This window comes from Balaenoptera musculus, chromosome 3, assembly GCF_009873245.2.
Source record: "Balaenoptera musculus isolate JJ_BM4_2016_0621 chromosome 3, mBalMus1.pri.v3, whole genome shotgun sequence".
NCBI lineage: Eukaryota > Metazoa > Chordata > Mammalia > Artiodactyla > Balaenopteridae > Balaenoptera > Balaenoptera musculus.
The window spans coordinates 89,760,513-90,337,228 of NC_045787.1; the positions used below are offsets into that span (position 1 = coordinate 89,760,513).

The 576,716-nt window shown below is 37.8% G+C and overlaps 4 protein-coding genes across 10 annotated transcripts in view; 3 read left to right on the forward strand and 1 right to left on the reverse strand.

Annotated features, from left to right (window-relative positions):
- The first annotated feature begins 229 nt into the window (after window positions 1–229).
- WDR36 (WD repeat domain 36) lies at window positions 230–39,434 on the forward strand. Its single transcript, XM_036848444.1, has 23 exons — window positions 230–508; window positions 1,777–1,804; window positions 3,436–3,536; window positions 4,995–5,112; window positions 6,941–7,073; window positions 8,561–8,615; window positions 9,607–9,739; window positions 10,621–10,796; window positions 11,121–11,241; window positions 11,747–11,812; window positions 12,784–12,870; window positions 14,080–14,225; window positions 18,979–19,093; window positions 19,597–19,762; window positions 20,556–20,664; window positions 22,664–22,743; window positions 28,735–28,842; window positions 31,533–31,630; window positions 32,031–32,176; window positions 34,524–34,643; window positions 34,832–34,913; window positions 36,179–36,366; window positions 37,493–39,434. The coding sequence occupies exons 1-23, from the start codon at window positions 347–349 to the stop codon at window positions 37,640–37,642; spliced, it is 2,688 nt and encodes an 895-aa protein (XP_036704339.1). The 5' UTR covers window positions 230–346; the 3' UTR covers window positions 37,643–39,434.
- An 88,416-nt stretch (window positions 39,435–127,850) lies between these two features.
- On the forward strand, window positions 127,851–371,909 carry CAMK4 (calcium/calmodulin dependent protein kinase IV). 5 transcript variants are annotated; one of them, XM_036846831.1, is made up of 17 exons: window positions 127,851–128,288; window positions 244,549–244,627; window positions 267,237–267,299; window positions 269,291–269,373; window positions 286,842–286,914; window positions 317,484–317,574; window positions 319,606–319,680; window positions 334,682–334,757; window positions 339,313–339,439; window positions 343,338–343,490; window positions 344,693–344,899; window positions 360,131–360,189; window positions 362,682–362,865; window positions 364,058–364,140; window positions 368,929–369,019; window positions 369,532–369,680; window positions 371,871–371,909. In XM_036846831.1, exons 1-12 carry the CDS (start codon window positions 128,128–128,130, stop codon window positions 360,155–360,157), a joined length of 1,215 nt encoding a protein of 404 aa, XP_036702726.1. In that variant the 5' UTR covers window positions 127,851–128,127; the 3' UTR covers window positions 360,158–360,189; window positions 362,682–362,865; window positions 364,058–364,140; window positions 368,929–369,019; window positions 369,532–369,680; window positions 371,871–371,909. The 5 variants fall into 5 exon arrangements, with proteins under 5 accessions (XP_036702726.1, XP_036702727.1, XP_036702725.1 ...); XM_036846832.1 differs by lacking the exons at window positions 362,682–362,865; window positions 364,058–364,140; window positions 368,929–369,019; window positions 369,532–369,680; window positions 371,871–371,909 and having other exon boundaries at window positions 360,131–361,080; XM_036846830.1 differs by lacking the exons at window positions 362,682–362,865; window positions 364,058–364,140; window positions 368,929–369,019; window positions 369,532–369,680; window positions 371,871–371,909 and having other exon boundaries at window positions 344,693–352,902; window positions 360,131–361,077.
- STARD4 (StAR related lipid transfer domain containing 4) lies at window positions 358,763–383,679 on the reverse strand. Of its 2 annotated transcripts, none has more exons than XM_036846835.1 (6): window positions 383,430–383,679; window positions 369,409–369,522; window positions 368,408–368,457; window positions 364,784–364,910; window positions 363,806–363,920; window positions 358,763–362,565 (listed from the first exon to the last, which is right to left on the reverse strand). In XM_036846835.1, the coding sequence occupies exons 1-6, from the start codon at window positions 383,466–383,468 to the stop codon at window positions 362,336–362,338; spliced, it is 675 nt and encodes a 224-aa protein (XP_036702730.1). In that variant the 5' UTR covers window positions 383,469–383,679; the 3' UTR covers window positions 358,763–362,335. The 2 variants fall into 2 exon arrangements, with proteins under 2 accessions (XP_036702730.1, XP_036702731.1); XM_036846836.1 differs by having other exon boundaries at window positions 369,409–369,534; window positions 383,430–383,655.
- Window positions 383,680–410,720: 27,041 nt separating this feature from the next.
- The window catches only part of MCC (MCC regulator of WNT signaling pathway), a 430,148-nt gene continuing 264,152 nt past the window's right edge, over window positions 410,721–576,716 (forward strand). The window contains exons 1-3 of one of the 2 annotated variants that reach the window (XM_036845622.1): window positions 410,721–410,920; window positions 479,095–479,342; window positions 509,263–509,477. In XM_036845622.1, the coding sequence (XP_036701517.1) occupies window positions 410,745–410,920; window positions 479,095–479,342; window positions 509,263–509,477 (639 nt within the window). In that variant the 5' untranslated portion in view covers window positions 410,721–410,744. Of the gene's footprint in view, window positions 410,921–479,094; window positions 479,343–509,262; window positions 509,478–567,271; window positions 567,860–576,716 lie in introns of those variants that run through there. The other variant, XM_036845623.1, reaches the window with a different exon arrangement.

A 576,716-nucleotide genomic window follows, 5' to 3' on the forward strand; every position in this document is an offset into this window, starting at 1 on the left:
TTCCCCTTCACCCTCCTGGCCCTCGTGCTTACTTCCCCAGTCTTTCCCCTCCCCTAAGGTCCCGCTGAAAAGTGACTCGATTGTCTTCCAGGCCCAGGAGAGCTGGGAGCACCGTTAAACTGCTGAAGACTGTGGACGGCGGAACTGAAGTCGCGCCTCCTCTTCGAGCTCCGGAGGGAGCTCTTTTTCAAATGCACTGAGCACTGTCTCCGCTCACGCGATTGGCACCGGGGACCGGAAGCGCTTGGGAACCCGGTAAAGGATTGTGCCACGAGACGCGCAGACGGGCCTGGGTGCGCGGTTTCCACCGGGACTAGAGCCCAGAGGAAACCGTACCGCGGCAGCAATGGAGCGGGGCGCAGGAGAGCGCACTGCCAGCGCCCTTTTCGCTGGGTTCCGGGCTTTGGGGCTTTTCAGCAACGACATTCCACACGTGGTGCGGTTCAGTGCACTGAAGCGCCGATTCTATGTGACGACGTGCGTGGGGAAAAGCTTCCACACCTATGACGTGAGTGACTTCTTTCTCCCGCTTCCCGGGAATCACCCTCCCCGGCCCCCAACTCTGTCTGTGGCAATCCCGCTCTCCTCCCTCACCTAGCAAGGGCTTTCGCCACCGCATTACATCCACGTGTTGATTTAGCCCTTGAAGTCTGCTTGGGAAGAGTTTCGGAGGCAGTCTGTCTAGGGGGAGGTACTAGAGAACATTTCAGTTCAATAGCAATGTATTTGCTAAGTAAATATTTGTTGAAGTTCTCTTGAAGATGTAAATGTGATTAAGAAAAGTCCCGGGCGCCCCCACCTTCTTAATTAGAAAGACTTGCAAACTGTTTTATTGTGCAATTCATGACAAGAGCTAGGTTAGAAATGCAGGCTGAAAAACATTGGGATAACTGGAGGGGGTGAGATTAATTATGATGTAGGGGACAGTCCACATTTGATAGCAAGCTAGTTTTCCTAAACTTCCCCTGAGTAGCTTTCTCAAAGTTACATAGCTGGATCAGTAACCATAAATTGGGGTCCACAGACTGCAGCCTGCAAGCCAGTTCTGCCAACAGTTTATTTTTGTATGACCCATGACGTTTTTATTTATTTATTTTTCTGTGTATGTTTGTGTTTATTCTAATATAGCATAATCTCCAAGTAAAATTTGCATAGTGGTAGGATGCAGTATAATCAAATTTTGACGTGGGATGGAGACATCCATCTACTCTTGATTAAGAAACAGATTATTTAGTTCATCTTCAAGGGCTCTTTCAGTCTTACACATCTCTAGGGTTTGAATTTCTCCTTATACCCCTCTGAGCTCTGTGCTTCTGAGATGAACGGTTTTGATGTTTTTAAATGATTGGGAAATAATCCAAAGAATAATATTTCATGGCATATGAAAATTTTGAAAATTGTAGTCTATATCCATAAGTCAAATTTATTAGAATACAGGCATGCACATTTGTTTTTGTGTCGTATATGGCTGCTTTCATGGTACATTATCAATTGAGTAATTGCAACAAAGACCACATAGCATGCAAAGCGTTAAAATATTTACTACATGACCCATATAGAAAACTATATGTGACACCTACCCTTCCATTACTGATGAAATAGTAGAAAATATAAGCTTTCCTAATAATGAAAATTAGGGTCAGTAAGTGTCTTTTTAAGGAAGGACAGAATAGCAAATTTATGTATGAGGTTAGATCTTAATCTTCAAGTGTTAGATTATTATAGTTGTTTTTGTTAGTAAAAATTTAATCATTTCTTTTTTTTTTTTTAAGACAGGTTCAGAAACTTAGTCTGGTTGCAGTAAGTAAGTATAGACTTTATCCTGAATTTGTGCATGTTTAATATCTTTTAAAATTTTTTATAATTTTGACATAATTTAAGACTTGCAGAACAAGGACTCCAGCATGTATTTATAGTAAACTTACATAACAACAACAACAACAAAAAGTCCAGGACAGGATCATGGGTTGCCTTCAGTTGTCATGTCTCTTTGGTCTTATTTAATCTAGACTAATTCATCAGACTTTCTTTGTGTTTTACAACATTGATTTTTTGAAGAGTATAGGCTAGTTCTTTTTTAGAATATTCTTCAATTTGACTTTTTCTGATGCTTCCTTATGATTAGATTCAGGTTATGCAGTATGGCAAGAATAACAGAAATGATGCTGAATTCTCAATGAACCATATCAGGAGGCACATGCTATTGGTTAGTCTTATTCCTGGCAGTGAATACTTTGATCATTTGGTTAAGGTGACATTTATCAGGCAGCTCCATTTTAAAGTTTTACCCTTTGTAACTAATAAATGAAATAAGTGGTAAGATACATTGAGACCACGTAAGTATCCTTTTACTCTCCAAAGTTTCAACTACTGCTAGTTTTATCATTTAGTGATGATTCTTGCCTGGATCAGTTATTAGTAGGATGATTATCAGAGTGATTTTCTGATTCTATCATTCTATTGTAAGAAAGAGTTTTCCCTTTTTCCGCATTTTGATATTTTTTTCCAATGGAAGGAATTTTTTTTTTTTTGAAAACTCTTTAATAGAATAAAGAGCTTGTCAGGGCTGAGAGATTCTAGTTTCACCATCAAATATGATCTTTGTAAGAGAAACAGAGCTATAAGGAATCCAGTGTACATGTCTGATAAACTTACATTTTTAAAATTATAGAAGGCAGTAGAAGGGCATAAAACCTAAGTCATACTAAAGCAAATGGTAAACCAATAAAAATAGTATTTTGGAAATGAAATCCCAAAGCAGAATATCAGCATGAAAGATACTTAAAAAAATTCTCTATATTTTAACCCTCCTGCCCCCAAAATAGGAAATAAAAAGAAAAGGCCAGTGTGCCCATGGTAGTGAGAGAGGAATCAAGAAATCCTATCATAAGAAATAGCTAGAGGTGATAGGCATATTTACCTTGGAGAAGACTGAGTGGAAACCACACTCACTTGAAAGGTCAGCATGTAGAATATCATATGGAGTTTTTTTTAGGTTACTCTAAAGGGTAGAGTTAGAGTTCTAGGTTTTGATTTACTTTTAAAATTTTCCTGCAGTTATTAGGAACTTGATGTTCCTGAAGGCATTCACATGAAGGCTAGATGACCATATGCCAGAGTGTTGTGTATTTAGTGAGGATTTTTTTTTTCCCAAATAACCTCGAAAGCTTCTTCTCATTTCTTTAGGATTATGTTTTTATGTCTGCAAATACCAGACACTAATTCTCTTAGGGAAGGTCAAGGTGATGTCATATTTTTAGTGTGATAGTTATTATTAGATGTCTAAAATAACACTGAAGTCTAAATTTTATACTCTGATTCTCATACATACATATTTTTAAATTATAGTCAGGAAAAATGTTATACATATACTTGAGGTTTCTAATTGTTCCAAGATCTTAAAAATCCTTTCTTCTTATATTTCATTTTTCCTAGGTAACTCCCTTCCACAGGATATCTGCTGTATGGCAGCTGATGGGAGGCTAGTCTTTGCTGCTTATGGGAATGTTTTCTCTGCATTTGCCCGTAATAAAGAGGTTTGTATCACTGAACTATTTTAATTTGTTTGTCTTTTGCAGTCAGTAGTTGATTGTCATGGTAGTGGAGGGAACTTTAATGTTGTTTTCTTCATCTGGGACACTCTGGACATTTTTTTTTTTTTTAATGTATATTCACTTTTCTGGAGGAAGAGAAAGTTGATTTCATCAAATTCTCAAAATTAGTTAAAACTGGTGCTTTAGTTCAGTTTTCTTTGCCAAGGATCAATGTTAGAATTATTTGGGCAGCTCGTACAACATTTCTGTGTCCACCCAGGTCCCGTCTCTGTAGTTTTCTACTTTGCTTATTTGGTTGGGGTAGGATTTAGTTAAGAGTATTTTTTTGAAAGTGTTTTCCTAAGAGATTCGTATTTGCACTACTGCTTTATGTGGATTGACTTTTTCATTATGAACAACACAGCCCATGACTCATTTTCTAAGAACCAAGTGCTTGTTGCCAATGTAGAGAAAACTAGATTCTCTGTTTTCTCTACTAAGGAAGGATCTTTTCTTGTCTTAATCTACTCATTCATTTCTGAGTTTGTCCTGGAACAACTGACTTGAGAGGCGACCTGGCTCTAGTGGTCCAGAATGAAAAGGGAAAGTGGCCATGGGGATGCCTAGATAGCCAAGTGATAGAATCACTGTGCTTCTCAAAGTTTAACTTGGACCAATGATGTTTGTTCCCAGTGTTTTCCATCATCACTACCTATGGCAGAGGAAGGCAACTTACCTGTAAAGTTCTTTAATGGGAATTTTTTTGATTTTTAGAGAGTCAGGAAAAATGTCCATTTTTTTTTTGCAAAATATTGCAGTTTGTAGTTTTCCCTGGGAGATAAACATAGAAAGTAGGGGAAGAAAGGTATCAGAGACTATCAACTGCAGGAAGCGGTTACCATCCCTAGGGCCAAATGGACAAGGAGAAGAAATAGTGTTTCTGGAGCCTGGTGGGAACTGAAACCATGGGGGAAGGGACTGTAGTTATTGAGGATGCAGCTGCTACTGTAAAGGGTAAGGGTGTCTATGTCAAGACAGAAAGCTATATGGAAGGAGTATCCTATATCTCTCTCCCTTGTCTCATGTGGAAGCCAGCTGGTGATGGCTGTAGAGGTCAGCCTTCTAGAACATACCACTTTTCTAGGATGCATGAAGTTGCGCTGATTGGATGGGGTGAGGGACCCAGTTGTGTGCATGCTTCCTAAGCTTGGTTGAGAAGCTGAGCCTCAGAGATCTCATTTCTGTGTTCCTAGCTCATGTTTCCTTATTGGACTGGCTGGGGGAGCACGTAAAAATGCCTGATTCCTTGCTATTTGTTAATCTAACCTTGGGTAATCAAAAGTTGGACCACATTTCTTAACATGAACATCTTCAGGATTAGCATGTTTTTTGGTTAATATGAATAATAATAAATGATGAATGAATAATAATATGAAATTCTTTTGAACTTTAACATTGTAGGTAGTACATACCTTTAAGGGTCATAAGGCAGAAATCCATCTTTTGCAACCCTTTGGGGATCACGTTATCTCTGTTGATACTGACAGTATTCTTATTATTTGGCACATATATTCAGAAGGTAAGAACCAATTTATTGCTTTATCTTGGGGTAGTATGTGTGTAGCTAAAATTAAGTATCTATGTCAGCATAACTTCTATACCAGAGGAGTAAAGCAGTAAAAAAATTTTTAAGAATCTTTAACACGTGTAAGGAAAAAGGTTCTAAGTAAAAAATGGGTAAGTATCAATAATTTTAGTCAGCTAGTTGAGCTAACTGTTTATAACCTGTTTAATGTGTTTTTCTGAACTAATACTAGTTCAGTATTAGTATAGCAGTTCTCCAAGTTTAATGACATGTTATATTATTTTCTGTGTGGGGTGAATTTTGGTGTATGTTCACACCTGAGTAATACTTGGTTTGTATTTTCAACTTTCAGTAAGTGAAAGTATAATAGTAAACTTGAAGATCCAGTAATCTGAAGGAAAATATACATCCTTTTTCTAAGAGTATGAGTCAGTGTCCTTTAACTGTGATATTCTTAAATAGTGTCACTGAGCTATGTATATAGGACATGTTATCTTCAAAGATTAGGAACCTATCACCAGAATTTCCCCAGCTTTCTTCATGTTAAAGACTGTGGGGTCTGTCATGAATTAAAGCTTTTAAGTTTTTTAATCTGTTATATTTTTAGCTTTTGTTACCTCTTGATTAACTCGTTTTTTGATGTAGTGTGTTTATTTTTAGTAAAAATCCTAGAGAGATTGCCCTCCTGGGAGTCATTCCATGTTCTTGTTCAGATTAGTCACTGTTTGTTTTGTCTTTGCTCAGATGGAGGGAACAGAATTCCAAAAGTAGTACCTGTGCAGATGGATGTTAAAAGGCCTTTTATAAAATTAGAGAACCTGATTCTTAGAGTTCAGTAGGCTGTCTTTCTGTTGATCCTTATGTGCAGCTTTTTGTTGCTGTTGCTGCAGCACAGTGTCTTCAGGGAGCTGTTTGTAGTGATCTTAAGTAAAACTGTTAGTTACAAACAGAGGCAAGAATCTTTTAAAATAGTATTTAAGTAAAATTTGTGTAATTCTCACCTGTTAATCTATTCTCCTTAAACTGGGGTACACATACGCCTGGGAGTGTGTAGCAGCCAGATAGTATGTGAAACTAAAGATTAAGAGAAATGGACCTTCTCTGATACTCAAATTTATTAGGAAATTTAGTGAAAAATTGTTTTCATCATGGATGAACTGTGAAGTAGAAAAGAAAAGTCACACGTAGGAATTTTAAACATACGTGGCATTTCAAAAAATGTTTTGATCTTGCAGCAAGAGACAACTGGCTGTGCCGTTTTCTACTCCACAGGGCTATAAGTTCTTTTCCTCTCCTCTGCTAGAGGTTCTCCTGTGGAAATGTGAGAAGCACTGCTCCTTTCACTGAAGTTTGCCTCTGACTTTTTACATGTTTGAGGAGCCAGTCAAGCTCTCTAGACACTTGGTCTTTCACTCTCCCTAGAATAGCTCAGCTCAGTGCATGCACTTCACTTGGAATGTTTGCTGCCTCTTGATCAAATTATAAAAATACTAAGTCTGATCCCAGCGTCATTGTTTTTTTTTTTGAACCCTTGTTTTCATTCCTGTAAACCAATTTGGCAGTGAGTGAAATTTTAAATAGTATTGATATTAGAACTTTTAGAAAATTCTTGACAGTCAAAGTTAAATTTGCACGTTGACCCTCATCACATTTGTTTAATTTCTCACGGAATATTTATAGGTTAGCATATGTCTTTGATTTATATTAGTACATAAATCTTTGATATGGTAGATTTTAAGTGCTAAATATATGGGTATATGAAAAATATTGTAAACTATTTTATTAAAAAATTACATATTGTTTATAACTTTTACTTTCGTAGAAGAATACCTGCAGTTGTCTTTTGATAAATCAGTATTTAAAATTTCTGCAATTTTGCATCCGAGTACCTACTTGAATAAAATACTTCTTGGCAGTGAACAAGGAAGCCTCCAGTTGTGGAATGTAAAATCCAAGTAAGCAAAATATTTAGAACATAAGTGATTCCTACCTAATCCTCATCTACTACTCCCTGATGCATACTTAAGTCTCTCAATTCTCCTTGCCTTTATATGTTTATTTGGAGGGCTTTCAGTAAATATACCTGTTTTTGGAGTTATTACTCGGCATCACATATGTGAAAGCTCGGATATGGTCTTGGAAAATGGTAGGCAGCTTCATAAATCCTCGTTGAAAAGTATATACTAATGGCCTTAGTCACTGTAAAGAATTCATAAAGCTGTAAAGAAGGCTCTAGTACACAGGATCAGAAGATAATTGTGAGATTGTCACTGGGCAGCTTTTAGTTCTCAGTAAACTAAGAGGTAAGATGGCAAAGCAAATCAGTGCTAATTTAGTGCTAGCATTTAGGAATGGTTTTCAGGGTAAAAGTACATTGATCGTCAACCACAGACATGACGGATATCTACTATAATATTATTGGTATAGCTAGGGGGCTAGATAAATGATTTTGAATACCTCTGCCTGTTATTTGAATGTTTATCCAGAGAAAAAAGTGGCAGCTCACTTTTCTTTGTATAGCATTAAAAGGGCAAACAAACATATTTGACCATCCAAATTGTTCTTTCCAAAGCCCTTATAAATTCGAAAAGGGAAATAAGATTTTCAGAGGTTTAATGTTTATCCTAGTTCTAATTCAGTGTTTCTGTTCAGTTTAATAAATATCATTGACTGCCTACTCTGCACTAGGCTGAGGGATAATGACTGAAATATTCTGTGCCCTAAGGTTATCTCTTTAGGTTCTTTATGTGATGTTTATACTCTTTATTGTACATTAAGTATCCCTTGGATAATCATTGAGTGATCTAATCTATGCCCGCTTAAAAAATTTAACATATGCTTAAATATTTTGTCATTATAACAATTTCGTATATCTCTGCTCTGTGGATTCTTTATCATTTATGGCTTGATTCTGAAATTTAGAGCAGCGTCACTGTTGTCGTATAACAGTCATGTAACATACAAGGAGTATTGTAATTATAATATATTCCCTTTTGTGATATGTTTCTAGGAACATGTTTCAGTGAAAAATGAGATCTGCCAATATTCTAAGATTTTATTTTAAATTGTATCTGTCATATAACATGGTTACTCGTATTCTTTTTCTCTCTATTTAATTTCTTAAAGATGTTGCATAGTAGAGTAGTTCTTAGCAGCTTAGGATCTGGAATTGGTCCCTCTGGGCTCTGTCAATTTTAGCCATGGGATCTTAGCTTGATTTTTTCACATAATTAAGTTTCTTAGTTTCTTTATCTGGAAAATGGCCATATCTACCTCATGGAATTGTTTTGAGTATTAAATGTTAATATATGTACTTAGAATAGTGTGGGGCAGAGTAAGAACTTAATAAATATTACCTGTTATTATTTCATTTTTTAATATGCAGTTGATTTTGTTTTTCTCCCCTCCAAAAAATAGCTTTCAACTATTTTTCTTGTTGTAGTAAACTTCTATATACATTTGCGGGATGGAAAGTTGGAGTGACAGCACTTCAGCAGGTTAGTATCTTTCTGTTAAGTCAGAGAAGAAATGAAGCTCATAGTAGCATCTTTCATTTTCAGGGGCCAACCATATTTTTGGACCTACGACAAAATAATATATGGACTAGTATATCTTTACAAATATTACCCCAAAAACATAGTGTTTTGGAAATGTAATTGAAAACAACGCCTTTGTCGATAAACGTTTGTGGAAACCTTTTTGCCTGGAATTAGGCTCTAAATCTGTGGTTGCTATGGAACCATGTTTACCAGTCATTTTGTAAGCATGTAGTCCAGTGCCTTGTAAAGAGTGGAGATGAGTTTTTCAGTGAAGCAAGGGAGATTGTAGGTCATTCAGAGAAATTTGTCAGGATGTTGAGATTTGTAGCTTGAGATAATTGGGGCCCAAATCTTAATAATTCATTAAATGCTTGACTCTTCCAGAAGTAACTGCTTTTTATTTTTATGAGTCTATAGGACATGTATGAATGAATGACTGTATGTCTGCAGAGAATCTTATATCTATTTTGGGCACATATACAGCCATGTACCCTTGTCTTTCTAAATATCAGTTGCTTATACCTGCCCAGTTTATATACATTCCTTTATTCTCTCACACTACCATCAGTCTTACTCTGCTTTTACTTACCCAGAAGACCCCAAAGGTATCAGATGATTAGGTCCTTTGAGGGCAAGACATCATACTTGTTTTAGTATACCCAGCTTCTACACAGGGTCTCATGCGCAGTAGTTACTTGATGGCAAATTAATAACATGTTTAGCCTGATTCCATTTTGTAATGGTATTGGACATTGATCTTGTGTGCTAAAATAAAGAAATTTATGGAGTCTGTATATAAGACCATTTATAAAATGAAGATTATAATCATAGACTATTAGATTAGATATTCCACTACTTCTTTTGATAACACGTAAGTAATGATGTAATCATCAGTATTATTAAAGCTATTTGATTAAGAAAATAAAAAGTTGAGTAATTTAATTTTCAGGCACCAGCTGTGGATGTTGTTGCTGTTGGTCTTATATCGGGTCAGATTATCATTCACAACATTAAGTTTGATGAAACATTAATGAAGTTCCGTCAAGACTGGGGACCTATTACTTCGATTTCATTTCGCACAGGTAACTCTTAACTTTTTTTTTTTTTTTAATTTATTTTTGGCTGCGGTGGGTCTTCATTGTTGTGCAGGGGCTTTCTCTGGTTGCGGCGAATGGGGGCTACTCTTCGCAGAGGTGCGAGGGCTTCTCATTGCGGTGGCTTCTCTTATTGCTGAGCACGGGCTCTAGGCGCACGGGCTCAGTAGTTGTGGTGCATGGACTTAGTTGCTGTGCAGCATGTGGGATCTTCCCAGACCAGGGCTCAAACCCGTGTCCCCTGCATTGGCAGGTATACCACTGCGCCACCAGGGAAGTCTTTAATTTGTTTACTGATGAAAATTAAGAACACTTAAAATGCATTAGTTTGAAGCTCATAGAAATTTTCTTAATATTTTCTTATAATTTAATCTAATAGAAATGAATGAAATACTGGAATATAAAGAGCCAGGGCCTCCCTGGTGGCGCAGTGGTTGAGAGTCTGCCTGCCAATGCAGGGGACACGGGTTCGAGCCCTGGTCTGGGAAGATCCCACATGCCGCGGAGCAACTGGGCCCGTGAGCCACAACTACTGAGCCTGAGCGTCTGGAGCCTGTGCTCCGCAACAAGAGAGGCCGCGATAGTGAGAGGCCCGTGCACCGCGATGAAGAGTGGCCCCCACTCGCCGCAACTGGAGAAAGCCCTCACACAGAAACGAAGACCCAACACAGCCAAAAATAAAAATAATAAATAAATAATGAATTAAAAAATTAAAAAAAAAAAAGAGCCAAAGAAATATTGATAGATTATTGGTGTATAGTCCTTTTTTTAACTTTATATTTATGGATTAAAAGGATGGAGAGAGAAATTCTTAAGTTTAATTGTTTTATGTTGCATGTTTTTCTTTATGTATTCTATTTTAACAACAGATGGTCATCCAGTAATGGCAGCTGGAAGCCCATGTGGCCATATTGGACTCTGGGATCTAGAAGACAAAAAGTTAATCAATCAAATGAGAAATGCGCATTCTACAGCAATTGCCGGACTGACATTTCTCCATAGAGAGCCACTTCTTGTCACAAATGGTGCTGACAATGCTCTCAGGGTACTATGATTCTTATTATCTTTCTTGCCTCATGTGTCCTACCCTTTGGGTTATTATAAGCCTGCTGTACTGTATCAGCCTGGAACCTAGCAGATGAAGGGAATATGGGATAAGATATTGATACAGATGAAATAGAATGCATAGCAGGTTACATGATTTTAGCGAAGTGAGAGAGTTACACAGCTTAGCTTTTCCCCAGCCCCCACTCCAGGGTCAGTGGTCTGCACGCACTACCCAGTGCCCCATTTGTATAGGAGATGATTTGACTGCTTGCAGATCACTTAAAACATTGTGGAGGAACCTCACTTTTTTGTTTCTTGGCAGATATGGATATTTGATGGTCCCACAGGTGAAGGCCGGCTTTTGAGATTCAGAATGGGACATAGTGCTCCTCTTACCAAAATAAGATATTATGGACAAAACGGACAACAAATTCTTAGCGCAAGTGAGTTTCTGCTTTGTGCATTAATTTATTTCAGCAAGTAATGAGAGCAGAGTGTTTAATATTTATTAGGTATTTAATATTTATTTGGTATTTACACATTTTTAGATTCAAATGTCCCTTTGAGTGACTTGGAAATCTGGGTAAAATGAGGTGATTGTTTTTGAATACTTCAGGGAACACTGTAGCTGATATTACTTTTATTTGGCGTGTCATTCTATTTACTAATCCTCGGAGACAGAAAGGGCATATTCCAGAAATGTGGCCCTTGCCTATACAAATAATCTACTGGCAATTATTAGCACCTCATTTTATCCTTTGTTCTTACTAAATGGAATTCTGTGTGCAGTTGAATATGATAAATTAGGTAGTTGCAGTCAGCTCGCCTTTTAAAGTGCTGCAAACTAACTTCAAGCTTTTTGTAGAATCTAATTTTATAAGAGCTGTGATTTAAATGGTCCATTGTTTCAGTGAAGCTTGATTAGGCATTTTCTCTGTATATCAACAGGTCAGGATGGAACTCTTCAGTCATTTTCCACAATACATGAAAAATTTAACAAGAGCTTGGGACATGGTACGTCATTTGCAAGATGGAAAAAGCTGTTGGTCACACACACAAAAAATCATTTCAGGATTCTGTGAGATAATCAGAGGAGGTTTCATTGATAATTTCCTCTTTCTTCAGATGAAATAAAAATCCTGTGTATGAAAGAGTAGTAGTAAGATACTTAAGATCGATGTTGCTATAGAAGTGATTGAGGTGCTACTGTAAGGTTATTGAAGAGTTAGATATCTTAGGTGGTAAAAAACATCGTAAGTGGTAAAAACATACTGCTACCACCAAAAAGACATTGATGATCTAACTTGAGCCATCGGCAGACTATAAAATTTTAAAGATGGAAGGAAGCTTAGAGAAAGCATCAAAATAAGAAGCATCCCATCTTTTTGCAAAAAGGGCTCTTTTATTCTGTATCCCTTCCCATGGTTTCTGTTATTTGAATGAGTTTGTTTATTAAACAAAAATGTTCAGTTTTATTTATAATTACTCTTCTTTGCAAGCTAATATCCTGGCTATTCATGCATGTATATACTGCCAGATGAATTTCAGGATCGTTTTTAAATCAATATCCAAAATAATTCTTCTTAGAATCAAATTGGAAAGATTTGATATTTTTAAGAATCGTCACATCTAGGAATATGATATATCCTCATTCAAGTTGTCTTTAATGTTCCTCAGTGAAGTTTTTTTAGTTTTCCTCCTATTGGTCCTACATATTTAAGATTATTCAGTGGTATTTTATATACTTTAATATAATTTGCTAATATTTATTTTTTTGCTAATATTGTGACTGCAGTCTGTTCATTTATATTTCTGTCATTGTTAATACTACTGATAATAGTGGCAATAGCATCATCTTTATTTTGCACCTGACTTAAATGGGAATATCTTGAAGTTTATAGTTATATGACAATGAATAGCTTTTTTTATATACATTTTTCATTAAGAAGGATTCATAACTATATTCCCCTCTCCCCTAACCCCAGGATTAATAAATAAAAAGAGAGTCAAACGTAAAGGACTTCAGAATGCCATGTCAGTGAGACTTCCACCCATCACAAAGTTTGCAGCTGGTAAGAAACTTCATACTGTATTTCGAGTTCTGCTCTGTCATTTATTTCCTCCTATGTATTTCTTTATTTCCTCCATTTTAGTAAATGTTTTTACAAATATTAATAAGCATCCAGAGGGTAACTCAAATATATTTCTTTATTTCTCCCATTTTAGTAAATGTTTCAGCAAATATTAATAAGAATCCAGGATGCATCCCAAGTGCATGCTAGTCTTGTGTGAAGACTGAAAATGAGTTATTTATAATTTGAACTTGTTATCTAATAATTTTAGGCTTTGTTCTCTGTAAGCTATTAATAAACAATATTTGCTATTTCATTTTGTAGCTCTTCTATTTATTCTGTTATATGCCTGGTATGAGAAAGTCACTAATGTAAAAAGGTGAGAACTGAGAACATAGAGCTCTGGCTAATTTAATAAAGATCTGAACACACCGAGGTCTTAGTATACTGTGTCATTTGAGCAGTGCATCATTTGAAGAAGTGATTTTAAGAAAAATGTAGATAGGTGATAAGATTGTTGAGCGAAAACTATCATAGAAATAATTGTATAGGCACCATTTCCATTTCAAGGTTATTTATAACAACCTGATGACTGGTAATTTTTTTTTTTTTAACTTTAACCCCCCTCCTGTTTATTTTCTATCTTAGAGCCTGAGTGGTCTTTCTAAAAGATCTGAATCATGTCATTCATATACTTAAAAATCTTTCATTGCTCCTTATCAACTTTTGGGTGCAACCTCCTCTCCTTCACATGGCTTTCAAGACCCTTGGTAATGTGACCTAGTGGCCTTGTCCTCCTCCCACCCCACTCAAGAAAATACTTCACTTACTTGCTGTGCTTAATTTGTACAAGTTACTCTTGGGCCTGTGTGTGTGTCTCAACCCCTCTCTGCTCTAGCACCCCCCCACCCCGATTAATTTCTACTTGTTTTACTTCTTTCAAGGAGCCATTTATTATTCTCCCCAGATCTCTTAGTAAACTCTTCCTGAGTGCTCTTACAAGACACCATCTTACTTTATTGTAATTTCTTCTAATCAGAATCTCTTGTTAGATTGGAAGCTCATTGCTCTCAGGAATTACCTGTTTACCATCCTGTCCCTAGTGCCTAATTACAACATAGAATATTAAATGCTTAATAAATAAAATACGTGAATGAATGAGTGAGGGAATGAAAAGCAATTTGATTTATGATTTTAATTGTGTTTTAGAGGAAGCTCGTGAAAGTGACTGGGATGGTATCATTGCTTGCCATCAAGGTAAGCTATCTTGCTCAACCTGGAACTATCAAAGATCTACAATAGGTGCTTACTTTCTCAAGCCAAAAGAGCTGAAGAAAGATGACATAACTGCAACAGTAAGTGAACTTGTTTTTAAGGACATTTTCTCCTGTAAAACTGTCTTGTGGTTATCTTATTATACTCAAGTTTATTAATGATAATATTCATTGAAAGACCAAAGAACATAGTTTAACATTTTGAAATTTTTCCCTAATAGTGTTAACTTTTCCAGCTTGGAGAGAATTATTTTAAGTTAAGTTTTGCTTAATTAGATGTTGTATATTGGTTATTTTAATTTTCTGATTAATATAGGATTACTCAGGATACACTTTTGAGGGGGATTTCAGCATTTATCAATATACTTTCGTACCTGAATTATGTTGAGTATATAGTACTATATTCAATGAATGTGAATCTTAAGGTTTCTTCCTTCCTTTTCTTTCTTTCAATGTAGGAGTAAGATTCAGCTAAATCTTTTTTTTTTTTTTTTCAGCTAAATCTTTAATGAGTTAAAGATGTAGAAGTTATTTAAATCCTTCATTTCTTATATTTGTCTGATTGAGTACTGTCTAAGCCTTTTTTAAATATGGTTTTTAAATGCCACTGTTAACTTATAACTTTTTACTCCTCTATTAAAATTTTATTTTGTTTTCTTTTGATAATAATGTAAGTCTTCTGTTGGGTTCAGGTTTTAAGGTGTAAAGAAATGATGTCAAATTTGGTTTGCAGAACTGTTGCCTCTGCTTTTTCAAAAAAAGTTTTACCGATATATAATTCACATACCATAAAATTCAGTCATTTAAAGTGTACAATTTAATGGGTTTTAGTGTATTCATAGAGTTGTGCAGTTATCACCAAAATCTAATCCATCTAATTTTAGAGCATTCTAATCACCTCAGAAAGAAACCATGTACCCACTAGCAGTAAGCCCCATCCTCTCACTTTTCCCCTTCGCCATCTCCCCAACCTAGGCAACCACAACCTACTTTCTATCTATAGATTTGCCTATTCTGGGCATTTCACACAGATAGAATCATACAATATATGATCTCTGTGACTGGCTTCTTTCAGTTAGCATTTTTAAGGTTAATGTTTTTAAGGTTCATCCATGTTGTAGCATGTATCAATACTTTATTCCTTTTATTTCTGAATAATATTTCATTTTCAACTTTTGAAATTTTGTTTAGCCATTGATAGTTGATGGACATTTGTGTTGTTTCTAGTTTTTGACTATTATAAATAATGCTTCTGTGGACATCAGTGCACAAGTTTTTGTGTGGACATATGTTTTTGTTTCTCTGTATTTATATCTAGGAGTGGAATTGTTAGGTCGTAATGTAACTCTAACGTTTTTGAGGAACTGCCAACCTGTTTTCCAGAGTGACTGCACAAGTTTATATTCCCACCAGCAATGTATAAGGGTTCCAACTTCTGTATGTTCTAGCCAACACTTGTGCTCATCTGTTCTTTTGATTATTGCTGTCCTAGTGTGTATGAAGTAGTATATCACTGTGGTTTCTGATCTGCATTTCCCCAATGACTTAACAATGTTGAGCATCTTTTCATGTGTTTATTGGCCATTTCTACGTCTTTGGAGAAATGTCTATTCAAATTCTTTGCCATTGTTTAATGGGGTTATTTATCTTTTTCCTCTTGAGTTGAAATAGCTCTTTATATATTCTGGATACAGGTCCCTTCTCACATATGTCATTTGCAAATATTTTCTCCCATTCTGTGGGTTGTCATTTCTTTTTCGTGTTGGTGTCATTTCAGCATAAAGGGTTTTAATTTTGAAGTCCAACCTTTTTTTTTTTTTTTTGCTTGTGGTTTTTTGAAAAATATTGCCTAACTCAAGGCCATGAAAAATTTACTCATGTGATTACATCTGAGAGTTTCATAATGTTAGCTCTTAAATTTAGATATGTAATCCTTTTTGAGTTAATTTTTGTGTATCATGTCGTGTAGGCATCCAAGTTCATCATTTGCCCAAAACACTGTTCTTTCCCCATTGAATGGCCTGGGTACCCTTGCCAAAAATTGTTTGACATGAATGTGAGGGTTTTTTCTGGATTCTCAGTTTTCTTTAATTGTTCTATATGTCTATTTTTATGCCAGTACCACACTGTCTTGATTATGGTACCTTTCTAGTAAGTTTTTTAAAATCAGGATGATTGAATCTTCCAAGTTCTTTTTTCAAGATTGCTTTCGCTATTCTGGTCTATTGCATTTCCATATGAATTTTAGGATCAGCTTGTCAATTTTTGCAAAGAAGGCAGTTAGGATTTTGATAGGGATCTTGTTGATTCCACACCTCAGTTTGAGGAGTGTTAACCATCGTAATATTACTTCTGATCCATAAACATGGGATGTCTTTCCATTTAATTAGATTTTTAATTTCTTTTAGCAGTGTTTTGTAGTTGTCAGTATACAAACCTCATATTTCTTTGGGTAATTTTTCCTAGAATTGTATTCTTTTCAATACTGTTATAAATAGAATTCTTTCCTTAATTTCATTTCAGATTGTTCACTGCTAATGTATGGAAATATAATTGATTTTTGCACATTGATCTTGTATCTTACAACCTTGCTGAACTTATCTATTAGCTCTATTAGTTTGTTAGATGCCTCTGCTTTTGAAAATGCATATTTAAAGTATAACCACATTTGATCCTATTTTGTACAAATTTTTTTTGTCAGTATGTATGCTCTGTTCTCCATAGTATAAAAATCCACTCTTAAGCTTTTATCTCTAAGCCATAGAGAGTCTAAAACTTCTTAAGTTTACCTGCAAAGTTTTGAGTAGCTATTGTAGTAGTAGTGGTAATAATAATTACAGCTAACATTTTTTGTGTGCTTACTTTGTTCTAGGCTCTCTGCCTAGCACATATCAATATTATTTTATATTATTTTCACAACAGTCCGATGATATGGAGTATTGTTAGCCTCTTTTTATAGGCAATAAAACTGAGGCTGAGGCTTACTATAATGAGTAATATGCCTGAGATCAGTAAAACTAGTAAATGGAAGAGCTGGGATTTGAACCTAGGACCACTCCTTCTAGAACCTATGTTCTTAACTCATAGCCTATAATGATCACTCGTAGAACATTGTGTGTGTGTGTGTGTGTGTGTGTATACACACATACATGCACACAATGATACTTATCTGGTGCTGGGTTGGAGTCAGCTATCTGGAACAAAGCCAGTAGCCAATAAGTAGTAAACCAGTAAGTATTTATCAGAGAACCCATGTACTAGGGTACAGTTTGTCAATCAAAGGTAACCTTCTTAGCTTATTCATTTTTGCTTTGCTTGTGCTGTCTTCAACAATAGGTTAGAATGAATAAATAAATAAATAAATAAAAGGAGACTTCCAGAAGCAGTCCCATTAACAACAATAAATCCTATTAAAATAAATGCAAGTTCCAGAAAGTACAGCAGTCCCCCCTTATCCATGGTTTCACTTTCCATGGTTTCAGTTATCTGCAGTCAACTTTGATCTGAAAATATTAAATAGAAAATTCCAGAAATACACAATTTATAAGTTTTAAATTGCATGCCATCTGAGTAGCACTGTCCCCCTCTGTCATGAATCATCTTTTTATCTAATGTGTCCATGCTCTATACACTACTTGCCCGTTAGTACAGGAAAAAACGTAGTATATATAGGGTTTGGTGCTATCCACTGTTTCAGGCATCCACTGGGGGTCTTGGAACATATTCCCTGCAGATAAGGGGGACTACTGTATAGCAGGGCCATCAGGGGCCATTACTTGTAGGTTATAGCCTAGTATCTTTACTAGTTCCTGAGAGCATAAATATATAATATAGCATAAACATTTATGAGTTGTTCAAAATAGGTAAAATTATGTTAGTGTTCTATTTGGGAAGATAGAATGCTTTATAAAGTTAGTCCATAATTTCCTGTCTAAAACTTTTTTTAACTAATAAGCTATAATTGTCTAGAAAAATATAGATGTAAGTGGAGCATACTTCTGTGGATGCTGTGTAAATATATCTTGACTCAGTGGTGTATGAATCTTATGCTGCTTTGCACAGTTAAATATCCTCTGTTGAATATTTTCTTTTAGGTCTGAGAAGTCATCTGTTTCTTTAGGCATAAATTCAACCGTCTTTTGAATTAACTCTTGGGTGGGTGACATCTGACTTATACACAGTGGCAATGAAGCATTTCTCTGGGCATGACCCACCACATAGCCAGTCTCATGTTTTTAACAGAAAAAAAGACATCTTTTTAATATAATATTGCTACTTTAAGTATTAAAATATGAGTTTATTTTACAGAAACTGCTTATAAAGTAAATGTTTTCCATGCAGTATCTCATGTATTTCCTTCCTAATATGTTATAATTAAAATATTTTGGGCTTTTTCATTGGACGTCCCAACTGATACGGTTTCAGTTTTATATCCGCTATAAAACCAATTACAAAAGTAAGGTAATGAGAAATTAGGCAATGGAATGCTTTGACTTTAGTACTGTTGTGAATAAATTAAAAATTGAAGACCAGTTGATATACCATTCTCCTGAGCAAATTTCAATTGAGTTAACTTTGGTTATGTTTTGCTGTCTTGGAAGTATGGATTTCTCCATACTTCTTAGACAATGGAGATAGAATCAAACAGATATTTCTAATACACCCAAATACAATTACATTATGTTTAAGAAAATTAACGAAGCAATTCATTTATCATTCTTTTTTTAAAAATGAGATAATTAGTAGATTAAAAAAAATACTTTGGAAACCATAAAGTACAATAAAAATGTTAGCTATTTTCTGTGTCATTTGTGTTAATTTTTTTTCCCTTAAGGCAGTGGATATAACTTCTTGTGGAAACTTTGCTGTGATTGGTCTCTCATCAGGAACTGTAGATGTATATAACATGCAGTCGGGTATACACCGAGGAAGTTTTGGCAAGGATCAAGGTATTGAATTTTTTTTTCTTTTTCTTATTTTTTAAAAAAGTAATATAGATAAAGGCTAATAACTGTCGCTGGCATTTATTAAATTCTTGAGTGCCAGTCATTTTGCTAAAGTTGTATATGGGTTATCATCAGCTGTATGTGGCAGATACTGCCATTATATCTATTTGAAACACCATGTTGAAATAAAGAGAATGAAGTCATAGTTGTATTAGGGGAAAGTGGATATTATAGAAATTAAAGGTTCTTTTTTTTCTTCTCCTTGCATTAAGCAGAAAATCTTAACTATTTTTTGAAACCTTCATGGCATCAACCTGATGGATTTTGTTATCACTCAAGTGGTATAATAATCTCTCTGTTCCCTAAAATGCATATTAATTTAAAGATTTTAGGGGCATTAAATAGTGGGAACTTAGATATTTAAATAAAGGAATCACTCTTTGTGTAGTGTTCAGAGAGTCAGTTGCAATTCTTATTTCTTTTTTCTTTTAACATATGCTTTAAAGCCCATAAAGGATCTGTTAGAGGTGTTGCAGTGGATGGATTAAACCAGTTGACAATTACAACTGGTAGTGAAGGAGTACTCAAGTTCTGGAACTTTAAAAACAAAGTTTTAATTCATTCTGTGAGCCTTGATTCATCTCCAAATATGATGCTGCTACATAGAGACAGGTAAAGTTTTTCTTTTAATGATAATGGACTTTCTTCTTGATGTTTTTAGTTCTTAATTTAAGTACAGTAGACCTTTGAACAACACAGGTTTGAACTGTGCAGGTGCACTTACACACCACTTTCTTTCACTAAATACTCACTGTAGCACTACATGATCCACGGTTGGTTGAGTCCACAGATGTAGAACCATGGACATGGAGGGCCAACTGTAAAGTTAATATCATCTTTTTTTAAAAAATTTATTTTTGGCTGCATTGGGTCTTCGTTGCTGCACACAGGCTTTTTCTAGTTGCGGCGAGCTGGGGCTACTCTTCGTTGCAGTGCGTGGGCTTCTCATTGCGGTGGCTTCTTTTGTTGCGGAACATGGGCTCTAGACACGTGGGCATCAGTAGTTGTGGCTTGCGGGCTCTAGAGTGCAGGCTCAGTAGTTGTGGTGCACGGGCTTAGTTGCTCCGTGGCATGTGGGATCTTCCCAGACCAGGGATCGAACCCGTGTCCCCTGCATTGGCAGGCGGATTCATAACTACTGTGCCACCAGGGAAGTCCCCCAGCTGTAAAGTTATATGCAGATTTTTGTCTGCAGAGGGGTGGCACCCTAACCCTCATGTAAAGTGGTCAACTATAGGTAATTTACCAAGTGGGAAAAACCAGACTTTTCATATAAAAGAACAGCATTTTGCTTAATTTCCCCCAAAGGTATACTTGATTAACAAAATTTAAATGACTGTGAGATTTTAGTTCAAGGGTGTTTTTTTTTGTTTGTTCATTAAAACTGTTGCATTTATCTTGCTAGTGGCATTCTGGGACTCGCCTTGGACGACTTCTCCATTAGTGTTTTCGACATAGAAACTAGGAAGATTGTCAGAGAGTTTTCTGGACACCAAGGCCAAATAAATGACATGGTAAAACAAACTTTATATGTTTAAATAAAACTTGATTCATTTCTATTTCTGTTTAGGTTTAAAAAGTTCAAATAATTGAAACTTATCTTTTAATAGCATTAAACTCATCATATGAGGAGATGTTCAAAATAAATAATTAGGAGACTAATTTTCAAAAAAGAGATTTTTAAGGAAAATTTAGAATTAAAAGAAGTTTAATATTTCTCAGGAAGTTAATGCCATTAAAGTATAAATCCCAGAGTTCATTTTTTTCTTTTTAAACAAGGCCAGAATATACTTTGGAGAGTGAATCATTGAAACATAAGTGTATCATTTTTGACTTAATATTAAACTAAGCTGAGAGAACTCATTTCTGTTTTTCTACATTCATAATGAATTAATAGGAGACCTGGAATATCTGATTCTTGGTTCATTCTAGTTTAGTGTTATTTCTACAGTTTATATATCTTAATTTCAAAAGAGTTTAATTAATAAAAATGTGTTTTAGCTTACTATTATGTTCTTATAGTGAGAAATATGGTAATAAGTACTATAGTTTAAAAAGTGTAAGTTGAAGACTTTGCATCAATTGCAGATACCTTTATTTACTTGAAACAGAAAAAATAAAATAAAATCCTACTTAGTGACACTCCCAACAGCTACTTTTACTTATCAGTTCTCACACCAAAAATCTGAATTTGCAGTGTTTACCCCCATTTCCTTAAAAATCAGGGGTGGGGGGGTTAATGGTCAGGAAATTGTGTTATTCTGCAGATAAGAGATTGGCAGAACTACCCATCAACAGAATTTGTTGTGACAGCATCTATAGAAATGGGGGTGGGAGTGGAGTAATTTTGATGAAATTGCATTTTTGAAAACATCTGTCAATGCCATCTTGCTCTTCCTATTTCTTTCCTTTTCAAACTTTACTTTTGAGTTATACGTCTGGAGTTTCCCCTAGTCACTAATAAATTACTCCTGTTCCATTAAATCTATGAGCATTTATAACATGACTTCACCTATCAAAGTCATTTTCCCATACTTTATTATCTGCACTATCCTTCTGTAAATTGAGTTCTCTGCACCTTAAGGTTTGAGTTTCCACAGTATCATCGTAGCCCCATGACCAAGTTGGAGTTCACTTATCCCACTATTATTTGCTAATATGGATGGTCATAATCCCTGTGGTGTGTTTACACTCCTGGATGAACAATCTACTACCATTATAAACCTTAAAGTTTTTCCTTTTGGGTCTTCTTTTACATTTGACTTGGTTTAAAGTTCATGTGCTGCAGGCAGAGAGCTATTATTTTTCCATTTTTATCTACAGAGAGGATATAACTTCTTCATGGTGGCATAAGTAGTTTATTATTTAAATTTATTTTGAAAATCTGATTATTGTGGTTTTAATTTATACTTTGGAAATAAAACATCATTAAGGAAGAAAAGACTTTTAACTGAATCTATAAGTACAAGCAGAAGGACTTCTTTAGTAACTTCACTATATTAAGAGAATTTGCATTCTTCAAAATCATCCTTGGAAAGCCATTCTAATATATAGATGCTTTTCAAGGAAATGTAGCTTTTGTTGCTTTCACAGATACTTTATAATTGAAATTAGGCTCACAAAATATTTCTAATAGAATGTTCTCAGAACAGCAGTTTTATGTTAAAAACAATTAGTAGTCATACAGTTTGTTAACTGTATAAATATAGGAGATTATGGAGTAGAAATTGAAAATTGGGTGAAACTATTCATTTTTAAAACTTTTTATAATTCATGTAAAAGCTTAGTCCTTAGCTGTATCCAAATCAGTGGTATATAAGATGGTATTTTATGTAATAAGATGTAAATTTTATACTTCAAACATTTTTTAATGAAGCATGCATTATCTTTTCATTTCTTGTATTCTTTAAGCTGTTAAATATACAGACACAAACATACATACAGAAATACATACATATACACACACACATATATTTATGTATGCATTCTTTTTTTTTTTTTTTTAATTTAAAGGCTTTCAGTCCTGATGGTCGTTGGTTAATAAGTGCTTCAATGGATTGCTCTATTAGAACTTGGGACCTTCCATCTGGGTGGTGAGTTTTTAAATCTCTAACCTTATCAGAGGTTTTCTCAGTCGTTGTCATTACATGTGACTTTTACCTGTTGTTAATGGATTATGTACTTTTTGAATGTGAATATATCTGGGGATTTTTCTAACCTGACTATATTTTATCCTTGGAGTGTTTTTGATCTCTAACAGCAGAGATTAGTGCCATAAAAGATAATAGGAAAATCCAATCTCTTAGGTTCTCTATTCCTGCAAAATTGAGATATAGAAGTGAGTTGCATAAACCTTAAGAAAGCACATTTGGCCTTTTTGATACTCCAAAGTAGAGATCATACTTCAGGACTACAAACTTCTGTTTTGAGTATTTTTTTGTTTTTGTTGTTGTTGTTGATATTGAATTTAGTTAAGAGATCAGAACACTTTGCTTTGTGTGTATTATATATTTTCTGTCTTGAACGTAATTCTTGAAAAAAGACATTTAGATACCTTAAAGTAATGAAAATGTGTGTCTTAAGATTTGGGTAAAATCCAACAGTGTTCAGAAATCTGCCATAGATTGAAACTTGCCACTAAAACAGCACTTGAAGAAAAAACATTAATTCTGTTCAGTAATTTGAGAGAGTACTTTGTTGTTAAAAATTATGTAGGAATAGATACAATTTGAAATCATATCACTTAACATAGAATTGCTTAGATTGAGTTTGAAAGGCGTGATGGGAAAAGGAACATACCATAAGGAAAGAGATACGTGAGAAAGATGAGAAGGAAGCTAGTACTTTTCCATCTTTCGAAATATTCCTAAACTAAGTTTTGTCCAATTCTACTCTTCTTCTTTCTCAGGAATTAGATAAGCTCATACCTGAAAGCAATTTGACCTTTAGAAAGGAAAAACCCTGATGTACTTATTTCCCTTTAAGTTTGATATAGGAATGAGGCAGAGCTGTCTATACAGCATACATACTGGATTTGGAAATACGCACAGCAAGAGTGTCACTAATGGGTCCAACTCTAATAACTAGGGAGTTTGGTCCACAGGTGTGTCTCTTTTGTACTTAAAATAGAGTAAAGCAAAATATAATTAGTTGACTGTGTCCTTCAGCTTCAAAATGTTCACCTCAAGTTGGTACTTTCTTAATTAAAAAAAAAAAAAAACACAACTTTTTTCTAAAGGTACCATTAGAAATATTGATTAGTCTTTTGCTTCTTGGACTTTTGCTTCTATCTAAAAGTGAACATTATAAGTTGAATTACTTTACAGTAGGAAAGTTGTACAGAAAATAGAGTTGACACAATGCCCTTTTCGTTTTCCTTTTTAGTAGTTTAAGTTCACGTTAGATGGGAGAGACAGGTTAATGTTCAGTAGTACTACATTGGCAAAATATTTTTTTAAAGTGGTAAGGTTTTTTGGGAATGGAAGAATTAGGATCTGAAAGTAGCGTTCAAAGCCACCAGTCTTTGACTCAGCATTAGCCTTTTTTGCTGAATTTCTTATTTTAGTAAAAAGATGAACAGATTTAAATCTATAGATTTTCAACTCTGGTATCTTATTTTTCGGTGAACACAGGCGATTTTAAGTGAATACAGAGGCATTAAGCTGGGAGAAACACCAGAGCAAGAAGTGAGTCACATAGGGATTGTTAAAAGAAAATATACTGATTGGACCAAAGTATATTTTTAATAAAGAAAAAACTACTTTTTTGGTTAAGATTTGAAGTGGAGCAAATGAGAAAGGTTGAAAAGCAGTATCATACAACTGCTGCTGCCTAACTGCAGCCAAGCTAACATTTACCATGAGCTGCTAGGCACTTTATATGCTTTTATTTTTCATCTTTCCTCATATCCTATTAGGTATAGGTACTGTTTTTTAGTCCTCTTTTACAAATGAGGAAATGGAGGCTCAGAGAGAAGTTAAGTGATTTGCCCAAGGCAACATAGTTTGTTAATGAGATTTTGCTGTAATAAGCATAGGGGAAAGACATTCCCCAAAAGTTGTGATATCAGCCTTGCTTGGGTTGTATCATATGTTCTAAGGATGATTTGGTTTTCTTGATGTAGAAGATAATAAGGAAGGAAGGATCAGTATTTCATCATACAACCATAGGTAACTGTTGGGTTTTTTTGTTTTTGTTTTAATATTTATTTTTTTATTTTGGCTGTGCTGGGTCATAGTTGCGGCACAAGGGATCTTCACTGAGGCATGTGGACTTTTTAGTTGCGGCATGCGGACTCTTAGTTGCAGCATGCATGCAGGACCTAGTTCCCCAACCAGGGATCGAACCCAGGCCCCCTGCATTGGGAGCGCAGTGTCTTACCCACTGGACCACCAGGGAAGTCCTCTGTTGGGTTTTTTTATTTCCCCCATTTTTTTTAAACATAATTAGTATGGCAACCTTTGGAGAGTCCTAGTTTTTTCTTCAGTAAGCAGTTTTATCATTTACATAACATGTTAAATATGTAGAGAATGAATATACTCATTGCAAAGGCTAAAAAGTGATACGTATGAGTAAACCTTTGGTGTGTGTGGTAACATACAGATGTATCCATCAGGAATTGTGCCTATCTAAAACAAATTGCAGGGACTTCCTTGGTGGTGCAGTGATTAAGAGTCCACCTGCCAATGCAGGGGACACGGGTTTGAGCCCTGGTCCGGGAAGATCCCACATGCCGCGGAGCAGCTAAGCACATGCACCACAACTGCTGAGCCTGTGCTGTGGAGCCCGCGAGCCACAACTACTGGCTCACGCCCCACAGCTACTGAAGCCCGTGTGCCTAGAGCCCATGCTCCACAACAGGAGAAGCCACAGCAATGAGAAGCCTGCGCACCGCAACTAGAGAAAGCCTGCATGCAGCAACGAAGACCCAATGCAGCCAAAAAAATAAGTTATTAAAGCAAATTGCATAGGTACTGAACTGTTTCCTGTAAAGTTTTTTTTGTTTAAGTGCTGAAAATTTTCTTGTGTTTGTAGGATTCTCAGAGAAGCAGAGTTGAAATTTTTTTTTAATTTCTTTTTTTTTTAAATTTTATTTCTTTTTTTATTATTTTATTTTGATAAAATACTGCTTTAGCACAGGCTCAGCAGTTGTGGTGCATGGGCTTAGTTGCTCCGTGGCATGTGGGATCTTCCCGGACCAGGGATTGAAACCCATGTCCCCTGCATTGGCAGGCAGATTGTTAACCACTGCACTACCAGGGAAGTCCCCAGAGTTGAAATTTTTTATCCCTGAAATTATCTCTCATCCCCTACCACTACCACCTGTAATTTCTGGTTGCTTTTAATCTCCTAGAAGTTTAGGTTGAACTCTTTTGGGGGTGAGAAAAATATAAAATTAAATAGTTTTAATAGAATTTTGCATTTTTTTTCTGTCTCATCCCCCTGACCTTGCTTTCTGAGGAGCATTACATGAGAATAATTGCAGTAGAACATTGTTTTGCATTTCTCACTGAGGCAAAACTATCCCTTTATTCTATTCATTAAAGTTTCCTTTGTAAGGTGATTCCATCACTTTGGAGATTGAACATCTAGACATTCTCTGCATTTGTTTAGAATATAATCAGAAGTGGGTTAATGTTACCTGTTTATGAGGAGCTCTGCACTTGAAAATCTGATCCCTTAAAATGGGAATTTTTTTTCAGTTTTTCTCTCAAAAAACATAATTTACCTGAGACTTTCCATTTTGTAGGATTAGCAGGAGACTATATGGTAGTTAGGTCTGGGATTAAGCCTGTAGACTTAAGCTTTATGAACTAATGTGGCCATGTAAAATATGCTATGTATGTGGAAACCACCTTCCTCAATTTGATGCTTTTACATAATGGAAGGCCAGCCTACCCACACACAACAGCTGTGGAAGTCACACTGCACAATGAATTTGCCAAAGCAATTATAGTATCAAGTAAAATAAATTTGCTCAAGCAGTAGATTTCTCTTTTTAACAGATAGATTCTGAACATGTTAGGGAGTTTCACCCCTCACACACTTACACTTGTAGTGAACAAATATTAAGACAAAGAAGAAATGGTAAGATCTGAAATTGCTGAGTTTACGTTTAATCATCAGTATACATGGAGATAAAGTTTCTGCTCTGGGTTGTTTGCATTAAATGAATTAACAAATAATTTTACAGTCTCTGGTATATAATAAGTGTTTAGCAAACATCCTTCTCCCCAATTCCTTTGATCCCCAAGAGCAGCTGTTCTTGTGAGTTTCCAAAGAAGGGTTGAGCAGAAATCAGATTATTACTCACCTTTTTCCCCATAAGTGAAAATTAAACATCAGTCATTGTCCTGAGCACACTTTGGTTTGTAGTGCTCCTAATTTTAGTCCTGTCCTACTACCTTGCATCCATTAGTTAAGGTTCACATTGTTAATCACTCTGTGATGAACACATTGAGAGAGATTTTATCATGGATAAGTCATTTAATGCTTCCATTGGAAATTCTTCATTTTGAGCTGCTCAGAGTGTGCTTCATGAATCACCAGTGTAGGCTTCTTTTGGGTGTGTGTGCTATCAAACTGTTGGACCTTTAGTTTCAGTAATGGTTTTACTGAGCTTATAGTGATTAAGTGTGCAGACTGCTTGGTGACAGATATGGCTCAGTTACTTTCTACCTTGAGCAAGTTTTTAAATCTTACTGGGCCTCATTTTTCTAATGTGTATAGTTAGGATGGATCTGCCTCATAGGGTTGTGAGGATTAAATTAATAGGCACAAGTGCTCAGGATACTTCCTAGCATGGAGCACTAAAAAAAGTGTTAACTCCTATCATTTGCTTTCTTGAAATAATTTGGTTTATTTAATGTACATTCTGAGCTTCAGTCATCTTGCCATGCCTTCTCATGGATATTGTATTGGCTTCAGTGAACAAAGTAGTTTTTAAAACAGCCCTGATTAAAACCAGTATACTCCTCTTAAAGTATACAAGGTATTCACACTCTTAGCCAGCCTAAGAAGCCTCTTCTGCAGGATGCCAATGTGTTAGGGCTTTCTTTTGCTTCTTAAATTCACCTCGTTAAACTTCCTGCTTCCACCATCCTAGTTCAAATCTTCACTGCTTGTTAGATGACTACTACCATAATCTCACTGTTCTTTCTGTTCAGATATATTCTACATTCTGCTAGCAGATTTTCTTATGAAAGTGAAGATTACAGCACTATGTGCTCAAAAGCCTGTCGTGACTTTCCATTTATTAAAAGACAAAAACAAACTCAGATGTTTGGTATTCAAAACCAAACTGCACTCCTCGCTAGACAGTGTTTTCCCTCACCTTGCCCTCCCCATTTCCCTCACCCAGAAGATGCTTTCTTTACCATCAACATCCATTGAATTCCTGTCCATTTGTAAGGCTTATCTCACACACTGTTTTCTGAGAAGCCTATTCTGAGTCGTCTTCTTGAGTGTGATTGCTCCCTTTTCCTCCCCAATTTCAACCCCTGCTCACAGCTATTTGAAGCTGTGAGACTAGTTTCCATAAGCTGCTTTATGGTTATGCTGTATAGACTGAATTTTCATGTTTCATGTATAGCATGGTTACCTATTTGAAAAACAGAATTGCTCAAATTTTTTTTCCACTACCATTCTCTTATTATTTATAATGATTTTATTACTTTCTTCTATTGCCTATACCTTTTATTATTTTCATTGAAATAACAAATACAGGAGAGTACTGATAATCTATTTTAAATGTGTGATATCTTTAGAATTGTTTCCAAGTCTACCAAAATGGCATTCCAGAAAAACAGCATTTCCTCCTGTATTCTCCCTGTTGTTGAAACTCTTTCTCCAGTTAATTGGTCTATTTAGTGCTCTGCTCTGGGTCTTTCTCATTAAGGAGATTATTTTCACGTAGTAACTTAGTTAACAAAGCTCTTTGTTAGTGATGACTTTCTGGTGTTGGTGATTTAAAAAAGAAAATTTCTGCATCTCTTACCCTTTGTTCTTTTAGCAAAAATGTATTTTGTGAATTATATCCTTTTTGGTAGAGTTCAAATATTTTAACATCTTGATTCTTTCTATAGCCTTATAGACAGCTTTCTGTTGGACTCAGCTCCTCTTAATATTACTATGTCCCCTACTGGAGACTTTCTGGCCACTTCCCATGTGGACCACCTTGGAATTTATCTATGGTAAGTTCTTGTATACAGTTCTCTTTGGGGTAAGAAGGAAAAGGAAGATGATATTGTCAGACAATCATAGTTGCTAACATTGCCCTTTAGGTTTTTTTTTTAACTTATAAAATGGAAGTGTCACAAAGTTCACCATAAGTCTATGACTAAGTCAACATCTGCTTGATAATTTAGATAGCTTTGCTCAAGTGTGTATTCTAAACTACATGATTGATTTTTATCTGTTATCCTATTTGGCTTTTATTTGCGGAAAAGATAAGTGAGTTTAAAAATCTTAGAAGAGGGCTATCCCCAGCCAGGCTGGTCTTCCTGCCACTGCCTCAATACCCCTTGATGACCTTGGCTAGTCACTTCTCAACTTCAGACTCCTTTATCTATAAAATAAGGCATAAATGTGGGCAAAATACTTTCTAAGATTCATTTTAGTTGCGTAACTTTTCATAGCCATGTACAGATCTTTATGGTGGTCTTCTAATGGTGATGAACATATAAGAGTTCAAAATAAATGATCCATTATCTGGGTCTAGAAAATTTTTGTTTGTTTTCTGAGTTTAGATGCCTAATTCTTTTAACTCTTATTATTGAGGAAAAGGAAAAAATGAATTCCTTTTCTAATTACAAGATTTTCTAATTGGCTTTTTAGGATATGAAAGTAAATTCACTATATAATAGAAATAGATTCTGGCCATCTTAATAAGCAAAATGGAGTATCTCCTGGAATCTTTGAGGCTTGAACAATCAAGACAAGAGAAGAATGGTAGCTGTGGTACCTCAGCAACAAGAGCATATAGTACAGCTATTAACTCAGAATCTGATATTTCCAATTTTTATTTTCCATTCCAGATTCATTATGTTTAGGAAACAGAATCTGATTAGCCCACTTTGGGACAGGTATCCACATCTTGATTAGTCATCCAAGGCCATGGTGCAGGGTCAGGTAGCACTTAGAGGACCATTCTAGAAAGGGGAAATCCATGACTGTTCAGCAACCCCCCAAGAACCTGATCAGCATATTCACTCTCTGACTTAATTCTCTCAGTCCATCTTTACTTCATTTATAATTTCCTTATATGAAGGTTGCCATTTGTCAAAGCAATATAAATATATGGATGTTATGTTACCTTATAAAAGTATTATCCATTACTGATCTCTCAAATAAATATTGGGTTGGCCAAAAAGTACCTTCAGTTTTTAAGTAAAAATAAAAGACACATTTTTCATTTTTTACCAAGAACTTTATTGAACAATGTATTCACCCTTTTGTTCCACTACCTTCTGCCATTTTTCAGGCAACTTCCTAATTCCACCTTCCCAAAGCTTTTTGTCTTTTTGAGCAAAGAACTGTTCCAGGTACCTTTTCAGTCTTTCAAGGAATTGAAATTTTTTCCATTAAGAGAATTTTGTAAAGGCCAAAATAAATGGAAATCCGAAGGTGCATTGTCTGGTGAATACGGCAGATGAATCAGAACTTCTCAGCCAAGCTGTAACAGTTTTTGCTGGTCATCAAAGAAACAAATGCGGTCTTGCGTTATCCTGATGGAAGATTATATGTTTTCTGTTGACTAATTCTGGATGCTTTTCGTTGAGTGCTGCTTTCAGTTGGTCTAACTGGGAGCAGTACTTGTTGGAATTAATTGTTTGGTTTTCTGGAAGGAGCTCATAATAGAGGACTCCCTTCCATTCCCACCATATATACATCACCTTTGGATGAAGACCGGCCTTTGGTGTGGTTGTTGGTGGTTCATTTCGCTTGCCCCACGATCTCTTCCATTCCACATTATTGTACAGTTCCACTTTTCATCGCCCGTCACAATTTGTTTTAAAAACGGAACGTTTTCATTACGTTTAAGTAGAGAATCGCATGTGGAAATACAATCAAGGTTTTTTTCGCTTAACTTACATGGAACAGAAACATCAAAGCGATTAACATAACCAAGCTGGTGCAAATGATTTTCAACACTTGATTTGGACATTTTGAGTATGTTGGCTATCTCCTGCCTAGTATAACATTAATTGTCCTCACTTAATGTCTCTATTTGATCGCTATCAACTTCAACTGGTCTACCTGACAGTGGGGCATCGTCCAGCAAGAAATCTCCAGCACAAAACTTTGCAAACCACTTTTGACACATTCTATCAGTCAAGGCACCTTCTCCATACACTGCGCAAATCTTTTTTTGCATTTTGGTTGCACTTTTACCTTTCTTGAAATAATAAAGCATAATATACCAAAAATGTTGCTTTTTTTCTTCCATTTTCAATATTAAAATGGCTACACGAAAATTCACCAATTTTGATATGTCTTTTTTTAAATGCACACTGATATGACAGCTGTCACATACAATCTAACAAAATTGTTTTGAATGAAGTTGAAGACAACTAAGTGCTACTAGAGCCATCTTAGGGGAAAAAACGAACGAACCTTTTGGCCAACCCAATAGTTTTTTGTGCTACATTAGAAATAAAGACTCCATTAATAATGTGTATGCACACCTTTCTTGTGATGACATCTGTGATATGAATCAGCATTTTCAAATTAATGCTATCTATTTTTGAGATCTTTTTTTAACTTACAAGTGATCAGAATTTATAGCCAAATTCAAGATTGTGGAGATTATTACCAGTAATTGACGTTTCCCTGAACATATTTTTATAAGTTTTACAATATTGCTTATGTTTTTGTTTCTCAGGTCCAATATTTCCCTGTATTCAGTTGTTTCATTAAGGCCACTTCCCACAGATTATGTTCCTTCAGTAGTGATGCTTCCTGGTACTTGTCAAACCCAAGGTAATCACAAAATAGTAAAGTAGTTTTTGAAGTGTAATATAATAAACCTAACGTGCAGGATATTGCTACTGAAGGCAAAATTTAATGCATTCAATCAAAGTATTTTTTAGCTTATATGAAATATTTTGAATGACTTCATGAATTTATCAAGGATATAATTGATGTGGAATTGATATCAAATAGTATACCAGTGGAGAAATGTTTTGAGTCTGGTGATGGGAACTGTAGTTAATATGAGAAAATAAGAAGATGAACTAAATAAATAGAAAGATTTTACAAGGCTGTATTGAGTGAACATGTTATGAAATACTAATGGATTTAGAATGAACTAAGTTGCTTTTATATGATAAAAATCTCATTCAGCATTAATTTGTTTTACCTGAAAATTTTTTGTTTTAAGATGTAGAATTATCAGAAGAAACCATAGAACCAAGTGATGAAATGATAGAGTATGACTCCCCAGAACAGTTGAATGAGCAGCTGGTGACTCTGTCACTCCTTCCTGAATCCCGGTGGAAAAATCTTCTTAATCTTGATGTTATTAAGGTAATACTATAGTACACTTAATATTGGCCTCTAAAGACACATTCCAAAAGTATTTTCTTTAGTAGAGATAGCTTCCCTTACTTTGAGGGCTTTAGCAGGAGCAGGTGATGCCTAAGGTAGTAAAGAGAATACCATTTGGTTAAATGCTGTTTAATCTAGTATGATTATCGCAAGATTTTCTCTCTATATATATATCAACTTTGAGGGCAATCAAGGACCTTTGGATATAGCAAAAGTATAGCCTGCAACTACAGAGCTATTAGAAATTGGATGTTTTAAGCCCAGCCTAATAAATTACTTTTTTAACTTCTGAAATAAGAAAAAAAAAAATTGCCATAATGTGTGATGTTTCTATTGCTAGACATTTTGGGGATTAGAATACTTTCACTGGTCTTTTTAAAAGTAAGCTTCAGTCACCCTTTATCATACCACACCCTGCTCTGTCAGCTATAAGAAGATTTGCTGTTGGGTTCAGGGACATAAGTTAATATGAACTAGGTACTGGGTAGTGTCCTGAGACAGCAGTGGAAAAAATCTTAGGCCCTTTGTCCTTGAGGAGTTTACAATTTTACATTAAAAATGGACAATTATGGCATAAATTAATTTTTTAAAAGCATGTTTCATGACCCCTATTTGTGAGTAGCAAAAGCAATTGAAAGGTATAGACTAGAGTAGAAAATTTCAGACTATCCTCTGATAATTAGGGTAAGTATGGTTTTATGAAATGCATACAGTCACCAGAGGTTATGTGTGTACTAAGTCACATTAAGGGCTGGCATTAAAAAAAGTGTAAGGAACACTGACATAATTATGACAAGGTGCAGTATTTTTGTAACTAATAACTTAGCCCAAGAAAAGTTATGTGTGTCTTGGGTAAGAAAAGAGAGAGGTTTTCACATGTTAATTTGACTCAGAGAATTTAAAAGTGCTTATTTTTACTTGCTCACTTTTTGAAAGATGGGGCATCAGCATAAAGGTATGTTGTCCAGACACATAGTTATGAAATCTCTCCATTATGTTGTCTAGTTTGTCAGCCATAAAGGGACTACTTTATGGAATAGCTTTAAAAGCAATACATTAAAAAGTACAAGTAGGTGAGTGTGAAGGGAGCAATTAGAGTAATGTCCAATTAATTGAGCTAAATTTGGGGGCCACTCTGCTTCTTGCTCAGATATAGTTTGTTCTGCATAAAAACATACAGAAACCTGAGTGAATGCTCTTTATGAGAGAAATATGCTAACACCTCCAATATTTTTATTTCCTTCTGAATGAAAGAGGTTAGAATTTTTATTTTTGTCTTGTGGGTAACTTTTCTACTTTAGGTTTTCTTTATGAAATTAGGTGATTTCCAGAGCCCTGTGGAACTTCTCCAAAGCCCTTTGTTTTTATTTACAACTCAGTGACCGTCTGCCTTCTAACTCAAGAACAACGAGTTAGAAGAGTAACTGTGACTCTTACTACACTTTCTACCATCACAAAGAAGGGCTGTGCTTTCATTGCTAGTGGCAGTGCTTTGTCTGGCTTTCATGTAACAACTTTCTTTTATGCTGTGCCTCCAGGAGGCCACAAGTATCCCTGGCTTTCTTTCAAAAAGCAACTCCCCAGGGTTCCTAAAGAATGGAAGAGGAATAGGGTAAGGTAAAATTGTGCGACTCCTTTATTAGGCAGTTTACCATATGCTCCTGAGATTGTGATCTGTAACAATGTAGTCACCAAAACTGAATTCTGTCAGTGGGAATTCCAAGGGAGGTTTTTGTGATAGAATTTTGCTAACACTTGAAATATTTTATAAATGAGCAACAGTATTCTCTTTTTAAAAGCACAGAGTACTAAGGAAAAATAAAAATTCCAACAAAATAGAAGAATGAGGGCCATGCTTCACAAAAAAATTTCACCAAATTACTTCTAATGGTGGAGTCTAACTCTGGCTCCAAATTTCTTTTGGAGAAAAGAAATTTGAAAAACTGTTGAGCATTTATGTAAATTTTGCTTTCTAGCCCATTTTGCAGAAAAGGTTGTATTTCAGTATAAAAGAAGTTCAAAATTACTTGTTACTTCTTCACATAAATATCCATGTTTCAGGAAAATGAGCTGTTTTTGCCTTAGAGCTTCTCCTGAACGGTGTCATTTTCCTTCTGCCTTATCAGCAAGAATACTGGAGGTTTGCATTGGGAATCCCAGTTTAAGGATATCTGTGGTTTTGGTTGGTTGGGATTTTATTTTAGCATCCTAATCTGAAAAAGTTTCATTCCTTTTTATACCTTTTGGACTTTTTAAAAATTAAGTGGGAATTAAATACTTAATTACTTACTAGTCTTTTTTCCTTTTCTCATTTTCTCTTAATTAGAAAAAGAATAAACCAAAGGAACCACCGAAAGTACCCAAATCAGCACCGTTTTTTATTCCAACAGTTCCTGGCCTTGTACCCAGATATGCTGCACCTGAACAAAACAGTGATCCTCAACAGGTAAGAAGCAAGTTGGAGGGAGCATTCTGAATATATGGGGTGCGTATTTTGTGTTTTACATTTGTAGTTTTAACCAAGACCCACTTTTACAGATATAGAGTAAATTACTGATAGCTTTTAATTATAAACTATACATTTTTTTGTTACATTTATGGTTTTTGAATAATGTGTATTTGTTTTTGTTTAAGTCTAAAGTGGTAAATCTTGGAATTTTGGCTCAAAAATCAGATTTCTGCTTGAAACTTGAGGAAGGACTGGTAAATAATAAATGTAAGTTAAATTATAAAATATTTTACCAAGTATTTCAGTTTATTTTACTTTATATGAAGAGATTGAGTGAAATATTAGACTTCTCAGTAGCTGAAAGTAAAAACCAGAAGGACTGAAATTTTGGGTTTAATCTTAAGTAATTTTAGCTTTGTGTTATATTAAATGAGTGACACTAAACTCAGATGATATTGAGATTATAATAATCTTTTGAGAACCTTTATTCTTTATGGAAAATTGGATTTTTTTTTTGCTTTTGTTTTTACTTACAAATACAGTTTGCAATATAGTTTGCAATACAGCAGAGACTTTTGTCTTAGATAATTTCAGATATTACCAAATTATCACATAAAAAGGCAATTTTAAAATTTATTGAGTGTTTTAATAGATTTAAACTTTGAAAGCTACAGACTGTAGCTAATAATGATAGTAAGAGCTGTAAGCAATTAACAAAAATCACATTCTCCTGTTTGACTTATCCTCTTGTTTTCTGATCCAAATGCTTTGTTTTCATACCAGTGTCACTCACATGCACATTGGCAAAAGTCAACGAATGGTACTGATGGCTAAAGAATAGCAGGATTATACAGGGAGTAACTTGTTATATTTATGGGGGAACAAAGAAAAAAAGCACTACTATTTAATATGTACTGAAGAACAGAAAATAAAACGTATTAGACTTTTGTCATTGGTGTTGTTCCTTTTCAAAAAGCTAAAAGCATAGTCATTGCCATTGTAATATCAAGTACCTCGTATAAAAGTTATAAGTGTATAGAATATGTTTTCGTAGGATGCATATGAAACGAGTGCTTACTTCTAGGGAAAAGAAGTACATTTGGGGTGGGTAAGATTAAGGTGGAGTCTTTCCCCACATATATTTCTGTAGTGTTAATGTTTCTTAATAATCTTGTGGTACTTCTATAATTTTTATAACAATAGAAAGAAAGAAAAATAAATTCCCTCACCTCATCTTGTTCCCAGTGGCAAATACTATTAATAACTTGGCGTATACTTCTATAGCCTTCTTATATTTGGATTTGTTCTGACTGATTCATGAGCATATTAAAATGTCTGTTGCTAGGTATTAATTAGATTTTAACAGCCTTAATAGGAAAAAAGCTTAAATTACTGAAAATGCAAAACAAAAATTAAGCCATAGAAGTAATTTCTTGTGCAATTTAAGTATGTGTTGGGTTTGAAATGTAAACTAGTTTCCTAAAAGAAATGACTGTAGATAATAACTGGATTCTTATTAAAACTTAATGTAGATGAAGCTGCTCTTAACCTTCTGAAAGAATTAGGCCCGTCAGGAATTGAAACAGAGCTGCGAAGTTTGTCTCCTGATTGTGGTGGTTCTGTAGAAGTTATGAAGAGCTTCTTGAAAATGATCGGGATGATGTTGGACAAAAAGCGTGATTTTGAGTTAGCCCAGGCATACCTTGCGTTGTTTTTAAAGGTAAGTCTAATATATAAAACAGTACTTCGCAGCTTGCCCTCCTATAGAGTAGTGCTGTCTGATAGAACTTGCTGCAAAGATGGAAATGTTCCATATCCACACTTACCGTGTGTGGCTACTGAGCACTTGAATTGTGGCTAATGTGACTGAGAAACTGAATTTTTCACTTTATAGAAATTTAATTAATTTAAATAGCTTCCTGTGCCTAGTGACTACCATACTGGATGGCTGGATAGGGCAGCAGTTTGTAATTGTTTTTCGTTGACTTTTGTTTTTTAACACAATTTTGATTCAACCCCCTGACTTTTGTGTGTCATCCATTTGATCAGTATACTAAACTATTAACTTTTTAATGTAGTTACATTTTGGCAGGTTTTTTTTTAATGATCATGAAGAGAGTCAGGTTTTATGTTCATTTTTTGTTTTGTTTTTTCTACTGTTGAAATCAAAGTATTTACTTCTATCCTGGTTGAAGGAGTTTCAAATGATTTGACAATGACAGTTGCTTTTATGACTAATAGAGAACTCATGTTTATCTCAGTAGTATAATGTATTGAAGGAGGTAGATGATGCTGATTTTCAGTAATAGCAGATATGATTCTTCATTTATCCCATAAATATCTAAAACAACTTTTCAGTTGATCCAATTATTTTAAATTATTTGAAAAGTAGTATGTAGAATTAAAAAATAGAAATGCCATAAATTGTTTCTATATTCTTTCCCAAATTTACCTTCCTGAATATAAGTTTACTTAAATCTTTAGAAAATAAAGCAAAGGGCCCATAGGTCATTCATTAACAATGGGTTACTATGAAAGGAGAAACTTAAAAGAAGCACAGAAATACAGATTTAGTGTTAGAACTGGGACCTTGTTTCTGGATCTGTATCAGGACCGTCCTTACGTGGAGGAGAGTGATGACCACTTGAATTCTATTAAAAGAGTGACAGTACCATAAAGGAACTCATAATAGAGGAGAGGGAGATGGGAGATGGTAATAAACCAGCATTTAAGAAAAAAAATTAAGAATAGTACCTTCTGAGCTTCCTTGGTGAAACAGTTAAATCCAGGATAAACAAAATTTTAATTTTCTTAATTAAATGTTCAACTATCATTTTTCTTTTCAGTTACACCTTAAAATGCTTCCTTCAGAGCCAGTACTTCTAGAGGAAATGACTAAGTTGTCATCACAGTTGGAAGAAAACTGGATCCATTTACAATCACTCTTCAATCAAAGCATGTGTGTTTTAAATTACATTAAAAGTGCTTTGTTGTAAAAATAAACTTAGGTGACTAAATAAAGACTTTTATATTAAAGAGATTGAGTTTAACTTACAACCTTGTTTTCCAAGTGTCAATGTGAAAAGAAAATAAATGCCAGCACTACCAACTAGTCCGTCATTCTCCACTTTAAATGCTAAATACTTTCTTGAAATAAAATTATACCTATTTTTTGTTTTAAAGACATAAAGAATATTCTCAAATGATTTATTTTCTGAGTCTCTTCACATCAGTTACTTGGATATGACTTCTTTTGAATTGTCATCACCAAGCTCGTGTTTTTTGAATATTTGTAACATATGAGGTACGCTGGGTGTTTAATGTAGAATATTGCTGAACTAAACTGAAGATAAAACCAATACATAAAACAGTTATAAAAATGCCTTCATGTTATAAGGTAAAAAGGCATGTTTCCTTCCTTGGTGGCCTTTGATGAAAACATAGAGCCAGAAGGTGTGTTAGACAGTGAAGCCCTCTTGCATTGCAGAAGAGGAAACTGCTGAGGTCTGCTCAGGATCTCAGAAACAGATCCAGATTTTCTAACACTGGCCTAGTTAGTCCTGTCTACGTTATAGCCTTTCTAACTTACTCTTTTATTCTTTTATATGAGAGGCGCGTTCACAAGGCAACTTGCTATAGGAGGCAGTTGAACAGATACCTAGGATAGGTGAGGGAAATTCCAAATAACATTAAGGTTATCCTTCAAAGGTTTTTCTTCCCCACTGATGACCTTTTTATTTGGGAAGAAACTGCTGACTATACTTTTCTGTCATAACCATTGTGAAACCAGATAGTTCTGGCACTTTTTTTTCTCATCGTCATTGTTTTTGTGGTTCAAGATTTCAATATGTGAATTAAAAATAAGCAATTCTCAAAAGCACACTGTCCTAAAAACTTGTTAGTTTTTACACTCAAAAATAGTGTCATTTGTAAAATTCAGCTGGTTGTATTTGAACACCAATACTATTCTATTCTAATTAGGATGTAGCTTTACAGAATAATCTCCAGAAGGAACAGTCCTCACAAGGAGATGATCAATGATAACTTTAACTATCAAAGTGTTTTTGTTTAATGGTGAAAGGTACAATTAGTAAACTGCTGAGGAAATAAGCCAATCTGGTTTGGTACTTTGTTCTTTTAGAAATGTATATAAACTTAAAGCCATCGACTTAAATGTTAATAATGATTTAAGTTGTAACTTTAAAAACTATTTCTCCTTGCCCCAGATACTATATTCTAAAGATATGGCAAAATTTCAGTATACAATTATGTACTATGTGAAGATTGTAAATATCTAAAACAGTAAGAGTTCTAAACTGAAATTGTATTGCTGTGACAAATCTTGAACTGAGCTTTCTTTTTCAGGTGAGAATAGAGGAGTTGAGTGTATTGTTTTTATTGGAGATAGCTTTAGATAGTATTAAAGCATCATTTTGGCAGGTAATCTTCTAAAACCTTTCCTGTATGTTTGCCATCAAGGAAGGGAGGGAGAAAGAAATACAAAGGATAATTTTTTGTGTATATTTTTTCTTAAAATGTATCATTCTGTGCATATTGCTTTTTCTTTACATTTTAAATTACAAATTAGTATATGACATTTTACTTGTAAAACCGTCAAAGACAAGTCTAATTTTTATAGTCACCTTCAATCCCAATACCTTCCCTAGAAGTAACAGTTGTTAACTTTCCATCTAGACCTTTTTCTGTGAATGTATATACATGTTATGTATAGCTACAGGAAATAAAATGTATAGCTTCAGTTTTTACATAAATATATGTATATCATTCTGCAACTTTTCTATGTGGTTTCTTTACTTGAGTATAATCTCACCTAATCTCACCTGTTTACATTTGTATAGTGTGCCATAAGCTATTTAGTCTATAATGGACACTAGGGTAGTTTCCCTTTTGTTTACAAACAATGCTGAAAGAATGTCATCCTGTATAACTATGTGCATATAGGGATTTCTCTAGTGTATGCCTAAACTTTGAATTGCTGGGCCAGAGTTAGGCAGTTTTAAAGAGATACTTCATTTGGCTTCCAAAATGACTGGTAGCAATTTACAGCTTCTCCTCAGCAAGGAATGAGTACCTGCTCCCCATATCCCTAAGGACATTTGATTTAGATTTAAAAAAAATTTTTATTAATCTAATAGGTAAAAAATGACCATTTTTATTGTTTATATTAAAAAAATATCTGACAGGATGGGCATCTCTTCATATATTTATTTTAGACGTGAATTGCCTTTTGCCAACACTGCTCATTTTTCTGTTGAATGATTTGTCTTTTTATCTCATGGATTTGTTAGGAGTTTTTCATATAGTTTGGATAGATATTAGTCTTTTATGTCTGCTGCAATGTTTTCTCCAGTTGGTCACTTAAGTCTTTAGCTTTACTTTTGGTGTCTCTTTTAAAGAGATGTTTTATATTATATATAGTAAAATTGATAAGTATTTTTATGACTTATTTCAAAATATAGAGCATATTCTGTATTTTCTTTTAAGATAATTATGTGTGCATCCAGATCTCCATCTGGAATTGATTTCTGTGAAGAGTGCAAGGAACAGAGCTACACTTCTTCAAAAGTCCAAAAACCATTTGAAGTTCATTTTTACTGATTTGGGATGCTGTTTTATTATGTGTTAAATTCTCTAAGGTATTTGATATTCCTAATAAATAATGCATTGCTTATAGTTTTCTGGTATATTTTCAGAGATGGGGGTAAAGCATCCGAATGTTTTTCAAAAATTTTTGGCTATTGGTGACCATATCTTTTTGAAGTTTTGATTTTAGTTGCAGTAAATTTATAGTATTGATTTGAAAAGAATTACAGTTGACCCTTAAACAGGCGGGGGTTAGGGGTGCCAACCTTCCGTGCAGTCAAAATCTGAGCATAATTTATAGTTGGCTCTCCATACCTGTGGTTTCTCCATATCTGTGGTTCTGCATTGTGGATTCAACTAACTGCAGATTTTGTAGTACTGTAGTATATACTTTTGAAAAAAAACCATGTATAAGTGAACCCACACAGTTCAAACCTATGTTGTTCAAGGGTCAACCATAACAATAGTATTTCTTTTTGAGAAAACTCTATATCTTCATTAAACCAGGAGTGGGCTTCTCTTGATTTCATAAGATTTCTTTATATAATCATACATTTTTTTTGACAGATTCGTTTCTGGGGATTTTATTTTTGTTGTTATAGTGAAATATACCTTTTTTCCTAATATATTTTATGGTTGGTTATTACTGTCATGGCAAAAGCAATTTGCTTTTTATGTGCTGATCTTTTATGACACTGCAGAACTCTTAAAAGTTTGTCAGTATAGTCTTAGAAAATCCAAGAGAATCCCATCTTCTTCAATTGATTAGCCTTTATTTTCTATCCAGTACTCATATTTCACTTACTTGTTTTTAGTTAGGATTGCTTTAGCAATCTGGCACATAATGTTGGATACTAGCAGTGCTTAGCAGAGATTTTTGTGTTGTTACTGACTTGAGTGGAAATGCTTTTAGTGTTCCATCATTAAGGATAATGTATGCTCTGAATTTCTGGTAGATATCCTTGGTTAAGTTCTACTTTATTATTAATTTGCTACTTTAAAAAATTTAAACTAGAGGTAGGTATAGAATTTTATCAAGTGATTTTTTTCAGCATATATTGGAAAATCAATATCTTTAATTGTTGTAATTGGTGAATTTTATTCAAAGATTTCTAACACTGAGTCATTTTCATTTCTGGAATAGAACTTTTTATAAATGAGATGAAACTGGTGCATTTGTTTGCTTCATGGAATTCAGCTATCCTTGATATATTTTTTTAAGCTTGTCTAGTCAAAAGGGAAAAAAGTCTTGCATAAAGTCTTTATTATATGGTAATTTTTACCTACTTAATTTTTTGTGTGGTTACTGAACTAATTGGACTTCCTGTCTCTTCTCAAGCCAATGTTGGTAAACTGTATTTTCCTTACAAATCATGACTTTAATCTAGATTTTCAAATTTATTAGTGTAAATTATATTAGGATTATGCCTTTTTATTAATAACTAGGTTGCAAGTGACCAAAACCTAACTCAAATACATGAGTATCTGCAAAGTCCAGGGATAAAAATTGGCTTTACCTATTGATGGATCCATGGGTTCCATAGGAATTAGTCCCTTTCTCCATATCTCCTTTTTGTTCTCATTATTGGTTAACTGTTCAGTCAAGATCTCTCTTCATTCCCTGATTCATCAGATATTTATTGAGAACTTAGTATGTGCCAGCATCTTATTTGTGCTGGGAATATAAGCAATCAAAACTTGAAAAAAAGAGGGTTTCATCTTCAAGAAATTCATGGAAAAGACTCTGACAAGTACAGGTTTCTGGTAACTGACTGTACTGCTGAACTGAATGAATAAGCATTTTCAGAACTCTAATGAAAAACTGATGAACTCATAAAAGTGCTAACAAAAGATCAAGATGAAAAAAAAAATTAATTACATGGGACTGAGTGAACTGATGAGGATGAGTATAATTTTTGTGACTTTCTGTCTGAATTAAAAAAAAAAAAAAAATCCCACAAGGACTCAGAGGCAGAGAATATACAAATCAATTTTCACTGCAAAGTAAAGGAGCTGTTACAGTGGAGGATTACTGGACTGAATGTCAATATTATGACATAGTATGAGTGTGTTTCATGTTTGGTAATTGCAATCATTGTTGCTTTTGTTGTGGTCATCCATGTACAATGCTTGGTGTCAGTCTATTTATCTCTTGTAAAAATAAAATACAGTGTGTGTGTGTGAAAAAAAAAAAAAAAGGAAAAAAAAAAAGAGGAAAAAAGATGAATAGGCAGAGCGCAGAGGGGTTTTAGGGCACTGAAACTATTCTGTACAATACTGTAATGGTGGAAATGTGTCATTATATATCTATCAAGATCCATCAATTGTAGCAAATGTACCACTCTGGTGGGGAAGGTTGATAGTGGAGGAGGTTATACATGTGTTAGGGCTAGGGGGTATATGGGAAATCTCTGTACTTTCCACTCGATTTTTCTGTGAACCTAAAACTTCTCTAAAATATGAAATTTATTAATTTAGGAAAAAAAGATCTAAATATGAGGGATATTTGTGACACATGAACATTATATGAAATACAGATTTCAAAAAAAAAAAAAAAAGTAAACTTTTCACCAAACTCCTATTACTATACTTTTAAACTGATCAGTGGAAGTTCATATGGTACTTATTTACAGAACCCACAAGCTAAATACACATTATTCCTGTTTTTTGCTCTCTCATACAACCCAGTTCTTCTCCTTCAAAGCATATATCACAATTTTAACTATGCATCTGTCTATGCTTAATGTCTACCATACACACTCGTCTTTAAGCTCTAAGTGTAAGGGGCAGAATATTGTCTTCAGAATATTGCTCAGCACCAAGTAGGTGCTCAAATATTTGTTGGGTAAATAATTTGGAAAAAAAATTAGAATCAGAAAAAAAAAAAAAAAAAAACTTGAAAAAATACAGCTGCCAGCAGCTCTGAATTTACATATTTTCCACTTAAACTAATTAGAAAGTGATTATCTTTAAACAAATCCTGAAATAGAATTTCAATGAGCCTACTTAAACTTTGAACCATAGTTAAGGGTGACTGTATGGTGATATATTTAGGCAGAGGGAGAGAGACCTGTAACATCACAGGTTTCCATGACTGGGTGACATTTGGAGAGCTCTGAACTTTCCACCTGTTCACCAGAGGAACGAGGGAGAGCTGAGAGTATAGTGTCCACAGGCTGGCTGCAGAGCCACTGTGACACAGTGAGCCATGACCCCATAGCAGAGTGTAACTGCACCATCCTAGCCCAGGGTGCAGCTGGAAGGCTAGCTGAGACTTAAGGCACAGGCTAAATGGGATGACAGTGGTGGGTGGAGGGAGGAGGAAAGGATCTGGCAACACAGAAGGCTTTTATCCACATGCCATCTTGGAAAGGAGAAGGGAGTGGATTGAACCACTGAGAAGAAAGCAAGCCTTAGTGGATAATTTGAACATAAAATTTCACAAAATGTGTATTCGAAAGAGCCTAAACTAATGTGAAGGACACTGAGATACTTATTTGGTAAATTTGTTTCCCCCATCCCCTGAATCCAGTGCCATGAAGGTTTAGGATGAAATTCAGAATTCTGTGGGATTTTTTTCAGTGTCTGTACTGTAGGCTGAATTTCCAATTCCAATTATGCTAATTTCCAATTCCAGCTGAATTCTACTAAATATCTCTAAAGGAGTACTTAAAATATTCAGTAGTTTTCATCTCCATTTTTTAAAAAGTGATTTATCTACACAGACATGCAGATAACAATGATTTAATGTTCATGGGAAAAAATAAGAATGGCACAAATCCTAGACAAATAATTTTTAGCAATACCATTTATTTTCGATTACAGCCAGCAATGTATATTGCAAATCAAAAGGTTTTGTTACCATTTTAATTTTTACCACTGTCTCTGACTAACCAGTTACAACTTATTTTGGCTCTTTTCCCCTATCCGAACTTCCCAAGTCTGGCCTCTGTCCCATGACTCTGGCTTTGTTTCTTCACTCCTGGCCACAGCCTGCTGTCTAGAGTAAATATTATGCAAGCACAGTGGCCGAATTAGTGGCAGGTGCGAGGATTTTCCGGCCTGGATTCACCTTGCCCTGTTGATTGAGTCTCTTAAGCAGTATAACATACGAAAAGGTGACAGCCTCCCCACCCAGCACAGTGTTTCGCTCCTTCCTTCAGTCACTGACTTACTCATTCTGCCTCATCAAATGCTACTCACTTAGAACCTACTCTGTCTCAGGTGCTGTTTTATGCTATTGAAATACTTCAGAAAACAAAACATACAAGGACTCTGGTCCTTGTGGAGCTGAGTTTTAACTCACCATTCTTTCAAAATCTCTTGGTTGGCCATTTTCCTTTGCTCTCTTTTAGTGCAAAGACAAAAGAGATTGTTTCTAAGCTTCTACGCTTCGCAAAACCAGCGACTGCCTGGAGTTTGTTACAAAGCGCGGGCCCCGTGTGCGTGCGTGCGTGCGTGCGTGCGTGCGTGCCTGACGACAGAAGGTCTCAAGCAGCTTCTAAGCGTGCAAGATACCTACGTGAGAGGGAGTACGACGTGAGGAAACGCCTGCTTGCTGTTTCGCTGCGGTTCTTTTTTAACAAAGGATTTGGTTATAACTTGGAAAAAAAAAAAAAAAACCCTACGTTTTTTCTCAGAAGACGCCACCTCTCCGTTCTCTGGAGACAACGGGTTGGTACCAGTCGGCCAGATCTGAGGAAGCGGAAGCGAGGCATCGGCCCGGCCCCGCTTGTTAGACAGGGCTCATGGATCTGAGGGCCACTCCCCAGGGCGGCTGGGTGCCAGTGTTCGCTCTTGGCACACTGGACACAGTATGACCCGAAGGGAAGGTGGAGACAGGATGCCTGTTGCTGCGGTGACAAGGAGGTGAGGTGAAGGGCACTGCAAAAGCGGGGACTGTAACGGGTGAGGAAATAATAGGTACACGTGGGGGCCGTGTGCTTCCCTCAGTCCATCCCATTCCCTTTCCTCAGTGGTTCATTCAGAATCCTGTGTGGGGTTGGACAAGGTGTTGGAGATACCGACGCAAATAAGGCAACTTGACCCCAAACTCCAAGAGATGAGCCACACAGGAGGAGAGCATCTGCCTCTGTGAGCCCGGGCAGGCTGCGTGGAGAAGAGGACAACTGTCAGGAGAGCTCAGAGAGAGGTAGGTGGCCAGGGGAGTGGTGGAGTAGAGAGAGACAAGAATTCAGAGACCGAGGGGAGATGAAAAAGGCAGTGGAAAGTCAGGGGTGGCTACATGCTATTTGTCACCTCGGGGGGAGTGTGGAGACCAATGGTCCTTGAACTAAGTACAAAGGAAACGAACTTTTCTGCAATAGTTTATGTATTTTTACTTAAAATTAGACAAAATCGGATAAAATGTTGATTCTGGGTGTTGTATGCTTACATTTCAGTACTCTTTATATTTAGGTGTTTGTTTGGTTTCTTTTACTCTATTTTACTTTATTTTTTACTCTTTTCATTTAGTTTTTCAAATAAAATTTGTTTGTGTATATAGCTTAACATCCATCCACCCAAATGTACATACATCCTGTTATGCACATATATCCTATGTGGCTGGCCAGAATTGCATTTCCTCCTGGAAAGCGCCACTGGAGCTACAACTGTGCTTGCTGCCCTAATTACTGGACCTTCACCCAGACCTTCAAACTTGAGCTGATGACACTCGCTTGGGGTTGCAAGTCCCTAGCATTGGCTCTTTGAGAGGAGGTGCTACTCTCCAGGTCCCGTCTTCTCTCGGCACTTGGCTGACAGGAGCTGGGATGTAGGAGACCCATGGAAGTGGCCATGACTCACCTGGCGCTGGGCTGAGCCTGGAGTTCTTCCAGGAAGTGGTGGGAAGGACAACTGGCAAAAGAGATCCTCACCTAAATAAATGGTGTGGTGTGTGCCTGAAGTTTCCCAGAAAGCTTGAGGAATATTGGGGCTGAGAGTTTCACTGTTGTTCAGCGGTAAGCAGAAAGAAATAACCCATTTGGTTCCTCATGAACTAACTGGCTAAGAGAGACACAGTATCACATTAGCTTATCTCTTTACCCTTTACCAGAGTCCACAGAAGGAAATTACCATTCTCCTTCCTGCTGGGAAATGACAGTCTCACAACAAATATACCACACCTTGTATCGCTTGAAACCAAGTTTATCTTTAAAAAATACTAAGCCTTAAAAAATTATTCTTTATTTGAAACAAAAGGCCTTTTTCTTATAGTTCTTATGTAGCAAAACCCCTGAACAAAGAGCATTGGCCAGAGACACTTAGGGTAAATTTAGATCATATGGGAAATTGTCTCTCATTGTTTTCCCTTATCTTCAAAGTGCTCTGCCTGGTTGGTTTCCTCCTTTTCTGTTAACATGGCAGTCATGTTCTCATAGATCTGCCTCTGTTTGTGCTGTCACCTTCAGCTGAACTTCCAAATTTGGTATAAAGTCCATTTCAGTGTTGTGCACACAACAGGTGTACAATAAATACCTAATTCCATGGTTTTCATAGCGTGATACAGTTGCCTGGGGGTTCCTGAAATCCTTTCAGGGGGTCAGCAAAATATTACGAAAAACCATTTTAGTAATAAGACTCAGAAGTTAGTTGCCTCTTTTTGATCTCAGTATTTCAAATACAGGAAATATTAATAGGTATAATCTATATAACTAAAGCTTGGTGGGGCCCTTAATAAGTTTTAAGAGTAAAGAAGTCCTGAGACCAAAATGCTGAGAATTACTGCCCTTATTAATTGGCTAAAGAAATACATAACCTCACCAAGAGGTGCTAGCATATACTATGCAATACCTTATGCTCATATCTGAAAATGCCTTAAAACCTGATGTTCCAAGATATGGAATATGAATCAGTACTGCTCTTAGATTCTCTGAGAGGGCCAGTGGGGCCAGGGCAGCTCTCAGGGTTTGAGATCCCATTCAATGTCAGATTTAGTTGGAATCAGTGGTCTGTTGAGTTCAGTGAGGACTAGATGGCAAACTTTAGGCTAAGACAATGAAGTGACAAATCAAGAGTGCTAAAATTGTTAAGATAATGAAATGTATCAATCCAGGTTTTTAGAATCAATTTTAGCTATTTTCAGCAGAAAAAAAATGTTAACCTTAGGGTAAAGCAACTATACTCCAATAAAAATTAATTAAAAAAAAAAAGAACATTAGGAATCTTTCCAAATCTTTTGTGGCCTTTGTAGTTAAGAATGATGTCCAGATCACCCCAAGCCACTTGCATGGCCAGCCCTGGGTGCTGGGTGTCTCTGGTACCTCTGAAGGCTGGGGATCTTGGCCACCACTCTCACTGGAACAGATTCTGTACAGTACCTCCTCCCTGGCAATGACTTACAATTCATATTATGTGGACACATCCAGCTGAAACAGTCTAAGGCTCATGCCTGTATCCAAGACACAAGGGAGGCCAAGAGAGTGAGGTTCTGGATTCTGTGTTGGGGATCCAGGGACTTTAAGTGGGAAGATTGTTTAGGAGGTATTTGGAGTGAAAAAGTAGGATAGATATCCCCATAGTTCTTCCCTTGGCTGTCCAACACACACCCTTCTTCCCAGCAACAGTAACAGCAGCAACAATAATAAAATACTATCTTCCATACAAATAAAGACACACTCACCCTTTCCCTTAAATGGAGAAACAATTCTCTATCAGTTATAAATGATTTGAGGATTAAGTAACAGAAAATCCCAACTAACCATGATTAGAACAAATTGGGATTTATTTTTCTCATACATCAAGAAGAAGTCTAGAGGTAGGTAGTTTTTCACATTGGTTCAATTATTCAATGATGCTGTAAAGGGCATAGGGTTTTGTTTGTTTTGGGTTTTTTTTGTGTTGCTTTGTTTTGTTTTCCTGCTTTCCCTGCTTCATTTTTATGACAGGAACATAGTTCCTCATATCTGTCATTTTGTGGTCTCAGGATGGCTGCCAACAGCTGTAGACATCAGACCTATCAAACCTTCCCAAGCATGAAAGGAGATCAGCAAAATTATTTATTCTTTTGAGGCTTTGTTCTTTTAATAAGAAAGACCCCTAATCACCACCCAAACAGATTCTCCCTAAGTATCACTGGACAGAACTGGCTCACATGACTACCACTTGGCCAATCACTGATAAAGAGAAATGATTAACTTAGACCAAACATGATTTATCCCCAAGGGCTGGGAAAGAGAGCAATGGGCACTATCTAAACATGAAATTGGGGTGCTATTAGAAGGGAAGAAATGGCAGACATTGCTCTTACATTGGCAATAGACACTGTCTTTGGTTCATAACCAAAAACAAACAAAAATACATCATGCATTGTCTACTGGAGATTGTTCTTATTGAGTTATGAGTTAAATATGATTTAAATGAAATTTGGTGTATAGTTTAACAGTGGTCAAATATTTTAGTATGAAATGAAAGGGAATGGATATTAAGGGATGAAAATGGTCCAAATAGTCCTGCTTATTCTGCCTTGTGAGCCTGGCTCACCATTTCTGAGTAGCTATGAGTGATGAACACACTTCTAGAATTGGCAGCAATGTGGCTCTTAGAAAACAATCTAGAAGGGAAGATTTAAAGCCAAAGGTGATGTTTGTGACAAGGTCTGACAGAATTCTCCTGTATAAATTTGCTTTTTAATAGCAGCCTAAATTCCAGACTTCCTTTCAACTCAAGGGCTGGTGCCGGGTGGTCTCGTTGCTCTCAGCTGCCCCACCCCCCTCAGGTCCTCACTCTGCTAAGTCATTATGAGCATAGTAGCTGCTCACATAGTTGTGTTTTTTTTTGAAGTATAATTGATATAAAAAATTGCATGTAATGTATATGTTTTGATGAGTTTGGGGCATATACATAGACCCTTGATAGCATCGCCCCACCTTGGCTGGATCAGAGTGCCCTCTGCTGACTCCCAGAGTCCCATGTTCATTCAGCACTAGCCAAAGCAGTCTTACTCAGGTCTAGTCCAGGATGTGTGGTCAAAGTGCTGATGAGTCAGTCTTCTCAGCACCTCATCTGTAAGCAGCAACACCTTGTGAAAATTAAGGCTCGAAAGGACTTTTCAATCAAGTGATGGCAAACAGCTGATTCCATCTCTTTCTCTCATCTAAAAATGTTAAGTAACTTAATATCAGAAAGAAGATGCTAGGGAAGATTTCAGAATATTTTCCAGGGGTTTATATTGAACTGAAAGCCATCTCAGTATCATCTGCATGAAAATATGCTACATTCAGAAAAAAGAATGTTTACTTTTAAAAATAAAGACATATCTATAAATTTTACTTCCTATTAAGAAGTGACAAAAAGAGAAATGACATGTTTTAAGGAGAGAAAACATGTCACGCCACTTTCCAGGAACAGTTAACTAATGCTACATTTTTAAATGAAATGAAATGATTTTAAATGAAATGCTACGTTTTTAAAGAACACAAATGTAAATAACATAGAATATAGAGTACTCCATGTTTTTCTCATTAAGCCTAATTATAGCAACTGAAAAACATGTCTCTTCCTTCTCCTTCCTTCAAAAACAGCAACCACAAAAGTGCCTGCTTAAAAACCCCATATCATTTGGCACTTTTTCAGTGACCAGAAAGTTGTTGGCTCTGGAAAACTGAATTGCCAGTTGTAGTTAGTACTCCACTCTTAGGGTTTCTGGCTGGGCCTGAGAACTAAATTGACACAAACCAATTAACAGGAGAAAAGCATACAGATTTATTCCATATAAGATTCATGTGCCATGGGAATCCTCATAAAGAAATGAAGACCCAAAGAAGTGACAAAACCTAAATGCTTTTATACTAGGTTGAACGAAGAGATGCAATTGTGGGAAAGTAACTAAATATATGGGGAGGCTAAAGGAAGATGAGAAGTATTTTAACAAGGTGTGCTTGTACAGAATTCTCTCAGCCTTGACTCCCAGTCTCTGGTGATAATGTTTCTTTCCCCCAGTACAGGGAGGACATCTTTCACATGGGAGTTTTCTCTTCTGTTTTCAAGAATAAAAGCTGAGGTCAAAGCACCTTTCTTACACCTACTGCTTTTGGAGTCTTTAGCAAAAAATAATCCTTATGCCCAAATAGCATATTTGGGCCATTCTGCAGTCACTAAACTGGCTCCACTTCGAACTTACAGTTGGGCACAAAGTATGACATTAGAAGACTTTGGAGTCAGAAGCACCTGGCTTCTAAGCAGAGCTCTGCCACTTGCCAGCTAGGAGATCTTGGCTTCTTTGACTCTCAATTTCCTCATCTGTAAAGAGAGGATAAAAAGAATTCTACCTCATAAGGTTATTTTGAGAGTTGATTCCCTGTTCTAGTCTGGCCTCTGAGAGGCCTAACCCTCCTAGTTTGGGGAGCAGTCTGAGAAATAGGTTACTACATGATCCCAATCCCTGTCTGAGTCACAATGGCATCACTGAGTGAGCCTCCACCTTTTTCCAGAGAGAGAAACAGCAGGTCTGCAGTGCCCCAAAAGTTCTCAAACATACAGGACTGGATTTACAAATTTTCTCACAATTGTAAACCCCTCTTCCTTTGTTCCTTCTGATTTCACCCAGATGCCTACCTAATGCTTCCCTTGAGGTGGTCTTTGCACCCGAGGTCCCAGTTAGCTGTGTACATCTGCCTCTTTGTACACCATGTCTTTATAATGTATTGGATGGTCTGGTATCTTAGTCTTTGTTGACATCTGCACTGTCTTTCCTTGGAGTTATCCTTACTTATTCTTGATATTCTATTCATTGTAGGCCAACGACATTACACTTTTGTCACATGCAAAGAACCAGAGATTTTCCTTCCATTATGCCTTGTAGACATCAGTTGTCAACACTAGTTTATCTGTCTGTATTTCATCAGTCCTTGACTTTTTTTCCCCTTGTTTATTTATTTTGTGCAGGACTTTATCCTCAGATTGTCTACTTATTTCTAAAAATACTGTTTAATTTAAACACATGAACACGTATTTTTAACTAACTTAGTTCATTTTTTTCCCAGCAATGAAAATTGTATATGAAAAGTATGAAAAAGCATACAGCATGGGGATCTGATGCAAAGGTTGACACTTAATATCTGAAAGGTTTTGATGGAAACAGACTTTAGAAAATACTGTTCATTATTAGATGGTTCCTTAGGTCTGTTTATACTAAAGGAGCAACTACTGACAAGCAGTTCAGTCACAGTCTATTCAGAAACTATCCATTTGTAGGATCAGAGAAACAGGGAGGAAAGGTTGGAATTGTTAAAATTTAGAAGCTTGGAGAAGGGGCCTCGAGTAGCAGGGATTAGATCTCTGAGTCATGCATCCTGTCCAAATACTACTGGTGCCCTGGATCTGGAACTCAGAATGCTGAGGACAATGGTGCAGCCTGGCTGGTTACTTGTGCCTCAGGAACTTGGAGGAGGTGCCAAAAGGAGATAGAACAGATCTCTAAGGAGGCTGCTTTGGCCAACTGGTCCTGGTGCCTCTGAGTGAATACTGTGAGGCTGTGAGGCCCTAGTAGTCTGGAAAAACTGCAACCTGGAATCAGCCATTGCTTCTGGAATAAACTGCTGCTTCTGGATCAAAGAGTGTTGCTAGAGGTCTGCTGACTAGAGCAGAAAGCAAACAAGAAAGAGAACGTCTCTTCTTCCAACTCCAGCTTCTCGTCTTATAGTCTTCCTTCAGCAGCCTCTTATTGGTGGAGCCTGACAGGACTCTGGAGAGAATCCCAGTCTTCCCTACCCCCAGGGAAATAGTAGCAATGTAATTTCCCTGTGGTAATCAGGAGAGATCACCCAGACAGTAGAGCCTCTCCTCTGTCTCCTTTTGTCTGTTTTTTCAGTGGCACAAGGAGCCTAGAAGGTAAGTAGAGTCTCAACTTCCCATTCAGTTTGATTTGTTCCCTGGTGGAAGCATTCTTCCCTTAGGAACCAAGACTTCCAAACCAGAAATGCTGAAAGTTGAGGGGAAGGGAACCAAGCACTCTGAGAGAGGGTTATTCATTGTAATAGGTCAGTCACTCCCACTTCTTTAACAACCACTTAATTCTCAGATTCAGACATTTTGATTATAGGAGAATCGGCACCATATATTGGTTGTAGAATCAAAACATACACTGCCTTCTGCAAGATAATATCAGTCCTATTTTAGGGCATTATCTCTCAACTAGCATCATAACTGAGTCTTCAGTAAACTATTCCAATAGTCTATCAGGTCACGTTCTTCTGAAGTTTCAGGGTCATGGTAAGATCAGTGAATTTCATAAGCATGAGCCCTTTGGTGTACTTCTTTTGCCATGGCATGAGTTTCTTGACCTGAAATAATATTGTGGGAATGCCATGGCGGTGACAAAGGCACTCCGTAAGTTCGTACATGGTGGTGCTGGCAGAAGTATTAAAAGCAAGGAACCCAAATCATATCTGGAATATGAGTCTATTGTAGTGAAGACAAATTGTTGTCCCCTCCATGATGGAAGAAGTCCAATATAATTAACCTGCCACTGTGTGGCTGGCTGGTTCTCTCAGGAAGTACAAGCATATTAAGGACTCAGCATTAGTCTCTGATGTGCAAAAGCAAAGCACTCAACAGTAGCAGTAGTCATATCAGCCTATGCATGTTTTAAAGCCTATGCATTGCCTTCATCCCTGTCTCCATGGCCATTTTGTAACATGGGCACTTTAAACAAGCACTAAGGTGGCTGGGGAAAGAGGCCAAATGACATCTACAGTATGTGTCTTGTCCACTGGATTATTGAAAGCTCCATCTGTAGTGGATGCCCTTTGGTGATATTCACATGGGACACAAATACTTTCACTTTTACCCACTCTGAGAGTCATTGCTCTCAAGTTGTGCAACTGACCAAAATTTACATATGTTATCTGGATAGAAGAGCCCAGCATACTAATTAGCCAAATGGATTAAGCCCAGGGCAGTTCTTGTCTAGGTGTAGATGCAGTAGCCCTTGAACATTATTGTAGCTATTTTATTCATCCAGAGTGATGCATCATAATGCTTTTTATGCGTTTTATCAATTGATATCAGTGTGGAGGACGCTAGAATCATCATATTCTGTCAGAGACCTCAGGTCTCACATGTATAAAATCCTTGACAGAAGCTAATAGATAATGCAGTCTCGGAATCTGTCAATCTATCATTTTAAAGGTATCCTGAATCTGCTAACATGTCCCACTTTCTCCTCTGACAGTCACCTAATGTGATGATGATACATTTCTCTGCCCTTGCAGCACCAAGGGTCTATTAGGTAAGCAACCCCTCCCCACCCACCCCAACCCCACCCTTTCCCCCTCCCAATACTTCAAAAGGACTATATCTCAATACTGCCATGCAGTCAAGAGTCATAAACTTCTAAAGTTAAAAGGGGGTGGGGAACCCCCTTTAGTAATTAAGAATCATCCAAATGATTGGCTAAGTAGTAATTAAGTAGTAATTGAGAATCATCCAAATGATTGGCTCTCTTATTCTTCCCTAATGCTTACAAATATTTTGATATTTTCTGTAGTAACTGTGATACTCCAGAAGCAAGTAGCCTGATAAAATGGTGGAATAGCTTACTAAAGACTCAATTATGTTTCTGAGGAAGTGTTTTTCTCAAAAGGAAATCAGAGTCATCATTTTACGTATGTGTCATGCAGATTTCTGAGGAGGTTTAGAAAGACTCTCACCTCAGAGTTTATAATTATTTACCTCACTTGATCACTCCAAATAAATCGTCTTGTTTTATCTTTCCAATACCCTGCTCGTTTGAAGTAGTTTGGCCAAGATCACTCTCTAGTAAGTGATAGCTGATCTCTCAGTTTCCAAAGCCTAGTCCACTTAAGGAAACTGGCACAGTGTCATTAACATTGAACAGAGTATTTTTGCACATCCCATAAATCCTGGGGTGTCCTGGCTGGGATTAATTAGTGCTGGCAAGCTCCTCCTCTTCACCTTGGGGAAAGAACTGTGCTTGTGCAGATATTTAAAAAAATGACCTATTCATTTTCTTATCAACTGGAGAACCCTTTTGCTGATCTGGTACCTGAATAGCTGTGAAAACTTCATACCCAGTTGCCCTCTAGATCTATTTGTTTGAGAAGTATTGACAGATCGGAACAGCAACCTGGCTAATAGAGAGTGGACCTCATTAGTTACTGCCTTTGATCCCCTTCAGAGACTAGCACACCCAAGAGTATGGAATTATTTGGAAACTGACTTCCTGACTTACCTGTACTGGTGAACGTCACTACTTCCAGAGGAGAAAAAGTACAGCCAGCCAGAAACTGATTGTTTGTTTAACTATAATCTTCTCAGCTTTCAAGAAGGCAATTGAAACTTCAGGGTCCTTGGCTTATGGAAAGTGCTGGCAAGGCTGTTGGCAATATCTATGAAAGCCCTATATTTTCTAAGTTTTCTTCTTGGAATTTAATTTACATATATTAAAATGCACAGATATTAAATAATCAGTTCAGTAAATTTTGACAGTTATACAAACTCAATACAAAACTATTAAACAAAACAAAATATAGAACATTTCCATCACCCCAGAATGGTACCTCTTGTCCTTTTCAGTCAATTCCCTTCTTCTCTACACACTCATCTCAGAAACAATGACTGTTTTGATTTCTATAACCATAGATTAGTGTTGCCTGTTCTTAGATTACATGTACGGAAAATCATACACTGTGTACTTTTTTTGTGTCTGGCTTCTTTCACTCAACATGATGTCTTGAGATTTATCCTTGTTTTTATGTATATCAGGAGTTTTTCCTTTTTATGGCTACTTAGTATTCCTTCATATGAATCTATTAACAATTTATTTTTCCATTTTTAGACTTTCTGGTTGTTTCTAGTTTGGGCTTGTTTAAATTTCCTTTTTAAAAGGATTCAGATTAACTGGAGTAGATTTCATGCAAAACTGTGAAAGGAGAGCATATATTTTGCAAAGAGGAGGTTTCTCTAACAAAAGTTCATTCCTTTTCTGAAGAAAAAATAGGATTGAGTTTGTTTTAGAGCAGAGAGGATTTCAAATGGACCTCTAAATATTCTTAGCTGTAAGATTTGAGGGACATGGAATTCTCTTCCATGGGAATATGTGGTATCTCCTTTATTGAAGGACCTTAATGATGCTGATTCTGATTGATTTGGGATAATTTGGATGCAATTCAGAGGCACAAGGAAGGACCAAATCAGTATACTTCAGATGTTATTTTTACCCCCAAGATGATTTAGCCACCATTCTTTCAAGGAACTACTTCATTAGCTGCATGGTACAGACATGTGCTTTGCTGTTTGAATAGACTCTCAATTTTGCTTTTAGGCAAAATTTCAACTTCCCCTGATCTGCTGAAATCGAACCCTACACCTCATTTGTTCAGTCATTTGTTCGTTTAACACATGCTTGCATACCAACTCTGAGCTTTGCGAGAAGTTAAAGTTGAGTAAAACTTACTTATTTTGACATTATTTGAACGATTGATATCTCTTATAAGGGCCCAATATAAAAGCATTCTGTGTTATTGCTTGGTATATAGTTAAGATGCTAAACACGTATGTCGCAAACACTAGATTTATTATGGCAAAGACTTGGCTTGTGCTTTTCTCCAGACTGGGGGGTAGGATAATCAGACGTGCTGAATTGTGGCAGCAGGGGTCTAACATTTAATCTTCATTCTGGCCTCTTCCCTCCTACTCATTAACTCCTCCCCAGTGAAGGATGAGTGACTTACCTGGTTGATGGATATGGGAGGAGAAATTGTGCGCATTCAGCTCTGCTCTTCTTTCCATTCCTCTTCCTTTAGAGAATGTTATTGTCTACAGTCTGCCACAGGGTAAAAGTGGCCTGCCATTGGAGAATGGAGACAGTGAGAGGGCTGAAGCTGTCCAGTTCTGCCAGGAAATGCATGAACAAGTGAGTTAAATTAGAGTGAAATATGACAGTGGCTCCAGCTCTAAAGCCATGTTCTGCAGTCAAATTTTCTAGTAAAGAAAGTACATATTTTGAGTATATTATCTTTAAGTATATCAGCTTTGCTAAACTTTTATCTGTTCCCTAATTTGCAGTAGGGTGGGGAAGAGGAGTGTGATAAAATTTTAAAACATGTAACTCATACAGATATATGATGAGCACATGTAAAAGATATATTTCACGCATTAATGATGGAAATATCAGGAAAGTAAAGCTGGTTCAAAGAGCATATAAAAGACTGAAAGAAAGTAAAAGACAGCTAAGATTAATTCCTCAGATATAAAACTAGTTAATGTTCTGTAGAGCAGTATGTTTCAAACTTTGGGATATCTTTTCTTCTGAAAAGAAATTACTTGCATCTCTACTGGACAAAAAAAAATGTACTTATGTTCTCCAAGTAAATAAATAACTTTACAGAATCAGGGCCTTAATCAAAAGTAATATGTCCAAGTCATCTTCCCTTATATCATCAGATGACCCTTGTTAGACAACATGGCTTCTTAGACAGTGCTCTAGTATGGCTTTCAAAAGGCATGAAGTAATCTTTTTGCCTTATGTGCAAGTGTGGATACTTTTTTATTAAGAGTTGTTCTTTATCAGGACACCAAAAATCCTAAAAAAACAAGCACTCATTCAATAAAGAAGAGAAGAAAACACTCTGGCCTGGAACATGGCCAGCTGAAGGCAGTTGTCACTAACTGGGCACCTTCACCACCACAAACAACATTCCTAAAACTAATCCATGCCCTACAGCATCTGTTATGGACTGAATATTTGTGTACTCCCCAATTCATATGTTGAAATCCTAACCCCCCCACTGCACCTCCAATGTGATGGTATTAGGAGATGGAGCCTTTAGGAAATAATTAGGTCATAGCAGTAGAACCCTCATAATGGGATTAGTGCCTTTATAAGAAGAGACATGAGAGAGCTAGTTTCCTCTCGGCTCTCTGCCATGGAGGATACAAGGAGAAGGCAGACAGCTATCGGTAAAACAGGAAGAGGGCTTTCACCAGATATCAGATCTTCTGGCTCTACCTTGGACTTCCCAGCCTCTAGAATTATGGGGAATAAATGTCTGTTGTTTAAGCCACCCTGTCTATGATACTCTATTAAGAGCAACCCAGATTGACTATGATAGCATCTATATAGTGATTGATTTTGGACAGAAATCTTTACCTTTAGATGAGTAAATTGCAAAATGTGCCTTCAGATTGCTAAATTAATTGACCTGTTTTAATAGAGCTCTTTACTGCCTGGACCATAGCATGTCGTTTACCTGGGTGATAGCCTCTACTTTTATTGCCCATATGAATACTAAGGAGTATCTGATATAAATCATGGTTTTATTGTGAATCATTAGCTCTTACAACAACAATTGACCAGAAAGTTTGTTTATTCCTGAAACCACACCTGCTTTCTGTGACATAAACATAGAACAGAGAGAGCATTTGTATACCTCTTAGCCATGGCTGGAAGCTATGGAGCTGGTTCATCCAAAGTGTATCTGATCATTTTGACTAAAGATAAAAGGAACTAGGACATAAAACTGTCCTCTGCCATTTTGTAGTGAAATGAGTTCTCTCAACTGCCTCGTCCTAGTAACTCTGAGAATTACAATTATTTGTAGGAAAAAAAAATTCTGAGGGAGCAGTAATAACCTGGTATCTATGTAAAGATGAAATAGCTTGGCTATTCCATTGTTTCTTTTTATGGGATCAGGAAATGATAGCAGGGATACAATCAGAAATTGTATTATGATTCAAAACAGTGAAGAAGGTCTTAAATAACTCTTAACAATTTACTAAATTGTAAAAGTTCAGTTATATTTCATCCAAGATCTTCCTGTACCTTTCATAGAATACAGTTGAGAAAGTTGGACTACAGCCAATTGTGTATAAAATTGGTACCGATTTACAAGGAAATACATAGAGAAATGCAGTGTTGCCTGTTTGAAAATAAGAGAATTATTGCATAGTGAAATATGTCTGAGAAGGCAAATAAAGGTATAGATATGTTAATATATGTTCTATGTGCTATTTTCTCCAGACTGGGGGGTAGGATAATCAGACGTGCTGAATTGTGGCAGCAGGGATTCTGTTAAAATTGTTTTATATACTTATTTCAGTGAGCTGCGTTAAGCTAAATTCAAAGCTAGACGTTTCCTCCTTTTTATACCACAATGTAGAAAGGAGCATTGTAAAGATAAACAATGCCAGATGTAATGTGAGTTTTCCCATTTATTTGAGGATATTAAATTTTGTCATAGAGAATGAGATCAAAAAGAAATGGATGATGAAAAGAAATGAGGACAGTCTCAGAGACCTCTGGGACAACATTAAACACACCAGCATTCAAATTATAGGGATCCCAGAAGAAAAGGAGAAAGAGAAAGGGTCTGAGAATATATTTGAAGAGATTATAGTTGAAAAATTCCCTAACATGGGAAAGGAAAGAGCCACCCAAGTCCAGGAAGCGCAGAGGGTCCGATACAAGATAAACCCAAGGAGAAACATGCCGAGACACATATTAATCAAACAAACAAAAATTAAATTCAAAGAAAAAATATTAAAAGCAGCAAGGGAAAAGCAAAAAATAACATACAAGGGAATTCCCATAAGGTTTTCAGCTGATTTTTCAGCAGAAACTCTGCAGGCCGGAAGGGAGTGGCAGATATATTTAAAGTGATGAAAGGGAAAAACCTACAAGCAAGATTACTCTATCCAGCAAGGATCTCATTCAGATTCAACACAGAAATCAAAAGCTTTACAGACAAGCAAAAGCTAAGAGAATTCACCACCACCAAACCAGCTTTACAACAAATGCTAAAGGAACTTCTCTAGGCAGGAAACACAAGAGAAGAAAAAGACCCACAAAAACAAATGTAAAACAATTAAGAAAATGGTAGTAGGCATATATATATCAGTAACTACCTTAAATGTAAATGGTTTAAATGCTCCAACCAAAAGACACAGACTGGCTGAATGGATTAAAAAAACAAGACCTGTATATATGCTGTCTACAAGAGACCCACTTCAGACCTAGGGACACATACAGACTGAAAGTGAGGGGACGGAAAAAGATATTTCATGCAAATGGAAATCAAAAGAAAGCTGGAGTAGCAATTCTCATATTAGGCAAAATAGACTTTAAAATAAAGACTATTACAAGAGACAAGGACACTACATAATGATCAAGAGATCAATCCAAGAAAAAGATGTAACAATTGTAAATATTTATGCACCAAACATAGGAACACCTCAATACATAAGGCAAATGCTAACAGCCATAAAAGGGGAAATTGACAGTAACACAATAATACTGGGGGACTTTAACAATCCACTTACACCAATGGACAGATCATCCAGACAGAAAATAAATAAGGAAACACAAGCTTTAAATGACACAATAGACCAGACAGACTTAATTGATATTTATAGGACATTCCATCCAAAAGCAGCAGAATACACTTTCTTCTGAAGTGCACATGGAACATTCTCCAGGATAGATCACATCTTGGGTCACAAATCAAGCCTCAGAAAATTTAAGAAAATTGAAATCCTATCAAGCATCTATTTCGACCACAATGCTATGAGATTAGAAATCAATTACAGAAAAAAAACCTGTAAAAAACACAAACACATGGAGGCTAAACAATACACTAATAAATAACTAAGAGATTACTGAAGAAATCAAAGCAGAAATCAAAAAATACATAGAAACAAATGACAATGAAAACATGGCGACCCAAAACCTGTGGGATGCAGCAAAAGTAGTTCTAAAAGGGAAGTTTATAACAATTCAATCCTACCTCAAGAAACAAGAAAAATCTCAAATAAACAACCTAACCTTACACCTAAAGCAATTAGAGAAAGAAGAACAAACAAAACCCTAAGTCAGTAGAAAGAAATCATAAAAATCAAAGCAGAAATAAATGAAATAGAAACAAAGAAAACAATAGCAAAAATCAATGAAACTAAAAGCTGGTTCTTTGAGAAGATAAAATTGATAAACCTTTAGCCAGACTCATCAAGAAAAAAAGGGAGAGGATTCATATCAATAAAATTGGAAATGAAAAAGGAGAAATTACAACTGACACCACGGAAATACAAAGGATCATAAGAGACTACGACAGGCAACTATATGCCAATAAAATGGACAACCTGGAAGAAATGGACAAATTCTTAGAAAGGTACAACCTTCCAAGACTGAATCAAGAAGAAATAGAAAACATAAACAGACCAATCACAAGTAATGAAATTGAAACCATAATTAAAAATCTTCCAACAAACAAAAGTCCAGGACCAGACGGCTTCACAGGTGAATTATGTCAAATGTTCAGAGAAGAGCTAACACCCATCCTTCTCAAACTCTTCGAAAAAATTGCAGAGGAAGGAACACTCCCAAGCTTATTCTACGAGGCCACCATCACCCTGATACAAAAACCAGACAAAGATATCACAGAAAAGAAAATTACAGACCAACATCACTGATGAACACAGATGCAAAAATCCTCAACAAAATACTAGCAAACAGAATCCAACAGCACATTAAAAGGATCATACACCATGATTAAGTGGGATTTATCCCAGGTATGCAAGGATTCTTCAGTATACCCAAATCAATCAATGTAATACACCATATTAACAAATTGAAGGATAAAAACCATATGGGCATCTCAATAGATGCAGAAAAGCTTTTGACAAAATTCAACACCCATTTATGATAAAAACTCTGTAGAAAGTGGGCATAGAGGAACCTACCTCAATGTAATAAAGGCCATATATGACAAACCCACAGCAAACATCATTCTCAATGGTGAAAAATTGAAAGCATTTCCTCTAAGATCAGGAACAAGACAAGGTTGCCCACTCTCACCACTGTTATTCAACATAGTTTTGGAAGTCCTAGTCCAATCAGAAAAGAAAAAGAAATAAAAGGAATCCAAGTTGGAAAAGTAGTTAAACTGTCACTGTTTGCAGGTGACATGATACTATACATAGAAAATCCTAAAGATGCCACCAGAAAACTACTAGAGCTAATCAACGAATTTGGTACAGTTGTAGGATACAAAATTAATGCACAGAAATCTCTTACATTCCTGTACACTAACGATGAAAGATCAGAAAGAGAAGTTAAGGAAACAATCCCATTTACCATTGCAACAAAAAGAATAAAATACCTAGGAATAAACCTGCCTAAGGAGACGAAAGACCTGTACTCAGAAAACTATAAGACACTGTTGAAAGAAATCAAAGTTGACACAAACACATGGAGAGATATACCATGTGCTTGGATTGGAAGAATCAACATTGTGAAAATGACTATACTACCCAAAGCAATCTACAGATTCAGTGTAATACCTATCAGATTACCAATGGCATTTTTCACAGAATTAGAACAAAAAATCGTAAAATTTGTATGGAGACACAGAAGACCCCAAATAGCCAAAGCAATCTTGAGAAAGGAAAATGGAGCTGGAGGAATCAGGCTGTCTGACTTCAGACTATACTACAAAGCCACAGTCATCAGGACAGTATGTACTGGCACAAAACCAGAAATATAGATCGGTGGAACAGAATAGAAAGCCCAGAGATAAACCCACGCACCTATGGTCAACTAATATATTACAAAGAAGGCAAGAATATACAATGGAAAAAAGACAGTCTTTTCAGTAAGTGGTGCTGGGAAAACTGAACAACTACATGTAAAAGAATGAAATTAGAACACTCCCTACCACCATACACAAAAATAAACTCAAAATGGATTAAAGACCTAAATGTAAGACCGGACACTATAAAACTCTTAGAGGAAAACACAGGAGGAACACTCTGTGACATAAATCACAGCAAGATCCTTTTTGACCCAGCTCCTAGAGGAATGGAAATAAAAACAAAAATAAACAAATGGGACCTAATGAAACTTAAAAGCTTCCGCACAGCGAAGGAAACCATAAACAAGACGAAAAGACAACCCTCAGAATGGGAGAAAATATTTGCAAATGAAGCAACTGACAAAGGATTAAGCTCCAAAATATACAAGCAGCTCTTGCAGCTCAATATCCAAAAAACAAACACCCCAATCCAAAAATGGGCAGAAGACCTAAATAGACATTTCTCCAAAGAAGATCTACAGATTGCCAACAAACACATGAAAAGATGCTCAACATCACTAATCATTAGAGAAATGCAAATCAAAACTACAATGAGGTATCACTTCACACCAGTTAGAATGGGCATCATCAGAAAATCTACAAACAATAAATGCTGGAGAGGGTGTGGAGAAAAGGGAACCCTCTTGCACTGTTGGTGGGAATGTAAATTGATACAGCCACTATGGAGAACAGTATGGAGGTTCCTTAAAAAACTAAAAATAGAACTACCATATGATCCACCAATCCCACTACTGGGCATGTACCCTGAGAAAACCATAATTTAAAAAGAGTCATGTACCAAAACGTTCATTGCAGTTCTATTTACAATAGCCAGGACATGGAAGCAACCTAAGTGTCCATCGACAGATGAATGGATAAAGAAGGTGTGACACATATATATGATGGAATATTACTCAGCCATAAAAAGAAACGAAATTGAGTTATTTGTAGTGAGGTGGATGGACCTAGAGTCTGTCATACAGAGTGAAGTAAGTCAGAAAGAAAAAAACCAGTACCGTATGCTAACACTTATATATGGAATGTAGAAAAAGAAATGGTTCTGATGAACCTAGGGACAGGACAGGAATAAAGACGCAGACACAGAGCATGAACTTGAGGACACGGGGAGGGGGAAGGGTAAGCTGGGACGAAGTGAGAGAGTGGCATGGACATATATACACTACCAAATGTAAAATAGATAGCTAGTGGGAAGCAGCTGCATAGCACTGGGAGATCAGCTTGGTGCTTTGCGACCACCTAGAGGGGTGGGACAAGGAGGGTGGGAGGGAGACACAAGAGGGAGGGGATATGGGGATATACGTATGCATATATCTGATTCACTTTGTTATACAGTGGAAACTAACAACACTGTAAAGCAATTATACTCCAATAAAAAAATTTATTAAAAAAATTTTTTTTACATCAGGAGGGCCTCCTAATATAATATATTCTAGATCTGTAACTCTTTGATGTTTTAGTTCAATCCCCAAGAAGACTTTAAAGTTTTCTCCATAAATATTTTTTTGGTATTGAAGCAGAATTTGATCCATCACCAACTTTCACATAGAGGCCCAGCATCAGATTTTAGTTGCTAGCGCTAGCCTCTACTTAAAAAAACCAAGACTACTTGGAGGGTAGTTAAATCCATGTATGGAGCCATAAAAAAACATGGCTTAAGTAAATCACTAAGGGTCTTCTGGGCAGAGGCCTTCTTACTTTACATTGGTTCTTTGTGAAGGATAGCACATGTGCTTGTTTAGAGTGAATCTCCTCCGGATGCAAGGAATGAGGTGCAATATCACACTTTGCCAGTAGATGACGACACTAACCGGTGAAGATTCCTGACCAGAGATCCCTTAAGTTTGAGCATTGAAAAAGGAATGAATATTTTCTGTCATCAATTATGTTAGTTTGACTTTCTACTAGTTGATTTTACTTACAATGAGAAATATATGTTTGAATAGTAATATAAGCATCAGAATTCAGTTGAATATACTCATCTTTTAATTAGTGGTAATTAGTGCTATAAGAAAATATTCAAGGCAATGCCAGTGATTTATATATATGAATTATATAATATATAATTATTATTATAGATGAGCAAAACTTTCCAGATAAACAAAATATCTTGTAGCAGAACCAGCAGAAAACTGATTAAGTGAGATTTACTGCTGTGGCCACAAAGCTTTCAGCCAGAAGTTTTCAATCTTGGCTGTACATAGTAATCATCAGGGCAGTTAAAAAAATTACTGATGCCTGGGCCTTATCCCAAGAGATTCTGGTTTAATTGGTCTGGGTTGTGACCTAAGCATCAAATATTTTTAAAGTTTCCCAAGTGATTCTGTTGTGCAGCCAAAATGAGAACACCTGCCATTGGCCTATGGCTTCCATTACTCTATGTTGCAATCAGTTGCTTAAAAGGGCCAGCCTCACCCTATTACAGAGCAGGTTGTCACCTACTGGATGTAGTCTGTGGGACCAGGAAGGCTCTTGCTCTTCATTATAGAAAAGCGGCAGCATCTTCACGCCCACCATGATGGGCGCAGCTCATCATTGCAGAGAGAAATATTTTTAAAAATAAACTCGTGAAAATCATACTTTGAGTTTTATTCAACATTGCTGTTAGTTTGTTATGTTAGTCCTTTTCCAATGAATATTCTTTGTGTAAAAGGGACACAAGAAAGTTTTGGAATTTGCCCATGTCATGGAGGGAGTGATCAAGGGCTGAGGCCTTGAGTATATCTCAAAGACAACAGGTTCATTGGGGTCCAAAGTGCCAAGTGTGGTGCTGCCTGTGAGCTCAGTAGCCTGTAGTAGAAAGATGAGTTACAGAGGACAGGGAGTGTGAATATAATCTTTTCCTTAGTTACTTTTCAAAACAACCTATGAGAGGATAGTCTCATTTTTATTTCTACATATGAGGCAACTGACATACAAGAGTATTTCAGTAACTTATCAAAGGTCACCCAGCTGGTAAGCAGTGGAACCAAACTGTTTAGAGTTCTAACCACTGCACTTACCCTCATTTATATCTGCTCCCCTTCTGAGCTGAATGCCTTCAAGCAAATTTGCTGGTTCCACCTCTATTTTCTTGTTTATTATCTGGAAATGTTATCTCTTAGGGTTGTACTGTGACGTACAAGATATACTGTATGTGAAAGCTCTCAGAAGCCTGAGAGCACAGCATGAAGGCTTGCACTGTTCAGATCCCACTGCTGGACACCCTCTAATGATCATTGACACTTAGACATTTCTGCCTTTCTAGTCCCATGAAACCTCCAAAAATTTTAAACCACTTAGATAATATGACTCTTTAAACAGACAGGTACTAGCACCAAGTCCAGAAAATTCATTCATTCATTGAGCAGTCATTTGCTAATCACCTACCATGTGCCAGCTATTCCACTGAAGGTGTAGAGTTAAATGAGTCATGAATCCCATCTCCAAAGGAGCTTCTAGTCTGGGAGCTCAATGACATACATCATGACTGTAGAATAGTGGTGTAAAATAATAAATTCTCTGATATGCTAGTAATATTAATTCATAATCCCTCATGTTTATTGAGTACTTACTATGTGCTAGGCATTGTGCTCAGTGTTTCTTAAGAGGTAGGTATGAAGTAGGTGTTAGTCCTCATAAATTCCTTAAGAGGTAGGTATGAAGTAGGTGTTAGTAATATGTCCACGTGTAGGTGAGGAAACTAAGGTGCAGAAAGTTGACATAACTTGCTCAAGGTCTCCCACCCAGTAAAGGGAGAACCAGGATCTGAACTCAGATGATCTGACTCCAGAACCTGAAGAGATACATCTAAGTAAGACTGGGAGGGCCTGTGTGGACTTCCTGGAGGACGTGAGCCTGGAATATACACACGTTCTCACTTTTAGACTCCTCCAACAAGTGTGTATTGAAAGCATGTAATACAAGTACTTGATATCATTATTTCACTTGCACTGATCCCTCCATATCCACATATGACAAATGACAAAAAGGAGTGCTATAGCGTGGGAAGCCCCTTCATGCTGCAAAATCAGCAGCTTGAGAGGATAGGTTATTTATACCACAAATCATAAATGTCAAGGTCGTGAATGGGATAGGATGACTACAGCTTATGACTAATCCAGATGTTAAATACTTCAATGGAGAGCTTGAGGTTGATGCCAAGTTCAGTTTTAGGCACTGAATTGAGGTCCCATATGGGGGAATGGGGGTGGGACTGATGACTTGCTTTGTTGTGCAGTCCATGCATGATGGACCGATCCCTGTGCTAACCTTCAGCACCATTGGTTTTGCCTGTGTCATGAAAAGAGGCTTTTCAATATCAAAAATAGCCTTTCATTGGTGGCCAAATACAGTCATAGAAGTTTCATACTTGGTGATGGATTTGAGTGGTGTTAAGACAAGTTCCCAACCCAAATATCTTAATAGCCCCACAGTTATTGAAGCCTGAAAGTTCAACATTAATGCTCTTGTTGGTTCAACGGACTGCACCTATTACAATGTGAACATCCATCCCAGAGGGGAAGTGTCACCTACTGAAATCACTGCAGTCATTGGTTTAGCAGTGCCTTCCTAGTCTGGCGATTAAGTGGGAAGCAGAAATGAAGAAGGTGACGGCCCCTGATTTATAGATACAAACGGGGACTGAAGAGGGAAGAAGGACATCAACAAAGAGAGAGCAGGGTACTAGGGCCAGAAAGCTCATTGCACAATTCTGCCCTGAACACCAGGAAAGGCTAATATCACAGGGACAAAGTTCCATTAAGGAAACCTTTCTCTTTCACTCAGGAGGTGACTAAGTAGGAATAACTAGATACCCTGCTGTCATTCTTTTTCATTTAGTCTATTTGCCACCCAGCAACCAGGGTAATTTTGATGAAGTGGGATCATGTCACTCTCCTAATTGAAGTCCTTCAGTAGCCTCCCATTGGACTTAGAATTAATTACATCAGACCTCCTTCCCATGTTCTACCAACTTGATTCCCTGCCTGTTTCTCAAACCTCAACTTACAGCAGTCTCTTTATCACTGTAGTCTCTATAGCATGTACTCAACAAGCATTTTTCAGTAATAAATTATTGGAAGACAAATTGTCTGCCTATCCCTGAGAATTATCGACACCCCAGACACTGGGCCAGCTCAGATCCTCAGCTTCATTCATGCTCTGTGACCCTTTTCCACCTTTATTTCTGCCTCTTGCCCTTCTCTTATCCTGCCAAACTGGAGGTCAGGTGTATTTTTGTTTGTTTTATTATTTATTTTTAAAAACAAGTCAAAGACTGATCACTGGCCCACATAGGAGGTTTCTATAGCTCCCACCTTTCCTCTGTGACTCCCCAGAAGAGGACTCAACCGCAGGCAGCCAGTTCTGTCTTGGTACATGTTTGCTGTCCTAGTTTCCTTTTGCAGGACCCGTCATTCTGCCAGGCCTCCTGCGATGGCATCTAAACAGGCCTGCTCTTCCTAGAGGCTCACAGCACCCCACACCTTGCCTTATATTTCAACTCAAGACAGCACAAATGTAGAGCCTACAGACCTGATCTCAAGTCCTAGCCCACGTGCTTATTGGTTTATGATCTGGAGCAGTTTCCTTAACCTGGCTATAGTTTTTTCAGATAGAAGTGGGAAAAATCATATTTGATTTACAGGCTTGTTATGAGAATTAAATGATATAAAGTGTGAACTAGCATAGTACCTGGTACAAAGAAAGTCTTCCATAAATTATTATTTCTTACCTGTACCGCCAAAGCAACTTGTCCTGTGTTCTACTCTAGAGTGGACATGTATTGGTTCATATGGCTGTTCAGTATCCATTCTTCTTCCTGGGAGCCACCTGACTTCCTTTGGAGGAATTATTTATCCTCTACAGCCTTGGTGGGGCTGTAAATTAGGAATTTTATTCTCTGTGCACTTGACCCAAACTAGCCGGCTGGTTAATTGCTCCCTGGACTTACAAAGAGATACACAGACAGAAAAGATAAATGCTGTCTACACAGCCAGAGTTGCTCTTATACCTGTGCTGATTCCTCTCTTGCATCCAAACTTGGTTCTCCAGCTTCTTGTCTGTTCTGTAAGTACTTGTTATCCCTCTAATATACTCTCTTTTTGCTTAAGTAAGCAGAGTTGTTTTCTGTTATTTGCAAATCCTAACTGATAAGCATTTCCTCAAAAATCTCTGAAGTCTTATTACATTTTACCTTGTTTTACTGTTTGTATATTTGCATGACCTGATGCTATCTTTTAAGGCTTTTGTCACAAACTTTTTTTTTTCCATGAAACTTTCCTTGATACCTCCAGTTGTACTTAATTTCTCCATTATTTGAACTCTATGATTGATGGTACTAATAACCTATAGTGATTATTTGTGTATAGATCTCTTATATTCCTTTCAAGACTCCAGTACGATTGGACTAACTTTCTGAGTGAGTTGATTGCCAAGTGATCCAATGAATTAAACTGCATAAAAGGACAAATGAAAAATCCCTCCCAGGTAAGGCTGTTTTAACAAGAAAGAGATCTCAATATACAATGCTTTACATCCCCAAAAGTAACCAAACAAGGGCCTCCCAGGCTGGGGAAGCAGTAGATGTGGGGTGGAGTGCTTAATGGTGCATTTGGGGGATTTCCTCCTGGGATGCCAAAGAATACTCTGTGTTCATGGCCACCTACCCCACGTACATACAGCCTCTGCGTGAATAATCATCTCTGTGTTGGAAGAGTGACCATAGAGTTGCTTCACAAGTTTTTCCAGGGGAAGGGATGTGTGTGTGTGTGTGTGTGTGTGTGTGTGTGTGTGTGTGTCCAGATTGGGAGGGAAGGAGTAGAAAGGAAGGTTCGGATTTTTTAATCTTCTTATCCGTTACTCCCAAATATTTGATGATTAGCAATTGGCCATTACATTGTTGGCAAAATAGAAACCATAGCTTTTTGATTTATGTAAAGATAATTTATATTTATTTAGTGCCTACTGTAATCGAGACGCTTACACACAGCATCCTTATGAATCCAGATTTATTATTCCCATTCTACAGGTATGAAACCAGTGACTCACTGAGCTTAAATGACTTGGAACACCACATTCTAAACTTATCCTGAGCTCCAAATTTTCTGCTCTTTCCATCTGACCTCCTTAAAATGTTGGTTAATGGTAAGATGAAGCAGAGTTTAAAGAGAGTCATTATAGGGATTGGCAAGTGAAGACTAGATTCTAATAACAGTCCTGCCACTGTCCAACTAAATAGGGTGACCTTGGGGAAGTTGCTCAATTTGTTATAGACTTTAGTTTTCTTACTTATATTAAGTTGAAGCCTATGAAGTTGCTAGTTTTATAGATTAAAAAAAGATTAAAAGTTAATAATTTAACTAAAATGAGACAGTTGGATCAGTGTGGCCACATGAGACATTATTGTCTATTATTTTCCATAATTTGATAACCACCATGACCTCCATGAAAAAGTTCAGCCATAATTCAATGGTGATAACCTTGTAAGATCAGAGAAACCAGTCAATCCCCTGGGAGCTGCATTACTTAGTATTTTACATAGGATGATTCCACTCAACCAGAAGCATGGTATGAGAGTTTTCTGTTGTTTCTGTGTGCTGGGTCAGGGCTTGAAACTTGTATACCAAAAGCAAGGAAGCAGCACACTGAAGTCTTATTTCATCTGGACATATGACCAATTTAAAATGAGGGCAAACATGCAGAACCCAAGAAAATTGATCTGAATTTTGTTTTCCTCTTGCTTTTTATCCCAACTACAGGACCATTTCTAGGAGTGACTGTCTCATGTAAAGAGACATGGATATCTTTGCTGTAACCACGGCAGGAAGCCTAATGCTTTAGGATTCTGTAATGATCTTTTCCATCAGCATTTTCTCAGGGCACTGGCTTCAGTGCTCAGAAAACTGTCCTTAAGGAAATTAAGTTGTTCTGATTTAAATGTCATGGTTTCTGCTGAAACTTGTGTGGGCCTTAGCTGCAGAGGTTTAGGCCAAGAGGTGATAAGAAGGAGCAAGTGGGACTTCTAGCCCCCAGAATTGTGAGAAAACAAATTTCTGTTGTTTAAGCCACCCGGTCTGTGGTATTTTGTTATGGCAGCCTGAGCTGACTAATATAGCAATGAACTCCCATCAAGAGAGAGAAACCGAGAACCCAGACTGAGGTAGCTTTAGGTTTAGAGAAAGAGATAGGTTAATGAAGTATAAATAATTGAGTAATCTGTTGAATTGGGGGAAAAAGAGAAGGAGGAATCTAGGCCAACCCCAAGATTTCTAACATTGGTATTTGGATAGGTGTTAATTTCACAAAAAGAGTTGGTGAACTTGTGAGTGTGTGTGTGTGTTAAACTTGTGAGTGTGTGTGTGTGTGTGTGTGCACATATACATGCATGTGTGCATATGTATGTGTATAAGTTAGCATAAGGCTAAGAATCTATTAAAAAATCTACCCCCCCCCAAATTTTGTGGCTTACAAATGATAGACCTTTATTTCTGTCTCATATATCAGTCCAAGTTCAGCACTTCAGGTTGATGGGTAGCTCTGCTTCTCAATGACCCAGGTTCCTAGGCTGCTTCTTGTCATCATCTACACAGTTTAGGTGGGGTTGCCACAGGTTCCAGATGTTGCAAATGGAAGGAAGATGAAATATGGAGGAAACAGAGCTGAACGTCTTAAGTCTCAGAGCTGGAAGTGGGACACATTACATTTGTTCACATCCCTTTAAAGAGAAATTAGCAATGTAGTCAGAACTAACTTCAAGAAAGACTAGGAAATTTTGTATCTGGGAAGCTTCATGCCAAGCTAAAATTCTCTTTCTCCAGAAGAAAAGGGTAATGGATTTTGAAGGGCAGGAAGCAGTCTTTGCCACAATGAGAATGTGAATGTGGCTAAAGATGTATATTTAGGAGCCGTGAAACTATGAGATAGATGAGATCTCAAGAGAGTGTGTGCAGATGAGAAAATGCAGAGAAGGAAGCACCAGCTTTTGGAAAAGGAGCCCGTGAAGGAGGTCTAGAATAACTGGGCACAAATATAGGAGCACATTCATAGCTTTTGGGTAGACATTTATCATTTTTTTAGCCTGCCCAGCATCTAAGCCCTCTTCCTATGTTTGAGGAATTTCTTACCTGATGAATTTTGGTATGAGGAGAACCTACCTTCGAATACAGAGGTTGAAGGTGCCAGGTACTTCTTTCCCAGCCTTCCTGTAGCAAGAATGTGAGCATGTGACCTAGCTCTGCCAATCAAATGCATCCAACCAATCTGTAAGCTGCTAGCTAGTAAGACTGGCAGCAGCGATGGTTCCAGTGAGATGGAGTGTCCAGGGCAGCGATGCAGTGGTGCCAGGGCAGTGTCCAGCACCCAGTGCTGGTGATGTTGGCAGTGCAAGCTGAAGTACTTAGTGTTTGTGACAAGAATAATGGCCTTAATATCTTAAGCAGCTTACTTCTGCCTAATTATTTTAAATATTGCTCCTGTCTGCATAGCCTATAAGCCACCTTCTCCATCTAATTCTGAGATTCTTAGATCAGTGTAGTATCATTACAATAAATTCCCTTTTTTTTTCTTAAAAAAAAATCTTGCTTAGAATTAAGAGCTGTGGCCATACGTCTTTTTTTTTTAATTAATTAATTAATTAATTAATTTTTGGCTGTGTTGGGTCTTCGTTTCTGTGCGAGGGCTTTCTCCAGTTGCAGCGAGTGGGGGCCACTCTTCATCGCGGTGCGCGGGCCTCTCACTGTCGCGGCCTCTCTTGTTGCGGAGCACAGGCTCCAGACGCACAGGCTCAGTAGTTGTGGCTCACGGGCCTAGTTGCTCCGTGGCATGTGGGATCTTCCCAGACCAGGGCTCGAACCCGTGTCCCCTGCTTTGGCAGGCAGATTCTCAACCACTGCACCACCAGGGAAGCCCCATACGTCTTTTTTAAAATGCAAATTTGTGATTTGTTCTTTTCTTTTTAAAAGTCTGGTGAATGTATTTCAGAATATTATCTAAGAAGGAAAGCATTTTTTTTCTAGAAAAATTTGAGGATCTAAATTTCTCTAGAAAAATATGCATGTGCATAACGTAGGTCCTGAGATGTAGATTGTGGTTGATTACAAAAAGCCTTACCATGTTCAGGCAGGCAAACCCAGAAATGATTTAGAAAATGTTCTAGGTTTTGTTTTCAGTAATACAAGGCTGGTAGTTTTATAAAACTGCACGAACATTGATTTAGATCACAAGAGAAGTGGGGCATGTATTTTCAGCATTGATTAAGTGATGGGAAGTGCAGAAGAAAGGCTAAGCTGCTAATGTGGCAAATTACCTAATGAAGCAAATTTCAAACACGATTTAAAATTTATTTTCCCTGTCAGTTGAGGGTTCCATAAGTTAACTATTCCCATGGGAATAAGTTATAGATTTTATAATTTCAGATTTGGTATTTTTTGTATTCGTCTCTGGATTAACAGTTAAGATAAACTCTTTTTCTGATTAGAAGGACACAGATTTAAATAGGGATAACAGATTGCTGATTATTCCATCAAAACCAGAAGTCTTACAGCACTATTGTGGCATTATGATTATTTGTAAAAATCTATTCTTTATGCTCCTCCACTTCTTTCTTTATTCTAACTCTCTTTTGTATTGCCTTCTCCCAAGAACTTAAGTGGACATTGACCTCTCTGTTTCTCATTCCCATTACTGGTCCTTTCTAAGTTATCCAGCCATCCTCTTCAGTTTTCACTTAAAAAAACAATCATTTGGGGGGTTTATGTATATGTTTATTTACTCAATAAAGCAGTCTTAGAGTCTAGGGGTTCTTTAATAAGTTTGGTTTGGAATGATTGACTTAATGAACTAAAAAGCCGTAGGACATGGATGAGGTCCAACTATACTCTCCTGCAACTAGAGAGATTTTTTTTTTTTTTTGAAAAGGAGGAAGTGAAACTATGTTGCAGATGAAATGTTCTTGTATTCAAGAAAATCCTAAGAAGTCCACTAAAAGACTAACAAAAAAAGTGCAGCAAAGTTGCAGGATACAAGATCAATATACAAAAATCAATTTTTTGTTTATACATTAGCAATGAAGTATCCAAAAATAAAATTGCCTAGGCAACTACTAATCTACTTTATGTCTCTATGGATTTGTCTACTCTGGACATTTCATATAAATGGAATTATATTGTATGTGGTTTTTGGCGACTGACTCCTGTGACTTGGCATAATGTTTTCAAGATTCTTCCATCTTGTAGCATGAATCATTTCTTCATTCCTTTTTATTGCTGAATAATATTCCATTGTATGGATATGCCATATTTTGTTTATCAAGTGATAGTTATTTGGGTTCTTTCCCACTTTGGGACTATTACTAATAATGCTGTTATGAACACTCAGGTACAAGTTTTTGTGTGGACATGTTTTCAACTCTCTTGTATTTATACCTGGAAGTGGAATTTCTGGATCTATGGTAACTTTATATGTAACTTTGTGAAGAACTGTCAACCTTTTTTCCAAAGTGGCTGCACCATTCTGCATTTCCACTAGCAGTGTTTGAGGGTTCGAATTTTTCTATATCTTCACAACACTTGTTATTATCTCTTTTTTGGTTTTGTTTTTGGTTTTTTTTTTGGATATATATATATATTTTTTCACAACTCACACACACACACTGTATTTTATTTTTACAAGAGATAAATAAACTGACACCAAGCATTGTAAATGGATGACCACAACAAAAGCAACAATGATTGCAATTATCAAACATGAAATACACTGATACTATGTCATAATATTGACATTCAGTCCAATAATCCTCCACTGTAACAGCTCCTTTACTTTGCAGTGAAAGTTGATTTGTATATTTTTTGCCTCTGAGTCCTTGTGGGATTTTTTTTTATTCAAACAGAAAGTCACAAAAATTATAATCATCCTCATCAGTTCACTCAGTCCCATGTAATTAATTTTTTTTTCATCTTGATCTTTTGTTAGCACTTTTATGAATTCATCAGTTTTCCATTAGAGTTCTGAAAATGCTTATTCAGCAGTTCAGCAGTATAGTCAGTTACCAGAAACCTGTACTTGTCAGAGTCTTTTCCATGAATTCCTTGAAGATGAAACCCTTTTATAGGGACATTTTTGGGAAAGCAGAGTACACCCAGAACTGTCTGTAAATGACAAAAGACTTAAAAATGACCACGGTTAAAGATTTGATGAAAGGTCATAATAATGCAATTGACAAGGAAATTTAGTTATTTCTGAGATATACATTTTAAAGTAATAACTAGAATTATGACTTATAACATTATACCAGAACATATAAGATTTTTAGAAATTTCATGTAATGTCTGAAACATTTAAATTAACATATTTCCATACAAATAACCCAAAGAAAGTTTAGTATTAGTTGTTTTTTGTTGTTGTTTGTTTTTTTTTATACTGCAGGTTCTTATTAGTCATCAATTTTATACACATCAGTGTATACATGTCAATCCCAATCGCCCAATTCAGCACACCACCATCCCCACCCCACCGCGGTTTTGCCCCCTTGGCGTCCATACGTTTGTTCTCTACATCTGTGTCTCAACTTCTGCCCTGCAAACTGGTTCATCTGTACCATTTTTCTAGGTTCCACATACATGCGTTAATATACAATATTTGGTTTTCTCTTTCTGACTTCACTCTGTATGACAGTCTCTAGATCCACCCACCTCTCAACAAATGACTCAATTTTGTTCCTTTTTATGCTGAGTAATATTCCATTGTATATGTGTACCACAACTTCTTTATCCATTCATCTGTCGATGGGCATTTAGGTTGCTTCCATGACCTGGCTATTGTAAACAGTGCTGCAGTGAACATTGGGGTGCATGTGTCTTTTTGAATTATGGTTTTCTCTGGGTATATGCCCAGTAGTGGGATTGCTGGATCATATGGTAATTCTATTTTTCATTTTATAAGGAACCTCCATACTGTTCTCCATAGTGGTTGTATCAATTGACATTCCCACCAACAGTGCAAGAGAGTTCCCTTTTCTCCACACCCTCTCCAGCATTTGTTGTTTGTAGATTTTCTGATGATTCCCATTCTAACTAGTGTGAAGTGATACCTCATTGTAGTTTTGATTTGCATTTCTCTAATAATTAGTGATGATGAGCAGCTTTTCATGTGCTTCTTGGCCATCTGTATGTCTTCTTTGGAGAAATGTCTATTTAGGTCTTCTGCCCATTTTTGGATTGGGGTGTTTGTTTCTTTAATATTGAGCTGCATGAGCTGTTTATATATTTTAGAGATTAATCCTTTGTCCGTTGATTCGTTTGTGAATATTTTCTCCCATTCTGAGGGTTGTCTTTTCGTCTTGTTTATGGTTTCCTTTGCTGTGCAAAAACTTTGAAGTTTCATTAGATCCCATTTGTTTATTTTTGTTTTTATTTCCATTACTCTAGGAGGTGGATCAAAAAAGATCTTGCTGTGATTTATGTCAAAGAGTGTTCTTCCTATGTTTTCCTCTAAGAGTTTTATAGTGTTCTTCCTATGTTTTCCTCTAAGAGTTTTATAGAGTGTTTATAGTGTCCTCTAAGAGTTTTTAGGTGTTGAATCCATTTTGAGTTTATTTTTGTGTATGGTGGTAGGGAGTGTTCTAATTTCATTCTTTTACATGTAGCTGTCCAGTTGTCCCAGCACCACTTATTGAAGAGGCTGTCTTTTCTCCATTATATATCTTTGCCTCCTTTGTCAAAGATTAGTTGACCATAGGTGCGTGGGTTTATCTCTGGGCTTTCTGTCTTGTTCCATTGATCTATGTTTCTGTTTTTGTGCCAGTACCATATTGTCTTGATTACTGTAGCTTTGTCATATAGTCTGAAGTCAGGGAGTCTGACTCCTCCAGCTCCGTTTTTTTCCCTCAAGACTGCTTTGGCTATTCGGGGTATTTTGTGTCTCCATACAAATTTTGAGATGATTTGTTCTAGTTCTGTAAAAAATGCCATTCGTAATTTGATAGGGATTGTATTGAATCTGTAGACTGCTTTGTGTAGTATAGTCATTTTCACAATATTGATTCTTCCAATCCAAGAACATGGTATATCTCTCCATTTGTTGGTATCATCTTTAATTTCTTTCATCAGTGTCTTATATTTTTCTGCATACAGGTCTTCTGTTTCCCTAGGTAGGTTTATTCCTAGGTGTTTTATTCTTTTTGTTGCAATGGTAAATAGGAGTGTTTCCATAATTTCTCTTTCAGATTTTTCAACATTAATGTATAGGAATGCAAGAGATTCCTATGCATTAATTTTGTATCCTGCAACTTTACCAAATTCATTGATTAGCTCTAGTAGTTTTCTGTTGGCATTTTTAGGATTCTGTATGTATAGTATCATGTCATCAGCAAACAGTGACAGTTTTACTTCTTTTCCAATTTGTATTCCTTTTATTTCTTTTTCTTCTCTGATTGCCGTGGCTAGGACTTCCAAAACTATGTTGAATAATAGTGGTGAGAGTGGACATCCTTGTCTCGTTCCTGATCTTAGAGGAAATGCTTTCAGTTTTTCACCATTGAGAATGATGTTTGCTGTGGGTTTGTCATATATGGCCTTTATTATGTTGAGGTAGGTTCCCTCTATGCCCACTTTCTGGAGAGTTTTTATCAGAAATGGGTGTTGAATTTTGTCAAAAGCTTTTTCTGCATCTATTGAGATGATCATATGGTTTTTATTCTTCAATTTGTTAATATGGTGTATCACATTGATTGATTTGCATATATTGAAGAATCCTTGCATCCCTGGAATAAATCCAACTTGATCATGGTGTATGATCCTTTTAATGTGTTGTTGGATTCTGTTTGCTAGTATTTTGTTGAGGATTTTTGCATCTATATTCATCAGTGATATTGGTCTGTAATTTTGTTTTTTTGTAGTATCTTTGTCTGGTTTTGGTATCAGGGTGATGGTGGCCTCATAGAATGAGTTTGGGAGTGTTCCTTCCTCTGCAATTTTTTGGAAGAGTTTGAGAAGGATGGGTGTTAGCTCTTCTCTAAATGTTTGATAGAATTCACCTGTGAAGCCATCTGGTCCTGGACTTTTGTTTGTTGGAAGATTTTTAATCACAGTTTCAATTTCATTGCTTGTGATTGGTCTGTTCATATTTTCTGTTTCTTCCTGGTTCAATCTTGGAAGGTTATACCTTTCTAAGAATTTGTCCATTTCTTGCAGGTTGTCCATTTTATTGGCATAGAGTTGCTTGTAGCAGTCTCTTGGGATGCTTTGTATTTCTGTACTGTCTGTTGTAACTTCTCCCTTTTCATTTCTAATTTTATTGATTTGAGTCCTCTCCCTCTTTTTCTTGATGAGTCTGGCTAATGGTTTCTCAATTTTGTTTATCTTCTCAAAGAACCAGCTTTTAGTTTTATTGATCTTTGCTATTGTTTTCTTTGTTTCTATTTCATTTATTTCTGCTCTGATCTTTATGATTTCTTTCCTTCTGCTGACTTTGGGTTTTGTTTGTTCTTCTTTCTCTAGTTCCTTTAGGTGTGAGGTTAGATTGTTTACTTGAGATTTTTCTTGTTTCTTGAGGTAGAGAATTTTTAAAAACCTTTAATTTCTGCCATTGCTACACTGTGTCTGTGAATTTCTGGGCTGAATTTACCTAATCACAGCTTCTCTTATGTGTAAATGAGAATGTTATTTTTAGGATATAATGCTTAAAAGTGGAGCTGGACTTATGCCCCAGGGAGCTGAATTGGTACCCATTATTATAATTTAGACTGCTTCCTGTCCCATCAGTGAGGCGGGGGTGGACTTCAGTCTACAGAACCACCTTCGAGAGAATTCTTGCTGCACACCTGTCATACAGTTTTTAATGCTCCCCCTGCCTTCCTACTCCCAACCCATTAGTTTTGTTCTCTGAGCCTCGGAGTGGAGTTAGAACATGTGGCAGCCTCCATGGATGGTACCTAGAACTATATTGCTGTTCTGAGTCTCTTTAGTTCATACTTCAGTTCTTTTCTTTGCTTAAACATTTCTGTGTCTTGAGACTTTACTGAAAAATGGTTTCTTACTCTTGGCTATCCCTAAGACTTTATGGGCTTTCTAGTTCTTTCTAGTGTTTATTTTCATTATCTAAAGACAGTTGGAAAGCATTTTTGAAAATAGAAACAGGTGCCTGGTAATTTGTTTCCATCATGTTAAAGAACTTATTAAGTTTATCTACTAAATTTCCTGGCAGAATCAAAGCGTAGGTTCTGTAAAACTCATCAACATAATAGGCAAAAAAAATCTTATAATAATGTGAACTTATTTAAAAACCAATATGCAAGTGGACAACCTAGGGAAATAAGTTGACACCAACAGGGACTTTAACCCTTCCTATCTCAGTGCTACAGTCTCCAGATAAGACTGATGGTCTGTTTTTTGTTTTTTGTTTTTTTTTTCTGGATTGGGTCATTGCTGACAACACTGCTGATGACATTCAGGATCATAATTCAGTGTCATTAAAAAACCACACAGTATACTTATGTTTGATAAGAATTAAGAAGATAATGAGAAATAGAAGGAAGGAAAAGATGAATAAAAGGGAGGGAGGGTGAGAAGAGAAAAGGACTGAGAAGGGAAGGAGAGCTCAGAGGAAAGAGAGAGAAAAGAGGCAGGAGCAGAAGGAAGGAAATGGTGAAGAGAAAGAAGGAAAAATGTCAGAAACTGTATTCTTACCTAGTTCCGGATGCAGATTTATCTTCTCATTAGCCTAGGCTGCCTTGCATAATTTCCAGAACTAAAAGAATTGTCCTCTTTTATGATATAATCACCAACTCTATCCTCGGCTAGCCTTTTCGGCTTTAAACAAGTAAGGAAAGTTGGCATAGTATTTTAGGATCTTTGTCATTCTTCATAGGAGAGCCTGATTTGGAGATGTATAGGATCCAAGCAGTTATTTCAGATCAAAGTAATTTTATTTCTGAACTTTGGGATGTATGTTGTGTTAAAACAGGGTTGGGTAATATATCTGATTAGTTGGAATGGTCTGGCTCATTCAAACAGGAAAAGTTGTGTGTCCTACACATTGGACTGTTTTGAGTGTAGTTGTTTGAGAAATATGTTGAACTGACTGGGAGCAGGGAGTAGGACGTATACTCTCAAGCCTCAGGCTTAGTAGCTCTGTGGTTTTGGGCAATTCACCTAACCTCCCTGGTTCAACTGAGCATGCATACGTGATCAAGTTGAGTTAGTTCCCTTCAACTTGAACATTACACAATTGAATGATTTAAGACATTTCTTGAGATTCCTTCCATGTCTTGTTTGAGGAGGTGTAGGTCATATGAACACAGGAACTATGTGGTGTCCTAAAAAGTGTGGTGGTTAAGAGCACAGGGTCTAGAAAGTCTAATTTAAATAATCCCAGTGCTGTCATTTAACTTCAGGCAACCTTAATCCTTATTCTAACCTTAATCTTTGAGTATTAAAAGAAAAAAAATATTATGTAACTAATCCTAGCTCAAAATCAACTGTCAGAAGGGTAAGAATAACTTAGTTCTCCGTGGACCATGTCCAGTCAAATGAAGAGCGCCCTCCCTCCATTTACACAGAGATTCTGCTGCAATTGCTACAACGTAGCGGCTGTCCTCACCAAAGGCACCTTTATTTTGTTATTGTGAAATCCAAGAAGGAGTTTTTTTGTCCTTGTCTTCTTTTGCCACAGTCTGCTACTTCCTCTTTCTTGAAAATATTCCCTTGATTTCTGAAACACTGCTCTTCTCAGGCTTTCTTCCAGCCTCTCAAGTCATCCCTTCTCTATTAATTTTAGTTTCTTTTCTATAAATGCCCCCCACAAATGTTGTTGTGTTTTGTTTTGGGGTTCTTTCCTAGGAATTCTTATCACTCTATATACTTGCCTTAGAAGATCTCACTTCGGCTCAGGGATCCGATAACTATCTTCAGTCCACACCTTTTTCTTTTGAACCTTTTGTCCACTGCCTAGATACTTAACATCCTATAAACACAAATACAAAATAGCACGCATCATTTCCTGTCTTAGTTTAGGCTGCTATAACAAATCACCATAGACTGGGTAGCTGAAACAACAAATATTTATTTCTCAACCGTTCTCGAGGCAGGGAAGACCAAGATCAAGGTACCAGCAGATCCAGTGTCTGGTGAGAGCCTGCTTCCTGACTTGTAGATAGCTGTCTTCTTATTGTATTCTCACATGGCAGAGAGCAGAGAGAAACAAGCTCTCTTGGGACTCTTATAGGGGCACTAGTCCCATTTACGAGGGCTCTACCCTTATGACCTCATGTAATTATCTAATTATCCTAATTATCTCCCAAAGGCCCTACCTCCTAATACCATTACCTTGAGGGCTAGGGTTTCAATGTATGAATTTTAAGGAGACACATTCAGTCTATGACGTTCCCAATGAACATGTGCCCCTCTCTTTTATTCCTTTCCCAGTAAATTCTCCCAGCAGCCCAGACAGAAACCTGAAATTCATCTGTGACTTCTCCATCCCCAGGTCCTATCATTTCTAACTCTTTAAAATGTGTCAGGTGTGTTTACTCTCCATTTCCACGACTTCTGCTTCTTGCCTAAATTTTTTCACCAGCCTCCAAAATGACCTGCTTGTCCACAGTACTTTCATTTTCCAACACATACCCCATTTGAAAGATCATTCTTACCTCAGAATGCAAATCTGTTCTGTCAATACCTTTCTGAGAATACAGGGTCCTTCATGATTCGAGCACTGTCTGACCCAGCCAAGCCCATTCCTCAGCAGTCCTCTCTCCTACCACATTCCATTCTCCAACCCAATAACTACCTGGATCCCACAATGAAGCCTATCTGTGAATGCCACTCAGCTGTTGCTCAGGTTTTTTCCTCTGCCCAAGAGGACTTTCTGTTCCTCAACCTTGTAATTAACTCCAGTTTATCTTTATAATTAGGTAAAGTATGTAAAGAATGATTTTCTCTGAGAAGACTTCCCTGAACTCTACCCCAACTCCTTGCTGAACTACTGCGCTCCTCTTTTTCATGGAACTTCTCAAATACTATTTATTTATTATTTAAAAATTTTAAAATTTCATCAAGGTTATACAAACATCTGATTTAAACAAATAGTTTCACAAGTTTGAGAAATAATGTCCTACTGTCTAAATTCAACTATTTTCAACTCTTATGGCTTCCTCTTTTAATTCTAACTCATATCTCCAAATGACAAGATTTTACTGCTTATACTGCTATTTCTTAATTTTTCAGTCTTCTCTCTGTGGAAAATAAGAATTTAATTTTTTTTTCTGCTCTCTCCGCAGCCCACCAAACAAAGACACACACACACACACACACACACACACCTTCCACAATCCTTCTGATATAGATATAACACAGTGGTAATATATGGCTCACAGTTGAGCAATATAGTGTACTATGACTACATTTCTTGTATAACTTTTTGTTTTCCTTGGAGAAGATAATAAATGTTTTATTTTCTTGTCTCCTTGGTTTTCTATGTAGCTATCATTAAATCATCTGTACACTCTTTACCTACCTTAAAAAAATTTCTGTCAACAATTTAAACTTAATAGACATTTCTGTGAATTTCATCTCCTTTTATTCCCCTCTCCTAGTGCCCACTATGCTCTCGCCAAAATCCGAAATGATTTCTCTCTCAGCCAGGAAGTCAGCTGTCACTCTAGGTTCACCATCATTCTGTGGATTCCCTTTCCCTCTCATTGTATTGGATTCTCTATTTTATATATCCCATGTTTTTTACTTTCTTAGTTTATTTTCTTTTAATGAACATCTCCTTTCAAAGCTTCCTAAGAAAGGGCGAGTATGGAGATATTCCTGTGAGACCTTGAAAGTCTGAAAATGTCTTTATTCCACTCTTTTTTTTAAGGTTTAAAAGTGAATATTTATTTAGAATGAGAAAGAAAATCTCCACAAATACTGGCATATTTGGAATTGCCAGGCCCCTTTCCCCACTGGAATTTCTTTTTCCCTTTTTTTTTCTCTTTTTTATAAAAAAATTTTTTATTTTATTGAAGTATAGTTGATTTACAATATTATGTTACTTTCAGGTATACAACATAGCAATTTGATATTTTTCTAGCTTATACTATATACAAAGTTATTGTAAAATATTGACCATATTCCCTGGGCTGTATATTACATCCTTGTAATTTATGTATTTTCTACCTGGTTGTTTGTACCTCTTAATCCCCTTCACCTATTTGGCTTCTCCCTCCACCCCTCTCTCCTCTGGTAACTACTGGTTTGTTCTTTGTATCTGTGAATTTATTTCTGTTTTGTTATATTTGTTCATTTGTCTTAATTTTTAGATTGTAGATAGGAGTAAAAACATACAGTATTTGTCTTTCTCTGTCTGACTTATTTCACTAAGCGTAATACCCTCCAGGTCCATTCGTATTGTTGCAAATGGCAAAATTTCATCCTTTTTTATGGCTAATATTCCATTACGTGTGTGTGTATGTGTGTGTGTGTATATATACATATATATATATATTTATATGCCTTAGAAGATCTCACTTCTAAGATCATATATATATGTGTGTGTATATATATATATATATATATATATGTATATACACGCATACACATAATATCTTCTTTAGCCATTCATCTGTTGATGGACACTTAGGTTTCTTCCATATCTTGGTTATTGTAAATAATTCTGTGAACATTGGGGTACACACACCTTTCGAATTAGCATTTTCATTTCTTTGGATAAATATTCAGGACTGGAATTGCTGGATCATATGGTAGTTATATTTTAATTTTTTGAGGAACCTCCATACTGTTTTCCATAGTGGCTGTACCAATTTACATTCCTACTAACAGTGTACTAGGGTTTCCTTTTCTCCATATCCTTGCCAACACTTGTTATTTCTTGTCTTTTTGATAACAGCCATTCTCGCAGCTGTGAGGTGGTATTATTGTTTTGATTTGCATTTCACTGATAATTAGTGATGCAGAGTATCCTTTCAGGTGCCTGTTGGCCATATGTATGTCTTCTTTGGAAAAATGCCTATTCAGGTCCTCTGCCTATTTTTAATGGAGTTGTTGATTTTTTTGATATTGAGTTGTATGAGTTCTTATTTTGGATATTAGCCCCTTATTGGACATTGCAAATATTTTCTCCCACCCAGGTTGCCTTTTTGTTTTGTTGATGACTTCCTTTGCTGTGCGAAAGCTTTTAAATTTGATTAGGTCCCATTTGTTTCGTTCTACTCTTGATTTTAGATGTTTTGTTTTTCAGTTAGTTGATGTTGCTTGATAATGTTTTTCAAATACTCTATATCCATACTGATGTTTTCTTCTTGTTCATAAATTATTGAGAGGAGGGTGTTAAAATCTCTATTGTGGGTTTGTCTATTTCTTTTTCCAGTTTCATCTGTTTTTGCTTCTTGTATTAGGTGCACACACATTTAGGATTATTATGGCCTCTTGAAAAATTGATGCATTTTAGCTATACTTTAATTCTTCTGTGTCTAATCTTATTAATTCTATCCAGTGAAATTTTTATTTCAGGTATTTTATTTTTCATCTCTAGTAGTTTTAAAGTATCTACTTTTAAAAATATCTTCCACTTCACGGACTCCCCTGGTGGTACAGTGGTTAAGAATCCGCCTGCCAATGCAGGGGACATGGGTTTGATCCCTGGTCCAGGAAGATCCCACATGCCACGGAGTGACTAAGTCCGTGTACCACAACTACTGAGCCTGTGCCCACATGCTGCAGCTACTGAAGCCCGCTCACCTAGAGCCCGTGCTCCACAACAAGAGAAGCCACCACAGTGAGCAGCCCGCACACCGCAACGAAGAGTAGCCACCACTCACCGCAACTAGAGAAAGCCTGCATGCAGCAATCAAGATCCAACCCAGCCAAAAAGACAAAAACAAAACAAAGGAAAAAAACCACAAAACCAAAAAAGAAAGCCAAAACAGAGTGCCAACTGAAAAATAAAGCAAAGAAACAAAACAAACTGACAAAAATGATTACAAAAAAAAAAGGGAAAAAACACAGAACAACAGAACGGCAAAGTACAAATGGAAACATAAAATAATGAAAAATATATTACAGAAAAAGAAGAAAAGAAAAAACGGAAAAAGACCACAGAACAACAGGAAGGCAATGTAAAAATAGAAATATATAAAAAAATAAAAATAAGAAATAAAATAATAGGTTAAAAAACAAGAAGATCCCAAAAGACTAAATAAAAAAATAATAATAAAACAACGACAGAAAAAGCAAAAACAAAACAAAAACAAAACCAAAAAACCAGAACCAACAACAGAATGAATCCAAACATAATAAAAGTAATAGTAATAATAATGTTTTCTTGGGGACTCAGCTGTCAGTATCCTTGCCCCTGCTGTGAGCTGCAACCCACCTCTGCCTCCCCAAGAGGCCCCCCACTGCCTCTGGGCTGGTCTCTGGACCTACTTTTGGCCCTGTGGGGACCCCTCAGACTCTGATCTGACCCACCTCCCATGTGTGCTGCCCTCAAAGTCCACAGCTGCCAGAGCTGGACCGTTTTCATTTGCGGGAACACTCATTGTCTACTCAGATATTCCACAGATGCAGGGTCTACCTAGCTTATTGCAAGGATTTAAAATGCAGCTTGTGCAGCTGATGGAAAGATTTTTGATCCTCTTCCTTAGTTGTCCCGTTCCTGGGGTTCAGCTTTGGTTTTATCCCCACCTCTGCATGTGGGCCAACCACAGGAATGTAGTCCTGAGGCTGCCCTGGAGCACTTGGGTCTGCCCCAGTGAGAGCAGGGCACGGAGGTAGTACGACTACTTGGACTGTGGGAGCCCCTCTGGTGCCAGATGAGCAGGGAAGCCAGCGGCCACGGGTGCAAGAGATACAGTCCTAGTGAGGGCCCTTTCTGGTGCCCAGTGGTAGGCACAAAAGGGCCAGCCCTGGCCGGGCTTTTCCTGGCACCCGGCAGCAGGCATGCGAGGACCAGTCCTGGGAGGGCTTTTTCTATTCATTCCTGATAATTTTAGATTGGATGCCAGACATTTTCAATTTTATATTGTTGGCTGATGGAATTTTTAAAATTTATATCTTTAAATATTTTTGAGCTTTGATCTGGGTCACAGTTAAGTTACTTGGAAAGAGTTGGCTTCTTTTGAGGCTTGCTTTAAAGCTTTATTAGACTGGGTCCAGAGCAAGATTAGTCTAGAGCTAATTTAACCTCACTACTAAAGTGGTAAAGTTCTGATGACTCTACCCACTCACCCATGCATTAGGAAATCTTTCCATCCTGTCTGGTAGAAACTCCAGACCTTTTTTAGCAATGGAAATTATTTTGCCTACTTTTTTCCAATAGTTCTTTCTTCAGACTTGGGTAGTTTCCCCACATGCATGCACTGATCAAAACTCAGCCAAAGACTCAAGGGAACCCCTTTGGAGATCTTAGAGGTCTCTCGCTATGAAGCTCCTTTCTGTCTATGCCCCCACCCAAATTCTAGCTGCCTTTAGCCTTTGAATTTCCAACCCTATCTCCTCAACTCAGCAAGACTGCCAAGGTCTCTTTGGATGTCCCCTCTCTGCGTGGCACACTGGAAATGCTCTCTAGCATGAGATTCCTTACTTCTTATTCTTCAGATTTCATTTCTCAGACTTCTCCTAAATACCATATAAAGTACGCACTGCATGCTTCAGGTGAAAAAGGCTCATGGTGTACTTCCTTAAGATTACAACTTATGAAACCTTTTATAGGTATTTTCACTGTAACTAAATAAATTAGTAAAATATATAATTTTTATCCCTTAATTCCTTGAAAGGCTATCAGTCCATATAAATAGGTCCCAGTTCTCATACTGATATAATTTGGCAATATTTTTGTTTTCTTTTGTGTGTAGCTCAGTAAATCAGGGGTAAATTTTGAATTTTTAGGCATGTAGGCACAGAAATCTTTGCTATTAAGAGTGTAAACTCTTCCTGGAAATGCCCATGCAAGTTTTTGGCAACCTAGTTTTGATGACCACCATTGCGGTTATGGGCAGGTTTGGGAAAGCAGTCATGTTCTAAAAGTTTAAGATTCTTTATCTGTCTCAAAGGGCTTCCAGCCACATATACAGGGATCATTACATCCTCCATGTTAATGTGCTTCAATTACAAATATGGCAGTTCTTTCATTTAGGGAAGGTGACACTTACTGGGGGCAAGATAATTTATGTAGCATAAGCCCAATCAGTCTCATGGCAATCATGGGTAAGCATGGTTTCTGCAAATAAAATGGGTGACTTTGAGACTGTCATGTTTTCTAAAACTGGAAGTTTCCCCAGAATCAAAGTGGCTTTAGGATCTACAAAGGTCACAGTTTTAGCATGGGCTAAGGAATGGCTACAAGTGCTTACTTTAGGAACACAGTGCCACTGTTGACATAGAGCATTAATCCAAGTATGTCAGTTACTAAAAGAAGACAGATATCTCTATACTGTCTTACTGATGTGAAAAGGAAAAGTATCAATCATATGAGGTTTCTACAGCACAAGCCTCCAACTCTTCCAAGTATTTTCTCAGATGTGAGGCCTTAGCATCATAGGGGCTTTTCCATCAGTGTCCTGAGATGTATGACATTAGATCCAACTTTTGAAATGTAAGCATTGTGCATATTTTTTTGACAGCCCAAACAATGTTTTGTATATTTTTATTATAGTGTGGAGCACCAATAAAAAGAGGTATAATAATAAAACCAGGCACAAGCCCATAGTTTTCTGAATTTTTTAAACATTGAATACTTTTTGAATATTCACATAGTTCAAAATCAAAATAATACAAAGTATATGGTGAAAATTATTGCTTCCTTTCCAGCCCACATTCATGTTCACCCTTTGCCTCTCCTCCATCTTACTAGTTTCTTGTGTTATCTTTCCAGTGCTTTTTATAATGCGAACAAAAGCAAATATATAAATGTGATTTTTATTCCCTCCCTTTCAGTATAAATGTTAGTATAATATGTGCCCTGAATTTTGCTTTTTTTAAGAAAAGCTAATAATATAGCCTTGAGATCTTTTCACCTAAACATTGATATAGTATTGAGTAGTATTTTTCTATATGAATGTGTTGTAGTTTATTTAACCAGTCCCCTCCTGATGAATACTTGGGTTGTTTCCTATCTTTTGTTATTATAACAGTGTTCCAATGAAGAACCTTATACATACTTTATTTGGTGTATGTATTGGTTTAGTTGCAGTATAAGTTCCCAGAAGTGTGACTATTAGGTCAAAGGGTAAATGCATTTGTAATTTTGACAAATATTATCAGATTTCTTTTAAGATAGGTTATGTAGTTTGTTGCTCCTAGGAAATAGAATGACTTTACCTGTAACTTTGCCACAAGAATGTGTTGTAAAGTTTGGATTTTTAACAATATAATAAATAAATGATATCTTAGTGCAGTTTCATGTACATTTTTCCATTTATGAGTCAGTTTAACAATTTCATATGTATAATAATTTATATTTATTTTCGTGAACTCTCTGGTGTTGCCTTTTACCTATTTTTCTATAAATTTGTTTAATTTTTCTTATTTATATTTGATAAATATTTATAATTAGAGAGATTGCCTCTTATGATATGAATTGCAAATACTTATTCCCAGTGTGTCGTTTGTTTTGAGTTTTACTTATGGTATATATTTGCCAGTCAGGAGGTTGTTTCTTTTTAATTTAGTTGTTCTTTAATGGTTTCTGAATGTTGAGTCTTAGAAAGGCTTTTCCATGTCCAAGGTTATGAAGGAATTCTTTCTTGTACTTTTATTTTTATGTTTTATATCTATATATTTGACTCATTTAGAATTTACTCATGTTTAGTTGGTGACATAGGTCTGGTTTTATTTTTTTCTATAATGGCTCCCAGTTGTTCAAACATCATGTATTAAAAAGTCCAACTTTTTTGGCTTTTGATATACAACTTTATGACATATTATCTATTAAGTGTGAATTTTGCTCTATTTTTGAACTTTCTACTCTGTTCTTTCAACAGGAAGAGATCACCACTAATATATCTGAAACTAGGTTAAATTTATTACCTGTTGAAGAAGATAGAAATATGTTTTTAGGACATAGTCTTTCTGAACAAAACAAAAAGCCTACTTTAAAGAATTTGGGACAACATGAAAGGTAGGGAGGGATTGGCTTATTTTCAGAAGTAATAGATTTTTAAGAATTGGATCATGTTTAGCATGGACTTTAGGGATTGGGTGATTTTCAGAGAGGGAGTACTGAACCAGAGCTGTGATTGATTGATTGGCTGCAGCTTGTTTAAACCAGTTTTGTGGTAACTTATTTACAGCTACAGACTACAGATAAGGAACAGTCAAACTTGGAATGTAGGAACTTTTTCTTCTCTTTTCCATTTCCTGTGCGTCTATCCATGGCATGGGCTAATTCCAACGAGGCCCATCATTTTATATAACCAGAAGCCTCATGGGCCTGTTTATGAACATTTTTCCAGAGAGACAATTTCATACTCAATGAGCCATGGATAGTATGTCCGGTTTCTCTACAACTGTGGTGAGTTCACTTTTCACAATCCCATTTTGACCTATTTCCACCATTAGTTCTGAGTGCTGTGAGCAGAGGAGGTATTGTTGAATCTTTAGGGTTCTGCAAGATTCATTTAAAATACAGTGTATAAAATATATGCCCTGATTCTGGCAGTAGGCAAAGATATTAACAAACCTAGGAATGAAGTCCTGTAAATGTCTTTTGCTGTCAATTATTATGCTAGTCTTCGCACATAAATATGTACCCACCCAACCAGAAAAGGTATACGCAAACATTGAAATATTTTAATGGAATTAATACTTCTCACTTGAAAAAAATTAGGCTAAATGTCAAAAGAAGTGTCTCTACTAGGGAATATGAGTTGCCTGTATCTTGTCAGCTTTTCAACATTGTAGTCTTAACAGATTGAACAGGGAGTTCTGACACTGTTGAACAACATGGTGACTTTTGGAATAATCTTAAATTTATGATACTTCAGCTTTGCAGAGTTATTCATTACTCATCCATTTGGGTTTCATCTTTATAAATTTTATTGCCATAATTTCTTCTCTTCTACTTTCCTATGTAGGTTTATCTTTAAATTTTTTAATTTAAATTTTCCTTTATTCTTTACTGTCATTTTATTAGGGTTTCAATTAGGAGTGAAGATAAATGCATGTATTTTGACACCTTCTTCAGCTAGAAACCTTCCCATAGTACTGTAATTGTTATTTTACTCATATATTGCTTTGACTAATTTGAACATCCCCTGAGAGAATACCTATGACTTATTCATTTTTGTATAGTTAGAGCTCCAGCCCATGGTAAACCATCACAGGTTCTCATTAGATCATTATTATGTTAATTGTACATTTCAAAATATAGATACAACAAGAGAAGGAGATTTTTTTAAAGGCCGCATTGATAGAGAATCTTCCATCAGACTATGTTCTGCACTAATAGAATTGTTTGGATCTGACAGGAGGTGCAAGTTTTTCTCTTCAGTTCTCATTATCTATTTTAATTCACTTATTCTCAATATAAGCAACTTGCTTAAATTTGAAATAAGATTAAATCTTATCCAGAAAGAAACAGAACATGGTAACAGAGCAATTTGCTGTCGTTTTGTATCATGGAAAATAAATTTCGTTTCACGATGATATGTGGCATGCTATCCTAAATTCCCAGCACTCTCACTGCCTGTTTTTCCAGAAAAACAGTGTAAACATTCCATTCCAGGAACTACTTTCTACTCATAAAAAGTTGTTCATGAAATGAATAGCTTTTCCTTTCCTCAAAATCAATGGATTGATGCACTTTGTATATAGAATTCCTATGTATGTTCATTGCAATGGGCTGTACATTGGTCTCCATTCAACATAGAAAGTAAGAGAAACAAATTGATCATAAATGGACCAATCTTATACACATTTTGATTACATTTATTGACTCGCAGGGGAGAGTCCTATTTGACTTTAAGAATAAAAGAGCTGGCCATATTTTCGTTTTACTACTCAATCCAAAAAATATGCCATGAGCAACGCTGGAAGAGTGAATATTCCAGCTATCAGAAAATTTTAAAAATCTTAATGTTGACTCCTGATAAAAATCTAAAATCAACACCTTTCCCTCTATTTCTCCTTCCCTTCCTTCCTTTTTCCTCTCCCTCCCTCCTTTGAAAGGGCATTACTTAATATACAGTAAAAAAAAAAAAAAAATTTAAGGACAAAGGTACACAGTAAAAGTAAATCTGTGCCCATTGCTGACCTCTTTTGCCTCTCCCCATAGGCAAACACTGGGGCAAAGCCAATATATTGTGAATCATTCCAAATATGTTGTATCCTATGCCAGCATATGTATGCAGATACTAAGTTTTAAATTTTTCTCAAATGTTTGAATATTGTACATATTTTTTGAGTCTTCCTTTTTACTTAACAATGTGCAGAGGAGAGTTGATATTTAGGAATATTTACACTGTTTAACAGCTGTAACTGCCATTGTATGGTCGTAGCAGCATTCAACATATACCCTATGGATGAAAGTTTAAGTGTTTTTCACTTTTATGTTACTATAAACAATGTAGTAGAGGACCTTAATAGACATTTTCTTCCAAAGAAGACATACAGATGGGCCAAAAAACGCATGAAAAGATGCTCAACATCACTAATCATCAGGGAAACACAAATCCAAAGCACAATGAGATATTACCTCATACCTGTCAGAATGGCTGTTATTAAAAACACAACAAATAACAAGGGTTGGTGAGGATGTGGAGAAAAGGGAACCCTCGTACACTGTTGGTGGGAATGTAAATTGGTGCAGCCACTGTGGAAAACGGTATGGAGGTTCCTCAAAAAATTAAAAATAGAACTGCCATATGATGCAGGAATTCCATTTCTGGGTATTTTTCCAAAGAAAAAAAAATTTGAAAAGATATATGCATCCACCACTATGTTCATTGCAGCATTATTTACAATAGTCAAGATATGGAAGCAGTCTAAGTGTCCCTCAACAGATGAATGGATAAAGAAGATGTGGTATATATATACAATGGAATATTACTCAGTCAAAAAAAAGAGAATGATATCTTGACATTTGTGACAACATACTCTGGTTTCCTTATAACCCCCATTCAAATTTTTAAATACTTTCTTACGTGATCAAAAACTGAAATCTCATTTAGTTTTATTTTGTGTTTCTCTTATTATAAATAAGGTTCAGCATCTTTTCATGTGTTGTTTAAATTTTACTTTCTATGATTTGTCTTTTCATATTCTTTGCCCATTTTTCTATTGGGTGGTTGACTTATACAAGTTTATTATGTTAACGGTGTTAGTTCTTGTCATCTTTTTGTTGCAAATACTCTTTCCTTATTTTTATTTATCATTTGAACTTGTTTATGTGAAATATTTTTAGGGGGTCAAAATCGATCTTAATTGCTTCTGGTTTTTGTTTGATTGCTGAGAGAGAGAGAGAGAAAGAGAGGGAGAATTTAGAATGTTTCTCATATTTTCTTTTTTGTACCCTCATCTGCCTTATTTTACATATAAAAAATTCTCTGCTTGTGATGTAGTTTGGTGTAAATAGTGACATATGAATCCAACTGTCACAGTATCTACAGTTTACTTTGAAAATTCTTTAGTATTTATATTGTGGTATTTATGTGTGTTACTTAGGTTGAGCTGTAATGCAGGTTAGCTAGTATTGTGTCAGAAAGCCTGTACTCCTGAGAAGCAACTACAGGCTCTTCTGTTATACCCATCACCACCAAGCCATGCTTTTCTAATTAGCATACTGAATGTCAGAAATTGTTTTTCTATTCTTTTAAGTTTTTCTATTGAAAATTGTTACCTGTTCACTAACTTGATGAAAATTAGACACAGAAACCCATTGGCAAAATTGAAGGTATTTAAGATTTATGGATGGGTCAAAAATTTTTGGAGATGTTCTAATCATGAGTGAACAGAGTTTGAAAATCCATTGAGGTCTGCTGGGGCTCAGAGCAGACTGCCCCAAAAGATGTCAAAGAGACGTACTGATTATTTTGCTTTAAAGTGACTTAGGAAACAACCAGTGCAAGAACACTTTGACCCAACTCTCTGTCTCCCTGGAAGCAGGAAATAAATCTCCCATGTAAAAGGTACTCTCCCTGCACCAGAGAGAGAGAGACATCCAGAGGTAGGGAAATTGGGGCAGAAGAGGCTGTGTAAACAAACTGCTTAGATTCTTCACTAATTAGTACACAAACCCAACTTTCTTTGTTTTGTCAGTTCTTCACAAATTTATTGTTTCTTTGCCTAAAAACTATTAAAGCTGCCTGCTTTGGTAATTTCTTTACATCCTATTTCTATTAGACCTCTGTACATACAAATTCAGTTTTTTTCTGTTAATCTGTCTTGTGTCAATTTAATTATTAGACCCACCAAAAGAACTCAAAAAGCATAGGGGAACTTTTCCTGTCCCCCACATTTTCTACTTCATACTTTTGGGATAGAGCTTGAGTCTTGAATCTCTAAATAGTTTTGAATCCAGTCGTTGTATGATGCTGATTATCCTTTCTCAGGGATACTGTCGGGTCTTCCTCATGTGAATCTTTTATCCAAGGTGGTGAGCCTCAGGAAAGATTAGAGCACCTCAATCATTTATTTAAAACGTGGGGTTTGTGTGTGTGTGTGTGTGTGTGTGTGTGTGTGTGTGTGTGTGTGTCTGTCTGTCTGTCTGTCTGGAAGCTTGATTTCTTTTTTTAAAAACTTTTAATTTTATATTGGGGTATAGCCAATTAACAATGTTGTGATAGTTTCAGGTACACAGCAAAGTGACTTAGCCATACATATAAATGCATCCATTCTCCCTCAGACTCCCCTCCCATCCAGGCTGCCACATAACATTGAGCAGGGTTCCCTGTGCTATACAGTATGTCCTTGCTGGTTATCCATTTTAAATATAGCAGGGTGTACCTGTCGATCCCAAACTCCCTATCTCTTCCCCCCACCCTTACCCTCTGGTGACCATAAGTTCATTCTCTAAGTGTGTGAGTCTGTTTCTGTTCTGTAAATAAGTTCGTTTGTATCATTTCTTTTTAGATTCCTTATTTTTGATAAGGGATATCATACACTATTTCTCTTTCTCTGTCTTACTTCACTCAGTATGACAAGCTCTAGGTCCATCCATATGCTGCAAATGGCATTATTTCATTATTTTCAATGGTTGAGTAATATTCCATTGTGTATATGTACCACATCTTCTTTATCCGTTCCTCTGTCTATGGACATTTAGTTTGCTTCCATGTCTTGGCTATTGTAAACAGTGTTGCAATGAACACTGGGGTGTATGTATCCTTTCAGACCATGTTTTTCTCCAGATATATGCCCAGCAGTGGGATTGCAGGGTCATATGGTAGCTCTATTTTTAGTTTTTTAAGGAACCTCCATACTGTTCTCCATAGTGGCTGTACCAATTTACATTCCCACCAACAGTGTAGGAGGGTTCCCTTCTCTCCACACCCTCTCCAGCATTTATTGTTTCTAGATTTTTTGATGATAGCTATTTTGACTGGTGTGAAGTGATATCTCATTGTAGTTTTGATTTGCATTTCTCTAATAATTAGTGATGTTGAGCATCTTTTCATGTGCTTCTTGGCCATCTGTATGTCTTCTTTGGAGAAATGTCTATTTAGGTCTTCTGCCCATTTTTTGATTGGGTTGTTTGTTTTGATGATATTAAGCCTCATGAGCTGTTTGTAAATTTTGGAGACTAATCCCTTGTCAGTCACATCATTTGCAAATATTTTCTCCCAATCTGTGGGTTGTCTTTTCATTTTGTTTGTGGTTTCCTTTGCTGAAAAAGCTTTTGAGTTTAATTAGGTCCCATTTGTTTATTTTTGTTTTTGTTTACATTATTCTGGGAGATGGATTGAAAAAGATCTTGCTGCGATTTATGTCAAGAGAGTGTGCTGCCTATGTTTTCCTCTAGGAGTTTTATAGTGTCCAGTCTCACATTTAGGTTTTTATTCCATTTTGAGCTTATTTTTGTGTATAGTGTTAAAGAATAATCTAATTTCATTTTTTTACATGTAGCTGTCCAGTTTTCCCAGCACCATTTGTTGAAGAGACTGTCTTTCCACCATTGTGTAGTCTTTCCTCCTTTGTGGTAGATTAATTGACCATAGGTGCATGGGTTTATTTCTGGGCTTTCTATCCTGTTCCATTGATCTATATTTCTGTTTCTGTACAGTACCATACTGTCTTGAAGACTGTAGCTTTGTAGTATAGTCTGAAGTCAGGGAGCCTGATTCCTCCAGCTCCGTTTTTCTTTCTCAAGATTGCTTTTGCTATTTGGGGTCTTTTGTGTCTCCATAAAAATTTTAAGAATTTTTGTTCTAGTTCTGTGAAAAATGCCATTGGTAATTTGATAGGGATTGCACTGAATCTGTAGATTACCTTGGATAGTACAGTCATTTTGACAATGTTGATTCTTCCAATCCATGAACATGGTATATCTTTCCATTTGTTTGTGTCTTCTTCGATTTCTTTCACCAGTGTCTTATAGTTTTCTGGGTACAGGTCTTTTGTCTACTTAGGTAGGTTTATTCCTAGGTATTTTATTCTTCTTGATGCAATGGTTAATGGGATTGTCCTTGAATTTCTCTTTCCAATGTTTTGTTGTTAGTGTATAGAAATGCAACAGATTTCTGTGTATTAATTATGAAACCTGCAACTTTACCAAATTCATTGATGAGCTCTAGTAGTTTTCTGGTGGCATCTCTAGGACCTTCTATGTATAGAATCATGTCATATGCAAACAGTGACAGTTTAACTTCTTTTCCAACTTGGATTCCTTTTATTTCCTTTTTTTTTCTCTGATTGCTGTAGCTAGGACTTCCAAAACTATGTTGAATAATAGTGGTGAGAGTGGACATCCTTGTCTTGTTCCTGATCTTAGAGGAAATGCTTTCAGTTTTTCACCATTGAGAATGATGTTTGCTGTGGGTTTGTCATATATGGCCTTTATTATGTTGAGGTAGGTTCCCTCTATGCCCACTTTCTGGAGAGTTTTTATCATAAATGTATGCTGAATTTTGTCAAAAGCTTTTTCTGCATCTATTGAGATGATCATAGGGTTTTTATTCTTCAGTTTGTTGATGTGGTGTATCACACTGATTGATTTGCATATATTGAAGAACCCTTGCATCCCTGGGTAAATCCCACTTGATCATGGTGTATGATCCTTTTAATGTGTTGTTGGATTCTGTTTGCCAGTATTTTGTTGAGGATTTTTCTGTCTGTGTTCATCAGTGATATTGGTCTGTAACAACGAAAACATAATGACCCAAATCCTATGGGATGCAGCAAAAGCAGTTCTAAGCGGGAAGTTTATAGCAATTCAATCCTACCTCAAGAAACAAGAAAAATCTCAAATAAACAGCCTAACCTTACACCTAAAGCAACTAGAGAAAGAAGAATAGACAAAACCCAAAGTTAGTAGAAGGAAAGAAATCATAAAAATCAAAGCAAAAATAAATGAAATAGAAACAAAGAAAACAATAGGAAAAATCAATGAAACTAAAAGCTGGTTCTTTGAGAAGATAAAATTGATAAAAGTTTAGCCAGACTCATCAAGAAAAAAAGGGAGAGGATTCATATCAATAAAATTAGAAATGAAAAAGGAGAATTTAGAACTGACACCACGGAAATACAAAGGATCATAAGATACTACTACAAGCAACTGTATGCCAATATAATGGACAACCTGGAAGAAATGAACAAATGCTTAGAAAGGTACAGCCTCCCAAGACTGAAACAGGAAGAAATATAAAATATGAACAGACCAGGGCTTCCCTGGTGGCGCAGTGGTTGAGAATCTGCCTGCCGATGCAGGGGACACGGGTTTGAGCCCTGGTCTGGGAGGATCCCACATGCCGTGGAGTAGCTGGGCCCATGAGCCACAATTGCTGAGCCTGCGCGTCTGGAGTCTGTGCTCCGCAACAAGAGAGGCCGCGATAATGAGAGGCCCGTGCACCGCGATGAAGAGGGGCCCCCGCTTGCCACAACTAGAGAAAGCCCTCGCACAGAAACGAAGACCCAACACAGCCATAAATAAATAAATAAATAAATAAATAAATAAATAATTTTTTAAAAAATGAACAGACCAATCACAAGTACTGAAATTGAAACTGTGATTAAGAAACCCCCAACAAAGAAAAGTCTAGGACCTGATGGCTTCACAGGTGAATTCTATCAAACATTTAGAGAAGCGCTAACACCTATACTTCTAAAACTGTTCCAAAAAATTTCAGAGGAAGGAACACTCCCAAACTCATTCTATGAGGCTACCATCACCCTGATACCAAAACCAGACAAAGATACCACAAAAAAAGAAAATTACTGGCCAATATCACTGATGAACATAGATGCAAAAATCCTCAACAAAATCCTAGCAAACAGAATCCAACAATACACTGAAAGTATCATACACCATGATCAAATGGGATTTATCCCAGGGATGCAAGCATTTTTCAATATCCGCAGATCAATCAGTGTGATACACTACATCAACAGACTGAAGAATAAAAACCATATGATCATCTCAATAGATAGATGCAGAAAAAGCTTTTGACAAAATTCAGCACACATTTATGATAAAAACTCTCCAGAAAGTGGGTATAGAGGGAGCATACCTCAACATAATAAAGGCCATATACGACAAACCCACAGCTAACATCACACTCAATGGTGAAAAGCTAAAAGCATTTCCTTTATGATCAGGAGCACGACAAGGATGTCCACTCTTGCCAGTTTTATTCAACATAGTTTTGGAAGTCTTTGCTTTGTTTCTAACACAGGAATATCTGACTACATCCATCTCCTCAATGGTTTTCAGTAGCTACTATTATATACCCAGACTGAGCTGTACATACCCCAATTACTTAGATCAGCTTGTAACAACCTAATTCATTACTGATGGTCATTCTCATCTCTTAAGTAACCCAAATTTCCTCACTGATTCAAAATACCACATTTATCATATACTATATTCCCATAGATATTTGGGTCTATTTCTAGATTCTTTGCTTAGTTTATTCAAGGTATGCTAGCATCAAACTTTTAATTACTGTACCCTCTTTTTCAGAATTGTTTTAGTTTATTTTTTTCATATAAACTAAGAAACTTGTCTCTTTCTACTGCCATCATAAAAAATCCATTTTTATTTTATCTGTCTGTCTATCTGGCACTTATGTAGTTCTTAGAGGATACTCGGCACTGTTGTGAATGTGTTAAATTTATAAGCTAATTTAAGAAGACACCTTCTTATAATTTTTACTCTTCTTAACCAAGAACAGGTATATGTTTCTATTTATCAAAGTTTCTCTTATATTTTTCAGTAGGCTTTATAGTTTTGTTCTTACAGATTTTATACACTTTTAAAGTTTGTTACTTATTGTAACTAGATTTTTTCTGTTATATTTTATAATGGACTGTTGTTTGTTTATGAAAAGGCTAGTGGTTTTCCAGTATTAGTTTTGCAGCCACCTAGATTATTAGATTCCCTTTTGTAGTTTTCAGAAATATAACTTTATCATCTACAAATAATATATTTTCTTTCTCCTTTCCATTGCTTATATTGATATATTTGTCTTTCTGGTATCTAATTGCATCAGCTAGCAGGTCCAGAACTATAGTAAATGTTTTGTCAGTCGGTGTTCTCACTGCATGATTTTAGGTTGTTTTAAGAGCACCTAGTCAAAAAGAAGACTCAGATGTTTGAAGTTTCTCTCACTACAGTCTGTATAACCCAGTTGCGTGGTTTAATTTGGTTTTGTTTTATATTTAGGGTTGTAACTCCAGGACCTAGTGTAGTCCCTGGGACATAATAGGTGCTTAGCAAATTTTTATTGTATACATAGAACAGTGAGTGAATGAATGAATGAATGAATGGCGTAGTTATCTGAAGAGAGTATTCATTGTTGTTTTCTCCTTAAAATTCATGGGTACTTTTCTCGTTAAGTATCTTTCTTTTTTTTTTTTTAATATGTATTGACTAAATGGCTTTTTTAAAATTTTGTTTATTTTATTTTGTCTGCGCTGGGTCTTCATTGTGGCACACAGCCTTCTCTAGTTGCGGCGCTCAGGCTTCTCTAGTTGTAGTGTTGGCTTCTGTAGTTGTGGCACGCAGGCTCTAGAGTGCAGTGACTCAGTAGTTGCAGTGCATGGGCTTAGTTGCAGTATGTGGGATCTTAGTTCCCGACCAGGGATTGAACCCAGGCCCCCTGCATTGGGAGCATGGAGTCTTAACCACTGGACCACCAGGGAAGTCACTAAGCATATTTCTTTAAGGTTACACTTTTTACCCTCAAGTTCTTTTGTTTTTCATAATTTTTATGTTCTTCGTGTCTAGAATCCTAACTGCTTCCTATTTACCATGATTTTTTTTTCTTTTTTCTTTATTGCCTTGTATTTGAGTAATTGAGCTTTTATTATTCCACTTTTTCCTCCTCTATAGATTTGAAAGTTATATGCTTTATTTTTATTCTTTTAATATTTACTCATACATTTGTAATATAAATCTAATTTTTAAAGTCTCAAATTAATCAAAAATTACATTCATTTCTTATCAATATAAAACTTAACATTAAATACAGAATTGTATTTTAGTAACACCTTGTTTTTAAATACCTTCCAAAATTACTCAGTAGCCTTTTTATCAATATTTATTTAAAATTTCTCATAAGTACCAATTTCTTCACCTACCACTGATTTATTTTTTATTTTTTATTTTTTTATTTTTTATTTTTATTTATTATGGCTGTGTTGGGTCTTCGTTTCTGTGCAAGGGCTTTCTCTAGTTGCGGCGAGCGGGAGCCACTCTTCATTGCAGTGCGCGGGCCTCTCACTGTCGTGGCCTCTCTTGTTGTGGAGCACAGGCTCCAGACGCGCAGGCTCAGTAATTGTGGCTCACGGGCCTAGTTGCTCCGCGGCATGTGGGATCTTCCCAGACCAGGGCTCAAACCCGTGTCCCCTGCATTGGCAGGCAGATTCTCAACCACTGCGCCACCAGGGAAGCCCCCTGATTTATTTTTATAAATAGTAGAATTGATCATATAATTAGCACATACACATTGTAAAAATTGAGACAATGCATATGTGCATGAAAAATAAAGTTTAAAAATTCACATGAAATCCCATAACCTGGAGAGATTAACATTTAAAAGACCAATCTTTATTTATCTATTTATGCCCATGTACAACAGCCTATGCATGAAAGCAGAGCATATATGACTCTTTCTTTTTTAACACTGAACCTCTTTTTCAAAATGCAGTTTTGTGAATATGTGTGTGTCTCTGTGAAATTCTCTTGTCCTCTTTTTTTCTTTACTCTATAGCACCCACCAACCCCAAGTAACCAATGTTATCAGTATGATGATATCAGCGCACCCTTGCAGGCACACAAATACACACACAGATAATTCATTTTATAAATGTGAAATAATAATTTATATATTTCTCTATGGATTTTCTCACTTAATAACACACAATACAAATTCCTCTGGGTCAGCTGGTAGAAATCCAATAATATTCTTTTTAATTGCCATATTATTCTGTGGTGAATGAAGCACAACACATTTTGCCCTTCATCTATTAATTAAAATTCAAGTGGCTTCCAATTTTCTTGACAGTTGGAGTGATATTACAATAAACATTTTGTACATAACTCCCACCTGCATGTCATTTGTTTTTTATGGAATTAAAGGAATTGTTAGGTCTAAGGATATATGTGTTTTAAATTTTAATTAAAGTATAACATATATAGTGAAAACATCATAGATATACAGATCACTGAATTTTCACAAGTTTCACACACCTGTGTGATGGTACTTATTTCAAAGAATAGAAGTTTACTAGCACCCCACAAACTCCCCTCGTAATTCCTTCCAGTCACAATTCCCACAAGGAAAACCATCTGCTTCATTTCTAACTGCACAGTTACATTACTGCTCCTTTTGTACTTTGTGTAAGTGTCTGTTTGTATTTTGTGCATATTTCTATTTGGTTGACTGCATTTGCTTATTGATTTGTAGGAGTTGTTTATATTCCTGGATATGAGTTGTTTTATATATATGCTGTCTCCACACTATAGCTTGCTTTTTTAGTCTCTTAATAGTATTTTATACACAGAAGTCATCAAGAAGTCATATATCTTAATATAGTTTAATATATCCATTTTTTTTCTTTTGCCCCACTTTAAGAAATATTTGCGTAGTTCACAGTCTTAAAGATATTTCCTATGTTTTTCTCTAAAAGCTTTGTTTTGTTGCCTTTATTTGTAAATGTGCAATCCACCTGAAATTGATTCTTGTGTACAATGTGAGGTAGGGGTCAAGATATATCTTTTTTAAAAAATATGGATATCTTATTGACTAGTGTTATTTATTGAAAAGACAGTAATGCCATCTTTGCCAGAAATTATGTTTTTTCACTCTCTTTTATATTCCTCTAGTCAATTTGCTTATTTTTGTCCAGATACCACATTTTTAAAGTAATATACCTTTTAATACATATTGATATCTCTTTTTGTAATTTTTCCAGCTTCATTCTTCCCTAATTGCTTTGACTATTTCTAGCTCTTTGCATTTCTATATAGATTTTGAAGTCAGCTTGTCAATTTTTTGCAAAAAACAAAAACAGAAAAAGATAACCTGTTGAGTTTTTGACTGGGTCTGAACTGAATCTATAGATTGTTGAGGAGAATCAACATTTACATCTTTTCACTGTGTAGTTTTCTAATTCATATGCATGGCTTATCACTCCATTTTATGTATTTCTTAATTTCTTTCAGTAACGTTTTGTATTTTTATAGTTTTGTATTTTTGAGTATAGAACTTCACCCACTATATGCTAAATATATTTCTAAGTATTTGGTGAGTTTTGATAAGATTGTAAATGATGCTATTTCATTTTATATTTTTGTTGCTAATATATTGAAATATAATTAATTTTTGTACATTGATCTTGTATCCAGCAACCTTACTATATTCACTTATTCTATTGTGGTGAGGATGAAATGAGGTAGTGCCTATAAACCACATAGCATTGTGCCTAGGAAGAGCAAATACTTAATAAATTTTATTGCATTATGAAGAGATTTTTTAAATTAGATTAGATCATTGTTATTAAGGTCCCCTCCCACTCTGAGGCTCTGTTATTCCATCATTTATGGATTAAGCTATACGCCTAATATACATTACAAACCACAACTAAGGACATAGCTATATTTGGAGAGAGAATTGTGAGAATGGTAGATCATACTCTTACTATTTATTTCAAAGTATGAAGCTTGACAGAAAAAAACATTATGTATATATTTGAAAGTCAAACTGGGAAATAAAACATTTGTATGTTTTTATTTATAAAGAACACTTCCTAATTGATCCCAAATTATGTTATTTCATGTTATAATTTTTATAATATTCCTTCTATAACTAGTACTAGTATTTGAAGAAGAATCTAGAGATTAATTAATATATAGAGATTGGTTGCAAGGTTGTAATTTAATCAAGAAATTCTAACACAGTGTCATAAACCAAAAGATAGTTCAGGGTGTCATTGTCAACTTAAATAAAGTTATGTCACAGGTAATCCATTATTTATTACAAGGCAAAGAAAAAGCATCACATTTTATAAATTCATTAATGTGATATTAATGAAAAAGTTTAATTGCAATTCTAATCTTTTTGGGGGGATTGCATTTGGTATAATGCAGAAATAATGAAGAATTAAAACATTAAATGATTAAATTTTTGAGGTATGCATGTCCATTAAGATGTAAAAATATAATTACTGATACTTTTTGATTATTAGCTTTTATCTCTTAGCTTCAAGCCCAACCTTCTCTACTCTTTTGTATGATTCTTGGGCTAAAACTTTGCAAGCCACATTTTTCTTTGCCATCTGGCTCCCTGTCGAATTGGGGGCACAAGAGGCAGAAGGAAAAACTAGAGGCAGGAAAGGGGACTTGCTTCTTCTGCTTTTGCTTCCTGTTCATGTCAGTGTCATGGCAGCAACAGTTTGTTTCCCATGCTCCCAGAACAGTTTCATTTGCCTCCTCAGAGATATTGGCACCAGCTTGCAGCTGCCCCTTCAGTGGCCCTTCCTTAGACTTCTGAGTCCCAACTCTGCAGGTCTCTCTTCCGAAGCTCCTGGGATACCAACACCAGCTGGTCAGTTCTAATAACCTCATCCTTTCTCTTTGTTCCTCCAGGTCTAATGGTAGAAGCTGCTTTCTTGAATTCCTTTATCTGTTACTTCAGTGCTTCCTTTTACCTTTCAGTCATCCAATAACTCTTTAGCCAATTCCTTAAATTAAATTTACCCTGTTAAAATGACTGTGTGGTTCTGTTTTCATAAATGGATCCTGACTGATACATTTATTATTTAATAAGTCAAGGAAAAGGTGTACAAATTTTAAAGGTTTATTAATGTAGATAGCAGTAAAATATCCAAAATAGAAAAAATCTTGACTTGCAATCCTATTTTGGGGGCATTGGGAGAGAAATGTACATTTTAAATAATGTACAACATAATAAAAATTTAAAACATGAAATGACTAAATTTTTTTAGTATGAGTTTTCATTAAGACATAAAGGCATAATTACTAAAACTTTCTGTTAGATTTTCATCCTTTTGGCAAGCTGTACATTTTCTCTATTAAAAGTATTGGGACAATCCTCTTGATGGTTAGTACTGACTATGCCTTACCTTACAGAATCTGTGTGTGGTACTTCAGAGTGGGTTTGGCAAGGCCTGAGGCTGTTACTGACATGGCTGCCACTGGATGTTCCCCATTCAGTATCTCTCTGGTTATACTCTCCCAAGTTTGGTCCACTATAAACTTGTGATATATAACCTGAGGGTCTGATTTTAGTTGCTTTTTATCCTAATAAATAATTTTTATTTTATGAGGCTCAGAAGCTCAAGACGGAAAGGAATTAGAAGTACACAAAATCCTTGACATTCTGGAAAGAGAATTTGCTTTAATAAATGCTTCTACATTCAAGTACAATTTGTTACAGCATTGTGCTAAAGAAAGAACTAGACTAGATGTTTCCACCTACCCATTAATCCAAATAGCATCTTCCTTTGTGAAATATCCATTTCTCTGTTGAACCATGTGATCTTTCCACAGTGATATTAATAGGACTCTTTCTCTTTTTATTGGAAACATCCTTTAGAAATTTGAACCATACTTAAATTTCAGCAGAAGTGTTATCAAAAGGTCTAAATATTTGTACATGAAACACTAATATTTTTCCTTCTAAATTTCAGTATTTTTGTATTGGAGTTTTTATTTAGTATGCATATATGTTATATATGTCAAGTTTAAGCCCAATTGAATTTAAGAGTAGTTAGCTAAGTTTAATATTGAAAATAATAATTATTTTGTGTTCAGAATTCCCAGGAATTCAGGCTTCTAGTAGATTACAGATTATTTATTTATTTGGTCAAGGTAAGCACATAGTGGAGGGATAATAAATTAAAGCAAATATCCTGCCCTCAAGGAGTTTATGAGCTCGTATGATAAATTAAGCCATGTATATAAATAGCCATAATACAAAGTAGAAAGATTATGACATATATATATATTTGCTTTAAAATAGTGCTATGGAAATTCAGGCTCAAAAGAAAATTACCTCCAATAAAGGTGATGGGGAAATTAATTAAAGTAATTAAATTTAGAGATACTAAAACCTAAAAAATATGCTTTTGAAAAACCAATATAATGTCCTAACTCTATTTAAAATGGATAATAGTTCATAAAAATATATATCTATTTCAATATGTAACTATTAATTAAGATTACAACAGCAGAAAACATAATGAAGCCAAATATTTGTCCTTTAACATAAGGAATAAATCTGGATTTATGAGAAGTTGATCTGACACTTTCAGTATGAGAACACAGGAAAATCATAGAGCAGAGATACAGAGGACATAAAAATAAAACCTAGCATTGGGATAAGTAATAACAGACAAGACTTATTTGAATACAATAAAAGTCAACTAACCTCAGTTAACATGGGGATAACATATCAGACAGTTACAGGCAATTACCTTCAGTCTTGGATTTTTGGAGGCCAGGGGTAGAGGGTGGACTGAAACAGAAGAAACACCAGGGACCACAGAGAGGTTGTGTGGTAGACTGGGGACAGGAAAACAGTAAGAGTAACAAGTAACTCCAAAGAAATAATTTTAATATGTAATTTACCTAGATTTATCCTGTACTATAATTAAAAATTTCATAGGAGGTTATTAATATGAAAAATGTAAAAACCTTTTATTAATGAATTGGTAAGATTCGCATGCGTCATATGTCTCTGCTAATTTAAAACTATTTAGCTATAAATCTGTTAGAATGAGAATCAGTCTCTTCTGTTACGTGTTTGCCTGTGAACTAAGAATAAGTATGTAGGTCAATGGTGGTGTATTGTATTGTCAACTTAAAACCAGAAACAGCATTGTTCTCCATAAAATAATTTCCTGAAATGATGGTCAACATTCTAGTTGCATTCTTGAAAAATATTAAAACCATGAGAAAATACCTTGTGATTATATTTTAAATTTTTATATGTGTTTATACGTCAAATATTTTAAGCTCATTTGGTTATAAATTGGCCTTTCAGTTGCATAAGCATCTGGGGGGATATTGGAAAGTTATGTTCATGTGAGGCAGTTCTTCAACGTTCCCTGTATTGCAGAACCCCTAACAACTCTTGCCCTATCCACTAAATTCAATTAGGACTCCTCAATCACTGCAGTGACTCAAAATGGCCCCTCAGATCTACAGAATTCTCCCTAGGATATGGTACAACCTTCAGTGAAAGTCACTGTCAGAGATGTTAATTATCAGCTTGCCAGGATCAGACTCAAAGAATGAAAACTTTCAACAATGCTCTGAAAGACAGCTAAATGATTTTTAATGGTCAGCATTCACTGAGCTGTAAGAAGTAAGGCAATCAGGAGGGAATAAATTCAAAATCTGAGATGCAGAGATGAAATTATAGTCTCAGGTAACATGACACTTATTTTAAAAATTTCGTATCTAATTGTTGTACACATAGGTTTTTGTGAGTAATTTGTGTATATATTTTATAAGCATCTTTCTAAGCTGACATTTTACCAAGGCACTGTTTCAACTGGATTATATAATTCACAGTTCTCTTTACTGTAATATTCAAGGTCTCAATATGCTCCAGTAACTATTACATATTCAAATCACAAATGAGTACTCTTCAGAACTATAACAGTAACTGTATCAGAATAAGTTCAGGAAAAAACTGAAAGTGGTTAAATTTGGAGGAGGAAGGGAGCAGGGGGTGAACTAAGTGATGAAGTCACAATCTTGGGAGCCTCTCAGAACTTCTGTCAAGCAGATGCTTACAACAGCAAATGTCACATATCAACACTCGTCCTGGAACAGTGGTTATTTTAAAGAACCTGTGGACAACTGTTCTCACACACTCAGGTATAAATGAGAAATAATGACTAATTAGATAAGTATTTGTTTCCCAGACATTTATTTCATTAAAAATATTTAATAACATGATATCAATGATTTAAAAAAGAAATCACATTTTCTTTTTTTTAAAATGTTTTATTTAGTAAAGTCATATATATTTATCATAAGTTATTTTGATGATGTACTCATTAAATCTTCACTTTTAAACCAGGGGAAACTTTAGAAACAGAAAAATGCCCCAGAATGTAATTTACCTAATCGTGAACTCCTAGAAGGCAGACACCATTCTTGTTTAACCTACTGTGTGTGTGTGTAGCATCTACTAGAAAGGAAATTGGGTTAAGGACAGCCTGTATTCATTTCTATCATAGCAGTTATTTCCCTATGCTATAATTGCTGTCTGCTTGTCTGTTCCATTCCTTCATTCCCAATAACTCTACTGGAAAATAAGCTTCTTTTCTATTAGATTGACCTAACTCTTAAAGTGATATATTAAAATCTCCCTGTATAATTTTCAGTTTTATAGTTATAACAGTTATTACCATGTGTTTCTAGTCGCTGTGTTTTTTTGGTGCATACAAGTAGCCTATTACATTGTGTTCAAAAATTGTGCCTTTTCTTATTATGTAATGGCCCTTTTGGCTGAGTAATGTTTGTATTTTTAAATTGTAACTTATTTTATATATGTATGTATACATATATGTATTCACTCTTATTCTTTCTATTTATATTTGCCTAGTAATTATTTCTCTATCATTTAATTAATTAATTTATTTATTTATTTAGTTTTGGCTGTGTTGGGTCTTCGTTTCTGTGCGAGGGCTTTCTCTAGTTGCGGCAAGTGGGGGCCGCTCTTCATCGCGGTGCGCGGGCCTCTCACTGTCGCGGCCTCTCTTGTTGCGGAGCACAGGCTCCAGACGCGCAGGCTCAGCAGCTGTGGCTCACGGGCCCAGTTGCTCCGCGGCATGTGGGATCTTCCCAGACCAGGGCTAGAACCCGTGTCCCCTGCATTGGCAGGCGGATTCTCAACCACTGCACCACCAGGGAAGCCCTCTCTGTCATTTTATTATCATTTTAAAATGTATTGCTTTAGGTATATTTCTTACAGATAACATAGTTGGGTTTTGGTTTTGGTTTTTCTTTTTTTATTGAGTTATACTGACATTTAACAGTATATTAGTTTCAGGTGTACAACATAATGATTTGATATTTGTAAATATTGCAAAATGATCACCACAATAAGTCTAGTTAACATCCATTAGCACACGTAGTTACAAATTCTTTTTTTGTGTGTGATGTGAACTTTTAAGATCTACTCTCTTAGCAACTTTCAAATATACAGTACAGTATTGTTAACTATGGTCACCATGCTGTACGTTACAGCCTCAGGACTTATTTATGTTATAACTGGAAGTTTGTACCTTTTAACCCCCTTCACCCTTTTCACCCACCCTCTACCCACTGCTTTTAGCAACCAGCAATCTGTTCTCTGTATCTATGAGTTCCATTTCCGGGTTTATTTATTTGGTTAGTTGGTTGTTGTTTAGATTCCACATATAAATGACATCATATGGTGTTTGTCTTTCTCTGACTTATTTTACTTAACATAATGCCCTCAAGGTTGGGGTTTTGTTTTTTAAACAAAATTAGAACAATTTGGCTCTCTCATATGTGAAGTAAGAATTTATATACTTCCTGCAGTATTAATATTTACTTTTTATTTTATTATTTCCTTCTTTACTTTCCCTGTTTCTCCTGGTATGATCAAACTACACTTTATTCTCTTTTTTTCTCTTGTTAATTTGAAAGTTCAACTTTATGTTTCCATTGCACTAGGGGTTACCTTCCCATTGCAAACGGAAATTCTCACTTGTGATATAAAAGCAAAATATTAAGTGTTCCCTTTGTGGACAGTGGTAGTTACCTACCCACCTATAACATTCTCTCCTTCTGTACTAATCAAAATGCAGATTTCTTTTGGGGGAGAGGGAGTGTTGCAAACTTGATTTCCCCTGCTTTCTTTAGACTAGGAGTGGCCAGGGGACTACTTCCTGGCTAATGATATATAAGCAGAGATCTATTGGCTGGGGCTTTAGGGAGAACAATAGTATATATACTCAGCCGGCATGTATTTTTGCCCTTTGCCCTTCCTATTCTTCATACCTAAAATGTAGATATCATGCATGAAGGTGGAACCAGCCACCTTGTGATCATTATGACAACAGCCACAAGAATAGGAGCCGTGGGAATGCAGAAGTTCAGGCCCTTGTTGGTGGTGGGAAATTTTGCTGCACTGCCTGCTCCCAACTTCTGTTATATGAGAAATACGAGGCCCTGTTTAGTCAGATTTCATTTTGTGTAGCTGAATGCAATCTGAATGGAGACAGTCCCCCCAACCAAGGCACATCTGATTCCTCCCTGCTCCCCCAACGTTAGATGGATTAGTGTTCTAATTCCCTACTCTCCCCAAGCCATGACTGGAATTCTATTACTTCTCTTCCTTTCTCCTCATTCTGAACACAAAAGTTTTGGTGAAATTATTTTGTATTTTAATTCTAAACTGTCCTTTTGTATTATTTTAGAGCGTGTCATTTTATTTCAAAGCCCTAAATTATTTTGAGTCACTTTCCCATATATTGCAAAAATCATTTTTCATCACCATTTTTTTCTCCTTCACCTTTGCTTATGTTAAGATTTCTGTTCTGATTCACTCATTTGGCTAAAGTTTTTTATTATGTATTCTCAGATGAGATGTGTGCTGATACCGTCTGTGAATTCTTGCTTATTGGTTCACAGTTCTTTTCTCTCACTAGCCTGTGGATGTTACTTAAATGCTATCTAGATTCCACAATAACAGGCAAGAAATCGGATGTCAGTCTGTTCTTTTTTCCTTTGTAACCAATTCTTTCTGTCTAGAAGCTTATGATGTTTTGTTTTTATTCTTTGGGATTCAAGCATTTTATCATAATACATATAGGTGTTATTTTTTTTAACATCTTTATTGGAGTATAATTGCTTTACAATGTTGTGTTAGTTTCTGCTGTATAACAAAGTGAACCAGCTATATGTATACAGATATCCCCTTATCCCCTCCCTCTTGGGTCTCCCTCCCACCCTCCCTATCCCACCCCTCTAAGTGGTCACAAAGTACCGAGATGATCTCCCTGTGCTATGCAGCTGCTTCCCACTAGCTATCTATTTTACATTTGGTAGTGTATATATGTCCATGCCACTCTCTCACTTCGTCCCAGCTTACCCTTCCCCCTCCCCATGTCCTCAAGTCCATTCTCTACATCTGCGTCTTTATTCCAGTCCTGCCCCTGGGTTCGTCAGAACCATTTTTTAAAATAGATGTTATCTTGTATAAGTCAATCTTGCTCAAATTCAGTGAGCACTTTTAACCTGCAGAACCAAATCTCTCTTAAAGCCAGGGAATTTTTCTCTAGTACTTAATTATCGCTTCTCTTCCCTTGTTTCTTTCTGTCCTGGATCACCTGTCATTTGCTTACTTAAACTTTCATGTGTTCTCCAAATCACTTCTTTCTTCCCTCAGGATTTATATCTCTTTTAATTTTTGCTCCATTTTTGAAGCATTTCTATACTTTGATTTTCCATGACAGTAATCCAATTCTCAGCACTGCTCATTCTGTTCTTCATTTCATATTATGCATTGCATTTTTCAAAAGATTAAAAACCATACCTCTTATTTCCAGAAAGTATATCCTTAAGTGCTCTTATTATTTTGTTGTTAATGGTGTTAAATGTGTGGCCTGTCCCCATCAGAAGTTCTGATCCCAGGAGCTACCTTTTACTGGGAAGCACAAACTCTGCTTGTTCTTCCTCCATCTGATGATGGGTCCCTTTGGACCCTGACTTTTATTGCCTTCAGGGCTCAAATTGACTTGTTGGGTATAAAAACAGCAGTAGAATCAAGAAAATGGTGGGAGACATGGCATTATGTACTCTTGTGAGTTGATGATAGACCAACATGGCTTCTTCCTAAGGAAGCCTCTTTCCTTTCCATTCTCAGCTACAGAATTAGTGTCAGGCTAAAGAGATAGAAAGGCAACATTTTTTGACCATATAGTTTCAGGTCCTGTTCTAAGCATTTTATAACAATTAAGGATTCCTATTATAACAACCTTTTGATCTATACACTGTTATCTCCATTTTATAAAAGAAGAGTTAAGAAACTTGCCCAAGCTTTTACTACTAGGAAGCAATGGAGTCAGGACTCAAATCCAGGTGTTCTTTGTCCACAGCAAGAGAATATGCTATTCTGCCCACATGAGCATTACTCATGTTTGTATCCCTAATAGCTCTTCCAGGGCCAAGTTGACCGGTAGTTCCTACAGAAGGACCAAGGCTCTCCAAAGACCAAAATCTCGCCAGTAATCCCAGGGCTCAGTTTCTTGCCTGAGGCCTCTCCACTGCCAGTCTTCAGACTCCGTTGGCCAAATGAGGACACATCCTGTAGCCCCTTCAGAACCCAGGTAGGGCAGAAGGCTTTGCACCTGACAGCCATTGTCAAGCTCAGGGGAAGGTGTAGTTGGAAGCTGGCGCAGAGTTTGGATAGGCTGGAGGCAGGGACGTTGCATTCATATACCATCCTCTGAATGTAACCTGCTTGACAGTGGCACCTGTTTTCATTGACTATTGCATTCTCAATATCTAGTACATTATAGGGATCATGATAGTAGCCCAATAAATATTTACTGAATGAAATTGTAATAGGACTTAACCATCTGAAAGACATCACCCTAAAGTAATGTGTAAACTTAGGACTCTATCCTCAAACTCTAACCCTCAAATCAGTCCTCATCTTAATTTTTGGAAAGCCATCTCTGGGGTAGCTATCTTCTTAGAATAAGAAAGAGGTATTCTCTCTTCATCCTTTTGGTTATGAGTTTGCAACAATAAAAAAAAGATAAGACTTTAATTTCTTACAAAGCAAATGAATGAATAAACACCTTGTGTGTGGAACAGCTCTAGAAAACTCTGTGTGTGTGTGTGTATGTGTGTGTGTGTGTTTGTGTGGTGGTGGTGGTGGTGATTAGGAAAAAAAAAGGAGGAAGATCAAGCTCATGAAAAGTTAATATGGCAACCAAGCTCATCAGAGAAGAAGGAGGAAATATTGCTTAGCAACTAGAAGTTTCAAGAAGGAAAATTCTAAATTCCAGTGGGAGAAAGTGTGGAAGGTAAGTAAATGCGTATCTAAAGTGAAGGCTTTTGAGGTGATTGTTTTGGTGAATAATTTGCTACTTCTTTTCCTTTGTATCCACTGAAAATTTAGCCCTGTCTCGAAGCATGACTAATAAATGGCCAAAATGAATGGAGTGGCCAAAATGGGGCAAATTTGTCCATTACAACCAGAAGTGGCCAGGGACCAAAAAGGAAATTCTTTACTACTTCATTCCTCTAATAGTTTTGTCTTTTTAATTACCCCACTAATGTATGAATATATTCTCATTATAAAAGATTTTTTAAATTTGGCATTGTTAAGAGCAAACCCTGAAATGACCCCTGTGGTATGCTACTCCTACTTTCATTTCTGAGTTGGTACCACTGTCATGTGTCTGATATGCATTCTTCCAACCATTACCATGTATTTATATATATATATATATATATATATATATATATTTGCTTCCTAATTTTTAACACAAAGTGGTCATATCCTAGTACTTGAACTTGTAAAAAATAATATGGTTGGAAAAATTTTCATGTTATACACACACACACACACACACACACACACACACACACACACACATATATATAACTCATTCCTTTTACATGCCATATATAAAATTCCACTGACAACTTCTCTATTGATGGACATTTCATTGTTTCCAGTTTTACACTGATATATACAGTAAAGTTATGAATAGCCTTGAATATATCACTGTGCACTTGAGAAAGTATTTCTTGAAAATGTATTGCTAAAAGCAGAATTGCTAGCCCAAAGGAATTTAAGATTCAAAATATATACTTCCTAGTTGCCTTCCCAAAAGACTTCTATTTACTGCATACAAATGTACCAGGTTCCCTATACCTTTCCCAAATTTGACAGTTTATGCCATCTGATAAGTGAAAACACACACACACACACACACACACAGAGTTACCAGTGAGAATGACTATCCTCTATGTTTACTGGCCATTTTGTTTCTCTTTGTGAGAATTGCCATCTGGCATCCTTTACTCATTTTAGTATTGTTTGCCTTTTCCTAAATTACTTATAGCAGTCTTTATACATTCTGGTTATTAATACCTTGTCTGCTAAATGTGTTGCAGTAATTTATCTCTGCCACTTGTTTATGTTTCTCTCCCCTTACACAGAAGCTTTAAATTTTTTAGGAGAAATCTGTCACATATACTTGATGGTTTCTGGGTTGGGGGTCTCACTTGAGAAAACCTTTGGTACCCCAAGGCTTTAAAAGTATTCTGTATTTTCCTCTAACACATTTATATTCTTGCTTAACATTTGGTGCTTTAAGCCACATGGAATTTGTTTTAGTAAATAATATGAGGCATAGATAGTATCTTGCTTCACTTTTTTTATACGAGAGCTACTTTCCTACAATTTAATAAACACACAATCTTTTCCCACTGATTAAAAGGGCAGGCAAATAATAAAGTCTTACATATATGTGAGTCTGCTTATGTACCCAATTCAACTTTATTTCCCTATTCCTAAACTCTCTAGGCTTAATTAGTATAGGCCTCATAGTATGTATTCATACATATTTAGAAGTCCTGTCTCATTGATAGTCTTTTTCAGATATATTTGTCTCTTCTGTGGCATCTTCAGAGAAAATAGATAGATGTAAATCAGATTTCTGCTGTCTTGGTTTTGTCTGAAACCCAAGGGCCAAAAGCAAAATATAAGGTGACAAGGACTCCTACATTTCAAAATGAAGGGTATTTTCTAGGTATCTTATATTTAATAAGATCTATTTTCCTTGCTGGATAGTGCTCATAAGAGGAAATGTGCTAACTTTATCTCTGCGTTTCTCATATTGATGCCTATTTCTTTCTCTCCATGTGTTCATTACACTGAGGATTGCTATAGAAGATATCCTTTTCTTGTGTCTGTAGTCATGCTTCTCATATTTTGCCATGAACTATGATATTTTCTGTAGATTTCATATAAGCACCCCTTATTAGATTGAGGATATTTCTTCTTTAGTTTATGCTTGCTAATTTTTTAAGTCATTAAAGAACATTGAAAATAATCAAATAGATTTTTTCCTTAGTTTGCTAATAATGATATATACACTTATTTTCTAATATTTAACCAGGAATAATATTTAAGCAAAGAAACCCTCGCTTAGACACTTCTTTATACGTGGACATTTCAAGATTTTTTCCTCTCCTTATCCTACCAAAGAACAGAGAAGAACTTGACCATTTAACCAGTGTGAGTAAGGTAATAGAGTTATAACTGGTTAGGGTCACTGCTGATCACAGCTGCACTAGGAGAGATTAGATACAGATCTATCTGCCTCACATGAAGTGGGGAAAAAAAGGGGTTAGTATTAGTTCAGGTACATGAAAAAAAGAAACAGTTTCTCATCAACAAAAGCCTGAAACCAGTGTGAAAATATCTGAATATTGTGTAATATTGTATTGGCTATACAATCAGTGGTCAATGGAAAATACTCTATTTCCTAAATTTCTTAATGTACTGAAATTTCTGCCTCTTTATTTATTGTGTGTTTGTGTGTGTGTGTGTGTGTGTGTACCCAGAGAAGCAAATTTTCTATGATTTTTGCAAATATCAACACAGAAATAACTTTTACTTGATTATGGTATCCTTTAATTTCTGCTGGGTTTAGAATGTTAATATAGTTGACCCTTGAATAACATGGGTTTGAACTGCACAGGTCCACTTATACATGGATTATTTAAATAGTATTTATTACAGTACTATATGATCTGAGGTTCGTTGAATCCAAGGATTCGGAACCTTGGATTCAGAGGAACTTCCTACGTGTATATGTGGGAGGGCGGACTATAAGCTATGCATGGATTTTCAGCTGTGTAAAGAGTTGACACCCCTAACCCCCAGCATTGTTCAAGGGGCAGCTGCATTTACTTTAAGATTGTAATATTCATGCTCATGAGAAGAAATTGGGTTATATTTCTCTCTTTGTATACGTTTTGTCCTTTGTCGATAGTAGAGTTTTGCTATTCTCATAGAATGATTTACCAAACTTTTTTAAAAATCTGTACTCTGGGACAGTTTATATATAATGTGGAAAATAATCTGCTATTTGAAGTTTGGTAGAATCCTTCTATGAAATCTCCTGGACCTAAGATCTTTTAAAGAGTAGATTTTGGGGCTTCCCTGGTGGCGCAGTGGTTGAGAATCTGCCTGCCAATGCAGGGGATACGGGTTCGAGCCCTGGTCTGGGAAGATCCCACATGCCGCGGAGCAACTAGGCACATGAGCCATAACTACTGAGCCTGCGCGTCTGGAGCCTGTACTCTGCAACAAGAGAGGCCGCGATAGTGAGAGGCCCACGCACCGCGATGAAGAGTGGCCCCCACTTGCCGCAACTAGAGAAAGCCCTCGCACAGAAGCAAAGACCCAACACAGCCATAAATAAATAAATAAATAAAATTTTTTTAAAAAAAGTATATTTTAATTTCCTTGGTCATTTCTTTGCTAATAAAACTTCTATTTCTACTTCTACACTTCTTGAATTAATTATAATAACATACACTTTTCTATGAAGTGATACACTTCACCTAGTTTTCTAAATTTTTGGCATAAGGATAGCTATAATACTTTCTTATAATTCTTACCTTGTTTAATGTAATTTTATATTCCCTTTCCATCTGTAATATTCTTTACCTGTGTCTTTCCTAATTTTTTTCCTTATAATTACCAGAAGTTCAATTTAATGGGATTTTCCAAGAACAAAGTTTTGCTTTTACTGATTGTGCTTAATGTTCATTTTATTTAATCAGTTTCTGCTTTTATTAATTCTTTTCTTTAACTTGCTTTTGTTCTATTTTGTCAATCTTTTCTGGTTCCTTAAGTTTATGTGTGTGGCAGGATGAGTAATCAGATATTTGCTGTCTCGGTTTTGTCTGAAACCCAAAGGCCAAAATAATAGGTGACAAGGACCCCCTACATTTCAAAATGACAGTCTAGTTCATCTATGTACAACTGACAAAAGAGGTAGCTGAAAAGCAGTTTTGTGACCCTTGGTCCCGCACCCAACTTGAGGACATAAAAGGATTGAGGTAGGAGAGCCAGGGAAGAGCAGATATTTTGAGGAACTGTTGTTGCTTGGTGGCATTTTCCATCCATACTTCCCCTCCTCAGTGTGTGGGGTGAGTGGGTGGAGGGATGTTCCCCCTGGCCTCAAGACAAGTTAGGTGGATTCAAAGAGTCTTTCTTGTAGGATTTCGTATCCCTGCCGTCTTTCTTTGCCCTTACTGTTTGAGGGAGCAAAGAGACAGTTTGTGAGAAAATGAAAGGCAGAAAGTATGTGGCTGGAGCTGTCTGCCTGAGGAAGGGCAAAGAGAGGTGCCTTCTCCACTGCCAGCTGAGCAGAGGCATGTGTTTCCCTAGACCAGACATGAATCATAAAAAGGAGAGCCATCTGGCTTTGAACAGACCAAAAAGAGGTAACCCTTAGATACTGAACCTGAGGGGAAAATCTTAAGTGGCCAGGCCAGAGACAGAGCTCTGCCCACATCTAGGGAGCTACAATTCGATGTTTCTAGTGAAGAAATCTCTAGAAAGTCCACAAAAATACCCTTGTGAAGTCAGCAATGAAGATTCAGCAAACCCAGAGAGCATATCACCACATCAAAACCCCCATTACCCTATCAAGTTAGACTTTTCTTACTCCTTACCTCCTTATCCCATCTCTGACTCTGCCCAATCCAACTCTGGAGGGTCCTAATGTCATAGCTGAAAGTGTGGGAGTGGGTGAGGAGGAGCTGACAAAGCAAGGACAGGAGTCTCCACGCAATGCCCTCCCCGCTCCCCGCTGAGTCCCAGCCTGAAATGAACCTGAGTTGGGAAAGGGAGAAGTGAAACATAAATAAAATCCCAATGTAGACTATTTCACTAAAATGGGCATTTTAGTTATCTAAATAAGACCAAAACCGTTACTAAAGGTGACTGGAGGATTTTTTTATTACCCTTTAAGAGTGATCAGAAAAGCTATGACCGTTTCTCAATATTTTATCCAAGGAGAGGGGAAGAAAGAGACTATAGAATGGATTTTAAAAGATAGTGAAATGAATTTGAAAATGAATTTGCATTATGTTTGCATCCTATCAATTTCTGCTAGTTCAGCGTACCAGTTAGCTAGTCTTAACTCACTTATTTTCAGACTTTGTTTACTAATACATACATTTAAAATTATGAATATTTCTCAGTACTATGTTGACTATATTCCACATATTATTGTAATTAGTGCTTTCACTTTCATTCATTATAAAGGATATAAATTATAACTTATAATTTGAATTTTAGTTTTATCTGAAGGGCATTTAAAAATTTTCCAAATGCATGATTTCTTTTGCTACTTTTTGTTGTTAGTTTCTAATTCTACTGCAATTTGGTAAGAAAATTTGTCCTGTGTGATTTCTTTTTTTTTTTTTTTTAACTTTGGGTTTATTTATTTTATTTATTTATGGCTGTGTTGGGTCTTCGTTTCTGTGTGAGGGCTTTCTCTAGTTGCGGCAAGTGGGGGCCACTCTTCATCGTGGTTCGCGGGCCTCTCATTATCGCGGCCCCTCCCGTTGCGGAGCACAGGCTCCAGACGCGCAGGCTCAGTAATTGTGGCTCACGTGCCTAGTTGCTCCGCGGCATGTGGGATCTTCCCAGACCAGGGCTCGAACCCGTGTCCCCTGCATTGGCAGGCAGATTCTCAACCACTGTGCCACCAGGGAAGCCCGTGATTTCTTTTTTGAATAATGAAGATTTTTCTATGTGGGCAGAGATTTTTATTTGAGGGCTTCAATCCAGCATCAAGGGAGCAGTTCCCATGCCTTATAAAATCTCCCTTTCGTAATTTTATTTTCTGACTCCCTTGATTCAGGAACCTCAGGATCCAAATTCATGCCAGTACATGTTGGCTAGGTCCTGTATCTCCTTCAGAGTTTAATCCCTTTCCTTGCATAGCATGCCCCACTTCCCTGGTGTGTTACATTGTGTTGTGACTTGACCCTAGTTATTGGCCTGTAGACTAAGAAAGATGGTGGGAGGAAAGATTCTGAGTGGGATGGGTACTGTCTTGCAAGACTGAAGCCTCAGTATCATCTCCAAGCAATGGAGGTGTTACAGCCTTTAATAGGAGAGGTGCACCACTTCTACAGGCCCAGATGGTTCAGGGAAATCTGGGGTTTCAAGTTTCTCCAGTGCATCAACCAAGATAGTTCCATCCCAAGACTTGGGGGTCCCATTCCTTCTACCAAAGGCGCTACCTTGGTATAGCAGGCTTTCCAGGATTGAGAATTCACTTTTTTTAATGCAACTAGATATCTTTATAATCAAGTCTTGATTCACAGTTCTTTCCGCTGTCCTGCTGCAGAGGCGAGAGTCTCTTCAAAAGCTACCAAGGAGACCCACCAGCTTTTTCACTTTGCCTTAAACTGGTGATTAATCATCCTTGGCCTTTTATTTTCTTTTTTCCAGTGGCTGGTTGCACTCAACAAAATCCATCTGATTTCATTGTTGTTATAATTATGATTTCCCCCAAACCTTTCAAAGATTTGAGACATTGCACCCATCAATGTTTTTCCTCCTACTGTGATCCAACCTCAGTTCATCAGTAGTGAAATTTTAGCAACTATACTCTGTGGTAGCTAGTTTCCTAACATGGTCCCAGTTTTACTGTATCCTACATGTAAATGTCATACATCCCCTTTTCTTTCTCCATGGATCTGGCCAAAATGAAACAATTTGTAATCATAATATGGTGCCATGGTATGGCAGGAGCTACCATACTCCATTCACTACCAATAATGGAGTCTTTATTGTTAGCCAGCTGGTGAGTGATTTGGCTCCAAAATTCCATCCTTAAAGTCTGCTTCCTTGGACCACTTGTCACCAGCTGTCTGAAATCAAGTCCCCTTAGAAACATTTGTTGAGACAGAGAAGACAAAAGGTGTGTACGCACAAAGTTTATTGGGGAGCAATCAGGAACAATGCCTGCAAGGGAGTAAGGGAAGGATTGGGCAGAAGGAGAGGTTGAACTGTGGTACATTTCTCCCAGAGGTTTCAGCCAATCCCACAGGGACTCTGGAGATGGGATGGGCCTTTAGAGTTGTCCTGAATTGAGGCAAGAAGTCTAAGATGAGTAATTGGATGCAAGCTGCCCCCAGGGAGCAGGGAGGGGGCTAACTTGAGTGAGGCATCCTTGACAGTACACTACAACATCCACTATAGTGCCATTTAAAATATTTTGTAATACTGTTTTGTTTTTTTTTACCCCTCTGCCTTTTGTCTATCAGACTTTCTTTGTCCTATTTCCTCTCCCCACCTTGTTGTTTGAAAGCTATAAACACTTTTTATTCTTCTCACTGTTATCCTTACATTTTTGAATGTATACTTAACCTTATAACTTTCTATCAATGTCTATATTTAATCAGAATATCTCTAATTTGCCTGGAAGGGATGGGATTAGTAATCTACTTTTATGTGTTTTCTGATCCTAGCCTCTCTCCTCTGCTGCCTCTGTAGAATAATATATTATACTAATCCACATTATTATATTTTGCACTAATAATTTTTAAAACTTTAGTTTTTTCTTCAGTTAGCACTCATATTCTATATCACTCACTTTCTTGCACATATTAAAGGTTTTACTGCAGTTAATACTATGGTGATTATATCTGAGAGAATTGAAAGGGTGATACATTTTCCTAGTCCCTTAATATTTGAAAATGTTATTTTGATTTATTTGAAATGGTAGTTGCTTGGGCATAACATATAGGTTCAAAATCAGATTTTCCCTTGAACTTTGAAGTGGTTGCTTCATTGTCTTCTAGCATCCAGTGTTACTGATGAAAAGTGTGATGAAATTCTGACTTGTTTCTTTGTAGGTAACCGGGTTCTTCTTTCCAGAAACTTCAGTGTTCTTAAATGGCACCAAGATATATCTTGATGTGGGTCATTTACCTTTACTTTTTTCTTCCAGAATTCCAAATAAATGAAATCATACAATACATACTCTTGGAGGTCTGACTTCTTTTATTCAGCTTAGTGTTTTTGAGGCTCATCCATGTTTCTGTGTATTTTAGTAGTTTATTCTTTTTATTGCTGAGTAGTAAAGTTTAATTTGTTTTTCTTTTCTAGTTGTTTGTTGCCATTATATAGAAATACAATTTCTGAATTGAATTTGGCACATTGCCTTTGTATTCAGTGACTATAAACTCATTACTTCTAAGAATTCATGTATAGATTATTTTGGATTTTCAACATAAGCAATTTTATCATCTGTAAATAATGACAGATTCTTTTCAATACTTACTCCTTTTAGGTTTTTTTTTTTTTTAATCTTGCCTTATTACATTGGTTAAGACCTCCTGTACAATACTGAGTAAAAGTAGGAATGGTGGTAGAGAGCATGCTTTCACCATTTCTGATCTCAGAAGGAAATTTCTCAGCATTTCACCATTATGATTTTTTGCTGCAGATTCTACCTTAGTTTTTTAAAATATCTTCTTGGTTTTTATAATTAACAGACTTGACTTTTATCATTTTTTTCTGCATCTAATGAGATGGCCACATGATTTTTCTTCCTCTATCTCTTTGTCTTTTGAGGCCAGGATAAGCTGGTTTATGTTATAGGGAAAAAATTTTAAGGCCAGTATTACTCATGAGCTAATTTTTTTTTAATTAAGCAGTACATAAAAATTATACTATATCATGACACAGTTGGGTTTATTCTAAAATAAACCATATATTTCACCCATATTAGCAGATAGAAGAAGAAAAATCTCCAAAATATACAAATAGCTCATGCAGCTTAATAACAAAAAAAATGAACAACCTAATCAAAAAATGGGTGGAAGATCTAAATAGACATTTCTCCAAAGAAGACATGCAGATGGCCAAAAAGCACATGAAAAGATGCTCAGCATCACTAATTATTAGAGAAATGCAAATCAAAACTGCAAATCAAAACTCACACTGGTCAGAATAGACATCATCAAAAAAATCTACAAACAATGAATGCTGGAGAGGGTGTGGAGAAAAGGGAGCTCTTCTACACAGTTGGTGGGAATGTAAATTGGTACAGCCACTATGGAGAACAGTATGGAGTTTCCTTAAAAAACTAAAAATAGAGCTACCGTATGGTCCCGCAATCCCACTCCTGGGCATATACCCAGAGAAAACCATATGTCGAAAAGATACATGCACCCATATGTTCAGTTCAGCACTATTTACAATAGCCAGGACATGGAAGCAACCTAGATGTCCATCGACAGAGGAATGGATAAAGAAGATGTGGTACATATACTTCTCAGGCATAAAAAAAACAAAATAATGCCATTTGCAGCAACATGGATGGACTTAGAGATTGTCATACTGAGAAGGACAAATATCATATGATATTGCTTATATGTGGGATCTAAAAAATGGTACAAATGAATTTATCTACAAAACAGAAATAGAGTCACAAATGTAGAAAACAATCTTATGGTTTACCAGGGGGAAAGGCAGGGAGGGATAAATTGGAGATTAGGATTGACATATACACACTACTATATATAAAATAGGTAACTAATTAGGACCTACTGTGTAGCACAGGGAACTCTACTCAATACTCTAATGACCTATATGGGAAAAGAATCTAAAAAAGAGTGGATATATGTATATGTATAACTGATTCACTTTGCTGTACAGCAGAAAATAACACAACATTGTAAATCAACTATACTCCAATAAAAATTTTTTAAAAAATCTTTAGTCTTAGGTAGGCCCTGTGTCCCTGGATCTTGGGGATGTGACCTATTTAGAGCTCTTTCCTTTCCACCATTTGTAGTTCTGTTTTCGGGACATATTCCTGCCTTTCTCTTTAGCGTAGAGGGATTTTTCCTGTTCCTTTTCCCCATCTGCTGTGGGCTTATGCCAGTGACACTGTTTGTTGTAGGCACAGTAGCTACTGTTCTCCTTCTCCAGGTTTGCACTATCAAGGATGCTTTTTCAGGACTTTCAACCATCTTTTGTTGTGTGCCCAGTAGAGTTTGTGGAGAAAAACCTGCAAGAAGGTGCGAACTCTTCCTCTATATGTGGCTCCCAGGCTCACATTCTTTTGTTAACCCACATTCAATATCCCCCAATTTGTTAGTCTTCATATCAAATTCTTATTGGTATGTGGCTGTGTTTGCTGCAGGTAAGCAACTGCCATCTTTCCTTGTGAACACTCGTCTCTCCTTAGATTTTAGACTACTTGGTTGTCCTGTGACCCCAGTTCTCTGAAGCGTTCAAGGAAATCTTGACTTTGCATTTTGGCTTTTAATTGTTGTATTATAAGGGTTAAAGCAATGTTTTTTGTAGTGCTCTACATCCTGAGCAGAAACCAGAAATCTTTTTTTAGTTTTTTAAATTGATTTCTAAGAATTCTTCATATATTCTAGTTACATATTCTTTGTCAGATATTTCTATTGAAAATATTTACTCCCAGTTTGTGGCTTGTGTTTCTACTTTCTTAACTGTGTCTCTTGCTGTACTTAAGTTTTAAAATTTGATAAATTCCAATTTTTAATTTTTTTATGTTTAGAGCTCACGTTGTCCTAAGACATTTTTATCTACTGTAAGTTCCTGAAGATATGATTTAGTCTTTAATTTTAAACGTATTACTGTAGTTTTAGCTTATATGCATAGGTTTATGATCCGTCTTAAATTAATTTTTGTTTGTGGTACAAGGAAAATTTTGAGGTTCATTTTTACCTATATATCCAATTGTTCTAGTACTATTTATTGAAAAGACTTTTGTTTGCCCATTAAATTGCTTTGTTACTTTTTTCAAAGATTAATTGACCACGTGTATCATTTTACTTCTAAACTCTATTCTTTTCCATTGACCTATTCTTTCTTTCCTTACACCAATGCCACACTGTCTTTATTTCTGTAGCTTTATTGTAAATTTTGAAATCAGATATAATGAGACCTCCAACTTTGTTCTTTTTTAGGATTGTTTTTATATTCCAGATATTTTATATTTCTTTACACATTTTAGAATAAACTTTTCCATTTCTCCAAACAAAGCCTACTAGCATTAGTCCACATCTCAATTAGGGGAAAATCGATTGGTTAACAATATTGAAACTTCAATCAATGAACATGGTATATCTTTCCATTTATTTCTCTTAGCAAAATATGATGGTTTTCACTGTAAAAGATTTGAATACCTTCTGTTGAATCGATTCCTAATATTTTATGCTTGTTTTATTATATTGTAAATCAGTGGTCCCCAACCTTTTTGACACCAGGGACCAGTTTCATGGAAGACAATTTTTCCACAGACGGGGGTGGGGGGGGATGGTTCAGGTGGTAATGCGAGTGGTGGGGAGTGGCAGATGAAGCTTTGCTCACTCGTTCACCTCTCACCTCCTGCTGTGCGTCCTGGTTCCTCACAAGCCACGGACCGATACCAGTCTGCAGCCCGTGGGTTGAGGACCTCTGTTGTGAATGAAATATTTTTATTGCATTTCCAGTTGTTTCCTGCAGCATGTAGAAATATAGTTGATTATTTTATTTTGACCTTGTACCCTGTGACCTTGCCAAATTCACTTATTAATATTAGGAACCTAAGTCAAATCCTAGGATTTTCTATGTAAAAATCGAGTCATTTATAAATGGGAACAGTTTAATGTCTTCCTTTTCAATATTTATGGACTTTTAATTTTACCTAAAAGAATTGCTGGTGCTACTGTTACAGTTTTTATTTGGCTTTATTGAGATACAATTGGCATACAATAAAATCCATTATTTTTAAAAGTATAATTGAAGAGTTTTGACAAATGCATGAAATCATGTAACAACCATCAAACTCAAGATGCAGAACTTTCTGTGACCACCCAAATCCCCCCAAACCCATATTTAGTCAATCCTCTACCCTTCCTTAGCCCCTGAGAACCACCAATCTGCATTCTGTCACTTCATTTTGCCTTTTCTTGAATATTATTTAGAAGGAATTATATGTAGTATTTTGTATTTTACCTCTACATATATTATAAACCACAAAATTCAGTGTTATAATTTTTGCCTTAAACCATGAGTTGTCTTCTAAATAAGAGAAGAATATGAAATACAGCCTTTTTTATTTACCCATATATCCCATTTTTGCTGTCTTTTTTTTTTTCTTTTTGGTATGTCTGAATTTCCATCTTGTTTATTTCCCTTCAGCCTAAAAATATTCCTTTGGTATGGAATTCTGGATCTACTGTTTTTTTTTTCTTTCAGTAGTTAAATATCTTCAAAGTTAAAAAACTTTAGAGATATAATTCCATTGTTTTTTGTCCTACAGTATTTTTGATGAGGCATCATCTGTCATTTGTATTACTTTCCTTTATATATAATATATTCCCCCTCCCCCCTCTTTCTCTCTCTCAGAAGGGGATGCTTTCAGAACTTTTTAAGAAATCTATTGTTGGGAGCATTTGACTTAGATGGACCTATGTGTGATTTTATTTCTATTTATTCTGTTTGGGTTTCTGTGATTCTTGAATCTGTAAGTTGATGTCGTTTACCTAATTTGAGAACATTTCAACTATTATTTTTTCAAATAAATTTTCTGCCTGAATCTTTCACCTTTCCTCCTGGAAATTCAGTTACATGTAAGATATATTGATATTGTCCAAAAATTCACTGAGAATTGCTCATTTTTTAAAAAATATTTTTTCTTTTTGTTCTCTAGATTGGATAATTTCTGTTTTTATTAGTTCTCTATTGATTCATAACAAATTACTCCAAAATTCAGTGACTTATAGCAGCAATAATCATTTAGCTCTCACAGTTTCTATGAATTCAGAATTCAGAATTCTGAATCATCTGAAATTCTGAATTGTTGGGTGGTTTCAGCTGAGGTCTCTCATGAAGTTACAGTCCAATGTTGGCTGGGGATGCAGTCATTTGAAGGCTTGATTGGGGTTGGGGAATCTACTTCAGTTGTGGCTTACTCTCATGCAAGCTGGTTCTTCTCCCCATCAGCATCTCCACGGAGCTGCTTGAGTATCCTCATGTCATGGCTCCCATCAGAATAAGCAATCCAAGAGATCAGGGCAGAATCTGCAATGCTTTTATGACCTTGGAAATCACACACCTTCATTTCCACCATATTCTATTTGTCACATAAGTCAACCCTAATTTAATGTGATAGGTAACCTCAGAAGAGCATGAATACTAAGAAGTGAAAATCAGTGGGGATGATCTTGGAGGTTGGATACCATATTCTATTTTCAAGTTCATCCACCCTTTCTCCTGCAATCTGCACACTTCTGTAAACCCTTTGAGTGATTTTCTCCCCCAAATTTCAGGTAGTTTGCTTATTCAGTTCTTAAACTTCTAATTGCTTCTTTTTTTTTTTTTTTTTTTTTTAAGATTGATTGATTGATTGATTGATTGCTATGTTGGGTCTTCGTTTCTGTGCGAGGGCTTTCTCTAGCTGTGGCAAGTGGGGGCCACTCTTCATCGCGGTGCGCGGGCCTCTCACTATCGCGGCCTCTCTTGTTGCGGAGCACAGGCTCCAGACACGCAGGCTCAGCAGTTGTGGTTCACAGGCCCAGTTGCTCCGCGGCATGTGGGATCTTCCCAGACCAGGGCTCGAACCCGTGTCCCCTGCATTGGCAGGCAGATTCTCAACCACTGCGCCACCAGGGAAGCCCCCTAATTGCTTCTTTTGAATCATTTTCATACCTCTGATAGGAATACCCATCTGTACACTAATTATGACTGTCTTTTCCTTTAATTATTTGAACATATTTATAATAGCAGTTTAAAATAATTTGTCCATGAATATCGACCTATGAGTCACCTTGGGGTTGGTTTCTATTGACTGATTTTTCTTTTGACTGTGGTTTACATTTTCCTACCACTTCATGTATCTAGTCTTTGTGCATGCGTGTGTGTAGACTGGATTGTCAGTGACTCCTTGGAGAGATTCTGGATTCCATTATCTTTTTCCTGAAGAGATTTTTTTTCTTCTAACCCACAGTTAAATTTGATGGGACTCATACTTCAAACCATGTCTCCCCTGTGGTGAAGAACAGCTAAAATTTCTTCTCAGTGTTTTCAACCTTCCAGTTATTGCTTTGTCCTTTTTGCTGGGTTCCTCAGAATTTCCCACACATATATGTAGCTCAGAGATTAGCCTATTATTTGAGCACATTTTACATGTAGATTTTGGATTCTTCCACTGTGGTCCCTTCTTTCTGGAATTTCCTCCTCAATTTTTATCCTCTCTGCCAGGCTTGAATTCTGTTTTCTGACACCTCAAGCTACTAAGAGTTGTGCTGCCTGCAGAGTCCTCACACGAAAAGCTGAACAAATGTGCATCTTATTCAGAAGAGTTCCTTTCTTTCATGGGTTGCCTCATTTCCAGTTTTCTGATTTTGGTGGTTCTTTCTGCACATTTAAATAACTGTTTTTATACTTAGTTCAGAGATTATAATTGTCATATTCAGGAAGGTTAGTCATACCAGCTACTTTGCCATACCAGAATGGAAACTTGTCCATTTATATTTGAGTGAGACATAAAATAGCTCGTTAGTAGCTTTGGGTTCCTGATCCTGTTTAATGATGGGCTTCACTGTATGGTGTTAACAAAAGCCAAGTTCCTTTGTTGGCGGGGGCAGTATCCTAATTGTCAGTATCCACAGATCCCCCTCCCCTTGGGTTGTTTAGTTTTCTCATTGAGGAATCCTCCAATTTCTGCATGGCTGAGATTGTGATAGATACAAGCCTATTTTTCAGCATCCTGGGAGTCTGTTGGACCTGGGAGTCTCACTGTTTATTATGTAGAGTTTCATGAATCCCTCTGTGTTTAATACATTTGTAGCTATACCTTGTGATCTAAGACATACTTCATTTTTTGTTCAAAATTTCCAAAGATTAAATGTGCTCTCTTTTTGAAGAGCTTAGGAAGTGTGTTTTTTGGCTGTGAATGATAGAAGAAGAAATGTAGGGGCCTAAGAGCTTCTTATAAAAAAACACTGAACCAATGTCTTATCCTCACTCCACTTTTAGAAAGATCTGGTACTCTAATTCCTGAGCATTTCTGGAATTCTGTGGTAAGAATTATATTTCTTCATATTGGCTTCTCCCATTGCAAATCTGGGTTTCATGTCTACCCAGTCTTCTGAGTGAGTGACCATTTGTTCATTTGTTCCAAGATTTTAAGTTTTAGTTGATATTATTTCTTTCTTTCTTTTTGTGGATATACGCATTTGTTTCTTTTCTGTCGTTTTAGGTGATATTTCATAATGAGTGACAATAAATTGCATAGATTCTATTCCTGTTCCATCTGTTTTAAAATACATTTTTTCATCTTCAGTTTTTAAATAAACTACATTCATGAAACCAAATACCCTCTTTTTAAGCTGCAGCTAACAACACTTTTACAAAAGTCCGTTGTGAAAAGCATAGGTGTCAAATAACTAAACCAATGTTGAATGTAAATAACAATTCTACTATCACCTCTGTGTCATGAAATTGTGTTTCTCTAGCTATTGTTCCCTAAAATAGCAGGAGAAAAAAAGGCTTACCATCTCTTTCAATGTAATATCCTTTGCTTTCAACTCATGAGTTGAAAAGAATTGTGAATAAAAGAATTGCTCAAAACAGACAAGTATCTACATGCAGTGCTGCCACTTCAGGACTTACCTCAAAAAGGTGTAAATAAAAGTGGCCTAGCCACTACGTTATGCCCATCCCACCACCGGTCAGTGCCAAGGGAAACTGATTTAGTAAGAACTAGAATTTACTTTCAAGAGCTTCATCAGCTTGCTTTGCTTGTGTACTTGGTTTTCTAACGTGAAGATTAGTGAATTCATTCTCTGAAAAGTAACAAGTCGTGAGCATTTTGTCTTTCACCATATAATTCAGTATTAATTGAATTTGTATGAATCTACATGTACTTGCTATTTTTAGGCCATTTGTAAACTGATCATATGCTAATCTTCATAAAATTACCTGTGAAGAATAGTTTCTATATAGTTTATTTTTCATTTCCTATCAACTAAGGGTCATTAATTGGTTAGATTTGGGGGGTTTTGTTTTTGCTTTTTTTGGTTTTGCTTTGTTTTTGGTAGTTCACCAATATAGCACAAAAGCTCTTAAGGGTAAAAAATTAATCAGTAATAGAGGAAACTATTGGACCGTGTTTACTGGTGTAATCAGGAATGGGGATACACTGAGAAGAGTTTAATGCATGTTGCAGGAAAGTCAGAAAAGAAAAAAAAAAAAAAAGACTAAAAGTAATACCTGTGAAGTAAGATTAAATAAAGGGCTTAAAGTTATTTAGCCAGAAATGAGATATGATGTAATGTCTTTATATATACAAAGATTTATTACAGAATATAATGACTAATTGTTGTTCATTTCTGCTGAAATCTAAAAAAAGTTCAAGGGTAGAAATATAAATGATATAGATTTAACCAATACTTAGAAGGATAGCCTAAAGGTTGATGGGCAGACATTAGAATGCTCGTGATGGGACACATTTCTTGGGAAGAGGAAAGAGCTTTAAATGTAGCAATCTTCTCTGTCATGAATGATGACAAGTTCTGCGTTAAGGCAGAGGGCTGGACTAGTTGGCTTCCACAGGGCCCTTCCAAACCTGTAATTCTCTGTGTCACTTCTGTTGCTAGCCTTCAGAAGCTGGGAGTCAACTAGACATAGCAAATACCTGCCCTTTCAGGAGCTCCAGAAGTGCCACAGGAGGCAGTGCCAACAGCAGCACGACAGCACCTATTACAACTGAAGACTTCATTCAAAGGTGAGTCAGGTCACCGTGGACCCAGGCACTTCCCTTTCCTTCAGCTTTCACTGGCTCTGGGCATAGGAGCCCTGGAGGATCGCGACCAGAGGACACCCTTCCCAGCTGTCAGTATAAGCTTTGACAGAGGGAGGAACAAGGGATGGCAGGTTAGCTGGTGCTGGGTGGGAGGGGCTCGCCACCTAGACGCGCTCAAGGAGAGATGAGTTGCGCCAACAGCCAGGTCCCTTTCTCACCATCCTGCTGGCCACCCGGACCCATGTGCTCCCAGAGCGCGCTGGGCGCTCAACACCCGGAGCGATTGTCCCTGTGCGCTCAGTCTCTTCCAGGCACCCGATTCCAGCGGGAGGTAGCGTGGGATGATGCTTTGGCCCTTGTGCCTTCCCCAGTCTCCAGCATCCGGAGGCGTCCTAGCCGGCTCCACCGCAGCCACTGCCAGAGAGGAAGAAAGGAAAAAAAGGGAGGGGGGTTGGAAAGGCTCGGTGGAGGGAGGTGGGGAGGGAAGGACCGAAGGGGGAGGGAACCGCTCTCCTTTGCAGTGCCTCCGCCTCCTCTCTCTCGCCAGCGGCGACTGGGGTTCTCCCTCCACACCGTCTCCCAGTTCCTCGCCCCCTTCTCCGCCCACCCTCCTGCCAGAGCGTGCAGAAAGGGAACCGCAGCCCGAGCGCGGCTGAGGGCGCCGGGGGAGGCGGCCGTGGGTGTGTGCGTGTGTTTGAAGGACGCCACCTCTCGCTCCTGCGTTCGCAGGCGGTGACTGGCGGCGGGGCTTCTCGCTCCGGCAACGGTGGCGACCGCGGCGGCGGCTTCCGGAGTCCCGCCGCGAAGATGCTCAAAGTCACGGTGCCCTCGTGCTCCGCCTCGTCCTGCTCTTCGGTCACCGCCAGTGTGGCCCCGGGGGCCGGGAGCCTCGTCCCGGATTACTGGATCGACGGCTCCAACAGGGATGCTTTGAACGATTTCTTCGAGGTGGAGTCGGAGCTGGGACGGTAAGGCGGAGGGGGGCGGCGTGGCGAGCTGGGGCGTCGGGGGGCGCCCTGGACCTGGTGGAGCCGGGCGCCCTGTGCGCGGGCTCGGGCTTCTGGGGAAGCCCGCGGCGCGCAGCGGGCGCTCTCCCTCTCGCAGCGACAGCTCCCGAGGATGCGGGAGCCGGCCTCCCTGCCCTTCGGTTTCTACCCGCTCTGGGAGAGAGCTCAGCACCATGCAAGTGCAAGTCGGGTCTCCCCGGGAGCGCCCAGGCCGGTGCAGCTGCTAGCAGCAGCCCGACTCTCTCCCACTCTCCCTCCTCCTCACCGGCTGCCACTTCCCTTGCGTGACAGCTCCCACCGCACGTGGGCCCTGCTTTCCCAACTGGTGTCTTTGCTCACGATTATATCTTGCCAGAGGGTCCTGTTTGTCTAGTTATTTTTTTGGGTTGGGGGGCGGAGGGAGCCTCTCCAAATCATGACAGAATTATTAAATTAGATTCTTTCTCTTTCCCCTCATCAAGCTCTTCAAAGCAAGTGGCACTAGAAATTAAACTTAAACACTAGCTTCCCTGCAGAGTCTGCTCAGGAGTGAAGGGGAAATGAATCATTTAAGAGAGTTGAAGGCAGAATAATGAACTAGTGTGGCTTTAAAGAAAAAGCAGCACATGGGGTGGTAATTAGTGAGAAGAGTTCTGTGGCTCTTCTTTCATGTGCTGGAGTGATTTGTTTAAATTATGTATGCAGAAAACCACCTCCCTGGGGTTGTAGAAATGTTCCTCATCCCTTCTCTGAAGATCCAAACAGGTAGTGGTTTTGCCATGTGAATGATGCCATATGTTCTTATATTTTTATCCATTGAAAAATATTTTTCCCTTCCTTCCTTTCTCCTTTTCTCCTTTCTGCTATCCATAGGTAAGGGACTTCTTTTCAACACTCATTTTAGAACCAGGCCCTTTATTATAGGAAATCTAAAGATGTAATTTCAGCGTTTAACAAGCTGAAGCTTCTGTACTTACTATGTCTTTGCAATTTTATTTTCCATTCTTTTTTTGCTGGAAACAGTTTAGCTAACAGCCATTTTCTTTTTTATGTCATTGGAGACTACAGTGTGGGATTCTGGATGTTGGTACCTAGTGGGACTGTGTAAGGTCCACTTTTCCCCTCCGAATTGCCACTACTATTAATGGCTCACTGAGTGCAGAAGGTGTGGAAGAAAAGCAAAACTTCTGAATGAAAATTTAGGAGTTGCCACTGCTTTAAAATGTTTCAGAATATTTGAGCATTGAATAATGCATACATAAACATCCTGTTCTGATCAAGTTTTTCAATGTTCATCTGAAGATCTGCTGTAGTATGCATCCCCTAGTAGGTTGAAAATGAAATATCTCCTTCTGTAAGGTTTGAAGCCTACATAATTGTATGATGAGCTGCAGTGGAACAGTGTAAACTTCTGATTAAAGTGATAATCTACTTAAAATTGGTGAGTTTTAGAAACTGCCACCTAGTAGAGGAAGTGCCTGATGGCGCTCCAGGGACTGTCTCAACACCAAATCTAACTGCTTTCTGAGTAACGTTTACCTTAGATGCTCCTAATTGGCTATGACTTACCATCAGCACACGTTATCTTTGTGATTAAGCTTTGCCCTCAGGAAGCTCAAGAAATTTCCTTTAATGTAAGGAATGGGAAAATGGGTAGAAAAATAAATAAACTACAAATTGTGTATATGTACAAGATGGTAGACTTCATAGGGAAAACCTAAGGAATTTGGAGTTTATTATACTTTTTAAAACAGCTTGTTATATTTTGTACTAAATTTTGGAGCGTGAATATAAATAATTATATATTGCTAAGACTCTCACTCTGCTAGCTAATCATTTGATTACCATGAAAATCACAGAATTAAAATATTTTGAGAAGAGATTTAAAATTGTTACTTCTGTCCTCTTTTTCAGTATTCATGTATATTAGGTAAGTTCTCTGTAGATGACAGAATTGGTGAGGTGCATACTTACTCCATTTGGTTGAGACTTTGAGAAATTTTATCACTTCATGGTCAAAGGTTTTTTTTTCAACAAAATAAACCTAAAACATAAAGCAACTCTGTTACAAATATAATTAGTAAGAATCTATAAAGCCAGAGAATGCAACAGAATTATAATTGTAGATATTGACTGAGTGACAAGTTTTCTTCCTCACAAGTGATAAAGTTGAGGCTCAGTCGATTGGTTTCAAATCTTTACTCTCTTTACTCCCCGTCTTGGGCCAAGTCTGCCTGCCAGTGGTGACTCTAAAGCCAAAACATTTAATTCATTAGTAACACAGTTGTTATTAAGAGTAAGAGAACAATGCCCCTAGTGTTGTGTGGCGCCATTGTGGTTAGTTCCAGGATATAGACAGTTCCCTCCAGATCAAGTATAGATTAAGTTATAGAGTAATCTATTACAATTACATGTTGTAAGGTAGTGACTCCTGAATTCAGGAAAATTGGACAAATGACCATTAGGGCAACATAGCTTGAGGATGTATTTGGGGATTTCAGGGAACAAAATTCCCAAAGCTGTAACCACTTGAATCCCCTGGATGGTACTGACAGCACCAATCCACATATAGCCATTCAGACCAGGGTAGATGTGATAGCTTTCTTTTTTCAGGATGAGGGTGAGGTAGGAGCTGAAGCAGGGGCTGAAGCAGGGGCCGAAGGGTGTTGAAAGGAATTATCTAAGAGTTTCAGGCAAACTAATTTATTTTCCCAAAAACCACATTTGAAAATACTGCTGTGTTTATAAAATTTGTTTAAAAGTTTACAAAAATCAAGTTTACAGCAAATTCAATTCTACTCAAAAAAATGAATTGGCCGTGATCCTGTTCAGGACTCCATATCGTAAAGAGTGGTTGGTCCTTTGCCCAGTGATTTGGGAAATTGGTGTTTTAAAGGTTTTTCCAAGGGAGAAGGGAGCCTCCCTCTGGTCCAGATGCTGCCGGGTGGTATGGCAAACAGAGGGACAGGATTTGGCCTGGGCTGCTCTGTGGTGATGATTTGGCCCTGTGCATCCAAACCCATGTTCTGTCTTCAGTTATTTCTCACCTTTTGTTTCTGTCTGTTGTATGAGATTGAAAGAATGTTTGTAACAAAATCAGATGTATTCCCACACACACACAAGTTCAGGGAAGCAAATGAAAGATAATTAGGACAAGAGAATAAGAGTGTGAAATTCACAGAATTAAAGTATTTTGAGAAATACTTACGTCTGCTCTCTTTTTCAGCGTAGAAATTGAGTTTTTGGAATCTTTTTTTTTTTAATTTCCATTACATTTCACTTTTGTTTCTTTAGGCTAATGACTTTCAGTACCTGCCCACCACCCAACTTGATTCACAATTTTAAAAAAAAACTTATATAGCAACCCAATTTAAGCATAATTATATAGGATCCCTTGCTATGTGTGTTCTTGCTCAGGAAACAAATTTTGATAGTGAGTCATATGTGTATATAAAATGGAAAAAAAAGCTTCATAAAACAATGTTTATTCTTATTACCAGCAATGTACTCTAATATTTCCTATTCTGTGCTGTTTGATTTTATTCTAGTTCCTTAAAAATATTGGTTGAACCTACGTGATTTCACATCCCTCTAGTAGGTTGTGATTCAGTTTGAAAAGTGCTGTTTTAGGCCGTAAATCTGTGTACGCCAGATTAAAGTATGAGTATGAGTATCTTCCTTTCGAAAGATGCCATGCAGACCAATTGGTAACATTGAGTAGTGTCCGACTGCATAGCTCTGTAAAGAAAAATCCCCCTATCTTTCCTTCCAACGTTATTGGGTTTCCCTTTTCAAACACTATTGGAAAAACTCTGGTTTCTCCACGAGGCCTGCTGCGTGGAGTGTATTCTGGACTGGCTGAGCAGTTCAGGAGGCTGGACCAGGAGCACCTTCACTGTGGAGTGGAGGAATCCAGAGGACTGAGCAGGGCTGTAGTCCACTTGGTAACACGTAACTTTGTTCCCAGGTAACGGTCAGCAAATGCTTCCTGTAAGGAAACAGCAAAGTGTGCATTTTCTGAAAGGAGGGCTCCAACCTGTGCTCCTGGCTGGGGAGGAATCGGATCCTCTCTTTTCCCTTTTCCCTTCCTTCCGTTTGTTCACATCCATTCCTGAGCCATTCTTAGCCAGTGCTTCTTGGGCTCTTGGTCTTTCCCTCACACTGTCCTTTAGGGCCCCACAGCCTATCCAGCGTATCCCCACAGCTGGCTATGGATCTCCTGCCACACGCACTGCACTTGGTATCTTAAGCTCTTTTGGGGATGATGTTGTTATTTTTTTTTTATCTCACTAGGGATTTAAAGTATACCTGTTCAGTCCCTCTCTTGTTCTCTGTGCACCTGATTCTTTTCTCAGGCAGTTGACCCAGTAGCAAGGTGGGATTGCAATTGGGAGAACAGAAACTGGGGCTGCACAGGCTCTTCTCACCAACACTGGCTACAAGTTCTGGAAGGCAGGGTGTGTAGATTTGGCTGGTTCACTCTTGTGTGCTCATTGCCTGGCATAGTGCTCAGTACTCAGCAGGTGCTCAACAAATGACTTTGAAGAGAATGAATGAATGATAACAAAGTGGGCCAGGCACTGTGGGTCCTGATGTGATGATCTCAGTTCTAAGGACCCCAAGGAAAGGGAAATCTGGTGACCTGTTTTGACGTGTGTGACCATGATCTTAATCTCACTCAGCATTGGTTTTCTTTCTTGGCAGTATTGATAACTGCCACCTCTGTAGCTTGTTGGTATTGAAAATAATGCTGCTTTTCTGTTGGCAGAGTGCTTTGTGGCTCTGAAATGAAAGGGATTCAGTTTCACCTTTACTATCATTTTACCACAGGCATGTCAGAATTAGGAGTTAAATCAACTTGAATTTAAAAGCATGAAATGCCTCCAAGCTATGCCAACCACTAAAGTTAATACATAGTAAATGCTAAATTTGAAAATACTCTCATTGTAAAGAGCCTTAAAGTCAAGTGAAGATTATGATAGGATCATTACTTTAAGAATACACTATTTTTCCATGTTTAAATACTGTTGCAAGGGTAAAAATAACTCCTAATTTGGAAAAAAAAAAAAAAAAGACACAGGTGCTATCAGCTTCTAAGTTGTTCTGGTGAACTTTACTTTAAAAAAAAGAAAAAAAAAGAAAGAAAGAGAACGAAAACACTAACCACAAAATAGCTTCAAAGACCTTTCTTGTAAATGCTTTACCCTCAGACACATCTGTGTGGATTATGTGTTTGCAATAATACTTTTGAGAATAAAGTACTGAGTGGTAGCCAAGCGAACTGTTTCAACTACTAATTGTTATGTTGTTTTATGTTAGTGGTTTTTTTTTGCTAGCTTAAAAAGTAGTTCTCTTTAGACTCCCTTTCATTAAAGCTAACATCTAATAAAAAATACTGAATTTTAAAAATTTCAAGGTCAGGTTTATTCTGCAAAATATATTATTTGAGTCAATGAACCATATAGTTCAAGCCAAAGAATAACTTTACATGAAGTCAATAGCAGCTAGAATCAAAGTTTTACTCAAATTGTATTAATCTTTACCTTATTTTTAAAAATCTATTTGATAGTGCAGGATAATCTGAAAATTTCATAACTCCAATGGTTTAATTAGGAAGTTAGATCTAAATATTGATGGCATAGTATTAGCATATAAAGGACATGTCCTCTTCAGTGCAGTCTATTTTTAAAATTCTAATTGCTAATGGAGGGCAGTGGCTGTGTGGGTGATGTAAAATAATGAAAGGTTTGGGTGGGAGATTTTCCTCAGCAATCTTATCAGTGGCAGATCAAATCAGGACAGAGTGCTGCATAGAGGATGATTTATAATGATGGGCAAAGGGTAGTACCTGTAAAGCTTGCTCTTTCTCTTACAACAGTTTCTCAACTTTGGCACTGTACACATTTGGGACCAGATAATTCTTTGATGTGGGGCTGTCCTGTGCATTGTAAGATGTTTAGCAGTGTCCCTGGCCTCTGCCCACTAGATGCCAGTAGCAATCCTCCCCCAGCCACCCCACCCCCACCAATTGTGACTACCAAAAATGTCTCTAGACATTATCAAGTGTCACCCCCTCCTCTGTTGAGAACCACTGTCTCAGAAGCTTGAAGCTAGTCTTTTACATGATGTTCTTTTAGTTATGTAGATGGTTAACAAGGAGTTTGATGGAATAAAGTCATTTGGCTTTATTGATTATCTGCTACAACCAAATGTTTCTGACATTTTTGTGTATTACCGTTGATTTCTGCTGTATATGCATACCATCTGTGCTATAATTTGCTTAATATTTTTGTTTAAATCACCTCATTTTTGTTAACCTAAATTTATTTACTGAGAATACTTATTTTCATTAAATTGAAAACCAGTATTCATCCCATAAATAGAGGCAATAAGAACAAAGCATTTTTACTAAATCATAGCTAGAAATGCTTGCCTCCAGAAAGCTCCAAGCCTGAGAATTGTTTTCTCTTTGTTAAAAAAGAGATTATCAAAGATTATCAAAGATTAGCAAAGATTAGCAAAGTTAAAACCATAGTGGCACAAATTGAGGTTTTCTTCTTGATGTAATCAGACAATTGAAAATAATTGAAAAGAGAATGATATTGTCATTTTTTGATTCCTTGTTATTTAATTCCATGTCTTCATGCCACTTAATGTCCTCTCTGTTACAGGTCTGATCCTTTGAATAACTATGAGCTAGGCAATTTATGGTGTAGGGGGCAGGGTGAGGGGGATAGAGTATGAATGAATATGATAAATAAAACACTACTTGGCCTCCACATGTATAGTTTACTTGTAAGGCACCAACAATCTAATATGAGATAAATAAATAAATAAAACTAATACCAGATGGAGATAATGAGTTACAGCAGTCTTTACAACAGAGTGATAATTCTGACTGGGAAGATTGAGCTGTCTTTATTGGGAGGGGTGGATCTTGAATTTTGGCAGGATTTTAACAAGGTAGAGCTTTGGTGAAGAGCATTCCAGATGGAAAATAGATTCTAAAGAAAAAGGCAAAAAAATACCTGGCAGAAGAATGCGGGGTGTATATTTTATTTTGCAAACTTTACAAAGCATGAACATTGTAATGACAGATAAGGTTGGGAGGGTAAGTTGATTATCAGACCAAAGAAAGCCTGTAAAAAAAATGACTGAGTTTGTATCAACCAAAAACCAAAATTATAGATAAAGAGAAAGAAACCATTATGAGAGAAAAAGGTGGCTATAGAAGCAGCTTCCTCTTGGGCTAAAGATGTGGGACTCAGAACTTGCCACTAACTCACAATGTAGATAAGTGAGGGGGGTGGGTAAGAGAGAATTTACCATGTTGGTTTAAAAAAACAAAAGAAAAAAGAAACCCTCCCGCACTCTAGACTAGAATAAGAAAGGGGAAGTGTGGGATTGAGGGGATTAAGATCAGTTACCTACACTGGGTAAAGAGCCTGTAAAGGGATAGACAGTAACTATTTTAGGTTTTGTGGGCTACAGATCTCTGTGGCAACTCTCAATTCTGATGATTGAGTGAAAACAGCCTAAGACAACGCAGAAACCAATGCGCATGGCTGTGTTCCAATAAAACTTTATGACAGTAAAATTTCAATTTCATATAATTTTCACATCACATTCTTTTGATTTTTAAAAACCATTTTAAAATGTAAAAACTCTTCTTAAGTTGTGGACTGTTCAAAAATAAGTGACTGCTGTATTAGGCCCTTGGCCAGAGGTTTGCTGACCCCTGACCTAGATCAGTCAAGGTAAACTTCTACTCCTCCTCAGTTATATGAGAATTTCAGGTTCAAATGATCTCAAAACTTCATTTATTCAAGGAATTACCTTTGATCTCCCTTTTACTTTGAACATGTCAACCTGATATTATTAGTTTTTCCAGTGAGCACAGGCTTTAAGTGCATTCTCATCCTCTTTCTACATCTGTTGAAACTGTATCAGTTGCAGTTCTTACCTACGTAGCATGTTGGCTAGCTCCAATCATCATTCATGTTTTTGAAAATGAAGTAGCTTTATTTGAAGGGTGTTTAAGTTAAATTTCCATACCATGATCAGCATTCACATTCAAAGACTATTGGAGGGTCATTTGTTTTGTGTATAATAATTAGATTTTAGGCTGCTCATTCTTCTATTATATTTGAAGTGACAGTGATTATAAAGTAATATGCTAAATAATCAATAAAGATTTGCTTCTAATTAGTAAAGTTTAATTAATTCATTTTTCTGTTTACTAATATGTTATCTGCATGTTGAATAATCGTTCTATATGCCATACACATATGACAGGTGGACTAATTAAGGTCCTTTAAGTTGAGACTGTTTAAATAAGCATTTTTTTGAAGAAAAGTTATTCTTTCTTAGTTTGAATAGAGTTTAGAGCTAACTAAAGCAGTCACTCATATCTTAACTAGAGCAGAGGTCTCCAAAGTGGGATGTTCACATCCAGGGGGTGCATGATATAATGGGATGCTAGAAGAACATATTATTTTTTCTAATTTTTGCTTTTTTAAAATGTTTTGAAAAGAACATTACATATTGGTTCAATAGCATATGTATTGCATTTATAGGTACATAAGTATACACAATTTGGGAGCATGTGCTCAAAACATTTTATTTGATGATTACTGGATCAAAGAATGGTAGTTCTAAGTGGTTACTGAATAAGTTTTTTACTTATATTTAAATACTAACATTTTGCTTTATGAAAATGATTTTAAAGCAAATACATAGATCAAAATGCAAACAAAGAAATCATATTGCAAGGTGTGACTTTGTGCAGAAAGGGGAAGTGGGCACATATGTGCACTTGTTATGCATTTTAAGACTACCCGATGAAAGATTTTGATAAGAACGTAACTGCCATTGTAACCAAAAAAGTCATATGGCAGAGTAAAGAAAAAAGAGAAAAGGAATACAGTTTGCCCATCAAGCAGAGGGTTTAATGAATTTTGTTTTTCGTTGTTGTTGAACCCAAAATTCATAGGCAAGAACCTCAATTTCAAAATACCTAACTTACTTCATGGTAAATTTTGTCAACTGCTGGCTTAAGCAGCTGACTGCATTTGCCTGAAGTGTTTGGCGGGCAGGGGTTGGAGAGTTGTGAGCATTAGTGCCAGGATGCTGAGTTTAACTTGGTTAACAAATGCATTGTCATCAGTTAATTACTTCTTAAGTCATGCTTCAGGGTGATATGGTTGAAAAATTCACCAAAATTTTGGTGCAAAAATATTTTTAAAAAAAACTAGTGATAACAGTCTGTTTAGAATGGTCTGCTAAAAAAGTAATACATATGACATGCTCTTAACTGTTTTCTTTACTAGTTTGTGGTAGCATTCTTCGTTAAAAGTGTACTTTCTTTGATTTGTCATGATTATAGACAGAATTTGACTAATATTACAAACCAGAACAAAGAAGAGTAGGGGATAGCAAATCCGTAGTTATGTTCACACATTTATTGTTACCTATAATGCAGTATTTGAATGATTTCTTCCCACTTTCAGTCTTCATGGACTGTTTAGTAGGGACTTTTGCTTGCATTGCCCAGAATCTTGTACTTTTTATTTTTTTAAATTAATTAATTAATTTATTTTTAATTTTTGGCTGCATTGGGTCTTTGTTGCTGCACGCGGGCTTTCTCTAGTTGTGGCGAGCAGGGGCTACTCTTCGTTGTGGTGTGTGGGCTTCTCATTGCGGTGGCTTCTCTTGTTGTGGAGCATGGGCTCTAGTCATGGGCTTCAGTAGTTGTGGCTTTGTTGCTCCGTGGCATGTGGGATCTCCCTGGACCAGGGATCGAACCCGTGTCCCCTGCATTGGCAGGTGGATTCTTAGCCACTGCGCCACCAGGGAAGTTCCTCTTGTACTTTTCAGCTTGGTCTGCCTTACTTCTTGTACTGTCTTGAAGGGATAGTTAGTGACTCTTTAACTTAGTAAGTGACAACCGTCCATGTGGGACTTTCACAGACGTACAAAATTGTTCTTTAGTTGTGACAACTAGTCAGTCCAAGTGTTACCTTTAAGCAGATATAAATGCACTGCTACCTATTCATTCAAGTGAATCTCATCTATTTTTTTCAAAGCTCCCTGTTAGGACAAGCTCTGAGAAAATAAGACTATGTTATTAAATGTAACCAAATTCAAATTATATAATTCAGTAAATCAGCCTGGCCTAGAGTGTTCAGTCATAATAGGCCTCTGAAGATTTCTTGTGTGAGTGGAAACATTTTTAGTGGTTCCTATGGAACTCTGAGTCCTTCCTCTCCTTTTTCCCTCAGTGTGAAGATGTAAGGTAATAAAAATGTTCAGTGAAGTAAACTTGTGACTTCTGAGTGTAACCTGTATCTAGAAGCGAATTAAACACATAATAATAAACAGAGCTTGTCATGTGTATATATGCCACATCAGCAGAGTGGAAACCTGAGGAAATTGTCAGGATAATTCACAGCAAATGGTACAGTTCTTCCAAATCTTGAGGTGCTGAGGAAATGGAACGTCAGGACTGAGCTGAGGGCCCCAGGGAGCAGATGAGGTTCTGGCCCAGACCAGGAGGGGGCAGCAGAGCTCCAGTCCCGGCTTGAGCTGGCAGGTGGCGGAGGGAAGTGACGCTCAGGGAGGCTCAGCCCAAGGGGGCAGTTGGCCAAGGCAGCTACTCAGGAAAGCTTTGAGGCTGGGGCAGCAAGTAGGGCGTTCTGGACAGTTGAGAGTGGAGATGAAGGAGGATTGCTGAGCCAGGCAGGTGCTAAGCCAGGAGCTGAGCTAGAAGGTGCAGGGTGCAGGCAGGAAAACAAGAAGGATAAAATTGCTGCTTGATGGCTGGGTCCCTTTGGGCATAACACTAGACCTCACTAAGCCTCATTTCTAAAATGAAGATTTGTGGTAGTATATCCACCACAACGTTGCTCTGACGATGAAATTAGATCACATATGTAAAAACGCTTAGCTCCATGGTTGGCACTTAAGCTTAGTATCATGCCCCAGACAGGACACGAGGTGGGAGGTAGGGGATGATGATTCCAAATTAGGTAGCTACAGGGAAAAAACCTTAGTCCAACTTACTTGGGTCTTTTAGCATTCTGACCCCAACTTGCCTGCCAGCCTTGTTCCCCACCACTTCTAATTACCACCATGGAGTGTTTACCAGGAACTTGGTGTTGAGATTTTCCTTTTTTTTATGTGCATTGCTAATTATTTCAATAATACAGCAAGGTGATCAACCCGAGCATCATTTCTCAGATGAGGAGCCTGAAGCTCAGAAAGGTCAAGCAGCTTGTCCAAGCTCACGCAGCTGGGGAGGGGAGCAGAGCTGGGATTCAAGACCAGGTTGTCAGACTGCGGTGCTCCTCTCTTACCTGCCATCCTCAAGGGACCCCTCATGCTCCTCATACCTCCATGGTGTTGTGCGTGAAACTCTCCTGGCCTGAAACGCCCTTTGCCTTCTAATTCCTCCAAGAGAGTCACCCTGCCCCCTAAGCCGAAGGTTTCTCCTGCCTCCCGGCTCTCATACCATGTCACACATTTATTGTCTTACAGGTAAATGCTTTGTGGCCTTCACCACCAGAGCATCTGTTCCTTAGACAGAGGAACCCCGAATCTTATCCATCTTTTGTCCCCACTACTAAGCCCATTCTCCAGCTTACTAGCTGCCCCCCATAAGTGCTTAATAAGTGTTTGTGGAATAGCGAGTGAATGAATAAATATTAGAAGAATTAGATGAACAACTGCAGGAAAATGAGCACACTCTTAAATCTCTCTTCCTTCAGGATGTTTTTCCTACGCATATCCTCTGCTAAACCAGTGCACTGTGAAATTACTTATTCATTGTCTTTGTCCTTCTCTTTAGAATGTAAGCCTCTGTGGGCAGGACCTCTGTCTCTTTGTTCGTTACTGTGTCCCCAGACCTATTGCAATGCCTGGTGTGTAGTGAGCACTCATTAAATATTTGTTGAGTAAATGAGTCAGTTGTACCAGCAGGGCATCTGCAATTGAAAGTCCTTTGTAATGCTAGGGGCTCTGGTCTTTTATCAGGCTGCTCTGTCTTAAAGAGCCCCCCATGTCTGAATGAACTGGGAATCGTGTGACCTTCTGTGATTAGATCATCTTTGTTGAAGGTACTCTCTAGCCACAAGCATCTGTGCATCTATGTTTTCTTCCAGTTGAATTCTCTGGATGATTACCTTAGTTCTTTACTGAGTGTTCAGGAGACAGAGCAGCTTTTGGAGTTAGTAGGGTTCTAAGCTCCAAAGGCTTTGTAAATGTGTTGGAGGCTCCTTGAATAATTTTTTTTTTATTTTGTACTTTTTAAATGCCTAATCTCTTTTTTAGAAACATGTACTCATTATTATATTTGCTCATTTTTACTTCCGTAAGATGGTATGGAAAAAACCTGAACGATCTTTTTGGCCAGCCCAATAATTATTCTGGAAAATGTATATGTCCCCATCTCTATTTTTGATGACAGAGGCCAGGGAAGTATGGTGAAAGAAAGATTGTGTATAGGAGAGAGGGGGGCAGAGATGGAGCTGAGGGATGGAAGGAAGGTCACTCCTCACCTAGGGCTATTTTTTGTTTTCTGAGTTAGCTACACCTCAACCCACAAGCACCTCTCTGTCCCTACCTGACTTCTCCCTGTTACCGTTGTCCCACAAGAACCCAGGTCCATTTCATTTTCCTTGTATCTCCCCTTGTTATGGCCTGAATGCTTGTGTCCCCACCGTGGATTCTTATGTTGAAGCCCTAACCCCCAATGTGATGGTATTTGGAGAAGGGGCCTTTGAGAGGTGGTTAGGGTTAGATGACGTCATGGGGGTAGGGCCCTAATGATGGGATCTGTGCCCTTGTAAGAAGAGAGATGGGAGAGCATACTCTCTCTCCCTCTGCCATATGAGGACACAGAAAGAGGTCAGCTGTCTGCAAGCCAGGAAGAGAGCTCTCACCAGAACCCGACCATGTTGGCGCCCTGATCTTGAACTTCCAGCCTCCAGAACTGTGAGAAATAAATGCCTGTTGTTTAAGTCCCGCAGTGTATTTTGCTATGGCAGTTGAGCCGACCAAGATGCCCATGTACCCCTTCCCCCACTTTGAATATCTATCTAACTTTGGTCACAACCTCAGAATCTGCTTGCAGTGTCTCAGAGACTAACCTGAGTTAATCTAGGCTAACGTGGCAAGCAGAGCTTGAGGATAGTGATGTACGTTTCCTTTCCCAGATGCCCACCATTGTTCTTCTCCCAGATGTTGGGGGATGCAGTCAAGAGGCCCACTTCACAGGCAGTATAGCGCGGCCTTGGCTTTATCTAGGAGCTGCCTTCTGGCATTACCACCTTGGTATCCACTGTGCATCCATATCCATACCTGTTGGCTTTCCAAGTGCCCGTGCCTGCCAGCTCCCAGCATATTATTTCCTCAGCAGCTGGCACAGGATTTTTTTGTTGCCAACTAGAAGCTCAGCTATTAAAAAATAAAACTTGGCCCATCTTGAGAATCATATGTTTCCATCAGAACTTGGATCTGCATTCTGGCACAACTCATTCAGTCATGCACCTCTCTCAGGACCAAGAACCCAGTGTTCCTATGGGTCTCTGACCACACTTTCACCTGCTTGTTCCAAATGCAGTTTCCAACCTGGAGTAACCTGTGATGCTTGTGATTTGTTGAGCACCAGTTTACCAACATTTACTTGGTCTTTTTGAATTTATTAACTTGTTCAGTGTTTCTTTAGCACTAGGTTGCCTTCTTTGATAGTTTGTGTCAGTTTTATATCTTAAATTGTTAATTCTCAAGAATCAGGTTCATGTTTCCTCAGTTATTGAGAAGCTAACAGACATGAAGGCATGGAGTAAACACTGCATGACTTTGCATGAGCTTGAGGCAGTCCAAGAAAGGAGATCTTAATATTTATTAATATCTGACTGCTGTTCTTTTGTATTTCACATACTGAAAATAATGTGTGGTATAACCTTAAGGTTTTCCATATCTTCAGACAAAAGGATAGTTTGGACAGTTTAAAATAACTGCTGTAGATGGGTTTTTCTGTATAATTTTTACAGTTTGCTTTTCTTATAAGAAGAGCATTAAAATTAGAGAATATTAATCATTTTGTAGCTTTGAGATCTTATTTGTGCCAACTTTAACTTTGTCATATATTTATTAATTTTTTATTGAGAATAATGCATTCTTCACTGGAAAGTTAAATAACCAGACCCAGAATCACTGCAACTTGACTGTGATTCAGAAATAAATAGGAGAGTCCTGGAAATCATTTAAGGATGTTAAAAAACAAAACAAAAACAGATGTGATTAGGAATATTTTAAAGCAGACTGTAGTCTGTGTACACTGATAAAAACATATCACATAAAAAAGACTTCTTGTATTAAAATGACATCGGTATTAGCCATGCGTAAAGAATATATTTCTCTAACTTGGTACCTAACTAGTAAAATAAAGTTTGACTTTTGGTTTCATCATACGTTTCTTTAGTAGCTGCTGTTAATTGTCTTAGTCTCTTTTCTGGTGAAGGGATTTCTTTGAACCACTTAAGAAACAAATGAATAAACTTTGAGGAAGGTGTTAATGAGATACAAATGGCTAGGAAAAAAGGGGGAAAAAATAGAGACCAGATGACTTAGGAGGTGTCTTACTGACTGTCATTCAGGTAAGGGGTATTAATTCTGGAATGGCTCTCTGTAAAGAAGGAGGTGATTAGATATCACAATCCTAAGTGATTGGATATCACAGTCTTTTGAAATGTCTTCTGATTCCAAGATTCTGAATATGAGTTGGCTATAGGCACTCTGAGAATAAAAATCAGGGCTGCAGGCCATATAAAATGAACCCATGACTCCAACAGATATTAATAGAACCCCCAGTGGCAACTATGGTGTAAAAATACATTCCAACCCTGGTACCTATTAGCTGTCTATTGTTAATGAATCTTTTAAACTGTAATGAGCTTCATTTTCCTCATCTGTAGAATGAAAATACTAGTGCCTTTCTCACAGGATTATTGCAAAGATTTTAAAAAGACAAATTATGTGACTGTATTAAGCAAAAAAGCTGTGCACATACTGCATGAGACTTTTTATTTTAATAATAATAATAAATTTTTTTACTATTAACTCCAGACTTTATTTGGATTTCATCAGCTTTTCCATTAATGTCCTCCCTCTCTTCCAGACTCTAATTCAGGCAACCACATTGCATTTAGTTGGCATGTTTCCTTGCCTTCTCTGATATGTGACAGTTTCTCAGTCTTTCCTTGTTTTTCATGACCTTGACAGTCTTGAGGAGTATTGGACAGGTGTCCTGTAGAGTGCCCCCTAATTTGGGTTTTCCTGTCATTTTTCCACATGATTAACTGGGGTAGTGAGTTTTTGGAAAGAATACCACAGAGGTGAAGTGCCCTTCTTGTCACATCCTATCAGGGGTGCTCGAAGCCACCTGACATCTCTGTTGATTTTAACCTTCATCACTTGGTGAAGGTGGTGTTTGCCAGATTTCTCTGCTGTACGGTTACTACTTATCCCTTCCCCTACTCTGTCTAGTCTTTGGAACTGAGTCGCTAAAGCTAAAATAACCAACTCTTGGGAGGGAGGGTGATTAAGCTCCACCTCTGGGAGGGAGGAATATCTACATATTATTTGTAGTTCTGTAGAGAAGCTTTGTGAGGTATTGTTTTATTACTAATAAATTCTTATATGTATATAAGATGATTGGATACCTTAAGTCATTTTCCAAATTTTTTTTAAAAAATATACTGCCAGCATACATCATGCAGTTAGGAATGTATTAGATGGTGAGAAACTTTGAATCTGGTAGAAGCTGTCCCTGGAATCTTGTGCTTAGACAATGGAGAGTACTGGAGATGTGTGTTTAAGGGGAAGGTGTGAAGTCAAAAACTCTCTTTTGTTTTGATGGAGGTAGATAGGCTCTAGACAGTAGCTGGTCTCTTTCTGTGTCTTGTAGGTGCATAATTCATAATAGGAATGGCTCTCATTTCAGATGGCCTGCTGAACCCTCTGTTGGAAGACCATATAGGCAACTGTGATGCAGGTTATTCAAACTGACTCCATCTTCCACTCACCTCCAACCAACAGCCATTACCAAACCTGCTTCTCTATTTGTATATTCCATCTCAGTAAATGTTATCACCATCTACCTTGGCTCCCTACCTAGGATCATGGGAGACATTCTGGATTTGTCTTTCACCCCTGCTAATAAGACATATTCTTTCACTTAACAGATATATGATCCTGGGAACGTCCCTTATCCATTCTGAGTCTCAAAAGAGGTATAATAATCTCATAAATTTATTATGAGGATTCAGTGAGATCATGCATTATAAAGTTCTTGGCATGATGTATATTGCACAATTCAATGAAAGTCATTGGGTGTGACCTCTCTTAAATATATTTTAAAGCAGGGGTCCTGGTCCTCTTAGTTCTATAAATTAGGAACTCTTTCCTAGAGTACTGCACTGGTATCTTAAATATTGTCTCTACTCTCATCCACTTCCCACTCCACTTGGAAGGTAACCTTTCAAAGACCAAGTTTGATAATGCCACTCCCCTGCTTAGAATCTTTTAACATCTTGCACCCCATCTAGGATGTGGAGCCCTTTTGCACGAACAGCAGGTCTTTTCAGAACAGCTCCTGTTGCTTTCCTGTCTTACCTTCACCAAGCCTGCATTCTCACCTTGGGTTCCAGCCCAACCAGCTGTTTTTCCTTATGTAGGATCTGTCATGCTGCCCCATTTCAGTGTGCAGTGTGCAGCACCTCCACTGTCCTTTCCCCAATGAGCACCCTTCACACCATACACTCCTTGTCTACTATATCAACACCTTTTTCTTCTTCGTGTGAGCACAGGAAAGCCTTGCCTGACTCAGAGGAAGGCCGTCTTACACTCTGCTTCTATAGCTCTGGTGTAGTGCTAGCAGGATCCCCTGCCTCTGCATCTTGATTGGGGTGCTTCTAAGATAGTTTCATTCCCATGTGCCTGCACAGGCTCTGGCAGAGGGAAGATTTTTTACTCTTCTGCTAAGGTTATAGGTTATATTTTGATTGAGTTAATATAACTGAAAGTTTTACTAGCCCTGTGGTGGTCCCTGTTCCCTTCTAGGCCAACCATGTCTTTTCTCTTCTTTTTTCTTTTCTTTTCATCTTTTGAAGCTTCAGAGAGGATTAGGCAGGATTCAGGCAAATATCTGGGAGAGGGGCATAGATAATGGTTCTCTCCTGTTTTCAAAAAGGGACGCTGTTGGTGGCATTGTCAAGCCTCAAATTGTAAAAACACTGAAAATATCGTGACTAAATGTGCATATGACTAAAATGTGTGTACATCTACACCATTCTTAAGATTCCTACTTAGATTTTCAGGACTGTAGAGCTGGATAGCACCTTAGAAAATCAAGCCAAGGGAAGGCGCATGTCTTTTCCAGCTCTCCAAAGCTAGTTAGTAGTAGAAGTGGGCCAGAACCTTGGCCTTCTGTACTTTGACTCTGTGACACACTTCCTTCCCTCACGAGTGCCATTTAAGAGACCAGGGCTTAAATTAAGCCACTCCAAGCTCTTCCTCCTAGAGCTTTCCTGAGTTATTTCAGAATACAACATTCCTTAATATCCAAGAAGCTCTTACAGATTATGATTTTTAAATTGCACTATTTTCTATTTTGTATGTTGTGCTTCTTTTTTTTTTTTTTTGGCGGAGGATGTAGTCTTAAAAATTAAAATGCAGCAAAACTATTAAACATTGGATATTTTACACTTAATTTCTTTCACATTTTGGACAGTGTTCATTCACCTTGTAAAAAAATCTCTGTCCCTAAATGTATTGAAATTACATTTAAGAGTCTTAGCATGCATGTCAGAGTGCAGTCAGAGTGCAATCTGTTCCTGTTGGTCTTTGGGGGCTGAGATTCTCATTCTTATACAACTCATTAAGAAACTAGTCAAATATGTAAGTGCCCCATCCACTTTAAAATGGCTACCTATGTTAAACTATAATATAAATAAATAGGCTTTCTTTGTTCTTCCTGAGTCCAGGAAAATTGAATGTTTGAGCAGATGAATTAATATATTACTCCAATATTTAGCACTACTTAGGAACTGGAAAAATTACATGGAGGTATTGTTATGGTGCCTGCACATGTCGTGAGACCAAGGCTATTTTCTTATAGCTGGGGATGCTACTGATTCCAAAAGTTATTTATAACAAATATATTAGATATTTATTCTTAATTTCAATTAATGCTGCCAGCATCTGATTTGTATTAAATAAATATTCTTATTTTTTCTTCCTAATCCCAGTAGTTTTGCTGACTACAGTGATAGGCTGTCAAGTTAGGTTTGAATTCCTTTAACTAACAAAAACTATTTTTATTAATTGTTGATAGAAATGACAGAAATTTTCATTATCTACAACAGGGAAAATTGCAACAATGTCTTATTTTGTTCCCATGCCTATATCTAAGCCTGTGCTGAAGAATGCAACACTAATAATATTTAATGCTCTATCTCATCTTCCTTTCTTAGTATGCCTTCCCTGACATGAGTCAGCACAACCATTTTTAAATTTCTCTCAAACAGCTTCTACTTTGGCCCCTTCAATCTGGTTTTTATCCTCATAATTCCATTAAAAAGTGACAGGTGAGTTCCACTAGACTTCCACCTCCCAAATTGATTCTCTGATCTCACTTCTTAAACCTCTTAACTGCCTGTCAATCTGCTGATAAATTTTCCCTTACCTTTTTAAAAGTGATAAGATAACCATGCTCTGCGTGCCATGAAATGCTGAGCATTCATAGACAAAGTTTACTGATGTAAATAAAACTTACCGTAAGATTCTATTGGGTGCTCATAATCATGTGAACAGTGTTATCAGTCCCAGAGCAAGTGGTTCTCACAAGTCCCAGGAGCAAATGGTTCTCACAGTGTATAACCTGTGTTCAGCCAAACCACATTTTTAGTTCTATTCTTCAATATCTATTTATAAGAAGAATCAATGTTGGCAGTTTTCCCTGCCACCATGTAGAGCAGGGATTCATAACTTTAATCCATAGACCTCTATGCCTATGTTTTAGGACTATATGAAACTCCTGAAATTGAAAGCAAAATATTGTGTGTGTAATCATTTTTCTGAGGAAAGTGACCATAGCTTTCATCAAATTTTCAAAGGTGTTTAAGCAGCCTTGATGTTTGAGGTTTACCCAGACATATATATTCTTATATCTGCTCAGAGCATTTGGGTAGCATGAAGCTTGTATTGACCTAATCATTTAGCAAACTTCTTTTTTCCCTTTTCTGCTGCCCTGCCCAGTCCATTTACCCTTAAACAGAGATTTTTATATTCTTATATACTCAGTTTTTACCTCTTCTGTATTCCCTTTAATTAGTTAGGATACTGTTATATGCAGGTGCAATTCAACAAGCATATATTGAAGTGCCAAAAGAAAACCAACTCAGATTATTTTAAACAACAAAATGGATTAATTGGCTCAAATAAGTAAAATCCAGAGGTTGTTCAGGTTTTACATGTGGTTTGACTTGGAACACATTTATTTTTCTTCATTTCTTTCAACGTTGCCCTCCTAAGTTTGTCGGCTTGTCTTCATGCCAGCTTTCCTCATGGTAGCAAAATGCAGCAGTTTCAGTCCTGATGTTGGCAACCAACCATCATCATCCAGGACAGTAAGGATCTTCACTTCCTTCTACCACTTAATAAAGCAGAATCAATCAACGTGGTCGAGGGGCGTCAGTGCATTAATTGACTTAAGCCTGTATTACCACCATACTTGAACAAGTCATGGAGACAAAGGGGAAGAGATTACAGTTTTTGATTAGTGTTAGTCAGGGTCTACTTTTAGGACTCTGGCATTTCCAACTTGGAGGTGGCTGTAGGTGCTGGTAGGAAAGATGCTGAGTAGCAGCTAACAATATTTATTATGTCCCTTAAATTAAGTGGGGTTCAGGCATACAGCTCCTGGTATCTGACTGCAGTTATGCTGTAGAAGATACGATTTTACCGAGGTAGAAGATGGGACTTTATTGAGTGCCCTAAAGAAAGTTATGTAAAACATTAGTTCCTTGGAATGTTTCATCAGAGTTCTGCCAGAGAAACAGAACCAGTAATTAATACACACATGCACACAAATGCACATTTATTTAAAGATTATTTATTTTAAGTAATATTTTAAATATTATAAAATATAAATAAATACTCATTTAAATATTATTTATTTATTTCAAGGAATTGGCTTATGTGATGTGGAGGCTGGCAAGCCTAAAATTTGTGGGGCAGGAAGGCAGACTAGAAACTCTTGGGCAGGAGCTGATGCTGTAGTCTTGAGGTGGAATATCTTCTTTCTCAGGGAAACCTCAGTCTTGTTCTTAAGGACTTTCAACTGGTTGGATGAAGCCCACCCACATTATTGAAGATAACCTCATATACTTTAATGTCATCTAATTATAGACGTTAATGAGATCTACAAAATACCTTCACAGAAACATCAAGACTGGTGTTTAATTGAATAACAGGCTACTATAGCCTAACGAAGTTGACACATAAAACTAACCATCACAGATGTTAATAATTGTAAGGTCAAAGAAGGGTTCTGTGTTTAAACAAATTTGAGAAATGTTATATTAAATGTTGCTCTAGGACTTTTCATTCTTTAATGTGCTCAAGTACATTGTGGTTTTGAACTATTTCTCAAACTTACTTGATCAGGGACATGTTTTTGTTCCCCTGAAGACTTATCTCACTGTACTAGTGAATACATTTTGGGAAACACTGGATTAAATTATGACTGCGAAAAAAGGTTTTACTGTAACTATGGGCAATTTTATTTGTCTGTATGTTTCTGTTGTTTGTGTTTTTAAATGTATTAGTGTGTGCTCCTCTTTCTCTGTTAAATTATAAGCCCCTTTGGGATCACACTTTGTGTTTTCACTAAGTAGAAATTCAATAATGTTGACTGAGAAATATTTTTAGATAAATGAATTGTTATTAAGTCTTGGGTTAATGATCTTTATATTTGCTCAGAGCCATCACTCCCCCTTGGCAGATATTAAATTGCAATAGCTTTAAACTCTTTGCTGACCTTTGGAGATTTTCTCACTGTGGGGAACCATTCAGTACGATGAAGCAGGTTCTATGTCCTGGACACAGTGTCTCATTTTATTACTTTTACTTTTTAATGTGACAGGCTATAACTTTGTTCCACTTAAGAGATTATTTAAATCCATAGAAAACAAGTGAAAGAAAAGAACAGGACAGGTTAAGGCCCTGAAAGTGTTTCTGGTTTTGATTTTGTTTTGCTTTACTATCCTCTCACAATATCCAGCATGTTGCTTTACTCTCGGTGCTTGGTATATGTTGTGCCTGACTCTTAGAAGAGAAAAATATTTTCCCTTAACTCTGCTTAAACCCATTCTTACTGTGATGACAAATTATTAGATCAAACAGAGCTGAGATTTGCTCTCCTGTAAACTGTCAGGAATATCACACGGTCTAGAGATGGTTTAGAGTCTGGATGTGGCTTAAAGTCCTGGCCAAAGGCTATGACCAGTAATCAAATCATGTCGTGGGTAGATCCATTTGCCTGAAAGGCAGTGGAGCATGAAAGGCAGATGTGATTGTCACCTGCATGTCCCTGTGCATGCGAGCTGTATCTTGGATCCCTGACAAATCCTCTGAGCTGCTTACTGTATGAGGGCCACCCTAATTTGTCTGCATGGATGTTGTGAACAAGTAAACATATTTTTGGAAAATAAATCAAAATTTAAAGTCTGATATTATTAGAAAGGTACTAGTTGAATCTGAAGAAACTATTGTTTTAAAATAGCAAGTTTCATTGAATTCAACCAGAATACTTAAATGCCAGTTTGTATGTGTAGGCATGAAAAAGTGGCCATATTAATTTCCTGTTCATTTCCTCACTGTCGTAAAGAAAAAGAGGCTTTAAAGCTGCCATCAGTCTAGAAGTTGGGGTAAAGCCCAACCTTGTAAAACTTAAAAGGTTTCTTCTTCTTGAGGACAGAGACAGTCCTGAAATTGCCTGTTCTGTTTGAGACAATAACCTGAAAACTGAAAAAAGCTGGCTTTAAAACCTTTTTTCCCAGATTATAAAGTGAATAACCTAAATATTACCATATTTATATATAATATATATAAAGGTATCTATATTTATTACAAATTAATATGTTTAAATATATTAAATATATAAATAATTATAGCATAAATTTGTTTTAAGTGTAGAAATTTTGGAAATGATAGATAAACAAAAGGCATACAATAAAAATTACTTTTAATCCCATTACTCAGAAATGATCACTAGTCACGTTATACTCAGTTCTTTTTGTATTTGTATATGTGTGTAATTGTTTTCATCTAATTATTTATCTCCCCAAACAGTTACTTTGTTTTAGGGTTAAGGTTAATGTTTTATAAATTTACAAATATATTTATTGTTGATTGATTTTAATATGCTTTTATATAATTTATATAAAATACAAAAACATATTTAATGTGTTCTTTCATTGAGTAGACAAAATCACATACAGCGATGGCAGCTGACCTTTAACAGGTATGTACTATGAGCTGGGCATGTTATCTTTACTGTCCTCAACTCTCACAATAACCTGCGAAGTGGGCATTATTAACCCACGGAAACTGAGGCCTGGGGAAAGCAATAACCTGCCAGCTCACACTGGCAGTAAGCGCCGTGGCCCAGGATGGTCTGGTTATCTGTCTGACTCCAAAGCTTATACCTCTTAAAACTATCACATTGCTTCTTCTGAAGTGAATTCTCTGTCGAATTTACTAGGTCCCAGACAAAATATCTAAGATATAATGAAATGAAATTATGAGCAAATTGCCCAAGCACACCAATTTGATATTCAGAACCTGACACAGGCAATTCAGAGTGCTTTCACATTTCAGAGGTACCGTGTGACTGTACCATCAGGGAACTGTGAAGAGCTGGGGGAGAGAGTCCTTTGGGCTGGTCCTATCTGATTGAAGCCATGATGCACTTCTTTAAAGAAAGAAGATATTCTATACAGGCTTTTCTTAAAAATCAGGTTTGTTTCTGATAATGGCCTCAAAGTAGTATCAGAAGACCAAAATTGGTGACTTTTAGCTGATAACCCATATTATTTTTTTTATCCATGATCAGTGCCTATGGGCTCATTACGTGCCAACTTTATTTCTAGAATGACGCACACATAACTGAAGGCTCAATGCCATTTCCCAGTATATTGCTGCCTCTTCGTATAGTGCCTCCATCCCTTCAACATTCACTTCTTTTTCCTCATATCTGCTTCATTCTTCATACTTTCTATGCTTACCTGGATCCCTTTTTACCATCTCTCTCTTCATTTTTCTTTCAGTTTTCCATTCCCAATCACCATTATCTTCTGTCCTGACTACCATTTTATCTTCCACGTTGACCTTCGACTCCTGTGCCAGGCAATACTGAGCCCTTTCCTTGAGCTTTCGCGTATTTTTCATCCTCTTTGTCTAGCGCTTCCCACTGCTCAGTGAAGGGTGACTTTTGTCAGCCTTACAACTGCCTTTGCTTTGTAAATTCTTGGACATTCTTTGCTGTTGCCTCCTGAACTTAGATAAAACTTGAGCTTCTAGAGTGGTGGACATTTCTGTATCTTTAAGAAGTATAATGTGGGTAGCTGCATTTCATACTTTCCACTTCTCTTAGCTGCACTTTCCTGAGGTTCTATTACCAGAAGAAGGGCTCCTGCGTTGTTAATAATCTGATTATATTTTACTCTTCAGCAATCTTTTGTAAAAAGGCTTTTGACCAAAAAAGTGACATCTAGTCCATTCTGCCCTGGCCAAGCCACTTCATTCCAGAGGAATAGGTGTCTTTTTTGAATTCTTTCTCTAGGGTCATTTAGTCCAGCAGAGGTATTGTCTGCTTGGGTGTCCAAGTTGATCTTGGAAATATACAAGTGCACTGGTAGTAATTTAAAAACAAAAACAGAAACAAAAAAAACCTCCAAGACCATAACAGAGAGGAACTACCTAACAAGACACATTCAGTGTGTTTGCCATGCCCGCTGCATCACACGTCTAGAGGGAAGGCAGGGCTGATTAATTACAGCCGTCTCTTCATTTAGCTTCTTTTTTTTTTTTAATTTTATTTATTTATTTATGGCTGTGTTGGGTCTTCTTTTCTGTGCGAGGGCTTTCTCCAGTTGCGGCGAGCAGGGGCCACTCTTCATCGCGGTGCGCGGGCCTCTCACCGTCGCGGCCTCTCCCGTTGCGGAGCACAGGCTCCAGACGCGCAGGCTCAGCAATTGTGGCTCACGGGCCTAGTTGCTCCGCGCCATGTGGGATCTTCCCAAACCAGGGCTCGAACCCGTGTCCCCTGCATTGGCAGGCAGATTCTCAACCCCTACGCCACCAGGGAAGCCCTAGCTTCTTTTTAAAATAAAAAATACAGCTAAGAGGATTCAATCTGAGAGTGTTTTTATTTCTTTCTGTGATTTTTTTGGTGTCTGTGCTTTTCTTTAATTCTCTCCATTTGCTTTTAATTTTTGTCCTTTCTGCCTAGTCTGTCCTTCCCTTTAAATGCTTCTAAATATCAAATCTAAATAAGTAAGAATGTGATACATAACTGTGATGGAAGGGAAATTTCAATATGTGTTCATCAGTGAATGCTTCCTGGTACAGATGTACATTGAGGCAGCTCATACTTTTCTAGTTCATTTTGTGTGGTGTAAGTATATGACTTTGTGGCAGTGAGTTTGGGGTTCACCAGGTCTTTAGTGTTCATGTCTCCTTGCCATTAATGAACTCAGATTTGATGGGAGAGAGCAGGGAATAATTATGAGTCCAAACTCTTGCATATATGTACATTTTCTTTTTCTTTATGCTTGTGTTGCTTCTTGATTCATGTTAGCATAACAGAAAGCATCTGGGCTAGGGCAGAGAGTTATGGGATGCCAAGGCATAGTCATCATTGTAGAATACCAAGGCACCATCATATTCATGACAACTCTGGGAATTACTCCCCAAGTCTGTAGTCACACACTTTCCAAGAATGGATCTATTTGGAGGTGTATTTTAAACTTTGTCAACGTCATTTGTATTGGCTTCTTCAGTTGATTCATGTGGGTTCTTCATCGTTGGCTGCCAAAGTACCATCTGTACATAGAGATATAGGGCTCATACTGTAAATAGTATGGCATATTGTAAAGCCAGAAAGAGTAAGTGCCTTCTTACATATTTTTGTTTAGTATGGGTAAGTGTGGAAGAACACCAATAAGACTACTTCCTTATTTAGGCCTTCATGATATATTCAAGACCAGCATTTTCTTTTATATTTTCCCTGGGGCTCTCCACTTAACCATTTTAAATTGAAAACAGTTTTGGGGAACTGTGGTTACTAATGGTTACACTAATGGTTAGTGTAACAAAATTCTATGAGCCTTACTTATAGGTCTCAATAAGAATGTATACGTAATACTTAATTTTAAAAATCTATGACATTCTTAGCAATAGGCTAGTACCTAAAAAATAATAATGTTGCAATAGTAAGTTAATTGTGATGTGATGCTTATAAAAAGAACTTGCTAGAAAAACTTTGACTAAATATTTTGTGACTTGCTACAGGTTTGTTTGGTTTTTTTTCTGGAGAAATTCTTTTACCTTTGATTCCACTGATTTTCAAAATAAGGACTGGATAAGGAACTTTCCCCTAACATAATGATAGTTATTAATGTAGCATTGCATGGACTAGAAAAATAATTCCAGTAGTCTACAAATTTTCACCCATCTGACAACTACTTAGCAATAGCAAATGATGCTACCTGTATTGGTGAGAGCTCTGCATAGACAATGTATGAAGAGATATAAGGCTGTAAATTGTATTTGCGTTTGTATTAGCTTTCTAATTTTTGTTAAGCCTGTTTCCTTGTCTACAGAGACTTATTTCTTTGTCATTTGGCCTTTGCTGATTAAATAACTAGTTTTTATAGCAGCACACACACATTCACGCTGGTAATGTCTTAGTCTCTGATGTGGAGGTGGACACTCATTTCTGCATGGGTGATACTTCATTGTGCCTCTTCTGCACCACCACTCCTGCCTTTCATCTTCCTCCAAAAGCACCTTTGGGTTCTGGCAGCTGCATATGGAACAGCCTTGGAGCCACGTGCTCATGCGCCTTTTTTGAGCAGATATCCCCAACCAACCGCAGGTGCTGCCTGCCCGCTTGCCCTAGAAGCCTGGGAGGAGAGTCACTTCCAATTCCGGACAGGGCCGGGCTGTTCTGCCTCAGCAGATGGCCAGCATTTGCTTTTCTCAGTCCTGTCACCTGGAGAACTCCAATACTGTTTTATGTTCCGTTATTTACTATTCATCAAAAAGAAGCAGAAAAGGGGAACGCAATGCCATATCAAAATAGTCAACAGCTTCAATGTTGATGAGAGTGAAACATGGTATTTTAAAAAAAGAAAAAGAACAGAAATGAACATGGCACATTTGCTAAAACGCTTAACTACAATGATCTTGATAGTATTTATTTAATTTTATGGACGATTAAAAAGATTTAGCTATTAAGAAGCGATTGAGATTTTATACATTTTTTTATTTTTAAAAAATAAGTGTGCCAGAAATGGCCACTTTAATTTTCTAATTTTATATTCCTATATGCACACTGATATTTCTTCATCTCAGACAAGGCTTTTGTCATTATCAACTCCATTAAGCTACATAATGACAGGTCAATTCATTATTTGAATAATTTCCAAATAAATTTCAGTTATTTAAATAATGAATTGCTTGTTATGTCATATATAAATATTTTCTTTTCACCTAGAAAGCATTTCAGAAGTCTTATGGTGCTCAGATATAGAACTCTGGTAAAACTGTCAGTTTAAGATCGGAACATTGAATCTGGCTTATGAAAAATAGAAGCCCAGAATAAGTGATCTTCCTCTAGATTATTGCTGCACCTAGAGATGGAAGGGACTCCAATTTTGTTCTCAAACATAGTCAAAGGTCTGTTTTGGGAGTTGAGGGCAAGTGCTTTAGTTCTGCCTCCTGGGATATAACTCGATATGTTGCTGCATCCTATTAACTCATTTTATGAGTTTGACACAAAAAGAGAAGCTGACAGAAAATGGGGATTAGGGTGGGGAGCATGTGAGACCCAAAAGGAGGTCATTGTGGGCAGACCCTCCAGGAGGCAGATTGCTGCAATGTGACCATTGCAGTGTGGGCTGTAAGATGATCCCAGGTCCGTTCAGAAGCCTTTTCTAGATTGTGAGCAGGGTTGACACCCTTGATAAAACACAGGGAATAGACCTGTCAGCCTCATTTAACTCCTTCTCACTCTGTGATGACATGAACTGATATTAACATCAAAATACAAATTTTAAAGTGTGGCAGAGATGATGTTCATGTAAGATATGTAGAATTAACATTTTAAGAGAGAAACTGAGGGACCAAGAGGTCAGTTTCTCTCAGGATTCAGAAATCCCTTCTCATAAATACATCTGCTCTTCCCATCTACTCTTTATCACCTATGATCGCCAGCATCTACAGGGCAAGGGATTGTCACTGCTAATACCTCAGCATTGCATCAACATTGGCATCTACAATTCTTTGGGTGATGGTGGTAAAAATAAAGCTAATTATGAGTAATGAAGGTACTGGTCTCAATTCCCTGGTTTTCTCTGGGGTTCTGGTTCTTGGGGGCTTATTTCCATACCCTATGTAATTACTTGTGTTGACTTTGACGGGACCCACATCAGGTGCTGGGGGAAACCTGAAGCACCATGTGGCAATAGCACTGCAGTGAGCTCAGTGACTGCAAAAGAATCCGATGAAGTCTCAATGTTCCTAAAGCTGACCTTTGTCCAACCTTTACTTAGAACTTTGAAAAAAAAATAGAGCAGTTTTTTGTGTCTTCTAAATTGGGGCTGATTACTGGAATTCCCTGGTGTGACTGAAGTACATTTCTGACTGAATTTATTGATGGTCTAATAGCATAGTTGAATGTTATCTGAGCTGTTCTTGATGGCCAGGGGGCCTGGTTCCTGTGTCTTACAAATAACTTTGGTCTGCCCATCCCATTCCCTCATTACCTGCATCGGATCTACTCACTTGGTGAGCTGTGGATAGAAAACGTCTTTCCAGGTACCAAGCAATTATATTTCTCCTTACAAAGAGAAAATGTTCGCAGCAGTCTTTATTATAATCTGAGTGGGTAATCTTGGACTCATGCCCAGCAAGTTTATTTTTGTGTGTAGTAGGCTGATTTTCTAATTTTCTGTGTATCTCTTGGTAGAGTTTACCAAACTGCTTATCTTTGCCAACAACTTCAGCTAGGTCAGAGTTTTGAGTAAATGCAGCGGAGCCTTTAAAAAGCCATTATCTAAAGATCCCTAAGATCTCTAATGCCCACTTTTAGAGTAACAATTTCTTCAGCACCTTAGCTCAGCCTAAGCTGAGCTGAGAATGAAAACAAGAGCTGAATTGTGTGTTTGCATCCCAGAGCCCCAAGCTGTATTTGTAAAGTCCCCATTATTTATCTTTGTAGTCTCAGAAGCTTTGCATTTATAGATTCATTGCATCATCATCTTATGATCATTTGGAGTCTCTGATGGTGTTCTAATTAAAAGCTCATTTCCTAGTTACCACAATGCTGTTTTACACCACTTAAAATACCAACCTCCTCCAGTGTATTTTTGGATATGTGGGTAATGGATTGGAATCTGCAGTACTGCAGGAACTAAGTAATTTTAAAGCTAATAGTGTAAAGACAAAACTATTCCTTTTAAAGTAAGTTTTCTCATCTTTAGAACACACACACATACCCCATATATAGCCATATGTATTTTGATACTGACTATTCTTTTAAAACTGAGTGCAGTCCAGGGAAAAATTGCAGCAACTAATGGATTCTCTTAGTGTAATTTGATTTGAAGTATAGAAAAGAAAGAAAAAGTGATTTTAACCTAAGTACCCAATAGGATGTTCTTACTGTACTCATGGTATCCATGAGAAGAATACTGAAGGAGAAATGGGCACATTTCTGACAATCCATTGGAAGTAACAGGGATCTGTGGTCTCTGGAGGATAGGTAAAGTTATACTGCCCTGAATTCTCTTCACCAGGTCATTACAGTGACCCACATGCATTGCTCCAAGTGATTAGAAGATGTTGTAATTTTTAAAATACCATAGCCATATGTGTGATCTCCTAATTGTTCTTATTTCCATTAAGAAAATGTGATTCACAAAATTTCCACTGTATAAAACTAATTAAAAGTATTTCAAGAGAGCTTCATGTTATCAAAGTATTTCCTGTGACATTCATGTACGAGTGAACTCCTTTAGGGTGTGAAAGTGGGTTTTTATAGATCATTAACAAATTGACAGATCTGGAAATAGAAAAATATAAAACTGATGTGTTAGGAAGCAATGCCAATTTAAGATTGATCAAAAGTGACAAAGTATTCCTGAAAACTTTAGATGAATTAAGGAGAAAGTAAGTCAATTTATAAGCCATTTTGCAAGAACATATCAATTATATACCCTTGTACATTGTCTATAAATTCTTTTGATATCATCATAAATAATAGCTGAAAAGATTTTTAAAGGACAAAATAAGTGTATCTCTTTTTCCTTTTATGGCTAACATTCTTGAAGGAGAAGTCAGTCCACTTGTTTTCTCCTCATCTTGGTCTCCCATTCTCTATCTAGATCAATCTTGATTCTGTCCTACTAGGTCACTAAAACTTAAAACACTAAGGTCTTCTTTTATTAGCCAAGTTCAACAGAATTTTTGTCTTTATATTCATTGACTTCTTTCTGGCATTTGATGGCTTTGATCATCAAAACTTTTGGAAACATTTTCCTTTGGTTCCACTTACACCATGTCTTCTGGTAAAATCTCCTTCATACCTCACTGGCCCTTCTCTCCCTTCTTCACTGTTGTTTATTTCTTGGTCTATTCCTGAAGTGTAGGCTTCCCCCAAGCTACACCCTCAGCCTTCTTGTCTTCCTCTACAGCTCTTGCTCAGTGATCTTGTATGTGCCAACATTTTTGGTTATAACTCAGTATTCTTGTCTTGAATATGTATCTGTAGCACCCAACTCTCTTCTGAACTGTAGGCCTGATTTTCCAATCTGAATATTTTATCTCCCTCCAAAAATTCCTGTTTCTCTCCTTATATACCTGCTCTTACACTTCCAAGCTCCCATGTGGTTAATTTCAATCTCTTCCTTGGCTCTGTTCACTCCTTATTATCTCTCAGTTCACTCCCTGACTTCCCAACCCTGAAGATCCTTCAAGTCCAGAAGCTTCTCTATATCTCTACTGCCACTACTTTGTTGAAGCCCTCAATCTTTCACACTTGGATTATTACTTCAGTGGTACCCTAACATGTATCCTGATCCCTAATTTCTTCCCCTTAACATTTACCCTCCTTATAAAATCAGAATATATTGCCTCCTTATAAAATCAGAAATATCTTTCTAATTAAAATCTGATCATCTCAATCATGGTTCTTAACACATTTTGCAATCTGATCTCTCCCTGCATTTTTGGATATGTAAATTGGCTGCCAGCTTAATTTTTGGCACCTCCATCCTAAAATGCACTGTCACTCTTCTCAGAATGCCTTTTGTCAGACCTTGTCATATGATGAACCCCTGTTCATTCTCTGCGATACAGTTTCATTGTCATACATGGTGAAGTTTTTCCTGATTCTTCTAAAACTCACAACTTTGTCACAAGCAATCACAATAATAATTGTCTTCATCTTCCTCACCTCATCATCCTTGAAATTTCATCTTCTACCTTTGGCAACTAACTGCCTTTCATGTCACCATAGTGAGGTCTTTTTTGTGCTTCTAACATTGGGAGAGAGTCACTCTATTTGGTTCCCACATTTACTGTGCAAAAGTTGGGGGGAATGCTCCCCCCACTTGTGTTGCATTCTCTTCCAATTTATGCATTGGTCACAAGCATAATTTACCTCTTATCCCTTCAGTAATAAGGCCTTATCCCATGACTTACTGTTCCTTACAGACCTTCTCCTCTTGTGAACCAGCTTAAGCTCTCTGGGACTGGAATATGTACCAATCTGAGTGACTGGCACTGTGCCCTTCTTAAAAGTATTTCTTTTCCCCACATGTTTAACCATTGTCCAGAGTCAAAACTTGTACAATGTATCTCTCTTTTTCAAGGTATATAGCCTAAGGCATTAAAGAGAGGCCCTTATCCTTGATAGTTTAACAGTTTAGGAGTCTTAGTTCTGCAGATTCATTCTTGTGTCCATTTATTAGCACCTTCCATGGATTCCTGGGCTCATCACTCCACCACTATATCTTCATGGGCTGTGAAGACCCAACTTAGGTCTTCCTTCTGCAACTTTGTTGTATTAAAGAAAAATTTCACCAAACCAGCTAAATCAGCAAAGAAGACTTTATACAAGACAACTGCAATAGGGGAGAGAGATTATTGTAATAGGAGAGAGATTATTGTATTAGTTGAGCTTGATTTCAACTCCACTGAAATAAAAGGTAGGAGTGTTTTTAAGTGCTGAGTTGAGCTAGTGGAAAAGTACTGGAAGACACTAGTGGGGAGATTGGTCAATGTGATTAGGCCATCTGTATCTGCTAATCAGTGCTTATGGAAGTTAGGCTCCTACCTTCACATAGAGACTGGAAGATAAGGATGCTATCTTTCTTGATGGTCACATTTCAAAGGGATAGTTCCCCTGTCCTGGAGAAAAAAAGACATTCCTGGGTTATAGAAGATTTATATCTCAAAGGGGCAGAGGAAAAAATTATAAATGACAGTTTTCTAAAGTAAATTCTCTAAGGAAAGGGAGGTCAGGAGACTATAGTCAGAAAGAAACCTGTCTAAAGTTCAGTCAAACAACTTTAAGTCCATCTTGGTCAGATGGATAAGCATAATCTAAAAGGTAAATAATGACCCACTTAACTTGCTTTCATGTGGCTTTTCATATTCCATCAATAACAGTGAAATGGGTTGTGCAGTAGGGCAGGTACCATTATTAATACAATTTTTATATATTTAGCCTAATAATATGCTATAATTGTGAATAATTTCCCTCTTAGGTTATGTCCTTTTGAGGAGACATGAAAAAACACTTCAAAATAAATGCTTTGCAATTATCACTCTTTTCTTCCTTCTGACTCTGTATTTATTATAAGGTGAATGCATTTATCACACAGGCAAATATTTTTGGTTTGACTGATTTGTATTATTGCTTTCTCTTTCCTGTGGAAATACCCATTAGGGTAAGTCTTTTTTGCAGCATAGAAAATAGTAATTTAGCACCCTAGCCGGGTTGTTTCTAGAATAAATGAATCATACTAAACCAGAAAGCATATAAGTTAAAAAGGAAGGGTAGCAGTCAGTAAGACAACACAAAGAGATCATAGTTCACCGTCACCATCTTTCTAGAAGGTACACTTTCAAGAATGATTCTTGACTACATCAGATGATTTTTCTTTTTCACTTGGTGGAAACGGTGTTTGACTTAGTTTCCCATGCCTGTTTTTTAAATTATATTACATATATCATAATTAGCATTGTGACCTGACATATTATATAAAGTTTGCGTGAATTGGGGAAGATAAAGGAAAGATAAGAGCTCGGTCAGGGTACTGAGTTTGATCTCGGGTGGCCTTGGCCCGCAGTGGCTTGAAGCAGGGTTTCGGTTCCTGGCCAAAGATTGGGGTCGGGTCTCGGCAGTGAGAGCACCGAATGCTAGCCACTAGACCAGTGGGCAGTGACAAGGCCCTGGCTCTTCAGCTTTGCAGAAAAAGAATTCCCACAAAGATGGAAAGTAGTGAAACAAGTAACGTGTTTATTAGGAGGAAAAAAGAGTACAGTACGTGTGGATAGACACACAGGTGGGCTCAGAGAGAGAGAGTCACGCCTCCGTGGCTGTTTAAATCACTTATATGGGGCATTTCTTCTGGGTTTCTTTGGCCAGTCATTTTGATTTGCCTGGTTCACAGTCCGTACTTGGTTTATCTCAGGATCCTCCCATGTGTGCATGCGCATCTCTTAGCCAAGATGGACTCTAGCGAAGAGGTCTATGCGTAGTTAGCATCGCTTACTATGGGGTGGCTCCCCCTCCCTTTTTGACCTCTAAGGAGCTTTTCTGTGCATGTGTAGTTGGGGAGGTCTCCTGACTTTGAGAATGAGAAATATGTGGTCTCTTATCTTCTTGGGCAGGGCCCAGCCTTCTCCCTCGATTGTCCTGCTCTTTTTGTCTTGGAGTATCGGTCCACAGAGAACAAATTCCGGTTGTTTGCCCCGGGGACCCATCTATCTCCTGCCTCAAGTTGAGTGGTCAGTGAAGGCTGTTTGGGGACAATCAATAACTTGAGCTCTTTAGGAAATACTGTGATTCATTCCTTCACTTTTATCTTCGTTTGTATTGCCACATTTGTTCACTGATCCATTTCTTTCCTGCCATATTGCTCCCGCACTAGCCTGCTTCACCAAACCCCATCACCATTGCCCTCTCTATCTGTCTCAACCCAATTCCAAGCCAGCCTCTCACATCTCAGCTGGATTTACAGCAGTTTTTATTGCCTCTATAATATCTATTTTTTACACAGAGTAAGCCTTTAAAAATGTAAACTAAACCAAATTGTTCTTCCTAATATCTGTAAAACTCTCCCATTTCTTCCCAGTATACTCAAAATAAATTTCAAACTGTGACCCTCAAAACCCAATAGACTTTAGACTCTGCCTACCTCATCCACCTAACCTCTCACCTCTTACCACTCTCCCACTGAATCACGATCCCCAGGCACACTGTCCTTTCTGTTACTTATAGTTACCGGAAAATTTTCTTGTTTATCTCTTTGTTTTGCTTGTCAAGGTGCTTTGAGAATATAAGCCCCATGAAGGCAACGATCTTGCCTCTAATTATATACTGCTGTAACCAAAGCACCAAGAACACCCCTAGAACATTGATATGCTCAGTAGATAGTTGAGTGAGTTAATTAATCAGTTTTCTAAATAAATATCACTTACTGATGTCCTACTGTCTGCCAGGTCCAATGCAACATTGATTGGGAATCAGAGATGAGTATTGCACAGTTCCATACATCAGGTGGCTTACTGACTGGCTGTTGTCTTTATCTGGGCATCTGGTTATCAAGCTGTCTTTTAGGGTTTATATTTAACTTTGGGGAATCAAGATGAATTGATAATATTCACGAGTAGTCAGATACTTTGAGTTCTCTATACTCTATGTCTACTTCCAAGGAACCTCCTAAAATTTAGCTTCTCTCATTATACACATATTATTTATTCGCTTTAATAAGGCTTTATCCATCAGGTACAGAGGCAAGCTTTTTACTGCTTATTATGAGGTATACACATGAGAGCAAGATGTTTACCCTGTCTTCAAGGAATATGAAATTTAGTAGGGAGAGATAAACTTTGTATTCTGATAAACATGAAATAAAGCTATATCTTATAAATTCCATTAAAAAGGCAGAACAAATAATAGAAGGATCCAGAAAAGGGAGTAATCAGAGAGGAGATGAACAGGAAACGCTCCATTAATAGATATGTTTCATCTTGGGTTTTGGTGATCACTATGATTTCGACAGATGGAGGAAATGGCACATATAAAGGAAATGACAAGTTTTTCAGATGAGCAGCAGCATCAACATGAAGTTTTGGAATAGACCTCTATGCTGGAAGGCCTTGAAATGTCTTTGGTAGGTGGTGGGAGCCACTTCTTAGCCAGAGTGCCACTAGCACAACAGTGTAAATTAGACATCTTTTAGCAGAATGGATTGGAGTGAAGACAAACTGGAGGCAGGAAGACCAACTGATTAGCAGTCTTTTGTGATATGACAGTCCAGAGATGATGGAATAATGGTTTGGTAGGATGGTAGTCTTCCTAAAGAAATATATTCAGGACACACACACACACACACACACACACACACACACACACGGAGACAAATTGTGTACTCACAAGGAACTTTTCCCTTTATACATTTATCCTGAATTGGAGTTACTCCATTCTTCAAACCTAGGTTTTTTTACCTTTATACCTATGAACTATCTCTTCCTGTAGGTTATATCAGGAATAGATTTTTGGGTCCATTTTACTATTCTCATGTATTTAAAAGCACGTTTACTATCTCTATGTATCCTCAAAGTGTTTCACACTTTTGGCAGAGTTGAAACATCCAGACTTGAGTTTGGTCTTTATTTTTTATGAATTACTGGCTTGCTATTTATCAGGCTTTCTCAACAGATTGGCTTAGTTGGCCTAATTTTCTCTGTAAATCTTTCACTCCTTCCCCTTCCCCCCACCCCAACACACACGTGTCATACACACCAGATTGAATCATAGTTGTCTCAGAGATGTTTTGCCATACAAGTCGCATGTCTATCACTGTGACATTTTGTTTGTATATCGCATTCATATATTTTAGTTGAGCCATATACCAGTGTACCAGAGCCCCAGCTAAGGGTGTCAACGTGCTAAATCCATTGGATGTGTTTCAACTCTTATCTTATTTGAATTCTTAGAATATTTGATGCTGATGACCACTCTGTCCTTGAAACATTTTTTTCCATTAGTTTCCATGATATAACATCCTCTGTGTTTTGTTTTTTTTTCTCTTTGCCTCTTAGTCTCTTTCTTCTCTAGTGGAATATTCTCTACTAGTCCATTACATATTGACACTTCCCAAAGCCTAGTTCCTCTTCTCTTCTAGTTCTGAATACTGGCCCAGTTGTTAGCTTCATTCCCACATCTTTGGCCAGTAGGATGCTCTTCAGGTTGGCTCCTAAATCCTTTATAAATGACCGTACTAGTCTCTGATAGCTTCCTTGTTATCTACTTTGTTAAGATATTCTGGGCTCTCCTTATACCTTCCCTACCCTAGACCAGGGATCAGCCGTTTCTCCAAAAAGTCCTGGTTTTCTTTAGTGGTAAATGTGTTTCAAGACTGTAATTTGGGCCCAGTGGTGCTCGTTGAGACAGGATTTGCCATTGTTTCTAGGCTTTTTCGTTATAGATACATAAATTAACATTAATACTTATGATTCAGATTTAGGACTATGTGGTTTTCTTTCTTCCACATTGAGAATCTTGGTTCTGAAGGATACAGGGGGTGATAGAATTAGAATATCCCACATTACAAACACAATATCCTCAGAATAACAGTTTTAACACTATCACCACCAGTATGATTTATATATTGCTTTTGATTTAGAAAATGTTAGTAAGAATACTGATGACTATGTTGTGCACATATTCTAATTGATTTAGAAAGTTACAGACCACAGTATCATTTATTTGTTTGTGTAACAAATGGTACTGATTAATAGGAATGATTTTTCCTCAGTATTCCCTTCTCTATACTTGAGGTTGTCAGTGGATTCCAAGAGAACCCTAGTGGGAATTACACACTCAAGAAGTAGAGTGGTATCATTAGGCCCAGTATATTTCACTGTGAAGAGCCACCTGGTAGAGGCTAGAGGTAGGCCCTCTACAATTCATTATTTTTACTCCTCTTGTAGTAAAGAGAACTTTCACACTCATGAAATTATTAGGTCCATTAGGGATCAGCAATTCTCCTTTTATATGCTTTTCTTCCAGTGAACATAGTACTGATTTTTTGTTTCCTACTAAGGTATATTTTAATGGCCAATTCCTTGAAAGCTACTTTGAGAGGATCTTAATTGTTGTTCACATAAAGATGGAGGTGTGTTTGTAATAGATCTAGGATAGAAAAGGGGTTTAATGGATTCATTTTGGAATAACATATATAAGTGTTCATCCTTTAGGAGAAAAAGGGAAGCTGAAACAGATTTCAACAGGCATAATGGGAAGGCTGGAATTTTCACACCAGCAGGGTCCCTTGGGTTACCAGCCCATGAATGACCCCCACTCAGTTTTTTTGAGACTCAATATTTTTAGAGCAGCTTTAGGTTCAAAGCAAGATTAAGAGGAAGGTACAGAGGTTTACCATATGTGCTCCACTCAGTTTTACTGTGTGAACTGTTACTTTGTACAAGGAAATCTTAACATTTGCAGGAAATTAATGAGGAAAAAAGTAAGGTCTTTTGAGCTTTTGTGCAGCAGGTTTTGGGGCAGCTAAACTCAAATTTAACTCTGAAAATATTAAGTATGAAGGAAATAGGAATGGTAGTGGAAATCATACTGTATACCTTTATGTGGTGATTTAATAGCTGAGAAGGCCAATGTGTGATGTGTGGCATGTCAAGGATAATTTCTTTCTGCTCCTATTTTAATGAGTCATCACTCACAAGGCATTCCTTTCTAGCTGCTTCTAGACCTGAAAGGTATTAAAAATAAAGAAATGACATGTAGAACAGGAAAAATCAAATTAAGGAAACATGGGGATTCATTTAAAAGGAAAAATTATAGAAGCTAAATATATACAACTTGAATTATATCAGTTTAAGAAAGGATATTATATATAAATAATGATAAGCAGCAAAGGAAAAATCTAAAAGCAGGGAAGATTGATTTGATGATGTAGAGGTATATGACTAGAAGAAATAAGATGAAATTAAGGTATGGGAAATTTAGTTTGAAAGTATTTTAATATGTACCAATAATGATAACTTGAAAGAATTACTTTTCTATGTTTGTGTACGTTGAAACTGTAACTTTGCACACTGTATGCATATTTGCCAAGAAAACGGAGGTACTTAATGTCCTGTTTGTGAGCTGATTTGCATTGAGTAGTGGGGTTTGTGAAGGGTTTGACTGGGGAGAATGGAAAAGGTAAACCTTAAACTTGACAATTTATTGTATCATATTATCTTCTGACTTAAGTAACCTATTTTGGACAGCTCAGTCTTTTTCAAGTGAATATTCAATCTCTTACATATTTCTTCCTTTCCTTCTTTTCTTCTCCAAAGTGGCATCTGGTTGTATGAGGGAATGGGGCTTACATGATATCTTAGTGGGACTAATGGGAGTCACATAACCAATCCACATCCTTTGGACCTTCCTAGGTCTTTGCTGTGCAGGGACTGATTTGGTTCACTTTCGAGACCTGTGGCTGCTGAAGTCTGTCTGCATGACTTACAATGTGGGTACCACATGAGCACTTACAGCTGATGCCCCTGGTCCAAATTCTTTGTCTTTGCTCACAAAGGCCCTGCACACTGTGCTTATTTAGTCCCACTCCAACCCTATTAGCACCTCCTCATCTTCTCCTGGATTCCCTGCATGCCCTAATAGAGAGCATGGGGGCCTTGGAGCTCTAACTCAGCTCACCCATTGATCCACTTTCAGCTACTTGTGCTCTGCTATATGTCATACAATGCTGGGTGTGGGCATGTGAAGCACTTCCTCAGACAGCATGCATGGAAGTGTGCCACTAGCCAGACTTTGCAGTATTTTAGAGCTACCTATGCCTACCTAAAAGTTTACATAATGCTCTGCCCTTCCCAGAGTGGGAAAGTAAAGGACCTGTGCATCTGCCTTTCAGTCCTGCCAGTATCTCTCCTCTGCTCCCACAGTCCACTAGGCTATATCTGGCAGCCTTTCATTCCCTCCTCCAAGCTTACAGTGGCTTCCTGTGCAATACCCTTCTCCATCCCAAGGAAGAGTTTCCCCCTCCCCTTCCATTTTGTTATAATGTCAGAATATCTGCTGGAAAACATGATTTCCTGGGAAGAGAAATGAAAACACATATAGGCAATATGTTTTAAATGTTAACCCTGTTACAGTGATAAAAACAATATCAGATGTAGGTTCTGGTGTAAATGGTTGTGTGAAGCTCCTTTCTCCTTAGGCTCTCACTGTCCCATCCACTACCTTTTCTCCTTCCTGTCCATCTCTTCACTGTCACTCTCCCTCGTACACTGAACAGCTCAGTGCTTAGATCACATTTGCTTTCTCCCTCTGGTGACCACCATCACCCTGGCCTCTGGATTCCTCATCCTCTTTGTCCTTAGTGACCTTAACCTAATTACAGAATGGCTCCACACCTGAAAGTATTAATTCCTGCATCCCAATCTTGGACTGCAGCCTTTCTTTTCTGCTTTCTTACATGATTACTGTTAAAATACTCTTTCTTCTTCAGCCTTTGGCTCCTCAGTTCCCTTCTTGCCTATCAGCTTCCCCTTGTCCCCTTTTTTCTCATTTCTCTTAAATTCCATGAACCACTCCTTCATACCGTCTTGAAAGTATCCTCAATTCCTCATCATTCTTCATTTTATCATTCTGGCAAAACCTCAGTTTGCATCAATTTAGTTGTCCAGTTTCTTCAACCTGCAACCTGGATTTCTGAGTACCAAGCACAGTGCTTAGCATATAGTAATTACCTAGTATTTACTGAATGAAAAGAAGTCTGTGGAATACATATGGGGTAGTATTTAAGACCATGGAATTTGGATGAGACATAGGTACCACATTTTAAACCGAAGGACCTTGGGCATGTTAATAAACATCTCTGCATTTCAATTTCTTCACCGTTAAGATAAAGATAAAATAGTGTCTACCGTACGTGAGGAATTAAGAGGTGCAGTGAGGTTAAGTCACTGGGCAAGGGCCTGGCGCAAGGAGCCCTTTAAGGCATGTTAACCATTGTGTAGTTGTTGAAGCCGAATGGACCAGTCAGTTACACTTGCACCATGGTTTATTTGAGTTTCTCTGCCACATTGCTTCAGTAGACCAAATAGCTATGATTGGACTGGCTAGTGAGAGGAGAGGAGCAAGGAGCTGGAAGTTAGATAGATGTGAGATCATAGCAAGCAGTAGGTGGGAGTATCTCTCAGTGGTTAGTAAAATGATGTAGTATTTCAATTACAGTGTTTTTTGCCCAGTGCCTATTTTTTGGTACACTGTTACTATACAAATAAATTCCTAGAAAAACAGAATCATCCTAATTTTTGACAAGATTACATCTTAGATTTTGATTGGGCTTATACTTCGTCCTTGCTTCATTCTTTCCCCCTCTCTTAATCATCAGTCTACCCTCTCATGTTTAGTTCCCAAGTTTTCTTACCAGGACACTAGTTCTCTAAATGTGCCATAAAAGTTCATATATGCTCTGTATTTGAAGCTTTAGCAAAGAAACAGAACAAAATGGACACTGTCATCCACATACCATTGGTTTCCTTACTGCTTACTTAATGGAACATTCTCTCTCTCCCCCTATTCTTCAGTGGTCTTTTTAGATATACTGAGAAGTCTTCTCTGAGTGTCTCTCAACCCATAAACCCATAGAGGGAATAAGGTATGCCTTTTTCTGCCCTGTGGTCATAGTCCTAATTATTGTGTCTAGCCCCAAGACAGTCCTAGTTTTGTGTGTGTGTGTGTGTTTATGGTTATTGAGTGAAGTTAAAAGATGAGTAATTTACCATAAAGGTCAGATATCCTGAGAGATGTGGTGAGAATTTTTGTCCCAATTTATGATTTCTGGATTTCTTTGCTTTATTTCTGCTAAAGAGGTCTCTTCATGACCACTATTGCTTTCTTTCTTCCATTCTCCCTTCTTTCTTTCCTTTCAGTCTTCATCTGTGTTATGGTATAGAGAAGGGAACCAATGTATAGATGCCATTAGTGGTGTTAAGCATTTTCATATATATTAGGTAATCACTTAATGTATTGTGATTCCCACAAAAAATTGTGATTACCATAATAATAACTCAAGAGGTAGATTTTTATCTCCTCCATTGGTAGGTGAGAAAGCTGAAGTACAGAGAAGTTAAATAAATTTCCTAAGGACATACAGCTGTTAAGTGGCAGGAACCTAGATTTGAATCTAGATTTGAACAATATGTTTTGGGACCATAATCATGAGAGACTACAGCTTACTTAAATTCACATAAAACTTAACGCTTAAGTTAACATATTCATGTCATGCACTATGCCAGTGATTGCAAATTAGAAATTAGGTAATGTTACAGATTTCAGTTTTTGTAATTGAGATAATTAATTACTTGGAAATGTTGTAAATAAAATTATTCACGTATTTCCACAAAGTTGCAAAATGTCTGAGTGCCAGTTTGAAGGAATTAAATTCTTTAGTGGGAAATGTGGCTGTGGTAGAAAGGGAGTCATGGGTATCTCTACAGAATTTACAGAAGACTTTTAAAGAGGCCATTGTTTTAAAAAGGTTTTGAGTCATTTATCTGTAGATCTTTGTCTCTATGCACAGTATTTATTTTATTTTTTAAAATTTATTTATTTATTTATTTATTTATTTTTGGCTGCGTTGGGTCTTTGTTGCTGCGTGTGGGCTTTCTCTAGTTGCGGCGAGCGGGGGCTACTCTTTGTTGCGGTGCATGGGCTTCTCATTGCGGTGGCTTCTCTTGTTGCGGAGCACGGGCTCTAGGTATGTGGGTTTCAGTAGTTGTGGCTCGCGGGCTCAGTAGTTGTGGCGCATGGGCTTAGTTGCTCTGCAGCATGTGGGATCTTCCCTGACCAGGGCTCGAACCCGTGTCCCCTGCAATGGCAGGTGGGTTCTTATTCACTGCGTCACCAAGCACAGTGTTTATGAAATAGTTGGCAATAAGAAAATTAAGTTTCTAGGGCCTTCCACACCTAATCGTTAGATTGTATACATCACTTTTCCTCACTCTGATACATTCAGGTATGATTTAGGGGACCATGGTTTCAACTTAATCATCAGTATGCATCTAAAGGATTATCTTTCCATGAAGGTACACAAGTACCAGGTCTATTTCTGTGCTTCCCTGACTCAGGAATCTTTGGAAAGAGGTGCCTCACTGTGACTCGCCTTTCTATAAACCTAGAAACTTTTGCCATGTTGGACACATTGTTGTGTAAATAAATTATATGACTGTTATCTTTGCACCAATCATCACTCATGATTTTCATTATAGTTTCTCTTTCTTCAGTTCATATTTCTTACTACTTCTGCTGATGGCATAACACCTTTCACAGGATACACACACACGCATACACACACATATATACACACACACAAATGAAAGTCAGAATTTTCCAGAAAAAGTTAGTTTTTATGAGTAATTGGCATGCTCATGTACCATTTATATAGAAATTTACTTGTAAGATTTCAAAGAGCTCATCTGGAGAAGAGTGTAGCAACAATACCCATTCTTTCAGGATACAAAGTTTGCTGAATGGTTAATGATGATCATTATTTTTCTTCATCTAATTTTTTTTAACATCTTTATTGGAGTATAATTGCTTTACAATGGTGTGTTAGTCTGCTTTATAACAAAGTGAATCAGCTACACATATACATATATCCCCATATCTCCCCCCTCTTGTTTAATTTAGCAAATAATACATGTATTCTTTCTCATCATAAAGAAATTTAATATATATGGATAGATTTACTAAAATCCCTGTTGACTGCTTTCCCCATTCTAGAGCTGTCCCCAGTGTTTCCTCTTTGGAATGTATCCTTCCAGCTTTTAAAAAAATGTGTCCATATATACATACATACACACACACACAGAGGACATTTTAGCTTTGTCTTGTGTGTGTGTATGGTTTTAATATAAAAGGTGTTACAGGCATGTATTATTCTACAACTTTTTTGTTACTCTGTGTGTCTCGCAGACTCTGTACCAGGACATATATTTTAATAGCTGCACACTATTCAGTCAACTTAAAATAAAATCCTATATCCTTACCTGATGGGATCCATGGAGTATGGCCGCCCCATCTCATTATCTTCCTTGCTGCCTCCTTTCCAGCCGCACTGGCTATGCCTTAATGTTTCTGGAACATACTGAACATAATCCCTTTCATGTCTCCCACTTGAAAAGCTCCACTCCTAGATATTTTTCTTCATTCCTTTACTTCATTCAACTCTCCACTCAAACATGCCTCATCAGAAACTCTCTGCTGTTCCTCTGCATCTCCTGCAACCTCCCATTCAGCTTCTCTCTCTCTCTCTCTCTCTCCTCTCTCTCTTCTCTCTCTCTCTCCCTCTGTCTCATCTATCTCCCCTTAACCTTTTTTTTTTCTTCCTAACACCTATCGCTACCTGGCATGTAATAGATTTATTTCTTCATTATCTGTCTTCCTCCACTAGAATGTAGAACTTACTTTCAGAGTTTGTTCACTGATATATCCCCAAGACCTACTATAGTAGCTGGCCCATAATTGGTGTTCAACAAATATTTGTGAATAAATGACTAGTATGGAAGTTTGTTTAGTTTATTTAACTCTTCCCTTTCTGCTGAACATTTAGGTTGTTTCCAGGTTTACACGATAACAAACAATGTCACAGTGAATATTTTCTTGTATGTCTCTATGTATATACATATAGGTGTGTTTAGGGTGGATTCTGATAAGGAAAATCTTTGGGTTAACATGTATGAATATTTAAAATTTTAATAGACAAGGAAAATAGCCCTCCAAAAAGTTTATACCAATTTACACCCTCCCATATGGGAGCATATATTTCCTTCCTCATATCCTTGACAACACTATATGTAACTTTTCAATGTTTGTCTGTCTGTTAGGCAAACTGGAATCTTTTGCTAAGAAAGAAATAGTATGATTTCATAGGAAACTATTAGTTTCCACCTTAAAATTCATTTCCTTTTAAATATTATATCACTCCTTTCTTTTTTTTTTCTTGATTTATAAGCCACCTTGAAGAAGTTCAGTGTGCTGTTGAATAATAGAAGACACAGGAGAGTCCATTTCTTGTTCCTGGCCTTAGTTTTCACCAGTAAATGTGATTATTCTTGTTTTCTTATAGATTCCATATTGAGTCAAGAATGTTTCTTAGTTTGCTTTATATTCTTAGTTTTCTATGAGTTTTGTTTTTGTTTTAATCAGAAATGGGAGTTTTGTATGATGTTGTTTGAGGTCCTCCTGTGGGTTTTTTCTTCTCCTTTTGTCTATAGTATAGTGAATTGCATTGATATCTTTCTACTATTGAAACACCATTGCATTCTTGGAATAAACACTTGGTCTTGATGAAATTGATTTGCTACTATTTTTATAGGATTTTAAAAAATTTTATTGAAGTATAGTTGATTTGGTTTGCTACTATTTTTATTTAGAATTTTTACTACATGTTTGTAAATAGGATTGACTTTTGTTTTCGTATTGCCCTGTCTGGCTTTGGTATAGGAGTTATTTTAGCATTATAAAATGATTACAATAGCTTTTTCACTTTTTCCATACCACAGAACAGTTGTTATAAGCTGGAAGTTATCTTTCTCCTCAAAGGAGTATGGACATTCACTCATTAAACTATTTTAACAACTAACTTTTTAAGGGTAGATATGTTCCATCTCTTCTGTTGTTTTCGAACTTTTTAATGTCTCTGAATTATTTTATGCCAATTTTGATAATGTTTTCCTAAAGAGATTATTTGCCTAGATTTTCAGATTTATTGTGTAAAACTTCTCATAGTGTTCGTCTATCAATTTTTATAAATCTCACAACTATTTTTAATGTTCCCTTTTTTATTCCTTATTTCTTCTCCCTCCCTTCTTTTTTAAAATTGAGTTGCCAAACCATCTGGATTTTATGTAAATACTTCCATTTTTAAGTATTTTTGACAACTAATTTGATTTTTTTTAAAAATAACTGAATTGTCCAGGCAAAGCACTGGCACTGGCCAAACTTGGACTGATAATGATTGAATATTATAGTCTCGCTTTCTTGCTAGTGGGAAAACCTTCATTTTTAACAAAGATTTAAACTCACATTTTACTTCAATTACCAGAGTTATTCAGTAGCTATAGTCTCTCCAGATAAGACCAGAATCTAAGGAAACTTGAATTTTTTTCTTCCTTCCTTTCCTTGACACTTCTCATGTTGGTTGCACCTGGGATTTAAATTACACGTTGTTATTGCAATTTAAAAAATTTATAATTTACACTTGTTTGCACTTAACCCTACATTTTACTGTTTTCTTTGCTCACCACTACTTCCATGTCCCATTTTCCTCTCATATTTATTTTTCATTTTACTGTAGTATATCTCCTGTAGTAATTCTTTTAGACAGTGTCTGAGAGTGATAACCTTTGAGTTTCACATACTTGAAAATGTCCTTATTTTGCTTTCACATATGAATTATATAGCTTAGGAGTGTCGAATTTTAAGTTCAAAGTAGTATATCTCATAACTTTAAAGATATGTTTCCACTGTCCTCTCGTATCAAATATTACTGAGAATTCTGTTTAAACCTAATATTAATTTTGTTTTCTTCAGTGTTTATACTGGAAGCTTAGTTTTTTGTTTTTTTCCTTTATTCTTAGTGTTCCCAGACTGACTGTGATCTGTGTCCTCTGTACTCTCTCATCTCTTTGATTGTGAGGGCTAATGTCTTTATTTAGATGTGAGAAATGCTCAGTTATAACTTATTGAAGCATTTCCTCTATTTGGGTATCTATTCTGTTTCAGGAACTACTATTATATAAATGTTTAAAGATTCGTATCCATCCTTGAGGTCTCTATGTTTTTCTTTCAAGCTCTCATTTTCTTTTCCTTTTTTTGTTGCATTCTGGTATACTTTTTTTGCTCAGTTTTCCAGCTCACTTCCTCACTCTTTTTAAATGGAATTTATATACTTTAAAATGTACAGATCCCAAGTGCTTAATACTAATTAAGATATAGAACAATTACATGATTCCCAAAGGTCTTTTTGGGCCCCTTTACAGGCAATCCCCACCCTCCACTGAAGACAACCATTATTTTGATAGTTCTATCACCATAAGTTAATTTTGCCCATTTTTGAACTTTATATGAATGAAATTAGCATGTACTCTTTTGCATCTGATTTCTTTCACTCAATATGTCTATGAGATTTTTTTCATGGTATTGTCTGTCTCAACAGTTTGTTCCTTTGTGAGAAGTATGTCATTATATGAATATATTACAATTTGTTTGTCTAGACTTTTATTGATGAGCATTTGGACTATTTTTTAAAAAGGTACTATGAACAGTCTTGTACAAGTATTTTATGGACATATGCACTTATTTCTGTTGAACCTATCCACTCTTCAGTTACATCTCTTTTGTCTCTTAGCCTATCTATTCAGTTTTTAATTTAAAAAATAATTTTTTCATTTCTAAGATCTCATTGGTTTTCTGTGTGTGATATACATGGAGGGTGATTTGTTCTATTAAATGTGTTACTTCTTTTTGTTCTATTTTCTCTTCTATGGACTGGGTCATTTTTTTGTGTCCTATTTGGGCCTCTCTTTCATATGGTAATTCCATGTTGTGTTTTCACCTTTGTCTGTGAGTCTAAGACCTGTTTACAGCATCTTATGCTTCCCTACCCATGATTGTGAAAAAGTGGCAGAAGATGCTTGGCGATGAGGTATCCCATTTCTGGGCTGTTGGGGGCCGTCTCTGGGGACTCTGCCTGGACATGCCTGCTCAAGTTACCCCGGAGTTGGACACCCCTAGTTTCTCCTTCAGGGTGTAAGTAAGGCTGAGCGGTTATATAGAGGCAGGTTTGGCTATGGAGAGGCATGTGATTGGTGATGCAGCCAAACACCCTTAGCCACTGGGCCACCTCCACTTCTCTAATTGTCAGTGTACCTGTTCCCACCACCCCCAAGTTTATTGCTGTCTTGGGGCTGTCTTCCATCTTTTTTGTAGCAGTCTGAATTTTGTCATTTAAATATTTCTTTCTCACTTAGGTCATGTTTTGTTTTCCACCAGCTTTGTGAATGTTTTGTTTTTCAAATATATTTCTGACATTTGTATGGATTTGGAGCAGGATAGGAGGCTTCAATAAGTTCTTATTCTGACATCTTGATCCCATCCCTTCCTTAATGAAGGGTCAGATAATAGTAATAACTTCTCTATCATAAACATAGTTAAACATTAGAGATGTTAAGACAGAAGACTCTTTACTGAAACTTTGTTAAAAATATGATTTTGGGGAAAGAAATCTAAAAAAGGGGATATAGATATACGTATAACTGATTCACTTTGCTGTACAGCAGAAACTAATACAACATTGTAAAGCAACTATATTCCAATACAAATTAATAAAAAAGAAAAAAAAAGATTTTTGGCCATCTTTCTGTTAACATTTACTTGTGGTCCTTCCCAATCACAAGAGTTTGGCCCTTTTAACCTTCAAAGGCTGTAAGGAATTTGGTCTTAATATTAAGCATGTATATTTCTATTCCCTTTGCCATAGACAGTATTTTGCTAGATTGAAATGATCTGTTTTAAATGAAAATCTCCACTTGACTGAATTTCCATTTTCAGGAGATGTGCTTACACAGCCCAAAATATACTATTGGAAAGTTATCTCCTATCTAATTTTCATTAAGATTTTAACACATGGATGATAAACTTTGGGAAACTGGATTTTATGGATACAACACATGAACTTCCATGAGTAATGTGGTATTTGAATCCCAGAGGTATCAGCTATGGTTTTAGAGGCTGCAAGCTTTCAACCACTAAAACTGGAATCTAGTAGAAGCTGGAAAAAGTCCTTGGCTTGTTCTTGTAGCAACTGGCTGAAAAAATATCCATTGAATAAAATAGTGGCATGTGGGTGTGCTATGTCATAAAACATTAGGAGCATAATACATCATAGAGACTCCCTGCAAACTGATTTTCTGGGATTAGAGGTAATCTTTCCCTCAGCCAGTTGCCTGTTACAATTTCCACTAACTTGAAGCCATTTTATTTTTATTTCCCTTTTTACCTTCCTCTCAAAATTTCCTCTAATAAGATTTACAGTGACTTCAATTTTGGTAAGGAATCATAAATTTCAGCAGCTCCAAAAAGGATAAAGAGTCTGTATTAACTTGCAATCAATATAGTTTTTAGGTATTTAAACCCCCACAAATTGTGAATTTTTACATGCTTGTCATGAAACTCAGTCACATTTTTCTTCTCTAAGTTTGTATTACACAGGTCTTTGTGTCTCTCAACTTTAGCTTCTACACTGCATGTACATACATGTACATTTCGTACATTTTAAAGTATCACTACTTTTATTGATGCTTATAGGACCAAATGATTATAAACTGCTTCTTATTGGTGAGAATTTAGATTGTGTTATAAGGCTAAGTCTGTATATACATATAAAAATTGTGAATCTGGAAAAAATTTTAATGCAGTACTGCCAGAGGCAATGTTTGATCATTATGGGTAATAATTACTTAATTTTAGGATGTGGTATTACTCCGAGAAAGAGAGAAAGCTAGTATATGGTGAAGCTCTGCAGTGTTAGACCTTAAAGAGTCAAATTATTCTGTTACTTTATGTTTCAGTAGCTGTAATAATGTTTTTAGGTCATTCCTCTGTATGCTTTATTTCTCGCAACCGAGATGATAGTGTCCACAAGGGCAAGAGTTTTGCTTTTACTTCCCTCCTATATGAATAGTTACAGCACTTTAAACAGTGATCAATAAAGAAAATGCTTGGGAACTTTGGAGTCACTTGTATACCGCTGGACACTCGGGCATACCTACTTTGTATGGGAAAAAGATCTTGACTCAAATCCACATAATCATTGCATTTCATAGATTTATGCAATAATGAGTTTCAGTAAGAAATTTGGAGAGGGACTTCCTTGGTGATCCAGTGGCTAAGACTCCACGCTCCCAATGCAGGGGGACCAGGTTCGATTCCTGGTCAGGGAACTAGATCCCACATGTCACAACTAACATTTCTCATGCCGCAACTAAAAGATCCCACACACCACAACAAAGATCCCGCACGCCGCAACAGAGATCCCACACGCAGCAACTAAGACCTGGTACAGCCAAATAAATATTTTTAAAAAAAAAGAAATTTTGAGAATTGAACATTTATTTGGTTGGTTTTTTTTGCAGTGAAACTTAAATAGTTCAGAATAATTTGAGAAAGGCCATTCTCAACTACTAAAAACTTTAATGAAAAGTTTAAAAGAAATGTGCTTTTGTAACATTCAAATACATGTACAATTTATATATTGTATTACATTATAATATTATAAACAGATCCTATTAGGTCTATGTGAATTGATAGTTGACAGAACTAAATATAGAAATATTTATTAAGTGCTATGAATTTATAATTGTTTCTTTTCTTACCAAGGCTTACCAGACATCTTATAATAAATGGGTCTCTGCCTCCTGCAAAAAATCACTCAGTTCTTTCCTTTCTGAAGAAATGATAGGGAGGAAAAAAAGGGATGGTTTCAAAGTGACTATAGAAAATTTAAAAATATACATACATATAACAGATCTTCTTTCATAGGAAAGAAGTGATCCTAGACAGTTCTAGAAAGGACTGTAAAGTGCCTTAAGACACTAACTCAGTCGCAGTAGGGTACCTCAATATAGCCTCTGGGGAGAACCCTCAGAGAATACTCTAGTGAATGGTGCCCCTGGAACTCGGGCCTAGTGTGAATGGCACCCCATTGGGGTATTGCAACATAGGAGCTTGCTCAGAGAGATGACCTTGCGTCATTTGCCTGAAATGAATCCGGTTTGCATATTAAATTCCCTTTGTTTGAAGCAAATTTAGTCATAGGCTTGAACTGATTGTGTATATTGACCTGAGAAGTCAGCATAGAATAATGGATACTACTGGGGAAAAGGAGTGACGTCAGGCTAGGGTTCAGAAGGACCTGGGTTCCTGGCCCAGTGACTGCAGTTCAATATGACATACCCTGACTGAGCCACTTGGAAGCAGGAGCTCTGTCACCATAGCAACACTGGGACCACTTCTGCAGATCTTAAGCTGTCTCTGCCAATCAACTCCCGCCTTAAGCCATCAAATCCATTTACGATAAAGCCAGATGCTACACACTGAAGGATGCACAAACCAAGCACAGATGAGCCAGAGGGAGGAAATTTTCTCTGAAAGTGATTTTTTTCCTTTATATGATAGAAATAGTAGGTTATAGAATACAACTCTTCTGTTTTGTGTCAAAATACAGTTAATTCAGTGAATTCTGACTCCCATTGCTAATGAACTGCTTCTCTTTAAGAGCTCCTGAAGAACTTTATTTTTTATACTGCATGTATGGCACTCATTATTATTGTATTTTTATTTGCAGTGTTCATGCAAACATGTGCATGTGTGTGTATGTTTATTGTGTATTTGTGTCTGTGCATGTGTTTTTTAATAGATTTTGAGTGCTCTGAGGATGAAAATTATGTGGTATTTATCCTCGTGTCCTTTGTACCTATTTCCATGTCTGGCACTTAGCTAGGCATTCCATAAATGCTATTTGAATTGTTGAAGATAATTGGCAATGGCTAAATTTAATGAATGGTAGAACTACTCCTGACTAGATTTAATTGTTGAGTGTATTGGAGGTGACCATACAGAGGAAGGGAGTGTTACAAAGCCTAAGTATAGAAACAGAATTGTCAATTCTAGTGTGCAGCTTGTAAACAAAAGCATTAGAAGGCAGTTTTCATAAAGAGCACAAGAATGTCTTTCAAAATAAGGGTTTCATAAACCCACACACCTACAGTCAGTTAATCTTCAACAAAGGAGGCAAGAATATACAATGGAGAAAACACAGTCTCTTTAGCAAGTGGTGTTGGGAAACTGGACAGCTGCATGTAAATCAATGAAGTTAGAACACACCCTCATACCATACACAAAAATAAACTCAAAATGGCTTAAAGACTTAAATATGACTTGACACTATAAAACTCCTAGAAGAGAACTTAGGCAAAACATTCTCTGACATAAATCATACCAATGTTTTCTTAGGTCAATCTACCAAGGCAATAGAAATAAAAATAAACAAATGGGACCTAATCAAACTTACAAGCTTTTGCACAGCAAAGGAAACCACAAACAAAACGAAAAGACAACCTGTGGAATGGGAGAAAATATTTGCAAATGATGCAACTAACAAGAGCTTAATTTCCAAAATATACAAACAGCTCATACAACTCAGTAACAAAAAAAGAAAACAAACAACCCAATGAAAAAATGGCAGAAGACCTAAATAGACGTTTCTCCAAAGAAGATACAGATAGGCAATAGCGACATGAAAAGATACTCAACATCATTAATTATTAGAGAAATGCAAATCAAAACTGCAATGAGGTACCACCTCACACTGGTCAGAATGGCCATCATTAAACAGTCTACAAATAACAAATGCTGGAGAGGGTGTGGAGAAAAGGGAACCCTCCTACACTATTGGTGGGAATGTAAATTGGTGCAACCACAACGGAAAACAGTATGAAGGGTCCTCAAGAAACTAAAGATAGAGTTGCCATAAGATCCAGCAATCCCACTCCTGAGCATGTATCTGGACAAAACTATAATTCGAAAAGTGCTCCCATGTTCCTAGCAGCACTATTCACAATAGCCAAGACATGGAAACAACCTAAATGTCTATTGATAGATGAATGGATAAAGAAGATGTGGTATATATATATACAATGGAATACTCCTTAGCCATAAAAAATAATGAAATAATGCCATGGATGGACCTAGAGATTATCATACTAAGTGAAGTAAATTAGAAAGAGAAAGACAATGCCATATGATGTCACTTTTATGTGGAATCTAAAATATGACGCAAATGAACTTATCTATGAAACAGAAACAGACTCACAGACATAGAGAACAGACTTGTGGTTGCCAAGGGGGAGGAGGGATTGGGGAGGGAATGGATTGGGAGTTTGGGATTAGCAGATGCAAACTATTACATATAGATAGATAGATAGATAGATAGATAGGTAACTGAATCACTTTGCTGTACACCAGAAACTAACACAACATTGTAAATCAACTATACTTCACTAAAATAAATTTTTTTAATGAGTGTTTTCATATATCTGATTGTTGTTTACTAATGGAATAAGGACATTACCCAGCCGTCACAGAAGGGGGCCCATTTTGAAACAGAACGAGCTTTTAAATGATTCTTCTAATATTTTGTCAGGTAATAGTGATAACCTCTTGGTTTTGAAAATCAGGAGATTGCAGCTCCAGGAAATTACAAGCTTGATATGAAGAAGCATTCTGAAGTCACTGGACAAGTATTATTGTATCTTAAAAGACAGAAAAATAATTCAATAGTTCAAATTCTTTTACTGTTTTTTGAGACTCAAAGTAAGTCTGCCAGTTATGTAACCTAGTTATTAACCATATTTTAAGAGACCTACCAAAAGTCTTGTCTTTAATACCCAGGTTCTTCCCCACTATCATGCTGCTTTATTATAATTAAAATATATGCAGATGATCAAGAACTTGGCAAAGAAAATGAACACTCCAGAATTATAAATACAATTATTTCTATAGGAAAGCCAACTATTCTGTTAAAAATCTAGGCTGACTGACCTAGATCTACAAACTGAAAGGTTTGCTGAGACACGTGCAGCCGTGTAAATCTCTGAGATGTGGGTTATTTAAACAGATGGTAACTGTGACACAGTAAGCTCCACATGCAAATTGGCAGAGACCAAAACCAGAAAGGAAGCAAGCTAGAGAGGAAACATTATCTCACTGTGGACCTCTGAGAATTTTAATTAAAACACAGAACAGAATTCAGAGTGCTTGGATATACTTCTTCAGAATATTAATTAAATATCAGTATTGGTTGTATTGTTGCTATGATACCAATAGTGGGGAAGGCCAGGGATTTTTTGGAATCTTCCTTCACATCTTCTGGATGTGATTTGGTCCTGCCTTTTATACTCACTCAAATAGGATCTGGAAGGAGAGAGTAAAGTGGGGACAGTGTTTCTGCAGTGTTGTTGATGTTGGCAAGTAAGTTGTAGAGAAGTTTTATTTGTTTGTTTTTTCTATTACAGCATTCTACAGCCAAGGTGCTAGTTTGGTAGGTGTCAAGAGACAAAGTAGAGGCATCCATGGATCTGGAAGTCCAAAAATTCCTGATGGTGATGGGGGACAGTTCTGCCATCTTGTTCTGGGACTCACTCCTAGTGGCCTAGCCTAAAGCCTGCTAGCTCCGGTCCTGCCAGTGATTTTGCAAACTCCTAGTTTCCTGTATTAACTTTTTAGCTTAAAAGAGCTAGAATACATTTTCTTTCCTGCAACCCAAACCTAACTGATGCAGTTCATATAATAAAATATAGGTATTTCATCTTCCACCTCCCTGCCCCACATCTGCATTAAAACACACATCTTTACCTCATTCATCTTCCTCTAGAAGGAAGAGGAGAATAACATTTTAGGAGAAAGGGGTTAAGCTTATTCATTAAATAACTCAGAGAGATCATTTTGGAACATGAGAAGGTTATCAAGAGAGATAAAGATAAAACACTTCATCTGAGAAGTCAAGTTCATAAGGGTTTAAGGTCATGTTTGCAACTTAAATGCATCAAGACAGAAGATGAAAGAATGGCTGCTTCTCACAAAGAGATGTTATCTCAAATTGACAAGAAATTTCCTGGAATTAGGGCAATGCAATTTCGATTTGTTGCATTTTTTTCTCCAAAGAGAGAGTTAAGAGACATTGCACTTACAGGACTGTCTCATACTGCTGGATGGCTTTGATAGAAAGCTGAATAATCAAATTCATGCTTGATTATTTTATCTGACATTTAAAATACAAATATATGTGTAATTTCCTAATGTTATTTTACTTTCAGAAGTTTGGAGGCTAATGTGGAAATTGAAAAAATTTCCAACTAAAAAATAAAGTCTGATAGTCCCATTAACCACTGGTAATTAACCACTGGTTAATGTCTGTACATATTTACTTTCAGTCAATTTTCCTAGGTATGCAGTGCTTGAAAAATATCAGTAATATAAGAGTATGTTTCCCATTTTAGAAGTAGAACTTTATGAATGATTAAGTTAGATCACCTTTTTCTATTATCCCTAGTTCTAATTCCTTCACCTCCACCTGGCCCAAATTAACTTCTATAATTAGCTTTGTGTGTTTCCTTTCAGTTCATTTTTAATATGTTGATCTGCATGTATATTTGGCTACAAATGTGTAGGTTGTTTTATGTTCTATCTATGTGAATAAGATCATACTCTATGTTATATTTTTGCAACCTACTTTTTTTCTTCAACAATATGCTTCCGAGATCTATCCTTGTATTTGCATATAGATCTACCATATTTGACTCATCAGTATTTTTGTATCACTGAAATAGAAAAAAATTTTCCAATTAAACTGACATATTGAAAGAGGTCTTTTAGGCTTATTTAGATGTACATTTTTATCACTTACTACTCTGGGTATGTAGAAAAGAAAATAAAAGAAAAATTAGCTAGTTAAGATGTTTCTAAAACCTCTTCACATTAGAGTTAAATTCTTCTTGAATCACTGATTGGCTGATACTCGCCTTTTTCTAAATAGTATCATCCTCTATGCCATTGAAAGTATTGATGAAAGAGCACTTCTTTAATGAATGCTCTATCATTATCTCCAGTATTTTCTTCCAAGCTGTTGATACCCACTGTATCAGTTTTGATGCTCACACTTTCTTGGTCTGTCCAGAAGGTGAATGGGATGTTTACAGATAACAAGCAGGATTCATATTATTCTTCAAGTAGTTCTTAAATGGTTTGTTGAGTGCAGCTTTACAGGATTGTACTTGTTTATGCATGCCATTAAGAGTAACAACCCATTTTTTTGCATGTTTAATCAATGGCAACAGAAGCATGTCTACTGTCTAGAGAACAGAGATTTTATGATGAAATTGATTGTAAATAGCAACCCTATTTCATATAATAAAGGATGAAGAAATACATCTTGGAATTGGTGAAATACAGTAGTTCATTCTTTTTAACTGCTATGTAGTATTCCGTTTTAAAATCTATAGCATATTTTAATGATCTGTCCCTCTACTCTTGGGCATTTAGGTTGTTTCCTTTTCTCGCTATTCTGTTTCAGTTGAAAAATATTTCTATTTTTGTAAATTGTGTCTACTGTTTAAAACAGGTAACTTGTGAGGCTTTTGTAAAATAGGTAAAGCACTTCAAATATGGTTAAACTTTAATATGTGATTAAAATAATGAAATTAATGACAAGGTAACTGTTAAGTGAAAATTATAGTCTCCCCTGTTTAAACATGCTATTACCACAATCAATTATTTAAATGCTGCACTTTATATCTCACTTATAACTCTGTAAGCCAGAAGATTTTCAAAATTTACATTGATAGAAGATGATTGCAGGCAACAAACGGTTCATATGTGGCACTGACATTTTTAAACTTAAATATAAATATGGATTTGTCAAATAAATATTAATCAGTATATTCATTCAAAAGACTTACACTGGTAGTTTGATATTGCAAGGCACTATATTAAGTAATATGAGAAATATAAAGATGAACTAACGTGAAACTAAAAATTTATCTAGTCTCTCCATTATGGCCCTTGCTCAGAATCGTTTCTTGTTTCTCACTTGTCACTTCAGATTTGGAGACGTACATGTGCAGGCTCTGTACCAGGCACAGACAGAAGCCCTCTCTAGATCTGGGCAGAGCCCCAGCCTCAGGTAGCCCCTCCTGCTCCACCTACCCAGCACCCCCCCCCCCAATTCTAACAGGACACTTAGTTTAGAGCTGCAAGTGCTTCCCTGGAGCACTGCAGGAGGAGAACTCGAGATTTAAAGCCTCCTGACAGGCAAAAGCATAAGGAAGGGAGAAATATCTGAGGGCATTATTGCCTCTTCTTCCTGAAGTTATTTTTGCTAATTTGAAAGTTAAACATACTAATGCCTTTCCAGTATTGTTGAACCCTATGGAAATAAGTAAGACTGCAGTGAGATTTTCGTTGCCCATCTAGTTTACATTTTCTTTTGTTTCTGATTTCTTTGTCATTTTTAAGCTATGAAGAAGATATCTTCAAAAAACACAGCAAATTCACTTCATCACAAAATCACATATGGAACCTAACTATACATCAGTAGACTCTATAATCATAGAATCATAGCCTGTGTCATATGTTACACAGCCTGGAAATATTGGATATTTTCTAATTTTTTAACATTTCATACATGATACATATGGAATGTCTGTCAATAAAATAAAAGCTCTATCACATACTGTTCTTTTGGCTGGAGCATAAAAATAAAGTCCTATTGCAAGGAATTGAAACAAATGAAAATTGTCTTAAAATGATCATGGTACACCAGAAGGAAAAAAATCCTACATATTTCAGAATATGTAGAAATAAGTGTACTAATGAACAGCTTATATACGATTTGGAAAATGAAATACACACACACACACACACACAAACATCTGAGTTGTCCGTGTATCTCTTTGTGCATTGTAATGAATCCCACTAAATTTGTACTTTTCACAGTCTCTGATGTGTTTACACAATTCACAGGTTGGCAATGTGATTTTCATGAAAATCAGAATGCCTTGGTATTTCACTAACTTAATTGTTCAATAACATAATGTGTCATGTGCTATTAACAAGATGACACATTTTAGCTTTTCTAAGACATCTATAAACACACTTAAAAGTGCTGCGAAAATTGAGGTTCCCATACTTAAAATTTTCACAGTGGGTGAAAACTGATGTCACCCACTGTGCTGTACACGTGGCTCCAATGGATGCAGTTTCTTAATGCGTTCAACATTCATGCTTTTTCATGTAGATAATTTCTCATATCTTTTCTATTTTTCCATGACTGTAATTCTAACTCTGCTGTGCTCTTAGAATAAAGTGACATAGTCATCTGTTTTTATGGTAGTCACCTTAAAAGTGGGTTGTTTATGTTCCTCATTAGGGCTATTATCATCAAAATGACACAATTAATGCTTCTCATCAGCAGGTAAATCTCTGGTCTCTCATTATGTAGGTGCCCCTGTGATGGCATTTCCATGTGGTAATCCATTTTTCTGATAAATTCATAGGAAAAGTTTCAACAGTCTATGAGGAGGACCCTTCATCACTCTCAGACTTGCTGTTAGTAGTGCTGCTATGAGGCTACCATTGAGCTTGCTTGGAATGAATGATATACTAGCCAGAATCTGTTACAGCCTGAGTTGATATGTGACCAGAATATAAAATATATGTTATTAGGCTGGGAACCATACGCCTGTAAGAAAAAATGGTGGTATGCGAGATGCAACGAAATCCATATTAGAACAATAATACTGACATCTAAGAGTTAGAGGGTTCTAGGTTCTGTACATAGCAGCATTTGACATTTCATTTAATCATCATAACAGCTCTCTTGAGGTAATTCTTAGCATTTTGTCTTCGTAAAGATGAAGTGGAGCTCCTGCAACAGTAAAACTTTATTCTCCAGGATCATATAGCTGTGCCATTTGGCATCTTGCGATACCATATAGAAAATTTTTACTGATAATGTATAGTTGACTAATTTTTGCTTATGTGTCCATATTATAGGAATACTAAATATAAAATTAAATTAGCATAATAATTATGAACATTGGTAGTACTTTTATAAGTTGTATAGGAGGTTTTATATACCATATTCTATTTAACAAGGCTTTGAAGCCCAGAATGTTCAAGAAGTTTGCACAAAATCACAAGGCTGTTAAGTTTCAAAGCCAGGACTTAAACCCAGTACCTCAGGACCCAAATCGCATGCTATTTGTTGTGTATCTAACAGTAATCTAAAAGTTTATTTTATGAAAATTTTGCTGCTTTAAATACTTCATTAACCACTAATATTATAAATTATTTTTTTAAAGTAGTATTTCTAATAGCCAGGTATCCAAATATAGAACACTAAAGTTTAACCTAATCCTATTAGGAGCTTGTGAATTGATGCACATTAGAAAGAAAAACCAGAGAACTGCTACTAAATCTGACTTTTTGATTCCTTAATAGGGGAAGCTCTTTGAAGTTAAAGTTTTCACTGTTTTTAGACAAGTTCATCCCTTCCTGATGCTTATCTTTCATTCATTTTCTCTCTCCCTCTCTCTTCTTCTGTCTCTCTCTCTTGCTTTCTCTTCTCTCAGCAAAGCATTTAGCCTTTGTATGTGCTCCTGAGTCTTTTTTTGGAAGTCACAGGTAATCAAATTTCATGACTTCTTTGACCTCTTTGTTAAAAGATTGCTAATTAGTGGGGATACTTATCTTATCTTTTGATAAGAATGGTCTCACTGAACCTTAACTGTTAAATTTTTCTTTATGTCAGATTCCTATAGGTACCTACAGACAGAAGACCACTGCACTTTCCTTCTTTCTTTCCAAAAGTATAAACAGGCCACTAGGGAAAAAACCTGAATACTGTTTAGAGTAGACAGGTGGTGCTAAAGTGGGTAGGAGAAATGAGTCAAGCCAGATAGGGCAGGATAGGAGCACAGTCCCAGAGAAAGTTGGTGTGAAATTGAGTGATTGTAGTAAAGTTTAGAAGAGATCAACAAAAAGATTTGGTTAATACTTAAGTAGAAAATGCAACTTTCATATTATATTTTACATGAAATCTTGAATAATTTAGATTTCATTTATTCTATTTTGAATTTTAATATTGTTAATTTGAAAGAATTATTAAATATCAAGAAAAGTTATTTTTCAAGCATGTATAATATTTACTGTGACAGTTATATTGTTTTGACTATTTTGTCAAAATGTCAAAATGTATTTGTATTCTATTTTATATTTTAATACTTTATAAAGTGATGGAAGGAAGGATTAGATACTTATATAATAGTTTGTCTTTCAAATATCTGTAGCATTTACTATCTGACTGCTAGAGATGATGTAATATTCAAAAAGTGGGTACCTCATATAAAAAACAAATTAAAAATTGCATTTTAACCTTTTTATTGCCAAAAACACCCCATAGATATAAAGAAATGGAAAATTACCAGCACTCTTGCCTGTCTTTTCCTAATCATATTTCCTTCCTTTCTATAGTAATCAACTTCCTTGATTTCCTTTGTAATTTTACCACTAAGTTTGCATTTCTAAATAATATAGTTTAGTTTTGCCTGTCTTGAACTTTATATAAATGAAATCATGAAGTAACACTCTTTTGGTCTGTTTCTTTTGCTCAAATTAAGTTGTTAAGATTTATTCGTGTTTTGAGTATGGTTGTAGCTATTTATTTTCATTGCTGTATAGTACTCTACTGTAAACATAAACCACAATTTATTTTTCTGTTCTACTGTTCATGGACTGATGGGTTGCTTCCAGGTTTTGGCTATTACAAATAATGATGCTCTGAACATCTTGTTTTGAAACCTGGTATACATAAGTTTCTCTAGGGTGGGTGATCAGAAGTCGAATTGATGCCCATAGGGGATGCATATTTTAGCTTTATTAGATAATGCTAAGTTTTTTCCTGAAGAGATTATATCTACTGACATGGCCACCAATAGTGTATGAGAGTCTAAATTGCTTCCCATGTTTGCCAAAACACACTATTTTGATTTAGTGCCTCAATTATCTTAATTTGCATTTTTATGATTACAAATGATGTTGAGCACTGTTTCATATATTTATTGCCTATGTAGATTTTCTCTTTTATGAAGTTTCCTTTCAGACCTTTTAGCCAGTTTTCTATTATGTTGGCTATCTTTTTTGTGTTGATTTATGAAAATACTTTATATGTTTTGGTTTCAAGCTGTTAGTTGTCCTTCCCCTTATAGCAGAGTGTGGGATAGAGGGCTTATCTGCTATTACTTTATTGGGAAGTGCAATCCCAAAGAGAAGGAGTAAGTAACAAGATGAGTAAGGCAGAAAAAGAGGGCGGGCCAGTGAAAGGATGAATTACTGAGCAGGCTGCTGCTGTGTACAACTGATTGCTCAATCTCAGAGGACTGTCCCCCAAGAGCAGTAAATGCCTCTCAAGATCTTCCATTGCAGAAGGAAAAGGGGAAAATATTTATCTGCTAGCTCTTGCCTCCTACTGGTCAAAGGTCCACCCACAGAGTGTTAACTAACCCACACTTCTGGGTTGCACATATGTGGGTACTGAGTGGGGTCTGCTAGTGCAGTGTTAATAGGAAAGTTCATGGTGGGAGAAGAGAGGCTGAAACACGGGTATGAGGTAAAGTATCCAACTTTCATATGGGGCCTTTATTTGTTGAGAATACAAGACGTCCTCCTCAGTAGCCCCTTCAGGGTAGTGACCTGTCACAATCTCTAAAAGACTTAAGGCAAGAGGGATAGTGAAGCAAGTAGTAGCCTCCGTTGTTGCAGGTAATCTCAAGACTGTAGTTTATATGCAGAGTAAATTTCTCTCAACATCAGTTCTAGGTTTTTTCTTACTCTTGGAGAACAATTCTGCCAATCTTGGTTGCTTGCCTGGTGAATAGTTCCATATCTCTTAGAAATCTGAACCTTTAGATGCCATGTTTTTGTTGGCTGCTGCAGTTGCCTATTCACCGTTATCACAGATGCACCATGAGATGCCCAGCAAACCACCCCCATTGTGTAGCAGAAACTCTAGCTCCTCTTGATGATCAAGGTTGATTACCCCTGATATTACAGTAACTCATTTATTTGTCTGTTGAACCTCAAGCATGAGGAATGTTACAGTGTCTCCTGAGGAGGCAGTATCTTCCTGGGAACTCAGTATTCTACACTGGCAGAGTCTAAGCTTCTAGGGACAGGAAATACAAATTCCACAAGTGGGTCATTGGGAGTATTGGTGAGAAAAGCCAATCCTACCTCTCCCCGTAAATTCCCAAACTTGTGCATTCCAGACCAGTACCATACCATATATATGCCATTGGTTCAATACATAAACCTTGTTTTGGAGAATAGACGCCCCTCAACCTCATGGAATATTCCCTGAGCTGGTACCTAAAACAATTTAATAACCAGCCATTTTGTTGTGCTATTAAGCCACCTGCTTTTCATCTTTGAAGTAAGACCAGGGATTCCCATGAACATGCCCCTTTTTTCCACGATCATGAACATTTTTGCACCTTCTTGCCGTAAAACGGCCCCCAGCCAGAAATCAGAGCCTGAGGCCAAATTCTTATGAGCTATCAATTAGGGAATTAAATCCCAGGCATTAGGAGTGAGGGAAAAGAGAAATGAACTAGAAAATGAAGGAGAGCTGATATGAAGATGTTTTATTTTGCTGGCAAGCACTAAATGTAACTGATTGTTCGATTCCATGGGACTGCCCCCTGAGAAGCCTTATAAACAGCTTCTCAGGACTATCCATCAGAGGCAGGGATGAGGGGAGAGCACAGGGGAAGAATTTGTCCACTGGTTCTTGAATTGGTCATAGACGAGCGTTAACGAGTGTTAATTTGCCCACAGTTGTGGATTGCACATCTGTGGGTGCCAGGTGGGTCCAGTGGTGGTATCAGCAGGAAAACTCCATGGTAGGAAGTGGGAGAGATATTGTGAAGACATTAGGTAAGGTGCCAAAAGTCCTCTGCTATTGTCGCTAAGGTCTAAAATCACACTTCTCTCAGAGATTTATATAAAAGTAAATATCTAAAACTTGAGTAACCACATGTGCAGATTTGGATTCTATCATGAAATTTGGGCTTATAGTCCAAATGTCATTTAAATTAGGAAAATGCCACATGGCTCCTTATGTTATCATGGAGAATTCTAAGGAAAGAATCTCAGAATCCATGTTCCTGTGGTTTGCATATACATGAGATTGAAAATTATAAGTGAAATAAGCTCAATTTTTTTTTAAAGAATCACTTATCTTTATGTCAAATCATCTAATGTAAATATGCATTGGATTTAATGATTGAATGTAGGAGCTATGTTCATTATGTGGTCAAAAAAATGACAGTCTGCAAAATCTCAGTGTTAACAATGGTTATCTTCAGAGCTTAAATTATCTTCTTCTTTATGCTTTTGTGTATTCTCTGAATATTCAATAAGAAATATATTACATTTGTGATCAGAAAAAATATAATGAATATTTTTTAAAAATAATGGCAAAAGGGCTAAGAAATAACTGATTTTTTTCTATGTAAAAAACAGTTTCTTTCTTGCTATCTGTAGACACACTGCATGCATCATTTTTCTTTAAAGTTAACCGAAACAAGTGGAAATTTCTACTCAATCATATGTCTTTGCATTACCTATCTCCTTGGTGCCTTACAGTATCTGAAGGCTCTATTAAGATTTTAATCAATCTGTATTTTTAAACTTGTACATAGTGGGTTTTTTTCCCCAGGGTCTTTTCTTTATCTACCTTTGAAGTGATACTTCTCAATTGTTTGAAATCTTGGGTTTCTCTTGAAAATATACTATTTTATAAACATTAAATGGGACCTGTCTTACAATAACTTGTAGGTGCTTAAGAAAAGGAGATAAAAAAACCACAGTGGGTATATGTTTCTAATATCCTACATCATAATCTGTGGTTGGCAGGGGAATAAAGAAAATGCACATTTGCAGTGAATTTTATTTCCATCAAACCATAAATGCATAACCTAGGTCATGCTAACACTGGGTGGGTGCAATCAGTCAGTCTTACAATAACATCAGAGACGTCTCCTCATAATTATCTCCATGACGTCACCCTCAAATGTTATAGTGTGTGTGAAACAGGTTGACTTTAAGTAAACTTCTGTATCTGTATCATATGTAAATTTATCTAAGTTCCTCTAAAATTTGCTTTCAAACTCTACAATATCAGCCACAGATTATTATAGAAATAAAATACTGCTATATAAGATAGGTATATATGATGTGAATAAATGAGAACATGTGTAGCAAAAGCTTACCTCATTATTTTAATAGTACAAATAACAATCTAGCTTCAGAAAAATATGTTTTTTTCTCACCTTAATAGCATAGTATGAAAATTCTGTGTCCTTTATTAGCCTTTAGATAATCATGAATTTGGATCATTAAAATATATTTGAAGTATCTCTTCTAAATAGATTTTTTGTGGAATTTAATGTTTAAATGCAGCAACACAGCTGCCTTTAAAACTGGGCATTAATGACCTGCAGGTTTCCTATATTTAAAATAACTTTAGATTGGAAGAGTTGACAGAGCAAGGATTTGATTTTTGTTAAAGTCAATATAACTGATATTCAGAGGAGTATAACCAATGATTTCTCTTCATTTAAAAGGCAGTAAAAGAGACATCATTGCCGCCGACATGTACTCTTTCCTGCCACACCATGTATGGAGAAGTGGCATGAGCCACACGCTGTTCTGGATTCTGAGATAGAGGACTAAGATGCCAATCCTTGATAATTGACACACACATTCAGTTCATTGTTGAGTGGAATTCCCTGGGAAAATATTCATTTCAAGGTTTTTAGACTTTTTAACTCAAGCTTATAGGTAAATTTAAATTTCTGAAGGAAAATACTATGCTTATGGAGGATTAGGTTTTATTTGGTATCCTTGTGTTCTTGTAATTTTTAAAAATGATTTGCTTTCTTGAAAATGGTGTAAAGTTTATTCACTAGTTTGTACTTATCTACTTATTCACTAACCTATTCATTCACTAATGTATTCAAACAAATACTCATAGAGAGCCCACAGTTGTTATGAATGAAATGGAAATGGTAGCCTCTTACATTCTTACAGTAGGAAAGTTAAGAACTGTAAGTGACTTGTGAGCTTTTAAAACTACAAATCTCATGATGTTAAGCATGTTACTTATAATCAGTAAGTTTGGGGGAAAAAAATCACCCGTAATTCCATCACATTTAGCTTTGCACAATACCTTCTAGTTATTTTATACATACATGCGTGCATAATTTTAACAAGCTGCATAGAGCATGTGCATTTTTTACATTCCTTTTTTATTTAACATTAATATGATATATTAAATTAGAAGGAACAACATGAAAGATTCAGAATGCCACATTCTCCCTCTTTTATTTTCATCCTGGGGTTTCCAGAGTTATGATTGAGATATATATATTATTCGAGTACAAAAGCAAGATGGTGATATCATATGAATACTAGCACTATCTAAGCTACAGAAACACAAAAACTGGTGCACATTGTTCTGTGTTATGTTGCAAATGTTGCTGATTCCTAGGGTATTGGAGAGAATCCAGTGGGGGCTCAGAAGAGCATCTGAGTGATACTGAACATGCCCTGTGGCAGAATCCCTTGGTGCTTTAATGCCATGTGCCCAAACTTGTGGGTGTTTCCTCTATTTTTAAAAAGCAGGTTGCATTCTTCATAAGAAAATTATAAAAAGTTTAGCTATTATTATTATAACTAATTATGAAATTGCTGCAGATGCTGCTAAGCTCTGTTCAGTGCATGAAGCTGTTATATTTTTCACTTTAAATTCGAAGCGATAAAAAGCTGATTGTCATACAGCTCTGATATCTATTACAGGGAAGTAACTCTTCCTATAAAACATTAAGAGGCAAATTTCATTTTAGAAATTTATGACTTTAAAAGTCTCTGCAGATCTAAATTTCAAATTAAAAATATATTGCCAGCAGCTATGGTTTAGTAGAGCTTATTAACAGTTGTTCTGGCTTTCAAATTTAACTCTTTATAATAATTCTCCCAAATTGGCTTTTCCCCTTTATCCTTTTATTTAAGACTTTAAAATAGAAAAGGAAACCAGCACCTGGGGGTGGGGGTGGGGGAAGTCCAACAATAAATATCTTAAAAGTATGACTGTATGACTGTTTTTCAAGTCCCTTCGTATTCAACAGATTTATCATTTAGATGCACCACCATGCTCTCTTCCCAATCTGAAATTGTCAGTGCTCTACTACTCTAAAATTGAAAGTGAAGCATAATGAATTCTGGTTTACGTTCAAGAACTCTAGACTTAAAATGATTACGAAGAGTTACAACAGTTTATCCTTTAGCCTCCAGCTTGGTGCATGTGAAAACCATAATTCATGGTGGTGTGCAAGATGAAATCAACTCAGATATGTATTTGTAAAAACTCTACCTATAATAAGGCAAAGACGTTTAGGTCCTTATTAAAGCTGTCATGGAATTATGGCTGATGGAACATATAGGAAAGAATACTCTATTTACTCTTTAACTCCAAATTACTTGCTGGGAGAAATCCACAATATATTAAAATATTCAGCTGCAGGGCCCCTCCTTCTTCTCCCAAATGTTGTCTGGTTTTGTGGGAAACAGAAGGAGCAGAAAATGAGAAAAGAGCAAGGACAACTCAAACCAACAATTTTTTTTCTTGTTGGTCATACTGTTTAAAAAAAATGAGGTTGAAGCATACAACTAAAATTAGGATTTTTAAATGAATTATGAGTTCTGATTCTGTTATTGGTCTTCATTTACTGTGTAATTGACCATAGTGACTTCCTTCAAATAAGAGTTTTTTACTGTATTGTTTTTATTGTATACATTGTGAAAGGAGACCCACCATCTAGTTAATTAACACATCCATCACCTCATATATTTATCTTTTTGTGTGTGTATGAGAACATTTAAGTTCTACTCTCTTAGCAAATTTCAATTAAATACAGTGTTATTAACTATAGTCACCATGTTTTATATTAGACCTTATTCATCTTATAGCTGAAAGTTTGTACCCTTTTACCAACCTCTCCCTATTTCTCCCAGCCCCCAGACCCTGGCAACCACTTTTTCAGTCTCTGTTTCTATGAGTTTGATTTTTTTTTTTTAGTTTTTTAGATTCCACATATAAGTGATACCATGCAGTATTTGTCTTTCTGTCTGACTTATTTCACTTTTAATGGTTTCACTAATTAATGGTATAATGCTAAATGAAAGTATGTCCTCAAAGCTGTTTTTATTTGGAAAGATAACACATGTATTCTTTTAGGAAATTCACCTGCTAAAAACAAAAACAGTAACAACCCACATGACTTCCTCTAGAAAATTAGCAGCTTTTTTGGTAACCTCTCAACATCCCACCTCCACCCCTGCAGGTATGGCAAGTATCAATACACGTTCATTGGCTGTGTTGGAGAAAGAAGCATCTGGCAGCTCAACATAAGCCTCCTCTAAAAGAAGTCAAGCTTCCCCTTCAGGAAATGTGAGGGGATATTTAAGTCTAGTGAAGACAATTCTGTTAAACTCACTCCTACTTTCCATCCCTCAGGAAAATAGTCAGGAAAGTTTCCATGGGTAGCCTTTGTATATTCAGAAGCCTAATCAAGAATTCCTGGTGCAGCAAATATTTATTTATTTATTTATTTATTTATTTATTTAGCTAGCTAGCTAGCTAGCTAGCTAGCTAGCTACACCAGGTCTTAGTCGTGGCATGTGGGATCTAATTCCCTTACCAGGGATCAAACCCAGCCCACTGCATTGGGAGCATGGAATCTTAACCGCTGGGTCACCAGGGAAGTCCCAGCAGCAAATATTTTAAAAGGGAAAGATAATTAACTCTAATCTTTGCTGTCAGTTGCTTTTTTTCATTTATTTAAATTTGCATTTGCATTCTGCGATTGTTTTATCAAATAAATATCTTCCAAGATATCTTATACTTTGTTTACAAGACAACGCTGTAAATTAGCATGGATAGGCAAATAACCTATGGCTTGAAAGAAATTGATCTGGTGTGAAAAGATATTGATAACCAAATGAGTAGGAGTTTAAACAAAAACAGAAAAACACCCTCAGAATATTGGCTTCATTATGATACTGTTACAACCTGTGGGAAATGCTATTGGGTGATGGACCCAATCTCTGCAGGGCCAGACATTTCTGAACCAGCAATCCTGGTTCTGTCCATAATACTGAAAAGATTATCAGTCATTCAGTCCTGATAAATATATTTTAGATACATGTATGGTATAAATCAAGAAAATGGTTATATGCAACGAAATTGGTATTGATTAGAACCTTTTTTAGGTTCTAAAAGGGAAAAACCCTAATGAACCCTTCTGCTCATAATTGCTTAGAATTGGCAAAAATACTACATTCAGTTGCTTTGGCTGGTGGAGTTTCAATTTTTCTCTTAAGCTTCTTTAGGGTACAAAAGATTCAGACACTTTTATGACTAAAATGCCCAACAGAATTTCGATTTGTTGAAAATTTGCTCAGTTAGAATCCTACTGTAAAAATGAGTTCTTTCTAGAAAAACTTTAGAATTTAACTTAAAACAATGAAACATTCTCTTCTTTTTCCGTATTCAACCCCCTTATGGATACCATGCAATTAATTTTCAGTACTTGATTGTGTAGGCAACTTAATAACTCATTCATAATTTCTAAAATCTCTCCCGGTAGTGCCTCTAAATTGATGAAGTACAGTGCTCTCCATAGCCTCTAAGGTAGGAATATTGGTTAATATCATTCAAAGCTGCTCTGTAATGAGAACGTTTTACAATTGGAAATGGTATATATTTCAACATCTTTTATTTTTAAAATTCTTTATTGGCCATTTAAAAATTTTCTGGCTAAGTTCTAAGTAAATAAAGATTATAAACATACATTATCAAATTGGATCCCATATAAAGTCAAGAATAGTAAAAGGAAATATTTTGCCGTAAGACCAGTACACTTTTCACTGAAGTATAATTAATGCACAGTACACTTAACTTAGATTACTGTGATCTGTTTTGCAGAGTTCTGAGTATAGCTAGGGAACTCAGCTATGATCATACTCTATCCAGTGAGAGAATTACGTTTTCTTTCGCTTTTCATCTGCCTTATTATACTCATGAGTCCTGGTTATGCACGCAGGACATTGCCCGTGAGAGCAGAGCGGGATGAGGGGCAGCAGACAGGAGTCCGAAGGCCCAATAATGGAAGCAGAGTTAACCCAAGTTACCTGAGTTAGTTTAAGCAGGTTACAAAAATGCAAACTATTGTCAAGGTAAAAAAAACAAGACTATAACTAAGAAAATGCTGCCAAGAGAGATATCTAAAATGAGGCCACGATGAGAGTGGGAGAATGAAGCTCAAAGTGGGTAGGCAGAAAGGTCTGGAGCCACGTGGAATCAGTGGGAGGACTGAGCTGCAGAATGCAGTTCAGAGCTCAGTGGAGGGCAAGATTGTGCTAGAGCCCCCCTTTGACACTGTGCCATTTCCATAAGCTTTGGAAGTGTGGTGGCTGAAGAGAGACTTAACAACTTAAAAACAAACAAACAAACATATTTGGCACTTTGTCTCGACTTTTTAAACTTCCATTTAATCTTCATCCCTCTATAACCTTTTTTCAACCTATAGTACTCCAAGAAAACCACTCTCACTAAAATCAGTACTGACTTTCTAAGTAGCTGGTCCAAAGAGCAAATTTTAGTCCATGGCATTTAATATTATTGATCCTTTCCTCCTTATAAGTGACCCGATTTAAGTCAAATAAGTGTGTGATTGTACCATTGTTTGGAAAGAGGAGAGAAAAGTTATATTGTTGATTGTGTAGAGAATTGTGACCAAATTTGTTTTCATCACCCCAACTGATAGTTAGGCCCGTGGTAGAAACAGTTCCATGTTTTGCTACTATCATTTGTTTTGTGCAGCTCCTGTATTTCTGTCTACCAGCAATGTTTTAACATAGGAAAAAGGAAGCTCCAAGTTTGAGTTGAAGAAAAGTACTGTAATGTGAGGAGAAAATGGATGGGGCCTGACAAGGATAAAAGGTATATTTAGAGGATATTTAGGGAAATACATTGCCATCTTTAAGAGAAGTTTGAAATATGGCTCTATTTTGCTTAGGGGTTACTATACTTCCCTAAGATTTTATAAAATGTCTCATATGTTTCCTGGAAGAAGACAGAAGATTACGATAATGGTAAGAAATTTAGATATAGTCTTTGCTTTATGGAAAATAACATTTAATTTAGGAATGGGAGATACCTATTTATGTTTACAGTACAAGGCAGTCCAGAATTAAGTGCTAAAATAAATGAGCAAATGACTTTTTCATTTATTTAACATGAAATCACTGAGTGCCTGAAGAATGCAAGCACCCGTGTTAGGCGGTAAGAGGTACTGAGGACTGGGAGAGCAGAGAGGAATAAAATGCTTTGGGAGAAGGGGAGAAAACTCCAATTGGAGTGTTCGTGGGAGGCTGATAGGAGGAGGTGGAAATCTGAGGGGTGACTTTGAGGATGGGCGTAACTTAAAAACATGAAAGGACATGAGAAGTTGTTCTGGGCAACAGCATAAGTCAAGACATGAAATGAGTAATGAACCTGTCTTCCAGGCATAGTTAGTGATAATGTCTAATTTTGCAGTTTCCTAAAAAAAAATCGAAGGAATTGATTGTAAGGGGCAAAATACTTAGTGACAGTAGTCACAGTAGCAGAGTCTGAGTTGCATCTAATGTTCTAGACCTGTACTGTCCAGTACAGTACCACCTGCCATGTGTGTAGCTACTTAGCAATTGAAATGTGGCTGGTCTGACTTGAGATGTGTTTTAAGTATAAAATACATGCTAGATTTTTAAAGACCTAGCATAAGGACAAAAAAGAATGTAAAGTATCAATAATTTTATATTGGTTATATGTTGAAATGACAATATTTTAGACTAATTTATATTGGACATAATTTGGATACGTTGATTATATCAAATATATTATTAAAATTAATTTTACCTGTTCCTTTTTACTTCTTTTTTAAAAATTTTATTTCTTTTTTGGCTGCGTTGGGTCTTTGTTGCTGCACGCGGGCTTTCTCTAGTTGCAACGAGTGGGAGCTACTCTTTGTTGTGGTGTGCAGGCTCTAGGAGTGCAGGCTTCAGTAGTTGTGGCTCACGGATTTAGTTGCTCTGTGGCATGTGAGATCTTCCCGGACCAGGGCATGACCCCATGTCCCCTGCATTGGCAGGTGGATTCTTAACCACTGCGCCACCAGGGAAGTCCCCCTTATTACTTTTTTTTTTTTAACATCTTTATTGGAGTATAATTGCTTTACAATGTTGTGTTAGTTTCTACTGTATAACAAAGTGAATCAGCTGTATATATACATATATCGCCATATCCCCTCCCTCTTGCGACTGCCTGCAACCCTCCCTATCCCACCCCTCTAGGCGGTCACAGAGCACCAAGCTGATCTCCCTGTGCTATGTAGCTGCTTCCCACTAGCTATCTGTTTTACATTTGGTAGTGTATATGTGTCAATGCTACTCTCTCAATTCGTCCCAGCATACCCTTCCACCTCCCCGTGTCCTCAAGTCTATTCTCTACTTCTGCATCTTTATTCCTGTCCTGCCCCTAGGTTCATCAGAACTATTTTTTTTAGATTCCATATATATGTGTTAGCATACAGTATTTGTTTTTCTCTTTCTGACTTACTTCACTCTGTATGACAGACTCTAGGTCCATCCACCTCACTACAACTAACTCAATTTCATTTCTTTTTATGGCTGAGTAATATTCCATTGTATATATGTGCCACATCTTCTTTATCCATTTATCTGTCGATGGACACCTAGGTTGCTTCCATGTCCTGGCTATTGTAAATAGTGCTGCAATGAACATTGGGGTTCATGTGTCTTTTTGAATTATGGATTTCTCAGGGTATATGCCCAGTAGTGGGATTGCTGGGTCATATGGTAGTTCTATTTTTAGTTTTTTAAGGAACATCCATACTGTTCTTCATAGTGACTGTATCAATTTACATTCCCACCAACAGTGCAAGAGAGTTCCCTTTTCTCCAGCATTTATTGTTTGTAGATTTTTTGATGATGGCCATTCTGACTGGTGTGAGGTGATACCTCATTGTACTTTTGATTTTCATTTCTCTAATGGTTAGTGATGCTGAGCATCCTTTCATGTGTTTGTTGGCAATCTGTATATCTTCTTTGGAGAATTATCTATTTAGGTCTTCTGCCCATTTTTGGATTGGGTTGTTTGTTTTTTTGATATTGAACTGCATGAGCTGCTTGTATATTTTGGAGATTAATCCTTTCTCAGTTGCTTCGTTTGCAAATATTCTCTCCCATTCTGAGGGTTGTCTTTTTGTCTTGTTTATGGTTTCCTTTGCTGTGCAAAAGCTTTTAAGTTTCATTAGGTCCCATTTGTTTATTTTTGTTTTTATTTCCATTTCTCTAGGAGGTGGGTCAAAAAGGATCTTGCTGTGATTTATGTCATAGAGTGTTCTGCCTATGTTTTCCTTTAAGAGCTTTATAGTGTCTGGCCTTACATTTAGGTCTTTAATCCATTTTGAGTTTATTTTTGTGTATGGTGTTAGGAAGTGTTCTAATTTCATTCTTTTACATGTAGCTGTCCAGTTTTCCCAGCAACACTTATTGAAGAGACTGTCTTTTCTCCACTGTATATTCTTGCCTCCTTTATCAAAGATAAGGTGACCATATGTGCGTGGGTTTATCTCTGGGCTTTCTATCCTGTTCCACTGATCTATATTTCTGTTTTTGTGCCAGTACCATACTGTCTTGATTACTGTAGCTTTGTAGTATAGCCTGACGTCAGGGAGCCCGATTCCTCCAGCTCCGTTTTTCTTTCTCAAGATTGCTTTGGCTATTCGGGGTCTTTTGTGTTTCCATACAAATTGTGAAATTTTTTCTTCTACTGCTGTGAAAAATGCCATTGGTAGTTTGATAGGGATTGCACTGAATTTGTAAATTGCTTTGGGTAGTATAGTCATTTTCACAACGTTGATTCTTGCAATCTAAGGACATGGTATATCTCTCCATCTGTTTGTGTCATCTTTAATTTCATTCATCAGTGTCTCATAGTTTTCTGCATACAGGTCTTTTGTCTCCTTAGTTAGGTTTATTCCTAGGTATTTTATTCTTTTTGTTGCAGTGGTAAATGGGAGTGTTTCCTTAATTTCTCTTTCAGACTTTTCATCATTAGTGTGTAGGAATGCAAGAGATTTCTGTGCATTAATTTTGTATCCTGCTACTTTACCAAATTGATTGATTAGCTCTAGTAGTTTTCTGGTAGCATCTTTAGGATTCTCAATGTATAGTATCATGTCATCAGCAAACAGTGACAGTTTTACTTCTTCTTTTCCGATTTGGATTCCTTTTATTTCTTTCTCTTCTCTGGTTGCTGTGGCTAAAACTTCCAAAACTATGGTGAATAATAGTGGTGAGAGTGGGTATCCTTGTTTTGTTCCTGATCTTAGAGGAAATGGTATCAGTTTTTCACCATTGAGAACAATGTTGGCTGTGGGTTTGTCAATATGGACTTTATTATGTTGAGGTAAGTTCCCTCTATGCCTACTTTCTGGAGGGTTTTTTTATCATAAATGGGTGTTGAATTTTGTCGAAAGCTTTTTCTGCATCTATTGAGATGATCATATGGTTTTTCTCCTTCAATTTGTTAATATGGTGTGTCACATTGATTGATTTGCATATATTGAAGAATCCTTGCATTCCTGGGATAAACCCCACTTGATCATGGTGTATGATCCTTTTAATGTGCTGTTGGATTCTGTTTGCTAGTATTTTGTTGAGGATTTTTGCATCTATGTTCATCAGTGATATTGGCCTGTAGTTTTCTTTTTTTTGACATCTTTGTCTGGTTTTGGTATCAGGGTGATGGTGGCCTCGTAGAATGAGTTTGGGAGTGTTCCTCCCTCTGCAATATTTTGGAAGAGTTTGAGAAGGATAGGTGTTAGCTCTTCTCTAAATGTTTGATAGAATTTGCCTGTGAAGACATCTGGTCCTGGGCTTTTGTTTGTTGGAAGATTTTTTAGTCACAGTTTCAATTTCAGTGCTTGTGATTGGTCTGTTTATATTTTCTATTTCTTCCTGGTTCAGTCTCAGGAGGTTATGCTTTTCTAAGAATTTGTCCATTTCTTCCAGGTTGTCCATTTTATTGGCATACAGTTGTTTGTCGTAATCTCTCATGATGCTTTCTATTTCTGCAGTGTCAGTTGTTACTTCTCCTTTTTCATTTCTAATTCTGTTGACTTGAGTCTTCTCCTTTATTTCTTGATAAATCTAGCTAATGGTTTATCAAATTTGTTTATCTTCTCAAAGAACCAGCTTTTAGTTTTATTGATCTTAGTTATTGTTTCCTTCATTTCTTTTTCATTTATTTCTGATCTGATCTTTATGATTTATTTCCTTCTGCTAAATTTGGGGATCATTTTTGTTCTTTTTTCTCTATTTGCTTTAGGTGTAAAGTTAGGTTGTTTATTTGAGATGTTTTTTATTTCTTGAGGTAGGATTGTATTGCTATAAACTTCCCTCTTAGAACTGCTTTTGCTGCATCCCATAGGTTTTGGGTCACTGTGTTTTCGTTGTCATTGGTTTCTATGTATTTTTTGATTTCCACTTTGATTTCTTCAGTAATCTCTTGGTTATTTATTAGTGTATTGTTTAGCTTCCATGTGTTTGTGTTTTTTACAGTTTTTTTCCCTGTAATTGATTTCTAATCTCATAGTGTTGTGATCAGAATAGATCCTTGATAAGATTTCAGTTTTCTTAAATTTTCCAAGGTTTGATTTGTGACCGAAGATGTGATCTATCCTGGAGAATGTTCCATGAGCACTTGAGAAGAAAGTGTATTCTGTTGTTTTTTGGATGGAATGTCCTTTATATATCAATTAAGTCCATCTTGTTTAATGTATCATTTAAAGCTTGTGTTTCCTTATTTATTTTTATTTTGGATGATCTGTCCATTGGTGAAAGTGGGGTGTTAAAGTCCCCTACTATGATTGTGTTACTGACGATTTCCCCTTTTATGACTGTAGCATTTGCCTTATGTATTGAGGTGCTCCTATGTTGGGTGCATAAATATTTACAATTGTTATATCTTCTTGGATTGATCCCTTGATCATTATGTAGTGTCCTTCTTTGTCTCTTGTAATAGTCTTTATTTTAAAGTATATTTTGTCTGATATGAGAATTGTTACTCTAGCTTTCTTTTGATTTCCATTTGCATGGAATATCTTTTTCCATCCCCTCACTTTTAGTCTGTATGTTTCCCTAGGTCTTAAGTGGGTCTCTTGTAGACATAATATATATGGATCTTGTTTTTGTATCCATTCAGCCAGTCTATGTCTTTTGCTTGGAGCATTTAATACATTTACATTTAAGATAATTATCGACATGTATGTTCCTATTACCATTTTTTTAATTGTTTTGGGTTTGTTACTGTAGGTCTTTTCCTTCTTTTGTGTTTCCTGCCCAGAGAAGTTCCTTTAGGATTTGTTGTAAAGCTGGTTTGGTGGTGCTGAATTCTCTTAGCTTTTGCTTGTCTGTAAAGGTTTTAATTTCTCTGTCGAATCTTGATGAGATCCTTTCTGAGTAGAGTAATCTTGGTTGTAGGTTTTCCCCTTTCATCACTTTAAATATGTCCTGCCACTCCCTTCTGGCTTACAGAGTTTCTGCTGAAAGATCAGGTGTTAACCTTATGGGGATTCCGTTGTATGTTATTTGTTGCTTTTCCCTTGCTGTTTTTAATATTTTTTCTTTGTGTGTGGCTACTGGGAATGTTAAATTACATACATGGCCACCATTCATAGCTAGCATTTTGCTTCTATTTGGCAGTGCTATTCTAAATGCTATATAACACAAGAGTGTGGAAACAAATGACTTCTGCAATATGATTCCTCCCCATGTACATATATTTTTAAAAGCCTTCTTTGACTTCTAATCATGTGCCTTATATGTGATAGAGTGCAGGATTTTCTTTTCAGTTGCCAAATTGACTTGTACAATATTATGAAGTTGCATCTATGCTGAACTTCTCATAGGGTCCTTACTTTGAGCAAGCCTGCAAGCAGCCCCCAGCTCTATCCAGGAGACAGTTAGAGTTGGGCTCATACTTGGGTGCTTTTTGCACCCCTGCCCTCCTGTCATTTTCATCTATCATTTCACCTAGAGTTTAAAGGAAATGAAAAAAGAGAATGAGAAATGAGACAAAGCATGAGACAATGAAGTTAGCTGAAATCATAAAAATGATAGACCAATTGTCTACTAATGTCTGAATCGTGGGACTGCTTTGCTCATAAGATTTGTGAAACAAAGTAGAGTTGCTACCATTAACACAAGTGAAAAATACAAAAGTGAAAGAGCACATCTGGACTGGCTGCATTTTTCCTTCTTGGTAATCTGAAACTTTGCCTTTTCTGGGAGTATGACTCTTCACTTCATCTAGTTGTTTGAATTATTTTGAGATTCTCTAATTTCGTTTTGGAATAAAACACCTAGTAATATGTATTGTTTTAGTAAAAATGAAGTCATTGATGAAAAGTATAGATAATCATTGCAGTAATAGTCTTTTTGTTCAAGTATTCTCAAAGGAAAAAAATTAAATAAATGTCTTATTTTCCCCTTTTTGTTAAAATATTTAATTCACTGTCTGCTTCTTGGCCATTGATACTATAGTGGTAGATGTCATAGACAAATTGCTGAAGAAAAGAATGTAATTGACTTTTTCACTGAATAAATGAGTTTTTCATCACTTTAAGGAGTTGACCCATTTAAACTTTTGCAACGTATTTTAAATTAGCTTGAGAGAGATGTTATGAAAAAAATATGGGATTGTAAATGTTGGAATCAAGCAAAAATTAGTTTACTTTAACATCACCTTTTAACATGTCCTAAGAACTCTCCTGTCAAAAATTTGAACTGCATTTTACATTAGATTTAGTTGAATGCGTTTGCATCAAAATTACCAGTTAATTTTCGCTGAGGGGGAAGAAACCTCTTGAGAGCCAAAGTGGATTCAAAATATCTCTGTCCTTGTGTTCATGAACTCAGTAACCATAATTTTAGAGAAGAAATTTTATTTACCATTGGGAAAATTTGCAGTTTGCAAATTTGTGATTTGAACTGACCCCTAATGAAAATCCACATACTGGAAAAGGATTTGATGGCTTTATGGCTAATTATTTTTTTAACCAGCCCCCTTCAGATACCGTTTGTAAGAGGTATCTTGCCTCCTTCACCAGCTAGCTTGTCTATTTGCTTCTACATATCTCAGGCAAAATCTCTTCCTAGCAATAATGGAAAAGATTATTTACTGGAGAATGGCAACAAAAGACTTTTTTGAGAATAATTCATCTCATTCTATAGAATGATTTACATACATGCTTACACACTAAAACAGTCACAATGAATATAAATGTGTACGTTTAACTAACTTCAAATGATAAGAATAACAGAGTGACTCTGGTGGTAACTGCTGATCTATTTCCACTCGAGTGTTAGCGAAACTCTTACTGGAGTGACTAAAGGAACTATGAGTCCTGATTTTATTCCAGTCATGCCTGGGATTGGAATGTTCGTGAAGAAAAGTCATTTTTCTTTGAATGGGGTGTGGGAAAGGACCTAGATAGGAAGACGAATTTTTCTTAGTAAGTGTAGCTTTCATAGGGATAGCTGAATTGGAGACCATAACTTAGGTAAGTGAATTGGATTCTCCCAATTCAGAGAGACTTAATTCCATTCTGTCCAGCTTCCTTATGCCCTCTCCCCACTACATTTTGAGGACCTTGTTTTAACCAGGCTCTACAAAATTTACCTTTACATAAATTTGGTTCCATTTACAGATTTAGATTCACTTTTAGGACAGGACTGAAGGACAAGCTATTGTAGTTTTCTTTGCATATTCACTCTATCACTTATCTTTTCTTTCTGCAATTCACTTGCAAAAAGACTAAGTTTAGTTGGTTTTCATATGAGAAAGAGAGAAGTCTCTTTGTTCAGTTAAGAATAATTTATTTTGAAGACCTTTTGATATAATTAATCAACTGGCATTTGAATTAGGCAAGGATGCTTACTAAAGAGTGAATGTTCTTAAATAATAAAGCCTTGGAATCTTTTAAACTACCATTTTAAACTACCATTGACTTTGGACTGAAAGGAAATGTTAAAGTATTTTACACTTATAGGTTATATTCTCTCAGTTTCCAAGCTACTGCTTGGTTGTGAATTAAACATTTTTGGAAACGGTCTGAAGTTTTCAGGATTCCAGAGTCACCTTATAAATGTATTGAAACCAGTTATTGCTTTTAAATGTAACTTACTAATAAAATATAAAAACCTAGGGTTTAAAAATCCAAATATGTAGAATTATAAGAAAGGAGATGATAATAAGGATTACAGAAGAATATTTTATTTTATGAAATACTCAATGTTCCCTCTAAAGATAATTTTTTCCTGTACTTATCATTATTTATACATGGATATTTATCTATAGGTCACAAAGTTTGCAGATAAAATTTAAAACAATTTTGGGAGCCATTGTCTTTGAAGATCAATTCAAAATGACAGCAAAGCATCTCTGGAATTGAAATTTAATGCAGTGGAAAAACATTACGTGATCTAGACATGTTCAGTTTGGTTGACTCGGGTTTTAGAAAAAGTCAATTATGTAAAATACTCTTGGAATCATTTATGCAATGGGAAAAAAGAGCTAATTATCTGGGCTTTAGCCCTAGATATTGAACTCATTAAAAATGCCTTCTATAATTTCAAACTGAAACCCAGTTAATAATTTAAAAAGCAAAAGAAAATTAAACATCCAGTCATTTGAAAATAACATTTGTTTAATTGTAGATAAAAAATATAATAATTGAGATGTTGTTAACCTTCCACTTGGCATATTGGGTTTATCTATGTTGTGGTTTTATTTGTTTAATTTCATTGACTGATTGACTTCTTTGTATAACAAACATGTGCTAAATTCTTACTAGGTGTCACGGCCTATGATCCATGCTGGAAACATGAATGAATAAGACTTAATCCCTGGTCTTAGGCTCTTAGAGTCTTGTGGGTTCAGACAAACATGCACACACAGAAGAGTGATGCAGTGTTACAAGGTTGTGACAACTGTTGGTTCAGGGCATTATGAGGGTACATAGGTTAATGATTCCAGGACTTTACAACTTAAGAATATCCTATTGTCAGTAAGCATCCACACCAAATCAATTGCCACCTGAATGATCTTATCACTTCTCCTGAGTGAAAGACAAATAAGGCAGCATGATTAAAGACATGCATTTGTATGGAACTCTTCAGGGTCCGGGGTCAACACCTCAATCCCTCCCTGGGGGGCCTAGCCAGTCTTGGAGGAAATGTGTAGGCATTTTTTGCTGCACTTAACCATCCTCATAAGGGCTCATTGAAGTTGAAGCTTCTTAAGCTAAAGCCAAACCAAGACGTGAACCTTGATATTTTGGCCCCTCTTGTGTTGACCCTGATTCTGAGCTGTTTACTGTCTGCTTAGTCTGGTAGTTCTTCCCCTAGGGGTGCTGTGGCCTCCATGCTTCTCACAGTATGTAGGTTGTTTCACCTGCTTCAATTTGCTTTCCCTGCATTGAGTGACCCCAGCCACCACCCTTTCACATCCATCATCTCATTAAAATTTAACTTTGCTCATTTTTACAAAGTGAGTTTGAAATGAATGCGAGCTGGGTATAGGACTCAAGACTTGGGATTTATTCCATCTCTAGGACCAGTAGTCATCTCAGTGTCATTTAGAGGTGAGGGCAGAGGTTGATTAAGGATGTTTATTGGTCTGGTGCCTTGACTTGCAGGAAAATAAATGTGCAATCTTGTAAATCTTGGAAATAAGCAGACAAATAGTTTCTTAGATTAAGAATGAGTACAAAAAGGACTTCCTGTGGCACAGTGGTTAAGGATCTGCCTGCCAAGCAGGGGACATGGGTTTGATCCCTGGTCTGGGGAGATCCCACATGCCATGGAGCAACTAAGCCCGCATGCCACAACTACTGAGCCTGTGCTCAAGAGCCCGTCAGCCACAACTACTGAAGCCCGCGCGCCTAGAGCCCATGCTCCGCAACAAGAGAAGCCACCGTGATGAGAAGCCCACACACCGCAACAGAGAGTAGACCCCACTCGCCGCAACTAGAGAAAGCCCACGCGCAGCAACAAAGACCCAATGCAGCCAAAAATAAATACATAAAAAATAAAATAAATTTATTAAAAAAAAAAAAGAATGAGTACAAGGTAGGTGACACCTTGTTGAGTAATCCTCCCTGGTGTGTACCTGTTACTTAGCCTAACATGGCATGTTCAACTTTATTGGTAATGGTGCAGAACTGATGTAACCATCCTCCTCAATCATGGCATGCTATATTCCAGGTTGTATGAGGTTTCTCTGGCTTTCGTTCTTTGTTTCTTCTTCACCAGCCATCCCACCTCCCTACCTCTACCCCCAGTAAGCATCCATTCTAATGTGTTTGGTGTATGTCTTTGGAGATGAATGTATCATTATAAAATTCAGTGTTTTCTATATAATCAGGCTTTTAATATACACAAATGGCATTATGCTGCTTAGTGAATGAGATGCCAGGGGGTTGCCAGAAATTCAGTAAGGCTTGAAGTGAAGGCACTAATAGCAGAAGAGGTAGGCAGGAGCCAACTGATAGATGACCTTATATGTCATGCTAAGGAATTGGGATTTCATCCATCAATAGTAGGGGGTTATTAAAAAAGAGAATGACAATATCAGCTTTGAGACCCAACGTTACTTTGACAGTAGTGTGGAAGATGGCTTGGAGGGTATGTATGTAAGTGCTAAGCTTGGCACTTAGTTTGTAGGAACTTCTCAATAATGATAGCTAGTATTTTCATGTTTCAGTAATCCCTGTTCTACTGAACACAGTATAGCTTTAAGATTAAGAATATATTCTGACACATTCACTTAAAGAAAATTCTAGTGAATTACAAAAAAGCATAGTAGTCCTTTTTTTATACTTATTGAACTACAGAAAGTCATAGTAAGTGTATTTTCTTTTCTCGCACACAAAACAATTATTTGTATTCATTTGGGAAGCTTTATCTAGCGTTCTGGGCTGTGAGGAGTATTATGAGTCCTCTTAGCTGTGTTCATCTGATAGCAGTGGTGAGCATTATTCTCACAGGCATATGACAGATCTCACACATACCTACCCAAGAATGTCATTAAAATATAGCTGAGTTTAAATAGTGAAGTTTTTGTGCGGAGAAAATGTTATCAAAGAATCTGACCATCATCAATCTTTCTATAATCAGAGCATTGCCTGGGTGAATGTGAAAAACTTCAAATCCCCCCTTCTACAACTTCCCCCAACACCCTCTGCTATTGTGAGGAGATGTGGCATCAGTTTAGCTGGCATAAGGTTGTAATGAGGTCCAAGGCAAAAAGAAAAAAAATTATTCTACTTCCTCTTCCTGATATTTTCTAAACTTGGCTGATGGAGGGGGCTGCCTGGGGCCATGTGGCAGCCACCACCTGCACAGTTGCTGGCTTTGGAGAAGACTTGCTGAGAGAGAGTGCTGCTATTAGCATAATATATAGCTTGCTTTGTACCTCTGTGATTGCTGTTCGAAGATGAATTGAGCTTTGAATGGAAAAGCTCTAAACAGGTGATATGTTAACCCATTTTTTCTTTGGAAGGAAAAAGGAGTTCAGGAGATAATAGAAAGTCTACATAATGGATAAGAGATAATAGAAAGTCTACATAATGGATAAGACACCAGCTGGACAATCTGTGACACCCACAGAATGTGTAGGGGGATATTCAGGTTTTATAGAGCCAGCATCACACCCTCTGTTCATATGGCAGAGCTGTCATTCAAAGGAAAGTTGAAGGATTCCCCGCTTTTCTAGAGAAGTTTCTCAAGGCCTGATCATTGTAAATATTATATAAAAACAGCTGTGTTTGCTGTTGTCTTTGTTCTCATTCTGGTATAGAATTAATGTGGATGATTTGTCCATCTTCTCAATCTGAGTAGCAGTGAGGTGGGTTTGTGGTGTTGTTGCTGTTCTTTTTGGGGTTTTTTTGTTTGTTTGTTTCTTTGGTACTTTTTCACTGCCAGTTCTCTTGGTATATTTAGAAAGCCAGATTAAAAGTTACACCGTTCTTTAGAAAAGTCAAAGAACTAAAAATATGGGATGGACTTCTGTTCTGGAAGTGTTAGTCCTTTTCTTTTTAAACCAAAGCATATTCTTTGGTTTTCTAATTATAAGTTTTGGTACAAAGAACTTATTCATTCCAGGAAATACTTCCATTTCATTGCAAGATGATGCACCCTGCAACATGGCACAAATGTTTCTCATGCAGCTGAGTGCCAGGACCTTAAGACCAAAGTGGAGGACCCCTCATAGACACTCAGAGGATGTGGGTTTGAGGGATTGTCAAATAAGCCAGGTGTCATGGTGGTTACAGGCAGTGGCTTTAATGCTAGAGAGAACTGGGATCAAGTTCCAGATTTACCTTTTGCTAATTGAATGACCTTGAGCAAGTAAGTAACCTCTCTGGGCTTCAATCTTTTCATCTGTAAAAGGGCATAAAAAAGAATTATGCCCATATGTTATGAGAATTAGATGAGATAACACATGTTCATATGTATTCTTCAGAATATGGCGCAGGGACTTCCCTGGTGGCAGAGTGGTTAAGAATCTGCCTGCCAGCTCAGGGGACACGGGTCCGAGCCCTAGTTCCGGAAGATCCCACATGCCGCGGAGCAACTAAGCCCGTGCGCCACAACTACTGAGCCTGCGCTCTAGAGCCTGTGAGCCACAACTGCTGAGCCCACGTGCCACAACTACTGAAGCCTGTGCACCTAGAGCCCGTGCTTCACAATGAGAGAAGCCACTGCAATGAGAAGCCCACATACCGCATCAAAGAGTAGCCCTGCTTGCTGCAGCTAGAGAAAGCCACATGCAGCAACGAAGACCCAACACAGCCAAAAATAAAATAAATAAATTTATTAATAAATAAATAAAGTTCTTTATAAAAAAAAAGAAAAAGAACATGGCACAATGCCTGACCTAGAGTAACTGCTTATTAAGTGTTAATTATTATTGTTTCTGAGATACCTGGATTTGTTCATATTTTCCATGATCCCATCAGGCTTAGTCAGAACATAAAGAGGCTTCCGTGACTTCTCCTTTTGAGATATTCTGGAGTTTCTTGTGATAGTAGAAGTTTCAGGACCCAAACGGATGATACTTCAACTGCAGATTAATAGACTTCTTCAGGCTATGCCTTATAAATATTCTAGAACAGTCCAAGAAACTCTCTGAGATGTCTTTGAGTTTAAAACACAGTGTAGGAATGAGCTGAGGGCCAACAACCCATTGGTTCATGTGATTTGTTGGTGGAGGACCCCTGCAACTCATATTGCATATTGTACCTTCAATGGGGCAACCTTTGGAACATTGGCTATAGTATATTTTTTGGAGACTTCAGTTAGTAATAGAATTCCTTTTTTCCATCATTGGGCAAATATGATTAAAACTAACTTCTTTGCAAACTTAAAACTTAACTTTAACTTAAGCTATGTATGAAGGAATTTTTACTACACCAGATGGATGTCCCTTCTATTCTGGATATCCTGTGTTCCTAAACAAATTGCAATTCTAAATTGGGTAAGTCTCATCTTAAGCCAGGGTTTCTCAATCTCAGCACTATTGACATTTTGGGCCAATAATTCTTTGATTTTTTTTTTTTTTTGAGTGATGTCACCGTGTGCTTTGCAGGATTTTTAGCAATGTCTCTGTCCTGTACTTACAAGATGTTAGTAGCAAACCCCACTGCACTCAGACAACAAAAATGTCTGCAGAGATTGATAAATGTCACCTAGGGAAGGGCCAAAATCACCCCCAGTTGAGAGCCACTGCATTAAGTGCAGCTACTTAGCATTGATAATTTTAATACAGGTCTAATTGTGCGACTTTAACATCGCTGCTTTGAGGAAGTTTGCTTTCTCCCCTTGATCTCTCTGTCCTCTGGAGGTATTCATTAAGCCTCTTCTGTCTTTATACTTATCCTGTTCTGTGGCCTCAGCCATCACCTCTAGTCATATGATGTCCAACTCTTTCCAATCTGAACATCTTGACTGGATTTTTTAGTTGTAAACTCCATGTATCAAAACCCTATTCCCAACCTCCCTTTCTCCCAGTTCTTTCCTCTCTGTTCACCATTCTTCCAATAGCTCAGGCTCAAACTGAATCACCTCTGACTTCTCTGTCCATCTGTCTTTGTCTCCATCCCACCTCTCTCAGTCATCAAGACGACTTTTGAAATCTCTCCTACAACTTTCCCTTTTCTCCTTTCCCACCACCACTGCCCTTCTGCATGCCTCCACTTTTGTGCTGGCTTCTCCAAGTCTCCTGGGGTTTTTTTTTTAAATTGTTTTTTTATACTCCAACATTTTTATTGAAGTGTATTTGCTTTACAATGGCGTGTTAGTTTCTGCTGTATAACAAAGTGAATCAGCTATAAGTCTCCTGGGTTTTGCTCTCCCTCCAATATATCCTGCATCTCTTATCCTCTTAAAGCACTGATCATAATACTCCCATACTCAGAAACCTCAATAACTTTCCTCTGCCTACGGGGTTGATAACAGATTCCCAATCTTGGCATGTAAAACTTTCCATACTCACACCTCATCTTTTTTCACATTAGACCACCCCTCATCCACCCAATGGAATAGCCTAAGAGTTCTCACTGTTCTTTTTGTGTGTCTTGAATCCCAGCTTCTGAGCCATTGCTCACTTCCTTTTCATGGACTGGCCATGGCTCTCATCTGTTCCTGCGAAATTCTTCTTATCCTTTAAGGAGAGTCAAATGATGCTTCCTTCATGAAGCTTTCCCTGATTCCATCACTTTTCTGTAAGCTACCATTGCCTTTTTCTGAGCTTTTTCCTTGTATCACTTGGTCTTCCAGCAGTGTGCGTAATTAGAGACTCAAGAAGGATTTTTTGAATGAGTGAACAGAGATGGGAATCTCTTCATTAACAGAATTAAAACTTGAAATGTTTTACCCTTCTACTGAAAGATCTATTAAAAAATCTGTTATCAATTAATCTGTCTTTATACTTAAGTAATATGAATAGCAACACAACTTTTCTTAAAAATATCAATTATGCAAGTCATCAAATCCTCCCTCCCACTGCATGTTAGCTTTGTGACCTTGGTCTTATTACCTTACTTCTCTGAACCTTGGTTGTCTCATCTCTTCAAATAAGTTACTGTTATGAAATCATGTGTGCAAAGGGGTCCATACAGTGCCTGGAATGTAGGGCTCAGTACATGTTGACTATTTGTTCTTTACCATTGGAACTATCCAAAACACCCTCTTTAAGTGAATTTTTTCTTTCTACAAAATACCTATAATATAGACATACCTATATGCTACTTGGATATTTTACTGTTGTGGGGTTAAGAGGGAGGCCAATGAAATGGGACCTAACTTTAATGTATACTCTTTGAAATGATGTATGAGGTGATGTAAATTATCCTTTAAAATAATTTCTTGCAGTAATTGTGTGGGCATGTAAAGTGATAGGAGTAGAATCTTCCTTGTAGTGGACATTAGAATTCTTAAGTGTATCTTTTTTCCCCATTAAGGCAATTTTTTCCTGTAGAAGCCACAGCTCTAAAGTGTAATAGAAATTAATGGAAAAAGCAGTCCAATATTAATTATGATATTTTGGGGAATGCACCTATTTAATATATAAGATATGGCTACTAATTAGAGTGGAATTTCTTTTAAAGTAAGATTTGTTTAGTTACAGACTATGTAATTCTGAGGGAAAGGTAGTGACACTTTTTGGTGCTCTTAAAACTACTCATGAAGACTCACCTTTACTGTCTTTGTCCAAATCCAGAGAAGATTTAACCAATAGCACATCAAAATCCATGTAATGGAAAGTCATGTTGTTCTAACACTCTTGTAATCATGAATCTGCAAATCCATTTATTAGTAAAGAGTATATCATAATCCAGTTTTGTAACAGTGAAGCCTATTAATGAACATAAAGTATTGTTCTTCTTCAACATATTTATAAGAATGTAAATTGCTTATATTATTCTGCTGTGAATATAAAGTACTGCTCATTTGTCCCATAATAATATATATTTTACATTCTAAAAATATGCTTATAATTGACCAATAATTTAATAGTACCTTTAATTAAAAAAGAAACAACATGGTCCATCATCTTTTCAGAATATTTTCATATTTGAGAACTTTAAAAAGCTGGTAGTTAAAAATCTACAGAAGCTAATGAATTAATTAATTTATTCTTATCAACATAATGATATACTCCAGTATAATTTTATGTTTCTTTTCTGTTCTTGAATATGATTGAAAACCATTGAGATCTTGAAATAAGTGTCTTCTTTTTTTTTTTTAATTTTTATTTATTTATTTATTTATGGCTGTGTTGGGTCTTCGTTTCTGTGCGAGGGCTTTCTCTAGTTGTGGCAAGTGGGGGCCACTCTTCATCGCGGTGCGCGGGCCTCTCACTATCGCGGCCTCTCTTGTTGCGGAGCACAGGCTCCAGATGCGCAGGCTCAGTAATTGTGGCTCACGGGCCTAGTTGTTCCGCGGCATGTGGGATCTTCCCAGACCAGGGCTCGAACCCGTGTCCTCTGCATTGGCAGGCAGATTCTCAACCACTAAGCCACCAGGGAAGGCCCAAGTGTCTTCTTAATATGTGGAATTTACTATTTCCATCTTCGTAATGAACAATATACAGATGAGGAAAGTTGATATTTACCAGTATAGATTTTATTGTGTATAAACTAAACCAGAAATAACTACAAACAACTGAAAGAGCTTTTTCAATCTTGACATTTTGATGAAGCAATAATATCAATTTAGATGATGAAATATCATTTCTGAAATAGATGGATTTGATATCAAAAAAGTATTTTATCAAAGATAAGAGAATGCAGTAGCAGAATGATATGACAAATGGATAACATACATGATTCCACGTGGCTCTTTCTGTTCAAGACACTTTGTTTCCTGATAAACATTTTATAATCTTGTTTATTGCTGGGTCAACTGGGAAATTCTTTCATACCTTATTTGAAATGAATGTGCCTTTGGGTGACCTTTTGGCCAGAGTTCTTTAAGAAGAAAACTGTCAGTTGAAAGGTTTTTGACCACAAAATCAGTGGTCAAAGGGAAAGGTCACTGTTTGCCCAGATAATTAGAAACTTTTGCTAGCATTAGTTTTTCAATTGATAAGGGATAGAAACAGTGAGCTACTTTAATTTAAGTACTATTTGCCTTGTGCAATTTAATGAGTATTGATTTGTTCAGGTTAATTTGAAATGATAACATTGAGGTGGTGAACAGAACAGGGAATGTCATTTATTAATGAGTCTGTGTCTATCTGACTAGGTTAGTCTTCACTTGAGATTCTGAAATCAGATACACTAAGGGGAAAAGGAGGAAATTAAAATTCATTTAGCTCCATTTATGCACCTGACACTGTGCTAGGATCTTTCACATAAAATATCTAATTTAATCCTCAAGACAACCTTATTTGTTGAGGATTATGATGTCCATTGTTTACATATGAAGAAACATTCTTACCTCATTCTTATTTCTTTTCTGCTAATTCTTAAACTCACTAATTCTTTTCTCTCAAAGTGCATAGGGGGAGCTAAATAAAAGTTAGCTTAGAAAAAACAATTTTCTGTTTGGCAATGTTTAGACAAATTCAACAATGTTTTGTGTGAAAGGCTCAATTTTTCCGTCTGCAGCCAGTGGCAGCTTATGCTACTAGATAATTTTGATCGTCACCTGAATGATTGCAAGGGTCTGTAATGCCATAAACAGAATCTGTTTTGTCTGTATAAGTTATACATGCTTTACTGCTTTCTTCAGGAAGCAGCTCAGGCTGTCTCAGATTAAAGTTAAGGAGAGCGCAAAGGAACTTATTTTGTTTGGCTCATTAAGCAATAATTAGATGCCATTTCTAATTAATGCAGGAAACAGAATAGACCACTACATTTTAGCCATTAATGATTGCATTTTAGGCCAGCTCAAATTATTTCATGACCCTAAGCAAACATTACCAATAATAAAGAGGAAATTGACATTCTCCCAAGGGATTTCCAATCATTTCTAATTGCATCAATGCCCTGGCATGTGACCTAATACTCTAATTCCTTTTTCCCATCCTCCCTTGGCCATCCCACTCCACAGAACGGACAGGAGATGTCACCAGTTCCCTGGGGAAGATAAAGCATCTGCTCAGTCCTTTTCTGTGGCCAGCCTTCGTGATTTCAGTTTGGGATACTTTGTGATCGCCACTGTCCCACTTAGCTGTTCTCAACCATCTAATGCCACACCACAGATTTGCCCAGGAGGCCCAATCTGACATTTGGCAACACACTTTGAGTTGTAACCTCCTTTTTCTTTACTTTTTCTTTGAAGATTAGGACACCAGGGTGGCTTTTCTTTTAACTCTGAGCCTCTGATATAAATTGAGTGATTGATTTTCCTCCAGCTCTGAGGGCTAGACCCTTAGCTCTAAATGGATCCTGAGGTAAGTACATGTAGATGCACAGAGAAGGCTCCTCTACAGTCATAGATAAGGTCGTGTTCAAGTGGAGAACTACATTATTTGTTTAAATTACTTGTTTTAAAAATAGTTATGTTACATTTTGGTTGTATTACTACAAGAAAAAAGGGTACAGAGCCTGTAGTGTCTCAATGTTTTAGCAGCGTTGTTAAATCACTGGGAACAAGGAATCTATAATTTCAATTAATATTACATTTTCAGGGATCGGAATGGCAATATTCTAATCTGTTTCATAACTATTTAAATGTTCCCTGGAAGACCGAGTAAGAACAAAGACCAGAACAAAAAGTGAAGATATTTTACCTTCACACTAAAAATTGAGTAAATTTTGTCATTGGATCCTGGCGTGTTCTTTGAGGATCAAGAACGTATAGGAATTCATTCTGAAATTTCTAGCTGGTTTAAGTTTGTCTCCTTTGCTTTTGACCCAAAAGCAAAATGCAGGAAAATTACTGAAGAGACATTTAAAAAGAAGAAGAAGAAAAAAAAGCATCTTCCCGCAAGATAGGACATCCTGACAAAAAGGCAAAGAGCTCAGAATTGAGGAGACCTCAGGCTTCCCTCTTCACAAAATTCTTATTTCAGGAAGAAAGAATAAATAGAGCCTATTAATGCATTTGATAAGATCACATGCTAGGAGATCTCCTACCCAGAAACTAGGCAGGTTGGGGGTGGGGGGTGGGGGAATGTAAAGCTGAGGGCTGGCTGATGAAGAGACTGGATGTGTCAGAAAATGATGTAAAATTTCAGAGTCCCATGGACATAGTGATTTGAAACAGTTCAATTTAGTTTCAAGGAATCCTTTGTACTTAGGTACATCTATTCATCTATCCCTGTTTCAAGGGATATGTTATTGTTCCCAGAGTATATAATCGGTGTAAAATCTTGGTAAAGCCTGTTGTTTTAAGAAAGCATTTGTGTTTCAGAGGGAAATAAACAATACTCATTTGTTCAAACTTAAGCCTGTTGGAAGTTGTTCTATAATATTTCTTAAGTAAATGAAAAAAAAATGTGCATCACCGATAACTTTGTAAAACAAACATATATTTAAAGTGTTTTGGAGCCTACAAAGCATGTGAACTTATCTCATGTGATCCTTACAACATCCGTGAGAGGGACAAGGCAGGTGTGATTACGCCACATTTGTAGATGAACAATCTGAGGGTCAAGGAGGCCAAATGATTTGCATCTGGTGAGGGCCACCTTCATGGAAATGTGAGCTGTACAATCACACAGGTTCCAATTCACAAGAACTCTACCCTTGTTTTTGTCCTTTTATTTATTGAAGTATAACTGACAAACAATATCGTATTAGTTTCAGGTGTACATCATAGTGATTCAATATTTACATACATTTTGATTTGATCACCATAGTAAGCCTAGTTACCATCTGGCACCATACAAAGTTATCACAATATTATTGACTACATTCTCTATGCTGTGCATCACCTCCCCATGACTTATTTATTTTGTAACTGGAAGTTTGTGCCTCTTAATCCTCTTCACTTACTTTGTCCAGCCCCCAACCACCCTCCCCTCTGACAACCACCAGTTTGTTCTCTGTATCTATGAGTCTGTTTCTGTTTTGTTATGTTTGTTCATTTGTTTTGATTTTTAGGTTCCACATGCAAGTGAAATCATACGTATTTTATCTTTATCTGACTTATTTCACTTAGCATAACATGCTGTAGGTCCATTCATGTTGTCACAAATGGCAAGATTTCATTCTTTTTTATTGCTGAATAATATTTCATTTTGTGCATATACACACCACATATCACACACACACACACACACACACACACATACATATATACACATCACATCTTCTTTATCCATTGATCTATCGAAGGACACTTAGGTTGCTTCCATATCTTCACTATTGTAAATAATGCTACAGTGAACATTGGGATATATATATCTTTTCAAGTTACTTTTTAAATTTTTTTTTGGATATATACCCAGAAGTGGAGTTGCCAGATCATATGGTGGTTCTATTTTTAGTTTTTTGAGGAACCTCCATACTGTTTTTCACAGTGGGTGTACAAATTTATATTCCTACCAACGTGTACTAGGGTTCCCTTTTCTCCACATCCTCACCAACTCTTGTTATTTGTTGTGTTTTTGATAATAGCCATTCTGACAGGTGTGCGGTGATATCTCATTGTGGTTTTCACTTGCATTTCCCTGATAATTAGTGACATTGATCATCTTTTCATGTGCCTATTGGCCATCTTCATATCTTATTTGGAAAAAAGTCTATTCAGACCCTCTGCTAATTTTTTAATCAGGTTGTTTGGTTTTGGACATTAAATTGTATAAGTTATTTATAGATTATGGATATTAAACCCCTTATCAGTTATATGATTTGAAAATATCTTCTCCCATTCAGTAGATTGCCTTTTCATTTTGTGGATGGTTTCCTTTGCTGTGTAAAAGCTTTTTGGTTTGAGGTAGTCCATGTTTTATTTTTGCTCTTGTTGCCCTTGCTTGAGGAGGCAGATCCAAAAAAATATCACTGAGACCTATGTCAAAGAGCTTACTGCCTATGTTTTCTTCTAGGAATTTTATGGTTTCACATCTCACATTTAAGTCTTTAGTCCATTTTGAATTTATTTTTGTATATAGTGTAAGGTAGTGGTCCAGTTTTGTTCTTTTGCATCTCTGTCCAGTTTTCCCAACTCAAATTTTTTAAGAGACTGTCTTTTCTCCACTGTATATTCTTGCCTCCTTTGTCATAGATTGATATAAATGCATGGGTTTATCTCTGGGCTCTTTATTCTGTTCCATTGATCTATGTGTCTGTTTTCATGGCAGTACCATACTTTGCTTTGATTACTATAGCTTTGTAGTATAGTTTGAAATCAAGGAGTGTGATGCTTCCAGCTTTGTTCTTTCTTAAGATTGTTTTGGCTATTCGGGATCTTTGCACTTGGTTTAATGCTTTGCTGTCACCATTTTGCAATTCTTAACAATTTTTGAACAAGGTGCACTGTATTGTCTGAATGCAAAATTACATTTTCCTTTTAAATACATGTAGAACCCAGAACCCTAAAACTAGTGGAATAATATATGAAAAAGCATAAAAAGTACTGAAAGGATTGGGACTTCCCTGGTGGTGCAGTGGTTAAGAATCTGTTGCCAATGCAGGGGACACGGGTTCGAGCCTTGGTCCGGGAAGATCCCACATGCTGCGGAGCAACTAGCCTGTGTGCCACAACTACTGAGCCTGTGCTCTAGAGCCCGCGAGCCACAACTACTGAAGCCTGCGCTCCTAGAGCCTGTGCTCCACAACAGGAGAAGCCACCGCAATGAGAAGCCTGCGCACCGCAATGAAGAGTAGCCCCCGCTCGCCGCTGCTAGAAAAAGCCCACGCGCAGCTATAAAGACCCAACGCAGCCAAATATAAATAAATAAATTTATTTTTATTTTAAAAGTATTGAAAGGATACCTTTTAATAGAATGTGTGAAGATAGGTAGGTAAGAAAGAAAGACAGATTTGTAATACATGCAGAGAGAACTAAACTACTTAATTCAGTTTACACAAGCTATTTAATTCTTTCAAACCCTAGCTCTCCATTTATGATAAGAAGATAATTATAAAAGAGTAATGGTTGGTTTATGTAGGTATATTACTTAATTTAGTAAATGCATTAGGAGGAAGTACAATACTTACCTGACACTAAATGACTTACTAAGTAATAGCCCTAAGAAAAATGATCAAGCTTTCCATATTTGGATTTAAAGTTGACAAAGTATATGGCTAGCTGAATTCACTATTCCTATGATCCACATACCTGTGTCAAGCCCAGAAGTTGTCACACAGTAAAACCTAAGTGTGGTTCCTGTTTTCTGGGTTGAGTCAGAGAGGCTTACTTAGTACTGTTTATGGAGCATAAGACTCCTTTAGGGTTAATTGCCTTAACATAGCTGTGAATGACACTTATTTTATTCCCATCTGAACTTTATCACCTAAAGGGAAGAGGGAAGAAGACATTACGGTTTTTGGGGGGGGGACCCCAACAAACTGGGAATATCAAGCTCTGCTATCAGTCAGAGTCAATTCAACTCAGACAGCACTGTCCAGAAGAGCAGTGTTACTTCTAATTGTAAGATTGACTTTTAAATTGTCACGAAATGTCACTAATGGAACAAAACATTTGGCATTAATGAAAGAAACATGTGATACATTAACAGAGAGGTGGCTATGACCTGGTGGAAACAAATACAAGCATCTGGAAGAGTAAATATGACAATGATGTGATTAACACTTTTAAATACTAAATGGATGGGAAACGATATGAATTTATCAGTTTTATCATGACAAATACTGTTGATAAAAATGAGAAAGTAACTAGGTATAAGTGAACTCTTGTTTGCATGCTTATTTTTCTTCTTTTATAACAACAGTCTTCCTTCTTTCCTTCTTCCCTTCATTTTTTCCTTCCCTCCTTTCATATAGGATTTAAGGCATTGTTATGATAGAAATAATAGAGAATAGAGACTTATTCATTCAATTCCTTTAAATTCTCCAAGCCACTATTGCAGGTCTACTACATGAAAGGCACTGGCTGGTCACAGGCCTTCAACATCAAGTCACATTGGGGGGACATACACAGTGAACTGTCATACAAAGCAATGCGTGATAAGTTTTGTAATGGTGGGGATACAGAGGACGTGGAGATTAATTTATCAATAGAAAAAATATTGAGGTTTCATGACCTCACCAGGTAGAAAACCACACAAGACTGTGTGTCTTTGTAAGAAATCCTAAGACATGGAGTAGAGATTTGGGTTTGGCCTCATCTCTGCCTCTTATGAACTATGTCTTTTTGAGCAAGAGTTGACTTTCCAAACTGTAGTGTCTTTATCAACTGTGAATCATGATACCTACCTTGCCTCTTTGCTAGACTGTTGTAATTATCATATCGGATTATTCAATTCAATATATAAAATATTTTTTGAACTGCAACTACATATGCCAGGCTCTGTGCTAGGCACCAGGGTACACAGATCAGTAAGATACGCCCTTATGTCAAGGAGTTCACAGTTCACACCCAAAGTTGTAAGCTCTGATGCTTATAGAGGCCAGGGCTGTATTGTAAACAAGTGAAAAGACATTTAAAAAACCAGGGGGACTGATGGATTCCCTGATACACTGTAGAAAGTATGTCTACTCTGGATGGGGCAGCCTCTGTCAGCTTCAGCTGGTTGTAGTTATCCAGAAATGCTAGTCACATGTTTCTAGGGACTTAGTTTTCTTAAAATGTGAAAAGTCCCTATTTTTAATGTAGACATCTAATTACAAAAATTGTCTAAACATTTTGTAGGCAGAATGTGTCTGTGAAGGTGATGGAATCAACTTATGAACTGGCCATTGCGAGCTCTGGTCTAGACAGGCATGCATGCGTTGCATGTGAATAACTCACAAGGCAAATAGTAGGTAGGTGCAGAAGCAGACCAAACTAATTTCAGGTGGCCCCAGAATGGATATGAAAAGGCTGGTATGTGTACCAAAGAAGGTCTCCCATAAGAGGTTGTGACTGTGCTGAATTAAAGAATGACTAAAATCTGATTAACCAGAAAGTTCGGAAGAGGTGATTTAAACAAAAAAGACAGCATGCTCAAAGACCTCAGTGAATTTGGTATTGCTAGAACAAAAGCAGGGGCAAGAGAAGGTTGAGACCAGAAAAGAGAAGCCAAGGTAGGGTGTGTGGTCTCACATGACATTGCTAAGGAAACTGGAAGCATAGAGGACAGACATGGTCTGATTTCTGTTCTAGAAAGATAGTCCTACTAGTTGAATGGAGGAGGACTGAAGAGGAGTGAGACTAGAGGCCTGGAGCCTATTTAAGAGGTTATGGCATTGAGAATGGAAATTATGAAGAAATTGAAATTGATCTGTAAACTAGAAAGCATTTTATTAATCATATTCATATGCATAATCTTTCACATTTTCACATCTCTGCAATCAAGATGCAGCTTTCAGTCCATGGGATATCATGGTTAAATGGTAGGAGCTTTTCTTTTTTTTTAGTGATCAAAGCATAATGATGCCCTCTTAAAATCAATGGTGTCTTTACTTACAGTGAAATGGAATAATAATCATGCACTTCTAACCACTAAATGAGTGTTTAAAGTGGAGAAATGGAATAAGTTCTAGGAATTGATAACCCCACCTACATCTCTTGGAAGGAGCTTTTAGACATTTATCTGCTTTGGTTGCCAACTATCTCTACTTCCTGAATGTTATAGATTGAAGGAGGCAAATGTATGCCATAGGAGCTGGGAGGTGGTATAAATGTATAAAGGTAAGGCGACCACAAGCCATTTCTTTTTTTTTTTTTTTTTTTTTTTTTAAGTAATTTTTTTTTTGTTAGCTTCTGTCTTTATAACAAAGTGCAATCAGTTATACATATACAATATGTTCCCATTTCTCTTCCCTCTGCATCTCCCTCCCTCCCACCCTCCCCATCCCACCCTCTAGGTGGTCACAAAGCACCGAGCTGATCTCACGTGTGCTATGCGGATGCTTCCCATCTAGTTATCTATTTTACATTTGTAGTGTATATATGTCCATGACACTCTCTTACCCCTGTCACATCTCACCCCACCCCCTCCCCATATCCTCAAGTCCATTCTCTAGTAGGTCTGAGTCTTTATTCCCGTCTTGCCACTAGTTCTTCATGGCCTTTTTTTTTTTTTTTTTCCCCTTAGATTCCGTATATACGTGTTAGCATACTGTATTGTTTTTTTCTCTTTCTGACTTACTTCACCTCTGTATGACAGACTCTAACTCCATCCACCTCATTACAAATACCTCCATTTCATTTCTTTTTATGGCTGAGTAATATTCCATTGTATATATGTGCCACATCTTCTTGTCCATTCATCTGTCGATGGACATTTAGGTTGCTCCATGTCCTGGCTATTGTAAATAGAGCTGCAATGAACATTTGGTACATGACTCTTTTTGACCTATGGTTTTCTCAGGGTATATGCCCAGTAGTGAGATTGCTGGGTCGTATGGTAGTTCTATTTGTAGTTTTTTAAGGAACCTCCATACTGTTCTCCATAGTGGCTGTATCAATTTACATTCCCACCAACAGTGAAAGAGTGTTCCCTTTCCTCCACACCCTCTCCAGCATTTATTGTTTCTAGATTTTTTGATGATGGCCATTCTGACCGGTGTGAGATGATATCTCATTGTAGTTTGATTTGCATTTCTCTAATGATTAATGATTGTTGAGCATTCTTTCATGTGTCTGTAGGCCATCTGTATATCTTCTTTGGAGAAATGTCTATTTAGGTCTTCTGCCCATTTTTGGATTGGGTTGTTCGTTTTTTTGTTATTGAGCTGCATGAGCTGCTTGTAAATCTTGGAGATTAATCCTTTGTCAGTTGCTTCATTTGCAAATATTTTCTCCCATTCTGATGGTTGTCTTTTGGTCTTGTTTATGGTTTCCTTTGCTGTGCAAAAGCTTTTAAGTTTCATTAGGTCCCATTTGTTTATTTGTGTTCTTATTTCCATTTCTCTGGGAGCTGGGTCAAAAAGAATCTTGCTGTGATGTATGTCGTAGAGTGTTCTGCCTATGTTTTCCTCTAAGAGTTTGATAGTGTCTGCCCTTACACTTAGGTCTTTAATCCATTTTGAGTTTATTTTTGTGCATGGTGTCAGGGAGTGTTCTAATTTCATACTTTACATGTACCTGTCCAGTTTTCCCAGCACCACTTATTGAAGAGGCTGTCTTTTCTCCACTGTATATGCTTGCCTCCTTTATCAAAGATAAGGTGACCATATGTGTGTGGGTTTATCTCTGGGCTTTCTATCCTGTTCCATTGATCTATATTTCTGTTTTTGTGCCAGTACCAAACTGTCTTGATTACTGAAGCTTTGTAATATAGTCTGAAGTCAGGGAGCCTGATTCCCCCAGCTCCATTTTTCGTTCTCAAGATTGCTTTGGCTATTCGGGGTCTTTTGTGTTTCCATACAAATTGTGAAATTTTTTGTTCTAGTTCTGTGAAAAATGCCAGTGGTAGTTGATAGGGATTGCATTGAATCTGTAGATTGCTTTGGGTAGTAGAGTCATTTTCACAATGTTGATTCTTCCAATCCAGGAACATGGTATATCTCTCCATCTATTTGTATCATCTTTAATTTCTTTCATCAGTGTCTTATAATTTTCTGCATACAGGTCTTTTGTCTCCTTAGGTAGGTTTATCCCTAGATATTTTATTCTTTTTGTTGCAATGGTAAATGGGAGTGCTTTCTTAATTTCACTTTCAGATTTTTCATCATTAGTGTATAGGAATGCAAGAGATTTCTGTGCATTAATTTTGTATCCTGCTACTTTACCAAATTGATTGATTAGCTCTAGGAGTTTTCTGGTAGCATCTTTAGGATTCTCTATGTATAGTACCATGTCATCTGCAAATAGTGACAGCTTTACTTTTTCTTTTCCGATTTGGATTCCTTTTATTTCTTTGTCTTCTCTGATTGCTGTGGCTAACACTTCCAAAACTATGTTGAATAATAGTGGTGAGAGTGGGCAACCTTGTCTTGTTCCTGATCTTAGTGGAAATGGTTTCAGTTTTTCACCATTGAGGACAATGTTGGCTGTGAGTTTGTCATATATGGCCTTTATTATTTTGAGGAAAGTTCCCTCTATGCCTAGTTTCTGCAGGGCTTTTATCATAAATGGGGTGTTTGAATTTTGTCGAAAGCTTTCTCTGCATCTATTGAGATGATCATATGGTTTTTCTCCTTCAATTTGTTAATATGGTGTATCACATTGATTGATTTGCGTATATTGAAGAATCCTTGCATTCCTGGGATAAACCCCACTTGATCATGGTGTATGATCCTTTTAATGTGCTGTTGGATTCTATTTGCTAGTATTTTGTTGAGGATTTTTGCATCTATGTTCATCAGTGATATTGGCCTGTAGTTTTCTTTCTTTGTGACATCTTTGTCTTGGTTTTGGTATCAGGGTGATGGTGGCCTCGTAGAATGAGTTTGGGAGTGTTCCTCCCTCTGCAATATTTTGGAAGAGTTTGAGAAGGATAGTGTTAGCTCTTCTCTAAATGTTTGATAGAATTCCCCTGTGAAGCCATCTGGTCCTGGGCTTTTGTTTGTTGGAAGGTTTTTTAATCACAGTTTCAATTTCAGTGCTTGTGATTGGTCTGTTCATATTTTCTATTTCTTCCTGGTTTCAGTCTCGGCAGTTTGTGCATTTCTAAGAATCTGTCCATTTCTTCCAGGTTGTCCATTTTATTGGCATAGAGTTGCTTGTAGTAATCTCTCATGATCTTTTGTATCTCTGCAGTGTCAGTGGTTACTTCTCCTTTTTTCATTTCTAATTCTATTGATCTGAGGTCTTCTCCCTTTTTCTCTTGATGAGTCTGGCTAATGGTTTATCAATTTTGTTTATCTTCTCAAAGAACCAGCTTTTAGTTTCATTGATTTTTGCTATTGTTTCCTTCATTTCTTTTTCATTTATTTCTGACCTGATCTTATAATTTCTTTCCTTCTGCTGGCTTGGGGTTTTTTTGTTCTTCTTTCTCTAATTGCTTTAGGTGCAAGGTTAGGTTGTTTATTCGAGATGTTTCCTGTTTCTTGAGGTAGGCTTGTATTGCTATAAACTTCCCTCTTAGCACTGCTTTTGCTGCGTCCCATAGGTTTTGGGTCGTCGTATCTCCATTGTCATTTGTTTCTAGGTATTTTTTGATTTCCCCTTTGATTTCTTCAGTAATCACTTCGTTATTAAGTAATATATTGTGTAGCCTCCATGTGTTTGTATTTTTACAGATCTTTTCCCTGTAATTGATATCTAGTCTCATAGCGTTGTGGTCGGAAAAAGATACTTGATACGATTTCAATTTTCTTAAATTACCAAGGCTTGATTTGTGACCCAAGATATGGTCTATCCTGGAGAATGTTCCATGAGGCACTTGAGAAAAATGTGTATTCTGTTGTTTTGGGTGGAATGTCCTATAAATATCAATTAAGTCCATCTTGTTTAATGTATCATTTAAAGCTTGTGTTTCCTTATTTATTTTCATTTTGGATGATCTGTCCATTGGTGAAAGTGGGGTGTTAAAGTCCCCTACTATGATTGTGTTGCTGTCGATTTCCCCTTTTATGGCTGTTAGTATCTGCCTTATGTATTGAGGTGCTCCTATGTTGGGTGCATAAATATTTACAATTGTTATACCTTCCTCTTGGATCGATCCCTTGATCATTATATAGTGTCCTTCTTTGTCTCTTGTAATAGTCTTTATTTTAAAGTCTATTTTGTCTGATATGAGAATGCTACTCCAGCTTTCTTTTGATTTCCATTTGCATGGAATATCTTTTTCCATCCCCTCACTTTCAGTCTGTATGTGTCTCTAGGTCTGAAGTGAGTCTCTTGTAGACAGCATATATTGGGTCTTGTTTTTGTATCCATTCAGCCAGCCTGTGTCTTTTGGTGGGGAGCATTTAATCCATTTACATTCAAGGTAATTATCGATATGTATGTTCCTATTCCCATTTTCTTAAATGTTTTGGGTTTGTTATTGTAGGTGTTTTCCTTCTCTTGTGTTTCTTGCCTAGAGAAGTTCTTTAGCATTTGTTGTAGAGCTGGTTTGGTGGTGCTGAACTCTCTCAGCTTTTGCTGTCTGTAAAGGTTTTAATTTCTCCATCGAATCTGAATGAGATCCTTGCTGGGTAGAGTAATCTTGCTTGTAGGTTTTTCTCCTTCATCACTTTAAGTATATCCTGCCACTCCCTTCTGGCTTGCAGAGTTTCTGCTGAAAGATCAGATGTTACCCTTATGGGGATTCCTTGTGTGTTATTTGTTTTTTTTCCTTGCTGCCTTTAATATGTTTTCCTTATATTTAATTTTTGACAGTTTGATTAATATGTGTCTTGGCGTGTTTTCTCCTTGGGTTTATCCTGTATGGGACCTCTCTGTGCTTCCAGGACTTGATTAACTATTTCCTTTCCCATATTAGGGAAGTTTTCAACTATAATCTCTTCAAATATTTTCTCAGTCCCTTTCTTTTTCTCTTCTTCTTCTGGGACCCCTATAATTCGAATGTTGGTGCGTTTAATGTTGTCCCAGAGGTCTCTGAGACTGTCCTCAGTTCTTTTCATTCTTTTTTCTTTCTCCTGCTCTGTAGTAGTTATTTCCACCATTTTATCTTCCAGGTCACTTATCCTTTCTTCTGCCTCAGTTATTCTGCTATTGATCCCATCTAGAGTATTTTTAATTTCATTTATTGTGTTTTTCATCATTGCTTGGTTCCTCTTTAGTTCTTCTATGTCCTTGTTAAATGTTTCTTGAATTTTGTCTATTCTATTTCCAAGATTTTGGATCATCCTTACTATCATTATTCTGAATTCTTTTTCAGGTAGACTACCTATTTCCTCTTCATTTGTTAAGTCTGGTGTGTTTTGACCCTGCTCCTTCATCTGCTGTGTGTTTTTCTGTCGTCTCATTTTGCTTATCTTACTGTGTTTGGGGTCTCCTTTTCACAGGCTGCAGGTTTGTAGTTCCCGTTGTTTTTGGTATCTGTCCCCAGTGGGTAAGGTTGGTTCAGTGGGTTGTGTAGGCTTCCTGGTGGAGGGAACTAGTGCCTGAGCTCTGGTGGATGAGGCTGGATCTTGTCTTTCTGGTGGGCACGTCCACGTCTGGTGGTGTATTTTGGGGTGTCTGTGGCCTTATTATGATTTTAGGCAGCCTCTCTGCTAATGGATGGGGCTGTGTTCCTGTCTTGCTAGTTGTTTGGCATAGGGTGTCCAGCACTGTAGCTTGCTGGTCGTTGAGTGAAGCTGGGTCTTGATGTTGAGATGGAGATCTCTGAGAGATTTTTGCCTTTTGGTATTACGTGGAGCTGGGAGGTCTCTTGTGGACCAGTGTCCTGAAGTTGGCTCTCCCACCTCAGAGGCACGGCCCTGATGCCTGGCTGGAGCACCAAGAGCCTTTCGTCCACACGGCTCAGAGTAAAAGGGAGAAAAAATAGAAAGAAAGAAAGAAAGAGGCTATAATATAGTGAAGTAAAATAAAGCTATTGTAAAGCAAAGCTCTACAGACAAAATCTCACCCAGAAGCATATACATATACACTCACAAAAAAAAGGAAAAGGGGAAAAATTAATATATCCTGCTCCCAAAGTCCACCTCCTGAATTTGGGATGATTCGTTGTCTATTCGGGTATTCAACAGATGCAGGCACATCAAGTTGTTGTGGAGTTTTAATCCGCTGCTTCTGAGGCTGCTGGGAGAGATTCCCCTCCTCCTCTCTGTTCGCACAGCTCCTGGGGATCAGCTTTGATTGGACCCCGCCTCTGCGTGTAGGTCGCCTGAGGGCGTCTATTCCCCGCCCAGACAGGACGGGGTTTAAAGGAGCAGCTTGCTTCGGGGGCTCTGGCTCACCGAGGCCTCGGGGAGGGAGGGGTACAGAGGAGGCGGGGCGAGCTTGCGGCGGCCGAGCCAGCGTGAACATTGCACCAGCCTGAGGTGCGCAGTGCGTTCTCCCGGGGAAGTTGTCCCCCGATCACGGGACCCCTGGCAGTGGCGGGCTGCACAGGCTCCCGGGAGGGGCGGTGTGGAGAGTGACCTGTGCTCGCACACAGGCTTTTTGGATGGCGGGCAGCAGCAGCCCCAGCGTCTCACGCCCGTCTCTGGGGTCCGCGCTGATCGCGTGGCTCGCGCCTTCTCTGGAGTCGTTTAGGCGGCACTCTGAATACCCTCTCCTTGCGCGCCGCGAAACAAATAGGCAAGAAAAAGTCTCTTGCCTCTTCGGCAGCTGCAGACCTTTTTCCCCGTCTCCCTCCCGGCTAGCTGTGGTGCGGCCAACCCCTTCAGGCTGTGTTCACGCCGCCAACCCCAGTCCTCTCCCTGCGATCCAAACCGAAGCCCGAGGCCTCAGCTCCCAGCCCCGCCCGCCCCGGCAGGGGAGCAGACAAGCCTCTCGGGCTGGTGAGTGCTGGTTGGCACCGCTCCTCCGTGCGGGAACCTCTCCGCTTTGCCCTCCGCACCCCTGTGGCTGCGCTCTCCTCCACGGCTCCGAAGCGTCCCCCCTCTGCCACCCGCAGTCTCTGCCCGCGAAGGGGCTTCCTAGTGCGTGGAAACCTTTCCTCCTTCACAGCTCCCTCCCACTGGTGCAGGTGCCATCCCTATTCTTTTGTCTCTGTTATTTCTTTTTTCTTTTGCCCTACCCAAGTACAGGGGGAGTTTCTTGCCTTTTTGGAGGTCGTTTTCTGCCAGCGTTCAGTGGGTGTTCTGTAGGAGCAGTTCCACGTGTAGATGTATTTCTACTGTATCTGTGGGAAGGAAGGTGATCTCCGCGTCTTACTCTTCCGCCATCTTCTCTCCTCCCCCTATGACTTTTTAAATAATCTTGTCTAACAAAACCTACCATTAACCCTCCTCTGACCCCTATTCGAGGGCTGCTGTTCCATTTTCAGAACGCAGCTCAGTGTGATGTCTGCCATTCCACCGTGTGCCATCTCTAGTCCAAATCCCCTCCCCTCTCTATTCCACAAGCCATTTCTAAAAGACAGTTGCTTCTCTGGCTCTACCAACTACTACTGGACCCAAATTAAAAATTAGTGTTGCCAGATTCAAGAGAAACTGGAAATCTGAATTTTTTGATGAAATCTCTCGATATTTAAATGTTGGCAAGATATTCGACATTTTAAAAAAAACCCTGTGCAGGCCAAACAAACGTATCTGTGTGCTAAATAAGCTACCAGCCTTGCCTCTGCTAAGCCTCTTGTTAAAGGAGTGTTCATACTGATTTCTAATCCTTACATTTTCATAACATTAAATGCTAGACATAGCTAAATGCCAGAGACAAACTAAGTCACAGCTGGGAGACATGAAATCTCTTCCTTGTTTGTATCAGCCATCTGGTACAGCTTTCAGCCACAAAAATCTTTTAGAAGTGGCATTGGGGGTAGTCTCAAGGCCTGTGATCTAAAATGAGTTAGTTATTTTGTCCTAAAATATGCCTGTTTGATCATCTATTCAACAGGAAAAATTCTTAGGCACAGTGTTTTGACATAAGAAAATTATATCTCATGCCTCAAAATTCCTTTTTTCTCCAGAAGCAGTAACAGAAACTGTTGATGTTTAAAAAGCTTCTGGGAATGCCAAAGGGAAATTTCTTAATTCTGCCCTTATAGATTTATCATTTGCTAATCTCCTTCAATCAAAGCTTTGTCAACATTTGTAACGTACTATTAATAAATGCATAAAGAATAAATATATTTTCTCCTTTGCAATAATAATGTCTCATATTAACTTAATAAGGTGATAAAAATTAAGACTGTAAGGAGGAGTTCTGCTCTGGAAATAATGGAGTACAAGATACTACACTTACAGTTCCAAAAACTATTTGGACATAATGCATGAGACAGTTGTTTTCAGGCATTAAATAATGGGCAGCACAGGGCTTTGAACCCTGAGAGAAGGAAATCACAAGTTGAGTGCCATTTTCATCTTGGCTCTCTAACTGAGGATGATGTATGGTGAGACTTTATGAGGGTAAGCACGAGCAGTGTGCTCCTGTGGATGGGTTGAGAGCTAACAGAGATATCAAAAAGAAGGATAGGCATGTACTCTTAGAAGACACTGGGTCTCTGACCAAGCCAGGGTGGAGAGACTTCACTGAGCACCTCAGATATTTGGTTGAGACTTCAAAAAGTTTGTACCTTACCTTTATGAGTAAAGATCATACCCTTGAGCAAGGGCCATGATTATGGACCAAGAAAAACCCAAATTGATCTGTTCTAATAACAAATAAAACCAAACTTGACAGGATCAGAAAGATTTGTCAACAGTATAACTGCCTGCCACTAAAAAAAGTCAACCCTCTTTAAAACAAGATAATATAATCCAGACTACCTAATGTGTATCATTTTTAAATGTCTATTACACAATCAAAGAATACTAGATGTTCAAAAAAGCAGGAAATTAGACCCATAATCAAGGGAGAAAAGCAGTTAATAAAACAGACTTGGAGATGACCCAGATGTTGGAATAAGCAGAGGAGGAGTATAAAGCAACTGTGGTACATACAGTCAGGAAAGTGAAACAACAAGTTGGGCATAATGAGTATACATATGGGGTATCTCAGCACAGAAATGCAAACTATAAAAAAGAGCCTAACGGAAATTTTAGAATTGATAAGCACATCACATGAAATTAAAAATCCATAGGCTTAAGAGTGGATTGGAGGCTGCAGAAGAAAGAGTCAGTGAACTTGAAGACAATCAATAGAAATCCAATTTGAAGAATAGAGAAAAAAACAATTGGTAAAAAAAGAACAGCGTCCCAATAACTTGTGGGAAAATATCCAGAAGGCTATTATACACATAATATGTGTCCCAGAGGAAGAGGAGAGAAAGAATTGGGCAGGAGAAATATGTTTAAAGAAATAATGGGCAAACATTTGTCAAGTGTGGTGAAGAACGTTGCAGATTTAAGAAGCTCATTGAGCAGCAAGCATAATAAATGAACAGAAAACCAAACCTAAGCATATAATCTAAAGCCAAAAAACAAAGATAAATGGAAAAATCTTTAAAGCAACTGAAGATGATATGATATATACAGAGAACAGTGATATAAATTACAGCTAATACCTCATCAGAAAAAAAACAGGGCAGAATATAATGGAACAACACCTTTTAAGTTCTGGAAAAAAAACCCTGTCACTTCAGAATTCTGTATCTAGTGAAAATATCTCTCAAAAATGAGAGTAAAATAAAGACATTTAAAAATAAATGAACACTGGGCATATCTACTATCATTGCACATGAAGCACGAGCAATGCTAAAGGAAGTTCTTTGGGAAGGGAAATAATACCAGACAGAAATTCAGATTGGAAATAGAAGAATATAGGTAATATAAAATAGTTTTCACCCTTCCCTTAATATCTTTTTAAAAACTAGTCATTTGACGCAAAATAAAATCATTGCAGAAGTAAAATATACAAAAACAATAACTAAAGAATAGAGAAAGAACGGAAGGTGGTTAATGGAATTACTGTTTTGAGGTTCTTGTATTTTACAGTATTAGCTATGAGCCAACTATGATAAGTTAAAGATGTATACTGTAATCCTGAGAATAACTATTAACAAAATAATGAGGTCTACCTTAAAGGCCAAGAGAGGTGATAAAATAGATACTGAAAATACTAAAATACTCAATCCAAATGACAGCAGTAAAATGTAGAAAAAGGAACAAAGAACAAATGAAACAAAAAACAAATAGCAATATGGATGACTTAAACCCAATCTTATCACTAGTAATACTAAATGTAAATGAACTAAATACTGCCATTAAAAGGTGAAAAACAATCTGATTAAAAAATGGGCAGAGGAACCAAATAGACATTTTTCCAAAGGAGACATCCAGATGGCCAATAGGTACATGAAATGATGCTCAACATCTCTAATCATCTGGGAAAATGCAAATCAAAACCACAATGAGATGTCATCTCGCACCTGTTAGAATGGCTGTCATCAAGAAGACAAGAGATAAGTGTTGGTGAGAATATGGAGAAAAGGGAAACTTTATGTTGATGGGAATGTAAATTGGTGCAGTCTCTATAGAAAACAATATGGAGGATCCTCAAAAAATTAAAAATAGAACTATATAATCCAGCAATATCACTTCTGGATATATATCCAAGGAAACTAAACCAGTATCTCAAAAAGATATCTGCACTCCTATGTTCACTGCAGCATTATTCACAATAGCCAAGGTATGGAAACAACCTAAGTGTCCATCAACAGGTGTGTGTGTGTGTGTGTGTGTGTGTGTGTGTGTGTGTGTGTGTGTGTGTGTATATATATATATATATATATATATATATATATATATAAGAAATTTAGTAATGAGAAAGAACATCCTGCCATTTGTGACAACATGAATGGACCTTGAGGGCATTACGCTAAGTGAAATGTCAGACAGAAGAAGACAAATATTATGTGATATCACTTATATGTGGAATATAAAAAAGCCAAACTCGTAGAAATAGAGTAGAATGGTGATTTTCAGAGGCTGGGAGATGGGGGTTACGGGGAGATGTAGGTCAATGGGTACAAACTTCCAGTTACAAAGTAAATAAGTTCTGGGGATCTAATGTACAGCATGCTGATTATAGTTAACAATAAATACTGTATTATATACTTGAAAGTTGCTAAAAGAATGTATCTTGGGGGCTTCCCTGGTGATGCAGTGGTTGAGAATCTGCCTGCCAATGCAGGGGACACAGGCTTGAGCCCTGGTCTGGGAAGATCCCACATGCCGCAGAGCAACTGGGCCCGTGAGCCACAACTACTGAGCCTGCGCGTCTGGAGCCTGTTCTCTGCAATAAGAGAGGCCGCGATAGTGAGAGGCCCACGCACCGCGATGAAGAGTGGCCCCCACTTGCTGCAACTAGAGAAGGCCCTCGCACAGAAGCAAAGACCCAACATAGCCATAAATAAATAAATAAATAAAATTTTTAAAAAAAGAATGTATCTAATTGATACTGATGGCCAACAGTATTAAGACCTTTTTTTTTTAAAGAAATCTCCATTTTAATTAATTAATTTATTTATTTATGGCTGTGTTGGGTCTTCGTTTCTGTGCGAGGGCCTTCTCTAGTTGCGGCAAGTGGGGGCCGCTCTTCATCGCGGTGCGCGGGCCTCTCACTGTCGCGGCCTCTCTTGTTGCGGAGCACAGGATCCAGACGCGCAGGCTCAGCAGCTGTGGCTCACGGGCCCAGTTGCTCCGCGGCATGTGGGATCTTCCCAGACCAGGGCTCGAACCTGTGTCCCCTGCATTGGCAGGCAGATTCTCAACCACTGCGCCACCAGGGAAGCCCAAGACCTTTTATATTCACAATTTTTACTGTCGCATCACTTTGTCATTGAGAATAAATACTAAGGCAGCCTGATAATTTGAAGTTGTTTTTTACTTACTTTGTGGTGGCCAAAATTCAGCATTTGGATTCTAAAGCTTCTTAAGCTCTCAGTTTACCTTAGGACAGGGGTTTTGTTTAAATTTTTGGAACAAAAGGGGTCATGTTTCAGCCAGTCCTTGCAGATATTCAGGCACTAGGAGCAAAGTCACAACTAGGTACTGTCAGGCAACCATTGAAAGAAATTGTTAACCAGACAAGCAGGTTGTGAGAAAACTAGAGGCACACTAAGTAGAGAATATAATGGTTTATGATCTGAGTTGGTGATCAGAGTTGAAAAGTTAAACACTTGGCAATGTGTATAGGTCTTGAGGAAGGGAATATAGGTCAGGAATTAGACATAAAATACAGTGGATATAGACTAAGCTGACCTCAGAGTGAAACGACAAATGAGAATCTTTCAGGGAGACAGCTACAAGAGTCAATATAATTCCCCGAGTAAGAGGATGTGCTATGACCCTGATGCTGAAATGGAGTGCTTGCTCTTGCTCCCTGCGGGATTTAGCAAGTCAATGAACCACAGAAGGGAGTGCAGTTATGGATAGACTCTGAACTCAAGCTTATTAAAACTTTGGGCCTTGAGCACTTCTTAAGGTCTGGGGTTCAGTATCATTCCTTGATATGATATTTTTGAGATTTACTTTAAGATTGTAAAATTTAATTGGCTTGGAAAAACTCCAGGTCTAATAGCAACTTTCTAAATTCTAAACGTTAGCCATTCTTCAAGTTGTAGTTTGAAAATGCCAAATCAGTAATTAAATCATTTCAGCAATTTTTTTCTTCTGTTCTTTGTTGGTTTAAGGTTTAGATTTTTTTTTTTTTTAATCTTTGGTGACCAAAGAACATCTTGAAACACTTAAGTAGTGAAGAACATTGAGGCGTTGCAGCTGACGGAGATAGGGAATGAAACAATGAAAAACTGTCGCTGGAATGGAGCCAGATGTATGCTGACATTAAACACTCAGAGACTTCGACTTTTCAGCCTCCTGTTCCTGAGAATGACTCTACTTTCACCCCCAAGAAGAATCAATTTTGAGGTTATAACCAGTCTTCTTTAATAATTCATCTAATCAAAATCAGTGAAAAGAATAGGCTTGTTAAATAATAGCAAGTCAATCATGTGGAAGAAATACAGTGCTATACAGAGTCGCACACACATTTTCAACATCTGATTGACAGTTCTTATAAATCACATCTTTGCTCTTAAACCTTTTCATAATGAACGTTAGGAGGATCTTTTTTGCACGCACATACACACCTTGGAAATAAAAAATTTAAAAATCAAATGTAAAAACAAACAGAAGAACAAGAAATAAATGCATTGAAATGTTTAGAAATGGTTAATATTTTGACATAACTATATTCTTTAACCAAGCACCTTCAACATCAGAAAAAGGTAACAAGACTCTTTGGTTCCGTTTCAAGACTCCTCCCATTAAAAAAAAATAAAAGGTGAAAGTCTTTAATAACTTATGAGGCCTACGACTTCCCTGGTGGTGCAATGGTTAAGAATCTGCCTGCCAATGCAGGGGACACGGGTTCGATCCCTGGTCCGGGAAGATCCCATGTGCTGTGGAGCAACTAAGCCCATGAGCCACAACTACTGAGTCTGCGAACCACAACTACTGAGCCTGCGCACCACAGCTACTGAAGCCAGCGTGCCTAGAGCCCAGGCTCTGCAACAAGAGAAGCCACTGCAATGAGAAGCCCATGCACCGCAACGAAAGGTAGCTCCCATTCGCCACAACTAGAGAAATCCGCACGCAGCAACGAAGACCCGACACAGCCAAAAATAAATTAATTGATTTAAAAAAATAACCTATGAGGTCTAATATCCTTAGCAAAGACCATTTTACATGGCTGTGAAACATGTCTTCACAAAGATGCAGCTGGGGCCAAACAACAGAGTAGTCAACAGTCCTTCCAGACTTCTATATCTTAAGAGATTCCATACCTGAAGTTCTCTTGCATTTCCAAAAAGCAAGTTTTATGTTTGGTGCCAAGGGAAGCCAAGCTCTATTGCTTCAACCCAGTCACAAATGTCCCACTAGGTCCTCCTCCTGAAAGCCAGTCTCTGATTTATAACCTCCCTTGATGGGAGAATGCCAGTGATTCTAAACTGTCTTAACATTGCACAATCATCCTAATTCCCTAAAACACTGACGTGAATCCAGACTTCGGACTTCCTGCTTCCATTTCGAAGCAGATTGACCTCTGCCTGGCCCTTTGAATGCATTTGAATATCTATCTCTCAGCCAGTGGGTGGACAGTTACGTCAGTGCACTTGGATTTCTTTTGAAGGGAAAAATTAAACCAATCTTTAGCCAATCTTGTTTTTTTAATAGAAGAAAAAAGAGAAAAAGGAAGAGTAAAAAGATTATAAAGAAAAGAAATAAAGAGATTATAAAGAAAAGAAAAGAAAAAAAACCTGTGTTATAAGAGAGATGAAAAACATTTTTGATAGTTGTCCCCTAAGTGTTGACCATGAGGAGCCTGTAAAGGTGAGCAGTAGGATAAACAACCCCCTTTTCTGTACTAAATAGTCCTAAATGTGGTAGCAAAGGGCTCTGCTTGAAATGCCTTCAGGCAAACATTATATCTGGTGCTTTTCCCCCATATTTATAAGTTTGGACACAGTGCTAGGTACCAACATCAAGTGCTTCTTCACAGCTTTACAGGGCAATGGTGTATGTGTGTGCATTTTATATATATATATATATATATATATATACATATATATATATATATATACACACACAGACACACACAGACACACACATACATACACTATGTATACACTATGTATATGCACTATATATATATACTACATATAGTATGTGTATATAATAGCATATACCTAGTATTATGGTTATCATATACACATACGATAAGTGATTTTACAAACATGTTGTAGGTTTGACTACCTTCTCTTTCTCTGCAGTGAAACATGGTAGTTGACATTTTTAACTTCTTGCTTTTAACTTTTTTTAAAATTATCAACCATATTAGACAAGGCTGTATTTAAAAAGTGATTTTGTTACAAAATTTCTTTAAAGAAAACTAATGTGAAAGTGGAAGTTAGGCCCAGACTCCAAAAAAGTATTGACTTCCTCATCAAAATTATAGAAAAAAAAAATTGTAACCAAAATAATTTCTATATTCTTTGGCCTTTTTGTTAAAGAATATGTTATAAATGAATAGAAATGAGTAGTGAATATTTTTCCAGTTGAATAACTCCATGAATATAAAATCCTCTATTGTAATCTTCTTGCTTCCTTTATATCTCAGGAAATTTTACGGCGATTCTCTCTTTATACAATTTATTTTGAAATGTAGATACAACACTTTAACAAAAACTTCTTTATGTATTAAAAATTTACTGTTAATATACAAAATATTTTTATTTTTATATAAACATACTGAAAGTGTGGTTTCTTTCTAAAATTATATTTACAGACATTAAATGATTTAAATTAATTGTTTAATTTCAGCAAAGAATACAGATTAAATTACTGAGGTGTTATTTTCATATAAGTTTGTTTGGGCTGTTCTATTCTTTTAATTTGATCTTTACATCCTTTAAAAAGTTATTTCTAAAATTGTAACTATGTGAGGTGATGGATATATTAACTAATTATATTGTGGTATAAATTTTGCAATACCTATTTATATCAAAGCATTACATTGTATACCTTAAACTTACACACTGTTATGTGTCAATTATATCTCAGTATAGCTGGGAAAAAATTAAAAGTTCTATTAATATTAACAAGACTATTACTTAACAAAATAAATTGGACATTCTTAATGGATTCTTCATACACAAAAATTAAAAATTAAAAAAACTTTAAGTTATTTCTAGCATACTTGTATCTTGAGGTTGATCAGACAAGAATGTATTTTGTTAAAATTTCTTTGAAAGCTGTTGTTATGGTAATGATTTATATATTGAAATTATTGATAGGTTAATTTAATGTGATAAGGAAATTAAGGAATGGATGCTATTTAATATATTTTCTTTTACATGAATTCTTGAATAATATTAATTTTTCAATTGGTATAAAAATTAAATTTTTAGTTTTCTTCAATGTTTGCAAATCACTTCCCTTTATTTTCTCTTTTTTATTTTCTTTCTTTTTTTTTTTTATTTCACCAGTTGCCATTAAATGGAAATAGAGTAAGTTGAATGTTATAGGCTACATTTTGGTACTGTGGTTTTTTAATCTTACTTTTGAACAATACGGTTTTCTTGGAAAGGTTTTTTACTGTATTTTTATTAAGGTATAACTCTAAATTATATAATTATATAATTATAAATTTCACCTGTTCTATTGCACAGTTCTGCCTATTTTGACAAATGTATATAGTTGTGTAAAAACCACCACAGTCAAGATATAGAAAAATTTCATTATGCTAGGAAATTCTCCCATACTCACTTGTAGTCAGTCCCTCCCCCACTTCTTAGCCACTGATCTATTTTCTGTCCCTACAGCCTTACCTTTGCAAGAATATTATATAAGTGGAGTACAATATACATCCTTTTGAGCCTAGCTTTTTTCCCTTAGGATACTATGTTAGAGAATCATCCAAGTTATTGTGTGTATCCTAGTTCATTCCTTTTTATTTATGAGTATTCTACTCATTTCTCAGTTGAGGGATATGGGAGTTGTTTGTAGTGTTTCCTGATTACTGACAAGCTGCTGTAAAGATTCATGTTCAAGTTTGTGAGTGAACACAGCTTTCAATGGTATGGTATTCTCAATTTTATAAGAAACTGCCAAGCTGTTTTCCAAAGTGGCTGTATCATTTTGCATTCCTTCCAGCGGTGTATAAATTTCACTTGCTCTGCATCCTTGCCAGCCATGGTATTGCCTCTCTCTCTCTCTTTTCTTAGACATTCCAATACAAGTGTAGTTTTATCTCATTGTGGTTTTATTCTGTTTTTTGTTTTTATTTTCTTTTTAACATTCTTATTGGAGTATAATTGCTTTACAATGGTGTATTAGTTTCTGCTTTATAACAAAGTGAATCAGCTATACATATACATATATCCCCATATCTCTTCCCTCTTGCATCTCCCTCCCACCCTCCCTATCCCACCCCTCTAGGTGGTCACAAAGCACCGAGCTGATCTCCCTGTGCTATAAGGCTGCTTCCAACTAGCTATCTATTTTACATTTGGTAGTATATATAAGTCCATGCCACTCTCTCACTTCGTCCCAGCTTACCATTCCCCCTCCCCGTGTCCTCAAGTCCATTCTCTACGTCTGCATCTTTATTCCTGTCCTGCACCTAGGTTCTTTATAACCTTTTTTTTTTACATTCCATATATATGTGTTAGCATACAGTATTTGTTTTTCTCTTTCTGACTTACTTCACTCTGTGTGACAGACTCTAGGTCCATCCACCTCGCTACAAATAACTCAATTTCATTCCTTTTTATGGCTGAGTAATATCCCATTGTATACATATGCCACATCTTCTTTATCCATTCATCTGTCGGCAGACACTTAAGTTGCTTCCATGTCCTGGCTATTGTAGATAGAGCTGCAATGAACATTGTGGTACATGACTCTTTTTGAATTATGGATTTCTCAGGATATATGCCCAGTAGTGGGATTGCTGGGTCATATGGTAGTTCTATTTTTAGTTTTTTAAGGAACCTCCATACTGTTCTCCATAGTGGCTGCACCAATTTACATTCCCACCAACCGTGGAAGAGGGTTCCCTTTTCTCCACACCCTCTCCAGCATTTATTGTTTGTAGATTTTTTGGATGATGGCCATTCTGACTGGTGTGAAGTGATAACCTCATTGTACTTTTGATTTGCATTTCTCTAATGATTAGTTAGATGTTGAGCATTCTTTCATGTGTTTGCTGGCTATCTGTATATCTCCTTTGCAGAAATGTCTATTTAGGTTTTCTGCCCATTTTTGGACTGGGTTGTTTGTTTTTTTGATATTGAGCTGCATGAGCTGCTTGTATATTTTGGAGATTAATCCTTTGTCAGTTGCTTCACTTGCAAATATTTTCTCCCATTCTGAGGGTTGTCTTTTCGTCTTCTTTATGGTTTCCTTTGCTGTGCAAAAGCTTTTAAGTTTCATTAGGTCCCATTCATTTATTTTTGTTTTTATTTCCATTTCTCTAGGAGGTGGGTCAAAAAGGATCTTGCTGTGATTTATGTCATAGAGTGTTCTGCCTTTGTTTTCCTCTAAGAGTTTGATAGTGTCTGGCCTTACATTTAGGTCTTTAATCCATTTTGAGTTTATTTTTGTGTGTGGTGTTAGGAAGTGTTCTAATTTCATTCTTTTACATGTAGCTGTCCAGTTTTCCCAGCACCACTTATTGAAGAGGCTGTCTTTTCTCCACTGTATATTCTTGCCTCCTTTGTCAAAGATAAGGTGACCATATCTGCGTGGGTTTATCTCTGGGCTTTCTATCCTGTTCCATTGATCTATATTTCTGTTTTTGTGCCAGTACCATACTGTCTTGATTACTGTAGCTTTGTAGTACAGTCTGAAGTCAGGGAGCCTGATTCCTCCAGCTCCGTTTTTCCTTCTCAAGATTGCTTTGGCTATTCGGGGTCTTTTGTGTCTCCATACAAATTGTGAAATTTTTTGTTCTAGTTCTGTGAAAAATGCCAGTGGTAGTTTGTTAGGGATTGCATTGAATCTGTTGATTGCTTTGAGTAGTAGAGTCATTATCACATTATTGATTCTTCCAATCCAAGAACATGGTATATCTCTCCATCTATTTGTATCATCTTTAATTTCTTTCATCAGTGTCTTATAGTTTTCTGCATAACGTCTTTTTGTCTCCTTAGGTAGGTTTATTCCTAGGTATTTTATTCTTTTTGTTGCAGTGGTAAATGGGAGTGTTTCCTTAATTTCACTTTCAGATTTTTCATCATTAGTGTATAGGAATGCAAGAGATTTCTGTACATTAATTTTGTATCCTGCTACCTTACCAGATTCATTGATTAGCTAGAGTAGTTTTCTGGTGGCATCTTTAGGATTCTCTACATATAGTATCATGTCATCTGCAAACAGTGACAGTTTTACTTCTTCTTTTCTGATTTGTATTCCTTTTATGTCTTTTTCTTCTCTGATTGCTGTGGCTAAAAATTCCCAAACTATGTTGAATAATAGTGGTGAGAGTGGGCAACCTTGTCTTATTCCTGATCTTAGTGGAAATGGTTTCAGTTTATCACCATTGAGAATGATGTTGGCTTTGGTTTGTCATATATGGCCTATATTATGTTGAGATAAGTTCTCTGTATGCCTACTTTCTGGAGGGTTTTTATCATAAATGGTGTTGAATTTTGTTGAAAGCTTTTTCTGCATCTATTGAGATTATCATATGGTTTTTATCCATCAGTTTGTTAATATGGTGTATCACATTGATTGATTTGTGTATATTGAAGAATCCTTGCATTCCTGGGATAAACCCCACTTGATCATGGTGTATGATCCTTTAATGTGCTGTTGGATTCTGTTTGCTAGTATTTTGTTGAGGATTTTTGCATCTATGTTCATCAGTGATATTGGCCTGTAGTTTTCTTTCTTTGTGACATATTAGCCTGGTTTTGGTATCAGGGTGATGGTGGCTTCATAGAATGTGCTTGGGAGTGTTCCTCCCTCTTCTATATTTTGGAAGATTTTTGAGAAGGATAGGTGTTAGCTCTTTGATAGAATTCGCCTGTGAAGCTATCTGGTCTTAGGCTTTTGTTTGTTGGAAGATTTTTAATCACAGTCTCAATTTCAGTGCTTGTGGTTGGTCTGTTTATATTTTATGTTTCTTCCTGGTTCAGTCTCAGAAGGTTGTGCTTTTCTAAGAATTTGTCCATTTCTTCCAGGTTGTCCATTTTATGGGCATATAGTTTCATGTAGTAATCTCTTATGATCCTTTGTATTTCTGCAGTGTCGGTTGTTACTTCTCCTTTTTCATTTCTAATTCTATTGATTTGAATCTTCTCCCTTTTTTTCTTGATGAGTCTGGCTGATGGTTTATCAATTTTGTTTATCTTCTCAAAGAACCAGCTTTTAGTTTTATTGATCTTTGCTATTGTTTTCTTCAATTTTTTTCATTTATTTCTGATCTGATCTTTATGATTTCTTTCCTTCTGCTAACTTTGGGTTTTTTTTTTTCTTCTTTCTCTAATTGCTTTAGGTGTAAAGTTAGGTTGTTTATTTGAGATGTTTCTTGTTTCTTGAGGTAGGATTGTATTGCTATAAACTTCCCTCTTAGAACTGCTTTTGCTGCATCCCATAGGTTTTGGGTCATTGTGTTTTCATTGTCATTTGTTTCTAGGTATTTTTTGATTTCCTCTTTGATTTCTACAGTGATTCATTGTGGTTTTAATTTGCATTTCCCTAATGACTAATGATGTTGGGCATCTTTCTTTGTGCTTTTTGCCATCCATATATTTTCTTTGGTGAAGTATATATTCAAATCTTTGGCCCATCTGTAAAATGTGTTACTTTCTTTTTATTGGGCTATGAGTTTGTTTCTAATTCTAGATACAAGTCCTTTATCAGATATGTGATTATAAAAACTTTCTCCCTCTCTGTGTCTTTCATAAAGCAGACATTCTTAATTTAAATGAAGTCTAATTTATTTATTTGTTCTTTGAATTATTGTGCTTTGGGCTGTGTATGTAAGAAATCATTGCCTAACTAAAGGTCACAAAATTTTCTTCTTTTTTTTAAGTTTTAGAATTATAGGTTTTACATGTATATTTATGATCCATTTTGAGTAATTTTTTCATAGAGTGTGAGCTTGGATAAAGGCTTTTTGTTTTTGCTTTTGCATATGTGTATCCAGTTGTTCCAGCACTATTTATACTTGGTGAAACTGTCCTTTCGCCACCAAATTGCCTATTTATTTACCTTTGTCAGAAACCAATTAGCCATATATGTGTACAACTACTTCTGGATTCTTTTTTCCTTTCCATTTTTCTACATGTTTATTCTTCCTTCAATACCACTCTCTTGATTACTGTAGCTTTATACTAAGTCAGGAAATCAAGTATATGAATCTTTTAACTTCAAAGAGAAAGTGTATTCTGCCGTTTTTGTGTAGTGTTTTCTAAATGTCATTTAACTTAGTTTAGTTGATAATGTTGTTCATGTCCTCCATATCCTCAGTGGTAATTTTTCTGCTTTCTCTATTAACTGCTGAGAGGGTGTGTTGATGTCTCCAACTGTTTTTGTGGATTTGTCTATTTCTCTGTTCAGTTTTATCAGTTTTTGCTTCATGTATTTTGAAGCACTGTTGTTAGGTGCATACACATTTACATTTGTTATGTCATTTTGTGGAATAGACCTTGTAATAATTAAGTTGTGTTCATCTTTATCCTTATTTTGAAGTCTGGTTGACATGATATTAATATAGCTACTCCTGCTTTCTTTTGTTTAGTGTTTGCATAGTATCTCTAGTCTATCATTTTATTTTTAAGCTATTTACCCTTTATATTTAAAATTGATTTATTGTATATGGTGTATAGTTTGGTCTTGATTTTTTTCAGTCTAATCTGATGATCTTTACTTTTTTTTTTTTTGAACCTGAAGTAATGAGTCATTTATTAGAAGCAAGTCATTGGCTGAACGAGTTTACATATGACAGAAAATTTGGAGGGTACCCTAGTGTGGTAGATTTTCAGCATAAACAAAATTTTCTTAAAACAACATGGAATTATTTGTTTAGGTCATTGCTACAGATTGAGACTGAAGATTAAGTGGAGTCTGTTGTAGCATGTGACTGATGATCTTTATTTTTAATTGATATGCTTATAAAGTTTACATTTAATGTAATTTTTATATGATTGGATTGAAATACACCATATTATTAGTTGTTTTATTTTTTAATCTCTTATTTTGTTTTGTTCCCCAGCATTTCATTTCTGATTATTCCATTTTAGCTTCATTATTGATTTTTTTCTTTTAAAAATTATTTTATTCATTGCCCTAGGTTACACAATATACACCTTTAATTAATCAGAGTCTACTTTTAAATAATATCATACTACTTAACATGTAATATAAGGACTTAACAGTATTTTCTCAAATTCTTCTCCCATTCTTTGTGCTATTGTTGTCATACATTTTACTTTTACATATGCCATAAACACAGTGAATTAATATTTTTGCTTTTTATAGATATCATTTAGAGCAATTAAAAATAAGGAAAATAGAATTTTATATTTACCTCCATTTATTCCGTTGCAACTCTTTATTTCTTTGTGTATATGTTATATCTTACCACAGTTTTAAAAAAATGTGTTGAAATTGTTCTTACCTATTAGCATTTACACCACCATTTCCTGACTCTTGCTGGGTCTATTAAAAATTTGATGTGCATGGGTAGCTAGGAATATGCTTGATTTGTATATTTCTTTTGTTCTTTCTTAGAATTTCAGAACCACTGGACTGAATTTATCATGAGAGGTCCTTTGGCCTAATCTTCAAAGTATGACAGATTTACTTCAACTGATCTTATTTTAAAACTTATCTGAAGTTCTCTAAGGTTGTACTTAAGCCTGCTCCGTCTCTTTTTATCTCTGTCTTGTTCTCTTGCTCTCATGACTGGAGAGGAAGCATCAGGACCACAATGTCCTGCTTTTTAATGTTCTCTTTTTAGTAACTTCACACATGTATCACATACATAAAGATAGTTATTCTCTTCTTACCATTCTCCTTTACAAGTAAAAAATTTTCTCTACTTCTCCAAGTTTTTTATAGAGGGATAAATTTACTTTTTCTCTGAATATCTTTGACCATTTTAATAGGATTTTCTCCTGGACATTTCACATAATCATTTTTGTTAGGCACATGTAAGTAAGTGGTAGCAGTATTCACCAAGATGAAGGAACCGGTATCTCTATGGGACTAATATTGGCTCTGGGAGAATGCCAGGGAACCAAATGAAATGGTGTAAATTCTCAAGGGTCCCCAGCACCTTTGCCAAGTAGTGGAGACTTTCCTGACCCTTACAGCCTAGTGCTGCAATTAAACCCTCTCCCTGAAGCCATAAGGCTTACTTTTCTCCAGAGATGACTGAAGGCAACAGCCTTAGGCAGGTTACCTGTATAGCGTTGAGCTAGGAGAAAAAAAGCAGACAGGAAAATCTTAGCACACTATCTTTAGTTATGAGAAAAAAATCCTCTCAACAGTTGGGCCAGTCCTATAATAGAACTTATAAACACTTGTCAGTTATGAGGGTAACTGTAAGACATACTTATTTTCAAGCTTTCCCCTTAATTTCTTGTCCAAAGCATAACATTTTCTTTTTGTCTTTTTCCCCCTCAAGGGGTGCTACATCCATTGTATACAGATGCAAACAGAAGGGGACCCAGAAGCCTTATGCTCTCAAAGTGTTAAAGAAAACAGTAAGTTTATTTCATTATATAATAGCATCTCTAAGGGATCTGTGACCTGGAGAAGGCAGGAGCCCTGATTCAAAGGACAAAAGGACCAGAGAGCTGCTATGTGCAACTAACTCATTTGAATCATGATTATGAGAGTGCAGCCAAATCGGTTGTTTTCTGATGGAAACTGTGATTCTTTGAAAGCAACTGGATCTCAAATTAGATACGGTTGTGGGGAGGAGAAGTATGGAATGGAAAGACATTTAGAGTTGCCAGGTAAACTTTGCTTTGTATACCTGTCATGTTTTCAGATATATATGTACATTTATATAACCTCCAATCACAATTTAATATACTAGAAAAGGTTGCTATTTAAAAATACCTAAATGAAACACAAATAGATGCATTTGTTAAAGAAGTCATCAGCTTCTAACTTGATTTTCAGATGGTGGGTTTACTTCAGTAAAGTACAACTAGGCAAATGCTAATGTATCTGGGACTGAACCTGCTCCTCGAAGAAGTTCGTATTTGAACAAGAAGGAAGGATTTTGTTTTCGGATTTTTTTTTTGTTTTTGCCCTAAACTTGTAGGTGAGCTGAGGGGGCAAAAGTTACTTAGGCTCATCTCCAATAAGTAAGAAATGCTAAGGTGAGAGTTCAAAATACAAATGCCAGCATGTAATACTGGCATTTTTGTACTCCCTGTGCCCCAGAGAATATTTGTCATTGTAATGCCCTACTTATACTTTCTGTCCTTAGGTAATTTCCCCTTATAAAACCACAAAAAGACAACATATTCTTTTATAGCAAATTCTTCCTTTCTCAAATTTTATGTGAACAAATATGTGAAATATATATATTTCTGAAAACCCAGTTGTAACATATGCTGAGGAGAGACATACTGTAACTTTTGAAGTCAAATAATACCTCTTTGAGGCCAAGGGATTTTTTATTTTCTAAAGTCAGCTTAATATCACCAACGGTTTATGTATTGTCTGGCACAGGGAAATTTTAGACTCTCATATAATGAAGAAGAGAATAATGGCACAATGTTTTCAGTCAAGTAGAAGTAGAATGACATTTTCAAACAATCTGTTAGAATTTAAGGCCATTCAACTAACAAGAACAGTATAACTGAAGAAGGTAATAGTTTAAATGGCAATTGTTCCTAATAAGGTCTTTATTCTGGATTTCCTATTTGGTGTAGCCAATGATTCCAGAATGTAGAGGCAGCTTTTGATTGATAAGGTTTGGAGTTTTCTCTTAAATCAATTTCTTATAGTCATAAAATGTATTTGAACTAAGGAGTATTAAAATTTTATGAAATAGAATTTCCTGTTAAACATCTGCTTTTTATGAAAATATATTGGCATGCTTTAGCAGTAGTGACACAAGAGATGTTTTTGGACTTGGTTGTATCATTTCTTGCTGGTTAAAAAATTCTCAGTAAAATTTGTGTGTGGTTATTTTATTTTCATAGTTGAGGAAACTTTGAAAGGCACTAGCTATATAAACATCTAGGAAAATGAGTATTCAGAAATGACTTGTGAATGCTCAGAATCCCGAAGGACAAGGGGCTGGTTTAGAGAATATTTGTTTATGTCAAAAATCTTTGGATGGATTGGAATAAGAGATAAGTGAAGACACTTGGTGGGTTCATGACTTTTATTCATTGAGAAAGTAAAGCTCCGATTTGCCTTCCCTGTCTTCTCTTCTCCACCTCTGTTGTGGAAACATCTTCCTCCGAAGACAGGCACGAAGAAAATGTGGACGGGAACCAAGTGTCAGATGGAACTGCAGAGCGATGCAGTAAGGCAGATGTTGTCAAACACAGTTACTGTTGTACCAAATGGAATGAGAGAAATCCCCTGGAGAAACCTCAGTTTTGAACATAAATTAGATGGAATTCCCAGCATTGTCTCCTAGAATCAACCATGCCCAGAGATGTGTAAACAAGAGGAATAGCAGGCAAAACCTCAAAGAGAAATTGCCTCCAGTGTTTAATTCTATATAGGTCATGAAGACAGAACTTCCTTATCCAAATGAAATGAATGAAGCCTATGATCTTATTTTAAGACTAAGAATCTATTTATGGAGGAAAAGTGATGCAGGGGAAACAAAGTATTCTTCTAGCAAATTCAGTTAAAGATCTGCTCTTGACGGGGAAAGTGAGCTTCAGAAAACTTGAATGATCTGGGTAATCTATTTATTAGATTGAGCCACATAAAACTGCATCTATTAAACTATTCTTGACCTATAAAAAATGACAATTTTATGTGGTTCAACTAACAACTTTGGGGCTACTATACCACTTCACTGGATAATTTCTTGGGTCCTCATTTTATGATTAGACCCAAACTTAAGAGGTTTGAAAGATTATCTATCTACATCTATCTGTCTGTCTATCATCTATCAACTATCTGTAAGAATTGCATAGGGCTGATGTAATAAACTACCATAAACTGGATGGCTTAGAACAATTAAAATTTATTCTTTTACAGTTTTGAAGTCTAGAAGTCTGAAATCAAGGGGGCAGGACGGCAAGGTTGATTCCTTCTGAGGGCACTGATGGAGAATTTGTTCCATGCCTCTCTCCTAGCTTCTGGTGACCATCAGCAATGCTTGATGTTCCTCGACTTGTCATTGCATCACTCTAATCTCTGTCTTCATTGTCACATGGCAGTCTTCTCCCTGCATGTCTTCATATCATCTTCCCTCTCTGCATGTCTGTGTTCACATTTCCCTCTTCTTATAAGGACACCAGTTCTGTTGGATTAGGGGCCCACCCTACTCCAGTATGACCTCATCTTAAATTAACTACCTATATTTACAACCACTAATTCCCAGATAAAGTCACATTTTTAAGGACTAGGGGGTTAGGACTTCAACATACTTTGGAGGGGGGAACACAATTCCACCCAAAATCCTATCAATAAAAGAGGACCTCTAAGGTGAATTTCAAAATATTCCACTCAATAATCTATCTGAAGTTGAATAAAACTTTTATCACATTCAAGAAACTAATAAACATAAGAAAACCTATCCATTTTATAGGTGATTAGATTCATATATAAATGTTTTTAAGTCTAAGAAAAGTTCCCTATCTCTTCAACAAGTTAATTATTTGATAACAATAATCCTCTTCCCCAGGATCTGTTTAAAAGCTGTTTCAGGACAGTTTACCCAAATTTTATTTTGTGGCAATATTATGTTCCTTTCTCATAGCTTAATATTTTAGGAAGGATTTAGTTTACCTTGGCAATAAGGGACTTACTCCCCCTATAAAACACCCTGATTGTCATTAACAATCCATTAAGCACTCATATGTCTGAATGATAGACAAAGACTCTAATTTATCCATAGGAAGACAGACTAAAGCATCTACTCTTATGGAGAAATCCACATTCCATTGGTTGTCAGGTACAGGACAGAATTAATACTGATAATAAACATAAAGTAGCTTGTTATGTTCAGACAATTAGGTATTTTGGCTAATAAAATATCCTTGTGGGAACTTAACATGTAATTATAACAAAAATATTTTAAATTACCATATATTTTATATGTGGATATAATACCATGTTCTTTATCTATAGACAACTACAATTTCTAGAATTAGAATACATTAAAATACATATCGACCAACATCATTAATGTCTGCAACTTACTTTCAAATAGTTCACAATGAAAGAAAAGTGTGCATGTGTGTATGTGTGTGCACATATAGGGAGAGAGAGAGAGAAAAAAATATGGCAAAAATCAATAGTTATTAAATTTAGGACAGTGTACTAGGGTCCATGCTGGATTTCAGAATTTCAGTATACGAGAAAATTCTCATAACGAAAAATTTGAGTTAAACCAAACTTCAACATTGAGATCCTGTTCAACATAACTTTTCTCTGGACATTCAGAAAGTGTTACAAGATCTTACAGTTTCTAAATGTCCTGATAAACACCAGTGACTCTCTATTATAGATGTATTGAAGTGCCAGAAAACAGAAAATGATAATTGAACCAACTTTTTACTATACTGAAAATCCTGGACTTTTCCAGAAACAATATCCATTTGTCTCATCAAGTCATTAATGAGGATAAAGCTTTGAGGGCAGTGAGAGTAAACAAGAGAGGAAAATGAATTGAAGGGCTCTTTTGGTTGTTTATTTTTTTTAATTTTTTTCCACGTAGTATTAGAGATCCTTGGACTGAAGAACTCATCAAGTCACTAGGAGTGCCATACCTACTCTCCTCCTGGGAAAGGTGACCCATTTTGTAACTTTTTATTTTAAAACAGTTACAGATTTACAGGCAGTGCCATTTTTGTTGCCCATAAATACCTCATTACCTTGTATGTAATTGGCTTGCAGATATCAGTGAAACTTTTACTGTGAACTTTGTAAAACGAATCCAGGGTGAAGGAAACAAGGCCTCCTTTTTTCCTTCACTCATGAGCCTTTCATCATCTCCGTTTTATGCGATATTTAGAAGAAATTGAAGTAGAGTAGAAAGATTTTCTAAGCTGCATCCTCAGATGAACAACTTTGAGGCATTAAAAGATTCTGACACACACGGGTAGTGGGACAATAAGTGATTTACAAGATGGGACCTTTTTATTGATGTTATGTGACTTTTGAATATGCCAAACTTAAAACTGCACAGAAGGAAAATAATAGATTCAAGAAAATGTCAAAATTTGAACAGACTATGCAGATGGAACCTTCAGTCTGGACTGACTTTTGCTGAGTTAAATGGAATCACAACTTTTGAAGAATTTTGGTGTTAATGGAGTCACTATTTCAGGAATGAGTCACAGGCATTATCTCTTTTCCTAAGGAGTACATCCCTTGGGGTGTGTCTAAATAATCACACTTCAGGCCTATAAATATGGCTCATTTTCAAGAACTGATCGAGATTTAAGAAAATTATGATCATCAATCATTTATAGTGTCCCTGGAATTTTGAAGACAAAGATTTGAATTCTAAAATCCTGATGACATTTCTAGCCATGTGGCTCAACTCTTGAAAAAGATTGCATTCAGATTGCTATAAAATCCTTTCATGAAATACCCAGTATTGAGTCTAAGAATTAATCTCAGTGTGTAAATTCAGAATTTATGAGTCTGAGAGCCAATCTCAGTGTGTAAGTTCAGAATGTATAGATCTTCTGACTCTCCTTAAGAATGGCTATGTAGTTGTGGGGTAAGATCATGGGCTGTGGAGCCAGACAACTTGAGTTCAGGATCACTTCTGCCACTTACTACCTGCATGACCCTACAACAGTTATGTAAATCTCTCAATCTATCTGTGAAATGAGTTTAAGAACATCTAGCCTGTGGCATTTTAGTGACAATTAAAATGAGATAACTTATGTAAAATATTTCTCAGCACCTAGGGAGCATGTAATAAATGGTGAACATTGTTCTTATTATTAATTGTAATGGGTCCACACAGATATTTTATATTATAATAGTACCAGCTCATTCTATGTAATTCTAATGTTTTCATTAGCTTGATTGAAAACTAAGCAGTAAGCAGCACCAGACATATTGTATACTGCTGTATGAATAAACTAATTGTATCATTTTGGGATTGCTTTTAAAATATCTGCTAAAAATGGGTATATATTTTACTATTATCAATAAAATTTAATGTGACACTAAAGATTTCTGGTCGTATGACCTCATACTTAAACAAATCTTGGATGCCCGTGATTCCTAGATTTGGAACACTTTCAACCCTACTGCTCTATTCTGATTCTTGACATTGGACAACTGTGACTTGATCCATAGTTTAGAAGCTGTTTTAGGTCTAAATTTTGTCATATTTTAGTTATTGTAATGTAAAGTTATCTATAGATTTCTGGAAAGGCTTTTCTTGAATAATTTAATTAGCATTCACCTAGTAAATGTTCCTAACTTTTATAAAATTTCCATTAAGTGCTAAGGGATAAAAGAGGCCTTTTATCCTCCTCTCAGTTAGTTGAAGAGCCACACATTGTGACTTGCTAATCATTCTATGAGTTAGTTTTTAATTTGTATTCATTTTTCCTTATGTTCTTGTGAATTAGCTCTTTGAGTATGTAACTATGATGCTGCAGGAGACTTTGAAAAGTTGCTCTAGATTAAATTACAGAATGTACACAGGCCTCCCTCAAATTCTTGGTAGTTGAATCTCCGGGATGTCTCCATTAGAGAAGTTTTCAGGTTTTTCAGTTCTGAAACAGAAGTAATAACATTTATACCACTTGGTAAACTGAGGATTACCTGCTCTTGTCTCTTTCTATCTAACCTTTGGGAACATGGAAAACTGACCACAGGCCATTCATTTTTCAATTTCTGTGATATACGTAAGAGAGATGGCTAGATCAATCTGTGTTAAAGATATGCATCTATTAAACACTGCTATAACTACTTTTAACAACTAATGGGTATGCTCTAGAAGTGGAGTCAAGGTCGCCCTTGGTCAGTGATGGAGAGGAGAATAATAAATCACTAGCTCAAATAGACTTTTTGGGCCCAATTGAGGTCTCAGAACACATTAAGGAAAGTAGTTTGCCGATAACAAGCTGTGTCAAGTGAAGTGAAACTTCTTCAAGCATTCTGTCAGTTGGAACCTATTGATTTTCATAGGGACTATTAGGCCAGGTTTCCTGGAATAGGAATAGGGATATTTCTATTCAGTTTGTGACAAGTATATGTCTACAAGAGAAGAGAGGTAGCAGGGTGGAATGTTAAAATCTTGGCCTGATTTGTATGCTTTACCATTCAAAGATCCACTTGGAAGTCTGAACATTCTTGCAGAGAACTAGTCGTTGCAGTTTGATTTGTTTTCTTTCTTGATAGAAACGCTGCTAGAATCTGTCACAGTTCAGCTCACTTATCTATCCTCTCATTTTATTGATCTTTCACAGGCATTTTGTTGCCTTTTAAAAAATAAACATAATTCAGAGGCAAGCTGATACAAGGGAAGTAGGGAGAGAGAGATTGATAATACAGGCACCGGCCTGTGTGCTATTACCCAGAAAGAAACATACTTTGCAGTTACATCATCTACTCAAGTTATCACATTTAACCCTCTAGTACTTTCTTTTTTAAATTTTATTTATTTTTGGCTGCGTTGGGTCTTCATTGCTGCGTGCGGGCTTTCTCTAGTTGCCATGAGCGGGGGCTACTCTTCGTTGTGGTGTATGGGCTTCTCATTGCGGTGGCTTCTGTTGTTGCAGAGCACGGGCTCTAGGTGCATGGGCCTCAGTAGCCGTGGTGTGCAGGCTCTAGAGCGCAGGCTCAGTAGTTGTGGTGCACGGGCTTAGTTGCTCCACGCCATGTGGGATCTCCCCGGACCAGGGCTCGAACCTGTGTCCCCTGCATTGGCAGGCGATTCTTAACTACTGCACCACCAGGGAAGTCCCAACCTTCTGGTACTTTTACAAGTAGTGAGTAGTTGGATCTAAAGTGATCTTCACCCTTTATATGAAGTCTATGGAGGTAAAAAAGGAGGTGACTAGCCCAAACCAGAGGAAATCTTAGAGGAAGAGCTTATGTTACCATACCCTAGTAGAAGAAAGAGACTAGAAACTTCTCAGAGAACTGAATGGGAAAGGTCTTGTAACCAAAGGAGAGGTGCTGGGCAGCAGGAAAGTTGAGAGGAGCCCAAGGAGATCAGAGCTGGGGAGTGGTGCCTGATCGACCACAAACAGGAAAGCTGAGAAGGAACACAGTAGATCAGCCTCAAAGCAAACTTAGGATTCCTATCTTAGTGAGAAGGGGAAAAGCTATAATCTTAGTGTTAACAGGGAAAAACATTTTAACAAATTTTTATTTTTATATTTCTTTATGGTACAAAGTTGAATGATGGTCAAAGCTGTATTCATCCAGACAATGTAAGAAGAGCGGAGAGAAAGAAGGCTAAGAGAAGATCAAGTCCTGGAACTCCAAAACCATTAATTTGCTGAAAGAGAGGAAATGAATGACTGTGTGCAAAGGATATTGATTAGAAGAGATCCAAATAATTTTCAGTATTGAATTAGCTTATAACAGCTTTTTTTTAAAAGTAAGCATTTTCAAATCACCATATGCCACTCCAGCAATTTTAACAGTAAAGAAGCATAATGCTAATAAGAATGGGACCCACACTTAATTATTCAACAATATGTAGTAGCCCCTTTCATATGTTAACGCAACAATGCCTCATGGGAGTGTTTTACTTAAGGGAGTTTTAGAGAAGGGATGTTTCCCCGAAGGGCACAATAGCATGGAGAATTTGAACGCAGGACTTTTGCGTCCCAAATCTGAGCCCTTTCTATTGATACCAGCTAGGTCCTGAAAGAGAAAAAGACCAAAAAAAAAAAAAAAAGTAAGGAATAAGCATGGCCCAGATCTGGGACTGAAACTAGATGTTGCTCCTTGCTAATCTGATAAAGGATGAAAAAGCCTTTGTTGACACACAGACACAGAGAAGCTGAGTGCAGTTCAGGTCACACTGTGAGTGAGCAAGAGTTTCCTGTGTGCAGAGAAAACAAGCAACATATTTCTTTTCCAAATGTTATTAAAACCTTAGTTTAATGCGTCTCAGTATACAATATCCACTAACAAATGAAAGAAGAATAACGAAGGAGTGTGTAATGTACAAAACATTGCGGGGTGTGGCTCTCTTTGCCTTTTGTCTCATGGGTAGGTAGGATGCAGTGAGGGTCCCACGTGTGGCTGTGTATATGGAGTTCCAGTTTGCTCTCTGCTCCAAGTGTCAGTATCACAGGGTACATTCAGTACATTCAAAGCTACTCATACTTATCTCTACCCCAGAAGTCTGAAAAATGTATCAAATGGGTAGTTATATCTACAATGCTTTTTTCCCCACAGAATACCACACTGTCACTGGGAGGATTTTTCTTTGAAATTTTGAGATCAGAATAGTTTAGAACTGTTTTTCCGTCATAGCATCAGGACATATTTGGGTGTCATGATCAGTTTCAAGGTGTGACATACATACTGAAGTACTGTAGGCTGTGAATGCTTTCTTTTATTGATAAATCAAAGTGGACCCAAGATTACTATCGTCATCTTTTAAATTTTGACATATTTTATGAAGGGGAATGTGGATGAGTGTCACGATTTACCTACCATATTTATATCTGCAAAAAAAAAAAAAGAAATTTAAGTATTCTTTGCGTTCTATGATGATTAAAATTCTTCCTGAATCTGGTACCAACTGGATATCTGGGGGGAAAAGTACTTAAATTTTTCAGTCAAAGATATCTCAGTTTTTTACAGTTTAAGAGTCTCTTTTAGTTTAAAAGAATTTCTTTAGAGTAAGTATTCAGTGTAAATTCAGCTCTCTCTCAGAGCTGTTTCTCCCTCACTCTGTTCTTACCACATTGGCTTCTGGGTTCAAGGGCAGCTACGTAACACATGGGAGCATGGTCTCTACAGTGAGGATAAAGCAACCATGCACCACAGCCATCGCCAGATGCTGACTACATTAGAGACGGGGTTAGGCAAGGGCATTAGCAGCTATAGACAGCTGGGGAACACATCATGGGGTTGAATAATGATCAGACATTCAGAGACAGGACCAGACTAGCCCACTGCATGAATCATAGGCCCCTTTCCACTGCCCTCTCTGAGCCCTGACAGTCCTGGAAACTATCAAGAGAGGAAGCAATGGTAGGGCATTAGCAAGGAATGTATGCATATCTACCCAGTTAGTCATACATGGAACTTTTATGCTCTGAGCCATTTAATCCAGAAGAGATTTAAGGACACGCTGATGGGAGTGCATTGAGGAGATGCATATCACTGTAAAGAGAAAGACTTTGAGAAGGACTGAGCTGACATGCTTTAGTTATTGATTTCTGGAAACATCTGAACTCTTCAGAAAAAATGAAGCTCTGGGTTAAGATGTTAAGATGCTTCCTCACCAAGGAAGGCAAATCCAGACTTATACAAAGAGAAAGAGCTACTGCTGTGGACTTAAAAAACATGCACGTGAGAGTTGTGAGTCAAGTTTTATTTGGGGGCAAAATGAGGACTATAGCCCAGGAGACAGCATTTCAGATAGTTCTGAGAAACTGCTCCAAAGAGGTAGGGGGGAAGATCAGTATATATGTGATTTTGGTGAAGGGGGAGTATATACAATCAAGCACATATTTTTTGCAGAAAGTTTCTGCTAGTCACCAGGAGCAGGGGTCACCATGAAGGATTTTAGTACTTTTCTAGATATGAGGAGATACAAGAATTGGGCTCATAAAATCGAATCCTGAAAATATCTAATTATCTGAAGACCTGTTCTGCCAGTTTTCCCAGAGCACAGAGTTTCTCATTTCTGCTCTCCACCCTGAACTCCTTTCAGGGGGTGTTGAAAATCAGCAGCTGCAGCAGCACATGATTTAATCCTTGTAGAGGTAGTTGACAAGTGCCAATTTGTTGTTGACACTGCCGTGGAACAAAAGCAACAAGGAAATTTTTTTTCAAACCTTAAATCATTAAGATTTCTTGTATCTCTTTCCTATTCCAGCCCCAGAGCATTATTATATCACTTTTAGGGTCATTTAAAAGCCTTTTGTGTCTACAGCCTGTTCTTTTCCTTTTTTTAAGGAAGTTTTTAGCATTTTTGAACAATATTAACCAGGGTATCTGAAAGTCTTAATTGTCTTAGAACATCAAGGAGCTAACACTTCTAAGAGTGTCTAGGTGTTCCCCTATTCAAAGCTATCCTCAGTAAGGGATTCAACCCCAAGATGTAACTGATGAGACTTAAATGCTAATATTTCCAGGAGTACTTTTTGTTTTTGTTATTTGACAGGTTACAAAGTCATAAACTTCTTGAATATGTAAATTCTCAGTTTAGTATCTCATAGATGATCACTTAGTTTTAGGATCAAAGGGAGATCTCAGGGCCTCTGAAAATATATGCCGCTCACTTCAAATGGTTTGGGAATTCTGCAACCGAGTCATTGCTGTCCAGCTGAAAGCAGTATAAAATGAGAACTAAATTTTGCTGTTTTCATGCCTTCTTGGTAATTTTTAAAGTATTTTGAAAAGTACTGCCTTGACCGTGTGAAAACGACTAAAAAGAACGAAAAAGAAATGATGAATTTGTTTCAGTTCTATTAGAACTTGAATGTCTATAGGACCTGGCTGATACTCAGGTCTGTAGTAACCCAGATGTGACCCTGATGGTCAACAGTAATTAATAAACATGAGAAATGGCCTTAAAACTTCCATGGAGCTTAACCACAGTAGTACAGCTCTCATCCCAGTCTTCAAAAAAAGGTGAAGGAAGATGTTTAAATTTGAATGCAAATAGACACCAATCCCCCTCTTTGATTACCATTCAGCAAGAAGATCATATTGGACATAGTTTAAGATTTTAATGAAGTTGTCTTCCACACTTTTAGGGAAAAAAAGATAAATAAAGCTATATTTTCATGTTTTTTAGGCATTTTTCCTTTCTAGGGCTGGAATACCCTCATAAATACTTATATTTCTACACTTTGTTTTAGTTGGATTAATTTTTATGTGAAGACTTAGAAAATTGGAAATAGAAGACTAGGAAATGTTTACCTTACTTTTACAAATTCTTTCAGGAAAGGCACTGAACATCTACCACGGGCCAGGAGATTTCGTATATATTCTCATTTAATCCTTACAACAATAACACGGTAGGGTAGCAATTATTATCCACATCTTATCCGTGAAGAAATTGAAATAATCCTCACATAGGATAAGAGACTTTATAAAGGGCTCTAAATGGTAGGGCCAGAATCCAAATTGCATTTTTAAAAAAAGTACAACCAAGGATGTTCATTACAGAATGATTTATATTAGTAACAAAATGTAGGCAATTGTAAGTGTCTAACCATAGGATAGCCATTAATGACACGGGGCCATTAGGAAGCTCTGTTTTACATTCTGCTTATGAACATTGGGTATTCATAAAACTTTATGGTATTTTCAGTGAACACTGTAAGAAACAAAATTGTATTTCCATATTTGAAATATATAAGGAAATATGCACAGTTTTAAAAACTGAAAGGAAATAAACCAAAATGATAATGATGATGTTACAATGGTAGATATGGTACTCACTCTTATTTTTCATATTTTACATTTTTTTTAAAAAGTGGCTGATACCTTTATAAAAATTTATAATATGTGTTTATTTTCTTCCAACCCTGGCAACATGAACATAAAAGAAAATTTGGGAGGCTAACATTATGTTCATTTTTTGTAAGCACCTGATATCAATTTCTTTTTTGCATGGATTTGACCATGCGGGTATTGAAGTCACCTCATTGGGGAATATGTGAATAGGAACCGAGCAAAGCTTTTCTTTTGAACTGTCCCTTGACTGGCACAAAGACAAAGCAGAAAATTCACAGTTGCATCCCTAGAATTCTCTGCTTACCAAGGATCTCACTTCTTCTTCTTTGGGAATGCATAGTATACTCCAGTTCTCACTCTTCTCTTTTCTAATTTTCATCGTTTCATTCTCATTTAATCTCTTCTGTGGTTATGTTTGATACACAGCATGTATCACACAAATTAACAGCAAGGTGTGCTGGTTGAAGAAGAAGCTGTGAAAGCTCTATATCCTGTGAGGAATATCAGTACCTGCTGCAGTGGATTTAGAAAGTCAGTAACTTCACCAGAGATTTTGTTAATTATATTTCTTGGAACATTCCCCATTTACCCATGGGAGAGTGCAATCTTGAATAAGTGGTATAGTGACCCTTTGTGGCTCACAATTTAGAAATCACAAGCTATTATCTGTGTAGGCTCTAGAAGATCTGGGTACTTAACTCTGCCTGTGAGACAGGCATTCTCCACTCCATTGGTGTTGATAACATGACAAAAATTTCATACGGATTTGAATGGCAGGAGAAGTGACTAACCAAATCTAATCTCATCTAACCAGAGCTGTTAAACCAGGGATTTTTTCCTTTGAGCCCCCAACCTTTTGTATTCAAACACTAGTACCATCCCTTATTTATTTATTCAATAAATTTATATACCAGGTGTTGGTCAATAACGCTGGTGGTACTAATGTGTAAAAAATGGACAAGCCCTTGCTATCATAGAGCTTATGTTCTGGTGGGAGAAACAAATAATGAATTTGTAACTAAATGGTAACATAGATTTGTGTAAATTTTATAAAGGGATTAGAGTGATGATTATGGTATGCGTATATGTGTATGTGTGTGTAGCTACTTTTGATGCAGTGACCTGGGAAGGCCTCTCATTTGTTTTCTGAGTGAAGTGAGAAGGTCTAGTGGAAGAGGGTGTGGCAAGTGTGAAGGCCTTGGAACCTGGTCTGGGAGTTGAGTGGCCTGTATAGAGAGAGAAAAATGACATTAGCTCAAAAGGGTGAGGCCAACCCATCCTGAGTTTTAAGGCCTTGGTAAAGAGTTTGCATTTACTCTTAGAACCATGGGATGCCAACATTTAAGTTGGAGAGTGACAGGATCTGATTTACATTTTAAAGACATCACCCTGGCTGCTGTATGCAGAGGGAGTGATTGCAAAGACTAAGAATCAAAGCAGGGAGACTAGTTAGGAAGTATTAAAATACTTCTGCAGCCTTTAAAGTAAGTCAGACCAAAATGGTGACATGGTATAATCAATTTCACGTGAAGAAGGGGGTGATCAAATATATCGAATGCTGCTGACAGAGTAAGATAAGATCAGAAAAGCAGTTAGTCTCCTCCAAGGAGACCACTGACTTCTATAAAAGCAGTTTTGGAGGAGTTCTTGGGATGATGCCAGATTGAATTTCACTGACAAATATACGGGGAAAGGGAGGAGGAAGTTGAGAAAATGCAGAGGCAGCTCTGGAGAGGTTTTCTGCTAAGGGGAGCAGAGCTACGCTTTGGAAGCAGGAAGAGGGGTGAGGGACTGAGGGGTGAGATCTTTTTAAAGATAAGAGGTATTAAATGAGGGTTACCCCCATATATTCTTAATGCCAGGGAGAGATACAGAGATGAAAGAAATAGCAGAGAGAGGTGTATAAAATATAATGTCCTTTCTACTTTATATATCATGTTCTCTTCCCTTTTTTCTCTCCCTCTGTTAAGCCAAACCTGTTTCTAGAGAAAGTCTGGCATCAGCCAGATCTTTTGTATAAACTTTGTTCAGCTTGTTATCTCTCCCAGGAATATTTTAAGCCTCCTTCATTCACTGTAAAGTAAAAGACTGTTCCCCGTGAAAGAATTTCTAGCATCTGCAAGCAGGAAGTCTTATATTTTAGACTCTAAGAATGAAGGAGGAGAGGTTACCTCCTTTGGAAGAGCTGCTGTCTTCTGAACCTACCTGATTTACAGAGGTTTCAGGTTCTGAAAGACAAGTGTTTTTCTTTCTGGGTTGAGCTTCTGAGAGCCATTTTTGTCTTCTTAAATTCAGTTCCAATCCTTGGGATCCTCCTCCATTGGAAAGCTCTACTTTTCTCCTTTTTGCCTCCCAAATGTTTTAGAGTCTGCAGAGAGTAGGAAGTGGCTGTTACAGAACTACCAAAGAATACTGTTTCACAATTTTCAAAACCAAGCTTATCTGACTGAAATGCTTATTAGTCTGTCTTCTCATACTGGTCAGAACCAGATTGGCATTATACTAGTCTTGTTAAATGTAAAATAGAATACTGGTTTCTCTACAGTTTACTTTTTCTGTCGGTCCCACCCCACCATGTCTATTGCTCATCACTGCCTCCACCTCTGAACCATCACCTCCTCTGTGTAGCTGCGCCTACCGTTCTCCTCTCCATTGAGTCCAAAGTCACACGGAAATATCTGGGAGAAGAACATTCAAGACGAAAAACTATCAAGTACAAAGTGGAAAGGCTCAGAAGTGGAAATGATCTTGGCTTCTTGAAAGATCAATTCGATGATCAGTGAGCTGTAGTAAAAGGGGATGAATGGTAGGTGAGTTCAGTACAATGGACAGGGACACGATATTATTAGCATCTTTCTAAACCTGTTTATTCACCATCTCAGTAAATGGCAATATTATTTTACCCATTTCTCAGATGGAAAATCAAGCAGTCAACCTTTGCATTTCTCTTTCTCTTATACCCCATAACCAGTCCATCTTCAAATACTGTTGGTTCTTCCTTAAAAAAATGTTCGTCTACTTCTCACTCACCTCCTTCATCACTAGCACCTGGGTCTAAGTCACCATCAACTCTCACCTGGATAACTGCCATAACTTCTTATTGAGTCTCTCTGATTTAACTCTTCCGATCATCCTCACATCCTCATCCCTACAAGAGTCAGAGTATCCTTCTTTTTTTTTTTTTTTTGGTTGCACTGCTTGGCCTGTGGGATCTTAGTTCCCCAACCAGGGATTGAATCCGGGCCCTCAGCAGTGAGAGCGCAGAGTCCTAACCATTGGACTACCAGGGAATTCCCAAGCGTGAGAGTATCCCTTTAAAAATTAACTGAGGTCATGTCATTCCTCTCTCAAAATCTTCCAAGTGTGTCTGACCTCTCTGATACAAAAATATCAAGTCCTTACCATGTTCATCCTGGCTTCTGGTCATTAGGAGACTCTGTCATCATCTATTGTTTTCCTCCTCTGTCACTTTCCTCTGGCTAAACTGGCCTCTTTGTTGGAGGCATAAGGGAGGAGAAATGGTCTGGACATAGCAATGAGTAGCAAAAAGGACACCCTGTCCTCCTTCCAGGCCCTGTGGTACCTTTCCTACTGGCATGAAGACAAGTCACCACTTGGGAAGACCCTAAAGAAAGTAAGGTAGTCATGAGATGCCCTGGTTTCTGTTAGGTCAAGAAGATAAAGGAATAGTCAGACTTGGCTAAAATTCTGTAGTTGTTGGAGATATTAGCCTCAGGTAGGAAAACCTCAGTATTTTTCTCAGTGTCCCACATTTGATTTTTGCATGTTCAAATAGCAGTTCCTAGCTTTCAAATCCTTGTAGGCTAAAACTGTCATTCTTGAATTTAACAAAGCTCCAGTTGTCAAGTCTTTTCACCAAGCATGTTAGTGCCAGCATGTACTTGTTGATATGTCAGAAAACAGGATGCTAAATTAAGCAGAAGCTATGCAGAAAAGAATTGTGAAAATTTAAAGATATTTGTCTGCTTATTTACCCATTAATAATTTACATTTTGCCTCTTTCCACAAAGGATTTGAGGAGCAAAGTTCTGTACTTCACATCATGTTCTCTGGTCATTGTTAAAACCAAAAATGAGCCTAAGAAGCCAGAGAAATAGCAGAGAGACAAAATAAGACTTATGGTCTCAATCTCTGCAAAGAAAATGAATTCTTTTTTTTTTTTTTTTTTCGCCGCACCTCAAGGCATGCAGAGCTTCCCCAACCAGGGATCGAACCCGTGCCCCCTGCAGTGGAAGCATGGAGTCTTAACCACTAGACCACCAGGGAGTCCCCCTGCAAAGAAAATGAGATGAAGCTGAGCATTTTATGTGGAAATGCTGCTTTACTTGTCTGAATCCTAGAAGAAGTACAGCAGTAGTCTCTACTCATTTAACAGTTGCTTAACAGTTAACTTGCTTAACAGTTATTTTCTAGGAAAACAACACTTATTCTGAATGGCAGTGCCAGTGCTCACACCCTATCCTGACCTACCCAGGTATTTGGAAGGGGAAGTCAGAAGTAGGAAGGAAACAATAGCTCCTGGAACTAGAGAAATATTGAGAAGATATCAGATGAAATGGCTGTCAAGACACACACCGGTGTGACCTCCAAGACATGACACCTTTGGAGGAACCACCCCCAAAGTCCAGCTGCCTAGGAACCTCTAGGCTTTGTTTCAGGAGATGACAAATGATTCTCAGCTAACCTCTCTGGGAAGGATTTTCTGACCTCAGCCTTGTCTTGTCCTTGGCTTCTCAGTCATTTATCTGCCTGCTTTTTTGTCCATTTCTCCCTCTCAACTTTACCGCCTGCTGGTTTCCTTGGTTGTCATTACTTTGGCTTCTAGTCCAGATTTTGTCACTCAGTTTACTCTCTGTGGATTGATGGTTTTTAATACCACATTTTTCTATAACTTCCTTCTTCGATTCTTCTCAGGCTCCACTTAAGTCATGACCTGCATTCAACCTGGGCTCCAGCATTCGAGCAGGAAGGAGACCGCATTCACATTTTTCTTTCATTTAAATTATTACTACAATTTTGTTCTTTTTTTTTCTATTTTCCATTTTCAAATGTGTAATGTTAAGTTTTCTGGAGTAGTGGTTCCCAAACTTTTGGGCTTTAGGAGCCCTTTTTGCTCCAACTTACTGAGAATCCCAAATAGCTATACACATTTACTATATTAGAGATTAAAGAATCTCGATAATAGAGCAGGGGTCCCCAACCCCACGGCCGCGGACCAGTACCTGTCTGCGGCCTGTTAGGAATGGGGCCGCACAGCAGGAGGTGAGCGGCGGGTGAGCAAGCCAAGTTTCACCTGCCGCTCCCCATCACTCGCATTACCGCCTGAACCATCTGCCACTTCCCCACTCCCACATCCGTGGAAAAATTTTCTTCCACGAAACCAGTCCCTGGTGCCAAAGAGGTTGGGGACCACTGTAATAGAGATTAAAGAATTATTAAGTATTTATTAATTAATTAAAACTATAACAGTAATAAACCCAGTACATTTTAACATAAATAACATTTTTAGTGAAAAGTAACTATATTTTCCAAAATAAAAAAATACTTAGAAGAGTGGCATTGTTTTGTAAATATCTTTATTATCTGGCTTAATAGAAGACAGTTGGGTTCTCTTCTGCTTCTGCATTCAATATGTTGTTTTGTTTCAAGTATAGGAAAAAATCTAGCCTTACCCAGATGTGCAGTTGGAAAAGGGAGAACGTCATACATACCCTGAATGAGTCTTAGGGACCCAGAAGGGTTCTCTGATCACACTTTGAGAACCACTGATCTGGGGTATAGTGGGAAAATAATTACCCTTTTCAAAATTACCTTTAAAGAAAAATTAATTCTGAATTAAAAATAAATAACTACATTAGAAGATTGCTAGTCCAAATAATCTAGTATGTTATGAATATTTCCAGAGTTTAGATAACTTTCAAAGAACTAAGTTTTGAAGGCATCCCAATATTTAATGTGTGACATAACATGATAAAAAATAAATTTGCTTAAAATTCTTATTTGTATTAAAAAGTTTTTGTTTACTGTGTCATATGAAAAAATTAAAGGATCTCTCTGACACTTATTTTATATGGATCAAAAACATACAAAAACAAGGGGGAAAACCTTATATTACATAAGCGCTAAATGTGTAGTGAGAAAAATAGGTTTGAATATTAACAAATCTTAATTTAGAGATACCCATGTTCTTAAAATCTTTTTAAGCATCATGCAGTAATGAAAAATATATTTATTTTGTATTAGTGAGTAAATCCTTATTGTCCTGTGGAAGAGAAGACTGTGATAAAAAATAATCTGTATTCACTAATTTGTACGGAAACACAAAAGACCCCAAATAGCCAAAGCAATCTTGAGAAAGAAAAACGGAGCTGGAGGAATCAGGCTCCCTGACTTCAGACTATACTACAAATCTACAGTAATCAAGACAGTATGGTACTGGCACAAAAACAGAAATATAGATCAATGGAACAGGATAGAAAGCCCAGAGATAAACACACGCACATATGGTCACCTTATCTTTGATAAAGGAGGCAAGACTATACAATGGAGAAAAGACAGCCTCTTCAATAAGTGGTGCTGGGAAAACTGGACAGCTACATGTAACACTCCCTAACACCATACACAAAAATAAACTCAAAATGGATTAAAGACCTAAATGTAAGGCCAGACACTATCAAACTCTTAGAGGAAAACATAGGCAGAACACTCTATGACGTAAATCACAGCAAGATCCTTTTTGACCCACCTCCTAGAGAAATGGAAATAAAAACAAAAATAAACAAATGAGACCTAATGAAACGTAAAAGCTTTTGCACAGCAAAGGGAACCATACACAAGACAAAAAGACAACCCTCAGAATGGGAGAAAATATTTTCAAATGAAGCAACTGACAAAGGATTAATCTCCAAAATTTACAAGCAGCTCATGCAGCTCAATATCAAAAAAACAAACAACCCAATCCAAAAATGGGCAGAAGACCTAAATAAACATTTCTCCAAAGAAGACATACAGATAGCCAACAAACACATGAAAGAATGCTCAACACCTAACTAATCATTAGAGAAATGCAAATCAAAACTACATTGAGATATCATCTCACACCAGTCAGAATGGCCATCGTCAAAAAATCTACAAACAATAAATGCTGGAGAGGGTGTGGAGAAAAGGGAACCCCCTTGCACTGTTGGTGGGAATGTAAATTGGTGCAGCCACTATGGAGAACAGTATGGAGGTTCCTTAAAAAACTAAAAATAGAACTACCATATGACTCAGCAATCCCACTACTGGGCATGTACCCTGAGAAAACCATAATTCAAAAAGAGTCATACCACAATGTTCATTGCAGCTCTGTTTATACTAGCCAGGACATGGAAGCAACCTAAGTGGCCATTGACAGATGAATGGATAAAGAAGATGTGGCACATATATACAATGGAATATTACTCAGCCGTAAAAAGAAACGAAATTGAGTTATTTGTAGTGAGGTGGATGGACCTAGAGTCTGTCATGCAGAGTGAAGTAAGTCAGAAAGAGAAAAACAAATACCGTATGCTAACACATATATATGGAATCTAAAAAAAAAAAAAGGTCATGAAGAACCTAGGGGCAAGACGGGAATAAAGACGCAAACCTACTAGAGAATGGACTTGAGGATACGGGGAGGGGGGAGGGTAAGCTGGGACAAAGTGAGAGAGTGGCATGGACATATATACACTACCAAATGTAAAATAGATAGCTAGTGGGAAGCAGCCGCATAACACAGGGAGATCAGCTCTGTGCTTTGTGACCACCTACAAGGGTGGGATAGGGAAGGTGGGAGGGAGGGAGATGCAAGAGGGAAGAGATATGGGGATATATGTATATGTATAGCTGATTCACTTTGTTATAAAGCAGAAACTAACACACCATTGTAAAGCAATTATACTCCAATAAAATCGTTTAAAAAAATATCTGTTTTCACTGAATGATTCCTCTTATATGAGGCATCTAAAATAGTGAGACTCATACAAGTAGAGAGTAGGATTGTACTTCCTAAGGGATAGGTGGAGGGGGAGATGGAGATTTGTTGTTCAATGGGTATCACGTTACAGTTATACAGAATGAGTAAGTTCCAGAGATCTACTGTACAACATAATGCCTAGAGTTAATAATAAGGTATTGTTCACTTAAAAATTTGTTGAGGGTAGATTTCACATTAAGTGTGCTTACCCCCCCCCCACACACACCCCCCACATACACACACACACAACAAAGGGACACAGGATACTTTTGGAGGTGATGGATATGTTTATTACCTTGATTGTGGTGATGGTAACATGAATCTATACACGTGTCCAAACCCACCACATTGTATACATTAATTACATGTGGTTTTTGTATACCAATTATACCTCAGCAAAGCTAGAAAAAAATTTAAATTTTTTAAAATAATTAAAAAATTATCATCTATATCCAAATTTTCCTCAACAGCATCTACAGAACTGAAATGGAGTGTGAGCAAGAACTCTTTGGAAGAGATCTGTCAGTGTCATCTGTCTGTTTTAGCAATGCCCCTCTTTCTCAGAGCTCTCCCTTTTGATACAAGTAGAATGACTCTTGCTCAATAGCAAATTTTCATGAAATATGTGATTTTTTAACTAGATAAAAGAACTTTTATAGCGTTTCCCTCTAATACTACATTACCCACAGACCATGCTGTCAATATCCCATGTGTTGGGCTGTCTGATATCACTGAGTGGCCATCAGCAGCCCACATATCACACTAGCATCACCTGTGCGCACTTTAACAAGTCTTTCTTCATTTTATATTAACAATAGTGTGACTTTTTTGTTTTTTAAATAAATTTATTTATTTATTTATTTATGGCTGCGTTGGGTCTTCATTGCTGCACGTGTGCTTTCTCTAGTTGTGGCGAGCAGGGGCTACTCTTCGTTGCGGTGTGCGGGCTCCTCATTGCGGTGGCTTCTCGTTGCAGAGCACAGGCTCTCGGCACGCAGGCTTCAGTAGTTGTAGCATGCGGGCTCAGTAGTTGTGGCACCTGGGCTTAGTTGCTCCTCGACTTGCGGGATCTTACCGGACCAGGGATCAAACCCATGTCCCCTGCATTGGCAGGTGGATTCTTAACCACTGCGCCACCAGGGAAGTCCAATAGCATGACTTTTAATGGCTAATAATTTCAAAGTCTTTTAGAGTTAGCCCACTCTTTGAATGATAGCAGTATTTTGACTCACAGAAAAATGATCTTCCACTGAACAATGGAATTTTTAAAACAAAACTTGTTTACAACTTATGTTCTTCTATCTTCTTATGGCATCTTCTAGGGGAGTCTTATGCCCAAAATTAGATTTTAATCTTCCTCTGAAAAAGATGATATTTTGTTTGTTTTTTCATATGCCCAGCATTGTTTAACATGAGGCTGAGCACATTAAAAACTATATTAGACCCTTACTATGTACTATACATTCATTACATATACACTGAAGAGAGATCCTTGACTCCCCAGTTCCATGGAACACATTTTCTCTTTTTTAAATAGATCAGATTTTTAGGCTTTCCTCTGCCTCAGACATTTGGAGAATATGATGAATGTTGTAGATCATCTTCCCTCCCAGAAAACACATAGATCTGAGGAACTGCTTTATCCAAATCTCTACTCCAGCCTTTCATATCGAGTCATCATTTCCTTAGACCCCTTTATTTTCCTTCAGCTTACATCACTGATAGCATCAAGCAACTCCGGATAACTTAAGTAGAAAAGAAGATTCAGTAGCTCACATAATAAGACAGCTCAAAGGGCAAACTAGCTTATGCATAACTGAATCCAGTGGATTACATGGTAAGCAGTACTCATTCTTCATCTCTAGCAATGTTTTTTTCTGTGTTGCCTCCATTTTCAGTGAAGTGATCTCCATATGGTATCAAAAATGGTCCCTGGTAGTGGCAGACTCTATACTCTTGCTCTCACAATTTCAGAGGAAAAGAGAATACCTCCTTCTTGATTATTTGAGCAAAATTTGGGGGGAGGACCCAGATCGTAATGACTTGGATCTGGTGGATATCCCTGACTCAAGTCACTTTGGCCAGAGAATAGAGTACTCTGATTGGTTAGGCTGGGTTATGTGCTCACTTCTGTGGGAAAAAGGCAAGCGAGGTGATTGACAACTCCAATGGGTTTGGGTCAAGGATCCAAAACAGAAAGGAAGAGAAGGAGGAGGAATAGGTTGAGATGTAATTGTGCCTTTGTGGTGATAGCGATAATTTTTGATAGCAAAGGGGCCACACAAGCGGTCTGACAAGTTGTGACCCATATTTGTAACTAGTTCTCTTTATGTCTGAAACAGAGAGGAAAGACATGCAGCTGGACAAAAAAGGGAGGAAGGCAACACTTAGAAATTAACCTCTGCCATTGACCTGATTCATCCAGGTGGTTATTGCTGTTTCTGACTCTCTGCTACAATGAAGATATTTCTAAGGTGGGAGTATCTTTCAGCTTCTCTCATTTTGCCTTTTAGGTGGACAAAAAAATCGTAAGAACTGAGATAGGAGTTCTTCTTCGCCTCTCACATCCAAACATTGTAAGTGGTTTTTAGCCTGTTTTTTCAAATAATCTCCAATGTTACAGGATGAGATTTTTGTTCTTTACTGTCCATTCTGATGATGAGAAAGGGACTCTTCCACCTCCAGTAAGTAACCACGTTGGCCTAGCTCTTGTCCTCATCTGATACCGTTTTTCAATTCTTTTTAACTGAATAAATCTTAAGAATTATACCCCTTGAAAGAGTTTCAAAATGGGCAGTTCAGCAATATATACCATTGACGTTTTCATGCATAAGAGGATAACTAAAATTGGAGAGTTTTTTTCACTCTAATAAGACACAGGCTTTTTTCTTTTGTGGGCCTATCTTACTAATATGCCATTGCTGAAAACGCCTGTGAAGAAAATGCATTGCTTTCCATAGTCATTTCAGTCTCCTATGAGAGAGTATTTGCGTCAGAGACAATGTGAAGATTCAAATAAATAATGTACTTGAATGGGGAAAATAAAACGTCCTCCCAAGCTCTGCTCTAGGCTATGTCCAGACAAAGGCACTGAGGGAAAGAAGGGCTGGGGAAAAGCTTTCTTGAGCCAATGAAGTGAAAAGAACAAAATCATTTTCCAGGCCATAACTTGTTTCTATAAATTGAGTCACTTACTTAAAATATTTTACTCATTTCTCTGAGAAAGTTGTGGTGTTCCCGAGGATGACCTGCAATGCTTAGGCTCAAGGCAAAGTGCTTAAAACTTGTATATTAGTTAGCAATGCATTCAGCTGTAAATAGCAGAAAACTTGAATATGGTGGTCTAAACAAATATTTTTCTTATGTTGTAAGAAATCAGAAGGCAGGCAGTTGTTAACACTCGTTCAGTTCCTCAGTGATGCCATCCAGGACCCAGACACCTTCCATCCATTGGTTTGCCCATCTTCAGTGCACTGGCTTTCACCTTCATGCTTTTCCCTCATGGTCCTAAAATGGCTGCTCCACAGTGCTCACAAGTCTTCAGGTCTATATTCAAGACAGAAAGTAGTGGAAAGGCTTAACAAGCAGAGTCTGATGAGAAGCGTAAAAGCTTTTTGCAGAATTTCCAGCTGCGGTAGAATTCTCTTCAGTTTGTGGCCACAAGATCTGGTCACAAGATCACCCTAAACTGCATGGAGACTGGAAAATTAGGGAGTAGGGTTATCATAAGTGGCTTAGACCAAACATAATCCATAATTTAAGGCTAGGTACCTTGCTTCCCTAAACAAATCAGGGTTTGCAGTAAAGTAGGGGGAGAAGGGCTTTGGGTAAGCAATTAACAAAAGTTACCATATATAATCACCACTTTTACATTATCCATCTTATTTCTTTCAAAGAGAAGTCAATATGGAATTTTCCTCAAATATAGATCAGTCCTGGTCACTAGATTCTCAGAAGGAAAATATCCAAACTTGGATGGATTATCTGAATGTGATGAAAACCCTGTTATGGTGAATCAAATCACTATCACTGTTACTTTTCTGAGTATCCTTTCATCTACCAGCAACTTTTTAGCTGTTAAGGGATTCCCTTTCCCTACAGACAGACTTTAACCTGGTCCTGTTCTGTCTCAGACCCCTAATTGAAGTCCCTTTCTAGGAGAAAGAGGCATTTGCATCTCTACCAACCATGATGCTTTCAAACAGTTTAGGAAGTTTTGTTTGCTTCTGTTTGTTTTTTTTGTTTGTTTTTTGTTTGTTTTTTAATTCTGTTGAAATGCAGAAATTGGGATGATTTGGCAAAACTTAAGAAACATTTCTAGGGCAGGTATCTTTCAACTATCAAAATGAAAAATATAAAAACTCAAAAGGACCTTTGAAGAAATGAGGTAACTGATAAAAACAACCAGAGAGTGACAAATGACTGCCTGGTACTAGAATAAGGAAGCTTTTTTAACCATGATCCAACATATTGCTATTACAGAGAGTGCTGTTGTAGCCACAATTTTAACTATTTCCTAGAAAGTTGAAAATAAAGAATTTGTGATTTTTTTTATATCTTTTCCCAGATAAAACTTAAAGAGATATTTGAAACCCCTATAGAAATCAGTCTGGTCCTAGAACTCGTCACAGGAGGAGAGCTGTTTGACAGGTGAGTAGGTCCTGGCAATGTAACCACAGTAAGGTTTTGCTTCCAGTCACCAAAAATAACCAAAAGGAAATTTCTCCTGAAATTTTTCATAATGACATATTATGCCAGTTGATAACTTCTACTAAAATAGATCTTAAAAGGAGTGTAGAATGGAAAGAGAGTGGTATTTGGTAAGATGTGGGTAGACGAAAATTTGGGAAGCTTAGTGAACAAAAATAGAAACATGGTACTATTTACTTCTGCAAACATTTACTTCTAGATAAAAAGCAGAATTTCTAAAGTCATACTAAGTCTAAACTAAATAGTAAGATTTATGAGAATATTATGTGAGAAAATATTCAATGAGAATTACAGAAAGTTAAACATGTATTATAATAGTATTCTTTATTATGATCCAAAAGCCATAAAAATCAATTCTCTCCAAATGATTGTTTCTAGGCCTACTTTCTTTGTTAGGCTGTGTAAAGAGTTCCAAGTTGCAGAGAAAAACATGTTCTGTTATATCCAATTATAACCAATTTTAGTTGTCTGTTCATATGTTCATCACTCAAGGCAGAGGTTTGAGGATGGCAGGGAGTATTTCTGGAAATCTGGTAGCGCATAATATAGGTACACTATTTGTACAAGAGACACACACTTTAAGCTTCCATAGCTTTCCTACCCTCCTCATCTTCTCAGAATTCCCTCTTTGCCCTGATGGGCTCTTGGGAGCTCTTTGCTGTGCTGAACAGGGTAATTAAGCAAGAATGGAATTGGAAGAAGACAAAGAGACTGAGTAGGTATATATCAGAAATGGTAAGAAACTGCAGTTTCTGTGATGTAAAGGTCTTGTTGGTTGAAGAAAGGGTTAAGAGAGAAGTGGACTGAAGACAGAAGACAGAAGAGAGGTTGATGAACTGCTAATGTAGCATGAGTGCCTGGAGCACAGTAAATTCTCAATAAATATTTGCTGCATGAATGAGTGAGTGAGCAACTGCTACAGTGAATGGACTCTGAGGAGAAAGATACCTAAGGGTTTAGAATTTGTTAGGAGAAGAGCATGCCTCCCCTTCTTCCCCACCCCTACTCCACCCAGTTAAATTTACTGCCTCTTCAAGAGCTTCCAAAAGTCTTCGTATTGGTTTTCAAAGTTCCTGTCTGCTTTTAATGTTACCCAGTGCAGAGTTGGATCTTCAGATAGGAAGAAGCAAAACGGCCTTGATTGGAGCTACATATGTATCTTCAACATTTTGTTCAGTTGTATATTAAAGTTGCCTTAGAGCAAGTTATGTGAATTTATCAGATTTTAAAAATTGTAGAATTTAAACTATATTCATTCTTTACAAATAAATGAATCACCTGAGGGAAGTAAACATAGGTAGCCTAGACATATATTGATACTTCTTGTGGTATTTGGCTCATAGTCAGTTGGACTCATGGTTTTAAATCCTGACTTAAGGAACAAATAACTAACATAGAGCGGTTTGCTTAACTTCTCTGAACCTCAGAACAAATTTGAAGCTGTACTATGATCCTAAGGAAGCTGAGACACTCTGATCCACTATAAGGATAGCCTTATCCTAAAACTATCATGTTCCCATATGCTTAGTCAAGACTCTTCTGGACTAGTTTATTTGAATGTTGCCTAAATTTGCCAGTAATTGATCCTTTTTCAACACCTTTTTAGCTGACTCTTTCATGGACATATTCCTTCTTTACGTACATTAACAGAGTCAAATTATAGTTAGATCCTGATGGCTTTGGAGCCGTGAGATCTTCCTAAGGAAGACTTACATATTTCTCTGCTAATTATGGTCTAACAGAGAAAAATCTCCTGTTCTTTGTAAATAATTGCAGGACAGGAATTTCACAATGAAGTTGTCATCTCCCAATGGCACTTAACTATTTACCTTCTAACCTCTGTTTGTCTGAATCATTTTGGAATCAGGAGTCTCTTTCCTTCCCTTCTCCCCAGCCTTTCTGGTTCTCTCATCTTGCAGTCTAGTTGATTTTGATGGAATAGAGTTAATTCAGCTATAGATAAGAGTGGAAAACTAAATGCTGTTGATAAATTTCATTTACAGTGATAAATGGATGAAATATTTGGATTTAACAGAGGACATCTAAAGAATGGCAGACAGCCAGTAGAGCACTCAACTACTCTATAAACTCTTAGTGGTCGTGGATAATAGGCTTTTTTCCCCCTGAATGTTGTTGTCCACATATCTGTTGCCATTAAGTTACTTAACTCTACAGTTATCTTTAAATTTGTATCAAACTGAAAACATATCCTGCATTATTATCCATTTATTGCTTTCTTTCTTGAGAGTTAAAAATCATAATATGGTCTCTTTTTCCTGTACTTAGGTCAAAAACCAAACATATTTAATTGTAATGATAGAAATTCATTTCTGGTCTAATGATGACTCTAATAGTATCTAATGAATGAACTAATGGAGCAACTGATGAAGAGATAATTATGTTAGTCCACTGTAGTTAAAATGGTTGTATTTTATTAACAAAAGATCTGTTCTACGGTGCTCCTAAAAACCGAAACATGGTAAATCCAAGTGGAATCTGCTGTTTCATGTAGAGTATGAATAGTAAATTGCATAGGACAATGGATTACAATTTTAGGGATTAAAATCAGTGATATTTTGTGTCCAAGAAAATCCCCCCAAAAAATTTCCACAAAATTACGATATCATGGAAAAACCTCCAGAACGTTTTCTGTTCCGTCTTTCTCAATCTAGTCACAATTCTTATAAATTTATTGAACTTTTTTTTTTTTTTTAAAGAATTTTATTTATTTATGGCTGTGTTGGGTCTTTGTTTCTGTGCGAGGGCTTTCTCTAATTGCGGCAAGCGGGGGCCACTCCTCATCGCGGTGCGCGGGCCTCTCACTACCGTGGCCTCTCTTGTTGCAGAGCACAGGCTCCAGACGCGCAGGCTCAGTAATTGTGGCTCACGGGCCCAGCCACTCCGCGGCATGTGGGATCCTCCCGGACCAGGGCTCGAACCCGTGTCGCCTGCATTGGCAGGCGGACTCTCAACCACTGCGCCACCAGGGAAGCCCCTATTGAACTTTTTAAGTGGACAAGTTCTGAGGTTGTTTAAGAGTAAATTTTCAAGTATTTTTTTTCCAGAAAATGATTGTATTTTAAGATAACTAATTTAGCAGTGTCCTTCTGGTCTTCTAATTAAATTTTTTTAAAGGTTTTTTTTTTTTCTTTCTGATTTTTGTCTAACTCCAGTATCAGAATATCTTGTGAATTTTTAATTGTCTTTTTTTTTCTGTTTTCTCCTTGTGTTTTTGCTTGCTAGATTATGTTTGTTCAAATGCTAAACATTATGTATAAAAGGTTTTAGAATTTGAGGCTTTAAATGTTGTTGCCTTCCAAAAGAGCAGATTTTATTTTGCTCCAGCAGGCAGTTAAGGTAAGGAACAGATCACTTTAATCTAATCAGGCAGTGGACTGATTCAAAGCTGGGCTTCCTGAGGGTGGATCTATTTCTTGTCAACTGTTGCTCATAGGGTTTTGCTCTTTAAGGGTCCCAATTTTAGCCAGGGGATTTTGCCAGGGCCCCCCTTCCTTGACAGACAGACCCTAAATGCTAGCTTCTGTTCCCTCTACCCTGTGAGATGGCCCATCAGCTACTGATTTAGAATCAGTAAATGCCTTTAAAGGGAAAGCATAGGCATCAGATATCAGGTTTGCTTTTCTGGGTTTTTCTTCTCTTCTAGATCTTGGCTCCTAAAGCCTTAACTTCCTTGGTAACTCTGAGATGTCTTCAAATATACTTTAAAATGTATTTTATTTAGCTTGTTTTCATTGTTCTTGCCTGTACGCTTGTCTACCCCACCATTACTGAGAGCAAAAATTCAGTACATGTGGTTTTACAAGTTCTTTCACAGACACTAGTGTGTCTTCCTCTTTTATGTCATCCCTTTGGGGCAAGCAGATGAAGAGCATTGTCCCCACTATACAGATGTGGAAACTGAGAATGAGTCAAGGTAAATGATCTTCCCCAAATAGGCAGCTGGTGTGTCTTTTCATCCAACTCTTCCTCCTCATATGACCTCACTGTCTTTCTTATTAAATACAGTTAGCCCCTTTTAAATCATTTCCAAGGGAATAAACTATTGTTTATTGTGTTTATGGAGAATCCCTGATGTATTGGTTGGTCCTATGCAAAACTGTGTATGTATTTAACTCACTCAATCACCCTTCATGTTTTTCTAAGGCATTATCCCCATTTTTTTCAAGAACACCAACTGTAGAAATTGATAAGTCATAAAGTCAGGCCTGAAACTCACATCTGTCTGACTACAAACTTTTTTTTTTTCATTTCCCAAAAGTGAAAATATTCTCTTTCCAAACAACAAGTCATCAACATGCAGGAGAAGTAGTGCTTATGTTTGCGGATTATGAATTTACCCTGTTAATTACCTGACAGAGTCCTAGTATATCAGTCCTAATAGTCATTTCTACTTCAGCATTCCTGGGTCTCTTACTGTTGGTGGAAGTAAATGGAATTTTCAGGACATTGTCATTAGGAAAAGATTCTAGAAATGGAACTTAGGTCTTTTCTCCAGTCTCCATGGAGTTGTGTCATGGTTGGTATTCTCGTTAACCAAAATCAGAACACATCTGAATTTGTGAAGACTATTGTGTCAAAAATTAGTCATTAATGTAATTGTCTAAAGTGAAGACCTATAAAATCTTACTGTCTAAAAGGATAATTGGTCACTATAATGAGGGCCATTTGTGAGTGCCTTTTGGGGTCCTGGCAGTGGCAGGGCATTTTACTAACCATGATCTCATTTAATCCTTACAGAAACACATATACAAGGTAGGCCTTGATATATATACATTTTGTAGACCAGATAACTGAGGATCAGAGTGTTCCGTTAACTACCATTAGGTCACTCAGTTTACATTGGATCTAATCATTACAACAACAATAATTAAATGAAACTGGACTCAAGTATGTTGGATTCCAAACATGATTTTTCTACCATGCCATGCTGCTGCTATGTAAGCAAATGCCAGTACTCTTAATACGTAAAAATAAAACTTGAAATTAGTAATGTAACATTTTGTTCTGCTTAAGTGTTGGCTTAACTTAAACGTTAATATATATATATATATATATATATATATATATATATATATATATATATATATATATACACACTTGTTTTTCAACCATGGATATCTTAAATACATCTTCCCTTATGCAGTTTTATCTGGCTACATATGAAGAAAACATATACTTAGATTTGGACTAGATTTAAAGTCTACTTTTCCCAGAAGCTTGGCTCTAAAGGGAAAAATAAAAGTGAGGTAGTAGAAAGGGACACAGGATAAATGGAGGCTTATTTATTATCTTAAGCTGGCACACTGGTAACACATTAATTTGCTGATGGGAAGGAGGCTACAGGATGGGGAAGCAGGAGAGATCTGTGTGAGAGGGACTTTTATTTGGAACATCCCAGAGAAGACACTGAAGGAATAAGATCTAGAGCCACTTAAAAGGATTTGTTTTAAAAAAAGTTTCCCTCTTCCTCAGAAGCATAGTCAAGCTGCAGAAGAATCAAAGGACCTACAATAGTCGCAACAATTTTGAAAAAGAGGACTTAATATCAGGGCTGGGATATAATTCTAGCCTACTTACAAACTAACAAGTTAGCCTTGTACACCTTCATGGATGTTGGGAAAAGATATGAGACTCCTGGTCAGAGTCCCATGGGGGCATCACAACAGGCTCAAATGGATGCCTGCAGACAGAGTAGGGTGTGTTCAAGGAGAGGAAATAACTTATATTGTCCATAAACAGGCAAATGAACAAATAAAATGTACAATGGAATATCATTCACCAATGAAAAGGAATGTTCTTTTGATATATACTGTAACATGGATGAACCTCAAAAACATTATGCTAAGTTAAAAAAAAAAAAAAAAACCAGACAGGAAAGACTACATATTTTATGAATCCATTTATCTGGAATTTCCAGAAGGGGCAAACCTATAGAGACAGAAAGCAAAGTAGTGGTTGCCTAGGGCTGGGAATGGGATTGTGTTGGGGGAGAGGAGAGTGTAAGAGGTTTAAGTAGCTCAGACTTGATAGGTTCTATTCTTTCAGTATTGTTGAAGAGAAATTGATCTCCTAACAATGGCTGGGAGAGAATGGAATAGAACACTTGAGGAAAGAAGTGGTAAAGTTTGGAAATGTGAGAACAGACAAGGGCAAGAATTTCCAGAAGCACTAAGGATCTGCCAGAAGCACTAAGGATCTGCCGAGGCCAGAGGCTGTGTGTTTTTGGAGAATCTGGTCTGTGTTAGTTTATATTGTTGGTTAAATCTCTCCATATCTTTAGTACAGTTTTTGACAGCATCTTTTTCCCTTGGTTTTTATCTTATTTTTTGGTTTTCTTTATCTTGATCCCTTTCTTGAGTTCCTCTTCCTCTTTTCATCCCTTAAAGGTCTGCCTTTCCTAAAGTTCTTCATACATTCTCCATCGGTAAATTGGATGCTCTCCTGTGGCTTCAGTCACATTGGTGACTGTTGTCTCAGCAGAGATGGAAACAGTATTTTCAACAATCTGCTAGACATTTTCACCTACAAGTCCCATAGGCACCTCTAAATCAATATGTCCTCAAATGAACTCAGCATCTTTCCCTCAACTCTCAATCTTGCTTTTCCTCCCTACCTCTGTGAACTGACTTAATAGCTAAGCTAATCACTGATTTCTCCCTCTTCCTCTCACTTCTCCCTGCCCCCCTCCCCATAATTCTTTCTGTGAGCAGCTCTCAAATCCATTCCCTCTCCCCTTTCCCATTGCTTCTGTCCTTTTGAGCCTTCACCTTCTCTTTCCCATTGCAATAGACTCCTAACTGGCATTAGTTTCACTCTCTTCCATCCATCTATGTTTAAAGCACTCATTTGATCACAGATCAGCCCAGAAGCCTACTCACTACTTTTAGTTCAAGTAAATTCTTCTAAACATGGCAAACAAAACCCCTTATAGTCTGGCCTCATTCTACCATTTCAGATTCACTACCCACTTTATTCTCTTCTCACCACCGTGTTAACCAGAGGACGTTGTCTTCACCCTCAAGTAGCTCACGGTCTAGAAGAGGGAAAGTAAACTGTGATATGGACCCAAATATTACTTTCAATACTACCATCACCTCCAAAAAAGTGTACTAGGCTTATAGAGACAACCACACTATCACAAGATAAAAAAATAAAGGATGACAAGGGACTAAAAAAATAAAGATAAGAATCAGTAGTACACAAAAAACCTATCACAAGATACTTTGCATTTGCTAGAGACTGGTCACAAATTTGGCTGTAAGGATTCATGTGGGGAAGATAAATGCTATAATTGGGGCATAAACACAGTACATTGGTTACAAATTAAGGGGTCTTCTAAGCCAGAAATGACTTCAGGGAGCTAATAGAGCCTTTTGAGCTGAATCTTAAATGGGAAAGAGAAAATTAGCAGGTGAAGGGTAGAGGGAAGGGCAAAGTGATGTCCAAGCAGAGCACACTGACGGGGGGATTAGATATGAGTATCTTCATGTCCATCTTAGAAGCTGTTCTAGACAGAAAGCAAGCAATTTTTAGATATTTGTCAGATGAATGATTGAATAAACTCTATGCTCTTGGGCAATTTATATATCTTTGGGTCAGGCTTTTCATTTACAGTATGAGAGAATTGGACTGGGAATCCCTTAGGCCCATTGCCAGGTCTACAATTTGATTTGGCCTCCTCTTTCTCCTATACTGTCAACTCCTTGGCCAGCACCCACAATGATCCACAATTCCCTCACTCTCTCCCTAGCTTCTCAAATTTAACAGGTGCTAGTAGTACCCTTTGAAACTGTTTTTTTAAAGCATATGAATTTAATACTCTTTGGGAGAGTTCTTAGAAAAAGCATCAATACAGACAAAGGTGACATGAATGTAATAAGAAAAAGCAGTGAATGAAGCTTATGTAGGAGTGGTAGATTTACACAGGGTACAGCGGAATTCATTTAAATACAGTTTTTTATGTAGCAGCATAATGATGTACTGGCAGCCCTTAAAACTTGGTTCCTGAAACTCATATTATTTGGGGCTTTTACCCTGTGTCATTCGATCCTTCAGTACACATTTTCACCAGACCAATGTCTTTCTCATATAAACTTACAGTCATCTAATAACATCTCCATTTAAGAAAAAGCTGCCATTGGTGGGGAGAGCAGTAGGGCTCTTAATCTTTGTGCCAGGAAGTCTGAGGGCCTCAGGATATGATTGGATTAGAGCTCTTCAGCTGCATTGCCTGTGCTAACTGCTGGGCTGGAGATGAGCTCAATTCAATTTGCAGCAATTAAGGTGACAGAAGCAAATGTACAAAAGTCATATTTTAAAGCAGATCCTTGGAGAGAAATAGGCGTTGCCTGTGTTTTCTCATCCTACAAGTTTAAAATGATGAGAAGAAAAACAGTCCCAACTGTGGGAAAGAGCATGTGGGCCAACATAGCAAACAGTGGAAGTAAAAGGCATGGTCTTGGAGTGATAACGCCTATTGAGGCCAAAGAATCACAGCCTGAGAGTCGAAGGAAACACACCCCATTGTGATTCCTTCCCAGATCTCCAGATGTAGCTAGGCCTGTTAGTGACTGAGAGACCTGTAGGAACTGGGACACCAGGGCAGACTTTTGGGTCAGTGTTGTGATTAAGATCCTAGGAGAGATTTTATTTTTAGCACAGCTTACAATGGAGCAACAGGAAATTGTGCAACATAGCTAAAAACTACATGGCCCTGGTCCTTTGAAAATGATCTTAAAGCGCTGGTAGCATCTTAACTGCCTTCTTATTATGTAAGGATCATGAAAAGGAAGTTACTAAATCTGAAGAGAAATATAGCGATAAGTATGTTTAAATACAAAAGACAAAAATATCAACCAAAATTATTCTCTTATTTTTACAGCTCTAAAACCCCTATAATGATTGGATGTATTGTTGCTTCTAAAAATTGAAGTACTAGTATATTTTGCATAAAGCTATAAACTCTTAACTGTGTATATGTGGTTCAACTTAATTGGCATTTTTTTTTTAATTTCAATTAAATTTTTTGTAGGAATTGTTATTTGTTGCCTCATGAAACAAATACTCTATTTTGCTGAATTGAATCACTTTGATTTTGTTCAAAATAAGTTTCTAAAATGATCCATGTTATTACAATAATATCTAGGAACTATGTAACTGTGAGTTTATTCCTAAGGACAACAATCACGTTTCTACCTGTTGCATGTTGCTTTGGGAAGCATGAATACATACAGCGGTTCTCCCTCTGGATCCATGGCCAGTGTACTTGCAACAAGTGAGCATCACTTCCCAGTCCAGTACTTTTGTTCTACATGATAAGGAACATAGGCAAAGCAGTTGTCCGGATGTCCACAGTGTGAAATTTTTCTGGCATCCATTCACGTAGCAATTAGTATTGATTCCACAAATATTTATTGACCGCCTACTAGGAGCAAGGCTTGGAGCAAGGCTCCATGGGTGATCAAAGCAATAGTCTAGTGAGAAGGCTAAGAATTTTTCCCACAATACCCAGCAGAAGACATCGACCAAACACATCTGCTGTAGTCTTGCTACCTAAATGAAGAGAAAAAGATTGGACGATTTCACTTTCCTTTGCTTGGTCACTAATATCTTCACCTACAGTCTTAGCTCTAAGTTACAAACCTGCATCTGCAACTTGAGAAGTTCCCTGCTATTGCTCTTCCTAGTCAGTCATGGATGGCCTGGCTCAACTTATAAAATATTTTACATTGAATGTCTGAGTTTCAGAGACCTATCCCTGTGACACTCTGATGAACAAATCAGCTGGGAACAAAATTCCTTTTAGCAGAAGGAGCCTGGAAGAGAAACAGTTGAGTTCTGATGGTGTGCAGAGTTCACATGAGACGAGGTGGGGAAGGCACCTGCATTTGTGCTCCTGCCCCACACGTCTGCTCTAGAGATGTTTCTGACAAAAAAATTCATAAATTTCTTGGCTGTACAAACCTTAGTATAACATATATTACATCTATGATGATGTATTTATTAGTAATTTCTCTACTATCTGTGGTCTCATCTGGGGCAGAACCCAAATCTTATTCTTTATTAAATCCAGCAAGTACCTGGCTCACATTAGGCAGTTAAAAATATTGATTAAATATCATTACCCCATCCTCACAATCTAATCCTCACCGTAGTCTTGGTCCTTTCTCTTAGAACAGTTTCCCTTCTCTCCAATCCCATACTCCTCCCCTACACCTATCCTACCCCCAGCTCCCACTCTCCCTACAGCTAGAAAACTTCTGTACATCCTTCAGGTCTGAACTACCTCTGGAATCCTTTTCTCACCCTGCATAGCCTCCAGAATAAATTGCCTGCCCTTTCTAGGAGCTCCCAGGCCATTCTCTAATATCTCTATCACAGCGTTTAGCACACTGTGTTGATTGTTGTCTGTCTACTCATACCAAGAGAAACCCCATGAGTGAAGAGGCCATGTCTGGTTTACTACTGAGCGCCCAGCACATAGTGGTCATTCCATGATATTTATTGAATAAATAAATGAATGGATATATTTGTTAGAATGCATCCTCTCCATTAATTAGATGAAGCATATTACTAATTTAACATATATATTATAGAAAATTAATGAAATTTTCACCATTCTTCTTACACCTACTAGTCTTAACTCTATGCTACCTGAAAACAGCTCCCAAGAAAATTCACTCCTCCATCCAGCCAGTCACTAGACATTCACACAAGGACATGTTCTGAACACAGGCATTTAACCCTAAATTATATCAAAATGAAAATGCATAAATATCATATTTAGGTCAAAGCTTGAGACTTCATAATAAAGCAAATGATAGAGAGGAAATTCTAGTGGCTGAAGCACTTCCTTTCTAAGGGGTGGGGATGCTCATAAGAACTCATGTGTATTTAACAGACAAGGAGGGATTCCCATCAGGAAGGCTGCACATGGTTGTGCAAGTTGGTTCTGTAACAACCCTGAAGAATACTTCTTGCATAAACTAAGCCATGAGTAGCACTCCCTGGAGGGGTATCACAAAGCTGTTGTGGTAAAGCTCTAGTCTTGAAGAGTGACTATGGGAAAATCCACACTGTTTATGGCAGGCAGGAGGTAATTGATTCTCTCCCCTTCTGGGGAGAATGGGAGATGGAAAAAAAAGTTAATTATCAGCCATTCTTTTCCATCATCTTTGTAACAACTCCCTTTCTTTAACAACTGGAGAAAACCACGCAGGTGCAGCACACAGAGGACGCACTAATTACATTTGTGTTGGCTGATGGATGTACCACAGAATACACATTTAGAGAGCAACGCAGAGGATGATGCAATGGTAGCCGAAGTTCTCAACTTACACTGACACAATAGTCCTTCTTTTCCCCTTCTCTCATACTCCATTTAACAATGTTCAGAAAGTATAGTTCAAGAAACCATTTCAATTAAAATTTTAGTAAGTAGATTATGTAACTTAATCATGAGTTGGAAAAATTCGTATTCTAAGGAAATATCATATGAAAACTTATTTTTAAGGACCAATTAATAATAACCCCCTGAATATTTTAATCTATTTTCACATTTTATTTGACCCTGGTGCATAACAGGTATCCAATAAATAAAAAGGTGAGGAAGGATATTCCATCTTTCATCCTTTAAAAATATGATGAGTTTGTGTTTCTTGGCAACGTTCAAAATAATTGAATGGAGAAAGTCGTTGGAATTTTTGCATCAATATAGTTTTTCTGGATCTTAATAATTATGATCATTAAGGTATCTTCTTGTAATACATCTTTTTTATTTTGTCCTATCTGTTCTGTTCATGCCCTATTTTGTAAACATTTTCAAAATTCAGCTTCTAACACCAGCTACTTTGAGAACTTAAAACTTCTTGCTGCAACATTAAAGAAAGAAGGTACTTTCTGAAAAATAACTATACTATTTGAGGTACTAACCATCTAAGAAAAATTTCAATCCAAAATTACAAAAAGTCAACAATTTTTTAGAATTGTTTTTTGTTGTTGTGTCTCATGTTTTGAATTGACCTTTTTCAAATGTCTTTACCACAACTTTTTGTCAGCTGAAAACATCTTGTGCAAGTTGGTGATCTACAGTCTATCAAAACTATGTTTTCTTTTGAAATTCTGGGAAGACAGAAACCACAACAAAGTAGTCTTTCAGTCTTCCCAAATATCCCCATAAGAATAGACAGAGAAACTAGGACTAAAAAACCAAAACCTCACTGACAATATCTATAGCAAAACCAGATGACAAGGTATCTCCATGAAGCTAAAATATGAGTGAATGAGGACAAACTAATGACAGTTTGCAAGAGCCACATGGTATTAGCATTTATGTAAGAAGAAGCAAAGGAAGCAAGAGAGCATGTGATGGAACTAAGAATAGGAGAACACTCAAATCTCTAAAATCTCCAAATCTTTGGGAGCAGGATGGGCCAGTATAAGAAGAAAGCTGAGGGCTTTTTGGTATGCAAATTTTCGAGAAGTGCGAGGGCTACACCCACAGTAAGGTTTGAAGAGACTAATGCAGTCAAGGCCCTGTGAACTCATGAAATTAATATCAAAAGCCTCTTTGGGGGGAAAAAAAATCTGTGTTTAGGAGAAACTTCTGGAAAGAGACTTTAGTAATCAGAGTAGAGATGGTAGAGGAAAGGGAATGATGTTCCAGATAGAGAAGAGATCTCAGAAAGTATGAGGTCCAATTTTTGAATGCTTCATGAAAGTAACCAGAAAGTCGAGAGCCATGAAACTAGAATAGATATTCTGACCTATCACTCTGTCAAAAGGTTAAGAAAACAAATTTAACTTAAAAATAAACAGCAGAGATGTGGCTCAGTTAATTACAATACAAAATGATTATAAGAGGACAGAAAATAAGGAGAAGAATAGGGTCCCCTTAGACAGTGAAAGCATGTTGGGAGGATATGCCCACAAAATAGATGAAATTATAACTTAATATTGCAAAATAAACTAAAATTAAGAAAATCATAGTAAGAAGAACAATGTAAATCAAAAGTAGAAAAACTTTAAAGTATGCTTGTTTTACAATATTAGTTTCAGGTGTACAACATAGTGATTAAATATTTTTGTAGATTATACTCCACTTAAAGTTATTACAAAGCAATGGCTATATTTACCTGTGCTGTTCAATATATCCTTGTTGCTTATCTGTTTTATACATAGTAGTTTGTGTTTTAATCCTTTACCCTTATTGTGCCCCTCCCTTCTCCCCTCTCCCCACTGGTAACAACTTGTTTGTTCTCTTTGTGAATCTGTTTCTGTTTTGTTATATACATTAGTTTTATTTTTTAGATTTCACATATAAGTGATAGCTTAGAATATTTGTCTTTCTCTGTCTGACTTATTTCGCAAAGCATAATTCTCTCTAGGTCCATTCACATTGTTGCAAATGGCAGAATTTCATTCATTTTTTTTTTAATTGTTACAAATATTTATTAAAAAGTGCAATTCAAAGTTTAGGCAAGTACATCATTGCAAACCACACACACACAAAGGGAAAACAAAAGCCCAACACAAACAAAAAAACAAGATACAAACATAACAAGAAAAAAAAGTTAGCGTGCTAAGGAATGGACCCCGAGAGATAAGGAGACAGAAGTCCAAGCTAGAACTCTACCCAGATGTTGCTGTGCTTCCCAAGTGCAAAAGAAGATGGTGAGGAGAGACCTGCAGCCTCTACCACTAAGTGCTGGCTCTGGGTTCAGCTGCTACTTCAATATTAGGTTTTCATCAGGGAGGTTATAAAAGTATCCTATATACATGTGTACACTGGAGGCATTTTAAAAGTCATCAGAAGCTTGAAGTGTATAGTGTCTCAGCAGTTTCAGCTACTAAAGCCCAATTAAAGCATCTGTCATTTAAATTTGGATTGGCTCAGTTATTTGAATGGATGATAAAATCGAATTGTGAATGAAAATGGCTGAGTAATATTCCATTATGTATATATACCTCATCTTTATCCATTCATCTATTGATGGGCACTTAGGTTGCTTCCATATCTTGGCCATTGTAAATAATTCTGCTGTGAACATTGGGGTGCATGTAACTTTTTGAATTAGTGTTTTTGTTTTCTTTGGATATATACCCAGGAGTGAAATTGCTGGATCATATGGTAGTTCTATTTTCAGTTTTTTGAAGAACTTTTATACTGTTTTCCAGTATGGTTGCACCAATTTACATTCCCACCAACAGTGCACAAGAGTTCCCTTTTTCCCACATCCTTGCCAACACTTGTTATTTGTGGGGTTTTTTATGATAGCCATTCTGAAAGGTGTGAAGTGATATTTCACTATGATTCTGATTTGCATTTCTCTGATGATCAGTGATGTTAAGCATCTTTATATGTGCCTGTTGGCCATCTGTAGGTCTTCTTTGGGTAAATGTCTATTCTGGTCTTCTGCCCATTTTTTAATCAGCTTGCTTGTTTTTCTGATATTGACTTGTATGAGCTCTTTATATATGTTAGATATTAATTCCTTATTGTTCATATCATTTACAAATATTTTCTCCCATTCAGTAGGTCGTCTTTTCATTTTGTCAGTGGTTTCCTTTGCAATGCAAAAGCTTTTAAATTTAATTAGGTCCCATTTGCTTACTTTTGCTTTTACTTCTTTTGCTCAGGAGACAGATCTGATAAAATATTGCTATGATTTATTTCAAAGAGTGTTCTGCTTACAATCCCTTCTAGGAGTTTTATGGTTTCAGGTCTTACACTTATGTCTTTAATCCATTTTGAGTTTACTTTTGTATATGGCGTGAAGAAATGTTCTAATCTCATTCTTTTACAAGTAGCTGTACAGTTTTCCCAGTACCACTTATTGAAGGAACTGTCTTTTCTCCATTGTATATTCATGCCTCTTTTGTCATATATTAATTGACTATAAGTGTGTAGGTTTATTTCTGGGCTCTCTATTCTGTTCCATTGATCTATGTATCTGTTTTTGTACCAGTGCCATGCTGTTTTGATTACTGTAGCTTTGTAATATAGTCTGAAGGCAGGGAGCGTGATACCTCCAGCTTTGTTCTTTTTTCCCAAGATTGCTTTCAAAACTTGGGGTTTTTTATGGTTCCATAGAAATTTTAGGATTATTTATTCTAGTCCTGTGGAAAATGTCATGGGTAGTTTGATAGGGATTGCATTAAATCTGTAGATTGCTTTGGGTAGTATGGAAATTTTAACAATATTAATTCTTCCAATCCAAGAACATGGGATATCTTTTCATTTCTTTGTATCACCTTCAATTTCCTTCAACAGTGTTTTATAGTTTTCAAAGTATAGGTCTTTCACTTCCTTGGTTAAGTTTATTCCTAGGCATTTTATTCTTTTTGACACAATTTTAAACAGGATTGTTTTCTTCCTTTCTCTTTCTGGTAGTTCATTATTAGTGTGTTGAAAAGCAATAGATTTCTGTATATTAATCTTGCATCTTGCAGCTTGCCTGAATTCATTTATTAGTTCTTATAGTTTTTTTGTAGAGACTTTAGGATTTTCTATATTATAGTATCATGTCATCTGCAGATAGTTACAGTTTTACCTCTTCCCTCCCAATTTGGATGATTTTACTTCTTTTTCTTGTTGGATTTCTGTGGCTAAGACTTCCAATGCTGTGTTAAATAAAAGTGGAGAGCATGGACATCCTTGTCTTTTTCCTGATTTTAGAAGAAAGGCTTTTAGCTTTTCACTGTTGAGTATGATGTTAGCTATGGGTTTGTCTTAAATGGCCTTTATTATTTTGAGATATGTTCCTTCTAGACCCAGTTTGATGAAGAGTTTTTATCATGAATGGATGTTGAATTTTGTCAAATGCTTTTTCTGCATCTATTGAGATGATCATGTGATTTTTATCCTTCCTTTTGTTAATGTGGTGCATCACATTGATTGATTTGCAAATATTGAACCATCCTTGCATCCTTGGAATAAATCCCACTTGATCATAGTGTATGATCCTTTTTTATATATTGTTGAATTTGGTTTGCTAATATTTCATTGAGGATTTTTGCATCTATATTCATCAGAGATATTGGCCTATAATTTTCTTTTTTTGTATTGTCTTTGGCGTTTTGGTATCAGGGTAATGGTGGCCTCAGAGAATAAATTTTGGAGTTTTCCCTCCTCTTCAATTTTTTGGAATAGTCTGAGAAGGATAGACATTAATTCTCTTTTATATGTTTGCTACAATTCCCCTGTGAAGCTGTCTGCTCCTGGACTTATGTTTGCTGGGAGTTTTTTTTTTTTTATTATTACAAATTCAATTTCAATACTACTGATCAGCCTGTTCAGATTGTCTGTTTCTTCCTGATTTAGTCTTGACAGGTTGTATGTTTCTAGAAAATTTTCTGTCTCTTCTAGGTTGTCAAATTTTTTGGCATTTAACTGTTCATGGTATCCTCTTATGATTTTTTTTTTGTATCTCTGTGGTATTTGTTGTTATTTCTCTTCTTTCATTTCTTATTTTGTTTATTTGGGTCCATAAAGTAGAAAACCTCTTATATGTGTGTAATTGCATACCCCAAAGAAGAAAACCAAAACAATGGAAGAAAATAAATATGAAACATTCTAACTCAGGAAAATTCTTGAAATTAAAAAAGGAAAGACTTTAATTTCAAAGAATAATTTCTTGCCCAAATCTATACAAAAAGAGCAAGTCATTTATTTGGAAAAGAAAAGCAGGTGAGAGAGAGTGAGTGAGGGAATGGGAGAGAGGAGCTACAGGTAAAAAGAGAATAAGAGACATATCAACCAATCAATTGCATGGACCTTATTTGGATATTGATTCAAAAAAACAAACAAACAAATTTTAACATGCTCAAGATAATTAGAAAGTTGAAACACTGCATATTTGATAATATTAAGGAATTGTAATTTATAGATATAGTGGCATTGTAGTTATGATTTCTAAAAGGTCCTTTATTTTTAGATATACCTCCTTAAATATCTATGAATGAAATTATATGATGTCTGATATTTGCTTTAAAATAATAAAGGAGGAGGGGAAGTAATTAATTAGATAGATAAAACAACATTGGCCATGAATTGATAATTGCTGAAGCAGTGTGACAGTTAAATGGGATGGTTCATGGTATATTGTCTACTTAGTATATGTTTAAAATGATTTGCAATGCAAAGTTTAAAAAGAATTTTTTGTCCTCAATAGGATGGAAACTTCAAGCCTAGGCAAAATAAATGTTTCCATTTTCCTAAATAAACCTAAAGACTTTTAGAGTGCCAACTTATGGAAATCTTTCCCCTCATGTCATGGTAGCCTGCTGCAATTGTTTAGATAAATCTTCTTTAACGTTAATTTAACTTTTTTTAACATCTACTCAACTGGATGCATGTGTCTGAGAAGGATTTCATGGTTTTTTTTTAGGATTGTGGAAAAGGGATATTATAGTGAACGAGATGCTGCAGATGCTGTCAAACAAATCCTGGAGGCAGTTGCTGTAAGTATGAAGTGACAGCAATAGTGTAACTCTGGGTAATGTCTTCCTTTTACAGAATCATCATTTAGGAAGTGTATATCTGTGACAAGCCATAAAATTTACAGAAAAACAGTATGAAATATTTACTAGAAAATGTTGAACAAATTTATATTTTCTATTGATAACTCAAACTCTGAAAGATGCAGTCCTCATATGTAATGCCATAAGTTTGTAAAAATCATTTCCATTCTATTATTATGAATCAGATGAGACTTTGGTGCCTATAGTTGTTCTTTTCTCTCTCTTTCCATTTCTTTATTGTTTTTGTTGTTTGGTAAGGAAGTGGGAAAATGTTCATGGAGATAAATATAGACCTTAGAGCATAGAGATTATTAATTTTTCTTTCAAGAGAAGAAATGAGTAAATTAGGAGAAAAATTCTGACAATTTTATTTTTTTTAAAGGGAGAAGTATGTTAACATTTTAAACTGGAATAAAGTTTTGTAAGTTAATGATGGAAACATGGACACACATTTACCAATATATATATATACATATATATATATATATATATAAATTTTGAGAAGTTGGTTTGTATTGAATTAATAAGGAAATATTTGCCTAAATAAAACGGACTCAACTGGTGCAAGTCTTCCTGTAGATTAGTGGTGTCTAGTATGTCCTGGGACACTTTGGTGATTTATTTATTGAATATAAATCCAGAACAAATTATTCTCTGAACAAACAGGATGGGGCCCAAAGGGACATATTTATTAGGATCAGTTAAAGAGACAAATCTATAAAATATACCCAGAATTAATATATATTCTATTAATCAGAGTCAGTTATATAACTAAAATCATTAGTCAATATCTTGAGGAGCCACAGTGGCACAAGTACATGTCCTATGAATTTTACCTACAGCCAAAACAAGAAGGAGGGAAGGAGGAAGGAAGGAAGGAAGGAAGGAGGGAGGGAGGGAGGGCGAGAGGGAGGGAAGGAGGACTCTTGATATCTAACAAGCTTATGTACCAATTGTGGGTGGAAAGAAAAAAAATCCAGTCTTCGCAATCTTTGCACAGGGCTACTAGAAATAGAAGATCTGTGATCTAACAAAATCCATTATTGAGATATCAGATAAACGCCAAGTTCATATGGCTTTATAACCCAGACTTTCCAAATTATTTTTTCCTATAAAGTGTTTTGATCTTTTTGCTATGGTGGGGGATTAAAAGTTTGAATTTGGGGTGGATAAAAGCTGGAGAAGATGCCATGGAATTTTACTTTAAATACACAATGCAGTTCCTGATTATATGAATTTTGAATATCAAATTCATCTTTTCACCACACCTAAAATAACCACTCCATTCCAGATTTTTCATCAGATACAATATATTTACCATCTTGGCTTCCTAAGCTTTCCAACTTGGATTGTTTTTAACTTTTCCATCACCTTCTCTCCTCACATCCACCTTACCAACTTCAGTTGAATCTCTCTTCAAGTATCCATGAACATAATCCTGCTCCCTATGTCATGCTATGACTATTTCTGGCATGACTTTAAAAAACACTTCTGGTTGCTTCCAATTCCTATCCCTAAATATATGTCTGTATATGTCTATCAATTATCCTTTGCAGTCACTGTTTTCATTTTGTCCCTTTTGAGTTCAGTAATGGTAGTTTTATTCCTTTCTTAAATACTCATTTTAAATCTTCTTTTTTCACTACTGTGTTCTATAGATTATCTATTCAAGTAAACTTGCTGGCAGTGGCCCACTATCACTTTCCTCAGATCAGGCAGGCAGCTGGTATAGCAGTTAAGAGTACTTTGGGAGTCAAACAGAGCTGGGTTCCGTTTCTAGATGTGAGAGCTTGGGTCTATCACTAAACACCTCTGAGCCTCAGTTTCCGCATGTAAAATAGGCATAACATTCAACCTAACAGGGTTGTGGAAAAGACTAAATAAGGTATGGAAATCATAGCAATCTACAAAAAAGAGGGAAAAGAGGATAAGCAACTTCAGACTCAGAATATTCATTTGAAGATGTATTACATCTTATAAATCTATATATACATATACACTCCACAGCTGAGTACTAAAATAAAAGACAAATGACAATGGTAGGTGCTCAAAAATATTTGCTGAATAAATAAGTGAAAATTTATCAAAATAGTCAGAAATAACCACTATTCTATATTTTGTCTTTCTAGATGATGTCACATTTACTGAAACATTCTTATAATCATTTTTCTACTCAATTCATATGAAACAAAACTATGTAACTTGCTTCCATTCATAAGATTCTTTTCTACTCCCTTACTATCATTTAATTCTTTTCCTTTCATTCAAAACTTACCTTCTTCAATATGTTTTTTCTGGTCGCCTCCATCCATTTAGGTCAGCTCTTGACTCTTTTGGCTTATCACAGTGGGCATGCTTCAATTTAGTGATACCTCGGGTGGCTGACTGGGAGAATTCTCATTCAGTGAATGAGAAATGGATGCTTTCAGCATCAGGATTTTCCACCTGTTGTAGTTACATCAATTGAGGGATTAAAGAGCCACCAATAGAGATGGAGATGGAGGTGCTCCACATAGAACACAGGGACTAGAGTTCCTAGAACTCTATTTCAGGTCTGCAAAGATGGATTGGTTAGTCTACTGCTAATCTTAAATTTAAAAGAAAAACTGTGTTTTTTACCTACTCATAAAGCTCTACAAAGCTCCAGTTTAGGAAGCAGGTTACCGCATTCAAGTCAAACATTCTTTGAAAGAAGTTTTATAAAAATCAGAGTTTCTCTGATTGCTGCCCCTAAGGGTTAACTTAGAGAAAAAAATTAAAGTAATTTCCCTCAGTGTTTCACAGGTAGAAAGCAAGCAATTTAAAACTTGTGAGAAGGAGCTGACATTTATGAAATAGTTTATTGTCAACTACATGGCTACAGATAACTATAAAAATAAGACAGTTGGGAACTCAAAGTAATCAGTGATATATCTCACATTTCCTCTGAATCACACACTTTTAAGACTGTATCTAGGCTGGTTTCTGAAAGCACAGAAGTATAAAACTTAAAGATTAAAAATTTCTTGGGAAATATGTCGCAGGCATAATTACACCCCTTAGGCAACAAATCTTGTAATCCTTCTCTTCCTCCCCACTTCATCCCAGTTCTTGCCCCAAATATTTCACACTATTTGTCTGACTGTAATCTTGCTCCTTCTGCATTTTAGCTTTAAATAGCATTTTTGAAAGCTTTTAAAATGAATATGAAAGATGTTTCCCCCTTTGCGTTTGAATTCATTCAATTAGTCTTTAAGTGCAGATCTTTAAGCCTTCTTGAGTAGTCTATCTTCCTGAAATGAATTCAAGGTTGTCCCAAGTTAAACGGTCTAGTCAGTCTGGACATTCAGGAAGGGTCATCATGTCATGTGTCATAAAGCACAAGGCCAAACCTTAAAGCCCTCCTTTTCCATTTACTTGTAGAGATAACCAGGGAATGTTTCATCTCCTCTGGCAGCTCACTATTGCCACCACCTCTAGTTCTTTCCTTATCATTGCTATCCTACTGTTCCTCTGTTTTCAAAAAAATTGCTGTCCTTCTCTTTTTTCCACCCCTAATGCTGCCTCCCCTCTTTTGCTAACCACAGTTCTCTTGGGCATGTATTAATTTCAAAGCCATGAACTTGGAGCCTGGAGAAACTTGTAATATAGAGTATACACTCAATTTAATAAAATAAATTGAAATGGTTGAAAAAATATTAAATATGTTTACTATCCCAATACATAGATTTTTTTGTTCAAATTGTTTTAAATATTATGGTGATGGGCGTGAAAAGTTGCAGACAAAAGCATCTAACCCTTTAAGGTTATGGAAAAAAAATATGGTATCTGAACATCAAAGAAAAACAGGAAATGGACATGATTATAAGGATGCAGAAATAGTTGAAGCTCCTTTTGGTAAATTTTTAAAAACCTGTAATCTCCCCTAAAAAAGAACAAATTTAGCCTATTAGAGAATCAATCGATAAAGAACTAACGACTAGACAGTGAAGAACTGGAAAGGCAAAAGGGGAACACTAAGCTAATGTATTGTAGAGGTAGCAGCTTCAAGAAGCAGCCTCCTATTGGACTGGAGAAACCAAGTAAAGAGGTTAAGATTATTAAAATTTAGAAGTTTAAAGGAGGTGCTCTATAGACCTGTGTGAAAGTTCACTGCTTGGCTAGGCGGGTGTCTCTTTTCTGACGTCAGAGGCGTTGCCCATGCAGCGGGCACTCAGACCTTTGAGAATGGTGTTCTGGCCAGCTAGTGCTGGTGTTACTGAAGAGGGACTCTGGGATTGGTTCTGTGAGCACTGGAAAAGTGCAAAGTGGAATTAGCAGCTGCTATTGGAATGATCTGCCACTGCGGGGTTAAAAACTGTTTCAAAGGTACATGGGAAGAACAAGCAGAAAAACAGACTCAGAAAGGAAGCAAGTCCCTTCATCCTCTTCAAGCCTTCTACTCTCTTCCTAGTGCCCTCTAATAGCAGAGCCAAACAGGAAGCCAGCAGAGGGAAAGTGTCACTTGTAACTCAAGTCCCCACTTCACGAAGCAGACTATAGAAGGGCAGATATAAAGTTGAGATACAATAGCTTAATAAATGGTACCGGAAGTTATTTGAAAACAAAAATCAATTCTCAAAATTTCTGTTTCTATTCATAGACTCTTTAAAGTCTTCATAGTCTTTACTAACGTGTGTGAAATGGTTCTAGAGGTCAATGAATTCAAAACAAGTGCAGCAGCATTAAAAAAATTACCATCTAGGGACTTCCCTGGTGGCGCAGTGGTTAAGAATCCGCCTGCCAATGCAGGGGACACAGGTTCGAGCCCTGGTCCGGGAAGATCCCACATGCCGCGGAGCAACTAAGCCTGTGCACCACAACTATTGAGCCTGTGCTCTAGAGCCCGCGAGCCGCAACTACTGAGCCTGTGTGCCACAGCTACTGAAGTCCCCGCGCCTAGAGCCCATGCTCCGCAACAAGAGAAGCCACCGCAGTGAGAAGCCTGCGCACCGCAACGGAAAAGTAGCCCCCGCTCGCTGCAACTAGAGAAAGCCCACGCGCAGCAGCAAAGACCCAACGCAGCCAAAAATAAATAAATATTTTTTAAAAATTACTATCTATATTTACTACCAAGTACTATGCTTGATGACATTTATAGGTTTAATGGGCAGTATATACGTCATTCAACTTTACATTATTTGACACGTTTAAGCCTTCTTCCACCTGACCTCTTATTCCTGTTGACGGAACCAATCTACTTTTATAAAGATGGAAAAGGCTAAAACTTCTCCCACCCTCCCTTGCAGCTAGGCAAGGGCATATGACCTGATCCTCACCAATGAGTTTTGATGGGCAGTCTGCTTGTGAGTTATTAGAAAAGTTTCCCTTTAATAAAAGGAGAGCCAGGGGAGGAAAGGTCTTTTCTCTTTTTCACTGTCATATTGGAGTCTGCGTATGAAGCTGGGAACTGCTTTTGCTGTCTTGTAATTATGAAGAGAAACACGACAATGTTGAAGAAGGCAGAGGAAAAAGTAGACATCATTGGAATTCTCCTGCTTGATATCTCATAGATTATAATGTTTCTCAAAATTTCTGCCACTTTAAATTGTATATCTTGTTACTTGAAGCAAAAAGATACTGAACTTCTTCTTAAATAAACTTTTGAGTATATACTAATAATGGTTCTGTGTTCAGAGCAAATTGTATAGTTTTCTGTCTATCTAAACATAACATGAAGGGCATACTCCTAGATAAAAAGATTCTGGTCCCTCACATTTCTAAAAACTGAACTTCACTGAACATAAAACACACATCCACATACTGATAAATGAGGATTAAATATGATTTGAAGGGACACTGATGTTTAAGGTCATTAACAATAAGCTTGCTTCTGACACTTGTTCTTTGTGAGTATTGTTCCTGCTTGGGTCCACTTATTGTCAGTAAAAAGATTCTTCTGAGGACTTAATTAAGCAATGAAAGACTAAGAAAGAAAATGGGGGGGGGTTGTTGTTTACGTTTGTCGGTTCCTGTGGTATTTACATTTTTTTCTGGGGAGATTTTTTCTCTTGTTACTTCCATTTGAACGTTGATCTCTGAAGGGTGGATTTTAATGCAAGGCTCAGGCATTAAAACACTATAATGATAATTTTACCAGTAAAAAGTAGAAGTGGTTATATATTCTTACTAAGAATTGAGAGATTACATTCACCAGAGAAGAAATAACAAATAGTTCTGTTAATGTTATAATTTTTTTATTTATAAACATAGAATAAAATAGATCAATGGCTTAGGCATAGCATAGATATTTTATCAAAAAAAATTTGGAGCAAAAAAAAAATCTACATTCTGAAAATTATAGCTCAATATTAGGAACCTGGAGATCTAAAAATAATGCCTGGGAAGGAGGTTCCTTTCTCATTAAATGTTTCTGTACATCATTATCGACAATGACATCAAAAGTTTATCAAATTCTAAATGGCCTTCTCTCTTTTGATTCCAGGGAATCACAATAAATTCTAGAGTAAATATCTAGGAATTTTCCAAGTACTATATACAAAATATCATGTTAATTGTTACATTCTAAATGACTTGTTTTTTCTGTAAATGTTGAATGATGTCAGTAATTCAGTTCAGCCATTAGCTGATTCTCTGGTATGTGTCAAAATCTTGGATACAGAGATTAAGAAGTTCATTAGTTTATAGAGCAGATAGATACATAAGCACATAGCTGTAAGATGACATATGTGCACCAATTGATGCATTTTGCAACTTCAAAGACATCAGGGGGGGTGAAACCTATTCAAAACATCTAAAATGAAACTGAGTCAGAAAAATCTTGCCAGAGGATGTTATGTCTGTGTTGGGTTTTGAAAGAAAAATTGCTGTTTAGTAGGCAGCCAGTATGAAAAAAAGGGAATACCAGGAATACTCCTTTTCTCCCACAAATTTTTATAGAACATAATAGACCAAAGATGCAAAGGCATGAACTGCTGGTCTTTGGATATTGCTAGAAAGTAAAGTACACTTGATGAGAACTGGGGTTTGAGCAAGAGGTATGGATCCTGTCCAGAGAGGCTTACATGAAAGAAGTTCCCATGTTTCTGTAGATGAGGAGACCCTGAGGGACTTTTGCTGCAGGACCATAATCCTTCATGGCAGCATGAAGTCCAAAAGCAGGGCAGCCAGTTAAGAGGTTATGAAAGTGTCCAGTCAATAGATGAAAAACATCTAAAAGGACATGGTTTGTGATTCTATGAATGAAATATGCTAACAACTAAGCCCAGGATTCCCCTTGGGTCTTCACTGCCAATATTTATGAATGTTACATATGTGAAGACTTAGAGATTATGAGAAATAAACTAGAGTGGGGAACATGCATAGAAGAGGACTTAGAGGATTGATAAGAAATTCTCATCAAACTTTCTCACCTTTATTAACATTACAATGTATTCTCTTCTCCTCACCTCTCTGCCCACTTGCTCTCTGAGGCTTTACTCCATTCTCTTCCATACAGTCACACAGTTCCTCTAATGAACTTTTTCTTCAATTCCTATTTCCTTCGCCTACATTTTTTTTTCCTTTTGTACTCTCTTTTGCCTCTCCTCTAGCTGAGAACAAATGATGAATAAAACAGCAGCAAAAAATAACAAACATTTTAAGAGACCAACCAAAGCCTCTAGCCCAGGATGACCATATTCCCTACACACAACATGCACTGTAGGTCCTGAGGAGAGCTACAGAAAGTAAACATGAGACACAGTCCCTGCCTGGAAAGATTTAACAAGAAAAAGAGGGTAAAAAATAACATCTAAGTTATCTTTCTTAGAAGGAAACACCTTGGGATTGAGATGAATGTCTTCACTATTGCAAAAGCCCATTGAAATGTCATGCACATGAGGTTACTGTGTAGATATGACCTGATTCTTACTTGATGTCCTTGCATTACAGTCTTTAGAAGTTCATTCACAGCTGTTCTGTCAGGCTTCAGTTGCTAAAGGAACGAGATTCACAGAATCCTTGACTTTGGAGCAGGAGAATTGGATAACCTAAAGTAAGGGTAGGAAAAATTTTTCTAGTTAACAGGGGCAGTATTAAAAAAAAAAAAAAAGCACAAAAAAGGAAACAAAGTGTAGTAATAGAGATCTACCCGCAGTTTCCTCATGAGGTCAGGAAAGGCACACATTGTTTCTGTTTCTATTAGATGACCTACAAAGATTTAATGTGAATAAAGAAAAAGAAAAAAGATGGGAATTCAAGCTATAAGGGAATATGGTTTTAAGTAAAGTAATAAATTTTAATTACATTTAAAAATGCTTATTCCAAGCAGGTGTGTATCGACCATGAGAGGAAGGATATTATCATATTATCATGATACCTTTTCTATTTTAAACAAACCTTACTCTGATTGGCAAGTTGGCCTATTTTCTGTTCCTGTGATACAGTATTGCACATCTATGTATTCTGTTCCTCTGACCCTGAATGCTCTGAAAAGCTAAAATTCAGAAAAAGCTGAGCAAAGAATTCTACCACCCACAATGGGCTCTCTAGGAGGACAGTCTCTTCTTTACGTCAATATAGTTTATGTGTGACAACCTCTACCTATGGGCTGCAAGGGAATGACTCTAAGCTAAAAAGATTCCTTTGACAATGATCCCCTTTTAGGAAAGAATTATCGTGTGGGAAATATCAAAGTATTGTGGCTTGAAGGTGAACAGTGATCCTTTCTTTGTATGTGTGCTTTTCTCCAAGGATGGTGGAGTAACTAAGGTTAGACTCTAGCTAACTATTTCTATGTTGTTTTTTCATTGATTATTTATTGGAGCATGGGGATGGGACCATGAAATTTATTTCCTTGCTCTTGGGTAACAGTTGTCTGCCCCAAAACTGAAGTACTCTCTGCCTTGAGGAAATGAAGTCCTATTTTGTATTATAAGGATGAATATGAATCTTCTACTTATGATGTCTTTGACCCATAAAAAGTGAATTTTTATTTTGGGAATGGTTAATTCAGAAGTAGTGTGGAAAAATGAATAATCCTCTGAAAGAGTCAGGTAAATATTTTTTTATTTCTGGGTCAGAAGAAGAGCTTTCAGGCAACATTATAATAATACTCTGTTAACTTCATTCCTTGAACATGGACTTTTTTTTTTTTTTTTTTTTTACTTTTGGCTGTGTTGGGTCTTCGTTTCTGTGCAAGGACTTTCTCTAGTTGTGGCAAGCGGGGGCCACTCTTCATCGCGGTGCGCGGACCTCTCACTATCGCGGCCTCTCTTGTTGCGGAGCACAGGCTCCAGACGCGCAGGCTCAGTAGTTGTGGCTCACGGGCCTAGTTGCTCCGCGGCATGTGGGATCTTCCCGGACCAGGGCTCGAACCCGTGTCCCCTGCATTGGCAGGCAGATTCTCAACCACTGCGCCACCAGGGAAGCCCTGAACATGGACTTTTTTTTTTTTTTTTTTTTAAACATCTTTATTGAAGTATAATTGCCTTACAATAGTGTGTTAGCTTCTGCTTTATAACAAAGTTAATCAGTTATACATATACAATATGTTCCCATATCTCTTCCCTCTTGCATCTCCCTCCCTCCCACCCTCCCCATCCCACCCCTCTAGGTGGTCACAAAGCACCGAGCTGATCTCCCTGTGCTATGCGGCTGCTTCCCACTAGCTATCTATTTTACATTTGGTAGTGTATATATGTCCATGACACTCTCTCACCCTGTCACATGGACTTTTGATTTTAGTATTATTAAATAATTCAAGAACAAGTTCTGCAAAAGTTTTACAAAGTATTTTGCCTGCCTCATAAATGAGAAATATACAATTCAATGAAGATGTCAAATTAACAAATAGGTAGAGGCCTAGGTCATAGCCTATAGGTTGCATGATTCATGGAAACAGAAGGTTAACTTGGTTTTCTTGTTTTAGTCACTGTCTTTGGTCCCATCTCAAGTGTGTAGCTCCTGAATAAGGAGTGCTCACAAAAAATCCAGCTTACTCACTTTGGCTAAGATTCAGAGTTTCTCAATGGAAACAACAGGAACACGAGTTTCCTTTGGGCAGGGCAGTTCTTTGTAGGTGTTTAGCATCACTGGCTATATTAACCTGTTCAGGCTGCTATAACAGAATACCACAGATTGGGTGGCTTAAAGAAAAAACATTTGTTTCCCACAGTTCCGGAAGTTAAAAGTCCCAGAACAGAATGCCAGCATGGTCAGATTCTTAGTGAGGGCTGTATCCTAGGTTTTAGACTGCAGTCTTCTTGCCGTGTCCTCACAAGGGAGAGAGAGCAAGCTCTGGTCTCTTCATCTTCTTATAAGGGCGCTAATCCCATCACGAGGTCTCCACCCTCAAAACTTCATCGAAATCTACTTACTTCAAAAGGCTTCACCTCCAAATACCATCACATTGGGAATTAGGGCTTCAGCATATGAATTCTGGGGGGACATAAACATTCAGTCCATACCACTAACCTCAATACAGTACACTGAATGCCAGTAGGAGGCCAATACATTGCGACTACAAAAAAGAAAAAATTCTTTCACACAGTTTCCAATGTATCTAAGTGCAACTGTCCCCTTAATGTGTCTATTCTCTCCCTCTCTGTCTCTTTGTCTCTGTCTTTCTCTCTCTCTCCCCCTCTCTCTTACTTTCAACCTCTCTCCCTTCCTCCTTCCTTCTCTCCCTTCCTATCTTTATTTTGTAAATTCCAGAGAATCATCACCATCCAAAGATCTAAAGAAATGGAAACACCATTGCAATATATGCAGTGTTGGACACACTAACAATTCTTACTAACTTTTTTGCCTAGTTTAAAGAAAAATTTCAGTAACCACCAGAGGTTTCAAAATGTTTTCTTGACCTAGGACAAGAATACCCTTTCTCATTCCAGTGTTCCACTTTATCTTTCTGCCTTTTGTAAATGTAATTTAAGGCCCCTCTGCAATATCCTCTTTATTTTTGGCTCATGAAAGTAGTGTGAAATAATTCTAATGCATTTTACATGCCATATATTTAATATTAATCTTCTGTGATTTCTGACCTCAGTGTTTCCTCCCAATTATTTATTTTGCTTGAAGTTTACAGAGCCTGCTCTGCTTATTTTTTTCAAGGAAATGTTTCCCTACATATCATCAATCCATAAAATTTTGCTGGAATGTCAGGGCTCTCCCTATTATGTTATAAACAGTTGGTGGATTAAATAGATAACTATCAATACTTATCTGTGCTCTGGACACTTAAAAATAGTCAAAACTCAGATTTTATTACTAGAATGTTCCACGTGTTTTAAAAGATATGTATAAGTTGCATGATTTTAGTGGCAAATGATGACCACCAAGAAAATGAATAGTATATATACATAACTTGGAATGTAGACAAGGAAGGTTCACATTTAACTGTCCCTTGTTTTCTTTATGTCACAGTATATGTTGAACCAAAAGTACAGTAGTCCCCCTTATCTGAGGTTTCGCCTTCCTTAGTTTCAGTTACCCGCAGTCAACCATGGTCCAATAATATTAAGTGGAAAATTCCAGGAATAAACAATTTATAAATTGCACGCCATTCTGAGTAGCGTGATGAAATCTTGCACCGTCTGGCTCCATCCCGCACCTGATATGAATCATCCCTTTGTCTAGCATATCCCACTAGTCATTTAGTTGCCATCTAGGTTATCAGATCGACTGTCACAGTATTGTGTGCTTGTGTTCAGGTAACCCGTATTTTACTTAGTGATGGCCCCCTTTAAAGCACAAGAGTAGTGTTACTGGCAATTCGGATATGCCAAACAGAGCCAAAAAGTGCCTCCTTTAAGTGAAAAGTTCAAAGTTCTTGGGTTAATAAGAAAGAAAAAAAAATCATGTGCTGAGGTTAGGAAGGTCTACTAAGATCTATGGTAAGAATGAATCTTCTATGCATGAAATTGTGAAGAAGGAAAAAGAAATCTGTGCTAGTTTTGCTGTAACCCCTCAAACTGCAGAAGTTATGGCCACAGTGCATGATAAATGCTTAAGATGGAAAAGGCATTAAATTTTTACAACAAGATATTTTGAGAGAGATAAAGTGATTAAAGAAACAGAATAGAGTTTCTACACACCAAAAAAAAAAAAAAAAGATATTTTGAGAGAGAGAGACACCGCATTCACATATCTTTTATTACAGAATATTGTTATAATTATCCTATTTTATTGTTAGGTATTGTTATTAATCTCTTACTTTGCCTAATTTGTACATTAAATTTTATCATAAATACGTATGTATAGAAAAAGCAGAGTATATATAGGGTTCAGTACTATTTACGGTTTCAGGCATCCGCTGAGAATATTGGAATGTATCCCCTGCAAATAAGAGGCGAGGGGTGCACGGTATAACTTTCAGCTCTAATTTTGATACAGCACACCTGCAAGTTGGAGATTATTACATTGGCATCTCTGTAGTGATCAATTTTCTTCAGACTTATTTTGTGTTATTTAAAAGACTTTCTTTGGATGTTTAGGATCCTTCTTGATTTTTAAGATAAAATCATACATCATATCACACCATTTCCCCCCTTAACCCTCCAGTGTCCCCCCATCACTGTCACCCTCTATGCATGGCCCTCAAAGTCCTGCCTGGAAAGGCCTTCTGCTGACCTCATGATCCTCTTTCCATGGGCCTTCATTCACGGCATTCCAATGACCTTCTGTTCCTCCAACATGAGAAGCTCCAGCCCAGGGAATTTTGAGCTCTTGTTTGAAACTATAATATAAATTACCTGGTGTCTTGAACCTCTTTCTACTATGTCCTACACTCAGAATTGTTCATGGTATATATTGGGCATTCCATAAATATTTGTTGGATGACTTGACTGACCAAAGATTGTTTATTGCTTCATTCATTTATTCATTCATGCATTTACTCACCACCTAACCAAACAACTAAAAATATTTATTGAGCATATATTTAGACCCTAACACTATACACTCAATAAGAGAGCACATGGCACGTGTGTGCCAAGAGTTTATATTTATGTTATTTAGTTTACCATTTGCTAACCGCAAAATACCCAGTGTATTCATTTTCTATTTCTGACTAACAAATTACCACAAATTTAGCAACTCAGAACGACTAATTATCTCTCAGATCTGTAGGTCTAAGTCCAGGGGGCTCTACTGGGTTCTCTGCTTAGTGTCTCACAAAGTGGAAACTAAGCTGTTATTTGTCCGAGTAATTATCTGGAAGTTCTAGGGAAGAATCTGCTTCCAAACTCGTTGAGCTTCCAAGCTCCTTCGCCAAATTCACATCCCTGTGGTTGTATGACCAACATCCCCGTTCCCTCACTGCTTGTCAGCCAGGGACTGCTTTCAGCTCCTAAAGACTGCCTCATTCCTTGGCACATGCCTCCCTCCAACTTCAAAGCTAAATTGTTTCAAATCCCTGACTTCCTTTTCTGCTGCCAGCCAGAGAAAACTCTCTGCTTTTCAAGGGTACATTTGATTTGATTAAACCTATCCGAATAACCTCCTTATTGTCATGTAAATTAATATAATCCTAGGAGTGCTGCCTCATCTATTCGTAGATTCCACCCACACTCAGAAGGGAGAGCATTTAATGTAAGAGCTAATTTCACATAGGGGTCATTCATAGAATTCTGCCTGTTACACCCAGACCAACCTACTCTTACTAATCAAGGTGTGATGCATTCGTTTTCTAACAGAATGTATTCGGTCTAATCAACTCGGAATGTGGATTCTATGGGAAAGTAAATTAGGAATCCAAAGTTCAACATTCAAGGATAAACTTGAATGTCATTGGTTTTCAGGCCTTTCAAAGACTCATTCACTGACAAGTATTTTGGTTTGTTTTTTAATGTGTAGCACTTAATTTGTGTTCTCATGCTCTTCTATTATTCTTTCCTGGTGTTTTTTTTTTTTTTCTTCATATGTTAGGAAATCAATTCTGCTACTTCAGAGTATTAACCACAGCAAGTATTTTCAGAGGTTTTCAAAACTATTTGCCATATCTTAGAAAACAAACTGAAACACAGATCAGTGATCAAAAAGAAGGATGGCATGTGGCTGAGGCTATGTGTGGCATCTTGGCACAAAAAAAAAAAAAATGCAATATACTTACATACATTTGTTTTTTTATGTTTCTCTCTAACTTATTTTTTTGCTTAACAATATGCCTTGGAAATTTTTTCCATTTATGTATTAGTTTTCTATTGCTGCATCACAAATTACCACAAACTTGAACACTTAAAATAACACTATATATTATCTTACAATATTGTAGGTCAAAAGTTAGGCATGGCATGACTAGATTCTCACAATTCCAAAATTAAGGCATCATCAGGGCTGCACTTCTCTCCGGAGGCTCTGGAGAAGAATCCGCTTCCAAGCTCATTCAGTTCCTTGGAGGAATTCAGTCCCTTGTAGTTGCCTTGATACTTGGCCTTCTCCATCTTCTCACCTGCAATGGCACATCAAATCCTTCTGATGCTTTGAATCTATTTCACTGACTCTTCTGCCTTCCTCTTCTGCTTTTAAAGGCTCATACAGTTACATTGGGCCCATCTGGATAATCCAGGATAATCTCTGTATTTTAAGGCAACAGTGATTCATAATCCTAACTACATATGCAAAGTCTCTTTGCCATGTTACATGGCATGTTCACAGTCCCAGAATTGGAGAATGGAGTCTTCTTTGGGACCATAATTCTGTCTACAATATTTTAATACATGTGGATCTTTTTCATTCTTTTAGTTGCTATGTGGTTTTTCATACTGTGAGCTCTGTAATTTATTTATCCAGTTCCTACATGGTTATTAAACTTTTTTCCAATTTTAAAAATTATACATAATATAGTAATAAATATCCTTGAGGCATATTATGCACAGGTGAAAATATTTCCTTAAGATACATTCCAAGAAGTGGCTTCTATTAGACAAATATTATATTCATTTTACATTCTTTTATGGATGTGGCTAAATTTCAAGGCTTTACCAATCTGCAATATTGCTAATAGTTTGAATCTTCCTCTTTAACAGCATGTGCATCTGACCAATCCTGATCATTATATTCTTTTTTCTATTCTTTGCTCTGTTTTTCAGTGATTTTTATGTGTTTTTATGTGTTTTTCTGTTGGTATGTAGGAGCTCTCTATATATTCCAATATTAATCTTGATCATATATGTATAATCTTTTTTTTTTAAAGAGGGAGCTTTTTTTTTTTTTTTCCTTTAAATTTTATTTTATTTATTTATTTATGGCTGTGTTGGGTCTTCGCTTCTGTGCGAGGGCTTTCTCCAGTTGCGGCAAGCGGGGGCCACTCTTCATCACGTTGCGCAGGCCCCTCACTATCATGGCCTCTCTTGTTGCGGAGCACAGGCTCCAGACGCGCAGGCTCAGTAATTGTGGCTCACGGGCCCAGTTGCTCCGCGGCATGTGGGATCTTCCCAGACCAGGGCTCGAACCCGTGTCCCCTGCATTGGCAGGCAGATTCTCAACCACTGCGCCACCAGGGAAGCCCATATATGTATAATCTTATATATATATTTATGTGTAATCCATATCATATAGACAGATGGATAGTAGAGTAAATATTTTCTCCTAGTTTTGCTTTATTTATGTTGTCTTGCATAATTTTATCATAGGGGATCAAATTTGTAAGGTTTTTTTTCATCAGTTCTAAGACTTTATATTTTTTATATCTTTCTTAGGAAGTCCTATCATGTTTTCTCTCCCTCTCTTTCTTTCTCTCTCTATATATATACTTAAAATCTCATGTAATTACTCTTTAAATACTTTTGAGGTCATTTTGTTTTGTTCTTGTCCTTTTCTTAGTTTAATAGCTCTTTAACCCACACTTACTATTTTTTTTATTTTTTTTATTTTTTTTTTATTTTTTTTTTATTTTTTATTTTTGGCTGTGTTGGGTCTTCGTTTCTGTGTGAGGGCTTTCTCCAGTTGCGGCGAGTGGGGGCCACTCTTCATCGCGGTGCGTGGGCCTCTCACTATCGCGGCCTCTCGTTGCGGAGCAGAGGCTCCAGACGCTCAGGCTCAGTAGTTGTGGCTCACGGGCCTAGTTGCTCTGCGGCATGTGGGATCTTCCCAGACCAGGGCTCGAACCCGTGCCCCCTGCATTGGCAGGCAGGTTCTCAACCACTGCTCCACCAGGGAAGCCCCCACACTTATATTGATACGTCTTTGTTAGTTTAATCCACATTTGTTTGTTTGATAGCTCTTTACATGGATGTATTATTATTGTTTGTTATTTTAGTGAACTTGTGTGTGCATTTATATTTTTAGTTCTCTGGTGATACCTTTTATAACTTTAAACAATATCCTTCAACCTCTATTTTATATCTTATTAAACTTAGGCACTATATATTTTCTCTCCATTGAGAAAAATAAGGAAATTAATATACATTCACTTCCTTCCATTGACCTCCACCTTCAAATTCTCTCTTGTCATATCTCTGTTTTATACTGGCAAGGTTTACATCATTTATAATCTGCATCTTACTTGTTTGGGTTCTACCTTTAAATGGACTTGATGCCCATTACCAGCCCTTTACCACAGTTTTTTCTCTTTATTTCTTAATTGGCTGGATTTATTCAAGTAGCTGAGGGGTTTTTGTTTATTTGTTTTGCTTTGGGTTTGTTTTTTCTGTTCCCAGAAGGGTATAGCAACAATATATTCCCCAAGTTCTTTCATGATTTTTATGGTCACTTTAAATTTGTAGGACCATTTTGTAACATTTGTGGGACACTTGGTCCTAACCTCAGCAGTCTATACCCATTCCTCTGTAGTGTCCTGGCACTGAAAGCTGTCTTACAGAAATCTGACACCAACTTGATATTTCCCCTCTTAGAGATGATCTGCTTTTTTCTGCTTAGAGGTCTATGAATCCTTTCTTTATCCTTAAAGTTCAATTACTTAAGCAGGTGCGTGTCAGTTTTCACAGCTCTTTTCCTATTCGGAAAGCAGCAATAGCATTTCCCCCATTTTACAATTGTGCACAAACAAGCTTTGAAAGGTTGTTCAAACAGTGGAACCAAAGCTGTTAAAACTCGCAGTCTAGGCTTGACCACATTGCCAGGCATCTGTGCAAGTCTTCCTTATTGGCCTTTGGGATTCTGGGTCTTTTAAGTTTCAATCTGTACAGAAGTCCATTAAGTTAAGCAGTCTTGCAGGCTTTTGATAATTTTCTGTGCTTTTCTCTTCCTGAGAGATATAAATTTAGAATTTTAACAAATCTACTTTCTTCCCTGCACTCTCATGGCATTTTCTACCACTGTAATACAGCACTGACCACACTGTATTATGGTTAGTTGTACATGGTCCTGTCTCCTGAAATAGGCAGGAATAATGACTTATTTACCTATGTCTGTCATCCTTTTCCTCTGCCCTTTACCACCTTTCCTCACACCCCATATATGCCTTTATATTCATGGCACAGACAGGTACAATACATATTCATTGACTTGAATCCAATTATTTACAAAAACTTGTTTAGGATACCAGCATTTTGAGTGCTGGAAATATTTTAGAACTGGCCTTATATCCTTCATTTTTACTTTTTATTTTTTTCTTATTGATTAATTTATTGATTCATAGATATTTATTTGCCCACAAAACTCTTATGAAAAGCAACTTTGCCAGTAGCACTTATTGTAAAACAAAAATAACTTCAAGATCATCTGATTTTTAAAAGATAATAGGACTTCGAACACATTTAATAATTCAAGACACTTAAATCACATTACTTTCAAAAATGATAGTGCTAACCCAACTCTGCAGAAGAGCAGATTTCATGGAATATAATGTCTTTTAAAATCTCAATAAATATACATAGCATATTTCTCTGTGTTTTGGAAAAGATATCTAATTTTGTAGAACCTCACATGATGATAGATATAGAGGAAAATCCATGTTGAAAAACTTAATTTCTCACACATACACTTTGCATTCTACTCTTGGATTCTACTTCTCTAAATTTAACCTTAAAACACTTAGATTTCTATGAATAATATGTTGAATGTGCCATAGGTTCTGACTATCTGTGTGATTTATTCTTTGAAATGTTCCCTTGAATGTTGGAACCTATCTAGAACCCCAGTATCTAACTTTTAAATTACCATCCTCACTTTTGCCTGTGAAATTATTGTTACAGAAGCTTAGCCACACTCAAGTCTTAATAGCTCTGGATCCTGCAGAATTCCAGAAATGCCATCTTATTGTAAGCAGAATTTCACTGAGGAAGAGCCTTGTTAACACTGATTCACATCGATCATACCTTCTATTTATATATAATGGGCCATTTAGTGAAGGAACTAAATGCTTATGCTCTACTCTGCTAGAAAACTGAAAGAAGAAAGAATCTTGAGAGGAATATACAGTTAAACACATGTGACTAAGACCTAATAATAACTATCTCAATAGTAATAGTGCTAGCTGTCACTACCATGTGTTATCAAGCACTTATTGTGGACCAAGCTTTTGCTAAAAGCTTTATGTAAATTATTTCACTTAATCTTCAAAGGCTATCAGTCTCTTTACATTAATTTCACAGATAAGGAAACTGAGATTCAGAAAGGTTAGGTAACTTTTTTAAGATCACATAGCTGGTTTGTGGCAGAATCAAGATTAGAACACAAAATAAAACTTGACTTCAGAGTTTATGCTCTTAATCCCTCTGCCATCTGCCTTCTTCTACCATATTACGTTATAGACGATGTTGGACCCAAAGCCAGAGACACAGATGAGCAGACAGAGAGGCCTAAGCATGGAAGGAGTTCAAGGGCTAACACTGAAATGTGACAAGTGAGATACGTCTATTTTAAAGATCACATAGCAGGGAAAAAGTCACACCTTTTTAAAAGACACAGGTGCATTGCAGCAGGTGTGCCTGTTTATGTTTGCCTTTGCTTTCTTACTCTTGGATTCAGTTCTTGAAAACTGCTTATTTGAGATAATGAGAGAGAATCACTTTACATGTTATAATTTAAAAATTAAGTCTGTCTCAAATAAATTAGGAATATGTGCAAATGCATATTTCATTCTTTTTTGGACAAGAGTAGGTGGGAATAATGATAGCTCCACAGATGTAACTCTTCCACGTGCAATCAGCTCTGTCAGTTTGTCTATATCCAGAATGATGGTAGTGTCAAAAGTTGAACATCCCTTGATGTGAGTCAATAGTAAGAAATTGGGGAGGAGACTTAAATTCTTCATAGCCAAATTCAATGTCTATTTAATTATTGTATTTCTTCACAAGTAGTTGCCCTTTTACACAAGTTTTAGAGGGTCATAAATATTAGTGCAGCACTCATGGGCTGATTATTCAGACTGGTCTTACCAGGCATGCTGATGATGAGGCTGACTCTCAAATAGCAGCTCCCTATGTTTTCAGAATGAAAGCATCTACCTGCTCCTCCTTTGACATTTTGTAGAATCAATCCTTGTTTTCCTCAAAGTTAAGTCAAACAATAGATAGACTAAGAGAGCTCAGCTTGGCTGAATTCAGAACTTTCTTCATTCATTCATCCAACTTTTCTTAAATATCGGGAATGATGGGTAGGCTAAAAGTAATTAGCATGGTTTGTTATGACAATATAACCAACACAGTACAAATACGCTTCTTTTTGCATTGTAGAGTTTATTAAATAACTTATTATATTTGCATATGATTAAAATCTTATTCTCCATGAGTACCAGGAACCATGTTTATATTCACATGGGATTTTCATGGAATGGAAATTGAGATGCATTGATTTGATTTTGGTTTTGAGATGCAGTGTATTTATATACCCTGAGAAAACCATAATTCAAAAACAGTCATGTACCACAATGTTCATTGCAGCTCTATTTACAATAGCCAGGATATGGAAGCAACCCTAAGTGTCCATCGACAGATGAATGGGTAAAGAAGATGTGGCACATATATACAATGGAATATTACTCAGCCATAAAAAGAAACGAAATTGAGTTATTTGTAGTGAGGTGGATGGACCTAGAGTCTGTCATACAGAGTGAAGTAAGTCAGAAAGAGAAAAACAAATACCATATGCTAACACATATATATGGAATCTGAAAAAAAAGTTCTGGATATGCATTGATTTGATTTTGGTTTTGATATTAGATTTCTACCTTAATATCACTTCAGGAATTTTAACACTGAGCCTCATCATGTGAATTCTAAAGAAATGTCATTTAACAATGAAAAACATTAAATAAATACAATGTCATTTAACCTGAATTGACAATACCAGCAATTTAAAGAATGTGGTGTTTAATGGAATGATAAAACTTTTTGTATTTGTAAACCCTGAATTACTGAAATTACCAAAAAATATCTTATATTCATATATGAAGTACTTGAAAATCCATAACAAATTACTTTTATGTATTCTAATTTAGAGTAAAAAGAATAAAAGAAATAAGAATTAGAGCAGAAATCAATGAAATTGAAAACAGAAAATCAGTAGAAAAAAAAAATCAATGAAACCAAAAACTGGTTCTTTGAAAAGAGTAATAAAATCAATAGCCTCTAGCCAGGATAACTAAAAAAAAAATAATAAGAGACTGGGGACACAAATTACTAATATCAGAAATGAAAGTGGGGACATCACTACAGAGCCATCAACATTAAAAGGATATTAAAAAATACTGTGCCAGCAAAGTTGATAACCTAGATGAAAAGGACCAATTCCTTGAAAGACACAATTTGCCAAAACTCAAGCAAGAAGAAGTAAACAATCTGAATGGGCCCATATCTATTAAAGAAATTGGATAAATAATTAGTAATCTTCCAAAAGAGAAAGCACCAGGCCCATTTGGGCTCACTGGTAAATTCCACCTAACATTTAAGGAAGAAATTTTTACCAATTCTCTACAATATCTTTCAGAGGATAGACTCAAAGGAAATACTTCCTAACTCATTCTATGAGGCCCATATTACCCTAACACCAAAACCAGACAAAGACACTACAAGAAAAGAAAACTGCAGACCAATGCCTCTTATGAATGTAGATGCAAAAATCCTCAACAAAATATTAGCAAATTAAATCTAACAATGTATAAAAAGAATTATACACCAAGAAAAAGTGGGATTTATTCCAGGTATGCAAGGCTGATTCAACATTTGAAAATCAATTAATGTACTCCATTACATCAACAGGCTAAATCATATTAACAGGTGCAGAAAAATAATTTGACAAAATCCAATACCCATTCATGATAAAAACTCCCAGGAAACTAGGAATAGAAGGGAAGTTCTTCAACTTGATAAAGAATATCTACAGAAAACTCACAGATAACATCATACTTAATGGTGAGAAACTCAAAGCTTTCCCTCTAAGATTAGGGACAAGTCAAAGATGTCCCATCTCAGCACTCCTTTTCAGCATTGTACTGAAAGTTCTAGCTAATGCAATAAGACAAGAAGTGGAAATAAAACATATGTAGGTTGGAAAGCAAGGAAAAAAACCATCTCTGTTCATAGATGACATGATTGTCTATTTAGAAAATCTAAAAGAATCAACAAACTTGAAATAACTTTTTAAAAAGATTTTATTTTCTAGAGCAGGTTTAGGTTCACAGCAAAACTGAGGTGAAAGTACAGAGTTCCCATATGCTCCCTACCCCCACAGATGCACAGCCTCCCCGTTATCAACATCCCCCACCAGAATCGTACATTTGTTACAACTGACGAACCTAAATTGACACATCATAATCGCTCAAAGTCCATAGTTTACATTGCAGTTCACTCTCAGTGTTGTACATTCTATGGATTTGGGCAAATGTATAATGGCACATATCCATTATTACAGCACCATACAGAGGATCTTCACTGCCCTAAACCCTCTGTGCTCCACCTGTTAGTCCCTTTGTACCCATGGATTGAATCTAAGGAAAATAGTATAGGTAAAATGATATTTCCACCAATACTAAATAGACCATTCTTAGAAATATGTACTTAATAGACTTTTATGACATACACATATATAAGTAGAAAAATGAATTTCCAACCTGTTGCAAGCACCCATGTTTCCCCACTCTGACTTTGTACACCAGGAGACTTGTACCAAAATCAGAAACAAGAATTAGAGTCTGACTGTTCTTCCTGACCTCTTCACCTATCAACTACTCTAAACTGACACCACAGGTTTCCCTATCCAGTGACATTCATAATTATCCTCTCTGTAAAAGCATCCTACTCTCTTTCCCCATGACATTGCCACTCCAGCAAGCATTTTCCAGCAAAGCTTTGCTTTATCCAGACACTTCAGGCCACACCCATAATCTAAATAATGGTGCCCACGTAGGAACCTTACTGCAGGGACAGCAGCGGGCCCAGTCCTCTTCAGGCTCACTACTGGTGTCCAGTGCGGCTCTTTCATTTACAAATGGAGGCCTTTTGGCTTGGTCACTCTTCGCTAATGAGTTATTATGGCTGGACAACTCAGTTCCATTTTATTACAATGCCCCGTACAATTTATGAATGTTTTAGACATGAAGGAAACTGAAGAGAAAACTAACAGGTGAATTTTCAAGTGTCTTTCCCCAAACTCCCCTGAGGCTTATGTTGTATTGAATATTCAGATCAACTTCAAAGGATGTGAAGAAATTAATTCAGCCATAACTATCAACTTAATGCTACTACAGAAGAAAAAAAAATAATGTAATTATTCAAAATGTCATTTTGTAGATGAAACCCTTTTGCCTGATTTTTTTTTTTTTTTTTTTTTTGGCTGCGTTGCGTTGGGTCTTCGTTGCTGCTCGTGGGCTTTCTTTAGTGGCATGGAGCGGGGGCTACTCTTCGTTGCAGTGCGCAGGCTTCTCATTGCGGTGGCTTCACTTGTTGGGGAGCACGGCCTCTAGGTGCGCGGGCTTCAGTAGTTGTGGCTCGTGGGCTCTAGAGCGCAGGCTCAGTAGTTGTGGCGCACGGGCTTCGTTGCTCCGCAGCATGTGGGATCTTCCCAGACCAGGGCTCAAACCCGTGTCCCCTGCATTGGCAGGAGGATTCTTAACCACTGTGCCACCAGGGAAGCCCCTTTTTGCATGCTCTTACAGTTAAAATATTATTATTGGATTTTGGCTTTTCTCAAAGTGATGCTGCAAATCTCATCTATCTAACTGATACTCAGTGAGCACCTATGAGGTGACTTAAGTATTATTATCCAGTAAGTATGGTATATGTTTCACAAACACATAAATGCTGAGCCTTACTTCAGCTAAATGTATCGAAGCAATGTTGCTGTGGAATCACTGCAGTGTAAGCACAAGAGTTTAAACTTCTGACATTAATAATGGCAAATGAATAAAAGGTGCAGATTACCATCATTCTTGAATATGTAACTACAAGTTAGTGACTAAAAAGTAGAATAACATACATGTCTATAGGAAAATTTATTTATTGATCATTCAAAAGTGTTTATTGAGTGCATGTTTAGTGAAGGCATTGTAGAGGAAACTCAGTATCTGAGGAACCAGGTAAAAATTTCCTTGTCTTCATGGAGTTTTCAGTCTAGTGAGGGAGACATCCTTAACATAAAGCTTGCAAAGAAACAGATATGCTATAAAGAAAAATAGGAAGCATCAATGAGAGTATATATGAGTGTGTACATAAGAGAACATGTTAATTTGGAAGGGCAGGTACAGCCTCCCTGAAGATTGACATTATAGTTGAGTCCTGAGGATGAGGAGGGCTGGCCTAGTCTGGTGATATTTCTATGATGAAAGAGGGAATAGCAGGAGAGAGGTGGGAAAAAAGGCAGTACTGATGGGGCAATGCCTCTGAGTAGGGAGGGGCCATGGGATAGGATCCAAAGCTGCATCCAGGGATAGTTCTTGAAGAACCACCAAAGATCCAGGAGAATGGAGCACAAGCAAAACAACAGGCTTTGAAATGCAGCTCTTTATCAATGACAGATACTGTATATCACAGAAATTCTTTGTTTTACAATTGGGAAAAACATAGTAAGAATGTTTCAAATCCTAATTGCCACAAACTTTCTTCCTTTTCTAACTTCTAAACATTCTTACCATAAACTATGAACACATATATAGCAATTTCAGTCCTTGTTTTACTTAGACCTGTTTCAAAGGTGAAGAAGACTAATATATAACACATCCTATCTCTCTGTACTTTATATTGCATCTTCTTGGGAAGAGAAGTTGTGGCAAATTAAATGGAAAATGCATACAAAATAAAGCTATTAAAGTGGAAAAAAGAATTTTTAAAAAAGCAGGGAGAGGGAGAAGTAAATAATCCAAATTAGGCTAGTTATTGTAATTGAAACCTCTTTTTCACTGAGTTTTTTGGCAGCCAAGACAGAAGAAGAAAATGTGATGAAATAAAAAGCAAGTATTTTCTGATCAAAGTATCCTTTGATACTTCAGAAAAGAGTAAGTTTTCCAAATCTCAAAGGATTTCTAAATGTAATTTATTTTGTAAGAGACGTGAAACAACAATGGTAGAGTCCTAATAACTACTGTTTATAAAGTAGAATATCTACTACATGCTAAGGGCTTCCATGCCCCATCTCCGATTCTCACTACAGCCTGCAAAGTGGACCTTGCAGATGAGAAAACTGAGATTTAGAGGGTGGGCAAATTGTTTAAGGTTGCACAGGTAATAAATGGTATACTTGGGGTAAATTGCCCCAAAGCAGCTCTCATAATGTTTTTCCTTAATAACCATTTCAAAAACAATACCACAAAACCTTATTATGCTTTATTTCTTATATTAACCCTTGATCAAAACCAAGAGCATAATATTGAAACAGAACTCGGCAAAGATATGCCTTTGGCACCAAAACGTTAAATTTATTATTATAAAATCCTTAAAAAGTATTTTTTTCCTATCTTGATTAGTCTCCAGATAGAATTATACTTGTCATTTAATGCTTTTTTTTCCTAAAAAGGAGAATGCACTTTGCAAAATTTGAGCCAGTAAATTAGTTGTGCTTCTCTGCCTCTGACGCTTGCTTTTCCTCCTCCTTCTCCTTCTTCTTTTTATTCCACAAAGTTTTAATTAAATTCATACACACCTGGTTGTTTGCTCTTCCAATTTCTTTATTAAAGGTTACCATTAGTCAAGATAACCTTTAGTGATTAGCTGCTACAATTGTTGTCAGATTTATTATTTCTCCCTATTAAATTGTTGGATTCATATAGATTTTATAGATCTTTTCCCAAACTGTTGTTTAGGTTTTCAACCTGTTTCCTTGCTTGTCCTCAAATTACTTTAATTATGATTACTTTTAACACTTGGTTTATTCTAGAATATCCAATAATCTCATTTCTTAGTTTTTCTAATCCTTTTGTCTACTTATGTTGAATCCCCATGATTTAAATAATCTGTAGCTAAAATGACAATACTTTGATAAGGTCTATTTCTCTGTGATTAGATATTCCTTAATCAGTTCTATATCATTTATATGATATAAAATGTCTTTACACATTTTCCTATGAGTACACAATTTTGAGGAGCATTTTTCCCCTTCATATCGTTTTCTTCTTCACTTCTCCATGGGCAGTGATCTCGATGTGTCAAAATAAGATTAGCATTTGATGAGATTAGAAGTATGTATTTTATTTAAAACCTATTTTGAAAATAAGGGGAAGTGTGCCTATTATTCAGCTCTTAAAAACTACTCTTTTTATGTCTTCATATTCTGTAAGACAAGTTTTCAAAGTATATTCTAGGGATTCCTGGAGGGTCCCTGAGACCCCTTTCAGGGTCTGTGAGGTCAAAACTATTTCATCATAATATGAAAGCATTTCTCCTTACTTATCAAAGTACCGTGGAATTTTCCAGAGTCTACATGATATGTGATTTTACAATAGAGAATGCAGCAGATATGAGAATCCAGCTGTTTTCCATTAAACCAGACATTAAAGAAATTTGTGAAACTTTAAAACAATGGCATAGTACTCTCTAATTTTTTGTCTTAGAAAATAGTTATTTATGTTTTAAAATGTATATGTTAACGTCATGAGTTTATTATTTTATTTTTAAATAAATTAATAAGTGATTTTTAAATTTCTCAGTTTTAACTACTTAAACAGTAACTAAATGTTAGGCATAACTCACATAACAAGAGCTCTTTGAGGTTCTTAATATATTTTTTTTAACTTTCTAGAAGTCCTGAGACCAAAAAGTTTGAGAACTGGTGCTCTGGAAGTGTTGCTGCTTCTAATGATTGTATCTCCTTGGGGAAGACAAAAGATCATATACTCCATGTTTTCCTTCTTCCTGGCTTCCTGACTTGAGATAATGTAAAAGTCAAAAATACTAACTATTGATGAAAGGCAATCAGTGGGTCTAAGCAAAAGTAAAATTGCCATTTTGTCAATAAAATACACTTAAATGCCTCCTCCCATATGTGTACATGACTATATTATGACTTTTAATAATCTATTATTTTCTCTAAAACTTTTCTTCTGTTATCTGGTCTAGTTCTCCTTTATGGAGTGCCAAATGGTGTTTTGTTTTTGCTTGTTTTGTCTTGCTTTTTTAAAATTTGGACTTAGAACACATGACCACCATTTCTGTTTAAGAAAGCCAGAACAACATTTAATGAGAATCTTTACATAATTAGTACTTGCTAAAACAACACTTGTCAGTTCATCTCATTTGTTGTTGTTATTATGTTGCTATTTTCAGTGTCATTTTCTTCCCAAAGCAGTGGAGCTTCTAAATTGGGTTAGATTAGGGAGGAAAATCAATATTTTCTATTGATCCCAAACTATGCAATTCTTAGGTATGCTCCAAAGCTATTATATGAGATACAGCTTTGCCTTTCAAACGCTGCATATACGAGATATAGTATCTTCCTCCTTAGCGATATGGTGGTTTTTTCCAGGATATCGTTCGAGGCTGAGTGTGGTCCTCTATCATTCTCTCATATCTCCTCCCAGTCTCTTATTACCTTCCCTCTCTTCCATTATTCTCCCCTCTTCTCCTTCATTTTTATTTTCCTCTCATCCCCACCCTACAAAATCAAGAAATAAGTATTTCTTGAGCACCTGCTTGGGAATCACGTCATGGGCAAAGGTATGGACTCTGCTGCCAGATGCCCAGGTCTGAATCTTGACAGCACAATCTCTAGTTGTGACATTGTACAGATCTCTTAGCCTCTTTATGCCTCAATTTTCTCACTTCCAGAACAAGAATTATATGATTTACATCACAGAGCTGCTGCTAAGATGAAATAAACTAAGAGATCTAAGGTGTTTATAATAGTGCTTGGAATATAGTAAGTGCTTAGGACATGAATGGTATTATTATCTACCTGATAATGATCTAGTATAAAGAGTGAGCTAGACCTGGTAAGACACGAACAAAAGCAACTTTATGTTTTTCTCACTGTTGTCCTGACACATTAACCCTGTGAATCCATTCTTCTCAATGAATAAAATTTCAGGCCATGCCCATAGTTTTTCTAGTCCCTCTTGGGTAAGGAAAAGACCAAAATTTTATTTTTTACTTTTTTTATTGAAGTATAGTTGATTTGCAATGTTGTGTTTCTGCTGTCCAGCAAAGTGATTCAGTTATACATATATATACATTCTTTTTTATATTCTTTTCCATTATTGTTTATCTCAGGATATTGAATATAGTTCCCTGTGCTATACAGTAGGACCTTGTTGTTTATCCATTCTATATGTAATAGTTTGCATTTGCTAACCCCAAACTCCCAGTCCATCCCTCCCCGGCCCCTGCCTTGGCAACTACAAGTCTGTTCTCTATGTCTGTGAGTCTGTTCCTGTTTCATAGATAAGTTCACTTGTGTCATATTTTAGATTCCACATATAAGTGACATCATATGGTATTTGTCTTTTTCTTTCTGACTGACTTCACTTAGTATGATAATCTCTAGTTGCATCCATGTTGCTGCAAATGGCATTATTTCGTTCTTTTTATGGCTGAGTAGTATTCCATTGTATATATGTACCGCATCTTCTTTATCCATTCCTCTGTCGATGGACCTTTAGGTTGTTTCCATGCCTTGACTATTGTGAATAGTGCTGCTATGAACATAGGGGTACATGTATCTTTTTGAATTATAGTTTTGTCCAGATATATGCCCAGGAATAGATTGCGGATCATATGGTAATTCTATTTCTAGTTTTTTGAGGAACCTTCATACTGTTTTCCATAGTGGCTGTACCAATTTAACATTCCCACCAACAGTGTAGGAGGGTTCCCTTCTCTCCACACTCTCTCCAGCATTTGTTATTTGTAGACTTTTTAATGATGGCCATTCTGACTGGTGTGAGGTGGTACCTCATTGTAGTTTTGATTTGCATTTCTCTAATAATTAGCAATGTTGAGCATCTTTTCATGAAAAGACCAAAATTTAAGACTCACCCAGTTTTAAACTTCTTCCCTTCCCCACCTTGGGATCTGTAATTTATAAACATAGGGGGTAGGAATTCTTGTTAGTTTCTTCTTTTTTTTCTTGCTCTTTTTCAACCAGCTAGATGCTGATTGTGGTCCTTCCAGGGTGGGGATGTGAAGGCGATGATGAAGAGTGGGTTAGGAGATGGAGGGTTAAGACTTGGCCTTACCAGACTGGCACAGTTCTGGGCTGGCACCAGTGATCTCTGGGTGTGGCAGGTTACAAATGCCTGTTGTTCTTTCCCTATGGGACACCATTGGTAGCTCTACAGAGACTCACTGCAGGACAGTTCTCTCACTCCAGGTGATCTGAGTAGCCCTACTGTCACCTCCCTCATGTTCTGCTTTCTGTGATGCTGAGATGAGGTGGCATCATCCCAGCAGGAAACACTCCAGCAAAGGGACCTTTTCTGGGAGACTAGTGTCTGATTCTCTTCTGCGCAGTCCACACTGGGCCCATAAGAAATGTGCTTCTTTGTCCAGCTTTTATTTGAGGGTAGCTGACTCTCACTGAGACCCTCTCTCCTCAATCACCTGCTCCAACCATTTTCCAGTTTTTCATGAGGGAGCCAGGTATCAGTCCCTGTTTCCCCAGATCACTAAGTGACACATGTCAAGTGACCTTGAAGCTGTTTATCCCCTCTTACTTGGCTTGAGTAGAAAGAAAGAAGGACTTCCTCCCTTCCCCTATGAGATTGGAAAGGAGAAAAACTACAGCACCCTGGCAACTTTTTCTCTTAACCCAACAGAAAGCTAGGCAAAGGATTTGAATGGGCAATTTATGAAAAGGAAAACCAATAAAGGTATGAAAAGAAGTTAGACTATACGAGTAAACAGAGAAAGACAAATTAAACAAAACTTAAGGTATAATTTTTATACTCCAGCTCAGCAAAAGTTAAAAATATAAATTTGGTGAAGATATTAGGAAAACATATACACTTACAATGTTTATGTGAGTAAATACTGATCGAGTCTTTTAGGAAAGTGATTTTGCAGTATATATTAAAATTAAAAGTCTATATACCTTTTGACCCCACCAGACCTGCTTCCAGGTATCTGTCCTAGAGAAACACCAGCAAAAATACTCAAATATCCAAGTACTGAAGGTTTATTAATGCATTATTTGTAATTTTTAAAAACTTGAATGTCCATCAAAATGGGAATAGCAAAATAAAAAGTGATGGACATCAAACAAAAAATGGATGCAAGGATTAAATAAAATAAGCTGTGGTGACGTGGGAAAGATTTCAAAGACATGTTAAGTGAAAAAAAGAGCAGTGTAAAAACTTTTATTAATGATACATTGATGTAAGAAAATGGAAAAATCAGGGATATTTCTTTGTGTACATATACTCATATTTGTAAATGCATAGAAAAAAGTTCACACCATTTCAAACTGATGAATGATTGCTTTTGGAGAGGACCTGAGGCTTCCCCTGGAAGAGAAGCAGGGTCAGGTAGAACTTTTACATTCACAATGAGAGTATGTTACATGTTTAATTACACATGATTTACAAAATAATTTAAAATGTAATAAAATGAATGGAGTTGTTAGAGGTAATTTTTAAGATAATCTTAAGTATAATACTCTATATTGATAGCTGGATATACTAATCCTCAGAAGAGTCTATGAGAGCATTCATTGTCATTAAACAATGTTTTTCATATGAAGGGTAGTTCTCTATAATAATTACTCACATCTAAATGTCTGTTCGAACGATAATTATGAAGTCTTTGCTATGGTTGTGAACTCCTAAGATGACACATACAATTATGCTTTTCAGATAATAAATCAGACAAATTTCAACACAGAGCACCTTGACTTTATTATAATAATAATTAGCCAATTTGAGCTGATATGGTAATATGCATATGAGAACTGCAACCAATATTCTCTGAGAAGTAAATATTTTATTTCTGGCAATTGGTTCTATACAATTTAAATCGCATTTCACTTTTAGGAAAATATGTATAAGCTATTCTCAAATGACATATAGTTTAAAACATATTTTCCCTTATGGTGTTTATTTTTAAATCACAGTATGTGTGTTGTTGAATCACATAACTTAGTAAAAATTATTATAATTCTGGAAAGATTAAATGTTGGAACCATAAATATAATTATATGAATGTTACTTAATTATTTTCCCTGTTTAGTACCTACATGAAAATGGGATTGTCCATCGTGATCTCAAACCAGAGAATCTTCTCTATGCAACTCCAGCCCCAGATGCACCACTCAAAATTGGTATGTTTCCTGATGTCTTATGATCCCTTTTCCCAAAGCAGAAGAAATTTATTCCACGGAATTTGTAAATATTGCTCTGTCCAGTTTTGCCTCCATTCAATTTCCTCAAATATTGGTGTCTGTAAAGGAATAATGCATTGTTTTGGAAATCTGTGCTCTTTCCTGGAATATTTACCTGAATTAGTGCTTGGAAGGTGGTGCTTCATTGCTGGACACACAAAGGAAACACAGCTCTTGGAAATGACAGGGACTTCAGGAGGTGACCTCGTATTTTGTAGATAAGTTTATATAGTAGAAAATCACAGATTATATGACACTTCTTATTGCACAAGTTAGTTGGAGCTTAATTTTAGATAATGAAGAACTTTGACACAAAGTGCTTAGTACATATCAGTGAATTTGGGCCCTGAATCATTTGTTTATATGAACAGAGATAAACTGAGATCTGTATTTCCCAAAGTACACTCCATGGAACACTGGTCCTCAGTTGAGTGAACCATTCCCCCCTCCCTTTGGCGGGGGGAATGGTTTGTGGTGGTGCTAAGTTTGGTCAAGTAAGTTAGGAAATGCCAACTTACAGTTAAACAAGATTTTTATTTCTGCAGGACTTTTGAGAAAGTTAAAAATACTAATGTGTAGACTGACATCTAAATTAGTGTCTGTGAGGCTTTTTCCAAACCTTATTTGACTCTGGAAACCTTGGTTTGGTTCTTTTCCCCCAATAAGCACTTTGAAGAACTACAAAGACGATTTGGGAAGTTCTGATCTACCCAAAGAGATCATTAAATCATCATTTTAGAAAAACGTATATTAAATTTTACTTTCCATGTCCCTTACAGAGCAAATCTTTGTTTGCAAAAATAATTATAAAATTTATTTTAGATGAAATCTCCTTAGTAGAATCTGTACTAAATCCTCTAAAGGGCATTGCTCTTTTGGCGCTGTCCGTTATAATGCTAATCTGATGAGTTCACTGCATTTATAAATGTTAACACTTTTGAAAATGAAGTTGTACATATCATGGAAGAGCTCAGACAACATAATGTGCTTTATGAATGCAAGAACCTAAAGAAAAAATGCTGAAGTCGTGCTGGGCAGCCAGCTTGTTCTCATAATCACTCCTGAAAGGCAGGGGGCAGCAGGGAGGCTTCCATTTCCTTTAACATCACTTTCAAAGATTTTATCCTTCAAGAAATTTCTTTAAATGGATGGATAGATACTAATTTAGACAGGAGAGCTTTTCTTTCTGAAGGACTTCCTGCTGCTTTTTCTGATAAGGATCAGCACCTCCATGGAAATGTGGGTTTATCTTTGAAGTCTAAAACGGCATCAATTCTGTACCTGCCTCTCTTGAAGAATGGCCTTGAACTGTTTCCTTATGTTTCCTGGGTGAGAAGGATGTAGCCCAGCAAATAGACCATAATGGTAGCAACTTTTGTTAATGTTTTATCTAGGTACCATTCTGAGAAATAAATAAGAATTTTTGCACAAAGTTATATGTTCCTCATACAAGAGTAAATTCTTATCCGTCAAATATACTAGAGAACAAAATTATTTATTTTGAAGCAGAATAAACCTTTGATATTTCTGTTCATTTTACTGACATTTACGAAAGTCTAATTTTTTATTTTGATTTCTTCCAGTGGATTAAAAGTTCTGAATTATATCAGTAATTCTATACTGTCCTTTAGAGTTAGTTTCAAATCTCAGAATTAATATTAGACAAACTATATCTGTCACAACTAATATTTCAAGAAGAAATAGCTTATTTACTAAAAGCTAGTAATTATAGAGAAGAGCATAACATGTATTTGGGAGTCATGGGGTATTTTTTTCCAATTTAAAGCAAGGCCTGAATTATTATTTAGTTTTTTTAGTTTACTCTCCCAGGTGACTGGCCCCTATCTATATCCACCCCAACGTCAAATACAAACAAATAAATAAGTTTTACTTTGAATAACAAAAAAGTAATCTGTCATCATATAAAAGCTGAGAAAAGACTCGCTTCATTAAATTTTTTTCCTGTCTCAGCTGACTTTGGGCTCTCTAAAATCGTGGAACATCAAGTGCTCATGAAGACAGTATGTGGAACCCCAGGGTACTGCGGTATGTTCTTTAATACTGATATTTTACTTTTATTGTATTCAGTGATCTGATTTTTTTTAACTCCTAATATCTCTATTTGAAACACAATTTGATGTAAGTCTCCATGAGGAAGGCATATATAAATGACACTCAGACCACCTGTTGTTCTGCATGAGGGGTTCAATGATGTTGATTTTAGGGCACCCCTGTTAAGACAGCAGGGAGAGAGGGGCCCTCAGAAGGAAGGACTGGGTGCTCTGTACCTGCTTTTAGGTAGTAGCTACTCTTGGACCCACTCAGGAAGAGAAAGACAGTCACTGGGGAAAGGGGCAGGGAAACAGCATTGTGGTTGGGATTAAAGCCATGAGCCCTTTGTTACTTTACTTATTTGCTTTTACTCAGGACGGTGTGTGAGGAGAGCATATATCATTAATTCCGATGGTGTATAAGACTACAGTGAGAGCGGGGTAGCCCCTGGTTCTCATGGATGGCACTGGCCTAGCCTCACTAGGACAACGGCTTTAGGTGGGGTTTCCCCACCAGAGTCCCCCAGAGATGAGGTGTGGGACAGTCCTCCCATCCTCTTGCCCAGTCTCCCAGAATGGGCTGAAGGTACCCTGAGTACAGTTCACAATCCAGAGACAGAACAATAGCATTTGATCCAAGCCAGCATGAAGCTCGCCCTTCTTTTCTTGACAGCTATATTAATCTGGCAACAACCTAAAAGCCAATAAAGCTCGCAAAAATTATCAAGAATTTCTAAAGTTTTTCTGACTAATGAATATGTCACAAATTAATTAAAATCTGGATTACAAAGAAAAGAGACAAGACTTCAAGTTACCACTCATAAGATTAGCTGTCATTTTCTCTCAGGATCATCGTCTTTTTATACAAATCTTCCTTCACTCGCTCATCTCTTCAGCAAAATCACCTGCTGTATTTCAGGCCAGTGCTTGGCACCAGGAAGATGCATTTCTTGCCTCCACCCCCATTCCCAGGGGTTCACAATCTATAAGGGAACAGACATGAAACCAAAAAAGTATCACACCTTAGGAAATACCAGGTTATGCATATGGAAAGGCCTTTATGGAGACACAGGAGAAGGGTGGTATTTGGAGTTATCTGTCTTATTCTTCTATGGCATTTATATTTGTTAGTCACCCCACCTCAGAAATAGACACATAAGGACTACATTACTAACTCATTGTAACAACTTTTGAATTCATAGAAATCAGACTGGAGAGGTGCAGCAAGATAGTCACTGAAGCAAATGTATGATTAAATTCACAGAATTTTAGTGCTGAAAGAAACTTTAATATTCATTTACTAACATTCTTATTTTACTAAGGTCAAAAGAGTATGACTTCCCCAAGATTCCACATCTAGTTATTAGTGGATCAGGGATGAGAATCCAGGTATACAAGGTCCTAAAAACAGATTCATAGATTTCCCTATTCAAAAAAGCAGCATAGATAAATCAATATAGTTTCCCCTCATAGAAATATTTATCATTTATTGCTTTTAGTTTAAAATGTTCTCTATTTTAATTTTTGAAGCCTCAAAAGTATTACTTGGTCATTGTAAGAAGTGAAAATCCAAACATGTGTAATCAATATTAACAGCCTCATTCATTCTTCCACACCAGTCTCCATGTTTCCATGTTCACATAAACATTTTATAATTTTGATTTTAACTAGTTAGTTTCCCTGGTCTAAAATAATAATATTTTAGATTACTTTCTTGCAGCTGAATTGTTCATAAATCCAGTAATTACACAGAATTGTGTACCTATCTTTCTGTTAAATCGTTACATTGTGCCAAATATTCTTCTTCTGTATCTTAAGATCCTTGAGGACAGGAGTAATTTATCAATTAGGAGTAAATTCAGAAAACTAAAAATAACTATGACTTAAACAAGACAGAAGTTAATTTCTCTGATGCTAGAGGTCTAGAGATAGGCAATCCTGATGGGTTCCACAGCTATGGCTCTGCAGGTGTGGTGGATCTCAGTGTCAGGGATTCAGACTTTTTCTGTCTTACTCTACCATTCCTTAGTATGTTTCCTCACAGTCCAAAATGGCTGCTTGAAATCAGTCATTATATCTGCATTCTACACAACCAGAAGGGAAAAAATCTAAAAAAAAGTGCACATTTTCACTGTTAAACAGGCTTGCTGAAGCCCCACATGTCAGTTCCACTTATATCTTATTAGCCAGTACTTAGTTATAGCCTCCACACTGCCAGGGAAACTGGCAATATGTCCCTTGGCTGCACGTGCTGCTGTCCCAAATGAATTCAGGGTTCTGTTACAAAGAATGAATATTGCATTAGACGACTCACTATCTCTACCACAGGCTTATGAGTAAGATTTTCATTCTCAGAAAAAAATGTGAGGACTTCCCTGGTAGTCCAGTGGTTAAGAATCCGCCTTCAAATGCAGGGGACGTGCGTTCGATCCCTGGTCTGGGAACTAAGATCCCACAAGCTGCAGGGCGACTAAGTCTGCATGCTTTAGAGCCCACATGCCACAACTAGAAAGAAACCCGCGTGCCGCCACTAAGACCTGATGCAGCCAAATAAATTAATAAGTAAATAAATATTTTTTTAATGTGGAAACCATTGCAGTATGTTCCTTATAGGCATGCTCTTTTTCATTTTCCTTAGAACTGTTAGCTGACAACCTATCACCCTTCCCTTCTAATGATGCCGTGTGAACTTTTCCTTTCTCTAATTCATATGTCCTTATTTGTCCTCATCCTGAATTTCTTTCCTGCCTCCAGATTGCCAACAATATGGAGAAAAATAAGAACCTTGAATTTAGTACTATATGCCAAATGGGGTTGCCTGTTTGTGACCACTAACTGCTGACCAATTGACAGAAGCAGTGAAAGAGGATTGAGAAAAGAATGAGACAACAAATTAAGGATTTCCCACAAGAATAAAGCTGGTGGACAATTTAGTAATCGTTATCTAATACTGAACAATAAATATTCCAGGGAGGTAGGTAGGTTGGAGAAATTCTCTGAGACTTGAGCAGCCCTGAAATTGAAGGATCAGGGAGAAATCACCCTGGTGATCTCTCAGGGTCCCTGCCATGACTAAGAGATAGCAGAGTCCTTTCAGTGGCTTTAATAATAGTGATAAGAGGGACTTCCCCAATGGTCCAGTGGTAAAGAATCTGCCTTCCAATGCAGGGGATGCGGGTTCGATCCCTGGTCGGGGAACTAAGATCCCACATGCCGAGGGGCAATTAAGCCCGCCCGCCACAACTACTGAGCCCGTGCACCTCAACTAGAGAGCCTGCACACCACAAACTACAGAGCCCATGCGCTCTGGAGCCTGCGCACCACAACTAGAGAGAGAAAACCTGCACACCACAACTAGAGAGAGAAAACCCGCACACCACAACTAGAGAGAGAAAACCTGCACGCCGCAACTAGAGAGAAGCCCGCATGCCGCAACGAAGATCCCGCGTGCAGCCAAACATAAAAATAAATAAATAAATAAATAAGTAATAATAATAGTGATAAGAGCAAATCTTTCTTGCAACGGTACAGAATGGTCATTCTATGAATGAATGATTCATTCACTGATAAAATGAACATTGAATGTCTAATAGACTCCATGTTAGTCACTGAGATCATAAGAGTGAACACAGTATGATCTTGCCCTTCAAGGATTTCATAGGCTATAAAAGAAGAAAGACCTGTACACATAAATCAAAATTTGTTGTAATAAGTTATATATTTATCTGAGCCAAAGGCTCAAGCATGCAGAGGGGAGGGAACAATTAATCCTTGTTAGATGGGCCTTTACAGAGGAGGGGTACTAAAGGATTAGTAGGAGTTCAACAAGTGAAGAAGTGGCCACAAGGCATTGTTTGTCAGCAAGCACAGGAAGAGAAAAGTCAGAGGAGTGGTAGCATCTGAAAAGTTCAGGGACTGTTTGTTACTTTGTCACTCTGCATGACTGGAACATAGAGTCTTTGGTACAGAGAATACAGATGGACTTGGAAAAATAGGATGGACCAAATTTTAAAAGAATCTGTACATTAGGCTAAGGAATTCAGACTTGCTTTGGTAGATAATAGTGATCCAGCAAAGGTTCTTAATCAGGGCAATTATATTTTTAAATCAAATCTGTATTTTATAAATACCTTGATAATGACATTATGACAGATGGATTTGAGAGAAAAAAGATCAAAAGAAGACAAATTAGAAAGCTATTGTAAATGCTCTTTCCTGTCACTCCATAAACAGCTTCTCAGTGAATAATGTATTCAGTCTATTCCTAAATCCAATCGTTTATTTTTTTAATATAAAATTATTGTAAAAATACTATTTCAGACTCTTGTCTTTGCCATCTTATAAGACAGGCCCATCTTACAGATAATGCCATCTCATAATGGAGGCTTATTTTCCATTTGCTATTTTTTTCCCTGCAGATATCCATATCACCCTTGAGGCTATGTAATGGGGAAAAAGGGAATTGAGTGGTTGAACAAGATCAAGATAATCCTTCCACTCTGCTGTAGGTAGAGACTCATCAGGAAGTAGTAATTTGCTATATTATACAAAAAGGAGGAGAAAGCAGCAAGGAAGGTGGGGCAGGGGTGGAGATTGAGAGAGAAAATATAAGTGCTTTGTGGACTCAAGTGCTAAATGTATGTGTGGAATTACTATCATATAGGCTGAGGCAGGCTTAGAAGTCAAAAACAAGAAAGTTCAATGTATTTAATTTAAAAAGCAAAGTTCATAATATATATTAAGAGGGAGGACTTCCCTGTTGGTGCAGTGGTTAGGAATCCGCCTGCCAATGCAGGGGACACAGGTTCGAGCCCTGGTCCGGGAAGATCCCATGTGCCATGGAGCAACTAAGCCCATGCGCCACAACTACTGAGCCTGTGCTCTAGAGCCTGCGAGCCACAACTACTGAGCCCGCATGCCACAACTACTGAAGCCCATGCGCCTAGAGCCCGTGCTCCAAAACAAGAGAAGCCACCGCAATGAGAAGCCCACGTACTGCAACAACGCAACTAGAGAAAGCCCGCACGCAGCAATGAAGACCCAGTGCAACCAAAAAATAAATAATCTTAAAATATATATATATATAAAGAGACATATATTCATACATACTCTTAGTCCAAAGGAAATACACTAGAATATTACCTCCAAGTGGGAGCAAAGGAGGGGGCAGGATTTTAAGGATACACTGAAAGCATTGAAAAAGCTGAGTTAGGGAAAAACAGAAGTCCTAGTAACACCAGGGCACAGGATGTAGGTGACCTAGAGTGGAGGAAAGATGCAGGATTTTGAATTTTTTTTAATGTAATATAGTAATATTTATATTCATCTGTCTTATAAACAATTAGACCATTTTTTTAACATCTTTATTGGAGTATAATTGCTTTACAATGGTGTGTTAGTTTCTGCTTTATAACAAAGTGAATCAGTTATACATACACATATGTTCCCATATCTCTTCCCTCTTGCATAGACCATTTATAGACAAGGCTGAAGCCCTCTTTGAGGATCACCCTCAATTCTAGCCCTTTCTCCCCTCACCACATATAAGTACTGTCATCAGTTTGCCATGTAGCCTTCTGAGAATATTTAGGTGAGGAGGAAACTGTCTATTTATAGAATGATCTGGAAATGAAACCCAAGAGCAAAACTGGCGAGAATCACTGTCATGCTATAGAAAGCATTACTTTACACAGAGACTTTACATTTAACTTGTAACAGTGACAGAGAGGGGAGGGCTGAGCTTGTTTCCTTGCTTGATGTAAGGACGATTACATCCTAGGTCAATTATCCTTATGTACGCAGCATCTGGTTTTTTGAATAGAAGGGTTTTTTCAATTACATCTTTGGAGAGAGTGGGTATTTATGTCATACCATCTGTCATTTGTCAGGAAATTAAAAAAGGAAAGTTACCCAATCAGTCTCACTTATAGAACCTTTGCCCCAGGCTATTAATAACAGAGAGTTCTCCTATAAGTGAATCTCAAAAGAAAAAATATCACAGATGCTGTGTGTTTAAGCAAATACTCATTATTTCCTGGGAAATCTGCCCAGTCAAAACTTAACTCCAGGCTAGAAAACTAAAATTTGTGATCCAGATAAATTGAATCAATGACTAGTGCTCTGACATAGTCCATGAGGGGGTCAACATTGAAGAAATTCTCAAAATCTTGTTGTTGGGAAAAGAAACAGGTCTCAAGAAAAAAAAAATCCATTGGGCCATGGCTCCTGATAAATGTGCTACAATGTAACTATGCAATATTACTTCCAAAATATCTTAACTGTTCAGATATTTGAGGCTTGAAGTCTGTGGGTGTTCAGACCTACCCATGCCCATCCCAGAAAAGAAATACAAGCTGTTAGAGTAAAAAAGAAACCAGTGTGGAAGTGGTTAGATAAAAGAATGTTTCTGTCTAATACCAAGTATCTAATTTATTCATAGGCTTAGTTAATTAAACTATATGTGTTCATATTTTATATTCCTGCTTGTCTGTTTATCCAAATTCTATTTTCAGGGTCCAGAAGCTATTAAGAATTTATTTCCTCTTGGCATTTGCCAGGTCTCATTATTATAGGAATAATCCTTCCTTGTTACCACATTGCAATGTTCTAAAGAAATAACCTATTACATTCACTCTATGAAAATTACAGTTTTTCAACAGTCTACAGTCAGAAGAGATTTCTATCTACAAGCACACACATCACCATGAAAAATATTGGAAAATTTAAATGAGATAAAAGAAGTAAATTTAATAGTCTAAAACACAAGCTTTCAGAATAGTTTCATGTTTTCATTCCTTTCTAGAACACTAAATAGTTAAGGTGAAATAATGAGTATCCAATTACATTGATAATCTAATCAAGTAGGGGATTATCTCACCTGAGAACTAATTAAATACCCACAATGATGCCTATCTTTTTGCAATGAACTTTAAAAAAAAAAAAAAAAAACACTAGAAGAAATAAACATATAGTAAAATGTCATCTGCACTGTGTGTAAATTTCTCCTTGACAGGCTGGTGTGTGTACACTAGGGTTCCCATGGGGCTTGTTAACAATAGGAAGGGAGTAGGGAAGGCTGGAGGAAGGAAGCAAAGAAGGATAAGCAGGTTGGTCCCAGATCCATCTCCCCTTTCTGAACACAGCCCTTCGTTTCAGGCCTTCCAAAGGACAGGGACTCTGCAGGTTGAGTGCAGGCTTATTTTAAGCTGTCTTGGAAATTTTAAACTTAGAGGAAAATGAGTCTCTTGGCGCCTTTGTATTGGTCTGATACTGACCTAAACAAAGGGTATTCTGTGGAACTTTATTCTTTTTTCGTTTAATAAATATTTAATTAAACTTCCTATTATGCACCAGGCACTGTTCTAGGTGCTAGAGATACAGCAGTGAAAAAATTTTTTCTTTAAGGAAGGTACATTTTAGCAGGAGAAGACAAATAATAAACAAAGTGAATGTGTAAATTATATAAAAAGAGGTTATAATTTCTATGGAAGAATATAGAGTTGGGAAAGGGGATAGGAAGTGCTGGGAGCCTGAGTTAATATTTAAACAGGTGTGATCAGTGAAGGCTTCACATGAGAAGGGAACATAAGAGCAAAGACTTGAAAGAGGTAAGGGAGAGAGCAAGCAACATGGATATCTAGGGAAAGAACATTCCAGGTAGAGGGGACAGAGCACACCGACCCTGAGGCAAGAAATAGTAGGCGGGAAAGAGTAGGTCGGAGAAGGGATCAGAGAGCTCCAGCTGGAAAGATAGAGCTAACGTTCACTGAGATGAGGAAGACTTCTGGAGCAACAGGTTTGGGGCTTGTTGACTTTGAGATGCCTGTTAGACATCCAAGTGGAGGTGACATGTGGGCAGAGGGGTGTATATGTCTGAAATTCAGGAGCAAGGGCATGGCTGTTGATATAAATGTGGGCGTTATCAACATATACATGCTATTTAAAGTCATGAGACTATCTAGCACCACCAAAGCAGAAAAAGAAATGACCCCGACTGATCCCTGGGCAACATCACCATTAGGAGGCCAGAGAGAAGAGAAGAAACCACATTATCATTGAGAATGTCAAATATTAGAAGCTCCACAGGACAGAATTAGAAATCTTGAATAGATGTTGTAAGGCACAGATTTGAGGCTCAATACACACAAAACAATGTTCTAACATCTAAAGCTGTCAGCAATATAAGGGGCTGCCTCCCTAGCTTGGGAAATGGTCACAAAAGCTGATTGACTCATCTCTCAGGATTTAGGGTTATCGACAAGGAGAGGGGAGGAAGAGTCCTACAAATTTCTTCATCACCCATATGGTATTAAATAATATTACCACAAAATCTGTGTATACATTCTATATGTATAAACTAAGTTGAGGACAACCACTCAGTTAAATCCAAGTTAACCAAGTATATTTTGGCCTGAGATGGCTGATAAAATTGAGTCTAAAGAGATTGTCACCAGCATCATCCCCTCACTTCTCTTGCTCCTTTTAGTTTAGAGGCAATCTTTTAATGTACTGTTAATCCTTAACTTCTGGGTCTCAATATCACAAATCATTTTCTGTGCCCACTTCCTTATAATTGTAAGAGACTACTTCAAGAACAGAACCAACTGTGCTGGAGAGTTCACATGCTGTGAGGATTCAGCTCTATTATTACATATGTGAGGGTGGAATGATGGGAGGAAAAGAGGTCAAAAAGGAGAGGTGATTGATGGCAAGTGGGTAGAAGACTTGCTTAAAACGTATTATTTGGGCCCTGAACACCCACAAAATGTTCCATTTTAGAATGTTTGCTACAGAAAGGATATGCATAAAATAAACATTAAAAGTTTCAAAAGAATTATTATTGATAATTATCAGTAAGATGTATAGCGTCTTTGGAGAAAAACACAGTATTTGCCATACTTAACACATGAGACAGAGTTTGAATGCTAAGTCCATTACTTTATATCTGCATCTTCATATAAAAAAGAGATTCTTACATAATGTTAATATTAGGATGAGTTGGGTTAATTTATTTATATGGTTTATTTATTTATACTCTACCTTATCCCACAAAAATGGAAAGGCAGCTTTTCAACAGTTAACACTCCTTTGCTGTCCCTCAGCCAGCATCCATCACAGCTTTAAAGTGACCAGGAGACTTGGTATGATTAAGGTTTGGAACAAATAGTGATTACTCCAAGATGGGAGAGCTAAATGGAATCATAGAAAAGTGAATTTCATAGAAATGAAACTTTCACAGGGTAATTAAAATAAGTCACGTTTCTTTTTTTTCCTCTTCTGAAAGCACTAGGTGTTCTTAAATATTTGATTATCTCTTCAGGGTATTATTAAAAAAATAAAAAAGTAAAGTGAGAAAAATAAACAGGCTCTTTCTTCAACCATTTATAAGATTTATACAAAGAGAAATGTCATACAATTCATGTGGCAAGGAAGACTTTTTTAATAGCTAAAATGAAAAACATCAAGTGAGAGTTGGATTGCCTGATATTTGCAGTGTAAAAGATCAAGAGCCAAGGAAAATAGAGAAGATGCATTGGAACATAAAGAGCCTATCACTTGTGTTTCAAAACATCCTTCAAACTTTTTTCTTGCTCTACACGAACAAGTTATAAATAACTAAAGTGACAGGGGCTTCAAATTCCTCCTCTGTCGTTCTCAAGCTTCCACAGCATGGCATGCAAGAATTGATAGTATTCTGAGATTCACTGTAGTAAAGTGACAAGGCTGCTCCTAGCCGGAGGCAACCCCCTCTGGAAGCATCTCAGCTGTTATCACAGTCTGATCCATTCCATACCTTTGTTATAACATGTAGCACTGGGACATCGCCTGTCTTCTCTGTTGTCAAAGCAAAAATTGCACTTGACAATGTTAAAAAGGTTGTGCCCCATTCTTGTCAAATGTATGTGACACAGTCACAGAGGACCACACATGGTACAGATGCTAAGAAAAGCACAAGTTTGGAGTCTGCCCGGCTGTGGGCACTTGCTGCCACCTATAGGACGCTACCCTGAAGGCATTCTCCTCCCGGTTCCTAGGCCAAGTTAGGAACCGGGAAGAAGCAGAGAATTTCCAAACACTGCTCTTCTGCTTCTGGCAGATAAATCCCTCTCCCTCCTCCTTCCAAACTGCTCACTCCCCAGAGGCAAAGCTTAGAGAGACTTCTAGACTCTGTGCTAAAGATGCCATGGATTTTTGTGGCCCCAAGAAAACTATGAATTCAAGATAAGCCTCTACAGTGAAAGCTCCACAGTGTTTTTCCCTCAGCTATGGCGGGCGGGGGAGTAGTTTTGTAAAGTCAGATTCAGGCTTTAAGATGAAAATAGATTTTTTTTTCCATTTTGCAATTGAGGTAGAGTTGATTGACAATATTATATTAGTTTCAGGTGTACAAAATAGTGATTCAAAATTTTTACAGATTATACTCCATTTATAGTTATTATAAAATATTGGCTATATTTCCCATATGTTTTGAATGGTTAAAATGAAAATGTAGGAGAGAATTTAAAAACAAACGAACAACAAAAAAAAACCGTGACCTAGTGGAATCTGCAGTCTGGCCTGGACCTGCCTCCCAGGCGCTGGATGCACCTGGGCCTCGCACACCGGCTACGCTCCACCCACACTGACTGCTCCGGTTCTCTAAGGGCCCCTTGCTCCTTCCCGCCGCAAGGTCTCTTTAGGTGTGGTTCCTCCATCAGAACCCTCTTCTGTCTCTTTCAACCACTACCTCTCCCCCTTTGCCTAGTTAACTTCTCTAGATCTTTTACATCTGTTTAAACTTTGCTTTCTCTGATCACATTTCTCCATCTTTCTGACCAGGTCAGCCCTCTATTAGAGCCACTCTCCCTCCAAGCACTTCCAGCTACCACTTTACAAAACGTATAGTTTTCTTTGTTCTTCTTTTTTTTTTTTTTAAAGGATACTTTTTAAAAAAAATTATTTATTTAGTTATTTGGCTGTGCCAGGTCTTAGTTGCAGCACGCAGGCATCTTCCTTGCAGCTTGCGGGATCTAGTTCCCTGACCAGGGGTGGAACCCCGGCCCCCTGCATTGGGAGCACGGAGTCTTAACCACTAGACCACCAGGGAAGTCCCTGTATGGTTTTCGTGATCAGCATCTACCTCCCCCACCAAACTGTAAGCTCCGTGATGATGGAGACTTGTTCTCTGTAACTCCCCATTATTCCCCAGCACCACCCAACAGTATCTGTCATACAGCATGTGCTTAACAAATAGTTCATGATTTATTAATTTATTATAAATTAAATTATTAAATGATTGAGTGAATGAACCTGTTGATTTCATTCACCTTAGTCTCCCTTGGATTTGTCTCAAAACAGTTAACAGTAGTTTGAAAAAGTCTTCCGATAACGAATGCCACTCTGTAGTTTTTTTTTTTTTTTTTTGAAATGTGTATGTGTGTGTAACCTATCAACAAAGCTGCTTTTTTTTTTTTTTAAATAATTCTTTATTTATTTTTTTTGGCTGTGTTGGGTGTTTGTTTCTGTGCGAGGGCTTTCTCCAGTTGCGGCAAGCGGGGGCCACTCTTCATCGCGGTGCGCGGGCCTCTCACTATCGCGGCCTCTCTTGTTGTGGAGCACAGGCTCCAGACGCGCAGGCTCAGTAGTTGTGGCTCACGGGCCCAGCCGCTCCGCGGCATGTGGGATCTTCCCGGACCAGGGCTTGAACCCGTGTCCCCTGCATTGGCAGGCAGACTCTCAACCACTGCGCCACCAGGGAAGCCCCACTCTGTAGTTTTAACTCCATAGGTAGGAAGGGATCATAAAGCTCATCTAGGGCATTGACAAAATGAAGTGACCTAAATTATCCCTCTATTCTTCTCCTAGGACTTTAGGAAAAGAGGGAAAACCTAGCACCAGTCAATGTGTCACAGGCTATACCTGATACTTCTTATTTTAGAACCAATTTCAGTTACAGTGATTTTATTTAATAAAACGTAATTCTTTCCAATCTTTATATGTACCTTCAATTGCTAGATATTGGAGTGTGAGGTGTCCTGGGAGTTCTGTGGCATTTAGTGTTTAATGAGCAATAACATAATTGATAAGATAACTTTAGGAAGTGGCAGAAAACTTGGATCTACTTAGAAGAGAGCCAGGAAAATCAATAAATGACTATCGACTATTTCTGAAAAGATGATTCTAAATCACTTAAAATACATTTTTAAAAACTGTATTACACCTTGAAATGTTTTATCCCCCCATTTTGCATTTGTTTTGGCAATGAGGTAAGAAAATATATGAAGGACATCCAGAAGTGCTTATAGCATTAATAGGTGCACTAGTTGATGCCTTTTCTTGAACTGAATTGGAAGTAGTCAACTATATCTCACTCTAAGAAAATCACAAATCTGTAGAATTACCTTCAAGGACATTTGATACCTAGGAGACTTGAAGCGCTAGCGTGCCAGCGCCTGAAATGTATTCTAGAAAAGCTTTTGGCTCTTGGAAAGGGTTCAGATAGATTACAAGGGTGTGTTCTGCTGGTTCTGAAGTCAAGGTCATATTAACTAATGAGTGAAAATATTTAAAGGTTACTGTGAATTGAGATCTAATTGTGTCTAGGAATTTAGGTGTGTTTCACCCAAATTTTGTATTAGGATTAGTAAATATTCAATAGGCTAAATTCATTTAAAAAATTCTTTTTAAGAAGAATTTATTATGGAGGGCAAAAACGTTCTATATTCCTTTCATCTCAGTTAACCTCACTATGGAAAGTCTAGCTTTTCACACCACCAGTTTACTCACATTGCAGCATGAGGTCTTACAAGGAAATAAATTGCCTTTGGAGAGTAAGGTTGCACCCAGTGCTGTGAAGGGAGATCAGATATTGCCATATCAGGTAAGAAACCCAGATGCCCTCTAAAGTGGATTCAGAAAGGCTTTTGTTCTGTAGTAGTCACTTCGTTTGGGGCCCTTGGCCTGGGAGCTATGGAGGATGGCCAGAGAGAGCACCTGACCTTCGAGACAGCACGCTGATCTCTGCACAGCACAGGACAGGAGGTTTGGTTTCACTGGAGCTGACAGGATAGGTGCCTGCAGGGCAGCAGACACAGTAGGCGCTCCAGTGGGAGGGATGGGATTTCAGCAGGTTCTGTAGCAGGAGTGCTTGTCCTCTCTTCTTGCTTAAACTCTAATAACTAACCCTTTACGCACATCACAGTGGCTAAAACTCAAAGTAAACTTGGAAATTAGCTAGTTCAATTCATTTACCAGAGGTAAAAACCAAGACCCAGGAAATATAAGACTGTCCCCAACATATCTCTGTGTTTATGTTGAAATGTCAGTATGAGACTTGATAACGCTTCACGGATGTGGAGACCTGGAGTGGGAAAGGGCACATGGTACTAACTGTGCATGCCAAATATGCATGTGTTCAGCTTCCCGACAGTAGCAGCCCTTCTGAAAGTGGCAGCCGAACCTCAGTTCCCTTTGCACTATGATGAGCAAAGCATTTTCGAGTGGGAGTTCAGTGCGGGGGCTGCTGCGGCCCAAAGGAACTGTCTGTGGGTACAGATGGCTCAGGAAACGGAAGCCAACCTGACAGAGAGAATGGTGTTGGCTTTGAGTGTGCATTTTTCTTAATTATGTTAATTAAATCTTAAAAGAAAAATTTTCTAGGAATAATTTGCTCATAGATGAGAAAAACTTCTTGGCCCCAGATCCAGTTCCTCAAAGGGTACATCTTGCTGAATTGCTGCTCAAGAGTGCTAGAATGCACACAATCATTACACAGGCTCTTCATCTCCTCTATTTTATGTAACACAGTTTCTACATAAAATATGAAGAGAATATTCTGGTTGGAAAAGGATGGAGACAAGGGGATAGAATGGGAAGACGTCAGTGGAAAATCTGCTGTGTTCCTTCCTGTAAATTAAATTCGGAGTCCCATGAGAACAGCTTCCTTTAGGAGCTCACTTTGATAATCTCCACCAATATTGACATTCCCAGGCTGCATGGACAAGGGATCCTGCTCTCCTGCCCCCCTGAGGGAAGGAGGAGTGTGGTGCCCCTGTCCCCAAGGCCTCCCTCAAGGAGCCCTCAGCATTCATCAATCAGCTCCTTCCTCAGGGGCCCTGCTGACACCTACAGACAGCACTTTTGTTCAAAATAGAGAGGGGCTACTCTGGGCTCTAAACCTGAGCCCTATTTCTACTAGAGGGTAGAGCTCTCACTTCTTTTCTTCCTTTGTTAGTTAGGCAAACAAACAACACCTCCAATCCTCAGTGCAAACAGTTAGACCCAGTTAACTCTCCATTTTCACGGCTCTAAGGTAATAAAATCATGGAAGATCTCACTATTCTATACTACCAGGGCTGTTTAATGGCTGAGAAGACCTTCCATTTTCACAATGGTGGGCAGGGCTGATAGGAGCAGCCTCCTTGCACACTGGGAAGCCCCCTTTCTCAGTTCATAATCCCAGACTGACTGGGGACAGCTGCTCTCTGAAGACCTACGTGTAGTTCTCAGCACCGAAACATGTGCCAGGGCCCCTCCTAGCTCCTGTTCCAACCTTCCAGTACTAGAGACTTTCCAGTCCTCTCACTGTCTGCCCTGCTCCCTGCCCTGCACGTTGTCAAATACACACACACTCATGGACACCCCAGGCCGCAGGCGGCATGATTGTGCCTTTTTCCCCTTACTATGCTAAACTTTCATTTCTTTTCTATATACACAGCTCCCTTTGGAGCAGAAATATAGCTCTATCTGATTTGAGCAGTATCATGATGTTCTGATATAGACTATTAAAGTTAATAACTTTATTTTTATGCACCCCAAACACAGAGAGACTATAATGTCTCCCACTAAAATAGACATAAGAATTTGTAGACTCATACTTTGGTTTGGGGAGAGAAGATTGGTTATAAAACTGTTCTGAAGTTTCTGTTGACGAATTCATTTCTTCCCTATTGCTTGTTATTAAAATGTGAATATTGAATTTAAACTGTAATTTAATACAGTTTTCACTCTTTCTGCAGCACCTGAAATTCTTAGAGGCTGTGCCTATGGACCTGAGGTGGACATGTGGTCTGTAGGAATAATCACCTACATCTTGTAAGTGAAGAAAAGCAATCTCTAAGCATACTGTTTGCCTTTGCTGTAATATTTTCTAGTTACTCATAGTCCTCATAAAAAACAATATTCCTTTTTGACTTTTTGTGGTTTTCTATGACATACTAAGTGTAGTTACTGATGGAATTTTCAGAAAATGAGCATTGCTTTTTATTTTGTAATTTTCTTGGGGCCAGAACTTCTGTCTAGGGCTTTGCTGTGTCTCATTCTGCTATGCAGTGTATAGCAGATTTGGGGAACAATTCATTGTTTGATGATAGTAATGAGCATGAAACAAATCCACCTATTAAACTTGCACTTATTTTCTTTATGTGCATCTCGTCCAAATGATTAGAGTATTATTCCTTTTTAAGGGGCAAATGGCTGTTTAATCTCTGAAGCAATCCCAAACTGGTACATTTCTTATCAGGAATGTTTTAAATGCATTTGGGCTATCAGTTTTGGTTCCTGTATCTGTTAAGTTCTCAAGGACCTTTAGTTTAATACCCTAAACTCAGAGAAAACTGTTCTCTGGTAGAAAAAAAAAAGGGGGGGCTAAATCTCTCACCCTCTGGTATCCCCAACTCCATTCCTGAGCTCCTGTCCACTAATAAACATGGGGTTTCAGTTTGCCAAAGAGATGATGGAATTGCAGACAAATACAAGGGAAATAATCAAGAACAATGGAAGAGTATCTGGGGAGGAAGGCTGTTGTAGAACAACTACAAAAGCAAGATATCAGTAAGTTCCAAAGTTTAATTCAAACCAAGTAGATTTGGTTTTCAATTAGAGGATACTGCAGAGTTAATTGTTGGAACCTGTAATATTCAAATCTGTAAAGAGATTTTGAAGGGTGTGGAAGAAAGCAAATTAGCTCAGGCCGCTATAACAAAATACCATAGACTCGGTGGCTTAAACAACAGAAATGTAGTTCTGTAGTTCTGGAGGTTGAAAGCCTGAGGTCAGGGTGCCAGTAGGTCAGGTTCTGGTGAGAGCTGTCTTCTGGCTTGCAGACAGCTGCCTTTCCACTGTATCCTCACAAGGCAGAAAGAGGAAGCAAGCTCTCTGGTGTCTTCTTCTTATAAGGGCACTGATCCCATCATGAGGTCCTACCCTTTTGACCTCATCTAACCCTGTTACCTGCCAAAGGCACCATCTCCAAATACCATCTCATTGGGGGTTAGGGCTTCAGCATGTTAATTTGGGGGGAACACAATTCAGTCCATAGTAGGAAGAGGTTTGGTTTGGTTTGGTTGATTTAATAGTGATCTTAGAAAGTGCAGTGTCTAGGTAATATGGGCTAGGAAGAGGGTAACTAGGGTAGAACCCACAAACAAGTTAGCAAACTCTAAGTTCACCTGGGTTTATATTGATATATTGGTCAGTAAGAACCATAAAAATGTTTAAAAGCAACCCATAAAATAGCCATCTGCTATTATGTAATGTCAAAAGATATTTTCAGTGATCAATTCCCTGTGTTTCCAGGATGTATTAAAGCTTGAGAAGAATTTGGAGAGCTAGGGAACCATGTTTTTTCTTAGGAAACTGAAAACTTTTAGGTAATTTGTTTGCCACACCAAGTGCTTATTAGTTCATTAAAATGAATTCCCAAGGCCGCATCATAGAATCCCTTCAGCTTACATTTAAGATCACTTTTATGCTGCGAAAGAATGTTGTCTCCTGAATTATGTGGGTGACATATCAAATTAGTGATGTTAAGTGAAAAACTGAACTACAAATAATGCTCCAGATTTGCCCCTAAAATGTAAATGTGCCCACCCAATTAGAGTTTCGTGTTGAAATGTGATGGGAGGGGTTGAAGCACTGGGGATGTGTAAGAACTCAGAGATGGCGGTAGGAAATTTAGTAACATTTGCCTTGAAAAACTGAAATATGGGATGAGTAAAACTCCATGATGTGGTCACTAACATGGGAAAATGAAGAGAAAAAAATGTGGCCATTTGAGAAACGTCTTACTGTAACCCTGAAAATAATTTTTAAAACCTCTCAAGTTTCTTTCCCCTAGTTCACTTAAGGCCATTAATTATAGGTGTTGGTTGAATAAGTGGTAGCAGCCCCCAAAATTAAAGTAACAGTGCTGCTCACAACTAATATCCTTTAGTTCTTTTTTTTTTAAATAAATTTATTTATTTATTTTTGGCTGGGTTGGGTCTTCATTGCTGCGCACAGGCTTTCTCTAGTTGTGGCGAGCGGGGGCTACTCTTCATTGCAGTGCACGGGCTTGTCATTGCAGTGGCTTCTCTTGTTGTGGAGCACAGGCTCTAGGCACACGGGCTTCAGTAGTTGTGACTCACAGGCTCTTGAGCGCAGGCTCAGTAGTTGTGGCGCACGGGCTTAGTTGCTCCACGGCATGTGGGATCTACCCGGACCAGGGCTCAAACCTGTGTCCCATGCATTAGCAGGCGGATTCTTAACCACTGTGCCACCAGGTAAGCCCCTAATATCCTTTAGTTCTGATCCAACTTCTGTCAGCCCCTAAGCCTAGGGACTTTTTATTTAATCTGTAGTTCATTAATAATTGATGAAGTCCACTACGCAAGATTCATTGCAACATTTTCTCCAGTGGATTGTGCCATTGGGCTTATGTACCTCCTTTATTATTATTAAGAGTTCCACCAGGCTATTCTGTGCTATGACCTTGCTATTTCTAAGGATGACAGTAGCCTGGAAATAAAGGCCATTTTGTTTCTTACAGGAATTCTGGTCCCTCTCTTTGGTTTAAAGCGTTAAACCAAAACCCTTTGTCCCCACAGAAAAAGCAACTACTACAGTTCTCAGGTCAAAATCAGAATCAGATAACGTCAGAGATTCAAATTCTCTCCTTCAGCTTTCAACACTACAGTTCTGCTCAATGGCTTGGAGCTACCCTGTGTAATACAGTCACACTTCAGGCCTTATAATCCTAGTATCCTCCTAAACTGTCATTGTCAGCATTCAAATATTTCCATTTCTAAAGGGTTTTCTTACTCTGTGTGTATGTCTGTGTGCTCATGCACACATGCGTGCCTCTCTCTGTCACATTTCTTCCATTTTTGACATTTCAGGCTGATGAGATAAACTTTTTACCTCTGTTACCAATGCACAGACTTGCTGACATGACTGAGAGGAAAGAAAGGCATTTGAGTACTGTACCTTCTGAACTATCATTTTTCTCTCTAGATTTCCAGAAGGGGAAACATTAAGAGTTCCCTAAACTAAGCCTGGAAAGTTGACCAATTTCTCCATGACTAGCCAACAACAGGCTATGTTTTTCTAGTGTTTTGGAGGGCAGAGGAGGGCCAGGTGAGGCTGAACTGCCTCCTTGGCGTCGTGTGGACCTGTGCTCCCTTCTCTCCTTTTGCTGGAGCAGTATTCTCTGCGTGGACTGCTGCAGTGGGAGAGGGAGGAGGCAGAACCCAGGCCCCAGCACTCCCTGAGCCTTGCCTTTTCCTGGCTGGCTCCACAATATTTGAAAGAAACGAAGACTCTCCCAACAGGACGTTCCCTGAGCAAAAGAACATGAGAAATTGCTTCTTCCTAGAAACTCACTCCATTAGGATGCACTGGAACGTTTCATTCTGGGCACCAACCTGGCCGGTTTGAAGGAAGAATTTGGGGAAATGTTTTTCATTCTTTTTCCTTCATTCCTTGTTAGATGCAACACATGCCCTAGCAGGGGACTTTTAAAAAAGAGTTCCCTTTTAGTGATTTCAGTACCTCCACCCACCTATAAACAGTAGAGGCTTGGTGGTCCCAGACCAGCAACTCACTTTTCCTCTCTCTCTTTAGGATGCCAGAGATGGTTCTCTGTTTCTTTTCTCCCACATTTCTCATACATTTTCATGCTGACCCGTGACGGAAGATGAAGGTGAACATAGTGAGATGTCTTTAAGGTGTGCAAAAGTGAGGGTCACTTACCAGGTTGAGCTAACGCTAGGCTGCTCACCTCTGCTGGTTGCATCTGCTCACTGTAGTAAGTTTTAAAAGGCCATTCCCTGACAATAGTGTTAGCTCCCGTGTGTGTTCACTCTGAAATCCAAGCTGGAATGGGATAGAGATCGAATATTTTATTCATCTCTATGGAAGAATTCAAGTGAAAAGGGCCGAATAAAAACAACTAAAAACTTTTCTTTCCACCTTTTAACCTTTTTATTCTCAAAATCCTAACTTTTCTGTTTTGTAATCAATTGGAATTCTAATCAATCTGTCTTCTCAATTCCTGGTGGAAAAAAAATCCATGGAAATAGCACTATAGCATAATGCCTAGAATAGTGTTAGCTATTATTATTGTTGTTTTGTGTCATAATTATTAATACGATTATAACTTTTTATAGAAATCTTAAATTGGTTTTGTATCTATTCTTACTTCCTGAAGACATGACTGTGTGTTTATATAATCAAAAGTGAATTGTAAGAAGGTGATTACATACTAAAACTGAGCGATTACATTCATAACAGGAAGCTGTGAAAAAGGACAGTCTTGAATTTCTGAAAAAAATTGGTGAAATATGCTTAGGCTTTTTAAAGACATTTTATTCTCTATCTTTTGTCCCTCTAGACTTTGTGGATTTGAACCATTCTATGATGAAAGAGGCGATCAGTTCATGTTTAGGAGAATTCTGAACTGTGAATATTACTTTATCTCCCCCTGGTGGGATGAAGTATCTCTAAATGCCAAGGATTTGGTAAGTGTGACCAAAACAAAATGAAGCAAAATGAAATAAAATCCCTTGCATTCATTTTTATCTAATTAATGGACAGTGCCATTTTTTAAATTAACCCCTCTTAATAGCTTATTTCTTTTTAACTATAAAGTATTTTTAATGAAACAATGCACACTAATGCATTTTCCTTATAGATAATTAAAAAGATATGTTTGATTCATCTCTAGCTGAATTATCACAAATTACAAATTACGGCATATTAATTAATGAGTTTTTACCATCTAGTCAATGCAGAACCTTGCTTAGAAGACAGCTGTGCTAAGTGAATCCAAACATAATTTACACAGAAGAATTCTGTTTTAAAATGGCTTGCTATCACCTAGATTAGTTATACTTTGAATAAAACAACATCGCTTCTTGAATGTTCAAACTTATTAAAATATCCTGATAGTAACACAAGTCCCATCATGCATGATTATCATTATACAAGTTACACTATATGTTTTGTTTGGTTTTTTTGTTTGTTTTACTTGGCTTCTCACTTCAGGTAACATTGAAGTTTGTTTTCATTCAGGAAACACATACCCTCTAGGGAGATGGCCCACCTGTTCTAAAATAAAGAGGATACTAGGGTGTAGTTGAAACATTTACCATCAATCCTCTGGAGAGAAATCACGCAGAAATAACTAAAAGCTGACTTCTGAATCATAGAAGGTTAGATCTCCAGGGGATCTTAGGAGTCATCTAATCTTCCCTGCATTTTAAAGATGAGTTTGCTAAAGCCCAGAGAAGTGAAATGACTGTCCAAGTTCACACAGCTTCTCAGCAGAAAGGCATTGTTAGGAACTAAGGATCCAGATTTCCAGACCCCTTATCCAGTGCTCTTTTCCCTCCTTACCATCCGTGTTCTTTCATGAAAACAGATTTCCTACAGGTCACGGATTTTCCAACATGGTTGTGAAAGAGAGGCCGTGTGTGTGATGTGGGAATGTGTCATCCCAACTCCTCCCTCATGTCAGGGCCCACACTCCTAAACATCTCTTGAATCCGTCCACTTCTCTCCACCTCCACTACAACTGCCTAGTCCAAGCCCCATCCTCTCCTGGTTCACGGCCACAACCTCCTATCTGGTCTCCTTGCCTCTTCTTGTGCTCTTCTCAACTACACTCTCCACACAGGATCCAGAGGAATGGTTTTATAAATAAGTGTCATCCTCTCTTGTGCCACTCATTTCACATCACTCTCCCTTGATCTCTCTTTCCTCCAGAGCACTAGACTTGCAGTCCCTCATCAACGTAGCTCTGGGTATGGGCCATTGCTCTTCTTCTGCTTTGTGATGTTCTTTCCTCCTTCCTCTCCACCATTACATACACATACACACCTCTTTACATAGGTAACTCTTACCTTCAAGCCCTGGCTGCCATTTGGCATTCTCTGGGAGATTTCATCTTCAGCAGGCCATTCTTCTCACAATTGGTTCGTTCCTTCTGCCACTTGTTCCTCTGCCCCCTAGACTTCCTTTTTCATGATGGTCATCATTTCTGTATACTTGCTCAAAGGTGTTCCTTAATTAGATTGTAAGCTCTGGGAGAGGGTGAAGCATGTGTGCCCAGATCTTAGTACCATATGGACATAAAGTACAGGCTCAATAAATATTTGTTGAATGAAACCATGAATCAGGAAACAGACCAAGGATTCTTAAAGTCTGACATGCCTGGATTCAAGTGACCCCTCTTCTTATAATTTACAGGTATGACCTTGGGCTAGCCTACCCTCTCTGTGCTTTAGTTTTCTTCTCTGGGATGATACCAGTACCTATCTCTAGGTCTTTAGAAGAATTAAGGGATATAATACATACTAAGTAATCACCACCAACTAACTCAATAATAACCCCATTATTTAGTCCTCCTTCCATTTCTTTTTATACCTCATAAAAATTAAATGGATAAGAGGGTTAGCTGTGATGTTCCTTCATTCAGCTAGACTTCCTGTTGGTTAATAAATTTATAAAACTTCAGAACTAAAGCAATCATTGAGCCTCAAAATGTGTACTTATTAGCAAAACCTGCATCTGTTTTGTCATGAGCAGAGGCTATGGTGCCAATGAGTGGGGAATTGGGCTATAAGAGGAACTGTAGGATAATGGCAAGGCTTTGGGTTTGAATCCTGACAAGGTCACTGGATCTCTCTAATCTTCAGCAAGTTTCTTAATAATTCGGTGCCTCAATATCTTCAAATGTAAAGATTAATGATGACATATATAAAATTTTGGTACATACTGGCTTTCAGTAAATTCTTTGTATTTTCATGAGGAGGAGGATGGTAATGATAAGAGGAAACGGATGATTAGAAAATGAGAGGGAAATATCTAACTGTCAGGGATGGTGTAAGGATTAGGTATCATTTACATAAAATTATTAGTATATGTGTTCAACAGGTGATAGCTCTGACTACTATCAAATTTGTATTACTACTGTGCATTCTTTTTCTTAATTATCCTTATCTCCCTCCACCTCCTCTCTGATTTTAAGCCTAAGCAGTCTCACGTCTCTGCCCTTTACAAATTCAGTGTCTCTACCCCACACACACATTTCTTTGCAAATGCTACAAAAAGGAAGTGAAAGGAGAACCAGATATTCATTCTTCATTTGACTAGCTGCCTGATTTTGTTAGCCTGTGTTCAGTTCCTAGGTTATTAGAGTTAGAAAAGATCTTATGCCTTAAATCATCCAAAGCCCCTCATTTTACATATTGGCAGACTGAAACCCAGAGAGGCTGACTACCTTGGAAGCACTATGGTGTAGTGGCCATGAGACAAACTCTAAGACCCGAGTTTGAGTATAGCCCCCACCAGTTACGAGTTGTCTGACCTTACACAAGTCACTAAATCTTTCTGAGCTTCCTTCCATCCCTCATTTATGAATTGGAGCTAATAGTTACTAATTGATAATGTTATGGACAGGGTTACATGGTTTTGTTTTTTTTAATGTTATATGTCTATAAGAATGTATTTATTGATACAAAGGAATTAGGGTGGAAATGAGGTCATGTAAGAAAGGGCCCAGGAGGGTGTCCATAGTCACCCAATTCACATGTGGTCTTTGTCTAAGGTCACAAAAGTAGTTAGAGACTTTGAATAAGTTAGGACTTGAACATGCTTCCTGACTCCAAATAGTCTCTGCCTCATTCCAGGTCACCCCTTCTGAGCCTAGGGCTGGGGATTATTTTGGTTGTTGATCTTCCTGGCAAATTATTGTCTGCTCATCCTCACAAGCAGGGGTAAACCTCCCAGAATGGGCTACCATTGGTTTGAATTCAGTCCTTTAAGCAAATCATACCCCCAAGCTACTGACACCTTTACTTTGATTCTAAATAGGCTTTCACCCCAGCTTTTGGCTTATTCCTTCAAGTACCCTCAAGGGATTAGAGAGGGCTATTAACTTCATGATAGACTCATGGTATAATCATAAGGGCTATGATACTCCCCCTATTGTTTGCCATTCAATTCCCATAGAAAGAATGATGGATGCATGAACGATTCCGTCTCCATTGATGTGTATTTTAAGCTCTGAACTCTAAGTGATGTGAAGTGCGGCTGAGAATTATTCAGATGCTGGTCCTCATTCAAAGAACTTCCAGTCTACAGGCAAGGCAGGACTTGTTTCTTTGACCTTTGTGGGCAAGCTGTCCGCCAGTTTGGGCTCTCAGGTAGCCTACACACACCACTCTCAGATTCCTCAGCTACTGCTACCTGAAGCCATCTCTACAGTGACCTCTGGGGACTTAAAAAAATTGTTTAATGTATATTTAGTGTACCGCCAAGGAAATTAAATAGGACCTAGAAGTTCATGAGCTGAGGGGCAAGCCCAGGTCACCGTAAAAATCTCCCTGAGAAGATTATGGTTCTTTATCATTTCAGGTCAGAAAATTAATTGTGTTGGATCCTAAGAAAAGGCTGACTACCTTCCAAGCTCTCCAGCACCCGTGGGTCACAGGTAAAGCAGCCAATTTTGTACACATGGATACAGCTCAAAAGAAGCTCCAAGAATTCAATGCCCGGCGCAAGCTCAAGGTTAGATGGCATTTATTTGTTTTATTAAAAAAAAAAAAGATTTCTCTCATATCTTGATGATAAAAGATAATTCCACTATTATTTATCTAATACTATTATTCATCTCCTGTGATACTAGGAAAAATCCTGCTTTGAAATCCCAACACTGCTGGCATAAAGCCAATTGTAGTTCTGTTATCCTCTCATAAGAATTCATCGTGGGGATTTTTGTTTTTTGGGTTTTTTTGGAGGCGGGGCACTGCGCCACTCGGCTTGTGGGATCTTGGTGAAAGCGCCAAGTCTTAACCACTGGACCACCAGGGAATTCCCAGAATTCACTGTTAATAAAGGGAAATGTGTTGTATGTTGAGCTTTACTCACCAAACAAATCCATTATCATTGCTTCTCATTTAATTAAGGCTGAACAGCTTGAACAGCATTGTTCAGGAAACATTTATTCAGAAAGTTGTCTACTTTCTGAATATGCAAAAATTGGGAAACAATTTTTTAAAACTATGTTTTATTACATAGGCAAATAATTATACTTGGTAAAAATTAAAATAATTCAAGTGATAGGGAAAATTATCTACGAAAACATATCTCTTTTTATAGAATGTATATGGAATAGAGATTAGGTGCTTTTCTCTTACTTAATGGTATTTAGGACTAGCTATACATACAAGGGATCTCAGAGAATAGCTGGGGGTCAAAAATAGTGTTCTATTCAGCAATCGCTTACAGGCTGATACAGACTAAATAAACCTGAAGGGTTCCATGGTCATATTAATTTGAAATACACTAGATTAAACAACCTTGACTTAACCCAGGATTTCTCAAACAAATTTGACTGTGGAACTCTTTTATCTACATAGTGCCTACTAACATCCATGGAACTAGTGTCCCATGAAACAAATACTTTGGGAAACACAATCTAAAATTTTTGAATATTGGTAATCCATGGGAAAATGCATTTATTCAGGTTTTTGGTTGTCCAGATGATTAAATATGCTAATTTGAGATTAAACATATTTTGCTGTTCATTCTCCAAACAAGTTTTCATTAGACAATCTTGGAATAATATACTTTCAAAGATTAAACACTAACATATTGTTAGTGTTTTGGTCACACTTAATAACAAACTCCCTAAAAGCAAAATTGAAATTGAGCTCTGATTTGGGATTTTAAGTGAAAGTAACACCTGACACTTTTCTGTTTCCAATCAGGCAGCAGTGAAGGCCGTGGTGGCCTCTTCCCGGTTGGGAAGCGCCAGCAGCAGCCATGGCAGCATCCAGGAGAGCCAGAAGGCCAGCCGAGAGCCATCTCCAACACAAGATGGCAATGAAGATGTTAAAGCTATTCCGGAAGGAGTGAAAATTCAAGGAGATGGGGCCCAAGTGGCAGTTGAGGGGGCAGAGGCTGAGCTGATGAAGGTGCAGGCCATAGAGAAAGTTAAAGATGCTGAAATAAATGCTGCTGAGGCCACCAAGATGGTGCCCGAGGCATTAGAGGATGGGATAAAGGAGGCTGACCCAGAAATAGAGGAGGGCCTAGTGGAGGAAAAGCTGAAGACTGTTGAGGAAGCAGCAGCCCCCAGAGAAGGGCAAGAAAACCCTGCTCTGGAATTTGGAGCTCAGCAGAATGATGTGATCCTGCCAGAGTACTAAGTGGCTTCCTTCCATCTGGGAGCCAAATCCTGGCACTTTATGCATTTTGTCCTTCAGCAAGGAAGGTGTGGAAGCATGATATGCATTATAGTGATTCTGTTTTTAAGGTGCAAAAAAATACATATATATCAGTTGGTAATCCTAACTTCAATGCATGTGACTGCTTTATGAAAAAATAGTGTCTTCTATGGTATGTAATGGATACCAAATACCTACTGATGAATTAAATTTGAAATTGCAAGTAAACACAACATAACATTTAAAAACATACATTTTCAGGGACCAGTAGCACACATTTGAACTAAATAGTAACAAATTGTTTTTGCTTTGAAAACCTAGCCAGCCTACACCCTTTGGATTTCTTTACAAGGACTGTTGCTCAGCTAATACTAGGTAGAGCTATAAGATGTATTCCCATGACATTCACAGTCTTTTCAGTAATGTGTTCAAACTGTTTACAAGAAGATGGTTAGGTTATAGTTGTATGGTATGTGCAAAAAAACAAATCCACTTATAATGGTAAGAAACTGAAGCATACTTTAAGGGCTATGAAACCATATGCCCCTAAAGCTTGTGTGCAGAATGCTTTTTTTATCTTGTCTTTATTTATACACATCATATTACTAATAACCAAAAACATTCTATTACAAATTTCTGCCATTTTACAGTCCTAAAAAAATTATTTTACAAACTCACGCTGAGGAATTTATTCTTTCCTTCACCTGCTCTCTAACAAGAAGTCCTTCTGATGGACAACACTTAGGGGTGGAATAAAGAAATTTAGTGAAGAAAAGGAGGTAAGACTGGGGCTTAGACTAATAAAGACTGACTCCTTGTCATTTTTCAGATAAAATTGAATTTATTCACAAGCTTGTACAATTTTAAAGATAGGAACACTTTTATGGATAAACTCTATACTTACCAAGGTTCAGATATTTAGAAAAGTCTACACCAAAGGCTGATGCCAGAATGTCTGAAGAGAGTGGGAATAATATCCCATTGTAAGATCATCCATTATTGACTTTAGTAAGGAAACCTTTGTTTTTATAAAAGTCCTTTTTTTCCTTCAACTGATGGTTATTTAGATATACGGCTTATGGACTAAAGATATTTCTGAAAAGCTAGTATATCTTTTTCTCATACTTGGAATGGAAGCACCCATAATTTACAATGCATTTTTGAAAGTTTCCATGTCCAGAAATGTAGGACAATGCAGCTTTTAATTTACTTTAGTAAACAAAAACAAAAAGAAACAATGAAAAACACACTGATTTCAAATCAGACTCTTGAGAAGCTGTAACATTAGACCTAATACATTACCATGATTTTTTTCAAAATATTTTTCTTTCGTTTTCATATAAACAGTTTTCCCTTATAAAAATCACAGTTAAATTCCAAATACCTCAGATTTATTTCTAGCTTGAGCTTAAATGAACATTTTTATCAAATTAATTATCCAGCATATTTTAGTAGGTTTCTTTAATTTTAAAAAAGGATTATTTTCAGGCCAAAATTATGAATAAAAATGACTATCACATAAAAATCCTCCTCAAAAATAGAGATCTTAAATTCTTTTGGCTCTTCCTCAGACCTATTAAATTAGAAAATTAAATTAAACCTCTGGTTTCTGGGGACTATCGGACCTTGGAGACATTCTGCTTTCCAAGTGCAAATCTTTCTTTACTCCTGTTCTCATGAGAAGAAAATAAGGTAGAACTTCTTGTCTTCCATAATATAGGGGCCAGACAGATCACTGACGTGGAGGAAAAAGCCCTTAAGGGCACATCATCTGGACTCAGAGAAAGATTTTTTGTTTCATTTTATCTTTATTAATTAGTAGAGAGTACTTATCTTCTTCTCTACTGTTTCCTTCCTTCTTTATTCTCTCAGAATTTCCATTTTAGCTATTATAAGGGGCTCACTAGTTTCAACCTTTAAGAATGCCTTCTTCCCTAAGCATTAAGATTTCTATTTTAAAAGACCAATTGCCTGGTATACTTTTCCCAAAGAGACTTAACAGGTGTATATGGTGAGGCGTATATGGTAAGTGTCCCGTATATTGGAAAAGGGAAGAAGAGAGGGAAAGGAATCTTAATGGAAAGTGGCAATACTAATAGGAAGATGAGAACACATTGTCCCTCCCAGCCCACCTCCATATTGTTCCAAGGTCAGTGGTTATATCATCCCAACACTCAGGGCTGACTGCAATGGTCAGACCTGCAGACTGTGTAGTGTGAAGAGCACTGCAAATGCCAAGGCCAGTGTGTGTTTAAGAATTTACCCATTTAAATGAGTACACATGCCTATTCCCTGGTGCGTACTCGAGGGTGTGAGCGTAATTTCCTCTTTTTTAACCCGTAAATTGCACCCTCTAAAAATCAGCAGGAGTTTTAAATTTTGACTTGTATGTTAAAGATTAAGTCCTGATAATGCCTAAGTGACTGAGTTAGTCATTTCAGTGGAAAACAAGTCAAAGCTTCACAAAAATCGGTCATTTCAGCCAAATGATTCAACCTAAGATTTCACAGAGATGCTATTTAAGTTAGGATAGTTAAATTAACATTTTTGAAAAAACAGTAAACATTTATATTGCTTGTTAAAATGGGATATATTATCTATCTCAAAGATTACTTATTTATAATAGTAGACTAATGCAGATAGAACCTTAATTTGATGAACTATTTCATAATGTTTCCTTTAATTGACAATATAGTCACAAAGCAAATAATTAAGGGAATTTCAGCAAACAATAAATTACATTTTGCATTTTAGAGATGACAGTTATTACATTATTGATTTTTGTTTTCAGATAAGTTCAGATACATAGCATCAACCAGACTATTTTGCCATAGAGAAGGAAAATCTTGAATTATTTCTCCCATTTAAAAAGTCTAATTGGAATCCCAGTGGTTTTTCTCAAACCGTAAGAGCTCATTTGTCCCATGAATACATAAATAAGGTAGAAATTAGAATAATATGGTTGTAGAAGTTATTGTCTAGAACAAGTGCTGCCTAATATAGATGATACGAACCACATATGTAATTTAAAATTTTCTCCTAGCCACATTTTAAAAAGTAAAAAGAAAAAAAAAAGCTGGTAAAATTAACTATATTTTAATCCAATATATCCATACTATTATTCCAATACATCATCAATATGAAAAATTAACAAGACCTTTTAAATTTTTTATTTTTCTACTAAGCTTTCAAAAGAAGGATTATGTTACACCTTTAGTACATCAAGTGCTCAATAGCCACATGTGACTAGTGGCTACAGTGGTACTGGAAGAGCACTGGTCTAGAGCACTTTCAAAGCAAAATGACACACGAATTTCTATGCTTAGATTTGAGCTGCCTCAGTTTTCCACACTGATGAGTTGGTAGGAGGCCAAAAAGAAAATGTTTCAGAAATGTCATAGACTGAGTAAAAACTGTTGGCCACGTCTACTTATTCATGTGCTTCAGAGGAGAAGTGTTTCCCAGCATGACGGTTAGAGAACTTTCCTGGGCATTGGCAAGTTGTCTGTTGGCTACAGTTCCTCTCTTTGGGCCCTGGAATCTTGACTACAGGCTAGCGTCTCCTGAGTACTGCCATGAAGCCAATCGTGTTCTCACATACCAAAATCTACTGCGGGCGAACCATGTGTCCTCATTCAGGAAGGACTGCACACAGAATCTTAGTGGGATTTTGTAGGCCTGGCCACCAACAAGGCTGGACACCATCCTTGTGTTGCAGGCAATATTTCTTTATAGAAATCTTCTGAAATAATACCAAATTTGCATGATAAAGACTGTATGATAAGGATGATATCACCCCAGTTATCCTTAAAATGAGAATATGACCATCTACTGGCATTTTTTATATTTCCTTAGAAGAGTTTAATCAACTCTGCCATTACACATGGATTCAAAAGACTTTTTGGAATTTTCTTACATATTGCTATTTTAGAATAATCCTCAAGGTTCTATAGCCATTTTTAGTGGCAGACTTTAAAAGAAAGGAACAGTTTGCCTTTTACTGTGACCTCAATTATATAGTATTTTAAACATATTTTGTAATTTAGAATGTTTAGCAATCCCTATTTCCAGTTTCACATGCAAGGTAACTGCTTGAAGATTGCCTATAGACTGAAAATTTAGAGAAAGCCATTTTGTTTCATAATTCAGTTGTTTCACAGAAGCATCTGGTTGCATTGCAAATCTGAAAATAAAAGAAGTAAATGCCAAAAAAGGCAAAGGATAAAATCAGTAAATCATTTATTCTGTTTCAGGATTGTCTTTGCAAAGCAAATGCAAAAAAAGTCAAAAAAGTGAATCAGCACTAGGTTTTTCTTGATGAGGCTGACTCCACATAAATTGACATAAATATACTGAGCAGAGTCAATTACATAATTACAGTGCCATTATGTAATTTACTTGTCATTGCGGAGTATTCAGTCTGGTTATCTAGGTCTACTTTAGCTGGTGCCAAATTTTCAGACATCTACTTACATAATAGGATTTGTAATATCCTTGTAATTACTGCCTATTAGGTCATATTCAAATTTCCTTAATGTTCAGCACTGATATGTCTCTGATCAAGGTCGTTGCTAACATTTGAGCATTTACTGGTTAAATACTGCTTACTGGTTAGACTCTACGTGTGTCTTCAGTGTTTTTTTTTAACATTTATGCACATATAATCTCAATATTGGTATTATAATATTCATAACCACATGTTAAGCAGAAATGTAACCAATAATTTTCTATGAAACTTTTTCAAAGTTCTTTTCTTCGCCGGCACAACTCAGGGTGAGTTTCTGGCTCCTTGACAAATGGAAAAAGAACCTAAAAGATCACTGGAGAGATATCAGGTATCCACCCATAGTAACCAAGCTCAGCATTTCTTCTTTCTACATCCTGATCTGTTAAGGGCCAGTTTTTGTCATCATTACTTTCAAATATCACCTGAGATCAGATAATATAGTCTCAGCTCACATAACCCAACCGTTTATATACTTTTCTTGGAGAGCAATAACAAACTTGACTAATTTATGTTTGCTTGTTTAAAATTCTAATTTTCACACACTCTCTGTGGTGTACTCTAGAGGCTTTGATTGTGTGATTTTAACTTCCTTCAAGATTGTCTTTTCTCTGTCACCTGGCCCAGAAGTCTACCTAGGACAAGGAGGAAGCCTTGCCATGAGAGTGGACCATGTGAGTCCTTGACAGGAATCAGACATTGCTCTAGTGAAGACTCAAGGCATGTGACTTGGTTGAGCTCAAATGAGCCAAATGGGAAACACCTCTTCCAGTGATACTGTTTGAATATTGGTACAATGCCATTAGTCAGTAATGGAAAATGAGATTTCACCAATCATTTGCTCTTCCCATGACTTGGTTTGCTGCCACTTGTCCCAGATCAATGTTTTGTTCCATCCCTATGGCCATCAAGCTGCCCTCTCGAATTCTGAAGTCCTCTAAAATCCTGGAAAGAGTATCCCAGACTGGTTGAAGAAATGTAGAGTCCTTGGTGGCCCAGAATTTAGTTTGAAACTCTAAACAGCAATGCTAAGACAGCAAAATCATACTGTTCTTAACTAGTTGTTTTCAGCACATTTTGAAAACTGACCTGGAATACCCATGGATATGGAATATTTATATCTGTGTAGTCTTTTCTGTGATTCACTGTGTTAAAAATGACAGATACTTAATCTTCAGTCAGATCATATAATATTTATTTTCCATTTAAAAGATTATTTTGGGCTACTCAACTATAACAGGCTTCATATTAGAATTTTTGAAAGCTGTTGTTTTCCCTAAGCACGCTCTCACTCTGACAATCAGTTGTGGATGATAAAAATTTACTAAGTTTGTCCTTTCTTTGTCCTTTCCTTGATACATGTATGGTAGTTAATCTGGTTTGTAAAGGATACAAGTAAGAATGACTATAAAGTGACAACTGTCATCTCATAACTGCCTCCTTTTAACTTGACCTATTTTTATAGCCTATCATGCAGCTAATATACGGTACATACAAATAGCATATTCATGAGTATGATTTTTATTGTCAAGATTATTATTTCAGAAGTTCTCAAAATGTTTATATTCATGCACCCTTAATTTCAGTAGTATTTTCATGACCCCCTACCTACCAAGCCAAAAGAATTACCTAACATGCCCATTTTTTAAGTAGTTAGGTCCAAACAACATAATAGTAGTAGTGCATTCCATGTCTGACTGCTGTTGCTGTGTTTCCCTTGACATGTTAAAATGTCCTCTGAGTTTACTGAGTGGGAACAGCAGACAGGTGACAGACAAAAGGGATTATCAGTAAACAAGTTAGGGGCTAATGTTTATACTCTTCCTTATTTGAATGCCAATCATTCTTTTATCTATGGTCTTTGTGATATACACATAAAACTTATATGTGCATTTTTAAAAAGTAATTTCCACATAACTACCCAAGGAAATAAAGTTAAATCTCCAAAGATCAGTTTTCAAGAGTCAGGCAAACTATGGGTCACGGACCAAATCCACCAGAGCCCTGTTTTATAAATAAAGTTTTATCAGAACACAACCATGCTCATTTATTTATACATTGGCTATGGCTGCTTTCATGCTACTAGGACAGAGTGGAGTAGTTTCAACAGAGACTGTATGGCCCAGAAAAGCCTAAAATGTTTATCTGGCCTTTTACAGAAAAAAATTGATGACCCTGGTTTTTCATGGCACCCTGCCTTTTTGGTAACATCTAGGAATACAGATTCCCATACTCCAGATTTCTTCTCCTTAGCTTAGGGTTCTTATCCCATTTGCTTCTTAGGAAGTTAGGAGAGGTTTGTTTCTGTGCAGATGGTCTCAACAATAATTTTGCTGGAAGTACAACTTAACAGTAAAATTTCCCTAGAGAACTAAAAATTCAAAATTGCATCATTCCTGAAAAGAAAAGTTTAGAGTATGAATTGACTTGTTTAAGAGAGAGGAATTAGAAAGATTTCTAGCACATCAAGCATGTTTTAGAAAATTGATCCTTTTATTTAAAATCATGTAAATGACATTTTATATTGCCCACATTTAAGTCAATCTGCAGCTGTTATTTAGTAAGCCAAGAAATGAGAGCCCCCTTTGGTTCTGAATCCTTCAGAATATTTTCAAGTAATTTATACCAATTGTATTTTCATTTAATCATTTTTAGGAAATAACATGCTTTATTATGTGGCATTCTATGACAATGACTTGCTTATCAATAGCTCAGGAAACAGGCAAATAGCCAACTTTTTAATGTAAGAAAGCTACTTTCCAATCCCTGTGTTTTTCTGAGTGTTATATATTTCATTTCTTCGGAAAGAGAAGGCCTTGAGCAAATGCTTTCCTTTCCTTTTCTTACATATTTAGAAATCCAAGAGGGCCCCTTTTCTTAGTCTATTTCTGTCACAGAGAAATTATTCATTCCACAATATTTGCCTTAAGGGAAGCAGGTGGCCCAGATATTGAGAATGTAGGCATGCATGACCTTTGTGTTTGACTTTGAACATCTATAGCCAAAAGGTTACAAATGAGATATTGAGTAGAAAACCTATTATCAGCTTATTATTAGGAATACCTAAAATTATATCATGACTCTAATTAAATAATATATTGTTTTCTTTAAACTGTTGCAGCAATCAATATGATGTAGCCACTGGATACACTATAGAACTCAGGAAAAAAAGAGATGAATCGTCTGCCTGCTCCTCATGGTTGATGTGAGTAGGAGGGAGACTTTACTGGAATGGAAGAGGGAAAAGGTAAAATGTACATTAGGATGCCACATTCCCACCTACCCATTTTTCTTGATTGCTCAGAGTTTGAAGGCAGTTGTTAATGGACTAAACTTATCATTTTTAAATTTCTCTCAATATCTGGGTCACCAGCTTCCCTTAGAAATGAGTAAACCAAAGCCAGTAGCTAATTTTCCTCCCAGAATAAGAAACTAAACAGTGTAGTTTAGGGAATATTAGGCCTACATCGCAAGCACACTTTAAGGAGATGATTCGGTAATTCTGAAGCTTTCTAGGAGCAGCGCATGCCAGGGACCCATTTTCTCAGTAAACTTTCACTGAAAAACAATTACGTACAATGAAAGAGTCAGAGTTGAATTAAACCCATGCTACCCTCTAGGATTGAGCTTTGTCGTTGGAGAGAAAAAACAAGTGTATATATAGCCTGTGCTAAATCTAGGCAGGCAGTAAGCCCTCCAGGGATGGAAAGCAGGAAAAGCTCCCCTTTGCTTGGAATGATCAAGGGAAGCTTCCTGGGAATATTAGCTCAATATAAAGGATGGGGAGAACCTTTGAGGTCGAGAGGAGGAAGGCAGAACATTTGGCTGAGAAATCTACAGAGTGGAGAAATGTGTCGAAGGAACAATGTTGGGTGTGAAAGACTGAAATCTGCAGGGAAGTGTTGCTAAGTCTGCCTAAGAGTATCAGATCTTGTGCAAAGTTGAATTAGGCTTCTTCACCCCTTTCTTACTCTGGGTAGACATTTGTGCAGCGTTTCCTCAGAGCATGTAGCCCTCTGTGATCTCCTACATACGTGGCTAATTTGGTGTGTCCCCAAGCAGAATAAAATCACCCAACACATCAAAGACATTTCTGCAAGTCACCAGTTGAAATAAAGCCTCAGTCACGAAAAGCAAAAACTGCACTGGCGAGATCTCCACTGACAAAGCAGAGTAAAAGAAGATAGTGATTATCTGAGTAAGTCTGGCAAAACTCCAGTATCTGAATAACTCCCGGTGACTAGAAAATCACCTAACTACTTGCTAAAGCTTTGCCAGTGGAGGCCACGTCAAGGTTACTTCTTTCACAGTTATTTTAACCTTTTAAATTATCTGACCTGAAAGGGCAATTCCCGCAGGATCTAAGATAGAATTATACCTGAAAGTTTAGACTTCAAAAGACAACCTGTGCTAAGCCTCAGACAATGAAATTTAAAATCTTCGGAGCTGCTTTCCCCAAACTTCAAGCCGATCCTGTGAAGTCCTTTCGTCTCCATCTCTCCCTTTTGCCCCTTTATACACCTCTCTATAATTTCCTTTTTATATCACTCATTGCAGGCAGTATTTTACATCCATCTTCAAGAAACTTTTAAAAACATAATCAGATCACAGTATATATACTTCTAGTTGTCTTGCCACTTTGCTTGTTTCAGATAATGTCTGTGATTAGTAACTGGCTATATTATTTGGGCAAATGAAACGAAGGAAGGGACAAATGTTGACCATCTTCTGAGTGATGGAAGAGGAGTTAAGACGTGGAGATACTGTAGGGGTACAGAAAATACAACTTAGCAGGTGTTGAGAAAGGAATACTTCTTACTAGGGTTTTCAGACTTAGGTGACAGTATCTGGTATGTCTTTTCTAGTTTTTCCTAGAGGAGAAATCTGTACTGCTGCGTTGTCGAAAGTTTTCTGGACTAAAAGGAGATACGCAGCTCAATAGCAGCTTGAAGGATTAGATAATGGAATACCACTCTATACAGGAAACCTACATCTCCAGTAGTTTAGACTGCAAATCATTAGCCAAAAATAACTGCATGTAGGATTTGGAGGACAAAGAAAAAGTGTAAATATTGCAGTTTACACCGCCAAGATTATAGGCTGCCTTCCCAATTTCTGATTGAAAAGTACTGGAAAAGGAGCTGTGAACATTTCATTTTTAAAACCTGTCAAAATGGTGCTATTGACTCCTTCATACAAAGATATATTACAGTATTTTTTAGGTAAACATGTAAGTCTGACCTGGCCATAAATGTAAATATAGAGAATGTTTATAGAGAATTCATCAAAATCATGCCCATTTGCTTTTGACTGCTACTGTTTTGTTCAACGGCAGTGACTGACAGTCCCTGCTTCCAGCATATGGGACACATCAGAGTCACTGGCTCTCAGCTGCCCAAAGCCTGGGGCAGACAACATGACAGCCACAGACAACTGGCTTCTTCTTGGACTCAGGTTAGACAACCCAAGTAAATGACTAAACATGCTCATTTTTTGGTGTTTCCCAGGAACATAACGGAAGAATATGTGACTTGAGGCAAAATGGATGTTGGGAGACTGTTGAAATTGACCTTAGTGAGGGCCAATGTTGCTTTGTGTAAGTTCATTCAGATTTGTCAGAGCATGCCAAAAGAAGCATACACCTTACTGCTGGGAAACTTGTAAAGCAATTTGCATGTATGGTATGATAATAAATCATCTAAGAGCCCACCAATACTTTGCATTCCGTGATTTGAAATGTTAGCACAATTCAAGAGTGACACAATGGACATTTTCCTTATATCTGAAATATGGAGTTGAAGCATTTCTTGATTGGTTTTCCATTCTCTCAGGCAACGTTATACTTTGAGTTTCATAGCATTTTTAATATTATACAGTGATGTCATAAAATCATAAAGTTAAAAGGGGATCTTAGTAATCATTTAACCCAACAAGCTCATTTTATTAAAGAGAAGTAACACCCAGAGAGGTAATGACTTATCTAAGATCGCAGTTAGTGGCTGAGAAGAGAAGAGATCTGGGTTGCCCATCTCCTAGTCCAGTGCTCTCACAACTGAGAAGTCAGTTCACTGGATACAAAGTCAATGCAGCGATTCATATAAAAATTGATTTTCATTATAAAAATATGAAAATACCAAAAAGTAGATTACCATAAGAACGCCTTCCAAAGACAAGCATTGTCTTTTTTAAAATCTAGCATTAGTTTATTTTTTTCTTACAGACTTTAATCATATTGTAACTTTTTTATGTCAACCTACCACTACAGCAGGCATTTTTTGTATAATCTTCAGAAACAATTTTGATAGCTGCATAATAATCCATTCTCAATTCTTTTTCTTTTCTCAGTTAACACTACATAAAGCTTTTTTCTGAGTTTGGGGAAATCTATCCTAAGGAAATAATCCTAATGTGGAATTGTCGGGCCAAATGATATTCAGTGGTCCCTTCATGATGATGCTTTCAAACCTGCAGGACCTGAGAATGAAAGGGAAAAACCTTTACGTTCCCTCCTAAGAAGCTGATTGTTAGCAACAATAGTTGTAAAAAGAACTAAAAGTCTTTCTTGAGCTTGGCCACCCAATCAGTTAGCAAACATCTGTGTGAAATATTGAGGGGAAGGCATAATATGTCAGTGAGGTTCACTCTCAGAATTGCAGCTTGCTACCAACTACTATTAGGTCCAAAATCCTCACCTAAACAATGACTTCTGAATTGAGGGAAATGCTAGAGAAAAACAAAAACCTCTCCCATCTGCAAGTCCATTTTTGACTATATGAAACATCTTTTTATTTCAGCCTGGTTTTGCACAATCTCTGGACTACTTCCTTTAATAAAAAACCAGCTACTTGTACTTAAGGAATGTCACTAAAGCAAAACCTAAGAAGGAAGGTAAAGCTCCTGAAAAAGAACAGTACCATCCAAATAATGAGTAAAAAGCCAATTTTGGTATTTGTACACTATGCTTCCTCCATAATTTTTATTGGCAGAATACTACACCCCACTAATCACCTGTACAGGTAACACAAGTAACATGGATCCACCCTCTATCTCCTGGGATACATTTGCAGTTCATGTTTTCCAGCAATTTTCTGTCATCTCCTGGCCTAGAAGTCTTCATCCATAGTGGACCCTTTGCTCCAGAGGAGTAGAAATGGTGTACTATAGATATAAGTCATTCACATCGGACGCCATGTGACACCAACCATTAATTAACAACCTTCCGAGGAAGCTCCATCACCTCATTACCTCAATTACGGACAGCTATGTAGAATCTGCCACATAGAAGGGGCCCAATAAATGTTTCATGGAGGAGTGAAGGACTACTTTGCTCTTTTCATTTCTATTTTGTGAGTCTATCAATCATTTTCCTATTGACATTTAAAGGAGCTCTATACTCACTTTCCAGAGGTGACCCACTGAGAGATGCTATGATTGGCTAGCCAGAGTCATTACAAACCCTTTCTCCAAGAGGCTGGAAATACTTGCCTTCCCGGCTAGTGGTAGTCACGTGACCCAGACTACTAGAAAGAAAACCTATTGGAGGCTCTGGAAAAGCTTTTACTTTCCTGATAAAAGAGACCAATGAGTAGTGCCATGCCTTCCCCTGCTTCTTCTTTACTTGAATGCACATGTAATTTCCAGGGCTAGTTGGTCACCTTATCATATCTATCTGAGGGAAAGATGAGAACTGTAGAAACACTGGCCCTGACATCCTTGAGTTGATAAATACTAATAATTACCGACATCCAGATTTTTTATTAAATTAGGAAAATAACTCCCTATTTGGTTTGTTTTTTGTGTGTTTTTTTGTTTTTGTTTTTTGTTCGTTTGTTTGTTTTTTCGGCCACACCGCACAGCTTATGGGATCTTAGTGCCCCGACCACAGATTGAACCCTCAGCAGGTTCAATCAGTCCTAACCACTGGACTGCCAGGGAATTCCCGACTCTCTATTTGTTTAAACCACTTAATAGTCATATTTTCGACTGCATATTTCCCACAGCATCCATAACTACTTTCTTATAATACAGATCAACAGTTCCTTTGTAATCACTTCCACCTTTTTTCAATTCCAAAGGAAATCATCACTACAATTGCTAATCAAGTTAGTACAATTATTTAAAAATGTATACAATAAACCTTACCTATATGTTACAGTAGTAAGAGCAGAATATGTCATCATCCTTGCTATATGACAGCAAATCAAAATTCAGCAGTATTGTAGCTAATATTATATGAGACATTGGCAGGAGATTAGCATATGCATTGTTAATCTTAATTTTCCAGTTTATATTTTTCTTTTGTAAGAGTTCAGGAAGCTAAACTACATACTTTAAATTCAGATAAGGTTAAAGCAACTTAGATAGTATAAATGGTCAATACACAAGTGTCTAGAAATTTTATTCTGATATATTTCATAGAAATTTTAAAATAAATACACATTTTATTATATTAATGCATGCTCTCATTAGTTTAATGAAGGTTCCAGCTTTATACATTGGCCCATAAAAGAAATATAAACTTCTTAAAAATAAAATCTATATATAGTATAGCTTTTATTGAATTACAAGAGATGAATTTTTATTTAACCATACATGTAAAATCTTTGGAAACAACAAAATAATACAGAAATTATAATTCCAATTTCCTGTGCTCTGGGATTAATCTAATGTTTCTCCTAAGCTCAGATCCCACCATCCCCTACTTCTGGAATTTGAATAAGAAAGGCATGGGAGATAGACTGGACAAGTAATTATACAACACAGGGTCTAATGGACACCTGGTCAAGTCCCCTAGCTTTTCTGGGTTCTGTTAATTTATGCATAGGTTTGGGATAGCTACAGTATCCACTTAATTAAAAGAAACTGGATTCTAACAACTTATTCTAAGGATGCTAGTGTGCTCTTAAACAAACAGGTAAAGCTTTTATCCACATCAAAGGGAATTACTCATATCTAAAAGCTCAATAGACATTAGGAGTTTAAATTGTGCAATGTTTTCCTATCTTCTCCAGAGGCAACCTCCATTACAGAGTTTTTAGCTTGAGAGGTTAATTTAATTCAACTTCAGTGTTGATAAAATGTCCTTCAGTTAGGAAAGAAAGAGGGAGGAGAGTAAGAAAGGGCTTTTTTATTGGGAGATAATTTTACATATAGAAATCTACAGTTTCAAATATATCCAACCTCAATGAACAGTGAAATGAAGAGATTTTTAACATTAACAATCTGTCTTTAATACTCTAGCAGTTTATATTATACATAACTGCAGAACACTAAATTCTCATAACTATTTTTGCTGAGTATTGTGTTAAACTTCAAGGATTAATCAAGGATTATCAATACAAACTAATATTTCATGCAGAAGTATCACTTATGATAAATTATTTTTTTCTTGTATGAAACTAATTTCCTTAAAAAAATAGGTATCATGTACTGAAAACAGTACTATGCCAAGTGTTTCCTGCATACCCGTGTTTCTAATACAAACTAGCTATAAGCCAGAGAAAATAATCAACCACATAACTACAAGGCGGATTATATTCTTTCATTTCATCAACTGCCCTATGAAAAGTTAATTATCTTCAAAGGAAAATCTTTTGGGGCTGTAATTTTTATTTTACTGACAATTACAACTGATTTATTTCTAATGTTAAGGAGTCCACGTTGAGCAAGCACTGAAGGCTTCAGAGACCAGAAAAGATTTTGTATTTAAGAGAGTGATTCTATGAAATTCTCTACTTCATATTATAGAAAGACAAATTAATATACAGATTAATATAGAACTGTGTGTTATTAAAAGTTATTAAAATTAACTTGAAATGTGGCTAGCCCAAATTAGTAAAATATACACCAGAAATCAAAAAATTAGTATAAAAGAAGAATGTAAGCTATCTTAAAGATTTTTACAATGATTACATGTTGAAATAATAATATTTTGGATATATTGAGTGAAATGTACTATATTATTAAAATTAACTTCAGCTGTTTCTTTTAATTTTTTTAATGTGGCTGCCAGAAAATTTTAAATTACATATATGGCTCACATTATTTTTCTATTCTACAGCACTGCTATAGAAACAGCAGACTCCATTACATGTTAACATTAATCCCAATCCACACTGTTAAATTTCATATCATTATGATATTTGACATAACATATTTAATACATTATCACAAGATTCCTGAGCTTAGAATCAAATATACCTCTACTCTTGAAAACAAAACCAAACAAAACGTGCTCTAATCTTTTCCATCATCTTCTGTACACTAGCAACTGTGCTAAACTTTGGTTATGTATGATTCAGCAAACACGGAAAAGGGATATTTTGGGTGATAGAACTATTCTAAAACTGGACTGTTGTGATGGCTGCACAACTATAAATGTATTCAAAAACCAATGGATTGTATACTTACAACTGGTAAATTGTACAGCACTGGAAATTATACCTCAATAAGCTGTTTTTTTTTTTTTTTTTAAGTACACAGCTAGAGCCCAGCAGATTTAAAGTGCCATCTAGAAGCTGCATATACATTTCAGGTAATTCAAATATAATTCTTCAATCCATCATACGGCTCAACATTGCAATGAAAATTTTTCCATGAGGGTCTTGTTACCTGCAATGGGTCCTCATTCAACAGTGGATTATGTCATCACTAGTTGGAGGTATAAGTTACAAAAAACAAAGGGAACACAGAGTAGCTGAAAGTGGACAGTTTATTAGTGGCACCCAGCTCAGGTGATAACAGCCCTTATAATAATGTACATCTTGTTGCAAACTTATCCAATCTGGGCACCCTATAAGTGGACATCTGCTGGTATTTTGCCGTGCTAGACTGAATACTGGAATATAAGAAACCTCCTGCTCTACACTAATAAAACCAAATAAAAGACAATAGATTGAGTCAAAATTAACATTTAACAATTTCCATGCGAAACTGAAAGCTAAACTGCTCATATCTCTTTCCCTATTGCAAGAAAAAAAAAGTAGCAGAGAAATCCAGCAGCTCAAAAATTATAGTCAATTTGGAAAAACATATTGGTGATTAATAAATTTCAAGTTAAGAACATAGGATCGTTTGTGCATTGCTTCTATCAGACCTTGAAACAAACTATTTTCAATCTAAAATTTGTGAGATTATTCACTATGGATATTATGGTGCTGCCACCTTTTGCTTTTTTTGAACATCATCTCCACACCAAAAAAAATAAAAATAAGTCAGCTCTACTTTTTCTACTTTATCAAAATGGGTCTGAAGAACTATGACTTATGCTTTCTTTACACTCAGGAAAACACAGGAAAGTAAAACACAGATCACACCTTCATGCAATTGAACCACTATACAGTTTTGTGCTTTTTGTGGCCTATCTAGTAAATACTATTTCCAGAGCTCTCTTTACCCCATACTAACCAAAAAAAAAAAAAAAGAAGAGAAAATGAAACAGTGGGAACAGTAATAATAACACATAAATAACACATTGAACACTGGAACAGATTTCAAGATGTGTACATGTACACAAATATAAATATAAACAAAAATTTGAATGGACACTGAGTTCCCTCAAGTTCTCATCTTAGATGTAAACTAGGTGGATAGTTCAAAAGCCAAAGACCATATGGAATGTTAAAATCATTTAGGAATGTTCATTTAATGCAGCCACAGAATCGAGGGACATATTACAGTCCATTCTAGTTATAAAATGACTCATCCAGACATTTAGATAAATCTATGAATGCATTTGTTCTAGTTCCAGACTGAAGTTACATCACAGTTGTGAATGCTTATGATGTAGTTATACTTTATGAGCTGAGTGACACATTTAAAACTCAAACATGTATAAAACATTCACTGAATTTGACTTTCTAGAGAGATGATTCTCTATTGGTCAGTATTGGATACCACCACCCATTTCACCTAACCCAGAATACTGTCCAATCAATGTGGTGTCCCAGCACATATCTGGCAGTTTTTTACACTGTCTTATTCATTCATAAATGCTTTTAAGACTCCCAAAATAAAAGCCCATAAAGATATGAATATATTTTTAAAGATATCTACAAAATAATGCTATCCAGGTATCAAAACTGAATTGCATTTTACTATGATACCTATTCTTTTCTTACTTCTGATATTTTCAATAGGTAAAATAGTACAAGTCAACTGACAATGAAGTTCATCTTTATAAAGTATAGAGAAGAGCTTTTTTTCTTTAGTCCAAGATATTGTTAAACTCATAGAGCATATGAGAAGTAAAACATTAATATTTAACTCCTCCCAAAATTAAAACTTTTACAGAATGTTCATAAAGCTCTAAAATAGGTGATTTTAACCTACCAGCATGAAGCTTGGCTTTCTCTAATTTCTAAGTAGCCAAAATATTCATACTGAGGCACTATTCAATTTCTTAAGAGTTTGTGTCAAAGAACAATATCTACTTCTTGGTGGATTTCTGTCATACTCTCCATTCCTAGACGTATCACCATACCAAACAATGTGCAAATAACTGTTTAGGAAAACTGAAATGCCCACTCTAGATAGCTATTTACTTTAGGAATAAAATAAACCAAAAACATCTCAAAATTTTCTACAGGCTATGCAGAAGACAGGAAAGGATGATTTTTACAGGCCATGCAGCTAAGAGAGAGAGTTGATTCAGGGAATATAATACTATAAGTTTAAACATATTATGCCTTTTGTAAGGCTTTTTGTAAATCACCATAGAAGTTGATTAAAGTGCTTGCCATGGCTGTATCTACTGCAGACTGGGGAATCATTCCACGCAGATCCGTCTGAATATAGCCTGTCAAAAGACTCCGGTTTGGACTGTCTTTAAGAGGAACACAAAACCAACCACAGGGATGGTTATATCCACGAACAAATTCTGATCTCTTTTCACTCCAGTCAAGACTTATCCCTACAAGGCAATTTAAAATGACACTATTAATAGCAATGACTGACATTAATCTAAAACTCTCACTAAAAAATATTATCAGATTTCTTATTTACATATTTTTCTTCTTATCCATGTAGATGAAAATTAAGCCCCAAGAGTGACCGTGGAAGAATGAAAAGGATAATTACCAAGTGGAGTTCTGACAGAGGCTGGTAGATATGTAATGGGGAAAGTTCTAATCCCTTCAGAATAAATGGCATCATGTCATCTTGGTAACTCCTTGGAAACTACAAATCTTCTCTGTAGCAGCCAGGCCTCAAGGTACTAATAATGAAACCTATGTACCACCACTGATCCCCATAGGCACTACCATATCAAACTTTGGTTCTGGCTGGTTCAGATTAAACAGGTAGATGTATACCTACAACTGCCAACTCAAATATATATTGTACATACAAAAATATTAATTTACCTATAGATATATATATTTTAGAAAGCAGGAGCCTTCTAACAGTATCTTTAATTTTGAAAAGAAAAATATTACACAGATCAAGGAAGGAAAAGTACTCTAACACATACCAAGCCTATTTTTTCTACGTATATGACTAGAAGCTGTTTCTTGAGAGTGACTTAGAAGGAAACCCAACGACTAGATCCCTTTCTTAGAGGCAGTCATGCGTTCCATATTTGTTAGCTGTGACCTGAAGGATACTGTGTAATGGGGAACAAAAACTCATCAGAAAGATTGCAAAAACCTTCTCGATATCGTTATTTTAATCCCTAGGGTTTAGCATTTGCAAACAGAGCTTAGTGATTATAAAATAACTATGGGGACTTCCCTGGTGGTGCAGTGGTTAAGAATCTGCCTGCCAATGCAGGGGACACAGGTTCGATCCCTGGTCTGGGAGGATCCCACATGCCGCGGAGCAACTGAGCCCGTGAGCCACAACTACTGAGCCCGCATGCCACAACTACTGAAGCCCACATGCCTAGAGCCCGAGCTCCGTAATAAGAGAAGCCACCGCAATGAGAAGCCCACGCACCGCAACAAAGAGCACCCCCGCTCGCCACAACTAGAGAAAGCCCGCGCGTAGCAACGAAGACCCAACGTAGCCAAAAATAAATTAATTAATTAAAATAAAATTTTTAAAAAATAACTATGAAAGTTGAAAATATATCTTGTGTAGAAAGAAACATCCAGCCTAGAAAACTCAAAATTTAAAACAAACCGAGAGAAAGTAAAAGGTTTTGAGACAATTACCACAGGATAAAAGCCCTTCTTTATAGTCCACAGTATAGGAGAAGTCAACAAACTCTCTTGGGGAAATTATATTCCAAAGCTGACCAGCAGTAGTATAACGCATCACACAGCAATTCTGAAAGAGAACAGGTAACAGCTGTTAGTACTATAGGAAACACATACATAGACTCATATATCATAAGTTAATCTTTAGTAAAAAATTAATACTCACTTAAAATGTGTTATAATAAATATTAATAACATTTCTTACAGTGATTCTGAGAGGTTTAGATCTCTATTCTATATCTCACGGCGACTGTATGGACTTGAAGAGGATATACAGTCAAAACACAGAGGTAAGTTACCCAGTATCCAAATCTCTGTTTCAATAGAGTCACCTCTTATCCTATATGATAAAAGTGGAAGCAGGAAGTGTAGACTGTAGGTGTATAAGATAAAATCCACAAGTACTTTGACTAAAACACCAAATGTGTCAATAAAGGAATTCAAACATGGCAAGGAATGAATTAATAAAATAGACAAAAAAGAAAGCCACTTTGGTTACATAATTCTCTAATGCCTAAGGTAGCATTTTTATCTTTGATTTTGGCTAAATATTAATGGAAAACCTACATACTATTACCTAGAAACCTGAATATGATGGAGGTATTTTCAGAATTTTAGATTTCAGAACCTCAGCAAAAGTTTTACAATTAAAGACACTGATGATTTTCTTAAGCAGCAAGGGTAAAGCTATTGCAGAAAACAAACTCAGTTCTGACTAACACTCATTAGTTAATATGAGGAAACTCAAGCTTTTTAAAAGGCAGCAAGGATTCCCCTGTGAGATCTTTGCCATGACTACTTATTCTCAAAGCAACGAATATAATGAATGCAAGTATACACACGTGTTCACGTGCACATGCGCACACATACACACACCCACACACCCACACACACACACACACACAATCTGAAGCAACATTTCTAAACAAATACCTCTTCAAAGTACTCCAAAATATCCAATGAGGTCATTAAGCTGTCCCAATCCAAGCGACAGGGACCTGGGCGTATATGGTCTATTACACTATTGACGACATCGTCTATAACACCTTGGGCTTTGAAGCTGGAGAAAACATATTAAAGTCAAATGCTATTAGAATGAAAAATTTCAGCATGCTCTCACAGTTCAGAGCTCACATCAAAAATAAAAAAATTTAATGAAGATCTTTTAAAAAGAGTAAATCCCGACTTTTCTGATAAATTAGGTTCTGTCAATTATTTCATCAGAATGTACTCTAAAACGTCCTCAAATCTAATAAGAGATCTGAAGGCTATCTTATGCTTTATCATGAACATAGTAAAATACCTTCATGTTATGGTGTAGCCAAGAGCAGTCTGTAGAACACTGTAATGCTTCTATTTATTTCGTATGCTGTTCTTTTCTCAGCTATGCTCTAACATGTTATTAGTATATGCATATTCTTACCCTAACTTTTAAAACCTTTTTATTAGGAATAGAAAAATAGGTCACTCAAGAATAGAATGTCCAGGATTGACTCATGAATAATATCAGAACTTGACATATTCTAAAGGTGGCATTACATAACAGTAGGAAAAAGATATACTAGTTCATAAATGGTGTTTGGATTCAATAGTTATCCTAACAGAGAGAATAAAAACTGAATTCTTACTTCACATCATTCAAAATAACTCCAGATAGACTAAATACCACTATGTAAAAGGTAAAAATTTTAAATTTTGAGAAGAATATACAAGTGACCATCTTTGTGACCTCAGGATACAGGGGGATTACTTGAATACATAAAACACACAAAAACACAAATTACACAAGATGGTTAAAATTAAAAACTTACATACCACAAATGACAAAATAAGTAATTTCTTTAAAAACTAGCCACAGAGTGGAAGAAGATAAGTGCAACACGTATATACAGATATATACTTATTATAGAGGATATATGATTAATTCCTATGAAACAATGAGAAGAGGACAATCCAAACAAAAGATGGGCAAAGGACAAGATTGACCTGAAATGTCAATAAACTTAGAGAAGATGCTCAATTTCACTCATAATCAAGTAATTACTAGCAAGATACCATCTCATACCCCTGAAAATCTGGCAGAGATTAAAAACTTAATAACAAGTGTTGAATGGAAGGGAATGAGAACTCTCAAAGTGCTACCACCACTTTAGAGAGCAATTTGGCAACATGCAGTAAAGTGGGATGATGTATGTCCCTAACACACAGGCACATCCCAAGAAAATGATACATGTGTGTAGAAGGAGACATGTACCAAGAAGCTTACTGTAGAGGAGAATTGACAACAACCTGAAAATTCATCAGTAGGCAAACTTGCAGACACAGATAAACACATTGTGGTATATGAATACAGAAGTGAAAGACTAGATCAACATGTAACAACATGGGTAACTCTTGAAAACACAGTATTGAACAGAAAAAATTAAAGCATATTACTAAAACAAACACACATAGTCAAAGTGTGAAATAGGAATAATACACACAACTTCAAGACAGTAGTTATCTCTGGGGAGGAAAGAAAAGAGAGATAGATTGGCTTTAACTCCATCATTGTTTTCAGGGGTCTTTTTTCCCTTTTTTAAGCATCTGAAGCCTTTTTATCATTTTGTAAATCTCTCCAGCTCAAGCTTATATTATGTTCCATCCTAAGTCTGCTCTTCTGCCTGTGTTCTCTAACTTGGGGTGAGGGTGAGGGTGAGGGTGAGGGTAGGAGGTGGGTAATACAAATTAATTTGGGCACCAAATTAGAAATCTGGGATTCAATTTCGACTCTTCTTTTTCTCTTAACCCCATTCCAATAGTCAGAACTAATAAGTCACCATGTTGCATCAAGATGATTTTCTAAACGTAAACTGCTTAGAACAATATCTGGTTTTCGATAAATGCTAGTTATCATCGCCATCATCATCATCACCACCACCATCACTATCATAAATCTCTTTCAAGTTCATTTGTCCTTTTCAACTCCCATGCTATGTCCTTAGTTTGGGAACTCTGTGTCCAACTCAACACTGCATCAGTTTCTAGCTCTTCTGATCATATAACTCTTTAAGAATCTGAAAAAAGCCACAGATCTCTTCCCAGGAATATACACATTGTCACAAAACTTTGTATACAATCTTAGGGACACTTCAAGAAGCTAGCCATGGACCCCCAGGATTCAAGCTCTTCTCTAAACTTTCCATGCTCATTTCTGTCTTTCACAATTGTTATTAGAATAAATGCAAAATCCTCTGAGGACCTGGGAGGTATGGGTAGGGTTGAGCGGTAGGTAAACGCAAAACTGAATGCCTTAGTTTAGAATTCAAAGATCCTGCAGACATCCTCTCCCCACCCCCATACTTAATGCTCCAGCTATACAAACACAACTTCAACTTCCCTAAATAAACTCCTTAAAGTGTTTCCCATCTGTGTGAACGTAGTAAGTGAAATTCTCTCTGCCTGGAATATGAATTTATCCTTCATTCCCTAAGAAATACCTATTCGTTCTTTAAGACTCTGCTCCAATATTAGCTCCCCTATGAAGTTTTTCCATATCACCGAGTATAGTGCTCCCTTGGCACTTTTTACACTTTTTCAACCCCAGCAGGGATTACTGATCTAAAGGATTAACTTCTACACTTGCTTACAATGTTTAATCTAGCTCCAGTTTCCCTGTCCTTCTCATAAATACTGTACAACTTATCTTCCTGGAAATGCTATCTTTGGTAATACACTTCCAAATACTCTGTATATAGTAAGTTCAGTCAACAGTTTCATTTTAAAAAGTGCTGAGTCCCAAGGATGTGACTATTCCACTCCAATTTCACACGGCAACTATCTCCTCTGGCTTTAAAAAACAATATTTTTTTACTGGTTAAAGGTATAATTCGTGTTCAACTATATGTAAAAATCAAAAAACAGAAATAAAAATCACACATAAAACTGCCATCTAGAGGTATATATTTTGTGTTAAATAAAACATTTTAATATATAAAAAATATATATTTAAAGTCAACCCATGATTGTGCTACATACAGTTTAGTACTCTGCTTTATTCACTTTTCATTGTATCTTGAGCATTTTATTATGTTTTTAAAGACTGTAAAATAGCACATTTTATAATTTAATCATTCCCCAACAATTGATTATTCAGGTTATTTGTAATTTCTAATATTTTAAGTAATACTGTGATGGAAGAGACAAGTTTAAATAACTATTAATTTTCCCATGATTTCTTCAAGATAAATTCTTAGAATAAAATATGCTACAGCACTGAATAAATGCAGAAAGAATATTAGAAGGGTCTTATACACCATAGTAAGAAATTAAGATTTTATCAGCTATCTGATATCATTATTTATGATCCCCTCACCACCAACTCTGTCCACCAGGGATATGGACATTTTAAAGGCTTTGAATTCATAACAGGATTTGCTTCTCAGAAAGTTTAACATCTTAAAGCAAAAGCCAAATTTTGCTAGCAATGATCATTCAGTGATCATGTGTGTAGGTGTGTATATATCTGAAGTTTAGCAATGTCCTAAGAGCTATGTAACACTACAGGAATTTACTTACAGATATCCATTAAATTCTTCTGAAGGTTTCCTCCAAATTGTTACATCTTTCTAGAAAAATAAAAACAGTGTATACTGATAATTACATAGGTGGAAACCTGGATATAAAACTGACAATTTCATAAACTCTACAGCATTAGCTTTTGCATGAAAATAAAACATAAGTACATATTCAAAGAAATACGCAAAAGTAATTTATACCATAAAATAATCCATACCTGAATTTCTTCTGTATCTGAAAGTAGTACACATCTTACTTAAATTACAGACCCCTACAATAGCTTTTCAATAGCTTAATGACACCCAAACACTGTTAAGATTCGGTGATGGCACTATCTCATTGGCCATTATTATTTGCTTCATTCCAACCTAATCTATTTACCATTACTGACACATTTAGACTGACATAATAGAAATGTTAAATACTTCATTCTGAACTTGCTCACATCTCTTTTTAAAATTAAACAATTCAAATCTATTATGACAGTGCTACCTTGAATTAGTCCCTACATTTTTTTCCAGATCATTTCCCAAGACATTCTGAATAGCAGAATAGCCAGAGGACTTAACTGGAAGAGTCCTGGGTTCAAGGATTGGCTCTGTCAACGCTCAGGTATGTCATATTGGTAAAAAAAGAATACTAACTGGCCATTCTCACAGGCTTGTTAAAATATCTGAAACAATTTCAAATTATCCATTACTATACTTCCTTAAACTGACAATGACACATCTTATTTACTGACTTGAGAGGCTGCTCTTTACAATCTTGTTGCCATGAGTCTATTCTTGTGTCCAATATCTGAAGAACTAATGAAAGCAGTGCAGGATTACTATGTTTCTTCCTTTGTGAGACAGTAAACCATCAACTTTATTAGCACGTTTATCTATCCCGCACATTCATCTAAAGTATGGTCCATATTTTTCTGTACCATTTTGAAAGTCATCCACCAGCTCATTAGACAGAAGATACACCCTCAAGCATAAGTAATTTAATTAATTTACCATTTTCTTAGCAACTCGCCACTTGTCATCTTCAAGGCTGTGGTACTGGATGAGAGTGTTTTTAAGTCTAGTCGCCAAAACAGCTGCATCAGGCAGATCTTCCATTTGTTTCCCCTGTTACAGAGACTAAGATTATCATCAGCAAATACCAGAGTTACATGCAGTAGACCAGTGGGTCTCAAATCTGGCTTCATAAAAGAATCACCTGGGGAGTTGTAAAAGATACCTATACCCGGACCCCATCCTAGATCAACTAATCAGGATCCCTGAGGGTAAGACCCGGCCATAGGTTTTTTTTTTAAAAGCTTCCAAGGTGTGGAACACATAGGGATAAGAATTACATATCTTGAGTTATTAAAATCACTCATATAAAAAATCAAATACAATCCTATTTCCCTTTCTAATAAAATCTAGCCCAAAGGAATAAATTATAAAATTCCAGATAACTTAAAGAAAAAAATACTGCTTTTTCCAAAATACAAAAACAACACACAAGGCATAAACTCTTTTAAAATTCCTTAGAGATTCAGCCGTTGAAAATTTTCATTTTACCAGCCAACAGATATAGGACTAATTCTAGCAAAAAAATGACAAACACAATTGGAAACCTCCTCTTACATCCTTTAAGGATAGGGCTAGAGACCTCTGAAGAATTTCAAAAGTTTGAAGAACTCTATTGTCTTCAATATTTTATTTCACTTGATGAAGTGTCATAGGATTCAGTGAGGTATCTGTGTAACATAGGAGGTGATACGAAGACCTTAGAACCACCAGTACAGCATAAATAAGAGGTTTATAATTTTAAGGCAATAATTTTAACTATACAGAGAGTAAAGTACTATACCATTAATAATTCCAAAGGCATGTTATGTTCAACAATACTTTAAAAGGGAAATGATTACTAATCTTGAAAGATAATAAACTTAATATAATGAGGGATTCTATAATGTGATCATTTTAAAACATTGCTGCAAATCCTGTGACACACTTCCCATCAAGAGGGATTGACATGTATACACTACTATGTATAAAATAGATAATTAATGAGAACCAACTGTATAGCACAGGGAACTCTACTCAGTGCTCTGTGGCGACCTAAATGGGAAGGAAATCCAAGGAAGAGGGGATATATGTATACGTGTGGCTGATTCACTTTGCTGTACAGCAGAAACTAACACAACATTGTAAAGCAACTATACTCCAATAAAAATAAAGTGAAAATAAATAAATAAAAAGCAACAAAGCATTTACAATGAAAAAAAAAAAGAGGTGCAGTCTGTGACACTGCATGACCTCCGCAGCTAGGTTAGAAAATTCCATGCAGCCTCTGTACGTCTCTCTTAGAATAATCGCTCTGGGAGCCTCTGATCAACATGTAAGCATACAAGGAATCTGGTTATCCTGAGGCTGATATGTGGAAAGGCCCAGGTGGAAAGAAGAGGAAGGGAGGGAAAAAAGGAGAGGGAAAGACAGAGACAGAGACAGACAGACAGACAGACAGACAGACACACACACACACACACACAGATCCAAAATCTCACATCCAGAAGCCTATTTAGCGCTTCACACCTAATGGGCATCTCTTGCTTCCCCAGTCTTCCTTCAATTTGCCTCAGTCTTCCTCATCTTAATAATTTTACTATTAAAATGATAATTGAGCCAGTTGCTCAATGTCAAAAGCCTTGGAATCACACTTAATAGGTATTAGGAGATTCACCACATACCTTTGCCTACAATGCTCTTCTCCTACTGGTTTTCTTTCTGTCCCTTAAATACATCAAGCTTGTCACTGACTTTGGGCCTTTGTACTTACTATTATTTCTCTACCTGGATTAGTAGATCCCAAATCTGAGCATGACTAATAACAACCTGTAATAATAATTTCAGTTTAAACCTCCTGTCCTTAATACAACCTTCCCCAAATCACTATTATACCCTTCTTTTATTTTCTTCATAGTGCATCACTATGTGAAATTAACTTGTTTATTTATTGATGTACTATATTCTACTCTTTGACTACCATGTCCCCAACTAATAGAGTGGCTGTCCCATGTCTGCCTTTTTCACTACTATATCCCCACCAACTAGAACACTGCCTGGAACACAGTAGGCCCTTAATATTTGTTGAAGTGTGTTTGCTTCAAAACATGATTTATTTGGTCTTAACTTCTCTCCTTTTGGTGCCATGGTACTCTCCAGTAAAAGGCTAAAGAAGAAAAGGCTTTGGGATAAAGCTGTCCATTTACAGAATCATGAAGTTACTACTAAAAAGGAGATCAAGAAAAGATGTAAATGAAATATCAAGGCTCAAACCTCTATGGGAATAAGGATGCAATTCTTACTACAAATGCATACATCAGAATCATGTTGTTATAATTTGTAATAGTTGTTAATGTTGACAAAGACTCTCTCCTTGGTCGGGCTCCCTCTGAGTCCTCATTTTTTTTTTTTTTTTTTGACAGCATCAGGTCTTAGTTGTGGCATGCAGAATCTTCAGTAGTGGTGCGGGCTCTTCATTGCGGCACGCGGGCTTCTCTCTACTTGGGGCGCACAGGCTCCAGAGCACGCAGGCTCAGTAGTTGCAGCACGCAGGCTCTCTAGTTGTGAGGCACGGGCTCTAGAGCACATGGGTTTAGTTGCCTCATGGCATGTGGGATTTTAGTTCCCCGACCAAGGATCAAACCCACGTCCCCTGCATTGGAAGGCAGATTCTTAACCACTGGACCACCAGGGAAGTCTCCTCTGAGTCCTCCTTGTGACTAGGCCTAGCTCTTGGGCTTATCCTTGGACCCCTTAGTCTAGTTTTAGCAAGAATCCTGCTGAGTCAGTTTAGTGAAAATCCCCTACCCTCAAATTTCCTTATCCCACCCTCAATCTTATCCCCCTGGCCTGCCTTCAGCAAGAATCCTGTCAAGCTGGTTTAAGGCGAATCCCCCTTCCTCTAATGTTTCCTCTTAGTAATTTTCATTCACTGACACCCACCCTGCTCCTTGGCTATACACCCCTACGTGCCCTTGTTGTATTCAGAATGAAGCCTAGTTCTATACCAAGGTTTCTTTTCCACTATTGCAATAGTTATTGAATAAGATTTGCCTTTACCACTTTCATGTGTGTCTGCCTCTGGTTTTCTGTGACACCGTTTTTGGATAGTAGATTTAATGGTCCACAGCCAGATAGTCCGATTCAGTGGGTCTGTTCTGGAATAGGCCCCAGAAATCTAGGTCCTATAAAAAGCCTCACTGATCATTCTTTTTATCCAGTCAGGAGTGAAAACCACTAATCTAAAATCTAAAGTGACAAAAATAAGTCAGTGCTGTAGTCAATATTTAACCAGCACAAAGCAGAACATAAAAGCCATTAAACATGATAAACACCAAAATGATATAAGGGGATTCAAGATGGTGGAAGAGTAAGACGTGGAGATCACCTTCCTCCCCACAAATACATCAGAAATACATCTACATGTGGAACAACTCCTACAGAACACCTACTGAACGCTGGCAGAAGACCTCAGACGTCCCAAAAGGCAAGAAACTCCCCACGTACCTGGGTAGGGAAAAAGAAAAAAGAAAAACCAGAGACAAAATAATAGGGACGGGACCTGCACCAGTGGGAGGGAGCTGTGAAGGAGGAAAGGTTTCCATACACTAGGAAGCCACATCGCGGGCAGAGACTGCGGGTGGTGTAGGGGGTAAGCTTCGGAGTCACGGAGGAGAGCACAGCAACAGGGGTGCGGAGGGCAAAGTGGAGAGGTTCCCGCACAGAGGATCGGTGCCACCCAGCACCCACCAGCCCGAGAGGCTTGTCTGCTCACCCGCCGGGATGGGCGGGGGCTGGCAGCTGAGGCTTGGGCTTCGGAGGTCGGACTCCAGGGAGAGGACTGGGGTTGGCTGCGTGATCACAGCCTGAAGGGGGCTAGTGCGCCACAGCTAGCCGGGAAGGAGTCCGGGAAAAAGTCTGGACCTGCCTAAGAGGCAAGAGACTTTTTCTTGCCTCTTTGTTTCCTGGTGCGCGAGGAGAGGGGATTAAGAGCGCCACTTAAAGGAGCTCCAGAGACGGGCGCGAGCCGCGGCTATCAGTGCGGACCCCAGAGACGGGCATGAGACGCTAGGGCTGCTGCTGCAGCCACCAAGAAGCCTGTGTGCAAGCACAGGTCACTATCCATATCGCCCCTCCTGGGAGCCTGTACAGCCCGCCACTGCCACGGTCCCGTGTTCCAGGGACAACTTCCCTGGGAGAACGCACGGCGCACCTCAGGCTGGTGCAATATCATGTCGGCCTCTGCAGCCGCAGGCTCGACCCGCATCCGTACCCCTCCCTCCCCACGGCCTGAGTGAGCCACAGCCCCCAAAGCAGCTGCTCCTTTAACCCTGTCCTGTGTGAGTGAAGAACAGACGCCCTCAGGAGACCTACACGCAGAGGCGGAGCCAAATCAAAAGCTGAACCCCGGGAGCTGTGCGAACGAAGAAGAGAAAGGGAAATCTCTCCCAGCAGCCTCAGAAACAGCGGATTAAAACTCCACAATCAACTTGATGCACCCTGCATTTGTGGAATACCTGAATAGACAACGAATCATCCCAAATTGAGGAGGTGGACTTTGGGAGCAAGATATATTATTTTTTCCCCTTTTCCTCTTTTTGTGAGTGTGTATGTGTATGCTTCTGTATGAGATTTTGTCTGTATAGCTTTGCTTTTACCATTTGTCGTAGGGTTCTGTCTGTCCATTGTTTTTTTTTCTTTTTGTTAGTATAGTTTTTAGCACTTGTTATCATTGGTGGATTTGTTTTTTGGTTTGGTTGCTCTCTTCTTTCTTTTTTTTATTACTTTAAAAAATTTTTTTAATAATTATTTTTTATTTTAATAACTTTATTTTAGTTTATTTTATCTTTTTCTTTCTTTTTTTCTCCCTTTTATTCTGAGCTGTGTGGATAACAGGCTCTTGGTGCTCCGGCCAGGCATCAGGGCTGTGCCTCTGAGGTGGGAGAGCCAAGTTCAGAACATTGGTCCACCAGAGACCTCCCAGCTCCATATAATATCAAATGGCAAAAATCTCCCAGAGATCTCCATCTCAACACCAAGACCCAGCTCCACTCAATGACCAGCAATCTACATTGCTGGACACCCTATGCCAAACAACTAGCAAGACAGGAACACAACCCCACCCATTAGCAGAGAGGCTGCCTAAAATCATAATAAGGCCACAGACACCCCAAAACACACCACCAGACATGGACCTGCCCACCAGAAAGACAAGATCCAGTCTCATCCACCAAAACACAGGCACTAGTCCCCTCCACCAGGAAGCCTACACAACCCACTGAACCAACCTTAGCCACTGGGGACAGACACCAAAAACAACGGGAACTACGAACCTACAGCCTGCGAAAAGGAGACCCTAAACACAGTAAGTTAAGCAAAATGAGAAGACAGAAAAACACACAGCAGATGAAGAAGCAAGGTAGAAACCCACCAGACCTAACAAATGAAGAGGAAATAGGCAGTCTACCTGAAAAAGAATTCAGAATAATGACAGAAAAGATGATCCAAAATCTTGGAAATAGAATAGAGAAAATACAAGAAACGTTTAACAAGGACCTAGAAGAACTAAAGAGCAAAAAACCAGTGATGAACAACACAATAAATGAAATTAAAAATTCTCTAGAAGGGATCAATAGCAGAATAACTGAGTCAGAAGAACGGATAAGTGACCTGGAAGATAAAATAGTGGAAATAACTATTGCAGAGCAGAATAAAGAAAAAAGAATGAAAAGAATTGAGGACAGTCTCAGAGACCTCTGGGACAACATTAAACGCACCAACATTCGAATTATAGGGGTCCCAGAAGAAGAAGAGAAAAAGAAAGGGACTGAGAAAATATTTGAAGAGATTATAGTTGAAAACTTCCCTAATATGGGAAAGGAAACAGTTAATCAAGTCCAGGAAGCACAGAGAGTCCCATACAGGATAAATCCAAGGAGGAACACGCCAAGACACATATTAATCAAACTATCAAAAATTAAATACAAAGAAAACATATTCAAAGCAGCAAGGGAAAAACAACAAATAACACACAAGGGAATCCCCATAAGGTTAACAGCTGATCTTTCAGCAGAAACTCTGCAAGCCAGAAGGGAGTGGCAGGACATACTTAAAGTGATGAAAGGGAAAAACCTACAATCAAGATTACTCTACCCAGCAAGGATCTCATTCAGATCGGACAGAGAAATTAAAACCTTTACAGACAAGCAAAAGCTAAGAGAATTCAGCACCACCAAACCAGCTTTATGACAAAAGCTAAAGGAACTTCTCTAGGCAGGAAACACAAGAGAAGGAAAAGACCTACAATAACAAAGCCAAAACAATTAAGAAAATGGTAATAGGAACATACATATTGATAATTACCTTAAATGTAAATGGATTAAATGCTCCCACCAAAAGACATAGACTGGCTGAATGGATACAAAAACAAGACCCGTATATATGCTGTCTACAAGAGACCCACTTCAGACCTAGGGACACATACAGACTGGAAGTGAGGGGATGGAAAAAGATATTCCATGCAAATGGAAATCAAAAGAAAGCTGGAGTAGCAATTCTCATATCAGACAAAATAGATTTTAAAACAAAGACTATTACAAAAGACAAAGAAGGACACTAAATAATGATTAAGGGATCAATCGAAGAAGAAGATATAACAATTGTAAATATTTATGCACCCAACATAGGAGCACCTCAATACATAAGGCAAATACTAACAGCCATAAAATGGGAAATCAACAGTAACACAATCATAGTAGGGGACTTTAACACCCCACTTTCACCAATGGACAGATCATCCAAAATGAAAATAAATGAGGAAAAACAAGCTTTAAATGATACATTAAACAAGATGGACTTAATTGATATTTATAGGACACTCCATCCAAAAACAACAGAATACACTTTCTTCTCAAGGGCTCATGGAACATTCTCCAGGATAGATCAATCTTGGGTCACAAATCAAGCCTTGGTAAATTTAAGAAAATTGAAATCGTATTAATAATCTTTTCTGACCACAACACTATGAGACTAGATATCAATTACAGGGAAAAAAATCTGTAAAAAATACAAACACATGGAGGCTAAACAATACGCTACTTAATAACCAAGAGGTCACTGAAGAAATCAAAGAGGAAATCAAAAAATTCCTAGAAACAAATAACAATGAAACAAAATGACCCAAAACCTATGGGATGCAGCAAAAGCAGTTCTAAGAGGGAAGTTTATAGCAATACAATCCTACCTTAAGAAATAAGAAACATCTCAAATAAAAAACCTAACCTTACACCTAAAGCAATTAGAGAAAGAAGAACAAAAAAGCCTCAAAGTTAGCAGAAGGAAAGAAATCATAAAGATCAGATCAGAAATAAATGAAAAAGAAATGAAGGAAACAATAGCAAAGATTAATAAACTAACAGCTGGTTCTTTGAGAAAATAAACAAAATTGATAAGCCATTAGCCAGACTCATCAAGAAAAAAAGGGAGAAGACTCAAACAACAGAATTAGAAATGAAAAAGGAGAAGTAACAACTGACACTGCAGAAACAGAAAGGATCATGAGACATTACTACAAGCAACTGTATGCCAGTAAAATGGACAACCTGGAAGAAATGGACAAATTCTTAGAAATGCACAACCTTCCAAGACTGAACCAGGAAGATATAGAAAATATGAACAGACCAATCACAAGCACTGAAATTGAAACTGTGATTAAACATCTTCCAATAAACAAAAGCCCAGGACCAGATGGCTTCACAGGCGAATTCTATCAAACATTTAGAGAAGAGCTAACACCTATCCTTCTCAAGCTCTTCCAAAATATAGCAGAGGGAGGAACACTCCCAAACTCATTCTACGAGGCCACCATCACCCTGAGACCAAAACCAGACAAAGATGTCACAAAGAAAGAAAACTACAGGCCAATATCACTGATGAACATAGATGCAAAAATCCTCAACAAAATACTAGCAAACAGAATCCAACAGCACATTAAAAGGATCATACACCATGATCAAGTGGGGTTTATCCCAGGAATGCAAGGATTCTTCAATATATGCAAATCAATCAATGTGACACACCATATTAACAAATTGAAGGAGAAAAACCATATGATCATCTCAATAGATGCAGAGAAAGCTTTTGACAAAATTCAACACCCATTTATGATAAAAACCCTCCAGAAAGTAGGCATAGAGGGAACTTACCTCAACATAATAAAGGCCATATATGACAAACCCACAGCCAACATTGTCCTCAATGGTGAAAAACTGAAACCATTTCCACTAAGATCAGGAACAAGACATGGTCGTCCACTCTCACCACTATTATTCAACATAGTTTTGGAAGTGTTAGCCACAGCAATCAGAGAAGAAAAAGAAATAAAAGGAATCCAAATCGGAAAAGAAGAAGTAAAGCTGTCACTGTTTGCAGATGACATGATACTATACATAGAGAATCCTAAAGATGCTACCAGAAAACTACTAGAGCTAATCAATGAATTTGGTAAAGTACTAGGATACAAAATTAATGCACAGAAATCTCTTGCATTCCTATACACTAATGATGAAAAATCTGAAAGTGAAATTAAGAAAGCACTCCCATTTACCATTGCAATGAAAAGAATAAAATACCTAGGAATAAACCTACCTAAGGAGACAATAGACCTGTATGCAGAAAATTATAAGACACTGATGAAAGAAATTAAAGATGATACAAATAGATGGAGAGATATACCATGTTCTTGGATTAGAAGAATGAACATTGTGAAAATGACTCTATTACCCAAAGCAATCTACAGATTCAATGCAATCCCTATTAAACTACCACTGGCATTTTTCACAGAACTAGAACAAAAAATTTCACAATTTGTATGGAAACACAAAAGACCCCGAATAGCCAAAGCAATCTTGAGAAAGAAAAACGGAGCTGGAGGAATCAGGCTCCCTGACTTCAGACTGTACTACAAAGCTACAGTAATCAAGACAGTATGGTACTGGCACAAAAACAGAAATATAGATCAATGGAACAGGATAGAAAGCCCAGAGATAAACCCACGCACCTATGGTCACCTTATCTTTGATAAAGGAGGCAAGAATATACTATCGAGAAAAGACAGCCTCTTCAATAAGTGGTTCTGGGAAAACTGGACAGCTACATTTAAAAGAATGAAATTAGAACACTTCTTAACACCATACACAAAAATAAACTGAAAATGGATTAAAGACCTAAATGTAAGGCCAGACACTATCAAACTCTTAGAGGAAAACATAGGCAGAACACTCTTATGACGTAAATCACAGCAAGATCCTTTTTGACCTACCTCCTAGAGAAATGGAAATAAAAACAAAAATAGAGAAATGGAAATAAAAACAAAAATAAACAAATGGGACCTAATGAAACTTAAAAGCTTTTGCACAGCAAAGGAAACCATAAACGAGACAAAAAGACAACCCTCAGAATGGGAGAAAATATTTGCAGATGAAGCAACGGACAAAGGATTAATCTCCAAAATTTACAAGTAGCTCATTCAGCTCAATATCAAAAAAACAAACAACCCAATCCAAAAATGGGCAGAAGACCTAAATAGACATTTCTCCAAAGAAGATATACAGATTTCCAGCAAACACATGAAAGAATGCTGAACATCATTAATCATTAGAGAAATGCAAATCAAAACTACATTGAGATATCATCTCACACCGGTCAGAATGGCCATCATCAAAAAATCTAGAAACAATAAATGCTGGAGAGGGTGTGGAGAAAAGGGAACCCTCTTGCACTGTTGGTGGGAATGTAAATTGATACAGCCACTATGGAGAACAGTATGGAGGTTCCTTAAAAAACTAAAAATAGAACTACCATATGACCCAGCAATCCCACTACTGGGCATATACCCTGAGAAATCCATAATTCAAAGAGTCATGTACCACAATGTTCATTGCAGCTCTATTTACAATTGCCAGGACATGGAAGCAACAACCTAAGTGTCCATCGACAGATGAATGGATAAAGAAGATGTGCCACATATATACAATGGAATATCACTCAGCCATAAAAAGAAACGAAACTGAGTTATTTGTAGTGAGGTGGATGGACCTAGAGTCTGTCATACAGAGTGAAGTAAGTCAGAAAGAGAAAAACAAATACCATATGCTAACACATATATATGGAATCAAAAAAAAAAAATGGTCATGAAGAACCTGGGGCAAGATGGGAATAAAGACACAGACCTACTAGAGAATGGACTTGAGGACATGGGGAGGGGGAAGGGTAAGCTGAGACAAAGTGAGAGAGTGGCATGGACATATATACACTACCGCATATAAAATAGATAGCTAGTGCGAAGCAGCTGCATAGCACAGGAAGATGAGCTCAGTGCTTTGTGACCACCTAGAGGGGTGGGATAGGGAGGGTGGGAGGGAGGGAGACACAAGAGGGAAGAGATATGGGGATATATGTATATGTATAGCTGATTCACTTTGTTATAAAGCAGAAACTAACACACCATTGTAAAGCAATTATACTCCAATAAAGATGTTTAAAAAAAAAGAGTAAATACTGCAAACAAATAATGCTGAAAAAAATAAAGAAAAAAGATATGAAATGGAAAAAAATAAAATAAAATAAAATGATACAGAAGTTCAGGGAAGAAAAAAAAAAACTTTTCCTCTATTCCCTTATGCTCTGTCCCTGAGACCTGCAATTAAATTGACAAAAGATAGATTAACAGAAAAAAAGGCAAAGTTTACTTGATGTCAATATTTAAATTTTTTATGCAAAGAGGCTTTCATAGAATATAACTGGAGACCCAGAGAAGCTTATATACCCGGAGCTTATACACCATCTTAAAGGGTGATAAACTCTGGAGAAATGACAAGACAAGGGAAAAGGGGTTTGAGCTTCTAGGGGTGGTAAATTATGGCAAGATAAATATATGGGAAGACACTAATAAAAGGTAAAGGCCAAAAAAAAAAAAGGTAAAGGGTATTTTAGTGAAGTTTGTTTGTGTAGACCATCTCAGTGCCAACTTTCTATCTCCAGTGATAGCAGTTATTCTCCTGGTATAGGAGAGAGGAGAGGGAAGACCTTCACCAAAGGATATTTATGTCCCATTTTTAGGCAGATAGTGGAAGGAAAAATAGTTCTTTCCGTGTTTGCTGCTTCTTAATTGCCTTCAGCTCAAAGTAAACTTTATTCTGAAGTGGCATGTTTTGGGGTGGCATATCCCTTCAGAAACATGGGAAAGTATATATAGAAAATTCAGTAATATAGAATTTTGGATCTATGAAAGTGATGTGAAATATTTAATAATTATAGATCCTACCCATAAGAAGTGGTTTAGCTCATTTAAAAAGTCTGCCAGTCAGGAATAGATCCCATTTCCACTCAAGAGACTGCCAACTTGATAGCCAGTATGACCTTATTTAAGGGTATGTTATAAACAAACACAAGTTCTTAGAGAGGACTTGCAAAAGAAATTTAATTTATCCATTACTAAGGATCATTATGATTAAACAACATTCTTTAAATCCAAAGGTCACCTGCCAGGTTCCTGTGGCTAGCAGATAAGAGTATTTTCAAAACTCTTCGATAGAAATCAAAGATGAAGTGGAAAGCTACTGTTAGCATAGACAACATTACCTTTAGGTAAATCTAGCATACAAAAAGTAAGCAATAAAAACTACCTATAAAGATGAGAATCTGAAACTTTAAGGTGTTTACCTTAGTTATCATTCACTCCTACTGATTAGTATAAAATCCAAACTCCCTTATATGGCTTATGGGCCCTTTTATATTTTGGCCAAGCTCATTGCCTAATTTCTACTCTTCTTTCCTGGACCCCTCTTAAGACTATGTTAGCTCCCCCGCCAATGTTAAAAACTCCTATTAATGACCCTCTCTAGTGGTGGTGGAGTAGGAGGTAGGAAAGGAAGAAAATAAAGTAAGTATAAACTTGGAAATCTCTCTTTTAGCCCAATGAAGTATTTAACCAGGCAGTTAATCTTGATGAAAAAAATCCATGCAAGGGTTAAGTCCAAAAGGGAATAACAGTTACTTTCTAAACTGATCATCTGTGCTTAGACAGGCAAGACAGAGAATTTCTCAAGAACCAAGATGGGGTGGGAATGGGGGAACAATATTGGGGTTATCAAGGTCTTGGTGCTCTCTTAATATAATAGGGAACTCACATTAATTGAAAAGAAAGCATGCAATATGCCCTATTGCAATCTCTATCTGTGGAGAATGTCAGGAAATGTTTTAAATACCATTCTGAACTCCCTCTTTCCTTTATTCTCCTTCCTGACCTTATAACAGGAAACTCTCTCTCCAACTCCAACACTTACAGGTCAGAGAAAACAGGTACCACTTAAGTGTATCGGAATCTAACAGCTCTATAAAAAGGTTATATACTCTTGACAATTCTATAGCCAGGTGCTGAGTAATGTCCACCTTTTTTCTTTCTTACTCTAAACTAACCTTTTTGGTCACATTTTCTATGTTTATGTTTTTGAAGTGATTACTAGTGTAGGCAGTTGCTACCACCACTGAGTGGGCAGCCTTCACAGGTTAAAAAGTTTTCTTGAGGACATCTATCAGCACCACAGTCTTTGACCAATACAATTTTAATTTTTGTCAAATGTCAGTGAAATGGCCATAGGTTTTAATTAACTATGGAATATAATAAACATTTTAACCTCTAATAAAAAGTGAATGCCATAAAAATCCGTCTGTACTTACATAGTATGATTAAGTCAGAATTCACATATTAAAGAAACTCATATCAGAATCGTTTTACCTTCCACTACCTGATAGATATGTTTCATGTATGTGAATAGCTTCAATTTAACATGCCATAGATCTTCCCCAAGATGTGCAAACCAAGGCCTTGTAAATTAAATTTTCTACCTAACATAAAAATTTCAGCACAGGCTTAATTGCCAATCAGTTTTGAATTAGTAATTTAGCTTTTCCAATTAGTCAAGTATGGTAGTTTCTCATTTTTGAGACTGGCTGTAGCAGGAATGCAACAGGGTAAGTCTTCATCTGCAATGTGACTGATGATACTCCGATGCAGTGCTCACTTTGGCTTATTTTAGGACAAGCTTTACAACACCAATGAGACTTTTACAACACTTAAGACAATATTAATTTCTAATAATGTCACAGCTTTAAGTTTGAGTCCAAGTTAATGTTCAAGCTCCTAATGCTCTAATCCTTTATTTAAAAAAATAATAATAGCTAACATTTATTGATCATTTACTACATGATCAGTCCTTCTGGCCACTTCAAATTGTATTATTTCATTTAATCCTCATAAATAACCTTAAGAGCCCATCCTATTATTGTCTCTATTTTACAGAAAGGGAAAGTATCCACACGGAGGTTAAGTCACTTGTCCAAGATCCCACAGCCCATAAGTGATGGAGCCAAAATTCCAACCCAGGACCTCTGCCTCCAGAGACTAAAGGTCTATTCTGTAAAACACTGGAAGCTGATCAAAGGCTGCAAGAGACTCTAAAAATCTGACATCATGTTGAATTTGCCGTATTTTGTCTTGGCTGCTGAACCTAAAAAATCTCAGGTAATCTTTCTTAATTGTAAATTAGGGATAACAGGAACATTAATTTATTGAGGAATTACAAGAGTTAATATATTTAGTACCGAACTTGGAAGATAGTAAGCACTCGGAAAACACTGCCTCTTAACCACACAGCTCCGTCAAAGCCTGGTGTGAGGGAATGGACCTTCTGTTGTCTGTGCACCTACTAAGAACCAGGGAGCACTGTGCCCATCACAGAACGGTATCTCAATGAATCTTCACCCAGGCCCCCCGAAGCAAGGTTATTACCGCCCTTTCCCCATTTAACAGATGAAGTAACTTAGGCCTAATCGGCGTCCTAAGCTGGTGAACTGGGTTGAGGAGGAGAGGGGCAAGCCCTGGGATCCAACCAGCGCGACCCCTACCCTCAGTTTGCTCTCACCTGTGAGGTCCACACGCGTCCGGACGCCGGTTTCGCCATCCTGGACCTCCACGGCGGCTTCCCTCGCCCACTGCCCGGAGCAGCTCCGGGAAGACGCCCCTGTGGCCCCGCCTCCAGGCGGCCTCACCTCCGTGCTTCTACTCAAGGCTACTTGAGGTGAAGCGAGGAGTGCGACCGAGATCAGGCGCGCCAGGTAGACAGGAAACTCACGCTTTCTGCAATACTAACTCTACAGCTCTCTCGGCTTCCCCGCCCGCCGAGGCCTCCGGGAGCAGCAGCCAATGGTCGCCAAGCCACTGCCAGTTGCAGCCAATTGGAAGGCATCAAGCCTTCCGGGGAAGGCGTGCCGAACGCAGCAACCACGCCCCCGGCTCGAACACTGGCCTCCGGGGTGGGTAGCGGCAAAAGTTGGCAGAAGCAACGTGTATTTGCAGGGATTGGCTGGCGCGGCAGCGTGCGGAGCGCTGATTGGTCGCCGAGATATGGACTGATTCCGCGTCGGGTGAGAGTTGACGGTCTCCGGGCCACCTGCGTGTGTGGAGTCGCCCGTGGGTTTGGCTCTGGAAGGGTGCCAAGTGGCCAATTAATTCTGAAAGAATTTCGCGTGGCAGTAAATCCAGCTGGGAGAATACGGACGCGAAGAGGGAGTGAATGACGACGGTGAGGGATAAGGCTGGAATTTAATTGCTTAAATTCGCTGTGAAGATCTAGTATCCCGCGGCTGCATTGCCCCTCCCAAGGCCATAAGTCAAATAAGAAATGAGGAAAAAAAAAATTGCACCCGTGCGAGGATGACCGGCTCTTCGGCTTCCTGCCGCCTCCCGTGACTCAAAGCTGAGAGTAGTATACGAGAAAACATGTAAACAAAGTCACTGCCACAGTGTGAATTGATCTTTCGCCAAATGTTTATGCTCCGATATGGGAGTTCAGAGGACAACCTTTTAAGTAGGGAAGAGTTGGGGTGCGCAGGTGGCTTTAGCAGCCTCACAAAGTGTGCTGGTTTTCATCTATTTGAAGGTGAGTGACATTTATACCAGTGTCTGTGAAGTCACCCATCTGATAGGATGCTTGGCAAATCTGAATACTAAAAATCTGGTGTTTGCAAATTACATATACCAGGATATGTAGTTTGAGAACCAAGAATAGGAAGGAATGCAAGGCTACACCATTAGGCATTTTTGATAGACTTGCACTGAGAATAAGCAATACTTCATAAAAATTTTAATTAGCATCACTAAAAGAATCACCAAACACCACTTGCTAGTTATTATTGGCAGATTTTACAAATCTTACCTCATTGTTTATATATAAAAGGAATAATAATTTGGTGATTACTTTTCCGTTATCTTATATGTATTCATCTGTAAAACACACCTACCTTGGGGGGCTGTGTGGAGTTAATGAGATATAAAGTATGTAAAACTTTAACCAAAGCACTTTTCCATGACTATCTCAAGGTATTATCCGTACATACATGCAAACAAGAACCACGATAATTGGCCAATAATAACTAGCAAGTGAATGGAGCCCCAGGCATAGATCGTTAAGGCAGATTACGTAATTTCTGAGTAGCTGAACTGGAATTTGGTCCATGTCTTCTGGATTCTGAAACTGGGGCTCTTAACCCCCATGAAACTCATAATGTGTTTCACAGGCTGTCAGGCACATACCTGTGCACAGCAGGCGGACCAGAAATGAAAGTCCTAATCCCTGCCTGGAAGGTTTACACAGTTAAATGGTGGAGAGGAACAAGTCCACTTAACCATTTCAGAAAAGTAGAAGATTAGTATCTCTCATTATTAGACTTGAGCTGGGTACATTGCTCAGTAGCTTTGCATATTCTCTTACAGAATCTGGTAGAATATGTTTAAAAGAAAATCAACTTGACTTTTTTTTTGAAAGGGATTGCTGCATAAAGTCATACATCACACTTACTCCTGTAGGGAGGTTTTGTTTCTTTGCCCTTTGCTCTTCATCTTTTGCCTTGTTTTTCTTGGTTAGAAAGAAGTTGGGCTAATTCAAAACCCCTCTGTGTCTATCAAAGTGGAATGCTACTAAAAGCAAAACTGCAGGTTCAGAAAAAATTAAATAATATTATCTGAAGCTATTATTGAGGACCATGAACCAGGCACAGTGCTAAGCATTTTACATGTATTAACTCATTTAATCCTGATAACCTCATAAGGTATGCATTATTATTATTATCCTCACAAGAGAACAGTAATATATAGGGCAACAGACAGGTCCCCTATCCAAATAGTTTGGAATAGGTGGAGTAGATGGAAATTAGCTTTCCATCTAAAGTTTAAGTATAAAAGAGATATATAATGTATTTGACCAGCTATAGAAAGTCACCCTAGAGAGGAAAAATAGCTTCCCTGCCAATCCCTGACTGTAATCAGACTGAATATATTAACATATCTAAAAAAGGAATTTTCAAGAAGAAAAACAGAAAAAATTCCAAAACACAGAAATAATATATCCACTATTTCTGCCAGGAGGCAATAAATCTAGAACTAAAAAGCAAAATAAAAACATGGAAAAAATCCCCAACTACTTGAAATTTTTTTTAAAAAATCTGTCCCCCAAACTTTGATCAAAAAGAAAATCAAATATTACATACTGAAGAATGTTAATAAAATATTTCAAACATTAATATTAATAAACATTAATAAATATTAACCCCTTAGAAAAATTCATAGCCTTAATTCAAGTCAACAAGTATTTATTAAATCCCTGCTGTAGGAAACCTGTTGAAGCTGGGGCAGTTTATAAAGTGACCCCCCAACCAATTCCAGAGCTGGATTGAATCCTGAACCTTTTATTTATATAATCCAATAATTTTTTTAACATCAGTTTGAGCTGACTTTCCCTCGTTTAGGATGAAAAGAGCTTTTAGGGAATAGAGGACCCCTTTTCTCTTGTGACACTTTCTTCCTTTGGTCAATTAATCTATGACAAAGGAAGCAAGAATATACAATGGAGAAAAGACAGTCTCTTCAATAAGTGGTGCTGGGAAAACTGGACAGCTACATGTAAAAGAATGAAATTAGAACATTCTCTAACACCACACACAAAAATAAACTCAAAATGGATTAAAGACCTAAATGTAAGACAGGATACTATAAAACTCCTAAAGGAAAACATAGGCAGAACACTCTTTGACATAAATAGCAGCAATACTTTTTTGGATCCGTCTCCTAGAGTAATGGAAATAAAAACAAAAATAAACAAATGGGACTTAATTAAACTTAAAAGCTTTAGCACCACAAAGGAAACCGTAAACAAAACGAAAAAGCCTATGAACTGGGAGAAAATATTTGCAAATGATGCTACTGACAAGGGATTAATTTTCAAAATATACAAACAGCCCATGAGGCTTAATATCAAAAAAAAAAAAAAAAAAAACTCAATCCAAAAATGGGCAGAAGACCTAAATAGACATTTCTCCAAAGAAGACATACAGATGGCCAACAGGCATGTGAAAAGATGCTTAACATCACTAATTATTAGAGAAATGCATATCAAAACCACAGTGAGGTATCACCTCACACCAGTAAAAATGGCCATCATTAAAAAGTCTACAAATAATAAATGCTAGAGAGGGTGTGGATAAAAATGAACCCTCGTACACTGTTGTTGAGAATGTAAATTGGTGCAGCCATTATAGAAAACAGTATGGAGGCTCCTTAAAAAACCAAAAATAGAGCTACCATATGATCCTGCAGTCCCACTACTGGGTACATACCTGGAGAAAACTCTAATTTGAAAAGATACATGCACTCAATGTTCTGGTGGCACTATTCACAATAGCCAAGACATGGAAACAACCTAAATGTCCATAGACAGATGAATGGATAGAGAAGATGTGGTACATATATGCAATGGAATACTACTCAGCCATAGGAAAGAATGAAATAATGCCATTTGCAGCAACATGGATGGACCTAGAGATTATCATATTAAGTGAAGTTAAGTCAGACAAAGACAAATATCATATGATATCACTTATATGTGGAATCTAAAAAAAATGATACAAATGAACTTATTTACAAAACAGAAATTAGACTCATAGACATAGAAAACAAGACATACACACTACTGTAGATAAAATAGGTAAACAACAAGGACGTACTGTATAGCACAGGAAACTATGCTCAATATCTTGTAATAACCTATAAGAAAAATATCTGAAAAACAATGTGTATATATATATATATGTATATGTACAACTGAATCACTTTGCTGTACACTTGAAACACAACATTGTAAATTAACTATACTTCAATAAAAAAAAACTTTAAAAGAAGAATATCTTCTTTGCAGCGTTTTAAGTGTTCAAGACTGGCTGCAGAGGCTGGAGGCTGGCACAGATTTGGCACTGGTGAGCACAGAGAAATGGTAGCAGGGTTTGGGGGGAAGCCCTTGGATGAGAACACGAGTTAGAGTGTGGAACAGAGGTCCCCAAATCTCCCATACATCTGCCTCATGGATGGGAAGCATTTAAAAATACAGACTTCAAGCCCTATCCTGAAACTACTAAATCAGAATCTTTGGAGGTGGGGATCTCTGAATGTGACTTCCGGATGATGTCCCATAGCAAATCTAAAACCAGTCTGGGGACTTCCCTGGTGGCACAGTGGATAAGACTCTGCGCTCCCAATGCAGGGGATTGGTCAGGGAACAAGATCCCACATGCATGCTGCAACTGAGAGTTTGCATGCTGCAACTAAGGAGCTGGGAGCCACAACTAAGGAGCCCGCCTGCCACAACTAAGACCCAGTGCAGCCAAATAAATAAATATTTACAAAATAAATAAATAAAATAAAATAAAACCAGTCTGACTAGTGTTTAAGCACTAGCAGGAAAGAAAAGGAAGCAAGGTTTGTGTGAGAAGAGAGTGGACCAGAGGCACAGGCAAATGTTAAGATTCAGTGGGTAAAATACTGAATTGTCCTTATTATTTATTTCTGTTACTTAAATTTGTGCTTTACTCTTCTGTGCTGTCTGCTCTATTGTTTAAAGCTTATGCTAATTTATTTTTTTTTAAGTGCACTTTTAAGAAAATTTAGGGCAACTGAATAGTAAAACATGCTCTACCAATGTATAGAAAATATTCATGTTAGACCATGATTAAAACAAACAAAACAAGCAAACAAAACTCAAATTTTACTTGTTCATATATCAAAATATTCAGATGCAAATGAAGGCCAACCAGCAATATTATAATCGTCATAAATTATATAACTGGGGGCTTCCCTGGTGGCGCAGTGGTTGAGAATCTGCCTGCCAATGCAGGGGACACGGGTTCGAGCCCTGGTCTGGGAAGATCCCACATGCCGCGGAGCAACTGGGCCCGTGAGCCACAACTACTGAGCCTGAGCGTCTGGAGTCTCTGCTCCGCAACAAGAGAGGCCGCGATAGTGAGAGGCCCGCGCACCGCGATGAAGAGTGGCCCCCACTCGCTGCAACTGGAGAAAGCCCTCACACAGAAACGAAGACCCAACACAGCCAAAAATAAACATAATAAATAAATAATAAATAAAAATTAAAAAAAAAAAATTATATAACTGGCTGATACCAAATTCACCCTTGTAGATAAAATCTATGGACTGTTTAATATAGTCCAGGCACTGCTCTAGGTAGATATTATCATGATCTCCATCTTGCTTACTAGGAAACTGAAGCTTAGGAAGTTTAGGTAATTATCCTAAAATCACATAGCTAATGAGTGACAGAGGTCAGATGTCAGCAGGAAAGCTGATGCCCCATCAGGGACAGCAGTAGAATTTCTGTCTGGGTGTGGGAGGCCATGCCAGCTCATGTGTACTCACGGTACCTGAAGATCAGGAGCCTGTAGGCAAAGCCAGCCCACAGTCGAGGCCGACAGAAAAACACACTGGTTGCTTCACGTGTGGCTGAGCACAGTTGGTAGCAGCTTGCTACCTGTAAAGACGGTTATTGAAGTTAAAGAAATTTCCTGTTGTCTTTAGGTTCACAAATGGTCAGAACATCGATACATGACTGTAAAGTGAAACCAAGCAGAGGGAAGTGCCGGTCTCAAACACCAGAAGTTAGGTTGAGTGTTTGTGTAAAAGAAAGGACTCTACACGCAGAGAGAGAAGAGAAAGGACCAACTATAGTCCATATCTGTGGACTGATATGATCAGCAAGGTAACTCTGATAGAATTATTTTTTTAATTTATTTCACCCTGAAACAAGGGTCCGCAAATGACAACCCATGTGCCAAATTAGGTCTGCCACATTTTTTGTAGGTAAAATTTTGTTGGAACATAGGCACACTCACTAATCTATGTACTATGATTGCTCTCACACCACAATGTCATGATTGAGAAATGGCAACAGACACTATGTGGTCTGCAAAGATGGAAACATTACTATCTGAACCTTTATAGTAAAACTTTGCTGATCTCTGCTCTAAAACATATTTCACAAATCTAGGTTTAAGATTTAAAATTTAAAAGAGATAAACGCAGTCTTGATACACATCTGAGAGCCCTTATTTCCTTGAATCACAGGTATCAAACACATGGGGAGGTAAAACCACTTGAGAAGGAACAAAGTATAAGAGAATTCAGTTGGACCAGGACCTTTGACTTACAAGGTCAATTTTTCCTCCAAAGGAAATCTCCTGTTTCTGATTTCACATTTTCTCTCTTAAGAACTCGTGCTTCCATAAATTTGTCAGTGAGGGCCTGCTCTGTGTCAGAGATAATTCTAAAATATTTACATTCATAATCTGACTACTTCTTCTTTATCTCCTTCCCCCTTTTCTCTCCCTTTTCTCTCACAGAATTAGAGCTGTTAATTTTTAGCTGGGCACATCAGAGTCCAGAAAAACAGACATTTCCCAGGCACTCTGATAGCTAGAGCTCTGAATGGACTTGGGTCCGCTAATAAGATGTACTCTTGAGAGATCTGAAGAGATGTCAAAATCATGCTTTACTGCTTCTGCAATTCTAGGCAGGCTTCTGTCTTCCAATGCCCTGACCCAGTTTAAGGTTGCCTTATGATCCCAATGGTTTCCCAGCAGCTGTAGGAACATCTGCATTGCTGGCTCCACACTGTTGAATTGTTCAGAAAGGATTTCTTCAACCCTCCAACTGATTCTCTAAGCAATAACAAAACCTGTACTAAATCTTTTTCTGATTAGACTAGTTAAAATGGCTTCTGTTCTTTGCAAGTGAACGTTGGCCAATACAAAATCTGGAATTTAGAAATGGGGTGATGCCCTAAAGTATATTAATGTACGTTTTCTTGACTTAGCAGTCCAAGAAGCAGATGATGAGGAAGGACAGGTAGCAGTTGGTCCTCCTCATCCACGAGTTCTGCATTCACCAATTCAACCGCAGAACCTGAGGACACTGAGGGCAAGCTATATCTCTGCTAAGGAAAGGACAGAGAATCTAAAGCTGTAGCAGAGAATCTCAACCTGTGTCAGAGAATCTAAAATATTTGTAAGCCTGACGATTTGGTGCTTCACAGCGTTAAAAAATGTCCACTGTGTCTGTACCTCCACACTAAAGTGATAATAAGAGTTAGCTGTGAAGGAGTACAGTGGCCCCAACTATTTACAAGGATCTCTAGAAAGCCTTCTGGGCTGGGCAAGAAGAATCAGTACAGCAGCACAGATCAGATTAAGGGTGTTGCCCTACCACTCAAGACCCTTATTTTAGGGCATTATGGAAGCTGCCTCTATTAGTTGCTAGGGCTGCTATAAAAAGGTACTGCAAACTGGATGACTTAAACAATGGAAATTTATTGTCTTACAGTTCTAGAGGCTAGAAGTTTGAGATCAAGGTGTCCACAGGGTGGTTTCTTCTGAGAGCTGAGAGGGAAAATCTGTTCCTTGGCTCTCCCCTGGATTCTGGTGGTTTACTGATAACCTCTGGTGTTCCTTGGCTTGTGGCTGCATCACCTTGATCTCTGCCTTTATCTTCACATGACATTGTACCTGTGTGCATGACTGCATCCAAATTTCCCCTTTTTTTATAAGGACACCAGTCATACTGGGTTAGGGCTCACCCTAATGATCTCATTTCAACTTGATTACCACTGTAAAGATCTTGTCTTCAAATAAGGTCACATTCTGAGGTACTGGGAGTTAAGAATCAAACATATCTTTTTGGGGGGTACACAATTCAACCCATAAACACCATAATTAGGTTGAAAAGAGGCTGTGCAGATCATAGCAGGTAATAATTAAAACAAGATCTGCAGACTTTTATATATATATGTATTTGATTGATAAATATATATAATACATATGTGTGTATATACATATGTACACATATGTGTGTATACACACATATGTGTATATACACATATATACGTGTGTGTGTGTATACACACACACACACACACACATATATAATGTCTAGATGATTTCTTTGGGTACAATTTTTACACTGCAACTGACCAGAAGAAAGACTGGATGCCTATTAAGTTAAGATGAAATTCTTTACCAGAGAAACCATAAACCTGGCCTGCCAAAGCCTGACTGAGTATAATGCAAACTTAAGTACCCAAACCTACACTAGCAAAAAGCAGGATGTGAAAGTTTTGCAGCCCCAAGAAGGGCAGACTCTCCAATGCTCAATGAAGATGTGATCGAGGAGGCTAATGGACAAAGAAGGACCTCCAAGAAAACAAAGCCAGTAGTCATGGAGATGATAGAGGAACCAGAGGTTTTTTGGATGGGGTAACCTAGAAAATTATAATAGTCTATTGCCAGGGCAGACATCTCTGAAATTTCTGCCCATTGCAATATTTTTTTTTGGAAGGGAACTTTTTATTATAGTTATCCTGTTCCTATTCCACCATAGAAGTGGTGTGTGTGTGTGTGTGTTGGGCATGGGGGAATAACTCACCAGCCACTTCCTGGATCACCTGTCCACAGGTAGCCACATCTGGACCTAATGGAGAGAACTTTGTGTCACTCAGATATCCTGGTCTTTGAGCTGGGTTTAGTCTCTGGAAGATGGAACTTTGAAGTCATTCCTCTTAGGTAAGGTATGAATTTTCCCTATTTGGGAAAAAGGGTGCTCACAGATCTCAGGGATGGAAGTGGTGGTCTATGGCAGACTGCTAGATGTCCTCCAATAGCTGTTCTTCCCCTTTCTTTTAATCTATGGTGATAGAACCTCCAGTGTTTTATTTGGACATAAGATCACTCTAAATAAAGACTATATATCTGAGTCTCCCATGCAGCTACAGCTGTGGTTATGAATTAGTTTCTGCCAATCAGATGCTCTCTTGAAACATTTAGAAGGCAAGAGCCAGGAAAGGCAATGTGGAAGTCTCTGGTTTGCCTGCAGTGGCTTCTTGATCAGAGAAGCTTTCCTGGTCATGGTAGAAGCAAAGTAGTTTTAAAACTGGTAACCAGGGCTTCCCTGGTGGCGCAGTGGTTAAGAATCCACCTGCCAATGCAGGGGACATGGGTTCAAGCCCTGGTCCAGGAAAATCCCACATGCCGTGGAGCAGCTAAGCCCGTGCGCCACAACTAATGAGCCTGTGCTCTAGAGCCGATGAGCCACAATTACTGAAGCCCGCGTGCCTAGAGCCCGTGCTCCGCAACAAGAGAAGCCACCGCAATGAGAAGCCCGCGCACTGCAACAAAGAGTAGCCCCCGCTCGCCACAACTAGAGAAAGCCTGTGCACAGCAATGAAGACCCAGTGCAGCCATAAATAAATAAATAAATAAATAACCGGTAACCATAGCAGTAGCTTCCCAAATGGACAGGTGGCTTCCTGAACATAGAAAGAGGCAATAGGTCCCTTGGTGGCCCAGTTTTACACTATGACTCTCAGATTTATTTTTGAGACCTCAAACTATAACTGATTTTATCAGTCTTCCCTACAGTTCTATAGTGCTCTCTGGAAAATTCCTTTTCTATTTAAACTAGCAGAGGGAATTCCCTGGCAGTCCAGTGGTTAGGACTCCACGCTTTCACTGCCAAGGGCATGGGTTCAATCCCCGGTCAGGGAACTAAGATCCCTCAAGCCATGCAGCACAGCCAAATTAAAAACAAAACAAAACAAAACAAAACTAGCAGAGAGATTCTGTTTACTGCAACTGAATGTGTCCAATACAGATTGGAATTTTTTTTTCATTTTATGGATGAAGAAACTAAGGCTTAGAGGTAAACCAGCTTTCTATGGGGAAAAAAAATGCCCCCATTTGTAGCATTTGACACCATCTGTGGTAAATACTCCTACCATGGCTGATTTCAAGTCTCCAAAGGTTTAAAAACTTTTAGGCAAAATTCCTGAAAGTTTAACAATTGGCTCTTACAAGCTGGCTCCTGTTCTAACACACCCCTGCTTACAAAATTTAAGTAACTTTCCCAAGGTACCAAGTCAGTAAGTATTTAACAAAAAGATTGAAAATAGAATGATATTTATTCTGCCTAAAAAACCATTATACTACAGAATGTTAATTAGAAATATTAAGGAATTCTAAAGAATGTTGTTAAAAGCAATAATGGAACTACATTTATATAAGAAAGCTTCTATCTTTTTTAAAGATAACACACTGAAGTATTTCAAAGTGAAAAAAAAAACATTATCAGGAGAGTTTTGGGCTGCCAGCGTTTACACTAAACAGAAATTTACATCACATGGTATAAATGCTTCCAATGTGTTCACTTCAGAGATTTCATTAATGAATGTTGAGACGGTAGTGGAGAAGTTCATAGTGTTTTTAAAGCTTTAGGTAGGATTGGGGTGAGTAGTCATTACCGATGTTATTACATGCACATGACATAAAGGGGATTTAAACAGCTTAAGACCATCAAAGTTGCAGGTGGAGCTTAAGGAATGAGGGAAATAATTCATAACTTGAAAAATTTAAAGTTGGTGCTTCTTGACTGCTGTGAAACTGAGTTTGTGGTTGAGGTAGTTATGCAACTGACCTACTAGAAAATTCCCGAAGACCAAAAGGTAAACGGAAACTGGGCATTCTTCAAGCATGTTTAGATCATCATAGTATTGCTTTTTGACATTAAATGAGCAATAGAGAAACATATAGTGTACTTTCTATTTTTCTGTGGGGTTTGTGAAGAAATTTGTTGCTTAGTCTAATGAGTTGGACCTGGCCATTGATTGAGCCTCCTGATAGCAATGACGCCAGGCATCTATTTTTTAACCTCGCTGTGACTGTGACGACCCGGCCAGGGCAAAGGGTTTTAGGTAAGTGCTCAGAAGAAACCTTAAAATGAGATGACAGATCTTATTTTTTAAATTTTGAGCAAAGAGCTAAATAATCTGCTAAAATAAGAGATAAATTGTGCAAGGCACACAATTATGAACATTTCTTAGATCTTAGCATTCAAAAATTATAAGGTCCTACTGTATAGCACAGGGAAACTATATTCAATATCCTGTGATAAACCATAATGGAAAAGAATATGAAAAAAGAATGTATACATATATATAACTGAGTCACTGCTGTACAGCAATAATTAGCACAACATTGTAATTCACCTATACTTCAATAAAAAATAAATTTTAAAAATATTATAAGGTGAGAGAGGTAGGAAAGAGAAGTACAAAGGAAAGGAGGCGGGTAAAGCAAGATGTGAGTGGAAGGCTTAGACATGGGCCTTCTCCGTCCATTGAACAAGCCCAGCAAGCCACTGCCCAGCTCCAGGCACTCTGGAGGCACTTGCAGGAACCAGGGGTGGGCTGTGTCCTCTCAGGGATTTATTGACAGGAAGACAGGATGAGTTCTCCTTCTCTAGTCAAGTGACCAAACAGGTTTTGCTTCGACACATTGCAGGGTAACAAATAAATGTATAATAAGATAGAGATAGTTCTCAAATTTGCTATTTCTTTATGTGGAAAGGATATAATTCAAAAGGGACTAAGAGAATTTCTTAGAAGGTAATGTGGAGTTATATGAATCCTGTTCTTTCTCAGATATAATTGCTTTAGAAACATTTGCCCTGGTTTCCTTCTATGAAGAAACCCTTATTGAATAATTAGAAAATATTACTGCCTGACAAGTGAGAATAAATGCTAAGAAAATAGATATTTTAAAGATAAAAGTGAAGACACAGTTTTACCTAAAAATGCCACTGCTTTAAAGATAAATTAATTTTAATTCCTACATCAGTCAATAAGTCTTTTGAATCTTTTGTTTTAATATCTCTTCCACCCATCCTGACGTCTTCATTCCTCTGTCACCACCACAACCTCATGTTTATAGTATTATATTAGAATCTTAATGGTATGGAATACATTTCCCTACTTCCAGTCCTTCTCAGCCCAAATCTGAGAATGGAATTTTCTTTACGGGAAGGTTTAAAGTTTCAAATTCAATATCTTCAGTAGATACCGGGCTCCTCAGGTTATCTACTTCTTCTTGAATAAGCCTTGTGGTTTGTATCTTTTAAGGAATTTGACATTTTTCTTGTTTCTTAAGGTGGAAGCTGATGCCATTGACTCAAGGTCTTTCTCCTTTTTCAATATAGGTATATACAGGAAGAATACTCCCCCTATATTACTGCTTTAGGTAATATTACTTCTTTAGCTGTATACCATAAAATTTCTTTTGCTATGTTTTCATTTTTATTCAGTTAAAACTTTTCTTAATTTTGCTTTAGATTTCTTTATTGACTCATGGGTTATTTAAAAGTGTGTCACTTAATTTCCAAGTAGGGTTTTGTCCAGATAACTTTCTGTTATTGATTTCTAATTTAATTCCATTGTGGTCAGAGAACATACTTTGTATGTCTTTTGATACTCTATCTTGATTGCAAACAGAAATTCAATCCCATATATTTGGACTTGTAGGTTGTTTGTAATTTTTGTGCTATTAAAAACAATTCTTGGACGAAGATGAACTTGGAATCGTTGCACCCATTCTTTAGTATTTTCTTAGGTAAATTCCAAGAAGCAAAAATTCTGAGTCAAAGAGTGTTTACTTTTTATAGAATTTGTATATACTGTTAGGTGGCTTGTTTCATGCTTTTCTTCATATTCAATAATGTGCAAATACTTTCTTCAGATCATTTTTTTCTATAACATGTTCTTTCTGATTGCATAATACTTTATTGATACACCAAATTGTATTTAATAATTCTCTCTTGTTGGACATCTTGGCTCTTTCTAATTTGGGACAAATTTCCATAATGCTTTAATAAATTATATTGTGGATCATTAGTTTCTGGGAAAATATTGACCTCATAAAAGCAGTGATTTGGGAAAATTAGTCAGGGACTAGATATCTGTTGAAGACATTGAATCAAATCAAATCTAACACCATATTAAAAGGATAATAAATTATATTGTGGATCATTAGTTTCTGGGAAAATATTGACCTTATAAAAGCAGTGATTTAGGAAAATTAGTCAGGGACTAGATATCTGTTGAAGACATTGAATCAAATCAAATCTAACACCATATTAAAAGGATAACACATCGTTACCAAGAGGGGTTCATCTCAGGGGTGCAAAGTTAGTTTAGCATTCGGAAAGCCAATCAATGTAACTTACCATGTTAACAGACTAAAAAAGGAAAACAATATCATCATTTCAATGATGAAGAAAAAGCATTTGACAAATACCCGACGTCGATCCTGATAAAAACACTCTGCAAACTAGGAACAGAAGTAACAGCCTCAACCTGACAAAGGACATCTATGTACTGCTAACATAATGATGAAAGGCGACCTTCTTCCTGCTAAGATGAGGAAACAGGCAAGGATGTCTACTCTCACCACTTCTATTCAACATCGTACTGGAGGTTTTCACCAGTCCACCAGGCAAGAAAGAGAAATAAAAGACATTCTGATTGGAGACGAAGAAGTAAAATTGTCTTTAATCACAGATGACATGATCATCTATATAGAAAATCCTATGGAATCTATATATCTATATATTTACTAGAGCCAACAAGTAAGTTTAGCAAGGTTGGAAGATGTGTGATCAATATACTAGCAACAAACAATTGGAAATTGAAATTAAAATAACAACATTTATGATCACATAAAACATGAACTACTTAGAGATAAATATAAGAAAAAAATGTGGAAGACCTGTGCACTACAAATATAATGAGAGAAATTAAAGAACTCCTGGGACTTCCCTGGTGGTCTAGTGGTAAAGAATCTGCCTTACAATGCAGGGGATACAGGTTCGATCCCTGCTCAGGGAACTAAGATCCCACTTGCTGCAGGGCAACTAAGCCTGAGTGCCATAACTACTGAGCCCACGCGCTCTGGAACCCATGCACCACAACTACAGAGCCCATGTGCCCTGGAGCCTGTGTGCCACGACTAGAGAAGAGAAAACCCGCACGCCACAACTAGAAAGAAGCCCGCACACCACAATAAAGAGCCCACGTGCCACAACGAAAGATCCCGTGTGCCGCAACTAAGACCCAACACAACCAAAAATAAAATAAATAAATAAATCTTTTAAAAAAGAAAATAAATTAAAGAACTCCTAAATGAATAGAGAAGAAATGCCATGTTTATGGATAAACATGGATAAAATATCAATTCTCCCCAATTTGATATATAGGTATAACACAATCCCAATTAAAATCTCAGCAGGCTCCTTTGTAGATGTTGACAGCTAATTCTAAAATTCATGTTGAAATGCAAAGGATGTAGAATAGCCAAAACAACTTTGAAAAAGAAGAACAAAGTTGGTTAACTTATACTCTCTGACTTCAAGTTTTAGTATAAAGTTACACTGATCAAGGTTGTGATATTAGAATCAAGAAGACAAATAGATCAGTAGAACAGAATACAGAATCTAGCAATAGACCCACACACATATGCTTAGTTGATTTTCTGCAAAGATGCAAAGGCAATTAGAAGTATGAGGTTAATTGAGTAAATTATTTTGTACAGGATGCAGCCAATAAATTTTGCTGTAAAAATACATATGTCAACATAGTAACATGTTCATAATACATTCAGAGAAAACTGTAGGGTCTAAAACCGTTTATGAATTATTCTATTTTTGAATAGGATCTATATTTTTTTCAAAAGGATACACACACAGATAAATACATGCATACACATACAGTAGTGACTGTTAACAGTAGGAGCTTGGAATTGCTTATAATTTTAGTTTTGCTTTTAATGTTTATGCTTCTATTTTATTTATTTATAATAGATATACACTGTAATAAAAGACAAAACCAAAACATTAAAATGCTGTATAATTATTACATAAAGTGCAATAACAGTATTATTTGGGGAAAAAAGGGGGTTGTGTGTAATATAAAGAATGGAAATATATTCCAAGTAATACAAAGAGAGATGGAGTTACAGATGGTCTTTTAGCTTTCTCTTTACTGGTTTCCAAGTTTTCTACATTGGGCATATCTAGCTTTTAAAAAATTACAAACGCAATCCATATTATCCATACTTGCAATAATTCTCTATAACTACCGGGCTAAAGATCTAACTTCTTAATCTGATGTTAAGATCCTCCACGAACAATATGGCCCAGACTGACCTTTCTGACTTTCCTCTCTTCCCCTGCAAGTCCTCCTGTTCTCTGCTTCATTTACCTGGTCCTGTTCCCGGCACCCACCCTCCCTCCCTTCCTCCATTGCTGTCCCTTCTTACTTGGGCCATGCTTCCTCCTCTGTACCTTTCTACTTCACACCAAAGTTTGAAGTCAAGTTCCTGCTGTCTCTGAAATTTCTCTGAGAAATGCTTTTGTCAAGTTCTATCTGTGAATTCCTATGGCACTTCTGTCTTTCCCATACATTTGACACTTAACCACGTTCCAGTTAAAGGATAAGCGAGCATTAGATTAGTGGGGAGAATTTTGATTCCACGGTACTAATGTACATGTTGACCCTATGCTTAGGTTCTGGAACTAGACTGTTGGGTTTTAAATCTTGGCTTTACCTTGTTAATGGGTGGTTGATCTTGGGGGAAATTTTTAACTCACTTTATCTCAGTTTTCTCTTTTAAAAATTGTATAAAAGAGAACTTACCTCACAGAGTTGCTATGGGGTAAATAAGTAGTACTGAAAAGTATTAGAATGTTTTTTGGAACATAGTAAGCACTCAATAGATGTTAGCTATATTATTACAATGATTGTTTTTATTATCATCACAACCTTAGAACCAAGTCTCAGTCATATGTGTCCTTTTGGTAAACCTGGAAATTTAAGGGCTTAGAAAGCATTCTGAAATAACCCCTATATTTGAATTTCTAATATTTAGTCTCCTTAGTTAATTTAAGATTTCTCATATGCTGTCTCCAAGCAGTATTTAGGCAGCAAATAAAGCTAGAATTTAGAGCTGATTGAAAATTAAATGTCCATTGCAAAGCCCAATTTTTGCCACGAGGTGGCGATAAAAGACTAGTCATGATTTTTAAAATCAACTACAAAAAACATTCATAATTTAAAGAAATGTTCCATATTTCACATTTACTTGCATGATTTCTAATTGCTCCCTCCTCAAATAGGGAAGAAGGAGAGAAAGGGAACCAGGAGTCAGAACTCTTCCTCTTTGAGACCAGGGGGCTTGTTCAGAGGAGTTAGTATTTTAGGGACCTCCCTAGCTTGGCTGCACACCCTGACGAGAAGCCTGGCAAAGGTCGTGTTCTATCAGAAGCACTGCTTGCCTAACCTGTGCACTCTGGACATGAGGAATCTTGATTTTTCCATCACTTGCTGCCTAATAATAGGGGAAGGCTTCTTAACCTGCAAGCTCCCTCTGGCTTAACTGTTCCATAGGCGAGAGCAATGCTGTGGTCTGACATGATAGGGCACGGGCATCCAGCAAGAAGATGGAGACAGAAATGAGGTTTAATGCTGGGGAGGCTGCCAGTGACTCATATGAGCAACCCGTCCAGGTTCAAGGGAAGGTCTCAGTCCCTAGGAGTCAGTGCTGTAATATGAAAATACAAAATTTTCTTAGTCTCTGTATCTGCAGGTCCTAAACATTCAGATTTAAAATATGGGATTGTCCACTGTATTTAAAGTTCTTGAATATATTCTCCCCAAGATAACTGCCACCAGTCTTTTTTTTTCTTTTTGTCATGCCGCGCAGCTTACAGGATCTTAGTTCCCCAGCCAGGGATCGAACCCAGGCCCACGGAAGTGAAAGCGCCGAGTCCTAAACACCGGGCTGCCAGGGAATTCCCCAGCAGTCACTTCTTGCCAAGGAACATCTCCTCTCTGCACCAGCGGGAGGAATGTCTGTGTGGTTCTGGCTGCTGCTTCTGTCTGCCACACGTGTGGAGCTCGGAGAGAATCACATCCCATCCTCCTTTTGCTGGGGAGTAACTTCCAGATCCAGGTCAAGTCTCCAATTGGTCTAAACATAGACTCCATTCTCCTGCAATTCTATAAATGTTCTCTACAGATGCCACTTCTCAGGAGGATTCGTTATTATTACTGTGGTAAAAACATCAAAAAACATAAAATTTACCATTTTTAAATACACAATTCAGTGGCATTAAGTATATTCACAAATTGTGCAACCATCACCACTACCCATTTCCAGAAGTTCTTCATCATTGCAAACAGAAAATCAGTGCACATTGGACTAAACCTTCCCATTACCTCCTCCCTCAGGGGGTTACTTGTAAACAGTTTTGGTGCCCACAAAACCTGCAGCTGTTTTTACACTTCTTTTAAAGGACTTTGTTATTTCATTTCTTTTACAGACATTTATTAGGCAACCATACTGGGTGAAATCAAATAAATACCCGAAGGAACTTGCAGCAAAGGAGCTTGTAATGAACTGATATAGAGACATAGATAAATGATATCAGCGCAGTGTGATAAATGCTATGAGAAAGGAAAGACAAGAACTGGCTAGAGATCTAGTGTTTATGGAACACAAACTGTCAGACTGCACCAAAGTGCTTAGGCATTTCATTTCTCTTCATAATAACCCTGTAAAGTAGTTACTGTTACCCCATTTTGCAGATAAGGAATCTGAAATCTAGAAGGATCTAGCAATTTGCCTACAGGAGCTCAGTAGCTCAGGGTGCAGTAGAGGGGGCAAGCCCTAAACAGACAGTTAGGAGTTCTGGGTGCCAACCCAGACTGTGTGATTGACGAGCTTCATGCATGTAGGTTTGTGCTCACGGTTCCCTGGGCCTTAGTTTCCTTTGTATAAAATGGCAGAACTACACTAGTAGACCTCTTAGGACCTTTTCATCGAAAGATAAAAAAGACTGAGTGAATATTGGAGAGTTCTAGTCGCAGATCTGAAGAGGAAACAGACTGAAGAGAATTCTGTACCTCTGGACTCAATGCGGGAGTGCCCCAGAGCTGAGACCCCATTAGCTGGGTAGGTGGGGCTTTGGGACCACAGAAGTGTGGCTTTTAAATCAGTTTGGGACTCAAGACTGCTTAACAGAGGAGGTTGGACTTGGTCTGGTAAATTTTGTTCAGTTATCAATTTATGTTTTCTGCCTCAGTTTTCCATTTTCTTTATGCCGTGTTCAGACAGTTAGCCAAACTCCCCCCTTGCCCCAGGAGAGGACTAAGGCAGGGTGGTTTGTATTCAAACCCACTCAGCTAGGGGATTGTATGGAGGGAGCAGAGGGAAATAGTAACAGGAGAGGACTGAAGATGTAGGTCTTGGATGAGATTCCTCCAGGCTGGGAGGGAGAGAAGATATTAGGTGGGATTCTCAGAAATGCACCTAACTGTGTCCTGGCACTGCTGATGGGGTGGAGATGGAAAATTCTCAGATACATGTGTACATAAAGTGGAGTGTGGGCAGAGGGGACTGTAGCCTCACTTATGTAGCAAATACGGGTAGATCTCCCCATATACATAGCAGAATATGATGCTTCCAGGCCCTGACCAATGCTTTGCTCTCTGCCTGGAGAGGTCCTCCTTTCTTGTCTACTTGTTGACTTTGTGTTGTTGGAGCAAAATTGCAGCAAAGTTAAACAGGCAAGGAAGACCTAATTCAAAGCTACGGCAATTGAGGAGAAGATCCAGAACCAAATCTTAACTCAACTCCACTGAAACAAAGGGCAGGAGGGATTTTTAAGAGCAAAATGAGCTAGTGGAAGAGTACTTGGGGACTTTAGGAGGCTTATCAATGGGATGTGTCCAGCACATTGAGTTATTTCTGATTATGTAAATGGTTTTCTCTGTGATTAGGCCATGTGTTTGCCAATTGGTGCCATAGAAGTTAGGCTTCTCCCTCCCATAGAGAGTGGGTATGGGGGTGCCATATTCCTTGATGATTACATTTCAAAGGAATGGTTCCCAGGTCATTGAGAAATACAGTCTTGGGTTGTAAAACTGGCAAGCCGCTTTTAAGAAGGTTTACATCTCAAAGGGCAGAGAAAAAATTTACAATTACAAGTTTTCTAAAGAATTGCTCTAAGAAAAGGGAGGTCAGGGCCTAGAGTCAGAAGCAAGCCTTTCTAAAGTTGCCAAGCTGAGGGGAACCTTAAGACCATTTGGTCACTTATTTTTATTTAAATTAATTAATTAATTTTATTTATTTTTTGGCTGCGTTGGGTCTTCGTTGCTGCACGCGGGCTTTCTCTAGTTGTGGCAAGCAGGGGCTACTCTTTGTTGCGATGCGCAGGCTTCTCATTGCAGTGGCTTCTCTTGTTGCGGAGCACGGGCTCTAGGCATGCGGGCTTCAGTAGTTGTGGCACGTGGGCTCAGTAGTTGTGGCTCGCGGGCTCTAGAGCACAGGCTCAGAAGTTGTGGCTCATGGGCTTAGTTGCTCCACGGCATGTGGGATCTTCCCGGACCAGGGATCAAACCCGTGTCCCCTGCATTGGCAGACGGATTCTTAACCACTGAGCCACCAGGGAAGTCCCTATTTTTTTAATTAAAAATTTTTTTTTAATTTTTGGCCACGCCACATGGCTTTGCGGTATCTTAGTTCCCCAAACAGGGATTGAACCCAGGAGTTCTAACCACTGGACTGCCAGGGAATTCCTGGTCACTTAGTTTTAAATTCCACTTTTTTGTCACTAAAAATATAACACGTCTCCTGATTCTCTTTCTTTCCCCCATCCCTAATTTTTTACTTCAAAATCTATAGAAATTCTGATTCTTCTTCATGCATCCATCACCAGTATATGGAACTGAACTGCAAGTATTGATTTATATATTTGAGATATTTGAAGCAGGGACGGTATCTTATTCCATCAGTACTGTCATGATCACATGGTTGGAAATGCAGAATAAATATTTGCTAAACTAAGTCTTACCAATTCATACAGGCTATTCCGACTGTTTTCACTGACTGACCTTTCCATCAAACTGGCTAATTACATCAATAAATGCACTTACTTTCCCTCACCTATTTACCACATATGACTTGTTTTTTTGTTTTGTTTTTTGTTAATTTGAATAGTTTGTGTCCTTAGGTTGAGTGATGAGAATTCTAACAGGACACGCTACCACTCAGTTTGAGTCCAGTTCAAAGACTGGATAATTTTATCCAAATTCTCAGTTTTGTTACTAAGTTTTCCATTTTCTCTGTTAGTGACACTCAGGGATGGTAACACCAAAAAGAACCTTCATGGGTGTTATGATGGTTACTTTTGGAAAAGGAATTTGAGTATCCAAATGGCTCCCAATTGTCCATCAGCGAAAACACTGCCCCTCACATGGCCCCATCAGTGATCCTACGCAGGCCAAGATTTCGCCTTCACACAGCGAAGGGAAGCATTGAAGACATGGTTCGCATTGATCTCAAATTCCCTCTTCAAGACTCTCTAGTAAGAGGAAACGTTATTCTTTTGGTCTGAATTATCCAGAACTGGTGTCTATTTTGATTAAATCTACCAGACAATTTCTAGTCAGCTCTGAGCAGTAACCCTATTGAGCCACCCAGATGGCTGAAGATGCCATGCCAACATTCTTTTTCTTAGTATGTTGTCTACCAGACACAGCCTGATTATTACCTTGGGTTTCAATAGGCACAAAAAATATGAAATATTATATGGTTGTTATTTTTATATCAAGCAAGGGCATTATTCTAGTCCTGAGACTTAATTTAGGCAATTCTGGACCAACAGTTCCTGTTGGCCACTAGAGTAGCATTTTGTCCACAGCACCAGTAGGTTACTAATTGGGTCCCATCACATGAAAGAGTTAATGTGTTTCTAAAAATTATTAGTTGCCAGGTCTCAGAAAGTCGGTTATGTCCAGACCACCAGATGACAAGGAAATAACATCACATACAAGTCTCACAATAAAGTGCATCCAAATTAATTTTGCTCAGGCTAGAACATAAGGATTTTTTCAAACTACAAAGAGAATGAGGTCTTTTGAGACAAACCATATTTCTTAAAATATGGGCTTCTGTTTTCAAATATCTCTTCCTCACAGCTTCCATTCTTCTACTGCTTCATTTATATCAATTACAGTGTATTTTTAATACAATTATCTGATTTGTTCACATGGAGATTGATGCAATATATATGCTAGACTGAAAAACAGTTGCATGAGAAATACATATGAGAAGATGGGCTCTCAAGGGAAGAATATGTAAGATGTTTTTTCAGCACTTTTAAATCTGAGACTCTGATTGGTGCTGTGTTTGTTAGAGGCTTGTTATTTATATTGGTTTTTAAAATATTTCCTCCTAAATATCTTTGGTATGGGGGAAGAAAGGTACACATTTAGATGCTAAAACCTCCTCTGTTTTTATGACATCTTATTAATTTGATGTGACATTGGGCTCTGATGCCAGTAAAGCGTTGGCATGAATACATGCTACTAAGTCTGGTTCATGGTGTCTCACATTTTTGAGTATCCTCCACGTTTAAGATTTTTGTTTATACACATAGAGCTTTGGAATGATGTCATTAATAAATTGTATCTCTAGTTCTCTCATGGAAAAGGTCATGCCTCTACAAGGCCACTGAATCAGTTGATTGAATTAACCTTGCATTAAATTCAATTCAGTTAAGAAAGCCCAAACTGCCACGATTAACCATTTCTCACTCTGTGTATCTGCTTAAAGGAGAAAACAATAATCTAACAAAGATAATCATCACACTCCACTTTTTCTCAAGGAGAAAGTTCATTGTATGCACATGGCAATCATTAAACAAAGGAAATAAAATTTAATACATTTATGATAAATCATAAGATAATTATCTTACAATTAAAAAAACTACCATGAAAACAAAGTCCTTACCCACAGATAAAAGAGATAGGCTGGCTAAGAGATGTCAACTTTCTCTAGATCTTGAGTCTAGGCGGATAGATGAGAAAATTATTCCTTTTTCTAGCTGTGCTACTGTGGAAAGTTATTTCATGCCATTTGACATATGTTTTTCGGTGCCCTCATCTGTAAAATGGGAACAAAACCACCTGCCTCTTAAGGTTGATGTAAGAATTAAATAAGACATTGTTTAAAGCACTTAAGAAAAATGATTGGTGCATATTAAATTCTCAGTAAATACTAGCCATTATTAATTTCATTGTTAATTAGAGAGGAAAGGGCCTGAGAAGATAGGTAAAATGTCATAGCCCAATGCCTCCTGGAGAGCTGTGGGGATCAGGAAGTCCCAGGGGTTCATGGTTCCGTCAGCTCTGTCAGTCGTGACATTTCTCTTTCTCCTCCAGACATTTCCCTTGCTTTTCCTCTTGGAGAAACCCACAAAGGTGCTCAGCCTTCTAAATCCCACTCTTATTTCCTTATTAATCACAGATCTCTAGGCCTCTCAGCCTGCTTTCTTCTCTTCGTAACTGCCACTACCCATGTTGTCCCTGGATGTCTTGTTCCTTCCAAGATGCTAGAGTGGGTGTATGAACTCCCCACCTCCTTCATTCATTTCTGGTTTGAAAGTATGAGACTCCTGCAGTGGCATATAAGCATAAGGGAGGATAGCTTATGTAGGAAAAATAAAAGTCAACATGGCTTGCACTGGAGCACAGGGGCAAGGGAAGAAGCAGGAGAGAAGGGGTCAGATCATGGAAGGCCTGGAAGGTTTCGCTGGCAGGCAGGATTTTATCCTGAGGGCAAAGGTGAGCCAATGAGGTACAGTTTAAGCCTGGAGGGACCTGATGACATTTTCATTTTATACTGAGGACTTGGGCTATAGCACTGAGAATGGGTTGGAGGGCCAGATTATTTGAAAGACATAATAGGAGCCTCTTTAAAAGCTGTGGTAATGGGGATGGAGAAAAGAGACCAATATGAGGAGATATTAAGGAGGTAGATTCACCAGGACGTGGTGGCTCACAGGAGGTGGGAAGTGAGGGGCAGAGGGAGGCAAGGACTCTGGGGTTTGTGGCTTGGAAGACTAAGTGAATGATGGACATAATAAGAGGAGCCGGCTGTGAAGAAAGAGAATAAGGTGGAAAAGGCAAGCAAATGGGCTCTCTGCTAGAGCCTGCAGAAGGAACATGGCCCTGCTGCCACTTCGATTTTAGCTCAGTGAGACTCATCTCAGATTTCTTTCTTTGTTTTTAAAAAATATTTATTTATCTATTTGGCTGTGCTGGGTCTTAGTTGCAGCATGCGGGATCTAGTTCCCTGACCAGGGATCGAACCCAGGCCCCCTGCATCGGGAGCACAGAGGCTTAACAGCTGGACCACCAGGAAAGTCCCTCATTTCAAATTTCTGACCTTCAGAACTGTAAGATAAGATATTAGTGCTGTTTTAAGCCAGTCAGTTTGCGATAATTTGTTACAATAGTAATAGGGAACCAATATAGGCCATTTTAGCTCCAGAGCTTTCTGTGAGGTCAGGCAAGGCTGCTCTGGGGCCTACATCATAGTGTGACTTCTCCCTTTTTCCATGCTGCTCCCTTCACCTCCTTTCCACACATGTTGGGGCACCAAGGGCACTCCCAAGTAAGCATCCTCTATGTGAAACTCTGTCTTGGAGTCTGCTTCCCAGAAAACCAACCTGGGACAGATTGTAAAAGCTCATGTTAACTTCCTATGATTGTAAATATATGACTAACAAATATAGTAAAGTTTATCATTGTTATCCCTTTTCAGTGTCACTCAAAAAGTATAATGCCTAACGTGAATTGCACTGGCCCTGATATTAAGACAATGTGAAGTAAATATGAAGAACATGAGCTTGACAGGAAGATATGAGTTCAATTCCAGCTCCTTCACTTGGTCACATTACTTAAACTTTTTGGATTTAATTCCTCTCACTTGCCATCCCCTGCCCCATAAATAGGAATGATAAACACTTTCCCCCACTAGGTAGCATTAGAGTATTTAAACACCATTACTGATCTATGACAAGGGCTCAGTGAAAGATAGTCAAGCCCCCTCAACTCTACCTCACTGTTATAATTGATACTCCAGGTGGCGGAGGCAAGTCACCACTAAACTACATGATTCTGCTGTCAAAATGTGTGCTTCAAGCTAAGAGGGGTCTGGGAGATCAGTGTGACCTGGGGAGGTGAAGGAAGGCTTCTTGAGGGATATGGGAACTTAGCTGGGCTCATAAAAACACCTGAAAGAGAGAAGGGCTGGGAGAAGGCACCATAGGGGTCCTCATTCCAACTCTAGCGTGTAGTTCTAGTTAAGGTAAACAGAATTTGGAAGCGCAAGTACCAGATAATCAAGTTTGCACAGTGATGCACTTGTTTTAGTTGTTTTAACTGGCAACGTTAGACATGGAAGACAGTATATCTTGTAATTTATACAGTGTATTTTGATATGTTTTACATAAATATGAAGTATTATTATAACCAAGAGGAATCTGAGAAGGAAAAAAACTGGATAAGGACAACAATGTTGAGCTATGTACTCATCGCAAATAAATACATAAAACCTTTGAAATTATGACATAACCAGTACTGTTAGATTTATGGTTATAGGTATTGCTCTCATTCCAAGCTCCTACTTTACATTTATCAACTTTATATTCATATGGCATCTCTATTTTCAATGTCTTAGAAATTTCTCCCTCTCCTAGTAACCTTTTCAGCTGAAATTTCATATGCTTCATATTAGCTCAGAAGCAAATTTTTTTTCTGAAAGGTTGAACCCATCTGTTCAGCCATTTCTGAGTTACTCAAGCATGAACAAATGTTGTTTAGGAAATTTGTCAAGATCCACTTTTTATGTGTTCAGATTTAATTCAAGATGGTTTAAATTTAAATCCCCAGAGCTGTCATGCACATATTCTCTTAGGAGAAAAACATTCTTTGCTTTGAGATATAATTGGTTGAGGTTTACACTCCACTTTCTGTGTAAATGGAGTGTGGTTATGAAGAGATCTACTCAGATCCTGGAAAACCTTTTGGGTTTCCAGACTCTCCATGCATATTTATAAGAATGCTTTTTTTCTTTTTTTTCCCCCAAATTATCAACTTTCTAGGAGAACTTGAAGGTAACAACTCCTGTCTGGCTGTTTATTGTCAGAAAATAATAAAATCTTATTTATGAAAAATTTGAAAAATAAAGATTTAAAATATTTATTTATTTATTGAAACTTGGGCATTAGTCCTTGTTCAGTTGTAGACAGCAATATCTGTATTGCTAACAGCATCTTTTAAGCAAATATTATTGGGTATATTGATAAGACTTTTCTAAGATGGCATACTATTCATCATAAGATTTTAAGTGCTCTGAAATACTGGGAACTTACAAAATTAAAAAGAACTAAAGTAGGAATAGGGGGATGGGGTAGAGACAAGAGAGAAGAGGGCAGAGACGCCTTCCTCATGACCTGGCAAACAGTCTCAAAACATACGAATGTATCCTAGTTATCTATTGTCGCGTGACAAATCACCTCAAAACTTATGACTTAAAACAATAATCCTTTTAATATCTCTGGGGGTTGGCTGGGCTCAGTTAGACCATTATTGCTCAGGGTCTCTCATGCATTTGCAGCTTCTAGGGCTAGCATCCTCTGAAGGCTCACTCACTGACTCACTCAGGTATAGCACCTGGGCTGGGAAGCCTCAAACACCTAAGGCTCCTTGGGCATCTCTTTCTGTCTTTACATGGTCTCTCCGCATGGTTTCTCCAGCATGGCAGCTTCAGCATAGCCAAACATTTTCCAAGGTAGTTCAAGGCTTCAAAGATCCGTGTCCCAAGTGAGACAGCCAAATGGAATCTGTATTTTCTTTTCTAACCTGGCCTCAGAAATCAAGACAGTCACAAAGGTCCACGCAGGTTGGAGGGGAGGAGACAGACCCCACCTCTTAATGAGAGGTGCGCCAAAGAATCTGCAGATATGTTTTAAAACTTCCACAGGATTTCATAGACCTCTGGCAGAAAGTCTGGGACAGAAGAGTGAGTCATTCACTAAACCACAAATTGGTTCATTGTGGTTCCTTTTCTGCTGTGGTAGAAGGATACTGCCATGTTTAAGGGCTCCTGCCCTGGAGTTAGAATGCCTGCCTGGGCTTGCCTCTGCCCTTACACTTACTAAGCTTGAAACCTTAAACAAGTTCCGGTGCCTCAGTTTTCTTATAAGTTGGAGATAATGAGAGCTAACGTTTATTGAGCACTTAGTAGGTGGCAGGCATTGTCATAAGTGCATTATATACTATCTTATTTTATCACCAAGATAACTCCATGAGGTAGTTACTTTACCTCCTAAATCATAGGGTTGACAATAATAGAGACATCTTTCAGGTGTGTCTGTGGTGTGGCTCAAATGAGACTTATTACATTCCCTCTTGACATTATTAAACCTGATGGGGCAAATTCTAGTGATGCCAGGTCAGGAGGGTGAGCCATTTCCAGAAATGGACCAAATGTGCACAATGCCATGTAGGAGCGCAGACTGTTCCCAGTCTAGTGCGGAAGACCCAAGGAGGATTAGATTTCTTGTTAGGTGTTAAAAATGCATAAAAGATCAGTCATTCCGGGTCTTACCTGGGGTTACGGGTACAGAATCCAGCGCAGTCCAGCAGAGTAGGACCACGAGCCCAGCTTTGAGTTTGCAAAAACGGAAGCGTTTATCTTTTTCCTGAAAAAGAAATCCATGACTTGGGGCAGTGAAAAGAGTTCTGGCCGGAGAACACGCTCCCTCTGCCTGGAGCGTCCGCAGGTGTCGAGAGCCCGCTTCTTAGCCGGATGCACGACGCTGACACCCTTCCCGGGCGGCCTCCCCTCGCGTCCCCGTCGCCAAGCTCAGTTCCCTGACTCCACGAGCCTCCTCCCCTTCCTCCGTCTCCCCTAAGGTGCCTACTCCCGCGATTGAAGAGCGCCCATCTTCCCAGGCCGGGCAAAACCCGGAGAGCTGGAATCCCTCTCCTGGAGCGCCCGGGCGGCTACTGGGCATGCTCCGTCGTCAGGCAGGTTCGGGGCCGCGAGCGCGTGTGCGCCTCGCAGATTCCTCCTGCGGCCGCGCGTCCTCCGCCTCCCGAGCAGGGAGCGGGCGCATGATGGCGGCGGCGGCGGCGGGGAGCGCCAGGAGCGCCAGGAGCGCCAGCAGCGACAGCAGCGGCGGCGGCGGCGGCGGCAGCAGCAGCAGCGACACGTCCAGCACCGGCGAGGAGGAGAGGATGCGGCGCCTCTTCCAGACGTGCGACGGCGACGGCGATGGCTACATTAGCAGGTACTCGGGGAGGTCCGCGAAACGGGCTGGGGCGCGATCAGCCTCTCGGCGCTGCCCTTGACCTCTCCTCTGGCCCCTCGTCCCCAACTTCCAGCAAGTTGCTCAGAAGCTCACGCGGAAAGTTGCCTGCGACTCTGAGAGCGCGTCGCCAGCTCGGCCACTGAGGCCGAGGGGCTGCTCTGCTTGTCTTCTGGAGGTGCCAGTTAGTCCAACTTTTCCTAGCGCCGTCTTTGTCTGGGCATTGGGAGACATCTCTTTCGGATGCGAGTTCTCCCCCGGGGCCCGGAGCGCTCCTGCCTGTGGGGAGACGAGTTATGGCCACTTGTTCCCGATAGAAGAGGCTGCCCTGCAGATGTGGGTGTCAAGGTGCTGGGCCACCGGGCAGCGATCTTGTCCGGTTGCTCGGTGGACAGACCCGGGGCCGGACCAGGATAGGGATGCGCTGTCAGTGACAGAGTTGACCATGAAAACAAGCTGTGAAAAACTTTCGTGTGGCACAGAGACCCTGCGTTCCCAACTTCGGAGTCCAAAGAATGGGCATAGTTTGCCGCTCAGTACTGATTTAAACCTATTAGCCTGAGGGGAACGACGCGCTCAGGTGCACACTGGGGGTTTACAGGTGAGGCTGGAAATAGACCCTACGCCCTAGCCCGGCTCCGCGCTCTAACCAGGTGAGCCTCCGGAGGGGTCTCGGGCGCCTCTGCGCGACCACTCCTAACCCTCGCTGTGCTTGCTTCCAGCTCCCCTACAGGGGCGGTGTTGCAACGTCAAGCGGCAGGGCTTGGCAAAATAATTACTTCTGCCCAAATTTTTATCACTTATCGGACACTGATGGTGAAGAAGGTAATCGTAATGTTTTCTGGTATGCTTATATGAAAGGTCGACACCGGGCGCTGAAGTCTGTACGCGCCGAAATGTGAATTGCCTTCAAAGGCGTAGGCAGCCTGAATTGTGTACCACATCTTTCTTTAGCCTTTGTCTTGGTGATGCTGAAGATACTCTGAAAATTCCAGGATGCCTCCTGCTGATTGTCCTTGCCTACCTAGAGAAAAAAAGAGTGGGGAATCCCTCCCCACCCCCAAATTAGAAAAAAAAAAAATCTCTGAAACAGGTGGTTTGACATGTAAAAGAATTTGACAGTTAAAAAAATAATTATTTATTTGGGACTTCACTCAATTATGATAATTCTTAGCTGAACTTTATTACTTTTCTGAAGTTTCATTGGGAAACATTAGAAAAATATCAGAAAACTGTATGGAGTAGTTATGTTATGAAATGGAAAAAAATATGTAACTCTAGTTGACCTAATATAGATTTTTATCTGGAAGTCTTTCCCTGTTTGGGTTCTGGGTTAAAAAAATTTCATCCTATAGTTTAGGGTTTTGGGTTTTTTTTAACTTTATTTATTTATTTTTGGCTGCGTTGGGTCTTCATTGCTGCGCGCGAGCTTTCTCTAGTTGCTGAGACAGGGGGGCTACTCTTCGTTGCGGTGCGCGGGCTTCTCATTGCCGTGGCTTCTCTTGTTGCAGAGCACGGGCTCTAGGCGTGCAGGCTTCGGTAGTTGTGGCTCGCGGGCTCAATAGTTGTGGCTCACGGGCTTAGTTGCTCTGCGGCATGTGGGATCTTCCCGGACCAGGACTTGAACCCCTGTCCCTTGCATTGGCAGGCGCATTCTTAACCACTGCGCCACCAGGGAAGTCCCGTTTAGGGTTTTTTTGTTGTTGTTTTTCTACTTGAAAAGCCGTTATCTCATTTGCAATAATAAAAACTATCTACATCCTTCATGTTAGAATGCAAAAAAGAATTTAATTTCACATGGGCAAGAGTACATATAGAAAACTAGCAAAATTCTCTCCTTTCCTCCCACTAATCCTATCAATATGTTGCTTTACCTGAACTACACTTTCTGTGTAAATGCTCATATTATTTTGAATGGGGGCTATATGAGCACTGAAGGATAATGAATTCTTTAAGCACAGTTTGAGAACTTTGTTTTGGAGGGTGAAGCAGTGTGAGGGCATGATGTTAAAGAAGGAATTTTAGATGAAGGTAGAAACCTGCTGGGGCAAACGTGGGAAAAAATGTTATCCGTCCTTGAGCCACATCACTTTAATATATCTGCTTGAAAGTTGGAAGGCATGGGCAGTAGTGGACCCAAAGCCAAAACTTTAGCTGTGGGCAGAGTTGCCCTGGAAGTTATTTTTAGGCTGTGACAGAATTTCCATATAGGAGGAGTTCAGGGGTGGCAATCTCATTGAGAGCAGGCACCAAAGAACTTGTCTAAAAGTGTGTTTACATAGCAAGCACAGTTTTATTGGAATATATGTTTATTTGGTATGCTTGAGGAATGGGGTTAATGAAAATAATGACTCCCTTTCCAATGTCACTCCTTTGTGCTGCCCCTATTTAATGACTTTACTGACCACTGTATAGTGGGAGATAAGGTGTGGAATGCTGTGAATTTTCTCTTTTATTAAACATGAGAGTTGGGCTTTCTGCTTTAAAACCTTGGAAACCTTGAATTCTCCTAAAGATGTCAAGTTTATGCTAATCATAAATAGCTGTATCCTTTAGGATTTCAGTTTGTCTATATATAATAGAATCACAGTCAAATAAGTGTTGACTGTCACACCTAGAAGTCTTGAGGTGGGCCATCCACGCTGAGGCAGCAGCTGCAGAATGGTATCAATGTCCCCCTTCCTTGTATCTTTCTGCATTGCATTCTTCACATGGAGCGTTCATCCTCATAGTTATGTCGCAGTCCTAAAATGATTGCTCTGTCTCCAACTTCATCTCCAAGTTCTAGGGAGCGAAGGTGTAAGAGGAAGCTGAAATGAATGCTGCCTGTATCATCAAAGCACAGCTTTCCCAGATCCCTAAATTGACTTCATGTTGGTCAAACTACATCACTGTACCATGCCTACTTGCAGTAGAGTTTAAGGAAGTATATCATCCAATTGGGTCCATCGCCTCCTATACAAAAGCTGAGTTCTGTTATTAAGAGCGGGAAATGGATATTGGGTAGGCAAGTAGCAACCAATACGTATAATAAAACTCCCCATGTTAACCTAAAGTCAACTGTATTGGCTCCAGTCCTTTTACCTAGCCATTATCCTCAAACAGGAGTGAGCTGGAGATGTTATATTTGGAGGAAGGATGAGTGGAAGAGAGACTGAGGCCATTGGGGAAATATCAGGGTACATCATTTCAGGAAGCAGGGAGGTAAGAGTTAGGGCTTTGTGTCTTAAATATCCCCTTGGCTCAGCCTTCCTCCCCAAACTGACAAAAAGGGTATTAGCTAGCTGGAGGTTCCTGGAGTTACTACTTCTGCCCTGGAACTCCCAGCCTGCCAGAGGGACCCAGAATCATTTCCATGGATACTTAAGCTGGAGCAAACAACTACCATCAGGTGGAGCCAAGCCATAGCTTGGACAGGGCAGGATTTGGGCTGCACAGTGTGAGCACAGCAGGCTCTTCTGGTGCATTTATTAACCTTACAATGAGTTTTGGGAGCCCTATATATCATGTTATAGGAGATGGAGGTTTTACTCTATTTGTTGAAATTAATCTCCCTTTGGAATTTTAAAGCTTCTTGTTTTTATCCTTCAGTTTAAGAAACCATGTTGAACATTTTGACAAATATCTAAAACCAACACTTAACATTTATATCTAGTCCCCAAGCCTCAGCTTAAACACTGTTGCCTTAGAGAGAACTTCCATGACCACTGTATCAAAGTGTTAGAGAATTCCCTGGCGGTCCAGTGGTTAGGACTCAGCGCTTTCACTGCCGAGAGCATAGGTTCAATTCCTTGTTCGCGGAACTAAGATCCCACCATTGGCTTTCTTCCAAAGCACTCTTTACAACTTGTAATTGCATTTCTATTTATTACTTTGCCCATTTATTGTCATTCTCCCATTGGCCTTCATGAGGGCCAGAATCATGTCTGTTTTATTAAAACAGTACACTCAGGATCTAGCACAGTATTTGCCATATAGCACTCAGTCAGTAAATTCTGATGAATAAATGACCAAGAATAAAGAGTGGTATGTTCATGTAGGTTGAACAATCTTTCAAGCATTTTCCATGTTTATGAGATACTTAAATGTAAGTATATTTTATTATATAATATTTTCCTTTAAAATAACTTCTTTTTGGTTATATAAAAGGTATTTTTGGTGATGAAAATTTGCAAAATACAGAAATATATAAAAATAAAATCAAAATCATCCATTATCCCATAATTAAGGTGTATTATTTCTGTTTTCCTGGTGACATATCTATACCATATCATTCCTCTAGTACGTTTAAAATGATTCGATAAAAGGAAAGGCATCTCATGTTCATGGTTAGGAAGTTTTAATATCGTTATGATGGCAATACTCCCCCATTTCACCCCAACCTCCCCAGCCCTAGGTAACCATTAATCTACTTTCTATCTCTATTGATTTGCCTATTACGGATATTTCATGTAAATGGAATCATACATTATGTGACCTGTAGTTGCTTGTGTTTTGGTGTCATATACAAGAAGGTTTTGCCTAATCCAAGGTCACAAAGATTCACTCCTATGTTTTCTTCTGAGAGTTTCATAGATATAGCTCTTACATTTAGGTTTGTGATCCATTTTGAGTTTGTGTGTATGGTGTGAAGAAGGGGTCCAGGTTCATTCTTCTGCATGTGGCTATCAAGTTGTTCCAGCACCATTTGTTGAAAAGACTATTCTTTCCTATTTTCATGACACTCTTGTCAACAATCAATTGACCATAAACGTAAGAGTTTATTTCTGAACGCTCAGTTCTTTTCCATTGGTACATATGCCTATCCTTATACCAGTACCACACTATTTTGATTACTGTTGCTTTGTTGTAAGTTTTGAAATTGAGAAGTGTGAATCCTCCAGTTTTGTTCTTCTCTTTTTAAGATTGGTTATTCTTAGTCCTCTGAGTTCCCATACACATTTTAGGATCAGCTTGTCAATTTCTTCAAAACAGGCAGCTGGAATATTTGATTGGGATTGTTTTGAATTTATAGACCAATTTGTTCACTTGCATTTTTAGTAAGTATATTTTTCAGGATAGTTTTGTTTTTTTCCACCAGCCCTTTATTTTACAGTCTTTTAATTTGGAGTCAGCAGGTTAGTGAACATCTGAAGTAATAATAGCAAATGTGTATAGAAGCTTTTATAGTTTACAATCAATTGGTCCATATATTATCTCATTTAACTCTTGCAACAGGAATTAATATCTCTGTTTTAAGACAGGGAGCCAAGACAACATAGCCTCTAAGGAAAAAGAATGAACCTGTGGCCCTTACCTGAGAGCCTTTTTTACCATAAATGCTGCGCAGCTAACACAAGAAAACCTATTAAAACCCCTAAAGCCTTAAAGTTATTTCCTGTTTAATTTACCCAAGGTCTATGGTGCAGATGAATTTTCATTTTTAAACTGGCTTCTTAGCATCAGTGGGAATGGCATTTAAATTCTTGGTACAGAAGGTGAGGCATTTGCATTCTAAATGAGTTTCCATGGGGGTCTCAGCTGGGGAGACTCTCTGTTGTTCAGTAAATTGAAAATCTCTTTAAGTGTTAGTCCCAGAGTAGAAACCATATGGAGAGAAAGGGCATTTCCTTAGAGAACAGTTAATTGTCAGCTTCTCATTGTCATTTCAAAATGTCAGTTTAAATATGTAAATGAGTAATTACTAAATCCGTGCAATTGATTATTGATGACTCTGATGGGAGAAAAAGAGTTGGGTAGGCAGAAGGACTCTCTGGACCTATTCATTGTTCAAATATTTGGATCCCTGTCCCTTAGCAAAGTGAAAATGTAAACGGAACAAATTGCTAGGTTGACCCAATAAGCATTAAATGTGTTTGTCTGATGTGACAGTTGTTAGTTGAGTTTAAGTGTAGCCCTCAGTTGAATATTTAGTTGTGAAACTTTTGCTTGGAAAATTCTAGATAGATGAGCTCTTTGTTTAATTTTTTAAATATTCACATCACAATGTAGAAGATAATTGAAAATACATCTTAGACTTGGTGTTAATTGGGCATCTATTCAACATTGTGGCAAGTGCCATAGATTAAGACACCTGTTGTCTATTGTTTAAAAGTTCTCATGTACACATTTGTGATACAGATGAAGGAAGTAAAAACAGATAGGGTGAAAGAGGGCATTTATATAAAAGTGTGACTGCATTTCATTTAAATGTCAGAATTTTTCACTTATTTACAAAAAATCAGAACTTTTTTCTGAGAATAACAACCTTAACAGAATATTCCACATTAGAGGTTAATGCTTTTAGGCAAGAGTTTTACTTTAACAATTGTATGTACTGTAGTCTTAACCTGAGTGTACTTCATGATAAACAGGGTGGAAATCATTGAGAGAATATTTTTGGGGAAGTATTTACTCTTCTAAAAATATGTTGGCAGTTTTATATTTATTGTAAGCAAAGGGGGAAATCAGTGCTGCTCATCTCCCTCCCCCTTCTTGGTTTCCTAAGTTCCTTCATCTCGGACCAGAATTATTCTCCTAGTGTCGTAACATGCAGGCTCGGCTCCTCCAGGCCACTTTACGTGGACATTAAAGTCATTTTTCTATAAAATAAAGCTGAGCAGGCAGCTCCTCGTAAAGTCCTTCAACAGTTAGTTGCCTGTTTCTTACAGCTAATTTCAGACTCCTCCTAGGGCCGTTTGATTTGAAGCGCCTGGCCATCTGGCACAGTGATTGTATCCCCTCTAGCATTATCTTTCACACTCCCTCCTCTGGCAGGCCCAGCTATTCCAAACTTCAGTGCTTTGCACATGCAGCTCCTCTGTAAGTGCTCTTCTCTCCCCCTTGTTGTCTGGTAAGCACCTTCTCAGTTTTCCTAGACTCAGTTCTCATGCAGCTCTTTCTCTCTGGAGACTTTCCCTCATGCCTCAGGACCTTATACACACTCCTAGGCCAGCTCTGCTCACCTTTGATATTCTCACTGTTTCCATTTCCTTGCTTCCCACACTCAAGGCAGAGACTATACTTCTTTTGTCTTTTGTCTTCATAAACTCAGTGCCCAACACGTAATAGAAATTTATTAAATATTGATCAAATAAAATTGTTCATGTGTAATGGTAATTTCAAACACTTTAGAATACTTAGAAAAAGATTTATCAGGTTTTGTCCAACTTAGAAGAAGCTGAGAACCTAAATGGCTGTCGACAGATGAGTGGATAAAGATGTGGTACATATATACAATATATAAAATATATAATATATATAATATAATATATAATATATAAAACATATATAAAAAAGAATGAAATAATGCCATTTGCAGCAACATGGATGCAAGTAGAGATTATCATACTAAGTGAAGTAAATCAGAAAGAGGAAGATGAATACCATATGATACCACTTACATGTGGAATCTAAAATATGATACAAATGAACTTGTTTACAAAACAGAAACAGACTCACAAAGAAAACTTATGGTTACCAAGGGGAAAGGGGGTAGGGGAGGGATAAATTAGGAGTTTGGGATTAGCAGATATAAACTACTATATATAAAACAGATAAATAACAAGGTCCTACTTTATAGCACAGGGAACTATATTCAATATCCTGTAACAAACCATAGTGGAAAATAATATGAAAAAGAATTTATGTATAAGTGAATCACTTTGCTGTACACCAGAAACTAACACAACATTGTAAATCAACTATACTTCAATAAAAAAGAAGAAGCTGAGAAATTTACATTTGAAAATATGTATCATGTGCATTTTACCTAATCTAGAATATTAGGGTGATGGGGACTCTGTGCCCCTTCAACTAACTAGTCATGTGACTTTAGGCAAGTCACACACACCTCTCCAATCAGTCTTCTTCTATAAAGTGATTTTAACATCTTTTTCAGGACTGAAAGAGTTTTATTTTCTGGACTGTAGGTACTAGGATGTTTTTGGTAGCATATTTTTTTGGAAAAGCATACTGTTTAAATTAGTCCCATTGGGCAACTGTTGGTGTATGCTTGTGAACTAACTGTGATAAATCCATAGTTTCTCTGTATTAGTAGCTGTTATCATCCAATAGGCTTCAATACCATCTAGTTAGTAGTATTTTCAAAAGCATTGAACTGTTGTTTAGGTTCTGTGTCAGTTCCTGAGTAAAGATTATAAGATGAAGTAAATGAAAAAAAAAAACAAAACTACTCTTAATTGTGTATTCTAGTTGTTATTAAAAAGTTGTTTGGCAGTTGACCACATGGTTCTATCCTGACTCTTTCAGGGTAGATAAATGCTTTAAAAACTATTTTCAAATTAATATTTATAGTCCACTTTTCTTAGGCTATTCCTTTCTGGTTACTGGGTATTCACAGTGAACAAACATTTTAAACTAATCACGGAATAAAAAACTAATAATAGAATTAAGGGAATTTATTTAATCCTAACTTGTGTTATAGTAACTTCTATTCAGTTTCTTTCACCTACCAGATTATAAACTTCATGAGTGTAACAATCATGCCTTTTATCTCTCACACCACCTGACACTATTCCTTGTACATAAATGCTGTGTACATAGATGTTAAATCAGTGTTGAATGAATGAAGTGACGGATTAATACTACCTTAAGACAAAATTATGTTGCTACTTCTACACTTGCAAGGTAGGATTTTGACTTTTCTCATTCCTAAAATAGAGAAAAACTCCTGTGCCAGTGTTAACCTGTCTCTAACTGTATGCTTACATGCTTCCAGATTTACCATCAGTAAAATAACATGGAACGAGGAAAACACAAAGACTATTGCCATGTAAGTTAGTTTGTTGAAGTCCCCTATTTTGGTAATATAAAATAAAGGTTCCCTTAAAGGAGTAATTTGCTATCCATAGTGGTTTTTTACTTTATAGATTCCTTCTCAATCTTCAGTCCCTATAGCATCTGCTGACTGTCACACCAGAGCAAATTTAAGAATATTAATTTTTATTTTTAAATGTTTATTGCATGCCCACTGTATGCACAGAGGAATTCAAAGATGGGTGTGTTACAGCATCTTCCTTTAAGGAGTGTTTGGTCTTATGCAATAAGTACACACATGACCAGAGACAAGGAGAAGTGCAAAGCATCTAGGAAGGTTCAGGGGAAGGGAGGAAAACAACTGGGCTTTATAGGAGGATGTTGTTCTAGTAAGTTTGTTGCAAGGAATATGTAACTGGCCCAGACTGGTCGCTTAGCTTCACCTCCCATCATAGATCATGGCCTCTGTCTTTACTTCAGCCAGAGTGGCTCTAGCGATGGCTTCCCTGCTGCCCTGCACTCTCCCACAGACAAAGGAGCCAAGGGCAGCCCTGATGACAGGGAGAGACCGCCCTGCAGAGGCCCGGGCTTCCTCAGCGACTGCCTGGACCTGTCAGGTGCGCGCAACCCTGGGCTGTTGTGGAGGTCACGCCCTGTGGAGCAGCAACCAGTGAGAGACAGGAAACCGGAGGGAACCAGCTGTTAAGCTGCTCCTCCTTCCTCCCCGCCGAGGACCTGTTCTGATTGCAGTAGTTTCCTCTGGCCTCTGTAAGACCAGACAACCAGCTACGTGTGCTGCAGAGCTGTGGCCAGCTTGCTTGCACACCCCTTATATTAGCTCTCTCCGCTTTGTTTCCTCACTCAGCTTTTCCCTTCACTCGTGCTTTCCTGAGACTGCACCCCCAATAATGTATAAGCATGTAAGTTTAAGACAGAACCCGTGTAAACAGCTCACAAAAAGGAGATTATTATTTAAATACATTGGGCCTCATTGGCCCTGAACCTAATTGCAAAAAAATTAAAAAATAAAAAATGCATTCAATAAGGAAAAATACAAAGAAAAAGAGATCATTCTTAATCTCATCTACCCAGAGATAGTAAGAGTAAAGACACAACAGATACACACAGATATGACGTAGTGCTCATTATTTGTTGCGCACATCTATCCCTACTTCTCTTCTTTCCAAAAGATCCCTAACAAAATTGCAGGCAGCCTCTCCTCCTCCAAGAAACCCATGTATTGCAGGGTCCCACCTCCCAATGTAAGGGGAAGCCTGACAGATCTAAGGGTAGTCCCAGCCTCTTGATAACATTTGAGTTAGGAATGGACATGTGATAAGACTTGCACTAATGAGTCTCTAGAAAAAGTGTGCTGGAGATAGCTAGAAAAGGTTTCCACGTTCTTCTGGTAGAGTTTCTGAAAGCAGCTCCTTCTCTCTTTCCCTCCCAAATGGGAGATAAACATGAAGAGGATGCATGTACCCTTGATTGCCAGTAGTAGCCACTACAGATCCAAAGGAGATTAATATTAGGAAGAAGACCACACTTTTAAGGGAGAGGAACAGCATGGAAACAGCTAGAGCCTTCATGATATTGATTGAACCACCCTGCCTCTAGCCTTCCTGCTGCACAATACATTTCTTTATTATTTAAGATCTCTTGAGTTATATCTTCTTTACTTATGCCCTAAAACATACTAATGTATTTATATATAAATGGGATTTTACTAGGCAGGGTGTTTTGTAATCTACTTTTTTTTTTACATACTATATCATGCAAATTTGCCATGTAAATATAGACCTCATATCACCATTTAAAATTAAGTATTGCATGGTGTGTGTGTGTTTGTGTGTGTGTGTGTAACTTGATATATTATACTAGTTGTCTCTCTCCAGAAATTTTATTTTACTTTCTTAGTTTATTTGTTGCTTACCGCAAAACTCAGTGGCTTAAAACAACACATATTTATCATCTCACAGTTTTGTGGGTCTTGAATCCAAGCATGGCTTAGCTGGGTCCTCTATTTAAGGGTCTCTTAAGAGGCTGCAGTCAGGGTATCTGCTGGAGCCAAAGTCATCTCAGGGTTCAACTGGGCAGGTCCGTTTCTCAGCTTCCTCAGTGGTTGTTGACAGGATCCAGTTCCTGGAGAGCTGTTGGACTGACGGCTTCAGTTCCTTCCTCACTGTTGACCCGAGGCCACCCTCTGTTCCTTACTCGATGCTCCTCTTCCCCAGAGCAAGCGAACAAGAAGGGCCAGCAAGACAGAAGCCACAGTCTTTTGTACCATGATCTCAGAAGTGACATCCATCACTTTAGCAGTATTCTGTTCTTTAGAATCAAGTCCCACGGTCCAGCTGACACTCAAGGGGAGGGGATTACATAAGGGTGTGACTCCCAGGAGGCAGGGATCATCGGGAGCTTTTTTAGAAGGCTACCTGTCCCACTTTCTGACTTACAGACAGTTACCTGTAAGCCAAGGAGAGAGAGGCCTCAGAATGAAATCAACACTTCTGATACCTTGATCTTGGACCTCTAGCCTCTAGAGTCGAGAGAAAATAAATTTCTGTTGTTTAAGCCACCTAGTCTGTGGTACTTTGTTATGGCAGCACTAAAAAACTAATAAACCCCTCTATGAATATCTAGGTTAATATATTACTAATTGCCTTCCAGAATTTACTGTGCCTTCTGGAACCTGTAAAATTGCCCATTTCCTCACATATTCAGTAATGTTACACATTATTACCTTTTTTAGCCTTCACCAATCTGACCTCTGAATAATGGGATCACATTATTTAATTTTACAGTTCTTTGAATCCTAGTAAATTTGGACATCTTTTTGATTTATTTATTGACTAGCTCTGTTTCTAATTTGTGTATTTTCTCAATTCTCATTTTTTTTCTGTTAGAGAATTTGTGTTTTTCTTTTTGGTTTATAAGAAGTCTTTGTATATTAGGAATATTAATTTTTTGTCAGGTTGGAAATGTTTTCCCCAAATTTTTGCTTTCGTTTGAAATTTGTGATATCTTTTGCAAAACATAAGTTTTAAATATAAATGTAGCCAAATCTGTCACTTTCTTCTTTTACTTTTTCACATCGAGCTCAGTAGATAAATATTGGCATTTTCTTATAGCTATCTTATGGTTCATTTATAAATATCTAATTCTTCTGGAATTTATGTGTATATGATTTACATGATAGGAAGCATCATTTTTTCCCCAAATGATTAGTCATTTGTCCTAATCCCATTTAATAAATCCATTCTTTCCCTGATGATCTGAATGTACACTTTATTATATACTAACTTTAAAAGTATATATATTTGCATTTGATTATAGATCCTACATTTTCTTTTATTGATCTATCTGTTCTTGTATTAATACTGTTACTTCATAATATGGTTAAATATGCCATATGGATTGGCTTCCCTCATTGTCTCTCCTCAACCCCAAAAAAACCATTTTGGCTATTTCCAGGCATTTTTCCCATCTAAGAGAGCTTTAGAAATTCCATTGAATTTTTTTTCCTTCTAGTTTTATTGAGGTATAATTGACATACAGCACCGTGTAAATTTAAGGTGTACATTATAAAGATTTGACTGACTTACATCATGAAATAATTACCACAATAAGTTTAGTGAACATCTATCATCTCATATAGATAGAAAATGAAAGAGAAAGGAAGAAACATTTTTCCTTGTGATGAACACTCTAAGGATTTACTCTCTTAACTACTTTCATATAATGTAACACACAGCGGTGTCAATTATACTTATTATGCTGTACATCACATCCCTAGTACTTACTTATCTTATAACTAGAAGCTTGTACCTTTTGACCGCCTTCATCCAATTCCCACTTCCTCCATCCCCCCACCTCCGGTAACCACAAATCTGATCTCTTTTTCTATGAGTTTGTTTGTTTGTTTGTTTGTTTTTGAAGTATAATTGACCTATAACACTGTGTTAGTTCCTGGTGCACAGCATAGTGATTGGATCTTTCCATACAATACAAAATGATGACCATGATAAGTCGAGTTACCATCTGTTCCCTTACAAAGATGTTACATTATTTTTGACTGTATTCCCCATGCTGTACCTTTAATCTGGTGACTCATTTATTTTGTAACTGGAAGTTTGTACCTCTTAATCTCCCTCACCTATTTCTCCCCTCCCCCTAACCACCTCCCCTCTGGCAACCATCTATTTATTCTCTGTATCTATGACTCTGTTTCTGTCTTGTTATGTTTGTTCATTAGTTTTGTTTTTTATATTCCACATATGAGTGAAATCATATGGTGTTTGTCTTTCTCCGTCTGACTTATTTCACCTAACACAATACCTTATAGGTCCATCCATGTTGTCACAAATGGCAAGATTTCATTTTTTATGACTGAGTAATATTATATTATATATATATACTATATATAATATTCTTAATATATATATATTCTTTATCCATTCATTTATTAGTGGGCACTTAGGTTGCTTCTGTATCTTGGTTATTGTAAATGCTACGATGAACATAGGGGTGCATATATCTTTTCAAATTAGTGTTTTTGTTTTCTTCAGATAAATACCCAGGAGTGGAATTGCTGGATCATACGGTAGTTCTATTTTTAATTTTTTAAGGAACCTCCATACTGTTTTCCATAGTGGCTGCACCAATTTACATTCACACCAACAGTGCACAAGTGTTCCCTTTTCTCCACCTCCTCATCAATACTTGTTATTTATTGTGTTTTTGGTAATAGCCATTTTTTTTTTTAATGCTATTCTTGTCTGCTTACATTCTTTTTATGTATGTATGTATGTATGTATGTATGTATGGCTGTGTTGGGTCTTCGTTTCTGTGCGAGGGCTTTCTCTAGTTGTGGCAAGCTGGGGCCACTCTTCATCGCGGTGTGGGGGCCACTCTTCATCGCGGTGTGGGGGCCACTCCTCATCGCGGTGCGCGGGCCTCTCACTATCGTGGCCTCTCGCTGCCGAGCACAGGCTCCAGACGCGCAGGCTCAGTAATTGTGGCTCACGGGCCGAGCCGCTCTGCGGCATGTGGGATCCTCCCAGACCAGGGCTCGAACCCGCGTCTCCCGCATTGGCAGGCAGACTCTCAACCACTGCGCCACCAGGGAAGCCCGGTAATAGCCATTTTGACAGGTGTGAGGCGATATCTCATTGTGGTTTTGATTTGCATTTCCCTGATGATTAGTGATATTGAGTTTCTGTTTATGTGCCTGTTGGTCATCTGTATGTCTTCTTTGGAAAAAATGTCTATTCAGTTTCTCTGCCAATTTTTAAACCGAATCATTTATTTTTTTTGATGTTGAGTTGTATGAGTTCTTTGTATATTTTGGATATTAACTCCTTATCAGGTACATTGTTTGCAAATATCATCTCCCATTCAATAGGCAGCCTTTTTGTTTTCTTGGTAGTATCCTTCACTGTGCAAAAGCTTTTTACTTTGATATGGAAATTTCATTGACTTTTAATTATCTGTTAATTTTAATTTCATTAACTTGTGATACATTTCTAAATTAATGTAGGAAGAATTGATATCTTTGCAAGCCAGTTTTTTCATAAGAGGGATTGTATACCTCTACATTTACTCAAGTCTTTTTTATGTCACTCAGTGGTTTTCCTCATATTTGCACATTATTTTTTGTTCTGTTTGTTTCTCTGTCTTTCCCTCCAGATTTTGCTGCTATCATGAATGGAGCTTTTTTTAAACCTCTTTGTTTTTCTAGTTGATAATTGATAGTGTATATTAAAGCTATTTATTTTATTTGTTCAAATATTTTATTTTTTCAACACATTTTTTGAGTGCTTACTAAGTAATAGCCACTGGTCTAATCACTGAGACTGTAGCAGTGATCAAAATAGACAAAATTCTCTGCCCTCAAGAAACTTACATTCTTGAGGGAGGGGATGAGATAAGTAGTAAACACAGAAGCAATATATAATCTGTCAGACGGTAAGAAGTACCAAATGAAGCAGGGAAGGGAATAGTCAGCACAAGCGAAGAGGTGAATTTTAATATTAAATATGGTAGTTAGGGGAGACCTCACTGAGAAAATAATTTTTGAGCCAAGACTTGAGGAGTTAGGGAGCAGCCGTTTATTTATGTGGAGGAATAAGTTTCCTGACTGAAGGAACAGCAAATGCAAAAGTCATGAGGCAGAAGCTGGTGCATCCAAAGAATAAGGAAGTCAGTGTGGCCGGCGTGAGAAAGGGAAGAGAAGTGGAAGATGCAGTAAGGAGGGGTAGATGGTATGGCCTGGTAGGTTACTGTAAGGACTTTGGCTTTTAGTCCGAGTCAGAGTTTCTTGCTTGATTCTGTAGGACTGTCTTTACTTACGTTCTCCATTTTTTTACTCCCCATAAAGTCCTCAACCCACTCAATTCTGGCATCTGTCACTCTCATCAATCCATGCTTTCACGACATTGCTAAGGTCACTGGTGACTTTGTCAGTAAATAAAATGGGCATTTTCAGTCCTTGCCTTGTGTGAATTACCTCTCAGCAGTCGACCATGCTGACCATTGCCCGCTGCTCGCAGCCCCGTCTCTTCCTGGCTCCCACGACCCCAGAGTCCTCTTGCTTTTCTCCCATCTGTCTGGCTCCTCCTTTCTGTCTCATTTGCAGGCTCACCTCTTCTACCTAACTCTCGAGGGTCAGAATTTCGCAAGGCATCAACTTTTGCCCCTTCCTCTTTTAACCTCATGCATTCTGTCTGGGCGTTTATGTTTCATCTCTCTTATTTATGTTTCAGCTTCAGTTATCTTTGAAGAGGCCACTGACTCCCATAGTAAATGTCCAGCTCAGACTTCTCTTCTGAGCCTCAGACCTGCAGGACAAATTAACTCAATTGCCTATAAATCATGTCCCACCAGATATTTCTAAAACATGCTGATTTATACCAGTCCAATATTGGATTCATCACCTCCCGCCTAGTCTTGCTATCTCAGCAAATGTGTCTCCATGTACACCCACTTACACAAGCCAGAAGAGATCTTGGCATCATCCTGGACACCCCCTTTTCCATCAACTCCCATACTGGTTTCACGACCAATTCCTAAGATTTTTTAAATTTAATTTTTATTTTATATTAGAATATAGTTGATTTACCATGTTGTGTTAGTTTCAGATGTACAACAAAGCGATTCAGTTATACGTATACATATGTCCACTCTTTTTCAGATTCTTTTCCCATATAGGTTATTACAGAATATTGAGTAGAGTTCCCTGTGCTACACAGTAGCCAAGTCCTATTATTTCACCTTCTAAATCTCTCTCATATCTGTCCAGTGCTTTCCATGTCTACTCCTGTCCTGCCAGCCTAATTCTCTCTCTCGGAGTGCTGCAGATACTCCTAACTGACTTTCTTGTGTCTCCTTTGGCCCTCCTCCCATCCAGCCTTCCACACTGTAGCCAGAGGAGATCTCTTCTGAAGTGCCAGTCTGCGCATGTCACCCCAGCTTAAAACCCTTCAGTTCGGTCAGATTCTTAACTTGGCTACCACAGGCCCTGCATGGTTCCACCTCCTTCTTCCTCTCCTGCCTCACCTTTTCTCTCCTCCTGGCTCTCTGTCCACCAACCACTCTAGTCCTTGAATTTCAGCTTCTCCGTCGTCATCTGCTGTCAGTTCCCATCCAGTTCCCCTGCGGCTGAATATATCCAGCTGTTCTCAAGCTCCTCAACTGAACTTCACCATCGCTTTTTCAGCCTTCCTTGGCCCTCCCTCCCGTCTTTCTTGCCTTCAGAGCACTTATTTCAATTTGTAACAATGTGTTCATTTGTGGGAATTTCTTGGTGAATGTCTTTCTGGCTCACTCCACCATGAGTTCGTGAGAACAGGGACTGTTTCTGTTCACCATTAAATCCTCAGGCCTAGTGCAGGAACCTGGCACACTGTAGGCACTCAGTAAATATTTGAGGAAAGAATCAGTGAAGCCCTTTTTGCTTCTTAGAACTAAACCAAACGTTGCATTTTTGCATAACTGGCACACTAGTACACGTATTTTTATTTGCATAAGCAACTTATTTCTATAAACATAAAAGCACCCCTTTTGAGAGGTTTCTGAGTTTTTCTGGAGCTGCTAGAGAAGGAATTGCTGTTGGGGATTTTCTTACTTTATCAAGATATGATATAACTCCTCTGTTCTTTGTGCATGCCCCCAGGGCTCAGGATTGAGTAAATACACACATTCTGAGTTGATAGCCATCCAACACTGTTAATGACTTTTCCAAATGTGTTAAGGGTGTTGTTCTGATTAGGGTGAAATCCACCTTCTGGAGGCTTCAGGAAAATATTGCAAGGGTGAGGTGCTATTTCTTGGTGTTTCTGTTGAACACTGCCCAGGGGACTATGAAATAGGCAGTCAGGAAACCCAAATCTGTGGGCAGATTTGAGATCAGAGCTGTGAGGTGTTTCCGAAGGATGCAAGGCCCAGAAAAGAAAGTAGAAAGTGGGGGAATGGCTGGGTCTGCTGAAGTCACATCGCCACACAGACAGTTCCAGAAGGCCAGAGGCCCAACTCTGTGGGTGGTCTGCAACTAATTTTGAGGTATTTTGACCTGACTGACAAGTCAAGCAAGAAGAGTACCAATATTTAAATCTTATTTATTTCCCTCAGTTTCTAATGTGCTGTGTGGGCATTAACTGGTGAAGGTTCCCAAACGTGTGGGTTAAACCTTTTTACTTTACCATTCAAACTGACCTTCGTTTCTAAAAACGTTTTTAAATGTATCACTAAAGTATAGTAGTTTTTGTTTATTTAGTATAACAATTTTTGTTTATTTAATAAATAAGTTATCACTCCTACTTATCTTGAATTCCTGATCATCTGATGGGAAGAACCTTTCACTTCTTATAGCTCTTCCTGAACTAACAATCCTTTTGGAACAGAGGATCCCTCTGGACATTCTAGTGTAATCCATAGCTTCCAGAACTGTTATTGTTTTCAACACCTGTGGATATTTTTTTAATGGTGCAAAGTGGCCATCCTTTAATATCAATTGTAATTATTTATTGTATGTCTCCAAGAGGCAGGCAGTATAGAGTTGTGACATTCAGAATGGGTTCTGGTGTTCTAATCTTGACTCCATCACACACTAGCTGTGTGACCTTAGGCAAGTACTTAATACTTTCATACCTTGGTTTCCTCATCTATAAAATGGGGGTATAATAGTATCTACTATACTATTATAAATGAGGTTGTTCTGAGGAGTACATGAGTTACTGTTGGAAAGAATGTGTCCTTAAGAGTGCTTGGCTTATAGTACGTACTATGAGGTTTCTTAAATAGAATAAATGTGATAAAGTTCCATAAACCAGTACTTCTCAAATTTTGATGTGCATAGAAATCATTTGGGGATATGGTTGAATTGCAGATTCTGACTCTGCGGTTCCAATGTGGGACCTGAGAGTCTGCATTTCTAAGATGCTCCCCCAGGTGTTGCAGCCGCTGCAGGTCCACAGACCACACTTGGAGTAGCAGCAGCCAAATACACGGCAGCAAGCTGCATCTGTCTCCAACATTCTGCCCGGATGTGACATGCTGCATTTATAAGAAACTGGGGCTCCCAAATGCCCCTCTCTTCTGCAGCTCTGTGGGTACAGTGGGCACAGCATGCAGCATGGGGCTGTCAGGGGAGCCTCAAGCGGTCTGCAGGCTCCTCTGGTCCCCACACCTTTCAGTGGGGAGAAGCCAGCATCCTTGTTGCTGGAAGTTAGGTCTCTGATCAGCTGGGGGTGAGCTACTGACGCAGCACGTGTGCTGTGTGTTTGGCGAGAAAGAGAAGGAAGAGGGCAGGCTGATGAGAAAATTCACGGGAAGAGATACTCATCCGAGTATTAGTTGAACAAAAGAACAAATGGTCACATCCAAATAAAGGTTCCTGTGCCTCTTCGGTTGAGGGATCCTCACTGACAAGGTGCCTCAGAGGATTTGTCACGTGTCTCGGGCTTGACCCTCTTTCCTGGCTCCACAGATGGTCGGGATTGCCAATGGAAAGAGGGTTCCCTTTATACAAAATATTCCCCAAATCCAACCATGGCGATAATGAAAAGCTAGAAATAATTTCAGCTACAACCACTTGGGAGGTTCTTTTTTTTTCCTTAAACATTTTTTTATAGTTTAGACATAAATACTGTATCTGTTTTCATGTAGGGAACTCTCTTAGGCAACCTACTTTCTATTGTTTCAGTGCTTTCCCTTTCTCTCAGTTTCCCATGAATATCATGTGAACAGAGAAAAAGTTTACAACTCAGTTCCCTGCCCTAGGGTGTCTAGTTTCCCTTTCTTTAAATGTCTGTATCCACAGAATACGACTCAGGTATGTGTGTGTGCGCCACATGTGTGCATGCATGTTTCCATAGTAATTCTGGGATTTTTTTTTTTTTTTTTTTTTTTGGCATGGGTGTCTGGGTCATCTAGTTTCCTTTGAAGCATTTGTCTGCCCTTTGACTTTCAAATCATTGATCTGAAGGTAGATCAGTTGCTTCAGTAGCAACACAGGTTTCTGAGGCAGCACATGATGACCGGCTACTTCTGCTCGGAAAGTTGCCTTAAATCAGGATTACCCCTCCTCCCCCACCAGTCAGAGAATAACAGAGTGTTTATAGTTCAAATAAAATTCTTTGAACACAGAATTCTGATTTTTTCAAAAGATCTCTTTTTCCAAGGTCTTCACTCATGTTCTACACACAACACACACACATACACACACCCTCGGCCCTGGTCTTGATTGGCCCTTTCAGCTTGCCTGGATCTTCTTGAGCAAGCTGTCTGGGAGAGGCCGGTGCCTGGCACCAATGGGATGTTTGTTCTCAGGAAAACTCTCCCACAAAGTCAGTTCCACTTTGCTGAGGTGAAAACCCTTTCATCCTCTGAACCTTTGATCTAGGTAACTTGAAGATTGCTCTGGTCAACTGAAGTGCTGAAAGTGAGATCTTATTACATAAGCCAGGCCACTTTCGGTTTTGTCTTTATCTGTGGACAACCACACCAGACACCTGCTGGTTCAGGGCCTGGGGCACTCTCTCTGTATGTAACCCCTCAAGCCTTCCTTTCTAATCCCTTCCACTTGGCCCAGCAGCTCAGGTCAGCGCACAGCCCGCACTCCTGTTATGCTGGCCCCATGAGCAGCACACACTGGTCTATTCCAGTCACACACCATTACGTTTTTATACACTGCGGTGCCTTGTCTAAGAGCTCTCATTCATTTATACCTCAAATTGCATCATTTTTACAACTTGGAAGCAATATGACTTTGTCCCCTCCTCTTCATAGGTCCCTTGCTATTATAAAAGGACTTAATTTCCCCTGGTGTGATCTCCTGGGCCCCACCCAAGAAGCTGACATTTGAAGCCTTTAAAACCCAGCCTGTGTAGCACAACCATTAAAACCCACTGTGAATGTAAATTGGTGCAGCCACTATGGAAAACAGTATGGAGGTTCCTCAGAAAATTAAACATAGCATTACCATATGATCCAGCAATCCCACTCCTGGGAATATACCTGGACAAAACTATAATTCAAAAAGATACATGCACCCCTATGTTCATAGCAGCACTATCCACAATAGCCAAAACATGGAAACAACCTAAATGTCCACCGACAGATTAATGGGTAAAGAAGATGTGCTACGTATATACAATGGAATACTACTCAGCCATAAAAAAGAATGAAATAATGCCATGTGCACCAACATGGATGCAACTAGAGATTATCATACTAAGTGAAGTAAGTCAGAAAGAGAAAGACAAATACCATATGATATCACTTACATATGGAATCTAAAATATGGCACAAATGAACATATCTACAAAACAAACAGGCTCACAGACATAGAGAACAGACTTGTGGAGGGATGGTCTGGGAGTTTGGGGTTAGCAGATGCAAACTTTTACATTTAGAATGGATAAACAACAAGGTGCTACTGTATAGCACAAGAAACTATATTCAATATCCTGTGATAAACCATAATGGAAAAGAATATAAAAAAAGAATGTCTATATGTGTATAACTGAGTCACTTTGCTGTACAGCAGGGATTGGCACAGCATTGTAAATCAACTATACTTCAATTAAAAAATAGTAAATAAAATTTTAAAAATAAAACCCACTGTAATGTGACGGTAATAACTTAGCCTTAGCCTGCCCTGGTGTGCTGTATCCAGGGGTTAAGATCAGTGTTCATCTCAGTAAGTTGGGTAGCAGGCTAATTTTTAATTTATTATTTTAATTATTATGCGTTAATTTTCATAAATGCCACATATATTATTTTGTGTGTATCAAATACCATATCATTTAACCTTTTTAGAATTTTGAGTTCTGGAGTCAGGCATTGAATTTTAGTTTATTCACTGTATGATTTGGGGCAAGTTACTTAACTTTTCTATGTCCCATTTCTTCATTTCTAAAATATATAAGGACAATTGTGAAAGTCCATACACATTTATTTGCATTTCTGAAATCCAAAAGCTCCAAAATTGACAGCTTTTTTTCATAAGTTTGCTGCAAACTCAGTAGGAAGCAAAACTTGACCTGAACTAATCAGAGTCTACTTATAGTTCATATTTATTCCACTTCATGTGATTATTCATATGTGTGGCTGATTGTATATGATTATATGTGTATGATTATCAGTGATGCCCCAAAAATCCCTCTGGAGGTATTATATATACTCTTTAATATAACATATTGCCTTTCTAAAATACAAAAATGTGTGAAGTTTACACCCTATCTAACCCCAAGAGATTTGGAAAAGGGTTTTTGGACTTGTACTTTCCACCTCAGAGGGCTGCTGTGAGGATTAAACATGAGTAATCTATTGCAAGTGCCTATCATATAAATTGTTAGTTGTTACAGACCCCTGAAAAACAAAAACAAACAATCAATTTTTTTTTAACATCTTTATTGGAGTATAATCGCTTTACAATGGTGTGTTAGTTTCTGCTGTATAACAAAGTGAATCAGTTATACATATACATATGTTCCCATATCTCTTCCTTCTTGCGTCTCCCTCCCTCCCACCCTCCCTATCCCACCCCTCTAGGTGGTCACAAAGCACCAAGCTGATCTCCCTGTGCTATGTGGCTAAAGCAATCAATTTTTAACAGGGAGGAATGTGAACAATTTTTTAGGGAATTCTTTTTAAAATACTCTTTATATTTATTACTGTAATAATTTTTAAATTAGTCCCTGCACCCTCGCTCCAGGGATCTTCTCTTCTGTGACTCTGTTCTTGTTATTTCATCTAGTTTAACTGTGATGACACAGAAAACAACTGCAAGGCAGCTGGGAAGTCCCTTATAAACCAGGCCTGCTTTCACAGAGGGAAACACCTCTCCTAATGGCTCGATACCAGAAAGGGAATCATCATACCTGCCCTTGTGGAAGAGTCACAGCCACTGCTGCCTGCTGACTGCTTGTGAAGCACGAGTGATGACAACTTAGACTGTGACATTCCATGGGGGCTCCAGTTACTTCAGGAGATTTGTGAAAATCTGAAAAAAGTGTCAACTTTAATTTTCACTTATTTAAAATAGCTGTTCCACAACATTTTATGGTGGTGGGACTGTGTGTGTGTGCATGTGCGCGTGTGCATGTACGTGTGCATACGTGCGTGCACGTGTGTGTGTGCATGCGTGTGTGCGCGTGTGCGTGCATGTGTATGTGTGCGTGCACTCGCACAGGAGCTGGGGACCTGGACAAGTGGGGGGTGTGTCAGGTGAGTTAGGCATGGAGGAATTTCATGCCTAAAAGAATCTCAGCTGTAACCATGTATCTGTCTAAGGAGAGGTTTTAATTGGATGACCATGAAATGTGCCTTCAAGCCAGAAAATTCAATAAGGCTGTGAGTCAGTCACATAAAAAACCTTCTTCCCATGATTTCTGCTGCCAAGTGGCTCTTTGCCATTAACATTCATCAGCAAGTCCCCTTGTGCAGGCAGTCATTTGTCACCTCATACCTTGCTCTTAAAGTCCTTATTGAGAATATTGGCGTTATATTAATTTAGGCCCACAATTATATATGGGCCTAAGGTAATCTCTGCCTTCCAAATAAACGACACGTAAAGGCAAAGGTGCAGTGATGCCAGCATCACCTGAGAGCAAGTAGGGAATTACTTTCCTATGTGTCTGTCATGAAACTTAACCCTAGACTTGAACATTAAGAATTAGCAGAATAGTGGCATTCTCACTGATCTTCCTGAGTTCCAACTATACCTGGTGTGGTAGATTGTCTGCAAATATAGCTGCCCACAATTCTTCCCATTCCTGTACATGCATGTGGCTTCAACATCAACAGATTGAATCTATTTCCTTCGCCTTGAATCTGCTTGGCCGTGGCTTGCTTTGACCAGTAGAATGCAGTGGAAGTTGTACTGTGTGACTTCCAGGCCTAGGCTTTGAGACCTGGCAGTTTCCATTTTTGCACTCTGGAGATTCTGCCATGTAAAGAAGTCTGGGCTGTCCTAGGAGAGAGACCATGAGAAGAGAGGTCTTGGGGGATGAGAGGCCATGTGGAGGAGAGCCACATTGCCCCCACCAATGGCCAGCACCTACAGCCAAACATGAGAGTGAGACCCTCTTGATTATTCTAGCCCCAACCAAGCTCCAAGTGGATACTCTGTGAAGCAGAACTGCCCGGCCAACTCGCAGAATCATGAGTAATTATAAGTTAATTTTTCTGAGCCAATACATTTTGGGGTAGTTGGTTATACAGCAGTAGGTAACTGAAACACTTGGTGTGTGACTTGGGCGAATGATTTGACTATTCCAAACCTCAATTTTCTTAATCTGTAAAATGGGGATTATACAAATGACACTTGCCTCACAGGTTTGTCATGGTGACCAGTAAGATAGGTAAATGTTCGGGATAAACTGTAAATTGAATTTAAAATGCTAGTTGTTTCATTGTTATTCCTTCTTCATCTCCTCCTGCAGAAGCACTTGTTTTTACCTTGGGGCCTTTTGTCATAGTACAGAGGGAAGGCAGGCCCCTGTGGAGAGTATACATGCAAAGAAATTCCACCTCAGTCAGGGTATTCAAAACGTTTTTTCTTGGTGTTATTTTTTTTCTCTACATTTAACCCTTTTCCTTTTGACAGTTTGATGTGTATAGTGTATGAGTGTGTTTATTTATTTGCAAATATAGAAACATTTAAATGTTTGGTTGAGAAGAGATTCTCTAAATTATTTCATGCAGGTCATATAAATGAAAGGGTTTGGACAGGGAACATATTCTCTTTTCTGCTGTTAAGTATGAAGCTGAGAAAGTATTATTGAAATACGGAGCTTTACATAAATGTGAAAGCATGTAGAACATTGTCTGGAACATAGTAAGGGCTCAGTAGGTGTTAGCTATAGTTATTATAATGAAGCCCTATCACCCTTCTGTAATGGCTCCACTACCCACACCACCCACTCCAAACCCTCTACAGACGTTTGGCTTCATCTCAGGGGTCTGAAGAAGAGGTGAATGGGTAGAGCATCTCATCAGGTGTGGTTAGGAGTATGGACCACATACTGGTCCAGACTAATAAGACTTCCTTCCACCAGGTAGGAAGTCTTATTTTACTTCCCGAATTCCACTTAAGGGGGCCAAACTGTATCGTGATATGTGCTGGCCTACGTCACAGGTAGGAAAGAAAAATATACAGTTGTGGAAAGGGAAAGATGAATGAGAATAAACAAAGCAGATAAGGCTGTGGGTCAGAGGGAAAAATCAAGGAGAAAGAAGCCAAGAAAAGGAAGGTAGCGGCTGTCCTTAGAAAGAGCATTTCAACCTGCAAGGCCCTTCTGTTAGTACAATGAAGACTAACCGGCCTCTTTCAGAATAGAAAGGTAAGTCTTTGTAAACGTGTTTCAGGAATTTGCATGTGCAGCCTTTACCAAAGCTGCTGATGGTGCATTGCAGAAGCGCTCCCTCTCGGGACCACCCTTTTCTCGGGTGTGTATGTACATGTGTACAATGGAAGAGGCCGTTTAAGGGGAACATATTTGAAAATGCTTACGAAAACACATTCAAAATCACCTTTCAAGAGGGGTGTGGAAATTCTGCACTACCTTACAAGCATTTCTTTTTTTTTTAATTAATTAATTAATTAATTAATTAATTTTTGGCTGCATTGGGTCTTCGTTGCTGTGTGCAGGCTTTCTCTAGTTGCGGCGAGCAAGGACTCCTCTTCGTTGCGGTGCGCGGGCTTCTCGTTGCAGTGGCTTCTCTTGTTGCGGAGCACGGGCTCTAGGCACGCAGGCTTCAGTAATTGTGGCCCACGGCTTCAGTAGTTGTGGCTCGCGGGCTCTAGAGCGCAGGCTCAGTAGTTGTGGCGCACAGGCTTAGTTGCTCCGTGGCATGTGGGATCTTCCTTGACCAGGGCTCGAACCCGTGTCCTCTGCATTGGCAGGCGGATTCTTAACCACTGTGCCACCAGGGAAGCCCCACAAGCATTTCTTAATGTGGCATGTGCGGTGAGAACATCTGTTAAATGGCTTCAAAGGTGTGCAGGGTCCCATAAGGGTCATGGTAATAAGCAAATGGTCCCAACCAAAACGCTTTCTCTCCCAGGGTTCACACACATTTCTGTTCATGGGGCTGCCAAGTTTGGGGGCACCATGTTGGTCAAAGACAGTTATATTTGCCAAAAGAATTGTCTCAAGCTGCCAGGTCCCCCAGGGCCAGGCCCGCCGCAGCCTGGAGCTCACCTTCGCCTTCTCCCCGAGGCCCTTCCACAGCCTGAGCCGCTCTGATGTCTCCTGGCTGCCAAGAGGCCGTTCTCTAGGCGCAACTTAATAAACAAGCTCAAAATACGGTATTAATAACAAGGTAACATTTAATGTTATTTCTCCTCAACCCAGCATTTGATTTTAGCTGTGAACTTCTACTCTAACTCAAGGGAAGAGTTCAATGAAGGAACTTCATTCTTAGGGCCTTGGGGAAGGGTGTATACAGGAAGAGACCCTTCCAGTGTTCATAAAATCATATCTTTAAAAAAGTCCACTAAAATGCTGGCAGTGTATTCTTCAAATTGTACCTCATGAGCTGTGTCCCTTTTATAAAAAAAAAAGTAAACCTTTTAAAATCGAGAAAGTCAAACTCCAAATGCAGCCATAGACTTCACCAACGTGTGACACCACCCAGGCCTCCCCGTCCAAAGAAAGGTGTTCTTTTCTTTGTCCCACACAGGACTATAAATGAAATTTCTCATCTGGCAATACATATACTTTTAAAATCATCACTTATTTGTTGTGATTTTGAAGATATTGCTAGGATCAGATTAGGCAAATGTGACCGTAAAGACAAGTTCATGCCAAGTTTTTGTCTTGTAGACTGTCCTGGGTCTTAGCAGCTGTAACTCACGGGCAGCCTCACCTCAAAACCTGCTCAATGGGGACTTCCCTGCCGGTCCAGTGGTTAAGACTTCGCTTTCCAATGCAGAGGGTGCGGGTTCGATTCCTGGTCAGGGAGCTGGGATCCCACATGCCTCACGGCCAATAAACCAAAACATAAAACAGAAGCAATATTGTAACAAATTCAATAAAGACTTTAAAAATGGTCCACATCAAAAAATCTTAAAAAAAAAAAAAGACCTGCTCAATGACTGCTCTGAGTTTGACTATTGCTTTTTTCCTATTTCACTTTACCCTGCCCTGCTTCCCTCAGAAAGGAAGAGAAGAATCAAGTGAAATCCCAATTTAGCCCTTTGTCTTTAGGTAAAACTGCACAGAAATCATCACAGAAGAGGGGGTGACTGGCCTCCGCTGAGGCAGCACCCAGCCAGTGTCTTGCTGGGGCTAGAAACCTAGGTCTTACTGTGGAAGCAAGGAAGGAAGGAAGGAAGGAAGGAGAGGACCCTTTCTCAGTTCCCAGTTATCGTGTTGACTCCCCGACATCACTATATTGGCCTCATTTTATTCTTGTTCTTGCTTCCTTGCCCCAACTATCTTTTCTACTTTTCATATGTACAGGAAGACCTTGATTACAACATTCTTCAGCTTTGTCTTTTCCAGGTTAAGCAATTTGTTTCATTTAGCTTTCCTCATAGGTCCTATTCTCTAGCTTTTACAATTAGCTGTTTTTCTCTCACTTAAATCCCCAGTGCTGAGGAACATCCAATGGGCTTCCAGTAGGGATCTGCCCTCACCTGAGAGTGATTATACAATTGATTCGTTCGTGAGCCATTTGTGCTATTTATTCCCAGTAACCAGGCGAGCTGACCCCTGTAGGATTTTCCTCGTGACCATGAGAGATGGAGCAGGCACTGAGGAGTGGTTGAACGTTAACGGTAAATCAGAGCGCCAGAAAGGGTTAACTTTTACCTGTTATGTACAGTATATGTAGCACAAAACGGATTAGTTAAAAATTGAATCTATGTTGCAAGCCTTCTTTACTAGAGAGTAATAAGTCAAATACAAGATTGACAAGGTCAGGATCAAATGCTATGCCTTCATTTGTGTAGTTGCTTTGGAGATTTCTTTAAAGATCATCCCTTCTTGTTTTTCTCTCCTTTCCTGTGAGCACTGAGATCTAAGGACTTTACAGTAATGATTTTTTAAGGTGACAATTTTGTAATGCCAGGAAAAGAACATTAAAGAGGAAATCCTTAATATGCAAAACAAAGCATTTATTCCTAATATCAATATGAAGGCTAAAGTTTTAAGAATCTGGGGTCTGTATGCATCACAGCTGAAGGCAGTGTATCAAATCTGAAAAATAAAAGACGTCAGGGGCCATTGAACCTACAGCTGTCCTTCTGTGTCAGGGTCTGACAGTCTGGGGAAGCATTTATGAATTCCCTTTCACTTGAGGATATCACTGCCTTTCTTTGTTACTTAGACTGTATTCTTGTGTCTGGTTTTACTTAAGTTTGAGATTTAAACAAAATGTTTACCTTGGAAAGTTTTTCTGACGTGAAGCCAGTTGTGTCTGAAACCATGATATTTTCAGGAGTTATGTGTCCTTATCAGACACAGCTCTTCCCCATATGTTCTTCCTTCCGAGGTTATGCACCAGAAAACAGAAGAAAGGAGAGGCAGACCCACTGCCCCGCTAATAGCATGGCGCTGCCTGCCCGCCCACCCCAGGGACTCTCCATCCCTCAAAAAAGGGCTCTAAGCCTCAGCATAATTAGAAACTTTTGGAAGCTGAGAGTAGGCAAATGACAGAAACATCCTGTTGTGAGATGTCATATGTGTTTCTCATTTTATTTACAGCAGTGGTGAAATCCACACTTCAGTTCTGTTACTTTCCAGGCACTTTTCATTTTCCTTCCTTCCTCCAGCCCCTTTCCACCTCCCCACGTAATGGCGAGATTCCAGCCCATAGGACTCCTGAAGAAGGTCACAAAAGCCACAGCTATTTGTTGGCCCTCTCCCAGCGATTGCCCCAGAGTGAGGCAGCTGGCCCTCTGTCTCAGAAAGCTCTCCCTCGGCATTGCAGACACTGCGGGACATTTGGCACGAACACAGAGGCCCCATGTGTCTTACAGTCTCGGAGGTAGCATCTTCCAACTCTGAGAGAGCAGATCTGGGGAGAGAGAATGTGGGGAGGATCTGTTTGTTTGAATTCTAGCCAATTTAATAGTAGCTCAAGTGTTTAGAAAAGATAAATCTTCAAAAAAAATCCTTGGGGAATGAACCAACGCTAAGTGAATGTCAGAATGTATTCATATTGAACATGTGGTCTCGCTCATCTGTCAAAGGAGGTGGTGGGACTAGATATCTCTAAGACCTCTTCTAGCTCTCAGTTCAGCTGTAGAGAAATCAAAGTGAGATCATAATGGACACAGATACCTGCAGACCCTCAGGGAGAGAGGTTTAATCAAAGCTGAGAAAAGGAGGGTGAAGGAAGGACTGGACCAGTTACTACAAATTATATCATGTTCCCAAGACTCCCTAGACCCAATTTATGACTCAGAGAGACAAAGAAGGTGGCTCCAGCCTTTCTGGAGAGTGGGGATGAAAAAGGGACCGTATTCCAAGGTGGTCATTCAGGGAGATTGAATGATTTAAGATTATGCATCATGTCATGTTATAGTTAAGTATGCAGCTCCACCCTTGGCTCGCCCTGACCTTGGATAAGTTACTTAAATGCTTTGAGCCTCAGTTTCCTCATCTACAGCTGTAATTCCTTTATAGGGTTATTGTGAGGATAAGTGACATAAAGCAGTCTAAAGCCCACTTTAGCATTATTATTGTTGTTATTATTGCCATTGGGTCATTGGCCTAGAAACCAATTCAAGGCCTCCAGTATAGAGAATTATAATACTAAATGAGCCATTAACTTAAAAGGGCTATAATAATTGATGAACAAAAGAAGCTTTTTCATTAGTGAAATAAAAGAGCCAGGAATCAGTAGGAACATTAAGGAGATAGATGGGTTTTGACCTCCAGTAGTGAAACCAGGCATTGGTTTGACGGCCAAACACCATACAGATGGCCACCCATCCCATCCTTCCTTTGATTATCCTCAAGGTTGTATGTTCTAGATGTGGAACATACAACTGTTACCCAAATAAATCTGGGTCCACACGACCCAGTCTTGCTCCCTTCTTTCTTTTTTTTTGTTGTTGTTGTTGTTTTGGTGATTTTATTTTTATTTTTTTAACATCCTTATTGGAGTATAATTGCTTTACAACGGTGTGTTAGTTTCTGCTTTATGACAAAGTGAATCAGCTGTACATATACGTATATCCCCATATCCCCTCCCTCTTGCATCTCCCTCCCACCCTCCCTATCCCACCCCTCTAGGTGGTCACAAAGCACCGAGCTGATCTCCCTGTGCTATGCAGCTGCTTCCCACTAGCTATCTATTTTACATTTGGTAGGGTATATATGTCCATGCCACTCTCTCACTTCGTCCCAGCTTACCCTTCCCACTCCCCATGTCCTCAAGTCCATTCTCTACGTCAGCATCTTTATTCCTGTCCTGCCCCTAAGTTCTTTAGCACCATTTTTTTTTTTTTTTTTTAGATTCCATATATATGTGTTAGCATACAGTATTTGTTTTTCTTTTTCTGACTTACTTCACTCTGTGTGACAGACTCTAGGTCCATCCACCTCACTACAAATAACTCAGTTTAGTTTCTTTTTATGGCTGAGTGATATTCCATTGTATATATGTGCCACATCTTTATCCATTCATCTGTCAATGGACACTTAGGTTGCTTCCATGTCCTGGCTACTGTAAATAGAGCTGCACTGAACATTGTGGTACATGACTCTTTTTGAATTATGGTTTTCTCAGGGTATATGCCTAGTAGTGGGATTGCTGGGTCATATGGTAGTTCTATTTTTAGTTTTTTAAGGAACCTCCATACTGTTCTCCATAGTGGCTGTATCAATTTACATTCCCACCAACAGTGCAAGAGGGTTCCCTTTTCTCCACACCCTCTCCAGCATTTATTGTTTGTAGATTTTTTGCTGATGGCCATTCTGACTCTTTCTTCTTTCTTCCTTCAAAGAAATTCAATCCAGTAACTCTTGAAGGACATCAAAAGAGATCCAGCTCATAACCTACGACTACAGTTTTAATAATTCCAATGTCTCAGTATCTTTCCCTCGTAGCTACCCAATATCTCTCGTCTCATCCCTCACTTTCAATTCTCAACTAAAACTCTTTCCAGGCCTTCAGGCTCTTTGTTCTTTCTTCCTTCTCCTTGCAGGAATGTGCAAACTATGGTCTTCCAGCCAAATTTGACCTATAACCTATTTTGTACAGTCCTCAAGATAACAATGGCTTTAATATTTTTAGAGTGTTGTACAAAAATGAAAAAGTATTTGTGACAGAGAGCACATGTGGCCCTCAAAGCCTAAAATATTTATTACCTGGCTCTTTAAAGAAAACGTTTACCAACACCTGTACTGTACCACTCCCTTTCCTCTATTACTCATAGACCTTGTTTGTTTCTAATTCCGCATCTATCTTTCTTGGTTATTCACCTGCCTTATTAACCTAATCTGCAAATACACAGTGGGGATGGGGGTAGAGAAGAGAAGAAGCTGCAAACTCGTAGACACTAACAGTTTTTGTCCCTGTCGCACCACGATTCCAGCAGTAAGATGAAAAAAGAGGTAGTTCTTTCGTTATCCACCATAGTAATTATGTTATGTTAAACTTCTCCTGATAAAAATGCTCTATTTCTTTCTTTTTCTCCTTCTCTCTTTCCCATTCTCTCTTATTTATCTACTTTCTTCATTTGCTGACAAATTTACTGAAAATGAGTTATTCCCTTTAAAGACATAGGCATCTTTTCTTTCCTTCCCTTTTCTTTACTTTTCTCCTTCCCTTCCCTCCCCTCCTCTCTTCTCCTCTCTCTCTCTCTCTCTTTCTGCCTATTTCCCTTTCTTTCCTTCCATTTCTTTTTCTTCTTTCTAAAATTTTTATTGGAGTAGAGTTGATTTACAATGGTGTGTTAGTTTCAGGTGTACAGCAGAGTGATTCATTTATACATATACATATACATATGTCCACTCTTTTTTAGATTCTTTTCCCATATAGGTCATTACAGAGTATTGAGTAGAGTTCCCTGTGCTATATAGTAGGTCCTTAAAAGTGATATCATATGATATTTTTCTTTCTCTGACTTACTTCATTCAGTGTGACAATCTCTAGGTTCATCCATGTTGCTGCAAATGGCATTATTTTGTTCTTTTTTATGGCTGAGTAGTATTCCATTGTATATATGTACCACATCTTCTTTATCCACTTCTCTCTCGATGGGCGTTTAGGTTGCTTCCATGTCTGGGCTATTGTAAATAGTACTACAGTGAACATAGGGGTGCATGTATCTTTTCAAATTATGGTTTCCTCCAGATATATGCCCAGGAGTGGGATTGCTGGATCGTATGGTAGTCATTTCTTTCTTTCTTGTTTCTTTGAACAAATATCTATTGAGGACCTACAGTGCATTGTGCACTGAGAATCCAGGGACAAATAAGATGTGATATTTGTCATGGAAACACTTAGCTGGGGAGACAGATAAGTAAATGAACAACTGCACTGTAGAGTGTTAAGCGCCTGTGATAAAAATGAGATCAAGGTGTTGTGGCCTGACTGGGGATGCGGTGAAGAGGAAAGTCAGGGAAGGTTGAAACGAAGACAGAGCCAGGCCAAAAAGAGGGGACAAGGCAATAGAAGCAGGGTTGGCAACACATACAAAGGCTCAGAGATGAGAGATGTGAAGAACATAGAGAAAGTATAATATTGGAGGGAGTCAGGAGAGAATAGCAGGAACCAGATGCTAAAGGGCCTGAGATTCTGAAGGAATCTGTACTTTTTCCTAAGGACAGTGGAAATCTATTTAGGAATTTGAAGCGGAGGACTAAAATATCTGGATTTGTCTCTAATAAAGAACGCTGAGGCTACAGGGAGGAAAATGCTATACTGGAAATAGAGAGACCAGTCAGGGGGCTGTCACAGCAACTGGGTGAGAAAAGATGAGGGTATACATGAAGACAGCATCAGCAGTGATGACCCAGATGTGATAAAGTGACCATCAATAATAACAGCTAACACGAGTTAAGCACCTACTGTGTGCTAGCCTTTGCTTAGCACTATCCATCATTATCTCATTGGTTCCTTGCAGTAATCCTATGAGATAGATACTGTTATTGCCCCTATTTTACAAATGTGGTTACAGAGGCTCAAAGAGATGGAATCAGTTGATTAACTGTGACCCCAGCCTAGGATTTTGCTTCTGTCTCTCTCATCAGCATGATCTCTAGCAGAAAATTTGTGACTAACCATTAGATTTTGCTTCCTAGTTCTATCAATGGTGAGGTAGCCCAGGGCATTGAGAGACCTTCTGAGAGCACCTGCCATGTTTTATTCATCCCTGTCTCCCCCGTGGCATTTTTCATATAATAAAGGGTTGTTCCTTGCTATAGTCATTCATTTCTCTGTTTTATTCAGATGTTTCCCTTTCCTATCTACCCTAGCTACATTTACCTGTATAACTCCTACCCTGATTTCAGGGCCCCAAATATCTCATCACCTCCATGCAGCCCTCCACCTATTCCTTGTTAGCCACGTGACACAGCCAGGTCTCAGGCTTGACTGAAACTCACTCTGAGCCAGTTCCTCACCACTCGTCTCGCTCTCCAGCCCCGCAGCTTTGGCCTGCCTACCTGATCAGTCACCTGGGCTCTTTACACCTTTACAAACTGAATTTTGGCTCCCACTTTTCCATGTGATCCCTTGGGTTTTTCAGCCTGGTTTGTTGATGGTTTCCTTCGCTCAGACCTTGGCCCTGCATTGTGGAGTGTCTACCCAGAGTGACCCTTGGCCACTGAAGGTTGTGCTCCTGGTATCTGTTCTTTGGTTTCAAGTGCTGTGGTCTTAGAAGGTACTGTCCCCACACCCTGCCATGGGTCACCTCCCAGCCACTGCATAAGTTTAATACTTTAATATTATAACATTCACATATATTATAGTGATTTCTCCAAGTATAAAAATTTCTTAAAAGATGGGGCCATATCCTAATTTTGTTAGCTTCCCCACAGTGCCCAATAGTATTGAGAAGAGTGCTCAGTGGATACTTGAAACTAATTTGTTTACAGGATCCCTTCTGGAATGTTCTAAGATAGATCTACATTATAGTGAATGTCACTTTGTACATAACTTGGGCCCAATATAGTAGAGTGGCTCTGCGCTACACCATTATGACATAATGCAGTCCTAGGATAAGAAGAGGTAATATGCCAGGAGTTACCACATTTAACCCTTACAGTAATTATGTGTAGTGCATCCCCATTTCACAGATGATAATCAGAGAAGAACACAACTTACTTTCCCAAAGTCACACTGCTGATAAGATGGGGCCACTGGGATTTAAAACCAGATTTATCTGCTCCATATCTGGTGTTCTTAACTTACCTCGGCTCTTCTGCTTCACCATATGGCAGATGGAGCCCTTGAGGACCCATCTCTTCAGATATAGAGTCACAAAGTGCTAGATGTGGAAAGGACCTTAAGAGTTTCTAGACAAAATGCTTCTTTTTTTTTTTTTTCTTTTTCTGCCAATAAGAAAGCTAAGGGTGAGAGGCACAAATCATTTGCTTAAAGTCACAAAATGAGTTGTCAGAGCCCTAGGACCAGGAGTGGGTCTCCTTTTAGGCGTTCCACGTATGAAAACTGTTTTCCTTCCCAGAGCCTCATAGTTCTGCTTGCTCTATCACTAGGTCTCACGGATGGGTGATGCTAGCAAGATTACCCGTCTTGATGGGTGTCTATTTTAGGACACTTCATCAACCTGTGGGATGGTTTTCAAAGAGAATCCCGTGAGGCACTGAAGGAACAGACATGTGGCGTGAAGCAGCAATAGTTGGGGGTCTTCCTGCCCCTCACCCCACACCAGAATTCACAGAATACATTTATCCACTCATTCTGTACCCAAGAGCAATCTAATCAATAATAAAATGCCTTAGTCAGAGCTCTGGAATAGCTCGGGAGTAGATAAGGAGCTCTTTGTACTGAAAGCATCTGAAGAATCAGAGGAGGACCAAAGGGGTGGGGGAGACTAGAGAGTTGATTTCAGAAGCATGCTCAGAGAATTTTGAGGAAAACCAGATAGCATTATGAGTGCTGCAGTATTTCTGCTTTATCTCCAAGTGTTTCGTATGTATGTCTATGTATGACTGTGTGTGTATCGTCTGTCGCCCAGATTTTCGTGAAATGCAAATATTCAATGACCCCATCAATTTAGGATTTTAGGTATGTTGTTCCTCCATAATCCATAATAAGGTAATTATTTGTCATTCTGAGTGAATACCTCATAACTCACTGTCTTTATCCTTGGACTACACAACACAAAAAGGATAAAGGAATAATAAAGGAAAATGGTTTTTTTCCCCTCCCCTTCTGTGCCACAGTCAGTCAAGTCAGCCAGTGTTTATTCAGTGCGTGACTGTGTGTGAGGCTTGTGCGGAGGGCAGCCAGGGGACACACAGATGGGAAAGCCCAGTTTGCAAGAAGCTGTCTTCCTTACCTCTCTCTTGTGTTTGCCTTTGCTTGTCTTTCTCTATTTCCTCTGTAAGATAATAGCACTGGGACCAAAATAAAATTGTTTTAGCTGCTTTATTCCTAAGGGTAAACATAACACTGGATGTTTGTCATTGTAGACAGCAATAAAGATAAACTTTTAAGGAACACTTGAAAAATATTTTTAAAGCATTAAGCTGATGGAAATGCTGGAAATCTTTTACCCCATATGTGCTTCTTTCAATAATATCTTAAGATTCTCAAGAATAGCATAGACTGGAGAAAATAGAAGAAAAGACAAGAAGAAACAGAAGCTGACTTAACTTCGAGTTTATTCAATTTTAATTTTCTTATCTCATTATTCTCTCACTTGTTCTAATTCTGTATTGGTAAGTATTCTGTATTTGAAAATGAGAAGTTGGAAATTTTATTTCCACTTCTAACTCTTCTGTATTCTTTTTATTTATTTATTTGGCTGTGTCGGGTCTTAGTTGCGGCACGCAGGATCTTCATTGCGGTGTGTGGGCTTCTCTCTAGTTGTGGCACGCGGGCTCCAGAGCCCCCGGGCTCAGTAGTTGCAGCACGTGGGCTCTCTAGTTGTGGTACGTGGGCTCTAGAGCGCACAGGCTTAGTTGCCCCGTGGCATGTGGGATATTAGTTCCCTGACCAGGTATCGAACCCGCATCCCTTGCATTGGAAAGCGGATTCTTAACCACTGAACCACCAGGGAAATCCCACTCTTCTGTATTCTTGAGCCTTCTCTTTGTAACTGATATTATAGCTAATTACCCTCTATCACCCCCCCGAGAAGAAAACTTGATAGATTAAGGAAAAGATTTTATTTTTCTTTTCTTTAAATTTAAACTTTTATTTAAATGCTGATATCCCATTAATGGGCAAATGCATCAGCTAACACTGAAAGCAATAAAACATAATCATTATGTGAATTTTTGATTTTTATAAACTCTTTTACTAGATGCACCATCCTGTGCAAGTCAGTTAACCTGTATGAATGTTGGTTTCTTCATCTATAAAATGAGAAAAATAATAGTACCAACCTCATTAGGTGTACTATTTATTAATGTGTTTAGTTCTCATAATTCCATGGGATAGATCTTACTGTTATTCCCATTTTATAAATAGTAAATTGAGGAAAAGTCAGTTTTAGTACCTTGGTCACAAGATAAATAAGTGACCGAACTGAGCTTGAAACTCAGACACTCCAGCTCCAGAGCCCACACTCTCAACTACTAAGCTGTTGCCTCAAAGTGGACCCCTTTAAGGCCCACATCCTCATGGCCCGTTGCAGGAGGGGGGTGGGAAGAATTCAGAGTCAGTGCCTAGGTGTCCTTGAACAGCACCTCTGCCTCCTTCTTCCTAGTGCCTCAGAAAGCCCTTCATCCACTGCTGTGAGTTGAATTGTATGCCCCCAAGTTTATCTGTTGAAGTACTAACCTCCAGTACCTCAGAATGGGACCTTATTTGGAAATAGGGTCATTGCAGATATAATTATTTAAAATGAAGTCATACTGGAGTCAGGTAAGCACCTAAACTGATATGATGGTGTCCTTATAAAATAGGGGAAATTTGGACACAGACACGCACACAGGGATACTTGCATGTGAAGATAAGAGTTATGTTGCCCCAAGCCAATTAACTATTAGAAGCCAGGAGAGAGGCCTGGAACAGATCGTTCCCTACTGCCTTCAGAAGAAGCATGGTCCTGCCAACGTCGTGATCTTGGACTTGAGGCCTCCAGAACAGTGAGACAATAAATTTCTGGTGGTTAAGCTAGTCAGTTTGTTACGGCAGCCCTAGCAAACACCCCTATGCATCTAACTGGTTAGCCCCTCAGCGCCGCTCAGTGAGTCTTCTCTCCGGCCCCTCTCAGCTCCATCTTAATCCCGTGGATTGCTTCCCCCATCGTTTCACCGTCTCAGGCTCCTCCCCTTCCTTCCTCACTCCCTCAGCAGATGATCACACCTTCTACTCTCCTGAGGCCTCGCCGCCTCCTATGAGACCACTCGCGTTCCCTCCTCCTCCTCCTCTGTCACCACTGGCTCTTCTCAGACCACTGCCCTTCCTATCATTCACCCTTTTGCATTCCACAGGCTTGGTCCCTCTCTGTCTTTTTCTCTCTACGTGCTCCTCTCAGTGTTCATATTCATTTCCATAATTTGAAGTATCAACCCTGCACTGTGAACTCTGATGCTTATTCCGGCGGGCCAGCTTCTCTCCAGAGGCCACGCCCCTCACTCACAACCACTTTGCAGTCAGTTCCAGCTGCTGACTCTTCAATCCCGGCCACACACTACAATGTGCAAGTCATCCGACCTCTGTACCAGCTGCTTCTCTCTTTCTCCACAGTCAGTCAGACCCCCAAACTTTCTTTCTTTTCCATGGCCTTCTGCAAACAAAGTCACCAAGACATGTTGATACTCTCTCTGCAGTGCCTCTCACATACATACTTCCTAATTTCCCTCAGCCATTTCAAATCCTCATCCACAACAACTAGGGTAGCTTACTGCCCTTCCTGTTACTCCAGTTTTCCGCCTGGTTTTCGTAGGCTGCCAGAGTCATCTTCTCAACATAGAATTACACCCCTGTCGCTACCCTAGCCGGGCTGGTCTCTGGTTGCATACAGAATAAAGTCCCATCTAAATGTAGCATTCAAGGCTCCTCTTTGATCCAGCCACAGCTCACCTCAATATTGTCCTCTAAAATAACCAAGGGAGGCCAATTGTCAACACAGAAAGAGCTTTACTCGGTTCCGTCCCTTAATGGAAACTTCATGGTCTGAAACTAGATTTATCATTCCTTTAGAGATGAGCTGGCTCAGCTGAGCTAATTCATGTTAACAAAATTCTTGAAAGACACAGTACCTGTTATAATTGTATTGCATATATGAGTATACAAAGATGTGGCCTTGATTGAGTTTTAGTTTTTCCATAACCACAGGATTCTCTCACCGGATGTATTACTTCTATAGGTGGCTAACCTCATTCACAGTGTTGATTGCTTTGTTCATTCATTTGTTTATATGTTTGCTAATGTAGCACTCCGCTGCCTTATCTCCAGATTCTAAGGGCTCCCTACTATGTGGAGCTCCCTCTGAATTTCTCTGAATAGGTTTTAGGCTACCACTCAGCAGCCTTTGAATCCTGAACAGACAACATTAGCTGGTCCAGCCAGGGTCAGAAATTTAAAATGTATGCCATTGATTTATATGCATATTCTGTATACCCTCGAGTTAAGGGCACTGACACTGAATGAGAAAAAAAAAAAAAGGAGCTGAAGAAAAGAAATTGAGTAAAAGGAGAGAAGCAGGGACTTCCCTGGTGACGCAGTGGTTAAGAATCCACCTGCCAATGCAGGGGACACGGGTTCGACCCCTGGTCCGGGAAGAATCCACATGCTGTGGAGCAACTAAGCCCGTGCACCACAACTACTGAGCCTGCACTCTAGAGCCCGCAAGCCACAACTACTGAAGCCCACGCACCTAGAGCCTGTGCTCCACAACAAGAGAAGCCACTGCAATGAGAAGCCCGTGCACCACAAGGAAGAGTAGCCCCTGCTTGCCACAGCTAGAGAAAGCCTGCACTCAGCAATGAAGACCCAACACAGCCAAAAATACATAAATAAATAAATAAATACATTTATTAAAAAAAAAAAAAAAGGAGAGAAGCAGAGCTAAGAAGAAAACAAAAGATGCATTTGTGAGGAATAGTACCATACTATAGTTTACTTACATTACCCCCTCCCACAAATTTAGTCAGCTTGGGCTAACTAATAAAGATCTTCACCATAACAAGATACCATAGACTGAGTAGTTTAAACAACAAAAATTTACTTTCTTACAGTTCTGGAGGCTAGGAAGTTCAAGATCCAGGTGCCAGCCAACTTGGTTTCTGGCAAGAGCTCTCTTCTTGGATTACAGGTGACCACTAATGGCAGAGAAAAAAGTCTCTCTCTCTTCCTCTTCTTAGAAGGTCACAGTCCTATAGGATTAGGACCCTACCCTTATGACCTCATTTAACCATAATTACCTCCTAAAGACCCCATTTCCAGGTACAGTTACATTGGGGGTTAGGGCTTCAACATATGAATTTGGGGGCAGGGACAATTCAGTCCATAGCACCCCCCTCCCAAAAAAGTATATGTAAAGTTTTTTTTCCCCAGTAAGTGAAAGAGAGCTGATGAATAGTGGGATACTTAGGTATAGTGTGAGTAGAGATAGTAAGTTCTGACCCAACATACCTGCCTAATAGTTCTAGGTTAGTTAGCTAGAGACTGGGAAGCAATTCAGCCTGCTCGAATTCTTATTATTTTAAGATATGTGAACCTAGGGGCTTCAAAGACAGTTATTCTAATGGGAGGTCTAAATTTCATTTAATGTCTCGTGGACTATGAAGACTTGAACCCTTAAATCTAGAAAGTTCAACTGTGTTTGGTTGGAGTTAATTAGTTACAGAAAGCCAAACTATGTAGATAGCGTTCCCCTTAAATCCTTTCTTGAGTTTGGGTTCTTCAAATGGGGATGTCTTAGGTTGGGTTCCCCAGGAAACAGACTCAGGTAGAGATCTGGGTGCAGGTTTGTTTGGGAGCACCTGTGTGAGAGTTGAAAGAAGCAGGATTAGGCAGGTGGAGATGTGGAACTGTGACGCATTTACAAGAGATGTCTCAGCTGATCTTAGTGGAAGCCCTGGAAGTAAGATGGCCCTTAGCATATCCAAGATTTGAGGAAAGGGGGCCAGGCCTTTGTCAACCAGTTATTAGGTATTGGCTGCCTCTGGGGAAGGGGCATAACTTTGGACAAGTTGGCTCCCTTACCCAGAGGGGAATTCCCAGGAAGGGACTCAGTCATGAGCCTTAAGAAGGTAACACTTCTTGCAGCTTCAGTCCATAAAGGGGGGGGTGGTCTGCTGATGCATCACTGCATCCACTACATGGGACCAAGGAGCCATTAGTTATACATTAAAATCTGTTGACATTCTTCTACACTTTTTTTCTTGTGGCTAAAAGACCATCCTTGTGCTAGAGGCTAAAGATTTTGTATGTCGGATCCCTCTGAAAATTCTGGGTTGCGGCTAGCTAAGACTGGTAATTAATGTAAAACTAAAATGCACAATATTTCCAGTTATGTCATTGCAAGCATAAGGGAGGGAGGAGCTAGAACCAGTTGTACACTTAGAATATGACTGATAGATGATGTGATGAGGAGCCAGTTTCAGACAAGCCTGGACATTTATTTTGGAGGAGCTGATTTCCACAGAGGTACATGTAGTTTCTGTAACCTTCCTGGCCTTTTTTTCCGCTGAGATTGTTTATATTCTTTTACTAGAATCAGCAGAGGTGTTATGAATGTGGAAGATGGTCCACTGCTGTATAAGTGTACCTCAACACTTGACTGTTAATTAGTGTGGTTAGGTTTAATGAACTCATTTAATAACAATATTCCTGCTGAGAATTTTTTTAGGCACTAAATTCTTAAATTTAATAGTGGAAAACTTATTTGTAGAGTGTTAATAATGGTTGTAGGACTTTCAGAGAGTAAAATAGTGGAAGGTTAAGTGAAATGGATTAATTAAATAAGAAAACCCAAATTACCTTTCAAAGTGACTCCATAATGATCTTCACTTTGTATTAATGAATAAAGCAGGCCATATCAAATGCCATTTGTGGGTGTTAGTTTAAAAGCAGCATTCAAAGCTAGCAAGTTTAGATCAGAGGAAACACAAACACAGCAAAATATTCTGCTTGGCAAACAACGTTTTGTTTTCTGTACTGATCCATTAAATTGAATAACTTGATTTTCTTACAGGGTGTCAACAATATGCTTCTTCCATGTAGAGAAATCAGTGGGAACTCTCTAATCAACTCCTGAACAGCAGCAGCTTGTATCAGCAGTGATCCACATAAGCATTTGGGAAATGTTTTTAATTGTTTTAATTGCATTTTAGTGAAATGACACAAACTTCTTATTATAGCTTTTCCAAAGTAAGCAGTTCATTTAAATTGGCTAAGAACTTTTAAACCGATAATAAATACCCTTTATATGGTATATTCAAAATTATTTTTAGCAAATTTCTCAGGATGATGTTTTGTAATTTATTATCATAATGAATTGTTTGGACCTGGAGGAGGTATGTCCCTCAGTTTTCCCATCTGCACAATAGGGATAGGAAAAAATGCCAGTTAGGATGTGATAAGGCAATGTATGGTTAAGTATGCACACTTTGAGTTCTCCAGGGTCCTCAAAGGCAATTTTATTTGAGGATGAATTTTGTGGATTTTGTTTGCAGAAAGATAATTACTCCAAACAGGAATCCTGGGGGAGAATATTGAACTCATTTTCCGCTCCCAGTGGGTTATAGAGGAGTAAATTTTGAGATTCTGAAATATTAAAAAAGAAGTTGTAGTTTCCAATCAAATCCATTCCCATCGTATTGGGAATGCACATCTGTTAAGAATGTGTTTAGTTACTTTATTTCAAGCATCAAGAATTCTGGGGTAGGTGGCTCAATGATGCCTTCAATGAATCTTTTTCTTTTCTTTTTTTTTTTTTCATCTTTATGCTCTACCATCCTTAGAATACCTGCTGCCACTGGGTTGTAAGATGCTCTGCCCATGCAGATGTTGCTGCATTTCTAGGTATCATATTCCAGGCATGAAGAAGATGGAAAAAGGAAGTAGGAAATTGTGGCATCCATATCTGGAAAGAAAGCTTTCCCAGGAACCTTCAGTGTTTGTTTCATTGGCTGCATATTATTTTATTGTATGGATGTAGCACAATTTAACTAGTCCTCGGGGTAGATTTTGTTGGGCTACATATGGCACCCAGGTAGGGACTAACAGACATTGTAAAGGAGGAGAATGACCTGCAGGTCTCAGATCTAGAGGCTGGTGTTGATTTAGTGTTTGTCAGGCTACCCAGGTTTCTATTATAGTTTTGCTTCCCTTGTTGCCCTTGTCTTCCAGGCTCAGCCGGTGCTTAGCTCTAGTAAGACATAGGTAGAGAGTGAGCCTCAAGCACTGTGGGCCTCAACATCTGCTCACGTTGTCTGACATACAGGCTCGAGCCTGGTGTCCCAGTTCTGATCCCCAAGTCCCCATATTACATTGTTTCCTGGGCCTGACTCCCTGCCTTGGAAACCTACCAGCCCTCAGTCCCTGGAGAACTTGGCATGCCTAGTTCTTATTTGCTCCCCTCTAGGGAGGGAAATTCTAGGTTTGAGCTTCTGCCTGGTGGCTGGGATTCTAAGTCTGTCTACTGACAGACTTAGTTAATAATGCTGTGGGCTTCAGATCATTGCCAGCTCCCATGACACCAGATCCCTGGCCTGGCCTCTGCCTCCCGGTCCACCCCCCCCCACACACACTCACACACACGTGCTTGATCAAAGATACATGGTTTAAAATATCAGGTAGATATTTGAGATTCATAATGAAAAAGAGCCCTGTTAGTGTCCACCCCTCCCTACTTCCCATTCTTTTCTGTATAAAACTTATAATACTGTCAACTATTTCTTTTCATTTGCCTCCATAATTTATAATTTGCTCATATTGCTGTTTCTTCCATTTTACTTCAAATGTAGATATTATTTATTGATTTTCTACAAGGGAATATGTTGATTTAGTGTCCCTCCCCAAACACGTACCTACTTCCCCTTTACCCATTCTCCTAATTATAATTTTTGGTTAGATCAATATTCAGATTTCTTGTTACACAGGAGAAAAGTCAGCTTTCTAGCTAATGCCACCTTTACTTGGTCACTGATTATATGCAGCTGATATACCGTGTTTCTGTCTTTCTTGTGACGCTTTTTGGTGGATCCCTCCTCTAGTAGATTTCCCAAGAAAGCATCCATGACAGCTAAATGTTTTGAGAAATGTCTTAAGTCTGCCATTTCATTTGATTGATAGTTTGGGCATAGAATTTGAAGTTGGAAATTATTTTCTCTAGGAATTTTGAAGTGATTGTTCCAGGGTCTTCCAGCACCCGCTTGCGATCCAAAAAGTAGGTTCTGTTATGACTCCCAGTCCTTTGTATGAGACCTCTTGTTGTTTCTCTTTTTCTCTTCTGGAAGCTTTTAGAATCCTCTTTGCCCAAAATTTCATGTTGATGTGTCTTAGTACGGGTGTAGGTTTATTTTTTTTTTAAAGTCCATTATCCTGGTCCCATGAAGGACCCTCTCTTATGGAAACTGATATCCTTCAGTTCTGGGAAATTTTAAAAACTTACATTTATGATAGTTTCCTCCTCTCTATCTTCTCTGTCATTCTTTCTGGAACTCCTGTAATTTGGATATTAAATATTCTAAAATGATCTAATAATTTTACTTTATCTCTCATATTTTCCAGTTCTTTGGTTTTTCTTCCTAGTGCTGCTGTCTTATTTCCTGGATTTTCTCAAAGTTACCTTTCATTTCTTTTATTAAAATTTTAGTTTCTGCTTTTAATTTCCAAGAATTTTTTATGTTGTTATTCTCTGGGTGTCTTTTTAAAATCTTCCTATTCTTGTTCCATGAATGTTGTATCATCGTTTATAAAGTCCCATGATAGTTTTGAGGAAGTGTTCTTTTGTTCCACCGTTATTTCTTTGTTTCCTCTGAATTGTTTTTTCTTTTTTTGTTCGTTTTTGTCTCTCTCTTTTATGTTAGATGCTCTCTTCCATTATCCAGTTGTTGCTGGCTATTTCCTCATATTGAAGAGTAAGGCACAACAAAGCTACTTAGAAATAGTGTATGCGTGTGTATGTATGTGTGTATTTAGGAGAGGAAGACTTTTTGGTCAGTGGGCTTCACCATAGCTGCCTGTTATATACAAGTATTTTCTTTTGGCCCAGGTAGCATCCCCAGAGGGACATTCTTTCAGCCTGGATGATATAACGCTAATAGCAAGGGTTCTAATAGCTAAGAGCTGAGGAGGGGAAAAGGAGCCCAGGGTCCTATCATTCAACATGTGGACCTTCATTTAACTCCCTGGTTTTAGGACAGCACCCTTATCCTCTGAGCAGTGGCACTAAATCCAGAATCTATTTGGGATCAACTTCTGTAGAAAATAAACCTCTAGTTTTCTGCCTGGGTTGGGAGGACTTGACTATGCTGGGTTGGGGATGGGAAATAGGGATCTCACAGCTTCTTACCCACACTTTCAACTAATCCACCTATTTTGGGCTTTACCTTCACTCTCTGGCTCTCTTGTTTCTGAGCTTGTCCAAGGTGTTGCTTCACTCTGGCTTTCTCTGGTGAGCTAAATCCACTCATCCCTCTGCCTGGTGACTTCTGAAATTGAGTTCTAATCTGTCCTTGACATTATACAATCAGTTCTCATTATTTGCAAAAATTATGTTCTATAAAGTCGCTCCAAACACTGAATTAGTAAATACTGAACCATTGCTCCAAGGAGAAATACAGGGTTTAGGTACCTGCCAACCTCGTCAACTAATCAACACATAGCCTTGTGTTCTATGTACTTCTGTTTAGAGACAGCTTATTTAACATATATGATTGATTCATTAACATTGAACTTATGGCCAACAGCACGATAACTCATGCCTGAATGAAGCTTATCCAACACACACATTTTCTCCATATGGTGCATCACAGCCCGCTTGTGCCTAGGGACCCAGACAGCACTTCAGCAGTTTGCTTGGGTGCCATTTTAAACAGCAAAAAGCACAAAACTTTGAAAAATGTTTCCCTAAATAGACAGTGAAGAGGATGCTTGCTTACACTGTGAGAGCTGAAGCAAGAAGGGAAAGGGTCACCTTGTTCAACCTCAGTTGAAAACATGAGGCATCAGAAGGCTTAAAATTTTCACCACCTTGAGCATGTCCACAAATGACAGTGAAAGCACCGTGAGTATTGCTTTTTGGGTTTAGAAATAAGTTTTAGAGAGTAGTCAAGTTCACAAATACAGAATCTGCAAATAATGAGGATCGACCATAGTTTTATGCTCTTTTTTATTTCTTTATCTTTTTAGAGTGGCTTCAGGAAGGATCGAAGGGAAACAAGTAAGATAAATGAGCATATTAAATCCACCACCTTTAACTGGAAGTCTCTGTCGTTCATCCTAGTTATTTTGTGTAGGACCCACTGATACTACTTGTCTACAGTGACATGTCAGATTTTCCTAGCGCAATCTGCCTCTTCCATCCTTATGCATCCCCTCTGGGCTCATCCAGGTGCACCTAACACTCCTCAGATGGTCCAGGTCCTCTGCAATTAGCTGGGTCGTGCCTGACCTTGTCACAACATACTGATGGCAATGTGTAACCAGTGGTGTGCTGGACCTGGCTCATACTGGCTTACAAAAAACAATTGCTAATTTTTCAGGAATTTTGTGAGGCCATTGTTAAACATGACCATTGTTAAAAATCAAATCACATAGCTTACAATTAAGTAAATTATGTTAACAACAGAGGTAGTAAACACTCAAAACTCATCACTTCCTGATTATTTACTATTAACTATATTCTTGAGGTTATTTACGTCTCTTGAATCTCTCTGGTGAAAAAACTATATCACGGTGTGCTACTGCACATCTCTCCCAAATTCACATTCAGTGGCGTGACATTGATAGTTTAAAATCAGCAGTGACAGAAGTATTTATACTATGGAAATTAGCAGATGCTCCAAATCTGGACTTTTTTCCCCCAGAGAGCCCATTGTTAAACATTCACCAACATACCCCTATAGCCTGAAAAATTGTGTGGAATTGAGTAAAAGTAGAAATTAACTGACCAAGGGAATGGGGAAGGAGTTAGCTAGCTAGATCCAAAGTTATACATTAGCTACTTGGATGTTTATTAAGCAGAATAAAGAATAAAATGAAATGACGACTGGCAGACAGAGTCACAGAAAAAGAATCTGGGTCTTTCTTGCAATGTATTTATTATAGAATCTGACCCAACTGAGCCACAGGGTCTTGTATATATGAGCTTGGAAAAGGTAAACTTTTATAATTAACAGATGGGGATTAAAAATTACTGATACCCAGTTAGAATCATATTGCCTAGGAAACTCAATATGTGTGAATAAGAGATGATCGACCCATATAATAGGTTATTTCACTGACCAGTTAGTACTGTTGTGAAATTAGAGTAAAAGTTAGTGTTTTCCCTGAGCAATAGCTCTAGGGCAGTTTGTTGAAATAATTATTGCAGGAAAATCCAGAAGGAAAAAATCATATTTAAAATTACTTTACGAAATTTCTACTACTTGTAGATCCTTGTGAAGTTCAAGTTACTGGCTTATAGTATAAAGTCAGTAAGTATTTTTAGGAGATTTAAATGTGTTAGATTTAACTTTAAGTACTTGCAATCAGTTGATTCCAAAGAGTTAAAAAAACGAACTGACTGATATCCCTGGAAAGGCAGTTAAGCGGGGGGAGAAAATCAAGGTAGAAGGTAAAAATAGAAAATAGTACTGCTGCTGTCCTTCATAACTATCACTGTCATGAAAAAAACTGCTTATAGAGACTGTCATACAGAGTGAAGTAAGCTAGAACAAGAAAAACAAATATCGTATATTAACACGTATATGTGGAATCTAGAAAAATGGTATAGATGATCTTATTTGCAAAGCAGAAATAGAGATACAGACATAGAGAATAAATGTATGAATACCAAGGGGGAAAAAGGGGTGGTGGGATGAATTGGGAGATTGGAATTGACATATACACACTACTATGTATAGAATAGATAACTAATGAGAACCTACTGTATAGCACAGGGAACTCTACTCGGTGCTCTGTGGTGACCTAAATGGGAAGGATATCCAAAAAAAGAGGGGATATATGTATACGTGTGGCTGATTCACTTTGCTGTACAGCAGAAACTGACATAGCAGTGTAAAACAACTATACTCCAATTCAAAAACAAAAAAGAAAATAGTAGTGCTGCTGTCCTTCTTAGCTATCATTGTCATGAAAAAAACTGCTTATATTTTAAAAACAGAATGATTCCTCTTCATAGTCACAAGCATATTGGTGTGTAGGGGAAGGCGCACCCCTGGGCATACTGTCATACTGATTCTTAGTTTTTGTCCCAAACTCTGGTTTGGGGACCCTTTAGTGTAATGTCTCTGAGAGAAAAATAATTGCTGACAGGTTTATATATTAAAATTTGCTTCACAAAGATGATCCTTGCTTGAAGTGTTAGCCCTTTAAGTAAACTGAAAGACTTCACAAAGCTGCTCAAGGGAAAAGGCAAAAATATTTTTCCTGGGTTGTTTGGTATAATCTCCACATAACAGAGACTTTGTGAATAGTCCTATCAGATTTCGTTTTTCCTTTTCTTTATTTAAACTGTTCCCAGTTCGTGTCTCATTTGCTTTTAGTGCTGTGTTGTTGCATTTGCTTTTTTTTTCCATGGACAACATAAAATCATCCTTCAAGATTACAATATTAATCTTAAATATGGGCAATCTTTGGCACCATCAATGTATTCATTTCTTTTTTTTCAATTGGGACATAATTAACATACCGTACACTTTGCCATTTTAAAGTGTACAAGCCAGCGGTTTCTAATGTATTCACTATGTTGTGCAACCATCACCACTGTCTAATATCAGAACATTTCCGTCACCCCCAAAAGAAACCCCATACCTATCAGGTAATTTTTCAGGATAAATACCTAGAGTGGACCTGCTGGGTCATATGGTAATTCTATGTTGAAATTTTGAGGAACCGCCAAACTGGTTTCCAGTGAATTCATCTCTGCTAGTCTCTTACCCTTACGTCCTTTATTGTTTGGTTCTCTCCAAATATGTGTCCCTCTCTGGTAGGTTGTGCCAGTTGTGATGTTCTGTGAGAGAAATGACAAGGAAGAGGTGCTGCTTGAGGTAGCGTGCAAGTCGCTGATTTTTGTTTTGTTCTGTTTATCTGCAGCTTGTCAGGAAATATTTAAAGACCCTCATATTCCCAGAACTGCTGTATGTAGACTCATTTGTGGTTTATGGTCTATTCTGCCTTCACCTTTGATAAATGGCCACATTCTGTGTTCATCTTCTTGATGATGAAGATCACATCACAACTTGTTAGCTGCTTTCCTTGTGTGAGGCACTGTGCTCAGAGCTTTATATACATTATTTTATTTAATCCTCACGATATACTTCTGAGATGGATATTTTAAATTCCCTTTTCATGTGGCCAGACCGAGGTTTAAATCAGTGAAGACATTTCACATAGCTGGAGGTTGACAGAACATTAGGAAAGTGATGCCAGACTGGGGCCTCCGACTCCTTGGAAAGGTTTACCTATGACTATTCATTCTAGTTTGTCCTACTGTATTTGAAAACTGAGATCATACCTGAACCTATATCAAACAGAAAGGAAAAAAGAAGAAAGCCTTAGATAGAACCACCATGTAGTTTCAAATTCGGTACCTGAAAAAATACACGAGGGGAAAAATGACCACAAAAGCAGCATGCAATTGCCTTCCCAGTTCTGTAATATATGAGTCTACTCTCCTTTTTAAATGACACTAGAAAGATTTATTTCTTCTTTTCACCTTAGTATGACATTTTAATGTTGTCCATTACACATAGACATCATAAACCTAGAAAAATGTACACTAATGATTATTGGCTTTTAGATCCCCAAGATGAAAGTTCTTTCTCTCCAGGGCTCATCATGGTTGTGGCTTTTCAAATGCAGAAGCTGTTTTGTGCCTCAGTGGACCTCCCTTGCTGCCCTGGTGCCAAGGGAGGTCATCGATTGCTTAAGCAATAATGGTATAAGCTGTAGCAGCTTTTCCCTAGATGAAAGCATGGCCACTGGTAGCATAGTAACAAGCAGTTCTGCTTTATGAATAGGTTTGCCCAAAATGCTTGTGGATTTTAAGACTATTATAGGAGTTTTAAGAAAGATATATCTTAGGCAAGAGCATGAAAAGGCAATTCATAAGAGAAGAAATACAAATAGCCAATAGGTTAAAAAAAAATTTGTTCAAACCTCTAGTTGTTGAAAACTGTAAACTAAAATGAGACATAAATTATTTATTATTGAACAGGTAATATATGCACATGGTACAAAATTCTAGAATACAAAATTATATACAATGAAAAGTATATTTCTCTCCTCCCATGCTCCTCTCCGGCCACTCCATGCTCCTTCTCAAAGGCAAACACCATTACCAGTTTGGTTTTTTCTTTGGCCCCGTCGCTCGACTTGCAGGGTCTTAGTTCCCCAACTAGGGATTGAACCCAGGCCCCGGGCCCTGGCAGAGAAAGTGCCGAGTCCTAAACACTGGACCACCAGAGAATTCCATTACCAGTTTTTTATGGACTCCTTTAATGGTTGTCCGTGAACATGGGTGTGTGTATACATATACATGCCTACACGTATACATCTGTGTATATATGTATAACATACCTACATACATAATATTACACACAATCTTCTACACCTTGCTTTTTTCACATAACCGTTATTCTTGGAAATTTTTACACATGGATACATATATATATCTGCCTCATTCTTTATCCCCCTAACATTTTTTTAAATGAAAATTTTTAAGCATACAGAAAAGTTGGGACCTTGTTCTTTTTAACAGTTGCCTAGTATTTCATTATATGGATGTACCACAATTCATTTTACTAGTCCTCTATTGACATACATTTCAATTATTTCCCATCATTTGCCTTTATAAAATAATGCTGCAATAAAATCCTTATACATAGGTCATTTGACATACATGAAAATGTACCAGTATGGTAATTCCCTAAGAGTGGAATTGCCAGGTCAGGAGTGTATGTATTTTTAGTTTTATAGATGTGGCCAAACTTTCTCCGTGGAGATTGAAGAAATTTATGGTTATACTCCAGAGAGTTGCTGTTACCCCATACTCTCACCAAAAGTGTTATCAAAAATTTGATCTTGGTCAACTTTAATGGATGAAAAACCAAGATACTATTTTTTCCTTTTGTTTTGGAAAATATTTTTAAATAAGAGAATACCCAGTGTTGGTGTAGGTGTGACAAAAAAAGGAAGACTCATACATACCAGTAAAAATAAGATTGATTCAGCCTTTCTATAGGGCTGTTTAACGTGTGTGAAAGTCTTTTCTAAGCATGCTTTTTTTGACCCAGCAACTCCACCTGTAACCTAAGGAAGTAGTCAGACAAGTGCTTATAAGAGAAAAATGATGGAAAAAAACCAAATAAATAGACTTTTAAAACATATTATGCTGTAGCTATACAGTGGATACCTTGTTAGTATTAAAACATATGCAGAGCCTGACTTATTATCATGGAAAGATGTTTATGATTTTTTGGCTACATGAATACACAGGTTACAAAACAGTACGTTCAGCATGATCCCATTTAGGGGGAAAATATGGAGAGATAGATACAGAGATATGCAATTTGAGAAATAAATACCATTATATAAACATATACAAGCAAATGTTGATCTATCTATCTATCTATCTATCTATGCATATATATACCTGGAGCAGTGTCTGTAAGAATGTACATGTTTGTAACAGGACATACGATCATTATATACTACCAAAAATATAGATAATTGTTCTTTGCTTTTATTATGTCCTATATTATAAACAAATTTTTATAATTAGCATATGTTTTATTTATTATCACAAAATAATACAATGGAAAGAAAATTTCATGTGGAATTCATAGCACCAAATAATCTATGTTTGTACATGTAGTTGCAGTTTATTCATTTCCATGGCTTAATTTCATTGTGTGAGTATAGCACAATTTCTGTATCCGCTGTCTTGTTGACAAAAAATAGAGTTGTTTACAGTTCTTGGTATGTGCAGGGACATTCTTGAACTTGTTTTCTGAAGAACATATCATATGTTTCAGATGGCTTTATAACTAAGGTGGAATTTCTAGGCCACAGTCTATGCATATGTTAGCTTTAGTAAATGCTGGTAGATAGTGTTCCAGCATGTTAACTGCTAGCAATGCATAAAGAGTTCTGTGTGTTCCACCTCCTCTCCACACTTGGAGATGTAGTTATTTTCAATATGAGACATTCTATTGGTAATCCCTTGACAATTTTAATTTGAATTTTGCTGATTACTTATGGGATTGAGCTTCTATTCATATTCCTAGTGTCCATTTGGATATCCTCTGCTTTCTATGCCAGTTCATCTTTTGCTCAGTTTTGTTCTGTTTTTTTTATTATTATTTTTTATTGATGTATAAGAATTCTCTGTATATTCTGGAATCAAGGTGTATGTATTAAATATTTTCTCTTAAAACAAAAAACTTGCTGAATATATTAAAAAGTCACTTATTCAGGTGACATTTATTAAGTGTCTGCCGTGTGTAAACCCTCTGGTCTACGTGTTGGGGAAGGGACAGAGACCACCTAAACATCCCTATCCTTATGATCTGATATATAAATTGTCCTGAGTATTGGAGTGGGCTGGGAGTGAGTGAAGAGCACATGATTCTTATTTTTCTTTAAAATTACCAAATTTCAGTTGGTAAGAATTATCGTGATGATTTAGATGTAACGTGCAATTGTTTAACAATTTTATCTGCAAGTTGCATTTTCATTGTCCCCGAGAAGGAGGCTTTTATGGCAGCTTTTTTGGCTGAAAGTAAATATCCACATGCAAGATAATTTTAGCTGACAACTCCTTTCCTTCAGCTGGAAGGAAATAAAACAGCATAGAGCTGGATTCTAAGATGCAAATTGCAGGGAAGAAGATGTATCTGTAATTAACTTAGAAAGTACTGTTTGTGTTTAACTTCACCATAATTTTTCAGAATGAACAAATTGCACATTAGATAGGGCAGGCAAGAAGTAAGGCTTTTAACAAGTGTAAATGTTTTTTTCCTGGTTGTAATTTCTAAGATGAACTTGTGTACTTTTAATTTATACACTGGTTTGGAGTAATTAGCCCTTGAATTGTCTGTATTTCTTTAGAAGAGGGATGGACCATAGAGAGCATCTTGATTTTCTAAATCTTCAGAAGAAAAATGACACCCTTCACTGAAAATCATACACTAATGCTCAAAAGGAAAATATAGTCATGCAGATGTAAGCTAAATACTTAAAATAATGTCATTTATTAATTTTTTTGCTTTGCCAAAACCACAGTATATATCGTATGACTCATTTCCCCCAAATCACTTTGCCTGGTAGATTTTGAGCATTTTTCTATCCTTACAGAGTTTGGAAAGTGAAAAGAATTCAAATTCTCTCCAACTACCGGGTAATTAAGTCTTGTTTTAATATCTTATAGAGTGATGTCTTTGTTACATAAGTTACCTACTGAAGATTTACTAACGAGTTTTGGACAATAGAAATGAACTGTTGTCAAGGCCAAATGTGAACTGCAGGCTACTAAAAAATCTTGACGGGATAATAAGTGGAATAACCTGTAAGCTGATACACGGTCTGGAGGCGTCTGGTTTTCCTCTTGGCGGGACACTGGGTGACAAAGCTAAACTCCTGGCTCACTTTTCTCTACCGCTGCTCTTTAGATACCAGGATTCTGAAGACCTGGTATGTAGCTTTTTAAAAAAGACCGTATATGTGCACATGAATCAAAATTCACAGTGTGCCCAAAAAGGTGGAAGGCAGGGTAAGTTTCTGTCTCATCTCTGTCCTCCAGACACAATCCCCTTTCCGGAGGCAGTCCCGGGTAACAGTTCCTCAGGTGTCATTCCAGAGATAATCTGTGCATACCAAGTGCATAAGGACACCTTCTACTTCTGCTTTTATACGTATGGTCATATGACTTATTCACTGCTCTTCACCTGCCTTTTTTTAACTTGACCTGTTTTGGAAATTGTGCCATCATGATACATAGCTGCCTTATTCTTCTTAAAGGTTGTTTAGTATTCATTGCATTATATAGCTTGCCCATAATTTATTTACCAGACCCCCACTGGTGGATATTTAGATGATTTCCAATCTTTTGCTAATAATACAAGCAGGACTGCATTGAATAACGGTACATTCATCGTTTTGCATACATCAGCATATCTGTGGGACACATTCCTAGAAATGGAATTGCTGGATCAAACAGTCTGTGCATTTTTTATTTTGACAAATACTGCCAAAGTGCAGGAGATGTCATACAAGTTATACTCCCCCCAGCGGGGTATAAGAGTGGCATGTGCTTTTATATCCTAGACCTCGCCTTCGTCACCGAAGGGTGTTTTTTTCTGAGTCTAGTCACAGTCTGGAGCCTCTGGGTTCACTTGTGTTATGTTGGTGGCTTTCTGTCTGTGATCAGGACTCATTTTTCAACACTCCTGGATGCTGTGGGTTTTTTCCAACTACTCGAGGTCATTGCTTAAGCCTCAATAGGAAATAGGCTTATTTTTATATGAGTTTCCCCATAGACACGGGGATTAAGGGGGTTACTGATGTTTCAGAGCCTTTCAGAGTTTAGGCGATGCAGAGGCATTAGAGGGGTTAGTTTATTTTCCTTGATTTGAAAATCGACATAGGAAGGAATCTTCCCACCCTCAAATAGAGAAACAAACTGAAGTTTTGACCTTTAACGCTAGAGTGTTGGTGATGTCTTCCGGTTATCACTTTACCCCTGAGCCCCCTCTGCTAGCCCCACGTCACACGCTCTCCTGGGTCTGGATCCCCGCCAGCTCTCCCTGGGGCACCGTTGGGGTCGGGTGTGCGAAGCCCTCTCCCTCTGCGGCTTCCTTCCCTATTCTGGTTCCTCTCCTTCATTTCCTGTTCTCCTTCTTATCCAAACAGCTTTTTATGACTTCTGTTGGAACTTTACCACCTCTCCCTAAGCCACCATGGTAACACGACAGGTTCAGGCACAAAGCAGAGTGAGCTCCCTTTGATTTTTATATCTATAGATCTTTCCCCCTGTGCTTACTATTTTGTAATCTGTGCTATAGTCTGTATTCCAAACTTCTAAAACATAAAGAACCCTTTCTGTTCAATTACGTAAAGCACCTAGCTCACAGTGCTTACTTAAATATATGATACTGTGGTTAGTTGAGAGATTTTTTTTTCAAAAACTTAGCTTTAAATTTATTTTGATTTAACTATATTTATATTTATAAGTGCATTTATATATTTATAGAAATATATTTTTATATTTATATATTGTATTTTAAAATATAAATATATTTTAACTTAAATATATTTATAAACTATAAAACTATGATGGCATTTCTGTAGGTGATTTCCCAGTCCAGTGTTCACTAAGACTGAACATAGACTTAAATGTTATCACAGTGTGTACTTACGTTCCTTAGAATGATAAGTCCGGGTAAACAGAGGTGGTGAGCTACCAAGGATAGTGGCGTTGCTGCCGTTTGGTACCATTCATCCCATGTTGGTCTCTCGTTTATGGAGTCAGGGATTGCTTTAGTCACATCATGATATCCAGAAAACAGAACTGCTCCAAGAGTGGCCCACAGAGTGGTGCTTTTCATACCTGACTGCAACAAGGTAAGCATAGGAATTGGAAGTACGTGTTCAGAAACTTTCAAACCAATATGACAGAATTGAACCTAAGTTTAAAAAATTGAGCTTGTATTTTTCTATATCTTTTGCAAATTATTTTTCTGAAAACTCATTTTATTCTATAAAATACCAATCTATTACAGTTTAGATTTTGTAAAGTAATCTAGAAAATTCTTCAAACGTTGGTGACTCTCTAGCCTGTAAGGCAGATGCAGTGCTCTAAACATCATTGCCCTGGCTTGTTTTCATAGTGGGACAAGTGTGACATCCCCATGTAAGACGTGAGGGAATGAGGCACAGTGACAAAATTTCTTGCCTCAGGCTGCTGCATATACTGGGATTAAATCTTTCCCTTCTCATTTCTGTGATCAGACTACAAGGCTTTGGCTTTTCACATTATGATATTTTAATTAGAATCTGAGAGAGTGAGTTGAATAAGAAAGTTATTCGTGAAAAGAATCCTGCAATTTTTTTTATCCTTCAAAGAAATATGTAAATAGCATTTCCTCCCATATTATTTTTCCTTTACTGCCATTTTCTAAAACTAAAGTACTTTGGAAGATATTTAGGAGAATTTTAACACAGTGGCTTTGCACTGAGGAAAAAAAATCTCTGTGTGCTGAATGTTTTTAAGTGCTGGTGGAGAGTATATACATAATAAAATTGGGGGAAATTTGCAAACCCCACAGTATCATCCTTAGAAAGAGGTTTGGGTTTCTATCCTGGCCAAAGGAAGACTCAAGGAGCCAGAATAAATATTGACAACATCTCCTATTCTGAGTGTGGATGCGACAAGCCTTCCCTGGGTGTGAGCAGAGTCGATGGAAGTTAGGATGCCAGACGTACATGTCCCCATGACATGTGAAGGAAGAAGAACTGAGGGATGTTAGATGAGAGAGAGCATGAGACCATGGGACAGAGGACTGAAAAGAATAGGGGTGGGTGGTAGGCCTCCAGGGTGGCTGAGCCTCACTTTCATGGTGACAGACCCTGTGGGTGGGTCACTTCCATTAGCCAGGGGTCAAGGGTACGTTTGGAGCCTAGCCTAAAAATGTGTTAGCCTTGGTGATTCAATTTAAGGGCACTTGGTGAAAATTTTTGCTTTATCTCCTATTATCACATTTAGGTATTCCTTTTCTACAATGGAAAAAATAAATATAAGTTTATCATTCACAGCAGGTTGTGTGTCTTTTATATGTTAAATACGTGTTGTAATATAAATCTTTTGCCTCGATGAAAAAATTTGGGTGCAGTTGTCTTTTTATCATAATGGTGTTATGTGTGTGCTGTAATTTTCTCATGAAAGTGTGATCTGAAATAATCTGAAAGAATAACTATTCTCGAGATGTTGTTAATATACACTTATAAATAAGTTTTTATAAAAGTGACACACTTCCCAAATTCTTTTATTGCCCCCAAACTTATATCTATCAGCCTTTTCCATGTATCTTCTCTGTCTATATCTTTCAGACATGACTGCCTTACGTAGTTTTTGGATCGAGAGTCAATTGCTTAGCTTTAGTGGGGTTTTGCAGGAACATCTACATATTAAGAATCACTTAACTGTTTGTCATACTGACCATTACTGTTAGTATATTCAATTAGTAAGGATTTTCTGAGTGCTCACTACAAGGTTCTATGTCTGTCACTGAGATTACAGAAGAGGTACCTTCTGTTCATTCATGCATCCACCAACTTGTTGAAGTACCTGTGATGGACCAAGTATGGTGCCAGGAACTTGGGACAAGTTCCCTTTTACACAGAACTGATAGACCCTGTAAAATGGGGATAATATCTCTTAAAGTTATTATGAGGCTTAAATGAAATAATATTTCTAAAGCACCTAGCACAGCCCCTGAATCATAGGTACTCTGAATGAGTATTTTTCCCCAGGAATGGCAGAGACTTCTTTTTAAGAAGCTTTTACAAATCACTGTGAAGGTAGGCTGAATCTTGCTTAATAAAGAATGTTAATTTACTGATTAAAATAATAATCCAAGGGCAAACACATTAAATATTTTCTCCCACTGGACTATCGATGGGAAAAGCCAAATTGAGAGACTGCCAAAAGAATGAAGAGTAAGGGTATTAGGAGTCACATGTAAAAGAATTATAGAATAAAAGAGCTTTTAAAAAATATGTAAAAGTAGTATTTTACTTGCTTGTAGATGCTTTCTTCTTGAGTATTGGCTTTTAGTCACTCTTGACGTTTCACCTGGAGAAGGGGAAACCATCATGTCATTGATTAATCTTGGCTATTCATTATTACAGTGAACTCTCAGGAAGTTCAGGCTAAACATCAGAAAGAATTACTATTACGATAACTCAAATCTAAGAAGACAAAGCTAGCGCTTCCTCTAGGGAATATATGCATCCCTCCACCTGCGTTCTAAAGTCTGATAAATCTTTCAACCGATGTTTTTTCATCAGTGGATAGTGTATTGGACATGAATTTGAATCTGGTCAGATTTCCTTAATCAAAAAGTGGGGGAAAAAAAAAAAGTGGGGATTTTTGTGTGTGCTGTGAATAAGAGTGAACCCCAAACTCGAAAATCAGCTGCAAAGAAAACTAACAGTTTTATGACATAATGGCTTTTCTATATTCAGACTTTTTATATATCCAGTTTTGTCATTCCTTCTTTACCTAGAAATAATAACTGACATTTGTAACAATTTCCTTGCTTGACTGATACTATTGCCCGAAGCCTTTGAGGGTATTGTTCTTTATTTTATTTTCCCAGTGCTATCCCATGGGACTGTCTGTGATGATGGAAGTGTTCTATGACTGTTCTGTGCAGTGTGGTAGCCGCTAGCCACATGTGGCTATTGAGCTAGTATAACTGAGGAAATGAATTTTTAATCATATTTAATTTTAGTTAATTTCAATGTAAACTTAAATAGCCACCTGTGTGTATTGACTACCATTTTTTTTTAATATAAACTTATTTATTTATTTATTTTTGGCTGCATTGGGTCTTCGTTGCTGCATGCAGGCTTTCTCTAGTTGCGGCAAGCAGGGGCTACTCTTCATTGCTGTGTGCGGGCTTCTCATTGCGGTGGCTTCTCTTGTTGCAGAGCACAGCTCTAGGCTCCTGGGCTTCAGTCATTGCGGCATGAGGGCTCAGTAGTTGTGGCTCGCGGGCTCTAGAGCGCAGGCTCAGTAGTTGTGGCGCACGGGCTTAGTTGCTCCATGGCATGTGGGATCTTCCCAGACCAGGGCTCGAACCCGTGTCCCCTGCATTGGCAGGCGGATTCTCAACCACTGCGCCACCAGGGAAGTCCTTGACTACCATTTTGAACAGCGCAACTCAAGACTGTAAATATTAATTCACAAGAGTTAAAATAGGTTTCAACACAGACAATATTGAGAAAGTTGGTAATGGGAAATTCTGGCTTTCCAAAGAACTTATATCTCAAATATTCCATTAGGAGTGAAATTTCAAAAGGAAAATCTTTATACTATAAATTGGATGACAAAGTGTGTCTTCTTTCAATCTTGACTTTTGTTTTGTCTTTCCTATTTTTCTGTATTTTTTCAAGTTGGTAACGTCAACCCAAAGCATTTTTTTCAGATATAAAAATTAGGCCAACAGCTTTATAATTTCTAGTAGTATGTTTTATGAGAAAGAGAGAGAAGAAACAAGGAAACAGAGAGAATTAGCCAGCCAAGATATTCTTCCTTGGGCTAATGTGCTTAGTGCTTTAAGAGGGAGGGTCCAAGACGATTTCTGTTAATTCCTTAGGATGCATGTCGTATGGCGTTTGGTTTGTTTAGGTAATGTCACCAATTTTATCTTTCCTTCATGGCTTTTCATGTTCTCTTCCCATGAGTTTGCAGATGACAGCTAACCTTTTTAAAAGTAAATATTGAATATTTTTAGAGTCTGGGCTGCATTTACCCACAGCAATGTCTCTTTGCTTTCCCTTTTTAAAATCAAAATACTCTTTTAAATTGTAGAATGTAACGTTTATGCCCCTAAAAAATGTTGTCTGTTGATTAACTGAAGATTATATTTGCCAATTTGCCTTCTTTGTGTATAAAATTTCAATTAACTGGAATATTTTTGGGGCTTCTGGCTTACTGAAAGCAAATGAAAAACTTATTCATACATTCATCGTTTGTTTACTGATCGCCTGTTTTGTGCCAGGTACTGTTTTTGGTATCGGGAATACAAGAGTGAACAAAAGAGACAAAATGCTCCATCCTCATGGAGCTTAAATGCTAGAGGAGGAATCGTTTTGTTTCCGCCTCTGTAGATAACTTTTCTAAAACATCTCTTTCTTTTCATCTTACTAGTATGTAACTTATCAACATCCAGTGTGTTTCTTTGGTTGGTTGGTTTTAAATTAAGATTTTTGAGTTGCCTCAAAGCTCTCGTCCCTTCAGACTGTTGGTGTAGAAGCTCTACTCTGAATCACTTAGGAAACCTTTTAACAAATATTGATGCTGCCCCCTCTCCCCATCCTGATTTAGTTTGTCAGCAATGGAGCCTGAGCATCGACATGTTTTAATCACCCCAGGTGAACATCATGTGGTGTCAGAGTTGAGTACCATTAGCATAGAAGGCTTAGATTACTAGCTTGAAGGGTACAGAGCCTCTCATATATACTAGAAGAGATTTTAAAACCTTATGATATGGGGACTTCCCTGGCAGTCGGGTGGTTGGGACTTCGCCTTCCAGTGCAGGGGGTGTGGGTTCAGTCCCTGGTCAGGGAGCTGGGATCCCACATGCCTCGAGGCCAAAAAAACAAAACATAAAACAGAAGCAATATTGTAACAAATTCAATAAAGACTTTAAAAATGGTCCACATCAAAAAAATCTTTAAAAAGAAACCCCTAATGATATCAACTTGTTTTGTTTTCATTTGTGATTATAAACTGGGGTTTGCCAGATGCAAAGAAGAAATGGGATTGAAGGTTCTCATTAACTTCTCTCCCCACCTCTTTTACTTCAAATCTAACATTTTATTTACCCACTTATTTATTTAACAGCTATTTGTATGCCAGGTGTTAGGGATTCAAAGATGAACAAAGAATGAACCCTCTCCTCTAAGAATTTACAGTCTAGTACAGAAGTTTGCAACTTCTTTTAAATAAAAGGCCATATAGTAAAGCTTTTTGGTTTTATGGGCCATATAGTCTCTGTCACAAGTATTCAACTCAACTGTCGTAGTGGGAAAGTAACCATAGACAATATATAGACAAATGGGTATGCCGGGTTCCAATAAACTTGACTTACAAAAGCAGGCAATGGTCTGGATTTGGTTGTAGGTTTTAGTTCCCAGTCTCTGGTCTAGTAGAAGAGAGAAAAAAATAAGTCAGTAATTACTGTGCAGTGGGGTAAGTGATCAAAGCAAGCACAGGTGACTTAGTAACACAGAGAAGGGGCATCAAATTAAACTGGGATTTACCTGAGATATTTAGGGAAGATTTCTGAAGGAGATGCTATTCAAGTGAATTATAAGCATGGACTGGCATTTGGAGAAAGGTAAAGAGAGGATTTTCCAAGCAGAGGGCTAAATATATACAAAGTATGGGCATGTAAAACAACAATGCCTCTTATGGAACCTAAAAGAAATTCAGTGGGCTAGGATGCAGGTTGCCTACTTTAGCAGGAGAGTGAGGCTAGAGAGATAGGGCCTTAGCTATGAAGTGAGAAACATGGGTATGAAGCTGAAAGTCTTGAGGGGAACAAAGAAAGGATTTTAAGCAGGGAAAAATAACATGTTGCCTACCATTTGGAAAGAGGGAGAGCCAGTAGACCATTATAGTAATTCAAGTGGAAAATGATGAGGGTGATAAAAATGATCAGGATGGGATGGATATGAGAGCCATTTAGAACAACAGACACTGTTTTTGGTGACTGATTGCAGGGGGAACAAATGAGAAGGAAGCAACTTAGAAAATTTCTAGACTTCTGCTGGGTGACCAGTGGTGTAATTTATGTAGAGAGGAGGAATCAACTTGTAAAGGGATACAAAATGATGAATTCAGTTTAGGACTTTGAGTTCAAGATAAATGTATGACACTGCAGTGTAGCTATACAGTCAAAATGGATTACTACTTAACTGGAGAGGGAGATTTGGGAGTCAATGTTCCTAGTGATAGATAAAGCCATAAATTTAGATTAGATCAGCTATGGAGGGTCTATAAAGTGAGAAAATAGAAAGGACAAGGCCTTGGGTAACATGGATATTTAAGGACAAGAACTCTGAAGGAGCAGTCATGTAGAGGTGGGAAACTAGAAGACAGGGCTGTTACGGAGGCTAATGAAGGAAGGAGATTCAAGGAAAAGGCAGCCGTCAGTACTGAGTGCTGAAGAGAAGGAAAGAAATGTGTCTCTGGGAATGTGTGGTATAAATGCCTTTGCAGAAAAGAAAGTGAGACCATAGAGATGGGGAATTTGATTCTGCTCTCCAGAAAAGTATCTGAAGCGTGGGTAGCTGAAACACTGCTGGTGGGGCTAAAAATTGGTGGGTGTTTCTCAAGGGATGTTTGAAAAACTGGATTGAGAGATTAGACTGTTTAACAATGAGTAATTCCACTTTTAGAAAATCATACCAGGAAAATAATCAGATGCTTTATAGCCTGTAAGGATGAACAGTGTCATTTTGGATCATCTAATTTGATCAACTCCACGAGACATGTCCTACAAGTGCTTACTGATATGAATGACATTGCTCATTTTAAATGTTTTATCCTTCAACCGTGGCCTCAGACCAAATTTGTTTTAAGTTGCCTTTCATACATTAGATTTTTTTTATTAAGACAGATTTTAAATATTGAAAACTACAAAGTGTATAGTAAACACACATGTATCCATACCCAGATTGAAAAGATGTAGACACTGTGTCATATTTGCCTATGATTTTTTAATATAACATTGTAAATGCATGTTAAAACCCCTTTATACCCTTTCCCAATCCTATTCCCCTCTCTCCCTCACCACTTTATGGTTGATGTTTTTGCTTCCTGACTTTGTTTTTATTATTCATATATAATTTATAGTGTTTTTTGGTATATTTTTAAACTTTAGATAAATACTATCCTGTCGTTCGTGTTATTCTTGAGGTTTTTACTCACTGCTGTTTTTGAGATTTATTAATTATGATATATTACAAATGTATTTCTTCTGAAAACTCTGTTCATAGTTCATTAGCTGATGATTCCTCAATTTACGTATCCACTAGCTCAGGCCCTGGCACACAGTAAGCATCCGATGCACGTTCGCTGTTTTTATTACCATGATTATTAATACTAACCTTTTTCCAAATCTTTGCTCTTACAGATATTGTGCATATCTCCTTCCATCCCTGCATAAGTTTCTTTAACATATATAACTAAAAGTGATATTTCTGGTTGAAGGGTGTGCATTTTTTTTAGATGTTGCCAAAATTCTTTCTAAAGAAGTGGTACCAGTTTTTGTTTTCTGCCAACACCGCATGAAAGTTTCTGCTTCTTTGTCAACATTTGGTATTGTCAGACTAACATTTTTGCCAATCCTATACCTATTAAAATGGTATTCCATTGTTTGCTTGAATTTGCATTTTCCTTATGTTTATCGAGGTTGAGAATATTTCCACATCTTTGCCATTTTTTGTTAATTTTCTGTTCTTATCATTTGCCCATTTTTCAACTGGGTTGTTATCTTTTTCTTATTACATTGTAGGAATTTGTTGTATATTTAAATAGTAATCTTTTGTCTGTTATAGCTCAGATTAAATTAATGACTTAGTTGATTTTTTAAACCTGAAAACATTACTTTTATCAAAATAATTCATGCACATGGTAAAATAAATAAAATAAAATAAAATAAAATAGTACAGAAGGGCACATGACAAAACACAAGTCTCTTGCCCCATCCACCTCTCAATGCCCAAGCTCACTCCCCAGGTACAGTTTTTTGCCACTTGTGCTTTTAGTTCTCTTGATGATTTTTTTCCATAATGTGCTTATACCACTGTGTAAGTATCCTGATTTATCACCTTTGAACAACATCTATTTGTTCCATGCTCTGAAAGGTAAGGTAGCCCCAGTGTTGGCAGCCCCAATTCTCATACGCATCATGCAGCACACTAGCCAGCTTCTACCATCTCTTTACTATCTTTCTGAATTTTGTTGAAGTCCTTCAGATCGATCAACTATTCTCCTTTTAATGATAAGTTTGTTTGCTTATTTAGTTGTTTGTTTTGGTCTTCACTTTAGATCAGATAAACTCAGAAGCAATTGTGAAAGGCAAATGCATTTGCTCCCTCCAACAATTATACTCAGAAATTATCAGCTGTAGCCCAGAAGCCTGTTTTTTAATGACTTATTTATGATTTTTCACACTTTGAATATTTATGGAACTGAAATTAGTAAATTACATTTTTGTGTGACTCAAATTGAACAATTAGAGAGGCAAAATGAACTTTTAGTCTTGTTTTGAGTTCTTTCATAAGCAGCTATTTCTGGCATACCTATTAGTTCCAAAGGTGTCTGTTAGTTGAGAACTGTGAACGGAAGCATCTAACCCTTCCTCAGAGTAACAATTGCTTTCGCATAGCCCTCATTCCGACTGGGTTTGGGGTTTAGTATCATTGTGGGGAAGAATAGTGTTTTTTTCTGCGTCTGAGCTTGAGAGACCTAAGCCCATCTTTCCCGTTATCGATTCCTGATGTTAGGCTGTGAATTTCCCTGAATGATGAATAGCTTCATTGAATTTTCACTTCCTACTCAATTTCTTTATAAGTTAAAAGGAAAAGAATAGCCAAGAGACCAAAAGGCTTCTACATACAGAAAGTAATAGCTATGCTTTGTAAAACCTTGCAGTTTTGAGCTAGAAGCATCGATCTTCAGTGCTGCCTGGTGATTGGTGTTCTCTGCAGAGCCAAATATTACCTGATTTGACCAGTTCCTCTGCTAAACCAGAATCTATTCCTCATGGTTATATCCTCTGAAGATAAGATATGCATATATGAACATGAATAAATATGAAACACCTTCTAGAGCAGTTGTAGCAATGATGAAAGGAAAATTTTATTTGGAGGAAATTTATTTATTTAGAGGAAACTTAGAGGAAAAAATGTTTACCGTAATTTTGTGAAATTAGTTAAAATGTTCACTGTGGTTATTGCTGGGTAGAAAGGTAGCATGTAATTTGTATTTTCTTCTTCTTGCTCATCTACATTTTCTAAAATGAATGGGTGTATTTTCTGAAATAACATACAAAAGTTTGTTGGTTTTTATTTTAAAGGCAGGTGCTTTATATGATGATGTTACTACTACTGAAATAGTTCTCCACTGGACTATATTAGTCCTGGAGAACCGCTGCTTATTATGTCTTCCTCTGAGAAACGTTCCTGGCCTAGTGCGGAGAAACTGTCATGTTGCTCTGTCACTAAGGCTACAGGGTTGTTGTTGTTTTTACGGTGCCCATTGGTCATTCATACTCACTGAGCATCCCATGTGCTGCTGCCTTCTGTGGGAAGATACAAAGACAGGTATTGTGGGAAGATATCAGATGAAGTGGGGACCCCCTTCAAAAGAATGATCATGTTTAACTTCTGAGAATTTACAAATCCATCTATCAAAACAAGTGTGATGGAGTTCTGTTGTGTACAGGGTGATGTGCTGGGTGCTGCACAGATCTTAAGGGAGATTGATGCATGGCCACTGGCTTCCAAGAGCCTGTGGTCAGGTTGGGAAGATAAGACTTGAGTGTGTGAAAATAATTTTTTAAAAAAGAGAAAGAGAAATGGAAGTTTAATACAACAATCTAAAAGTTGTCCCACGGCTGTATATAGTCACTGAATGAATGGTACAGGTGCTAAATGCTAGCAGAAGGAAGAGACCACTTGTGGCCTTGAGTGGGCGACAAGGCCAGCATGAAGCTGGAAGGATTTGAGCTGAAAGTGGAAACTACAAGGCATCATAAGGCATGTGTTCATGAATCCTAGAACGTTAGTTATTTCTGCCACATTCCACTGGTCAAAGCAAGTCACAAGGCCAGCCCAGATTCAAGGTCAGGGAGGTAGCCTCCATCTGTTGATGGGAGGAAAGGCAAAGACATAATGCAAAGGGGCGTAGTCACAGGAGTGTGTAATTCATTGCGAGCTGTTTGAAACAGCCCTAGCACAATGGCTGATAGTGAAACTGTGATTAAGTTCTCTGGGCTTGCTCTTATATGTAAAGGAGAGCTTTGGGAATTTTTTTTTTTTTTTGGCTGTGTCACTCGGCTTGCGGGATCTTAGTTTCTGTAGTGAAAGCGCAGAGTCCTAACCACTGGACCGCCAGGGAACTCCCGGGAATTTTTTTTCTCTCTCTTGTAACTGTTTTCTCATGTTGATAACAAAATGTAATATTATTCTCATCTGTATTTAACATAGTAGGGTAGCACATATATAGATATATGTAGTCTTTCTGGTTTAAGATAAAAGTACTGTTCATTAATGACTTGTTGATTATCAAGCTGTTCCTATTATTGCTCTCCTTATTTGTGTTCAGAGGCCAAAGTTTAAGTATCATTGACATCCAAGGCGGTGTTTGGTAGAATGGAAAGGGCAAGAGCTTTGGAATCAGACTGATTTGGTTTAGATTCCTGGCTCTGCCACATATTAGCTCTGGGACTCTTTCAGCCATCACATCTTCATCTATAAAATGGGGATAATAGCATTTCCCCCTGCAGGTTTGTTAGTTGTCCTTGCTAGTTCTGTGTTTCTATACTGAGAAACTTTAGCTTTCATTTAGTTTTTAGAAACTAGCACCGCTGTTTAAAGATTACTGTCTGACTTAATTTAGTAGGATGTAGTGTATTTTCTTTTTGACCTTTTATGAGAGTCTCTCAGTGACCCACACTTTTTAAATAAAAATGCAAAATGATGTATTCTCCTCTGAGTTGACATTTGACATTTCTAGCACACAAATCCTTTATTGAGCTGCTTTTTGTGGAACGGGGCTTCTCAAGTTTGGACAGGCTTGGGTTTCTCACCAGGGCGCCCAAGTGTAAGTGGGCCACAGGCAGGGAGGAAGGCGAGCCTCTGCGGATAGATTGCTCCACTTAGTGAAGGAGTCAGTTCAGTTCAATAAGCATTATTTTCCCCTGAGCAGTTTGTGCTTAATTACTAAAGACTTAATTGTGAACCTGGGGCATTGTTAAAGATTTATGATCAATAATTATAAAATAATCATAATAATGGCTACTATTTATTGAGTACTTAATATGTGCCAGGAACTGTGTTACGTGCTTTACATGCATCATCTCATTTATCCTCAAAACAATCCTAAGAGATAGGTGCTATTATTATCCTCATTTTTAAAACCTATAAAATGACATAGCAATTTATGAAAGTAGTATAGTACATTCTAGAAAGTTACAAATACAGATAGGCAAAAATAAAAACACCATATTCCTACTATTCAGAAAATATTAGTGTTAACATCTTATTATATGAACTTCTGAAATTTAGAGGACTTCTTTATCTCCCACCGAGCCTAATTTTTAAGATTATTGTCTAAAAACATGATAAAGAAATTCTTTTTTTAGATGTAGAACCTGAATATTGGCCCTTTCTTTTTATTTGCATTCCTGTTTTACGAATCATAATCATTCCTGTCTTGGATGAATCCAGCTGAATATCAGACAGGTTGTATTCAGCAAAGGGCAAAAAAATAAACATATGAATAGATCAAAAAATTATTCCAGTGTATCAGTTAGCTATTGCTGGGGAACAATCACAAAATCTCATTGGAATAAACAATAAGAATTTATTCTTGATTACATACCTTTGGGTCAGCTGCAGTGATTCTTTTTTTTTTTTTTTTTAAACATCTTTATTGAAGTATAATTGCCTTACAATGGTGTGTTAGCTTCTGCTTTATAACAAAGTTAATCAGTTATACATATACAATATGTTCCCATATCTCTTCCCTCTTGCATCTCCCTACCTCCCACCCTCCCCATCCCACCCCTCTAGGTGGTCACAAAGCACCGAGCTGATCTCCCTGTGCTATGCGGCTGCTTCCCACTAGCTATCTATTTTACATTTGGTAGTGTATATATGTCCATGACACTCTCTCACCCTGTCACATCTCACCCCACCCCCTCCCCATATCCTCAAGTCCATTCTCTATGCTACAGGTCTGAAGATCAGCTGAAGTGGCTCATTTGGGGGCCCAGGCTAGAGGGTTAATAGCTACCATGGTTTGTTCTTCTCATAATAATGGCAGAAGCAAAAGGGGACAAGCCCAGTAGGGGATTAACTAGATAAACACATACATCCCAGAGGCTAAATTAGATGTCAAGCCTGAAGTTAAAAGGATGGGGAAGAGCATACCTACCATGAGTGTCCCTGGCCCCAAGGCCAAGGCAAGGGTATAGACGTATAACAGTTCTACAGGGAAATGAAAAATTAGGACTAATTTAATCTACCATGCTTCCTTCCATATGTGTATATTTATTTATCTACCCGTCCATCTATCTTACAAATAAAAGCATAAATATATACACATAAGCATTATATACTATACATATGTACACAGACATACAAACAAGATAAGCTAAAACTTGTAGCTGTGTGTCAAAATTCTTTATGAAACACGAAAATGAGATGGCATATGGAAACAAGGTGATCAACTAAAGAAGCTAATGTAATAGACCTGGTATAAACTGAGAAGGTTTTGGAGAGTGTTATGTGTATTGAAAAACATAATAAAGAGTAAATATAGAAGCATTTCAGGGACAGGAACAACAGAAATTTGATGAGAGATTGGATACTAGGGGCCAGGATGGGGGGAATTAGGGTTAAAATGGAGTGAATGAGAAGATATTAAAAATATCTACAATTCTGTGAGCCTAGGGAACTTGGGGAATCATACTAGCATTGACCAGAAGGAATTGTGAAGAGTGACTGGAGAAGGGTTGGTCTTTTCATGGTTAGGTTTCAGGTATCAACAAACATCAAATTGGTCATGGTCTCCAGATGATTGGGTTTGGTGGTGTGTTGAGACAGGAGCACTAATTAGCTGTTCTTGTGACCATGGCCCAGTTCCTAATATCTCTTCCAGCTCTTAAATTCATAATCCTTTTACCTTTATTGAGACTTAGAGTTGGAGCAATCTGAACAAAGTATTTTCCCAAAGAGTTTAGAAAGAGAGAAAAGAACAAGATTTATATGTCCAGGGTCAGATGATGTCCTCCAGATAAATGTTCTTGGCCAGCATAGTGTTGTTGTTCTTGTTCCTTTTTTATTCTTTTTCTTTCCCTTTCTTTAACTTGAGAACCTGTAGGCTGAATATACTTCTCTAGTCCAGCCACAGACTCCAGCAACCCCTCTTGTCTTAAATCCACCCACTTCACACGTTTACATTAAGTTCTAGACCTGGAAGACATTTGGGATTTTGATCCCTGCTCTAAGGCTTAGGGTTTACTAATTGCTGGTGAGAAGGTGGAAAATACTCAAAGAAAATCAGGAAAAACTAGAGGTAGGCAAGCACTGAGTCATGAAAGTTGAGATTAAATAACATTTTAAAGAAGTACTAAAATTAGCTGATTGGTCCAGAAAGCTGAAAGTCAAGCTTGTTAAAATCTTTGTTGTTCTTTTACAATTTGACTAGATTTTCAACTCTGCCAAGAGTGGAAACAATATCTTTTCTATGTTCTGAAACTTTATCTTACAGTTAGGTAACAATGCTACCCTCTACAGGTGCTTTGTCAATTTCAAAAGAAAGAAAAGGAGGAAAGGGCATGGACAGGGAAAGAAAAAGAGAACAAAGGATTTAAAGTTGCCTCACTGTTCCAAATAATAATAGAGTTCTTGTCTAGAATAACCCAGGTAGAACAGATCTTTTCACACACTTAGCAGTTTTCCAGAAACAATGAGAAATGTGAAAACAGGTTTCCTACGTATGGATGTATTCAGGAAATACTCTTTTTTTTCATTAACTATTTTCTCTAGCTTAAATGTCTCTCCTAACAAGCCGTTTTTCTGTTCAATCCCTTCTGTAGAAATGACTTGTTGATGGTCTGTCGCCAATTGAATATGGAAGAGTCTGTGGCTGAGATCATGAACCAACTGGGCGCTGATGAAAATGGGAAGATTTCCTTTCAGGATTTTACAAGGTGCCGCATGCAGCTCGTCAGAGAAATTAGGAAGGAGGAAGTAGGCCTTTCTGAGAAGTCAGACAATTCCTGTAAAAAGAAGAAGTTGAGGGACAGAATTGCTTCCTGGCCCACGAGCAGTGACAACAGTTTGGGTAGGTACAACCCCATGACAGTTGATAATGCACCCTTATCCCCACTTCGTGACCTTCGAGAGACTGGCCTGCCCAGCCTGCTGCCTGCTTGTCCCCAGGCTGTCCTCTGGACCACACTTGCCCTGGGTGAGCACTTGCTAATCCCCCAGTTCTGTCCTGTGGCTTCCTAGTTCCTGGTTTACTGCTTTCTTTATTTTAGTTCTTCCATTTCCCAAGTGTAATAATGCACTCAAATAGCTATTGGGGAGGAAGGGCAAACTGGACGGGAAAGGTGGTAATTGCATCAGCAGGCCTCAGAAACTCTTTAGGGACTTCTTCAAAGCTTGGTTCAGATCTGCACAGTGAGGTTTTTAACCATTTCTTTTTTATTTGATGTGTAAAAATGTTTCTACAAACTGTTTTCCTGTTCCTAAGTATTATTGTTTCCTACTAATGCAAGATAAGCAACTAGAAAGAAAAATCTGAAAAATGTTGATAATTACTGAAGCTGAGTGATGGGAACATGGGGTTTATTGTACATATTTTTGAGAACTCAAATATACATATTTTTAGTATGTTTGCAAATTTTCAGAATAAAAAGTTTAAAAGAAAAGATGCATCTTAAAGGGATAGCCTGAACCAAGGGATACAGGAAGTATCTGAATTTTCTGCCTATACTTTAGGGAACTTTTTTTCCTTGGAAATGTCTCCTGGATCTCCCTCTCTGTTTCTTTCTCCGCTCGGTAGATCTAGTGGCAAGAAGCGAAGCTCCATGTTAATTGTCCATCATTTGTTAAATACATACTAATTAGCTTGGATGATTCTGTACTAACACACACACACACAAACACACACACACACACACACACACACACACACACACAGAGACATGCACACCCTGAATGGTGTTCTGGGCAGTGGAATAATTGGGAGCATTATTATTGAGTAATTGAAATAATAAAAATGCCCTCCTATCCCCTATGACTTGCTATCTTAATGGATTCCATTTTAGCTGCAAATTAGATATCTGGTAATTCATATGCTCTTAGTGCAATATGTAGAAATATTTAATTTTTGAACTAACATTTTTCTGAGTATTAGTGTATGTTCATTATAAAAAAATAAGGAAAAAAAGGCAAGCAGAAGAAAATAAAAATCATCCTTAATATCTTACCACCCAGAAATAACAACTACTCTTTACATTTCTCCCTCTCTTTCCCATATGATGTGTGTATGTGCGATTTAATTGTTTCTTACATATTTTTTCACATACTTTCCATATGATTTTGTATCCTGCAGTTTTTCCTCTGCATTTTCCTCATGCTTTTAAATAGCATTAGAAAGCATGATTTGTAATGGTTGCATCATGTAAAATGAACACTAAGAATTGGTTTATTAAATGAAAGGATGAGTAGAATTCTTTTTGCTAAGCTGTATTTTCTAATTTTTCTGCCAAGAACTTGGACTTCTTCTATAAGTACATAAGCACACACACATATATATATTTGAAGGGTTAAGTAAACTGTGGTATGTCTCAACAATTGAATACCATATAGCCATTAAAGTAATACATAAATGTGTATCAAATGTGTTTACAGAAGGAATACTTGTATGAAAAAAATTATACTAACTGTTGAAAATTGTATTTTAATGTGTGGTGTTTATAAAATATCTTGAAAGGAACGGTTTTGATGGAATTGCTGCCCACATCTAATTGGTTTGACCGTCTCATAAGATTGCCCCAACTAAAGAAAGAGTTGAAAAACAATTCCTTTTTATCCTTTTCTATAACCACATACCCTTAGAGAAAGAAGAGGTAAGTGAGAGGAGGTGAATCATAAAACGTATCATGAACTGAGGAAATGCCAGCACACATAAGACCATTTACCAATTTATCCTGGTAGTTACGGCTTCAGAGGCAGCTTATGTGAGTGGGAATCCTGGTTCTGTCACTTACTGCCTACACAGCACTAGAGAAGTTACTTAATCTCTCTGTATCTCAGTTTCCTCATTAAGTATAACATGAGAACAATTATTGTTATTTGGAGGAATAAAGAAGCTAATATAGGGCTTCTCTGGTGGCGCAGTGGTTAAGAATCTGCCTGCCAATGCCGGGAACACGGGTTCGAGCCCTGGTCTGGGAAGATCCCACATGCCGCAGAGCAACTAAGCCCGTACGCCACAACTACTGAGCGCTCTAGAGCCCACGAGCCACAACCACTGAGCCCGAGTGCCACAACTACTGAAGCCTGCACGCCTGGAGCCCGTGCTCCACAACAAGAGAAGCCACCGCAATGAGAAGCCCACGCGCCGCAATAAAGAGTAGCCCCTGCTCGCCGCAACTAGAGAAAGCCTGCGCGCAGCAACAAAGACCCAACACAGCCAAAAATAAAGTAATAAAATAAAAATTTTAAAAAAGAAGCTAATATATATGGAAAGCACGTGAAACGATGCCTGGCATAGCAAGATAAGCTATAAGCCCCAGATGCAAGTTAATATTGTTATTATTATTGCCAGTCAGTTTTATTTCCTGGAGATTGTCACAGTTACACTCATGTTGGAAAACAACTTACTATTCAGTCTAATGTGAATCAAATACATTTAAAAATCTATAATAATTAAACAAAGCTTTATGTGTTCAATCAGTCTACATCATCAATCTTTCCTTCTGATTCTATGTAGATAAACTCTAGTATCTCTCATCTTGAGGTCAGGAGAAGCCTTTTCTTGACTGCATGTGCCTTCTAACTACTGCCCCACTTCTCTGCTCCTCTTAACAGTTAAACTTTTGGAAGAGTCTGTCTACACTGAATGCTTATCTGTCCTTACCTCTCATTCTTCCTTCAGCCCACCCTTCCCAGCTCCAGTCATCAGCACTCCACTGACCCTGCTCTTATTGCTTTCACATTGTCCGACCCAGTGGTTCCTCCTCTGTCCTCATCTAGATCTTTGGCACTGACTTAGCTGACTACTCCTTCATTCAGCTGCAGTTTATTTTCCTGGACTTCTCAACACGACATTCTCCTGGGTTTCTGCATATTGTTTTGGCTTCCCTCTCTCTCTGTCTCTCTCTCCCTCTCCCTCTCTTTCTTTTTTTTTACTCCTCTTCTCCTGGACCACTTCCAAATTTTGAGGTGTCTTGGAGTTACATTTTCTCCCTAGATGATCTCATGTGGTCTCATGATTTTAAATACTGTTTTTGTGCCAGTGACTCCCAAATGTATGTATCTAGCCCTGCCCTTTCCCTTGAGCTTCAGAATCAGGTAAAATTGACACATATTCCTGCATATCTTATAGACGACTCAACCTTAACATGGTCAAAAAGTATTTTTGATTCCCTTCCCTACCCTTCCTCCCAGGGTCGTTTCTGTCCCAGATATCCCCATCTAGGAAATATCACCATCCACTAGTTTGCTCAAGCCAGCAAGTCCCATTGCCTCTTTCGCCAGAGTACTTCCAGAACCTGTCCACTTCTTTGGCTCTCCTGCCACCACCCTTTTCTAACACCATCATGTCTTGCCTTGGCTACTGAAAGAGCCTGTAACTGGCCTCCCTGATTCCTCCCTTGACTCCTTACATTTCATTCTTTATCCTGCAGTCAGAGTGGTCTTTTAACATTATGAAAACATGCTTAGGTCATTCCTGTGCCTACAGCGCTCCATGGCTTCCATATGAACTCAAATAAAGTCCAAATTCCTTACCGCAGTCTACCCCGTTCCCACCACTCTAAGTTGATCTCATAGCAATTCCCCTGACTTCTTTTGCAGGCTCCAGCCACACTGACCTTCCTGCTATTCCGCTAACTTAGCAAATTTAGCCGGCCGCCAACCTTTGCCCTGGCTTTTTCCTCTCGTCTAAAACACTCTTCTTTCTGACCTTCTCTTTCTGACGTTCTCTTTGCATGGCTGACTCTTTCCTGTTATTCAGATTTCAGCTTAAGTATTCCCTCTTTAGAGAGGCCTTTTCAAGCTAATGTAACCTCTCCTCATTTACTCTTTCACATGCCCTTATGCTTCATACCACTAATTCTTATCTGACATTATATTATATTCTTACTTGAACACTTATTTATCCATCTCCCCCAGTGCAGTAAAAGTTCCGCTAGAATACTGATGGCCTTGCTGGGGTCCTGCTGTACCCCAGCACTTAGAACAGTGCCTGGCCCATGAGACATGCTCAATGCATATTTGTTGAATGAATGAATGAGCAATGCACTGTGTTCGTGCTCTTTTAGGGCTTCACAGAAGTGCAATGCATAGTTCCAGACACTAAGTGACTTACAGTTTAATTGTGGAGTCATAAGCACATGACAAATTAGGTAGCAGTAAGGTTTAAATTAGAGTCAGTGAAACTTGAGAGGCCATTGAATGGTGCAGAAAATAAGGTCCATAAGGAGATCTAAGAAATACCGAGAGCAGGAGTTTCAGGAAAAGGTTGAGATTTCACCTGTGACTGCATTGTGAAGAGAAGCAGAAAGAATGTTGTGCTGTTGTGAGAAAAGCCTGAGAAAAACTTAGGTTTAACAGTTAAGTGTCAGAAAGACTTTATTGTCAGCGCTAACATTTCACAGCACATCACAGCAGGGAGTCGAGTTGACAGAAAAAGACCTGTCAAAACATTACAGGCTCTACTTGGAAGAGGAGTTTCGATAGATTCATTTTTCCCAAATGTTTTCCTCAGAACACTGATTTCAAGAGATGCTCATAAATATTATGGGAAGAAAGAATTTCTTCGACAAATAACATTTGAAAACTTTGGGTTAAATTAGATGAAGAGTTTACTTCCAGACATCTCGGAGTCTTTAATGTGCTAATGTTTCCTGTGAATCTCCAGAATAAAATACATAGAATTCCCCACATTTAATTGACCTTAAACTTTTATTTACAAATCTTCTCTTTGACCTTTCTCAAATATACTTTGGGGAAATATTAAGATATCTGATCAACTAAATCATAATAGATTTTTGTATCATTTTATGTCATTTTAGAAATAATATTCAAAATTTTTTGTCTTTCAGGCACCAGCTATATAAAATTTAATAGTTATAGCAATAATAAAAAAGGTTAAAAATTACCAATATTTACTATGCACAAGGCAATTTTCTAGGAACTTGTATTATATGCTAACATGATAAATCCCCAGGTTCACCACTGAGTTGCTGTGGGACGTAGGCTACATTCCTGATTACTCTGAGCTTCACTTCTCTTATCTCTAAAAGTAGAGTAGTAATACCTGCATTGTAGGGTATGTGGAAGGACTTAGTGGGATATCACTTGTAAAGTTCTTACACAGTGCCTGTTCACATTAGGTTTTCAATAAACAATAACATTACTTTAATTATCATTATCATCTCTAATCGTTGCCACTACATTCCAGGTTTAGAATAGAACCCTCCTTATGTAGAGGACATTGAGGCTCAGAGAAGTTCAGTGATTTGCTCTAAGCCACAGAGCTACTAAGGAGTTGAGAACACTAAGACACCACTTATTGAAAGAGAGAATTCTTGGAGTCCCCTGCAACTTTTGCTTAGAAACTTCATCTTCATGACCAAGATGCAAACTAAAAAGAACACTGCCATCCAGAGACCACTTCCAGCAATTGCAGACATGTGGTGCCCAGGGTCTTCAGGAGGGATCTGAGGACAAGGCCTGTTAGAGAAGCCCATCTCTTTGGCAGCAAAGTGACAGCATGCATTATGCCAAAATAGTTACAAGGTTGTGTGTATGCTACCTAATTTCCCATTGGAAAATAAATAATCTAGATTCGTTATAATTATTTGTAATTTTCATTTTAAAATTTTGTGATTAAAAGCTTTTCATTTTGGGGGGGGAAGGATAAATTGGGAGATTGGGATTGACATATACACACTACTATATATAAAATAGATAACTACAACAAGAACGGGCTCTTTCTTCCCATAATATGACTAGGTGAAGGAAAATGCAATAAAATATGATTTAAAGGGAAAAAAATAATAAAATAGATAACTAATAAGGACCTACTGTATAGCACAGGGAATGCTACTCAAAACTCTGTAATGGCCTATATGGGAAAAGAATCTAAAAAAAGAGTGGATATATGTATATGTATAACTGATGCACTTTGCTGTACACCTGAAACTAACACAACATTGTAAATCAACTATACTCCAATAAAAATTAAAAAAATTTTTTTTCATTTAAAAATTTTTAAAATTTAAATCACATAAAAAATTGTGATTTAAATTTTTTTTTCAATTTTCTTTGTGATGGGGGAAGACTCTGGAAATTTAAAAATTTCCTAGCATTAGGTATTTATGTATGTTAGCAATTCCAACAGAGCCTTTATTCAAACGTGCCCTTTTAAATACACAGTTTCTTACTTCAACTAAGCTGTGAACTTTAGACATGATTTCTACATATTCCTGTCAAATGTGTGATTTATGTGAAAGAGGTACTGCTTCAGGGTGATGACCACTAAAAAAAAAACGGCTGAATTGTCTGCGGAGAGCTGATATGAGCCTGCAAGCTTGCCTAATGAGGTCTGTGCTTTTCATATCTTTGGGAGCACTTGTTTTTCTTCCTTTGGTCAGGTCTCAGAGAGCCCAAGAACTTATTTGAATCAAATCCCCATGGTTTTAAAATATTGCTTAAGACAGCAGACATTAAAATCTGCTAATTAATGCAACTAAATTTAATTTATGCTAAGATTAGAACACTGGGCACAGTTTCCAATAACCTGTATCTTCAAAGATGCTTTATTGGCCTTTCCTTGATATATATTCCCACCTGATGTGTCAGCTTCATTAATTACTGCTCTGATAGTGCCCCTGTGGTCCAAAAGGAGCATATAAAATACTGAAGTTTCTTGGAGAAACTAATAGGAAGAATTTTCCTTAATGGAACTCAAAGTAAAAAGTTAGGTCAAAGAATACATAGTTAGACAGGAAGGACTCCAAACCCCACAAGTCTGAGGAAGGAAATGTAAGGAGATATCCTGATTCCTTGGCACATTTAAAGGGACAAGCAACCCCCTGAATTTTGGTTTAGTATCTTGCTTTTAAAAAATTAAAACTAAAATTAGTTAATATATGCAAAACCTGTCTAGTCCTGAAACATCCCAATTTTTTCAGAATAAATGGTACTCTTAAATATTGTTGGGGTTTTGTCTATGTGTATAAATATTTTTCTAAACTCTTAAAACAGGTTAAATTAAGTGAGACAGAGGGCATTTTCCAATTCAGCTGCATTGACACTAGTATGTAGAGTTATGGCTGGTAAATTTAGAGAATCAAATGTGGTTTAAGCCCTCTATGGACTCTGGATGAGAAATTAATAATTAACACAGAGTCTTTTAAATAAAATCACTCATTGAGAGTGATTCATTGTTAAAAATACTGCCCAGTGAGCATAAAACCAGACTAAAGTCACAGCAGTTTTTAGCCCAGTTGAAGTTTTCAAGAAGTTTGTTTTTTTGTTGGTGGTACTAGTAGTTTTTTACATACTCTAAGCCTTATGTCATAGGGTTAACAATATGTTTATTTAATTTATCCTACCCCTAGAGTCTTCTAAATTCTTTAAATAATAGGTATCGTGTTAACGTTCTTCTGTTGCATACTGAGAACACTGTCAACAACTGTCCGTAGATTGACTCTTTTTAGAGTTAATTTGGGTAGATTTAGTTCTTGATTAACTTAGTCCACTTGTATCCCTTTTTATTAATCATTGTCCTTCCTGGCCTTGAGCAGTTCCTAACACCCACTGATTCACCGGTTCGTACTTCTCAGATTAGACGTGCCATGGTCCAGATCTGGGTCTTCCTCCTCATCCTCTGAATTACTGCAGTTTCCTTCTAACAGTTCTTTTTGTCTAATTCCAGTTGATGCTGCTATGACTTCCAAATATTTTAAATACGTACTTATGGTAAAAATGCACTGATTCTCTCTTGTCTACTTAAGAGGCTCTCTGAACTCTTTTGGATGTCAAGACTCCTTAGCATCCAGTGGGCTCATCCTACCTTACTCCATCTTGTTCCCCATTATTTCTTCACATGGACGCTTAGCTTCAATAATGCTGGCCTTCTAATTGATACATTCTCCTCGAGCCTACGTATTGAGTTTTGTTCCTTCTGTACTATATTAGTTAGAGCTTTTTGGTGACAAGCTGCAAACCCTCAACACTAATATTTTGAAGGAAAAGGGGAAGGGGAGAAGGAGAGGGAGGGAGGGGAGAGGGAGAAGGGAGGAAGGAGAGAGAGAGAGAGAAAATGTGAATATATTGGAGGATCTAGGCAGTTAGATCTAGCATGAATAGCTCCAGAGATTCAAATGCCATCAGTCTTCTTCTCTCCCTGTTTCAGCCCTTTCCCTCAGAAATAGCTTTATTCTCAGGCTCCTTGTTGTGGCCTACAGCAGCCCCAGGATTACTCCCATTCTGTTGAGTAACTACAAGAGAAAAGAGTGATTTTTCTCTTCACAGCAGCTCCACAGAAATCCTGGAAATTGGTCTCATTAGGTCTTCTTGGGTTATATACCTATCCTTGAACAAGTCTCTGTGGCCAGAAGAATGCAGTGGTCTGATTGGCCAGGCCTGGACCACACACTCAACCTATAAGATTGGAGTGGAGTTATTTCTATCCACATCATATGGACTGAGAGTTGAGGAAAGGAGGGAGGGAATCAAGGTGCTGTCACCACAAGAAGAGGAAATGGATGCAGGGCAGGTAAAAAGAGCACATGGCCACCACATGGCCCTATGTGTAAATCTTGCCTCCTATCTTTTCATTCAATATATACTCTTGCAATCCTCAAAAGGCTTTAATAATGCTACATTAAACTGACATGTGCACATATATTTTGCAACTAGGAGATTCACGTGTGTCTTGTCATAAAACCAAATTTTAAAAATTTTAATGCATTCTGTTTTTTAAATGTGCTTCTATTATATCCTATGCCTATCCATCATTGTAATTATGAACCATACTGTGTTATAATTGTACATTTATATTTCTTTCTTCTCAACTAGATTATGTATCCTGGGTGAATAGCAGAGAGCCTCACACATGCCAAACACTGGATGAACGTTTGATCAATAAATTAACATATCAATGAGCAAAACTGTTTGGTACTCATAGTACCTAGTCTTAGGTTTAGTAACTATTTGCTGATTTATTGTCAGTCTTCAAAGTATGGGCCTCTTTCTTTGAGGTAAAACTATTCCTTTCAAATAAGACGTGTGTTTGGACCTAGGCATTTTTTTAAAAGGAAGTTAGTCCAAGTAATGAGTTACAAATCAACCTTTTCAAGACTAATTTTTTCCTTTAAATCTATTCTTATCTCGAGGTTATAGTCTCAAGCTGGATATAATAAAAGTACCAGAACGTTGAGTTCATTTCAGCTAGTATCTAGTAGGTGCCTTCACTGTGACACTTGCTGCTAAAGTGACAAAAGAAGGAGAAGGTTTGCTGTCCTTGATTGAAAAATATGGCCACAATATTTTGCAGCTCTTTTCCCACGCCCCTTGAACCTAGGGTGGCTTTGTGGTTTATTTTGACCAACAGAATGTGGCAAGAGTGAAATTGTGCGAGTTCTGGAGCCTAGGCTTCAAAATGCCTTGCAGCTTCCTGCTTCACCTCTTGGAACATTCCTGCAACCATGAAGGGAAGTCCAGGCTAGACTAACAAATGGTGAGAGACCGCACAGAGAGGCCCAGCCAATATCCAGCATCGAGGCCCTGCCAGTAACCAGCATTGAGGCCCCAGACACATGAATGTGCACATCATAGTTTCTCCAGCCCCAGTTGAGCTACCAGATGACTGCAAGTCACGTTAATGATCCTAGGTGAGATAAGATGGAGAACTGCCCAGGTGAGCCCAGCCCAAATTGTTGACCCCAGAATCACAAGAAACAGTAAGTTGCAGCTGTTTCAAGCTACTAAGTTTTGTGATGGCTTGTTACATAGCAGTAGATAAGTGATATATATATAGGGAATTACCCTTATGAAGTTTGTGAAAGTATTATGAATATGAGGAAAGACAAAAGACCCCAAGCCATCTATAAATTAATTGCAACCCCTATCAAAATCCCAATGGCATTTTGCACAGAAATAAAAAAAAACGAGGCTAAAATTCGTATGGAACCACAAAAGACCCCAAACAGCCAAAGCAATCCTGAGAGAAAAGTACAAAGCTGGAGGCATTGTACTTTCTGATTTTAAGCTATATTATAAAGGCATAGTAATCTAAACAGTATGGTAGTGGTATTAAAAACAGACACATAGACTAATGGAACAGAATCAAGAGCTGAGAAATAAACCCACGCATATACAGTTAACTAATACTTGACAAGAGAGCCAAGAATACTCAATGAGGAAATGATAGTCTCATTGATAAATGGTATTGGGAAAACTGGATATTCACATGCAAAAAAATGAAATTGGAGCCCTATCTTATACCACTCATAAAATTAACTTGAAATGGGTTAAAAACTTAAATGTAAGATTTGAAACTGTAAAACTACTAGAAGAAAACATAAAATTTCCTTGATACTGTCTTGGCAATGATTTTTTTTAATATGACAACTAAAAGCACACGCAACAAAAGCAAAAAATAAACAAGTGGGACTGCATCAAACTTAAAAGTTTCTGTACAGCAAAGAAACAATCAGCAAAATGAAAAGGCACCCTACAGAATGGAAGAATATATTTGCAAACCATCTATCTGACAAGCAGTTAATATCCAAAATATGTAAGTAACTCATACAACTCTATAGCAAAAAAAGAACAAACTATCTGATTAAAAATAGAGGACTTGAACAGACATTTTTCCAAAGAAGACATGCAGATGACCAATAGACACATGAAAAAATGTTCAACATCACTCATCATCAGAAACATGCAAATTGAAGCCACAATGAGATATCACTTTACACCTGTTAGAATGACTATCATCAAAGACAATAGAAAGGTTGTTGGTGAGGGTGTGGAGAAGAGGGAACCTTGTGCACCGTTGGTGGGAATGTAATTAGTACAGCCCCTGTCAAAAATACTATGAAGTTTCCTCGAAAAATTAAAAATAGAATTAACATATGATCCAGAAATCCCACTTCTGGATATATATCTGAAGAAAATGAAAACACTAACTCAGAAAGATATCTGCACTCCCATGTTCATTGCAGCGTTATTCACAACAGCCAAGATAGGGAAACAACCAAAGTGTCCACTGATAAATGAATGATAAAGAAGATGTGGTATATATGTACAATGGAATAGTATTCAATCATGAGAAAGAAGAAAATCCTGCCATTTGCAACAACATGGAGGGACCTTGAGGGTATTATGCTAAATGAAATTAGAGATACAGGCCTTCCTCAAAAAGCAAGAAAAAATCTCAAATAAACAACCTAACCTACCACCTAAAAGAATTAGAAAAAGAAGAACAAACAAAGTCCACAGTCAGCAGAAGGAAGGCTATAATAAAGATCAGAGAAGAAATAAATAAAACAAATCAAAAAAAAAACAAAAGGAAATATCAGTGAAACCAAGAGCTGGTTTTTTGAAAAGATAAACAAAATTGATAAACCTTTAACCAGGCTCACCAAGAAGAAAGACAGAGGACCCAAATAAACAAAAAAGAAATGAAAGAGGAGAAATAACAAATACCACAGAGATACAAAAAAATCGTAAGAGAATGCTATGAACAGTTATAGACCAACAAATTGGACAACCTAGAAGAAATGGACAAATATCTACAAACATACAGCCTGCCAAGACTGAGTTAAGAAGAAGCAAAGAATTTGAACAGATCATTAGAAGTGAGGTAGAATCTGTAATTTAAAAAAAAAAAAAGGTCCCTGCAAATAAAAGTCCAGGACTGGATGGCTTTACTGCGGAAGACTGCCAAACACATAAAGAACTTAAACCTATCCTTCTCAATCCTTCTCAAACTATTCCAAAAAATTGAAGAGGAGATAACACTCCCTAATTTATTCTACAAGACTACCATTATCCTGATACGAAAACAGACAAAGACACTACAAAAAAAGAAAATTACAGGCCAATAACTTTGATGAATATTGATGCAGATATCCTCAACAAAATATTAACAAACTGAATCCAGCAATACAATGAATGATCGTAAACCTTGGTCATATTGGGTTTATTCCCGGGTTGCAAGGATGGTTTAACATAGGCAAATGAATCAATGTGATACACCACATTAACAAAAGGGAAGACAAAAACCACTTGATCATCTTAAAAGACGCAGAAAAAGCATTTGACAAAATTCAGCATCCCTTCATGATAACTCTCATCAAAGTGGATATAGAGGGAACATACCTCAACATAATAGGGGGCATTTATAACAAACCTACAGCCAACTAATACTCAGTGGTGAAAAGCTGAAAACCTTCCCGGTAAATTCAGGAACAAGAGAAGGATGCCCACTATCAATACTTCTATTTAACTTAGTATTAGAAGTCCTAGCCACAGCAATCAGACGATATATATATGTGTGTGTGTATACACACACACACACAAACACACACACACTCTCTCTCATCTGCCTTGGAGTACTTTGGTGGAAAAAACTGAGAAACACTGTGTTAAAGGATCTCTTTAAAAGTGTATGAACCTTGGAGCTTCTTTCTCTTCCAGTTTGTTTTCTTGGGCTGTTTAAGGCTTTTGACATTTGAGCTGACAGTCACTCTGGTACCAGATAATAACCTACAGAGTCCATCGGGTCAAGGAATAAAGAGTATCTAAGGCTGCCCAAACACTGTTACAGTCACCAGCAAAGGCACTTTCTGGAGTGGCTATTGCAATGGCTTTGATAGTTTTAACAACAACAACAACAAAAAAGGAATAGAGGTTTCAACTCAGTATATACAGGGAAGCAATCCTGCAGGAAAATCTTGATTACCCAGCAGCAGCTTATATGTGGCAAATCTTGCTTTCAAATTATGAGTGTAATTAAGGATGTAACATAATAATGTCCTTAATATATCTCACAGATTTAGTAACCTGAAGATCAGCAGCATCCATTAAAACCAAACATTTTCCTTTTCCCTAACCCAGGGAAAGTGTGAAACACTAAAATAGAGAGAAAATCTGTTTGGGTTTAGTCTGAGAAGTCATGTCATTTGCCATGAACAGACTAAGAGACCTTCTGAACAAGGCAGTGGGATAGGATATTGTAAATCATTTCTCCCCCATCCCCAGCATCACCAAGTTATGTCCTCATTGGTTGTTTAAGGTGTTGTGTGTTCTCAGAAGATTGAACACACATATTAAAATGTAAGTATAAAACAGCCAACAAGACCAAAGACAACAAGTGTTTTTGACATCATCTGAGACAGTGAGAATGATCAAGAGTCATTTGTATGTTACTTATGTATCAGAATGGAAATGTTTCTGTATTGGGTATATTTGAACTTCAATTCTGTATGTGTGTGTGCATGTAAACTTTAAATATTCTGCACTTAAGATGTCAAATTTTATTTATGGTACACTGGCTTTCATCTCTCCATTCTGAAGTCACTGCAGACAGAACAAAGAAACAAAATATGATGTATTTTGTTTTTAAACTTCTAAGCAAGCATGTGTAAGATCAGTGGATTCTCAGGTATTTCTTGAGATATTAAATAATTTAGATTTCTTTTGTAGATTAGTACCTCACGTAATAAAATACACTGTTCTGTGGTGGTCTAAATTCTTGTAAAGTGATGTCTCAAGTAGTGCAAACTGGTTCTGTCTTACTTCCTGATTTTGTCTTTTATCAGCATTTCAAGCTATTTGATGCTGCTCTTTTTGAATATATTATTTTAGCCTCATTCCCAGTGGCATTAATCACTTCATTTTAGTCAGCAAAAGACAAAGAGTTCATGGAAATCCAGGTGTGTTTATCTCAGGTGGTAATCCTGGCATGAAGGGTGCCAGTGATTACCTGTGTTGATTGTATCTTTTGAACCACATAGAACCCAACAAAATTGTTCATCTTTTTTCTCTCCAGCATGATTTAACTGCACCAATTTGTTAAGTGTCACTGTTTTTATGGATGTTGAAACCATTCCAATTTCAGTGGCAGTGATACAACTTGGCATGATTTTAGATACTTTTCATGGAATAAAAATGATTACTTGGCTGAGATAAAGGCTCAGTCTGCTCGCAGAAAGTGTTTAGTTTGGCCAGACTATTTCATTGTCCATTGTTCATTCTAGAGAAACTCTCACTCAACATTATAAGCACAAAAAGCACAGGAAGGCTTATTTTGCTTCCTGTTTTATCTCTTGTAAGACTACTGCAAGTTCGTTGGAGAACATAAATGAAAGAGCATTAATAAATGACTGTTTAAATCAGTTAAATCTTTATGGCTGTTTTGGAAGAATTTTGTATGGTTTCCAGTTGATCCATTTAAGTTTGCTATCCACAAGAAGATCTAGGTGAAGGAGAATTTAATCCGATACCTTGTGTATTTATTTAGCTCTCATTTATGAATACATATCAGTCAGTTCTAGATAAATTTTAAGGCAAAAAATTACCATGTCAGATTTCTCTCTTGGTATTTATAATGTTTTCTTTGATTTATCTGATTTAAGATTTAGAGTACTTGATAAGTTTTTGCCCTTGAATTATAAGATTACAGCCCAGAGAATCTGTTAAATACCATCTAGTTTCACCATCTGTTTAGTATAGATGAGGAAATGGAGAACTGGAGGATTAAGTAATAACTGTTAGGTCACAGAGTCAGTTGGTGGCATGGCTGGGACTAGACTGGAGCTTTCCTGGCTCCTGGTTTGTTTTTCTGCTAATTCACACTGCTGTGTTCTTTCCTCTTTTTCTCTTGCTGTATTAACAAAAACTTAGAATTCCAACCTCTAGGATTGTTTGTTTTTCTATTATGAATTTCTAGGTAGAGATTTAGAACTCTGAACTCCCTGAACTCCTAGAGAGTAAATTTAGTTACCAATCTCACCTATTTCAGTTGCTTTAATGCCACAACCAAGACACTCAAAATGCTTATGTTTTTCTAACACTTGACACTTTGCCCTTTTTTTTTTTAACTTAGGTTATACTATTCTTCAAGGGATTTTTCACTTAATCTCATTTGGATAACAGTAACTAGGTCTAGAATCTATGGATGTAAACATCAGCCTTTTCACCTTGCCCTTTGTATGTCAACATAGTACTTAAATGTCATCTGTCTCCAAACTTGCCGCTAGATGGTACTGGTTCTTGGGCAAAAACCCTGATAAAAAAGGACCCCATTGTTAGTGTCCACCTCGTGTATGAAATTGAGACTGTAGTTTATGATATATACTTAGGTCTACAAGGCCACAGCCCTGGGATGGGTGGGGTCTCCCCTGAACAGGAAGGTGGTTTCTGATTGTTCCTCCCAGTCTGTCACCTGGGAAAGAGTAGGTCCTCAGATATAGAACTGTAGCTCAAAAGGAAGAGTTGCAAATGCTTACTGAGGGCAGGTAGACAACATAAGTGAGTGAGGTTGACCAGACGCAGGCCCCAGCAAACTGGAGGACACGTGCCCATTTGCAAAGAGGCAGCCAATGCTCAACTACAGCCAAATGTGGGAATGGGAGCCAAAGGTTTCCAGACATTGGATGTGTGTGTGTTTGTGTGTGTGTATATATGTGTGTGTGTTCAATACCAGAAAATACTTTTACTTTTTAAAAATATGATCTCTCCAAAGTTTTAATACTGATGACTAAATTTTAAAAAAATGATGTTTGAGTAGAATCAACAAAATATAACTGTGGACCAGATATAGTTCATACCCACCAGTCTGCAGCTTCTGTCAGAAGAAAGTCTTAAGTCAACAGAGTAGGAGGTGACTTCTTTTTGAGCCTTCGCCCCTTGCTTTTGGAATAAGAGGAATTTGACTATCTAGTTTTATGCTCTTAAATGCTGGGAATTGGGATAATGTCGTAACATAGGCTGGACTGGGAATTAGGATGGGATAGGGATAGTACCCACAAAAAGTAAATCTCCACTGATATGCCTGATTATCGAGTTTCATGCCATTTCTATGTTAATTTCTCTTTTTGATGTTTATAAAATCTTTTATGAATGCTGCCACTTTGCTTTGTTTGTGGTACTAAGGAAGAACAATTGTCCATTCTTGGGCCACAGTGTCGGAGGGGAAACAACTCTGCCTCTTCATGGCCTGGGAATGGTTGCAGGGATAATTAGAGGGAAATCCTGAAGGGGAAGGTGAATTATGGATGATAACAGTTGAGATTATGAGTTTCTGTTACATCATCTGTTGTGGAGATTTTCCCTCCATTGCCAGGTTTGTTTTTATTAAGCGAGTTGTCTGTCTTCTTATACATTTCTGCTGATTTGCTTTGTTGTTGACTAAGCTGTACTCTTAGAGTCTATTCCTTTGGTTTATCCCAAGGAATGCTTTTGTCCTCATTTTTTAAAAGGCAAATACCAGAGAATATATTTAGCCTTATCAGTCATTCATACTGTGTATTAGTAAAATGATCAGATTTTTTTACTTGAGCTGGCTCTCTAATGAGGGGAATCCAAGGGAGAGATTCTGAAGAACAGGTGGGAAGGGGGAGAATTAGTGTTGTGGAAGAAACCTGAGGAAGGAAGAAAGAGGTAAGGCTGGGGGAAAACATTTTGTCTTTTTCACTTCTGTGTATACCTGGTCTGATGAAGTCCCAATTCATCCAGTATGGCACAAATCAGTGTTTCCTAAGCTAAGCCTGATAGGCTTCCATAATTTGGGGAATGGGGAACTGAGATCTTAGAGCTGGAACAGGTCATATGGCCCAAAGGAGCAATCAACCAAGGAGCACCAAGACATCTGAGGAATTCCTCTAAAATGAAAGATAGAGACCAAAACAAGTAGAAAAACTTAAAAGGAACAGAGACTCTGCAAGGAGAATACTCAAAATAGTCCCTCTTTAATATACTGTGAAATACAGGAAAAAATATTGTATCCATAAAAAAAAAAAACAGGATAAAGAGAAACATTAAAAAACCTGCTCTGGAAAAAACATAGCATAAATTATAAGCTCAACAAAAAGAAAGAGGAGGGCTTCCCTGGTGGAGCAGAGGTTGAGAATCTGCCTGCCAATGCAGGGGTCACGGGTTCGAGCCCTGGTCTGGGAAGATCCCACATGCCGCGGAGCAACTAGGCCCGTGAGCTACAATTACTGAGCCTGCGCGTCTGGAGCCTGCGCGTCTGGAGCCTGTGCTCCGCAACAAGAGAGGCTGCGATGATGAGAGGCCCGCGCACCGTGATGAAGAGTGGCCTCCGCTTGCCACAGCTAGAGAAAGCCCTCGTACAGAAATGAAGACCCAACACAGCCATAAAAATAAATAAATAAATAAAATACGTTGCCTCAGCTGGAGAACTGTCCAGTAATACTTTAAAAAAAAAAAAAAAAAAAAGAGGAATAAAGATAAGAATATCTTCTAGAAAGAGAAGCAGAGAAACAAAGAAATTTAAGATAGGAAAGAAAAGATAAGAAAAATTAGAGGACTGGCGCAGGATGTCTACCACCCAAATAATAGGCATTCTCAAAAGAGCAAAGAAAACACAGGGGGAGAAATCGTCAACAAAATGGTCCATGAAATTGTCCTCCAAACTGAAGAATGTGTTTCCTGATAGAAGGGGCTGACCAAGCATCACCTACCACAGAATTTTAAGACACACATCATTGTGAAATTTCATCACACTAGGGACAAAAAAAAAAAAAAAAAAAAGATTCTTCAAACTTTCAGAGGAAAAACAAAAGAGCACAAATATAAAAGATTTGGAATCAGAATGGCTTCTGACTTCTCAAAAACAATGACAGACGTTAAATTAGCATTGTCTTCAAAAGCCTGAAGAAGAATTGTTTCCAACTTAGAATTCTTTACCAACTATTAATGAAGTATAAGGATAAAATATAAATGTTTTCATGCATGCAAAGTCTCAGAAAATTTATTTCCCGTGCCTAATTTCTTAGAAATCTATTAGACCTCCAAAAAAAAGGAGTTAACCTAGGAAGAAAAATACATGGAACCATGAAACAAAGAGTGAAAACAAGTTAGAAGTGAAGCATAATGGTCTTTGGAACCAGTCTGGACTACAGCAGGTCAAAAAGCTCCAGGAGAAGTTTTTCTGACTAAATTTGATGGAATATCTCTGCATCTTAAATTATTAAGAGGAGATTTAGATAATTAGCTAAGAAACTGAGGCTGAATTCATGGTATGTAGAAAACTAAACAAAGATACAAAGTATTAATTTTAGGGAAAACAAGATTATTCAAGAAAAGAAAAGTAGGCATGGCCCATTTGTGAATATGTAGTTTACATCATCATAATTCACACAAGTCATATTTTAAAGAACAAATATGGATTCCCATAGCAAGTAACATGATTAGATATCAGGATGTATCTTCCAGCTGAAACAGGTTGTAAAGCTGAAATGACTAGTTTTAAAGCCCTCCTTTAACACACTGAATATCTAGTGCAAGAGTAAAATTTGTGAATCTAAAATTTGTCAATGAGGAAGCTTGGAGCATCAAGCCACTTTTACCTTGAGATTATTGTCTGAACCTGGTAAAATTGAATTTTGGATTACATGACCCTGTAGGTTCTGGGAACAGAAGACAAATTCCAAGGACTGCTCAGGTAGGGAATTTTATAAAATATACCCTTATTTCAAGTGCTAGAATATTAGAGGGCTCTACCCTCTGTGTAAAGTTGAACCAGAAGTCCATCACCCTCAGAGTATTCTAAAAGAAGTTGCTTTGGAGATGAGTAAAGCAGTTCTAAAAGTATCTCCATAAATAATTTTCCAAGGAATATGGGCAACTCAGTATCTAAAATTACTAAGTATATCAGGAGACTACATACCACGAGCAGGAATTAACATAAAAAACAAAGCCACCAAGATTTCATTTATTGGAATTATCAGACTCAGAATATAAAGTAATTATGTTTACTATGTTCAGAAGGAAAATCTAAGGTAGAAAAAGAAAACCAAAAAACCAAGCAGATTTGAAAAAGAACCAGATGGACATCTAGGAATGAGAAATGTTATAGTTGAAATAAAACAATTAAAATTAACAACAAATTAGTTAGAGATAAAGAGAGAATTAGTGAAATAGAAAAAAGGTTAGATGACATTATAAAGCACAGAGGAAGAAACACATGTAAAAGGTAAAATATGAAAGAGAGACATAACATAAAATTGGATTCTCAGAAGAAGAGGAAAGAAAGAATGAAGCAGAATAAGCATTTGAAGTAATGGCTTAGAATTTTTGAAAACTAGATACTAACCAGTAGATTCCAAAATCCCAATGAGTCCTGAGCAGGAAAAATTACAAGAAATACACATATCAAGTAACATAATTAGATAATTAGACACATTACTGTGAGCCTGTAGAACACGAAAGATAAAGAAAAAATCTAGGAAAGTATTTTTTTAAGAGGCAGATTACTTTCAAAGGAGCAACAGTTAGGCTGAGAGCAGACTCTCAAGAATAATGGAAGACAATGGTATTCCTCTGTCCTCTATGTATTGAGAAAGGTAATTGACAAGCTAACACACCATACCCAGCAAAAGTATCTTTCAAGAATCAGGGTGAGATAAAGACATTTAAAGACAAACATGAACCTAGAAAAGACCTTCATTAAGAGAAATTCTAAAGGATATATTTAAAACAAAATGAGAGTGGTTCCAGATAGAAGTTCTGAGTTGGAAGGGAAAAAGAAGAATAAAGAAAGTGGTAAATATGTGAATAAACTTAAATTAAATAAACAGTAAAAAACAATAATACTTTTCTTGGAGTTTTAAGAGAAAATAAATATTCAACAATAGAAGCATATAGGTTGAGAGTGGGATGAATAGATTTTAAGTTTTCTAAGGTTCTTATATTGTCCAGAGCTAGGTAAAGATATAGATAAACTTTAGATTTTGATAAATTAAGGATGTATGTTGTAATGTCCATCATAATCAGTAAAATAGAAAGCATTTAACTCTCAAACCTATAGATGTAAAATATAGAATGAGAAAATGTTTCAAAAGGCAAGAAAAGAGAAAGAAATTTAGAACAAGTAGACACATAGGAATAACAAAATAAGATGAAAAGAGATTAATCCTTGTATTAGTATTTCAATTAAATGTAAATAGATTAAATTCTGTAGTTAAAGACATAAGTGGTAAGAATGGACTGTAAAAATCCGCTTATGGGCTGTTTATAAGGGATAAATCAAAAACCAATGCGGGACTTCCCTGGTGGTCCAGTGGGTAAGATTCCACGCTCCCGATGTAGGGGGCCCGGGTTCGATCCCTGGTCGGGGAACTAGATCCCATGTGCATGCCGCAACTAAGAAGTCCATATGCCACAGCTAAAGATACCATATGCTGCAATGAAGATCCCACGTGCTGCAGCTAAGACCTGGCACAGCCTAAATAAATAAATAAGTAAATAAATAAATATTTTTAAAAAAACCAATGAAAAGCTTGAAAGAAAAACAATGGCAAAATGTATGTTAAGCCTTCCTCAACAAAAGAAATCTGGAGTAACTATAATAATAGGAAACAAAATTGTCTTTAAGTTAAAAAATAGGGTGTGGGTTTTTTTCCTGACACCAAATAGATCACTCCAATACCAAGTCTCTGATTCTCTGACCCAACCAGGTGTCCTACAGCTCAATTCAACTCTGATGCTACCTGGAGTTAGCACAGACCCCACAAGTTAAGGCATCAATCCCACAACCCTGCCTCAACTTCAGACATCACCCACAAAGGGGATCCCCAGGCTACCTGTACCTCTTCCTGGCCAACTACAAATTCAGGGGTTTCCACAACACCCTTCTCAGGTTTTATAATTTCTAGAATGACAGTAGAACTCAGTAAAGTGCTATACTTATTATTACAGTTTATTGTAAAGGTATAATAATTGAACAGCCAGATAAAGAGGTATATAGGGCAAGACCCAGAGAATCCCAAACACAGGAGCCTCTGTCCCCATGGAGTTGGGTTGCACCACCTTCCCAGCACGTAGATGTGTTCGCCGACTTGGAAGCTCCTGAACCCCATTGTTAAGGGGATTTTATTGAGATTTTATTATGTAGCCGTGGTTGATGAAATCAACTGCTGATGGCTGAACTCAGTCTCTTGCCCCTATAACTCCCCTTCTCCAGTCCGTTTGAGTCATCTCATTAGTATACAGATGATACTCTTATTCAGGAAATTCCAAGAATTTTAGGAGCTCTGTGCCAGGAAAAGGGAGCAAAAGGCAATATATATTTTTTATTATACCACAAAAATTTCAAAATGCTGAAGGATTAAATCCACCAAAAAGATGCAACAATTTTAAATTTGTATTTACCCAATAAGGAAAGTCTCAAAATACATAAAGTAAAAATTGACACCTATAAGAGAAATATACCAATCCATAATCATTTTGAAGGATTATTAGAATATTTCTCATTAATTGCTGGAATAAGCAGACCAAAACAAAGAAACAAAAGCCAAAATAAATAAGGCTTTGTAAGATTTGAACAACCCAATTAATAAACTTGACCTAATGGTCATATAAAGCAGACTCCATCCAACAACTATAAGATACACTTCTTTTTTCAAGTGTACATGGAACATTTGTAAAATTTGATCATGTACAGGCCATAAAACAAGTCTCAACAAATTTAAAAGGACAGAAATAACATAGACCATGTGTTCTGAATATAATGCAGTGAATCTATAAATCAAAACACTACCAAAACCCCATATGATAGGAAATTAAGAACATACCTTGAAATAATTCCTCGATCTAAGACAAAATTATGAAAATAATTTGAATTGAAAGATTATGAAAATATCAATTGAAATGCAGCACGTAGAGGAAATTTTATAGCTTTTTATGCATATATTAAAAGATAAAAGAAGAAGGGCTGAGTTGAGCATCCATTCCAAGAATTTAGAAAGAGAACAACAAAATAAACACAAATAGAAGAGAAGAAAGGATATAATAAAGATAACCAAAATCAATGAAATAGAAAACAAGCACATAATATAGAGGCACAGTATAGACTAAAGATAGGTTTTTCTAAAAGATTTATGAAATTGATAACTTCCTGGCAAGAATGCTAAAGTGGAAAAAGATAAGGCACAAATAGTTGTTAAAGGAAAAAAAATAAATAAAGACCATTAGAGAGCAAGGATTGAATACTGAGTGGGAAAGTTTTACTGCCAAACAGGCAACCCAATCAAGCATGGAGCCCAGGAAGGCTCTCCAGGTTGAGGTCAGAGGAAAAGAAGACCATGAACTCTCTTGGTCCAGTATTAGGAATGCAAAGCACCTGGGCACTGTTGATTAGCAATATCTGGGTTTGTTGGCTGAGGTCATATGCTATGTAGGCGTAGCATGTTTGTAGCAGGAATAGGGCATCCAGGGGCCTCTAATTTGCACATATAGCAACTGAGTCAAGATTACGTCACCCAGTCAAGCCAAATAAGGGATTATTATACCCAGTATCAGGAGTGAAAAGCAGACATTGCTAGAGATGCTGCAAACATAAACAAAAAGAAGATATTATAAATAGTTTTCTGCTGATATAAAGTTTAGAAGAAATAAAGAAATTTCCGGAAAACAGAACTTACTAAAACTGATTCATTAAGGAATATAAAATCTGAATAGTTTTATAATTCATTAAGGAATATAAAATCTGAATAGTTTTATAACTAAGAATGAAATTAAAACAGTAATTTAAAAAAATCTTTCCACAAAGAACACTCAAGACCCAGACAACTTCACCAGCAAGATCTACCAAACACTGGAAGAACAAATAATTCCAGTCTCACATAGACTCACACATAACCTTGATACCAAAACATGACAGGTACAGTGTAAGAAAGAAAAATTATAGGCCAATTTTACTTTTGAACAGAGATGCAAAAATCATAAACAAAATACTAGCAAACCAAAATCAATAATATATAAACAAGATATCACATACTTTGACTATGTTGGGTCTGTCTCTTGAGTGCAAGCTTGGTTTAACATTGGAAAATTAATATAACCTACCACTTTTTAAAAGCTTAAACAAAAATGCCAACTTTTCAAGAATAAAAAATAATTCTATTTTTTGCTAAGAAGCTGGAATCAGCGTTCAATTTTTGTATTCCTATTTGTGTATTCCCCGCCTCCCCCCACCCTTCCCCGGCATTTTCCCATTTTGATTAGACTAATTTTCAGCCAAGAAATACGACCATCCCTATGGGCATGCCAGCCAAAGGATATGTATGATGCTTCTCACCACAGAGAATAGGTCCAGATTAGCATTATCCCCATTTAGTCTTATGGTACTTAAAAATCAGTGACTACCAAGGGCTTACTGAATACATGATCCATTAATATGCCTTGTAAGAGAAGGATAAGTTGATCCAAAATACCAAGAGAAACAAATCTTCTTAAAAAAATCTTAAAGTCTTGTAGACCATAGGTGTTACCCCCCCAACCCCAAGCCAGCCTCAGGGTCAAGTGAAACTCAGTTAACCCTTCTTTACTCCAATGCCTCCTCATTTTAACACACTTTCCCTAAATTCTCCTTCGAATTCTTTAGCCCCGAATCAACCCTCTTGCTTATCTCCTTCATATGTCTAGTTTAGACAAACCAAGATAACAAGCTGCCAAATATTATCTTTAGTTTTTTAAAGAGGTTAAAGATGATTACCACTGCATCTTTATTAACTGCTGAAGGACAGACACTTTGCCTTTTATATTATATTTGGTAAAGAACAGAACAATAAACTCTCAAGCTGGAGAAGAATTTTAAAGGCTGTTTGTTCCAGCTATCCCTTTGGTTGTCTCTAAACTATCTTCCATTTAGTGTTCTCAAGCCTGTGCTTAAATACATTAAGGACTGTTGAATTTACTTGTACAGAGTGGAACATTAAGAAATATCCACTAAAAAAAAAAAAAAAAAAAAAAAAAAGAAATACCCACTAATGATGATGATGTTGGTAAGTGCACTTCAATAAGAAATACATTTCTTCATTTCTTTCTTTCTTGTCACCTATCAATAGTCTTGGGGTCAGGGGAGGGGGGAGGGAGTTGCATTTCAAAATGCATCTTCCACTGTATTCCTAATGTTCCATTGAAATTCAGTGCCTTGTCCCCAGATGTGACACGTGTGACCTGTATTCAAAATATGATGCTAATAAACTCACTTCCTAAAGATTGCCAGAGGCCAAAGAACTGACTTTTTTTTTATTGGAGTATAGTTGCTTTATAATGTTGTGTTAGTTTCTGCTGTACAGCGAAGTGTAGCAGCTATATGTATACATGTGTCCCCTCCCTCTTGGACCTCCCTCCTACTCCCCCCACCATCGCACCCATCTAGGTCATCACAGAGCACTGAGCTGAGCTCCCTGTGCTATACAGCAGGTTCACCTCCCCTTAGTAGGATATGTGCTTCGAATTACTTTTTGTTTTTTTGGTTTTTCCCAGAAGGATACATAGGTTTTTTAAACTATCCTTTCCTACCCAATTCTCCTTGAGACCACAGACACAGATTTTAAGACAATTGGCCTGTGTTTGCATGTACTTTGTGCTGTAGGGAGCTAGAGGCCCTCATGGGAATTGAGCTCCTGAATTTTGTACCAAGAATTGACATTAATAAATGACCGAAGACTCATATGGTGATTCTCCTTTGGACTAAAGGATTTACTGCTGCTTCTGTTGATGTTACTATTATCTAGAAATAGTAAATGTGCTATGACAGGGAAGGCTGACACCTGGCAGCCAATTTGTTCAAATTCCCCTGTGCTGCTTTCTGTTGGTGTGGTAGTTCTGAATTCAGAAAGGTAGCTGCTTCCAGTGTTTCAAAAGGAGTATTTTCTCTCTTGCCACTGAAGGTAATAAATTAGGCAGTGTTCTCTAAACAATCCACATAAATGAAAGATTAATGACCACTCATAAAGTACTGTTAATACATGTCTCAGGATCCCCTAAACACTCTGCATTATCACCTGCCTGTGATGTGATGAGAGGCCCCGGGCATTCAAATGAAGGATGGAAAAAAAAGAACTGGAGGTAGAAAACAGGGGTGTCTAGGGTGGCCAGAGCACAAGTCTGATGAATAAATCATATCTCCTCAGCCCTTGCTGCCGCCACTGCCGGGCTGTGCAGATTTCCTTACGGTGCTGGACACAGCTGTTAGGAAGGCCAGGTGTCCTCTGGACGTAGGAGTTGGCCAAGTAGAATAGGGAAGCAAAGTCTATCAAACCTGATAACCAAAGACTGTGAGTTGTTAATGGAATATTCCATACTCAGAGAAACATAACTTTGGCCGTGACCTAATTGGCTATTTTTATTGTCTGTAGTGCTGATATTAAGTACAAAACTATTGATGAAAATTTAGCCACTGGTTAGGCGCCAAAGGTTTGTTTTTTAAAAATTGGTAATTTTAGACTTCCCTGGTAGTGCAGTGGTTAAGAATCCGCCTGCCAATGCAGGGGACACGAGTTCGATCCCTGGTCCGGGAAGATCCCACATGCCACAGAGCAACTACTGAGCCCACGCACCACAACTACTGAGTCCGCGTGCTGCAACTACTGAAGCCCGTATGCCTAGAGCCTGTGCTCCGCAACAAGAGAAGCCACTGCAATGAGAAGCCCGCGAACCACAATGAAGAGTAGCCCCCGCTCACTGCAACTAGAGAAAGCCCCCTCACAGCAATGAAGACCCAATACAGCCAACAATAAATAAATTTTTTAAAAATTAAAAAAAAAACAGCTCATAAATAAGAAAAAAAAGAATTGGTAATTTTAACAGGTACCTTTCAGAACCTGGGAGGTACACATTTCCCTCATATATTCGTTCCCTAATAAATTGTCCAAAATGGGTTCCAAATAACTAAAATTGTGAGGTGTGACCAGATAATTGCTCACATTTCTTGATCAGTTTGTCATATACCAGGGATTGTCTCATACGTTCTACATATTTTAATCTTATTTGACTCTCACAGCACCTCTATGAAATACATATTATTATCCCCATTTTAAAGTTGAGAAAACTGAAGCTTAGGTTAAATAATTTGCTTGAGGTCACATAGCTGGTCATGGTGACTCTTGACTTGACCTCGGTGAATCTGACCACAAAACCCCAGCTCTTAACCACTATTCTATGCAAATGAGCAAAGTCTATAAAATGAAGCTAAAAGAGAGAAAATATCTTTTTTTCTTAAAATGGAAAAATGACTTCGCTATTCATAGACTGTGGGTGGATCTATATAACATACTATATGTAAGGTTCTTAGAACAGTGCCTGGCCCTTATTGGCTTTGAATAAATGTTAGCTGTCATGGTTGTTGTAGTATCTTTAAGGTAAATTTCAGGTGTTCCAAATGTTGGTTTGACTGATTCTCACAGGGAGCTTGGCCCTTGGGAAGGTGGCATAGTGCCTTTGGTGAAGAAGTGCATTAATTGCAGGCTTTGAAACCAAACCTGGGTGGCACTTTGAAAATGGGATTAAAGCCCTAGCTTATAGCCAAGTACCCAGCAGAGCAAGGATCTCAATGTTTGGCAGATTTTGTGTTGCAGCATCCTCTCTGAAAGCAGGGTTTTCCCAGTGATGTATTTTATAAAGATGTCAAATGGCCACTTGTTTCCTGTGCTTTTCTGATAAGAGAAGCATTTGGAATCTGTGCTCTGCCACCTTTAAACACTAAGAATTCAGATTTTTAAAAGTATACATCTTACTTCTTACTTCAGAGCACCCTAGAGGATTATGGTGGCAGATATTATGGCCTCCTTTGGTTCTGTGTATGCAGAGACCTCTAGGCCCAGGGAGTGCTTTGGCCTTTGGTGTTTAACGGGATGCTGTACAGCCACTGTCCTTACTGGCCTGGAGAGCAGCTGCTCAGTGGTTATTATGGACTGAATATTTGTGTCCCCCCAAAATTCATATGCTGAAGCCCTGACCGCCAATGTGATAGTTGTTAGAGATGGGGCTTTTGGGAGGGGAATAGTTAGAGGAGGTCATGGTGATGGGGCCCTCATGATGGGATTAGTGTCCTTATCAAAAGAGATATCAGAGAGTCTGGTGAGTATGGGGGACAAAAGAACATGGTGTCCATGTTCAGGAAAAGAAAACATGGCCATCTGCCTGTGGTCAACAGGCTTCTTTTGAGGTGAGCAAGGGAGTGAAAAGAGACTGGCATGAGGCTGAGAGTGAGCCTGTAAACGTCAGGTACCATCATGCTTCAAGGGGCAAAAGGAAGATGGTTACTGGACCTACATTTTTGAAATTTTTCAGTGAGTTCTTCCAAATTAAATGACGAATTTTGCCTCAGGAATGTTGGGTTTCATCCAGAAAAATGTAATGTGAAGACAGATTAAAAGAGAGTAATGGGAATAGTCTACTGTATTTTTTTAATTGAAGTATAGTTGATTTACAATGTTGTGTTAATTTCTGCTGTACAGCAAAGTGACTCAGTTATACACATCTACTGTATTTTTTTAAAAATACACTTTGCTTTTTTGTGGTCCATTTATGTGGATGCTAATATGATTGCCTTGGCTCCTTAGCAGAGGATCTGAGTTCTCAGCATCACTTCAGCAAAAATTGTTATGGTAATAGCGTGAGGGCCTTTTGATCTTGCTGATTAACATGGAGCTTGGCTAACCTGATTGTATAACTCTGCCCGAAACTGGGTTTCGGTCTGTTAATACAGCATAATACATTCAAATGAAGCTTCCTTGGGCTGTCTTATCCCAGAACTGTTGTGTTTTATTATTTGAAATGAAGTTCTCATAAAGAACTTTGCATAAAGAAAAAGTTTAAGTGTATAATTTATTTTGATTTTTAAAATTAATCTCCATGTTGCTTTTCCTGGTTAAGAAGTGAAACCCTGGGGTACTACAACTGTGAATAATTCAGCAATCCATTCAATAAATGTGTGTTAAATTCCTGATATGTCACAGGCTATGTGCAAGGTACTGGGGATACCGTGGTGAAACATAAAAGGCAAGGGCCCAACGCTATGCTTTTTTGCCTTATGTATGAGCTATCAGGCCATCAGTGATTCAACCCATTTTTCAACTCTAAGATCGATCAGTCTTCTGGTCACACATTGCTGGGGCCAGGACAGAGAATGTGTGGCAGCTAGGCAGACAGCATTCAGAGGAGCAGTGGGCAGGAAGGGCAGGCATTTTGGAGTCTATGCTGATATGGAAAGCAAAGCCACCCTTGCAATACAGTTGATAGACTTTAATATTAAAATAAACTTTGGGCAATTGGAAACATAACAACAGAGTTGTCTGCTTTGGTACAAAGACATGTCACCCCAGCTATACAGCATTGTATGAAGAAAGTGTTGGGTTAGGTTGACTGAAGAAGATCAGCAGAACATGAACAGTAGAGGGAAACCATCTGAAGTGGTTCCAGACAAAGACAGTTTTCCTAATTCCATTGATGAAATTCACCAGTACCCAGTAAGGGGCGATTGGAAATTCACATCAGAACCCGCTGTACGTAATTTGTAGTTTGCTCTATGTAATTATACTCAAGTAAATTGTAGAGGAATCTATATATGTTCTCCTTTCATAGTACAAATTAAATCATTTTAATGAATCCCTTTTTTAAAATTAAAAGTCATGTATTAAAGACCCACCAAAATGAAAACTCCACAAGCAGGGACTGCAATTCATCATGCTCACTGCTCTGTCCCCAGAGCAGTGTGTAGCTCGCTGTCATATTTTCTGGCTGCCCAGGCCTTTTGCATACTCTTCCTATGCTTAGGAAAGGTCTCATCTTACAAATCCTACCTCCCCAAAGTGGAAGCCAGAAAACAAATTTCCCAGCCTCCTCTGCAGCTAAGATAGAGGCATGTGACCCAGGATCCACCAGCCAGCTGCACCCACAAGGGACTCCTACTCAGAAGTGAACACAAAGAAGCAAGCTTTACCCCAAATCTAATTTTTCTAGCAAAGGTGGAGACTGAAGCATCAGTCTTTCTCCTCCAGTAAGGTTTCCCTGAATATCGCCCATCCTTCTTGAGGGCAGTCGGGTTTAGACCTTCTCTAGGTCTACTTTTCATTGTACTTACCCATGCTATTATAATGATTATCATCTTTAATTAGGTTCTAATCTGCTGTGATAGTTAAGGTAATCCTAGCTGCTCTCACAAACAAACCAAAAATATATGGTGGATCAATCACAGAAGAAGTTTCCCTTTCCTGATCACATAAAGTTAAAATGGTACCTGGGTTCAGCCGACAGCCCCCTGGCAGGAGGTAATTCATAGATCCAGGCATCTTCCATTGTGCAGCTTTGCCGTCTGTACCACGTGGCTTCCAAGGGTGCCATGCCCATCTGAACCAGGCCAGAGGCAAAGGGCCTGAAGAATCAAATGCTGGGGGTTTTATGAGCTAGCCTCTGAAGCTATGCTTATCACTTCTGTTCACATTCTATTGTTCAGAGCTCAGCATGTGGCTACACCTAACTGGCAAACACAGTCTAGCTTCCCGTAGCTTCTTCCAGTTAAGAGTACATGGACACTAGAAAATTATGACAAAGTGCCAGATCTAACTTTCTATCTTCTCTCTTGCTTCCATCCTCCTCGACTGGGAAAAAGGATGACAGTAAGAGGCTAATCATACAGTAACACTGTGTAAATCACAGACAGCTGTAGCTCTGATCTGGATTCCCCTTTCTTGGCTCTTCTGTGCTTTTTGCTAAACATTTCTCTTGGGGTGGGGGGAAGGCACGTATTCATTGGATAGTTATTTCTGAATGCTTTGCCTAAAACTGCTTTTATCTCCAAGCTCCCCATGTGTCACTTTGAAAGGGAAAGTGCTTAGCATGCAGCCTGGGCGCCACATGTGTTCTGACGCGCTGGCACGTGGATGAGTTAGGCGGTTCCAAATCATTGCCTCTTGGCCTCCCCCAGGCTAATGCAGGAAACATCTTTTTTTCGCCCCTGCCTCTCCTGGACCTAGGTGCCTTATCAGCGGCCAGGGAAAGCTGGGAATACGACTCGGGAGCCAGGGACCTCCAGAGCCCGGACTTGCAGAGTCAGTCAGCCCTACAGAAGCTTCTCGAGTATGGGGGAGGCTCTCTGCGTCAGCAGGTTGCTGCTCTCCACAAGCTGCTCACACAGTCCCCGCGTTGTGGCGACTCTGTAGGAGGAAGCTATCTAGAGCTGGCCAACACGGTGAGTCCTTTCTGGTTCGGAGAACACATCTTTAGGCCTGTGTGTATGCCAATACAAATATTTGAATTTTGAGCTCCAGGGGACGTATCGGGTATTGTCTTTTTTATTGAGCTAAATGTTGTACCATTCCCAGCATTGCCAATAATGTTAAGGGCTCCAAATACTTAAGACTGGTGACTTCACTCTCACTATGGAGAGCAGAGTGGTCGCCTAAAAAATGTTTTAAGTCTGTATGTTGTACAGATTTAATTACTAGAATATCTACAATGGCTTCACCATAGAATATTTTCTGGGACCAGACATTACAAGTTAATAAGATATAATTCTTTGTGTTCCCTAATTTGGACTTCACTCGTTTGAAAAGCAAACAAGAAAATATTTCATTGAAAGTTTGATCGTTGTTTCTGCTTGTACTTTAAAAACATATTCTGTTGAAAACTATGGAACAGCTTAGAATTCCATTATGCTTAGTTTAAACTTCTTTTTTACCTCAGGATGAATTATTACCGTGATGACCTTTGGGTGAAAAGCTATTGTCTTCCCTTTTAAGCTAGAGCTGGGGAACGAGGTGGGGTTGGCTGATGACCTGGGCCACGTTGGGGTGACATGCAGACAGTTTATAAATTAGGGTTGCTGTCTAGCCACTGTGGGAAAGGTCCATAAACCTACCTTGCTTTTTGAAACTGAAGTTTGAAACCAGAGGTGGTATAAGCATCTTTTGTTTGTTTGTTTTTGTTTGTTTGTTTGTTTGTTTTTTTAGTCTTTGGTTGAACTGTATACCATTCTAAGTGCTCTACATTACATATACTATCTCACATAATTTCCCAACAATTCTACTACTATCGCATTTTACGTATGAGACAAGAAGTTAAGTAACATGCCCAAGATGACACACACACACACATATATATATATATTTTTTTTCTATGCCATAATATTGACATTCAGTCCAGTAATCCTCCACTGTAACAGCTCCTTTACTTTGCAGTGAAAATTGATTTGTATATTCTTCGCCTCTGAGTCCTTGTGGGATTTTTTTTTTTTTAATTCAAACAGAAAGTCACAAAAATTATAATCATCCTCATCAGTTCACTCAGTCCCATGTAATTAATTTTTTTTTCATCTTGATCTTTTGTTAGCACTTTTATGAATTCATCAGTTTTCCATCAGAGTTCTGAAAATGCTTATTCATTCAGTTCAGCAGTATAGTCAGTTACCAGAAACCTGTACTTGTCAGAGTCTTTTCCATGAACTCCTTGAAGACGAAACACTTTTATAGGAACATTTTTGCAAAAGCATCAGAGTACACCCAGAACTGTCTGTAAATGACAAAAGACTTAAAAATGACCACGGTTAAAGATTTGATGAAAGTTCATAATAATGCAATTGACAAGGAAATTTAGTTATTTCTGAGATATACATTTTAAAGTAATAACTAGAATTATGACTTATAACATTATACCAGAACATATAAGATTTTTAGAAATTTCATGTAATGTCTGAAACATTTAAATTAACATATTTCCATACAAATAACCCAAATAAAGTTTAGTATTAGTTTTTTTTTGTTTGTTTTTTTATACTGCATGTTCTTATTAGTCATCAGTTTTATACACATCAGTGTATACATGTCAATCCCAATCGCCCAATTCAGCACACCACCATCCCCACCCCACCGCGGTTTTCCCCCCTTGGTGTCCATACGTTTGTTCTCTACATCTGTGTCTCAACTTCTGCCCTGCAAACCGGTTCATCTGTACCATTTTTCTTGACAACTTCATTTACGTATATTTACAATCTGCTTTGAGGTAGACTAATGGTTTTTAGACTTCTTGTGTTTGAGGCATATTTTCTAATTCTGACATTTTTGGTGACGTGTTTGAAGGCACTAACAATCCTAAATATGCAGCAAAAATTACAGTACAATCATCAGACAAATCCCAATTAAAAGACAATCTGCGAAATACTTGACCAGTACTTTTTGAAATTGTCAAGGATATCAAAAGTAAGGAAAGTCTGAAAAAGAGAAACTCACAGCTAAAAGGAGCCTAAGAAGATCTGACAACTTCTTATTTGTGGTACCCTGGCTGGGACATCAGGACTAAGGAAACCTGGATAAATTATGGATTTTAGTTAATAATAATTATCAGTATTGATTCATTAATTGTGACACTGTACCATAATCATGTAAGATGTTCATAATAGGGGAAATTGGGCGTGAAGTATGTGAGAACTCTCTGTCCCATCTTTGCAACTTTTCTAAAAAAATTTTAAATATATTAAAAACATACACACAATCACTACTAGGGTGTAACTATGTCTCATAAAACCTGTAAAAGAACCCATAGTTATTGCACTGTTTGCCACTTGGTCACCCTTCAAGGACATTCTTGCTCAGTTTGAGTAGAACTATTAACTCTCCTAATCTCATCTTCCTGTGTGCCCAGGAGACTAGGCAAGTAGCAGGAAATAAGTCATCTTTCTCTGGCATGGGCCTGGATTTAGGCTATGCTTTTACAAATAATTTGCAGCAAGTTGAACTTTACTCTTTACTATATCAGCTCAGCCTTTTTCAAGACAGACAGTGATGTGGCAGTATGGGTTATAGCAAGAATCTATGTTACAGACTGATGAAAATTTAGTGGCCCCCGCTCTGAAGGGTTCAGGGCGTGAGGGCCACCAGTTTTCTTCAGCAGACCTACTGGTGAAAACAGCAGGAGTTGGCTGTTTCCTACCTCTGCTTGACTCCTTGATTCTTAACCTTAACAGTAACTGCTTGGATTTTGTTCTGTTCTCCCTTCAATCCTGGTCAGCCCCTGGGCTTCCCACAGCCAGGCTCTCTTTTTGTATTATTGGTGAAGTTTTGTAACTGATGGAACCCTGCCTGTGATGGCCTTTGCAGAGGCCAGTTTGAGAAACACTCCCCTTACATGTTGAGCATCCAGCTCATGCAAGAGTGTTCACTTTATTAAAAGTCATGACCTGGGAATTCCCTGGCAGTCTAGTGGTTAGGACTCCACATTCTCACTGCCAAGAGCCCGGGTTCAATCCCTGGTCGGGGAACTAAAATCCCACAAGCCACACAATGCAGCCAAAAACAAATAAAAGTCATGACTCATATACTTACAGTTGGCACACTTTTCTGTATATATGTTGTTGATGAAAATAATCAATAAACAACCTGTGTTTTCAGCACAGTTTTATATCTTGTCAGAACAAAGAACATTAAACAAGTCAGGGATACATTCCTTCAAGATTAAAAAAAAAAGCAGATCAGCACGTACATAACGTACAGTCAGCATGGCCTTGGCAGCTGGGAAGGGTGTCTTATCGTTGAGGGGGTACTAGCATTGGCGTCCCAGGAAGGGAGGCATTTAATCTTTATTTCTAACATAAACATTCTTTACTTCTGGCCCTTTTCTTTCTTAATTAAAACAGATGTACAGTGTATGTTTGATAGTCCACAAACAGGCTATTTTAGTTAGCATAAAATTCAAGTTAACTCATGTATAAGCCAGAATGACTTCTCCATAACTCAAAATGTGAAAATCTCTTTTATCAATGTTATATGTTTATAAAAGCTTATAATGAACACATAATCAATGGTGGTGACCTATTCAGTAGTATTCATTAGAATACGTTGAATAAGTTTTTTTTTTAAGTTATAACTCCACGAATGAAGAAATAAAGTTGTACACGCTCACTTAAGGTGATCCTTGGTGAGAACCAGACCAAAGTGCAAATGCAGGCACTTGCAATCTATGACAGTGATTATGTTTTTTATTTTCTCACTGAATTGAAAATGCACAATTTTTAAAATATATTTTATTGAAATATACATGATTTACAATGTGTTAATTTCTGCTGTACAGCTAAGTGGTTCAGTTATACATATACATACAGTCTTTTTTATATTCTTTTCCATTATGGTTTATCACAGGATATTGAATATAGTTCCCTGTGCTATACAGTAGGACCTTGTTGTTTATCCATCCTATATATACTAGTTTGCAAGTGCTACCCCAGAACTTCCCCTCCATCCCTCCCCCGTTCCCCCCCACCCCTTGGCAACCACAAGTCTGTTCTCTATGTCTGTGAGTCTGTTTCTGTTTCGTAGATATGTTCATTTGTGTTGTATTTTAGATTCCACATATAGGTGATATCATATGGTATTTGTCTTCCTTTTTCTGACTTACTTCACTTAGTATGATAATCTCTAGTTGCATCCATGTTGCTGCAAATGGCATTATTTTAATGGCTGAGTAATACTCCATTGTGTATATATACTACATCTTTATTCATTCATCTGTCAGTGGACATTTAGGTTGCTTCCATGTCTTGGCTATTGTAAATAGGGCTGCTATGAACATTGGGGTGCATGTATCTTTTAGAATTAGAATTTTCATCTTTTCTGGATATATGCCCAGGAGTGAGATTACTGGATCATATGGCAACTCTATTTTTAGTTTTTTAAGGAACCTCCATACTGTTTTCCATAGTGGCTATACCATTTTACATTCCCACCAACAATGTAGGAGGGTTCCCTTTTCTCCACACACTCTCTAGCATTTGTTACTTGTAGACATTTTAATGATGGCCATTCTGACCGGTGTGAGGTGATACCTCATTGTAGTTTTGATTTGCATTTTTCTAATAATGAGCAGCTTTGAGCATCTTTTCATGTGCCTTTTGACCATCTGTATGTCTTCTTTGGAGAAATGTCTTTTTAAGTCTTCTGCCCATTTTTCAATTGGGTTGGTTTTTTTTTGTTATTGAGTTGCATGAACTGTTTGTATATTTTGGAAATTAAGCCCTTGTCGGTTACATTATTTGCAAATATTTTCTCCCAGTCCATAAGTTGTCTTTTTGTTTTGTTTATGGTTTCCTTTGCTGTACAAAAGCTTATAAGTTTGATTAGATCCCATTTGTTTATTTTTGCTTTTATGTCTATTGCCTTGGGAGACTGACCAAGTCTCAGAGAATGTTTTGTCTATGTTTTTTTAGGATTTTTATGGTGTCATGTCTTATGTTTAAGTCTTTAAGCCATTTTGAGTTTAGTTTTGTGTATGGTGTGAGAGTGTGTTCTAACTTCATTGGTTTACAAGCAGCTGTCCAGCTTTCCCACTGCTTCTTGCTGGAGAGACTGTCTTTTCTCCATTGTATGTTCTTGCCTCCTTTGTCAAAGATTAATTGTCCATAGGTGTGTGGGTTTATTTCTGGGCTCTCTATTCTTTTCCATTGATCCATATGTCTGTTTTTGTACCAGTACCACACTGTTTTGATTACTGTAGCTTTGTAGTACTGTCTGAAGTCTGGGAGAGTTATGCTTCCTACTTTGTTCTTTTTCCTCAGGATTGCTTTGGCAATTCTGGATCTTTTATGTTTCCATATAAATTTTAGGATTATTTGTTCTAGTTCTGTGAAAAATGTCATAGGTAATTTGATGGGATCGCATTAAATCTGTATATTGCTTTGGGTAATATGGCCATTTTAACAATATTTATTCTTCCAATCCAAGAGCATGGGATATCTTTACATTTCTTTGAATAATCTTCAGTTTCCTTTATTAATGTTTTGTAGTTCTCAGCATACAAATCTTTCACCTCCTTGGTCAGGTTTATTCCTAAGTATTTTATTTTTTTGATGCGATTTTAAAAGGAATTGTTTGTTTACATTCCCTTTCTGATATTTCATTGTTAGTGGAAAATACACAACTTAAAAATATGATTTAAACTGATAGACCCTTGATAACTCCTTGGACCCTGTGGTAAAGGGACTTTTGAACCCCAGTTCTTCATCCTTTCCTATATCTTCACTGTTTGTCATGTGACTTTGGCATCTTCCTGTCAAATATGTGAGAAATAATAAAAGATTGTTGTTTTAACTGTTGTGTTTAGGGTGGTTTCTTTCATAGCAATAGTTGACTCAGGGTCTGCTCACAGTGGTCCATGGAGCCCAGTTTGAGAAATACCCCTTGTAAGTGGCCAAAGAAAGCAAATAGCCTCTCTAAAGTGCACACTTGGGCAATCCCTTCACTTATAAAACCATATTAAAAGTAATTTATGTTCCTTCTAAACCAAATCCTGAACTAATAAAATTAGATTCTGGGGTTTGGGTTTTTGTTTTTTTTTTAAAGTAGCTACTAAGAGCAAAAGGCATTTTATCAGTGCCCAGTTAGGAGACAAGAAGCACACACTAATTCACACAGGGAAAGTTTAACATAAAAAGTGATTAACTAGTAGCAGGGGATTACCTACTGAGGAGTCAAGAAAATCTAATGAATACAGGAATAGTACACGTTAAGAGCAGTCACTCCCTCTAAAACTGAGTCAAGTACCCAAGGAAGGAATATATTTGGAAGAGGGCCCTCCCTTCACCCAGGGCTGAGATTCAGACCCCCTTGACAAGGAGTGGCTGGTACCCACTGGATGGCAGAGAAATTCCCTGAGATGTCGTGGGCCAGGGTTGGCAGCAGGAAGCCAGCTCTCTGGAGTGTCGGCCCAGCTGGCTGGGATGCCACCCACTGGCACATCACTGAGAAGGTGCCCACAGAGGAATTCACTGGGACGCTGCCCACCAGTGTGGTAGCAAAACCCACCAAGAAGTGCCCCAAATGGTGGCACTGAAACTTACTGGGGATGAGTACCACTGTGTGTCCTGTGCTACTGGCCTCCACCCAACACAAGAGCCAGTAGGGAAGAGTCCAGCAGAAGCAGCATTCCCGTTTTCCCCCAGTGGCGTGCCAGTGCCCCTGCTGACAGAGGACAAATGTCCAGCTTCAGGATCATAAAGCAGGGCAAGGAAAGATGGGTTTGGAGATGAGAGAGATAAACTGATAAATGACACAGGCATTTTTAACATTGAGAAGCTTCTGGTAGCATCCTACACAAGATTTACCTTTCTAAGCATCCCTTCTTTTCTTCTACTACCAAATACCTGTCTTCTTCTCCTTCTACCAAACACAGTGCCTATTATGACTTTGAGGCTTAACACACTGTTTAAAATGCAAAGGCAACAAGATGATGTTGTACATAGAAACTTGTGGCAATTAGGGTTTTATCTAAGAAGCAGAGTGGCTACCCATGATATAGAATAAAGGATCTATAGAAACAGACTCACAGACATAGAGAATAGACTTGTGGTTGCCAAGGGGGAGAAGTGGTGATGGAAGGATGGATTGGGAGTTTGGGTTTAGCAGATGCAAACTATTATATATAGAATGGATAAACAACAAGGTCCCTACTGTATAGCACAGGGAACTATATTCAATATCCTGAGATAAACCGTAATGGAAAAGAATATGAAAAAGAATATATATATGTATAACTGAATCACTTTGCTGTACAGCAGAAATTAACACAACATTGTAAATCAACTATAATTCAATTTAAAAAAAGAATAAAGGATCTATGGTGAAGCAATCTATGCAGGCTGTTGTTCTGCGTCTGTGTTGAGTCTAAAGTTACTCTAGGTCTATCAGATCAGCAGATAAGAAGGAAAGCTGGATGTAGAGGACAGCAGGACAAATGGGAATGCATGAACACAAACTGAGACCCCATGAGGACAAACTGGAACCCACTTCTATCTCTGAACCATGTCCAACCTTGATGCTGTGGGTGACCTGCAGGAGAGCTGGCACCCATTATCAGGGAACCACCCTCACATCTAGCCCAGGACTCAGAGAAGCTGAAGGAGGTGGCCTCGGGATGTTGGAGTGGCTACAAGTCTGATGCACCAAGTAGGGAAGCAGCAGATTGGCAACAACTTTCAGAGCATAAATAGTATGACTTCTTCACTTCTACCTCTGGCCTTCACATGGAGTGTCTCTCATGTCCAGACAGAACCATACAGGAAAGAGAACTCTGGGAAACATAGTTCCAGCTTAGCTAAGTTGACTTAGCACCACAGAGCAGCAGAGAAACTGCCAGTGCAATCTGTACTGTATTCCTAAAACTATCAGCAAAACAAAATGAAACACTTTGGTTTAGTAGAGAAGAGGTGCAGTGGAAAGGATATACTGCCTGTTTGCTGATGGATTTTCTCTCCAAAGATTTGTATCTCAGAGAAGAGTGCAAGTATAAATTATAATGTTATAGATTCTAAGTAGTGACATATTTAAGTATTATAAAGCATAAAACACAACTGAAGTTTTATTTTCTAGCTACAACACTGGTAAATTACTGAACAAAATATCAGTTTCTTCATAGATTCTTGCAGTCATGCTACTTGGCTTTTTAAGTATATATTACCAGGTTTATTAATTTTTATTAAGAAAAATATTAATTCATTGATAATGATTAATTATGACTGATTATACTAGAAAAGAAGTCATGTACAAGATATAAAGTATTTGATTTACAATAGCCAGGACATGGAAGCAACTTAAGTGTCCATCGACAGATGAATGTATAAAGAAGATGTGGCACATATATACAATGGAATGTTACTCAGCCATGAAAAGAAACGAAATTGAGTTATTTGTAGCGAGGTGGATGGACCTAGAGACTGTCATACAGAGTGAAGTAAGTCAGAAAGAGAAAAACAAATACCGTATGCTAACACATATATATATGGAATCTAAAAAAAAAAAAAATGGTTCCGAAGAACCTAGGGGCAGGACAGGAATAAAGACTCAGACATAGAGAATGGACTTAAGGACACGGGGAGGGGGAAGGGTAAACTGGGACGAAGTGAGAGAGTGGCATGGACATATATACACTACCAAATGTAAGATAGATAGCTAGTGGGAAGCAGCTGCGTAGCACAGGGAGATCAGCTTGGTGCTTTGTGACCACCTAGAGGGGTGCGATAGGGAGGGTGGAAGGGAAATGCAAGAGGGAGGGGATATGCGGATATATGTATATATATAGCTGATTCACTTTGTTATACAGCAGAAACTAACACCCCACTGTAAAGCAATTATATTCCAATAAAGATGTTTAAAAAAATGATACAACAGGATTATTATATTTGAAAAAAAAAATAAATAAAAGCTGCCTTGGGGATCATGTGAACTCAAAATAAAGCTCAACTTATAGATGAAAAAAAAAAGATATAAAGTATTTGAACTAATATAGAAAGTTGATGAAAAGTTGAAGTCATCATTCGTCTCCACATGTCTTCCCTCATTTAAAAGGTCTTCACCAATTTTATTTATGTATCCCTGATTTGCTTTCAATATAAGGAACTTTCCATTTCTTCTTTGGTAGTATTAATTACTGTGATGCTAATGATCCTAATATAATGCTATGATCATTACGGTACTTGCCAAACTTGGGATTCCCATATTGAAACCTTTGGTCAAGAGGATGTGTCCTGTCTTTGTGGTCGGAGCAAGGCTGATTGTTCTGTCAGCACCCTCTTCTGGACATTGTTCAGAATCAATGAAGAGGAAATTCTTAAGCATAGGGCATGCTTATCAACTTCGGGATTTTCAGGAAATTAAGACAGTACAAATGAAATATTGGATTTTTGAGAGTAGCTATGGACGGGTCTAGAATATAGGGTAGATAAAATTTTCTTCAGAGTCTTGAATTGTCACTTCCAAATGATTGAAGCTGAATTTCAAAATAAATCATCAAGGAGTTTGAAAATTCTTAAAGAGTTATCAAAAATTTGGAAATGGAAGATTACTGGTTACCCTTTCAAAGTCATATTAGAGCTCCTTACAAGTCATCTGAGGCTACAGGAGATGTAACCTTGTTTGGCTTACCGTTTATGAATGAAGGGTAGCAGAATATACCACCCCAAATATGACTATTGGAGTTCAGTGCATGCCACCCTAAAATATGTCATTTTGGCGTTTTGATTATTTTGAGCTGCCGGCACTTGGAAAACCATAAATGCAGGGAGAGGCTTTCTCTGAATTCCTCTTATCTGCCTAAAAACTGATCCTCCAAAAGGAACTCAGATGTCGTAGATCCCCTTCCAGGAGTTTCATCAACCAGGGAAGATTGACTTCTTTCAAAGGAGAAGGGAATAGAAGTCAACACCACACCCTCACAGACTTTGTCACAGATGATCACACCTCCCACCTATTCTTCTAAGGGCCCATTCATCTTTCCTAAAAATCATTTACTCTCCCTTAAGAGTCCTACATCCCCCAACCCTTTCCCTATTAAGATGGTATTTAATCCTGCATTCTAAGCCACCTTGGGGAGGTACTCGTTTTTTTTGTTCCCCCGGCTGGGTTTCTCTCAGGTACACATGAGGTATACATATTAGTAAACTCGTTTATTTTTCTCTTGTTAATCTTTTATCATAGGGTCTCAGCTAGGAATTCAGGGGGTAGAGGGAAAATTTTTTTTCCTCCCCTACACTGTTAATTAGGGTCCAGACTCTTCAAATGTGGATGTTAGTTTACAGAAGGTTGATAAATTATCAGTGGTTTTAATAGAGATACAAATTGTTTTTGTCCAGCAGAAAAGATAACCTTTTGTTAACAGAAAACTGTTACATTTTATTTGCCCTGGTGAGACATTATCCAGTTTTGTAACTGCCATCTTATTCCAGCATTCTTTTTCTTGTACCCCTTCTGTGAATCAGCTTTATTCTTCTGGGTTCCTCAATGAAATAAATAAATCTTAAGAAAAATGCTTACCCTACATTTATATGAAAGTCCTGTTTTTCCTTTTTTGAAAATTATACTTCAACACTATGTTCTTTTTCCGTTTGCTTACTGCTAGTGAAAATAGAGACGTAGATAGGAGTTAACAAATGAAGCACTGTACAAGGGTCGTTTCTGTGTAAATTACCTCCTTACCTTTAGATTAGGCAGGCCCAGCCAGTCTCTTACTGACTCTCCCTTTCTCATTTATTTTATAGGACTTTAGATCCTTTCACTCTTCTTTGTCTTCCATCCTCACCTCCACCCGCAGCAACCTCACCTCCTTTCTTTGAAAAATATCCCCCCACCTGGTCCTACCCCCATGTCTTAGGTCCTGAAGCTGGTACTTCCTGTAAAGGAATAGAAAGAAATATAGGGTCCTGTAAATTCTTTATCTCCAAAGAAATTCATTACATCCCCAGGGCAACTTGGAACTGGTAGCATCAAGCTCTGCCGGGTTTTATAAACAAGTCACCTTGGTTCAATCCTTGGTCAGTATGAAGGAGAGTATGGGTGTATATGCAAAGCTATCATTTTAGCTCACACTTCTGTTAAGTATGCGGCATGAAAGCATAAGGAAGTTGCCCCCCTACCCCCTGCAACAAAGGGGATGAGAAAGGAAGATTTCTCTGGATATTTATTTGCCTTGTGGGAGATTTCCACAATTGTACAGAGATGATTTATTATGGTGTATTCTAATTCCTCACAAAGATTGAGTTATTAAAAGGTCTTCACAAATACTTTTTAATCTCTAAGATACTCGGCAGTCATAAATTTGAGATTAAGTTCTAACATCATATTGAAATGATAGTACTCTTTTGGAGAAGAACTTTAAATTTGACAAAGGTCTTTATTTATGAAAATGAAGATGCTGTTTAAGGATTGTTGCTGTTACTATTATTGCTATTAATATTATAAAATCTGCAAATGCAGGATCTGTGGTTTACGTTCTGGGTTTTTTTCTGGAGAGCTTCTCTGTTCTTGGTTAGAGGAATCTGAGCTTACTCTTACTTTTTTCCCACTGCTCTTAGCTAAGCTTCTGTTTCCTACATGTCTTTGTCACAAATGGAAGAACTGACTAACATATATAATGGCCTGAGGAATCCCTTTCTTCCTCACCTATAGTCTGTTCAGACTGTGAAGAGATAATATGACCCTCTTTTTACCAACAAGTTATCATCAAAAAGGCATACGAAAAGCAGGCACACCACCGTTCAGAAGCTTTTAATCTTGGGAATGACCAGAGTACCCGCACAACAAATCCTCATACTACTAGGAACAATTGCTCCCAGACATTGCAATTTCATGGACTGATAACACTTCAGAAGATTGAAACTTGCCAAATTTTTATGTTGCTAAAAATCAAAAGCCAATCTATCTACTATCCAGTATCACTATCTACTGTCATTTCATAAAAGAAAGGACTTTTTAGCAACCAAAGGTAGGTAGTTATCTCTAGATAAGTAAATAAATGAAAAGATACATTTAACATCATGGAAGAAATCACAATTGTTCTTGTTTTTAACATTTCTTCACTAACTGATGGGAGTAGCTAAGGATGTGGACTTTAGCAACACACATCGTGCTCTTAGGTCTGACTTTGGACAAGTCATTTAGCCTCTTTTAGCATCTGCATTAAGGAAAATAGGAATAATAATACCTTCCTCATGTGGTTGTCATGGGAACTAAATGGATAATGCATATAAAGTGTTTAATACAATGCCTCATGCAAATAGATGCTGTGTAAACAGTAGTGGTTATGGCTCTTTCCCCCAGCTCATTATCAGAAACAAATCTTTGAGAGTTACTTACAAGTGGATTCATTTGGGGTACAATTTGGAAACAGAAATGTAAAAATTGTGAAGAAATGAGAGCTTCCAAGAAGATTTCAAGATATTTATTGAGCACTTTTTTATGAACTAGGAGCTGTCTCAAAGATATCATTAAAAATTATAATAAATGGGACTTCCCTGGTGGCGCAGTGGTTAAGAATCCACCTGCCAATGCAGGGGACATGGGTTTGAGCCCTGGTCCAGGAAGATCCCACATGCCGCGGAGCAACTAAGCCCGTGTGCCACAATTACTGAGCCTGCGCTCTACAGCCTGCGAGCCACAACTACTGAAGCCCGTGTGCCACAACTACTGAAGCCTGCGCACGCCTAGAGCCCGTACTCCGCAACAAGAGAAGCCACCGCAATGAGAAGCCCCCACTAGCCTCAACTAGAGAAAGCCTGCATACAGCAACGAAGACCCAAGGCAGCCCAAAATGAATGAATGAATGAATGAATAAAATAATAAAATAAAATAAAAATTATAATAAATGAACTTGTACATAGGATATTTTTGGAAATACCAGATCATGAAAAAGCATAATATTATAATTCCTACCTAGAGATAAAAGGGCCCTTAAAAAAAAACCCTGGTCTAACCTCTCACTTGAAGAATGGGGGTATGGAGTCCCAGATCAAACTATCTGCTAATGTTACACAGGGAGAAGGAGAAGGGAGACTAAGGGGCGGGTGTCCTGACAGCCCTGCACTGATACGACCATGCCCCTGCCCTGTGCTGGGGCGGTGTCTCCTGCCATTGGCAGGAGAAGAAACAGCTGCTGGTGGGAGACGAGGGACCCCTGCATCTCTCCGTAGCGTGTTTGCTGTTGGACGCGGGGTCACTCTTCTGCTTTGCTGGGTGGTACTGGTGCTGCTGTTGTTTATCCTCAAGTCTCTCTCGTGAGCTAATGTTCAACCACAACACTCTAGCACACACAACCATTTGTTCAGATCTCGGCACACTTCTGTGCCAGGCCCACTCCTCTCCTGGCTACCTGGTCCCCTCGCTCAGGAGGACCCTGCCTCCCCATGATTCAACCTCTAAGGGGTAAGTGCTGGCCCTGCAGGGGCCCCAGCACCGCTGCCAGCTGGCATTTTGCAAGCGTCTATTCTGGATGCCAGTGGCTGTGCCACACCGTTTGTCAAATATTTTTAATACCTCTTCTGTCCTTTGGGCAGTCTGGTGGACTGAAAACAAAAAATCCATTTTTTAGGGCCTGATAAGAGTGTGGGAACAGATAGTAAGGTAGTAGGAAAGCCATCAGATCTCACTCTCTTAATAATTTACATTATTTAAAAATGATTCTGCTGCATAGTTCAACAGGGGTGCAAGTTTTATTCTGTTTTCTACTGTCTTTGGGGTAAAGATATCTGATTTACCAGGACAAAGGTATTTTGCAAATCTTAAAGTACACACTAGAGGGCAGTGGCCCCACACCTAGACACCTGACAATTTCCACTGTCTGCATTTCTCTGGCCTTCCTGTGTGTAGGGGAGGGAGAGGGGAGTCTCCTCCACATCATATAAATGCCGTTTATGCCTGAAGTGTTTTCTGAAAATAGATCAGCTGCTTGGCAGCACCCTGTCATTCCTTGTTGTTTCTTTTCCATTCTGCTTCCAATGGTTTATCTCAGTGGGGTTTTAATAACAGAGTTATATTAACATCTTAATGATCTTTCTCTTTTCTAAACACAAGGCGAAGGAGAGATAGGAAACATACATTCCTAATTTGGAGTATTAACGTTTTCTATCTTTGCATTCTTACATTCGTGGGCAGTTTTGGAGAATGAATTTATGTTGGCATTTTTCTACCCTTTGAATTTGGTTCTTAATAAGCATAATATGAGAAGGTTAATGTATAGTATCTCCTAATTATGAGCACTGCATGACAGTTGAAAAGTACATGTAAGCAAAATAGTTGAAAAATCAGTTTGCTGTCTGTGTTTCTAAATGTGAAAGTTTGTGTTAGGGTTAATTTGGTTGTGAGAGTGATCATAAATGATGAAATGTAATAAATATTATACTCTAACATGAAAAAAAAATAGAAAGAAAGGTACAGTGAGGTATTCTTGTATTTGGCAAATGCAGAGGCAAACACCATTTATGTGAGTCTGCAGAGCTGCCCCCTTCCCCATAATAACTAAGGAGAATCATGTTTCAGCTCAGCTTTACCTCTCCTGCCTACTTCTAAGTAGGAGAGAGTCCTGTTCCCTGGGAGAGGCAAAGCTGACCTGTATAGTCAAGAGCAGGGCTGGGGTGAGGGGACCGAGAGATAGTAGAGCCACTAGGCCGTGTGGTTGCAGAGCTCTGGGGTAGCAAAGAGAGAAGTTCCAGTGCAGCTGAATAGTGTAATGAAGTTCAAGAGGAAAGCAAAGGGACATTGAGAGGTATGTCAGGGGGTTATTTATGCATCTGCCTTTGATGGAATCTGAGGAACCTAAATAAAGGATTTGATTTATTTTTAATTACTTTTGGTTGTTGGACTGTTTCTTTGAAAAGAATAACCCTCTAAAACTGGATTATGTGAGTCCCTTAATTTATAGGCATATCTCAGAGATATTGCAGTTCCAGACCACTGCAATAAAGCAAGTATCAAAATTAAGTGAATCACAGGAATGTTTTGGTTTCCCAGTGCATACAAAAGTTATCTTTACACTTTACTGTAGTCTATTAAATGTGCAATAGCATTAGGTCTAAAAAACCAATGTACATACCTTAATTAAAAAATACTTTATTGCTAGAAAATGCTAACCATCACCTGAGCCTTCAAGTCTTAGTAGTAACATCAAAGATCACTGATCACAGATCACATAACAAATATAATAATAACTTAAAAGTTTAAAATATTGCCAGAATTACCAAAATGTGACACATAGAAACGAAGTGAGCAAATGCTGTTGGAAAAGTGGCACCTACAGACTTGTTGCCACAAACCTGCAATTTGTAAAAAATGCTGTATCTTTGAAGGGCAGTAAAGCAAAGCACCATCAAATGAGGTATGCCTGTATAAATGTTATATATTGAATGAATTTGCAGCGGTTTGTTTTTGAATTTGTGAAATCTAAAGCAATTGTGTTCCTTTATATTTATTTTTAAGTGTTCATTCACTAAGTTTACTCTTTTTTTTTTAGCATTCTTCTTTTTTTTAAATTAATTAATTAATTAATTTATTTATTTATTTGGCTGTGTTGGGTCTTCGTTTCTGTGCGAGGGCTTTCTCCAGTTGCGGCAAGCGGGGGCCACTCTTCATCGTGGTGCGCGGGCCTCTCACTATCGCAGCCTTTTCTTGTTGCAGAGCACGGGCTCCAGACGTGCAGGCTCAGCAGTTGTGGCTCACGGACCTAGTTTTTCCGCGACATGTGGGATCTTCCCAGACCAGGGCTCGAACCCGTGTCCCCTGCATTGGCAGGCAGATTCTCAACCACTGCGCCACCAGGGAAGCCCCACTAAGTTTACTCTTAAACACAGGAGGGAGATAAGATATTCTTCTTTGGATTCACCCAACCAGGTCTTGGGTGGGAGAAGGAACACCTAGACCCTCGTAGCAGCCTGTGCTCTGCAACAGGCTGCAACAGGGGACCCCCTCTGCATTTCTCTTGGTGTTGCTAATGTTTACTGAGCATTTACTATATACTACATATTGTGTTAAGTGTCTTGCATAGATTATCTTGCTTAATTCTCACAACAACCTTATGCCATATGCATGGTTATGACCCCTGTTTACAGATGAGGAACCTGAGGATTAGAGAGATTGCCTGGGATGAAACAGTGAGGATGCAGCAGGCTGAGGTTTGAACTCAGGTTTGCCTGCCTCTGAGCTTATAACCATCATTTATGTGCCCCTAAAGGACAGAGAGAAGCTGCAGGCAGTTCCATCGTGAAATCATCACTCCTGACCAACCTTACAGAGTGCAGTGCTGTCTCACACTCCCTGAATTGGGTATGGGTTCTTGATCTGATTCCTTCATAGGACAGAAACGATGCCCTGGCTGTTCTGGGGATAGCCTGGGCCACCACACACACACACAGAGACACTGGTTAGGTTTTCATTTCTCTGACTTTAAATGACATTGTCACTGGAGAATAATTAAAACTCCTGGTGGATTTATGTTGGGGCCTCCTGACATGGTTACGTAGTTACTTATGCTGAGATGGCAGGGGAGATTAGCATTAAATGCTGAGAGAAATGCTCCTGCCACTTCGATGAAGTTAGAGGCATCTATCAAAGATGCATTTGGAACCCAGAAACCTCAATCTTATTTCCAAGAATGCTGTAGGCTTTCTTCAGCTAGACTTAAAGGTGGAGAGAAAAAGTAGTTAGTGGAAACAGAGGTGGATCCCACCTTAATTTGACAGTAGATTCTTCAGGGGCAGAGGAGTCATCCTTTGCCCAGTCCTGTCTCCCTTGGTCTTTGAGGTAATAGTCCTTGTGCCACAGATGAAGGCAAAAACTTCTGTCTTTTAGAGACAGAAGCAGGTAAAAGGATTTATGTGTCCTTACTATTACTACTACTAATAATTGGTCACATTTGTTAAGTGTTTATTATGTGCTGGATATTGATGAAAGGGCCTTGCCTGTATCATCTCCTCTACTCCTTAGATGGTCAGCCCCTCTTTCAAGCCTGACCCCTCCCCCAACTATCACTTACTGTGCTATTTACTTCTTTCAGGGGAGGGAGAAGGTACTGCTTATTTGTAACATTGGCATTCATACAAGCTCAAGAAGTAAACGTTGCCAATGACTAAGGCGCAAAAGGATCAGCGGATCTATGAATTAGGGTGTCAATTACACTTCTACTGAGAAGAATAATTTGCTAGTTGTTAGATTTTATTTCATGTTTACAGACGTCAGTATGTTTTATACTAAAATAATAATAGTAATAATTAGTAGTAGGAGTCGTATTATAATAACCCAAACGTCAGCTGCCCCTTTGTCCTTCAGTTTCAGTGTCTGTGCTATCTCTGATTTTGCCCCATTGCAACCCAGATTTGGAACCCAGAGAGAAGAATCTATGATCATAAAAGAATTGGTGAGCAGTTTTGATTTTACTAAGGGGAAGAAGTCATGGAGGAGATCTGTTATCACACCACCCCTCCACACACACCCCCCTCTTGTTAAGCAAGGAGCTTAAGTCCATATTAGGCACCTCTGTCCTCTAGAGACCCTCTCTGTCCCAGATCTGAGACTTTTCTCTCTGTGATCTACACCCTTCTCCCCAGCAGTGCCCTTGCTCACTCTTCTCTATGTCCTTCTTTTTCTTAGGATGGATGCAAATTGCTCTCCTAATAGGTTATAGTTTATAAACCATCTTTTGTTACTAAACATGTCCTTAGCATCTTATGCTTCCACCCTTCGTGGTTTTGAGGTGTTCCTTACAAAGAAACTCCTTACAAGAAATTCTAGGATATTACATTTTCATTTCATTATAGAAATCAGCATTACTAAGACAGAATTCTGAAATGAGGGACTATTTACAGAATCTTAATTCTAAATAGTCTGATATAGTCCAACCCAATTCAGATATCTTACATTTAACAATACTTGAAGGGGTTCATTAGCATGGGAATTTATGAAGATGACAAAAATAGGGTTGGGAATGACCAAATCCATACTCTGTAGTGAGAACCATAGAAAATTCTGTATAAACTTAATATAGGGACTTCCCTGGTGGCACAGTGGTTAAGAATCCACCTGCCAGTGTAGGGGACACGGGTTCGATCCCTGGTCCAGGAAGATCCCACATGCCACAGAGAAACTAAGCCTGTGCGCCACAACTGCTGAGCCTCTGCTCTAGAGCCCACAAACCACAACTACTGAGCCCATGAGCCACAACTACTGAAGCCTGCACGCCTAGAGCCCGTGCTCCGCAACAAGAGAAGCCACCTCAATAAGAAGCCTGTGCACTGCAACGAAGAGTAGTCCCCACTCCCCACAACTAGAGAAAGCCGTTGCGGAGCAACAAAGACCCAATGCAGCGAAAAACAAACAAACAAACAATATAGCAGCAAAAGGATATATAAATAATACATAGTGGTTTCTATAATAATCATACTTCCCCTTTACTATGAAACCAGATGTAACCTTTAAACAGACAGTCCTGGTTCTGGCTGGGTTCTTCTGTGGGCCCATATTACTCATGTCCCTAGTTTTGACTCATAGTAAGCTATGAGAAATTCAAACCATATCACATTCAAACACATCTCCACTTGTGCCCACTAATGGATTTAATCAAGACAAAACATCTAATTTACAACCAAAGGTGTAAATGAAACCCTAATTCATGTATTTGCTCATTGCCTTCCCTCTCCCGCCCTGCCCCTCACACACCCAGAGGCATCTCAGGTTACCTTTTTATAATGCAGTCCAAATTCCCAATTTCACCACAGCTTTCCAGAGTTTAGATACATTAAGATCATGTCTCTGTTAGACCCTGTTGGCTAAAAATATTCCCAAAGAATCCAAACAGGTAACTGTAGTATCAGAGTGGTAAAACCATATCAGAGTTGGCTATAGATGGATGTTTAAAAATTCCTGTGAAATTTAACTGTAGTGGCTCCTTTTTAAGCAAAATACATGTTTATGCTCTTAAAAGTTGAGTCTGCCTTCAAATGAATTAAACCTCAATTGGAGTGGCATCATGCATGGTAATACTTTCCATTAAGTAAATGGCTTTTAGTTGTTCAATAAAATATTGAAGATTAACATTGAGATTAAGTTTTCCTGGTCTTACAGCACTTATGATTCTGGGCGATTGCCTAAGATAGCAACAAAAGACTTTTCAGGGAAGTCCAAGGAATAATATGAGAATAAGGATGGCTAATGTCCAGAAGGGGAAGAATTTTTACTTAAAACTTGGACTTGGGTCATTAGAAATATAATGAGAGAAACTTAGGCAACCAGGACAACCAGAATTTAATATGCTTGTCTGGATAGGTTTTGTTTTGAGGTTGAAAATTCAGTTTGAACATATACTTATTGTATGAATTACTAGTACTGACCCTATAATATATTATGCAGGGGAGTTGTTGACTAGGATTTGTAGTGAGAAGGAACCTCTTTTTCCTATCTCCTATACCTTATTTATCTCAATGTGAGGTATAAAAATGGTGTGAAAACCCTCTACAAAGGGAACAGTCCTCCAGAGAAAGACAAATATGATATATCACTTATATGTGGAATCTAAAAAAATGATACAAATGAACTTACATACAAAACATAGATAGACTCACAGACATTGAAAACAAACTTATGGTTACCAAAGGGGAAAAGGGGGGGAGGGATAAATTGGGAATTTAGGATTAACAGATACACACTACTATATATAAAATAGATAAACGATAGGGACCTACTGAATAGCATAGGGAACTATATTCAATATTTTCTAGTAACTCATAATGGAAAAGAATCTGAAAAAGGATATATATACGTATATGTGTGTGTGTATGTGTATATATAACTGAATCATTTTGCTGTACACCTGAAGCATTGTAAATCAACCATACTTCAATAAAGAAAGAAAAATAAAGTAGGGAACAATCCTCAACATTTATTTTCTTTTTCGAGTGAGCTAAGGGGGTAGGGGGAAATTAAGGAAATGAGTATTTGTAAAATGGCAGCTCAGAGTGACAGCTGCAGACTTGAATGAGTTTCCAGCTGCCTTAGGATTCTCAGAAAGAAATAGAGGTAGTATTATTGGTTCCATTTATTTTTTTCTTTATATTTTCTGTGTGTTCAAAGCTACCTAAAACCAGCATCTAAGGTTTTTATAATGGAGAAGAAAAAAACTTCTAAATTTTTAATTTTTATTTTAGAAGAGTTTGAGAAGGATTGGTATTAATTCTTCTTTGAACCTTTGGTAGAATTCACCAGTGAAGCCATCTGCTCCTGGACTTTTGTTTTAGATCACTGATTTTATCTTCTTACAAGTAATTGGTTTGTTCAGATTTTCTATTTCATCATGATTCAGTCTTGGTAGGTTCTATGTTACTAGAAATTTATCCATTTCTTCTAGGTTGTCCAATTTGTTAGTGTATAATTGTTCATTGTGGTCTCTTATGATCATTTGTATTTCTGTGGTATGAGTTTAATATCTCCTCCTTCATTTCTGATTTTATTCATTTGTATCCTCTCTTTTTTTCCTGGTAAAACTAGCTCAAAGTTTGTCAGTTTTGTTTATCTTTTCAAAGAACTAACTTTTAGTTTCATTGACCTTTTCTATTTTCTTTTTAGTCTCTATTTCATTTTTTTCTGCTCCAATCTTTGTTATTTCCTTCCTTCTACTAACTTGGGCCTTCATCTGTTCTTCTTTTTCTAGTTCCTTCAGGGGTAAAGTTAGGTTACTTATTTGAGACTTTTCTTGTTTCTTGAGATACACATTTAGCACTATGAACTTCCCTCTTTGAACCCTTTTTGCTGCATCTCATAAATATTGGTATGTTACATTTACATTTCATTTGTCTCAAGGTATTTTTTATTTCTCTTTTGATTTCTTTTTTTGACCCATTGGTTGTTCACTATCACGTTGTTTAATCTCCACATATTTGTGAATCCAATTTTCTTCATGTAATTAATGTCTAGTTTCATACCATTTGTGGTTGGAAAAGATACTTGATGATGATTTCAGTCCTTTTAAATTTATTAAGACTTGTTTTGTGGCCTAACATATGATCTGTCTTGGAAAATGTTCCATGTGCACTTGAGCAGAATGTGTATTTTGTTGCTTTTGGATGGAACACTCTGTAAATATCTGTTAAGTACATATGGTCTAACATGTCATTTAAAGCTGATGTTCCCTTATGGATTTTCTGTCTGTATGATCAGTCCATTGATGTAGTGGGGTATTAAAGTGTCCTATTATTATTGTATTATTCTCCATTTCTCTCTTTAGATCTGTTAATATTTGCTTTATACACTTAGGTGCTCCTATGTTGGTTATGGAAATATTTACAAATGTTATATCTTCTTGTTGGATTGACCCCTTTATCATTATGTAATGGCCTTCTTTGTCTTTTATTACGGTCTTTGTTTTAAAGTCTATTTTGTCTGATATAAGTATAGCTACTTCTTTTCGTTTCTATTTGCATGGAATATCTTCTATCTTACTTTCACTTTCAGTCTGTGTGTGTCCTTAAATCTAAAGTGAGTCTCTTTGAGACTAGATATCAATTACAGGAAAAAATCTGTAAAACATACAGACACATGGAGTCTAAACAATACGTTACTAAATAACCAAGAGATCACAGAAGAAATCAAAGAGGAAGTCAAAAAATACCTAGAAACAAATGACAATGAAAACACAACGACCCAAAACCTATGGGATGCAGCAAAAGCAGTTCTAAGACGGAAGTTTATAACAATACAATCCTACCTCAAGAAACAAGAAACATCTCAAATAAACAACCTAACCTTACACCTAAAGCAATTAGAGAAAGAAGAACAAAAAAACCCCAAAGTTAGCAGAAGGAAAGAAATCATAAAGATCAGATCAGAAATAAATGAAAAGAAATGAAGGAAACGATAGCAAAGATGAATAAAGCTAAAAGCTGGTTCTTTGAGAAGATAAACAAAATTGATAAACCATTAGCCAGACTCATCAAGAAAAAAAAGGGAGAAGACTCAAATCAATAGAATTAGAAATGAAAAAAAGGAGAAGTAACCACTGATACTGCAGAAATACAAAGGATCATGAGAGATTACTACAAGAAACTATATGCCCATAAAATGGACAACCTGGAAGAAATGGACAAATTCTTAGAAAAGCACAACCTTCCGAGACTGAACCAGGAAGAAACATAAAATAGAAACCAATCACAAACACTGAAATTGAAACTGTGATTAAAACTCTTCCAACAAACAAAAGCCCAGGACCAGATGGTTTCACAGGTGAATTCTATCAAACTTTTAGAGAAGAGCTAACACCTATCCTTCTCAAACTCTTCCAAAATATAACAGAGGAACACTCCCAAACTCATTCTATGAGGCCACCATCACCCTGATACCAAAACCAGACAAAGATATCACAAAAAAGAAGACTACCAGCCAATATCACTGATGAACAAAGATGCAAAAATCCTCAACAAAATGCAAGCAAACAGAATCCAACAGCACATTAAGAGGATCATACACCATGATCAAGTGGGGTTTATCCAAGGAATGCAAGGATTCTTCAATATACGCAAATCAATCAGTGTGATACACCATATTAACAAATTGAAGGAGAAAAACCATATGATCATCTCAATAGATGCAGAAAAAGCTTTTGACAAAATTCAACACCTATTTATGATAAAAACCCTCCAGAAAGTAGGCATAGAGGGAACTTACCTCAATATAATAAAGGCCATATATGACAAACCCACAGCCAACATCGTCCTCAATGGTGAAAAACTGAAACCATTTCCACTAAGATCAGGAACAAGACAAGGTTGCCCACTCTCACCACTATTATTCAACATAGTTTGGGAAGTTTTAGCCACTGCAATCAGAGAAGAAAAAGAAATAAAAGGAATCTAAATCAGAAAGGAAGAAGTAAAACTGTCATGTTTGCAGATGACATGATACTATACATAGAGAATCCTAAAGATGCTACCAGAAAACTACTAGAGCTAATCAATGAATTTGGTAAAGTAACAGGATACAAAATTAATGCACAGAAATCTCTTGCATTCCTATACACTAATGATAAAAAATCTGAAAGAAATTAAGGAAACACTCCCATTTACCATTGCAACAAAAAGAATAAAATACCTAGGAACAAACCTACCTAAGGAGACAAAAGACCTGTATGCAGAAAACTATAAGACACTGATGAAAGAAATTAAAGATGATACAAACAGATGGAGAGATATACTGTGTTCTTGGATTGGAAGAATCAACATTATGAAAATGACTCTACTACCCAAAGCAATCTACAGATTCAGTGCAATCCCTATCAAACTACCAATGGCATTTTTCACAGAACTAGAACCCAAAATTTCACAGTTTGTATGGAAACATAAAAGACCCCGAATAGCCAAAGAAATCTTGAGAAAGAAAAACGGAGCTGTAGGAGTCAGGCTTCCTGAATTCAGACTATACTACAAAGCTACAGTAATCAAGACAGTATGGTACTGGCACAAATACAGAAATATAGATCAATGGAACAGGATAGAAGGCCCAGAGATAAACCCACACACATATGGTCACCTTATTTTGATAAAGAAGACAAGAATTTACAATGGAGAAAAGACAGCCTCTTCAATAAGTGGTGCTGGGAAAACTGGACAGCTACATGTAAAAGAGTGAAATTGGAACACTCCCTAACACCATACACAAAAATAAAGTCCAAATGGATTAAAGACCTAAATGTAAGGCTAGACACTATAAAACTCTTAGAGGAAAACATAGGCAGAACACTCTGTGACATAAATCACAGCAAGATCCCTTTTGACCCACCTTCTAGAGAAATGGAAATAAAAACAAAAATAAACAAGTGGGACCTAATGAAACTTAAAAGCTTTGCACAGCAAAGGAAACCATAAACAAGACCAAGAGACAACATCAGAATGGGAGAAAATATTGCCAATGAAGCAACTGACAAAGGATTAATCTCCAAAATTTACAAGCAGCTCATGCAGCTCAATATCAAAAAACAAACAACCCATTCCAAAATGGGCAGAAGACCTAAATAGACATTTCTCCAAAGAAGATATACAGATTGCCAATAAACACATGAAAGGATGCTCAACATCACTAATCATTAGAGAAATGCAAATCAAAACTACAATGAGGTATCACCTCACTCCAGTAAGAATGGCCATCATCAAAAAATCTATAAACAATAAATGCTGGAGAGGGTGTGGAGAAAAGGGAACCCTCTTGAACTGTTGGTGGAAATGTAAATTGATACAGCCACTATGGAGAACAGTATGGAGGTTCCTTAAAAAACTAAAAATAGAACTACCATATGACCCAGCAATCCCACTATTGGGCATATACCCTGAGAAAACCATAATTCAAAAAGAGTCATGAACCACAGTGTTCATTGCAGCTCTATTTACAATAGGCAGGACATGGAAGCAACCTAAGTGTCCATCGACAGATGAATGGATAAAGAAGATGTGGCACATATATACAATGGAATATTACTCAGCCATAAAAAGAAACGAAATTGAGTTATTTGTAGCGAGGTGGATGGACCTAGAGTCTGTCACACAGAGTGAAGTAAGTCAGAAAGAGAAAAACAAATACCGTATGCTAACACATATATATGGAATCTAAAAAAAAAAAAAATGGTCTGAAGAACCTAGGGGCAGGACAGGAATGAAGACGCAGACATAGAGAATGGACTTGAGGACACGGGGAGGGGGAAGGGTAAGCTGAGACGAAGTGAGAGAGTGACATGGACATATATACACTACCAAATGTGAAACAGATAGCTAGTGGGAAGCAGCCGCATAGCACAGGGAGATCAACTCGGTGCTTTGTGTCCACCTAGAAGGGTGGGATAGGGAGAGTGGGAGGGAGATGCAAGAGGGAGGAGAAATGGGGTATATGTGTATGTATAACTGATTCACTTTATTATACAGCAGAAACTAACACACCGTTGTAAAGCAATTATACTCCAATAAAGATGTTAAAAAAAACGTTATTATAAAAAAAATTTAAAAAAAAAGATATAGTGAGTCTCTTGTAGGCAGTGTATAGACATGTCTTTTTTTTTTTGTAATTTATTTATTTATTTAGTTTTTTACACACACACACTGTATTTTATTTTTACAAGAGATAAATAGACTGACACCAAGCATTGTACATGGATGACCACAACAAAAGCAACAATGATTGCAATTACCATACATGAAACACACTCATACTATGTCATAATATTGACATTCAGTCCAGTAATCCTCCACTGTAACAGCTCCTTTACTTTGCAGTGAAAATTTATTTGTATATTCTTTGCCTCTGAGTCCTTGTTGGATTTTTTTTTTTAATTCACACAGAAAGTCACAAAAATTATACTCATCCTCATCAGTTCACTCAGTCCCATGTAATTAATTTTTTTTTCATCTTGATCTTTTGTTACCACTTTTATGAGTTCATCAGTTTTTCATTAGAGTTCTGAAAATGCTTATTCATTCAGGTCAGCAGTACAGTCAGTTACCAGAAACCTGTACTTGTCAGAGTCTTTTCCATGAATTTCTTGAAGATGAAACCCTTTTATAGGAACATATTTGCAAAAGCATCAGAGTACACACAGAACTGTCTGTAAATGACAAAAGACTTAAAAATGACCACAGTTAAAAATTTGATGAAAGTTCATAACAAGGCAGTTGACAAGAAAATTAGTTATTTCTGAGATATACATTTTAAGGTAATAACTAGGATTATGACTTATAACATTATACCAGAACATATAAGATTTTTAGAAATTTCATGTAATGTCTGAAACATTTATATTAACATATTTCCATACAAATAACCCAATGAAAGTTTAGTATTAGTTGTTTTGTTTGTTTGTTTTTTTATACTGCAGGTTCTTACTAGGCATCAATTTTATACACATCAGTGTATACATGTCAATCCCAATCGCCCAATTCAGCACACCACCATCCCCACCCCACCGCAGTTTTCCCCCCTTGATGTCCATATGTCCATTCTCTACATGTGTCTCAACTTCTGCCCTGCAAACCGGCTCATCTGTACCATTTTTCTAGGTTCCACATACATGCGTTAATATACGATATTTGTTTTTCTCTTTCTGACTTACTTCACTCTGTATGACAGTCTCTAGATCCATCCACGTCTCAACAAATGACTCAATTTCGTTCCTTTTTATGGCTGAGTAATATTCCATTGTATATATGTACCACATCTTTATCCATTCGTCTGTTGATGGGCATTTAGGTTGCTTCCATGACCTGGCTATTGTAAATAGTGCTGCAATGAACATTTGGGTGCATGTGTCTTTTTGAATTACGGTTTTCTCTGGGTATATGCCCAGTAGTGGGATTGCTGGGTCATATGGTAATTCTATTTTTAGTTTTTTAAGGAACCTCCATATTGTTCTCCATAGTGGCTGTATCAATTTACATTCCCACCAACAGTGCAAGAGGGTTCCCTTTTCTCCACACCCTCTCCAGCATTTGTTGTTTGTAGATTTTCTGCTGATGCCCCTTCTAACTGGTGTGAGGTGATACCTATTGTAGTTTGATTTGCATTTCTCTAATAATTAGTGATGTTGAGCATCTTTCATGTGCTTCGTGGCCGCTGTATGTCTTCTTTGGAGAATGTTCTTTAGGTCTTCTGCCCCATTTTTGGATTGGGGTGTTTGTTCTTTAATATTGAGCTGCATGAGCTGTTTATATATTTTGGAGATTAATCCTTTGTCCGTTGATTCGTTTGCAAATATTTTCTCCCATTCTGAGGGTTGTCTTTCGTCTTGTTTATGGTTTCCTTGCTGTGCACAAAGCTTTGAAGTTTCATAGGTCCCATTTGTTTATTTTGTTTTTATTTCCATTACTCTAGGAGGTGGATCAAAAAGATCTTGCTGTGATTTATGTCAAAGAGTGTATTCCTATGTTTTCCTCTAAGACGAGTTTTATAGTGTCCAGTCTTACATTTAGGTCTAGAATCAATTTTGAGTTTATTTTTTGTGTATGGTGTTAGGAGTATCTAATTTCTTCTTTTACATGTAGCTGTCCAGTTTTCCCAGCACCACTTATTGAAGAGACTGTCTTTTCTCCATTGTATATCTTTGCCCTCCTTTGTCATAGATTAGTTGACCATAGGTGGTGGGTTAATCTCTGGGCTTTCTATCTTGTTCCATTGATCTATGTTTCTGTTTTTGTGCCAGTACCATATTGTTTGATTACTGTAGCTTTGTAGTATAGTCTGAAGTCAGGGAGTCTGATTCCTCCAGCTCCATTTTTTTCCCTCAAGACTGCTTTGGCTATTCGGGGTCTTTTGTGTCTCCATACAAATTTTAAGATGATTTGTTCTAGCTCCGTAAAAAATGCCATTGGTAATTTGATAGGGATTGCATTGAATCTGTATATTGCTTTGGGTAGTATACTCATTTTCACAATGTTGATTCTTCCAATCCAAGAACATGGTATATCTCTCCATCCGTTGGTATCGTCTTTAATTTCTTTCATCAGTGTCTTATAGTTTTCTGCATACAGGTCTTTTGTCTCCCTAGGTAGGTTTATTCCTAGGTATTTTATTCTTTTTGTTGCAATGGTAAATGGGAGTGTTTCCTTAATTTCTCTTTCAGATTTTTCATCATCAGTGTATAGGAATGCAAGAGATTTCTGTGCATTAATTTTGTATCCTGCAACTTTACCATATTCATTGATTAGCTCTAGCAGTTTTCTGGTGGCAGTTTTAGGATTCTCTATGTATAGTATCATGTCATCCGCAAACAGTGACAGTTTTACTTCTTCTTTTCCAATTTGTATTCCTTTTATTTCTTTTTCTTCTCTGATTGCCGTGGCTAGGACTTCCAGAACTATGTTGAATAATAGTGGTGAGAGTGGACATCCTTGTCTCGTTCCTGATCTTAGAGGAAATGCTTTCAGTTTTTCACCATTGAGAATGATGTTTGCTGTGGGTTTGTCATATATGGCCTTTATTATGTTGAGGTAGGTTCCCTCTATGCCCACTTTCTGGAGAGTTTTTATCAGAAATGGGTGTTGAATTTTGTCAAAAGCTTTTTCTGCATCTATTGAGACGATCATATGGTTTTTATTCTTCAATTTGTTAATATGGTGTATCACAATTGATTGATTTCGTATATTGAAGAATCCTTGCATCCCTGGGATAAATCCCACTTGATCGTGGTGTATGATCCTTTTAATGTGTTGTTGGATTCTGTTGCTAGTATTTGTGAGATTGTTTGCATCTATATTCATCAGTGATATTGGTCTGTAATTTTCTTTTTTTGTAGTGTCTTTGTCTGGTTTTGGTATCAGGGTGATGGTGGCCTCATAGAATGAGTTTGGGAGTGTTCCTTCCTCTGCAATTTTTTGGAAGAGTTTGAGAAGGATGGGTGTTAGCTCTTCTCTAAATGTTTGATAGAATTCACCTGTGAAGCCATCTGGTCCTGGACTTTTGTTTGCTGGAAGATTTTTAATCACAGTTTCAATTTCGTTACTTGTGATTGGTCTGTTCATATTTTCTGTTTCTTCCTGGTTCAGTCTTGGAAGGTTATACCTTTCTAAGAATTTGTCCATTTCTTCCAGGTTGTCCATTTTATTGGCATAAAGTTGCTTGTAGTAGTCTCTTAGGATGCTTTGTATTTCTGCGGTGTCTGTTGTAAACTTATCCTTTTTTCATTTCTGATTTTATTGATTTGAGTCCTCTCCCTCTTTTTCTTGTATGAGTCTGGCTAATGGCTTATCAATTTTGTTTATCTTCTCAAAGAACCAACTTTTAGTTTTATTGATCTTTGCTATTGTTTTCTTTGTTTCTATTTCATTTATTTCTGCTCTGATCTTTATGATTTCTTTCCTTCTGCTAACTTTGGTTTTGTTTGTTCTTCTTTCTCTAGTTTCTTTAGGTGTAAGGTTAGATTGTTTACTTGAGATTTTTCTTGTTTCTCGTAGGTAGGCTTGTATAGCTATAAACTTCCCTCTTAGAACCTGCTTTGCTGCATCCCATAGGTTTTGGGTCGTCGTGTTTTCATTGTCATTTGTCTCTAGGTATTTTTTGATTTCCTCTTTGATTTCTTCAGTGATCTCTTGGTTATTTAGTAACGTATTGTTTAGCCTCCATGTGTTTGTCTTTTTTACGTTGATTTCCCTGTAATTCATTTCTAATCTCATAGCGTTGTGGTCATAAAAGATGCTTGATATGATTTCAATTTTCTTAAATTTACTGAGGCTTGATTTGTGACCCAAGATGTGATCTATCCTGGAGAATGTTCCGTGTGCACTTGAGAAGAACGTGTAATCTGCTGTTTTTGGATGGAATGTCCTATATATATCAATTAAATCTATCTGGTCTATTGTGTCATTTAAAGCTTCTGTTTCCTTATTTATTTTCATTTTGGATGATCTGTCCATTGGTGTAAGTGAGGTGTTAAAGTCCCCCACTATTACTGTGTTACTGTCGATTTCCTCTTTTATAGCTGTTAGCAGTTGCCTTATGTATTGAGGTGCTCCTATGTTGGGTGCATATATATTTATAATTGTTATATCTTCTTGGATTGATCCCTGGATCATTATGTAGTGTCCTTCCTTGTCTCTTGTGACATTCTTTATTTTAAAGTCTATTTTATCTGATATGAGTATAGCTACTCCAGCTTTCTTTTGATTTCCATTTGCATGGAATATCTTTTTCCATCCCCTCACTTTCAGTCTGTATGTGTCCCTAGGTCTAAAGTGGTCTCTTGTAGACAGCATATATATGGGTCTTGTTTTTGTATCCATTCAGCCAGTCTATGTCTTTTGGTTGGGGCATTTAATCCATTCACGTTTAAGGTAATTATCGATATGTATGTTCCTATGACCATTTTCTTAATTGTTTTGGGTTTGTTTTTGTAGGTCCTTTTCTTCTCTGTGTTTCCCACTTAGAGAAGTTCCTTTAGCATTTGTTGTAGAGCTGGTTTGGTGGTGCTGAATTCTCTTAGCTTTTGCTTGTCTGTAAAGCTTTTGATTTCTCCATCAAATCTAAATGAGATCCTTGCTGGGTAGAGTAATCTTGGTTGTAGGTTCTTCCCTTTCATCACTTTAAGTATATCATGCCACTCCCTTCTGGCTTGCAGAGTTTCTGCTGAGAAATCAGCTGTTAACCTTATGGGAGTTCCCTTGTATGTTATTTGTCGTTTTTCCCTTGCTGCTTTCAATAATTTTCTTTGTCTTTAATTTTTGCCATTTGATTACTATGTGTCTCGGCGTGTTTCTCCTTGGGTTTAATTCTGGTGGGCTCTTGTGCTTGGGCTGGTGTGGGGGGGGGGGGGGGGGGGGGGGGGGGAGGGGGGGGGGGGGGGGGGTGGGGGTGGGGGGGGGGGGGTGGGGGGGGGGGGGGGGGGGGTGGGTGGGGGCTTCCTGGACTTGGTGGCATTTCCTCTCCATGTTAGGGAAGTTTTCGACTATAATCTCTTCAAATATTTTCTTGGGTCCTTTCTCTCTCTCTTCTCCTTCTGGGACCCCTATAATGCGAATGTTGTTGCGTTTAATGTTGTCCCAGAGGTCTCTTAGGCTGTCTTCATTTCTTTTCATTCTTTTTTCTTTAGTCTGTTCCGCAGCAGTGAATTCCACCATTCTGTCTTCCAGGTCACTTATCCGTTCTTCTGCCTCAGTTATTCTGCTATTGATTCCTTCTAGTGTAGTTTTCATTTCAGTTATTGTATTGGTCATCTCTGTTTGTTTGTTCTTTAATTCTTCTAGGTCTTTGTTAATCATTTCTTGCATCTTCTCAATCTTTGCCTCCATTCTTATTCCGAGGTCCTGGATCATCTTCACTATCATTATTCTGAATTCTTTTTCTGGAAGGTTGCCTATCTCCACTTCATTTAGTTGTTTTCTGGGGTTTTTCTTGTTCCTTCATCTGGTACATAGCCCTCTGCCTTTTTCATCTTCTCTATCTTTCTGTAACTGTGGTTTTTGGTCACAGCCTGCAGGATTGTAGATTTTTCTTGCTTCTGCTTGTCTGCCCTTCTGGTGGTTTGAGGCTTTATCTAAGAGGCTTGATGGGAGGCTTCTGGTGGTGGGTAGAGCGACTCGACATGTCTTTTTTTTTAGCCATTTCAGCCTTTACTCTATGTCTTTGATTAGAGATTTTTAATCCATTACTAGTAAAGTAAATTATTGGTAAGTATTGTGCTTATTGCCTTGTGTTTATTGTTTTCTGGCTTTTTGTGGTTCCTTTCTGTTCCTTTTCTTGTCCTTTGCTCTCTTCCTTTGTGGTTTGATGAATTTCTTTAGTCGGTTATACTTGTTATTTCTTTCTTTATCTTTTGTCTATTTACTACAGGTTTTGCTTTTTGGTTACCATGAAGCTTACATATAACAACTTATATCGATAACAGTCTAATGTTTAAGTTGATAACAACTAAGTTTGATTCCACTGTAAATGATGAAATTATTACTCTCCCCTCCCATGTTTTATGGGGTTTTTTTGGCAGCTTTTTTATCTTGTGTACCCCTTAACTGATTATTTTAATCATAGTTATTTTAACTATTTTTGTTTTTTAACTTTCAAACTAGCTTTATAATTGATTAATCCATTACCTTTACTATATATTGACCTTTCCAGTGAGATTTATTGTATTATATGTGTTCTTGTTACTAATCAGTTCCCTTTCTTTTCAACTTAAGGCATTCCTTTAACATTTCTTGTAAGGCTGGTTTAGTGGTGATGAACTCCTTTAGCTTTTTCTTGTCTGGAAAACTCTATCTCTTCTTCACTTCTGACAACAACTTTGCCAAGTAGAGTATTCTTGGTTGGAAGTTTTTTCTTTCAGCACTTTGAATATTTCATGCCACTGCCTCTGGCCTGCAAAGTTTCTGCTGAAAAATCTGCTGCTAGCTTTATGGGGGGTTCCCTTCTACCTAACAGGCTGTTTTTCTCTTGCTGCTTTTAATATTCTCTCCTTGTCTTTTAACTTTTGACGTTTTAATTATAATGTGTCTTGGTGTGGATCTCTTTGGCATCCTTTTATTTGGAACTCTTTAGGCTTCCTAGATCTGGATGTCTGTTTCCTTTCCCAGGTTAGGGAAGTTTTCAGTCATTATTACTTCAAATGAGATTTCTGCCCCTTTCTCTCTTCTCTTTCTGGGAGCCCTATGATGTGAATATTAGTCCATTTGATGTTATTCCATAAGTCTCTTAAGCTATTTTCACTTTTTTTCATTCTTTTTTCTTTTTGCTGCTCTGGTTGGGTGAGTGTCACTGCCTTCTCTGAGTTAACTGATCCTTTCTTCTCCTTCATCTAGTCTGCTCTTAAACTCCTCTAGTGTATTTTTTGTTTACTTATTGTATTCTTTAGCTCTGTGACTTCCACTTGGTACTTTCTTATATTTTCCATCTTTTTGTTGAAATTCTCACTGTGTTCATCCATTCTTCTCCCCAGTTCAGTGAGTATCTTTATAACAAATACTTCGAACTCTTTATCTGGTAAATTATTATCTCCATTTCATTAAGGCCTTATTTTATTCTTTCATTTGGAACATATTCCTCTCTTTGATTCTTTATGGTGGTTTCTATACAGTAGATGAAACAACCACTTCTTCCCATCTTGAAGGAGTGGCCTTGTGTAGGAGATGAACGTTCTCATTCAACCCTGCCTCAGCTTATGGTTTTCTCTCAAAACTCTGTGCTTGTCCAAGCAGTCTTTTATATTTTTAATAGCTCCAAGTAGTTGAGGATGTGCCAACACCTCTCAGTGTCCCACAGGGAAGGCATTCAGCACCTACATTCAGTTGACTGAAAGTCAGACACTCAGGCATCAGCTTTTAAAAGTATTCAAATATATACAGTCCTGTGAGACCATAGCATAAGCCTCACTGGCCACCAGAGGTAAATGATGAATGGGCATTCCCTGGGCAGCAGTCACAAAAACCAGGGCACCAAACACAAAACCAGGATACCAGGTGCATGTAAAGCTCCCCTCCAGGAGACTCTGACACTCTGGAGTGTGGCAGAGGGTGAGTGCAGAGTTAGTGCCCACCCTCTGAGGTCTCTGGGAAGGATTAGAGTTGGCCCCAAGATGTATGCCTAGTGAGAAGCCTTGCCCTCAGGCCACAGTCATGATCATCAGCTAGTAGGCCTTCTTCACAGAAAGACCAAGCTCCTGAGCCTGTTACTTCTTGCTGTGCCCTGGATGTCATAGCTGTTTAAGAGCACTTTTTCCATTGGTCCCAGTCCTAGGGGACCCACGAGTGTAAGCCCCACTGGACACCAGTGCCAGGCAATGTAGAGTTGTCCCCTGGCAGCAGTCACAAAAATTGGGGCAACAGGGGTGTTAGCTCCTTTCTGGGTGACATCAATTATCATACCACCATGGGACCAGGAACGCAAGCTCCCCTGATTTCCAGGATGGGCAGTCAAGAACCATCCCCTAGGTGGCAGTCATAAAAACTGGGGCACCAGATGCTTGCAAAAGCTCGCCCTCAGGAGACACTGGTGCTCTGGAGCACAGCAAAGGGAGAATGAAAATATAGTGCCCACCAGTCTCCATCCCAGAGATTGTTCCAGCAGACTCCTAGATGTGTGTGTTGAATTAGATGCCTGCCCCTCAGACCGATGCTTTAATATAAGCAGGTGAGCCTCCTTTACTAAGTCTGGGTGCCATCAGCTGCCTCTGAAGTGGACCCAGGGATAGGTGAGTCCAAGCACTTGAGCCCTTTAAGAATGGCTTCTCAGATGGCTAGAGTCTTGTAGGTCTCGGGACACAAGCCTTGTTGGTTTTCAAAGCCAAATGTGTTGAGGGCTTGTCACCGTCTTGAACAAGAACTCTTCTAAACTCATTTTACAAGGCCAGCATTACCCTGAAACCAAAACCAGACAAGGATGCCTCAAGGAAAGAAAATTACAGGCCAGTATCCCTGATGAACATAGATGTGGAAATTCTCAACAAAATATTAGCAAACCAAATTTAGCAATACAGTAATAGGATAATACACCACAATCAAGAGGGATTTATTCCAGGGATGGTTCAACATCCATAAATCAGTCAGTGTGATACATCACATTAACAAAATGAAGGATGAAAATCATATGATCATCTCAAGCAATGCAGAAACAGCTTTTGACAAAATTCAACATCCATTCACGATAAAAACTCTCAACAAAGTGGGTATAGAGGGAACTTACCTCAATGTAATAAAGGTCATATGTGACAAGCTTACAGCTAACATCATACTCAATGGTGAAAAGCTGAAAGCTTTTCCACTAAGATCCAGAACAAGACAAGGATGCCCATTCTTACCACTTTTTTTCAACATGGTATTGGAAGCCCTAGCCAGAGCAATTAGGCAAGAAAAAGAAATAAAAGGAATCCAAATTGGAAAGGAAAAAGTAAAGCTGTCACTATTTGAAGTTGAATGATATTACATATAGGAAATCCTAAAGACTCCATCAAAAAACTGCTGGAACTAATAAATGAATTCAGGATAAATTCAAAATAAATTTGCAGGATACAAAATCAATATATAAAAATCTGTTGCATTTCTACACACTAACAAAGAACTATCAGAAAGAGAATTTAAGAAAACAATTGCATCAAAAAGAATAGAATATCTAGGATTAAATTTAACCAAAGAGATGACAGATCTGTATGTTGAAAACTACAAGACATTAATGAAAGAAATTGAAGAAGACACAAATAAATGGAAAAATATTTCATGCTTACGATTGGAAGAATTAATATTGCTAAAATTACCATGCTACCCAAAGCACTCTACAGATTAATTGCAATCCCTATCAAAATTCCAATGGCATTTTTCACAGAAATAGAACAAAAAATCCTAAAATTTATAGGGAACTATAAAATACCCCAAATAGCTAAAGCAATCTTGAGAAAGAAGAAAGAAAGCTGGAGTCATCATGCTCCCTGATTTCAAAATCTATTACAAAGCTATAGTAATTACAATGGGATCTTATTAGCATAAAAACAGACACACAGTTCAAAGGAACAGAATACAGAGAGCCCAGAAATAAACCCACACACTTATGGTCAATTAATTTACAACAAAGGAGCCAAGAATATACAACAGGAAAAGGACAATCTTTTCAATAATTGGTGCTGGGAAAATTGGATGCCCACATGCAAAATAATAAACTGGACCACTGTCTTACAGCATACACAAAATTTGACTCAAAATGAGAAGGCTTGAATGTAAGATCTGAAACCATAAAACTCCTAAAAGAAAACATAGGCAGTAACCTCCTTGACATAGGTCTTGGTGATGATTTTTTAAAATTTGACACCAAAAGCAAAAGCAACAAAAGCAAAAATAAATAAGTGACTACACCAAGCTAAAAGCTTCTTCACAGCAAAGGAAACCATTAACAAAATGAAAAAGCAACCTACCAAATGGGAGAATATTTGCAAGTCATATATCTAATGAGGCTAATATCCAAAATATATAAAGAATTCATGCAACTTAAGAGCAAAAAAGCCCAAATAATTCAATTTTAAAAATGAGCAGAAGATCTGAACAGACATTTTTCTAAAGAAGACATACAGGTACATGAAAAGATGCTCCACATCATTAATTATCAGGGAAATGCAAATCAAAACCACAATGAGATATCACCTCACACCTGTTAGAATGGCTATTATCAAAAAGACTAGAAATAACAAGTGTTGGCGAAGATGCCAAAAAAAGGGAACCCTCATGTACAGTTGGTGGGAATGTAAATTGGTGTAGCCTCTATGGAAAATAGTATGGAAGTTCCTCAAAAAATTGAAAATAGAGCTACCATATGATCCAGCAATTTCAATTCTGTGTATTTATCCAAAGAAAAGAAAAACTAATTTGAAAAGATATCTGCATACCTATGTTCATAGTGGAATTATTTACAATAGCCAAGGTAAGGAAACAACCTAAGTGTCCATCGATGGATAAATTGATAAGGAAATTGTAGTATATATTTGAATAATATTCATTCATAAAACAGAATTAAACCTTGCCATTTGAGACAATGTGGACAGACCTCGAGGGCATTACACCAAGTGAAATAAGTTAGAGAAAGACGAATACCATATGATCTCTCTTATATGTGGAATCCACACACACACACACACATATATATATAAAACTAACCTCATAGATACAGAGAACTGTGGTTGCCAGGGGCAGAGGGTGGGAAGTGGGAGAAATGGGTGAACTGTTTTGGGGTTTTATAGTTTAAATAAATTGATTTTTTTTTTAATTTGAAAAAAACAAATCTTAGTTGTAACCAGTATATATTACATGTAGTCATAGGGATACTAGAAGGATACTTACCAACATGAAAACAGTGTTTATCTTGACACAATCAGGTGAGTGGTAATTTTTAGTTTCTTCTCTTTTGCACATTTGCATTTTTTAATTTTTCTGCAGTGCACGCTACCTGCATAATAAATGATCATTCTCCTACAGTGAGCATTATCTACATAGTTAAAAAATTGTTTATATTTTTAAAAAATCATACCTTTACCGAAAAGTTCCTGTTCCACATTAACATTTTAGGCTTCAGTTTCAGTTGTCTTGAGGACATTTCACTAAAATGGAGCAAAATGATTATTGAATCATGAGTGTATGATGAAATATCATACAGCCATGCTTTTCCTTTTAAATAAAAATTTAGCTTTAGAAAATCAGAGAAATTGAATTTCCTAAAGCTGTTCATATAATTGTGTCAACTAAGGAAGTGCGTGGATAGTATGTTAAAAATATTTGAGAAAACATCATTAGTGCTACATTGACACCTTGTTGGAGGGAGGTGAATGGATTCTCATTCAAGTCAAATCTTTCTTCACATTTCCAAAATCTGGCCAAATTATATTATATTTAAGAGCAAGACCTCACCTATATACTAATTTATGTACCATGGTTTTCATTCAGTAATGTCCATGTGCCAGGCGCCGGGCCCAGCCTTACATTGCAAAGAGGAGGGTGTGATGTGTGTGGAAACCACTTTTTTTGAAGTGATAGTCTGGTCAGGGAACTCTGTTAGTAATTAAACTAGTTGCTGGCTCCTGAAAATGTTAAGATACAAGCAATATGCTCTCCTAATTCTAAAATAAACCTATATTTCTCCAAATATAAATATTCAGAGTAAGTAGAGGGCTTGTAGATTATCAAGCTTCTTTGCCAGTTAATACTCTGTTTCTCCCCAGGTGATATTTAAATTGTTTTTTTGCAGTGAGTCTGATGCATTTTCCTAAATAGTCTTGCCTCATATATAATTTTATCACCATTGGAAAATCCTGTTTTCCTGACATGACCTGAATTTGTATTTCTTCCATTTTCAATGTACTTCTCACTTAGGATCTATTGCCATCTCTGCTACTGAAATTCAGTTTTTTGAGACAAACAGCTTGTGTGTGTGTGTGTGTGTGTGTGTGTGTGTGTGTGTGTGTGTGTGTGTGTTACTACATAGTAGGTTTGAATATGTACACATGAATGTAGGTTTTTCTGGGAAAACATAGTACATGCATACAGAAAACCAAAATATTGTTTTTATTTTTGCAGAAGTTTATATACTTGTTAAATATGCTAAGGAGTCAAAGTATAGAAGATTAGGAAACAAAATACTTTTAAATAGGGATGTAGAAATATCTCTTGGTTATTCTGTTTGCTACATGGTATCAGTTTTTTAGTATTTTATGGTGATGTTCCTGGTACTCTAATAGCCATTCTGTCATTCTGTACTTTTTAGAGAAGTAAGGAGAAAACCAGGACAGAATTATGCTGAGAAATGACTTTTGGCCTCAAATGGCCTCTCTTTGAGTCAGCTTTGCTCAGGAGTAGGCAAGGTCCTAAGAACTTCTAGCCTGTCTTCTCCAAGAAGTTTTGTAAGGAGGAGGGGCCCAGTGAGGCTCTCATGATGATGTCCTGCAATAGTTTAACCAGGAAGCATGGCAAAGGATACTCAACAGTTCCCAGACTCAGTATGCTCTAGGACAAGGCTGTGGGACATTGGTGTCCTGTAAGAATTTGGCCCCGTGTTTAATTTTTAGTTTGCTCTGAGATTTGTGACATATAAAATTTAATTGAATCATACATGGAAACAGAGAGCTAGTTTCTTTTGAGCTGAATTTTGATTTGAAAAAAAGATAGGATCCAATCAATTTCCTTCTGTCTTCCTTACCAAAAATGGTCAGCCAATGACGTGTCCTTCCCCAGGCATGGCCAGCTGGCCACAGGTGGCAGGCAGAGCGACTCCAGGTGGTATAGCCACATGGGCCACACACATCAGATAAGACTGTATCACAGGAGAGTAACAGAATTCCCATTTTAGTTCTCTTTCAGTTCTTCTGTTTACATCAAGAGAAAAGCCTCATTTTGGTGCTTTAATTCTTTACTGTCTGAGCCCTCCTTATAAGGAAAAGGTAGACCCCAGGTTCTGAGCTTTGGGTAGGCAACCGTGTTTAGCCAGAATTTAATTAATTTTTCAGTTGCCCTCTGCTTATGGCAAATGATATTTTCCATTAATAATATTATAAATTTTTCTTTTAAAATAAATATTCTATGAAGTATAAATCTATGAATTAGAGAAAAATATTAAGTAGATTATAACACACATAGTACATGGTCTAGTAAAAGTAATAAAGGTGATACATTCATGTATTCATGTAGTCATTCAGACTACCTTTGTGAACCCTTGTGTAGAAAAAGAACAGGCTTTGGAATCAGATGAGATAGCCTTTGAATTCACATCTCTATTCAGGCACTTAACTAACTTTGTGACTTTGGGGAAATTATTTCATCACTGAGCTTTAATTGTCTTCATCTGAAAATGGCAGTAACAATGATACCATGTATATATGTAAACTATGTAGTACAGTGCTTTAAAAAAAAAATGAATGTACTCAAAATGTAGCTACTCTCCAGCTAACTAAACTCTTTAAGACTTCATCATTTATATCTAATTTCCTTCACAAATCCATCTCAATCCATCTCCCAGCAGTGCAGTATCAATAATTGGAAATCATCTGGTCTCCGCCTCTTTATAATTGGTTTGCTTCCCGTTTGTCCTTATGTGATTTATAAAGCACTTAGGTCTCCCTATGCATCTTGTGATATTTAAGCTATGTAACATCTTACATCTATAGACTGTGAATAAGAAGGCTGAAATTAGATTCTGATCATATTTTTCCTTTGGATAGTCACAAAGAGGCTCCGGAATTTCTGGGTCATCTGGGTGTTGTGAGGTAGCCAACTTAATAGTATACCTTTCCCCATTTGCATCATCTTTAGCCCATCCACACTGGCATTGTTGAAGACATGTGGCTTGCATTAAAATTTACATGGCCATATGCTACCATCTCATTTTTTAATTCTATTTGTGGAATGAAGGTTTTATGGAAAACATTTTGCTACAGAGTTGTGAATGTGCTTAGGATGATTCATGTCATACATCATGACAGCTCTTTCCCTATCATTGCCACATGAACTCACCCCCTTATTTGAAGTGCCTTCCTTAGCATCTGGCCATACACATCCCTTTTTAGTATTATCGCTTATGAAAATAACTGCTGGTACACCTGTATATATTTGAGTGATGGCACATATGATTAAATAGACATGCCCATTAGAGTGTCATATGTTCAAATAAGTCTCCCAGTGTCCATTTTAATATAATGCAATAAACTCACTTTTCCAGCAAACTCAGAAATTGTAAGCCAATCTCCATGTCAACCCAAGGGTCTGTTAATTCCACATATGGCCAATTCCATGAAGGGAGACATTTGAATACAGTTTTTTTTTAAGTGGGTTAGCTAACAGAAAATTTAATTCACATGCTAAAGTATGTCAGGCAGCTGAGTGCCAGCATTCAGTTCATCATTATCTTGAATTGTGGGTTTAATCAAGTTCCTTCACTTAACCTGAATGTTTGTGTTCAAAACCTAGCACCCCGCTTTAAGGAAAACCCTCACCTTTTTTTTCTTTTGGATAGTCCCCAGTTTCATGAAATCTGATGAAGACAGCCAGTGAAGTGAATCTAATTTGGATGGTTGAATACTGAGGAGGAATCAGGGAGACTGCATGGAGTGTTGGTTTCATTAAAATAGCTTTGTCCAAGAAGACATTTTCACCATACTCTTGCATCTGTTCCAGTGTTATTTCCATTTTGCTTTGCTTAAGTTAAAAAGGAATGCTATTAAAATGAAACTTGGTTTTAGAAAAATAAATAAATAAATAAGTAAATATATATATATATATATATATATATATACGATCAAGGCAGTGAGTTGGGCTGAATGCTATTATTTGACAGATTTCGCATGTCTGTCATGGGATGAGAAAGCAGTTTGGTGTACCCTCTTTGATACAAAGCCAGCACATGTAATGGGGTTTATTTGTTCAGAGCTGGGCATCAGGTGTAATAGAATTATGCACTGTGTTTATGTGACCCTGACTTTTATATCCCTGTAGTTGCTCATTCATTCATTTTCCAGATGTAAATTAAAAGCGGAGATTGTAGATTAGATGTGCCAGGGCTCACGTGGGCCATGTGAAATGTAGTTTCACTCTTGGAACTTATTGAATCATGACAGAAATATAAATGAGCTCTAGGACAATATTCAACTCTTATGAGAATTCATTTCCATCAAGAGTAGGTAGTTGCCTTTGCTTGCAGATGAGGCCTGTAAATTTATCTTTTCCTTTGTTCTTGTTACTTGTTACTGTTATTTTAATTCAGTTAGCAATGCAAAGGGCTTTAAGCAATGCTCTCAAGTTACCTCTATACCCTTTCGATTGTAAATATGACTAATGTTAAGTAGATTCGCCTACTTAGTAGAAGAAACATCTTCTGAGAGTCTGCTTTGTGCCCAGCAGTGTCTGGGTACTTTACAAGGAGAAAGATTCCAATCATCCCAATCAATCTTCTGTCATCTTTTCAAAAGGTCAAATGAAGAGCATTTGACCTCTCTGGATGCTATCAAAATAACTTACATACTTCAAATTTGACCTTCTAAACTGGCTTTGTGCCACAGGACTTAGTATTAAGTTGAACTATTTAAAATTGATGCTGCTATTTACTAATTTCAGAAGGTTTAACCAAATACCTATAAGTTGTTGGGCACCCACTAGATAAATAATTGTATTCAGCATAGGAAGAATATGCCTGTAATTCTAACAATAAAAGGGACAGTACCTTTGGGAACTGCTATTGAAGGTAAGTTTGCTGACATGGATATTATTAGGAATTTGGGATTTCCGGGCAGGGATGAGTATGTAGGAATGAGAGCACCAGAGCTGAACTGGGGATTTATAATTTAACATCTTTTAATCCTCACCTTAAAAGAGCCTCATCTAGGGCTTCCCTGGTGGCGCAGTGGTTGAGAATCTGCCTGCCAATGCAGGGGACACGGGTTCGAGCCCTGGTCTGGGAAGATCCCACATGCCGCGGAGCAACTGGGCCCGTGAGCCACAACTACTGAGCCTGCGCGTCTGGAGCCTGTGCTCCGCAACAAGAGAGGCTGCAATAGTGAGAGGCCCGCGCACCGCAATGAAGAGTGGCCCCCGCTCGCCGCAACTAGAGAAAGCCCACGCACAGAAACGAAGACCCAACACAGCTAAAAATAAATAAATAAATTAAAAAAAAAAGAGCCTCATCTAATAATAAGAATTGCCAACTTTATTTGCCAAGAACATGAATACTGAATAGAGCTTATAATGTATTTCTTTACAAAAGTTTTTTATTGCTTGGTGGAGAGCAAAGCTCACTGGCAGATTAAATCTGCAAACAAAGGGAATATGGGAATCAAAGGCCATCAGCAAAGGCCAAAATGAGCCAAACCCTTGAAAGAGCACTAAGACAGTCCAACTGAATCTTCATACTGACCTGTTGAAGCGAACATAATGGCCCAGTGGGACCGAATGTGGAGAGTTCAGAATCCTGGTGAGGCTCTTGCCTGGTCCGTGGCAAATGTGCACTCAGCACCACTCAGAACGTCTGGTTGCATGCTGTGTGGGGCTGAGCAAAACAGTTCTCTCAGGTGGTACTGCTGGCACCAGCAGCACTTAGGTGCCCTCTTTCTATTACGAACAAATCAGGACTTTCAGGAAAACGGAGTCCCCATAAAAATCTCTAGAACAGGGGGTTACAGTTATCCAACCTTCATTCCCAAGTCCATCCATATTGTAATTGGGAAAATGGCCTTTTGTTTGCCTATTGTATCATTTTAAAAGGCCAGCGAAAAGCAAAATGAAGCTCCATGATCTTTTGATTTTATTTCATCTTTTTTTCTAAAAAAGGGAACATTCTTATATGGGCCTCTTCTCGAGCTCTGAGAGAATCTGAAATATCTATTTTGAAGTATAGATATCTTCTCACATACTATGGTTTCCACTAGAGGATGCACAAAGAACATCCCCAAACAGTAGGAATCCAAGAAAATAGCTGAATTCTGAACTGATCTGTGACTTGGAGATGGACTTCCATACAGGAAGGTACGCTGGATCTCTCCCCCTTGTTTGCTTCCCCTTTCTAGCCTGTCGTCAGCCCAGCTACCCACTCAGCCGTCAGTGTCAGGTATGACAGATGCTTTCAGGTCGGAATAGGAACTGTCAACTCCTCAGGCTCATCTTACTTCCAATGTGTGTAATTTGGCCCTCACAGAATTAGATACTCCTTCTCTCCATGTCTAAAGCACATTGTTCATATGTCTCTGGCTAGAAGGGGTGTCTTTTTCTCATGTCTACCTCCCTTACTAGACTGTGAGCAGATCAAGAACAGGAGACCTGTCTCTGGGTCTCTCCAGTACCTATTAGATAGCTCGGTGCAGGCTCATTCATTCATTTAATCTCTGAATCATATATTCCTTCTAAGTTGGAGCCTCTTAATAAATATTCATTGACTAAATGGCTGGATGAATGATATCCTTGTTTTAGAGCGAGCTTGAAAAATTGGGCAAATTACAAGGTGTTTGTGTGAGAAACCCTGTACCCACTCCACAGCTAGGTAAGCACATGAGAAGAACCACTGTTACTGCCATCTGATAACCACTCAGGAGTTCTCACTGTTGTTTGGATCAAGTCTCAAAGCCTTCATGTGTTCTATAAGGCTGTCTGCTTGCTCCAGTCACTGCCTATCATTCTGGCCTCATTGCTTTGCACTCTCCCCTTTATCGCCATGTTCCAGTCACACTGGTCTTCTTACGGTGACTTAAAGTCTGTACTCCTTCCCTGCAAGGCCTTTGCGCATGCCACTCCAGTGACCTAAACAACTCTTCCCCCCACTCTTCACCTAGCTAACTTCTGTGCATCCTTTAGATCTTAGCTCACATATCTCTTCCTTAAAGAAGTGTTCTTTGACCTCCCTTCCCCACCCAGTCTAGGCTAGATCTAGCTCTCATGTGCTCTCATATTTCTGTATTCATGTTCTTCAGAGTGATCTCGGGTGGCCTTGGCCTGCAGAGGCTTGAAGCAGGATTTCAGTTCCCGGCCAGAGATTGATGTCAGGCTGCAGCAGTGAGAGCACTGAATCCTAGCCACTAGACCAGTGACCAGTGACAAAGCCCTGGCCCTTCGGCTTTGTAGAAATGAATTCCCACACAGACGGCAAGTAGTGAAACAAGTAAAGTGTTTATTAGGAGGAAAAAGAGTACAGGTGGATAGACACACAGGCGGGCTCAGAGGGAGAGTCCTGCCCTCGTGGTAGTTTGAATCACTTATATGGGACATTTCTTCCGGGTTTTCCTCTGGCCAGTCATCTTGCTTTGCCTGGTTCTGAGTCCATATTTGGCTCATCTCAGGGTCCTCCCATGTGTGTGCACACAGCTCTTAGCCAAGATGGATTCTAGTGAAGAGGCCTATGGGTAGGTTGCCATCATTCCCTTTTTGACCTCCAAGGAGCCTTTCTGCGCATGTGTAGTTGGGAAGGTCTCCTTGACCTCGAGAATGAGAAATATGTGGTCTCTTATCTGGGAAGGGCTTAGCTCCTCCTCCTCTTCTTCTTGGAGTATCTGTCCATAGGGGACAAACTCCAGCTGCTCAGCCTGGGGCCCATCTATCTCCTGCCTCAAGAGCACATACTGCAGCTTGTGAGTTTATGTTCATTTTTTAAATTTATTTATTTATATATTTATTTTGGCTGTGCTGGCTCTTAGTTGCAGCATGCCGGCTCTTCGTTGTGGTGTGCAGGCTTCTATCTAGTTGCGGCCCGCAGGTTTTCTCTCTCTAGTTATGGCGCGTGGGCTCCAGAGCGCATGGGCTCTGTAGTTTGCGGCACGCAGGCTCTCTAGTTGAGGTGCGCGGGCTCAGTAGTTGTGGCACGCGGGCTTAGTTGCCCCTGCGGCATGTGGGATCTTAGTTCCCCGACCAGGGATTGAACCCTCGTCCCCTGCATTGAAAGGTGGATTCTTTACCACTGGACCACCAGGGAAGTCCCTTGTGTTCATTTTTATGATTAAGTGATACATCAGTTATCTGTTGCCACATAATGCTGTGTAATGAAATACCACAAAATCTCATTGGCACTCGACAGTAAGTGTTTATTGCTCGTGTATTTGGGGTCAGCTGCAGGTTGGCAGGGCAACTGTTGCTCTTGGCTGTAGAGGCCGGGCTAGCTCAAATATCTGGGGATCAGCTGGCTGACTGCTGACCTAAGCCTCAGTTTGGGTGACTGGGACAACAGCTCACATGTCTGTCATCCTCCAGAAGGCTGCCTCAGGGATCACCTGTTAGTGGCAGATGCTCAAGAGGAGACACGAATGGCCTCTTGAGGTGGCAAAGGCACACCATTACTTCTGGCGTATTCTAGTGGCCCAAGTTAAGTCACATGGACAAGTCCAGAATCAGAGTGGGAGGGCACTGCAAAGTTGTAGACAAAGACATGTTTCCAAGGAGTTGTGAAGATGGGGCCATCTTTGTGTTCTACCACAACGTGACTCTAGGATCAACTGAGGGCAACGATGGCATCTGTTTTTCTTCACCCTTATATTGCTAGTACCTAGCGAGATGCGTGAATGTTGTAGTTGATAACTAAATATTTCTTGAATATGAAAAGGCATTAATTTGAGGCCACTGTCTCAAGACTCTAGAGGAATGTTCACTTTTGAAGTAGGTTCCTGCCTTAAGAAAAGTAAAACAAATTAGCTTAAAATTGTTATCCATTTCTTGCCCTTCAGATTTCCAAATTCCTCCAAATAACAAGTGTTTGCATCTTAGGGTTAGCTTTCATGTCCCATGAGATTCATTTCCCTCTCTATCATTGGTGCCAGATAATGGTGTGTGAAAAATAATTTGAAATGAAAAGAGTTAAACATCAGCTGTGTGAAGAAAGGGGTAAAAATCTTAATATTTTGGTTGTGAGGGAAAAATAAGGGTAGTTTTCATTAGTGTGGACAGTGGTCTTTGCACACCTCCTCACGTGCCATAGACTTCCACAGAACAGGTTCTGAAGGGCCAAGAGGAGTCTGATGATGATTCAAAGAGTTGTGTTCCTAATAACTGGGAAAATAAGTCAGATATTTTGGTTAGTTCTGGAACATGAAATCTTAAAAAGATCAGTACAGGAATGAAACACAAGCAGGAAGGGACTTGTGCTGGAAAGGGAGATTGGCATTGTCAAGACTGTGGAACATTCAGTGGGTTTCATATTCAGAGAGTGGTAAAGGGGTTGGGGAATACTGATTCAAATGCTGTTAGGAAATCCTTTAAGAGTATGATAATTGTTTAATGGAACCATGTAATTGGGTATCTATAATAACTTTATTCTTTGATTTCTGTCTTCATTTAAGAAATATGACCTCTTTTCTCCAGGGGTGATATTCAAAATACCTGACAATGGGGACCAGCCATAGCAATGCAGAAAGGTTCTAGAGCCCTTGATTGTGCCAAGTGTTAGTCCTATGGCTGCTAAACTGTGGAAAGGTCTGAGGGTTTTTAGAGGTAGGAATGGGGCAGCCTGGGCAGCGAGTGGTCAGGGAGTGGGCACCCTCTGGTTTGGGGCAGTGGTTATCTACCGACTGGAACAGAATTGTTTCCATTTTCTAATACTGACACAGCCATATGAGTCCTGGTTTTCCTTTTACTTGATTGAGTTCACCATCATACAGCTCAGCCTTTAATGGAGCCATCAAGGCCAGAAATGCTGAAGGATTTTGGGGAAGAGAAAGATCAAAACACAGACGGTAAGTGTAGGCAAGGATGTAGAGAAATTGAAACCTACATGTATTGTTGGTGGGAATGTGAAATGGTGCAGCCATTTAGGAAACAATTTGGTAGTTCCTCAAAGTGTTAGACATAGAGTTACCAACTTACCAAGCAGTTCCATCCCTAGGCATATACCCAAGAGAACTGAAAACATATGTATATAAAAACCTGCTCACAGGTGTTCACGGTTACGTTATTCATAATAGCCAAAAAAATGGAAACAAATATCCATCAACTGATGAATGGATAAACAAAAGGTGGTATAACCGTACAATGGAATATTATTTGGCAATAAAAAGGAATGAAATACTGATACATACTACAGTATGGTTGAACCTTGAAAATTATTATGCTAAGTGAAAGAAGACAGGTATAAGGTGCGACATGTTGTTTTATTTTATTTGTATGAATTGTCCAGAATGGGCAAATCCATACAGACACAAAGTAAATTGGTGGTTGGGATAAATGGAGAATGATGACTAAAGACTATAGATTTCTTTGGGGGAGGGGTGATGAAAATGTTCTGAAGTAGATAGTGGTGATGGTTGCACAACTCTGTGAATATTACTAAAAACCACAGACTTGTACATGTTAAAAGGTGAATTTTATGGTATATGAATTGTATTTCAATAAAGCTTATAAAATATCTTTAAAAAGATTTACTTGTACAATGACATGAAAGAAAGCTGTATTTTGGAGAAAAATAGCTAGGCTAGAGTATGCAGAATGACTTGGAGTTGAGTCATATCATTAAGTGCAGTTAGCAATGTATAAAAAGACAAGGCCTGGGAATTCTCTGGTGGTAAGGACTCAGCGCTTTCATTGCCTGGGCCTGGGTTCAGTCCCTGGTCGGGGAACTAAGATCCTGCAAGCTGCACGGCGTGCCCCCCCCGCAAAAAAAGATAAAGCCTGGAAGATGCTGCTATCAGGAAAAGTAGAGAGCAAGTGGAGAAAGGGCTAAATGCCTGGAAGAGGAGATGAAGGAGAAGGGAATTGAAAATGACTCCAGAGTTATTTGACTGGAAACTGTGATTCTATTTACAGAAATGCGCAAGCTGAAATTTAACCTGGGTTTTGGTGGAACATGACAAGTTTAGTTTTAGACATGCTTTATGGTGATGACAAGACTTAAAAGTGTCTGGTAGTCACATGAAAAACCATGAACTGGAGTGCAAGTAAGGGTCATGGCTGGACATGCCAGTTAAAGAGCATTCGCTCTGAAGGGAAAGTTTGAGCTCACATGGCACTTGTGCAGAACAATTGAGGATGGCTGGGAGAGGGAAGGTGACTTATGAAGACAGGCAGAGCCTGTTCCTCATGGCTCAGAGTGTCCCTGTAGGAAATCTCTACCAAAGTGCCCAGCCAGTGGCACTCGGTGGACTCCAAGTCCAGGGTGATGGCCTTCCCCAGCCTGTCTCTCAGATCTTCCGTCTTCATCTGTCAGCTTGGTATGATGCCAGGCGAACTGCCTCCTTTGTCATTAGGTCTGTGAGACATTATATTATATTAATTCTCTCTTTGTCCCTTCTGGGCAGCTGCTGCAACGTATTCTAGCTAAAAGAGAAATGGAATGATGTTGTTTTAGCCTCCCAAAGAGCTCCAGAAATAACAGTGGCAGGCATTTGGAATTCATTTAATTTAAGCAACTTCTCCAAATTTTACTACATCTATTTTCATGCATCTCTTTTTCTTTTTCCTCTCCAGGAGACTGGCCATATGCAAGTACTCCTGGGAGGATTTAAGACTTTTTTTTTACTTCCTTGGATTTCCAAATCCCTAATCTCCCCTGATTATTTTTCCTTTCCATAGAGAATTTGATATAGTTTAAAGAAACTTAGCAAATAAGTAAAGATTTTTAAAAAATATTCTGAATATTTAAGGCAAGATGACACAGATACTAAGTTTTGGACTCCAAAACATCTTATCAGACAGCGAAGAAGTTTTTGAAGCATCACATGATGCATGCATGTGGCTGTGAATCTCAACTAGGAATTCCCCACTGATGATGTCAGGGATCTTGATGCCAAATGATTCTAGGTTAGTAGAATGCCTAGGCGGGTGTGAGACAGTCCGTGAATGTAATTAATGAGACGACACACACCACAGGGGTGCTTTCTGTGCTTGAGTTATATTTGCAGTTGAGAAGGCTGGATTTTTGTTTGTTCTATGTGTGAGGTTTAATCTGGAAATAGTTTTCAAGTATTTCCTTTCTTAGCAAATTTTTTTCTTTTTTTTAATTGAAGTATAGTTGATTTACAATGTTGTGTTAATTTCTGCTGTACAGCAAAGTGACTCCGTTATACATATATATACATTCTTTTTTATGTTCTTTTCCGTTACGATTTATCACAGGATGATATTGAATATACTTCCCTGTGCTATACAGTAGGACCTTGTTGTTTATCTGTTCTATATATAATAGTTTGCATCTGCTAATCCCCAACTCCCACTCCATCCATCCCCCACCTCCCCTCCCCTTTGGCAACTACAAGTCTGTTCTCTATGTCTGTGAATCTGTTTCTGTTTCTCACATATGTTCATTTGTGTCATATTTTAGATTCCACATGTAAGTGATATCATATGGTACTTGTCTTCCTCTTTCTGACTTACTTCACTTAGTATGATAATCTCTAGTTCTATCTATGTTGCTGCAAATGGCATTATTTCATTCTTTCTTATGGCTGAGTAGTATTCCATTGTATGTATATACCATATCTTCTTTATCCATTCACCTGTCAATGGACATTTAGGTTGTTTCCATGTTTTGGCTATTGTGAATAGTGCTTCTATGAACATAGGGGTGCATGTATCTTTTTGAATTATAGTTTTGTCTGGATATATGCCCAGAAGTGGGATTGCTGGATCATATGGTAATTCTATTTTTAGTTTTTTGAGGAACCTCCATACTGTTCTCCATAGTGGCTGTATCAATTTACATTCCCACCAACAGTGCAAGAGGGTTCCCTTTTCTCTACACCCTCTCCAGCATTTGTTATTTGTAGACTTTTTAATGATGGCCATTCTGACTGGTGTGAGGTGATACCCATTTTAGTTTTGATTTGCATTTCTCTAATAATTAGCAACGTTGAGCATCTTTTCATGTGCCCATTGGCCATCTGTATGTCTTCTTTGGAGAAATATCTATTTAGGTTTTCTGCCCAATTTTTTATTGGGTTGTTTGTTTTATTGAGTTGAAAAGCTGTTTGTATATTTTGGAAATTAAGCCCTTGTCAGTCGTACTGTTTGCAAATATTTTCTCCCAGACTGTAGGTTATCGTTTCATTTTGTTTATGGTTTCCTTTGCTGTACAAAAGCTTTTAAGTTTGATTAGGTCCCATTTGTTTATTTTTGTTTTTATTTCTATTGCCTGGGAAGACTAACCTAAACTTTGGTACGATTTATGTCAGAGAATGTTTTGCCTAAGATCTCTTCTAGGATTTTTATGGTGTCATGTCTTATGTTTAAGTCTTTAAGCCATTTTGAGTTTATTTTTGTGTATGGTGTGAGGGTGTGTTCTAACTTCATTGATTTACATGCGGCTCTCCAACTTTCCCAGCACCACTTGCTGAAGAGACTGTCTTTTTCCCATTGTATATTCTTGGCTACTTTGTCGAAGATTAATTGACCATAGGTGTGTGAGCTTTTCTTAGCAAATTTCAAACACAGATGAACCAGATTATCTACTGCAGTCCATCTATTTCACAGCAGTAACTCATTGGGTCTAAAAGTGATATAGCTGATTTCATAAACAGTAAGGTGAAGACCCAGCATGATGGAACAGTTATCGGTTTAGGGAGGGGTCCACTGTGCTAACAACTCAGAGTCTCTAATCCCAGCCAAGGGATTCCAAGATAACTTGACTGAAGGGGCATAGTAGAGGGAGAAAAGTTCAGAAGTAGAAGTTAGGACTGGTTCAAGCTCTCATCATATTGTTCAGTAGTAGTAAGGCTTTGGGCAACATGCTTCTCAAAAGTTACCTCCATGTACTCTTTCAACTTTTTCACTTCCTAGTCACTATTCAATCCACACTAATCTAGCTTCTATCCATCGCCACCACTTAATGAAATTGCTCCTCTCAAGGTCCCCAGTAATCTCCATTACCAAAGGACACTTCTTTGTTGTCACTTTCTTGAACTCTCAGCAGCATTCCACATAGGTTGCAACTCTCCTTGACACACTGGTCTCTTGGTATCTATGATGTCATATCTTCAGTTTTGCTCTTTGTCACTGGTTACTTTTTCTTGATCTTCCTTGCTGGATTCTCTTCCTCTATCCTCTGGAAATATTGGAGCATCTCAATGATAAGTCCTGGGACTGCATCTTTTTACTCACTGTCTCCCTAGGTGACCTCATGTGTTCTTGTGACTTTCAACATCAACTATAATCTATATGCTGATGACTTCCAAATCCATTTGTCTAGCCTGACTCTCCCCTGAACCCCAAATTCATTTATCCAATTGCTGTTGGCATCCTTTTAAATGTCAAATAGGAATCTCCAATTTAATGTGTCTAAAGTGGAAGCATTGATTCCCCCAAACCCAGTCCTTCCCCACACCCAATTGTTCAACCCCAAAACTGATGGCCATCCTGATTCCTCTCTCTGTCTCATTACCTACATCCAATTATTCACCAAGTTCGGGTCAGTTTTACCTAAATAATATATCTCAAGTTCATCCATTTCTTACCGTCTTCATTGATTTTACTGAGTTTCAAGCCACAGGCATCTTCTTACAACTATAATAGCTTTTAACAAGTTTCCTTGCTCTACTACATTTATGATGCTACAACCCATTCTTTACATAAAGGTAAAATTGTCCTTTTTTGGCTTTTTATTATGAAGATTCTCAAACATACACAAGTGGACAGAGAGAGTAGCATGAGCTACACCTGTCACCCAGCTTTAGCAATTATCAATTCATGGCAGTCTGTTTCATTGAAAACCCCATTGATTTCCTTGACTCCTCTAGGATTTTGACACAAATCCCAGACATCATATCATTTCACCCCTAAATCTTTGAATATATATCTATAAATAAGCACAAGGCCATTAACATATCCTTAAACATTAATAATTTAAAATAGCATCAAATATTCAAAAAGTATATTTCTGAATGTCTCATAAAGTATCATAATTTTTTACAGTCAGGTTATTTGAATCAAGATCCCAATAAGGAGCACATATTGCAACTGGCTGATATGTCTCTGGGGTTCTCCTTCCATTGATATCTCACTCCTTCACGTGCTTTTTTCTCCCCCTTTCAATTTACATGTTTAAAAAACCAGATTGTTTGCCCTGTAGAGTTATAGTCTAGATTTTGCTGATTGCATCTCTGTGGCTAATGTAACATGTTCCTTAATGTTAAAAACTGCTAAGATGGCTTCATAGGTGGTATTGTATTCTTCCATCAGAAGTCATGTGTTTAATTGCATGTCTTTTTGTGATGTTAGTAGCCATTGTGCTTTATGCCTAAATCTATTAATTCATTAGAGGTTGCAAAATAGGAATATTCTAATTGTATCAATTCTTCATTTATTTGCAGGAATACTCATGTAAATGAGGAACTTTCTTTGGTCTACTTTTTAGGTTACTTAGTGGTAAAGTTTGTATAGGAATAGATTTACCTTTTTTTTTTAAGTTTTTTTTTTGACGTGGACCATTTTTAAAGTCTTCTATTGAATTTGTTACAATATTGCTGCTGTTGGTTATGTTTTGGTTTTTTGGCCACGAGGCATGTAGGATCTTAACTCCCCAACCAGGGATGGAACCCACACCCCCTGTACTGGAAGGTGAAGTCTTAATCACTGGACCACCAGGAAAGTCCCTAGATTTACTTTTTAAAAACATAAATTGGATCATATCTCTGCTCTGCTTAAAGTCTTCCTGTGGCCTCTTTATGCACACAGAATGAAATCTATGGCCAACACACACACACTGCGTGGGCTCCTCCATCATTTTTTCGTCATGTTCCATCATAGTGTCTACTTTTTTGTTGAAATTTAAATTAAATTAAAAACTTGAAGTTTATGGGAAAGGGTCAAGCCCTTTTCTGCCCCAGGATTTTTGCACTTGCTCATCCTTCTGCCTGGCCATCTTCCCCCACTTTCTGCCTAGTGGGCTCCTTCTTGACCTTCACGCTGAAATGTCATCTCATCAAGGCCTTCTCTGACTGCTTCATTTAAGGGGCCTGCTCTCCCTCATCATAGCTCCTGTTTAATTCCTTTATAGCATCCATCACAAACTGTAACTATCTTCTTTATTTGTTTATTAATCATTTTCCACCAAGAATGCTAGCTTTGTAAGAGCAAGGATTTTTCCTGTCCCATACACCACTGAATCCCAAGGCACAGCACAATGCCTGGCACACAGTGGGTGCTTTTCTTTTTTGAATCAACACCGCAAACTTGCTGCACATCCTCACCAATGTAAGTGGAACCCAGGGACAAGCTAGGTGATTGTTTTTAACATTGTTCTCTGAGGACACGGAGACCAAGGCCAAGCTCATCTAGTGCAATGCTTCCTGAATGCTTTATGTTGTGGCACCTGGAGCAAATGATGTCTGATAGGGTAGGCCACTGAGGCTGGCTGGTGGCTTACAGCCAGGGACTTAGTCCTGGCTTTCCGCACCTGGCTTGGTGCCTGAACAGACGGCCACAGGAGTTGGGTTACGGAGAGCATTTCTGGACTTATGGGGGTGGGCTTATAGATTTAGGGCAGGAAATTCTTTTGAGTGTGTACTTTGAGGGCTCCCTGACTTTTATGACTCTCAAGGACTCAGAGGATTGGGACTTCCTGCATCTCCACAGGGTTCTGAAATCCCCCTTTCCTCTGAAAAGTCACTTTCTTCTTCAGGAAATCCCACCAATTTCGCACTATTTCAAAGCATCCTCTTTACAATGCAAATACTTTGGGCTTGGTTGAGAAGATTATGAGTATTTTTCACCTTCGTGTGAAGTAGCTTAACCAGGCTGCTTTCTTCCTAAAATCTGAGGTATCTAAGTTGGGTTTAGCTTAAGAGAGTCAAGGGGGAAGGGGGCAATTTTGGAGTTTGTTTCCTTGTGTGGGCTGGAGGAGGACAGTGTGACTCAGCACAGTGGACTCATGCGATGGGCAAGGCTGGCTTGGACCCCCTAGGGGTGGAGACGAGGGCTTAGGTCAGCCAGCCCCAAAGTTCAATTTCCTTAATGCCGGAGGTTCAAGACTTTTACCCAAGATTGCTTCAGTGAATCTGATGTTCATTACCAATGTAGGGTACAGAGAAGACCTGGAATAGAATCCCTACTGTGTAGAAATTCGCTGAGGTCAGCAGCCATACATAGAGGGGCCAGCCTGCCCTTGACAGCAGAAAGGCAATGCCAGTGCGCTACGGCATGTGATCGGTGCACAGACCCATCCACTCATGCAAACTGCAACTTCTGCTTTCCCAGAAATGCTCCTGGAACTACCGCTGCCTCCTCTTCTTCTCCCAGAAACCAGATGCAAAGAGATTAGCCTCTTGGAAAGACAAGGCCAGAAATAAGGGGAACCCAGGTCATTGCCCAATTGGAAGACAGGTTTTCCTCCTTCACCCGACCTGCCCCTACATCTTGATAAATTCCCCTGCCACTTCCGGCCCATACCTCTGTGGACAGGGGCTTGTGCTCTGCTGAAGCAGAACTTGGAGAAGCTCTTCTAGAGGGGTCATGCTGAGGCAGCCACAGTATGAAAGGATTTGCAGGCATGCAGTTATATACTTGGTAAACTACAGTGAGCACTAACCTTGCGACCTCTTTCTCATTATATTGGAAATGCACGTGGGTTTTCATTCTCCTTTGGTGTGCTGACCCAACATGCTGAGGGGCTCCTTGCATTCCTAACGTACTTAGGACATTGACCCAGTTTCATTCTTGTCTACCGCAATATCTTAGCTTTCTTGATAGTAGATATTCCCAGCCTGATTCCTAACTAACTAAGAGGTGGAAAAAAACCACAAAACATTTAAACTATGCAAAAAAAAAAATCTTCATTTCATGGAATCTTAGATTGGAAAAAAACTGATTTGGACTCTCCCTGATTGCATGAAGCTCTACTCTCTATACCACTGGCTTTCAGTGTGTCCCGCCAGCCTTGAACCTCTGCTTGAACAATTTCAGGGGAGGGGAATCACAACTACTCTGTTCTCCTTGCACTGACAGATAGTTCTGTGGTCTTCCTGTTATTAAGTTAAAATTTGATGACAAGTTCTCATTAGTCTTCATTACCCCTCCACAATCACACAGAGGAAGTTGGATGGCTCTTCAAACAAATGCTGTTAGTTACCGTCTATCTCTGAAGTCTTCTCTTTACTAGTCTATAAATTCTCCAGCTCTCCTATTCCTGGCCTCCTTGGAATGAGCATCTGAATTCTCCTCCTCTCCAAGCCTACTCCAAAGCTAAGCTCATTATTTTTGTCCTTGGCCCTTTCCTTCCCTCCTTTTTCAAGAACTTTGCTCCATCTTCCTTTCCTCTGTATCTCCAGGTTTTCCTTTAGCCCCAGACTACAAATATGCTCATTCTACCCTCTACTCAACATTGCTTACCTACCTGAAGAAACTCTCCCATCTCTCAATTTGCAGTCACCATCAAATTTATGGCAAGAGTAGTACATGGTTACTACCCCTAGTTCCTCTTCATTCCTTGTGTAGAGATTTATCTTTGAAGGACATTAATGTCTTAGAGGTGCTCTTTTATCAGTCTTCAGGCTTCTCCCCCCTCTATAGCATGTAATATTGATGCTTTCCCTTCTGTCTTGACATCTCCCTTAGGCTCCCAGACTCACAGTCTTCCTGGTTATCTTCCTGTTTCTTTAACTGGCCTTTCCTACCATTTCTTCTTTTATTCTTTTCCCTCCATGAAAAAGATGTTCCTTAAGATAATGTCCTAAGAGCACTTCTCTTTTCTCTGTCCTATCTTCTTTGGCAACCTTACCTGTTCCCATGGTTTTATTTATAATTCTAATAGGACTTACCCCAAACCTCCATCTCCATCACAACCTTGACTTACCTTTATAGCTCCATCTCAAGCTTCCTTCTAAACATTTCCACTCTAATATGCCACCTCAAACTTACAAAGATGCCACTTCAAACTTATGATATCCCAAATGTAGTTTCCTCCTTAACCTATTTCTTCTCTGGAATACGTATTTTTATTGAGAACATTGTCAAAAACCCCAGTCAGTCAAGTTCTAGATCTACAAGTCATTTTTAAGCTCTCCTCTTTCCACTACAGTTTCTGTTTACTATCTTTCTATTAGAACCTCTTACATCTTAAACGAACCTCTGGTTCTTTTCCATTGTCCCAACTCAATTCAGGCCTTTTTAGCCTCTTGCAGGATTGTTGGGATAGTCCAATTGGCATGTCCATTTCCTACTTCCAGTTTACCACATTTAGATGCCAGATTGTAGTGGAGTTCCAGCTTATGTGGGGATAAGTATTAAAGTCATTGTTTAAGAAGAAAATCCCATATAGTCAACACTGTTCTTGAAAATGCCTTATACTGTCCATAAAGTAGAATCTGCAGACATATTGCTTCTTAATAAGTTCAGTACTGCCAATTTTTCCTCCACTCTTGGAACAGATCACTTTTCTTTTGGTTGAACACCAGATGAAGTCATCTGCTTGGTTTTTAAGGGCCATCTAGTATGAAAAATATGTTTCTTTAAACACCAGAATCACACTCAACACTAGTCTACTTGACTTCATGTTAGTTACTCATGAGTGTGATACAAATCCACTGGAATGTCTAAAAAAGCACAGCTCTGATCCTATTATTTCTTTGCTTGAAAACCTTTAGAGGCTTTTTTTTTTCCATTGCCAATCGGAAGGCCCATTTCTTTAGCCTGGCACTGAAAACTGTCCATGATCTGGCTTCAACTCACTTATCTAATCCAGGTTCCATTCCAGAATGGAGTATCTCCCATTCCCCACGCATCCTTTGACATTCCAGTCTCCATCCACACTTTCTCTCACAGTGGGCCCACATCATGGGATACCTTCTCCTCACTGCCCATCTCTGCTGGGCTCAGCTATTCTTCAAATATCAACTCATGCTGCCTCTTCTAAGAGTCCGTCACAGTCTTCTCCTCCCACCCAACCCAGCCAAAATCCTGTTTCCCACCTCTGAACTGCTGTAGGTCTTCATTTGTTCTGCTTTTATGGCAAGTATCCATTTATATTTAGACTAGTCATTTCTGTTTATGAGACTATAAACACCTTATGGGCAGGGTTGATGCTTGAGTCTTCTTTATATTTTTATATTCTTTCACCACCATCTCCATCTTCAAGCACACAGTTCTCAACAGTTTTTAATGAATTAAATAAGTAAAATAATGTGGCTTCCCAAACCCTCCCCATGCTGAAGAGCTTCTCCTAATGTGCTCTAGTCTGGCAGTGCCCCAGAACTTGGGACCGGTGCTCCATAAAAGCTGCCAACTCTTCCTCATCCCAGTAGAGCCTTCATCAGGTAATGAATGAACTCAACAGGAAGGCATACGAGTAAGAAGATCTATGCAAATGGTCAAGCTTTTTCCTTCTTCTTAAAGAGCAAAATAAATATCCTACTTCTTAAAAAAAAAAAAAAAAAGCAGCCTTGGAAATTAATGGCTTTTTCATAGAAGGCTTCAGGAAGTGCCAAGGTCTGTCATTGGGGATGGAGACATTTTGTTCCCGTTGTGTAGAAAGTGACTGATGAGGCCTTTAAAGCAATCCTGCAGACCTACTGTTAAAGGATCAGAATATTTTTCAGTGCATCTCAAGTTCAGAGGGACTTTAACCTTTATGGAGGGAAAAATTCTAGCTCTCTCTTCCCACCCTGCCACACACAGAGGGATGTTTTTACCTCAGGGAAACTCAAGGCTGCAGGGGAGCTCTGATTCCAGGAGTCCACTGAATTTAACAGCCTCTTGAATCTTTTCTGATTCATACTCCAAACCCCAGAAATACAAATCTAGCTCTGCTCAGATGAGCTGTAAGATTTCTAAGGAAGGTCTGAGGGTTGAAGTGGATGGGAAATGTAATATTTTTAAGGACTGAGGGTTTGAGAGGATGGGACATTTGGGCCTTTCATGTGATGGAGCATCTTAATCTTTATTAAGAACATGCAGAAATTGTAATCTGCCCGGGGTGTGGGTGGGGGGAGTTTGACGGTGAATTTACACCCTCAGTGTCGACTTTAGACTGATCAGGGAAAATGACCGCCCCACAATCTTGTAAAATCTTAATGTACCATGAGAAGTGCACAGCGCTGCCTGATGTACAGTGCTCAGATTTGTCTTGACCTTCTTAAATTATGGAAAGTGGCTACTAGGAGGGAAGTTTTTTTGGTTTTGTTTTTTACTTTTTCTGCACAATTACTCAGGTGGCTCTTCCTGTTTCTTCTCTCCTCCTGGACCTGGGTCCTGTAATTACTATCGCAGGGAGCTGGAAGGATGCCTGCTCTCCCGGCGAGGTCTCCTCTGCTCGGCCTCCTCCCTCCCCCCCTCCCCCCGCCTTTTCTCTTTCTGGCCCCGCCTCCTCCTCTCACCCCGTAGCCAGCAGCTAGACAGCTGTATTCAATCAGAGAGCACTTACAACTCCCGAGGATTCAAACGGGAAACTTCAGCGTGAAGTGCAGCTGCGCTCCGGCGCTCTCTTAGCTTGCTTTCCCTCCCCGGAACCCGAGACGCGGATTTTCCTCGCCCCGCCGCCCTGGTTTCTTCGGGAAGCCCTCCAGGGAGGCCGGATCCTGCCGGGGTTGCCCTCCAGCCTGGTCATGGGGGGCGGAGAGGCACCATAGGAGACGCGAGGCGGCGCTGAGCGCGGCACTGCCTCGGGTCCCCGCGCCGGCCCGGCCGCTGCGAGCGCGCCTCGCCGCCCAGCCTTCTGCAGCAATGGCTCGTCCGTGAAACGCGAGCCGGCTCTGTTCCTTTTCGGAGTGCCTGCATCCTTCGTTTGGGCTTCACCACTGTCCTGGGTGAAGATGGCTGTCTAGACTAAAATGTGCCAGAGGGGACCAAGCAGTGGATATCCAGCCTGCTAAACCCAACTCGTCAGCTCCGAGACCTGGAGGAGGAGGAGCTCGGCTCTGAAAAGTGCAATCATGAATTCTGGAGTTGCCATGAAATATGGAAACGACAACTCGGCCGAGCTGAGTGAGGTAAGAAACAGCTGAGGTCGGGAGCTCTGGTTTCTTAGGCATTTGCTTTGCGACAAATCCCCCTCCCTCCCCGTCGCCCACTTTTCTACACGCCACCCGCCTCGCGCTCCCAGTCTGGAGGCAGCACAATTAAAGATAAATAGATTTTCTGGATCTTGTTTTAACTTGTTGTGCTACTCAGGAAATGACCTGAACTGGCTTGATATTTCAGTCTGAGACGAGTGGCTTAAAAAAGAAACAAGCTCTCACCGCGTCGCCAAGGCGTTTTACTCTCCGTGGTCTGGGTCCCCTGTCCATTCCCACCCCCCTTCCTCCAATGTATGTACCACACAACCTTTCGTAGTCGGCAAAATACACGGGGATCCCAGCTGAGCTTAATCTGATGGTAAGTAATTTGGTGGGGCCGGGAGCTCATTGGAGTACTGAGTCGGCCGCAGGGTCCCACGTGTGATGCGTTTGGTTCAGTTCAGGCAAGGTGGTCTTTCCTTGGCTGAGACGAATGACCCGCGTTGGGGAGGAGAGTGGAGAGGAAGCACATCAAAGCGGCTTAGAACTTTATTTCCTGCCCGGGACTGGACTCCTGAGTCTTAGAGGCAAGCGCACTTGCAGTTTCTGGCTCTCACAGTAGCAAATCCACTTGAGTGCTGGGGACCAGCTTTGAGATTAAGGCGACATCAGACGGTATGCAAGTATATGAGTGGTCAGATGCTGGAGGCCACCTTTTTTGATGACCGTAGGGATGCCTCTGGCACATTCTCCCACCCCCCCACCCCACCCCGCAGGCTTTGAATACCTGAAAAGTGTGATGGGAAACCCACAGAACGATGCTCTGAAGAGGAGGAAATCTGTCTGCAGCAGGAGGCTTGGTGGCTGTGGGTTTTCCTCTTCGCCTCATCGCTGAGCCGTTCATGGGGCAACGTGGTCTGTGCTTCTTGAGTGTGGCTGAAGAGAGAAAAGGCACCGTCTAAAGACAGCAGAAGGCAGCTAGAGGTGATGTCAGATGACCGACAGTGAAGGGAAAAGGAAAGGATGGAGCCCTCTTTGAGGGGTGAGGGCTGGTGCTGGGGAAGCGAGGAGGGTGTAGATGGGGGAAATCCGAGCAGGTCTGTGGCTGGTATCCAGCAGTGAATACAGTCAGCCCCTGCCTGGTGCTCTAAGTGTCTTGGTGCTGAGCCTTCCCTGCTCCAGTTTGAGACAGCATTTTGAGACGTTAGTCAAATGAGGTAGAGGCATTTCCTAATCCCTGTGGTTTTCCCTGTGATGTAGAAAGCTGGGGAGATGTTAAGAGTGAGGGCTTCACTTAAAAACGGGAGGTTGGGGAGGAGGCTCAGAGACCTAAGTGATTTTTGCCAATTTCACATGCAGGGAGAGGTTTCAGATCTCAAACAGAACCCACGACCCTACTCCATTAATAACACTGCTAGGAGAAGCCTTTGACTTCTAAGGACGTTTAAGAATAAGAAACTAAAGGCACGTATCTTGCAGAGTCTCTGCCAGGTCCTTCACATTGTTTGTTTCTATGTGGCAGCTTTAACCCTCTGTCACCTGAAGTGTGCTATTCAGGTACCTTTGCTCAAAAATGAACCACAGATTTAGGATGAAGGTGGCTAGAAGGCTGAAGAGAGAGAGAGAGGAGGCCAGGATTGACTTGGAGAGTACTTGGCACGGTCAGTGGGCACATTAGATTAGCTGAGAGTATCTGTGAAACTCAGGTGGGAACTAAAACTCTCCATTACTTGCCTGGTTTTATCCACTCCTTAAGTGTTCCTTGGAAACTTGTGGCCAGGTGAAAGAGCTGAGGGTGTTTCGTGGCACCTGCTTTAGTTGGAGCTGTAGTACTAGAGCATTATAGGACATAGTTTTGTCCCTAAGAAAGTAAACAAGCTTCTGCCCCAACCATGTCCTTCACCACATTTTCTGCCTCTTGCCCTCTTTCCAGCCTTCTTTCTAGGTTCAGTGATTTAGTTGCCACTCCATCCCCCCCGGTCTTGAGTTTCCCTGCAGATTGAGTAATTGCAGTGGAGTATAAGGATAGTTATTTTTAGTTTTTTTACATATTTTCAATTAGGGTATATGTAAAGAGAATTGTAAGCAAAGGGGAGATGTGTGATTCATACCTTGTGGACCCTAAATCTCAGTTCACTTCATCATGGGCAACAGTTGTAGCATTTGCCTTTTCTATAGTATCCATAGGGCAGTATCCATATGAATCCATAGATCTGAATACAATTAATTTGTATTTCTCACATAAGGTCTATGATGTAGAGTTTCTTCTTTTCACTGTAATTTTTCTCCTAAACACTGGTTTTACTTTAATGTCCTGGGGGGCGAAGTTGCCATTCTCTTTTCGTGGTCGGTTCCTCCTTCTCACCTGAAAGCAGAGCTAATATAAACCCCCTTTGGTGCCATATCTCTTATTGGTGCTCTTATTTGGTGCTCAGGAGCCTCAAAGCTGTCTGGAGGTCACCGTAGGGTCAGATTCAACCTGATGCTCACCAGGCGTTTCAGGGGCAGGAAGAATTGTGAAAGGGCCTAGCATTATCCTGGGTATCATAAACAAGAGTCCTCTCTCACTGGTGTTGACTTGTGAGCTTACCCCTTCTACAAGGGTTCTCTCGCCACAGGAGTCATTGACTCTTTGACAATACTGTTGACACAGACGCCATAACATCCTAAACAAGGGGGAGTGACTGGAATCAATTTCTTGTTGTAATCTGCTTGTCCCATTCGTGAAAGCAGCTAGCTTTGGTCAGCAGTTGAGGTGCTGAGCTCCGCCTGCAGCGCTCCGGGAATGCTTGGGTGCAAGAAAGGCAGGAGGGATTTAGGTGTGAGGGATGCATGATCAGGAGACCTAGCTGGGTGTTGCGCATGACGTGTTCACGGTATGTTTGAGGGCTTTAAAATGGAAAAACAGGAAATTCATGAATGGGTTCCTTTTGTGTCTTTATTTTGAACAATAGCTGTTTAAGATCCTGTGAGATGATTATAACAGACAGTAAAATTGTTTCTACCTGTGGACATTCAAAATATTTTTATCAATGACCACAAATGATTTTATCAGGTCTAAACACTTTAACCAAAGTGAGCTAGTCCTCAGCATTGACCACAGTACTACAAAAGGAAAATTTGAGAAGCATGAATTGGCTATTCTTTTTTCTTGGCTAATAGCTCTCCCTATCAAAGACTCAAAGGGTATTTTTCTTTTCCTAATGTGAGGTTAAGAAAGGACTTCAACATCAGCCAAATCAAAAGTACTTAGACAATTAAATGTTTGACTTTCAGGCTCCCTCCCCCACGATCAAGAAGCTGAGTGGACACACTTTCAGCAGCGTTAGATTAAATTCTCCCAAACCGTGTCAAGGGAAGGCCACTAAATCTTTTTCCTCGTCGCCATGGGTTTTCCGTCAGCAGTTAGTTCTGTTTGTCTTGGTAAAACTTGTGGGACCAGTATGTAGTTGAACCTTATTTTACTGTCACAATCACATTTCTTGGTTCTTAGAATAATTCAGACCTTAGGAAGATGTCTTAAGGCGCAGCGTTATGAGGGTATGACTTGAATTTACTCATCTTCACAAAATAGCTGTGGAGTGGATCTGCTTGCCTGGTAGACAGCTGCCTATTTATGTAGCAAACTAAAAATTTATATTTAAGGGTTTGTTCTTTCCTGGGAATAACTAAAACCTCTTGTCCAAAGCAATCAACGTATATCCTTTGCTTTTTAAACATTAAGCAATGAATAGGTAAAATTCTCCCATCACTATTTACTTTGAAACCTCTGTTGCCCCAGAAAATCATATTTTCCTTACTCTGTCCTTTCTTTATTCAAAGCCTCTTTCATAAGATTATTCCACTCCTGAATGCAGGCTATAGAGGCGACTTTTCATGCTTTCACCATTCACTTGTTGCGTAGCTACTGAAACCCACATCTTCGTTGATACTCTAAGAAGTGGATTTATATAGGAGAAGATTGTTCTCTAGATAGATTATCTTGTATGACTGTCTTTAAGTGGCCGTCTCACAGATGTACTTGCTCTAAATCATGAAGCTACAAAATATCAGGGTTGGCAGAGACTGAGATCACCTGGTATTCCCACACCCATTTCTACTTCTTTATACTCCTCTGTCCTTATGGAATCACGCTTCATTGTAATGAGTTGTTTAATGTCTGTCTTGGACACAGACCATAAGCACCAGAATAACAGTGTCACAGCCTGTCACAGAGGCTGGCACATAGTAGGTGTTCTATAAATGTTTGAATGAACACCTTGCCTCTTCTCTCCCTTTCCCTTTTTATAAACATCAAATTTGAGAAAGTGATTTAAGTGCTTGGTCTGAGGCTTTTTTGGCTATCAATGGCTGTGTAACAAACTGCCCCCCCAAATTTAGAGGCTTAAAATTACAATCTTATTTGGTCATGGTTTCGCAGTTTGGGGCAGAGCTGAGGGTGGGAAGATTTGTGTCTGTGACCCCAGCTAGACAATCCACTTCCAAAATGGCTTAGTCCCATGGCTGGCAAGCAGGTGCTGGCTGTGGACTGGGAGATCACCTCACTTCTCTTCTACACGGGCCTGCCCAGGTACTGCTTGGGTTTCCTCTCAGCATGGCAGCTGGGTTCCAAGGAGGGGGTGGAAGCTGCCAGTTCTTTTAAAATGTAGGACTGAAATTGACACAGGGTCATGTCTGTGTGTTCTATTGGTTAAAACAGCTATATGCTTAGCCCAGATTCAATGGGGTGAAGAAATAGATCCCACCTCTTCCAGGGAGATGTGATAAAGAATTTGCAACCATTTTTAATCTACTCCAGAGGCCACAAAACAAGAGCCATGTCTAAAACCCTGATCTCTTAATTCCCAATGGCTGGCAGTAGTTTTTGTCATTTTATTTTGTCATTTTAGCTGTTAATTTAGTGGTTTGTAAAAACTAACATATTCTAAGCATTTCCCAGGTATTGACATGCTTAATTATCAAAAACTCTATGAGATACATGCTGTTATGCCCATGTTACAGGTGGAGAAATTAAGGCATAAAGAGGTGAAAACCCTTACCAAGATTGCACAGACTATTAATGGTGACTTCAAGATTTGAGGCCAGGTAGTCTTTCTCCAGAGTCAGCCATTCCTCCACTGTTTCCTTTCGTTAGTTCCTGTTACTGCTCTCAGCTTTTTTTTTTTTTTTTTTTAGTTCATAATTTTCTTTATTCTCACTTACAACTTCATAGTACTTCATTTGGTAAATATACTGTAGTTTATTCAACTGGACTTCTCTGTCTAGATATTTAGGCCTGCAATATTTGGCAATTACAAATAATGCTGAAATCTTCCCACATGAATTTTTTTATTGGTAAGGATCTTTCTTCAGAGTGAATTCCTAGAAGAGTCATTTCTGTGCTCTCAGCTTTTGATCACATATTCCTAGGAGGGAGTATTCCATCTAATAAGCCTGTTTAACTTGATATGTATTGTAATCTCTATGTAATACCCAGATAAATGTTTTTGATAAGAGTGGTATGAATATGCTCATTGCTGTCACCTTCAAGTGGCTGAAGAATTGTAGACATTGATTTTCTAGAGCAGATTTGTTAATAAGGAATCGGGCAGTCATCATCCAGGAAGGCCTTCTTTCTGTTCCCACTTCAAGGGAGATAGAGGCGCCACAACCTCTGTCCCACTGCCTGTGTGCTCTGAGGCGTCTGAGGAATTAGTGCTACAGTATTTGAGGTGCCAGATGAGAATAAGATTTCCTTTGTGACAAGAATTAGGGTTCTCTTACCCCTGCAGGTGGGGCTCTAGGCTTCTACTGCAGTTGGCTAAATCACTGTGGGGCTGCAGAGCGCTGAGTTTGATGAAAAAGCCGACGAAGTGGTTGGCCAGGGCTGTGTGGCAAGGCAGCTGCTGGTGGCCTGGTCCTGAGGAAGCAGGTGCTGAAAGGACGGACAAGACCTTGAGTGGAGCCCAGTGGGCGGGGCCAGTAGATCAAGCATGGCTGGAACCAGGTGGTAGTCAAGAAACAGGGGAAGGAGCAATGGGATGTGAGGGGAGGAGGTTAGTCAAAGACCAGGCAGGAGATCAGGAACTGAGATGGCCACAGACCTGAAAGCAGAGAGAGAACCTTGATTCTGAAGAAGTGCTTTGTCCAGGCAGGAAGTTTTAAAATTAATCCCAAGACTTTTCATGCTGATGAATTATTTACAGGACTGTGGCTACCAGATTTGAGGTGCCAGAACTTTGAGTGGAGGCACCCATCCAGAGTAGGGAATATGATGGTGATACTCAGGAAATAAACTCAAGGTGCTGTTTTAACAGCTGCCTGAAGCTAATTTACCCAGTGCATGTCATGTGGAAGGCTTCCTCCAAAGCCAGACTGTAAATGGAAAATAAAAACTGCATTTACGGAAAGATTAAGAAGTTGTTGATGAACAAAGATTGCAAATTTAGGTTTTGATCCAAGGAATCAAATTTCAGAAAACCAAGATTACGTTTTAAGTAATCTCCAGATTCTGGGAAAGAGGTTTATGTTGGCGGGATTACAGAATCAGACAAGCTAAAAAAAGACACAGAAAATTGATAGTAGTTAGGATGTGGATTTTTACATCTGCGAGGGGGTGGCACGGCAGAGATAAATCATTTGCAGCTATTTTCTCATCTCCCCCAACCACATCCAAATTCCTACTAGTGGCCATCTTTCATTCTTGAAAGAAACAAGAAGAGAATAACCTGGATTATGCAGATAAAAAGAAGTTCAATTTATAGAGTAAATATTTTCTGGGACCACAAAGCTGTCCTCTCTTTCTAGCAAATGTCCTTCTTCTCTTGCTGAACAGAAACAGCCAAAATTAATTCATGGGGGAATAGAAGCCACCTTTTGGAAGGTTTGCACTATCATAAGGAGTGACTGAGGCTATAAAGCACTTTATATATGTAAGTCTTTCAAGATATTTTTGAAACTCAGAGAAGTTAAACTTTGAGACAATTTAGGAAAAAAAAAATTCAGCATTAGCAGCTGTTGTTTCTACTTGTCATGCAAAAAGCTGTAGGTTAGGGTTGTTAACTTTGTAAATAGCAATCAAAGTCTGTTGGGCTGGAAAAATCGTACGATAAAGCTACTCAATGCCTTGGCTGGTGGGATATTTTGAGGCAGATTGCTTGTCAGGAGGTTTGATCAGTGCTTGGAACACATGATGGGACATATGGGGCCCGAGATGCAAATGCATCTTAAGCCAAAGGCTGTGGTGTTCCATCACCTGAGAACAGAAAGTTTCACAAAGCCTCAGTGTGCGTGCATGTCAGTGAACGACTCCAGCTGGATTTGTGAGAAATATTGAAGTAGTTGTCAAGGGAAGAATGCCAACGTGAAAAAAGATTGCCTGTCAATTAGAAAAGCAACGGAGTCCTCTGGTTGGTTGCAGGGTAGGAGTGGGAGTAATTGCTTGTCCCTGTTTCCTGTGGGTTGTGTGAACTTGTCCATAGAATACATGGCACACTTGCGATGACTTTTGCTTCTGCCTGGGTCCCTCCCAACCTCCCAGGTTAGTTGTCCTTCCCTCATCCTGTGTTCACAACACTTACTTTAATTATCCACAGCCTCCCTGGGAGACCATGCGATCTCTGAAGGCAGGGACAGAGTGAAACGCATCACAGTATTGCCAGTACCTAGTCAATATGTGACATAGGGCGACCACAAACTTCAAATTTACTTGTTGGACCAAACAGCAGTTGCCATTATAGTGTGACAGATGTGTTGGATTGACCACTTACATATTTTGGTTAAAGGACACATTTGAGGAAATTTAGTTTGGTCATTATTACTGTAACTTACTCTCTATTCCTAGTTCATTTTTCTGTTCAGCAAACACTGTGTGCCTTCTGTATGCCAGGTGCTGTTCTTAGGTGTGGGGATACAGAAACAAAACTGATGTAGTCCCTGTTTTAATGGATACTACATTCTAGAGGGAGACAGACAATACACGTGACAGATGTATGTGGTGGTGATGAAGAGGTGATGGTGATGAAGAGATCCAGTGGTGATGAAGAGATCCAGTGGTGATGAAGAGATCCAGTGGTGATGAAGAGGAGGAGAGAGGAATGAAGGAGGGGAGGGATGCTATTATACTGATCAGGGGAGACCTGTCTGCAGGAATCTTTGAACTGAGACCTGAATGCAAGGAGGGATAGAGCCACGCGAAGATGAGGATGATCATTTCAGGCAGCGGGACTGATAAGGGTCAAGGTCAGAAGCCAGAGCATGCATGGTGTGTGTCAGCAAGGAGGAGACGTGGCTGGGAGTGCAGTGAGCAAGGGGAGAGCGGAAGGAGGTGAGGTCAGAGAAAACAGTTCTGGCTAGATCACCTGTATTCTTGTAGGCTTTGGAGAAGAATCTGGATTTCTCTGGAATGATTTGAAAATATGCCTGAATTGATTTTTTTAAATCCTTTTCATGTATGTATGTGTGTGTGTGTGTGTGTGTGTGTGTGTATTTTATTGTGGGGCAGGGGCAGGGAGATATCCTCGGAAAGAGGAGGAGCTAGCAAAGAAACCTGGAAAGTTGTGCCCCAAAAGCCAATTAAAGAAAAGGGTAGAGTGATCAGTCAGATGCGTCTCCTTTTGTTTCTTTCACTCTTAAAGCCTGTGCATAGTCCCAAACTTCCAAATGGTGTCATTTTCTACAAGCAGAAATAATTGTTATATGCATTAAAAACAAACTATAATTATTTTTGGACATCTTCAGAGTATGTGAGTGTATTTTCCCCTTAAAAGGAATGGTTTAAAGAACTAAGTGATGTGGCCACTGGCCAAGAAGGATTTGAAAACTGCCTTCCCTTCCCTGATGGATGCTTCAGTGTTGATGGATGCCGATGATG

Excerpts from the sequence above, each read along its gene's own strand:
- WDR36 (XM_036848444.1), top strand. The coding sequence starts at position 347 with ATGGAGCGGGGCGCAGGAGAGCGCACTGCCAGCGCCCTTTTCGCTGGG. Across the intron at positions 3,537-4,994 it reads CATTTGCCCGTAATAAAGAG|GTAGTACATACCTTTAAGGG; the intron begins GTTTGTATCACT and ends TTAACATTGTAG. Across the intron at positions 10,797-11,120 it reads GTGCTGACAATGCTCTCAGG|ATATGGATATTTGATGGTCC; the intron begins GTACTATGATTC and ends GTTTCTTGGCAG.
- CAMK4 (XM_036846830.1), top strand. The coding sequence starts at position 128,128 with ATGCTCAAAGTCACGGTGCCCTCGTGCTCCGCCTCGTCCTGCTCTTCG. Across the intron at positions 267,300-269,290 it reads GCCTCTCACATCCAAACATT|ATAAAACTTAAAGAGATATT; the intron begins GTAAGTGGTTTT and ends ATCTTTTCCCAG. Across the intron at positions 286,915-317,483 it reads AAATCCTGGAGGCAGTTGCT|TACCTACATGAAAATGGGAT; the intron begins GTAAGTATGAAG and ends TTCCCTGTTTAG.
- STARD4 (XM_036846835.1), bottom strand. The coding sequence starts at position 383,468 with ATGGCGAAACCGGCGTCCGGACGCGTGTGGACCTCACAG. Across the intron at positions 369,523-383,429 it reads GACGCGTGTGGACCTCACAG|GGGAAACAAATGGAAGATCT; the intron begins GTGAGAGCAAAC and ends TCTCTGTAACAG. Across the intron at positions 368,458-369,408 it reads GGCGAGTTGCTAAGAAAATG|AAAGATGTAACAATTTGGAG; the intron begins GTAAATTAATTA and ends TTATTTTTCTAG.